General features: G+C 41.9%; 4 protein-coding genes and 2 long non-coding RNA genes across 11 annotated transcripts; 2 read left to right on the top strand and 4 right to left on the bottom strand.

Moving 5' to 3' along the window:
- Positions 1 to 24,466: 24,466 nt before the first annotated feature.
- On the bottom strand, positions 24,467 to 62,929 carry LOC133759918 (uncharacterized). 3 transcript variants are annotated; one of them, XR_009865933.1, is made up of 4 exons: positions 62,748 to 62,929; positions 40,887 to 40,971; positions 26,225 to 26,383; positions 24,467 to 25,520 (listed from the first exon to the last, which is right to left on the bottom strand). It is a non-coding gene; the product is annotated as an uncharacterized LOC133759918 (long non-coding RNA). The 3 variants fall into 3 exon arrangements; XR_009865932.1 differs by lacking the exon at positions 26,225 to 26,383 and having other exon boundaries at positions 24,468 to 25,520; positions 62,748 to 62,918; XR_009865934.1 differs by lacking the exons at positions 26,225 to 26,383; positions 62,748 to 62,929 and adding an exon at positions 61,908 to 62,543 and having other exon boundaries at positions 24,468 to 25,520.
- A 32,499-nt stretch (positions 62,930 to 95,428) lies between these two features.
- On the bottom strand, positions 95,429 to 301,535 carry HS2ST1 (heparan sulfate 2-O-sulfotransferase 1). Of its 3 annotated transcripts, XM_062191668.1 has the most exons (8): positions 301,253 to 301,333; positions 227,775 to 227,883; positions 137,725 to 137,963; positions 124,219 to 124,304; positions 113,580 to 113,718; positions 99,537 to 99,634; positions 97,654 to 97,811; positions 95,429 to 97,105 (listed from the first exon to the last, which is right to left on the bottom strand). In XM_062191668.1, the coding sequence occupies exons 3-8, from the start codon at positions 137,911 to 137,913 to the stop codon at positions 96,876 to 96,878; spliced, it is 900 nt and encodes a 299-aa protein (XP_062047652.1). In that variant the 5' UTR covers positions 137,914 to 137,963; positions 227,775 to 227,883; positions 301,253 to 301,333; the 3' UTR covers positions 95,429 to 96,875. The 3 variants fall into 3 exon arrangements, with proteins under 3 accessions (XP_062047652.1, XP_062047649.1, XP_062047651.1); XM_062191665.1 differs by lacking the exon at positions 227,775 to 227,883 and having other exon boundaries at positions 301,253 to 301,535; XM_062191667.1 differs by lacking the exon at positions 227,775 to 227,883 and having other exon boundaries at positions 95,429 to 97,102; positions 301,253 to 301,534.
- Positions 301,536 to 302,113: 578 nt separating this feature from the next.
- On the top strand, positions 302,114 to 346,611 carry SELENOF (selenoprotein F). Its single transcript, XM_062191664.1, has 5 exons — positions 302,114 to 302,410; positions 313,761 to 313,928; positions 338,660 to 338,723; positions 343,717 to 343,766; positions 345,726 to 346,611. Exons 1-5 carry the CDS (start codon positions 302,336 to 302,338, stop codon positions 345,855 to 345,857), a joined length of 489 nt encoding a protein of 162 aa, XP_062047648.1. The 5' UTR covers positions 302,114 to 302,335; the 3' UTR covers positions 345,858 to 346,611.
- A 101,223-nt stretch (positions 346,612 to 447,834) lies between these two features.
- Positions 447,835 to 493,723, bottom strand: SH3GLB1 (SH3 domain containing GRB2 like, endophilin B1). Of its 2 annotated transcripts, XM_062191663.1 has the most exons (11): positions 493,368 to 493,723; positions 477,055 to 477,196; positions 473,170 to 473,298; positions 469,145 to 469,278; positions 466,916 to 467,008; positions 463,931 to 464,017; positions 462,353 to 462,376; positions 458,092 to 458,181; positions 457,607 to 457,707; positions 453,476 to 453,707; positions 447,835 to 452,447 (listed from the first exon to the last, which is right to left on the bottom strand). In XM_062191663.1, exons 1-11 carry the CDS (start codon positions 493,437 to 493,439, stop codon positions 452,340 to 452,342), a joined length of 1,212 nt encoding a protein of 403 aa, XP_062047647.1. In that variant the 5' UTR covers positions 493,440 to 493,723; the 3' UTR covers positions 447,835 to 452,339. The 2 variants fall into 2 exon arrangements, with proteins under 2 accessions (XP_062047647.1, XP_062047646.1); XM_062191662.1 differs by lacking the exons at positions 462,353 to 462,376; positions 463,931 to 464,017 and having other exon boundaries at positions 493,368 to 493,719.
- Positions 493,724 to 494,638: 915 nt separating this feature from the next.
- LOC133760840 (uncharacterized) lies at positions 494,639 to 526,149 on the top strand. Its single transcript, XR_009866006.1, has 3 exons — positions 494,639 to 494,777; positions 500,385 to 500,475; positions 525,910 to 526,149. It is a non-coding gene; the product is annotated as an uncharacterized LOC133760840 (long non-coding RNA).
- On the bottom strand, positions 522,171 to 546,025 carry LOC133760838 (calcium-activated chloride channel regulator 1-like). Its single transcript, XM_062193431.1, has 14 exons — positions 545,867 to 546,025; positions 544,323 to 544,463; positions 543,977 to 544,124; positions 543,519 to 543,627; positions 541,155 to 541,335; positions 534,682 to 534,909; positions 533,332 to 533,556; positions 530,298 to 530,475; positions 528,404 to 528,504; positions 527,835 to 528,059; positions 527,276 to 527,546; positions 526,583 to 526,753; positions 525,834 to 526,073; positions 522,171 to 522,508 (listed from the first exon to the last, which is right to left on the bottom strand). Exons 1-14 carry the CDS (start codon positions 546,023 to 546,025, stop codon positions 522,171 to 522,173), a joined length of 2,715 nt encoding a protein of 904 aa, XP_062049415.1.
- Positions 546,026 to 576,716: the final 30,691 nt, after the last annotated feature.

Here is a 576,716-nt window from a genome sequence, read left to right as displayed (position 1 = left end):
TTTCAATAACCCTCTTTATGGCATACAAATCCAATAGACAGACACCCACTAAAGAGATTACAGCTTGAATACTTAATCCCAATTTGGATGTTTTTAAACAAGGCAAACCTGGCCTTAAATGCAATGTGCACAATTTAGCTAAGTATGAAGCATTAATGCACAAACATGACTATAAATAGAGCCAGAGAATCTGGCAGGTGGAAGCTACCCAGTATCCACCTCTGCACATTACTCTCCCAAATCAAAGTCTGGGCAAATAATGAGCATACCCATTTCCAGGTCGAAAGAACAGGTGGATCGTAATGGGCCATCTCAAAACCCAGGAATGGGAGGGAGGGGGCTGCTCAAAGGGACAGCCACATCTGAAACTAGGGCAAGCTTAGCAGCTGTGTTCACTTGGACTCTGGACTCGCCTCCTCTCCTGCTTTCCTTGGACTCTCTTTGACAAAAGACCAATGTATTCTCAGTGCACGGGCATGTGGTTTGCACCTAGGGCAGCATGGAGCAATGCTACAAGCATGGGCTCAGGAGTCAGATTGCCTGGGTTCGAATCTCTCCCCACCTGCACTTGTTTTCTGGGTCACCTTGGATTAACTGCTTAATCTCTGTTTCTCAGTTTCCTTGTGTGCTCCTCTGACACATATTGGTAGTCATAAGACCCAGGATATAAAGTTGTTGTGAAATGAAAAAGCACCTGGAGCAATGGCTGCTTTAGGAGAAGGAGGTTAGAAAACCAGCGCCCAGGACTTCTGGCACAGCTCTGGATGGAGGTGGTTTGGGGCCAGGGAACTATCACCTCACTTCCACTTCGCACCTTCATCTGCCCTCATCTCCTTCCTTTGCCAGCCCCTCTACAGAATAAGTGAGTTCACCAAAAGGTTGTTGGGTAAATGAACCCCCAGGCTGCTAACCTGCGGCAGCACCTCCTGTTGTGACAGTCACCATGCCCATGAGACATAGCATAAAAGGGATGGCAGACTCCCGGCTACTCCTAGCAATGGCCTTGCACACTTTGGTGAAGAAATTATTAAACAAAATACAGAAATACAGAAAGGAGAAAGGAAGGGAGGGAGGAAGGGAGAGGAAGAGAGGGAGAGAGGGAAGGAAAATGGGTAGAAAGCCAGAACATACCCGGTGTCCTTGGGGAAAGCAGCAACTATAAATGCAGCATGGCGATAAAAGGTGGTACTTTAAAATAACTTCCTGTCCTTTGTTAACTCAAGCTCAAGAGTTAGCATTTTATACTGAAGATGGCAGTAAAATTATAAATTTCACATTTTAAAATGTCTTGGTATAGGAACTTCACAATAATAAACACTTCTATTCTTCTCTTTCCATAAGTGGAAGTAAAATCCTCACAAGAACTAGAAATGCCAGTTAAATAACTCCCAAGGGTTTTGTTTCTTTCTCTGGAAACTTCTAATAATTTCATCAAAAAATGGTCCTATTAAAATATCACAGTTCATCTTCACCAAAATAAAACTCATTCTTTCCACTTTTTTTTAAAGATTTTTATTCATTTTATTCAAAAGGGGGAGTTACAGAGAGAGAGGGAGAGTCAGAGACAGAGATCTTCCATCCACAGGGTTACTCCCCAGGGGCCACAACAGCCAGAGCTGGGCTGAATCCGAAGCCAGGAGCCAGGAGCCAGGAGCTTCTCCCAGGTCTCCTACATGGGTGCAGGGATCCAAGGTCTTGGACCATCTTCCACTGCTTTCTTGGGCCATTAACAGGGAGCTGGATGGGAAGTTGAGAAGCCGGGATTCGAACCAGTGCCCATATGGGATGGCGGCACTGCAAGCAGAGGCTTAACCTTCTACACCACAGCTTTGACCTCATTCCTCCCACTGTGAGTTCCTCCTCACACGCTGACAGCAGCCAGTCTCAGCTTGGAAACCTGACAACGTGCCTGGCTCTTGCCTTGGCCCCCCAATAAGAAAAGCGAACAATCCATAACCAAGAAGCCAAGACAACCGAACTTGCTTCCCTGAACTCTTTGACAAGCTCCTCTCTCGCTCAAATAGAAGTGCTTTGTCATCTGTTGCAAAGATCCAATAAGGGAGGAATGCGCTAGTGACTCAGTCGGTATTTAGCAAGTGCTCGAAAATATTCACATGGATATCATTTTCATTCGTATTTTCCGTAAGCACACATGTGACTGTGGACAAGTCATTTAACTTCACTCAGTTTCTTCTGCCTTATCCATACAGCCATCGTTCTGACAAGATTCAAAAGTCATTTCTGCCTATAAAATCAATACATGTGTAAGGAGCTTTTCATTTTTATAAAACACTTCTGTGTGCATTCTCACATTCATTCTTCACGACCCTTAGGGGTTAGGCGGTGCTGTTTCCCATTTAAAAGTCGAGGAGACAAGCCAGACCCAGAAAGACAAATTCCACATGTTTTCTCTCACATGGGAGAGAAAAGAAAGTTAATATATGGAGAGAGTATAAAAATGTTGTGGATGCCATATTATTTGGTATACAGATATTTATAAATGTTGTCTTCACTGACTCATATCCCTTACATAATAATGTGCTCTTCTGTCTTTGGTTTATGAATCCTATGTTATGTGATAGCAATATTCCTTGTTTTCTTTAAAAAAAAAAAAGAAAAGATTATTTATTTGATAAATAGAGTTACAGAGAGAGGGAGAGAGATCTTCCATCCACTGGTTGATTCCCCAGATGGTGGTAACAGTCAGGGTTGAGCCAGGCTAAAGCCGGGAGCCTGGAACTCCCTCAGGGTCTCCCATGTGGGTGAAGGAACCCACGCACTTGGGCCATCTCCCATGGCTTCCCCAGTGCATTAGCAGGGTCTGAAATGGAGCAGCCAGGACTCCAACCAGCACTCATATGGGATGTTGGTGTCACAGCCAGCAGCTTAACCTGCTGTGCCACAACGCTAGTCTCAATATTCCCTGCTTTCAAGAAGAGTATGTATGTATAAATACATATGATATTTATGTATGAAGTCAATGTGGCAAAATGTTAAAACTTGTTTTTAAAAAAGAGAATGTATAGAGTCTACCCTTTATCTAGTATTAAATAAGCTGTTTATCCAAAAATTAAGGAAATATAGGCTGAAAAATCACTAGGAAAATGATCCACAATAATGCAGGTCAATTGGAAAACTCGGCACTCAAACACTGGTTTTCTGGCACCAAAGCCATGTTCTTTCCAATGCCTGTGCTGATACCCTCCCCAGAGGTGCACGCGACCCTGCTACCCTTCCCCTGCCCGACCAACCTGCGTTCAGCCGCTCACACATTCAGCAAGTATTTATTGAGAGCTAAGCACTTGGATACATACTAAGAACAGAGTGGTGAGCCAAAAAGATGTGTTCCTGCCCTCCTTCCCTCATGAGATTTACACGGTCCAGTCCAGGTAGCAGGCATTAATTAGAATCATGGAAATACTAATTGAAACTAAGATCATGAGATATGCGTAGGACTCTGAACACATACGCTAACAGGATGAGGGCTAAATGTGAGTAGGCAATGAATGCTTCCAGAGGAAATAACTATCAAGAAAATTCTAAAGGATGAAGGTAGTCGGAATGAGCAGTAGATACAAAGGCCCTGAGGTTGGAAGAAGTGTGGCACATTTCAAAGATGCAGGGAAGGTCATTACATCTGAAACTACACAGATAAGAAGCAGAGCTTTTCAGAATCATTCTGGAGTGGGAGACCAAGGTCAAGCCTCACCAGACCACACAGAATATCTTGTCAGGGCTGGCGCTGAGCGTAAAAGTAAAGCCACGGCCTGCAGCGTTGGCATCCCATATGGGTGCCGGTTCAAGTCCCGGATGCTCCACTTCCAATCCAGCTCTTTGTTATGGCCTGGGAAGGTGGTGGAAGGTGGCTCAAGTGCTTGGGCCCCTGCAGCAGTGTGGGAGACCCAGAAGAAGCTCTGGTCTCCTGGCTTCAGATCAGCACAGCTGTGGCCTTTGCAGCCATTTGGGGAGTGAACCAGCAGATGAAAGACTTCTCTCTCTCTCTCTCTCTCTCTCTCTCTCTCTCTTTCTCTCTGCCTCTGCCTCTCTGTAACTCTGCCTTTCAGATAATAAATAAATCTTTTTAAAAAAAAATAATATTGTCTTTGGGCCAGCACTGTAATGTAGCAGTTTAAGCTGCTGCCTGCGACAGCAGCATCCCACATGGGTGATGATTCAATTCCTGGCTGCTCCACTTCCAACTCAACTCCCTATGAATGCACCTGGGAATGCACTTGGGCCCTTGCCACCCTGGCTCCTGGCTTTTGCCTGGGACATCTTCAGCTGCTGCAACCATTTGGGGAGTGAACCAGAGAGTGGATGATTTCTCTGTGTGTCTCTCCCTCTCACTCTCTTTCTGTAACTCTGCCTTTGAAATAAAATAAATATATCTTAAAAACAAAAAATATATTGTCTTTACCTAAAGAACAATGAGAAACATAAGGGTGATGTGATCAGATTTTAATTTTTTTTCTTTTTTTTTAAATTATTTATTTGAGAGGCAGAGTTACAGACAGAGAGAGGGAGAGACAGAGAGAAAAGTATTCCACCCACTGGTTCACTCCTCAAATGGCCACAATGGCCAGAGTTGGACTGATGAGAAGCCAGACCTTCTTCTAGGTCTCCCATTTGGGTGCAGGGTTCCTAGCACTTGGGCCATCTTCCACTGCTTTCCCAGGCCATAGCGTAGAACTGGATTGGAAGTAGAGCAGCCAGGACACGAACAGACACCCATATGGGATGCCAGTGCCACCAGTGGAGACTTAGCCTATTATGCCACAATGCTGCCGCCAGATTTTAATTTTCCAATGGTATTCCAGTTCAGAGTTTGACAGATGATGGGGGTAAAACAAGGGTGGATGCAAATGGCCTAATAGCACAACTAGGTAGAGATGGAGAGAAGTTTGAGCATCCTGGAGGTGAACGAAAGGCTAAAGCAACAAGTCATAGTGGTGGATGGGCTCTAGGATGATTTTGACAGGTTCCTGCTTCCTTGTTCCAGTCTCTGAGACACTCCATGTGCCATTGCAAAACAATTCCCTCTTCCATACTGTTTTTCCTCCGAAGAATGTCCATTGCCTTTTTTCCACAGCTTAAGGTTTTTCCCACTACTTGGAATTCCTTCCGTCCCTGTTCCCTGCATATTCAAATCATACCCATCTTCCAATGCTTAAGTCTCTCTTCATTCATAAACGATTATCAAATGTTTATTGAGCACCTACTACATGAGGGGAGGCCTTTAAAATGTCATGGAAAATGCACAATATGAGAAAACTATGCATGAATTTTAAAAAATGTTTACACCAAAATAACTTATCTTTTAATTCCATTTTCCATGAACATTTTGAAATACTACCATATGCCAGGCATTGTTTTAGCCTGTAGGAATATAGAAATGAATTATTAAATGTCCTGGCTTCAGGGTACTTGTGTTCTACACCTCTTTGAACCTCCCTTTCTTCTGAATATATATGAAATTTATAGATTGTATCTCACAAATTGGTGCTGTCATATTTTTCTATGTGTCCTTGGATAAAAACTGAACCCCTTGAAAGCAGAGGCCAACATCTTAGTCACTTTCCAAACCCACCCCCGACCAGCTGCAGCATACTAAGTACTCAAATGGTTTAAAAAGATCATGGTGTGGTAATATGGACACCTTGCATGAGTGTTTATACAAATGAAGTACTTTCACTATATCCATTATACCATTAGGACAATCTCTAAATTACAAAGCTCCATTAGAAACGTGTTGTTTACTGTTCTTGTTGTTGTTGGCACGTCGTACCTCCTAACTAGACTCTAAGTCTATTCCCAGCCCTGTTTCTGGCAAGTTGTGCATAATAATTATTTTTATGTTAGAGAATTACATGTAAGATAATATTGCTTGGTCAGAAAATCCAGTCCCGTCACTGAAGAATAAAGGACTTCTACTGATAGTAATCTCAATAACAGACATCAAAGGTATATAAATCCTCACTTACTGCACTGGCAGCTCCAGGAAGGCTCAGTTCCAAGAGACACTCTCCCAATGGATGGTCCCATCTCACCTTTCATTATAGTCCTTCCATTTGTGAAACTCATTTGCACTAGTTGGGAGATTTTCCAACACAGCTCCAAGCACACTGCAATCTGATGCCACAGACATGGAAGGCTGTGTGTAATATCCTAACTGCAATGGGTAATCTACTCTTAGTCCCCACTCCCACCCCCAATCTCCGGAGAACAGGGATTAGACAGCTACCTTTTAGATCACACTTTGTGGAAGTTCATAGAACAACAGATTTGGAAAGAAAATTGAACTGTAATTTGTTGACAAAAACTTTTTTTCCTCTTTAGAAATGAGTTGAAACCCAGTGTGTCAATAAATCTTTTGCATTTTCTTCCATCACAACCAATATCTCTCAGTGACCTGACTGGATTGAAGGTTTTCCATGAGCCAAGTGCGAGTAGAACTGAAAAAGCCCTAGGAATACCAGACAACCACAGTTAACAACACAGCATGTAAAATAACTAAGTGAAACAGCCTTGTGTGGCATATTCACAATTTTCTAGAAAATATTAATAGGTGATTATTAAGGACTTAAAGATCAACAAAGAGAATCAAATTATAGGACCCCCAGAAGTCTATTAAAATTAATTTTAGAAGCAAATGTTTTAATTAAAAATTATAGGATCCCCAAAAGCCTATGAAAATTAATTTTAGAGGCACATGCTTTAATAAAATCTATGGTTACATATGGTTTAAAAAGTCATTGTTTAAAATGTGTAGTTTAACCACTTAAACTTATCTCCAGTTTTGATATTTAAACTATCCTCCAGTTACATAATAATCATGACCACCTTGGGGGATGTCTGGTCTGGCCTAGTCTCTGGAATTTGTTTACTCTTCTCTCTGACTACAGATGATTGATCCAGAGATGGACACTTGACCCCAGCTGGGCCAACCAGAATCTCTTTTGGGTATTTGGAGTTAGAATCAAGGGACTATTCATCAGACCCTATAGCTGTCTGAACCTATGACATAGAAATAGCTGCTTCTTGTGATCTAAGAGGCAAAGAAACCCATGAGAAAATAAACATAGGAAAAAAGGAGAAAGGGAAAGAGATAGAAAATAAGGAGAGAAATGCAGATGAACAAATAAGAACAGAAATAAGAAACAAAGAGATCTTTGCTCTGCTTTTTTTTTTTTTTTTTAAGTTTCTAGGTCCATTTGGGTCCTAGACTCCATGAGACATTCTTGAATCCACATAACAAATTCCTTTCTTTTTGCATAATCAAGTCCAATTTTGTTTCTGTTGCTTGCAACCAAAGAGCCCTATCCAAAACATTCTTTTAAGAAAATCAAATGCAGCTTGGTCTAGAAGGCCATGGATTCACTCATTCCACAATCATTTGCCAAACCAGGCAGTTGAAGACACAGACATGAATTAGTCATTCATTTTGAATCTCAAAATCTCACATTTGATTGTGAAGATAGAGAAAAAATATTGGAAAAAAAATACACAATGTAGGTAAATACATCACATGGGTGGCGGGAATGAGTGGAGAGTCTTGGAGTTATCACACAAGGGAGATGAGCTTTCCTTGGAACCATCCGGGAAGGCTTTCAGAAGAGGTGGTGCTCACGGAGCTCCTGAAAGAGGGCAAGCGCCAGGCAGGAGGAGAAGCTGAGCCCCAAAGGCCAGTGCACACGATGATCCGAGCAGGGGAAAGGCCCAGTGGAACCCACAGTCAGAGAGGGCATGAGGAGACGAGACGGAACACAGCCCGAAGAAGGGCAGGGTGGCCTTCTTTGGCAGCAGGACACTCAGCTGCAGACAAAGAGCTCAGAACCTTTGCTGTCCCCTCTTTAGCCCTCTCACTTCCATGAGGAAATGAAAGTGGTGTTTGCTTCACTTCTCAGGTGAGGAAAATGAGCCACTCGAGGGATTATGGGACCTGCTCCTGAGATCATCTGAGAACTTTGGACATCCAGCTCATAGCTCATAGTCACAGAAAGACACAAGAGAGGATATAACCCAAGAAAGGAACCCCAAAACTCTAGACTCTGGGGACGTACACAAGGGACTTGTATATAAGCACACAATTATACAGAAGTGCATCAGGATATATCTCAACAAAAGTATCTTTTTTGACCTTGCAATAAATGCTTTTGCAGTTGTATCTGTGAAAGAAAAATAGGGAAATATTTTGAAAGGGGGATTAGATATGATGAAGAGAATCCCAATCCCAGGAAGAAAGAAGTAAAGGACAAATCCAAGGACAGGAGAAATGTGGACAATAATGAAAGACAAATTCAGGAGGAGCAAGCATTGCTATCAAAGGAGCTATTCTGTTGGGATTAAATGAGATAGAATCAGATACCAGAAAAGCAAGATGTAAAAATAAGACTCATCCCTCTAGTGCAAATTACCATTCAAAGTTTTCATGAAAAAGAAAAAAACTTTCAGTAGAGAAACAGCAGGTGAGACCAAGAGTTTCTGTTCTGAGCTATCCCAAAACAATGATTTATAATTATTTATCCTAAATTAAGTTATTTCATCTCACAGTACCAGATGGTCCTAGCTAGTCTTTTATTTGGCGGATTTCATGAAGTTCAAACAAACTTTGCCACCACACAAAAGTTTAATAAAGTCAGAAGGAACAACTAGTACTTTCTCTTAGGCTGTTTTAGGAGCCTAATCCAACAGCTCTGGCAGGCAGGCCTTGGTTCCTGGCCTGCCGTCTTTTTATGTTGGTCCCTGATTGCAAAATATCTCCAGCTGTTGAAAGACTTATTAACCCTATTCCATTAGAAATGAGCAAGAGAGACAGGGGTCCCTTCAGCCCTGCCCAGTGACTGTACCACCGAAATCCAGCCTTAGAAAAGTGTCCGCACCCAGGAACACTCCATGGGGTTCCTGCAGCCCACCAGCAGATGCAGCTGTGTCCTCCTGGGGTCCTTCTTGAATTTTCACGTGCATATGAATCACCTGGGGAACCTTAGCACAGCACGGATTCTGATCAGGAGGCTGGGGTGGGACCTGAGACTCAGCATTTCTAAGAAGTCCCCTGTCATCCCAGTGTTGGGGACCAGATTTTGTAGAGGTCTTACAGGGTTCCCAAAGACCAGCATCTGAGCAATCGCTAAAGAGACTTCAAACACACGTTGGTAAGGACAGGTGAGACCAAATGACCATAAGATACAGGACCTTCTGTAAGGCTCTCATATCAGCTGCTGCAACAGTATCCCCAAAACAGCAACTTTCACAACGTGCCAGCTGGAGGTTGAGATAATCACAGGACTTCAGACATGGACTTGGTTGCTGGGGCAGATAGTCACACCACAAAGGGGAAGAGCTCCAGAAGGCATTCAAATCTCTGGGCAAATATGACTTGCACTTTATTATCATGTGAAAAGCATAAGTGGAGCAGCATTGTGATTTTTTTTTCCAGGATATAGAAAAGTTGATAGCATCGGAGCTGAGCTATCTCCTGCTGGTCTTCCCTCCCCATGTAGACCCATCCCACGCAGACCTGGAGGGCCTCACCCGTCCGCAGCTGTCAAGGGGGTCATGTGGTGGTTGCTCAAGTGAGATAGAAAGATTTCAAAAGTGTGACAGGCCAGTGGACCCTTTGTACCACGAGAATAACGTCTGGAACAACGGACACTTATTGTCCTGGAGGTGGTGTCACATCTGGTGCCCCCTGCCCCAGTCCTGTTCGGGAAGGGAAAGGTCATAGTAACTCTGGCCAAGCAGTGCGTTCCAGAGCAGTGACTGGGATCCGCAGGCCTGGGTATTACTGCCTTCACACGGATGGTCTCTGTCCCCTCCGTCCTGGAGCGCTCCTCCCGACCGAGAAAGGTGCCCTGGCTTGTATCATTAAGAGGCCTTGCCTGTCTTTAGGCAATTGCTCAGAATTTTTTTCCTTTTTTTTAACCTTATTACCAATCTGCCTTTCTTAGCAAAGGTCATGAAATGGGCAGGGGCTGTCTCATCTTCGTTATAATCCACTGTTTGAAACATTTCAATTACGCTTCAGATCAGGCCCAGAACTGAGGCTGTTTTAACGAGGGGAAGTAATGACCTTCTGTTGCAGGTGGTTTCTGGCACACCATCAGTTTTAATTCTTCTTGATCTCGCTGCACCCTTTGATAGCCGGGATCAAGGGTTCTCTTTGTGTGCTTCCAGCACACCGGAGGACTTTTAGGGACTGCACTGACACGGTTTTCATCCCTGCAGTCTCAGCCGAGCTGGTTGTCACCTGCAACTTCTCCACGCTTGTTCAATTTACCCAAGATTAAAAGACGGCTGAAAAGACAGGGCCCATGTGCTAAACTGTGAGTATCTGCATGTGTTCCCGAAGCAAGTGCACATCAGGAGGATTCCACGAGGCAGTGAGATCACCCCTTTGACGCGTGCTCCCCGGGAGGAAGGAAGCCTCACAGGACACGAGAGGAAGCGTGGTGGTATTAATGGGGTGCACGCTGGGGGTGTGTGTGTGTGCGTGTGTCTGGAATCGAGACTCTAACAATTTCACAGGGAGGGTGCTGGTCTTGTGGATTTTCATTTCCGTAACCCAGACATGGGTAGTTTAAGGAAAGCATCCTTTTGAAAAAGACTTATCACATGTCTCATCCTGGATGAAGGGCAGGAAGAACAGATATACACCCTCTTTCCTTCTACTATTGCAGACTTTCCTTCATTGTACTCATTCTTCAACAATTCTTGAATCCTACTGTGTGCCAGGCTCACTGTTGGGTTATCGCTGGTGGGGGCAGGGTAACAATGAACAAGAAAAGGTATCTCTGCCTCCAGAAGTTCATAGTTCTTTCCAAAGGACTTACAATGTAAAAAGAAAAAAAAAATAACTTCTGTAAATAATTGTTTAAAGTAAAACTCAAATTCACAGTACAGGAGAGATCTAGCTATTTTTTAAGCTTATGAAAAATTGATTAGAATTTCTTATTTATTTTAATTTTATTTGAAAAGCAAAACAAGGGGCCGCTGCTGTGGCACAGTGGATTAAAGCCCCAGCCTGCAGTGCCGGCATCCCATATGGGTACCAGTTGAGTCCCAGCTGCTCCACTTCCCATCCAGCTCCCTGCTAATGTACCTGGGAAAGCAATGGAAGATGGTCCAAGTCCTTGGGCCCCTGCATCCACGTAGGAGACCTGGAGGAAGCTTCTGGCTCCTGGCTTTGGATCGGCCTAGCTCTGGCCATTACAACCATTTGGGGAGTAAACCAGCAGATGGAAGACACCTCTCTCTCTCTCCCTCTCTCTCTCTCCCCTTCTCTCTCCCTCTCTCTCTCTCTCTCCCTCTCTCCCCCCCTCCCTCCATCTCTACCTCTCTCTATATCTCTGTCTTTCAAATAAGATTAAAAAAAAAAAAAAAAGACCGGAAAAATGAGAGAGCAAGAAAGGGAGCAAGGGCAACAGTGAAAGCAGGGGAGCTCTTCCTCCACTGACTCATTTCCTAAATGCCCTAAACTGCGAAGGCTGGGCCAGGCCAAGCCAGGAGCTTGAACGCAATCCAGGTCTCCCGCATCGGTGGTGGGCTCCAGGTATTTTGAGCCATCACATCTGCTTCCCAAGGTTCAGTCAACAGGAAGTTAGATTTGGAAGTACAGCTGGGACTCCAACCTAGGCACTCGATAGTGGCATTCTAGCTGCTGTGCCAAATACCCACTCTGAGATCCAGCTTCCCATGTGAATGTGTGTTGGAAGAACCAGCCTGGTTGGAACAGTCACGTTTGGCTGCTTGTTCTTAGAGGAAGAGCAGGATTGTCAGCGGACCCCCTAAGAGGAAGAGCTTGGGAGACAGCTAAAGGATCCCTCACCAAGCACAGGTGATCAGGAGGTGGATGTCAGCTCCAACAGCCTCCTAACAGCTCACACTGACTCCAAGAGAACCCAGTTAAGCACCTGGGTACTTTTGCGCCTCCCTCCCCCAGTGGTGGCCTAGCCTAGCAGATTAAAGCTCAGATTCCAGACCTAGAATACCTGATTCCACTCTTAGCTTAGTCACTCACTCACTGTGTGATCCAGGCCAAGGCACCGAGTCTCTGTGTGCCTGTGTCCCTTCAACTGTAAAGCGGGAATAACAGGGTTCCGACCTCGTGGGGTGTATCTGAGGATTAAATGAATCACCAAGTGTGAGGTGCTCACAGCTGCGGTGTGAGTGCTTGCTGTCATTACGAAGGTCAGGTGGGATCTTTCTGCTTCCAGTGGGAGCCAGGAGAGTTCTCTCCCTTCAAAGCTGCTTCTCTCGCCCCTGCCCCCACCGTGGTTGGCCCCACAGGGTCCGGGGCTGAGTGTAGTCTAGAACAGAGCCTTTCCCAGGCAAGGGGCCGGTCCTGCCCGGGGTCTGCCACCCGCTTTGCAGCGTAGCTGCATCCTCTACAGTGAGGACTGTCCTCCGGCAGGACACCGGGAGTGGATCATTTGAGGGAAATGGCTCCCGGTGACTTTTCATTCCTTAAGCTGTTCTCACTCACAACCAGACGGTTTATCAGGAAGGGTATCAGCAAATACTGTGTGCTTTACTGCCGTTAGATGGCACTGGCATTGAATTGAAAAAGCCTTAAAAATGGCCATCAATCATTTGATATACGTAGGCAGTGATCTATATTGATACGGCGCCAGCTACCATCTGAAATGGTTTGTCTTTCATTTTACCCTTTATATGAGGGTTATTACAGTGCACACCACTTACAACAGACATGGTTATTATGGACAATTGGTTATAGTGGACAAAAACTGATTTCCCAAACCAAACATATTAAGTCCAATACATTTTTCATAGGTTATAACCGAGAAAAACCTTGGTTTCAGCTGACATTTTCCAGGGACTTTAATGACATTACTATAGGACTCCAAAGAGGGGAAGGAGGGACGGCAGATATCAAAATGAGGCCAGGGAGCACCAGAGGTTTCATTTCTGACAAAATAATTATCCAAGGGTGGGAAACTATTTTGGAGTTAACCCCCAGAGTGGCCCTGTTCAAGTGACACAGTGTCTGTTAGCACTTTCTCTGCACACCCCACCCCAGCCAGGGCCTCAGAATGCTGTGGCAGCGATAAGCCAAGGGCACACAGAGCCCAGCCAGCCAGGCCTCCTCTCTGGAAGGCAACCAGGCCGCAGCAGGCCCGGTCTCGTCTATGGATGTCACTGACGCTCTTTCGGTTAAAATACTCAGATGAACTGACTTCTTGAAGGAGTGTTTGAGATACTGAATGGGGGACAGAAGACACACCTGTGCAATCCATGCCTTACATTGTGGGTTTCTTCCTATTATTAGTTTTGGGTCACTATAATGAAATACCTAAGGGGGGTTGCTTACTTAATAAAAGACATTTGTGTAGCTCACAGGATGAGAGGTTCGAGGGGAAGCACCCACATCAGCTTTGTTCTTGGGGAAACCTTGTGAACAGTGGTAGATGGTGGATGCGTGTTGTTGGGGCAAGTGTCACATCTTCACTCAAAAGCAGAGAGAGAGTGGGGTCCCACCATCCCTCTCCAGGGTATGGCACAACTGACCCAAAGACCTCCCTGTTTACAATTCCACACTACCTCCCAATAAATACAACCATCCTTGGGATCAAGTTCCCAGCACATTCACCTTTGGAGAAGCAGATGCTGTATTCAAACAGTAGCATTCTGCCCCTGGCTCCCCAAAGTTCTTATCTGCTTCATAATGCAAAATGTGTTTATTCCCAAGAGTCCCCAAGCCCTAACTATTCCAGTATCACTCAAAAGTCCAAGTCCAAAGTCTCATGTGAGATTCAAGACAGATTCCTTCAACTGTGAGCCCCTGTAAAATTTAAAAAAAAAAAAAAAAAAAAACGAGTTACAGGGGCCAGCTCTGTGGTGCAGTGGGTTAAAGCCCTGGCCTGAAGCACCGGCATCCCATATGGGCACCGGTTCTAGTCCTGGCTGCTCCACTTCTGATCCAGCTCTCTGCTATGGCCTGGGAAAGCAGTGGAAGATGGCCCAAGTCCTTGGGCCCCTGCACCCATGTGGGAGACCCGGGGGAAGGTCCTGGCTCCTGGCTTCGGATCAGCTCAGCTCTGGCCATTGAGGTCATTTGGGAGTGAACCAGCAGATGGAGGACTTCTCTCTCTGTCTCTACCTCTCTCTGCAGCTCTGTCTTTCAAATAAATAAAATAAATCTTAAAAAAAAAAAAAGAGTTACATTAATCCCAAGATATGATGACAAGACAAGCACGGGATAAACATTTTTTCTTTCTTTCTTTTTTAAGATTTATGTATGTATTTATGTAAAAGGCAGTGGTAAAGGGGCTAGCATTGTGGAGTTGTGCTTAAAGCCACTGCCTGTGATGCCGGAATCCTATGTGGGCGCCAGTTTGTGTCCGATCTGCTCCGCTTCTGCTCTGCCTCCCTGCTAATGTGCCTGGGAAAGCAGAGAAGGATGGCCCAAGTGCTTGAGCCCCTGCACCCACGTGGGAGATACAAAGGAAGCTCCTGACTCCTGGCTTCTGGCTTCTACCTGGCCCAGCCCCAGCCTCTTCAGCTATGTGGGGAGTGAACCAGCTGATGGAAAATTCTCATTCTCTCTTTCTCTAACTCTACCTTACAAATAACTAAAATAAATCTTTTTTAAAAAAGAGAGATGAAGAAAGGAAAAAAGAAAGGCAGAGCTACAGAGAAAGAGAGAGAGAGAGAGCTCTTCCATTCACTGGTTCCCTGAATGGCCACAATGGCCGGGGCTGGGCCATACCAAAGTCAGGAGCCAGGAGCTTCCTCCAGATCTCCCACGTGGGTGCAGGGGCCCAAGAACTTGGGCCATCTTCCACTGCTTTCCCAGGCACATTAGGAGGGAGGTGGATTGGAAGTGGAGCAGCCAGGACTCAAACTGGCACCCATAATGGATGCCAGCATTGCAGGCAGCTGCTTTACCCCACAGTTCTGGCCCCAGGGTAAACATTTTTATTCCAAAAGAGAGAAAGAGGCTACGTGAAAAGAGTAATTAGCCTAAAGGAAAATGAAATCCAGTAGGACACACATTAATTTCTAAGATTCCCTATCTAGCACCCTGAACACACTGTGGCAGGGGAGGGGTCCCCAAGGCTCCGGACAGCTCTGTCCCTGTAGCTTTGCTGATCGCAGCTTAGCCAGCTGCTCCCTGGGGCTGCACATGAGTGTGTATATCTCCCCAAGGTTGATGTAGCAGTGGCTGGTTTCTCTCCCTCTCTGGGGTCTCCACTCGGCTTCACTCCCACAACTCAGTACACATCATCTCCCACCCCCAGGGGCTTCCTGCAGTGGCTTCAACCCTGTAGCACTGTTGTTCCTATCTTCTCGGACCTAGCTTTGAATCTTGGAGGAAGTTGTCATGACCTCGTAACTCTTGCATTTTGTACACCTCAAAAATCAGCCTCACAAGGATGACACCAGGGCCGACCCTCGGGAACCCTGTCTGTAGCAGCTGCGGCACAGCTGTCTGTAGCCTTGAGCACATGGGACACCCTGGAGCTCTTCTCTGAAACAATTTTCCCTGGGAGATTTCTGAGCTGTCCTCAAGTCATCTTTCCTATCATCCTGATGCAAAGCATTGGGCTTCATTTTATCTGAGCCAGTCTCTTTAGCAAGCAGCATGGCTGAATCCCTGCCTCCCAAACACACTTTCTTAGTTCTTTCCTGGCAAGCCTATGAATTTTCCAAATCTTTCTCCTCTGCCCCTTTTTGGTTACTGTACAACTGGCCAAAAGTAATACCAGTAGTACCCAGGCCACAATCTTGCTGTGTCAAAATTTCCTCCACCAAATAGAGCAGTCCATCATATTTAAGCTTTGCCTTGTGTAAAGTCTTAGGAGATGGACACAATGCAACCAAGTTCTTTGCCACCATGTAATAGGGATGGCTTTTAGTTCAATTGCCGGTAGAAGGTTCATTTTCATTTGAGACTTCATAGCATGGTCTCTACTATCTATTCCTCTGAGCCCTCACCAGAATTCCCCATAATATTCCATTTACAGCATTCTGGTCTTTTTCAAGTCTTCTTCTCCAATATCTTTCAACCTCTTTCCATTTACTGATTCCAAAGTGACTTCAACGCTTTCACATATGGCTATAAGAACATCCCCATTCCTTGGTACTAATTTTCTGTTAGTCAACTTTGCATCACTATAATGAAATACCTGATACAGGCTACTCATGAAGAAAAAAAAAAAGGCTAATTTTGACCATAGTTTAGGGAGTTCAAGAGCACAGCACCTGCATCATTTCACTTCTGGGGAAGACTTCACGGCAGATGAGTGGATGACAGTGGTGGGAGTATATGTTGGGGCAAGCCATCACATCTTGATCCAGGAATAGAGAGAGTGGGGTTCCAAAAACCCTATCAAGGGCATGCCTCCATTGACCTATAACCTTGTTGCTTAAAGGTGTGTACCACCTCCTAACACCAACTCTCTGAAAACCAAGTTCCCAACACATACTGTTTTCAAACCATACCATTTCCTAAACCAAGGTCACAAAATATGCATGCGAACCCCATCAGATGTAATGCCTCAATCCAGCACAAACCATGCGGCAAACTTTTTTTTCTCTGTGACTCAGTGTTCGCCTCTCAGAGATTTGGGCTCAAGGATCTACAAATTATACTAGTTCACGTTGGAATGCAAGGTGACTTCTAGTCTGCAATGCGTTTGCTCACCTCTCCCCCAAATCCCACTCCTGTTCTCCCCTTTCTGCTTCTCAACACCATCACATTTGTGTGCACAAAGGAGAGAATGGGGCATAGTATTCTTAGGCAGAATAGATAAAAATGACACAACACTTCGGTCATTGCAATAAATCAAATTTGTGTTTGAATCTCTCCTCTCCCTCTTAAACCTTGTCACCCCAAGTTTCTCAACCTTATTGAACCCCATTGTCTCTTCTAGCCAGTTGGCTGATGATGATGTGAGACACCTTTGAGGTACCAGAGGTGAAGATTTCTAGAAAGTTCTGGCACAGAGTGGGTCCACATGAAAATCTGGGGTCCTCTCTTCCCACAGTGCTCACACCATCTTTCTAGCCTCGACTCATTGCTCCAAGGTAGGACTTACTTCTTTCTCTGTCTACCTACCCCATGGCCACCAGGAGTTCCATTTGGACTGAGGTAAATCTACGTCACCACAGCTACCCCTGGTGCCAGTAAAAGGTGCTTGTTAAAGGTCTGTTGAATAAATATTCAAATGTTCCTTTTCTTCCTCACTTAGAGTCTCATTAGAGGTAGTTAAGATCTTGCCCTCAGAGCTTCTATCTTGAGGGGTTTATTTCTAGGGCTTTGTTTGTTTGTTTGTTTGTTAAAGATTTATTTATTTGAGAGGCACAGTTACAGACAGAGAAGGGGAGGTCTTCCATCCTTCCACCCACTGCTTCACTGCCTAAGTGGCCACAATGGCCAGAGCTGGGCCAACCTGAAGCCAGGAGCCAGGAGCTTTTTCCAGGTCTCCAATGTGGGTGCAGGGGCCCAAGCAGTTGGGACATCCTCCTGTGCTTTCCCAGGGAGCTAGTTCAGAAGCGGAGCAGCCAAGTCTCAAACCTGTGCCCATATGGGAAACCCAGCACCACAGAGGGAGATTTAACCTGCTATGCCACAGTCCCAGCCCCTCTAGGCCTTTCAACATTGTATTTCCCAGTTACCACTCATTCTGAATTCTTTCCTCATTTGTGCTACTGTCCCTCCGCCACTGTGTTTGGAGGAGGCTGGTCACTAGTCTTCTCTAGAGTTCTAGCCCTTGGTGAGCTTGAACTCCATCGTCACCCAGACCCTGTTTGTCCAAGGCCAGGACAGGGCCTCTGTAGCTGAAAGGGTAGGCACCAGGGGCCTGATCCCCCCTGTGAAACCTTAGCACATGGGCTTAAACTGACCAAATTCCATCTTCTTACCTGTGAAACACCCTGTTCTCCCTATGGGATCTGGTGTCAGAATACATATGAATCTGCTGCCTACACCATGGAGTGCACTGCAAAGATTCTAAGAGCAAATTACACTTCCCCTAGAATGCTATGTGAATCTTTCACCACTCAAATGAACCTTAGACCAAATGATTTATCGAGATCATTCTTATGTGGTTGAAAACTGAAGGGCGGGTCCCTCATTACCAGAGCCTGACTCTCTTGCTGGGCCCCTTGCCCAGGACCACCCACCCAAACCTCCACAGGGGACATGCCCAGGCACACTCAGCTCACTGTCCAACTCCTCCCTCCCCTTTTGCATCAACAGATCCCACAAAATCACTCCCTAAATAGTTCATGCATACCCTCCTTGCCTGAAAGAGGTTTGCACAATATGCAAAGAAAATTACTTGGACCATTGCTACAGAGGGACCACACCAGCCGCTCCCCCAGAGGGACCACCTCTTCCTTCCCTCCTTCTCCCAAGCCCTCTTGCCCCACCCTCCACAGTTCTGTAAGTCAGACACGAAGTTCTGAGTTGAAAATTACCTTTTCACCTCTGTAGCAACATTACTTGCTAAACATAAAATGTAAGCATTTTCTGTAGCCAGCATTGTGGTAGATACAGTTGGTTAATCTACTCTACTTCCATCTCAGGTTCCTGCTACTGTGCCTGAGAGGGCAGCAGAAGATGGCCCAAATACTTGGGCCAATGTTACCCACCTGGGAGACTAGGAGGGAGTTCCTGGCTCCTGGCTTTGACCTGTTGGGGCCATTTGGGGAGTGAACCAGCAGATCTTCTTTTTTGATATCTCTCTGTCTCTTCCTCTCTTGTTGTTGCTCTGCCTTTCAAATAAGTAAATCTTGAAAAAATAATGTCAACTTTTTCTGAGATCGGCCACTCTTAAAAGTGATTTGCATGACTTTCACCAGCACATTCCAAATAATTTCAGTACTGGTTTCTTCAGTGCTTTCACTGATCCTGCCTATGTCTATGGCTCTTCCCATGGGAAGCTGTAGAACAGAATTAGAAAGGAGGTCAGGCTCTGGAGGGGAAGTGCTGGGCTCTCTGCCCAGCTCCGCCCCTCACTGGCTGGATCAACCTGAGCAAGGCATGAAGCTCTCTGTGCCTTGGTGTCGTCACCTATAAATGGGGACAGTAATAATAGTAGCAGTGACAGTGCCCTCTTCGTAGAGTTGTGATGATGAAAAGGTTTAATCCATGGAAGGCACTGTGTCTGACACACAGTGAACGCTTAATAAAGATTACTTATGATTTGCATTTGGGGGAAAATCATTGTTCCTTCCTCTTCGGGTCCTAGTGAAAAGTACATGAGTTGGCTATGTATCAAGTGCTTAGCAAGTTCTTGACAAAAAAAAAAAATAATAAGTGTTCAGTGAAAGTAAGCTCTCCCCTCCCCCAAAGGGATGCCCTGCCCCCAACTCTGCCTATTCAATCCCTCCCCAACCTGAGCCCAACCTGGGCTCATCTTCCCCTTCCAGGAAGCCTTTCCTGATTAACGCAACTGAAAGAAAGCTTTCTCCTCGAGACTTCTCAAAAGCCTTATATTATCAGTGGTTCACACATGGAATCTATTATCCTCTGTCCTGCAACATAATAATGTGTGCACGTGCCATCTCTGCAATTTAGCTAGAAACCCAGGGGACAAAGTCGGGATGAAAATCATACAATTCTTGCCCATCATAAGCCCTTACTAGATAGTTGATGAAGTTCTGAATTCAATCATCTAAAGGAAAGGTAAGACTTAGGAGGGCGCCTTTTTTATTCAAGCCTCTGTCCATTCGGATGTTTACAGCTTCCTTTCCCTTGGGCAGGACAGCACCATAAACCGCAGCTCAGTCATTTCTGAGCCAAGGTAGAGAACAATCAAATACATAAAATAAAACCTAGGAGTATCTGCCCTATGCAGCCCAGGAGGTGGGAGCATCAGCGCAAGAAGAGTTATTTAAGGTACGAGTGCAAAAAGAAAGAAAAATCAGAAAGTTCTTTTGGTGAATATGGAGAAATTGCAAACAGTTCTAAACCCTTGAACTTAGGAAAATACTCCCTCAGCAAGCAACTCTGTTTAGGGGAAGCCTAGCTGTTCTTTTTGCTTTCATTTTCAAGTGGCTGTTTGCAGGAGTAGGGAACTAAGACACTAAAAAGCTGGTTTGGGAACTGGCCAGGACCCGCAGCGTTGTGTGTGTGCCTATTTCCAACGTGGCCTGTGGAGGTCTTTTTTGGCCATACTATGAGTAGCAGAAGGAAACCAGCAAAGCCCACATAAGTTCGGGCCAAGGATGGTTATTATGGCCCAAGGTGTGGGGGAGAGAAGGTTAGAGTGAGGCTACTGACTAAAGTCAGCTTTAGAGATTACCTAGGGAATTCACTCAGTCCCATCTATCTCCTGTCTTCCTTTCACCGCTCACTCAAACCTTTCCTGTGCAGTCATCACAGAAAAGTGAGAAACTCCCCCTATGTATCCTTCAGCCCTGGATTGCCTTGAGCAGTGTCCAGGACAAACTTCTGGCCCTTCTGGGATCCAGAAGGAATCCTCCCAGAAACAGGTCCAGGACATGGGATTCTGATGTAGGCTTTTTTCATGGACCCAAAGCCCAAGGAGCTACCCTCAGGTGCCAAAGCACAGCTGCCCAAGCCCATCCTTTGACCACCTCCAAGTGCTGCTCTGATGCAGGCAGCCATTGTGGTGGGCACAGGTACAGAGGAACTGAGGCAGAGAGAGAGGCTTTCCTTTTGCTGTTCTCCATGAGTGAGTGAGTGGCAGAGGCTGGCTAACAACAAAATTCCGTCTTCTTTTTTTTTTTTTTAGATTTTATTTATTGGTTTGAGAAGCAGAGTTATAGACAGAGAGAGGGAGAGACAGAGAGAAAGGTCTTCCATCTGCTGGTTCAATCCCCAGATGGCTCCAACAGCTGGAGCTGGGCCAATATGAAGCCAGGAACCAGGAGCTTCTTCTGGGTCTCCCACACGAGTGCAGGGGCCCAAGCACTTGGGCCATTTTCCACTGCTTTCCTAGGTCATAGCAGAGAGCTGGATTGGAGGCAGAGCACCAGGACATGAACTGGGAGCCCATGTAGGATGCCAGCGCCACAGGCAGAGGCTTAGCCTACCACACCACAGCGCCAGCCCCAAAATTCCTTCTTACTCTAAGTATTGGATTATGCTTTCTCCCAAACAGCTTTCAGCTGCTCCACCTTCTACACTAACTCTGGCCCAGGAATTCCAACCCTGGAGTTGCACACATAAATTCCCCAGGGCCTCAAGCCTAGACCCCCCAGTACGCTGGATAATTACTTAGTGGAATAGATCAGACTCACATTAAGAATTTTGCCAATTGAAGGGCATGTGAATGATCTACCTTCATACAGTTGTATGTGCTGACTTATTAATCCATTATTTAAGCGTTCCATAATCTGAAAACTTCCTTGCTTGGTTAAGCGGTAAGACTTTCCAGTTAAAGACAATCACTATAGTCCCAACACCCACTATGTTCCTAATTAGCTCTGTAATTAAATTACCAATTAAAGAGAGCTGAAAAAAAAAACTCCTCATTGGATAAAGTAAAATGTCCTTAATTATGATGTTGTATCCTCTATGAACAGAAGTAGAAATATATATACGCACACACTCACACTCGAGAAATTAAATATATATGTACCCATCTATAAATGTCATCTTTTCATAGACTTTTCCATACCAGAGCTTCACACTCCAGCTACTTGCCAGAGTTGTGACTCTCCATGGTTTTTTTTTAAGAGGGTGGGTGGGAGAGAAAAGGGACGAAACAAGACTTTATTGGTTTAAACTTGCCTCATGAAACTAATGATATTGCTCAAATTTATAGGGCTTGTTGCAAAAGGGAATTGTTGAGGCTATTTCCAAATGAGAGCAATAGAATAAAAAAGGGTATAAACTGTAATGTCATTATTGGAAGGACTAGCTTCCGCTACCTATGAACCCAGCTTTCTCTCACACAAAAGCAGTTCGGATGGTCTATAAGATACATTTGATTTTGAGGAGTCCCTGGCTGTTGAGCTTTAATGGGTCTAGAGGCTAGACTCTGTTAAGCCTCATGTGGTGCTCGTGTTTTCCTGATGCATAAACCCAAGAGAGGGAATAAAAACAGATATGAACAGGAAGGAAAGAACTTCCCTTTTTTCTGTATTTACATTTTTCCCTGAGGTTGCAGAATCACTAGTGTGTTAATTAAGTTCGCAACTACACACACTAAATCAAGAAATACCCCCCCCCAAAAAATAGAAACAAACCCAACAGCAACCACCTCTTGCAGCAAAACAGAGTTGCCAGGGTTGCCCATGGCATATAATGAAGTCATACACAGCCCCACTGTTCAAGCATTCCAAATACTGAACGTGCCAAGTAAATCACTTCTTAATTATTGGGGGGTTTAATTCATTTTCTCAAATCTCCTCTGCCTTTCCCCTGCCCATAGTCCCTTCCAAGTCATTTTATGTATCTGTGCATTTCAGCTCATTCGTTTGCAAGTCTCAAAGCTAGATCTTGTGTTGTGTACTTCAATCATGGCGAAAGGAATTTAGCACAAACATTCCAAAGGAAATTCTAGTAGGGTGATGAAATTTAGTGTGGAAATTTTTATCTCAAAGGGGAGTTGGGTTTGGGAAAGTTCTTATTAAGCAGCAATTTTCCATGGACAAAAATTGAACTCTTGTCACTGCTACTGTAAGTTTAATAAAAGCCACATTTATAAGTGTCCTCTATGTGTGCATTGTATGTGTTTATAGTATGGAACAAATTCTAGAAACAGAATCCTGAGACTTCAGGGTTCTTACTATCTTATGGTTGGTGCATAGCAGATCATAAAGTGCAAATGGACTTTCCTTCTTCCCTATTAAAAAGAGAGAGTGTGTCCAGCTACATCTTGGTGCTTTCCTGGTGAAAACTCTCAACATCTCTAAAGAAGATTTAGGAGAACTGTGCATCCATAGTTTGTAGCTGAAGTGCAGCCCACATTTCTAGTGGCCAGCACTTCTCTCTCCTCAGTTCTTAAAAATGAGGGAGAATTGAGGCTTCCATTTTATAAATGAGGAACCTTAAACTATCAGCAGCTTCCATAAACAGCCACAGAAAATGCCAGGGTGCCAGGGTAAACCTAAAGATAAGAGCAGCACCAAGGTCTGAACCCCCCACATCTGATATCTGGTTGCTGAGAAGTCTGCTAAAGCCATTGCTCAAATGTCTTTAGGAAGTCAGTCCTCATCACCCAGGAGAGACAGTGCATCTCCCCCAGCATGTGACATTCTGTTTTTGGCTGAGAAAGCCGTACCCTACATCACACAGCTCTGCCGCAGGACCTCTCTCTACTGAATACTCTCGCTTCCCACGTGAGCTGCCATATGTCTTACCCTTCATAAGAAGTTGGGTGTGAATCCATTTTTATTTTAGCAAGGACTCTGATTCTGTTCGTCATTAATCTTCCCCCTTTGTCTCATCCCTCATCTCTTGCCAAGTGACTTCTCAAGTACTCACTGAACTTATTTTAAAGGACAAAGCATTGCTATACTACCACCGTTCACAGACGCCATCAGAAAGGAAGGAAATGGCTGGAGCCTTTGTGTAATGAGGAATTTATGGACAGGCTTTTACATTTTAGTAAATGACTTTCACTATAGGGAAACTATTAAAGACACGTAGTGAAAATTGCTCTAGTGGTCTCTAGGTACACACTGGGGCGGGGATTCTCAAATGTTAGTATCCTTCCAGAATTTCGGGAGGATAGGGACTTTGTTGAAAAGACGGAATCCCTAGCCACATCCCCTTTCAACCCAGATAACTCCTGGAGTCCAGGAATCTCCATTTTTGCGAGTTCTCCAAGTATTTCTGATGCAGGTGGTCCCTAGCCCACACCTGGAAACACCCTGACCCAGTGCATGTTTATCCACATCACAGAGATAATTTGCAGCCCTGGTTTGGGGAGAGTCTGGCTTCAGGATGTTGGAATGTTAAGAGGTCAGGAGGAAGGGCTGGGGTTGAGACACAGGGGCCTGAGATGTCAAAGGTCGCCAGCCCACTTCTTTTCTGAGTCGATGGAATAACTTAGGTTGTCTTGCTTTCAAGGCTTCCAGACTTACCCATGAGCAAAAGAAAGAATGGCCTGTGTGAATTCTTTCTGTGACTCTGCCCTGAGTTCCTTAACAGCGAGAGGCCTGTGTGCTCCTGGGAGTCGCCTGCTCTTTGTGTTGCTATGTTTTCTTCTTCCCTCCCATGCCAGTAGTCGGCCTATGGGAAGCAGTCTTCTTGTTCTGAATCACGTTTTCAGTGTGTGCCATAACTAATCTGGACTTTGAAACTCAAATGGGACTGCATGACTTGCAACCTGAATGTGATCTTTTTTTTTTTTTTTCCAATAACTGGAGCTCTTAATATCTCATTTTGCTTAATGACCTAAGACACGGATCCACAAGGATTACTGTTTCTCCCCCATTCAATCCACACACACAGAGAAGAATTCATATACCCTGACGCTCATTTTTCTCCTATAAATAATTAATTCTACATTTAAAAACACGTTAAGACGTTTTATTTCTTAATCAACTAATTTGACTGGGAAACAAAGATGCCTTTTATTCACATGTTCTTTGAGTCGTGTTAGTGTAGTAAAAGTTCCCCACAAGATTTGGCCTTCGCTCACAAGTTCTGTGGCTGCCAATTAGTTTCCAGGGTCGCTATTTTACAAAAATGCTTCTCACTTTTTCAAAATGTAATTGAATGTCTGTTCATCACAGAGTTGCTTGTGTTCAAGCCCAGGGTGTTAAACATTTTTCGGGTTGACTTGGGTCAGCTTTGAAAAATTTCAGACAGTGAAACCTGAGCAGGGGCTGTATGCTATAGTGTGTTCCTCACAGCCTGTTAAGTATTAAGTGGATATTTAAAATGGAGTTGTTATACCTCTCGACTGACTTAAAGTGAGCCGTACAGTTTACAAGACTATTAATTAAATGAGACGATTGCATGGGATGCACATGTATTTTCATCATCATTCACATTGGCCCAGCGTTGCCCTTTAATTTTCAGACTAATTAAAGTAACACATTTACTGCAGATGGCGGATGGCTGCGTTGCTGCATAGATGCTAGCTCTGATGAAAGTGGAATGGTGCATTTTTCTCTCTTACAGGCCAGGAAAGGAGTGGAAGAAGAAAGAATTCGCTTGGGTGGACCTGACTCCATTCCATTCACAGCTCCCTATTTGTCCCACCCTGGATCAAGTTTTTAATTTAACAAGACTGCATTTTGGGGGAAGTTTTCGACCCCATCTGTTTGGGCCACAATGTGCCCCACCTGGTGGTGCAACTGATTTTTGAATTAACTGGGCTTTATTTCAGTACAATAGGGCAATTGTTTCATTGCTTTTAAGCACTAGGATTCTTGGAATCTGATGGGCAAAAAAATAAATCAGACTGCAACGTGCAGCTCTCTGAGCTGCTAATTGCATCTGACCCATTATCCTCCCCAGCCCTGGTTCCAACTTTGACACGACTGACTTGGAGTTTGAAATGTCGTTGGAAAGGCCGCTTTTACAGGTCATCATACTGCAGAAAGTCCGTCCCTGGAACACTTTCCGAGGCCTGGAAAACAGAAGAAACAGATATGAGCAATTATCCCAGGGTTGTGCAGCTGCTGGCATTTGGGGCTGGCGGACACAGCCACTGGCCCCTTCTCCCTCCAGCATAACCCTGGGTGGGGAGTGGGGGGCAGGGAGGTGATGGACAGCCCTAGAGAAGTGTCAAACCACCATGTGTTCATCACCACCAGAGCAAGCGCCGCTGGAGGCAGCCCCCCTCTTGCCACCCACCTCCCGCCTTTAAAAAGCACGTAGCATTGGCAGGTAGCAGTTTTCCTTCCTTTACGGCTTTATCCTCCTCACAGGAGCTGTGCCCACCACCCATAAAGCCTCTGAAGAGAGCACAGGGTTTATAAAGATTCGCTTTCTTTGCAAAGTACCTCCCTGCCTGGGAGGCTCACCCAAAAGCTATAGCTGTGTTGCTCCCCGCTGGCTTCTCCCCAAGGGCCTGAGCACTGCCTTCAGCTCCACCCCCTGCAAGCACAGCGCTGTCCCTGAGGGGGCCCACCCTAGTGTACTGAACAGTGACTTTAAAACTAGAGCCAGGGAGAGTGCTTTTAAGGCATGGAGGTGGGTCCTGAGAAGAGAAAAGGGAGAAAGCCGGAGAGGCGCAGGTGAGGGAGGGACAGGGTGATTTCCAATTCAGGGAGAATCCTGGGGGCTCCCACGCAAGTGCAGCTGGGAAAAGGACCTAGATCCAAGGCCTACCTCTCTAGCTGGGAAGAAAATGGGTCTTGGAAAGGCAGGGCTGCGGGACTCCCAGGAGGCAGGGCCGCCAACAGTTCAGGGCCACCTATGCGGGAACGGACCCAAGTGCCAAGGGTCCCCATCACATTGGAATCCTCTGCTCCCAAGGCGGCAGTCACTCTGGGTGGGAGACACAGCAGTTCAAGCCCCAGCTTTGTTATGTAACTCTTCTGCCTCAGTTTACAAAACTCTCAAATGGGGCAATAATAAGTAGTAACCACAAAAAAGCATTGCTGGATTCCACACCCAAGCCTGGTGTGTGATAAACATTTGACAAATTCCAGGTTTGATCATGAGCGTTGCGGTCAGTCTTACCCTCTTGTTTGCTGAGGAAAGGTCGGGCTTGCTCAAGGTCCAGGCTTCAACCAGCAATATCAGGGCAGCACACGTGGAGGGAGGCCTGGCTTCTGGCGGATTAAGTTGCTAACTCTACAAAGCCTACCCTTGGTGCAGAAGACAAGGGAGCTACACCTGGGAGAGGGCAAAGGCACTAGCATCCCATGTGCCGCATCCTATGCACCACTGATCTTCTTAGGTCCAGCCTTGCAGAGCTTACTGACCTTTAGGGGTTTCTGCTCCATTCCGTGCCAGGAGACATCACTTGGGCAACTTGGTCATACTGGGGCAGGACCCCTGCCCCCACTCTACTTTGACCTTACCCTGAAGATGAAGTCCACCTTGATCGTGCTGTTTGCTGGTGTAATGGTTAATTTTCTGAGCCAACTTGACTGAGATAAGGAAGGCTCAGATAGCTTGTGAACCATTATTTCTGGGTATGTCTGTGAGGCGGTCTCAGAAAGAAGTTAGCAGTTAGGTGGTGGATTGAGTACGGCAGATAGCCCTCAGCAAGGTGGGTGAACACCATCCTATCCATCAAGGGCCTAAACAGAACAGGAAGGTGGAAGAAAGGAGAGCTCTCTCTATCTGAGCTGGGACACTCATCTTCTCCCAGAACTTTCAGAACGTTCCCAGACTTCAGAACTCCTGGTTCTGGGCCCTTTGGACTCAACGTCAGCCCAGGTTCGCAGGCCCTCATGTGGACTGAGACTGACATCATGGGCATCCCTGGTTCTTCAGCTTGCACACAGCAGATCCTGGGACTCCTCGGCCCCCATCTTCATACAAGCCGATCTCTCCAATAAGTCTCCTTCCTTACACTGACAAGCGTGTCCCATTGATTGTGTTGCACAGGAGAACCTGCCGAATACAGCTAGAGTGGACCCTGGTTCATTTTCTCAGTGAGAACTCAGAAGACAATGTTTGTGTGAGGATTTAATTATAGCTCCCATGTGTATTTTAAAAAGGTGTAAGGCAACAACTTTGGCAGTACTGCAACAATCATCCCACCCATGTTCTCAGCTCAGAGATGTAGAAATGTACTGTTTGGGCCAGGTCTACACTGCACCTGGATCTCTATATTTGCCAGTAAACAGAAGCACATGGAGTTATTAATTAGCATTTATGAGTTCATTAGCATTCATAAGTAATGTCAACACAAGATGATGAACTAAGCGAGATTGTTTGGGAAGGGGAGATGAAGGAGAAAACTTCTCCCTCTGCTTGGATTCACATAAATGTTACTTCCCCAGCCTCGACCCCCACCCAGGAGTCAGAAGAAACAAACACAAACACACAGGCCAAGCCAGTCAATTCCCTATACGTGAGGGTGGCCTCTCCTGAGTTTCTGGTTCCCATTACTAAGCTACTTCATATTGAGTGGATTTGAGACTTGGTTTAAAGAAAACATACAGTAGCAATACAACCATCCAGGGTGGCCATATGTGATTCTTTTTCATGAAATTTTCAAGTTAAAAGGAAATTCAGAGATCATTATATCATCCCCCCACACTTTAGGTAAGGAAACCTAGGTCATTTACTTAATAGCAGAACTGGGTCTAGAATCTTCACTTCTCTACCTCTTTTCCTGTGACTCAAAAGGGATAGCACATTTACATCTGATTTCATGCTAAAAAGTCCATTCTGGATCCAGTGTTCTCACTTCATTAGTCATTTTTCTCCACCAAGAAGGCACACTTGTTTTATTCTGTCTGCCAACTCTTGGGGACCAGGTATCACTCACTCTCCCTTTGAGTCGATATTTCAGCGCACCTCCACAAGAATCAGTGTCAGCTGATGTCTGTACTTGAGTCTCTCCTGTGCAGCATAGCCCAGTCAATCACTGTGTGAACAACTGGGCTTATCATGGAAACAGGATGGCGATCACATGAATCCAACACGCTGGAGATTGAAAGAGGTTTTAGGGAGGAAAAAAGGAAGAAGAACAGTGACTGAGTGAAGGAGGGGATAGAGATATGGCTAGAAAAATTAGAAAGCCCTAGAGAACTATCAGTTCTCAGTTCTTCCATCCATTCAGAAATCTGGCCGTTTTATGCAGATCTACGACATTTGAATTAAATTTAACAGTGGTTTTAATAGGTTAAAAAATACTTTCTAAAGCTTTTCCCACATTTAATCTATACCAGGTGTTTTGCAAAAAAAAAAAAAAAAAAAAAAAAAAAAAAAAAAACAAACTCACAAAACAGGAGTCCCACAATTTCAGTTGTAATACTTACTCTCCAAGTACTTACTTGTTTTACATAGTCTTTGCTATATTACATTTTTATCTAACTTTCAGAGGGTACCCTGAACCTCTCAATTATGATGGTTTCAAACTTCACTTTCAGTCGGGGAGCATCATTCCAAGGCTCTGTGTGCAATATGTAGGTTGACACCTTGGGCTATGTTCAAGCAACATCCAGCATTATGTCTATGTGGACTAGATGTGAAATGAGGGAAGACCAAGTACTAACCCAGGTTACAAACTGTTCTGGTTTCGGTGAATTGTCTGGACCCCTAATTAGGAACAGCTGACCCAAGTGGGACATCCCTACTGACATAACTTTTCAATAATACCACATTTCTGCAAACAAGCACAGTTTCCACCCTAGTAGACTGGTTGCCATTCTCAAAGTCATTGATGGGTATTCTAATCTATCAGTACATGTTTTGCATGGTTATTAGTGGGGGAAAAAATAAGAAGCTGAAAGCTATTCCTATTTCATATTTGATTGACCATTAGATTCTACCTGAACTTCAATGTTGGCTTTTAGCTTGGTCAGAATCTTGTTGCCAAAGTAGTTTGCATGTCTGCTTATCTTCTCTTTTTTTTTTCCAAAGATTTATTTATTTATTTATTTGAAAGTCAGAGTTACACAGAGAGAAGAGAGGCAGAGTGAGAGAGAGGTCTTCCATCCGATGGTTCACTACCCAAATGGCCGCAATGGCCAGAGCTGCGCCAATCCAAAGCCAGCAGCCAGGAGCTTCTTCTGGGTCTCCCACATGGGTACAGGCCATCTTCTACTGCTTTCCCAGGCCATAGCAGAGAGCTGGACAGGAAGTGGAGCAGCCAGGTCTCAAACTGGTGCTCATATGGGATGCCAGCGCTTCAGGCCAGGGCATTAACCCACTGCGCCACAGCACCGGCCCCAAACTTATCTTCTAATGAGTGTACTTCAAAAAAGTTCATAGGAAAATGGAATTAAGCAATAAATTTATTTTCATGCAAAAAAATTAAAATCCATGCATAGTTTTTTCATATTATTCATTTTCCCTGAATTTTCTTTTTTTCCCCCCAACAGGCAGAGTTAGACAGCGAGAGAGAGAGACAGAGAGAAAGGTCTTCCTTCCGTTGGTTCACCCCCCCCCCCAAATGGCCGCTACAGCCGGCGTGCTGTGCCGATCCTAAGCCAGGAGCCAGGTGCTTCCTCCTGGTCTCCTATGTGGGTGCACTTGGGCCATCCTCCACTGCCATCCCGGGCCACAGCAGAGAGCTGGACTGGAAGAGGAGAAACCGGGACATAATCTGGTGCCCCAACCAGGACCAGAACCCAGAGTGCCGGCACCGCAGGTGGAGGATTAGCCTAGTGAGCCATAGCGCCAGCCCCTGAATTTTCTAAAGGAGTCCTCAAACATGCTAGTTTTTCCTGATTTATTTTTCCTTTTTTGACCACCAGTTCATCACCAGATTGCATATTGCATAATCATTAGAATACATTGCCTTTGTTAAATTCCCTTGGGATGCTGAAATCTTGGATTTTGTGGACAGGGTTATGTATAATCTTATGTGGATCCTCTGTCTTCAGAATTATCATGAGTAAATTATTATTTAACTCAGAAAAGTGTCCCATGATGAGAAAGACTTTCTGAGTACCATCGACATATTTGCTTTCCGTGGACTGTACCCTGGTCTCCCTCACAAGGCTAAGCCTAGGCATCACCTCCTCCTGGAATTTTCCTTTACTGTCCTTTCCCTTCCACTGCACAAGCCTTCATTCCTCTATGCTCACCTCTGCCACTGCGTTTACCAAAGTGTTTCTAATCATTTAGTTAAGTGTCTTTTCCTTCCCTTGACTGGGAATTTGTTCAAGGAAAATACTATGTTTTATATCTCTTAGTCATTTTTCTTGTCCCTGTACCAAGAACAAACCCTAACACACAGTAGATGGTTAATAAGTGTCCAATGGTTGGTGAATAGTCTTCAAACAATATGAAAAGGTTGTGTAATGACGGTAAATGCCGTCCTGCAGCCTAACCTTGTATAGAAGACATGGAAGAACTAATTTTGAACCAAATGAAGAGATAGTGTAAAAGGCAAAAAGGCAGAGCCACTAAGAGTAGGAATATCTGTCCCCACCAGACACAGCCCCTTCCACTGTAGCTGAGGTCAACTATATTGGCAAATGGTCTCAGCATTGTGACTGCTATCAGCATCTCTGTCTTCTCATGACCACTTTAGATTCCCTCTACCCTCAGCTGGCATCATTTCTGGTCTGAGTGATATACCTTGCATGACCCAAACCCTTATCCTTGAGGTTTCTGTGCCACTTAACTTATTCTCAGGCTGTCATCAGCACGTTTACCATCCAAACTGGGCAGGAAAATATCTAAAGACACTCAAGTGGTAAACATGGGTCTCCCTGCTCCCACTGTGTAAGAGCTAAGACGGTGGTCCCTTGGCACCTGGAATCTAAACACTCCACCCGTAGCCAAAGCCTAGAGTTCCAGGGAACTCTGCTGTGTCCTATGATGGAGGTTCCTCCCTTTAGCAGCCATGACCTACCTATAAGCCTGCAGGGCACAGAAGTATGGGAAAAGGAAATACAAATTCCCCATGTGAGTTACTAAGACAGAAGATAATCAGTTACAGCTACTTTAATCCCTTGGTTCCTAAGTCTATGTGTGCTTCCTGTTGGGGCCAACTCCTTGTCATGGTCACTGAGTTTGAGTGTACACTTCATCCTAGAGGACTGTGACTAATTCTCATAGGTCCCATCCCCAAGCTGGTACCTCCACTGTGATTTCAACAGCCCCTTCCATAACTGTAGGAGACCGGGTATTCTTCTAGATGGTGATATCTGAGATAGGGCCAATGAGTCCCAGGGCCATGTGTCCACTGGTGCACTCCCCTTGCCATAAAGTAGGCCCCTTGGTTGTGACATGATGTGGTTTGGGATCCATGTTGATGAGTCAGATACTCTAATCCCTGAGATGGTGGTACATGCTGAGGCTCTGCAGCCAGGCAGAAAAAATCCCATTTTGAAATAGTGTTTTCTCAAGTTCAAGTGAATTGTTGTTCCTTACCACTAAGTGGCTCCTTGGAGGCCACTGTCCTCCTTCAAAGACAGTGTCATATTGGGAATGGTTCTCTGTGGCTGGCAGTCAGACATTTGGCAGCAACAAGAACTACACTATTAGCTTGGTGAGTAGAGCCATGCAGTAGACCCATATATAGCTCCCACCCCTGCCATTGTGGCTACTCCATTTATGCACTCATTGTGCCAGCACTGGTGTGATCCATATATAAGACCAGCTTATGTCAGCTAGCCCAGTCATTCCATCTTTTTGGTTGTTTAATTCCTCTTCTGTACTGCATAATTTCTTTATGGAGTGGGGGTTAACTGGTGATACAAAGATCTTCACACTTCATGCCCACTCCTATGAGAGAACTTCCCCAGATATCCTTCTTCCTTCCAGGATTTTGACCATTTGGATAACCCATTTGCCATTTCCCAAAAGTTTATACATTCTCGGGGCCAGCCCTGTGGTGTAGCGGGTAAAGCCTCAGCCTACAGTGCAGGCATCCCATATGGGTGCTGGTTAAAGTCCCAGCTGCTCCACTTTAGATCCTGCTCTCCACTATGGCCTGGGAAAGCAGTAGAAGATGGCCCAAGTCCTGGGGCCTCTGCATCCACATGGAAGACCCAGAAGAATCTCCTGGCTCCTGGCTTCAGATCAGCCCAGCTCTAGCCGTTGTGGCCATTTGAAGAGTGAACCAGAAGATGAAAGATCTCTCTCTCTACCTCTGCCTCTGCCTCTCTGTAACTCCACCTTCCAAATAAATAAATAAATCTTTTTTTAAGAAAAAAAAAAGTTTATACATTCCCTTTTTTACAGAAAGAAACTATAAAGGGCATTCATTTCAGTATAGCAGGTTAAGTCCACACTTGGGACACCCACATCCCATATGGAATGAAGCACCAGTTCAAGTCTTGGACACTTTGCTTCTGATCCAATTCCCTGTTAATGTGCCTGGGAAGCAACAGATGATTACTCAAGTACCTGAACTACTGTCACCCACACGGGAGACAAGATGGGGTTCTGGCTCCTGGATATGGCCTGGCCTAGTCCAAGCTGTAGCGGCCATTTGAGCAGTGAACCAGCAGGTGAAGGATCCATTTCTCTCCCCCTCTCTTCTCTGTCACGATTCCTTTCAAATAAATATTTTTTAGTGGATAAGAAGGTGCACCACTTGAACCTGTACTCCTGGAGAGGATTTTCACTAATTGGCAACTTCAAGATCACCCCTGAGTAGGGCTACAATGCAGTGGCCAACCATTTTCAGATTACCACTATATACTAGATCAATATACTCACAAACCAAGCTTGCTTTTTGTGTGTTCTAACAGTTGGCCAGAAGGGACTCCCATGCAGCCACAGAAGTGCACTGAGAGAGAAGTAATGTGACAATGGTAGCTGAGAACCCGGGGCCTGGACCACCTGCTCATGGAGTTACTTTGCCCTTTGCTTCTGCCCATTCTTAGCCTTAAATGTGCTCTTTCCATCTTAAAATGGATTACTTCTTGGGATTACCCACCAAAAATTCTGACTTGTTGGGCCAGACAGAAACCAGTTTATGATGGGGGGTTCTCACCTCATAATCATTTGATGACTAATAGGCAGAATCCCAAAGCATGCCAGGAGCTGCTTTTCAAACTGCATATAACGTGTGCAATCTCTCCTCTGGGCCCTCCTACTGAACACAGTCACTTGGTGTGTTCTCCCTTTGCAGCACTTCCACGCTGTCATGCCCATTTCTCTGGGCCTTTTCATCCTTTCTCCCACCAATTGTCATGGTAATTCATTTCTATTTCATTTCATGTGAACTTTTTCTCCAGGTTTCTGAGAGTCATTCTAGCAGTTTATTGGTTAGAGCCCAGGATCTTTGTCAGATGGTAAATCCTGTATCCCAGGAGAGTGCTTGCATACTGATAAATTTTCCCCTGTGTGACTTTATATTCCATCTACCTCAAGCCTGTATTCTCAGAATCCAGTTCTCTAAATGATGTTTCATATCCTTCCAGTTCCTGTTGGCCAGGTCCTGCAGTCCTCCAAGATATAGTACATTTCCTCCCCTAGCAGGCCCAGCATCTCCCAGCCAGGCAATGTTATTATTTAACCCTATTTGTTAGTCTGGCTGCCAAGAGAAGGAATATGAGGGCAGGTCTGGAAGTAAAGAGGAAGCATTTGTCTTGCAAGGCAGAGGCCTCTACGTCTTTCCTAGCTAGGCAGCCATAATGCCAACCTTTGTCAGAGAGCAGTAGGCCATTTCTGCAGGCCCAGAAAGTTTGGGGGAATCTAGAGTGTATCAATTTAGATATCATCATCTAATATCTCAAGGTCTGGTTCTCTCCCAGTAAGAACCCGGTCTAGCATAGCACACCTACCCAGACTGAGCATTCAACCTTCTGTGAAACTCTGACAACCTTATGATTAAGCTCTGGCCCTGATACCAATTTTTCCTGTGTCCTAACTATAGGCTATGGGGCTCCCTTGATAGCAAATGAGTGAGAGCTTCTGGTTTTCACATTAATTGTCCTCTTTTTCCAAAGCATTCATTGCTCCCAGTAATGGTCATCCAATGCCATTGTTCATATAATTACTATTTTCCCATAGTTCCCATTTGGAACTCATACATTAACCCACTAATACAGTCCTTTCAATCAGCATTTCATTCTAGTTCAACAGTGGTACTTTGTGCTTGGATCTGTAGCTACTCCACCTACACCCAGGAAAGGGCTCACATTACCAAAGGTTAACAGGTGATGAAGCTCCAGCATCCTATATTAACATCACCTTTCTTGGACCATTCCTGACACCAACCTTGAATCAGAGGATTGTGTACAGGAGTTTCATGAGTGTGTGCTCTTGGGGATTATCATTTGTAGAAGGGAAAGAAAAGGGAAAGAGATAGGACCTGGTAACAGGCGAAGTCAGGTCACAACATAGTCACAACAAAGGCCCCAGGCAACCTCACAGACAGTTCTGAAGTTGACTTGTGCCTAGGAGCTGTCCTAAACTGCCATGAGGTAGACAGATTCTCACACCCCTGCAACACCAATCTTTGTGTGCAGGCTACCCAGCAAAGGGGAGTGTGACATGGGGTAAAGAGGCCCACTTAAGCAAAGCACAATTCAGCTAGCAGCACTCAAAGCAGTTGGAAAAGTAAGTCCTTCAGTACTGAAGAGAGGACTGGGTCATAAAGAGAGTGACCACTCCAGAACCCAGCTCTCAGCCTTATTAATTATATGACTTTGAGTCAGTCAGTCATGCTCTATGGGTCTTTGTTTCCTGATTAGTAAAATGGAAATGACAAAAACGCCTACCTCCTAGCGCTGTCATGGAGATGAAATGAAATAATAATGCAATGCACCTCAGTGCAGAGCCTGGTACATAAGAAGCTTCTTTCAGTGATAAGAAGCTTAGCGTTTATATGGGATGCTGGGACTAAATCATAGGGTACAACAGAAAGAGCTGCTAAATTATGGGCAGGAGGAGCTTAGAAGAAGTGAAAATCAAGGAAGCCCAGCAGTTCCCAAGAGGAGATGGTCCTTGCGTAACGGAGTTTAGAAAGTTCTAACAGGAGGAAATGTCTTCCAGGTGAGATACTGACAAGAGCAGGGGCCCGAGAGACAAGCATGGCCTTTGTGGGCTGATGAGGAAGCCAGCCTCGCTCCTGCCCAGAAGCAGAGGAGGAGGAGGTGGGGTATGGAAAGGTTAAAATCCCAGCAGGGAGGCTGGCCTTGTGGTGTAGCAGGGTAAGCCCCCACCTGCAATGCTGCCGGTATCCCATATGGGTGCCAGTTGGAGTCCAGATTGTTCCACTTCCAATCCTGCTCCCTGCTAACACACCTTGGAAAGCAGTGGAGGATGATGGCCCAAGTGCTTGAAGCTCCTAGTTCGCCTCAACTGTTACAGCCAATTAAAGAGTGACTCGGCAGATGGAAGATCTCTCTTTTTGTAGCCTCCCTCCCTCCCATACCTCTGCCTTTCAAATAAATAAAATAAATCTTTTTTAAAAATACAGACAGGGATAGGCATTTGGCATAGCAGTTATGATCCTAGTTAAGATGTCTGCTGTACTGATATTCCTGGGCTCTTCGTTCCCAGTTCCAGCTCCTGTTTCCAGATTCCTATTAATGCGTACCCTGGGAGGCAGCAGGTGATGGCTCAAGTGGTTGAGTCCCTGCCACTCATATAGGAGAATCAAATTGCATTACCAGTTTCTGGCTTCAGCCTAGCCCAACCCCAGCACTTGCAGGCATTTGGAGACTAAACAAGCAGATGGGAGACTTTTGCAATCTCTCTCTCTCTCTCTCTCTCTCTCCCTCTCCCTCTCTTTCTCTGTCTTTCTCTGTGTTTCTCTCTCTCTCTTCTGCCTTTCACATAAATAGATTTTAAAAATTAAAATTAAAGGGGCTGGCCTTGTGGCATAGCGGGTAAAGCTGCCACTTGTAATGCCCTTAGGGGTGCCAATTCAAGTCACGGCTACTCCACTTCCAATCCAGTTTCCTGCTCATGGCCTGGAAAAAGCAGTAGAGGATGGCCCAAGCACTAGGGACCCTGTCACCCATGTGAGAGACCCGGATGAAACTCCTGGCTTTGTGCTGGCTCAGCCCTGGCTGTGGTGGCTATCTGTAGCATGAATCATCAGATGGATGATCTTTCTCCTCTTTCTCTCCTCTCTCTGTGTAACTCTTTCAAATAAATAAATAAAAATTTTTAATTAAAATTAAAAAAGAAAAGAAGTATAGGCAAAAACAACAGTCCTGGACACCCCAAAAGACCACAGTTCAGCTGGGCTCCGAATTGGCTCAAACGCCATCCCTGAAGAATGGAATGTCTTAGGAGGAGCAGGAAAAGGACAAAGAGTAAGACATGAGACAGAGGGACAAAGAGGAATGATGGACAGATGGAGACATGTGGAGGAGAGACAAGGCTGCAAACAAATTGGGGACTAAAAACCCATCCATGCAGTGTAAGAAAAAATAAGAACTGAAAAGAGAATGTAGAGTAAATAGAGCTTTCAGAAATGACGGTCTTTTCAGAAGCTCCAATTCAACGAGCTAGAGTGTTCAGCTGTGTAACTTCCAGAGAAAACAATACAGATACAATTATTAAGAAGCCCATGTTTTGCTCTATTATAAATAGTTCTGAATTAATGTCCCTTCCCAAAATGCCTGCTATTCCAACAGGTGCAATATTATACCATCTGTCCAACAAAAGAATCTAAATGTCACAAACTTCCTAAAAACTATAATTGACTACTTAGGGCCCATGATTATTATGACAGTATTTAATAATTTATATTTGTATAGCATGTAGGGGCATAGAAATGAGTTACAAACGTTAACTCTCTAACTCACACAATAACTCCTTAGAAAGACAGGAAGCTTGACACTCCCTTCTTAACAGATCCACTCATTCAACAATCATTGATTGGGTTTCTAATCAATCAAAGGTAGGCATTGTAATGACAGGGAAATCTGGCTGCATGGAGTTTGATTCACACTGGCGAGTGCAGGCTCTGCCAACCAGCACGAGCACCTCCCACGAGCACGAACCACCACTTTTCCTCTCTCAATTCCTAGGGCCCGGCTCTGCCCTTGGGAAAGAAGAGCTATTCCAAAAATGTTTGTAGGTTTTTAAATAATATGAAACACCCAGAATCAGTAATAAGTCTACGGTACTGTTGTTCAAAACCTAAACCCAGAAACTTGAATTCTAAGCTTTTCTGGCCACTGGAAATCACTTCCTGGGGAAACCCCTCATCTAGCTCTCTGTCTGCTCTTTGAGATGATAAAACATTCCCTCATGCTCTGAACACTGTGAATTGTGCAACTTCCATCGGCCTTTGCAGTCACAGGGGACAAGGTCAAGGCTGAGGCTGGACCCCACACTAAGATCTGCTTTCTTCTTCAAAACTGTTGGCTTCTATAAAGACTTTTATATTGTGTGGAAAAAACAGAATTCTGGGTCTAGAAATCACTCCAAGTCAATATCCTCTTGTTAGTCTGAGTTGGATGTGGGAAAGTTCCATTTGGCAGCTACAAAGTCGCGACGCCTAGCAAATGGCCAGCCCCAAAGAGAACTAAATCAGACACTGGGTTTCTCTGACTCAGCCCCCGGCCCCTGCCCAAGGTCCCACTGTGTGGGTGAAGTTTTGCTCCAGCAAGTCTTTGCAGGTGTCTGGTAATTTAACCCCCGCACACAGGCTCCAGAACAACCACTGTGTGCCACAGCAAAGTACTGGTACACTGGAAAAAGAAATGGTCACACAAGTGTGTGCCCAAATCTTGCAACTTCTCCCCCTCCCACATCTCAAGGTGGACACCATTAAAAAGCAAGCTTGCTAATATCTTGAAAGCATCCTTTGTTCTCAGAGCTAAGGCCAGGGTGGCACTTGGCCCTAGTCACAACAGCAGAATCTCCCCAAGTCTGCAGACTGAAGTGGCACCAAAAGGTCCAGGTATGCTGACCTGGAGCTATTGTCCTTGGGATAGTCACGGCCCATGGGCTATTTTCACAAGTGTCAAAAATCAGGCCCCAGACACTCACTAGGCTAGAGCATGCCCTAAATTAGCTGTTGGCCATTTAAAGTACTCGGGTTATAATTTCTCTTTACTCTTGGGCTCCCTAACTCATTGCTCAAGGCATGACCACATGAACCCCCACTCTCTAACAAGCTTCAGATGCATTATTTGCAAACAGTGCATCTGAAGAGGACCAGAGAAGGCCAAAGAAGAGGGTTGGGCTTCCCTCATTCTTTCAAAAATATGTCCTAAATCTCTTGGCTGAATTTTCCAGAAAAAAAAAAAAAAAAAAAAAAGAATCTCAATTTCTCTCTTCTGCTTTTCCGGGGAGGAGGGCGGCACAGTCTGTCTATGGCTGAGCCCACAGTTGTACATGAAAGTTAATATTTCCAGGGCCCTGCGTGGGATACCTTTCCCAGAATTCATGTTCTCCATGGGAAACTGAAATAGCGCATGAGAGTTACCCTAAGTAGATTTAAATAATTAAATTCAAAAATTCTCAAACCACTTGCTGTTTCAAATTTATTTCTTTAATAACAACTCAGACTCGGCAACAGACTGGATTAAGATTTCATTTATTCGAAATTTAAGGTATATCCAGCTCTGGGTGTTGTTTTTAAGTATTTAAGGGGAAATTTGTGTTTGGTGAAAATGAAGAGACTGTAGCATTATAAATTCATTTCCTCTATTAGAAGCAGGGCCGCGCCTGCACGCTGCAGCTGTGCCAGGAGGCAGTCCCCACAGGCTACAGGGCGAGTTGCAAGGAGACGACCCCTTATTTCCCCAGTAGGGGGGCCTGGCCAGTCCCACACCTCAGGCGAGGACTGTTGGCTCCATCTCGCCAGGCAGCCGGGGCAGGATCTTCCTGGGGTGGTTTTCATGTGGCCAAGCAAAGCATCCTTTGGGATTCCAGGGCAACTTCCAAGGATCTATTTTCATCTGTGACCTCAGACCACGCCTTGCACCAGGCCCCAGAGATGGGAGGCCACTGTGGCCTGAGCCCAGTTCGCTGACCTCTGAAATAAGCCGCCTGATCCATTCAGTAAAGCAGAGAGCGACTCAGAAAACAGGTGTTCCGTGGCAGGTACCAGCCCCCCGGTACTGACTATTCATGCTAACAATTTTACAAACAAGTGAGTTTCTTATACATTCATCGCCACCCCCAGGCATTCATATTCTTTTTAAGTACAGAAACCTTAATTAGATTTTGACCACAGACCCGGATTTGACTTACCCTGACAGGGTTTCCATTAGTGTAATCTGTGGGGGAATTCACTGTTTTAACATCTGTGTGCCTGAGGCCTATCTCACATTTACTGCAAAACTCTGAAAAGCCTCTCTTGTACGGCTGGATGTTTCCTCATGCTCCCAATTTCACAGAAGTCATTTCAGCACCAAACGGTAATTAGCAAAGGGATGGGCCTCAGCTGACATGAATGCAATTTATTGTTTTCCACGAGGCCCTGAACCAAGCAAACAAAGAACACAGTCGAGCTGTCTGGCATTTTATTAACTTGTATTGTGCAGTGTACCTTACTGAAGGGAGATCTTCGAGAGAAATGCAGCCGTTTGTTGTGTGGCAACACGCAGACTTTGGAAGAATATTAATTTCAGTTCAATTAGGCAAGTTTTGTGGTACCTCGGCCTGTAATACAGGACAGCCACTTTTATAATTATCTTCCGAATTAACTTTATCATCACCAGACTTTTGCATAAATGCAACCTTTCATCTTTAAAATGCCAACACTTCTTCAATTTTGGCAACCGTACAGCACGGCTAATTATTTGCTCATTATGTGTGGTTAACTGATGAATCATTAATAAATGAATGAATGGCTAATATATTTTTACGGTAATTGGAGATATAACTGATTGCAGACTTCCTTAGCTTCTCCAAACGGCGCTGAATGAGCAGTGGCTGCCTAATTGTTTACAGATGATATTTATGCCCCCACCCAGCGTTTCCCACACTTGTGGTTGATCACTGGCAAATTCTCATCAGTCCAGGGTGGCAGCTCGCCGAGCACCAGTCTGGGCAGAGGGGAGTGGGCGGCAGCCTGACCACGCTCCCTTTATTGCGTTTCTGTCACCTCATTTGTTTCAGCTCAGCTGACACGTAGCCATGTATGGGCCTCATGACCATTTGCTAGCAATTGGAAGACTGCTTGTGGACTGACTGTATTTGCCTAAGCGTTGGCAGGGCCACGGCTGTGACACTGCTGTGGTTAGCCCTCGTCAGAAACATAGAAAGACTCGGATGCTGACACACAAACACTCGCACCGGCCAGCTGCCACTTGTCTTGATTGGCACATGCAGGGCAGTGGCCACCCAGCCTGGTGTATCTGTGGTTGAGAAGCTAAAGGAGACCCTTTGCAAAGTTTGGGCAGGAAGCCTGAAGTTCAGTTTGCACCATTGACAAAGGCCCAGAAAATAAAAGCAACCAGAGATCCTGTGACTGCCTTCCCTGACTCACCACTCTCCACGGCTGGTTCACGGGTTTGGAGAGGAGCTGCCGGGTTACAAAAATCAGATCGATCAGATGGCAAATCAGTCAGCACCTATAGGTTAAAAACAAAGAGTCTGTATTTGTTGACAATTCCTGTGAAAATGAAAGATAGAACTCTGGCCAAATCCAGCTTGTGTAGCTTCATACCAACAGACGGAAGATCAAGTTAAAAATGCAGAGGAGATTACCAATTCTTAATTATAATTATTTAACCAGGTGGGTAGTTTCTCCTAATGAACATTTCCATGAAAACAGAATAACTAATGACAGCCTTAAAGAAGCCTTTGTCTTTCCATGTACTAATGATCACATCTATAAATATGCAGCAAGGCCCCCGTGTACATTGCTAATGATAAGTAATTAAGCACCAGGCGTGGGAAGCCAGTGAAAAGGGTCATGTTAATGCAAGAGAGGAAATTAAAAATGCAATAAAATAAGTTGCCTAGAAAAGATTAAATAAACTTCTGGCTTCTCCTCCTTCCAGAAGGAAAAAGAACCGTTTCCCCGTTCTCACATGAAAACCTCGTCGGGTCATTCAACAGCTGGTTATAAAGCCAGACAGTACAAGCCACGCGCTTGTTCTCTGCCCCCATCCCGGTGGCACCCTGTAGGACTGCAGGCGGAGGGTGTGGCTCAAAGCAAAGGGTACTTTGGGTTACTGGAAAAGAAGAAGGGCCCCTTGGAAAAAGGAAGCAGTCGGCCATCAAAGCCGGGTGCCTGCCTGGGCCAGGGAAGCTGGACTTTGGTATTGCCAGGGTACCACTTGTTTATAAGGCCCCGTTGACCTGCCTGAGTTTTTTTCTCAGCTTCTCGGTGAACAGAAAAAACAAGACAGACACGTTTTCCCATAGAATGAAACAACGTCCCTCCTCCTTCTCGACGTCGGCTTTCCCGCTGGGACCGCAAACTCCTGGGCGTGAGTCTGGGACTGGGACTCAGTACGCCTTGGCACCTGGGCTGGCACAAATGCCGCTGAACACGCTAACCAACACTCAAGGCGGGTCCGTTTGTCATCAGCCCCTTCAACACCATTCCCAATCACAGCAGCCACGCCCCCATCTCCCAAACCCTACACCGCAGCCACTTGCTCTCATTCAGTTCCCAAGAAAGGTCCAGATTCTCTCTTGAGGATGGATCATCACCAAAAGGAACAGAAATGTGAGGCTGTGAGGAAAAAGACTGGTCTTTGAAAAAACAAACAAACAAACAAACAAAAACAAAAACAAAAACACAAAACAACCACCTCGCGCAGCTGGCTGCGAGGCTGGCGTTCAGGAGTGAACAGGCGTCCCGCCATTTCCCCGGAGCACGCAAGACGCACGCCATGACTGCGCCGCCCTGCAGGCCGACGCTCTTCGCTGGGGACAATAAAATTCTTGTTCAAAAGTGTGTTCGTCGAGCTCTCAAACCACTGAATCTGTTTTCTCTCCTACGTCTGCACTGGCTGATCTGCAGCCTCTCTCTCAAGGCCCGACCAGTCCCCATCTCTCCCTCAGTAGGGGAAGCTCACTTCCCACAAGTCCTGTTTTTTGGTGTTTTTTTTTCTTTCTTTCTTTCTTTCTAAACGTTTTCCCCTCCTCTTTTATTTTTTTCCCCCTTAAGCTAAGTTCTAAGAGACACGTCGGGGCTTGGCTGCTTCCGCCTGGGTTCGAGACTCCTTCTGAATTCCAATGAATCACTTCCTTTCACATACACTCTTCCGCAAGGCCACACGTCTTTTGTTATCACCCAGTTGTCATCGCAGGCCTGCGCGGCTCTCATAAAGGCAATTTCGTACCTGACACTCGAGCCACGCGTGCGCCGCGGCCCAGATCTGCCTCCCGAGCCCGCGGCCTGCGGGGAGGCGGCGGCGGCCCCGGGGACACCTGAGGTGCCTCCTGCGTCAGGCGGCGGGCGGGTTCGCCGGCGGCGGCGGCGGCGCCACTCGGCGGGCTTACCCTGACCCCCAGCGGCCGCCGCCGCCACCCGGGCCGCGCCGCGGGCCCCGGACGTCCTCCCCCCACCCCCCCCCCCACACACACACAAGGGACCGCGGGGGCACCGTTCGCTGTCGTTGACAATGAAGACGAACTCGGGTTCTCAGCCCCCGAGGGACATTTCGCAACTGCAAGTTTCACAACTCAGTGCCCTGGGAAGCCAGACCGACAGTTTCCCCGAGCTTTCGCGCCACACCTCGCGCCATTTGCGGTGGAACCTCCCCCTCTCCGGTTTCTCCGCCTGGGGTGGGCGGGGGGGGTCCCCGCCGGTCCCGGCCCGGTGCTGCCGACTCAGCACTTTCTCAACCGTGCAGCGTGGCGCCCCCAGCCCCGGGGCGAGGAGGCTCCCGCCGGCCTCCGCGCACCCGCCTGCCTGCTCCAGCTGTTTCATGGTGTCAGCCAGCGGAGTCCTACAACCCGAAGGCAAGCCTCGGTGTCTGCGAAGGGCGATGGAGGTAGCCAGCAAGCCTGACCCGGGCGGGACGCCGAGTTATGCAGAGACATGGCTGCTACAAGCATGTCCCAAATGTGGCGTGAGGCGTGTTTATACCGAGAAGTATGGTTGGCCTATCCGAAATTCAGATTGAACTCGAGGACCCCTATTTCATCTGAGACCCTTCCTGGCTGAGAAAAGAGGGGTTCTGTCTGAGGATTTCACAGCTCAGCTTCTGACCATCTCCACCGACAGTTTGAGTTGGACAAGGATGTCTTTAACGCACAATGGCCTGACTTTGGCTTTTCGGCAGCCTGTCGAGGGTAGGGGGATTGGGGGAGGTGGATCAACCTCCTTGACCTCAGCCTGCTTCTCAGCCCTGTCCCCCTTTCTCCCTGCCTGCCCTGAAGGGGACTTTACCCACAGCCAATCTTCTCACAGTGCCTCCCTGTGTCCTCGCCCGCTCACAGATGTTAGACCAAAGGTCAAAATCAAGGTGACGACTTTTAGGGGTAACAGATTAAACTGCAGCTGGCTCTTCAAGGGCTAGGGGTGGCTACCTCTGAATCCCCGTTTGTACCCACTGAAATGTAAAAAGGGTCAGAAAATCAAGTTTTGAATGACTATTATCTTCCACTTGCAGAAGGGGGGCTATTGCCTTGGGAATACAGTCTGTATCTGTTACCGACAGCTCTGAAAACCACCTCTGCAAGCTTGTCAGTTAGACCAAATGTTAAATGGAAAATATTTGGCGGGATTTAAAATTAGACCCGTGCACATTACTTACAGATGTTTCCATGCAAAACACTTGAAACTGAACCACATCAAGTCATAAACCCCACAATGGTGTATTTTTTTATACCCCAAGTTAATTTTTATTATATAAGTAGCCATATGAAGAAGGTATTGCATACTGCTTAAATTAAATACGGAGGAATGAAACCAGCAGTATCCCTTTACAGCATATGGAACCAGCAAATCAAATTACAAAGCTTTCCACATCTCATTAACTGCAATGAGTACAGTGAGTTTTCTAATAAGTCACATCTTTTTCATGTGAGTGGTGAGCAGTGACTTATTATACGAATTCACGGGATGACCCTTGTGCTGAAATTAAGAACTAATCTAAAATGGGCAGGGTCATCTGGTCAAGCCTGATCATAACATTTCCTCATTATTGTTTTAGTTGGCATTGAAGCATATGTTTTCCTGGTGCCCCAGCAGAAAAATGCCTTTGATAATTTCACTGACAGCAAATAACCCACACACTGCCATTTAATGAGTTCGGGCAGGATTAGCTGACAATAAAGAATATAGTATAAATGTTTTTATTAGAATGGATTTATTTTTTAGCTGAAAAAAGAGAGAGCGAGAAATCACATGGAAATGCTGAGGCGACTTCTAACCCTGCGATAGCCCTGTTTGTGGCGCAAGGGAAAAAAGCAGAAAAAGGAGCCCAGAGCCCAAGATTCAGAGCCAGGGCTGACCGAGCTGGTGCTTCGGGGCTGCAAATGGTGAAAGGCAAATAGCAGCTGGAACCCACACTCAGACGGCTGGTTCCTCCTTTGCACAACAAGAACAAAATACTTCTACAATTGCTCATCATGTGGCCTTTGGTTGAGATGAATTACCAATTTACACCCTCTTGTGTTTGGAGAGAAGCAAACTGTGCTCTTTTGAGGCGAGAATCAGGAACCTAAAATCATTCAAAACTTCTTGTTTGTGAGGCCAGAGTGAGGCCAAAAATCCATTTCCCTCTGTGCTCTAAGCCCTTTCAATGGGGAGTTTCTCACCATCTGCACTAATAAGTATGGACTGGTGTGCGTATAACATACAAGGAGGGGAAGGGAAGAGGGAAAGGATTTTAAATGGTTGCAAATTGCTCTCCTGCTGAGATAACAGCGGTTTGCATGGGAGCCTCAGTTGTCACACATTAAGAATGGGCATTTGGCTGCTTTTCACGCAGCTGTGAGAGAAGGGCTATGTTTCAGAACTATCAGCAAGGAAAGGGCTCCAGAGTGCTGAGGGAGATGGGCTTTCCAGTGGCATCCTGCCCGGAGCTCCAGCAGGACAGGCGACAGGAGAAGCAGGCCAGCCCCTGAGGCTGGGAGCAAAGGCCTCATTGAAGCCCTAGGATGGAGACACACAGGCCATAAGCGCCAAGGTCCAGAGTTGGAGGCAAAGCCAGGTCAGTGCAGCCCACTGTGCAATCAAGTTACAAGTGAGGTCAAGGTGAATTTCCTGAGGACCTTGGAGGCCTAAGGCTGGCCCCTAGGCACAGTGGTCATGGGGAAAACTCCTTCTTGGGAAGAATGAAAGACAGCAGGGAGAAAAGCACAAGATGAGAGCCAAGTGCCTGGGAGTTGGCAGAGTCGAAGGAGACCCAGAGGGCTCCTCCCAGACAGAAGGAAGTGACTCCCTTTCTCTAACGTGATGCGCAACTGTGGGGGCTTTGGAGAGACTGCCCGGTGAGACAGGAACACGTGTGGCAGCCTCGGTGGGTGTGGCATGGCCAGGACCTCAGCAAATGCACTTGGGGCACCACTGAGGACTGTGAGAGACTTCCGGCCAGAAGTCCTCCAGTTACATCCGGCTCAGCCCAGAGATGGGTGTGCAGAGCCCAAGTCACTCTCCTCCTCTCCAATGCTCAGAACACAGCGGAAGTGGGGTATGGCTGGGAAGCACAGGGAGTCAGAAGCCTGGAGTCCAAGGGGGCAGGTGAGGAACCCAGCAAAGTGTCAGCTCCCGGGCCCAAGCAAGAGAGGGGCGTCAGGCTGGGAAAATGGAGGCCAGGAAAGAGCCCCGGGGAGAGGCGACTGATGAAGCAGCTGTGGCTGAGCCCACCGACCAGAAGGCCCTGCTCTGGGTGCCGAATCTTCGGGAACACCCACGGCAGGGATGGGGTGGAGGAGCCATTAAATACATAACTGATGCCCGGTGAGAGGGGATTGCCAGTTCCCACCGCAAGCAACTGTTCGGGAAAATTATACATGGTTCACCCATCATGTTGTTTTCAGTCTTCAAAATGAAGCCCATGTTAAAGCCTTTCTCACCTAATTTCACCCTTCAGTAGTCAGTAAGCCTGCCAAGCCCACGCAGACCCTGGTTCCCTAACTGGAACCTAGACAAGGACCATCCTTAGCATTGCTAGGTAACAACAACAAACTAATATTTGCACAACCTCACAGTTTACACAGTGCTGTCATAACTTTTCTCACTTGCCCTTCATTACGAGGCTGTGAAGAAGGTAACTTAGCCGTCGCCAGGGAGTGAGAAGAGACAGAACTCAGAGCTAAGGCTTCAGATCGCAAGCCCGGTATACCTTGGGTGACAGCAAATAACCTTCCTGTACTTGTCAGATCACACCGTGCCCCAGCAGGCTGCGGGAACCTCCAGCAAAGACTGTCCATCTCTACATCAAAGTGCGTGCGGCCCGCCTCCCTGATGGCTGTCCACACGGCGGCGTGGCCAGGATCCCGTTCTTAACACAGATGACTTCTAGCACCCCCCTGATCGCTGCGCTCTGACTGTGTTTGGCATTAAAAGCCATGGTTGGTTTTTTGGCAAAAGGAGAAATCATGCACGGACTTGACTGAGAGCAGCAAGGAGGGAGCAGCTCGCCCAAAGGAACTGAAGCTACCACACAGTGCCCGCAATGCCCTTGGCACCTCTCTCTCTCCGATTCCTTCCTCTTTGTTCCACCTCCATTGTTGATGATTCTCAGATTCTTGTCATTATTCAAGAGGAAATAGGAAACTCCCCCTTCTCTATGCATTCTTGCCCCCACCCCCACCACAACACTAGCAAGTGAATGGGGTCAAATTTAAAGAGGGCTATTATTAAAACTGTAAGAGCCTGTGAATGTTAAAGGTTGGCTATACAAGCACATGATAAGAATTCTGCTTCGGGGGCTGGCACTGCAGTACAGTGGGTTAAGCCACTGCCTGAGAGGCTGGCATCCTATATGGCTACCACTTTGAGCCCGGGCTGCTCCGCTTCTGATCCAGCTCCCTGCTAATGCACCTGGAAAAGCAGCGGAGGATGGCCCAAGTGCTTGCGTCCCTGCCCCCGACATGGGAGACCCAGATGGAGTTCCAGGCTGTAGCTTTACCCTGTCCCAGATCCTGGCCATCACAGCCATCTGGGGGGTGAACGAGCAGATGGAAGATCCTTCTCCCTCTGCCACTCCGCCTTTCAAATAAATAAAATAATAAATCTTTATTTCAAAAAATAGAATTCTGCTTTCACATAGGAGGCTTTGGAGGACTTATCCTCTACCAGTTTAAGAATGTGGTGTCAGACACTTCCCAGCCATTTACTCAAAGCGGTCAAACACTGTGCAGAATCCCCCTACCTGTTTATACAGTTCATTGACATAAGATATGTGTTGCATGTTGATGAATAAGAAGAAGTTTAAACCTAGGAAAACATTCCTCCTGCTCTACCTCCTCTATTTTCCAAACCTCCCAAATGCCACCAGCTTGGCCCTGTAGTGTTTCTCCTTGTCCGTCTTCATCACAACTGTGGTTTGTGGCAGTCTCACCATTCTCTCTCATGTCACCGCCAAGCTCCTGCCCGAAATACCCCAACACGCTGGGAGCATCTCCGTGTTTCTCTGCGTGCTGCTTTCCCTTCTGCCTTTGGAGTTCCTGTCACTGATTCTAGGGAGACAAGCCTGCAGCTTGCCAAAGCCCCAGTGTGTATGTTATTCAGTACTGGAAAAGTCAGCAAGCATTTACAAGTTAAGATGCATATGTTTGAGGTGTTGGAAGGGACACGAGTCACAGAATTGTCAGTTTTCAAGTATTTCTCTAGCTAGTGACAACTTACTGAGCTTCAGGATCTGTAAAATGAGAATCTAGGCCTCCATTCTAATGTTCAAGAAGTCCAAGTCTGGGCCCAAGTCCCAGTGCTAGAGGCTACTCAAATCTGGGCCAGCAAACGAGCCTCGTCCTAGTACAAGCCCCAATCTTTTCATTCCATCATGCTGTGTGCACGCGTGGAAGCACAAGACAACTTGCCCGCCGCCCTTGTCTGTTTAAATGTATATCACGTGTGAGAACAAGAAGCATTTCTTATCTTTTCTACCTTAATAGAGCATTGACAACGGGCTTGTGTCTCCTTAAATGCAAACACTCTATATTATCCATTTCTGTGTCCACCCGCCACCAACCACCACTCCCTCCCTTGATACTTGTGTATAGGAGATACCTAGTAGGTGCTTTCAGAAAAGCAGAATGAAGGGGCTCCTGTTTTTTGTTATTCCAATGACTACTTCTCATCAACTGATTGGAACTGCATTCCCAAGTTCTCAGGCTAGGGTCGTCCTCCCAGATGTGTTCTCCCATGGTCCGGGCTCTATCATTAAGTGGCAGTGTCACTCAGCAATCACACAACCTTGATGTACCTCCATTCCCTCATCTATAAAACGAAGAGAAAATAGCACCACCACCATCTCCAGGGTAGCTGTCAGGATTAAGTGGGGGGCTCTTTAAGAAACACTTAGAACAGAGTCTGGAAATATGCAGGAAAAATGCTCTATAAATGTGGGCTATTGTTACTGTACACTTTCATCGAGCATAACCCTCATCACACACCACTTGTTTACCTTGTTGATTTCCAGAATGACTGAAAGTTCTGTGCAGTCGAGAACCGTTTCTCTCTCGGGCTTATCCCTAGGATGGTGGTCTGGGAAGTGGCAGGTGGCTGATAAATATTTGAAATCATCCATCCATTCAAGAATGAAAATGATGGGCCAGCATTGTGGTGTAGGGGGTAAAGATGCCACCTGCAACCTGACATATCATGTGGAGACTAGTTGGAGTCCTGGCTGCTCCACTTCCCATCCAGCTCCCTGCTAATGGCCTGGGAAAAGCAGCAAAAGATGGCTCAAGTGTTTGGGTCCCTGCCATCCACGTGGGAAACCTGGAAGAAACTTCTGGCTCCTGGCTTCAGCTTGGCCCAGCCCCAGCCATTGCAGCCATCTGAGGAGTGAACCAGCAAGTGGAAGATCTCTCTCTCTCGATCTCTCTCTCTCTCTCTCTCCCTCCCTCCCTCCCTCCTTTCCTGTCTCTCCCTCTCTCTCAATAAATCTGACCTTCAAATAAATAAATAAAGCTTTAAAAAAATGGAGGGGCCAGCACTGTGGCACAGTAGGTTAATCCTCCACCTGCAGCGCCGGCATCCCATATGGGCGCAGGTTCGAATCCCGGTTGCTCCACTCCCAATCCAGCTCTCTGCTATGGCCTGGGAGAGCAGTAGAGGATGGCCCAAGTCCTTGGGCCCCTGCACCCGCGACCGGAAAGAAGCACCTGGCTCCTGGCTCCGGATCACGCAGTTCCGGACATAGCAGCCATTTGGGGTGTGAACCAACAGAAGGAAGACCTTTCTCTCTGTCTCTCTCTCTCTCTCACTGTCTGTAACTCTACCTCTCAAATAAAATAATGAGATCTTAAAAAAAAAAAAAAAAAAAAAAAAAGGAGGGGTCGTGCCGTGGCTCACTTGGTTAATACTCCATCTGCAGCACCAGCATCCCATATGGGCACCGGGTTCTAGTCCCAGTTGCTCCTCTTCCAGTCCAGTTCTCTGCTGTGGCCCAGGAGGGCAGAGGAGGATGGCCCAAGTGCTTGGGCCCCTGCACCCACATGGGAGACCAGGAAGAAGCACCTGGCTCCTAGCTTTGGGCTGGGGCAGTGCCAGGCGTAGCGGCCATTTGGGGAGTGAACCAACGGAAGGAAGACCTTTCTCTCTGTCTCTCTCTCTCACTGTCTATAACTCTACCGGTCACAATTAAAAAAAAAAGAAGGAAATTGAGTGGTGTACTCCCCAGACTATACTAGGTAGAGGAAAATGTGGATTGTTCCCTGGAACTTTGTAGCCATTAGAAAATGCTGTACTTTTTGGACACTTTAGATAATTGTCCCAGCTTGCAATTTTAAGATAGAGGAAACGAGAGTCACTATTACAAAGTGATAAAGAAAGAGCACAGATGACAAAGCCAGTGCATGGATTTGAATCCTGCCTCCACCACTTACCAGAGTGTGGTTATTTGTTGCTTAACACCTGTGCCTCTGTCTTTCCACCTGTGAAATAGGCATAAAGGTAGACCCTACCTCGGTGTCCTACAAAGATTAAATGAGTTAACACTTGAAGTGTGGTCAGTGCTTAGCATTCTGTGTTAACTGTTACCCCCATCATTGTCATCATCACTTGTGAGCAAGGACACATCTCGAAAAGGATGGAAGAGTGAGAAGAGATGTGTGGCACTGTGCTTGTAGAAAAATGAGCAGCTAAAACCCAGTGTTAAAATAACCACGATGCTGTGCTATGACGATGTAGCTGTCATTAGTACACTGCTGGAATATTTCAGGCTTGCACAGTCAAGGCCGCACTGGAGGGAAGGGGGTGATGGGAAGGAAGGCTTTCAGAGAGGGTCTGAAGCGCCAGCGCCGCCCACCAGCTCCCACCACAAACCCTGCCCTTAGGTGGAAACACACTGGTCGGCTGCACCGCTCCTTGATTCTGCCATGGCCAGGGACCACAATGCCCTCCTTGCCAGCTCTCACTAATGCGGATCTTCTCCCACACTCCAGGTCAAGAACCCTCTGGAAGCCCAGGGCAGCTGTCCCTTTCTTTGCTGCTTTGTCTCCACATCTGAGGGGTTTCAAAGAAGCCTGGCGGCTCACATCAGCCGTCTCTTCCCTGGGCCTCACCGTGGCTGTGCTGATGGTAGCCCAGGATGCCGAGGAGAGAGCAAAGTGTGCCTCTCTCGAGTTTCCCAGCCACCAGCAGCCGGAGGCGGGGTTTCCCCTGCTGAGTGATGGGGACAGCTGGACCTGGCTCAGGGAGGATGCAGGATACCCTGTAGCTTCAGGGAAAGGACGCACACGTCTCAGAACAGAGAGCAGGAATGGGGTGAGCACACGGAGGAGGAGAGCGTCATTTTCTCTCCTGCTTCTTCTTTTTTTTTTTAATTTTTTTTTTTTTTTTTTGACAGGCAGAGTGGACAGTGAGAGAGAGAGACAGAGAGAAAGGTCTTCCTTTGTCGTTGGTTCACCCTCCAATGGCCGCCGTGGCTGGCATGCTGCAGCCGGCGCACCACACTGATCTGAAGGCAGGAGCCAGGTGCTTATGCTGGTCTCCCATGGGGTGCAGGACACAAGCACTTGGGCCATCCTCCACTGTACTCCCGGGCCATGGCAGAGAGCTGGCCTGGAAGAGGGGCAACCAGGACAGAATCCGGCACCCTGACCGGGACTAGAACCCCGTGTGCCAGCGTCACTAGGCAGAGAATTAGCCTGTTGAGCCATGGCGCCGGCCTCTCCTGCTTCTTACTCTGCATCACCACAGGGCCTTGTCCCCTCCGCAGCCCGAAGCAGCAAGGTGATGTGAAGCCACTGCATCCAGCCACAGATTGATTTTAAAATTATTCCTGATTAGCCATCTCGCCACTTTCCACCACCTCAAGATTAGATTCTGCCACAGTTTTACAGTTCTCCTCTAAGGGGCTGAATCAAAATCTCCTGAATGTGTTTATCTCGCCCATTGTGACTACTCACTGTGGTTTGTAATCATTAAGTTCTTTGGCCTAGTGTTTGCCTAAGCTGCCTATCTAGTTTATTACATATATTCATCTTTATTGCAAATCCTACGTCATGTTCAGAAGAAAAATCACACCTGCCCTGTCATGGTTCTATAGCAATCAGTACCTTATCTAAGCACCTACTGCATACCGAATCCTTTGGATGTTTACTGCCTAACCTCCCCCACCTCACACACACAACTGAAATGGGTCTCTGAAGACATCTCACAGACGGGCCTAGCTTGCTCAAGCTTCACGTCTCTCATAACACACGGACATGTCTAGTTGAGGCATTTTAACAAGGTGTTAGCAAATGCATGCTGTATCCCAGATACAGCCCCAGTGTCACATCATGATTGCAACAAGAATGGAGGCCCGGGTGCCTGGCTGCTGACAGAAGGTAAAGCACTCAATGTCAGGAAGGGCCCAGCCAGGACCCAGAAGGTGGCAGGCCCACTGGGCTGCTCACTCAACAGAGCACCAGGAAAACATCACCGCCCCCTCTTCGCTACTCCCACGCTCACTGTCTGGTGTTGGTGGGCAGATTCCATCTACGTAGCACACAATTCTTAATTTGTTTGAAGGCTATGGTGTCTCTCTTTAAATTAGCCAAGGAATGACAATCAAGCCCGGAAGCAAAGCCGCTCGTGGCCTTCCATGACTGGCACCGTGCTGTCTGGTGAGAGAGGCAGGGGAAGGGTGGAAATCCGGGTGCTGGCATGTGCAGCTTCGTGGTGCGGTTCCTCTGGTACACGAGACAGGCACGAACCTCTTGAAACGGTCAGAGGCCAAGGTAAGCTGCTTCACAAACACTCAGCCAATAATAAAATGTTTTGAAAAGCACTTAAGCTTAATGGGTTGAGGTGTTAACTCAGTGGAAGCTTCTGTTACTATGGAGAGGGATGGCGCGAGAACATGATGGTGCCACAGGGTGGGAAGGGAACACCATTAGGACACATCACACCACACACAACGAGCACATGACAAGGAAGCCTCCTGGACAAGGTGGGCTGCCACATGAGGCCCACATGATGACGGAGGTGGCCGAGCTGAGCTCCAGGATGGTCTTCAGATCCCTGAATGCCTTTTTGTTTGAATCAGTCTTCTTGAGTCTCCACTCTTGCCAGGCCAACTACAGCCTTGCCCCTTCCAGGTCTAACTCCTTCGCTTCTCATTCTTCCTGCCCGCTCCGGCCATAAGCTCAGATGCCAAGGACCATACCCAGGCCCTCAAGAACGTATAGTGCACCTGCTCGTCTCACAGGTTTTCATGGCACATTCCCCAGACGCTCGGACACATGGCAGGCCAGAGAGACATCATCTGGCCCAGGAAGTTGTTCTGCAGGAACAATGACTTCAGTTCTCCTTGACTACTAACTCAGTGATCTCAATTAGTCTTATTACAATGTTACTTCCTAGCACATGAAGCATTGCCATTAAAAGGATTTCCGTTTCCAAACTTCCTTCAACTGCATCATACCCGTAATGCTCATATTCTAGCACCCGGAGCCATCTGGCAGCCATTCTAGTTCCTTGGGGCTGTGCACCAAGGGCGAAAACTGGTTCATCCAAACACCATTCAACACATGTGTTCTTGATGGTCTTCTATGGTGCAAGGCAGTGGGAGGGGCTGAGTCACTGGCCAATTAAGTGCCTTCCTGACCCTATTGTTGAGTCATCTGAAACCCTGCTGTTGGCTCAGCAACCATTTAATACTTTGGAATTTAGCTTTCATCAGGAGTATCCAGTCCCTAGCCTGATATTTAGAACATTCTTTGAAACACAGCATATCTTTTTAAATGAAAGAACAAAACAACATAATTATCTACAGAATGGACAGATCTCTGCCAACCCAGGTGGAAATGAAGAGTACTAGGGTTTGATTTTTCTAATTACTCACAGATTTTGGATAAGGGAGGGTGAAAGGACACTTTATTCCTTTCCCTGTAGTCATGAGTGCTCCAGCTAATCAAAGTCCAATTCGTTAGAAACTAGGACCAGAGACAGAAGAGCAAAACAAATAATGGCTTCCACTGGCCCTTAAAACCCTGAAAGAACATCTGATTAAATTTGGCAAGCAGGCCCTACTAGAATGTGAAAGTAGAGGCTTTTGGGCCGGTGCCGCGGCTCACTAGGCTAATCCTCTGCCTTGCGGCGCCGGCACACAGGGTTCTAGTCCCGGTTGGGGCTCCGGATTCTGTCCCGGTTGCCCCTCTTCCAGGCCAGCTCTCTGCTGTGGCCCGGGAGTGCAGTGGAGGATGGCCCAAGTGCTTGGGCCCTGCACCCTATGGGAGACCAGGATAAGCATCTCGCTCCTGCCTTCGGATCAGCGCGGTGCACCAGCCGCAGCAGCCATTGGAGGGTGAACCAATGGCAAAGGAAGACCTTTCTTTTTTTTTTTTTTTATTTTTGACAGGCAGAGTGGACAGTGAGAGAGAGAGAGACAGAGAGAAAGGTCTTCCTTTGCCATTGGTTCACCCTCTAATGGCCGCCGCGGTAGCGCGCTGCGGCTGGCGCACCGTGCTGTTCCGATGGCAGGAGCCAGGTGCTTCTCCTGGTCTCCCATGGGGTGCAGAGCCCAAACACTTGGGCCATCCTCCACTGCACTCCCTGGCCACAGCAGAGAGCTGGCCTGGAAGAGGGGCAACCGGGACAGGATCGGTGCCCCGACCGGGACTAGAACCCGGTGTGCCGGCGCCGCAAGGCGGAGGATTAGCCTGTTGAGCCACGGCGCCGGCCAAAAGGAAGACCTTTCTCTCTGTCTCTCTCTCTCACTGTCCACTCTGCCTGTCAAAAAAAAAAAAAAAGAAAAGAAAAGAAAAGAAAAGAAAAAAGTAGAGGCTTTGCCTGCCTTGCTTACAGTACTTAGAGCACCTAGCCAAGTGCCGGGCACATTGTGCTAACTCAATAAAGACACATTGCTGAGTGAAGTAATGAATGAATGAATGAATGAATGAAATGAGCCAGTCATCCAGAGCAGCAGAAGGTCCAAACAACATGGTGGACTGAATGTGCAACTGAAATCAAACGCCTTGGGCTGAGTCCCAAATCTTCCCACTGGATGAACTTAGGTGAATGACCTCACGTCTCCAAGCTATTTTCCACGCATAAAATGGAAGTAAGACATATATATTCCACAGGCTGTTTTGCAGATTAAGTGACAAAATTCATGTGAAAGTATTTCCTAACACACTAGTTGCTGAATCTAGAAACCTGGACACTACCCTTTATCCCACTGCCTTGCTCACCCCATGCCCTGTTAGCCTCTTACTGCTACAGACACCATCTCCTACAGACTCCACCTCCTAATATCCCCCATTCTAGCTTCCTCTTCATTCTCACCACCTCCACCTTAGTTGTGGTTCTCATGACTGATAACCAGGTAGATCTCATCCCTTCCTGATGGGTTTCCTGTCTTGAATCTGGCTCCTCCTCAGTCCTCTCACTGCCAGTTACTCAGCACAGGGACCCACACTCAGAAGGACCTAGGCTTGAGATCTAATGCTCTGTGGTTGTCACCATGAAATTCTTAATCTCATGTTGTAGGAGGAAAGCACCTGGGACAGCGGATGATGTTTGGGGACTTAGGGCCTTGGTTCACATATGCAGTGCTTCCAGGACAACTGCTCAGCTTCCTACTCCCCTCCCCTTGCCAACCTCCCCCAGTGCCTGGTGCCAATCCCAACCCTAGCAGTGCCCCAGGCACAGGTGTAGGGATGGTCAGGGTTGGGTAAAATGGCTCACAGTACCTATCAATGGTCATGGTAGTGGCTTTTGGTCACCTCAGGTTGGCAGTAAATACCACAGTACTTCTGGCAGGAGGCTTGGTATAGGCAAGCTTCAAGTCCACCCACAATCCCGTTACCTAGTGCATCCCAACACAGATGTTACAGACCCACAGGAATCACCTGCCTGCTGAGGGTTGGGCACTGAACCTCTAGGAAGGGAAAATTCTTGGCTCTACTTTCCTGTCCCTTGCCAGAGAATGGCCCGTCAGTCCAACAGCTTCTGAGAGGGGGAGACCAGCTACCCATGCCACAGGTGTCCCAAGCCTTGGTATGGGGCCTCAGGCTCCTGTGAGGGTTTAGAATAGCCCCATGAATAAACTATCCTAAGTACAGAAGAGAGGTGACATTAAAGAGCAAAGTAAAAATGCTACGGTGGATTGAGAGACTGTAGGATGAAACAGAAGCTCTGTAATTTAATACCTCTAATAAAACTATTTTCTTTCACTTTTTCACAAGGGACCCCCCCATTTTCAGTTTGCCTTGGGCTCCAGTAACCAAGCCTGACTGCCTGGTGCTTCTAAAGCTCAGCCCCGATCGTGCCTCTTACCTCTGCAATGCCTTCAGTGCTTCCCTGTAACTAGCCACAGGAAGTTCAAACCCTCTGCCCAGCCCCCATCGCTCCTCACCTGGCTCACACTGATACCCTTGGCTTCATCCTCATGCTCACTCCCTCACCCTCCTCCTTGGCTGTCTTGCAACATTAGCAGTTTCTTGCATCTGGACCTTTGCTAACATTCCCCTATTTGACTTTTATCTGATTTGCCCACTTGAGCCTCACTTCCCTCCAAGGCCTTCCGTGACTCTCCTCAGGCCTGGGGCTGAGTTGGGTGCTCCACTGCACGCCCTCCCACCCGGCAGACGCTGTCATGGCCCTCATTGCTCTGTGCTATGATCACTGGTGTTCTACCTGGTTTTACCATCAGACTCATGCAATATACATAGTCCTAAGAACAGGGACCGTGTGACCATCTATTACCAGCACCAGGCAGAGTGTCCGACACGTTTGCGGTGAGCTGAATTCCCTGCTAAGCTGAACATGCTGACTTTCTTTGCCTTTTCCCTGCAGTCCTGCTTAAGGAGATGATCAGAGTGAAGCAAGCCAAGCACAGCAGCCATGGCCTCCGAGAACAGACTTTTCAGTACCAAGAGGCCCTGGCACCACCTTAAACCTGTTTCATAGACTATCACTTTCCAACCAGGTTCCTCTGACCATCTCTTAGGTTTCAGCTCCTGCCTATCATCAAAACCTCAACCACAGAAACTGGAGACAGAAAACACTGGGCTTGTTTTCTCAAAAGAATAAACATTTTCCCTTCAGCAAATTCATAAAGCTCTCGTGGTCCAATCCTAGTGCGTGGAGCTCCTTTGCATCGCTCCCCTATCGATGTCAGTGTCCCAATGAAGGGGTGAAATAGTGTGAATATCTGTCTCCCCCAGATCAGTTCAGTCCCCAAGTCTTATGTTTATGGTACTTGGAGAAGTGATGAGATTGGATCGGGTGGTTAATGACCGCATGCAAGAGACCACACAGACAGAGACATGCGTGCTCCCTGTTGCTTGCTGTATGCCGCCCGGTTCCTCCTCACTCTCTGCCTCCTGGCTCTCCATGTGATCCAGTGTCTACACACATTCTGCCACTGCCATTCTGTTGCCCTGTTAAGAGGGAAAACCAGTGGTGCCACACCATTTGGACTTGAACCTCCAAAACGGAGCTAAATAAACATATTCTCTTTATAAAGTAACTTGCCTCAGGCATAATATTATAGAAGTGAAAAGCTGATTGATATGAGGGGATTCACGATCTTGGCCCCAAGTCTAAGCATAAGTTATCATCTGGGCCAGACCTCTCATCTTACAGTTTGGGACATGGAAGTGCCGGAGACCAGGTGAGCGTCCTCCATCTAGACTCCGAGTCCACCATCTGACAACTGCTCTGTGCAGCCTCTTGTGAACTAGAAATATTTTTTCTAGGCTTTTGACTCACCCTTTAACCCACTTCTCTTTGAAGACACAAAGCCCATCTTGTTTCTGCATTTCCTTAGTTTCAGGTCTCTGGACAACTGTGTCACCCCATCGATTGTCGTGTAATTCAAAACCTACCGACCACACCGCACTAACCCATGATTCTGGCATTCACCACCATCTCTTCGCATTGGTGCTTCCCCAAATCCCACCCCCCGAAACGTCCATCAGTTAGTTTGCTAAAAATTGAGAGAGGGATGAGATTATCGATGAGACAATATAGTTTCCTTCACAGCCACAGTTCATGTCACTAAATTAGGTGGGAACCAACAATAAAGAAATGATTGTTGTTGACATGCAGTATTGACACGGTAGCCACACAAACCACATTCAATAGCTCTCTGAACCAGCTGCTGGCTTGCATTTTGGGGCAATGTCATTTCTGCTACCATCGTTTCACAAACAGCCCCATTCTTATTCCACCCCCATTCAGGGCTTAGTTAATAGCGAGTAGTTTTCTGTTCCAGGCAGAGAGCAATCTGCAAATCAGAAGCTCTCCAAATAGACTAGAAATGGGTAGTTTTATTGTACACATTCCCACTCACCTTGCTAACAGCCCTTGGGTTTCAGAACTGTCGTTAACTATTCCAGTCAGGAGACACAGGGACCCCTAAATATGGTTCACCTTATCCCCACCCGGCCCCACACTCTGCATCCTCCAGGCACATTCTAAACTTATAGAAATGCGGCCAGGAGAGAGTTAGACTATTTTGTGTGATGCAATACAGCCTGTTCAACTTTTGCATAGCAATTCAGCAAACACAGTTTTAAGCATTCAATTCTACTTCTACAGCTTCTTAAAATTCCCTGCAATATAATTATACTGATGGGAATGCAGAAAGATAATTGCTTTTAGAGGAAAGTTTCTCCTTTGTTCCATGTTCATCTGGCTTCCAGAAATGGAACAAGAGCCCTTGAGCAGCAGAAATACGCATCCATGTGTCTCTAGTTATCATTTATTTACAAAGATAGACCTTGACAAATGTAATTTGTTCAATAAAATTAAAAGGATGCACGATAATTCACTTAGACAAAGAGACTTGAAAGGGGACGTCATCAGCAGCAGCGCCGTCCATCATTCCAAATGATCAGCTGACTTTGAAGAAGTGGCAGGTGTTCCCCTTTTGGAATGCAGCATTGAAATAGTATTTAGAAGGGGGAAAAAAAAAAAGAAAGAGAGCTAGGAATTGGAGCAATTCTTTATTCAGGCAATAATTATACAAATTAGATCTATGAAAGCCAGAGAATGACTGTGCCTTGAACCCTGTCTGTGTGCATAGAACAATGGGGAAATTAATAATTAAATCTATTACATATGCTCATAATTCAATACAAAAGATACCTCAGTAGTTCAAACACTCCTGTATTTTCATTTGAATAAGGCTTTCACACATTCTCCTCATTATATATGTATTATATTTTAAATTTAACAGCTTATTTTGTTGCCTTTATGTTTGAATTAATAAGGGCACACTTTAATGCACTAATGGGGAATTGCATTAGCCAGCTTTGCAGACATAACTTTGAAAAATCTCCAGTTTCCCAAGGGTGAAATCAATTTGCCCCAGAACGTGTTGTCTCTCAGACACATCTGGATGCTTGGAGGAACAGCTCCCCTCTACAGGCTTCTGATTTGGGCCTCCCTGTCTCAGAGAGGATCCCCAGAGCAGAAAACCCTTGCTACACTGAGCAGACCCATCAAGATCATCTTCTGGATTTTGCCATCTCCTGGCCACTTAACATGATTTCCATGCTTGGTCCATGTTATTTTTCCAGAGAGCAAAAAATAATCTTCTTATGAAAAAAGTAAAGGTTTATTTTTAATCCAATAATTCATTTTCTCTCTCTCACTTTGAAAATTTGCTTTTTTTTACTCCCTCTCTGCCTCTTTTCATCCCTATTTTTAACTTTTCGTACCACCTCTGAGCCACAGGGAGTGGAGAAGAGAAGGGAATTTGAGAAAAAGAGAGAGAAAGTATAGCCTATGGTGAATAATGGTGGGAAGGTTCTCACGGTCCCAAAGGGCAGTGAACCACACCAGAACTACTGGATTCCAGGATGGGGAGGGAGTGGCATTAGTTGAACTGGAGCAATGAAATCTGAGGGAGCAAAGTGAGTTCACAAAGTTGGGGGATGGCTCTCAATTTCTTAGAATATAAGGTGACTCCACTGGGAGAATTGAACATGAAGGTTGTAACCAATAGAAAACGCCCATCCTCCTGCAACCTGGAAAAGAGACAAAGAAGTCGAAAGCTTCGTGCGAGACCAACCAACTGCTCCCATTGCAGTGCAAAGCCGCTGCCAGCAAACCCGGGGTCGCCCAGGCACACGTGGATCCGCTTGCCACTGCCGCCACTGCGGTATGACAAGGAGTTTTGTGCCTTCAGAGGAGTGCCAAATCCAATGATGCTAATTGCATTGCAGATTTCTAGCATCATTAGCAATTCTTAAAATTACATTTGCCCTGCTCAAGTTCTCTATTTCCAGCCTGGTGTGAGGAGGGGGCAGGTCTCTAAAGGGGATGTGGGTTACAGAGAAATTCAATTGGACACGTTAGCTTCAGGTGTGCAGGTGGAGGCTGGCCGGCGGGGATTCACAGAACAGGAAAAAATGCTTGTTTGTCTTATTTTAAATGCTGATTGCCGGGAGAATAAACAAAACCCGCAGCTAAATGGGCCTTAAAGGAACACTGGGAATTTTGGAGAGAAAAAAGCCTTACGGAGTAACAGTTGGAACTAGCCCTGTGGGTCCTATGGTGACAGGCACCATCCAACCACTCCGAGCCATGGAGTAACTTGCATCTGAGAGAGTTGGTGCAGAAATAACCAGTCCCTTCTTGTTTGTTTATATTTAAAACAAATGAATAAAATCCAGATGAATTGGTGTTTTTGCTTGGTTTGTTTGTTTCCTTAAAGAGAACGTATTTGCTCATCACAAGAGCCAGACAGCAAGCTCCAGAAACAAAAGCCCCAAGTCCGCACTCCTCCTGGGCTTCAGCAAGGCCCAAACATTTACCCCAACATTCTCCAGCGTAAGCATGTCAGTACTGTCGGGAGGAGAAAGGGACATCGGCAGAGGACAGCCACTGTCGGGCCCAGCCTGTCCCAAGTCCACCAGCTTCTAACACCGGGCCAGGCTCTGCAGTTGGAATTTCCAGCACAGATTCAACGAGCAGCCACCAACACCGTCCCCTCCCAGGGTGGCCTCTACCCTGAATACAGTCATGGAAAGGGTATTTTCCCCCCAACAATTTATCCTGTGTCATTAAATGGCTAAGCCCATACACACACACACATACATATGCACACGTACGAATATGTGTTATATATACAGCTTTATGTATAAACACACACACTGAGGGAGTGCATAGCTTTTAATTGGACTGTCTTCTCAAAATAATTAAGCCAGTTCTCATGAAACACTGTTTGAGGTGGCTGGCAAGGGAAGCAGCCATCTTTAGCAAAGCACTAATAAACAGTTGCTGGTGCTACGGGGTAGCTAGCGGCATGAGTCCCAGTTCCAGCATTAACAAACAAGCGCAGTTCTCAGGTGAGGTCCAAGCACCACAGGCGGAACAGAGAGGTGAGCAGCGAGCCTGGGTGTCTCCTGTCCACTTCCACAGTCCTTGGGGGCTGCAGTGGCCTGCTCAGGCCCAAGCTGGAAGAAGGGTCTGCTCTCAGAAAGGATCTTGGCAGGAATCCAAGTGCATTTGCTCTGTCCATGCAATGTCAAGGTGACCAAAGACAGAAGCTGGTGAGACCCTCAGAGCATCCATGGGTAGTGCTGGAACTGGTTTCCACTGATAACGACATGTTAAAGGTGGGGTATCAACAGTATTACTATTTAAACTCTTTTCTTTAAAATTTTTATTTACTTATTTGAAAGGCAGAGTGACAGAGAGAGAGAGAGAGAGAGAGAGAGATGTCTTTCATCCACTGTTTCACTCTCCAAATGGCTGCAACAGCCAGGGCTGGGCCAGGAGCCAGGAGCCAGGAACTCCATCATGGTGGGTGACAGAGACCCAAGTATCTGAGCCGTCATCTACTCCCTTCCCAGGCTCATTAGCAGGAAGGTGGATGACGGTGCAGTAGCCAGGACACAAATCAACACCTCATACGGGATGTGGGCACCTTGACCTACAACACCACACTTCGCCCAACAGTTAAACTCTTAAAACAAGGGTACTCACTCTCTAACAACACCTGGACGATCGCAATAGAACCACAGCAGGAATTCACCAAGGACTTTGCTGATGTTTCCAGCAGCCACAGGCAAGTAGAGGAGAAGGAATATCTGGTTTGGTTTTTAGTTAAAGGAACGGTTCACGAGATCTCACACTGAGAAATCTTCATAAACCACATTTCCTCCAAAAGCGGTGAGCTGGACTCGCTGTCCTGTGCAGGTCCCTTCCAATGAGATGGCCCGGTGGTGACCGCTGGTGCCCTGGAGCCTTTCATCAAAGAAGCGAGGCCGTGGAGCACACAAGGACGCTGATGTGCCCCGGTGTTACCCGGTCTCCCTAGGACTCGCATGGTTCTGGAGCTTCCCCCACCCCACCCCGGGAGAAGAAAATCAGCCGGTTATCCCATCTTCTCGCCTACCGCGGAGAGGAAAGGCTCCTTACATATAAGGGAAACACGCATAGCTCACGGAAGTCTCGCCTAATGCCAATCAAGGTGGCAAAGGCCGGCGCCTTCTGATTCCCCTAGGAACCGCCTGGCGAGAGCCTGGAGCGGAGGCTCGCTGCTGCTGGCAGCAGAACGCTTGCCCTGCACCTGATACACAGAACAGTTCACAACGCTCCCCGCGCCCCCGAGCAGCAATATGCCCACCTCACAGGACGGGGCACTGAGGCCCAGCAAGGATGGCCCTGCCCACGGTCGCGGGGCGGGCGCGGCGGGCGCGGCCCGGCCCTGTGCCCTCGGTCTCTCAGCCGGAGCGCGGCGGGCACTGGGCCCCCGGGCACGCACTTCGCGCTCGCCAGGCGCTCGGCGGGAAGTACAGGAAATCAGCCTGGCCCGTCACTCACCCCGGCCAGCCTGAAGGGACGGGTCCCCGACCTGGGAAGGGTCCGTGGCTCCCTGCGTCACTCCTCTCTCCAAGCAGCCAGCCAGCGCGGCCGGCCCAGCCCGCCAGGGGCCCCGGGAGTCCACGCAGCGGCCGTCGGGGCAGAGCGGGAGCCGCTAGCGGAGCCCTGCGTGGTCGATGGCACAGGCCCGGCGTGGGGAGCGCCGCGCGTGGCTCGGAAGGCAGCGACCCGGCCGCCAGGGAAGCGGCCCCGGGGCCCCGGCCGCCGCCAGGGGGCGCCTCTGGCCGAAGACCGGCGCGTCCGCAGCCCGCGGCGACCTCTGCCGGCCCGCGCCTGGAGCCTGCATCTCTACAATGGAGGGGAATAGGGCTGTGTAGCCCCCCAAAAGCCCTGCCGCGGTAAGTGCATGAATCAGGAACAACCGTGAGCGGGCGCAGCGACCGGCCAGGAACACACGCGCTTGGCCCTTCGCGCTGACTGGGAGACGCCGACCGCCCCAGGAAGGCGCGAGTCCCTTCCCTGGGCAGGACAACCCAGGCTGTCCCCGGAGAGGGGCGCACTTCAGAGGGGAGATCAGGGCGCAGACCCGGACACTGCGTGGAAGGCCCGAGAGCGCCGCTGCACCGCGGCAGGTCCGCGCCGGCTGCGAGCGCGCCGCCGGCCGCATGGACGTGCCTGTGGCGCCACCTAGTGTCTGAGGTGCGGGCGACGGCCTGGCGAGGGCTGCAGGGGCGGGCGGAGACCAGCGGTGGGCGCTGGGCGCAGGCCCGCATCCCGGGGGGCTCCCGCCTGTGAACCAGTGCCGTCCTCCTGATGGGCCGGAAACCCCCTCGACCCCTCTTCCTGCTGCCACCAGATCTAAATGGAAAACTCGCCAGCATGAGTGGAATAAATGACGCTCCCCCTGTAGGAGACGCGCATGAGGTGATGTCTGGTTTTGCCTAAATACAATGGAGAGTTGATTATTAATTCATCCAGAAAAAAATAAAAAATTGATGCTGTCATCGCATAAACACGAGTCCTCAGACCATGCTGCGTCTGCAAAATCCTGAACTAGAACTTTGGGTGGGACAAAGAAGAATCTAGATTGTAATTGAATAGCAAACTGAAGACCTCCCAAGAAGATTCTGGGGAGAGTCGCAGCCTGGGGTTCTGACTTGGCTCACCTGCGTGACCTTCCCTTCCCCCCGCCCCGGAGGAACTGTCTGTACCTCTCACAACAGGGCTGTGAGGTTCCTTCCACCATCCTGCCCGGTGCATACGGAAAGAGAGGCTCCAGGCGTTGACCCAAGGTCCGGCAGCACGAAGGTGACAGTCACACCTCAAATCCACCTCTGCCCAACGTGTTCCGGGGCTGGTGCTGTGGCCTAGAGGGTCAAGTGGCTGCCTGCAACACCGGCATCCCACATGGGCATAGGTTCAAGTCCTGGCTGCTCCACTTCTGATCCAGCTCCCTGCTAATGCCCTGGGGAAGGCAGCAGAAGACTGCCCAAGTGTTTGGGCCCCTGCTACCCATGATGGAGACCTGGAGGAAGCTCCTGGCTCCTGGCTCCTGGCTCCTGGCTTCATCCTGGCCCAGCCCCAGCCATTGCGAACATTTGGGGAATGAACTCGTGGGTGGAAGACCTCCCTCTGCCCCCCCCCCCCGATTTTCAAATAACTCTGATTTTCAAATAGATAATTAAATCTTTAGGGAAAAAGAAAAGAGCAGGTACCTCCTGCAAGACAAAGAGCCCTCTGAACTCTGGCTTCTTCCCCTGCTGCCTGAGGGGCTGTGCCAAGGGGTCACTTGGTCCCTTCCAGACACATCAAAGTGTGATTCTGAGGTTTCACTGGTCCCGTAAAGCCAGTGCTCACCAACCCATAGTGATAACAAAAGAGCCTTTAAAAAGGATTTATCCACCTATAAAAAGCGTCAGATTTTATGTTAGGCTATGGGCAAAAGAACACCAAAACAAACATGTGGGAACATTAAACCTCCTTGGAAATTTAGCACAGCCAGGCAAGAGGGAGCTCTGCCCTGGGTTAGGAGGACAAGGATGCTGGGGCCGAGACCAGTCTGTAGGACACCACTTCTAGAAACCACCCCCGCTTCCTGCCACCCCAGGGCTAATTGCCTTCTGACAATGGCTGAGACTTGATAAATGCATAGTCCGGGGCAGCCCATGGTTTACCCGGCGACCAGGTCAGATCCTGACAGAAGGAGACGAAGGAGTCCAGCATGTTTGTCCTAACCTCAGAGATAAAACTCCTGTTCGAGGGCCATGGAACTGGCACCCCGCGGGCAGGAAGGAGACAGCATTTCCAGCAGGTGCTCAACTGCACCCTCTCTCCATACTGCCCCTCAAGGTCACCTGTTGAGAACAAGGAGAAGGCAGTCTGCTTGTGCGTTTAGATGCAAGATGCCGGCGAAGAAAGCAGGGAACTGGGCAACCAGACCCCAAAGCCAGTCACCTAACTCAAGGCAATGCTTTGCGCCTGGGCTCCCAGCATCCCATGTGAGCATGGGCTCCAGTCCTAGTGGCTCCCCTTCCGATCCAGCTCCTGCTGGTGCAACTGAGAGGGCAGCAGAAGGAAGATGGCCCAAGTGATCAGGCCCCTGCTGCCCACCTGGGAGACCTGGATGGGGTTCCAGGCTCTTGACTTTTGCAGCCATTTGGGAAGTGAACCAGCGGATGGAAGATAATTCTCTCTCTCTCTCTCTCTCTCTCTCTCTCTCTGACTCTGCCTCTGCCATTCAAATACATAAAATATATTTTTAAAAAGAAGAATACTACAGGGCCTTTTGGGGACCCATAACTGAGCTGTAGTCCATGTGAAGAACTGTCAGAGGAAAAGAATAAAGCACTGTTTCTTCGAGAGCCACCTATCCTTGAAGAAACGTAAACGAGAACTCCTGCGCCGCCTTTTGCCTTTTGCTTAGAAGAGGGTAAGCAAGGAATAGCACTGCCCTGGAAAGAGAAGTCCTAGAGGGTTGAAGTCATCCCTTCAAGGTGGCAGAACCGTCTACTGTTTTGCAAGCTCCCCAACTCTGCTGGGCTCATGCTAGGTGTTTATTAGGTGCTGGATGCAAGCCTGTGATGGATTTATGCAGTGTACTGGATTACACAACGAGCCTCTAGGCACTCTGTGGCACCTGCAGCCCAGCCCAGCCTGCCACTTCCTCCCTGCCCAGCTTCAGACCAAAGCTACGAAAACCATCATTCTCCTGACCCTGGTGCCGTGTTCTCCTGACCCAGGTGTCTCTGGGGACTCAAATGCTACCTTCCTCTGGGCCGTGATGCATGGCAGATATTGGAGAGGAAGCAGCATCGTCAATTCTTTCCACCGCTTCTCTTATCCTTATGGGGGTCTTATTAAGCCACCTCTTCCAGCCCGTTTATGTGATGCCACGCTAGGAAGCAGTGTTGTCCATGTGCCACTCGAGCCTGGAATTCAGTAGAAACAAGAGCCAAGGAAATGCCACACTGTCTCCCTGTGGGATCTTCTCCAGTTACCACGGGAGCCTGGAGAGCCAGGAGAGGAGGGCAGCCCCGTGATCATCGGATGATGGCAACTGTGCTCTCCAGGGCAAAGTGCTCCCTCCCTGTTCTTCTCTTCCTCTGGAGTGGTTGATGCAGAGAGGCCGGCTTCCTGCTGGGACCCAACCCCAGGGCGCTCCTAGAAAGGAGTTCAGCAGCTCTCTGCTGTGGCCAGGGAGTGCAGTGGAGGATGGCCCAAGTCCTTGGGCCCTGCACCCCATGGGAGACTAGGATAAGCACCTGGTTCCTGCCATCGGATCAGTGCAGTGCGCCGGCCGCAGCGCGCTACCGTGGCGGCCATTGGAGGGTGAACCAACGGCAAAAAGGAAGACCTTTCTCTCTGTCTCTCTCACTATCCACTGTGCCTGTCAAAAAAAGAAGAAGAAGAAGAAGAAGAAGAAGGAGAAGGAGAAGGAGAAGGAGAAGGAGAAGGAGAAGGAGAAGGAGAAGGAGAAGGAGAAGGAGAAGGAGAAGGAGAAGGAGAAGGAGAAGGAGAAGGAGAAGGAGAAGGAGAAGGAGAAGGAGAAGAAGAAGAAGAAGAAGAAGAAGAAGAAGAAGGAGAAGAAGAAGAAGAAGAAGAAAGAAAGGAGTTCAGAAGTTGGGATACAGTCATGGGCGCTGCCCATTGCCAAAGGGTCAGGTCACCACTCTCCACACTTTTGTTAGCTCTTTTGCATATTACACGTGACACGCACAAATATGTCCTTATCCCTATTTTCCCATTGCAAATGAATGAGCTGCAAGTAGTTGAGTGCCTGCCATCCACATAGGAGAGCTGGATGGTGCTCTGGGATCCTGGCTTCAGCCTGGCCCAGCCCCAGTTGTGGGCATTTGGGCAGTGAACCAGCAAATGGAAGTTTCTCTCTCTCTCTCTCTCTTTCTCTCTCTCTCTCTGTGTGTGTGCCCCATCACTCAGCCTTTCAAATAAATAAGTAAACAAATAATTTTTTTAATGAATAGGCAGGAGGATGTGGGGAAGGTGAAAAAACTAACACTGGAGCTTTCAAGTGCCAAGTTCACTGCCAGGAACTAGGTGTTCTTCTCAAGCCCTTCAGTCTTGGCAAATGGACAAAAGAAATGGGCATCACCTTCTTCTCCCATATTTGCTTAACTGCTCATGCTTGAAAATCACTTTAACTGCAGCCAAATGTGGTGGGGGAGCCCTCATGGGACCCACACATCTCTGGGAGCTTCTCATCAGATAGAACACATTTGTTCATCTCCCGTCACTTCCATGGTGCCGTTCCCTTTGCCTTCAGTGTCTCCCCAGTGCCCGCCCCCACCTGTAACTCCCTTCCACTTTTCCAGACCCATCTAAACATCATCTTCAAGAAGGCTTCCCCGATTGCCCACTCACCAATCCTCTAGCAGGGCTGGAGGGGGTGGGGGTGGGCGGCACCCGCAGAGACGTCTTGTACAGCACCTGTCACCACTGTGTTGTCTGCTTCCCCAAGGCCCTGCGAGCTCTGGGAAGGCAGAGTCTGACTCATCCTTGCATTTCCAGCATCTCGTGGCTGAATTCTAGGCTGCCACTTGCCCAAACAGCCTCTCTGTGTTCTAAGAAAAGGATGCCCTCCATGGAAGGATGCAGGCCCATCCCTGCTACTCGCCTTACACCTGCACAGTTGGCCCCCAAGCCAGGCCACATGAGTTCCTTGTTCAAATTGGGAAAAGTGCTCCTTCCTCACAGTGGAGCAAGGCTTCCCAAGTAGCACATGAGCTGCCTTTCTGGCCTCGCTTGCCCCTGGCTCCAGGCAACCTGGGCAACTACACCGGGTGCTCCTGGCTGAATCAAAACCTCAATCGTGAGCATATCCACCAACTTCTGATCCATGGCTCAGCTTCCTGGACACCAAGCTGCCTTTTTACCATGCTGCTTACCACTCCCAGACTAACCACAGCCATTCATGGAGTGAGTAAGCCCATGTGTCTCGGCAGGCACAATGCTCCATGAAACCCAAACACGGGACCCGGGAGGGAGAAGCTGAGGAGGTCCGGTTTCTTCCAGGCCCAATGCCAGCCTCCGTTGGAGCCTGGGCACGTGGGTTCATTTACATGGCTGGTTTGGAGCCTGTGGCAGATGAAAGGACTTGGATAGTTTCGGATGTGTGGCTCATCATTAAACCTCCCCTTCAGGGCTTCTTGCCGCCTTTGGTTTGTGTCTCAATCTGGAGCAAATTTAAGCAAAGGTTTAGGCCTCTGCATTTCCTTGGTTTAATTAATAATTCATAATAAAAATTTAATCAAGGCAAAAGCTTTTGTGGAAGGTTATAAAACACTTTTATTTGCCCTGGAGATCAGAATGACCACTTTCTAAATCTGTGAAATGATGTTTTTTTTTCCCAAATGAGGAAATTTTACTCTCAACTGTAAATTTCAGCTGTTTGCCATATGTAACCACAGAGAATCTGTTTATTGACTTAGTATATTAGAAGTAGTTAGGCAGGAAGAAAAATAAACCCAAACTCCAGACAGGAGAAAGTGTGGGGCAGGAATGAAGAGTTGGAGGTAGAGTCTGGCCTCGGAGTATAACAAGAAGAGACAGATGACAGAACCCACCCCCCGGAAGGAGAGCCGGGGTGGGAACCAGTTTGGTTGGTGGTAAGCATGAGCCATGTGAGATCTCAGCAAAGGGGAACATTGAGCCCTCAACACTCATCAGACATCGGAGGGCCACAGGGCAAGGTGCACAGTCCTGTTTCTCAAAGTCGTCAACACGGGCATGCTGTCGCCTGCCTGACACTGCAGAAGGGAGTTCCTGGCTAAAGGCAGAGGAAGGATCTAGACCAGGACTGATCCTTTTTTTTAAAAATTTTTTTTTAAGATTTATTTATTTATTTGAAAGAATTACAGCAGAGAGAGAGAGAGAGAGAGAGAGAGAGAGAGAGATCTTCCATTCTCTGGTTCATTCCCCAGATGGACACAACGACCGGGGCTAGGCCAGGCTGAAGCCAGGAGCCAAGAGCTTCATCTGGGTCTCCCATGTGGGTGCAGGGGCCCAAGGACTTGGACCATCTTACACTGCCTTCCCAGGCACATTAGCAGGGAGCTGAATCGGCAGTGGAGCAACCAGGACTCAAACTTTCTCAACTCCTGTAGCCTGCATTGGCCAGTCCTCCCTGAAGTTAGAGTGAGTGTAATGAGGGGCTTTGGCAGGTTACAAAGGGGAAGACCCCACCCAGCTGGGCTGGTTCAGGCAGATGAGGCCAATCCAACAGGAGCAAAAAGAGACGGACCTCCCAGTGTGTAGTGACCACAAGATACAAACAAAGCAGGCCGGTGCAATCGGCCAGTCCCCAGGGGACAAAAGGACAGACAGACTGCTGCAATCCCACTTACGGGAGGCACTCAGAAGAGGCCTGTTCAGAGACAAAAAGTGGAAGGGCGGTCGTCAGCGACTCGGGGAGCAGGCCAGGGGAGTTATTGCCTAATGGGTATGAGATGAAGAGGTCAGAGCATTGATAATGGTGAGGGTAGCACCATAACGTAAATACGTGCACCTTAGGCCGCTGAACTGAACCTGGGAAAATAGGGAATTTTATGTTCTGTGTGTCCTACCACAATTCTAAAATGTTACAACTTAAAAATGAAAACACACAACAAAACAACTAGGCCTCTGGGAAGAGCAGGACCATTCTCCATAGCAGGAAAAGGAGGGCAGGGGGCAGGCACACAGCAGTAAACCACAGCCCTGTGCAGGGCCGGCAGCAGAGGTGTTTCAGAGCCCACGTGCAGGGCGAGGCCTTCACACTGAAATGCAGTTCAGGGAGGGCAGTTCAGTGGGGCCAGGCGGGCACAGTGCAGTCCAGGCCACACACGGTGGTTCATGGACCCAGAAGCAGGAGAAGCCATCTGCTCCCGTGGCTGTGGGAGAGCAACCTGCCTCTCTCCTCAACAGGGGGTCCTCGTGACTGCACCACCAGTGCCCAGGTTAAAAGTGAGGCGTAGTGGGCAAGTGCTTGGTGCAGCAGTTAAGACACTGCTTGAGACACCTGCATCCCACATGCAAATGCCCGGGTTGGAGTCCTGGCTCTGCTGCTGCTTCCAGCTCCCTGCTGAGGTGCGTCCTGGGAGGCAGCAAGGGACGGCTCAAGGACTTGGGTCCCTGCCACCCATGTGGGAGACTCAGACAGAGTTCCTGGCTCCTGGTTTTGGCATGGCCCCACCCTGTTGCAAGCATTTGGGAATGAACCAGCAGATGAAAAATCTTTGTCTGTTTCTCTTTGCCTTTTAAATAAATAAATAAATAAATAAAGACCTTTTTTTGGGGGGGGGAAGCAAGACTTACACTTGACCTCCCACTTAGCCACTTGACCTCCCAGCAGAATTAGCAGTGATGAGATCCTGATGTCCCCAAGCTGCAAGCTTCCAAGCCCAGCTTTCCCTTAACTCCCACATAACTGCGCTTCAGGAAAGCCGGTCCTGATGGGCTCTTCCCATCCCGGAATTTCTGAGAATCCCCATCCTAGGGATCAGGCCTGTTTGCCACTTGTCCTGCTGGGGCCAGTGCTCCACCCCCTCCTCCAGCCTGTCCAAGTCATTGGCTCCCCTCTTGGAATGGACACAGGCCTCTCCCATTGTTCCCCAGAACCGAATCAACACCTAACTGTAACATTGATCAAGATTTTCTGAAGGCTGAAAGGTAGCAGATGGGAATCACAATATGGGAGCAAAAAGCTTAAATCCTGCAGATAAAGAGCCCTCACTGTCTTCGTCCTTAACCCCTAACTTGTTTGTGCATTACGGGGGCCAGCCTACTCTTGCCTAAGTAATTGCTTTGACCATGACTATCTGGAATCTATGTTCCCCAATACCTCTTGGGGTCCTAACTGAGATGGAAGCATCTGTGCTCCAATTGGAGGCAATCAGTAATCTGTGGGATGCAGCTCTGCACCTTGAGAAGACAGCCCATCACAGTGCTTCCCAGAGCCACTTTGCTGCCTTTGACTCCAGGGTCCCCATTCCAGATAGAACTTGCTGGAACATGACCCAGTGCCTATTACAGTGCTCCTTCTAAAACAAAGTGCTGCTTCCCTGAATGATGGATCATAAAGTCGTAATGACTTTGTCCCCATTCCCAGTTATCATGTTTCAAAATTATGGGGCACCATCTATGTCCAAGCAACACCCCTTCCTCCCTCTCCTCACAGTGGTGCAGAAGGGCCACCTCCATTCATTCTGCCCTAGCATTGGGGAGAATGGTTTTAAATGCTTGTGTCTTGGTCACTGGGGGTCTCATTTGCAAGGCAAATGCAGACCCTCTCAAATGAAGATTCAGTGATGTGGGGCATTAGCTGATCATTTCCTTCAGTTTGTTTTGTTCTGAAACCACCGCTTGCTCAACAAGATTTTCACAGATCCAACAAGAAGGCCAGTGGCTTTTATTTGCCACAGGAAAGCTATGCCACTCTTCCTGCTGAAGCTTGGATGAACGACCCGATGGGGAGGGATGGTGGAGATAGGGCTGTCGGCTGGTTGCCGCGGTGCGTCTAGGCCGTGAGGGAAGGGATGGGGCTGGAGAGTTGGTCTCTGCCCGGGTGTTGTTGGTCAGTCCCTGGAGGGAGGCCCTGGGCTCTGATTCGTCTTAGTGACGTGTGGAGTAGTATTTGGTCAACTTGAAAGCCCAATGCAATCTCCTAAGATCTGATTTCAGATTCAACCCAAGACTGATCAGGCTGCTGGGATAGGAGCGGGGGGGGGGGGGGGGGGGCAGGCAGGGGTGGTGCAATATTCACTCAGTTTACTCCTGGTGAGGCAGATCTTCCTGACTCCCAGGGGACAAAAGCAGCTCAGACAGATGTAAACAGGCTTCGGGAGGCCCTTTGGACATCAAATAACACCAGCAAAACAACGTTTAGATGAGTTAAGTGTAAATCAATCAGAAACATATGGACTACATTTCCCTGAAAATACACAAGGGTTTACAAATTACAGGCACAGGGTTTGGCAAAATGCAGTCCAGGTTTTGCCAAACCTAAAATGTTTGGAGAAGATTTAAAGAAAGTGGACTGACCCCAAATGCCTTCAACTCTGCCCATCCCTGACACTGATAATAACCCACATGACCACAAACATGTAAGTGCATGGGTTTTAAGAGATTTATACGTTGAATAAACTTAACTACTCACAATAAGCTGAGACTGCTTCCCAGATGATTGTTCCTAGGAAGTGGGAACTGCCAAGTGACCCTGCATACAGAGGGAGAATGCAGCCACCTCTACGTAGGGCTGAGCCCGTAGACGCACATGCTGAAACTTGCAACAGAAGGGAACAGCCCAAGTTTAAAAGCCACGTCTGTGGATTCATGGAGCACAAGCTCCGTGTTCCCTTAGCTGTGTCTGTCTCTGCAGGACTCGTGGTAGGCAGCATCCTGCACCCATTTGTTGTGTTTGGGGACAGTATGCTGACATCATCACTAGTGAGCCTGGTGCATCGTGACTCTCCCACAAGTGGCAGTGGCTGTGAGCCATTTCCGTGTCAAGAGGAGGAGATCCCAGGGCAAAAAGGAGTGCCCAAGAGTCAAACGTTTGTGGTCTGATGTTCAACAGTGAAGCCCTGTTGAGCCCACCTGGAGAATAGGTCAAGTGTATGGACTGGCGCCAGGCGGGGGAGAGCAGAAGCAAGAACAGCCTTTCGATCATCTGGAACAGGCTGCTGAGAAAGGATGCTCTTACATCGCCTCCTGGAGGGTGGAGGGGAATGCGGGTGGCTCAAGGTTGTGGGGGATTGAAGAGCAAAAGAGGCCTCTGCCCTCTGTCCAATGTCAGGAGGGTGGCAACACAGCAAAGGAACTGGCCCCTGGAGTGGCAGGAGCTGCAGAGGGGCAAGGGCTCCTACCGTGCCCAAATACAGAGCCTGTGACAGTTCCCTAGCAGCAAAATTCCTTTCAGGCCCTCAGAAGAGGGACAGAGGTAGTTAAGAAAGAGCCCCCTCCACACAGGCTTTGCAGTGGAGGCAAGAGAGCGCACAGCAGGAACCTGCATGCTCAGGAACCAAGATGGGGACCACAAGACACAGGCTGGGGAGGGCCTTTGGAGGTGCACACATGCACAGGAGGTCACAGCTGGTCAGAGCTGGAGCCCTTGGAGTGTGCTGGACACATGCTGGCCTCTCCTGTGTCACTCCACCCCAAGGCTGAAAGGGAATGTGATCTGCGTCATCAGGCGTGAACCGAGGCTGAGAGGAGCAGCTAGAGCGTGGCAGGGTCAGAGGGCAGGCAGATTTCAGCTGAAGGAGCAGAGATATCGACAGTGGAACAGAGGCAAGAGGACAACCCCCTTCCCTTCTCTCTTCATAGGACAGTTGGCCCATCTGGGTGACTGATGGGAGGAGGTGAGGTTCAGAGACACTTGGGAGACAACCTCTTCCCACTCCACCCCCAGGGATTCTAGAAGACCCCAGAAGACACCACACCGTAAAGTTCAGCCAGGATTGTCCCCAGCCCCATTGAGTATGAGGGCCTCTCTGGTTATGGTGTTGGCATCTCCCTTATGCAACCAGAGGCCCAGGGCAAGGCAGCAAGGGACAAGGGGGCGATGCAGGTACCTCTAGGAGGGGAGACAGGTGCTAGGTGTTTCACTGAGACAGGGTGGAAGTTTGGTTTCTGGGTGTGGAAAATGCAAACAATAGCAATAAAAAAAATGCACGGGATGTAAAACTGGTCCTTGGAGCACTGACTTTTTTGTTCTTGGGACTTCCTTTAGTGACTGTCATCACACAGATGGAAGTCAGGGCCTCCTCTGCTCCTGACCTTGGTCCAGGGAACTCCCCATCAGCAAAGAATGTAGCTTGGACTCAAGTTCTTTAGAAAATCTTCATTGTTTAATAATTCTATGAATTATTAGGAAACTACTTCAAAAAAGATCAGCTTATAGTAAGTAGGAGGAAAAAATAAAATTTGATTGAAAAATAACACTCAGGGCTGGCACTGTGGCGTAGCGGGTAAAGCCATTGTCTGCAGCGCTGGCATCCCATATGGGCGCCAGTTTGAGACCCAGCTATTCCACATTTGACCCAGCTCCCTGCTAATGTGCCTAGGAAAGCAGCAGGAGATGGGCCAAGTCTTTGGGCCCCTGTGCCGACATGGGAGACCTGGAAGAAGCTCCTGGCTCCTAGCGTTGGCCTGGCCCACACCTGGCTATTACGGCCATTTCAGGATTGAACCATCGGATGGAATATGTCTCTCTTTCTCTCTCTTTCTGTCTCTTCCTCTCTCTGTGTAACTCCTTCAAGTAAATAAATAAATAAATCTTTTAGAAAAAGAAAACTCAAAGTGATCAAATTAAGCTTTCAATCTTATATTTAACATATTCCAGGTATAATTACACACATGCATTAATTCTTAGACTGAACAAAGAAATGAGTCATTACTTTTGGAAAATGTTATCACAATGAATGTAAAACTACTGCATCCTTTGCTTTACATTCCACCTTCATAGCCAACGATTGAAGACACATTTTCCCTAGAGCTCTGTGAGTCCCCCCAGGCGCCTCTGACCAAGGAGCTGCCTTTCCCTGGTTCTGGTGGGAAGCAGTGGGCATGCTTGGGGCTGCAGCTCTGCTCACCCAGGGCACCTCCTTCTCGCCCAGCGGCCCAGCCCTCCTCTGCCCTGGGGGCTCCCCAGATTCTCTCAGGCCTGGAAGACAATTCCAGGCCTCCTTCCCATTGGTCCCCCAGGTCTGTGAGGAACAGACTGTGCTGTTTGGTGGTGGTGGGAGGGTGCCACAGACCACACACAAAAATCCCACTTTAAGTACGCTTTCTCTGCAACTTCTGCCACTGTCTTGGCCTCTGAGTCCTGTGATGGCTGCTGACTGTTGGACATCAGTACTGGCCCACTGGCTTTGGCCATGCGGCTCATGCGGTCATCTAGTCACCAAGAGAACAGAAGTCAGTACTCACTGTCCTAAGGACTTCAGCAGAAATGACAGCAAAAGGGGCTTATTACTATCTTTTTTTTTTTTGCCTTTTTTTTTCTTTTTTCTTTTTTATTTCATAAATCTGAATTTACAAAGTGCAACTTTTGTATTGTTGTGGCCTCCCCCCCCCCCAACCTCCCTCCCTCCTGTGGCCCTCGCCTCTCCCTCTCCCTCTCCCTCTCCCATGCTGCCCTTTATTGAGTTTCATTTTCAGTTACCTTCATATACTGAAGATCAACTTAGTATATACTAAGCAAGGATTTCAACAGGCTGCACTCACACAACCGCACAAGGTATAGGGTATTGTTCGACTAGTAGTGTTTTTAAGTTTCATAGTAAAACACATTAAGGACAGAGATCCTATGTGGGGAGCATGTACCCAGTGACTCCCGTTGTTGATTTAACAATTGGCACTCTTATTTATGATGTCAGCAATCACCCGAGACTCTTGCTATGAGCTGTCTAGGCTATGGAAGTCCCTTGAGTTCACCAACTCTGAACTTGTTTAGTCAAGGCCATGTCACAGTGGAGGTTCCTTCCTCCCTTTAGAGAAAGGCGCCTCTCTCCTTGATGGCCTGTTCCTTCTGCTGGGGTCTTGTTCACCAGGATCTTTCATTTAGATTGTTTTTTGCCATCGTGTCATGGCTTTCCATGCCTGTGAGACTCTCATGGACCTTTTAGCCAGATCCAAATGTCCCAAGGGTTGCTTCTGAGGCAGGAGTGCTGTTTTGGGCATTTGCCATTCTATGAGTCTGCTGTGTGTCCTGCTTCCCCCACAGGATCATTCTCTCCCTTTTAATTCTTTCCTTCATTATTTGCTTACACTGGTCTTATTTGTGAAATCTCTTTGACACATACCCTATCTTTTTACTTTATAAGATTTATGTATTTATTTGAAAGGCAGAGAAACAGTGAGAGAGAAGGACAGACAAAGAGAACTTCCAGCCACTGATTCACTCCCCAGATTCCTACAACAGTTGGGTCTGGACCAGCCCAAAGCCAGGAGCCGGGAACTTCATCTGAGGGTTCCACATGGGTGGCAGGGGCCCGAGCACCTGAATCATCATCCACTGCCTTCCCAGCACATTAGCAGGTGGCTAGATTGGAAGTGGAATGGCCAGGACAAACTGGTGCTCCAACAGGGGAGACCAGCATCCCCAGTGGAGGCTCAGCCCACTGGGTCAGAACTCCAGCCCCTTTACAATCTTTTTATAACAACAAAAAAGAGGAGCCACATGTAACACTATCATAAGCAATGGGTTCAAGTCCCAGCTGCTCCACTTCTGATCCAGCTGTCTGCTATGGCCTGGGAAAGAAGCAGAAGATGGCCCAAAGTCCTTGGGTTCCTGCACCCACGTGGGAGACCCAGAGGAAGCTCCTGGCTCCTGGCTTCAGATCGGTGCAGCTCTGGCCATTGCAGCCATCTGGGGACTGAACCAGCGGATGGAAGACCTCTCTCTCTCTCTCTCTCTCTCTCTCTCTGCCTCCTCTCTCTGTGTAACTCTGACTTTCAAATAAATAAATAAATCTTTTTAAAAAAAAAGAAAGCGATAGCAAGAGTAGTTTCTCTCCTTTCCTACTATTATAAAACAGTGACTAAGCTTTAATCCTTATAACAACACTATTATTTTCCATAGTTCAGAGAAGGAACTGAGGTTTGGCGAGGGAGGTTCTTTTGGGCTGCCAATCACACAGTGTAGAGGGATCCAGCAGAGATTCACACTCATACTTGTGTGACCGCAGAGATTTTGGAATTCAGAACCCTGACTCCCTTAGGAGACTCTACTCATGATACCTGCTGGGCCAATTCACTGCACCCCTCTGCCTTGTAGGTTTAGAACCACTTGAAGGATTTCCGCTGCTGGAAAAAGCTGGGTTGGAGAATGCAGCTGGACTGACAACTTCCTGCCCTTCTGAGATGAACTTGTCCTACTCACCAGCCTGCAACCCTCACCTGCTCAAGTGCATTTGCCACAGTTGGGAAAAAAAAAAAAAGCTGTCCTCCCCCATGGGACAGACAGAGCTCAGAAGCAGAACCGTGTTCCTGCTGCGCACCACCGGCGTACAGGCCTGCCAGCCCACCATACCCAGCAGCTCTGAAAGGGCACCGTGAAGGGCTGGGAGACACAGGCAGCTCCCTGCTTCCTGTTCTGCTGGAAGAAATCTCAGAAGGAGAGGAAGCAGAGGAAGCTGGCCTAGAGACACAGTAACTCTGGGGATCGCGGGAACCTAGAATTGTGCCATCATATTGAGGGGCTAGCCTATAAGTGGGGGGTGCTATGCAGGAGAAGGGTCATTGTCAGCACAGCCCAAGGGCGAGCCCACAATGTTCCAACTTCCCCCTGCATCTTGCCTCTTGGTTAGAAGGTGGAGTTGGCCTATGGGGCACATGGCGGTTGGATGTGAATTTGCACCTGTGTTCCTGAAAACATGCAGAGGTTTCATCTCGTGAAATGCACAGTGAAGCTACAGTCGGTACCCCCATCTTGCCCCACACCCATGCTTGTCTTCCATGGCTGCTGAAACACATGGCTACCATACACGTTTATTATCTGACAGTTTCTGAGGTCAGAGTGCTGGATGGGTTTCACCAGGTTAAAATAGAAATTCCTTTCCGGAAGCTCTAGGAGAGAGCATCCCTCACCTTTCCTGCTGCCTGAGGTCACCCCGTTCTATGGGACATGACCCCCTTTTATCTTCTAAGTTAGCAATGTCCAGTCCAGACTTCTCCACATGTCAATCACTGACACCAATTTTCCTTCCCCTCCCACCTTTGAAGGACTCCTGTGATGACGTAATCCAGGCCCATCTGGATTATCCAGGATACAAACTTCCTATTTTCAAGGTCACTTGACTAGTGAACCTAAAACCATCTGTAACCTTGATTTGCACTTGCTATATAAGAGCATATTTTGTTCTGGGGATTAGGATGTGTGCATCTTTGGAGGTGGATAATCTGACCAGCATGTTCCCGTCAACCCGCTGGTACAGCAGCATGCACGCATGCGCACATGGGGACACACACACACACACACACACACACACACACACACACACGACTCTGAGACTCTGAAAGAGGAAAGTGGAACAATGAGTTCCTGCTTCAAAATAAGAGACTGACCTTTACCTCTTCAGGCCTTGGAGATTCTCTACTTGAGGACTTTTAACCTCAGATGAAGTTGGAAATGTGTTAGCTCAATCAGGAACAGCGTGGTGCCTCCAGGTGTGATGGCAGCCAGGTATTGATCTCAGGTGGGCTTCTGCTGAGCGGCCTGCAGCCTGCACACTCCTGGCGAGCCGGTGAGGACCGGGCCTGAGCTCCACTGCAAACTGCCTCGTAGCAAGGCAAGTGTTAACTGCAGGATTATAAACGGTGAGAAGAAAGGAATATTTTATATTTTTAAAGCCCACACTTATCGATCTTTCTTATAAAAAACATATGTGCCTTCCCTTCAGTAGTAGACGTGTGTCTGCCTGGGTATATGTAAATCAAATTCTTTGTAAATTGAGTCATATTTTAAATGCACCGGGGGAGCTGGCTATTTAAAGGGATCCTGCTGTGAATCTTTTCGTCAAGCCAAGAGGCTGTTTGTGATGCTAATTTTCACCCCTTAATTTGTCTTTTTTGTAGGTTCAGATTTTCATAAAATCCCCCAAACTCACAAGTCAAAGCAAAGAGCACACCTGTATCCTATATTTCAAGGGTATCTTTTTCGTAAGAGCTCAAAGAGCTGTCAGGTGGATTATCTCATTTATTTTCTCAACATACTTGTTTGGGGCTGTTGTTATTATCCTCAAAGGAGGGACAACTGTCTCCCAACCTGCCTTGCAGAGGGCTCCATGAATCTGAGAAGCCATGCCCAGCTGAGAGCCCTGGGAAGGGCAGTTTTGGGTTCTCCCTTAGAGTCCAGAATGTTCTTTTATGCTGTACTTTGCGGCTACTGTCCAGAAGGAGAAACTGAGGAACTGACAAATGTCTTAAATGCATTGTCCCTGGGGACTCAAATTCTTCCTTCCGCTGGGCCGTGATGCATGGCAGATATTGGAGAGGAAGCAGCATCGTCGATTCTTTCCACCGCTTCTCTTATCTTTATGGGGGTCTTATTAAGCCACCTCTTCCAGCCCGTTTATGCGATGCCACGCTAGGAAGCAGTGTTGTCCATGTGCCACTCGAGCCTGGAATTCAGTAGAAACAAGAGCAAGGAAACGCCACACTGTCTCCCTGTGGGATCTTCTCCAGTTACCATGGGAGCCTGGAGAGCCAGGAGAGGAGGGCAGCCCCGTGATCATCGGATGATGGCAACTGTGCTCTCCAGGGCAAAGTGCTCCCTCCCTGTTCTTCTCTTCCTCTGGAGTGGTTGATGCAGAGAGGCCGGCTTCCTGCTGGGACCCAACCCCAGGGCGCTCCTAGAAAGGAGTTCAGAAGTGGGGATACAGTCATGGGGCACTGCCCATTGCCATAGGGTCAGGTTACCACTCTCCACACTTTTGTTAGCTCTTTTGCATATTACACGTGACACACACGTATATGTCCTTATCCCTATTTTCCCATTGCAAATGAATGAGCCACAACACGATGCAGTGTTGGACTTGGATGTTGAACATGTCAAGGACCAGCTAGCACAGTTCTTGACCTACAGCTTGCCACCTCAGGGGAAGATGCACATGTTGACGAGACCTGGAACACACATGGGAAATACCCACGCCCACCGCTCACCCACAGCTTTCCTCCCCCAAGGACTTCAGAAACCTGACCTTCAGTCTAACCTCACGACTGGGGCTGGCGCTGTAGCACAGTAGCTTCCATCTCCACCTGCGGCGCTGGCATCCATATGGGCACCAGTTTGAGCCCTGGCTGCTCCACTTCCATTCCAGCTCTCTGCTGATGGCCTGGGAAAGCAGTAGAAGATGGCCCAAGTCCTTGGGCCTCTGAACTCATGTGCGAGACCTGGAAGAAGCTCCTAGCTCCTGGTGTTGATTGGCCCAGCTCCAGCCGTTGCAGCCATTTGGAGAGTGAACCAGTGGGTGAAGATCTCTCCCTCTCTCTGTCTGTAACTCTGCATCTCAACTACATAAATAAATCTTCAAAAACAAAACAAAACATATGACTGTTGGGTAATGGAGGCTTGGGTTTCACTTTCTGTAGCAGAAGAAAATAGAGATGAGTGATGTCCCTAAAGCAACATGGCAGGTGACGGACAGAGTCAGGCTCATTCCTAAACTTTGTGCTTCACCTGTCATGGCCACTGAACACAGGCAGGAGCAAGGGGCTTAGGGGTGCAGTGAGAGGAACAACAGATTCAGACAGTCAGGATTGAATAGACTGTCCCAGAGAGCTCGTGTCTGAGCCCAGGGCTTGGATGGTGAGACTTTGCAAAGACAGCGGGGAGAGAAGCAGGGTGAAGGCCAAGGTCATGAGGGAGCCGCAGCAGCAAAGAGGGTTGTCAGGGCAGACAGGGACACGTTGTCATCGTAGAAGGACTTGACTGCTTCCTTCAAGGGCTGAAGTCCCTCATCACTCTGGTAGGGAGTCCCGGAGTCTTTGTGAGACAGGGAGCCACAGGGGTGTTTCTCTCTGGAAGACAACTCTGTCATCAGCGTGAAGAGCAAGCTTGAGCCAGGTCACATCTTACTATTTATTTAGTGCTAGATAGCTTCTCTCCCTCAGTGCAATGACAACAAAACCTTGTGCGCATGGTAGGAACCCCCAGTGAGAAAGGAGCAGCAGCCAGAACTGGAGGCTGTTTTGTTTGCTCCAAGATGAATTCTCTGCTGCATAAAACAAGGGGCTGGATCCTTAAAAGGAGGGCAGGTCCTGGCCACGCCCACCTCTGGCACCGCCCCCTTCCAATCACCCCACTCCCAAGCCCAGCTGGCCAGGCTCTGCTCTGTGTTGCTCTTCACCACCTGTGTGCAGCCAACCCCCAACTCTGGCCTTTCTAGACAATTCTGTCCTTCATGACATCTGCTGCAGGTCATCCTTGTTGTCTGTCCAAAGCCGCACAATGAGCTGGGCCGAGGGAGCCCCTGTGAGGCCCACAATCTCATGGGCCATGAGCAGCAAACATCATCACCTTGAACTTTTATCTCTTCTTCCAAGTGCATTAGATGCGTCCTGATGCAGGCCCAGGTCTTTAAGGTGCAAAGCCAGAGAAAGGGAAGACGGGAAAAACTGGAGGGGCCTGAGGTGATGAGCAACCCTCCTGTCTCCCACTCAAGTTTACAAAGCTTTGCCACAATACAAGGCGAGGAAGGAATAGAATGGCAATAAGGTGTATATTTTCTTTCGGTTTCTTTTTTTTTCTTTTTTTTTTTTTTGGACTGTAGCATATTTCTTGAACTTGTTAAAGACCTGAGAGCTTCTGGAAAAAATGAAATTTAAGGCTTAAAGCCATTATAATAGTATGACTATTAACGGTAGTGGATTTGGCACAAGGCCTGGGCCACCCAGACCCAGAGGACCAAGTAAAGAAAGGGAGGCTCCGAGTGACTCAGATGGATCTAATCTGTTAGCCAGCGAGGAGCTGGGAAACCTCCCTCAGGCACCAAAGGAATGTTGGGGGTGGGGCAGCAACACTGGGTGTAACCAGAGCAGGTGCACTTAGCAAGGGCGAAGCCACAGGGCCACTCTTTCCTGCTGAGGATGCCCGGACTCCCAGGCAGATTTGACCCCTTTGGTTCCAGACCTAGCGTGCATCACAGACGTTCAGCTCTCCACCTCAGCAAGCCTGGAGTGGGTGGCCACGGGCATCTCCGCAGCCCTCTCTGCAGGAAGTCCCCTGGGCATGGGAAGAGAGCGAGCCTGTGAGCAGTAACCACAGAGGGGCAAGGGGAGAGCTGGGGGCAGTGACACCGGGAGCCAGGCAGATGTTGCTGGGTCCCCACGTTGGCGCTGGGCCAGGTCTGCTCTGAGCAGCACCTTCTACTGCCCCAGAGCAGCCCTCACCATGGAAGCTGTCGTGTAACCGCAAGGTTGGCGCATGGAGGCTGGTGAAACCTGAGCACCTTGGGGGAATCACAAGGTGCACGGGCTGACCCCGGGGGACAAGGATTCGGCCTTGCTCTGTGCTCCCTCTTGGGCCCACTGGAAAGCACAAGTGAGGCGCGGTCATGGAGTTTCACAACACAGAGGTTGGGCACCTGGTTACTACCAATTATTAACCTGGGAAGTTAGAGATATAGACCAGCAGCACTGCCAGATAAGCAAATGGCCTCAAGCTGCCCCTCCTAACTTCTAGTTCCTGTGGGTGGAGACTGCCCCTGAGCTGCAGCCACTGCTGGCACACATGGGTGAGGGCCCCAGCCCCGTGCCCACTCCTGTTGCCAAACCACACAGGGCTGTGTTAGAGAGACTGGAAAAAAGACAAGCCTTTCCCACCAGAGCCTCCTCCTGCCTGCCACAGCTGTCAGAGCCATGTCCCACAGTGGTTAAAAGTGGAAAATTTGCAATCAGACCCGGATTCGAATCCTGCTCGTGTGACCGGGACGAAGTATCTGTCTGGGTCTCCATGAGCCTCGTTTTCCTCATCTGTAGAAGGGGTCTGGTAGCAGTGCCGTCCTCACAGGGTTGAGAGGATGAGATCACCAAAGCACAGTCCCCTGTGCGGTGCCAGGACGTGGGGAGTGCTCCGTACCCAGGCGGTGGGTGTCCTTTGTCCAGGGCTGGGAGGAGACTCAGTGCACCTGAGGATGCTCTCTGCTGAGCTCTCCTGAGAGCTCACTGGCTGCCATGCTGGGAGGGGAGCCACCCTGATTTCCCTGGAAGCCCCTTGAACTGTGGATGGACCCTTGGGTTGAGCTCTTGATTCAAAAAGGAAAAAAAAGAGGGCCGGCGCTGTGGTGTAGTGGGTAAAGCTGCTGTTAGCAGTGCTGGCATCCCATATGGGCGCCAGTTTGAGTCCCGGCTGCTCCACTTCCAATCCAGCTCTCTGCTGTGGCCTGCGAAGTGGTGGAAGATGGCCCAAGTCCTTCGGCCCCTGTACCATCATGGGAGACCTGGAGGAAGCTCCTGGCTCCTGGCTTCGGATCAGCTCAACCCCGGCTGCTGCAGCCATTTGAGGAGTGAACCAGTGGATGGAGGACCTCTCTCTCTCTCTCTGTGCCTGTGTCTGCCTCTCTGTAACTCTGACTTTCAAATAAATAAATAAATCTTTAAACAAAAACAAAAAAGAAAAAGAAAAAAGAAAGCAGATAGAATTGGGGAGAAACAGGTGGGCAGCTTTCCCTGACCCCACAGCTGGAAGAGTCCACAACCACAGGCTGAGAGTCTGCCGGGGGACACGGCCAACAAGGACTGCAGCCAGATCTCCGAGTTGCATCAACTCACAGCTCCACGGAGGGTGCCCAGCCAGGGCGAGGCACTCTCTTCCAGGAAACCCATCACGGTCAAGTGCCAGGTGCGACCAGGAACACCCAGCCCATGCCCTCCATAGCAGAGGTCTGGATGAAATATGCCTACTCAGGACAGCCATTTTGGACCTTCAGCTCTGTTCCTAAGGCTTCTGGGTCTTTCCTAAGCATCAAGGAATCATTTTGAGGGCTGTCTTCCATGTTCATCTCACATGGAGGACAGAAACTCACTGGAAGAACAAAAGCATTTGTGCCTTACTCCTGAAAAGCTCATCCAGAGACCTATTCTTCCTTTAAACATTTTTAGATTTTGCTTTGAGAGGTAGAGAGACAGACAGAGGAGCTCTCACCCATTGGTTCACTCCCAAGATGTTTGCAATGGCCAAGGGGCCGAAGTTGGGAGCCAGGAACCCCATCCAGGTCCCCCACAGGGTATGGCAGGGACCCAGTACTTGAGTCATCTCCTACTGCCTCTCAGAGTTGCATTAGCAGGAAGCCGGCATTAAGAGCAGAGCTGGGACTTGAACCCAGGCACTCTGATGTGGGATGTGGGCCTCCCAAGCTAACCATGAAGCCAAATGTCCTCCCCTTTTCTTTTCGTTGACCTGCTCTCTTCTCAGAGAGGAATTTTTCAAGAACGTAATGTGGACTAGACTAGAAGGTGACCCACTGTAGAAAGACAGCATTGGAGCCAGACAGTCCTGGGTTCAAATCCTAGCTCTTGACTTTTGTTACAAGAGACTTTCGGTGGGTAATGTAACCACCAACGTTAAACTCAGCTAGGGTTCCCGTCATCTCATCTGTAAACCAGTCCTGTGGTTGAACTTCTGCCCTTGCCCAAGGCACCTGGGTACTTTGTTACCTCACAGATTGCTAGCCCCTACACACAAGGTCTGGAGTCTCAGCTGCCGACCCAGACAGGACCGCGGTCTAAGAACCACCGGAGCATTTGATCTGCCTCCGAGTTCCTGCTGCTTACTTCTCGAGACAGGCACAGAACACACAGGCATCGGGGTTGGCAGACGGGGACTTGAGGGCTGCAGACCATCCTCCGCGTACTAGCTGTGCCAGTTCCAGCTGCAAAATGAGGGTCATGGTATCTACCACAACTTCCACGTGGGCCTCCGATGAGAGGAAGGATGTCAAAGTGCTGTTTTAAGTTGCAAAGTTCTGGACACCTGTATAGGATTGAATAGCATTATTGCAAAGGCTGAAGTTCATGGTGTATAAGGTGGCCATAGCACAGTGCCTGGTGCACAGTGGGACTCAAAAAATATCAAATGAAAAAAACAAAGTAACTAACAATACCCACTGACCCCATGAAAAAGAGAGTTGTCTTTTTCTTGGATAAAAACAACAAAAAAATGGTAATAAAATTATAACACGTGAGACACATATCCCAGTCCTGGGTAGGTGGCAGGGACCTCCTTCTTGGCTTCTGATCCAATTTATTATTCAAATCCTTTTTACCATAGAGTGCGCCACTGCTTAATGTGGAACCAACTGGGAATCCTGATAAGAGGAGTGGCCGGGCTCCGTTTCCACTTTGCTCTCGGCAGTCCTCAGGCCTCTGGTATAATGTCCTGACAAAATGAAGGGTTGGCTCCCAGAGAGACCAATCTAACCTCATCTTGTCCTCCAGGAAGATCCCTATCAGACGGTACAGACTGACTGCAGGGCCCCAGCAGTATTCAAATGGTCAAACAGGGTGCCATCAGCACTGGTAAAATGGAAGCAGAAATGCAACCGGCCAAATCTGTAACCACTGTTCTTGTCTGAGGTGCTACAAAGAAACAGGGAGAGAGGAGAGAGGAGAGAAGGGAGAGGGGAGAGGGGAGAGGGGAGAGGGGAGAGAGGAGAGAGGAGAGAGGAGAGAGGAGAGAGGAGAGAGGAGAGAGAGAGAGAGAGAGAGAGGCTGACTGATGGAGTTTAAAGTCCATGGCCTCTTTTAAAAATCTACTTGAATGAATCAACATCCTGTTCTTTCACTGTTTACGGGCAGGACAGTCTGATCAGATTACCATGCTATGCCAAGAGACCTAATTACTAATTCTCTTGAGGATTTTAAATTACTTTTAAAGGAGGGGGGGTGGAATCTGTCTCTGGTTACTCTTGGTTGAATAAAATGTCACTTACTTCCGGTCAGCCATTTTCAGAAAGGCTCTGCCTGTGTCCATGGGAATTATTGGTGAGCTTGGTTACTGCAAGTAGTTTTGAGAGTCTTCCAATGGTTTCAAATGCCTGAAGACTCTGAAAACTCTCCAGTGTTTTTTTTTTTTTTTCCTGGTTGTTGTTTTGTGCCACTCAATCTGGCTGGACTGTGTTAGCAAGGGGACACCCAGGATCAATAAAACGGATACAAATTAAATGTTATCGTCACAAATGCTTGAAATAAATCTCTAGGGATGCAACATGAAATACCCAGATACAGGTCAAATTGGTTCACATTTGTAAAAGCAAACCTAAGTTCAGAAGCCAGTCACTTGGGGACTGTAAGTCTACTCTTTGCCAGATTTGAGCACTTAATTAGATGCAGGTTAAAGCTTTAACTTGGTACTTTAAGAAGGTACTCTTTTTTTTTTTTCTTTTATAAGTCACAAATTAAGAGTTCTACTGGCAGTTTCTTTGATGTCAAGTTTCCACCAAGGGATTGAGTGATTTAAGTTGGAAAAAAAGAAAGTGGAGGGAGAGAAACACAGAGGCAGAGATACAGAACCAACCTGAGATTTAGAACCCAGGATAATCGCTCTTGGATCTGCCCCGCAGGGAGAGAAACTCTAACATTCTTTCAGTTCAAAGTATTTGTTAGTACGTCGCCTGCTTCATGCAAGGCATTAGTTAGCAGCAAGACCTAGAAGGTCAGTTAGCAACAAGGCTTAGCTTGAATCAGTTACTATACTGACAGCTCATCCTTTTACTTCGCTAGCCTCTCTGATCACAGGCTGACAGTTCTAGAAACCCAGTTGCTGAAACTCTTTACTGAAACCCTAAAAGGAAAATTAATCCAACTACACTTAACTCCATTTCCCTGTAAAGCTCTCAGCGCTAGTGAAGTACATTTCTAGCCAGGACTTCAATTTTTACAGTTCCGGAGCAGGTGCTGTGGCACAGTGGGTTAAGCTGCCCCTTGAGGTGCCAGCATCCCATGAGTGCTGGTTCGTCCTGGCTGCTCCACTTCCAATCTAGCTCCCTGCTAATATACGTGGGAAAGCAGTAGAAGATGGCCCACATATCTGGTCTCCTGCCAACCATGTGGGAGATGAGGATGGAGTTCTTGGCTCCTGGCTACTGTCTGGCCTAGGCCTGACTTGGCAAGCATTTGGGGAGCGAACCAGCAGGAGGAAGCTCTCTCTGTCACTGTGCCTTTCGAATAAATCAATCTTTAAAAGTATTTTTCTAAGCTTCTGCTTTAGAGAAGTCAGATATAAAGCAGAAGTTCAAGTTGAATGGTGTTTACCAGAAGCCGTGATTATCAAATCATAGTAGGGAAGTTGCAGGGGGGCTCTCCTTACTAACCCCTAACCCAGCTGACAAAACTTTAATGAACAAAAGAGGTGAGGGAATCATTTGGTAGGACAACAGTGGCATTCTGTCTTTGTGATCCCAGGTTCCTTGGGCAAACATTGGTCTATTCTATAATGACTTAGAATATAACCAGCATTGAATGACTGGGGGAAAGGCAAGGGAGGGTGTAAATTTGTACAGAGCCAATGTGCTACTCACCTCAGTTATCACCTCCACTCATTTACTGACCGCATCTCAGCAGTCCCCAGGTGCGGGGTCTCCGAGCCTCGGATCGATCTGCTTCACCCCATCCTTACCATCACTGCCCCTGACAATTGCAGTCACTTGCTCACAGGTTTTGTGGTCCTGACATCCAGCTCATAAGCCCACACTTTACACTGCTGGAACTATGGTTCACAGACTCAAACGTGACTACTCCAGCCTCCACCACCCATAGGTTAAAAGTCCAAACTGCTTAGCTTGGGATCCACCGAGACCCTGAACAATCCCTTTGGGAAAAATGGCAGAACCCAGTCCGCCTCAAGAAGCACACAGCCCGTCCTTTCCTGTGCTGTACTGAAGGAACCTATAAACTGATGGTTCTGGGTTGGGCCCCCACGTTTAACACTGGTTCTTCATTGACTTCAAACAAGCAATTTATAATTTCTGAGAACACATCCAACTGTTAAGATCAGGATTAGCTGTCTTGTTTTATTTCTTACTGTTGAACATGACTTTGGAATTGGAATATAATAGAACTCAAAAACTGCATCTCAATGTCAACCATGCTATTATAGGAAAACTTGATTTTAACCTCCAAACGCAATTAGGTGTCTGGAGAAGTGAAAGGGCAGACTCACCATGAAATGAAGTCTATCAGAGAAGACAGTGGGGCCAACTAGTGGGTCCTGGATGTGCAGAATTTGAACACCTGGGAGAGGCTGATGCTTCTATTTCCAGGATAAAAAAAAAAAAAAAAAAAAGAAGTTAAGTGCCTTACATTAAAAGGCCCAGAGGATCTCATGGATATTTAAAAATATTTGTTTCCACCTAACTGAAGGTAGAGTGAGAGTGAGAGAGATCGTTTATCTGCTGGTTCACTCTCCAAATCATTACAACAGCAAGGGCTGGACCAGGCTGAAGCCATGAGCCAGCAACTCCAACTGAGTCTCCCACATGGGTGGCAGGACCCAACCATTGGAGCCATCATCTATTGCCTCTCAAGATGTACTAGCAGGAAGCTGAGGAGCAAGGATTTGAAACACTTATGCAGGATGTAGGCATCCCAAGCCGCATCGTAACAGCTGCACCGAATGCCTGCCCTGCAGAGGCTCTTTAGCACTAAATGCATCACCTAGAAGCCTACTGCATGTTAGCTAGGTCCTGGAAATATCTTACAACATTGTTACTTGGTTATCCCAATTGATTCAAAGAAAATAGCAAATCACAAAGTGAAGAGTGACTATCAGATCTTTCCTTGCTTGCTCGACTGCTTTTTCATAAAGCAGAAAACCTGCATTTTGAAGTCAGTGACTGGTGAAGTTTCTGTTCTGCTGCAAGGTGCCACACCTGTGGTCTTTGCTAAGAAAGGTGAAACAAGATGTAATGAAAACGTACGGTAAAGGGCAAGAGGATTCCTTCAGAGAACAAAAACCAACGGAAAGTGATTTAGGGTTTGTATTTTTGCACTTGCTATTACTGGAAGAAAATTCAGAAAGTTCAACTTTTGCTTTAAAAAAAATAGTTGTTGTTGTTGTTCTAGTACTATTGGTTGAACTCAGTAATTAACACACAATTATTCTTAGGTGTTTAAATTTAACTGAAAAGTGATCCCTGTTAAATCTAAGAGTGGAAAAAGAGAGGGAGGAGATGAACAATTTGGAACATGCTCAATCGGACTGGCCGCAAATGGTGGAGTTAGAAATGTGCCAGGGGATTCCAACACAATCCCATCAAGATGGCATGTACCAATGCCATCGCACTAGTCCAAGTGATCAATTTCAGCTCACAATTGATAGCTCTGATAGCTCTAAGAGTCAAAGAGATCACACAAACAAGACTAGTATCTGCTAATACTAACTGATAGAATCAAAAAGGGAGAGAAAGATCCAACATGGGAAGTGGGATACACAGCAGACTCATAGGATGGCAGATGTCCTAAACAACACTCTGGCCTCAGAATCAGCCCTCAAGGCATTCAGATCTGGCTGAAGAGCCCATGAGAGTATAGCAGGCATGGAAAGCCAAGATATCATGGAAAAAAAAAAAAAAGACCTAAATGAATGATCTCTGTGAGTGAGATCCCAGTGGAAAGAACGGGACCATCAAAGAAGGAGGTACCCTTCTCCGAAGGGAGGAGAGAACTTCCACTTTGACTATGACCCTATCGGAATAAGATCAAAGTCAGCGAACTCTAAAGGCTTCCATAGCCCTGGCAACTCATGACTAGAGCCTAGGGAGATTACTGACGCCATGAACAGGAGTGTCAAATTGTTAAATCAGCAACAGGAGTCACTGTGTACTTACACCCCATGTGGGATCTGTCCCTAATGTGTCGTCTAAAGCGAAGTGATGCTATAACTAGTACTGAAACAGTATTTTTATACTTTGCGTTTCTGTGTGGGCACAAACTGATGAGGTCTTTACTAATTATATACTGAAGTGATCTTCTGTATATAAAGAGAATTGGAAATGAAAAAAAAAACAACCTGGTGTTAAAATGGAAATGGCATAGAAAATTAATTAATTTGAAAAAAAAATTATGTAGGATCTTTGTCTTTAATGTGCTGTACATTGCTATTTAATGCTATAATTAGTAATCCAATGGTAGTTTTTTCACTTTATGTTGCTATATGGGCAAAATGTTGAAATCTTTACCTAATATATACTAAACTGATCTTCTGTATACAAAGAGAATTGAAAATGAATCTTTACATGAATGGAAGGGGAAAGGGAGCGGGAAAGGGGAGGGTTGCGGGCGGGAGGGAAGTTATGGGAGGGGGGAAGCCATTGTAACCCATAAGCTATACTTTGGAAATTTATATTCATTAAATAAAAGTTTAATAAAAAATAGTTGTGATGATAAGAGTACTGTGAGAGCATGCAGGTGTAGAGGTGTAGGCAACAATCATTGCATACAAAGTTTATGTTCCAGGTATCCTAAAAATCTGTAATTCTAACATGATCAACTAATCTAACTAAAGCAAGTGTCGAGGATGAGCGCGTCATTCACTGTGTGCTGAGCATCCTGGGTTCTGCATGTGTATTACTTAGCAGTCCAAATTGTATACCTACAACATGGACACGGCCACTTCTGTAACAAGCAAGTGCTGTCTCCTTGCAAAATCACTATTCCCCCTTTCTGTCATGAGAGATTTGCAGATGGAAAGAGCATGCGTCAGAACCAGGCCCATCTATGCTACACGTACACAAATGAGGCAGCATTAAGGTAATAGGCTTCTATCACTCAAAACTATTCAGTGCACTCAAAAATATTCATAAAAATTGTTTCTGAAGTGACACACTTAGGATTATGCCATATGAGAAGGGATGCTAACTTCGTAACAATACTGAACAAGTGGCCAATAAAAGCGACGGATCATCAGCCTGCCCTGGGCCAGCAGTTTGCATCTGTCACGTAAAACCTGTACCACTCTGCCTGTCAAAAAAAAAAAAAAAAAAAAAAAAACAACCTGTACCACAATCCTGTCACCTCCATTTACAAACACCACACTGCTAAATGCAGGTGACCTGACTCTCAAATCCAAGCCTTCTGTTCTGCCTCTCTGGATACAGACAAAATTTCATTTAGAAAATTCATCACTGAGCTGGTATTTTAGTCAAACAATGTGACATAATCTGAAAAGAGTCAATCACGCATTGCTCAGAACAATGAGCCAGGGTCTGAGAATTGAGATTCTTCTCCTCTAAGGGCAAAATAACCCAATCATTAGAAATGTGTTTACTTGAAGAAACATTATAGACATGTCAGATCTGCAATGCTGCTGAGATTAATTTTTTTCAAGTTCTCTTTTTATTCTAATAGCTCTTTCCCTATTTTACTTCCAATTAAGCATATACCCTAAGTATACCTTGTTAATTTTCTAGTGGAAATTTCAACATCAGCGGTGAAGTCCAAAGCAAAAGCAGCGGAGGCACGTCAGTTTGGGGAGAGCATTGTCACAAATAAGCATAGAATTCTCACGAAGCAATGATGACATACACCTTGCTGGTGGCAACAGTATCTGAGAGTTAAATTAATGTCCCTGAACACCCACTCTGGAAAATGTCAGCGTCAAGGCTACAGAAGAAAATATTAAAACAGGACAGCAAACCATCTTCCCCCTTCCCACTGAGTGTTTATTTTACAGCTTTCCCATCAGGTAGTCAACTGAAACACTTCAACATCAGAAAGCTGGCAGAACGTTAAGGACAAGGAGTGATTATCTCGCCAGCAGATGTGACAAAATGGTTTCAACTTGGAAACAGCACTGCATAAATGAATCAAGTAGGAGGGGTGGGGAGACAGAGAGAGAGAGAGAGAGAGGAAGTAGGGTCTTCGCATGGGATTATGGGTGAGGCATTGTTCAGCTGTCTATGTTTATACAACATTAAAGTCAACATCCACAGCCCATGTTTCCCCAAATTCCATTCAACACTCTTTAGAGATGCTCACACATCTGATTCTTGATAGAAAGCTACAAAGCAGTCTAAAACCCACACAGCACACAGCAGTGTCTCCTTCACAAGCTTACCAGTAAGTGGTTCATCATCATCTGGGTCCATTTACTGCAAGGGTCACAACGCTGCATGAACTTAAAGTATAGGCCTTATCTTTTTTTTTTTTTTTTTTTTGACAGGCAAGAGAGAAAGGTCTTCCTTTTCCGTTGGTTCACTCCCCAAATGGCTGCTACGGCCACCGTGCTGCGCCGATCCGAAGCCAGGAGCTGGGTGCTTCCTCCTGGTCTCCCATGCGGGTGCAGCGCCCAAGCACTTGGACCATCCTCCACTGCACTCCCGGGCCACAGCAGAGAGCTGGCCTGGAAGAGGGGCAACCGGGACAGAATCTGGTGCCCCAACCGGGACTAGAACCCCGGGTGCCGGCGCCACAGGCGGAGGATTAGCCAAGTGTGCCGCGGCACTGGCCATCAATTATTTCAATCCCTAAAATTCCCCCTGCAGGAAATCAGAAAGTAAGCTCCACTCCAGAAGTGCAGAATTGGTGGTGCACATGACCTAGAGCTGCTTCTCCCCTTGGAAGGCTCCCTGGACAGCAGCTTGGTGGGACTCAGGCAGCAACTCTGCATAGAGTCAATGGAAGCAGAAACCAAACAGCAACTGCCCTGCTTCCCTCTCAGTAAATAGTACTATATTTTTTAAAAAGATTGATTTTACTTATTTCAAAGTCAGGAGGACAGAGGAGAGACAGAAAAAAAGAGGAGTCTTCTGTTGCTGGTTCACTCCCCAAAAGCCTGCAATGGCCTGGAGCCAGGAGCTTGGAGCTCCTTCCAGGTCTTCCAATGTGGGTGGCAGGGGCCCAACTCCTGGGCCATCTTCGCTGCTTTCCCAGGCACATGAGCAGGAAGCTGGACCAGAAGCAGAGCAGCTGGGACTCCAACCAATGCTCTGATACAGTAGCCTGTGTCATGTAGTGCTGCTGCAAGCGGCAGCTTAACGGCTGCATCACAACGCCAGCTCAAGTAGCACTAACTGAAGAGGCAAACTGTCAAGTCATAAGGAGAAGCACCTGGGCCTCTTAAAGACAAACTTCTTAAAAGGTGGCAGTACCACATATTTTTCATAATAAAGGATCCTAGGTGTGTTTAAGAATGACCAATGGGGAAATCCTCCTAGATGATTTACACAGATGGTCTCTATTTAGAACTGAAATATATAATTAAAATATCAGTTATGCATTTGGGAACCAGCCTTTAGTTCAATTCTCTAGCGCTTTCAAAATTTTTATTTAATTTTATTAAAAAAGTGAGAATAATTGTCAACAAACTATTTTCTTTCTACCTATGCAAATACAATGAGAAAATTGTCTGTGATATCAAAATACTGTTTGTAAATCACGGATGGCACTAACAATTTTAGGAACTTCCAATAGGACATATATTAAGAAAGAGTAACAGTAGATTTCAAATTAGGCATCAACTTAATTGTAAGAACAGAAAATTAAATTCAAAATGTAAAAGTCAGTATAAGTCATCTGAGTTTCAATAGTTTAAATCCAATCATCAGGAATTCAGAAACACCTGATATGTTCAAAGTTGCATCAATGCATATGGATGACAGAAAAGTAATTCCCATGCAATATTTAAGTGTTGCTATCAGATATATTTAAGTGATACTTTACAGATTAAAGCTGGGTAAAAATCAAAATATATCCTCCCCATTACATTTTAAAACAGTCACAATAATTTATCAACAGTTGCCATTTCACAGCAATTAGAAAACAGGTGTTGATACAAGTTGAACAAAAAGGTACTTTTTCCTCTTTTAGGAAATAAACATAGATATCGATATAGATATATACACATACACACATAACATTACTTTGAAATTCGAAGTGGTTAATTTACTTTTGTATTATAAAAAAAATATCTCCCTATGATCAAAATACTGAAAAAGCGCAAAGGCCGAAACAAAGAAAACCACATTTGCCACTTTAAAAAAATACATTACTGCCTTTGTGGTTCCACACATGTGACCGATTACAAAGTTAGGCATTATAAGGACTCACTGGATGGAATTAAATCCACCCTTTTCTCAGTCTCCAGAAAGGACATTCCTACCCTAAAAGATGACCAAATAAATGCACCTATTCTGAACTGTTAAACTAGGGGGAAAAATGCCCACCTGGAAGCAAGGGAAGTCCTAAAAGTTTGTGACTCTGTGGGAGAGAATGTGTGAATCAGAGTGCTATTCTTTGGATATGTCAGGAGCTTTTGGAGCATATAAACTCTTTTAGGTCACTTGAATATGGATGAAAATATGACTTCTCCATAAATCCTGATTTCTCTAGTGCAGGAGTTGGTAGCCTGCGGTTCCTGTCTAGTATGTCATCTGTTTTTACAGATAAAGTTTCACTGGAACATGACCATGCTCATTTGTTTAGATGTTGTCAATGGTTGCTTTTGTGCAACAAGGGCAGTTGAACTGTGACAGAGACCATACAGCCTGCAAAGCCAAAAATTTACTCTCTGGCTCTTTACAGAAAGTTTACTGAGCCTGCTCCAGTGCACTAAGTGCAACTCTAGGTCTCTAAAACAGTTAATGCACCTCAGGATGATCTTAGCATGTACTCTTAGAATAACCTGTGGTGTGTTCCATTAGCAGGTGCTTTACTTTTGGGTGAAGAAATAATTTGTATATGTTTTCAGCAAATACCTGTAGAGGTTAATTTAAAACAAAATAAAGGGAAAATAAAATCCAGAAAAGTACATATGTCTAGCTATGTTCCCTCTCTTAAAAAAACACATTGAAAGGCAGAGAGGTAGAGAGGGGGTTGGATACTTCCATCTGCTGGTTCACTCTCCTAACGCCCATAATGACTAGGGGGCTGGACAGGGCCGGGTCAAAGCCAGGAGCCAGAAAGTTGATCGAGGACTCCCATGTGGGAGCTGCTTCAGCTTTTAGCACTGCCTTGTAGGGTTGGCTTTAGCAGGAAGCTGCAGACAGAGCTGGAGCCAGGGAACAGCACCAGGAATGCCCCATGTGGGACATAGATGTCTTTTACGGCACCTTAACCACTAGGCTTCACTCCTCCCTCTGGCTATGTTCTCTTAATATTTTCATATTATCGGGGGACAAGGGTGCTAAAATGATTCTGTCATTCCTTTGATTGGGTTATACACATTTTCTGGAAGTAGTGCTCCCTCCCTCCCTCCCACACAATTAATAACCTTTAAAGTAATCTACCTAAAATGCTTGCAGTTTGGTGAAGCCTTAAGAAATATTTACTTAAGTGAAACATATCAAAGATTATCCTTTTTAGAAAAGGGTTCTTAAAATTCTTTGTTACTTCAAGAAGGGGGAAGAATGAACAAGAAAATCAAACCCTGTAAAATATACCTTAAAAAGCAGAGGTATAAAATAGCTACCATTTCTGAATGGCAATATAAAATAAAAAAGAGAAAAAAAGAAATCTGTCGACTTTGCAGAGCAAGGCTTCCGGGCCCCTGGTCAGCTAATGAAGTCCGCTTCCCACAGCGAACCCCTGGCACTCGGGCAGCTGTTCAGGAATCGTTAAGAGTTCACAGGGGTTTCACAGCTCAATAGTTGTTGAAACATGGAAGATAAAACACTGAGAAGATATTTATCAAACACGACTTTACGTCAAGATTAACTTTTTCCCAACCCCAAATGGACTTTTCTCTGTTAGGGAAAAAAAAAAAAAAGAATGGTCTGAAACCACGTGTTAAAGATGTTTCTACAGTTAATACCTTATACTTTTCACTGCTTTGCAGCTCCAAAGTGCTTCACGTGCCCTCTCATCTCAGCCTCACAACAGCCCTGTGAGGTAGGTACAGCAGGTCTCATCAGCCTCATTTCAAGACCAGGAAGTCGAGGCAATGAGAGGTTAAGTGACTTGCCCACAGTCACAACAGCTGGTAAGTGGCGGAGCCAAGACCAGAAATCAGGTTTTATGACTCCGTCCAGTACTCTTTCCATCGCAACTACCACCTCCAGATATGAATAATGCATTGTGTATCAAAATTGAAGGGTCATTGAAATTCATGTCAGTGATGTCTTAACAGTACAGTTAAATGAGAAATACAAGAACAGTAGGTCTGATGGTTTTACTTGACATAATAAAACTGGTGCAAAACCACTTTTGTCTAGTTACTTATAACTTTTTGGTCCAAATACATAAAATATGCACTATGTACAGCATTTTCCTTTTTTTTTTCTTTTGTAAATGCAATGCTTTAAAACACATTATAAAGCACCTTAGTAAAAATAGTCTACAGGTAAAAGTACAGAAGTAAGAAAACCCAACCCACACCACAGCTCACCACTGGAGTCTTAAAGTTGCCGATAGCTCAGTTTACATCTTGACAAACAACCCCTGGAGGAACAAATACTAAACTGACTTTTTTATATTAATGCATCTAAGTCTTAGCTAAAACTTCTGACAATGCCAACCTTCTTTGAAGTGTATTCCCAATAATAAATACTGGGGAGACAGGAATGAGCAATACTGCCTTGATTCTTTATCTTCTTATAGCATTATTCATGGTTTAAACTGGTATTTAACATTAATGATTATTTAAAAAATTTAAAACCACCTACATAAAAATGGGTAACTCCAACTATAGCAGTCACATTTCTTAGCAAATACAAACAGCTGGATAAATTTCATGAGATGTGATTCACAGAAACAAAGCACACGCTGCCCAAGTTACCACCGCTATTTCTAACCTAAACCCCTGGGGAAGGCGGAAGTGGCAAATGGATTCATCTTCATTCATGGTTAGTTGAAAAAATGCTTTATCAAAAACTAGACTATCAGACCCTTTTCTAAATTGCATTTAGCTTTTTGATTAGACTTGCCATGTGTTTATTTTAGGTGATGTAAGCTTGTTTTCCCTTAGGCAAGTGGGGATAATAATTCTCACCAAAATCTAACCTGAAAAAAGAAAAATGCTTGAAACTTAAACCCTTTACAACACAGAGCAGCCAGCATCTAATTCCTCGACATGACCGTTTCTAACTCAGCTCGACACAAACCATCTTATACACGATCAGCAATCCAGGTTGCAGAGCTGAGAATGAAGGTGAAGTCAGCGTCAAAGTTTTTGTTCAGGAATCTAATAGTCACACCTCGGACTCAGTTCGACTTAGGGTAAATCTTTTCATAGAAAAAGTTTTGTGCGAGGATGTAGAGGTCTCCATCTTTTTCTCGAACAGCATGGGCTCTGATGAACTGGAACTGCTCCAGTGCAAACTCATAGAACTCATTCTCCATTTTCCAAATGTCAGACTGCTGTAGTTTTGCGATGGTTTGCTTAGTGGGAAGTTTCTTCTCTGTGGTTTTCCTAAGATGAGATTTCTTTCCTACTTACAAAGGATAAAAAGGGAAGGTAAATAATTCTTGGAGAACATACAGAATCAATGCCTCTATATTTGAAAAGATGGTTTAAGTTCATATTGAAGGATGGGTAACATAATTACATTAAAACAGTTCAGGCAAAAATGGAGCCCGTTTCATACCAGAATTGTGATTTATTTCATTGGCATGCAAATCCTTAACCCGTTAGACTTAAATGAATGTCAAGTGGTAAAAGGCTGTCACCTCATATGCTATACTGGCAAGCTCTTGGTGCTGTAAACTAGTTTATCTTCTAAAATATGACAAAATAGCTATTCTTGTTTCTAATTCTAATTTCTCATCATGTCATGCAGACTGAGTGTTAGCACCTGAACAAAAAGTAATGAAAGGAATGAAAAGAAGGTGACTCTGAAGCAAAAATTTGAAGTCTATGTGTAGTTTTTTCATAATACATATCTTCCATGAACTTTTTTAAGATGCCCTGTCTGTTGTTTAAGTTGTAAACAAAGAAAAGAGTTAAGGGACAACTTTAAAAAGAAACCCGTCATGTATATACCTGTACGGTAGAGTTCTGTAGCACCCCTAAAAAACCGGGGTAAAGCGGCCTCCAGTAACATGATGAAATCTTCAAGCTCTTCAGTAACTCCCACCAGAAAGTATTCATTAACTAGGTTATACTTGGCTTGATCCATAGCCCACCTGCTTCCCACATTCCTGAAACCAAAGCAGAGGAATTAGAAACCGGGTTGTGAAATCTGCTAAGTATTTCTGATGCCTCTCAGGCTGTATATTATGGACAAAGTAGATAAACACATGTACATCCAAAGACTTAATGCCCTTTTATTAACATCTTTTGTGTAAGGACACCTGTTTTTAATTTCCTTTGCTTCCATCTCCAATTTCTGCTCAACTATGTGGTGCTAATTCAAACTTTACTAGACCTCTCTTAATAGGAACAAAGTTTAGTTTGAGGGCAGTTTTTAAAAATCTGTATGTAACATATATCCCTTCCATCTGAGGGAGTGTGAGAGCACTTAATTTCCTTTAACTTTGTTCATTTTAAGAGCTCTCTAGTAAGGCCTAAACAATTTATGCTTACTGCTTGTATTAATTTGTTTAGAATTTTTGTGAGCTTAGTGTTTTCCAAAATTTCTGAGGAACAGAAAACAGAGAAGAAACAGCTCTGCTAAGAATCTTTGATTTTTATTTTTGTTTACACTGTCAGCTAACGCTGTGAACAGAAACTGCATCCTAAATAAACACTTCCGGGTTCCTTTTGGCACCAACATCCTTTAATCCCAGCTCTAGCTCTGCCTTTCAGCAGCAGTGTGGTCTTCAGTGGGTGGGCTCTACCGTTCTGTTTTCTCAGCCATTAGAAGGCCCCTTCCAGCTTTCTGACTATGGAACACACTAGACAAGTTCAACTGAAACCTCAACAATGCCCAGTAGCACAATATTCTATAGTTGTAGGCTAAGGGGCTGCAGAGCTTTTTCTACAAAGATCCCGAGAGTAAATATTCTAGGCCTTAGGACATAATCACTCATGTCTGGGGTTCCGGCGTGAAAACAACCATAAACAATAACTAAATGAATGTACGTGGTTGTGTTTTGATAAAACTTTATTTATAAAAACAGGTGAGGGGACAAATCTGATCTGCAGGTTGTAGTTTGCCAATCCCTGTTCTAAGGAAATGGCTAACAACTGAGAACACCTTCTTTCAATTTTTCTTGGGCTATTAGGATACTTTGAAAGACTAGGACCTTAAACTTCACAGTAATTTAATAATATATCTCAAGTAATGAAGAAACTCCTTGCATTTCTCATGTTTTTAAGGAATAGTAACACAGAATGTGCTGTTTTCCTCTACATTTCCTATTAAAGTGATTGAATATGGCAAATAAGTATGCACAATTCCTTTCAAAAACTGGAGACTCAGCACATTCTGAAAAAATAAATTCTTTATTAAAAATAACTTTTATCTTCCACCTTATTTTTATTAGCAGACTAAACCATAATCATAACCTTGACTCCCCTTAAAGTCAAAAATCACTTTAACAGTAAAATCAAGTGAATAATTTACCCACTAAGCCTTTTCTTGATTTATCACAAATGACTCAAACAGTAAGCTCAAGACAAAATACAATTTATAAAATGACCTTTGGTCTCTAATTTAGAGCTGTGTGGAATACAGCAAATAAACAAACAAATAAAGAAAAAAACCAAAACCAGAATCTGAAAAAATATTGTGAGGATATTATAAATGAGACTTTTTTTTTTAATGCATTTCAAGGTTACCACAAAAGTAGGTATGTTATTTTTGTCTGGTCCTTCACTGATCTCCCTGTACCTATCCTTTGACTATCACATTCATTCTCTTGAAATACAATAAGGAAGATAATAAGGAAAACGGCAAATTCAAGCTAAGTTTGTCTCCCTACCAGCATTCGGAGCTGTGGCCACAGAAGAATGGAATTTGAAGCCAGAGCTTCTCAGGAGCACAGTCGGAGCCGCCCTCGGCTACACATTCATCAAAGGTCTGGAACACAGACAAAGCAGCACACGTGAGACATAATTCTGAGCATTGGTGTTTCAACATCTTAATGTGCTAAGTTATTAAATAAATGGGCACGAGCAGGTGGGACGATGTCATAAAGTGAAACGAAAAGGTAGGTTATCGAGGGAAGGAAAATACGGATGCTTCTCACAACTTTGTTCTATGCCAATGTTTGAAAGAATTCTTTTACTGTGTGAATAGACACCCTCCCAAATCATATGTACTTGAATGTAAGTACTGGATTATGCTGGATTTGTGTACTTAATATTTTCTCAGCAAAGCAAATTATCTATTTGAGATGAACAAATAGGGGACTTCACCAAGGGAAATGCAATCACTGCTGAAGAGAGAACTTTGCTCTGAGGTTTACTGCAGCACTACTCACAATAACCCATAATCAAGAAACAGACAAAATATGGATAAAGAAAGTGAGACAGATATAAACAATGGAATACTACTCAGCCATAAAAAAGATGAAATCTCATTTGTAGCCACATGGGTGGAAATGGAGGTGATTATGTCAGACATAACAAATAAAACACAGAAACACAAGTACCACCTGATGCTACTCGTGCACAGAATCTAAAAACGTTGACCTCATAGAAGTTAAGAATATAATGCTGGGTACCAGAGGCTAGGAAGAGCAGGGGCTGGGAGGGATGGGGAAAGGTTAGTTAACAGGTACTATGTTGCAGTTAGAGAGAAGTTGGGAGTTCAGGTGTTCTGGTGCTCAGTCAGGTGAATATAAGCAATGTTAATATACCACATATTTCTCAAAAAGTAAAAATTTTTAAAAACAAGACAGGATTTTGAATGTTTTCACCTAAAGAAGTGCTGTTTGAGGAGACAGATAAGTTTAACCTGATTAGATATTACACAATAGGTGTATTAAAATATCACATGGTAATCCATACATAAGTACAATTTTTATGTTAGTTAATATCTTTTAAAATTATATATATTAAAAAATAAAACCCATAGGGGTGGGTGTTGTAGTACAGAGGGTTAAGCTGCTACACAGGCCGTCCACATCCCATACTGGAGTGCCTGGGATTGCATCCTGCTTCTGCGGCAGATCTAGCTTCCTGCTAGTGTGCCTGGGAAGCAGCAGATGATACAGCCCAAGAACTTGGGTTCCTGCTCTCTACACGAGGGGCCTGCATGAGAGATCCAACTCCTGGCTTCAGCTTGGCCCAGGGCCTGCTATTGCAGGCATTTGAAGAGTGAACCAGTGAATTGAAAATCTCTCTTCCTGTCCTCCTCTCTGCCTTTCAAATAAAGAAACAAATATATAAAAGTTTAAAAACAAAACAATCACAGAGACACCACAGACAAAGCTGGGAAGCTTGGCTGCTGCAGTAAGACATCTACAAATACTATACGCTATTTCCCCTAAGATGAAGTATGAAAGAGCACTTGCCCAGAGCCACGGTTCCTGAGTTTCTAGAACAAGGCTTGATCCTATTTTAGGTAAGTCTTCAAGGCCTCCAGGCCTTACTTTCAAATCTATACAGTTAGACCATCTTAGAGGGCCTTTTCAAACAAAAATCTACAACGAGGCCAAAGCATCCTTAAACCCAGTTGGGGTGTGGGTGGAGCCGCAGAGGCATGATGCTCCTTATTCTGGCATCATACAAAGAGACAAGAGCAAACTGCAGCCCACACTTTATTCACCCATTTCTTTTACAGATGACCTGCACCAAGATAGAGTGCAAAGACTCATTGACTTGGGTTTGAATTCTGAGCCTGAAAAATTTAAGCGTTAAGTCTCCTGAGTTGAAAAAATGAGGACATAATCTTACTTTGAGGAATAAATCTTCCACAACGAGTGGTTCATGGCAGGCAGGATATGTTTATGTTTGGGTCTCTCTTTCCTTATTTCGCTCTCCTAAGAGTCAAACACACGTTTTGTTGGTTCTTGTTTTCCTTGATTTTCATAGTACTTAGCTTACCCTCTCCTTTGTAACAAGTCTTTTGATCTCTCTGTCACTAATGCATTCTTTTCTGTTTTCTTGTAACACTCCCTGCTTTGGCTTGTTTCATGGGTTCTCTGTACCTTTTAAATTTATTATTGTAATCTTCTTTGAAGTCACATTTTGGTCCTTCTACCCCATATACAACTTGTGTCAGCTGTCTTCTCTTTTTTCCTACTTCCTTTCTTGGTCCACTTATTAACACTTCCTTGGCTTAATTTATAATTCCTAGTCAAAGGGACTTCCAAATCTGTACTCCTAGATCTATCATTTTTTATATCTTCTAATAGCTATTATGTATTCTTATTTGAATTGCCAGTGTTACTTCATAGTCAATATTCTTGGCAATAGAATCATATTGCCCCTTGTAATCCACACTCAAGATTTCAGATCATTTCTTTTTTTTTTTTTTTAAAGATTTATTTATTTAGTTGAAAGAGTTACACAGAGAGAGGAGAGGCAGAGAGAGAAACAGATCTTCCACTTGCTGGTTTACTTCCCAGTTAGCCACAATGGCTGGAGCTGTGCCAATCTGAAGCCAGGAGCCAGGAGCCTCTTCCAGGTCTCCCACAAGGGTACAGGGGCCCAGGGACTTGGGTCATCTTCTACTGCTTCCACAGGCCATAGCAGAGAGCTGGATTGGAAGTGGAGCAGTTGGACTAGAACTGGTGCCCACATGGGATGCTGGCACTGTAAGCAGCAGCTCTACCCACTACACCACAGCATCGGGCCAGCAGATCATTTCTTAAACTTTCTTCTCCCTCACCTCACATCCTTGAGGTCATGTCTTTCCAATCCAGCTTTTCTTTTTCAATTTTCTCTTCCATCAGGACCTCACCGTATCAACTCTCGATTCTTAAAACGGCTTCCTAATTAGGCTGCTTTCACAGCTTTCCTTCTATCTGAACAGTTTCTAGATTAGCCAAAGTAGTCATTTCTAACATTTTCTACTCAGGACTCTTCAATGGCTGCCAATACTTTAAAAGAAAAAACAAATCCAGGGGCCGGCGCTGTAGCATAGCTGGTAAAGCCGCTGCCTGCAGTGCTGGCATCCTATATAGGCTCCAGTTCGAGTCCTGGCTGTGCCACTTCCAATCCAGCTCTCTGCTATGGCCTGGAAAAGCAGTAAAAGATGGCCCAAGTCCTTGGGCCCCTGCACCCATGTAGGAGACCCAGAAGAAGCTCCTGGCTCCTGGCTTTAGATCATCACAGCTCTGGCCCACTGCAGCCAACTGGGGAGTAAACCACTGGATGGAAGACCTCTCTCTCTCTCTGTCTCTCTTTCTCTCTCTTTGTAACTCACTTTCAAATAAATAAATAAATCTTAAAAAAAAAAAAAGAAAAATAAATTCAAACCATTTATCCCAGCTGTTAGAAATGCTTTGTAATCTAGGGCTAGCATTGTGATGTAATGGGTTAAGCCGCTGGCTGCGACACCAGCATCACATATGGGTGCTGGTTCGTGTCCCAGATATCCACTTCCAATCCAGCTTCACGCTAATGCATCTGGGAAAGCAGCAAGAGGGTGACTCAAGTGCTTGGGCCTCTGGCAACCATGTATGAGATCTGGAAGAAGCTCCTGGCTCATGGCTTCAGCCTAGCCATTTGGTGGCCATGCGGGGAGTGAACGAGCAGATGGAAGATCTCTGTCTCTCCCTCTCTCTCTCTGTGATTCTGCCTTTCAAATAAATACATTAAAAAAAAAATCATCATATGACTCCAACTTGCCAGTCTAGCCTTATCTCTGGGTGTGACTCCATCTTTATTAGATTAACCTGTTTCGTAGTTTCTCCAACATGTCATGAGCACCCCCAAATCTATATACTTTTACTGACTACATTTTCTTCCACTGAAATTGACTCCCCTCTACCAAGGTCATTTACACAAAGGCAAGTATCTTTCCTGTGACTATACTGACTGAAAGTCACTCTTATTTTTTTTTTAAACTGCTTAAAAGAGGCAGTTTTTAGGAACTGAGAATGCATATCTACACATATATTTTTATCTTCATATATGCTTTAAGCAGTTTTTAAAATGTGTGTTGTTTTGCCTCCCCAACTTCAGTGAACTCTCTTGAAGGGACCATGCAGTACGCACAGTGTTCTCCATAGCACACGGTGCAGTTCTATATGCACTGTCTGCATAAGTCATATTTGTAAAGGGCTACAGGAAAGACTGTACTTTTTGGGATTTATGTAATATTAAAGATGTCATTTTGGTGAAGCTCAAGACAAGTGTTTCTGCAGGACATTCTGACAGTCCATTATAGCCTCCTCAAGTTCTGTGTGTGTGTGTTCATATGTGTGTCTGTCTGATTTACTTAAAGTGAAGAACCTAGGCTAAAACTTAAGATTAAACACATTATTTCTGGATATTTTCAAGACAGACTGACTTAGATTTACTATGCTAAGACATTTTCTAAAAAGTGGTTTTATCACTTATGCCAACTTAGCTCATAAAAAAAAGCCATATGTATCTATCTTTTCTACCATGTCACAAATTTCATGAAATCTTTGGCTCAATGAACTGAGTGATGATAATAGTGGAAGGATTCTGACACCCTGTCTATCCAGTTTCTCATACCTCCAAAATCCATTTCTCCTTTCTCCCCCTGTCAAGAGTTTTAGCCTCTCCTGAAGTTGGGTAGGGCCGTATTACTAAGATCTTTCAAGTGGACTGGAGGCAGAAGTGATGTGGGTCACTTCTGGGCCACCTGCTTAGAAGGAAGTTGCTTTCCTGCTACTTCCTTCCCAGGGGCTCCCAGGCAGCTGTGATAGTAACCCAGATTCAACCAAGCAGATAAGAAGAACCTCATGAAAAACGGCAGAGCAACAGTATGGAAGGAAACTGGGTCCCTGAATGACAGGATCGAGCAAAGCTGCCTGAAGAGCCTGGACCTCTCATGTTTTCTCTTCTATGTGAGACAAATAATTTATTTGAATTATTTGGGTTTCTTTATTTTAGCAGTTAAGAAGTGTCTACTCTCGGGCCAGTGTTGTAGAACAGCAGGTAAAGACACCATCCTATATGGACACAGGTTCATGTCATGGTTGCTTTACCTCCAATCCAGCTCCCTGCTAATGGCCTGGGAAAAGCAACAGAAGATGGCCCAAGTGTTTGGGCCCCTGCCCTGACATGGGAGATCTGGATGAAGCTGCTGGCTCCTGGTTTCAGCCTAACCCAGTACTGGCCATTGTGTCCATTTGGGAATTGAACCAATGGATAGAAGCCCACTCTTGCTGTCTCTCCCTCTCTCTAACTCTGACTTTCAAAATAAATAAATAAATCTTAAAAAAAAAAAAAGTGCCTATCCTAATCCACCTACCACATACTTTATTAGGTAACACAAAACTGGAAAAGCTGTTTGAGTTTTGCCTCCATAATGGATACTTTTTATCATTTAGGGGAGGTACTTTTCCCCATCAATCAAAATAACCCATGGATAGCCAATAGCAAGGAAGAAAAACTGCTGAATAATCAAAATCTGGTTGAATATTCCTGAGTGTCCCAGGTCTTTACATGATAGAAATTATCCCATTACTAAATAAGTAACCATTTCCTAGTGAGAGGTGAGATACTAAATTAGGACAATATAATATCATCTTTATTGGCTACCATGACGCTGAATCAACCACTGAGATCTTAATCAAGATGAACTGACACACAGACTCCAACAGTGACATCGGCACTTGGGCTCCGCTATTCATACCACCAAATGCCTGGCCACCCAATGCTCCTGTGCACTCGCTAACTTCCATTAGCCAGCTCCTCAACATTATGGCCACACCTCAGAAATAGGATTTTCTATAAATAAATTTTTATCTCTTATAAACCTTCAAGTCCTTAAAATAAAAAGCAGAACAAACAAATGCAATAAACAAAAACATTCCAGTTTCCTTCCTTCTTCCATAAAACCCATTTCAGAACATCAGAGAAACAAGACTAGGTGCTTGGGCCCTGCACCCGCATGGGAGACCAGGAGGAAGTACCTGGCTCCTGGCTTCGGATTGGTGCAGCGCTGGCTGTGGTAGCCATTTGGGGAGACCTTTCTCTTTGTCTCTCTCTCTCACTGTCTAACTCTGTCAAATAAATAAATTTAAAAAAATCAGCTTTTTCATGTAAATACCATCAATGCTTAGAAACAGAAATTCTTTCTGAACTAAATACAAATGGTATAAAAATCCAATGCCCTCACAATACCAGATTTCAGGACATACTACAGGGCAGTTGTAATCAAAACAACATGGTACTGGTATAGAAACAGATGGATAGACCAATGGAACAGAATAGAAACACCAGAAATCAATCCAAACATCTACAGCCAACTTATATTTGATCAAGGATCTAAAATCAATTCCTGGAACAAGGACAGTCTATTCAATAAATGGTGCTGGGAAAACTGGATTTCCACGTGCAGAAGCATGAAGCAAGACCCCTACCTTACACCTTACACAAAAATCCATTCAATGCGGATTAAAGACCTAAATCTATGACCTGACACCATCAAATTATTAGAGAACATTGGAGAAACCCTGCAAGATATTGGCACCGGCAAAGACTTCCTAGAAAAGACCCTGGAGGCGCAGGCAGTCGAAGCCAAAATTAACTATTGGGATTGCATCAAATTGAGAAGTTTCTGAACTGCAAAAGAAACAGTCAGGAAAGTGAAGAGGCAACTGACAGAATGGGAAAAAATATTCGCAAACTATGCTACAGATAAAGGATTAATAACCAGAATCTACAAAGAGATCAAGAAACTCCACAACATTAAAACACTTAAGAGATGGGCCAAGGACCTCAATAGACATTTTTCAAAAGAGGAAATCCAAATGGCCAACAGGCACATGAAAAAATGTTCAAGATCACTAGCAATCAGGGAAATGCAAATCAAAACCACAATGAGGTTCCACCTCACCCCAGTTAGAATGGCTCACATTCAGAAATCTACCAACAACAGATGCTGGCGAGGATGTGGGGAAAAAGGGACACTAACCCACTGTTGGTGGGAATGCAAACTGGTAAAGCCACTGTGGAAGTCAGTCTGGAGATTCCTCAGAAACCTGAATATAACCCTACCATTCAACCCAGCCATCCCACTCCTCGGAATTTACCCAAAGGAAATTAAATTGGCAAACAAAAAAAGCCATATGCACATTAATGTTTATTACAGCTCAATTCACAATAGCTAAGACCTGGAATCAACCTAAATGCCCATCTATGGTAGACTGGATAAAGAAATTATGGGACATGTACTTTATAGAATACTATACAGCAGTCAAAAACAATGAAATCCGGTCATTTGCAACAAAATGGAGGAATATGAAAAACATTATGCTAAGTGAAATAAGCCAGTCCCAAAAGGACAAATATCATATGTTCTCCCTGATCAGTGACAACTAACCAAGCACCAAAAGGAAACCTGTTAAAGTGAAATGAACACTATGAGAAACGGTGACTTGATCAGCCCTTGCCCTGACTGCTGATGAACAACTTAATACGTTATTTTTTTTGTTTGTTCTACTTAATACTATTGGTTGAATTCTGTAATCAATACACAGTTATTCTTAAGTGTTGAAACAACTGAAAAGTGACCCCTGTTAAATATAAGAGTGGGAATAAGAGAGGGAAGAGATGTACAATTTGGGACATGCTCAAGCTGACTTGCCCCAAACAGTAGAGTTAGAAACATACCAGGGGATTTCAATTCAATCCCATCAAGGTGGCATGTACCAATGCCATCTCACTAGTCCAAGTGATCAATTTCAGTTCACAATTGATCATAATGATAGGACTAAGAGTCATAGGGATCACATAAACAAGACTAGTGTCTGCTAATACTAACCGATAGTATAAAAAAGGGAGAGAATGATCCAACATGGGAAGTGGGATACACAGCAGACTCAAAGAATGGCGGATGTCCTAAACAGCACTCTGGCCTCAGAATCAGCCCTTAAGGCATGTGGATCTGGCTGAAGAGCCCATAAGAGTATTTTAGGCATGGAAAGCCAAGACACTTTGGCAAAACAAAACAAAACAAAACAAACAAACAAACAAAAAACCTAAAGGAAAGATCTCTGCGAGTGAGATCCCAGTAGAAAGAATGGGCCATCAAAGAAGGAGGTACCTTTCTCTGAAGGGAGGAGAGAACTTCCACTTTGACTATGACCCTGTTGGAATAAGATCAAAGTTGGCGAACTCAAAAGGCTTCCATAGCCTTGGCAACTCATGACAAGAGTCTAGGGTGATTACTGACGCCATAAACAAGAGTGTCAATTTGTTAAGTCAACAACAGGAGTACTGTGCACTTACTCCTCATGTAGGATCTCTGTCCTTAATGTGCTGTACATTGCGATTTAATGCTATAACTAGTACTCAAAAGTATTTTTCACTTTGTGTTTCTATGTGGGTGCAAACTGTTGAAATCTTTACTCAGTATATGCTAAACTGATCTTCTGTATATAAAGAGATTTGAAAATGAATCTTGATGTGAATGGAAGGGGAGAGGGAGTGGGAAAGGGGAGGGTTGCGGGTGGGAGGTAAGTTATGGGGGGGGGGGAGCAATTGTAATCCATAAGCTGTACTTTGGAAATTTATATTCATTAAATAAAAGTTTAAAAAAAAAATCCAATGCCTGAGACACCTGCATCCCACTGTTGAGTGCCATTTCGAATTCTGGCTACTCTCCTTCTGATGCAGCTTTCTGCTCAAGCATCTGCACAAGCAGTGGATGATGACCCAAGTATCTGGGTCCCTACCACTCCAGTGGAAGATCCAGAGGGAGATGTTCTGGTATTTGGGAAGTGAACCAGTAGATGGAAAAAAAGGACCATTAAATGTCAAAATATTCTTTAGAACATTCAGATGACTTGGGATATTTAACTATTAAAATTGAAGGTTAAGAGTTAAAAGCAATTTAATACTTGATGGTGATAGTAATTACATTTACAACCCAACCGCTTTCTGTAAATGATGTTGTTTTGCATTTTGTATAGAAAACTGAAACTAAGAATGAGATCCCCTGATTTCCTGCTTATATAAAAGCTTAGATGTATCTGTAGGCTCTTATTGTCCCCATCTTTAAAGAAGTATTTCCTTCCCCTATCTTTTTTTTTTTTTAAAGGATAAGATTTTTTTAAAAAGATTTATTTAATTTTTTGAAGGTCAGAGTTACACAGAGAGAGAAGGAGAGGCAGAGAGAAAGAGAGAGAGAGAGAGAGAGAGAGAGAGAGGTCTTCCATCTGCTGGTTCACTCCCCAGTTGGCTACAACGGCTGCAGCTGCGCCCATTTGAAGCCAGGAGCCAGGAACTTCTTCCGGGTCACTCACGCTGGTGCAGGGGCCAGGGATTTGGGCCATCTTCAACTGCTCCCCCAGGCCATAGCAGAGAGCTGGATCGGAAGAGCAGTCGGGCCTCGAACTGGCGCCCATATGGGATGCTTGCACTGCAGGCGCAAGCCCCCATTCTCCTATCTCTGAGTAACATTTTCATCCACTTCTGAGACCCTCTGCCTCCAAATTTTCTCCATTTTTTTTTTTGTGTGTGTATCATTCAACCTTTTGCTCTCTTCAAATATATGGATATGTCCAATGTCTGTCATTTTAAAGAAACAGCCCCTGATTTGCTGTTGTTCCTTTCAAAATCAAATTTCTCTCTCAAGAGTAGTCTTTCCTCTCAGTCTCAACTCCTCCATTTTCAGTCACTCCTAAACACTTTGGATGCCACATAACCCACTGACAAACCCAAGGGACAGTTTTTCAGTTCTCATTTCACTCACCTGATGAGCCTGAAACGGTTTTCCTGCCCATTTAGATTCCACATTGCAACTGCCTTTAAGAAACTATCCCAGTCAAGTTTTAGTATAGTATGAAAGAAGACCAGCCACAATTTTTTGAAAAGACTATTAAAATTCCACCTTATCCAATTATATATCTGTTAAGGTGGATTTTCTTTATTTAACTCAACCAAATGAACATACCGGACACACTGGATGCAGTAACAGATAAGAAAATCAGACCGTCTATATTAAGCTAGATACTAAAAAGATTACCAGGGGCCAGCCCTGTGGGCACTTGTTCAAGTCCCAGCTGCTCCACTTCCAATCCAGCTCCCTGCTAATGCACCTGGGAAAGCAGCAGAGGGTGGCCCAAGTCCTTAGGCCCCTGCACCCACATGGGAGACCTGGAGGAAGCTCCTGGCTGCTGCCTTCGGTCTGGCCCAACTCTGGTTGTTGTGGCTATTTTGGGAGTGAACCAGTGGATGGAAAACCTCTCACTCTCTGTCTCTACCTCTCTGTGAAACTCTGCCTTTCAAATAAATAAAATAAATCTTTAAAAAAAGATTAGCAAAAATTCAATATGCCTGTATTTATTTGTGGAGAAAGTGAAATGATTATGTGCATTAAGGTATTGTTTATGTTAATACAAGATGGGTTTCCTACTATTGTTTTAACATTGATATTTTAAATATCCTTAGTAAACTGATAAATTTACTGATATTGGTAACATCAGTACCAATAACCCACATAGAAAAGCCTCTTTGGGGGTTCACTATCACTTTTAAGAGTATATAAGGAGTTTCCTCATGAAGAAGTTTGAAGATCACTGATTTAATCTATATAGTTATCCAGTGCTGATCTCTGATCCCATGTACTGCAGAGAGATTAAGTGAAATTCTATTTATAAAATATGAAAACAGAGTATTTGACATCCTCCAAATAAAGCACATTGCTTGTTTCTTACAAAATCAGCTGAAAACAACCCAGGTGTACATGTATCAGAAATGACTTTGAAATAACAATTTGACATTGTAACTCATAAGCAGTTCAGATTATTGGAATACTGTAGTTTAAAACATAATAGTAGTTACAAGTTCTGAATTGAATATTGTGTAATATGTTTCAAAGTATCACTTAAGGTGCAAATAATATATAATTTCATGGAAATGAAGCTATCTAGAACTTTTTCAGAATAAGTGCCATAGTAAGATAGTTTCAACATCATCATAGCCACCCTTTAATCCCCAGTATCTCCTAATACCCTTCCATTTTTAGAAATGTTATATGCATGAGGTCTTACCAACTTTAAGGAAATGAATTTAATGGAAACTCTTTCAGTTAAAGATATTAAAAAGTTATTTGGGGCCCGTGGTGTGACATAATGCGTAAAACCACTGCCTGTGGTGCTGGCATACGATATGAGCGCTGGTTCAACTCCTGGCTGCTCCATTTCTGATCCAGCTCCTTGTTTGTTTGGTTTTTTTTTTAAAGACTTTATGTATTTATTTATTTGAGAGGTATAATTACAGTCAGTGAGAGGGAGAGACAGAGAGAAAGTCTTCCTTCAGTTGGTTTACTCCCCAGATGACAACAATGGCTGGAGCTGCGCCAATACAAAGCCAAGAGCCAGGTGCTTCTTCCTGGTCTCCCATGCTTTCCCAGGCCTTAGCAGAGAGCTGGATTGCAAGAGGGGCAGCCGGGACTAGAACCTGTACCCATGTGGGATGCCGGCACTGCAGGCAGAGGATTAACCTACTGCGCAACAGAGCTGGCCCCCCCAGCTCCCTGTTAACATGCCTGAGAAAAGAGCAAAAGAGGGCCCAAATGCTTGGGCCCCTGCAACCACGTGGGAGATTCAGAAGAAGCTCCTGGCACCTGGTTTCAGATTGACCCAGCCCTGGCCCTTGTAGCCATTTCAGGAGTGAACCAGCATAAGGAAGATCTCTCTCTCTCTCTCTCTCTCTCTCTAACCCTGCCTTTCAGATAAATATATAAATCTTTAAAAAGTAGTTATCTGCAATAAAACATCATTTTGCTCATTATATCCTAGAATGTTAACAGTATTTTTTTAACAGTATTAATATCATGAGAAAAAAGCCAGATTATTAAAAATGTCTAATCAGTATGTTTTGCAATTGCAGAGGTCCAAACTGTCCATCACAAAACAAAATAATTTTTCACTTCAATAAAGCATTTATTCACAGTGGCCCTGTCCTCATGAGAGGTAAGACAATACATAGTTTTCTGCTGATGTTACTAATACTATAGCTAAATGAACAGATGTGTCAATATGTATTTTATAATGACATTTAAAAACAAAAACAAAGTGGGCTCTATCCAGGTCATGGTGAAGACTGGTTAAAGCCCTAGGATGGCCTATCTACTTTAAAGTTTCAAAAATGAAAGAGGGATGATGTTATGGTATCTCCTTGATTTTTCCATATTGAATTTGCAATTTCAGAACATCTTTCATATAAAAACGCTGAGTAGGATGTTGTATTTCTTTCCTGTTTTAAAAAGGATGTGAGAGGGATTAAGACTATGGGCTCTGAAATTACAGTGCTTAGGATTGCTAGTTGTATGAAACTGGGAATGACAGCTAACCTTTCAGTGCCTAGTGTTCTTACCTACAAAATAATGGCATTAACAAAACTACCCCAGGGAATTGTGTAAGCCACCCAAAGAAATACATATATGCAAATAACCTAATACTTGGTTGACAGATGGTAGATGTAGGGACTCATATGACAGCAAGTCTTTCTTATCAACATTAATATTCCATTGGTTGAAGGAGGGAGATGGATACTAACATAAATGATGGGGCTGAAATAAAGCAGTAAAGGTTAAAGTGAATTTAGAAATAAATATCACTAAATTCTGAAGTTCTATGTCACACAAGAGTTGTATGAATAGATCTTATAGTATTGCAGAATCTCTGTAACCTAGGTATTTTCAGAAGATTAAATAATGCTAAGAGAAAGCTGGAGACTGAAAAAACAAAAAAACAAAGATTTGATCAGTTGCATGTGTTTGCATTAATACTTTCAGCCTAAAGCTTTGAAGACTAAGGAAAGGAACAGTTGATTTGCAGAAAACAAACAAAAGAAAAACACAACAAAATCCACTGTCCTCTCAAATCATAACGAGGGCACATCTAACAGAAAAGGATTAATTGTTGGATGTTGATTATCATGATATACCAAGTATCACTTGATCTTAGCCAAAAAGTCGAGAAGTGATTATATACCAACTACTAACACTTGAGTTTTAAATGTGCAGAATCCACACATTCAACCATCTGTTAAGCACTTACAGGTAAACTAGGTACACTGTTAAACATTAGGGAAATTGATATGAGTGAAATACATTTCAGGAAGTTCACCATGTTGGGGAGAAGACAATATGTAAACAGATAATACAAATAAAACAAAATAAACGCTTAAAAATACAGATTTTAATGGAGTGTTCGGGGAGCCTCGAAAGGGATTTGAGCTGGATCTGACAAAGAAGGCAAAGATTTTTTTTCCAGACTGAAGGAAAGGCATTCCAGATACAGGGAACAACACATGTGCAAAAATATGAAGTAGCATTAAGTTTGAAAGGTGGTGACATTTCCTGTGGCTGGGCCATTGGGAACCTGCTGGGAAAGTAGGCAGGAAACAATGGTCTCAGGCCATGTCAGGTTTCATCCCATGCCCTGGGTACTTTTATGAGCAACATGTTCCTAGTAAGTGTGTCCCCCCAGAAAAGTATCAATTCAGTTTGCTTTTTCAGAAAAATTACTCTGGTGATCTTCCAGAGAATATACTGAAATGGAAGATAACCCAAATGTGAATGTAATTCCTTCCTTGCCTGAAAAAAACAGCTGCTTTAGCAAAGCAGCATCACCATACTGATGATCACAAATAAATTATTATCTACACCAAGAGAACAAATGTCCACATAAAAACATATATTTATGAATAATTATGGTGATCTCAGAAAACTGCTAATATTTTTAACACTGCCATCATTATGTATATTATATCAGTTATATATACTATATACTTTTGAGTTCTTTTCAAAATATCCATAATAAGCAAACAGTACATTTATAATCAATAACAAATTTGAAAAGCACATTGCTCGCTGTATTTCATAAATAACTGTCTTTATTAAAATCTTAAAACTACAATATTACCTTTTTGTCTCCTTGTTTTCGTCTCCTTAACCCTGGTCTATAATCATCTCCAAATCTCAGAAAGTAATAGTAGGAAACCAGTCTCTCAATAGGATCCCTTATGACATTAATGTAAATTGGCTTCTTCTTCACACCAAATCTGAAACAGAACACAATTTAAAACGTGAAATCAGAAATCCTGAAATTGCATGTATAAGTCTGAAGTATTAATATTACATAGAAAGAAGAAAATGACTTAATTTAATTAAAATAGAATATGTGGAAATTGGGAAACATTTCATCACCATTTATACCAGAATAAAATAAACAAAAAATAAGAATTCAAAAATTATGGCTTGAAGTCATGTAAAGAAGGGAAAAATCAATGAAAAATAATTTTAAACTTTACTGACAAGAATTATACAAAATATTTTAACTATATCTTCATTAGATTTTAAATCCAAGTAGACAATTCTTCTCAAAATAGTACACACATATTATTATGAAAATCACTTTACACACTAAGAAAGATTTTAGTATTTAAAATTTTTAAATGAACTTATTAAAAAAGTATAATATTCCATAATCAATCTCTATGCTGCAAAAAGACTTAAATCTACATTAAACGTGTAGCAAAGATTTCTCATCTCTGGTCCACCAAACTAGGTCAACTTTATCAATGGACACAGCAGTAGTCAACACCAGTGAGACCATCTGAATCTATCTACAACAGTTGCTCATTTTAAAGACAAGTGAAATATATTACATTTTTAGCATTATTTTCTTAGAGAATGACAATGATTTGAAGGAACACAGAAAATTTTTACTTTAAAGAGCCTGTAGACCCTAGAACTGACCAATTGATTTCTTGTTTTAACATCCTCCCCTGCTCCTAGTCTTGAAATGTTATCTGGATTCCTCCCTTTCCTTTATTCTTCATTTAATAAAGCTACCAAGTCCTTTAATTTTTCTTTCATAAGGTTTCTCCCATATTGGACCTGTCTTTTTCTTTCCCAGTGCCTTCTTCCTAAACCTTTTGCTTAGATTGCTGCTGTAATTAGTTGGCTTTCTTCTATCCAGTCTTTCTCCATTTCAATTTACTTTCCATACCAATTTTTAAGCGATGTTCCTAAAACACTACTTGTTAGTTCACTCTTCTTAGGAGTCTGAAATAACTCTATTGACTAGTTGACATCAAATCCACTCTCTTGCCTGAAATTTGTTTGCCTATATTTGAGGTGCCACCTGATTAATTTTTTTTCTTTAATTCTCCTCAAACAAGAAACCATTTATCTATTAAGAGTTAAGTCCACCTCTGCTAATTTCTCCCATACATCATACATATCCCTATTTCTCCAGAAATGCCTTTGCTCATTTTGTCCTTCTTAACTAGAATGCCATCCTCAAAACATACTTTCTGTGTATCTAGTATATGCCAGACATTCTTCTAAATACTAAGATATAGCTGGGAACAACAAAAGATAAAATCCTTGCCTTTCTGGAGTTAATGTACTACACGTGGGAGGAAAAGACCATAAAGAAATAAATAAGTAAATATGTCAGATGTAGGGAGTGCCAAGGAGAAAACTAGCCCAGTGAAAGGGTATAGAAGTGGCAGGGGAGGTGAGGGAGAGTGAAAGTGAACATAGTGTTTTTAGGAAGGTGTCACCTAGGAGGGAGCTATGCAGGTACCTGCAAGACAGGACTGCCAAGTATGAAGGCTCCATAGCAGCTTAGTGACAGGTATTTTGGGGAAAGCAAGATCAAGCTGGCTGCAAAAACAGAGGGGACAGTAAGAGGATGAGAATCGAGAGGCGGAGAATGGGGTGGAGTGAGTACAGATCACATGGATTTTGTAGATATTACACACATTAATTTTTACAGAGAGTCAGGAGGTAGGGCAAAGAAATGTCTTATATTAAAAGGCTGTTAGCTGGTGTTCTGGAATAAACAGAATGGCGTTAACAACATCTGCTTTGTTTTGATTCCTCCTGCACTCAGGAGCCATTGCTATCAGCCTAGTAGCTTGTACGACTAGTGCTTCTCAAACAGCATTATAAACCACTTGAGGCCAGAAAGTGCCAATATGGCAGTAAAAACTTCTTTCGCAACTTTTATTCAAAAGAGGAAAACAGGGGTGGGTGTTGTGTTACAGCAGGTTAAGCTGCTGCTTGAGATGCCTGCATCCCACATGGGAGTGCCCAGGATCAAGTCCTGCCACTGCTTCCACTTCAGCTTCCTGCTAATGTGCACCCCGGGAGGCAGCAGAGGATGGGCCCTGTCACCCATGTGTGAGACCTGGATCGAGCCCTTGGTCCTGGCTTCAGCCTGGCCCAGCCATGGTTGTTTTGAGCAACATCGGATGAAATAGAGATAGATTTCTCTCTCTCCTGCTCTTGGTGTGCATTTCAAGTAAATAAATAAATGTAAAAAAACAAGACCCTCTCACTAAAAAACAAAAGAGGAAAACAGTATTGTTGGAAATGTACAGCTCTGTCACGTGGGTATCAGAGTAGGAGCTTCTTGAGGGCAGCGACTGTTTTTCTCTCATTTGTAGTCTTATCACTAGTGCTCAGCACTGCCCTACACACAGGTGTCGAACTATCAGTAGAATTAGGTTGAACAGTCTGTTGTGAAGTAACCACTTAAAGTCCTTCTGTGAGTGAATGCACTCAGCAGTGAGAAGAGCACGGGGCTTCAGGAACATAACTTCTCCCTGAGCTGACAGAGGGAGAGCATAGGATGATGGGATAATGACATCATTCTTAAGACAGTGGGATTTCTTGGGAGCCATTATTAGCCATTGCCCCACCCTGAGCCATTCCTCTGGGAATGTCCCAGAAGAATCTCTCTCACCAATGTTTCCTCTTTTCCCTTGCCCCTAGACTGGGCAGCAATTTGTGCCAGGCAGCAGTGAAAAGGGGATATGGCACTTTATAGAATTCTTCTTGTTTTGCGGGAAGTGGCTGCCTTTGGATTGGATATGGGTGACATCTATTACGTACGGAGGTATGATTTAGTAAGAATTCTTTCTGAAAATTGATCATAACTATTTGTAAGTTAGGGAATGGTTACATATTAGGGTGCTTTAAGAAGTCCATGGAATATGGAATTAAAAGATAAGTTTATTTCAGTGCAAAAAATGTGAGACCAATGTAGTTTTCCCCATAACATGTATGTCCATGAACTGTCTAAAGACCCCTCGCAGAATGAAGAGCTGTAGATAGGCGAGAGAACATAATGGGAAATGAGCATGACAAAAATGCCATCAGCACCACACAGCTCTTCTGTTAGGGAACAAGAGTTAACAAGGTTTGTTGGTTTAACTTTTTTTTGACCAACCAGGTAGTTTATATAGGGTGGAAAGTAAAGATGGCAACTCATCTTTAACCTGAGTCAGCGATCTGAACTCTTCCTCAGCAGAGTTGGAAGAACAGAAAACTTATATAGGCTGAGGGAATATCATGGCCTGTTAACATATGATATTCTTAAGAAAAGAAGAGCATATTTGGTAGAAATTTGAAGATATAGAGGAAAAATGAAAAAAATATATAATCTGAGCAGCAGGTTGGTAAGAAGATGTTTTCAGAACCTCATTCTAGCCAAACCAGCATATGTGGTGTGACAAAGCACAAGACATAAAATAGGCTCATTTCTTTGCAAGTACACCTCATAAATAGCTTGGATAGACAAGTGAACAACAAAAACAGCTAAAAGACCAAGTGCACACCTGGAGTGTTTGTAAGGAACCTCGCCTAGTGGCTGAAGTCTGAAAGGCAGATGATGAGGCTGTAATAGGGGAAAACAACCGCTGGGAAACATTATTCATTGATGTGTCTGCTTCACACTAGACTTAACATCTCTAAACATCAGTCTCACTGTGGACATTTATACCTTGTACCATAGATATTTATTCTGGACCCTCTCAGCCCTAAGGGGTTCAGAGAAGCTTTCAAATCCTAGTGGCAGGTTGCCACGGTCAGGTTTCAAACAGAAGTGAATCATCTGTTGGTATTGTTGATCTCACTGATGATAGTGTCGTGACTAAGTGGTTTTCCAAGTAATTAATTTAACTCCACAAGGGCATTCATTTACTACACATCTATTGGGAAGGTTCAACTTAAAAAAAAAAAAAGGAGGAGGTTTAACAATTCTGAATGTTGGAGAGGAAGATACATGGAATTCTTTAACACTATTGGTGAGATTACAAACAATACAACAACTTGGGAAAACAGTTTGCAGTTTCTGATAGAGTTACCATATAACCCAGCAATGCCACTTGTAGGTTTTTACCCATGAGAAATTAAGACACATGTCCACAGTACACCTGCACACAAATGTTTTCACAGTTTTATTCAGAATGAACCAAATGTGTAAATCACCTAAATATCCAGTAACTGGTAAATGGATAGAAATTATGGTATATCTATACATTGGAGTATTATTTAGCAAGGAACTAACCATCAAATGGATGAAAGTCAAAAGTGTTATATTAAGTGAATAATGATAGTCTCAAAAGCACTGCAGACTGAGATGCCATGATGTTGAAGAAAAGGATTGTCCAGGACAATGCTACGCGTTCTTGCTTGGGTGCTGTGACAATTAGAAAGGCATGAACTTTCCAACAGAGAAAAACGAAGGTGAAGACAGGGTCTTATACAGTGCCTAAGAACTGGGTATAATAAACAACAGCAGAGGCTCAGACTGGGAAAAGAAAACATCAGGAAGTAATATGGTAAGGGAAAGAAGATGGAATTTTAAAGAATCCTAACACTGCTCCCTGTGAGGCACAGAACCAAGTGCTTCAAATACATTAGCATATTGAATTCTCACAACCATCCCATGCAGTAGCTACTTTAATTACCCTTATTTCACAAATGTGGACACTGAAGCCCAGAGATCCGAGGGAATGTGGCTGCAATGACAGAGCTGGTGAGGAGTCGAGGTGGATCTAACTGCAGATCTGTCTGGCTCCAGAGACTGTTCCTCGACAGTCTACAGATCAATGCTGTAGAAAGAGCTAGTACCGGGGCTGGCGCTGTGACACTGGGTAAAGCTGTGCCTGCAATGCCGTATGGGCACAAGTTCTAGTCCTGGCTGCTCCATTTCCAATCCAGCTCCCTGCTAATGGCCTGAGAAACCAGCAGAAGATGGCTCAAGTCCTTACCCCTGCACCCATGTGGGAGACCTAGCTTCCATCTGGCCCAGCCTTAGCCGTTGCCACCATTTGGGGAATGAACCAGTAGATGGAAGATTCTCTTTCTCCCCCCCTCTCTCTGTAACTTTGCCTTTCAAATAAATAAAAATAAATCTTTTTTAAAAAAATGAAACAGCTAGTACTAGTACAAGGTCAATAAAAAGGCAGCTCCTGTACATTGCCTGTAATGATTAAAATGATTTTTAGATGTTTCTACAGTGTTTTGATATATTTGTTGGAAGTTGTAGGCAATGCTGCAAACTTGAACTGGTTCAGCAGAGAAGTGTAAGGTTAAAAGGACAACCTCACTTGAATCTCTATACTAACAAATCCTATTAGGACTAAAAGATTGCCACTTTATTGCACTCTAGGCTATTCCAGACTTAGTGAAGCATTTAGTTATTTGCTTCCTGTCCTGACACATCTGCTTCTTTACTGACTCACCTTAATTGCTCTGAAAATGACAAGAGAGGTAATATCGGAGAAAAAATGACAGTGATGAAAACTCACTGGCATTTCTGGGGACAACAAGAAATGTGTACCAAAGGACACATCTAACATATGCCTAAATAAAACTGTTTGAAGAAAATCAAAGTGGAATAATAGGGGCTGGTGCTGTGCTGCAGGAGGTTGAGCCTGCTGCACTGGCCTCCCATGTGGGCACCAGTTCGAGTCCCAGCTGCTCCACTTCCAATCCAGCTCCCTGCTAATGTGCCTAGGAAAGCAGCAAGGGATGGCCCAAGCATTTGGGCCCTTGTCACCCACATGTGAGACCCGCATGAACTCCTGGCTCCTGGCTTCAGCCTGGCGCAGCCCTGGCTATTACAGCCATTTGGGAAGTGAGCGAGCAGATGGAAGATCTCTCTGTCTCTCCTCTCTCCTCTCTCACTCTCACCTCTCTCTCACTCTCTCTCTCTCTTTTTTTTTTTTTTTTTTTGACAGGCAGAGTGGATAGTGAGAGAGAGAGACAGAGACTAAGGTCTTCCTTTTTACGGTTGGTTCACCCTCCAATGGCTGCTGCGGCCAGCGCATCGTGCTGATCTGAAGCCAGGAGCCAGGTGCTTCTCCTGGTCTCCATTGCAGGTGCAGGGCCCAAGGACTTGGGCCATCCTCCACTGCCTTCCCGGGCCATAGCAGAGAGCTGGCCTAGAAGAGGAGTAACCGGGACAGAATCCGGCGCCCCAACCGGGACTAGAACCCTGTGTGCCGGCGCCGCAAGGCGGAGGATTAGCCTGTTAAGCCACGGCGCCGGCCTCTCTCTCTCTCTCTCTTAATCTGGGTCTCCCATGAGGGTACAGGGGCTCATGTACTTGGGCCATCTCCTACTGCTTTTCCAGGCTATAGAAGAGAGCTGGATCAGAAGAGGAGCAGCTGGGACACGAACAGGCACCCACATGGAATGCAGGCATTGCAGGCGAGGCTTAGCCCACTATGACACAGCAACAGCCCCCTTTTTCTAAATTTAGAGCATTATCATATTTACTTTATTTTAAAATTGTGGTAAAAATGGGGCCGGCGCTGTGATGCCACAAGTTAAAGCCCCAGTCTGCAGTGCTGGTATCCCATATGGGTGCTGGTTTAAATCTAAGCTACTCCATTACCAATCTAGCTCACTGCTATGGCCTGGGAAAGCAGTGGAAGATGGCCCAAGTCCTTGGGCCCCTGCACCCACATGGGAGACCTGGAAGAAGCTCCTGGCTCTTGGCTTCAGATTGGCCTAGCTCCAGCCATTGCAGCCATCTGGGGAGTGAACCAGTGGATGGAAGACCTTTCTCTCTCTCTCTCTCTCTCTCTCTCTGCCTCTCTGTAACTCTGCCTTCCAAATAAATAAATAAATCTTTAAAAAAAATTGGTGGTAAAAAGAAAATAAAACAGTAATTAAACACCAGCAGGGAAAATCAAAAGAAAAAAGCACTAGGAAATATGCTAAAAAATCAAATAGGATAAGGGAAAAAGTTGTCAGATATAAGAATGTAAGACGCTAAGAAGATATTTTTGCTATTACTCTAAAGTTTTGGAAAAAAAAAAGAACAAGTAAATATAACAAAAACATGGCTTGAGTAGATAGAAGCTTACAAATGTTGTATGTGTTTCTTAATGATCAATCTAAACTGAAAGGAGCTTTTATTTTTAATTTCCCTATCTTGTTTCCTGGGTTTTCCTTCTTTTTAGCATGTATGCTAAGGTAAATGAAAAACCATATGATTAACTTTTTCTTTTGCCAAATCCACCATTTTCTCTTAAAGCTTTTTAGTGAACTCCATAAAGAATACGGCCTGGGCGTTTGGCATAGCAGTTAAAACGCCTCTTGAGATGCCTGCATCCCATATTGAAGTGTGTGGCTTCTAGTCTTGGCTCTGCTTCCCATCCAGCTTCCTGCAAATGCTTGTTCTGGGAAGCACCCACTCCAGGACGTGGGTCCCTGTGATTCACCTAGGAGACCCAGACTGAGCTCTGGATTCCTGGCTTTAGCCTCATCCAGCGCTAGTTGCTTTAGGCATTTAAGAAGTGAACCAGCAGATGCCTCTGGCCCTCTCTCCCTGCCTTTCAAATACATAAAAATACATTAAAAAATGCTTTGAAAAATAAAGTATTTTTAAAAATTGGTGAGATGCTATTTCTTTCCCCTTCCTTCCCCATTCATGGAGTTTTATGACTACTGATTATATCTGTAACAGCTCTAATAAATTATATGCATCCAGATACATTTCCTCTAGATGATTTTATTTAGGTATCTGTTTAAAATCTTGTAAAATTCTATTAAGAATTTTCACGATATGTCTCACTTCTAGTAACATGAGACCCATTTTGAAAACATTCATGTCCATATTTAATAAATAAGATTAATCTTTCAGAAAGCTTTATACTTTTCAACTGCAAGAACCCCAACATACACCAGAGCTTTGTTCTAAGTACAAGACTTTGCCAAAAGCAAAAGCACTCAATATATAATTTTAATAATGAAAACCTAAAGTATTAGAAACCGAGCTGTGTGTGGAGAAAAATAAATCATTTAGGTGAAAGGGTAACAAACATTCAATTCAAGGATAATGCAGCCCTAAGGGAAAATATGCATATGAATGAAGTTTATGAAATTGGTTCAATGCCTCTGTAAAGAAAAAATAATTAGTTTATTCTAAAGCTGCCTATAAAATGTTTTCAATATTGCAGGATGAATTATTTATAGAAAAATGTACATCTAACTTTAAAGCTACATTTTATTGAAAGATCTTGAATACTCTGGGAGGATTAGAAATAGGAATATACCATTTTATGTATGTACTAGTTGGGTGGTTCTTTTTTAATCACAGGATTTCCAAAAAAGATTTATTATCAATTGGAATCAGTAATATTCCATTCTACTCTTTTTCTTTGCAAATGAAAGATGCTGAATTGAGAATAAGATAAAACTTTCTTTTAAATAAATTATATTTTATTTGTTTGAGTTGGTGTTGTGGCATATTGGGTAAAGTCTCTACTTTCGATACCTGTATCTCATATTGGTGCTAGTTAGTGTTCCACTTCTGATCCAGCTCCCTGCTAATGGCCTGGGAAAAGCAGCAAGAGACGGCTCAAGTGTTTGGGCCTTCCCATCCATGTGGAAGACCCAGATGAACCTCCTGGCTTCTGGCTTCAGCTTGGCCCAGCCCTGGCTGCTGTGGGCATCTGGGGAATCCATCTGTGGGCATTCGTTTCTCACTATAACTCTGACTTTCAAATAAAGACATAAAAACCTTAAAATATTTTATTTATTTGAAAGGTAGAGTGACAGAACTGAGAGAGAGAGAAAGCGATCTTCCAACCACTGGTTCACTCCCCAAATGGCCACAATGGCCAAAGTAGGTCCAGGCTGAAGCTGGGAGCCAGGAATTCCTTCCTGATCTCCTATATGGGTAGCAGGCACACTAGTACTTGGGCCATTTTCCGCTGCTTTCCCAGGCACATTAGCAGGGTGCTGGATTGGCAGCAGAGTAGCTGGGACTTGAACTAGTGCTCTGAATATCAGATGCCAGCATTGCAAGCAGTGGTTCAAGTTGCTATGCCCCATGACTTTGATTTTAAAGCTTACATAGAATGTCTTTTAAAGTTGACAGATACATGAGGATATACTCCTTTAAATCATGATTGCTAATTAAAAACTTGAGTGAGCATGCCTAAGGTTAACAGTAAAATATGTATTTTTAAATAGTAAAAATTTTAGTATTTTTGACAATAATGAGATTTTTAAAAGATTTTTTTGAGATTTATTTATTTATTTGAAAGGCAAAGCCAGAGAGAGAAAGGGAGAGACAGAGAGAGAGAGAGAGAGAGAGGGAGAAAGAAGAGGGGAGGGGAGGGAAGGGGAGGGGAGGGGAGGGGAGAGGAGAGATCTTCCATCTGCTGGTTCACTTCCCAAATAGCCATGACTGGGACTAGGCCAGGCAAAAGCCAGGAGCTAGGAGCTTCATCCTGCTCTCCCATGTGGGTGCAGGGACTCAAGGATCCTCAGTTGCTTTCCCAGGCCCATTAGCAGGGAGCTGGATCAGAAATGGAGCAGCTGTGACTCCAACAGGCACCCTTATGAGATGCCGGTGCCAGAGGTAGCAGCTTTACCCGCTACGCCACAGTGCCAGCCCAATAATGACTATTATTAGAGAAAACATTAAGATTTCCAATTTTATTATAATGGTACTATATGTACTATAAAAAACAAAAACAAACAAAAACCAACCAGATCCACAAGACTCATGTTTCAAACATCCCTTTTAACTCACCTTCTGGTTAACATTTAACAGGGCACAGAGTCTACAGAGGACCACACAGTGCTTGAATACTTCCAGGAGGCCTTGTAATCTTCTGAACTTTTTGGATTGGATTATGATGGAAAAACCCTGATCCTGCTCCTCCCCACAAAACATGGAATAGGAGACTTACTTATCTCCAATAACAACCAAGTTCAATGAAAGCAAATCAGGAACAAAAACAACTCTTCCTAATACCTCGGAATTTTAAGGATGAAACAAGACAGCCCCAGGGAAAGTGTACACTTTCCTGTGCCTTAGCTATCAGGCAGACACACTGGGGCACCACTGAGAGCTTCTTTGCTTTCTCAGTTCTGTCAAAGATGTGGTAAGCTGCAGTCTGAATGATCAGGTCACGACCTGGCCTAGTCTGAAACAGCGTCATTCTGGCTGCACAAGAAACATACACATAATAATGACAGGAAAAAACTTTACAGAGTGTTACTTAAACTTATCGTGAAGGTCTGCAGTTAAAATAAGAACTGAACTGTCATTTTATGAACACTAGGGGGCAGTAAAGCACTAGAAGGTGTATTTAAATTCCAGATCTACCCGGGACCAGGACAAGCTAGTACATTCTTTTTTTGGAAAATCAAAATCATAGCAATTTAATGAACTTAAATCTTTTTAGGCTGCTAAAGTACACAGTATTCTTCAGTGTGTCATTTTAGATGTTACTTACTTTGCAAAATCCAAATAAGAAACATGTCCATGATAAAAACCTGGTTTCATCTCTTTCCAGGAAGTTATATTCTTTACAAAGCGCACCTATAAAGGGAGAATACACTTGTTATTTAAAAATTGGAAGAAAATGAAATTTGATAATAGCAAAATAGTTCCTACTTTGGAATTTAAAACCAGGCACACAGGGGCCAGCATGTGGTGCAGTGGGTTAAACCACCACTGGATGCTGGCACCCTATATGGAAGCACAAGTTTGAGTCCTGGCTACTCTGCTTCCAATCCAGCACCCTGCTATTGCACATGGGAAAGCAGCGAAGATGGTCCAAGAGCTTGAGCACCTGCCATCCACATGGGAGACCCAGATGGGGTTTCAGGTTCTTGGCTTCAGCCAGGCCTAGCCCTGGCCATTTGGGAGTGAACCAGCAAAACCTGGCAAACTATTTTGACAATTATAGAGCTTGCAGCAGTGGTTTGGACTAGGAAAGCATAGTGTAATCTATAACTAACTAATTCATCACAGAAAAAGCTCCTATCACCACACTAAGAGAAAAACAAAAGATGATTCCAAATACAAAACTGCACAGTGTCATTACGTGCAACGTCAAACAGCAAGTACACTTGCATAGGATGGGAGGAGTGGGGCAGAGGCCTGTGTATCCACTGCCTACCAGCACGTACACTGAAGAAGGCAATCTGTGCTACAGGAATATTCTATGTACATTCAGTTTTTTCTTCTTAGAGACAGATTATTCATAAAAATTCATTTTTATTAATGACTCAACAAATAAATATGAAAAAATATATAAAATAACTAATTCTTAAACCAAAATTATTATTATTTTTTTATTTGACAGGCAGAGTTAGACAGTGAGAGAGAGAGACAGGAAGAAAGGTCTTCCTTCCATTGATTCACTCCCCAAATGACCGCTATAGCTGGAGCTGCGCAGATTCGAAGCCAGGTGCTTCTTCCTGGTCTCCCATGTGGGTGCAGGGGCCCAAGCACTTGGGCCATCCTCCACTGCCTTCCTGGGCCACAGCACAGAGCTGGACTGGAAGAGGAGCAACCTGGACAAGAATTCAGCACCCATATGGGATGCCGGCGCCACAGGCGGAGGATTAACCAAGTGAGCCATGGCACTGGCCCCATAAACCAAAATTATTAAAGATGATAATTATCAGAAGATTTAGAGTTATGAGCAGATATTATAAGCTTACTGATAAAAGCTTAGCAGAAATGTGATATAGGTCAAACAAAAGATTAAAAAAGAAATATTAATTTATTGGAATTAAAAGTATATGAAAATTAGTATGAAAAATTCTGCAAATATCAAATAGTTTTTAAAAGAAATGGTTAATACTAAAGTTGATAAACCTAAGTATCACCAGTTGCAAACTCACAATATATAATTTCAGAGGAAAATGGTACATTTTTTAAAAAATTTATTTATTTACTTGAAAGGCAGAGTTACACAGAGGGAAGAGCAGAGAGAGAGAGAGAGAATCTTCCATCCGCTGGTTCACTCCCCAAATGGCCACAAGCCAGGAACTTCATCTAGGTCTCCCATGTGGGTGACAGGGAACCAAGGCCATCTTCTACTGCTTTCCCAGGTGCTTTATCAGGGAGCTGGATAGGAAGTGGAGCAGCCAGGGCTTGAAATGGCACTCACAGGGGATGCTGGCATTCCAGGCTGCAGCTCAACCTGCTGTGCCACCAATGCCAGCTCCTGGTATGGATTCTTCATAAGCAAATTTTTGCATGCAAAATAGCAAATGGTTAAGAATCTCTGCTGGAGATAGGATCTGAGGGCCCACCACTCCTCTGCTGCACTGAAAGCACCTGCAAGCTGTGACCTCTGACTCTGAAGCACAGACTGACAACTGCACGAGTCTGACAATTTCTCAGTCCTTCGTGCACATTTTAGAACAGCTCCAGCTACTCTGGAGCACGACAGAGTGGTTTAGAATCAGTAAGTTAATAGCAGTGAATTATGATGGCTGCCTTCAGATGAGGCCTACTGGTAGGGAGAAGCTGTGCAGCTGCAGCAGCCATATGTCAAAGAATGTGAACTAGTGAAAATGGAAGGCTCTGGATGCAGCAGGGGATGCGTTAATAACTCACACACTAAGAGAAATACCAGAGCTTTTAGAATGGGAATGACATAAGCTTTACTTATAATACCCTCTCCATATACCACATACCCTTAAAATAAAATCTGAAAATTGGATGTAGATAAAATTAGGTTGCATTAGAAAATATACTTCATTTTAGCAGATATTTTAATTTTCCCCACCAAAACAGCCATATGAACATGTGATCTGAGGTTCAAATATTTTTTCCTATTTGTTCTTCAAATTGCAAATAAAAAAGAAACAGAAAACATAAAATCAGATCTCTAAAGCTTGAATCATTAAGAAGTTTACATATTAAACATGAAAAGTCCTAAAAATTGCCACTTAATGGCAAATTGTTTCATATAAATCCTTGGTTCTGTGAAAATCAAGTTTTAGTAATTTAGCCAAAAATGGGAGATAAATAGGAGGCAAAGAAAATATGAAATTGGAGGTGGTGGTTAAAGGGAACTGAAGACATATTTAGCAACTCAGCTCACTTTTCCAGAAGCTGAGATTTAACATGGACATGAGGCAGTAGGAGGAAAATGAAAGGAGATGCTAGATTGGAGTCTGAGCAAATCCTGTTATGTAAGCCAAACGCGAGAAAGGATCACAGCAGAGACCTGCAGGATAATGTGCTGAGAGGCTGCAGCGGAAATAAGAGTCAGGTAAAAACTTCACAAGTAGGTTTTCCTCCAGCCTTCCTAAGGGTGGTCCACATCAAACCAAACCCACCTGCCAATGAATGACCCTGCAGCCGACATGCGTCCTTCATTCCTGGCAGGGTGAGGGGCCAGGGTGCTGGCTAATACCTGAACTTCCGTAAGGCTTCTGAAACTTGAACGTGTGAATGAATCACCCGAGGCTCTTGTCAAGAGACAGATTCTGATTCAGTGGGTCTGGAGTGTAGCCTGAGAATCTATACTTCTAACAAGTTCCCAAATGAAAGTCCATCGGTCACACTTGAGCATATGTGAGCTAGAAGCTTAACATGAGGCTTGTTTTTGTACTGCCTGCAAAGGAGGCATCAGGTCTATAGATGTTCTTTACAAAGGATGCCATCATACTCAGTTTCACAAAAGGTATACTGGAATACAGCACTCTTTTTTTTTTTTTTTTTTTTTTTTTTTTTACTGATTTTGTTTTTAATTTGGGAGGTGGAGTTACAAAGAAAAAGGTTTTCCATCTGCTTGTTCACTCCCCAAATGGCTACAACAGCCAGAGTTGGGCTGATCCAAAGACAAGAGCCAGGAGCTTCCTTCAGGTCTCCCACGCCGGAGCAGGGGCCCAAGCACTTGAGCCATCCTTCACTGCTTTTCCAGGCCATAGCAGAGAGCTGGATTGGAAGAGGAGCAGCTGGGACTCGAACCGATGCCCATATGGGATTCCAGCACTGCAGGTGGAGGGGTAGCCTACCATGCCACAGTGCCGACATCTGGAGCATATTTTTTGATAGTCTTATAAGTTATTACATATGATAAAACAGATGGGGGTTGAAGAAGTAAATTCTGCCCACTCTGTCCATTCTTCCTATACACCCACAACCCTTCAGTGATGTCTTAAGCACATTAGGATCAAGCATTTTAAGAAGCACAGTTTAATAAAAATTAAAGAAAAAAGTCTGTGCCCCCAGTCACACTTAGGGGAGAGTTTGGTGACGGCAAAGAATAAAACAAGTCTTCCACTGCTGGCATCAATCTTAAACTCTCTTAGAAACAGAACCTTAGAAATGGAAGGGACCTAGGATGATCACATTCTCTTTATTTTATCAGTGAAGAAACTGAAGCCCAAGAACAGCGTAGATTTTAATCAGTTTTCTATGCCACCAACTAATTTCCTTAATTTATTATTGTTCAACTTAAATAAGGGAGGAAAAAAAAAAGGGATTGGAAAGGAAAAAAGAACAAAATCACTAGTACCAGAATTCTGATTAGTGAACCTGAACACTGAAAATGTCAGGTTTGGGAGTAGTGTTTATGCCTAACAGTTAGGACACTTGCTAAGAATCCCATGTCCCAGTGTTGAAGTACATGGTTCTGATATGTGGGACTGGCTCCTGACTTCAGCTTCTTGCTAATGCAGGTCTTGGGAGGCAATGGTGATGGCTCAAGTAGTTACATTCCTGCCACTTTTGTGGGAGACCTGGATTGAGAGTTCCTGGCTCCTGGCTTTGGACCAGCCCAGTCCTGGCTATTGCAGGAATTTGGGGGAGTGAACCCGGCACAGGAGTGCACTATCTCAATTAATAAATAAATGAGAAAAGAACATATATTTTTAATTTTTTTTTTAATTTCACAGAGTTATAGACAGTGAGAGAGAGACAGAGAGAAAGGTCTTCCTTCTGTTGGTTCACTCCCAAATGACCGCTACAGCCAGAACTGCGCCGATCCAAAGCCAGGAGCCAGGTGCTTCTTCCTGGTCTCCCATGAGGGTGCAGGGGCCCAAGCACTTGGACCATCCTCCACTGCCTTCCCGGGCCACAGCACAGAGCTGGACTGGAAGAGGAGCAACCGGGACTAGAACCGGTGCCCATATGGGATGCTGGTGCCACAGGCAGAGGATTAACCAAGTGAGCCACAGCGCTGACCCCAGAAAACATATTTTTAAAAGAAAAATTTCAAGTTTTATCTACTACTAAGGTAATCCTTTCGATCCAGTCGTTCAAAACCTCTACTTCTAAGATCTCAAAGCTTTTTTGATGAGGCTCTCTTAATTCTTATTTTTTTTTTTTTATGATTTTACTCATTACCTCAACTTCTAAGCCAGCTAGACCCCACAGCCATTTCCACAGTGGCCGGTGGCTCACTCCCACGTTTTTGTTGACTACTGGTCAGGACCAGGAGGCCACGTCTTGCTCAGGACTTTGGGTTTCATGTCCTAAATTCATGCTATCTTAGGCCAAATCAGGCACTTTCTAGTTCCCTAGACTCCACTATTATTTAAGTCTCCAAAACATACAGAATCCCACCCACCCCCCCCCTTTTTTTTAGATTTAGTTATTTATTTGAAAGGCATAGATACAGAGAGAAGGAGAGAGAGAGGGAGGGAGAACAGGAGAGAGAGAGACAGAACTTCCATCCACTGGCTTTCTGCCCAAGACCTTGAGACAAAACTCTGGAATACAAAGAGGTAAGAAGAGCAAACGAGATTAGGTGACCAAGTTTCTGTTCAGTTCATTTTATGGGTTCTCACTGACTATATGTGCCACTAACGAAAGGTAAACTAATAGGCAAAAAGCTACAAAATCTAATAGTATCAAATGAAGTTAAGGAGGCTGAAGATATTGAAAACTCTAATTTGGGGGCAAGAAATAAAACCTCCATAGTGGCCTTATTCACAGATTGTTTCCACACACTGATTGAAATATGTTACCAAGAAGGACGTTTCAGAAGCAGCAGTCAGATATGGTACATGGAAAGATGTTTTTACGGCTAGCCTGGAGTGGATCCTAAATAGTGATCTTTGTCAGATTTTATAACTCAAGCAGAGTTGGGCTAGCAAGTAATGAGAACAGACCTTTAGGGGAAAAACAGGCCACGTGGGTGGAGGTGTGCTGATTTATTTGCTTGTTGAATCAGACCTGAAGCAGTGCTACAGAAAAAGCTAAAATATTACCATCTCACTAGCAGTAGTATCTCTACCTACATTCTTAATAGATAAGTCTCAATATTATGATTACCATGAGCACAAAAAAAAAAAAACAAAACTTGTTTTAATAGCTAAACGACTAGGGATGTCCCCCTGAACTCCTGGACAAATTCTAAATTTGTAACTACTGTCTACTGAATGAATACTACTACTTCTTTATAAAGATTTTACTTATTTATTTGAGAGGCAGAGCCGTGGACACAGAGAGAGAGACATCTTCAATCTGCTGGTTCACTCTCCAAATGGCCACAACAGCCAGAGCTGGGCCAATCCAAAGCCAGGAGCCAGGAGCTTCTTTGGGTTTCGCACATGGATACAGGTGTCCAAGAAGTCGGGCCATCTTCCACTGGTTTCCCAGGCTGGATAGGAAGAGGAGCAGCCAGGACATGAACTGGTGCCCATGTGGGATGCCAGCACTGCAGATGGAGGCCTAGACTAATATACTACAGCACCAGCCCTGGATATTACTATTAACTTGAGTAATTACTATATACCAAATTCCTACTCATAAATTTACTCAAAATAAACATTTCTTGTATGACTGTGGGTACTTTTAAGATACTAAACAGAGAGGATGCTTTCTATACTAAGAGGAAAACCAAGTAGTAGTTGAGTAAGAATGTAAAAATTTAGCAGGGATAGACCATATGGTAACTACATATGGTTAAGATCTATATTGTGGGACTGGCATTGTGGCACAGTGGGTTAAGCTGCTGCCTGCAGAGCCAGCATCTCATATATGCACACCAGTTGGAGTCCCAGCTGCTCCACTTCTGATCCAGCTCCCTGCTAATGTGCCTGGGAAAGCAGTGGAAGATGGCCTGAGCACTTGGGCCCTGCACTCATGTGAGAAACGTGGATGGAGTTCCAGGCTCCTCACTTAAGCCTGGCCCAGCATTGGCCGTTGCACCAATTTGGGGAGTGAACCAGCAGATGGCAGAGCTCTCTCTCTCTATCTCCCCTACTCTCTGTAACTCTGCCTTTCAGATAAATAAATAAATAAATCTTTTAAAAAGAAATTAGAAAAAGAAAAGCTGTACTGTTCAACCTTTTATGGGGATAGGATAGAGTCCCAAATCAACTGAGATTTAAAGATAGGTCATATTCCCATCCAACAAAGGATTCTCTTTGTTAGTAGCTATCATCACGGGGTCATGTGCAGCTAAGAACTACTACCAGCAACTAGGTTGGTTCATTTGTTCATTCACTAATCATTCATTGAACCAAAAATTATTGAAATATTATACCATATCTCAGGTACTCTTCTAATCCTTATGGATACAGTGGTGACAAGCCTAGATGAAGATCCTGCCCATAAGGCGTTGATATTAAACTATAGGAAAAGACAGTACCACACAGAAGAAAAGTCTCATGATTGTTTGATACAGGGAGAGGGATACAGTAGCGATACAGTAGTAGATACAGAGGGAGAGGGTTTACAGTAACTTGAAAGAGGTATTTAATAAATGGTATGGTTGAGGCCAACTTCAGGAGAAGCCAGAAGTGTGTTCTAAGAGGAAATAAGTGCAAATGCCTTCAAGTGCAAAACGCTTGGTACATTCAAGAAATCAAAGATCAATGTGCCTAATGGATAAGAGGCTGGAGCAACGAACAAGAAAGAGATTAACGAGGGCCTGCTGGATCAAGTAAGGAGTGTGGGTTTTATAGGGAAGGTCGGAGTATGAATTTAAGGGTAAGTTTCCCTTTATCCTGAGAAGATTACAAAGCATCTTCTCATGTTGACATTGAAGAGTCATGTTCTTGATCTTTGCTACCCAGTCTGTGGTCTATGGATAAGCAGCATCAGTTTTGGCATTAAGTGGAAGTTATTTAGAAATTCAGATTATCGGGCTTCATCTTGGTTCTTCTGGATTGGAATCTGTATTTTAATCAGTATTAGCATATCCATTATTGGTTGAGGGCGCTCATCTGAAATGTTGCCCTGAAAAGTGTCTGTACCTCAGAGAAAACTATGGGCTCCAAGGAAAAATGACCAAAAGTTGAGAGTAAATTGATAGAAAAATACATACAGTACTATGCTCTCCGAGAATGCAAATTCTAGACGACTCCAATGTCTTAACAGAAAAGGACTAAATATGAGCACTGACCTCAACAGAGAAGAAAACATCCCAGAAGGATGATAAAATATGCTGCCAATCACATCTCTTTGGCATAGTTACTTTAAAGACAAGATGCTCTCTGATGTAAAGGTGTTTCCATAAGAGAACAGCAAACTCCATTTCTCAAGTAGAAGGGCTGACTGATTACCTGTCTCTGGACAATTCCTACTAACTTAGTAAGCCCAGCTCAGAAGTACGTAAGTCTCATGACTGAGCCCATCTCTTGTTAATTAGATTTCCATGTTTCATTTTGTCAAATGTTATTTTAATTTCTTTTTTTAAAGATTTATTTATTTATTTGAAAGTCAGAGTTACACAGAGAGAGGAGAAGCAGAGAGAGAGAAAAAGAGAGGGAGAGAGAGAGGTCTTCCATCCGCCGGTTCACTCCCCAGTTGGCCGCAACGGCCAGAGCTGTGCCGATCAGATGCCAGGAGCCAGGAGCCTCCTCTGGGTCTCCCACGTGGGTGCAGGGGTCCAAGGACTTGGGCCATTCTCTATTGCTTTCCCAAGCCACAGCAGAGAGCCAGATTGGAAGCGGAGCAGCCAAGTCTTGAACCAGTGCCCATATGGGATGCTGGCGCTTCAGGCCAGGGCGTTAAACCACTGCGCCACAGTGCTGGCCCCTGTTATTTTAATTTCTTAAACTTTTCTTCTTCATAAATTATGCTGGGTTTCCATATCTTTGCAGTCTCCTCTTGTCTGAGAGAACTGTCTTCCCCTCCCCCTCTTCCTGGCTGTCAGAACTCTGACTTTTAGAAAATCTAGGGTCATTATTTCCTACACTGTTCTACAGTATGAATTTGTGTGTTTCCTCAGGATTAGGTCCAGATTAAACATTTTGGTAGCAAACAGTTTTGGTTAAATATTTTGGTGATATTACCATAAATTAATGTTTGAACTGTCCTCACAGTTCCCGTGTCTATGTTTCACATTCCCAGTAAATTATAAACAAGCTCCTTGAAAGATTTGGCCTTTTATTTATTTGGTATTTCTTCAAAGAAATCTCTCTTTATATGTGGACTCAATAAATAAATGAAAAACTTGAAAGTAGAGTTGACAACTGTTTCTTAAGATAGTAGAATACACATAACTACTACTCATTGAACAGTTTTATATTAGTTTAAAAACATTTGGGCTTTGCCTGTAAAATTTTTGCCTCTAAAATTATTAAGCAAGTCAACAGTTTAGTATAGTATCTAGTATCATATATATAAGAAGTTGGGGCTAAGGAAAGGTATCAAACAGACTAAACTGCTGAGATTGGAAACTGAGGGAATAAAAAATATGGTCACCTATTATATTCCAAATATTTTTATGAGTAAACTGGACTTTAAATAGAAACTTGAGACAAGAGCAAATTTAATAAAAATCTCATCTATTAAGTATTTAAATCAGATACTGATTAGAAACTATTTCTTTCTTTTTTTTTTTTTAATTTTATTTATTTGGAAGGCAGAGTTAGAGAGAGAAATGGAAAGAGAGATCTTTTCATCAGCTGGTTCATCCCCAAATGGCTGCAATGGTCACAGCGGGGCCAGGCAGAAATGGGCACAGTTGGGCCAGGCTGTAGCACAATCTGCTGTCTTCCCAGGCACATTAGCAGGGAGCTGGATCGCAATTGAAGCAGCCAAGAGTAGAACCGGTGCGGACATGGGATGCCTGCATGGCAGGCAGTGGCTTAACCAGTTATGCCACAACCCTGATCCTTATTTTTTTTTTTAAGAAGAAAAAAGAGCCACAGTGGGGCCTCCTTGTGGTGCAGTAAGCTAAGCCTCCAGCTGGGACGCTGGCATCCCATTCGAGTGCAGGTTAGACGCCTGGCTGCTCCCTTTCTGATCCAGCTCTCCACTAATGTGCCTGGGAAAGCAGCAGATGATGGCTCAAGTGTGTGGGCTTATGCTACCCATGTGGGAGACCCAGATGGAGCTCCAGGATCCTGGTTTCAGCCAGGCCCAACCCTAGCTATTACGGCCATTTGGGGAGTGAACCAGCAGATGGAAGATTTCTCTTCATCTCTGTTTCTCTGTAACTGCCTTTCAAATAAAAGAGAGAGAGAGAGAGAGCGAGCGAGCGAGCAACAATATACAAAGAAAACAAAAATAAAGTTTTAAAAGTAATTAGGCCAGCGCCGTGGCTCACTAGACTAATCCTCCGCCTGCGGTGTTGGCACCCTGGGTTCTAGTCCCGGTTGGGGTGCCAGATTCTGTTCCGGTTGCTTCTCTTCCAGTCCAGCTCTCTGCTGTGGCCCAGGAAGGCAGTGGAGGATGGCCCAAGTCCTTGGGCCCTGCACCCGCATGGGAGACCAGGAGGAAGCACCTGGCTCCTGGCTTCAGATCGGTTCAGCACACCAACCGTTGTGGCCGTTTGGGGGGTGAACCAATGGAAGGAAGACCTTTCTCTCTGTCTCTCTCTCTCTCACTGTCTAACTTTGCCTGTCAAAAATAAGAAAGTAATTATAGGGGCCAGCACAGTGGTGTAGTGGGTGAAGCCTCCGCCTGCGGGGCTGGCATCCCATATGGATGCCAGTTCAAGGCCCAGCTGCTCCAGTTCTCTGCTATAGCCTGGGAAAGCAGCAGAAGAGGGCCCAGGTGCTTGGGACCCTGCACCCACGTGGGAGACCCGGAGGAAGCTCCTGGCTCCTGGGTTCGTATCAGCTTAGCTCCAGCCATTGCAGCCATTTGGGGAGTGAACAAGCGGATGGAAGACTTCTCTCTCTTTCTGCCTCTACCTCTCTGTAACTCTGACTTTCAAATAAATAAATAAATATTTAAAAGAAGAAAGTGTATTGTATAAGATTGGGTTAACTATTAAAAAAAACCTATTTGCAAGAAATGTGGTACAATCTTTAAGATTTAGATGAAGCCATTAAATGAAAGGGAAACAAAACTATTATTCTAGGAGTGAGCATGTATTTAGCCTAGCACTTAAGATGCCCATATCCCCACATCTGAGATCCTGAGATCCACTCCCAGCTCTGGCTCCTAACTCCAGCTTCCTACTAAAGCAGATCCTGGGAGGCAGTATCCCCGGCTCAAGTAAACCAAGTTCCTACTACCTACGTGGGAGATGCAGATTAAGTTCTGGGCTCCCAATTTTGGTTCCAGCCCAGACCTGACTGTTGTGGGCATCTGAAAGATAAACCAGCAGATGGGAGTTTGATCTCTGTCTTTCCCTCTCTGACTCCCTCTCTCAAACAAATAAATAAGTATCTGGAAATGCTATTTAATATGTCACGCAAAGGAAGGGAAAGCAGTTATCTGACTTCTTGAAGAATGACTTCTACACGGAATAAGAGACCCAGTAAATTATAGAAATGGTGCATTAGAGAGCATCTGTCACAGGAGCTATTCCTAATTATGGCCATGGTTTGGAACTACCAGCTGACATTTGGAAGTATGTCAGCTAACGATCCAGACTATTCCTCCACTCTGCCCCATACAAACATGCTTTAAGTGTTGTTCATTATATAATCCAATTGCTTTTAAGGGAACATTTATACTTCTCTTCTGCTGTTTTTCCCCCCCTCTATATATAACTAACAAGCTATTGAAAGAAAAACAGAAGGCTTATTTCATCCAAATGCAACTGGGAAAATATACTACTACATGATGCCTATAAATGTCAGATGTGGTGAGCTTCTGCAGATTTATATTTCATGAAAAAAAAAATCGTTGATGTCATTGCCAGACATATTGTAGCTGCCAGCAAACTTTTTTAATGCTGGACATAAAACAACTCTAAAAATTGTAAAAAACAAGCTCACAATATTCTCTATTAAGTACTACTGAGGAAATCTGAAATTATTACATGAGCTAATATTAAGGCATGCTCCTTTTAAAACAAGGTATATTCTGAAAAACAAGAATGCAAACAAACTCAAAATCTACTAAAGAATTTTTAGGATCGTTGCCCTTGAGATATACCATATCACATAATGAATAGTTTTTATGACCCACTTAGCTAAAAAAGCTCATGTTTCTTCTCATCTATAGAAAAGTTATTTCATTTGGCTGACAGATGTAGATTTTTCATGCTATGAAAAAGAGGAACTGAGGATACCATGGAGAGCCAAGAATCACAAGGGCTGATGATATGCCATCTACCATTAGCTTTTACAAACAGCGCTCCAGCAAGCAAGAGAGTCAAACTGAGCCTTATGCATCACTGTTATTCCCCTGCTTCAGTGTCAGGATTACAGCTACGCCAAACGATGGAATATTAGTCAATTCTGGAACAATAAAACAAACAGACAAGTATCATTTTAACTACAGTAGGCCTATCACAAATACTTTTTTAATAAGTTATTCTAACATGGTATTTGAGCCTAAAAATATTCAAATACTGTTCTTTTCTTCTTAAGAAGATGAATTCCCATCCTCTTCAATATTATAGAGACAATGTCATTTGGAATTAGAGTCAGAACTCCAGGTATAAGGGAAATGATAAAAAAATTAATAAACTTGATTTCAAAAGATAATTTCCTCTACTTTTATTGAAAGCATTTCATAAAATTATCTATCCATCTACTTATTTAAAATTTCTTGAATATTTATTTATTTAAGAGGCAGACAGAGAACACCCATCTTTTGGCTCACTCTCCAAATGCTTGCAATGGCTGATGCTGGGAACTGAGAACACCAGCCAGGTCTCCCACATGGGTGGCAGGAACCCAATTACACAAGCCATTACCACTGCCTCCCCCAGGGTCTGCATTAGTAGGAATACTGGAGTCAAAAGTCAGAGTCAGGTATTAAAAAAAAAAAGAAGAAAATATTTATTTGAAAGGCAGAGTGACAGGGTCGGGGTTGGGGGCAGCAGAGAGAGACTGATCTTCCATCTGCTGGGTCACTCTCCAAATGAACTCAACAGCCAGGGCTTATGGATCAGGCTGAAGCCAGGAGCCAGGAACTCCATCCTGGTCTCCCAAATGAGTGGCAGGGGATCAAGCTCTTGGGTCATCTTCTGCTGCTTTCCCATGTACATTAGCAGGGAGCTGGATGGAAAGTGGAGTAATGATGACTCGCACGGGCACTCGGATATGGGACACCAGCATCGCAAGGGGAGGCTTACCCTGCTGTACCACAATACCAGCCCCAGACGTAAGCTTCTTAACCAGCATCTTCGCTATTAGGCTAAATGCCCAACTAAAGAATTTGAAAGACAATATTATGTTCAAGATATAAGCCAGAAGCCCTGTTCTACAGGAATTTATAACTAATATTTATATAAATTACCAGTAAGGATGAGATGAGTTTTAGGCTAGTTGCAAAACTGAATACAAATACTCATCAAATGGGTCTCTATCTATAAACTGATATAATAAATAGTTTGTATGATAAAGAATCTTGCCAAAATATTTCATATATTAAAAAGGATATTGTATTCTTACTGAAGAACATCAATTTTTCATTCTCCAATTCTATTATTTGACAAATACTATATGCAAGGGAATGTGCCAATACACAAAAGCTGATTGGTTAGTCCCCTCGCTCTGCACCCCAGAGAGGCTTAGAATTCATTGAGCTCAGTACACACAATCCTTTCAAATAGTGTATTCCCTTGAGGTACAAAATTTAAGTGAAGAAGTATCAGAGAGCATTTGTGCAATCACTGAATGAGGAATACCTGATCTTGCAGTGACATCACTGGATTGTTTTTGGTAGTGTTGATGTGAAGGACGTGGTATCTATTCTTGGCACACAGGTCATAGGCGATATTGGTAAATGAGGTGCTGGCAGTTTTGGGAACTCTGTTATAAATGATCACCATGTCCTCTTCCTCCTCTAAGGCTGCATCTTGCCGAGGGCCATCCATCGTATGTCGCTGCTCAATTTCTCGGACCTCATGTCTTGCAATCGCCCTTTCTGTAAAGAAAACAAACATGAGCCAAGTTTTTAATGCCACTGTAAGGAAGTTATGAACCCTAACCTTTGGACCATGATGAGGAAAGATAAAAGCATAAATAAAGAAAACAAATGCCAAAGTAAAGGAGGAAGGCCCATGGAAAATATGGGCGAACTGTTTGGGCTTCAGGAAGACCAAGTAGTTCACCCTGATTCAGCTTTAGCCAGAAACACAGTTTCCTTAGTCAAGGACTAGGTAGGAGCAGCTGAAGAAATGCCATAAGGATCAAAGCTTCAGAATTACTTTTTGTAGGATAACACAGAATAGGGGCCGGCGCTGTGGCTTAGCAGGTTAAAGCCCTGGCCTGAAGCGTCCGCATCCCATATGGGAGCCGGTTCTAGTCTCTGCTGTTTCTCTTCCAATCCAGCTCTCTGCTGTGACCTGGGAAAACAGTGGAAAATGGCCCAAGTCATTGGGTCCCTGCACTCACGTGGGAGACTGGGAAAAAGCTCCTGGCTTCAGATGGCACAGCTCTGGCAGTTGACACCATTTAGGGAGTGAACCAGAGGAAGGAAGACCTCTCTCTCTGTCCCTGCTCTCACTGTCTGTTACCCTACCTCTCAAGTAAATAAATAAAATCTTTTTTTTTTTTTAGATTTATTTATTTATTTGACAGAGTTAGACAGTGAGAGAGAGACAGAGAGAAAGGTCTTCCTTCCGTTGGTTCACTCCCCAAATGGCTGCTACGGCCGGAGCTATGCTGATCCAAAGCCAGGAGCCAGGTGCTTCCTCCTGGTCTCCCATGTGGGTGCAGGGGCCCAAGCACTTGGGCCATCCTCCACTGCCTTCCCGGGCCACAGCAGAGAGCTGGACTGGAAGAGGAGCAACCGGGACTAGAAACCGGCACCCACAAGGGATGCCGGTGCCGCAGGTGGAGGATTAACCAAGTGAGCCACAGCGTCGGCCCCAATAAATAAAATCTTTTTTTTTTTAAAAAAAAAGAGTAGAAACAACACTGCAATAAATTCTTTCTCTTTTTGGTGTTGCATCTAAATCCTGACTACGTTTAGTCCTTAAATCGTATAGTTCCTCTAATTCAAATCATTGCCTACCATGCAGTTTGAATAGCAGTTACATTTTGCTTTATTCTTTCTCTACCTAATGTATATCTCAGCAACTTTTATAAGATTTTATTTATTTATTCACTTATTTATTTGAAAGGCAGAGTGACACAGAGAAGGGAAGAGAAAAGATCCTTTATATTCTGGTTCATTCCCTGAATGGCTGCAATGGCTGAGACTGGGCCAGGCTGAAGCCCAAAGCTTGGAACTTCTGGGTCTCCCACATAGGTGGCAGGGGCACAAGCACTTGGGCCATCAACTGGTGCCTTCTCAGGCCCATCAGTGGGGAGTTGGGTCAGAAGAGAAGCAGCTAGGATTCGAACTGGCACTCTGATATGGGATACTGGCATGGCACCACAAGCAGTGGCTTAACCTGCTGCACCAAAATGACAGGTCCTTCAGCATCAATTTATTTATTTATTAAGAATAAGGAAAGGAAAAAAGGGGGGGGGGAAGAGAGCATGTAAGAACAGGAGGTTAGACTAAATTGCTCTGCACAAGGTAGGTGTTCATACACGGAGTGCTCCTTCCTACCACCAGATCTCTGTGCCAGCTGCCTCTTCCATTCCATCCCCAACCCCTCAACCTTCACATTTTCATTCAATCATCGCTTCCCAAGGATTCATTATCTGATCTCCCTAAGGCAGATCATTATATATATCTAAATTATACTACTCATCTCATCCTATTTATCATCACTGCAATTTTATATTGTGTGATTATTAGTATTGTCCTCCAATAATACTAACAATTTAATAAAGTGGCATGAAAAAGCAATGTCATAAAATTACATTAACAAGTTCAGGCTTGAAATATTGTCAGAGCACCATCTTAAATTTGGTTCAGAAGATACTGTCACAAGTTAAAGAGGCTACATTCTTAGCTGAGGATTTGAATTCAGAAGACGAATTACAAATTTCATGCCCACTACTTACCAGCAATGGGCTTTCCAAAACAGGAGAAACGTATGTGAGATGATAGATATAGTATGTGTTATATATTTATACACAAATATAGTACCTTTTTTTTTTTTTTACAGGAGTGGGTATGGGGAGAGAGATTATAATGATCTTAACACTGATCTCATTGGACTGCCTGGGACATGTAAGAGATATATGTAGATAACTGGTTAGAAAGGTCTAGAGAACAAAGGAGCAATCAGAAGACAGCTAGAAAAACCATGAGAATGGATGCAGTTGCCTAGGTAATATAGAATCTGTAGTCTGGAGAAAGATTCTAGGAGAGAATCTCAGGAAATACCAATATTTAAAAGGTTAAAAAAAATAAAAAAAGATCTAGTAGAGACGTTTAAGACGCATATACTTGGGGCTGGCATTGTGGTATAGCAAGTTAAGCAGCTATCTGCAACAACAGCATGCTATGTGAACACTGGTTTGAGTTCCCACTACTCTACTTCCGACACAACTTCCTGCTGAAGTGCCTGAGAAAGCATCAGAAGATGGCCCAAGTATTTGGGCTCCTGACAGCCATACGGGAGACCTAGATGGAGTTCTTGACTCCTGGCTTCAGCCTGGCCCAGCCCTGGATGGTACAGACATTTGGGGAGTGATCCAGTGGGTGGAAGATCTCTCTCTCTCTCTCTCTGTAATTTTGCCTTACAAATAAATAAAATAAATATCTTTAAAACCTTACTTAGTGTATGGATATTCCATTTTGTAAGCTACTAAAACTCTTGCTGGACCATGAAACTAATAATGAATACATGTTTAAGAAACAATAGATAAAAATTATTTATATATGTATTACTGTTGGTTCATTATGTGAATTAAATGAACTATATATTTTACAATTATGAAAAGTTGCAAATATTGGAATCATTACCTTCCTCATTCAAATAATAATTACATGTATTTTCTATTTTTTTAGGCTTTGTTTTGCTTAAATACATAGAATAATTATCAATATAGTGTTGGGCCTAAACAATTAGAAAAATAAAAACAGTGTGGCAAATTAAGAAATATTCATGACTAGAGCCTAGGGAGATTACTGACGCCATAAACAAGAGTGTCAAATTGTTAAGTCAACAACAGGAGTCACTGTGTACTTACGTCTCATGTGGGATCTGTCCTTAATGTGTTGTCCAATGTGAAGTAATGCTATAACTAGTACTGAAACAGTATTTTTACACCTTGTGTTTCTGTGTGGGTGCAAACTGATGAAATCTTTACTTAGTATATACTGAATCGATCTTCTGTATATAAAGATAATTGGAAATGAAAAAAAACTTGATGTTAAATTGGAAATTGCATAGAAAATTAATCAATTTTTAAAAAAATATCATGTAGGATCTCTGTCCTTAATGTGCTGTACATTGTGATTTAATGCTATAACTAGTACTCCAACAGTATTTTTCACTTTGTTTTGCTATGTGAGGGCAAACTGTTGAAATCTTTACTTAATATATACTAAACTGATCTTCTGTATATAAAGAGAATTGAAAATGAATCTTGATGTGAATGGAAGGGGATAGCGAGCGGGAAAGGGGAGGGTTGTGGGTGGGAGGGAAGTTATGGGGGAGGGAAGCCATTGTAATCTATAAGCTGTACTTTGGAAATTTATATTCATTAAATAAAAGTTTAAAAAAAAAGAAATACTCATGAAATAAAATCTCAGTTAAATAATAACTATTATTGTAATGGTAACATTGCTCTCTCTTTTCTCCTGTAACCAGACTTACTACCAGTAACAGGGTTTGCAATGGGGCTACATTCTTTGCTTACTAAGTACTATTCAATAGTTCCAATCCTTTTTCTAATCAAAGATGTTCTACATGCAGTAAGAACAGCTTCTTCTATGGCTCTGTGAAACCACTGGGGGAGGTCTATTAGTTACAGCACATTTGTAGTACACTTAAGAGGATGTAGGCAGTATATTTAAAATACTTAAGATACATTTAGATGTAATGCTTCTTCATGTCTGAGTAATAAATTACAGAGAATCTGTTATGCAAGCTATTTCATAACCACCATAAAATGTATAGCCTACGAATAACAGAGGGTGCAATCTGAGTGTCATGAAATTGCAAGCAGGCCAGGCACCATGGGTACTGGTGCTTCCCTCATTGAACAGACAATGAATGCAGAGCAATGCAGGCTCTCCCAGGCACACATTCGAGACTGATGAACCCTGCCATGCAGCACATTATCAACAAATTCAAGTCTTCTGAAAGACCATTAACACCAACAATATATATCTATTTCTGTGCTAAATAAAGGCCTTACTTCTTAAAAGACTGTAATAATTAGCTAAGTATGAAACATTATACTAAACACCAATTTGAATTCTACATGGCATTAAGTCTACAGGATATATATATATATATACACACACACACACACACATATATATATATATATATATATATATATATATATATATATATTCTGTACCACCAAATAACTGAAGAAAAGATTTTTATATTGTGGATAACATTTTAGAACTAGAGAGAAAAAAGACAGCAAAGGGAAAGACCAATAAATTGCCATGCCTTCAAATAATGAAATTTCTGCCTGTCAAAGCAAAAACAACAAAACCAGCATAAATAGATCCATAACTGGTACACAAATAAATAAAAGGCAAAGAACATCTATTAATTATAGGAAGACAACATAGGAACCGGCAATGATAATATGAAGATTCCAACAGATAATAAGCTAAGATGGTTTACAGGAGATGAAACTATATGTGATTAATGTTACAGAGTAAAAATACACATTTGAGAGTGGCTCGTCATGATTTTCTTCATGGACTCTTTGGAAACTACAATGAGAAAATGACGAGCTGTCTCAGCAGAAAGGTCAGCCCATGCATTTCAGGGCTTTCTCTTAGAGCCCAACCTTAGGCAAGTGCCTGTGACACCAGATTAACCACCCATAATAAGAAAATGCCTCCTTGGACATCAAGTCCTGATGGTAGCTTGCCCAATGGCATTGACAAGTATCAAGAAAAGAAAGAGGTTCATCACAAGTAAAGATCAAAGGCAATGAGAACTCAAAGGGGAAACCAGTGGTGTCTATCCAAGAATTGTCTATGGGTGAGAGTGAGGGTGTCTCAGCAGATCAACTTGAATAGTTGGAACCTCCTTGCAGGTAACTGCTGGAGGCCTGGGAAAGGCAGTGCAAGATGGCCCAAGTATTTGGGCTCCTGCTGCCCACGTGGGAGGCACAGATGAAGCTCCTGGCTTCAGTCTGGCCTCCACCGGCTGTTGCAGCCATGTGGGGAGTGAGCCAGAGGATGGAAGACCTCTTTTTCTCTCTCTCTACTTCTCTCTCTTAAAACACTGACTTTCAAAACAAATAAATCCATTTTTTTAAGATTTATTTTATTTATGTGAAAGAGTTACAGAGAGGTAGAGCTGAGAGAAAGAGAGGTCTTCCATTCCGCTGGTTCACTCCCCAAATGACCGCAAAGGCTGGAGCTGAGCTGATCTGAAGCCAGAAGCCAGGAGTTTCTTTCAGATATCAGGTATTCCACGTGGGTGCAGGGGCCCAAGAACTTGGGCCATCTTCTGTTTTCCCAGACCATAGCAGAGAACTGGCTCAGAAGAGGAGCAGCCAGGATTCGAACTGGTGCCCACATGGGACGCCAGCATTGCAGGCTGGGGCTTTAACTCACTGCGCCACAGCACTGGCCCAATAAATAAATCTTAAAAACAAAAACCTTCCTGGCAAGTATGCCTGTGGTAGAGCTGCACAAACTAGCCTCTAAAAACAGGTGAGATTTTTTTCTGCTAAGGGTCATTTGATTACTTATAAGATCACTTGTGGGCTATGCAAAATTATCAACTTAAAAATGAGCCCACCTGGGGCTGGTGCTGTGGCATAGCAGGTAAAGCCGCTGCCTGCAGTGCCAGCATCCTAAATGGGCACCAGTTTGAGTTCCGCTGGTCCACTTCCAATCCAACTCTCTGCTATGGCCTGGGAAAGCAGTAGAAGATGGCCCAAGTCCTTGGGCCCCTGCATCCACATGGGAGACCCGAAAGCTCCTGGTTCCTGGCTTCAGATAGGCGCAGCTCTGGCCGCTGCAGCCAATTGGGGAGTGAACCAGTGGGTGGAAGACCTCTCTCTCTCTCTCTCTCTCTCTCTCTCTCTGTGTGTGTGTGTGTGTAATGCTGACTTTCAAATAGATAAATAAATGTTTAAAAAGAAAATTAAGCGTATCAAAATTTGTAAGACAGGGCCTGGAGTTGTGGTGTGGCAGGTAAGGCTGCTGCCTGCAATGCCAGCATCCCATATGGCTGCTGGTTCGAGTCCCAGATGTTCCACTTCCAATCCAGCTCCCTGCTAATGTGCCTAGGAAAACAGTGGAAGATGGCCCAAGTGCTTGGGACCCTTTACCCACATAGGAGACCCAAAGGAAACTCCTGGCTCCTGGCTTTTGTCTGGCCCAGCCCTAGCTTTTGTGGCCATTTGGGGAGTGAAACAGCGGATGGAAGATCTCCCTCTGCCTCTGCCTTTCAAATAAATAAATCTTTTTAAAAAAAATGTGGGACACTGGGGCTGGCACTGTGGCACAGTAGTTAATCCTCTGCCTGCAGCGCCCGCATCCCATATGGGTGCCGGTTCAAGTCCTGGCTGCTTCTCTTCTGATCCAGCTCTCTGCTGTGGCCTGGGAAAGCAGTAGAAGATGGCCCAAGCACTTGGGCTCCTGCACCCACGTGGGAGACTTGGAGGATGCTCCTGGCTCCTGGCTTCGGATCAGCTCAGTTCCAGCCATTGTGACCAACTGGCAAGTGAACCAGCAGATCCAAGACTCTTCTGTCTCTCTCACTGTAACTCTACCTCTCAAATCTGTAACTCTACCTCTCAAATAAACAAATAAAATCTTTAAAAAAAAAAAATGTGGGACACAAATAAAGCAGGACTGAGGGAGAAATTTATAATACCATATGTATATGTATATGTATACATTAATCAGGCAAAAAGAAAACACTCCAAAATAACTGTTGATAAAGAAGCAGACAAATCTATATCCTCATAAATTGCTAGTGGAAATGCAATATGGCCCAATTATGATGGAAAGCAATTTAGAAGTTCCTCAAAAAGTTAAACAGAGAATTACCAGGTTATCCTAGGTATCTAGTTACTCAAAAGAAACAAAACCAGGTACTCAAATTCTTATACTTATAGCAGTATTATTCATTACAGCCAAAAGGTGCAAATAACCCAAATGTCCATCAACAGATCACAGAAAAATTGTGGTATATACACACAGTGAAATATTCACTTATAAAAAGGAATAAGCTACTTACTAGTGTTACAATATGAAGGAATCTCTAAAATTTGTGCTAAATGTTAGAAGCCGGATACCAAAGCTCACATATTATTCGAAATATCATGAAGAGGTGAATCGACAGAAACAGAACACAGATTGGTGGTTGCCAGGAAATAGGGTAGGGAAGAATGGGGCTTCTTTTAGAATGATGAAAATGTTTTGCTTCTAGATAAAGATGATAGTTGTACAACATTGCAAATGTAGTAAATGAGTGAACTGTTCACTTTAGGATGGTTAATTCATATTATGTGAATTTCACGTCAAAAAATTATCCAAACCAAACAGTACCACAAAAAAAAAACTGATATCTTATAATATGGGTTCATTTCACAAAAGTAACACTTAAGATAAAAATGTTGAGAAAATACTCAATAATTTATGAAATCCTCATCTACTCTAATTTAACAAATATTTATTGAATGGTTCCATGTGCAAGGATTTTGCTCAGTTCTTACAGATTCATAATTTACATGTACATTACACATACATGTGAGGGTACTTCAAAAGTTCATGGAAGATGGAATTAAAAGCTAAGTTTATTTGGTGCACAAAAATTTGAAATCTATGAATAATTTTTGCATTAGCTGAAATTTTCCATGAACTATTTGAAGACCTCTCATGTGCATGGATTTAAAATTTTTTGCACCAAAATAAATGTATCTTTTAATTCCAGTTTCCATGAACTTTTTGAAGTACCCTCATATACTTGTATAAACATTATGCTTGCATGTTAATTAAAATTGCCCTTATCATTCATGAAAATACATTACCAAATAAAAATCAAATATTTAACCAAAACCTCACCTGGCTGATAAAATACCACTAAAAATATATTGATCAGTGTTTCTGAAATGATCAGTTAGGTAAGAGTATTGAAGCAATTGTTAAATGTCCTATTAATCCAATAATCACCAATATAATTATTTTCTTCCTGTTGTCAATGTTAGGTTAGAGGAATATAAATAAGATTTTACTTAATGTACTTGTCAAACATGATTACAGATTTTTATAGTTACTACACTAAAAATGTGAAATTCTTGTAAGCTGCAACCTTCTTTTATTACCAAGCTGAACAATATACTAACTGCTTATATGAAATAATAATATTGGAAGTATTTTGTAGGCATTGTATGTTATTTGCAGGCTCTGTTAAGTGTTTCATTTGCCTCATCTCATGTTTTGATTCTCAAACCTAAGAGGCATCATTATGAGCTCTATTTAAATAAGGAAACTAAGTCTCAAAGCAGCTCAGTGATCCCAAGCTGATTACTGATGCCAGGATACCACTGCAGACCAATCTGGCTCCAGAGCCTATGTTGCAGATTATAATCATTATCTGAGAGTTAGTCTTTTTCTATTCTGTATTAGGGAGGAGTGGAAACTCACAGTTAAATCAGCATCACAAAATTACAAAGCACCTATATTTTGGCAAGTGATTTAAAAAAAAAAGTTTTTAAAGTATTCTATTTTTTAAAAAATATAAAAGCATTTTATAATCATTTCCTCCAAAATCCATGTGAAATAGGCTTGATAAACATGTTATAGTTAGGGCCGGTACTGTGGTGCAGTGGTTAAGCATCCGCCTGAGGCGCCACATCCCATACGGGCGTCAGTTCGAGTCTTGGCTGCTCCACTTCCAATCCGGCTTCCTACTTATGGCCTGGGAAAGCAGAAGATGGCCCAAGTGCTTGGGCCCCTGAACCCGCATGGGAGACCGGTAAGAAGCTCCTGGCTCCTGGCTTCAGATCAGGCCATCTCCAGCCATTTGGGGAATGAACCAGTGGATGGAAGACCTCTCTCTCTCCCCCTCTGTCTATACTCTGCCTCTTGAGTAGATAAATAAATCTTTAAAAAAAAAAAAAAAACACTGCTTTAAAAAAGATGTTATAGTTAGTAAAACAGAAGGACACATGATGAATGTCTTCTAGGTGTTAAAAAGCAAAACACGCTGTACTATCTTTGCAACTCTCCTTGAATATATAATTATTTCAAAATTTTAAAAGTTAAAGAGAGTAATGGCAAAAGCAACTTAAATGTGGAAATCATATCATCAATTAGTAATTGTATAATATCCTAAATACCATTCATGAGCAACAGGGGAAAAATAATATACAAAGGGTTTCTTCATTTGTGGGTTACTATATAGAGTATAAAGAGGCTTTGTGTATATCTAATTAAGGTCTAAATGGACAATGTAAGTATGGATGTGAGACCTATTATTCAAATTACAAAGCAAAACTTCTTCCAACTCAGGGTTTAGAGAAATATCAATCTGCCTTGGTTTTAACATATCTAATGCAACACACAGGAGGCAAGACCATGGTCAGATTTGTTGGTATCCATCTTCTGGAGATGGGAATATCATAGCATTTCTGGGAAGATTCTTCACATATGCCTACAGCCATTCACCTTGTCTCTTACTTCTACCTGCCAATGATGTCTGTGCCAAGTATCTATTATTAAAATATAAAATACTGTAGTTAATTATCATAGGTGAGCTAAATCCAAGGTTTCAATTTTTCAAAAAATTTATTTATTTGAAAGGCAGAGTTACAGAGAGAGAGAGAGAGAGAGAGAGACAGAGAGAGAGAGAAAGAGAGGGAGAGACAGAGAAAGAGCTCTTCCTTCCATTGGTTTACTCCCCAAATGGCTGTAGCGGCCAGGGCTGGGCCAGACCAAAGCCAAGAGCCAGCCACTTCTTCTGGGTCTCTCAAGTGGATACAGGGACTCAAGCACTTGGGCCACCTTCTGATGTCTTTCCTAGGCCTTTAGCAGGGAACTGGATGGGAAGTGGGGTAGCTGGGACTCAAACCAGCACCCATTTGGGATGTTGGTGTTGCAGGCAGAGGTTTTATCTGCTATGCCACAATGCTAGCCCCAAGGCTTCATTTTTTTTAAGATTTATTTATTTATTTACTTGAGAGTCAGCAAGAGAGAGAGAGAGAGAGAGAGAGAGAGAGAGAGAGAGAAAGGTCTTCCATCTGCTGGTTCACTCCCCAAATGGCCACGAAGGCCGGAGCAGGGCCAATCTGAAGCCAGCAGCCCCGAGCTTCTGGGTGTTCCACATGGGTGCAGGGGCCAAAGCACTTGGGTCATCCTCTGCTGCTCTCCCAGGCCATCAGCAGGGAGCTGGATCAGAAGTGGAGCAGCTGAGACTCAGGCACCCATACAGGATGCTTAACCTTCTATACCACAGTGCTGACCTCCAGGGTCCCAGTCACTTGAATTGAATGCTCTGATATAAAATAGTCTAATCTGCTTTTTCTTTTCCCTGAGCTTACCAAGTCACTACACATCTCAAATCATCACACCTTTTTATAAAATTCTCAAGTGAACTGTTCCTATTTTCAATTTCCATCTTATACAAAATTGAATAAATGCCACTGTAACAAACGTTGTAAGTGAGAACAAAACACTTCTGGATCCAAGAATTAGGAGGTGGGAGGAGGGAAACTTATGGAACATGTACTAAATAAACTGAGCCTTGAAAAGATGGAGCTGGCTTTCAAAATGTGGAGACAGCTGACTGGGGAAGGTACGAAAGCATAAGTATTAGCAAAAGTTGATAAATAAAGACATTGGTATAATAATTACAGAATTATTTAACAACAGTAGTATGAAGCAACTACAAAAACATCTCTAGCAATTTTGGGCTAGGCTAATAAGCATACAATTATGAGAGTAACATACTGCTTCTGCTTGGGCCAAGGACAATGCTCTGTGATTAAGTGTAGCTTACTTCATTTAATTCTTACAATAACTTGATATGTGATAATACTGTAGAAATCTGGACTCAAGAAAATTAAAGAGTTGTTAGGATTAAAATCAGAATTTAAACTCTCATCTGTCTGATGCCAAAGCCTATATTCCTAACCAAAATACTGTAATCACTGTCTTAAGTCACAGGAATGAACAGTTCCTAAAAATTTTTTTTGTTCCGTCATAAGGGGATATTATGTGTCATTTCAGGCTCAAGTAAAAACTAGGGCACCTCCAGGATGGAATGAGGTGGATGGATCATCATGCCAGTGAATCAGTAGATAGATCACTCTGTCTCTGTGCATGCACAGCTCTGCCTTTCAAATAAATGAATAAATCTTAGTAAAAAAAAAAAAAAAGGAATTGTTTAAGAAAACTAATGCACTTAGCTTAGAGAAAGGAAAAATCACAAAGGACTGAAGGTCTTGTAATATCTTAAAAATTATTGTGGGGGCCAGCGCTGTGGTGCAGTGGGTTAATGCCCTGGCCTGAAGCACTGGCATCCCATATGGGCACCGGTTCTAGTCCCAGTTGCTCCTCTTCCAATCCAGCTCTCTGCTATGGCCTGGGAAAGCAGTGGAAGATGGCCCAAGTCCTTGGGCCCCTGCACCTGCGTGGGAGACTTGGAGGAGGCTCCTGGATCCTGGCTTCAGATTGGCGCAGCTCTAGCCGTTGTGGCCAATTGAGGAGTGAACCATCAGATGGAAGACCTCTCTCTCTCTCTGCCTCTCATCTCTCAATGTAACTCTTTCAAATAAATAAATCTTTTAAAAAAAAAGTTATTGTGAAAACGAAGAAGCCTTTCTACAATATTACTCCCCAAGACAAAGTAGACTATAGCTCAAGAGAGAATGAGCTTTCAAAAAAATACTAGTGCAAAGTAAAAAGCAGGGGGGTGGATGCTTAGTGTAGTAGTTAAGATGCCCACATCTTTTTTTTTTTTTATTTAGATTTTATTTATTTATTTGAGAGGTAGAGTTACAGACAGTGAGAGGAGAAACAGAGAGAAAGGTCTTCCCTCCACTGGTTCACTCCTCAGATGGCCGTAATGGCCAGAGCTACGCTGATCCGAAGCCAGGAGTCAAGTGCTTCTTCCGGTCTCCTACACAGGTGCAGGGGCCCAAGGACTTGGGCCATCCTCCATTGCTTTCCCAGGCCACAGCAGAGAGCTGGATCAGAAAAGGGGAAGCCGGGACTAGAACCGGTGCCCATATGGGACACCAGTGCCACAGGCAGAGGATTAACCTACTGTGCCATGGCGCCGGACCCAAAATGCCCACATCTTACACCCAGGAGTACCTGTGTTTGACTGCTGGATCTGGCTCCTGATTCCAGCTTCCTGATAATGCAGACCCTGGGAGGTGGCAGTGATGACTTAACTGAGTCCCTGGCACCCATGTGGAAATGTGGATTAAATTTCCTACTCTGGTCTTTGGTGCTGGTCCAGCCCAGGCCGTTGTCAGGATGTGGGGAGCAAACTGACAGATGGGAGCTATCTGTCAAATAAATTAACAAAAAAAAAAAAAAAAAAAAGAACATAGGTAGTCTAGTAGCTAGTAGGCTATTGGTCTCTGCAGATAGTCACATACGGGCCTGTAAAGGAACCTCTGGGGTCCCTTTTCCATAAAGCTGTGATACCATTTTCTCTGACAGTATAGATGTGGCTTCAGAGGATCCCGTCCTCTCACTCAAAGTAGGAAAAACAGAAATAAATCAGAAGCAGGCCAGTTACAACTGAGCAGGAAAAGGGGAGTGGAATGCTTATATTCTTTATTTTTTGAGTGATTTATCTATCTTCCATAAGAAGGGCAAAGAATGGATCTCTTAGGATTACTGTAAAAATTCATCTAAGAGAGCACAGTCATGCTACATAATGAAGCTGTGAGTAATGAGAATGTCACGATTATTTATAACCAAGTTCTCTGCACTGGGTTCATTAACTAATTTTGTAAACATTTACTGAAACTCTATATTGCACTAGGTTTCAGAGATTCACCTATGCTTAGAGAGGTTGGGGGTTCAGTGTTAGACTAAAGGCTTATGTAAGATGTAATGGAGGTCCCCAAAACCAGATGGTTAGGAAAGGATTCATGGAAGGAAACTAAAAAAGAGAGGAGTTTACTCTGAGTTGGCAAAAAAGAAGCATTCTACATATAAGAAAAAGCACAAAGTACTCACAAGCATAAAACTAGCGCATTTAGGCCTGAAGAGTGGTTGTCAATCAGGTTAGAATATGGGAGAAAGGATAAAGGCAAAGTGAAACAGGAGGGCGACAAATGGGCAAAGGTCAGAGCATAGCTTAATCACTGTCCTGGGAATATGAACCTTATTCCATAAAGTGGCAATCCTCAAACTTCATGGTCAAAGAACCTCTTGACACGCTAACCAACTATTAAAGAACCCAAATGGCTTTTGTTTAACTGGGTTACATCTATCAATATCATGCTGGAAATTAAAACTCAGAAATTTAGATATTTAACTCACTTAAAAATAATAAAATGACACATTAGCATAAATGAGCATTCTGTAAAAAGTTCATTTAGGTAAAAATTTAGTGACATTAATAGTTTTAAAATCTTTTTGAAAAACATTTATTTATTGGACAGGCAGAGAGACAGAAATCTCCTATGCACAGGCTTATGCTTGAAACAGCTGGGGCTGGGTCAGGCTGCAGTCAGCAGCCAGAAACTCAACCCAGATCTCCCACGTGGGTGGCAGGGACTCAACTACTTGAGCCATAACCTGCTGCCTCCCAGGGTTCACACCAGCAGGGAGCTAGAACTGGGAGTAATGCTGGCAGTGGAACCCAGACACCCCAATATGGAATGTGAGCATCCCAAGAGGCATCTTAACCACTATGCCAAACACTTGTCCTGTAAATACTTGTAAATGTCTACCTAAGTACAAGGCAACTGAACTCTCAAACCTGCTTCTTCATTCAAAGTGCTACCATATAGTATTTGGGTTGAAGTCTATGAAGAAAACTGGGTCATATAGTTGAAAAAAGTATATTAATAGCCTTTCCAGATAATTGGGAATATATGGCATAAAACTATTTTAATGATTATACATTTTCATAGCCATATTAATGAATACACACTGTTATACTGATCTATTTCATCCTGTCTCATATGAAAAATACTGGCTCATAGAGCTATGCAAATCCTCTAAATATTAATATTTAATTATACAAATAAAAAAATCACCTTCGGAGCCAGTGCTGAGGCGCAGTAGGTTAAGCTGTAGCCTGCAATGCCAGCAACCACGGGCACCAGTTCAAGTCGTGGCTGTTCCATTTCTGATTCAGCTCCTTGCTAATGTGCCTGGGAAAGCAGCATCAGATGGCGCAAGTGCTTGGGCCCCTGAACCCACCACATAGGAGACCCAGATGAAGTTCTTGGCTCCTGGCTTTGGGCTGGTCCAGCCCTGGCTGTTGTGGCCATTTGGGGAGTGAACCAGTGGTTGGAAGACTTTTCTTTCTCCACCTCTCTTCCTCTCTGTAACTCCACCTTTCAAATAAACAAGTAAATCTTTAAAAAAATAAATCACTTTCATAATATTAACACTGATCTCACCAGAAAAGTATTGGGAAGCTGCCACATTCATGGTGGCAGAAGGGAGTTTTCTCAAATTTTGTAACTGGCAACTCATACTGTCAGTTGTTCTCCCTTAAAGTGACAAGTTCACTTTGTTCATTTTTGAGAAAACGACTGCCAACACCCAAGTCTGAATAAGCATAGTTGTTAGTTGCTCTTTCAAGTAAAAAACAGTGCTTGATGAAAACAGTGCCTTGTTGCGCTTGTACCTCCAGCACACCAACGCTTTACCTCAGGACAACCACTGTGTTCCAGTATGCAGAAATGCTTGACGCACTTTCTATTACATGACAGGATATAAAAAAGACAAGTATTAACTACTCAAGTTTAATAAAGTTTATCACTTCTACTGCTTTATAAAGGACATTTTTATATAAAAATGGCCTTTTTTTGGTGTTGGTACAATAAAGGAGACAAAGAATACAATGACAGGGCTGTAGTTGTGGCACAGAGGGTTAAAGCTCCGGCCTGCAGAGCCGGCATCCCAAATGGGCACGGGTACGAGTCCTGGTTGCTCCACATCCAATCCAGCACTTGGGAAAGCAGTAGAAGACAGCCCAACTCCTTGGGCCCCTGAACCCACATAGGAGACCTGGAAGAAGCTCTGGCTCCTGGCTTTGGATTGGCTCAGCTCTGGCCTTTGCAGTCATTTGGAGAATGAACCAGCAGATGGAAGACCTCTTTCTCTCTCTGTCTCTACTTCTCTCTGTAACTCTTTCAAAATAAATAAAATAAATCTTTTTTAAAAATGCAATGACAACTCGTACAGTTTGGTACTACCAGTGCTTTTGTTAATCAGTGGGAGTTGCAAGTAACATTTAAAAGTATTATGAAAATGGTTGTAAAGTATTTTGTGAACCCCCTGAAAAAGTACTGAGGACCCCTAGGGTCCATAAACTATACATTGAGGACAACTCCTATAAATAGCAGAGAAACATTTTTGAAGATTTTAGTAACAGCTCCTATGGGACCCCCACAATGTAAGACTCCTTGAGGCCTCACTCTGCAGAGCGTTACCTCCTGCCGCTGAGTATCATTGGCCTGCAGTCCCAGTGAGGGTCCTCAAGGCAGGCAACTGCAACCAAGAAGCTTGGGGACTGGGAGGAGATAAGTTATTGTGTTAAAGCTTAGGTGAAGAGTAGCTGAGGCACTTGGAAAAGGCTCCAGTGTTCTCTCCAGGCTTCTTAACTCAGGAAGAACAATGGGGGCAGAAGAAAAGAATTCAGGATAGTTGGCACCTGACACTGAAGTTCAAATTGAGAAATCAAATACATGAGTGATGTGTGGAAGAGTTCATTTTCATAACAGCATTTATTTCAAGCTTGTATTAGAATAATATCCAAGGCCAACAGATCCGGAAGATAAGCAAGAGAAAGCACAACAGCAGAAAAGATCTGGACTGGAGACCAGAATATGGCATCTGTTCCCTTCTAGTTCCATGATAGTCAGATACCATGTGTCTGAGCTTCTAGAGAAAGAGAACGCAGGAAACTGATGAAGAACTTGCTAAGAGCTTGTTCACATACCAGATACTGTTTAATTAGAGAAATATCAGCTGCTAACAAATAACATTTCAATTGTTTATTTCAAAAAGATTTAGTTTTGGCTCAAGTACCAATGTCAGTATTCCTGGCTTGCAAGTGGCCTTTTTGTGCAGTGAGTCCAGGAATCAGGCTCCTTCCCTCTCAAGACTTTGCCACTCTTCCTAGGATCTCAAAAGTATTTTGCATCCAGCTGGCAGACACAGGAAGATGGAATGCAGAAAACACAACACTTTCTTAAATATCTTGGCAAACACAAGTCATACAACCCTGTTTAGATGCAGAGGTCACAGTGGGCAATTTAATCCTTGGCTGAGCAGTTACTTCTTGGCAATAAAAATACACACTCCAGGAGGGAACACCTGAACAGCTGGTAAATAGTTGACCAGCTCTTCACATAGGTACACTAAGTAAGTCCAAAAGTGATAAAGTGTAACAGTAGGGAGACAAGAGAACTTCCTCCATTCCTTTATGGAACACATAAGGGCACTTCAAAACATTTATAGCAAAATGGAAGTACAACACAAGTTTATTTTACTACAAAAAATTTAATACCTGGGGCTGGCACTGCGGTGCAGCGGGTTAAGCTGCTGCCTCAGTGCCTGCATCCCATATGTTTTGAGTCCTAGCTGCTCCACTTGTGTTCCAGCTTCCTGCAAATGTGCCTGGGAAAGCAGTGGAGGATGGCCCAAATGTCTGGACCCCTGCAGAGATCTGGATGATGCTCCTGGCTCCTGGCTTTGGCCTGACCCAGCCCCCAGCTATAGCAGCCATTTAGGGGCTCAACCAATGGATGAAAGATCTCTGTCTCTTCTTCTCTCTCTGTAATTCTGTGTTCAAATAAATAATAAATCTTTTTTAAAAATTTGATATCCATGCATAGTTTTTTCATAATTTTCATGAATTTTTGAATACCCCCCCATATGCATGAATTTCAAGTATTTTTGTACCAAAATAAACACCTTCTTAAACAAAACTTTTATTCATTTTTCATTTTATTTGAAAGGCATGGACAGAAATCTTCCATCTTCTGGTTTATTTCCCAAATGCCAACAACAGCCAGGGCTGGGCCTGGCCAAAGCCAGGAGCCTGGAATTCAATCCAGGTCTCCCCTGTGGGTGGCAGAGACCCAACTACTTGAGTCATCATCTGCTGCCTCCCAAAGTGCATGTTTGAAGGAAGCTGGAATTGAAAGTGGAGGAACCGGACACAAACCAGGTCCTCTTCTATGGCATGTAGGGGTCCTAAGCAGTGTCAAACATCCACTTCTTAAACTTATCTTCAGTCCATTTTCTGTGAACTTTTCAAAGTTCTCTCATAGTATCATTGCTGATACCATAAAGACTCCAGTGTTTTCCAACATTTCCTCTTGGGAGCAGTGACAGGGATGATACTTGACTACATATGTTGCCTTATAAACAAAGAGTTGATGTATATTCAACAGTAATATATACTATAAAACAACTGTCCACAAGGCAGCATCTCTAATCAAATATTTGGGACCAAGTAGATGTGTGAAGAGTTAATGGAATTCTGTTTAAAAAAAAAAAAAAACACAGATGAGACACCATTAGAAGATTTCCTGAAATATTAGAAAAGCATTTTAATGGAGAATGAGTTCCTCTATGAACATCTGGGGTCAAGACCAAACGTAAAAATAATGTAACTCTGACTCCAAATACATCCACAGGAAGACACACATCTCAGGAGGAAGTTCTCAACTAAAAGAAATTTAAGAGTCACAACCCAAAGGCATCAGCTGTCGTCAAAAGAGTGAATGAGATCTAGAAGGCATGGAGTTGAATAGCATCAAAATAGAATTTCGAGATGGCCAGCTTTTGGTTTATAGATCTCACTACCTAAAATATATGTGCAATACTACCAAAAACAATATTGCAGTATCACTGCAAGATCAAAGTGCTTACCTATTAATGAACATTTTAAGTGTTTTTGATAATATTGTTCACATTCAATATTCATATTTAATGTACTGCAGCAGATAGTGCAGTTAAGACATACATGCTTGCTTTAGGTTTTAGTGTCATAGCTTTGGAATGTTTTTTGATGGCCTGATGAGTTTTGTAACTCGAAGCACATAGTTAGGACTTATTACTAAAGAAAACATTTAATTAAAATTAATCCCTACTGGCATTTTTTTCCTCGAGAGTAAAATCAACATGTGATAATGTGGAAGATGTGAAGGTAGAAAGTAAATTATCATCGCTTCTCGGCCTTTTGGCTAAGATCAAGTGAAGGTAGAAAGTAAATTATCTAAGAAAGACACTTTAAAATAGTTCTTAAAATATAAACACTGGCAGAAAAATACAACAGGAATGACTCAATTATATGTAATCTTTGTAATCCATCTAAAATTATTAATTTTAATATTAAATTGGCAGGAAGATTCGGAGGTGTTCTTCAATTCTAAGCAAAAGTTCAAACTGCCATTAAAATAGAAGTGCTCTGATTGGTGCAATAAATACCATAGCAAGAAAATTAAAGCATTTTCAAAATCAAGAAAGAAATGCCAGCACTGTCTATAAAGCTGAATTATTTTCACACTTCAACAACTGCACCTGGTGCTCTATTCACTACTAAGTAAAAAGAATAAGGAGTAACTAGGACTCAATTCCAGCTGGGTTTGAAGATCATTATCTAGACCCTAATGTAGCAGCTGTTTAAAAATTAGAATTGGTGATGCTGAAAACTTGCTACTATTTCACCAGAGTTTGAGATGCATCAAATTTTACAGTAGTGGTTCTCAACTTAAGTGTTCATCAGAATCACTTGGAATGTTCATTTAAAAAACATTTTCCTGCCTTCCCACCCTCCCTACTTACTAATTCAGGGCCTAACAATTTGTATATCAAGTTCTCAGGTGCTGCTGATACAATGGTCCAGGCAAACTTTGAGAATCAATATTCCAGAGTACATCATATTGGGTTTTTCTTTTTTTAAGATTTATTTATTTGAAGGCAGAGTTACACAGAGAGAGGAGAAGCAGAGAGAGAGAGGTCTTCCATCAGATGGCTCACTCCCCAACTGGCCGCAGTGGCCAGCGCTTCGCAGATGCGAAGCCAGGAGCCAGGAGCTTCCTCCGGGTCTCCCACGCGGGTACAGGGGCCCAAGGACCTGGGCGCTTTCCCAGGCCACAGCAGAGAGCTGGATCAAAAGTGGAACAGCCATTTCTTGAACCGGAGCCTTTATGGGATGCTGGTGCCTCAGGCCAGGGTGTTACCCTGATGCCCAACAGCGCCAGCCTTTTTTTTTTTTTTTTTTTTTAAGATTTATGGGGGCCGGCGCTGTGGCGTAGCCGGTAAAGCTGCTGCCTGCAGTGCCGGCTCCCAAATGGGTGCTGGTCCAAGTCCTGGATGCTCCATTTCCGATCCAGCTCTCTTCTATGGGTAGGAAGGCAGTGGAAGATGGCCCAAGTCTTTGGGCTACTGCACTTGCTTGGGAGACCCGGAAGAAGCTCCTGGCTCCTGGTTATGGATCAGCACAGCTCCGGCCATTGTGGCCATCTAGGGAGTGAACCAGCGGAAAAAAGACCTCTCTCTCTCTGCATAACCTTGACTTTCAAATAAACCTTAAAAAAAAAAAAATTATGTATTTACTTGAGAGGCAAAGTTAGAGAGAAAGGGAGAGACAGACAAAAAGCTCTTCCATCTGCTGGTTCACTCCCCAAATAGCCGCAATGGCTGGAGCTGAGCTGATCGGAAGCCAGGAGCCAGGAGCTTCTTCCGGGTCTCCCATGCAAGTGCAGGGGCCCAAACACTTGGGCCATCTTCTACTGCTTTCCCAGGCCATCAGCAGGGATTTGGATCGTTAGTGGAGCCACCAGGAATCGAACTGGCATCCATATAGGATGCCAGTGCCGCAGGTGGAGGCTTAACCTACTATGTCACAGTACCGGCCCCCTTATTGATGTTTAACTTCTTAAACAGGAAGAACATTTTCTCTTCCATGCAACTAATTAATTGGTAACACATGAATCTGGAACATGTGATAGTTTTAGATATAGCTCAGGTCTATGAAAAATAAGGCTGTTGCCTTAAGGCTGTTGCTAGTTGTGAGAGTATTCTGGCCATGGCATCCATTACCCTTTAATTCGTGGCACTGATTCTGCTTGATTCTGCTGGATTAGGTAGATCTCCAGTTTCCCTCACTGCTCATCACCAACCATTAAGTCTCCAAAGGTGAGGCAGTTCCTCCTTAAAGGACCCTCTAATCATCATTATGGGAAGCACAAGTGAAATGTTAAAATTGTTTCTGAGATTAAATTATAATATAAGCCTTTGAAAATGCAACATTAATTCTAAATGACCCTCACTGCTTCACACACTGTTAGTCTTTTCTATTTTTATTTTTTTTTTAACATTTTATTTATTTGAGAGGTGAAATTCTAGAGAAAGGGAGAGACAGAAAGAAAGGTCTTCCATTTGCTGGTCTATCCCCAAATAGCCCAACAACCGGAGCTGTGCCGACCCACAGCCAGGAGGCAGGAGCTTCTTCCAGGTATTCCAAGTGGGTGCAGGGGCCCAATCACTTGGGCCATCTTCTACTGCTTTCCCAGGCCATAACAGAGAGCTGGATTGGAAGAGGGGCAAGCTGGGACACAAACCAGCACCCATATAGGATTCCGGCCCCACATTGTTATTCTGAACTCACAGTATATCAAGAATCACGCGAAGGATATTCACTTTTCAACATTCTCTAGCACCACAACTACAGTTTCCACGAAAGCTGCAGATCACAAAAACTGAAACAGTGGAAAACCCAACCTCTCTGGAATAATGATTAAGTGTGCATACTTTGCTATTCTAATATTAGCATTTGTAATGTAAAAGAGCTTACACTTTAAAAATTTATTCATTTATTTATTTGAGAGGCAGAGCCAGAGGAAGCGAGAGCAAGAGAAAGGTTTTCCATCCACTGGCTCACTCCCCAAATGGCTATAATGGCCAGAGCTGAGCTGATCTGGAGCCAGGAGCCAAGAGCCTCCTCTGGGTCACCCATGCGATTACAGGGGTTCAAGCACTTGGGCCATCTTCCACTCCTTTCCAGGTCACCAGCACAGCTGGATTGAAAGAAGAGCAGCTGGAACATGAACAGACTCCCATATGGGATGCTGGTGCAGCAGGTGGAAGCTTAGCTACTATGCCACAGCACAGGCCCCCAAGAGCTTACCTTTTTATTAGAAAATTTAATGTGACCTTCTTCATTGGTATCTTATCAAAGCTATTCTCACCACTAATTCCATTTTTGTTTGTTTTAAAAGTCTGAAACAAATTAAAAGGTGACTTACTCATTTTTAGACTTACTGAAAATGAAAACTATTATTTATTTATATTTTACAAAAATCCTGTCTATTTGCAAAATACCACTTATTAGATAGGTTATACATTCTGCTCAGCTATTACATGTCAATTGGAAAACCAGTAAAACTAACTTTTCTCCACTCCTGCCTATTTCACTATTAAGCTCAAAAGTTAACTGTTCATTGTGGTAGTATATTATTACTTAGTGTAGAGAATTATGTCTACTTGACATTAATTAAGGCATTATGCAAACCAAAAGACACAGTCTTTGAGCTCCAACAAAAAATTCCAAATGCCCTCCCAGCAAAAATTCTTCATTACATATTACCTCTGAGTACCTAATGGGGTTCTTGGATTTCATTCACTTTAGATCACCAACTATGTTTCAGTTATCTCCTGGAAGGATATTTATGAATAAAATGATATCATAACTGGGATATGCTGCAGTGAGGGAAGATAAAGATGAAATAAGGTAGAATGTGAGTTTGTATTTACTGTAGACTGATGACAGATATATAGAGATCCATTTTATCGTACTGTTATTATGTATAGCCTAAAAAAATCTGCAACATTCATAGATATAAATCTCAGCTTCTACTATGAAAACATTTAACTAATGGCATTTATCACTATTATTTTTCAATCCAGAGGCCCTTTGTTATTAGAAGATGGGATTTATAACATAGCAAGTGGGTTGGGAAAACCAGACTGGAAATGAGCCAAATGAAAGAAAGAAAACTATTTTTACAAAGGTCAATAATCACAGATGGCCAAATTGAACCAGCTGTTCATCCAAAAATAAACAAAATAAAAAATCTGTGGTAGTTAACCTTTCATGGAGCCTATTCAAATCTTTTAATTAAACTGATCTCTCATATATATTTTCATAGTTTTTTTTCAGCACAATAATTCCTGTTATTGGGTCTATCTTCACTATCCAAAATTTGAACTCAAAGTATGGAAACAGTAAGCAAGACTATGGATAAGGAGAATCGTGACGACTTTGGAAATTAACCTGATGGCAAGTTGTCATTGTCAATCAAGAACAATCCATGAATAGTTGCTCTGAGATAAAGCAAAGATAAATTTTCTGTAAGGATCTATACATGAAACATAATAAAAGAAAGCCTCAAATGTATCAATCAGAGAAATAAAGATCACCTTAAATTTATCTGAAAAGTCAATGGTTCACTATAAACTTCTATAGTGAACAAAAGTTCACTACAAACTTTTGATTAAATTACCATTCTAATGTTTGGTCCATTTTTTATCTTTGACTGAAAAAATGATATAGGGTTGGGAGAGAAACTTGATATAGTGCAATGCCACAATAGATTAATATTCACTAAATATTGTTTTTGATGTTATCTTCAAATACAAAGGAGTTTATAAATTAAAAGTGTCACACACATTATACAATCAATTTTCAATGTTTTTCTGTAGTAGTCAAAACTTTCTCATGGGCCTGGTATTCTCAGTCCATTCAGTGCACGATTCTTTAATATATTTAAGAGCAATTATTTTCTTAATTTTCTTCGTCCCACACTATTGGAACCCTACTAAACAGCATTTACAGAGAATTTTTTGCATTTTAAAAGTGCTTTGTAACAATTTTTAATAATAAACTATGTATAATTCAGCTAGTGACAATGAAGAAAGAAAGGTGCAATGACTCAGTAAAGGAGGCTTTAAAATATTACAGTCAATATATATATGTACACACATATATAGATATAGTATATAATGGTAATGTGGAAGACCAACACCTAAACTTTTCATTTATTCCTCTAAAAATTATCACTCAATATGTTTAACCTTTCAAATTTTACCATTCCATTATTTAAATAACAGCTTTCTGTTTATTATGTAAATTAATACTGCAATAACACCCCAGATCTGTACATTTAAAAACACTCTATATTAAGTATTCAGTCACAGAATTTAAGAACTGGAAAAACTTTAGAGGTGCTACTCCAAGTGCCAATCTGAAACCAAATAAGGAACTCTGCCAGTGTATAAGTGAAATTCACCACTTCCTTAATCAGCAAAGTCATGTTACAAAAAATTAAAAAGTTAGCCAAACTAAATAGCACGATATGGTCCAAACTCCATGTGTCCTTCTGAACTGGGAATAAACAGTTTGTAGATGGGAAGGCAGTGGTGGACCACAGTGAGAACAGCACTGTCTTATAGATCATCTGCCAGTGGTTCCCAAACCTGGCTTCCCATATGAGAACCATCTGGAAACTTTAGGAAAACATGAATGTCTGGGCTTCATCTCCAGAGACACTGATTAGACTGGCTGGGGAAGGGTTGGGACATTAGAATAGTCACTGATCTAAGGCCTATCCCATGTCACAGACAAGAACACTAGAGTTAGAGAACCAAACAACTAAATTTCAGTTTATAGGACCAGAGAATAAACGGAGTCTTAGTACAGTTTCTTTACTTTATACTCCACATATGAGATTAATTATAATTACTACAGCAGCACCCTGTATTCAGGACACTGGAAGAAAAACAGAAACATCTGTGAAATAGTTTTCTTTCTTATTATTGAAGTAATGGACAATAAGGCTCACAAAGTTAAATTTAGGTGACTTGAAGGATTAATCGTGTATTCTTTAAAATGCAGGTAATTTCTGTTACTTGGAGAAAAATCACATAAAGAATAGTACTAGATCAAATAGTCTGTGATGTCTTCAAAATGGTGATTAATAAATTCTTGAGCAACAGGAGGTATGTTCCAAGACCCCTACTGGACACCTGAAACCCTGGATAGCACCAAACCATATAGCTTGATGCCTTTTCCATCTGAACTAAGCACTTACTACACACACGCTGCCGAAACTCGAGTATGAAGCACCACAGCAAGATGAACATGACTTTCTTTTTCTTTCTCAGCAGTCTCACAGGTAGATTTGTCCTAACCATAAGAGCTCAGAAACTTGAGCATACGATTTGCTTTTTTCTCTCTTTAAGTTGAGCACTAATACCTTTTCATTTAAAGGGAACATGCTATGGCTTCTCTTTGACCTATCTGAATTGCCAGCACCACTACTCTTATTCTTTGGGGTTATTAATAAGCAAAATAAGGATGGCTTGAACACAAGAACAGGAACAATCGATCTGATGCTGAAAATGGCTACTGAGTGATTCAACAGCTGGGCTGCACATCCAGAGTAGATCTGTTGGACAAAGGAATGATTCATATCCAGGATGGGACAGAACATGACCCAGTGAGATCTCATCACACTACCTAGAACAGTGTGCAATTTAAAACTTATAAATTGTTTATTTCTGGCATTTTCCAGTTAATAATTTCAGACCAGCTGACTGTAGGCAACGGAAATCACAGAAAGCAAAATCACATTTAGGGGGAGGTGGGGAACTATTATATTAGCAAATGGAAAGGCATATGCTTTTCCCAATTTGAAGAGATTCTTTGAATGTAAAAACTAAATGGCCTTTCATGTCCTTCTCTCCTGATTTAATGCTCATTATGAACCAGTTAACTAGCACACCTTGGAGAGGGACAGGATGTGTAGGCTAAATAAGAATCCTAGGGCATTGTATTCCTTTCTTCTCTTAAAAAAATATTTATTTGAGAGGCAGAGTTACAAACAGAGAGCGGGTGAGACAGACAGAAAGGTCTTCCATCTGCTCGTTTACTCCCCAAATGGCCGCGATGGCAGGACCTGGGCTGACCTGAAGCGGAGGGCCAGGAGCTTCTTCCAGGTCTTCCACGTGGACGCAGGGGCCCAAGCACTTGGGCCATCCTCTACTACTTTTCCAGGCCACAAGCAGACAGCTGGATAGGAAGAGGAGCAGCCAGGAAGTGAACTGGAACCCACATGGGATGCTGCAGATGAAGGCTTAGCCCACTATGCCACAGCACCAGCCCCTGTATTCCTTTCGGTACATCATCAACTGGCAAAAGCATAAATGGGGGCAAGCTGAAAATCCTGTTTGTAACTGCTAGAATGTTTTGCTTATGTATCTGAAAGGAAAATTATGCACTAATTTGCTTTCATTACTGAAATATTTTTCTTTTGGGCATGAAACCAATAAATAGTGGACATCCATAGAGCTAAACTCAATCCTACTTAGAAGACAAGGACATGTAAGCCATGTTTTCACCCATCTGTAGGGATTTATGACTATTTCTCACGTTTTGAAGGTGTGCCTTCCTTACCAGGATAAACTTCTAACCACTTCCCCCCAAATCATGATCCTGTCCTGCCCCAGCTGAATTTGTGCCTCTCGTTTTGTTCTTTCAGCATACCATATACAGAAAGGCATCTCATTTTAAAATGAGAGGAATTTGTTCCTAAATATTTCTCATGAGTCAAAGCTCTGTGTTGAATACTAACTTTCCCAAAGGAAAAAAGAAACAAAGTATGGGTGACTTGGTATAAGAGCACATAAGTCTATAACCATTACAACACTTTTACTTTAATGTTGCTTTTTGTTTTCTCCACCTGATCACCAATGTCATAGTTGTGTCTCAGGGTGACATTTGTGCTCAATCTGCTTCACTGCATTTCACTATAACTTCTTTCCCAAAGTTACTGATTTCTGCACTATCACTGATAGCACAGATGAGTGACCATGTTAAGATATAAAGAAATGTTTGCAACTAAAATCACAGAATTAAAATAGATACACAGGGGCTGGCTCTGTGGCATGGTGGGTAAAGCCGCTGCCTGCAGAGCCAGCATCCCATATGGGTGCTGGGATGAGTCCTGGCTGCTCCACTTCTGATCCAGCTCTCTGCTATGGCCTGGGAAAGCAGAAGATGGTCCAAGTCTTTGGGCCCCTGAAACCATGTGCGAGACCCAGAAATTCCTGGCTCCTCCTGGCTCCTGGCTCCTGATGGGCCCAGCTCCAGCTATTGTGGCCATGTGGGGAGTGAACCAGCGAATGAAAGACCTTTCTCTCTTTCTGTCTGCCTCTGCCACTCTGTAACTCTGCCTTTCAAATAAATAAATAAATGATAAATAATAAATGATAAAAAATAAATAATCGATACACAGTCACTGGTCATTTCCAGAAACTGTGACGCAAAAAAAGAAAAAAGAATTCACGTGACACTGTCAGAAGAAGGTGGTTATCTATTTAACTGTTGAAACATTATAGGTGTGTGGCAAAAGCAACCCACAGAGCTTATGACTCACATGATATTCTCTGTTAAGTACAATTCCTAATACTAAACCATCCTGGAATTTTGGGGATAAATGCCACTTGGTTCCAATTTATTCTTTTAAACGTTACTAGATTCAATCTGTTAGTATTTTTAATGTTTTCATGAGATAACATGAAGAAGGCAAGCCTTCTTTTAAAAAGTAAATTAGGAGTAAGCACTGTGGCACCGCAGTTAAGTGACCACTTGGAATGCCTGCATCCCATACTGGAATGCCTGGGTTGTGCTGCCTCTGCTTCTGATCTGGCTTCCTGCTAATGACCCTGGATGGCAGCAGATGATGGCAAAAGTACTTGAGTCCCTGCCACCACATGTGGGAGATCTGGATGGTATTCCTGGCTCCTGGATTCAGTCTGGCCCAGCTTCAGATGTTGTGGACATTTCAGGAGTAAACCAACAGATAGAAGATCTGTCTCTTTATCTCTTGTGTCACTTTGCCTTTCATATAAATAAAAATGAACAAGCAAAAGTAAATTAGAGAACTGGTATTTTATTTAGGAAATTGAAGTTTTAAGCTAGGAACTAATATAATCCAATTCATATTTAAAGGACAACCAGGTACTATCAAATTATTAGAAAATATTGGGGAAACCCTGCAAGACATTGGCATAGGCAAAAAGTTCTTGGAGAAGACCCCAGAAGCACAGGTAATCAAAGCCAAAACTGACAAATGAGATTACATCCAATTGAGAAGTTTCCGCATTGCAAAAGAAACACTCAGCAAAGTGAAGAGGCAACCAACAGAATTGAAGAAATTATTTGCAAACTATGCTACTGATAAAAGATTAATAACTAGAACATATAAAGAGATCAAGAAACTCAACAACAAAACAAACAAACCAGTTAAGAAATGGGAAAGGAAATGGGAAACAGGTATTTTTCAAAAGAGGAAATCCAATGGCCAACAGACACATGAAAAAATGCTCAGGATCACTAGCCATCAGAGAAATGTAAATTAAAACCACAAAGATTTTTCACCACATCCTCGTTAGGATGGCTTTCTTATAGAAATCAACAAACAACAAATGCTGGCGAGGATGTAGAGAAAAAGGTACCCTAATCCACTGGTGGTGGGAATGTAAACTGGTACAGTTACTGTGGAAGACAGTATGAAAATACCTCAGAAAATATAGACCAGTCATATGACCCAGCCATCCCACTCCTAGGAATTTACCCAAGGGAAAATAAATAAGCATATGAAAGAGTTATCTGTACCCCAATGTTTTCTGCAGCTCAACTCATAATAGCTGAGATATGGAATCAACCCAAATGCCCCTAACTGAAGACTAGATAAAGAAAATATGGAGGCTGGCGCCGTGGCTCAACAGGCTAATCCTCCGCCTTGCGGCGCCGGCACACCGGGTTCTAGTCCCGGTTGGGGCACCGATCCTGTCCCGGTTGCCCCTCTTCCAGGCCAGCTCTCTGCTGTGGCCAGGGAGTGCAGTGGAGGATGGCCCAAGTGTTTGGGCTCTTGCACCCCATGGGAGACCAGGAGAAGCACCTGGCTCCTGCCATCGGAACAGCGCGGTGCGCCGGCCGCAGCGCGCTACCGCGGCGGCCATTGGAGGGTGAACCAACGGCAAAAGGAAGACCTTTCTCTCTGTCTCTCTCTCACTGTCCACTCTGCCTGTCAAAAAAAAAATTAAAAAAAAAAGAAAGAAAATATGGGATATGGACACCAATATGTGTAATACTACACAGCAGTTAAAAAAAAAAAGAAAGAAAAGAAATTCTGTCATTTGCAACAAAACGGATGCAACAAGAATACATTATACTCAGTGAAATAAGCCAGTCCCCAAAGGACTAAGTAGATCTTAGTAAAAATAAGAATGGGAATAGGAGAGGGAGGAGAAAGAAAAGTGGGAGGGAGGGTAGGGTGAAAAGAATCACTATGTTCCTAAAGTTGTATTTATGAAATGCATGAAGTTTGTATACCTTAAATAAAAGGTTTCTGGGGAACCAAGTAGGAGCTTACTGAAATATAGTAAGTAAAAGATAATGGTAACTTGGATTGGAGTTACATTCTCACTATTTCTCAAAACTGAATAATATGACTTCCTTAAAAAGATTTTTTTTTTGCAAACGTCCAATGTTGACAAGCTATTATATTTTTTAAACATACAAAAAACAAAATTAAGAAAAAAAGACTTCCTACACAATGCTTTAAAAAAATTAGGGACAGGAATTTAGCCCAGCATTTAAGATGCCTACATCTGGGTTTGAATCCTGGTTCCAACTCCTAACTCTACCTTTTCTGCTAACAGGAACCCTAGGAAGAAGTAATGATAGCTCAAGCAATTGGTTCCCTACCACCATGTGAGAGACCTAGACTGGGTTCCTAGCTCCTGGCTTTGGCCCAAACAGCTCAGTCCCTTCTTTTGTGTTCAGCAAGACTAGCATACCGTGTTACCTGTGACAGCTTTACTCTCCCAAAACATTTCTCTATTTGAATTGCTTTTTGTTTTAAAGATTTATTTTTTTATTTGAAAGGGAGAGAGAGAGAGAGAGAGAGAAAGAGAAAGAGAAAGAGAGAGAGAGAGAGATTTTTCTGGTTCATTCCCTAAATGGCTCATCAGCTAGGCCTGGGCAGCTGATACCAGAAGTCTGGAATGCCATCTGGGTCTCCCATGTCTCTGGCAGGACCCCAAGTACTTGGGCCGCCTTCAGCTGCCTTTGCAGGCCCATGATCAGGAAGCTGAAAGTGGAACAACTGAGACTTGACCCAGCCCAACAATATGGGATGCCAGTGTGCAGGTGGTGGCTTAAATCTGCTATGCCACAATGCTGAACTCTCTCTATTTGAACTTCAGTGCTATCATAAAAGTAACTGCCAAATTATTTTCAAAATAAGAACAGGCACTAAACTTGTGGACAAGTTCTCTGTTAGGTAACTGAGAACAAGCTTATGTGTATTTTTAAAGATCATGAAAATGAAAACCCTACATTGCTATCTTACAGAGAATAAGTTCATGTTATGATATGAATTGGTAATATATGGGCTTTGAAATGATTTTATCTGTTATTAGTAACAATTTCTTTTTTGGTTCTGGTTCTTTTTTCTTTTTAATTTATTTATTTGAAAGGCAAGAGTTACACAGAGAGATGGAGAAAAAGAGGCAGGGGGAGAGAGAGAGAAATCCTCAACTGTGGTTCACTCCCCAAATGGCTGCAATGGCCAGGGTTGGGCCAGATGGAAGCAAGGAGACAGGAGCTTCTTCTGGGTCTCCCATGTGAGTGCAAGGGCCCAAGGACTTCACCAAGTCCTTTGGCCCAAGGACTTTGGCTGCTTTCCCAGACTCATTGGCAGGGAGCTGGATCAGAAGTGGGACAGCCAGGCGTCGCAGGCAGCAGCTTAACCTGGAGCACCATGTGTTGGCCCCTGGTTCTCTTTCTGGGCAATGTTACCTATGTAAGAGAAAATTAAGGATGAAAATTATTACTTTAGAATGGAACACTGGGGCCAACATTATGGCGTGATAGATTAAGCCACCACTTACAACACCAGCATCCCAAATAGGTGGTAGTTCTAGTCCTGTTTGCTCTACTTCTGATCCAGCTCCCTGCTAATGAGCCTGGCAGACTCACATGGCAGACCCAGAAGAAGCTCCTGACTTCGGGGTAGTCCAATCATGGCTGTTGCAGCCATTTGGGGAGCGAACTGCAGATGAATCTCTCTCTCTCTCTCTCTCTCTCTCTCTCTCTCTCTCTCTCTATATATATATATATATATATATATATAATCTGTAACTTTGCTTTTCAAATAAATAAAATTAATCTTTTTAAAAAAATGGGAAATAAAATGGTTCATATGAGGTCTGATCCATGGCCTTGGCCTTATTTTATTAACCCAAATCAAATAAGGGACAAAAATGCTCATAATGCATTTTACAAAAGAGCTGTGAAAGAGTGAAGACTTTTGAAAACCCAAACAATAAAATTTGTAGTTGAATGAAATTTCAGAGATTAGTAAGAGCTACTTGCATCACTGCACAGAAGAGAAATCAAAACTTTGGTTTAATGAAGTCAAATTAGTTTGCCAAGTTCACATAACAAATCAGTTGCACATCAAAAAAAAAAAAAAAAGAATTCTTCCTATATCATTTTCCCAACACTACTTATTGAGATATCTTAAAGATGGCAAAATTTAGCTAGGATACATGGGTGCATTAAAGAATACAAACAAGTACTCAACTATGTGGATCAGAAAATAAAAGCTATATATTTTTGAAGAGAGATAAATGAGACCTGGGGCTGCTTATATAGGAGATGGGACCTGAATGAGTCTGAAAAATAGGTAAACTTTTCTGATGAAGGAAAAGCAAGCAGAGTTTATTGGGCTGCCTGAGATGTCATACAGCAAAATAACACACACGGGGTGGCTTCAACAACGGATTTTTATTTCTCACAGATCTATAGCTTGGGAAGTCCAAAGACAGTAGCTGATTCTGTTTCTGGAAAGGACCTCCTTCTTGGCCCTGCAGGTGGCCACCTTCTGGCCATGTTCTCATAATGAATATGACATGCTAATGGAGTCATGCAGAGATGCAATGAGTCCTGGAGCATAGTAGAAAATACCAGTGGATAAAAATGGGGTAAGATTACAGGAGGACTAGAAAATTTGTTTTAAGGTTTAATCAGACAGAAAATAAGGGACAGCAAATGTTAGAAAGCAAAAAATGGTGATGAAAGAAAATATTCTTAAGACTAGTATAGCAAAACTGCAGCATGGCTAGCAGAAGAGTTATAAAAAAAAAAAACAAAACCAGAAATAATAAACAACTTTAAACCCGAATGTGCCAGTTAACTCTCCACACAAGAACCCAAGAGATTAATTAAGTTGAGGTAGCACAGGGATGGGTAGTATAGTAGACTGTAACCCACAATTTTGTATCAGGTAAGTTACACAATAATTCCAAGGGAGATAATCTGTGTCAGGAATTCCTCGTATAAGTTACCATTTCACAGGTGAGCTTTGTTTCTGATTGGCTTCTGTCAATCATCATTATCATCCTGTCACCATCAAAACAAAACACAACAAAAACAATCAGGTATTCTCTGATAACTCAGACACTTGAGAATACAAAGGTATCCCCTTACCGATGGGGAACGTTTCAAGACCCCACCACCACAGTAGATACTTGAAATCACACATAGTACCAAACCCTGTATAGACTGCTTATCTTTTTTTTTTTTTTTTTTTTAAAGTTGACAGGTAGAGTTATAGACAGAGAAAGGTCTTCTCTCCATTGGCTCAGTCCCCAAATGGTTGCCATGGCCAGCGCTGCGCCAGCCCGAAGCCAGGAGCCAGGTGCCTCACCTCTGGTCTCCCACCCAGGCACAGGGACCCAAGCACCCGGGCCATCCTCCACTGCCCTCCCAGTCCACAGCAGAAAGCTGGACTGGAAGAGGAGCAACCGGGACCAGAACCCAGAGCCCACACGGGAGGACCAACCAAGTGAGCCAAGGAACAGGCCCCTAGACTGCTTATCTTATGAACACAAACCCAGGATAAAGTTTAATCTACAAATTCAGCATAATAAAAGATTAGCAATAATAACTAATAATAAAATAGAATTACTAGAATATAATTAAAAGTCATCTAAAATTTATTAATTATTTCTGGAATTTTTTATTTAATACAGCCATATGTTGCACAACAGTGTTTTGGTCAACAAAGGAATGCATATACAAGTCATTCATCAAGATTATACTGGAGCTGAAAAATACCTGTTGTCAGTGCTATTGTTGCCTACTGACATTGTAGCCTCACATGTTTGTGGTGATGCTGGTGTAAACAAAACTACTGTGCTGCCAGTCACATAAAAGTACAGCAATACATCCACGTAGAGCACCTAATACTTGATGGTGATAATCAACGACTATGTTACTATTTTATGTACTGACTGCACTATACTCTCTTTTATCATTGCTTTAGCATATATTCTTCCTACTTATTAAACAAAAGCTTCAGGCTGGCACTGTGGTGTAGTGGGTAAAGCCACTGCCTGTAGTGCTGGCATCCCATATGGGCACCGGTTCTAGTCCAGGCTGCTCCACTTCCGATCCAGCTCTCTGCTGTGGCCTGGGAAAGCAGTAGAAGATGGCCCAAGTCCTTGGGCCCCTGCAGCTGCGTGGGAGACTCAGAAAAAGCTCCTGGCTTTGGACTGGCGCAGCTCTGGCCATTGCAGCCATCTGGGGAGGGAACCAGCGATGGAAGACATCTCTGTTTCTGTGTAACTCTGACTTTCAAATAAATAAATAAATCTTAAAAAAAAAAAAAAAGCTTACTGTAGAATAGTATGCCAAGTTACACTGGCAGCCACCTCATAAGTCACGTGTCTATCAAATTTTTCGACTGCATCAAGAGATCACATTGCGTGATTGATTTGTTCTATCTGTGTTTGTATAGTTACAGCTATGACTTTGACACCAATGGGGTGATCACCTAACGACACACTTCTCAGAACATATCCAGGACACTAAGGAATGGATGGCTGTATTTTGGGGCTGTGGTTGATGGATAATAACTGAAGCCGCAGAAATTCAAAGTAGTTGGGAAGGACTAATAAAAATCGTCTAAAAATAACACTTGGGAAGGTTTGTTCCTCATGTACAAACCAAGTACATCCAGTTTATCCAACCAGGAATAGAACATTCTGGCAAGTTTTGTTTCACTACCTCTGTACAAAATGGGATCACATTTCAGTAGAGGTTAAAAACAAAACCACAAACTATACTTTTTAAAGGAAATTTACTTTCTGCATAAAAACAATAAAAGGATGGTGGCAATAAACTTCAGAAATATCAGCTTTCTTAAAACAGTAGTCTTTTTAGACTGCTTTTCAACTGTCCAGTCTGAAAATGATGAGCCAACAGCATATTTAGCTCTGAGCAAAGAATGCAGTATCTCAGCCACAGACTGTGCCACTCAAATGTAGTACCTGTTCTCTAGAAATTCCTTTAAGAATGTGTTGCTATTCTCCCAGAATTAGGTTTGCAAATGTAGGTGTACACACACACACATACACACACGCAGAAGTGGTTTTTAAAAAGTTCACAGAAATGCATATTCTGAAAACACTGCATGGATTTAAAAATATGTTTGCACCAAAAATATCTTTCATTTTACCTTTCCATAAACTTTCTGAAGTACTGTAATATGCATCTACTACTTGGTACATATACACTACTAAAATATCCAACATGAGAGGACTTAACTCACTTTCTAATTTTCCACAATTGATTCAAAGTATGGAAAATAAAAAAAGTTGTCAATTTCATGAGGAAGAACAGTGAGGAAAGCTCTTTAAAAAAAATAAAATCTCCCCAACCGGCTATGCCAACCATAAAAAGGAAAATGGCTCTTTTAATACTTATCAAATTTATTTTTTAAAAACAGTGGAATATTTTTCTTTCCCAAGTAAAACCTTTTGTAAATAAACCAAATAAAAACCAGAAAAATGTGTACACACGCTGATTTGAAGGGTGACTGCGAGCATAGTAAGTAGGCTTCTCCCCAGCTGTCAGAGTTGGCCCCTTAGGGCACCTTTGTGGGCAGGGCTCTGAGGTTCCCTGGCACACTGCTTAGAAATCACAGCCCACACAACCTCAAATGAGAGTTCCAACCTGGAGTTCTGAAAATTGCTTTCCTAGGAGAAGGACCTGGATGGTCTACTTAAAGTAGTCACCCGCTGTTGCTGGTCTAGAGTTTGGTCTGACCCTTCAGAACAATCTAACTAGAGCTGTGGGGACTGCAACAGGGAGGCAGCAGCAGTTAATGCCAGAAGGTAACCAGGTGTAAACTAAGGCTTCTTAACACTTCAACTTATAGCCTATTCAGATAAAAATGTATCTTTTGTGTCACCCTTCCCAGCTAAGCACCTACAGCTGCTCACACCTGTCACTTATCAAACTTTATTCCTATGTACTGAATTATAAATAGTATCTTCTTAATTTTCATTTCCCTAGCATAAAATCATGCTATATTGTTAAATATGCTTTTTTAAACCATAGCATCACCTATTTTTATATACTTTTAGAATATGCTTCTAGTTGAGAATGAATGATCAGAGCTCTGTATGCTACAAATTCTCATTCAGATTTTTTTCTTTTAAAGATTTATTTTATTTATTTGAAAGAGAGTTACAGAGAGAGGTAGAGACAGAGAAGAGGTAGAGACAGAGAGGGAGGTCTTCCTTCCGCTGGTTCACTCCCCAGATGCCTGCAACAGCTGCAGCTGAGCTGATCCAAAGCCAGGAGCCAGGAGCTAGACCTAGGCCATCTTCCACTGCTTTTCCAGGCCATAGCGGAGAGCTGGATTGGAAGAGGAGCAGCCGTGACTAGAACCGGTGCCCATATGGGATGTCGGTGCTTCAGGCCAGAGTTTTAACCCACTGTGCCACAGCGCCAGACCCTCATTCAGATTTCTAAAAGCATACCTCTTCCTCGTGATTTTCAGTATTATCTACTGCATGATTCCTACCCACCAATCAGTGATAAAATGACTTAATTACAATGTACGTCTTGTAAATCTTCAAGATACTGAGTAAGGCGTAAAATCATGAAAGTTTAATTGTTCAATTAATAAAAAGTGGGTATTAAATGTTGTGGCTACAGCTTGTAAGAATAAATACCAATTGGACAGAAGAAAGTGTTAATACAAGGAGATGCACAGTGCTTTGACACCAGTATTCTCAAAACCAAGCATCAACATTTGCACTCGTTGGGGGATGGGGGGTGGAGGAGAGAGAAGAGAGAGAGAGAGAGAGAGAGAGAGAGAGAGAGACAGACAGACATGGGAAGGTTTACTATGATTACTATCAATCAGAAAAACAAGTTGTTGCACTGGTAATTGAGGCCTCTGGTTTATACTGCCAGTCATCCAGGAACTGTGGTGCAGGCTTCACACATCTAAAGCTGTACAAATCCCTAAAATACCACCTCTGATACTGATGCCATAAACTAGAGTGTCAATTTGTTGGGTCAACAACAGGAGTCACTGTACACTTGCTCCTCATGTGGGATCTCTGCCCTTAATGTGCTGTCCAATGTGAAGTAATGCTATAACTAGTACTCAAACAGTATGTTTCACTTTGTGTTTCTATGTGGGTGCAAACTGTTGAAATCTTTACTTAATATATACTAAATTGATCTTCTGTATATAAAGAGAATTGAAAATGAAAAATAAATAAATAAATAAAATAAAATACCACCTCTGAGAACACTGAAGTTAGGGCACACAATGTAAATCTCATAACTGATGGCATGAAACGGCATATCAAAAAAGAACTTCTACTAGAAACTTTGCCAATCTTTTCTACTTTCGATTTAATCAGCTATTACTTATTTGACAAAAACTGTAACCAAACTACACTTTTTTTTTTTTTAAGATTTATTTTATTTATTTGAAAGAGTTACAGAGAGAGAGAGAGGTCTTCCATCTTCTGGTTCACTTCCCAAATGGCCGCAATGGTCGGAGCTGCACTGATCCGAAGCCAGGAGCCAGGAGCCAGGAGCTTCCTCCTGGTCTCCCACGTGGATGCAGGGGTCCAAGGACTTGGGCCATCTTCCATTCTTTCCCAGGCCATAGCAGAGAGCTGGATCAGAAGAAGAGCAGCTGGGAGTACAACCAGCACCCATATGGGATGCTGGCGCTTCAGGCCAGGGCTTTAACCCGCTGCGCCACAGCACTGGCCCCCAAACTACATACTTTGAATACTTTTATAAATGCTTGGGATATTAATTTTATTATTGTAAAGTGCTAACTTCCCAAATATTTTAAAAGTAGGAAGGCTATACATACTTAGTAACATTTACCTAACTTCTATAAATTGCAAACAGTGCTGTGTGGCATAATTCACCTGATACCTGCACTCAGGTTAAAGAAAAGTTGTCCTTTTATTTATTTATTTTTATTTATCTATTTTATATGAAAGAGTTAGGGAGAGGGAGAAGCAGAGGCGGGTGGGGGAGAATCTTTCATCCACTGGTTCACTCCCCAAATGGCCACAGCCTCAACGAGGTCTCCCATGTGGGTACAGGGGCCCATGGACTTGGGCTATCCTCTGCTGTCCTCCCAGGCACATTAGCAGGGAGCTGGATCAGAAGTGGAGCAGCAAGGACTCAATCTGTGCCCACATGGAATGCTAGTGCTATGCCACAGCACCACCCCCAGCTGTCCTCTTTTATTTATTTTCATCTACTTGAAAGGCAAACGGACAGAGACAGACAGAGAGAAAGGCAGAAACAGAGAGAACTTCCATTCAGGAAGTTCAGAACTCCACCCAGGTCTCCCATGAGGGTGACAAGGACCCAAGTACTTGATTCATCATTTGTGGCTTCCCAGGCTGACATTTGCAGGAACTGGGTTGAAAACAGAGGAGCCTGGACTTAGCACCTGCACTCTCATATAGGATGCCTACGGGATGCAGGCATTGCAAGTGGCAGCTTAACTAGCCCTGTCCAACACTCACCCTGAAACACTGTCTTAGAAGTGTGATCCTACTCTATTTTTTATAAAGGCTGCTGGCTAAGTCATATTTCCATAATAACCACAAATACTCCTCATTAGAAACCGTGAACATAGCTCAATGAAAACCAGAGCCAATCAACACCAGAGGCTTCACTGGGAATTGTATAACTCACCAAGATTTAATGGACATGTCTAGTCACAACAGAGCTATGGTTCTGTCTCAGTGACATCAGCATATTTGCTGTGAATACCAGCATCTGAAAAAAATCTTTTTCAAAAACACCAAAGCATTCTTAATCAAAATGCAGCTGTAATCTGTTGGTTCATTTTCGTAGGCAAATGAGAACATTTTTTTTTTAAACACAGTATCTTTTAAATCGGAGAATAGCCTTATCTCTACAAGTTCATCCTGACCTAACTGCAAGAAACTAAATAGCATACCAGTAATTCTAACGAAGTGAGAAAATTGTGATTACAAAAATGAAGTCATATTTTAGGCTCAATTTTTAATTCTAGTTTATTCTGCAAATCTTAATTCTTGGAAGATCCACATATGATAAAGAAGGAAAATTTTCCTAGTGACTCATGAAGCTTTTTTTTTTTTTTTTTTTTTGACAGGCAGAGTGGACAGTGAGAGAGAGAGAGACAGAGAGAAAGGTCTTCCTTTGTCGTTGGTTCACCCTCCAATGGCTGCCGTGGCCGGCGCGCTGCGGCCAGCACATTGTGCTGATCTGAAGCCAGGAGCCAGGTGCTTCTCCTGGTCTCCCATGTGGGTGCAGGGCCTAAGGACTTGGGCCATCCTCCACTGCCTTCCCGGGCCATAGCAGAGAGCTGGCCTGGAAGAGGGACAACTGGGACAGAATCCGGCGCCCTGACCAGGACTAGAACCAGGTGTGCTGGTGCCACAGGCGGAGGATTAGCCTATTGAGTCATGGCGCCGGCTCATGAAGCTTTATATCAAATTTTTACAAAGAATTAAGAGGTGGGGGAGAAAAGTAAATTATGAAAAATACATAGTGAATTCAGTCATTATTTCTGAAAGGGACATATATTAAATCATTCATAAAAAGCATATTCTAATATACAGGTAAATCCCTTTGAGAGAGGACAGGGTTTCCAAATTCAAGTTTCTACATAAAAATATATAAATTCTGTTCTAAAAATACATTAAGTGCAGGCATTTTGCATAATGGTTAGGATACCACCTGGGTTACTCACATTTCATATAGGAATGACTGGGTTTGAGTACTGGCTCTGCTCTTAATTTCAAGTTCTTATTAATACATTCCCCGGGAGGCAGCAGGTGATGGCTCCAGTAATTGAGTCCTACCAGTTCACCTCTTAGCTTCGGCCTGGCCCAGCCCTGGCTGTTACCATCATTTGGAGAGTGAACCAGCAGATGTGAGATCTCTGTCTTTGTCTCTGTCTATCTACCTTTCAAATAAGTCAGTAAATTTATAAAATGGTAACAGAGACATTCCAGAGGTTTCTGAGCTCTTTCTCAAGATTTGTCTCTTTATTCCAAAGGTCTCCGAATCCTGTCCATACTTTGCTTTGTGATTCAGGAGCTGGGGATCTGCAAAGTAAAGTTGTTATTTGCTGCCTGGTTTCCCCCTGGGTTCTGCTAGGAGGGGACACTGGAAAGCACGACAAACACTCTTGCTGTCCCATGATAGCTTGTCGATGTTACATGACCATCAGTGCCCCTGGCAGCAAATGTTGGTTCCAGGCTCACAATTCATCCTAATGAAGCCATCAGGCAGCACGTCTGCTCAGGATGTTGAGCGACTGTTCTGCAGGTCTCCTGCTTCCTTTGCTTCTCCAGTTCCAAAAGTGATAGGTGTGCTCAGCAGTTATTAACACTCAGCTACCTCAGTGTCCCATTTCACTCATTCCACCCTCCAATGCCTATGTAAACAATTCCCTATATAATATTCTCTAGCTGAAATGCATTGTGAACTTGTTTTACTGACTTAATCCTGTGATATTTGCTGCTATTTAATCTTAGATAATTAATCTGTGAGAAGAAACATATCTTTTAATCATTAAAATGCACATTAGCCAAGATTAGCATACTCCGGGGCACCTACTAAATACTTTCTCACAACCAAAATTCTATTTTTGCTATGGTATGATCCAAAGACATATATACATAAGTATATCCTACTTAAAACATTAGGTAAAATAAAACAAAATAGCAGCTGTAGAATGGACCTTAGAAAAAACAGTATAGCCTTCTATACAAAAACGTATTCTTGCTTCAATAGGTAACAGTCACCATTTATTGAGGATCTACTATAACACAGTGCTGGGCACTTTATTTCTTAATCCTCAGAGCAACCCAATCCTACAAGATACACTTAATTATCTGCTCTTTATAGTTAAGGAAACTGTTTCCCCCCAGAAACCTTTTCTTTAAGGTATACAAACTTCTTGCATTTCATAACTACAATTTTAGGAACACAGTGATTCCTCTCATCCTATGCACCCTCCCACACACTCTCCCACTCCTCTCCCTCCTCCCTCTCCTATTTCCACTCTTATTTTTCACTAAGATCTATTTTCAGTTAACTACATACACATAAGATTAATTCTATACTAAGTAAAGAGTTCAACAAGTAGTATAAAAAAAACTGTTCTACAGATAAGACAAGGACTGTTCAAAATCATTGACACGAAAGTGTCAATTTCACCAATTTCACTTTTATAGATTACCTAAGGTACTCTACTAGTTACCCCAGATCAGGAAGAACCTATGGTATTCATCCTTTGGAGACTAGCTTATTTCACCAAGTATAATGTTTTCCAGTTATATCCATTTTGTTGCAAACAAGATTTCTTTCTTTCTTTTTTTTTTTTAAACTGTTATGTAGTATTCCATGGTGTACAGGAAGGAAACTTAAAAGTTTAAATTTACTGGCCAACCTCAGAAAAGTTCCTAAGTGGCACAGTACTCAAATCTAGATCTGCTTGATTCTAAAACCAGTTCTACTAATCTCTACACCAAGCTTCCTCCTTTTATTAATCCTGATAGGAATCTCCACACAATTGCAAGTAAAGACTTTATGACAATGTCTTTTCAACTGTTAATACCTACTAGGATGCTCTTTTGAAATTTGTCTCCTTGCACCTTCCATATATGCATTAGTCTTATTTTGATCCTTTAGAGAAATACAGAACTTAATGCCTCCTAATGATTACTCTTCAACTACTAAAAATTGACATGTCTGTTTTTTCCCTTGCTACCTTTCTGCATAATTTCTTCAATGGTTCCTTAGCAGTGAAGTCCTCTACTATGGATCTATTCCAGGGACATGCTCTCAAAAAAATACATTTAAATAAAAATCCTAAAGCTGAATAACATCCCCTTTTTGGGGGAAGATTTATTTATTTGAAAGGCAGAGTTACAGAAAGAGAAAGGGAAAGAGAGAGAGAAAGAAGGAAGGAATGAGGGAGGGAGGGAGGGAGGGAGGAGGAGAGAGGGAGAGGGAGAGGGAGAGGGGGAGGGGGAGGGGGAGGGGGAGGGGGAGGGGGAGGGGGAGGGGGAAGGGGAGGGAGAGGGAGAGGGAGAGGGAGAGGGAGAGGGAGAGGGAAATGTCTTCCATCTGCTGGTTTGCTCTCCAAATGGCCCCAACAGCTGAAGCTGGATCAATGCGAAGCCAGGAGGCAGGAGCTTTTTCCAGGTCGCCCACTTGGGTATAGCAGCCCAAATACTTGGGCCATCTTCCACTGCTTTCTCAGGCACATTAGCATAGAGCTGGATTGGAAGTGGAGCGGCCATGACACAAACTGGAGCCCACATGGGATGCTGGCACTGCAGGCAGCAGCTGCTAGGCCACAACACCAGCCCCAAATAACATTTTTTTTTTTTTTTTTGGACAGGCAGAGTGGACAGTGAGAGAGAGAGACAGAGAGAAAGGTCTTCCTTTTGCCGTTGGTTCACCCTCCAATGGCCGCCGCGGTTGGCGCGCTGCGGCCGGTGCACCGCGCTGTTCCGATGGCAGGAGCCAGGTGCTTCTCCTGGTCTCCCATGGGGTGCAGGGCCCAAGCACTTGGGCCATCCTCCACTGCACTCCCGGGCCACAGCAGAGAGCTGGCCTGGAAGAGGGGCAACCAGGACAGAATCCGGTGCCCCGACCGGGACTAGAACCCGGTGTGCCGGCGCCGCAAGGCGGAAGATTAGCCTAGTGAGCCGCAGCGCCGGCCCCCAAATAACATTTTGAGCATAGGAATAAAGCTTACTGTTTGACAGTGGCAAATATGAGAAACATAAACTCAACCATCCTCAGTTTTACATTTGGAATTTTTTATGTCAAATTTTCTTAGAGATGTGAATGTGAAGAGACATATTCATTTCCATTCATTATATCCTTTACTGTACACCTAACAAGAGCTAGGCACAATGATTCCTGTTGAGGAGAGATTAATAAGGCACAGCTCCTGCCCTTAAGGAACTTAAAATTTGATATTATCAGCATGTGTCTCAGTTTTACTCTGTCATGTAAGTAGAGCCATCCCTCTTTGGTATCTGTGGAGACTGGTTCCAGGACTCCCCATTGACACCAAAATCTGCAGATGTTCAAGTCACTTATATAAAATGGTGCAATACTTGCATATAACCTATATACATCTCCCACATTAATCATCTCTACCTTATAAGGCTTTATACAATGTGTTACATAGTTATTACACTGTATTATTTAGGGAAGAATGACAAGACTAGAAAAAGTCTGTGCCTGTTCAGCACACATACCATTTTTCTCTCCTTCAGTGTTTTTGAGTCACAGTTGGTTACATCATTGGATACAGGGTCCAGGGAAACAGGGAGCTGACTATATGTGCTACTTCTTGTTTTTTTTTTTTGTTTGTTTGTTTTTTTTTTTTTTTTTTTGACAGGCAGAGTTAAACAGTGAGAGAGAGGCAGAGAGAAAGGTCTTCCTTCCATTGGTGTACCCCCCAAGTGGCCGTTGCGGCCGGCGTGCTACGTTGATCCGAAGCCAGAAGCCAGGTGCTTCTTCCTGGTCTCCCATGCGGGGGCAGGGCCCAAGCATTTGGGCCATCCTCCACTGCCTTCGCAGGCCACAGCAGAGAGCGAGACAGAATCTGGTATCTGGTGTCCCTACCGGGACTAGAACCCAGGGTGCTGGCGCCACAGGTGGAGGATTAGCCTAGTGAGCCGTGGTGCCGGCCTATATGTACTACTTCTAATGACAGTGATAGCATGTTATCCTGTTCTAAATTCCTCTAATTTGTTTTTTGTTTTGTTTTTGTTTTTGTTTTTTGACAGGCAGAGTGGACAGTAGAGGGAGACAGAGAGAAAGGTCTTCCTTTTTGCCACTGGTTCACCCTCCAATGGCCGCCGCGGTAGCGCGCTGCGGCCGGCGCACCGCACTGTTCCGATGGCAGGAGCCAGGTGCTTATCCTGGTCTCCCATGGGGTACAGGGCCCAAGAACTTGGGCCATCCTCCACTGCACTCCCTGGCCACAGCAGAGAGCTGGCCTGGAAGAGGGGCAACCGGACAGAATCGGTGCCCTGACTGGGACTAGAACCTGGTGTGCCGGCGCTGCAAGGCGGAGGATTAGCCTGTTAAGCCACGGCGCCGGCCCTAATTTGTTAAAACACATCTTAAAGGACATTACACATCAGTTTGTATAAGTGATTGCCCTTAGCAGCAGCACGGTATTCCTCAGAGCCATAATTTATTGACCACTATCTATTCATAAATGTTTAGGATGCTTATAATCTATCTTATTACAAACAATGGCTGCTATGAAGATCCTTGTAAACCTATCATTTTGTAAATGTAGTTTTTTATCTTTAGGATAAATAGAATTTATAGGTAAAAGAACATGTACCTTTAAAATTTCATGTGTATTCCCAAATTACTCTCCATAAAAGTTATACCAATTTGATCAGTGCTGCTATAACTTTGAGATACAAAACTGTTATGGTACAATTGATATATTGTGAACAACTTAAGTGTAACACCAATTTTCTGTCTGCTGATGCTTGATTTCACCTGGAAGAAACTCTACGCAAGTGCTGAAAACTGAACCCAGCTAAAATGAGCAAGGCAGGGATATATAAATCACAGACAACTCAAACATAAACCTCAGTGTACACCCTGTGTCATAAGCCACACCCATTTGAGACAGCTACGTAGAGGCCACCTGGAGGCAGTTTCTATTACCTCAAGACCTGCAGGATATGAGTTTGGTTAACCCGGCTGGAGGCTAAACAGATCGCCTTCTGGATCAGGCTTATAGCAGTTTAGGTGGCCAAGGCTGACCTAGATTCACCCACAGCTCCTTCTACACTCAGTGTAACACGTCAACATCCTAAGTGGCGCACCTATCAGTTGCCATGACAGGAAGCTTCTGACCATGTAAGGAGTGATGGGGATGGTTGGTGGATTCCGGAAAACCTCCATCTCCATCCCAGAAAAACAGGAGTATTTCCCCTTTCATTAAATGGTCCCTTTAATGTAAAACACAGTTCAGACCCAGAGCAATGTGCCTACCAGCCGGCCCACACTCTGGGACAATGTATTCTTTTTTTGTTTTGTTTTCTTTTTTAACTTTTATTTAATAAATATAAATTTCCAAAGTACAGCTTTTGGATTACAGTGGCTTTTTCCCCCCATAACTTCCCTCCCACCCGCAACCCTCCCATCTCCCGCTCCCTCTCCCATTCCATTCACCTCAAGATTCATTTTCAATTATCTTTATATACAGAAGATCAATTTAGTATATATTAAGTAAAGATTTCAACAGTTTGCACCTACACAGAAACACAAAGTGTAAAGTTCTGTTTGAGTACTAGTTATACCGTTAATTCACATAGTACAACACATTAAGGACAGAGATCCTACATGGGGAGTAAGTACACAGTGACTCCTGTTGTTGACTTAACAACTGATACCTTGTTTATGGCGTCAGTAATCACCCTAGGTTCTTGTCATGGGTTGCCAAGGCTATGGAAGCCTTTTGACAATGTTTTCTTGATTTCTGAATAAAACGCTGCTGCTCACTACCAGCTATTCTCTGAGTTGCTCTTGAAATCTTTCTTGAAGTGAAGTCAAGACTCTGGACAAATTTCCATCCCATCACAGATAATCTTCCTTCCACCACTTCACAATAACTCAGGTACAACCAAATTCAAGGTATTTTACAAGGAGAAATACTATACTTAATGTAGTATTTATTTACTTAACCACTTAATAGACACAAAACTGCTACCATTTTCACTAGATGCTTGTATTTTTGTGTATATCACTGAGGATGTTTTTGAGGGTTCTGCCCCGTCCTCATTTTTATCACAGGTCCTGTTTGGTTATTTTTTCTTTGTGTGTTTTGTTTTTTAACTTATTTTGAAAGTCAGAGTTACATAGATGGAGAGACAAAGTGAACATCTTCCGTCGACTGGTTCACTCCCAAGATCATCACAACAGTCAGTATGGGGCCAAGCTGAAGCCAGGAGCGAGGAATTTCATCCAGGTCTCCTACACGGGTAGCAGAGGCCCATAGACTTGGGCCATCTTCCACTGCCATACCCAGGCTATTAGCAGGGAGCTGGATTAGAAGTGGAGTGGGGATCCCAAGATGGTGGAATAGGGAAACCTTGTGTGCTAAGACTGTGGGAACTCTATGACTGTACAAGAGGGCGCATAATGTAGCTGGGTCTCTTGGCAATCACTATGTGTGGCTCCATTCACTCAGAGCTCCCTGATTGCCTGGGGTGGGTCACTGCAATGGGATCTGTGTTCACACTGAGCACTATACAGATCCTTTGTGTGCTACATACAGCAGCGCTGATGCTAATGAGTATTGCAACTACTGTGGGATAACACCCAGGCATTGACCACCTTTGAAGAGAGGAGGGGAGGGTGTGATTATGCAAACAGAGGTGATTAGACCCTCCTTTCTGCTAACAAGAGATCTACTATGCCCAACTTGGGTGCCACCCTGGGTACTCACCCCACCTTGGAGCACTGACCAATCCATGACCACACCCAGAACATACTTCTGAGTATTCACTGAAAGACCACACTCCACTAAGCCACAGAGACATAGTTCAAAGAAAAAAGCCAGCAAAGGAAAAAAAAAAAAAAAGAATTTCCACAAACGCTTACAAATAAATGCAAAAATACTACAAACAAGAATAAGGAAGACAACACAATCCCCAAAAAGAACACAACAACACTTTATTATTAGAATGTGAAGATGAAGAGATTAATGAAATGCCTGAAATGGAATTCAAAAGATTAATCATAGGATTCCTCAGATGCAATGAAAAGCAAATTCATGAATTAAATCCATACCGGACATGAATGAAAAATTTTCCTATGAAATTGAGATTTTGAAGAGAAATCAAAATGAAAAATACTAGAAATGAAGAATTCAATATGTCAAATAAAAAATACAGTGAAAAGGCTTATTTCATGAGGCAGAAGAAAGAATATCCAAGCTAGAAGACAAATCAAATCTGTGCAAATTTTTCAGTCAGACCAAAAACAAAAAAGAAGAAGGAGTGAGAGGAAAAGAGGAGGAGGAGGAGGAGAAGGAGAAGGAGGAAGAGATCAGAAAAATTTAAAAACAGTCTTGGAGATTTATGGGATACTATCAAATGACCCAACATATGCATCTTAGGAGTTCCTGAAGGTGTGAAAAGAGAGAATGGATTAGGAGGCCTAATCAGTGAAATAATTACAGAAAACTTCCCTGATTTGGAGAAACATATGTCCAAGTATGCGAGGAACACAGAACTCCTTACAGACACGACCGGAAAAGATCTTCACTACAAAATACTGTAGTCAACTTTCAACAGTAAAACTAAGGAAAAGATTCTAAAATGTGCATGAGAGAAAGGCCAGATTTCTTTCAGAGGATCTCCTATTAGACTCACAGCTGACTTCTCATCAGAAACCCTTACAGGCTAGGAGAGAATGGAGAGACATAGTCCAAGTGTTAAGAGAAAGAAAACTGTCAATGCAGAATAGGGTACAAGCCCTGCAAATCTCCCATTTATGAATGAAGGTGAAATAAAGACCTTCCATAATAGAAATTGAACAAATTTGTTACCACTCGTCCAGCCTTACAAAAGATGCTTAAGGATGTGCTATGAAAGAATGTGAAGGCAGAAAATCTCCCAGAAAATATACAAAGGAAATCCAAAGCAAACAAGAGGAATATTTGAGGAAAAACAGCAGAGCTAAGCCATTACTTATCAATAGTAACCTCGAACACACTTTAAAACAAAAACTGTTGAAAGAGACAAAGAAGGACACTACGTAATGATTAAGTGATCAATTCAACAGGAAGATGTGACTCTAATAAATGTATATGCACCCAATGCCAGGGTGCTTCGCCATTTAAAACAAATGTTAATGGATCTAAACGGAGACATAGACTCCAATACAGTAGTAATGGGAACTTCAACACCCTACTTCCATCAATGAACCGATCAACTAGGCAGCAAATCAACAAAGAAACATAAGAGCTAATTGGCACTATGGATCTAACTGGTATCTACAAAACCTTTCATCCCACAGTTGCAGAATATACATTCTTTTCATCAGTACATGGAACTTTCTCTAGGACAGACTACATGTTAGGTCATAAAGCAAGTCTCAGCCAATTCCAAAAAAATCAAAAATCATATCATGCACTACAACACCAGCTCCGAGAAACACATATGTTGAATTAGGATGCAAAAATAGAGTTTTGGCAATCTTTAAAGTCTTATTAATAATAGCATGTAAGAATTTATATTTTAATTGTACATTTAAGTTTTTTTAAAGTATCCGCAATATTTTTCATACCATAAAACTTGTTGTTTTTTCAAATTAAAATAATCTTTGTCAATATAGACTTACTGACTTCAAATCACTTTACTAATTCTCCTTTCTAATCTCTCAAAGGAATTTTGAAACTCTTGTGCCAAAATAGTATACTTGGTACCTCCATACATATAAATTATCTCAATGTGGGAGCAGCATTTTGCCATAGCAGGTAAAGCCACCACCTGAGATGCCGACATCCCATATGGGTACCCGTTTTCCTGGCTTCTGGTTCAGCCTGGTCCAGCTGTGGCCATTGTGGCCATTTGGGGAATGAATCAGTGGATAGAAGATACACATCTTTTTCTCCCTCTACCTAATAAACAAACCTTTAAAAATTATATCCAAGTACAAAATTGTGTTTTCTCCAAACTGTTCTGTGATCTTGCACATCACATGCTAGACATCATTTTCTTCTTCTAATTTAAAGAGAACTTTTAAAAAAATTGTTCTTTAGGGGTTTTTTAAATATAAATTTTACTTAAATTGGTAGAGATAGACGAAGAGAGAGCTCTCTTCTACTGACTCACTCCCCAAATGCCTGTAATGGCCAGAGCATGTGTGTGGCAGGAACCCAATCACTTGATGGATCACTGCTGCCTCCCAGGATCTGCATTAGCAGGAAGGTGGAGTCATACATGGAATTCAGATACTGTGATATAAGAAGAAAATTTTTGGTTGTAATATATAGTCAAGAGTTGATGGATCTGTAGTGTCACCATTTGTATGAAGATAATATTGTGCACTACTAGTTACAGATATGTCTAATTTTTGTTTAAAAAAAAAACCAATGTAACAAGCAAGCTGAGTATGCTGCCTAAAAGGCTAAATTCTTGATTATCCCAAGAAGAGAATCATAGAACATGGAATGTCTGTAGTACCTGCAAATATTGACTAGAAGGAAGAACTGATCAATATTATGTGGTCCATTAACAAGGTCTAAAATGTGTACTTCTTTCAAACTCAAAACATGGGAACAGAGGACCTATCTGGGTGGCAAGTAGAGTGGCCCTGCTAGGGATATATTTGTATTTCTTAGAAGAACGTGGTAAACAGGCACAATAGTGGAAACCATTAAGATAAACCACTGCATTAAATGCCTAAACCTGACTTTACTTAACCTCCCAGAGGGACAAAGGAGCATCTTAAATGGGAGAAGTGCTGGAGTACAAAGAATACGATGCTAAAGGCAGAAGAGAGGACTCCTCAAAGTGTCTTTACAGAATGATGCACACAACTGTTTATGGCCATGCTTCATTTGCAAGAAATCTTGTTATGTTTTGAACTGTGTGCCTCCTATCATGTCTTAATTCTTAATTCTAATGTCTTAAGTCTTAATTCTGAGTACCCAAGAATGTGAGTACATTTGGATAGTCTATAGGTCTTTATAAGACTCAATATAAGACTATAAAGGTCTTTTTATTTTTTTTAATTTATTTTTTGACTATAAAGGTCTTTAAAGTAAAATGGGGTCACACAGGTTGGCCCCAGTCCAGTAAGGCGGGTGTCTTTTTTTTTTTTTTTTTGACAGGCAGAGTGGACAGTGAGAGAGAGAGAGACAGAGAGAAAGGTCTTCCTTTTGCCGTTGGTTCACCCTCCAATGGCCGCCGCGGTAGCGCGCTGCGGCCGGCGCACTGCGCTGATCCGATGGCAGGAGCCAGGTGCTTCTCCTGGTCTCCCATGGGGTGCAGGGCCCAAGCACTTGGGCCATCCTCCACTGCACTCCCGGGCCACAGCAGAGAGCTGGCCTGGAAGAGGGGCAACCGGGACAGGATCGGTGCCCCGACCGGGACTAGAACCCGGTGTGCCGGCGCCGCAAGGCGGAGGATTAGCCTAGTGAGCCGCGGCGCCGGCCGGCTGGTGTCTTCTTAAGAAGCGATTAGGACTCAGACACATATCAAGACCATATGATGACAGAAAGAGATCTAAAAGCCAAGGAAAGGAGCTTCAGAAAAAAATCAACCCTGTCAACAACTTAACTTCTGTCTTCTAGTGTCTTTATCTGTGAGAATGTACATTTCTATTGGGTCTGCCACCAAGTCTGTAGGGGACTTTGTTATGGTAGCTCTAGCTAACTAATGTGGATCTAAGGAAAGGGAATACAAAAATGACTAAATGAAAAACCATACCTAAAATCTGTCTGAAACTCAGAAACCTACTTTCTGAATTAATGGAGCAGTAGAGCACTGACAGGGAAAATGTGGTTTTCCCCATTCATTCCAACATTGCAACTACTAGAACAGAAAACAGAAAAGTGAACACCCAGATACCAGCTGATCAGACACAGGAACCAAAGATATTTCTAACAATTTACCAGAGCAAACACACACTGTGCCAACTAAAAGCCTTGGAATTGGGTGCCAGTGCTGTGGTTTAGCAGATCAAGCTGCTGTCTGCAGTGCTGGCATCCCATATTGCCATTGGTTCTAGTCCTGGCTGTTCCACTTCCAATCCAGCTCCCTGCTAATGCGCCTGTGAAAGCAACCGAAGGATGGTTCAATTAAGTTGGACCCCTACACACACATGGGTGTCTCGGATGAAGCTTCTGGCTCCTGGCTTCAGATCGGCCAGCCATTTGGAGAATGAACCAGCAGAAGGAATATCTCACCTTTTCTTTCTCTGTAATTCTGCCATTCAAATAAATAAATAAATCTCTATACCTCAACTTCCGAACCAATAAATTCTGAAATGGCCACAGTTCCTTATAATGAGAGGAAGGTTTTTATTTAGTGAATGTGAACATATTTTGAGGAGAAAAAAACTTAGCAAACATTATACTTTTACCATTAAAAGGCCAAAATAACGTTCTCCAATTCTATTCTTAAAGTTGTATCAAAAGGCCGGTGCCGTGGCTCAACAGGCTAATCCTCCGCCTAGTGGCACCAGCACACCGGGTTCTAGTCCCGGTCGGGGCACCAGATTCTGTCCTGGTTGCCCCTCTTCCAGGCCAGCTCTCTGCTGTGGCCCGGGAGTGCAGTGGAGGATGGCCCAAGTGCTTGGGCCCTGCACCCCATGGGAGACCAGGAGAAGCACCTGGCTCCTGCCTTCGGATCAGGTGCGGTGCGCCGGCCGCAGCGCACTGGCCGCGGTGGCTATTGGAGGGTGAACCAACGGCAAAGGAAGACCTTTCTCTCTGTCTCTCTCCTCTCACTGTCCACTCTGCCTGTCAAAAAAAAAAAAAAAATTTGGCCGGCGCCGTGGCTCAGTAGGCTAATCCTCCACCTTGCGGCGCCGGCATACCGGGTTCTAGTTCCGGTCGGGGCACCGATCCTGTCCCAGTTGCCCCTCTTCCAGGCCAGCTCTCTGCTGTGGCCAGGGAGTGCAGTGGAGGATGGCCCAAGTCCTTGGGCCCTGCACCCCATGGGAGACCAGGAGAAGCACCTGGCTCCTGCCATTGGATCGGCGCGGTGCGCCGGCCGCAGCGCGCTACCGCGGCGGCCATTGGAGGGTGAACCAACGGCAAAAGGAAGACCTTTCTCTCTGTCTCCCTCTACTGTCCACTCTGGCTGTCAAAAAAATAAAATAATAAAATAAAATAATAAAAATAAATAAATAAATAAATTTAAATTAAAATTTTTTAAAAATTAAAAAAAGTCTAATAAAAAAAGTTGTATCAAAGAAAATAACAGAAAATATTGTCTGTGCTAATAAGAAAAAAATGTTCTAAGGTTATTCAAATTGACTTGTACAATAATCATGTCTGCCCAGCTTCCATTATTGGTATACACATGAGCAAACTGATAGATTTTAACAGGACGTGGAAGAAGTTTTTATTGTTGACAGCACAAACACACTCTACAGAGCAGATGCTGTCATCAAATTGTGGTATTCAGTAGTACTCTGCTTTGAAATTAAGTGAAGTACTTGTTTAAAAATGTTTTCTCATTAGAATGTACAACGATCATTTAAAGTTCTATCTGCTATAATAGGATATTTCCATCACAGTGCAATCTGGACTATGCCATAAACACTATTGTATTTGAACAGATGGAAATCATAAAGTGATATTTAGCTACAGATTTCCTGTCATATAGTTTTGCAAACTGAAAAAGGAGAAATCAACATTTGCAGCCAACTAAAAACAAAATACTATCTAGTAAGATAAAGGGATGCTAAATGTGACATAGGAATATAAATGTCTTTAATTTAGTGTACTGTTGTTTCGGGGAAAAAAGAAAATATTAAAATGATACATCACAAAGTTGGTAAAACTTGTGATGGGGCAGGTTGGGATAGGTGATGTAAAAGACATCTACAACAGATACAGTCTGGCATTGCACACAGTAATTTTAGCTGATCAAATAAAAGATGTTCTGGTGAATTTAAACAAATGTTTCATGACTAAGAAATACCCTTGGGTATGAGTATTAAGGAATATCCTTTGAACTTCATAGAGTCTTAATTCCTTCTTACAGAAAATGGAGTGATGATACTTGCAACCTGGTTCGTAAAATTGCTAAGGCAATTAGTAAATTTATTCAAACTTCTATATACTGAAAAGTGATTTCACTTGCATAGAGGGCTTTTTAACTTAATAGAAGATGGATGCCTAATCTATTAACCAGATGACATAAGATTACATTACTGACACACACATCTAAAATCATAGGTTTTGATTTACAGCTTTGAAAATCAATAATCAAAACTAACATTATGGTGAAATATATTCCAGACTCATGTATTCAATAATGCCAATCTGAAGAAATACCTTAATTTGTAACTTATATGAATAAGATTCCACGCATTTAACAAACTCATAAGGTATCAGTCAAGGTCCAATCAGAAATTAAAAACTAGAGGCCAGTGCTGTGGTGCAGTGGGGTTAAGCTGCCACTTGCAACACTGGCATCCCATATCAAAGTGCTGGTTCAAATCCCAGCTGCTCTGCTTCCTGCTAATGTACTTGGGAAGTCAGCAAAAGATGTCTCAAGTCCTTGGAAGTCTCCTGTGGGAAACCCAGATGGAGTTTCTGGCTCCTGGCTTCAGCCTGATCCAGAGCGACTGTTGCAGCCATTTGGGGAGTAAACTAGCAGACAGACAACATCTCTCTTTCTCTTCCTCTCTCCCTGATGTTTTACCTTTCAAATAAACAAACAGGGGCTGGCACTGTGCACAACAGGTTAAGGTGCCAGCTGCAGCACCACTGGCATCACTTATAGGAGCCGGTTCCACTCCGGGCTGCTCCACTTTCAATTCAGCTCCCTGCTAATGTGCCTGGGAAAGTAGCAGAAGATGGCCCAAGTGCTTGGGCCTCTGCACCCTCATGGGAGACCCGGATGAAGCTACTGGCCCCTGGCTCCAGTCTGGTCCAGCCCTGGCTGTTGCAGCCATTTGGGGAGTAAATCAGTGGATGGAAGACTTCTCTCTGTCTCTGTCTCTCCCTCTAATTCTGCCTTTCAAATTAATAAATCTTTAAAAATAAATCAAGAAATAAATCATGGAAAAAAATTAGAAATTACACAGCAAATGAATAAAGTTTAGTATAAAGAATTCTTAAATAGATACTGGAGTAACCAAATTAGTATACTATGTAGTATAGACAACTTCTAAAGAACACAAAAACTGCAGGTATAACGAGCAGTCACTACCCCTAGGACTGAAAGAGAATGGCCAAGAAAGAATCCCCTACTCTCTCCAGATTCTGTTGGGAAGGTCACAGCTATGGCTCAATGGATAGTAAAGAAGTTGCTGTGGGGCTGCATCAGTGGCAACTGCTGGCATTTGTATTCCAGTGTGTCAAGGGAAAGCTATTCTTGGAAGTTGTCTCACTGGAAGCATGACATTACAAAGCTACCCAGCAGCTGCTGGTTGCTAGATGCTGCTGGGGGCCATGCACTGCAGGTGCCAGACACTATTGCTACAAGTGCTACAGGCAGCAGAGGTCTATGCTGTAACACCACATGGTGGGTGGGGAAGCACTGTGTGCCAAGGAGAAGCTACTGGCCATTGGGTACCACTGAACCTTGTGCAATGCAAAAGCCAAGCAAGCTGCAAGCACTCCAAAACAAGGAATAGAGTCTCCCCTTCGGTGACACTGTGCCTGTTAGAAAGGACGTATATTTAAAGGGTTCATCTCCATTTTCCCAGAGCAGCCAATGAGGACTGCCAATGGAGTCAAGACGTAGTAAATCGACGAGTGGCAAACTCAGCTAGCATTCCTCTAAAAAACAACAACAACAACAACATACTTCTTACATCTAGTTACTATGCAAGTAATTGTTTTTAATAAGTATACTCTTGTTGAAATGAGACTTAGTAATTGTCTCCATTTCCTTGCATCCACGCACAATTAGTTAATATCTAGAACATTTCTCCTTGCTATGTGGGTAGAAAATACTGGTTACAAACAGTAAGTTATATATGCCAAGAAAATAGTAACAGGGTAGAGGAGGGAGGGTAGGAAGTGGGAGAAGCTGCACTAGATGCAAATTTTGTACTTGGTTCCTTTGGCTCTTAATTTTACAGCCTTGGTCCAGAAACCTGATTCACTCTCATGTTTCAATTCCAGGTTAACTCTGTCCTAAATTCTAGACTCTTAATATACATTAAATATAATATATCACATGAAACAAAAAAGAAAATCTGAAAAAAAATTCATTGAATTAACCTGGCAGTCAAATACCTCACCCACCCTGCAGGAACCCATACCCTGTCCCAAAAGACATCAGAGATCCAAACGGTTTTACACGTGAGTTTATCAAATTTATCTTTTAAAATGAGTCAAATTATAGAAGGAAGAAGAAACGCTATTTTATGAGGCATTTATCAGCTTCTACAAACCTTAATAACAACACTGGACACAAAAATATAGTACAATAAAAGAATCAGACAGACTGCATACCTTATAAACACAGGAGTAAAAATTCTAGTAAAATATCAGCAAACTAAATCCAGTGCTAATAATGATGATGATGACGATGACGATGATTGAAAACTAAGAAGAGCTTACCCTAGGAAATGATGGGCTGGTTTATTAACTGAAAAACCTCTCAATGCGGCCACCACCGTCACACGGCAGGTTTTGCTGTCACCTGTGATAACGGCATCCCATGTGAGTGCCAGTTCCAGTACCCAGCTGCTCCACTTAGAATTCAGCTCCCTGCTACTCTGCCTGGGAGGGCAGTGGAGATGGGCCAAGTCCTTGGGCCCCTGCCACTCACATGGGAGACCCAGATGAAGTTCCAGGCTCCTGGCTTTGGACTGGCCCAGTCCTGGAAGTTACAGTCACTTAAGGAGTGACCCAGGGGATGGAAGATCTCTTTCAACTAAATAAATCTTAAAAAAAAAAAAAAAAAAAACTGTTAGCATAATTTATTACATTAACAGATAAAAGTAGGAAACAGCTCAAATTATTATTTTAAAGCATTCCAAAAGTTTGTCTAAAACCAAATTTGCTTTGTCTTCCATTTTTCTTCCTCCTAATTTATATAATCAGATTTATAAATGTATACTTAATAGTTAATAATAACTTAACAGTTATTTGTGAACTTTTTCCATTTCTTCACTCTTCACTCATCCAATTCATTCTAGAGCCCTTTCAATCACAGCTCCAGAATGCCTTTCTTCCTGAAACAGACATACAGCTACTCTGATTCCTCATCCCCAAGCACACCCTTATCATCTCATACCTATATTATTGCAGAAGTTGCTCAGTTCCTGTAAGTGTAGGAACTGTTTTTGCACACTTCTTCTCTTCCAAATAAACTTATTTCTAAGCAACATATACAACAAGATCGTAAGAGTAAATAAGAAAGTTGAGAAAAAGAAAGAAAATATGTCAGTTTAAGTTTTAACATACTTGCAACAGCTGTGAAACTTCCCAACACTCAAGGCAAAAGAGAAAATTCAATTTTTACATATATCTTCAATATAAAAAGAGAAAATACATAGTTTTCTTAAACATGAAGATTGTCCAAAAACTAAGCTTTCTTATAACTTTTCATATATAAATTATATACCACGATGAGCAATGTTCAACAATAGTTTTCTAGCAGATAAAGAAATGGAATTCATATAGCTGATTCTTCAAAAAAATTTCAACAAAGTAGAAAGTATTTATAAAACTGAAATGTAGTCAAATATTTTGATAGAACACACTAGTGATCTGCTCCAAGTATGTGTATGTATGGATATATATATGTGTGTGTGTGTGTGTATATATATATATATATATATATCCATCTTCCCAGTAACTCACCTGTACCTATAGACAGAACTCAGAGGAAGGGATGGGTGCCTAGTTCTTAGGCCAAATGCTTTTAAGCTATATTCTTACAACCCCAAGAGTTCCCATAGAGTGCAACAAAGGGCAGGCTGGTACAGGGCAGCAAATGAGAGAGGACAAAGTAAAATTCTAAACTCTTCATAAATCAGAGCCAGTTTACCTTCAATGATCATATACAAGCATTTGTGCTATAAGTGATATATGAGTTTCTAAGAAGAAACCTTGCCCTGTGCAACCACACAGTATAGATAATTGGCATTGGGAGAAAAGCAAGCTTTAGGACAGACCAATCAAAACCTGTGCAGCTTAGGGGTGGGTGCTTGTGGCACAGCAGGTTAAGTCACCACTGGGGATCAGAGCACCTGGGATGGATTCCCACCTATGCTTCAGATCCAGTTTCCTGCTAATGCACATCTCGGGAGGCTGATGATGGCTCAAGAGCTTGGGTCGCTGCCACCCAAGCAGGAAACCTGGATGGGATTTCTGGCTCCTAGCTTTGGCCTGACCCAGCCCTGGCTGTTGTAGGCATTTGAACCAGTGGATGAAGGTCTCTCTCTCTCTCTCTCTCTCTCTCTCTCTCATTTTTTCTCCTTCTGTTACTCTTTCAGATAAGTAAAAATAAGTTAATTTAAAAAACCCCAAACCTATGCAGTTTTTTTTTTTTTTTTAAGGAAAAGGGTTTATTGGGGGAAACCCGACAGACCAGAGGGAAGGGGTAAATGAGGAAAAGAGGGAGAAGGAGAGCGAGAGAGAGAGAGATCGAGAGAGAGAGAGAGATATTGAGAGAGAGGGCAAGAGATCAGGAGATGGAGAGAAAGAGAGCCACGTGTTCAGGAACAAGTCCTCTTAAAACTTTGCTGGGAGGCAGGCAGGAAAGAAGGAGCAGTGGATCCATTAGGATGGGGGTGGCGCTGACACCGGTAGTTAGGCCATGTGGTCACCTGGCTTCCAGCCATGGTGGCAGGGCCTAGGGCCTAGGACAGTGTTTGGGGTGTAGATCGTGCTATAGATAAGACAAATCTATGCAGTTTCAGCAAGAGAACAAACCTAATAGCCATGTTAATAAAAAGACATATTAAGTTCCTAACAAATAATTACTCTCAAGTGCCTAACAATGAGTTTTGATCAGTGGTGAGCTACCTATAAGATGGTGGTCCCATAATATTTTTATTAAGTTGAAATATCCCTATCACCTAATGATGTCACAGCCTAGCAACACAGTCTTGCACATGGTCACACTGATGCTGCTGTAAATAAGCCTACTGCACCTCCAGTTGTATAAAAGTACAGCACACACAATTACATACAGCACACAAAACCTGATAATATACAATGGTTAGTCATTTGCTTGTACTCTTTTTATGATTTAACAAATCTTTATTATCTTTATTTTCTTCTTATTATTCTAAAACAGTATGCCACGCTATGCCATCAGCAGTCTCATACATCTTGTGGTTACCATGTCTCTTAATTGCATGAAGAGACCACATGGAATGACTGCCATATGAGGTTGTATACTCTAGGGAATTCGCACAATGAGGAAATCCCATACTACTGCATTTCTCAGAACGCATCCCTGTCGTTCAGTGGCACATAGCTATACAATAAATATAGGACATTATTTTTAAAATAAAGATTCTGACAGAAGAGGATCTAAGAAGCGGTGAATTATGGGGTAAAAAAACAGTGAGCAAAAACTGTGCACACAGACTAAATACCTTCAAGCCACAGCCTGTGGCCAAACAGCTAAAAGATGGCATGGGGTGTAGGGGTGGGGATTGGAGGTCTGCAGGCGTTCGGTTGCAGCATTCAGTACTTCCTGTGTTCTGCAAACAGCTGCTGCAACTTGGAGGTGCTAGGAAGTAGCATTAGAAACCAACTTCTGTGTTATATTGACACTATTTCCTTATTTACAAACTGCACGTAGCCAAATTATTTTCCAAAGTGAACAATGTAAAAGAATGGATTGTACTGCCCATCTATAAAATTTTATTTGAAAAAGAATGCTACTGAAAGGAGGAAAGATGGAAAGGTGAGGATGAAGAGGAGGAAAAGGAGTAAGGAAATAAAAGAAGAGCAGGAAGAGTGAAGAATTAATTGGCTAACTAATTAACTTGCAAAACAGCTGCATTAGATTATACTCCCCAAAATTAACTTCTCTCATCCAGGTTTCTAATGGGAGACCAAGTGTGGTAGCGATCTCAAGATTAGATATCGCTGAAGACAAACTCAGATTCTCGGAAGCTGTGCCATTCTGTTCCTAAGAGGGTCTATCCAGAGTGGGCTGGCACGTTTGGCTTTATAGCTAGAAAAGGTCCTTCACGCTCACTGAGAAAACAAACTAGCTGACTTTTCAGTGGCTTTCATTTTCAACTGCAAGGTAGAAATTCAAAACTGTAACATTCCAAATCAGAAATGTGAGAGCAAGGGGCCAAATGCGCTTCTGAAGGGTACCTAACACAAAGCTGAAACCAAGGATAGGAAAGCACCACTGAGTAAAGGCATGGTATGTAGTGGTTCCAAAATTTCATTTTGCAAAGTGAATGCTGCTGATTTTAAGAAAATCTATGATATGGATATAAGGGCTGGTAGAAAGGTGAGAAACTGATGGAAACCCTAAAATGAAGAGAACATTGTGAAAAACTTCTAAACATTACAAGACAACATCACGGAAAGGGGAATCAATTCATTATGAGTCAATGCATTGTACACATACTGAAGGAACATTTTGATAACTATGTTATTATGCAGATATAAAAACTAATTGAGCAATATTTCAGTAAACCTTCTTTAGTCACTAAAAATAGAAATAAATTTGTACCTCCTAGGCATGTTACTTGCATCTGCAAAATCATGCAAAGAAAGTTATGGTATCAATTCCTCAAGGCACATATCTTAGACCTAAATCTGTCATTTTGACAAATACCTTTGGCTCTGGACTACAGTGCCACCAAATAACAAAAATTCTTGGATACCCTGACAGAGGTGCTCAACATGACATTAAGATTTAAATTGTGTTGATTTTGTTAGATAAGACAGATGGCTGTCCTATAAAGTAACAACATACAATGTCCTAATTTTATTACTGATGACTGAATTAGGAGTGAAAAGGAAAGAGAATACATAAATCTTTCAAATAGCATTAACACTAGGGATAAAATTTTGGTAAAAACTGAACAAAAACATAACAGAACTGATGGCATTCTGATTTGACCAGTAATTTCAGAATCTCTATTTTATGTTCAAAATGACATGCTGTTCATTAATAAGAACATTTTTTATAACAAATTTGAAGAAATCTGAAAAATTTTTGGATTATACGACTGTTACCACTCCTCATAAATCCAGTTTTTTTTGTTGTTGTTGTCATTGCTGTTTAAAGACTTATTTATTTGAAAGGCACAGTTACAATGAGGGAGGGAGGGAGGGAGGGAGGGAGAGGGAGAGGGAGAGGGAGAGGGAGAGGGAGGGAGGGAGAGAGAGAGAGAGAGAGAGAGAGGAACCTTCCATGTTCTGGTTTACTCCCCAGATGGCTGGAACAGCTAGAGGTGGGCCAGGCAGAAGCCAGGAGCAAGGGGTTTCTTCCCAGTCTCCCAGGTGGGTGCAGGGGCCCTAGGACTTAGTAGCACAGCTGGGATAGGGGATGCTGGTGCTGCAAGCAGCGATTTAATCCCTCACATCGCAGCACCAGCCCCCATCCTGTTTTCTGATGTGAAGTAATTTTTAAATCTTAGTTATTACCAGAACACTCCCCTATCTAAATTTCTCTCCAAAAAAAAATTTTTTTTTTTTTGAGAGGCAGAGTGGACAGTGAGAGGAGAGAGACAGAGAGAAAGGTCTTCCTTTTTGCCGTTGGTTCACCCTCCAATGGCCGCCGCGGTAGCGCGCTGCGGCCAGCGCACCGCGCTGATCTGATGGCAGGAGCCAGGTGCTTCTCCTGGTCTCCCATGGGGTGCAGAGCCCAAGCACTTGGGCCATCCTCCACTGCACTCCCTGGCCACAGCAGAGAGCTGGCCTGGAAGAGGGGCAACCGGGACAGAATCCAGTGCCCCGACCGCGACTAGAACCCGGTGTGCCGGTGCCGCTAGGCGGAGGATTAGCCTGTTGAGCCGCGGCGCCGGCCTCAAAAATTTTTACTAATGATCTGGCACGGTTAAGTACTGCTTTTATCCCTGTTTTAGATATGAGGACTTAAACCTTGGAGAGGTGTAGAAATTTGCTATAGATTACACGGCTGGTAAGGGAAAGAAAAGAGACAGGAACCAAGGTTAGAAAGAGAAGCAGTGATTTTCCTTTCTATACCTCCCATTTCCTGTGTAATTAGTATCAATGGCAGTTGTTTTTCTAAGTAAGTTGATACAATTCCCACAGGAAAACAAATTTTGAATTACAAATAAGTAACAAGTTCTTCAAGTTTGGGGGAATTCTTCCTGCACATGTCAATTGTCATAGATGCAAAAATACACATTGTGGGGAGTAAAACACAGGTAGCTAGCTGTCTTACAGGAACTTCATAAAAAGTCAAGCCAGGCAGTCTGGCAATCTAGTAACAGAACCTTTTGAAGGGCCAACACTGTGGTGTAAGGAGTAAAGCCCCTGCCTGCAGTGCAGGCATCACATACGGGCACCGGTTTGAGTCCCAGCTGCTCACTTCCAATCAAGCTCCCTGATAATGTGCCTGGGAAAGTAGAAGACGGCCCAACTCACCTATGTGGGAGACCTGGAAGAAGCGTCAGACTCTGGCTTCAGATCAGCTGAGCTCAGCCATTAGGGCCATTTGGGGAGTGAACCAACAGATGGAAGTCTGTCTGTCTGTCTGTCTATCTCTCTCCCTCCCTCCCTCCTTCCTCCTGTGTAACTCTGTCTTTCATATAAATAAATCAATCTTTAAAAAATGCTTTTGAGTTTGGCAGGCACATAATTCAGTTTACTAATTTATAGTTCATTTTATTCTCTGCCTTCCTTCAATTTGAAGGCTCTACAAAATTAGAGAATTAGAGCAAACAAAAAGAATTTGAGTTTTTTTCTATTGTTTCCCTCTGATATCTTCAAATCATAGTTTGTTACTTTGTTGTAGTCTTATATTCTCCATGTTCCTGCCTATAATAATCTCCAGGCTAAATTTGTAATTGGCTAACTTTTAAATTTCTCTTCCTACTTTCATTTGGCTAGCAAATCCTGGCTTCATCCCAGAAATTGTTGTGAATCCTATCTTTTCATCTTCAAGAATACTTTCATATTCTTACGTTTTACTTTTTCATCTCTGACTTGGATTTTTTAACTGGTTCTCCTAAAAGCAGTTAACTTTATAGTTACTCATACTTTTTAAGGGAAACAGAATGATTCTTTAAATCAAAAAATAGTATCTTGATGCCAAATGGAAAAAAATTTAGATTTCTCAGAATGGAAAATAAAGTCTTCAGTAATCTGGCTCCAGACTACAATTTTCAGTTCATCCGTCCCGGCTGCCTTCTCCTCCGTGGATCTCTCCATTTCCTTTTAGCATAGCCTTACATGGTTCCCTCCACTCTGAATACTGGAATGCTCATCTATGCTTCCTATCCAATTTTCATAGTCTAGCTCAAATCCAACTTCTTGGAATACATACATTAACCTATAATAATCTGTCCCCATCCAGATGAAATGAGAACACACTCTATATTTGTTATTTGCATCTCATCTTTCAAAACATGGGAGGGCCTTATGGACATTAAGCTCACCTAGTTATCATTATAACTGAAACTTCTAGTCCAGAGTCTAGCACACAGTGGATGTTTTACTCCTGCAGTGACATCAGAAGTCTCGCCCCTTGTTCCTCCACAGAAACACCAATTTAAAAATATATCAGCCAAAACAACTTCATCAAAATTCCAGAATCCAGTTATGAAGCTGCAGTATCCCAGGTGAGCCAAATGCTGAGGAAAGCCACACTGAAATAGAAAAGAAGGGCAACTTCACTTTGAAGTCACTACGGAAAACAGCACAGAGATTCTTCAAAAAGCTGAAAACAGAACTAAAGATGTGATCCAACAACTCACTTCCAGGTATATATTAAAGGAAATAAAATCACTAGCTCAAAGAGTTCTCCCATGTTCACTGCCCCATCATACGTAATAGCCAACATAGGAAAGCAACTTATGTGTCTATCAGTAGGCAAACAGATGAAGACTGTTACAATGGAATATAATTCAGCCTTAAAAAAGGAAACTCAGTCATGTGTGGCAACATGGATGAAGCTGGAGGATATGCTATGTGAAATGACACAGAGGACATAAACAACATGATACTGACTATATGCCAAGCTAAAACAGTCTCACTCAGAAGGAGTGTAATGATAGTTGCCAGGGGCTGGGAGGAGGAGATAATGGGAAGATCTACCCACTGGCTATAGGCTTTCAGCCACGCAAGACAAAAAAGTCCTAGAGGTTGGTACAACATTTTACCTATAGTTAATAACACTGTTTTACACATTCAAAAATTTGTTAAGAAGGCAGAGCTCATGCTATATGCTTTTTAATCACTAAAAAAGCCCCCAAAATAATAAAAAAAAAAAAATCCCTAACAATGTTGATCATGTGTCTTTTTGGATAGCTACAGATTACCCTTGGGAAAAGGAGAGTGCTTGTTACAGGTCTCCCAGTAACTGCTGCTTCACGTTGCTGGGATTGAAATGTATATTGTAAGGGAGAAAAATTACAAGCAGACACAACTTCTAAAAAGGGAATACTCAGCGAGGTGAGGCTGTGTCAAGTTGTTATTAAAGGGATTTTAGGAGGCTGGCACTATGGCGTAGTAGGTTAAGCTTCCATCTGTGGTGCCAGCATCCTAAACGGCACCAGTTCAAGTCCCAGATGCTTTCAATCTAGCTCCTGCCTGGGAAAGCAGGCTCAAGTGCTTGGGCCCCTGCACCCACGTGGGAGACCCAGAAGAAGCTCCTGGCTTCAGATCATCCCAGCTCCAACCGTTCCAGCCATTTGGGGAGTGAACCAACAGATGGAAGAACTTCCTCTGTCTCTCCCTCGGTCTGTAAACCTGCCTCTCAAATAAATAAATTCTTTTTTATAAAGGGGGAATAGAGGATTTTAGGATATATAAATTCAAGAAAGCATACATATAATTGGAGCAGAGAATTGGGAAGGAAAATCTATTCTGACTAATAGTGTTTGTACACTTGGAAGGCTCTTGATGTTCATTTTCACTGTGCAGTACCTTAAAGAAAACACAAATAAAGCAAGGATGAGGGAGGATAGCAGACAGGAGATAAGAACTGATATCCCAAATCCTAAATAGCATTTTGAATGAGGAGAATCAAAGTTTTAAATGGAATTCTTAAAAACAAATACTACTACAGCATTTAAGCTAAAAGTTACTACAGAATTTGAGTTGCTGGAAACAGTATAACCTATCTTCCAATTCAATGACATCAACCCTTACATGCATGATGGGTTCTCTCACTGAAAGAGAATAAGTAACTTGAGACCACACAATCCTTCCCTAAGTCCCTCATTTTCTTAAATGAGACAATGCATATAAAAGTATATATAAAGTCATATGTTATTTGTGATCTTATAGAATTATAGTTATGTATCGTTTGGTAATATAAATAGAGCAATATTCACATATTGCTCATTTCTAATGTATCTGTGAGTTCCATTGTCTTATGACACAGATAACCTTAGCCATCTGATTGTCTTTGGTATCACACATAAAATATTAACATAATTATGCTTTATGTTTATTGAATAGTAAAGGTAAAACTTACCTGTCTTTAGCATATTATGCTTAAAAATGAACTAACATTTATTTTTGGTATTTATTTTTTCTTACATAGCACATGAATGTATTTTATCAAACCTTCTCACACAAAGTAGCTAACATGCCACTAGACACATGATAGGCAGTTAAGCAAAGAGTCCTGTCATTTTGTCATCCTATATAGCTTTATAATTTCATATCCTAGTCCCTAAAGTTCCTTGCATTCATTAGACAGTAAGCACTTATTAATAATGTTTCTAATTTTAAGCAGAAAATGCAGCATTCTTTTAAAAAATCTACTTATTCAGGCCAGTGTTGACAGGCATCCCATATCAACACTGGTTTGAGTCCCAGCTGCTTCATTTCTGATCCAGCTTCCTGCTAATTCACTTGGAAAATCGTGGAAGATGGTCCAAGTATTTGGGCCACTGCTACTCACATGGGAGAAAAAGTAGTTCCAGGCTCCTGGCTTTGCCCTGGCTCATTTCTGGCCATCGCAGACATTTGGGAATTGAAACAGTGGATGGAAGACATCTCTCTATGTCTCCTTTTTATTTTGAATTTTTAAAAATTTATTTATTATTATTTTTTTTGAAAGGCAGAGTGGACAGTGAGAGAGAGAGAGACAGAGAGAAAGGTCTTCCTTTGCCATTGGTTCACCCTCCAATGGCCGCCGCGGCCGGCATGCTGCGGCCAGTGCACCACGCTGATCCGATGGCAGGAGCCAGGTACTTCTCCTGGTCTCCCATGCGGGTGCAGGGCCCAAGGACTTGGGCCATCCTCCACTGCACTCCCAGGCCATAGCAGAGAGCTGGCCTGGAAGAGGGGCAACCAGGACAGAATCCAGCGCCCCAACTGGGACTAGAACCCGGTGTGCCAGCACCGCTAGGCGGAGGATTAGCCTGTTGAGCCATGGCGCCGGCCTCTCTGTCTCTTCCTCTGTGTGTCACTCTGCCTTAAAATTTTATTTGAAAGGCAGATTGAGAGAGAGGGAGACGGAAAGGGAGAGAGAGATTTTCTATCTGCTAGTTCACTCCCCAGATGCCCACAACAGCCTGGGCTGGGCCAAACCAAAGCCAGAAACTTTATCTGGGTCTCCCATATGAGTGGAAGAGACTCAGTACTTGAGCCATCATCTATTAACATCTATTACCTCCCAGGTACACTAGCAGAAAACTGAATTGGAAGCACAGGCAGAGGTAAGACCCAATATCAGGCACTCCAGTACAGGTTATGGGTATTCCAGGCAGGCTTAACCTGCTGTGCCACAATGCCCACCTCAAATGTAAAATTCTTTTTTTGTTTTTCAAGATTATTCATTTATTTTGAAAGAGTTACAGAGAAAGAAGGAGAGACAGACAAAGAGAGATCATCCATCCACTGGTTCACTCCCCAGATGGTCATAATGGCTAGGACTTGGCCAGGCCAAAGCCATGAGCCTGGAGCTAGGAGTTTCTTCCAGGTCTCCCATGTGCGTGCAGAGGACAAAGTACTTGGGCCATCTTCTTCTGCTTTCCCAGACCCAGGGAGCTGGATTGGAAGTGGAGCAGCCAGGACACAAACCAGCACCCATACGGGATGCTGGCTCTGCAGGCAGCGGCTTTACCCATTTGCCCACAACTCTGACCTCAAATACAGCATTCTTAATAATAAAGTTGGCAATACTTACTATAATAATTCAAAATTGGACATGCTTTTTGGTTCCTTAAAGCTATCTATAATAAATAATGACCTAGATATACACTGTTTTCCCCTTTATCTTTATCTTATTCTAATATTTTTTGAAGTCTACACTATGTTTTTACTCCAACTATGTTGCCTCAAATCCTTTGTGTATTAAGAGAAGTTACAAATAACTTTCAAAATAACACTTAAAAAGTAAAATTCATTAAAATACAATTACTTGAAAAACATTTTTAATTTCCACAAGTAGTTGCAATAAAGTGTGGTGATGCAAAACGAGAGTTGGAATTTAGTGATGTAATTTTAGAGAGATTACATCAAGTAAATCAACAAGTCTGTTTCAATTACTCCAGAACTAAACAGAGTTGTTTATCATAACAATCATAACATTTGAAATGTGTTGACAACCTTTTAACTAAAACCATCTAGGACTTGCAGAAAACAAAACAAACAAGAAATAAGTTAAAAAGTTATCTATTTAAAATGTAGCTTATTAAAGTGTGTGTTTTTTTTTTTTTTTTTGGACAGGCAGAGTTAGATAGTGAGAGAGAGAGAGACAGAGAGAAAGGTCTTCCTTTTTCTGTTGGTTCACCCCCCAAGTGGATGCTACAGCCGGCTTGTTGCAGCTGCTGGACTGCGCCGATCTGAAGCCAGGACCCAGGTGCTTCCTCCTGGTCTCCCATGTGAGTGCAGGGCCCAAGCACCTGGGCCATCCTCCACTACACTCACAGGCCACAGCAGAGAGCTGGACTGGAAGAGGAGCAACCAGGAAAGAACCGGTGCCCCAACTGGGACTAGAACCCGGTGTGCCGGTGCCACAGGCGGAGGATTAGCCTAGTGAGCTGCGGCGCCAGCCTATTAAAGTGTATTCTGCCTATCCCAACTTTGTTTTTAGTCTATCCTTTATATTTGGTAATCTTAGGAAATGGCCTCAAACGCCAATCAAGAAGCATAAGCTCCATTTTCTACATGGCAGCGGAGGATGGGCAGGAATCTGGAAAATCGGAAACACATATCAAGTCCTCTATCAAAATCCATGGAGGGAGTCTGCTTTAGGCTTTGTTGGATGACTTCTGCTCAACAATCCCATTAATCTGTGCAGATAACAGTTTATAATTGCAATGCAACCTGACTTAAGAGTACAGGAAATCTCTAGCTCAAGCTTCTATATAGGGTTTATATTGTATATTTACTATCTGACTTCCTCAGGAGACTGAATCTTTCATAGGGAGATACAACCAATGAATGCAACACTGTGTGCAGTCAAGAGGCTGCTGAACAAATGATTAGCTTTGTTTTTCACAGCATTTTTGAAAGATCCTACCTTCTAAAAGAAGTTGATTTTCAACCAAATAAGTATGAACCAAGCAAAAATTTAAAATAATTTTTCAAATTCAAAACAAAATCAAAGTATCCAGACCAGATTTAAAAAAAAAAACAACAACAAAAACATTCAGGGGCTGGCGCTGTGGCTCAGCGGGCTTATGCCCTGGCCTGAAGCGCTGGCATCCCATATGGGCATTGGTTCAGGACCCAGCTGCTCCACTTCCAATCCGGCTCTCTGCTATGGCCTGGGAAAGCAGTGGAAGATGGCGCAGATCCTTGGGCCCCTGCACCCATATGGGAGACCGAGAGGAGGTTCCTGGCTCCTGGCTTCAGATTGGCGTAGCTCTGGCTGTTGCAGCCAATTGAGGAGTGAACCATCAGATGGAAGACCTCTCTGTCTCTCTCTCCTCTCTCTCCTCTCTGTGTAACTCTTTCAAATAAATAAATAAATCTTTAAAAAAAACAAACAACAATGCAGAGAACGATTCTGGTGTTAAACATAAAATACCATAATCTACAACTGTGGAGTATGATCCTTAAATACATTAAAATGTAAGGTATGCTTTTTTTAAAAAAGAATTTATTAGGGCCAGTGTTGTGGCACAGCAGGTAAAGCTGTCGCCTGTGATGCCAGCATCACATATGGGCACCAGCTCAAATCCCAACTGCTCCACTTCTGATCCAGCTCCCCGCTAATGCACCTAGAAAAGCAGCAAAAGATGGCCTAAGTACTTGGGCTCCTGACCCCATGGGGAAGACCTGGATGGAGTTCTAGGCCCCTGGTTTTGGCCTGCCCAGTCGCAACCATTCAGCTATCTGGGGAGTGAATCAGCCAATGGAGGTGCTCTCTCTCGCTCTATCTCTATCTCCCTCTCTCAAATAAATAAATAAATCTTACACGCACATACACACACACACAAGCACTTATTGATCTTGAAAATTTGTAGGGTACACTGGTTTGTACTGCTAAATTTATGACAGCCACACCTACTCACTAAAATTAAAGTACTGCTCCTTTGAACAAATGCTTAACAAGCCAATATACCCCCATTCTGATCAATACTAGGCAAAGTATTTCATTAAGCTATTCATACAATACATTGAACTCAGTTTGCACTGCCACAGTAGCTTTTTTACAATAATAGTAAGTATTAAATACAGAAAACAGTTGGTTCATGGAAAACACTACAAAAAAACAAATACTGAACAGCAAAAAATGTGCATAAATTTTATCAAAATGAAAGCATTAAAGTCTACTTTGATTTTTATGTACTTTCATTGCATTTCAAATAAATTAAAAAAAAATTTACTTTAAAAGGTTTCCTATGTCTAGCAGGTGTTTGACACAGCAGTTACAACACTGATTGGATACCCACATCCCATATCTGAATGCCTGGGTTCAGGTCCTGGCTCTGCCTCTTAGGAGAGGTGGCAGATGATGGCTCAAGTGCTTGGGTACCAGACACGTGCATGGCAGACACTGAGGTCTGGGCTCTTGGCCTCAGCCTGGCCTAGCCTGGGCTTTAGAAGGCATTTGGGAAGCAAACTAGCAAATGGTTGATCTCAACTCTGTCTCTACCATTCAGACAAATAAAATTGAATCAATCAGTAAAGATTTAAGACTTGTCGGGATTGGCATTGTGGTACAGAGGGTTAAACTGCAGCCTGTGACACTGGTGTCCCACATGGACACCAGTACCAATCTAGTTCCCTGCCAATGTGCTTGGGAAAGCAGTGGAGAATGGCCCAAATGCTTGAGCCCCTGCTCAAGGAAGAAGCTCCTGGTCCCTGGCTTCCACCCAGCCTGGCCCCTGCTGTTGCAGCCATGTGGGAATGTTCTAGTCTGTCTGTCCCTCCCTCTCTCCCTGTTAACTATGCCTTTCAAATAAATAAAACCTTTTAAAAATAAATTTAAAAGAAGGCCTGTCAAAATATTAAATTACAAGCAGAACAAAAATGTTATTTGGGGCTGAATTTAGAAAGTTCACTAAAGAACTGTTTTGAAGGTTCTGAGTAACTGATAGTAGAGCAAATGCCATTGAACAAAACACTAAAGTCAATTTTGTTTGCCAATTGTATTTCAAAATATTACAGTATAAAATGTTTTTGTGAAAACATGGCACAGGCAATCAGCCTTCATTTCTGTTTAAGTTCTAGATAATATTTAATTATCACATTCTAATTATGAGTCATTAATTGAGGGTATTTGTCCTTTAATGTCATACATTATTTTGCCCCAAGAACATGAGTTGTGAAAAGAAAAATAACGAACACATTTCCATGTAAGACCTGTTTAACTTGTCTTGGTATTTTTCAGTCACCCCTCACATGGATTATATTTAGGGAAGATTTTAGGTAGGTTTACTTGGCTTCTTTGAGATTTAACACAAAAGACATTCTACTTAACCCACTTGTTGGGAAGACTAGACCCAAAGCTGCACTGAGGATGGACTGCTTTAAGTAATTTTCTTTCTGTTGCAATTTTCTTTTCTTTTCTCTACAATCCAGAAATTTAATTGCCTTTTTTGGTTGTTACATGCTATAATTTAAAGATACAATTTTTATATATGTTAGTTTTGCAAAAAAGATTATACAATAATTTATATCATTTTATTTATAAATTCTTTTATTTTAATGAAAATAAAGACAGCATGGTTGATATTTTGAAAATAACTACAAAAGAAAACAGAAAATCATAAATATAGCATTTAAAGGAGAATTTGGTACCATGATATTTAAATAAAAGACATAGAGGGACCTATGTTGTGGCACAGCAGGTTAAGCTGCTGCCTGCAACTCCACCTTCCCATCTGAGCACCGGTTTGGGTCCAAGGTGATCCACTGCCAATCCAATTCCCTGCCAATGTGCCTGGCAAAGCAGCAGAAGATGGTCCAAGTGCAGCCATTTGGGAGTGAACCAGTAGATGGAAGATCTCTGCCTGTCTCTGTCTTTTCACTCTCTCTAACTCTGCTTCTCAAATAAATAAAAATAAATTAAAAAATAAAAAAAGAGAGCAACATTGTGATCAGATGATCAACTAAGACACTATTAAATTTAATACTGCTTAAGGACTGTAAAGTCATGTATCATGAAATAGGATTAGAATGAAAAAATACTATAAAGCTATGTCTCACTGAAAATGTCAAGGAATGGCAAGTATTTTAAAGTAAAAACTGACAAGATAACAGGTATGAAGTGAAATAGAAGTGTTTTCTTCATCGTATTTTAAGCAGCCTTGTTACACTAGCAATGTACAGGTACTAGCGTAGCTCTCTCATAGTACTTGTTTTTTTTTTGTTTGTGATTCTCTACAGTATCTAGAGGACCAATCCAATCATTATGGGAATGGTGTCAGGATCTATAAATGAAATATTTGGTAGACAGTTTTATTCATGTGTTAGAAAGCCAAGGACACACAATCTGAAGACAGATAAGAAAATGCAGAGGATAGAGCTGCGGTGTACCAAGTAAAGCCACCGCCTACAATGTTGGCATCCTACAAGCACAGTGGTTCATACTCTGGCTACTCCATTTGCAATCCATCTGCTTGCCAATGGCCTGGGAAAACAACAGAAGATAACCCAAGTAGTTGGCCACCTGCCACCCATGTGGGAGACCTGGGTTGAAGCCCCTGACTCCTGGCTCTGGCCTGGCTTAGATCTGGCCATTGCATCCATATGGGGAGTGAATCAGCAGATGGAAGATCTCTCTCTCTCCCTCTCTCTGTAACTCTGACTTTCAAATAATAAATAAATCTTTAAAAAAAAATAAGAAAAGAAAATACACAAATATGTATATACAGGCATCACTCAGGATTTTATTTGAATAATGCAGGTGAGGGTATGTGTATGAATTGTGTGCTGTAGAACACAACTGTTTTAAAAGCCAGGACAGTCTCACAAACTTTGATGAATTTATTTCTAAATAACTTCTGATATGACCCATATACAGCCTGTTGACCAAGAAGTCCTTATGTTAGAAAAGAATTCAATCCTTCTTCCTACAGCAATAGACAGCATCATTGATTAGTTTAAAAGCACCAGTCTAAAATGCCTTCTCTTTTTAGACTGCAGTTTCACTCGATTCACACTGTAGAAAAAGACTGAAAAAGTACTAGTAAGCCATATAACACAAGGACTAAAAGACTTACCCAACAGAATGTTAATAATGACTTGTTTCTAACTATTAACTCAGCAGCTGCTTGTGAACAAAAATTATTCCTAATAAAGGGACTGTCAACATCTAGTGGTGGCAAATATTTGAGGATCAATTTTAGATTAATCACGCCAGTGAGAACTGAGTAAAGTTATTCAGACTTTAGTTAGACTACTCATAGCATGGGGCCATGGTGCTGTGGCACAGCAGTTTAAGCCACCGTCCGCAGCACTGGCATCCCATATGGGCACTGGTTCAAGTCCTGACTGCTCCGCTTCCCATCCAGCTCCCTGCTAACGTGCATGGGAAAGCAACAGAAGATTGCCCAAGTCCTTGGACCCTGGCACCCATGTGAGAAAACCAGAAGAAGCTCCTGGCTCCTAGTTGTGGATAGGCTCAGCTCTGACACTTACGGCCATTTGGGGAGTGAACCAATGGATGGAAGACCTCTTTGTCACTGTCTCTATCTCTCTCTGTAACTCTTTCAAATAAATAAAATAAATTTGAAAAAACTCATAGCATGACTTACCTTTTAATAATGATCTTAAGCTTTACTAATTTCATGTAGAAACAATCAATATAAAGAAATGATTCAATTTATTTCATTCAGAATTTTCAACTTGACCACTCTAATTAATTAAAATTCATAATCAATTTGGTTGGTAATCATTTATGCATAGAATTAATGAAGTGCTGCCTTTAATAAATACAAGTACAATCTCATGGTAATAGGCCTCATCAATCAGTTGAAAGGCACTGTCTACATATGCAAACCAGACCCTGTTGACTACTAAGTGCTCTGTGTGCATTATTTACTTTGATGCCCTTTATTTAAGAATTCCCTGCATGTTTGGGTTGTGCTATAATAGTGAACCACTCAGCAACTCCTACAGCTCACAGCATTACTAAATGTCTTCTCTTGAATATTTTGGCAGCAAAAAATAAGCTGAGTGGGTCATGTCAATGCTAAAATTTTTCATTAATTCACTACTATCCCTAGGCATTAGCAGTGCATTTTAAGGTAATGGAAAACCTTACATGAGAAAACAGTAAGCATTTCCCTAAATCTCACTGGGAAGCTAAATAGCCTTTTATAAAATTTGCCAGTGTGTTTTAAGAATTTCATTAAAATGTTTACCTAAAATTTTGTTTACGTAACAGATTACACAAGAATATCTCCTGTTCTAGTGAATACTTAACATATTATGAAAACTATTTTTATACTAAGGTGATATGGCTCTAGAACTACATCCCTTTCTTCACTCAAATTACAAATGTAATGAGGAGGGGTGGGTCATAGACACAACATAAAGATGTTGCTTGGAACTCCACATGCCCTGCACTGCCTGGGTTAGAGGCCAGCTCTGCTCCAGCTTTCTGCTAATGCACACCCTGGAAGGCAGCAGATGATGGCCCAAGGACTTAGGTCCCTGACCCACTTGTTAGACCCAGACTCAGTTATTGGTTCCTGGCTCTTGTCTGATCCCACTTTTGGCTGTTGCAGGCATCTGGGGAGTGAACCAGGATGGAAGATAGCTCTCTCTCTCTCTGTCTTCCAGATAAATAAATTAAATATGCCCCATGGCACATGCTGGATCTCTGCTTAACAATTAAAAATAAAAACAAAAATAAAAGTTTTAATGGAGTAAATATACTTTCTTTACACAGGAAGCAGAGGTGAAGGTAATATAATCTCCCATTGCTTATGAAACTTCTCATAGAAATCCACTCTTCCACAATTATATCCATACTAAAAAAAAAAAACTCAATAAAAATGTATTTCATCAGAGGAAAATTCTTCTAACTACACCAAATCCTGGTAATGTGACTGCAGCAAAACAAGGCTTGGGATGTGAGGTCTCTTCCTCGTTAATTACATATTAAGAGCATTTCAATTCACTTAGATGAAAGAAAATATCTTAAAGATACTATAAAAGCCATGAAAATGCCCATGTACTCAACAAGGAACAAACTGTAATGGCAGAGCATTAAAAATATTTACCTTACTGTCATTATACAATTTCTGATTAAGTGGACAGGAGAAACAATGGAGCCCAATGTACAGAAGTTTGTCATTAATGACTGCCCAATTGTTACTGACCTTTTCTTAAGATTCATCTCTGTATAGCTACTATTCATTCCTTATGATCCTTCTTCCTAATTTTCTCCATTATTAATGAAGGCTTACAAACATATTCACTTAATCTTTAAATATTGGACCCAAAACTGCAATAGAGAATCACATTTATAGTGTTATTATTTTACAAATTGTGTAATTTAGGGGCCAGTGCTGTGGCTTAGTGAGTAAAGCCACCACCTGCAGTGCTGGATCATCCCATATGGGCGCCGGTTTGAGACCTAGCTGCTCCACTTCCGATCCAGTTCTCTGCTGTGGCCTGGGAAAGCAATAGAGGATGGCCCAAGTCCTTGGACCCTTGCACCCTCATGGGAGACCTGGAAGAAGCTCCTGACTCCTGGCTTTGGATTGGTGCAGCTCTGGCCATTTGAGCCAATTGGGGAGTAAACCAGCAGATGGAAGCCCTCTCTCTCTCTGCCTCTCTTCTCTGTGTAACTCTTTCAAATAAATAAATTAATTAAAAAAAAATTTGTAAATTACTAACACCCATTTGAACAATGACCTTCTAATATCATTCAATTTTATCTTTTATTGTTAATATTTTTAATAGCTATATCAATATTTACTATATCACTAAATAGTATAATGTTTAGAATCAGTATTTTTCAGTAGACAAAAATAGATTAAAATATTTTCTTTGCTCAAAAGGGCTTAGGATTGATGTATCTGAACATTTAGAAAATTTACAGGATTGGGTATGCCCCAAAAGTTTAAATAAGTACTCAAAGGGGCATATTGTGTCAAACTCTCAAGGCATAAAACATGAAAAGCATAAGTAAAATGACAAAGCCAACAAACACAGAAGAGAATTCTGCCTCTAAGTGGGCAAAATTCATACCACAATAAATAATCCGTCTGCATTTGAGATTTATGACAAAAGATATTAACTTAAAAAGATAACAGTACAAAGAACAAAAAAGGCCTATTAGAGGGACTGATAAATATCATAAAACATGTGAACTGCCATCCTGTGGAAAGTGAGATTAGATTAGGCTTAAATTATTTTTCTTTTTATTATCATCATCATTATTATTATTATTTTAGTTTCAGAGCTCAAAATTGAACCACAGAATGGAAAATAAGAGACATTTTTAGGGGGCTGGTGCCCTGGCACACTAGGTTAATCCTCCGCCTAGGGCAACGGCATCCCATATAGGCGCTGGTTCTGGTCCCAGCTGCTCCTCTTCCGGTCCAGCTCTCTGCTGTGGCCCAGAAAGACAGTGGAGAATGGCCCAAATGCTTGGGCCCCTGCACCCACACGGGAGACCAGGAGGAAGCACCTGGCTCCTGGCTTTGGATCGGCGTAGCTCCCGCCGTGGCGGCCATGTGGGGAGTGAACCAATGGAAGGAAGATCTTTCTCTCTGTATCTCCTTCTCACTGTCTGTAACTCTGTCTCTCCCTCTCACTGTCTATAACTCTACCTGTCATATAAATAAATAAAATCTTTAAAAAAAGAGATTTTTAGTTAAATTAACAATTCAAACAATTATTTCTAACAGTGAGAGTTATTTTAACATGAATTTAGATTATCCTTTACTAGCATCACCATTTCTAACATTTTAAATAGAGAATTGATCCTGCCATATCAAAAACGATACTGTGTGGATTCTTGTATTGGCTGAGAGGATGGACTAAGTGGCTTCTATGTCTCCTAGAACTCTAAATACTCTTTGAAAAACTTGAAGCTCTAAGGCACCTTTAGCTTCTACCATGAATCCACTGCCAACAAGCCTAGACAGTTTTTTTAATATTCTCACATCAAACTATGTATTTAATTAGTTCACTAAACACAAACTAGTTCATAAAAATTTATCATTCTTCAGGCTGGCGCCGCGGCTCAATAGGTTAATCCTCCGCCTGCGGCGCTGGCACACTGGGTTCTAGTCCCAGTCGGGGCGCCGGATTCTGTCCCGGTTGCCCCTCTTCCAGGCCAGCTCTCTGCTGTGGCCCGGGAAGGCAGTGGAGGATGGCCCAAGTCTTTGGGCCCTGCACCCACATGGGAGACCAGGAGGAAGCACCTGGCTCCTGGCTTCGGATCAGCGCGGTGCTGATCCCATTGCGGGGTGAACCAACAGAAAAAGGAAGACCTTTCTCTCTGTCTCTCTCTCTCTCACTGTCCACTCTGCCTGTCAAAAAATTAAAAAAATCTATCATTCTTCAGATGACAGAGATTCTAACAACAAAGTCAATGTTCCTCTTGTAAAAGCTTATACACAAGATATGCTATATGATGCATTTCTCGGACTGATAAAAAGCTTCTTTTAGTAAATAATGACATATATACTTTAGGTCTTAAAACTTAAATGTTGTATTTCTCGGGTCTACATGAACAACAGAAAGGATTCAGGAACCAGGTTTGGTAGTATAAGCAAACATTTTCCTCAGCCATATACTAAGAATCCCATTGCTAAAAAACACAAAGGGTTAGCTGCTGACTCAAAACAATTACATTTTTTACAATGCCTATCAATTCAACAGCAGCAAACAAAATTCAAGAGACAAGCATAAAACATACCAAAAATTGACTATGTTTTCCTATCATAAACTCAGAATACATACCTCTAAGTACATTTGATTAAATGGGTCAGTGGTAATGTACATACTTCACTTTATATGCTACCTCATGAAAAGAGAAAAAAAAAAACTTTAATGGATTCAATTGATTTGTACTGTAACATTTAAAAATTATTTTTTAACTCTGGCTAACTGCATATAAAATCCCATCCAGTATACAAACTAACTACAAACTTTTATCTACCTTCAATACTTTGTTATATACAATCTTTTGTCCTAAAATAGTCATGCCTAACCCAAAAGATCTTAAATGGCATTTCATTTATCCTATAGTCTACTTCTAAGAAATCAACTTTAACAAGTCAAGGATTTCCTCAAAAGTAATGAGGCAGTAGCACTTTGTTTTCCCATTTTAAAGATCCTTTCAGGGGCCAGTGCATCCCATATGGGTGCTGACTAGAGTCCAACCTGCTCCACTTCCAATCCAGCTCCCTGCTCATCTGTCTGAGAAAGCAGCAGAAGATGGCTCAAGTGCTTGGGCCCTGCACCCACATGGGAGACTTGGAAGAAGCTCCCGGCTCCTGGCTTCCTGCCTCTGCCTCTCCCTGTCTGTAACTTGGCCTTTCAAATAAATAAACAAATCTTAAAAAAAAAAAAAAAATCCTTCTCGGTCTGCCTCTATCACTGGTTTACCTCTCATTCTTCTAACCTTTACTGGGATCTATGGAGTCCCCAGGACTTGCTCACACAGATAGGTAGGGCACAAACCCTATCTCTACACCTACCGCTTCAAAAGAACAACACATCTATGTGTCAAGCTTCTATGAAAAGTCCAAGAGTTCCACAGCTAAAAAGTTAAAAGAGCTATTGCTCTGGTCTACATTTTAGACTTGAATAATGATTCCCAAATGGTCTCAGATGACCTCCAAGAGGTCTAATCAGTGAGTTAAAGATTTTCAGGGTTGTCAGCAACCAAAAACTGGGCAACGCAAGGTGTTCAGTGGGAAAAGGAAAAGAAATCGGTGTTTATTTTGCTAAAATGGCAAGGAAAGAATTTTACATTAAAAACAAAAAACTACATAGATTAAATGAGACACACAGGTTTAACATTTAAGAGTCTATACAGCAGCTATTTACAAAGTTTTCTAACTGAACAAAAGATTTAGAAGCAAAATACAACAGAATTGGGGCCGGCACTGCAGCATAGCAGGTAAAGCCATTGCCTGTGATACCAGCATCCCACATGGGCATCAGTTCCTGAACGGGCTACTCCACTTTTGATCCAGTTCCTTGCTACTGGCCTAGGAAAGCAGAAGATGATATTCCAAGTGCTTGGGCCCCTGCTGCCAATGTGCGAGACCCGGATGAAGCTCCTGTCTTCAGTCTGGCTCAGCCCTAGTCACTGCAGACACTAGTAGGAGTGAACCAGTGGATTGAAGATCTGTCTCTCACCCTCTCTTTGTAATTCTTTCAAATAAATAAATAAATATTTTAAAAAAAACAGAACTGATGCCACAATAAAAACTTTTCTTGATTTGTTTATATTTATTTATTTGAAGTCAGATTTACAGAGAGAGAGGGGGCGAGATAGAGAATATACCATAGGCTGGTTCACTCCCCAGATGGCCACAATGACCAGGATTTGGCCAGGAGCCAGGAGCTTCACCCCAATGTCCCATGTAGGTGGCAGGGGCTCAAACAGTTGGGCCATTTTCCACTGCTTTCCCAGGCCATTAGCAGAGAGCTGGAATGGAAGTGGAACAGCCAGAACACAAAGCTGCACCTATAAGGGATGCTGACGTCACAGGTAGCTTTACCTGTTATGCCACAATGCCAGCCCCCTATACTTTAAAGTTCTTAAATTCTGAACTCTAAAGTTTTAAAAGACTCTTAATTTTCAAAGCAGAACTGTTTTCAATTTTTTAACCAATTATAGTTACATTTGAAATTATATTAAATTTGGATTTCAAATGTTTTCCCTGGCAGATAGCCCATATAAAAAACAAGGCAAATTAGATTTAGAAAACCACTAAAACAGATTTTTTTTCCAAAAGGAAATAAGATTTGAATTTCATGATATTAACAAAATTTATCCCAGAAATTGTATGGCTATATTTTGGAGACAGGAACTTGGTTCAAAAAGATATATAATGGATTATCAGCAAATCAAAAGGTGTTTTCATAAAGCATCTCTCTATTCTTGACCATTCCTACCAAAATATGTATTTTCCTAAAATATTTTTGCTCTTTCATCTATGTTTTCTAGTCTAAAAAGTAACAGAGGCCAGCGCCGCGGCTCAATAGGCTAATCCTCCTCCTGCAGCACCGGCACACTGGGTTCTAGCCCCAGTCGGGGCGCCGGATTTTGTCCCGGTTGCCCCTCTTTCAGTCCAGCTCTCTGCTGTGGCCCGGGACTGCAGTGGAGGATGGCCCAAGTCCTTGGGCCCTGCACCCGCATGGGAGACCAGGATAAGCACCTGGCTCCTAGCTTTGGATCAGCGCGGTGCGCTGGCCGCAGCGCGTCAGCCGCAGTGGTCATTGGAGGGTGAACCAACGGTAAAGGAAGACTTTTCCCTGTTTCGCTCTCTCACTGTCCATTCTGCCAGTTAAAAAAAAAAAAGTAACAGAGTAAGATTGTCAGAGTAAGATTGTCTATTTGAATAAACACAAAAGTTCTCCCTCATTATACTGAAGGCTTCTGGATACCTGCTGATTACAAGAAAACAAAGACTGGAAACTAGTATGCTGCAAACAAGAATTCTGATTCTCTGTATCTTAAATATCTTTAAAATGGTAAAGGTACTTGCCTACTCTTCCACAGAAACTGTTAAACTTGTTTCAGCAGTTATAATTCATCAAACAGGGAGGTACTTTTCCAACTGCAAAATTTGTGCATTCCCACTGTGCTCTCCAGCTGAAGCAGACAAGAGCTCTAAGAAGTAAAATGTTTGTCACGCCTTATAAAGAAAAAGTCAGCAGGAAAAATGCAAAGAGAGTAAATGTGGCAAAGTGTTATAGGCATCTAAATGTACAATTTCTGATGTCCCCAACAATCTATTACAGCAAACTACCATGCACATTCTACTTTTTAGATCATTTTTGGGAACATGAAGTCTATTATGTGAAAGCTACTCATGCGCAGTCTAACGCCAAGGCCATTTCATCCAAGTGCCTGTGTTCTAAATGGGAAGTGAACAAAATTTGGAAATTTTTCATTTTCAAGCTTTTGGACTTTAGACTAAAAATCAAAAGCTGAGAGATATGTTTTACATACTATTTAGCAAGAAACAGAAATGAGCATTTATAATTGCTGTCTCAGTTTCTGTAACTAGAAAATGAAGAGAGTTATGAGCTTCAGTATTTCTCAGCTCTAAAATTCTGTTTTTGTTATTATTCACTGATTTACATTTGTATAATCTAACACAGTCTTAACAAGCAACAACTTGTACATCTGATGTTAAGTCACAAACATAATGTTATTTCTACTTCTAATGCAACCAAAGGTACAGGCATCAATTACTTGCTACATAAGAACTGTTATTTTTTTGTGTGGGGGGGATTTTCAGTTTTTGCTTTTTAATAAGTCAAAATGCCTTAATAGTTGATTACTACATAATATGTAAATCTTGTTAACTGTGAAAGCATAGAAACACAAATATTAATGCTGACAGTTAACCAATAGGCAAGGTGTACTTGTTGATATAACTATTTTCAACTTAATGATCTGCAGTAATATTTTAATTTTAAAAAGGTATTCCAAGGGCTGGCATTATGGCATAGTGGGCTAAGCTTCTACCTGCCGTGCTGGCATCCCATATGGTCACTGGTTTGTGTTCCGGCTGCCCCTCTTCTGATCCAGCTCTCTGCTTATGGCCTGGAAGGCAGTGGAAGATGACTCAAGCACTTGGACGCCTACACCTGTGTGGGAGACTGGGAGGAAGCGCCTGGCTCTTGGCTTCAGATTGGCTCAGCTGCGGCTGTTGCAGCCATTTGGGGAGTGAACCAGTTAATGAAAGACCTTTCTCTTATCTCTCTCTCTCTCTGGCTATAACTCTGCCTTTCGAATAAATAAGTAAAATCATTTAAAAAAAAGTATTCCGAAGACATACTTTACAGTCAGAAACTGAAGTGTTAGTAATGTGGAAATAAATAATTTTGTTGAAGACATGAATGCCATCACCATTTCTTATAAAAGATACACTGTGAAAAGACCCTTGTAGGATTAGACTTTAAAAGGCCCAAAACAGTTATGTGATAAATAAAGAGAAGTTGGGAGGGAACACAGGCTAGTTTGAAAAGGATGACATATTTTACTTGAGGCATGATGAATGTCAGAAATGTAAGAGACCAAGTAGGGAGGTTAAAGCTAATAGTGGCTTTAAAAGTCTACAACAAAGAGCTGAGTGCTGAAGATGTAAAACTAGATTAAATGAACAAACAGAAAGGGGGTACAACAAATGACTTGGTAAAACCAATAAGGAAATAAATGTTCATATTTTATAAAAAGTACAGATGACAGCAGTCTCCGTGATATTCCTAGAAAGCTCTTAAAATACCTTCATCTTTGATTGTGCTTTGTGTATTTCCCAAAGCCCAGGGCTCTTTCCCTTTACAAGTTAGGTAGCCTAAATAGAAGCACTAGGAAATAGGCTTTTAGATGCGTAGATCAATGCTTCTCAAACTTTAATGTGTATATGAATCACTTGAGCTTATTAAAATACAGATTGGACGTCCCTAATCTTGGATGGGGACCAAGATTCTGCATTTCTTGTAAACTCCCAGGTGATGGTCACAGAATGCTAATCCAAAGAAAACAGACTAGTTTTTAGATACTCTAAAGATGAGCCCTTATATTAGATTAAGGCAAAGAGGTGATAAAATATTTAGTGAACTTCACTGCAAAGTTCAACAGAACATATGCTAAACATGGGAAAAATAAAGGTAAATTTTGCTAGAAAGCCATTAACTTTTTTTTTTAAAGATTCCAGAAAGGTAAAGGCAGAGAGAGAGAGAGATGGATTTTCCATCTGCTGGTTCATTCCCCAAACAGCTACAATGGCCACAGCTGGACTGATCAGAAGCCAAGAGCCAGGAACCTCTTCCGGGTCTCCTACAGAGGTGCAGGGACCCAAGGACTTGGACCATCTTCTACTTGCTTTCCCAGGAAGGCACTTAACTTTTTTTTTTTAAAGATTTATTTATTTATTTAAAAGGCAGAGTTACAGAGAGGCAGAGGGAGGGGGGGAGAGAGAGTGAGAGAGAGAGATAGTCTTCCATCTACTGGTTCACTTCCCAAATGGCCGCCAACGGCTGAAGCTAAGCCAATCCAAAGCCAGGAGCCAGGAGCTTCCTTTAGGTCTCCCACGTGGGTGCAGGGGCCCAAGGACTTAGGCTATTTTCCGCCGCTTTCCCAGGCCATAAGCAGAGAGCTGGATTGGAAGTGAATCAGCCGGGACTCAAACCAGCACCCATATAGGATGCTAGCACTGCAGGTGGCGGCTTTATCTGTTATGCCACAGTGCCAGCCCCAGGCCATTAACTTTTTAAGAAGCTATTTTAAAATTGTATGTGTGCATGTATGGAATAAGAAATTCAGGCTCCAGAAATTAATAAAAGCTACTTATTAAACAGCAAAAATTAATAATTCTAAAAAAGGAAGGATTTTTGTGCTTTTGTAGTAAAAATACTGTGAACCCTAAGAAAAATGGAGACATTATGTCACTTCAGACAACAACAATTTGTTTAGTGTTCTGTTTTATTTATGGCCTGGAAACTTTCTAGTGCAATGGACTTATTGACTTAGACAAGCATATTTGAGAAAGTACTTTAAGAATAATTCTTAGCAACAGCTCTGTAGAAAAATTCACTGACCTGTAAAAAAAAGAAAGAAAGAAAAAAAGAAAAAGAAAAAAATGCTCCCGAGTGTTTTACATTCCTATGGACGCTGAATGCATTTACTCATGCATAAACTGCTGGCCACTCCTAAGGACATGTTGGTACTTACATCAAATTTTGCACAGCATTTAAAAGTTGCTTGATATGAGAGCAAAGATATATTGGAAACCGCTGGCAAGATAAAACACAAAGATGACTTAAAGAACTATGAATAGGCCAACACAAGGAAATCCTTGACCTCTGGGTACTTCTTACCTCCTGTAGCAACCTAGTAGAGCAAATGAAAGTTAGTACGGATCACACATTGTTTCATTCAGATAATGGACCCAAAGTGAACTATTTTCAAAGTTTAATCTCTAAAACTTGAACCACTTATATTTGGGACACAAGCTAATCAGACAAGCAATAAGAGTAGCTATTTTTACATAGATGTTAATGCTTAGGGTAAATGGCCTATATAGGTCAATTATAAAATCAACTACAGATTTTTATGTTTCCCAATCAAGAAGTAAGAAATCTAACAGTTAAATAACATAAAGGTTTTAGACTCTTATCTCAAGCAGCAATGATAAAATGGCTCTGCTGAGAAAGAAAAACTTCTACAACAGTCTCCATTGAGTTGAAACTTTCTATTTTTAACACATAGAGCATCTTTTATATGTTTAAGCATTAACTAACTATATTAATTATCAAGCAGTATAGTTAATGCTGCAGAGAAATTTGAAATTTTCATAATTGAATTCCAGGAAACTATATTATTTAATAAAAGTATACTTTGTTATTTGAAGATATGTGTCCAAAATACTGCAAATCAAAGCATTAAGGATGCATTTTTTACTTTATTCCTTAAGAAGCAATTTAGCTTCCATTCTGTAATAAAATAGCCTAAAACAGTTTTCCTTGTCCCAACAGTAGGCTTAACCATCAGGACCTCACTACAAAGTCTCACTGATAAACATTAAATTGCACTTTACATTTTTCTTCTGAAACCACTACTATTGTCAACATTTAAAACAAAACAAAAAATCAAAACACCTGAAGTGTGTGGGTGTTTGTGGGGGGGAATCTTTGTGTTATAAATTTCAATCCTGTCTTCTCTTTTCATAAGTACTTTTGTATTATATAAGTAGCCAAGTGTCAACTAGAAGCTACCTCCACCACAGGACCTACTTAGTAAATGTAAGAAAGCAAAGGAATCCTGTGGCCTGTAATGAAGTGTAGAGAAACCTGATCTAATTTCTAAACACAGCACACCCAGATACACCTACTGAAGAGCACTGAAAAATAAATGTTTAAAGCTGCACTATTTGTGAAACATTATTATGTATCTATACAAACACTAGTTTACTAAATTGCATCAAAAGAAAATGCAATAAACGGAATAGATTATATGACTGTGGAACAATTACATTAAATTTTCCCTCTTGGCAAATGTGAATATATGTAAATATGTGATGATTTACCATAAATAATGAGTATAATTCGCACAGAAATAGTAATAAGGTGCTTCTTTAACATATTTCTAAGAATACTACATTTATAAATTGTTAAGTATCAATGTAGCATTTTTGAAGTTCTTTTAAGATACAAGGACATGATCTATACATAATGTAGATGAGCTGCACAATAAGCATGTATCTTATTGATTAGACTGCATTGCAAATCCCTAAAAAGAGGGCATCTAATAGCACATTCCAGCAGACACGGAGAAAAAAAAAAAAGGAATGTTGTATTTTCATAAAGGGAAATTTCTATCTAAGCACTAATAACCATGTGCAATAGATCTGGAAGCACCACCCTCATCCTCTTGTTGGTTTTTTAGATTTCTAAGAATGGTTGCATGAATTACAAACTGGACCTTTTATCATATAAGATTAAAGTTATTTTGACATGAAAGCAAGTTGATGAGGTTTAGGATATTGTACTCCAAAATATAGCACCTGGCATACTGAATATTTACGTTGAAGGATTTTGACAAATGACATGAATAAGAAAAACTTTCTGACTTCCCCTGACACAGGTCATGAGATTCTTATGTAAAAGGTACTCCCTGCCAGCGCCACGGCTCAATAGGCTAATCCTCCTCCTGCGGCGCTGGCATACTGGGTTCTAGTCCCAGTTGGGGTGCCGGATTCTGTCCCGGTTGCTCCTCTTCCAGTCCAGCTCTCTGCTGTGGCCTGTGAGTGCAGTGGAGGATGGCCCAAGTCCTTGGGCCCTGCATCTGCATGGGAGACCAGGAGAAAGCACCTGGCTTGTGGCTTCAGATCAGCGCAGCGTGCTGGCCGCAACGCACCGGCCATAGCGGCCACTTTGGGGGTGAACCAACGGAAAAAGGAAAACCTTTCTGTCTCTCTAACTCTGCCTGTCCAAAAAAAAAAAAAAATAAGGAACTAAAGAGGGAGACAAGATTTCTCTCAATCTATTCGATTACCCATAACAGAGGAAAACATCACTAAAAAAATCTAAATATACACATAAGCAAAACCTTCTATTTCTTTTTTTTTTTTTTTTTTTTTTTTGACAGGCAGAGTGGACAGTGAGAGAGAGACAGAGAGAAAGGTCTTCCTTTTGCCGTTGGTTCACCCTCCAATGGCCGCCGCGGTAGCGCGCTGCGGCCGGCGCACCGCGCTGATCCGATGGCAGGAGCCAGGTGCTTCTCCTGGTCTCCCATGGGGTGCAGGGCCCAAGCACTTGGGCCATCCTCCACTGCCTTCCTGGCCACAGCAGAGAGCTGGCCTGGAAGAGGGGCAACCGGGACAGGATCGGTGCCCCGACCGGGACTAGAACCCGGTGTGCCGGTGCCGCAAGGCGGAGGATTAGCCTAGTGAGCCGCGGCGCCGGCCAAAACCTTCTATTTCTGATCAGTACTTCCTATTTTACCCTTCATAAACCCTTCATCAGAGTTGTCATGAAGTTGTAAAACTGAGTGAATTAAGTTTCACTACCATTTACTGCTAATCTCTGAAATGTTATACATAAAAACAAAAGCAAGTAACAGAAATAAGAAACAGGTTTTTTTGGGGGGGATAATTGGTCTTTATACACTTTTTTTAAACTTTTATTTAATAAATATAAATTTCCAATATACAACTTTTGGATTATAGCGGCTTCCCCCCCATAACCACCCTCCCACCCACAACCATCCCATCTCCCACTCCCTCTCCCATCCCATTCTCCATCAAGATTCATTTTCAATTATCTTTATATACAGAAAATCAATTTAGTATATATTAAGTAAAAATTTCAACAGTTTGCACCCACACAGAAACACAAAGTATAAAGTACTGTTTGAGTACTAGTTATACCATTAATTCACATAGTACAACACATTAAGGACAGAGATCCTACATGGGGAGTAAGTGCACAGTGACTCCTGTTGTTAACAATTGACACTTATTTATGATGTCAGTAATCACCCGAGGCTCTTGTCATGAGTTGCCAAGAGGCTACAGAAGCCTCCTGAGTTCGCCAAATCCGATCTTATTTAGACAAGGTCATAGTCAAAGTGGAAGTTCTCTCCTCCCTTCAGAGAACGGTACCTCCTTCTTTGATGGCCTTTTTTTTTTCGCTGGGATCTCACTCAGAGATCTTTCACTTAGGTTGTTTTTTTGTTTTTGTTTTTGCTTTTTGCCACAGTGTCTTGGCTTTCCATGCCTAAAATGCCCTCCTGGGCTTTTTAGCCGGATCTGAATGCCTTAAGGGCTGATTGTGAGGTCAGAGTGCTGTTTATGACATATGCCATTCTATGAGTCTGCTGTATACACTTATTATTACATAAGGATGAGTATTGTTTATTTTTACTACAGGGGCCAGTATTTGGAGTGCTGATTCAGTCCCAGCTGTTCCACTTTCAACCGAGCTCCCTGCTAATGCACCTGGGAAGGCAATGGAAGATGGCCCAGGTGCCAGCACCCTGCCACCTACGTGGGAGACCAGGATAGAGGTCCTGGTTCTTGGCTTCAGCTGAGCCCAGACCTGGTTATTGTGATCACTGGGAAGTGAACCCCAACAGACAGAAGATCTCTGTCACTCTTTCAAATAAATAAAACTTAAAAAAAAAAATACTTTTACTCCAGGTAAACAATGTTTTAAAAAATCTGTATCTTATAATGGTTCTTTAGCAAACTCAAAAATAAAAACACTTTTTGAAATGTATGTTCAACTGCTCTATCATATTTCTGGATAGATCATGTCAATAAAAGACTTATGTTCTACTACAAATGAACACAAGAATCTATACAATACTATATTGAACAACTGTGTGCAAAAGATTGGAAAGTAACCTAAATGTATTAAATGGAAAGATTTAGATATGCATAGCATAGGTATGCAGTAAATATAGCTGAAACAAATTGTAAGTAGTTCCTCTAGCACAAAGAACATTTTGGTATGCTATTTATATTTCACAACAATAATCACTTAATCCATAGGTCAAAAATTATTAAAGCCACATTCAATGGAGGTCTTATTTAGAATCAAAGGCTCAAGAGATTAAAAAGGACACAATTAGTCACTTAGTCTTTCCAATTCTTTTTTTTTTTTTTTTTACATTTATTTATTTGAAAAGCAGAGCTATAGAGAGAGAGGGAGAGATGGAGACAGGGAGAGATGGATACAGGGAGAGATGGAGAGAGGAGAGGAAGAAGGGAAAGGAGAAGGTGAGAGGGAGATACCTTCCATCTACTAATTTATTCCCCAAATGGCCAACCAGCTTGGGCTGGGCCAGACCAAAGCCAGGAGCCAGGAACTCCATCCTGGTTTCCTATATGGGTGGCAGGGAGCCAAGTGCTTGGCCTATATTCTGCTGCCTTCCCAGGCAAATTAGCAGGAAGCTGGATCAGAAGAAGAGTAGCTGGGACCAAAACCAGCACTCCAATATGGGGATGCCATTAGCGGCTTAACCTGCTGCACCATAACACCATACCCATCTTTCCAATTTTTCAAAACCAAAACACTTTCAAAAATGTGTACTCATTCATTCAGCAGATTTTTACTGTGTATACATGCTGTGACACTGTTCTAGACATCAAAGAGGCAGGGAAGATCTCACTGCAATAGTGTTATTTAAGCAAAGAGCTAAAGTGAGGAGGCAAATCATCCAGGTCATCTGAAAAAGGGCTCCAGGTACATAACAGAGCAAGTCAAATGTTTTGTAGCAGGAGCATGCCTAACTTGGTCCAGCAAGAAGACAATCAATGTTCCTACACCAAAGTGAATGGCAGAGCTAGACAGATCCATGGCAGTGTGGACCATGGAGATCTCTGCAGAGGCAAAATGATAGGGGAGCTGTGACTTTCAGACCAAAGCTCCTTAGGATGTCTGATTCTACAATGTGGGTTTTTTGTTTTTTGGTTTTTTTTTTAAGATTTATTTTATTTATTTGAAAGACAGAGTTACAGAGAGAGGTAGAGGAAGAGAGAGAGGTCTTCTATCCACTGGTTCACACCCTAGATGGCCGCAACGGCCGGAGCTGCGCCAATCTGAAGTCAGGAGCCAGGAGTTTCTTCCAGGTCTCCCATGTGGGTGCAGGGGCCCAAGGACTTGGGCCATCTTCTACTGCTTTCCCAGGCCATAGCAGAGAGCTGGATCGGAAGAAGAGCAGCCGGGACACGAACCGGTGCCCATATGGGATGCCGGTACTTCAGGCCAGGACTTTAACCACTGCACCACAGCACCAGCCCCTACACTGTGGTTTTGAAAGCCCTTCCTGGAAGCTTGATCTGCTCATTTAGCCCTCCCAACAGTTCCCTATGGCCATAAAACCTTTTAAAAATCCTCTGCTGAAACTAGTTACAGTGTATTTTTTTTTTTTTTTTGTCTATAACTAATAACCCTGGCCAACAGAACCATGACAATGGAGGAAAATCTACGGGCTTGAGTTAGGAAGTCAGGGGGAAAAAGCAGTTCGAGGCACAACATGTGGTATCTATCCAGACTTAGACTGAGAAAAACAAAGCAAAGGTCATGAGAGTGAAGTAGCATATTATTTTTTCTAGGACTGTCATACCAAATTATTATAAACTTAGCGGCTTAAAGCAACACAGATTTCTGGAGATGAGAAATCAAAACGAGTCTCCCTGTGCTAAAATCAAGGTATCTGCAAGGAAGTGCTTCCTTCGAATCCATATGGGAAGATCCATCTTCATGTCTTTTTCAACAGTTAGAAGTTGCCCATACACCTTAGCTCATTCCCCTCTTCCATCTTCAAAGCCAGTAATGGCCAGCAAAGTTTTTCTCACATAGCATTTCTGTCTCCTACGTCCATAACTTAAGGACCCTCGTAATTACACTGGGTCATGCAGATAATCCAAAATAATCTTCCTATTTTAAAGGAAGCTGATTAACAACCTTAATCTCATTTGTTATCTTAATTCCCTTGTACTATGTACAGCAACATATCCACAGATTACAAGGATTAGGATACAGACATCATTGGCAGGCTATTATTCTGCCTGTCACAAGTGAATCAGAAGTCAGGTTGGGTAACAGGGTGCTTAGGATGGCAATAAGATACCAATCTTATGGAACTAATGCAGCTCTGAAATGAGCAAAGTATAACTAAGGTGACTGTAACAAACATGAATCAAGGAAGGCCTTTTGTTTAGTGAATTTACAAAAATATTTCTATAATTTTTTTCAAAAAACCCACTTACTGATAAAAACCTTAAGTCACATACTTTATAAAGTTACTATTAATAACATAAATGTAAAAGGAAAGTAAAACAATATTTAACAAATACACCAAGGAAATAGCCCGGGATTATAAGAAATAGGGGAGATGGCTTTTTATTTTCTTGAAGAAATGAAGCCATGTTCACTAATGCATTACCAACAGGTAATGACCACCTTAACACACCAGGTAAAGTTTATAAACTTAAAGAGAGGTTATATATGGATACTCCAAAATGTTCATGGAAAATGGAATGAAAAAATAAGTTTATTTCAGTGCAAAAACTTCTAAAAGGAATACATACTGGTAAAATAGTGATTTGTATCACGTCTTAAAAAAAAGGTATCAATTACCACTTTCTAGTTGAATAAAAATGATTTCCTTTTCATTTGTATTCCTTTGTAGATCAAAATTGTACCCAGCATAATTAAGATAGGGGAGCAAGCATGCTGTAAAATATCTTTAAAGTCTCAGAAAAGCTTTAGGCCTTCAAAATATGTTCTTACAGATAAAATCTCCTTAAATGAATGAGACTGAGTGCTGTTTATGCTCTTGACAGCTATTCTGGGAAGCAAACAATGAAAGTTGTTGATAATTTTTTAAAGAAAATTTAACCTCAAATACATTTAACAAATCAGCTGTAAATCCACACAAAGATTAAAATTGGGATTCTTCTGTTAAAAATGTAAATATTCTTGGAGTCAGCATAGTGGCAGAGGGATAAGCTGCTGCTTGGGACGACGGCATCACATAAGGGAGTACTGGTTCAAGTTGCCTGTTTTTGCCAAGTTCCTTTTACTTTTAAAAATCTTTCCTAAGTTACATTCCTGTGTTGGGCTAACATTACTACTTAATACTTTTTCTGCTGTTTGGTTTTTATTTTGTTGGTAACTGCTCCACTCCTGGGGCCAGCATTGAGGCTCAGTGCGTTAAGCTGCTGCTTGTGACACCAACAACCCATATCACAGTGCTGGTTTCACTCTCTGATACTGTGCTTCCTATCTAGCCTCCAGCTAATGCACCCAAGAAAGCAGCAGGTGGCCCAGCTGGGGCACCTGGATGGAGTTTCTGGCTCCTGCCTTCAGCCTAGACCAGCCCAGGGTGTATGTCCTTTGAGGAGTGAACCAGCTGAGGGAATTTTATGTATCTTTTAATTTCCTGTAAATAGTAAAAAGATACCTTTTCCATAAATTTTTAAAAAAGATTTATTTATTTTATTTGAAAGGCAGTTACAGAGAGAAGAAGAGAGCATCTTCCATCCACTGATTCATTCCCCAAAGGATCACAAGGGCCAGGGCTAGGCCAGGATGAAGTCAGGAGCCAGGAGCTCCCTCCAGGTCTCCCACGTATGTGCAAGGGCCCATCTTTTGCTGCTTTCCTGGGTGCATTAGCAGGAAGCTGGATCAGAATTGGAGCAGCCAGGACACAAGCTGGCACTCATATGGAATGCTGGCATTACAGGTAGAGACATACTCTATTGTGACACAATGCCAGCTCCCATAAATTATTATACTCAAATGAAACTATTGTCTGTAAGAAATGGCATAATATATTTCCTTTAAACATTTAACTCATATGAAATCGTATGAATCCCAAGAAAATAGATTAAACTGGGTATATCTTAACAACTCAGTTTTTTCCTTTTTACATTCAAACCCTAGTAAGTCACTTTACCTCCACTTTCTCTAATAGCAAGGAAGGGAAGCTCTTGAGAAAAGCTTTCTCCTAGAGATTGTTGAGGTGACAAAATGAATTCAAAGGTAAATATCTTGTAAAGTAAGTCAATACATAGCTAGTAATTTTGAATCAGACATAAGAATTCTGTTCAAACATCTATTTCTAGATCTTACTGGAAATTATTTTAAATTTATTTCTTAGTAACTCTTCTTAACCTCAAACACATATAATATCTGTAGTTCTAGAAAAATTAAATAAAAATTGCTGGATTTGAGTTTTCTTTTCTATAATATTTACTTTTATAGGATTAGGATACTGGATACTATACACCAAATGCCTTCTCTAATAAATGGTTATTACTCATTGAAAGTTTTTTTTTTTTTTTTCCCATCTATCTACTTGAGAGGCAGAGAAGCAGAAAGAGACAGAGAGCTCCCATCCATTGGTTCATTCCCCAACTGCCCACAATAGCTGGAGCTGAGATTTTTATCCAGGCCTCCCACACGGGTATCAGGAACTCGATCAGTTGAGTCATACCACTGCGTGCAGTGTCTGCCTTGGAGGAAAGCTGACAGAAGGATCTGGAGCTGGGACTCAAAGCCAGGCACTCTGATAAAGAATGAGGGTCTCTGAATCACTAAAAATCTGTACCTTCAAAAGAGGGATTCTTCTGAACTGATCAGGAGAAATGGAAGGGAGGTCACGGATGATGGTTCTCTAGCAGTGGTGATCTTCAGCAGTCAGAATGCCAGAAGACAGACTGCAAGAGTAACAAGCTGAAGGTCAGGGCTGAACTGGTTGGATCTCTTCCTTTCTTCCCTGTAAGGCATGCGAGGCTGCCATCCCTGCCATGCCCTGAATCCCAGCTGTAAACATCTGGCTCCCTCTCCAGAGCTAGGCACTTTACTATATAAGAGCACTTCAAAAATTGGTATAAAAATTTCAAAATCCATGGAGAGTTTTTTTTCCTAACAGACACTTTCCATAAACTTTTTGAAGACCCCTCAGACTGTTACACCAACAGGCACTCTTCAAGTCAGAATGTGACATCAACTCAGAATGGCATTATTCAACATTCAGTAACATTTTAGGTTCTTGAGGCAGACGCTGTGGCACAATGGTTTAAGTCACTGCCTGCAATGCCAGCATCCCATATGGACACCAGTTCTGATCGAGCTCCCTGATAATGAGCCTGGGACAGCAGCAGATGATGGCCCAAATCCTTGGGCCCCCACACCCACATGGGAGATCCAGAGGAAGCTCCTGGCTTCTGACTTCAGTCTGGCCCAGCCCTGGTCATTGCAGCCAACTGGGGAGCAAACCAGTGGATAGAAGATCTCTCTCTCTCTCTCTCTCTGACTTTGCCTTTCAAATAAAAAAGTCAATCTTTCAAAAATATATTTTATGTTCTCATATGTATTGCTACATTTATATTTATTACATTATTGCATTTATTTTAGTCAGAAGGAGTTACTATGAATTTTCCACTGTTTCTTTTGTATAAAAATGTCAACTTGGGGCTGGTACTGTGGCGTAGCAGGTAAAGCCGCCACCTGCAGTGCCGGCATCTAATTTGTGCGCTGGTTCAAGTCCCAGCTGCTCCATTTCCAATTCAGCTCTCTGCTGTGGCCTGGGAAAGCAGTAGGAGATGGCCCAAGTCCTTGGGTCCCTGCACCCACATGGGAGACCCAGAGGAAGCTCCTGGCTCCTGGCTTCAGATCGGCACAGCTCCGGCCATTGAAGCCATCTGGGGAGTGAACAAGCAGATGGAAGACCTCTCTCGGCCTCTCCTTCTCTCTCTGTGTAACTCTGACTTTCAAATAAATAAATCTTTTTTAAAAAAGTGAATTTTCCATTAGTAAAAAATTAGTAGGCTGTTTTTAAACTGATATTTTACATTCTGGCTAAGATATCCTAACAATACTAGAAACTCACCAAAAACAAAAGCTACTTTCCTAGATTTAAATTAACGTTCTTCTAGCCAGAATAAATTCTGGGCTTACTTGGTGTAAATTCAAGATCAACAAAAAGTTCAACAACACCTGCATTTTTGGTCACCATTGACAAAATAAGAGAAAGTAGAATTAAACATCATTTCCAATTACCTTTAATGTTTATATTTTTTAATTTCTAAAGTATAATAAATGCAAACCAAAAAAATTTCAGGAAACCGACAAAAAGAAAAAATCAAATGAACTGGCTCTTCTTCCAAGAACCGCAGTTATCATTTTTTGACATTACTTTCTTTTCGCAAGCATTTTAAAAAATGCAGTTATAGCTGGTATATATATAGTTGATGACATTATTATAGTCACTGAATATCATCTTGGAAGTCTTGATATAAGATAATTTCCAGGGTTGGTGTTGCATAATGGGTTAATAAGCTTGTGATCATTTGCGTGTTATCCCATTTGGGTGCCGGTTTGAGTCCTAGCTGCTCTATTTCAGATCCAGCTCCCTGCTAATGCACTGGAAAAGTAGCAGATGGCCCAAGTGCTTAGGCCCCTGCACCCATGTTAAGAGACCTGTAGGAAGCTCCTGGCTCCAGGCCCAGCCCTGGCCTTATAGCCATTTGGGAAGTGAATCATCAGATGGAAGAGCTCTCGCTCTCTCTCTCTCTCTCTGCCTCTCTCTCTGTGTGTGTGTGTGTTTGTACGTGTGTGTGTAACTCTGCCTTTCAAATAAATAAAATAAAATTTTTTAAAAAGATAATTCCAGGCCGGCGCCATGGCTCAACAGGCTAATCCTCCGCCCAGCGGCGCCGGCACACCGGGTTCTAGTCCCGGTCGGGCACCGGATTCTGTCCTGGTTGCCCCTCTTCCAGGCCAGCTCTCTGCTATGGCCCGGGAAGGCAGTGGAGGATGGCCCAAGCGCTTGGGCCCTGCACCCCATGGGAGACCAGAAGCACCTGGCTCCTGGCTTCGGATCAGTGCAGTGCGCCGGCCGCGGCGGCCATTGGAGGGTGAACCAACGGAAGGAAGACCTTTCTCTCTGTCTTTCTCTCTCACTGTCTACTCTGCCTGTCAAAAAAAAAAAAAAAAGAAGTTTATTTTATTTCTCTATTCGTTAATTTATTAGTTCTCTTTCCACTACACTGCAAGTTCCTTTAGAGTAGGGTCATGATTTTCTTATTCATTACCATATATTCAATGCCCAACACAGTGCCTGACATGGAATATATATATATATATATAGATATAGATATAGATATAGATATAGATATGTGTGTGTGTGTGTTTAATTGTTTCTGAATGAATGTGTCAATGAACTTAGCTGTTCTCCTATAGTCAGAGACAATTCTCTCCTAAATCAACAATATTTTAGAGTTTTTACATGCCACATTTATCTATAACACTCCATCTGCCTTTTATACTAGGCAAAATCTTCCAAGGTAAAAATAATCAATTCAGTGGAAATAGTAATTTTAAGCAGAAGTAAAAACAAACAAAAAAATTTCACACTCATTAGGATGGCTAGCTTAAAAAAAATTTAACACAGAGTCCGTGTTGTGGGGTAGTGGGTTAAGCCACTGCCTGCTCCACTCCTGATCCAGCACTCTGCTAATGTGCTCAGAAAAGAAGCAGGGGATGTCCTAAGTGCTTGGGCCTTTTCTCCCACATGGGAGACTCAGAGGAGCTCCTAGCTCCTGGCTTCTGCCTTCCCCAACCTTGGCCATTGTGCCATTTGTAGAGTGAACCAGCAGATGGAAGACTTTCTCTTTCTCCCTCCCTAACTGCCTTTCAAATAAAATCTTTTTTTTTTTTTATTTTTTATTTATTTTTGACAGGCAGAGTTAGACAGTGAGAAAGAGAGAGACAGAGAGAAAGGTCTTCCTTCCGTTGGTTCACCCCCAAAATAGCCACCACAGCCAGCACACTGCACCGATCTGAAGCCAGGAGCCAGGTGCTTCTCCTGGTCTCCCATGCGGGTGCAGGGCCTAAGCACTTGGGCCATCCTCCACTGCACTCCCGGGCCACAGCAGAGAGCTGGACTGGAAGAGGAGCAACCGGGACAGAATCCGGCACCCCGACCAGGACTAGAACCTGAGGTGCCGGTGCCGCAGGCAGAGGATTAGCCAAGTGAGCCGTGGCGCTGGTCTCAAATAAAATCTTAAAAAAAAAAAAAGAAAATAACAAGTGTTGACAAGGATATGGATTAACTGGAACTCTTGCTAGTGAGAATATAAAATGGTACAGCTGCTGTGAAAATGATTTAGTGATTCTTCAAAAAGATCAACACAGAGTACCACATGATACAACCATTTCACGTCTGTATGTACTTGAAAGAAGCTGTAGGGGAATTGAGATCCTCTCTATAGAACCCCTCAGTTCTTAAGTGAACTTTTTAGCTGGATCTAACAATTTAATTGATAAAAGACCAATTGACAAGAGAAAGCCATACAAGTTTTATTACATTTACATGTACATGGGGATCTTCACAAGAGTTTCTTCAAAAGAAATGACTTCAAGACGCTTTAGTCAAATAAGAGTAATGGGCAAAGGCCATGATTTTGGACAAAGAACAGTAAATTGGTGAAGGAATCACAGGACACCGATTTCTGGACTAGGGTGGTAAATTCTAGGAATACCACAAAAAGATAAATGGAGGACAGGGGGTAGTAGCTAGGGGACAGTAATGGTTACATCAACGAATTTATTTATTCAGGTTCATGACAGCTCCAAATACCAGTTTCTGGTGATGAAGGCTATTTTCTTGCCTTGCTAACAGGTAGGAAATCCCTCCAAAAAGAATCTTTATGGCTTGCTATATATGGAAAAAGATACACCAAATGGCCTTTTTTGAAGTTACAGTCCCTCACCTCAAGTGATTTCAACTTGAAATAATCAATATATTGAAAATTCAAGTCCCAGGCGCTCTACTTCCAATATAGCTCTGTTATGGCCTGGGAAAGCAGATGTCCCAAGTCCTTGGGCGCCTGCACCCATGTGGGAGACCCAGAAGAATGTTCTGGCTCCAGGTTTCAGATTGGCCCAGCTCTGGCCCTTGTGGCCATTTGGGGAGTGAACCAGCAGATGGAAGACCTCTCTGTCTCTGCCTCTGCGTAACTCTGCCTTTCAAATAATAAATAAATAAGTCTTTTTTTAAAAAAAAAAAAACAAAACAAAATCCTAGGAATCAGTGCTTTCCGATTGAAGTATTTCAGCTTTTAGGCAAACGTTTGTCAAAAGGGACTGAGTTACAGTTCTCTGTATTTTTAGCACTATTAATACATTCTCAATTAAAAACAAATGCATTACTTTTCTTTTTAATTTTTTTTTTTATTTGACAGATAGAGTTAGACAGTGAGAGAGAGAGACAGAGAGAAAGGTCTTCCTTCCGTTGGTTCACCCCGCAAATGGCCGCTACAGCAGGCGCTGCGCCGATCCGAAGCCAGGAGCCAGGAGCTTCCTCCAGGTTTCCAATGCGGGTGCAGGGGCCCAAGCACTTGGGCCATCCTCCACTGCCTTCCCGGGCCACAGCAGAGAGCTGGACTGGAAGAGGAGCAACCGGGACTAGAACCTGGTGCCCATATGGGATGCCAGCGCTGCCGGCAGAGGATTAGCCAAGTGAGCCACGGCGCCGGTCCCACAAATGCATTTCTAATATCAATATATAATGACATATATTCACTCAATGTTCAGATCTTCTGCAACATCATAAACTATATAAAGAAAGATTTATTACACATTTCACCACAATATAACTGATAACTTAAATGCTAGACTATTTAAATATACCAAGTCTGACTCAGGGCCAATAGAAAAAGAATATTTCTCCAGGACTTCAAAACTAGATTAGAGAAATGAAAATTGTCTTTAGAAAATTCTCATTTTAGACATTCCATATCTTTTGGAATAAAATATTAATGTAGATATACTTGAATTTGTCATACATTGTAACAGTGCCCAACATTTAAGGGAATAAAACAGATACAGCACTGGGGCCAGCGCTGTGGCGTAGTGGTTTAAGCCCTGGCCTGAAGTGCCAGCATCCCATATGGACACCGGTTCTAGTCCTGGTTGTTCCTCTTCCGATCCAACTCTCTGCTATGGCCAGGGATAGCAGTAGAAGATGACCCAAGTTCTTGGGTCCCTGCACCCACGTGGGAGACCTGGAAGAAGCTCCTGGCTCCTGGCTTCGGATCAGCACAGCTCCAGCTGTTGCAGCCATCTGGGGAGTGAACCAGCGGATGGAAGACCTCTCTCTCTGTCTCTACCTCTCTCTGTAACTCTTTCAAATAAATAAAATAAATCTTAAAAAAAAAAAAAAAGACGCAGCACATAATAGTACCTAACAGTTAATAAGTTCTTTTTTTATTATTAACTTTGTTTATTTGAAAGGGAGAGAGACAGAGAGAGAGAGAGAGAGAGAGAGAGAGAGAGAGAAAATTCTTCCATCCACTAGTTCACTCTCCAAATGGCCTCACCAGCCAAGGCTGGGCCAGGCTGAAGCCAGGAGCCAGAAGCTTCCTCTGGGTCTCCCACGTTGGTGTAGGGGCCCGAGGATTTGGGCCATCTTCCACTGCTTCCCCACGTGCATTAACAGGGAGCTGGATCAGAAGTGGAGTAGCAGGGCCTCAAACCGGAGCCCATATGGGATGCTGGCGCTGCAGGTGGCTGCTTAACCCTCTACATCACAGCATGGGCCCCTAATAAGTCTTAAAATTGCTAATCTTACAAAGATTCTGGGTTTTCTAAGATTTTTATTAGATTTTATATAATCTATTAGCACCACAAAATCAACAACCCAAAGATCCCACCAGTTAGTCCTTAATTTCTGATGTTCTTCATCCTTCTACATTTCTGTATTTCTAAAAACATTATCTTTAGCTAATGTATTCCATTCTCTCAAGTAAAAGTAAAAGCATTACCAAAAACCAGTAGACTACAATAAGACTTGATAAATTTATGACACTGCCTTGAGAAGGGTTTGAGGTTAAAAGGACTTTCCTACTGAGAATGCCTTTTAAGTACTGAGTATCATCATTTTAGATACAAGACTTTATTAGATGGTCTTTCACATGCTCAGATGACCAAGGAATTGTAATTCTGTCTCAGTAAACGTCACTGCAATAGCTACATTACTTTGAGATATGACATTATACATATGTAGCACGTCTTAAAGCTGCTAAGCCAATACGGTACATGTCTCTTACGTTTACCACACACCTAGATGCTGCACCCTGTTTAATGCATACATTAATAATCAAAGCCATACAAATTGAGGGTAAATGGAAAACAACAAATAGTTATCTGCCAAGAAAGGCTTTACAAATAAAAAGTTTGACTTTCAGAGCATATATAAGGGAGTAGGAAGATTCGCTCACTAGTTTTATATTGCCCTGGAACAAAAACAAGCAAAGAAATATCCGTCATGTAGAAAACTGGTGGGCAAGAGCTGAATTACTATTCTTCCTATAAATAAACAAAACAGTCTTTAAAAAATCACTTACAGCTGTCTGGCGTTGTATCATAGAGGGTAAAGCCACCGCTTGGGACACGGGTACCCATATGGGCACTGGTTCATATCCAGGATGCTCCACTTTTTTTTTTTTTAAGATTTATTTTATTTAATTGAAAGAGTTACAAAGAGAGGTAGAGACAGAGAGAGAGGTCTTCCATCTACTGGTTCACTCCCCAGATGGCTGCAACGGATGGAGCTGCACCGATACGAAGCCAGAAGCCAGGAGCAGGTCTCCCATATGGGTGCAGGGGCCCAAGGACTTGGGTCATCCTCCACTGCTATCCCAGGTCACAGCAGAGAGGTGGATCGGAAGAGGAGCAGCCGGGACTAGAACCGGTGTCCATATGGGATGCTGGCACTTCAGGCCAGGGCTTTATTTAACCCACTGCGCCATAGCGCCAGCCCCGGATGTTCCACTTTTGATCCGACTCCCTGCTACTGGCCTGGGAAAAGCAGCGACAGATGGCCCAGTTGCTTGGGCCCCTAACATCCATGTGGGGGACCCAGAAAAAGCTCCCAGCTCCTGGCTTCTGCCTGGCTCAGTGCTGGCTATCGTGGTCATCTGGGGATGGAAAATCGCTCTGTCTATCCCTCTCTCTCTGTAACTCTTTCAAATAAAAAAAAAAAATCACTGATATCAACCAGATTATGATGCCATGTTCTGAAGGGAACAAGTGGGGGAAAAAACTGGACAGCGGGAGACATTGTTTCCTTTTACAAACATGGATATACAATTTTATAAAGAAAAGTTCGATTTTTATATGTTTCATGTTGTAGATATAGACCCATTCAAATAAACGAAAATCTTTCTCACAGCATATAGTTTGAATACAGTATTCATTGGGTTTGTAAACAGTATTGTTAAATTGGGCTTGTATTTTTCTTCTTTAAAAACATTCTAGTTTTATCTCGCCTGTTTTTAGTTGAGAAGACTCAATTCTAATTACACCCAACCAAAATCAATAGTTTCAGAAAGTGTTAGTCACTCTAACTCACATCCTATTAGGAAGCATTCAGCATTGTCCTAATGAAAGCTTTCCAGCAGAATACTGCATCCTCTGGACTCCTGGGAATTAGCAGCCAGATAGATCACTTCAATGGCAAACATAAGATGAGATAGCAAGTTACTTTGCCATGGCAACAACGTTTAAAATTCTAAACAGATCACTTTTTCCTATTTAAATATAAATGCAGTCTAAAGCAGCTGCTATAGTGACTGACAAGTTCTCAATCAAAACTGTTATCATGAGGGTTTCCAACTTTAAATGTAAGAGTATCAGCCAGTGAACAGAAACAGATGCTTTAAAATTACAATTCCAAACTATGTTGTAGCTCCAGACACCTAAATTGCAGCATTGTAGTCTAATCTTAATCATGTGTTTAATAAAAGTATACTTTTGCTTTATTCTAGAGAATAAGGACAAAAAAGTGCCCAAAGATAACATCTGCAATGGCATTTTAAGTTCAGATTTGTAAACTGGATCTCATGAGAGCTATTTAAGTCCTCAAAAGTGGTCAAAATTCATAGCCTAGAGAAACCGTAGAAAGATAGTGATTTTTAAGTTATTAGCCTCTATACACAATTCTAAGATAGGTTCTCACAATAAACTGAGAACAAAATTTATAAGCTTTTTCAATGATGTCCTTAAATATACAAGTGTATAAAGATTTACTACATTCCACCAGTTAAATTTGAAAGAGTAACATATATGAAACAAGCTATGAGCAATACTTTAAGCCAAACCTAAATCTTTTACCTCAGATTTAAATAGAACACAAATAATTTATTCAGTACTGCTCAAGGTCATCTTGATTACTATCAACAACATTTTATGAAACATTACATGTGAGACAAAAGTCCTGCCTTGACTTCAAGCAGTTTCATTTAGTAGTTTATCTATATATTCAAAATTTCTATTTCAATCTATTATTATTTAGGGCCAGTGCTGTGGCATAGCAGGCTAAGCCTCCACCTGTGGCACAGACGTCCCATATTTGTGCTGGTTTCCCACCCACTTCGTGTCCTGGCTGCTCCTCTTTCGATCCAGCTCTCTGCTTATGGCCTGGGAAAGCAGTAGAAGATGGCCCAAGCCCTTGGGCCCCTGCACCGACATTGGAGACCTGGAGGAAGCTCCTGGCTCCTGGCTTCATGTCAGCCCAGCTTCAGATCTGGCCACCTGGGGAGTGAATCAGTGGATGGTAGACCTTTCTCTCTGTCTCTATACAGGAAGACCTGTCTATAACTCTGCCTCTCAAATAAATAAATAAAATATTTTATTTACATATATACATATCTATGTTTGTATATATATATATATACATATATATATATATATATATATAATGATCTAAATTACTATGTTTTGGGACATGTGCTTGGCACAGCAGTCAAGGTGCTGCTTTGGGCACCTGAAACCCATATCAAAATGCTTGGGTTTGAGTCCCAGCTCTGCTCCCAATTCCAGCTTTCAGCTGGTGTATAACCTGGGAGTTAGCAGGTGATGGCTTAAGTACTTGGATCCCTGTCATCCATGTGGGTGACATAGATTGACTTCCCAGCTCCTGGCTTCTGCCTGGCCCACCACTAGCTGTTCAGGACATTTAGGGAGTGAACCAGCAGATGGGAGATCTGTCTGTATTTGCCTCTGTGTCTGCCTTTCAAATAAATCAAAATAAAAATTTTAGTAATAAAATAAAAAATATTTAAAATATTTGTGTTTTCTCCCTTCAGGCTTTAGCCTTTCTAAGAGAAGAGTTACCAACTAATTCTATTTCAGAAGAGGGGGGAATTAAGCTGCCTTCTTAAGCAGCTAATTAGTATTTTGAGTACAACAAACTCCAACAGTATTCTCCCTTTTCCTACCATGAAAATAAGAAAAGCTTTCTTTAAAAAAAAAAAAAGAAAGAAAAACTAGAATTTTCAAAGTCTAACCTCCTTTTCACAGAATATGACTTTTAAATCACATGGGAAAATGTGATTTTAAAATATGCATATGAAACATATTTTCTACCAAAGTCCTTAAGTATTTGGAAAAGAATAAATTAAACGTTAGATGCACACATGGGTAAGGTCTTGAAATTCTCCAATATTTTAAGGATACCAAATAAGCTCCCTATAGTTTAACTCAAATTGAACACTAACTGCCCATAGTTAGTCTATATCCCAAAGGTTAAGGACTGCCCCCACTTCAGATGCCAGTCACAAGTAGTAGGTCTCCAGGTCTGACCTGGCTGCAAATCAGAAATTCGCACAACCCTTCCCACAATCAGGTTTGGACAAATTGATAGAAAGGTCACAGAGGCTGGCGCCGTGGCTTAACAGGCTAATCCTCCGCCTTGCGGCGCCAGCACACCGAGTTCTAGTCCCGGTTGGGGCGCCGGATTCTATCCCGGTTGCCCATCTTCCAGGCCAGCTCTCTGCTGTGTCCCAGGAAGGCAGTGGAGGATGGCCCAAGTCCTTGGGCCCTGCACCCGCATGGGAGACCAGGAGAAGCACCTGGCTCCTGGCTTCGGATCAGCGAGATGCGCTGGCCTGGCCGCAGAAAAAAGAAAAAAAAAAAGAAGAGCTCACAGAACTCAGAAAAGCACTTTGTTTCCATTTACCAGTTTATTATAATGGATCAACTCAGGAACAGCCAAATAGAAAGGATGCCTAGGTTTAAGGGATGGAGAAGTATGCAGAACTACCACACCCTCTCTGGGATCACAAACCCTCACCGAACTTCAATGTGCACCCACTGACAACAAAGGATGCCCCTCCTCTTGCTTCAGGGCAAGCTGCCCTTTGCTGGATGTGGCTGTCTATTGCATAGTAAACTTGCTGTACCATAGTAGGGTATTTGCTAAAAATGTAATGAGTTGTCTTTTTAGGGTCCTTGATAAAACTGGATAGAACTGCCTGTAGCCAACACTGTAACTGGAGCCTGCGCAGATCACCTCAGATTGACCAGGGAATTACCTTAGGTCCACTACAGTGTGAAATAACACACCTCTAAACACCTTTCAGTAGCCATCTTTGAACAGGTGATGTTTCTAAAGGTATGATTTGATAAAGCACATGCTCCAAGGACTTCCCTCACCCCTTTCTCCAGCACCTATCATGTTCTATCATTTAGTTTTGCATAGTTATATCCCATTTACCCCACCTCCACAAATACCCAAGCCCTTTCTGAACAAGAGCTTGATGTAGGGTCTGATATTATTTGCCTTACCTCTTTGGGAGCCTGCAATAATATTCTTTTCTAGAAGATGAATTCGATGCTTTTATAATAGTAATATGCACACAGAAGGTGGTCCCGTTGTACAACAAATGTATTCCCCAACCCACAACTCTCTGAGATTTTTATGGCAGTTTCAACCTGCAAGCACAATTCATTACCAAGTCAAACTCTGACCCCTCCCCCCTCCCTGGAAGATGAGGATAGGGCTGAAAATTCCAAGCTTCTGATCATGACTCAGTCTTTCTGGTGACCAGCTCCTATCCTTATATTATCCACGAGGTGACCAACAGTTTCCCCAACAGAATAAAAGACACTCCTATCATCCAGGAAATTCTAAGGGATTGAGGAACTGTGTCAGGAACTACAGTGAAAGAACAAATATTAGAACTCCTATCTCTCAGGAAATTACAAGGATTTTATAATCTCTGGGTCAAGAACTAGAGGCAGAGACCAAACATGTATTTCTTATTTTGTCAGAACTACAGACCTAACTTGTCAAAAGACTCCTTTGAGTGAGGCAGAACTGTACAACTTCCAAAACCTAAAGACTTTAGTGGATTCCAACTATATTTTGTGCTACTATGTGGAGATCAGGTTCAAGGAGAACCAGCTGGATTATTAAATCTACTTCACAGAAGTACAATTTACATACAATAAAATATACTCATTTAAAATGTACAGTATTATGGGTTTTAGAAAAAAAAAAAGAACTAAGAAACAGATTATTTCCTATAATCCCAAAATGTCCCTTGAACTCAACTGTCTATTCTTAGCACCAGAAAACCACCAATGCATTGTCTATTTTAAATCATTTTGGCCTTTTCTAGAATTTCATATTTATTCCTCATTAGTAATTTGGTGAGATAATTTGAGGCTCCAGAAGTTAAGCACATTGCATAACTTCACAGAACTCCAAGATTGCAATTTACGATTTAAAGTTAGCTCTGTCAACACTACAGGATGTGGGTCTTGTTGATTTTTGCATTCCTAGCATTTTTTAATAAATAGCTTCTGAACAATGAAATAAATAGTTTAAGGAAACTGCTTAGAACTGGGACCCAACAAAAACAGATTCATTTTGAATGAAAAATCAATAGGTCTTGGTAATTAGAAAAAAGGAACAAAGCAAATGCATTCTTAGATTTTATCTGCATAGTCTCAAATATCTCCCAAATAATTTATTAATTACAAAGAGAAAGATAGTAACTATTTTCACACTAGAGAAACCTAAAAGAAGCTGTATTAACTAAGTGATAAAGGTCTATATCACTAATAAATAACACAATGGCATTACAAACCCCATTAAAAAAATACATCATTTCTGTGCTATTCCTGTCAAATATGCTCAACTTCAGCCCAATCATGAGAAAACACTGGACAAACTGAGGTCAAAAAAGACAAAGAAAGTCAGAGGAACTATTACAGACTGTAGGAGAATAAAGACAAATCCAATGTGGATGCTAGAATGGATCCTGATCAAAAAAGGCATTAGTGGAAAAACATATGAATTTCAAATAAAGCCTCCAGGTTCATAAATAATACTGTATTAATGTTGATGTCCAAGTTTTAATAACTTTCCAATGGTTATACAAGATGTTAATATTAGAAGCTGGGTAAGGAATATACAAGGGCACTTCAAGAAGTTCATAGAGAGTGTGTATAATGAAAACCTTTACATAAATTTCAAAGGGTTTTTTTAGCATCAAAACAAACTCTTTTGGGGGAAAATCTATTTATTTGAAACATGGGGGAGTGGAGAAGAGAGGGAATGAGACAGGAAAAGAGATATCTTCCATCTGCTGGTTTGCCTCCAAAATGCCTACCACAGCCAGGGCTAGGCCAGGAACTGCATCTGGGCAGGACCCAAGAACTTGAGCTGTCATCCAGTGTCTCCCAGGTACATTGAGCAGGAAATTGGATCAGAAACATGGAACAGCTTGTATTCAAACCAGGGGCTCCAACAAAGGATATGGGTGTCCCCAGCTGCAGCTCAATCCACTGTACCACAACATATACCCCAAATAAACTTTTAATTCATTTTAATTCTTTTCCACAAATATTTCCAAGTATCCTTTTATGTAACTCAGTACCATTTTGCAACTGTTTTGTAAGTCTAAATTAGTTCAAAACAAAAAGCTTTTTTTAAAAAAGGCCCTTAAAATATTTTTATGAAACTAAACACAACTCATAATCTTACAATAATTTCATTTAAACCAAACTATGATGCGACTTTATTTTTTTCTTAAATTCAAATCATGTCAACATTCATTGTACATCCTTTTTATGCGAGTTAGTACAGAATGTGGTGACACGGCGATTGCCTTTAGCTATTTAAGATTTAGTAAGAGAGATTTGACAAAAAGAATTGAAGGTCAAACTATTGAAAAGAGCTAATGCAAAACAAAATCAGCAATTCTGGAAAGTAATAGTTTTCATATCTTCTGAGATGAGAATACTTTTTTAAAAATTATTTGTTTGAATGGCAGGGTTACAGAGAGGGAGGGAGGGAGGGAGAGGGCGGGGGGGGGTCTTCCATCAGCTGGTTCACTCCACAAATGGCCACAAAGGCAGGAGCTGCACCAATCCAAAACCAGGAGCCTGGAGTTTCCAGGTCTCCTATGCCAGTACAGGAGCCCAAGCAATTGAGTCATCTCCCACTGCTTTCCCAGGCCAAAGCAGAGAGCTAGATAGGAAGTGGAAAAGCCAGGACTCAAACTGGCGCCCATATGTGATGCCAACAATGCAGGCGGCAGCTTTACCCACTATGCCACAGCACCAGCCCACAGAATATTTTTGCATTATTGTTAAGAATAAAGACTTCAGGCTGGAATTGCAGCATAGCAGGTAAAACTTGTATCTCATATGTGTACTAGTTCCTCTCTAGGCTGCTCCACTCCGATTCAGCTCCCAGCTGGTGCCCTGGGAAAAGCAGCAGAAGATAGCCTAAATGTTAAGGTGCCTAACACCCATATGGAAGACCCAGATGAAGCTTCTGGCTCCTCGCTTTGGCCTGGTCCAGTTCTGGTCTTTGCAGCCATCTGGGGAGTAAATCAGTATGTGAAGAGTGCTTTCTCTCTCTGCAACTCTGACTTTCAAATAAAGAAATGAATCTTAAAAAAAATGGAATAAAGAATACTTCAATTTCCGACAGACTAACAGTAAATATTTGGTACTAGACTGTCCGCTTGCAAAAAATTCCTATAAATTCTAATAAAAATATGACATGATAAAATAAAACTTGAAAGGCCTAACCAAATACAAATATAGAGTAGACATTTATCTAGAACAAAACTTTTTGCTATAAAATGTTCACTTTCCTACTCTAATATTAGAATTGTAAAAACCTACCATTTTATATTCAAATCCCACATTTTCAGGGTCATACTGTTGGGAGTAAGAGTAGATACTGACCTAAGCTGAGTCCATCAAAAAACCCCACTTCAGGTCCAGTTTATATGAGAATATTTCCCACAGTACAAGGATAAAGGAAATTAAGGGACCAGTTAATCCTCCACCTGTGGCACTGGCATCCCATTTGTGCCTGGTTCTAGACCTGGCTGCTCCTCTTCCAATCCAGCTCTCTGCTATGGCCTAGGAAAGCAGTAGAAGATGGCCCAAGTGCTTGGGCCCCTGCACCCACATTGGAAACCTGGAGGAAGCTCCTGGCTCCCGGCTTTGTATCAGCCCAGCTCTGACCGTTGCGGTCCTTTGGGGAGTGAACTAGAGAATGGAAGACCTTTCTCTGTCTCTCCCTCTCGCTGTCCGTAACTCTATCTCTCAAATAAATAAAATAAAATAAAAGGAAATTAAAAGGCAAGTTTGTTTTGGTAAAAAATCTTTAAGAAAATTTCTGTGTAACTTCTGGGAACCCTCATATAAATACTGTGGGAAAGGTGGGAAGAATGCCAGGGTAGTTCACAGAACTGAAGGAAGAACTGAGCCACGAAACGTGGCTAGCATGGCAATCAGGAGACCTCTGCAGATTTTAACAGCACAAATTTACAGCCTTCCTTCTCGAATGACACTATTTCCCTGTTTAATCACCATTCAATTTAATTGTTTCAAGAAGGCCAAAACTTTTATGCTTCCTTTCCACTATTATATCACTAGCAACTACAACTGGGTCTATCATAGAACAACCCCCACAATAAATATTTCTGATAGAATAAACTATTAAAATTCATTAATAAAGTAATACCTGAGTGACAGAATCTAATTGGTCCACCTTATTATTATTTCCAGTACTCTCCCTAATATCACTCAACTGATCTAGCATCAGTTGAAGTAATTTCGAGATTTCTTCCAGAAAAAAAACTTATCAGTGATGCTAATTTGTATCTATTACATATTTAAATATTAAGTATCTAACCTGGACGTAGTCTACTACATTAAAGAAGTCTTACATATATTTTAAGGCCTCTAGATTGGCATAATTGTACCATGCTTTAATTTATATTAATTTCTTGTTTCCCATAAATAATCAGCAAAAACCATATGTGAACCAAAACAACAATCTCTCATGCTTTCAATGGCAAAACTGAATAAAAAGTAAACATTAAAATTAGGCCTACCATTTTTTAATTGATTTCATTACACAGATTTGGTCATTCATTTTTCTTGATTCACAACTGACCTATAGCAGATTCTTCTCTGTACTGCTAGATTGTTTCTACAGGCAATTATTTTAATCATGTTTCTCTACATTAATGCATTAACTATAAAATGTGCATCAGTAGAAAGAATAACTAACCTACATAAGATTTAATCATGCCCCCTTCCCAGAAACCTTCTATTTGAGGTATACAAACTGCATCCATTTCATAAATATAACCTTAGGAACATAGTGATTCTTCTCACCATACTTGCCCTCCCATCCACACTCCCACCCTTCTTCCTCTTCCCTCTCCTATTCCCATTCTCATTTTTTACTAAGATCTATTTTCAATTAACTTTATACACATAAGATTAACTCTATACTAAGTAAAGAGTATAAAAAAAAAAAAACAACAACAACACTGTTCCTCAACAGTCGAGACAAGGGCTGTTCAAGTCCATCACTTCTCAAAGCATCAATTTTGCTTCCATAGATTAACCTTTAAGTGCTCTATTAGTTACCCCAGATCAAGGAGAACATACAGTATTTGTCCTTTCGGAACTGGCTTATTTCACTAAGTATAATGGTTTCCATTTGCATCTATTTTGTTGCAAACAACAGAATTTCATTTTTTTAACCGCTGTGCAGTATTCCATGGTGTATATATCCCATAATTTCTTTATCCAGTCTTCAGTTGATTCCTTATCCTACCTATTGTGAATTGAGCTGCAATAAACATAGGGGTACAGATAACTCTTTCATATGCTCATTTCATTTCCTTTGGGTAAATTCCCAGGAGTGGGATAGCTGGGTCATATGATTGGTCTATATTCAGATTTCTGAGGTATTTCCATACTGTCTTCCACAGTGACTGCACCAGTTTGCATTCCCACCAACTGTGGATTAGGGTACTTTATTCCCCACATCTGCACCAGCATCTGTTGTTTGTTGATTTCCGTATGAAAGCTGTTCTAACTGGGGTGAAGTGAAACCTCACTGTAGTTTTGATTTGCATTTCCCTGATGGCTAGTGATCCTGAGCATTTTTCACGTGTCTTTTGGCCATTCGGTTTTCCTCTTTTGAAAAAAAAATGCCTGTTTAAGTCCTTTGCCCATTTCTTAACTAGGTTGTCTGTCTTCCTACTGTTGAGTTTCCTGATGTCTCTATATATTCTGGTTATTAATCTTTTATCAGTTGCATAGTTTGCAAAGAATTTCACCAATTCTGTCAGTTGCCTCTTCACTTTGCTGAATGTTTCTTTGGCAGTGCAGAAGCTTCCCTATTTGATGTAATCCCATTTGTCAGTTTTGGCTTTGACTGACTATGCCTCTGGGGACTTTTCCAAGAACTCTTTGCTTATGTCAATGTCTTGCAGGGTTTCTTCAATATTTTCTAATAATTTGATGGTATCCGGTCATAGACTTTCATCTTTGATGAATTTTGAGAATTGTTCTGCTAAGAAAAGTTAAATTTGTCTCTTTACTCCTAAAAGATTTTATATAATTCAATCTCATCAGTAAAAAATTTAATCTAACAGTTACAGCTAAAAGTAAAAGGTCAACAAACAGAACAATCTATCCATTGTTCTTTTATTATTATTATTATTATTATTATTATTATTATTTTTGACAGGCAGAGTGGATAGTGAGAGAGAGAGACAGAGAGAAAGGTCTTCCTTTTGTCGTTGGTTCACCCTCCAATGGCCGCCGCGGTAGGCGCGCCGCAGCCGGTGCACCGCGCTGATCCGATGGCAGGAGCCAGGTGCTTATCTTGGTCTCCCATGGGGTGCAGGGCCCAAGGACTTGGGCCATCCTCCACTGCACTCCCTGGCCACAGCAGAGAGCTGGCCTGGAAGAGGGGCAACCGGGACAGGACTAGAACCCGGTGTGCCAGCGCCGCAAGGCGGAGGATTAGCCTAGTGACCTGCGGCGCTGGCCTATCCATTGTTTTTAAAAGTTTATAAAATTAACTCCTCTACTTCATATAATCATAATTCTAAACTTCAGTAATACCTATAATCTATTTGCTTACAAATAGAAAAATGGTTATTAAACCATTTCAACCTTCAAATTGAGTAGAATTATACAGAAGTAACTGAGAAGCAATGACTTGCAACTGCAACCACTCCCCCCACAACTCTCACATCTTTGTACAATCAAACAACTGTTTATAAACCTACTGCAGCAAGTTATAAGTGGAGAAAAGGGGGCCAGCACTGTGGCGCAGTGAGCTATGCCTCTGCCTGTGATACTGCCATCCTATATGGGAACTGGTTCAAGTCTGGCTGCTCCTCTTCGAACCCAGCTCTCTTCTATGGCCTGGGAAAGCAGTAGAAGATGGCCCAAGTGCTTGCGCCCCTGAAGCAGTATGGGAGACCTGGAAGAAGCTCCTGGCTTTGGATAGGACCAGCTTCGGCAGTTGCAGCCATTAGGGGAGTGAACCAGAGGCCTTTCTGTCTCTCCCTGTCTGTGTGCAACTCTACCTCTCAAATAAATAAATAAATCTCTAAAAAAAAAAAAAACACTGGAGAAAAGGGTTCCACAGACAAGTTAAGATGTCTGATATGGAAAGAAACAGAAAGGAAATATACAAAATATATCCCCCCAAGAAATATTAACTCAGATTTCAGTGGAACATAACCAGGGACTTAAAACTGAATACGGAACTAAGGAATAAAATTTTAAACCTGAAAGGCAACTTTAATTCTAAAAATTAATGTGAGTTTAAAAACAGGATCTTAAGAGACAACTTCTATAGGTAAGCAAAAGCTTTTTTAAGTAAGAAAAGTATCATTTTGCATTTAGGATTTTACAGATGAAATATGAAAGAAAATTGCCTTCAGATCCTGGTTTACCTTGCATCAATTGCACAATCTCCTGTAAATCACTTAGCTGTACTTTGCCTCAATTCTCTCATCAATAAACATCTACTAGGCTTGTTATAAATATCATTGTAAAAGTGTAGGCAAAAGGCTTGAAACTGTGTTTGACAAAGAGTGCTCAATTCAAAAAACTGATTTAGTTGTCTACTCATAAATCTCAAGCTTGAATTAATAACCATACCAACCTAATAAGACAACCTTCATGGGAAATGGTCTTAAGAAGTTCCTTTTAACACTTCCTCTCAAACTTAAGTTTTTTTTTTAAGATTTATTTATTTATTTGAAAGTCAGATACATAGAGAGAGAAGAGGCAGAGAGAGAGGTCTTCCATCCACTCTCAACCCTAAGTTTTCAAATATGGTTGATGAACTTCTAGGAACTGAAAGATGTATAAATATTTATGTAAAAGGCTGTTTATCAAAGTATTGTTTATAATACTGAAAACCAGAAATAATGCAAATAGCTAATAAATACTGGACTAATTGAAACAGTGATCAACTCAAATTAACACCACATCATAATCACAAGTGCCTTAATCATCATGGCCAACAATTTTCAAATGGTTATTAAGTTCCAAGTGCCATTCTAAGGCCTCTACATATTAATATTTTTAACCCTTCCATTCCTATTTTTTAGGATTTTAATTATTCTTTTGTGAGGTACAGTTACAGACAGAGAGTTGAAAGAGGTTTTACATCTGCTGGTTCACTCCCCAAATGGCCACAACGGCCAAAGCTGGGACGATCTGAAAGCAGGATCCAGGAGCTTCTTCTGGGTCTCCAATGTGGTTGCAGAGGCCCATGCACTTGGGCAGTCTTTCACTGCTTTCCCAGGTCATAGAAGAGAGCTGGATTGGAAGAAGAGCAGCTAGAACTCGAACCTATGCCCATGTGGGAAGCAGGCGCTGCAGGTGGAGGCTTAGCCTACTACATCCTTGTTAACATTTCTGATCCACAACCACATATTGAAAATAATTTTATTTTCTCCATTTAGAATGAAAAAACTTCGTTTTTATTAAAGATTTTTATTTATTTGACAGGCAGAGTTAGACAGTGAGAGAGAGAGACAGAGAGAAAGGTCTTCTTTCCGTTGGTTCACTAGAATGGAGAAAATTCTTAGTTTAAGTCTAATGGTTAGAAAAGAAAAAAAACAATTATTTGAACACATGCATTTCAAGAAGCAATGCTTTTAACCATTATACTACATAACAAATATTGCAAAATATTAGGGTATTATATTTTTTTAAAAAATTATTTATTTGAAAGGAAGAGTGGCATACAGATGGAGAGAGAAACAGAGAGAGACTGAGGGACCTTCCATTTACTGCTTCACTCCCCAAATGCCTGGATCAGCTGGGGCTACACCAGGCCAAAGTCAGGAGCCAGGAACTCCAACTGGGTCTCTGACATGGGGGCAGGGGCCAAGTACTTAAGCCATCACCTGCTGCCTTCCCGGGAAATCAATAGGAAGCTAGATTGAAAGCAGAGCAGTTGGAACTCAAATCAGCACTCTGATACAGGGGGCAGACATACCAAGAAGAGGTTTACTCTGTTGCACCACAAAGCCCATCCCCCGTACTATATTTTTGAATTGAGCTGTATCTTCAGTATTTTTGAGAACTTTTTTGTTTTTAATCTTGGCTAGCAATATCTCAAATGTTTACTCAAAATGAAGATAAATACTATTCAAATACTTTTTGCACAACTTTGATGTGGCCAAAAGTTATAACAATGGTTCTTAACCTTGGCTGTATATTAACAATCATTTGTTAAACTCTTAAAAATTATCAGTGGGGCCAGCGCCGTGGCTCACTTGGCGCCGGCATCTAGTCCCGGTTGCTCCTCTTCCAGTCCAGCTCTCTGCTGTGGCCCGGAGGGCAGTGGAGGATAGCCCAATCACTTCCCGGACTTTTGGCTAAGATCAAATGTGTGCAGGATAGCCCAAGTGCTTGGGCGCCTGAACCCACGTCGGAGACCAGGAAGAAGTACATGGCTCCTGGCTTTGGATTGGCGTAGGTCTGGCCGTGACAGCCATTTGGGGGGTAAATCAACGGAGGGAAGACCTCTCTCTCTCTCTCTCTCTCTCTCTCACTGTCTATCTGTCAAATCAATTTAAAAAAAAAAAAAAAAACTTATCAGTGCCCACATTCCAACCCCAGAGATCTGATTTAACAGACATCCTCCTCCTAGGCTAACTAATTCAGAGTTTCTGAGACTGGAACTCAGGCATAATTTTTTCTTAATTCCCCAGATATTTCTACATGTAACCAACTGACAACCTCAGCTTGAAATAGTGAGGATCAAAGGAAATTGGAGGTTTTCAATTATTCTTGTATACGAACAAGAATCGTACTAGCAAACAGGTTAGATAAGCAAAACACTAATAAAAAAGGACTCTGGGCCCAAGTGGCAGGACCAAAATCACAAGATTGATAATAGTATAATAGTATGGTCGGGGGGGGGGGGGGGGAGTGGAGAGCAAGTGATCCATTAAGTAGCTTCTTCCAAGGTCAAAGGTCAAAGCTCCATTCTTTGGATAAGAGCAGGCTAAGACTCCAGGGCTCCTTCTGGGGATACTGATTGATGGTTGGCAGGAATGTTAAAAGTGAAATACCCCTCAATCTGACCCCAGAAAAATTTAATTTATGAGAAAGAAAGTTTTACAAAAGGGATCAGTGCTTTGAGCAGGAAACCCAAAGAGCTATATCTGAACAGTAAAAGTGAACTAGAAATAAAACAGGTCCTCTACAGGCTGTAAAAGCCTGGCTTCAAATCACCTATGTGGCCTAGAAAATCTCAAGTCCCCAAACTGAAACCGAACCTGATTACCAGTACTTCTAGTGGCCTGCCAGAGCACAGGGAATTCTTCCTTGAAGGAAAATAATGCCCAAGACTTCAAATTATCCCTACACATAACTTTTAAAATACAATGAACCAACATGCACTCAAAGAGAACCAGAAATATGAGGAGATAAAACCACCTAACAAGAATAAGCAGGGATGAAAAAGGGAGTAAAAACAGAGACCAGGGCTCTGAACATTGAAACTGTCTGTTGTAAATAGTAAACTATGCTTTGTTCAAAGATATTTTTAAGACTAAAAAAGTTTGACAGGAAACTAGAAAGTTCTTATAAGTTTATTGAGAAAGGTCATAACAAATTCTACAATAGAAAAACGGAGTAACTGAAATTAAAAATTCGGTGGGTGAACTGAACAGCAAATCAGATACATCTGAAGAGTTACTAAAAAAATGGCAAAAGAAACTAGGCAGGAGGGGCTGGTGCTATTGTGTAGTGGGTAAAGCCTCTGCCTGCAGTGCCGGCATCCCATATGGGTGCTGGTTCAAGTCCTGATTACTCTACTTCCAATCCAACTCTCTGCTATGGCCTTAGAAGATGGCCCAAGTCTTTGTGCCCCTGCGCCCGTGTGGGAAGACTGAGAGGAAGCTCCTGGCTCCTGGCTTCAGATCTGTGTAGCTCTGGTCGTTGCAGCCAATTGGGGAGTGAACCAGTGAATGGAAGACCTCTCTCTCTCTCTCTCTGCCTCTCCTTCTCTCTCTGTGTAACTCTGACTTTCAAATAAATAAATCTTAAAAAAAAAAAAAAAGAAAGAAAGAAACTAGACAGGAAGCAGATGCCAGGTGCAGCAGTAAGGTTGCTACTTGGGATGCAACCACCCCATAAAGGAGGGCACACTTTGAGACCCAGCTAGTCTGCTTCCAGTCCAGCTTCCTATGAATGCACATCTGAGAGGGTAGCAGACAATGGCTCAAGTAGTTGGGTACCTGCCACCCATGTGGGAAACCTGGACTGGGTTCTGGGCAAGCCTAGCAAAGCTCTGGCTGTTGCAGGCATGTGGAGAGTGAATCAATGGATTTAAGATCTCTTTCCAGGTCAGTGCTGTGGCTTAGCAGGTTAAAGACGTAGTCTGCAGCAGCACTTAAATCCCATATGGAGGCAGGTTTGAGTCCCGGCTGCTCCACTTCACATCCAGCACAGGTTCCTGGCTTCAGCCTGGCAAAGCTCTGGCCATTACAGCCACTTGGAGAGTGAACCAGTGGGCAGAAGCACCCTCCCTTTCTTTGTCTCTGTTTCTCTCTCTATCACTCAGGCTTTCAAGCAGATGGAAATAAACAAGATTAAGAGGCAGAGGCAAACGTGAAGCAATACTGGCTACATATTCTCCAAAAGTAGTAAGAATCAGGTCCACAAATTCCAAAAGTCCAATAAACAACAAGCAAAATAAAAATCTAAATTAAGGGGCTGACATTTGAATCCTATATTGGAGTTCTTGGTTTGAGTTGCCATTCTGGTTCTAATTCCAGCATTCTGCTAATGCAGACCCTAGGAAGCAGCAGTGATTGCTCAAGTAGTTGGGTCCCGCCATCCATGTAGGAGATCCAGATTGAGTTCTAGGCTCCTAGCTTCAGCTTGGCCCAGTCCTACCTATTGTGAGCATTTGGGAAGTTTCAGATTTCGTATTTTGATTAGGAATGATCCACAGGTAAAGTCTATGTAACTATTTCAAAATCTGAAACACTCTGGTCAAGCATTTCAGATAAGATAAATTAAATTTCATTTAATTAAGTAAAATTAGAATTTCTAATTTAAGAGGTAACTCCCCTTAGCCTTGACTTTCATAAATATTGTTCATAATTCCAGTGTGTGGCATTGGAATAGAAAAAGTACTATAGAATGGTAAATGACAGTAAAGAAACAGAAATGAAAAACAGAGAAAAGGCCCCATGTCAAGTAGGGTTAAGTAAGGTTAAGAACCAACTGAAGATAAACTAGCATGCAAAGTGAGTTGAAGGAACAAGAGATATTAACAGAGTGTACCAGTAAAATCAAAAAAGAAAAAACAGAAACCATTCAAAATACTTAAAACAGAGAAGATGCACATATTAAAATACGGGACTTTCCAGCAGGTATTAAGACCTTGGGAGATTGGGGCTGGCGCTGTAGTGCAGCAGATTAACGCCCTGGCCTGAAGCACCAGCATCCCATATGGGCGCCGGTTCGAGACCCAGCTGCTCCATTTCCGATCCAGCCCTCTGCTGTGGCCTGGGAAGGCAGTAGAAGACAGCCCAAGTCCTTGGGCCCCTGTACCCGCATGGGAGACCTGGAAGAAGCTCCTGGCTCCTGGCTTTGGATGGGCAGAGCTCCGGCCACTGTGGCCAACTGGGGAATGAACCATCGGATGGAAGACCTCTCTCTCTCTCTCTCTATCTCTGCCTCTCCTTTCTATGTGTAACTCTGACTTTCCAATAAATAAATAAATCTTAAAAAAAAAAAAAAAAAAAGACCTTGGGGCCGGCACCACGGCTCACTTGGCTAATCCTCCATCTGCGGCGCTGGCACCCCGGGTTCTAGACCCAGTTGGGGTGCTGGATTCTGTCCCGGTTGCTCCTCTTCCAGGCCAGCTCTCTGCTGTGGCCCAGGAGGGCAGTGGAGGATGGCCCAAGTCCTTGGGCTCTGCACCAGCATGGGAGACCAGGAGAAGCACCTGGCTCCTGGCTTCAGATTGGCAACACACCGGCCGTAGCGGCCATTTGGAGGATGAACCAACGGAAGGAAGACCTTTCTCTCTGTCTATCTCACTGTCTAACTCTGCCTGTCAAAAAAAAAAGAAAGACCTTGGGAGAAGGAGATCTCTGACAAGAGCTGAAGCCACAGAGAAGACACAGTACTTCTACTAGAGGCAGTCAGTACAAGAGGCACAGCCTTTTCCTGAGATGGGCAACCAAGACAGAACAAGCAAAATTAAAAAAAAATATCCCAGCTTCTCCCTCCTACTTGTCTTCCATTCTCCAACTAGTTCTATCTAAAGTGGCTAAATCTGGGTCTATGAGTTCAGCCTATGAAATAGAAAAATGGAGGTGAAAATTGAGAAATGAATCTAAAAGCAAATAGGCAAATAATAAGAGTATGGCCAAAAGTCTCTGCTGGCATTAGTAGATGGTATACAGATCTTACATCTTACTGCTTATTCACAGCACATCCTTACCATTTTAACTATGCTTTTCCTGAAGTGGGTGGAAACACTGTATTCCTCACTTTAATGTTATTTTTTAAAGTCTATTATGAAATCCAAAAATGCGATGATTATATCTAAGAAACTTAAACCGTACAGAATTCCAAGGGTTATCTCTCCCAGTGACTAGATTTTAATCATCTAACAAGCTTTTTTAAAAATAGCAAGGCCTAGCCCTTCCTCCTACTGCCAATACAATTAAACCAGAATCTCCAAAAGTAGGGCCTACGCACTGGCAGTCTTTCACAAATTCTCCAAAGTGAATCTAATGTGTAGTTGGGCTTGAAAACCACGTTCTAAGATATTGCTAGAATTCTAAGGACTAAAAATTAAAATTTGCTCAATGACACCTAAGGTTTCAGCCAGAAGAGGGCAGCAAGAAGCTATTTTGAAAAACTACATAGGAAAAAATAAGATACTAGCATTGTTCCAAGGGCGAGATCTTCAAGTATTCTGGGGAAAATGTCATACTTCAAGTGGGTACTAATGAATGAATGCAAAGGAACCAAGTGGAGATCAGCCAGCAAGCAGAGCGAGTTGAAATAACAAGAAAAAGACAAAAACGTCAGAGAAGTGCCTGACACAAGAAGCCACTCACTCAGTGGATGAAGAGGCTAAGATTAGAGTCACAAACAAGCAGAAGCGCTAACAATTTCCTGAAGCGTCTATCTTCAACAGTAACAACCACAGGTGAGCTAGAAAAATAGGTGAATCCGGAGAGGTGGCTTTAGAATTCACAAAATGGAATAATTTTAGCATAAAATAGAGAGCTAAAAATCTTATAGCATAATACAAATAACAAACGTGGGATGTCAGAGAGATCCACAATAAGGAATATATTCTTTAAAAAAATCAAAACTATGTAACTTGGTATCATTAGCAGTGGATATATGACTTCACATTAGATAGGATGCTTGACAATAACTAGATGCTCTCATTCAAGCACTTTTCTACACCTACCTTTAATCTATCTGTAACTTGGCAAAAGGTAACAAAAAAGAAAACATATGTCTTACTACATGGACTACTCTATTCATTGGCTATTCAGAATCTCAAACTTCAGCCTTTTAAGGGTAAGTGTTATAGCATACATTTTTGTGGATTAATACTATATAAAACTATTTATTGGCCGGCGCCGCGGCTCACTAGGCTAATCCTCTGCCTTGCGGCGCCGGCACACCGGGTTCTAGTCCCGGTGGGGCACCGATCCTGTCCCGGTTGCCCCTCTTCCAGGCCAGCTCTCTGCTGTGGCCAGGGAGTGCAGTGGAGGATGGCCCAAAGTCCTAGGGCCTTGCACCCCATGGGAGACCAGGAGAAGCACCTGGCTCCTGCCATCGGATCAGCGCGGCGGCCATTGGAGGGTGAACCAACGGCAAAGGAAGACCTTTCTCTCTGTCTCTCTCTCTCACTGTCCACTCTGCCTGTCATTAAAAAAAAAAAAAAAAAAAAAAAAAAACTATTTATTGTCCCTGTGTTCATTTTCCATTTTAATTTCCTTAGCTATTCATTTTGTATTAATGAGAGATGATTAGATCCTTTTCAAATGAAACTAAGATTAAGGGAGTCCATTAAAATATGACCAGACTCATCTAATCTTTGCTATGAGAACACTTAGTACTATCTCAAGTTAGTCTAGTATTGAGCACACATGTGCAAATCCATCATGACTACTAGAAAAATAGCTCTGGATATAATGACATTATTGTCATTCATTATAAATGGAGTATATTTTCAACTACTAATAACACTACCATTAATCACATAATAAAAACAAATAATCAAACTCTATAATTATACCTTTAACAATCAGAGTAGCTCTTATAAAAATACATATAAAAGAAGCAATCACAAGAAGAGTATTTTCAAAGATATTTAGGGGTAGGTGCTGTGGTGCATATTGTTAAGGCTCTGCCTGCAGTGACAGCAACCCATACAGGCACTGATTTGAGTCCTGGCTGCTCCACTTCTGATCCAGCTCCCTGCTAATGCGCCTGGGAAAGCAGTGGAAGGTGGCTCAAGTCCTTGGGCCTCTGCGCTAATGTGGGAGACCCGGAAGAAGCTCCAGGCTCCTGGCTTCTGTCTGGCCCAGTCCCATTCATTGTGGCCATTTGGGGAGTGAACCAGCGGATAGAAAATCTCTCTCTCTCTCTCTCTCTCTCTGCCTTTCAAATAAATAAACAAATATTTTATTTAAAAAAAAGATACTTGGCTTCAAGCTTTAAGGAACATAACATTCTTGTATTTTTTGACAGAAAAAAATATAGAAAAGTTTTCTGGGAGCTCGTTTTTAACTAAAAACTTGGTTTCTGAAATAAATACAGCAATACTACTCTTCTCTCTACCACTACTTGCTGTAAGGGGCTGAGGATTAATGGAGAATCACAACCTTGAAAGAGAAAAACATCAATTACCAGAGATTTTCCCTTATAATTCACCTGTACATTGCAGATGTTACCACAGAATCCAGGTAAACCTAATAGCCACCAATCATCTGTGTGCAGATTTCATATTTCCTAATCATGTTTATTAATTTGTATTATCTGAAAAATTTTTCAGGGAGCAGGATTTAGCCTGTAAGTTAAGATGCCCACATTCTACATCTAAGTGCTTGGATCCAATTCCTGATTCAGGCTCTTGACTCAAGCATCCCACCAATGCAGACCCTGGGTAGCAGCAGTGACGGGTCAAGTAATTGGGTTCCTGCTACCCTTACTGGAAACTGGGCTGACTTCCTAGCTACTGGCTCCAGCACTAGGCCAGTCTTGATCATCACGGACATTTGGGTGAGTGAACCAGCCAATGGAAGCTGCCTCTCAAATAAACAAAAACAACTTAAGATTTGTAATTACTTCAAAGGAATCATAATTCTATTTTACAGCTCTTTAATAAAGTACAGTTAGGGGGTCAACACTGCTCCACTTCCAATGGAGTTCTCTGCTATGGCCTGGAAAAGCAGTAGAAGATGGCCCAAGTCCTTGGCCCCTGTATCTGCATGGGATACCTGGAAGAAGCTCCTGGCTCCTGGCTTCAGATTGACCCAACTCTAGCCATTGCCACCTTCTAGGGAGTGAACCAGCAGATGGAAGACCTCTCTCTCTCTCTCTCTCCCTCTCTCTCTCTCTGTAATTTTCCCTTTCAAGTAAATAAGTCTTTAAAAAATAAATAAAGTACAGTTACTTTATCGCTTTTAAAATTCCACAATAAAATTCCATGTTCTGTATTATATGTTGAATCTTTGGGGATAAGGAACATGCTTAATTCACCTTTGTGTCTTTCAATATTTAGCACAATGCCACTGGTGGCAGTAAGTAAGAACAAGAATTTTCCAACAAGAATTTTCCCTTGTCATACTGATATATGTCTTAAATATAGTGCATAAAACTAGTTGTATAGAATATTATAGCAGTATTATGTTTAATGCCCAAAAAGATGGATTACCCAGATGTACAGTAATGGAGAAATAGATTTTTCAAATGATAGAACATACAATCAAATATCACTTAGCCATAAAAAGATGCAGAGTGTTGATATATGTCACAATCTAGACATACCTTGAAAACATTATGCTAAGTGACACAGACCACAGAGAAAAGGTCTCATATTGTCTGAGCCCTTCTTATGGTATATTCAGCATGGACAAATCAGAGACAAAGGGCAGAGTAGAGGTTAGCAGGGAATTTGAGGGGGTGAGAGTGGACAGTATTACCTAATGGGCATGAGGTATTTTTATAGGCTAAAATTTTTATAGGATAATTACTTTAACAGTAATTGTGGCCAGCACCGCGGCTCAATAGGCTAATCTTCTGCCTTGCGGCACCGGCACACCGGGTTCTAGTCCCGGTCGGGGCGCCGGATTCTGTCCCACTTGCCCCTCTTCCAGGCCAGCTCTCTTCTGTGGCCCGGGAGTGTGGTGGAGGATGGCCCAAGTGCTTGGGCCCTGCACCCCATAGGAGACCAGGATAAGCACCTGGCTCCTGGCTTCGGATCAGCGCGGTGCACCGGCCACAGCGCGCCAGCTGCAGCGGCCACTGGAGGGTGAACCAACGGCAAAAGGAAGACCTTTCTGTCTCTCTCTGTCTACTCTGCCTGTCAAAAAAAAAAAAAAAAGAAGAAGAAGAAGAAGAAGAAGAAGAAGAAGAAAAAAAAAACAAACAGTAATTGTACCTACATAAATTTTACCTTAATTAAAAATGCATTTGACTGATCTTCTGTATATAAAGAGAATTGAAAATGAATCATGATGTGATTGGAAGGGGAGAGGGAGCGGGAAGGGGGAGGGTTGTGGGTGGGAGGGAAGTTTTGGGAGGGGGAAGCCATTGTAACCCATAAGATGTACTTTGGAAATTTATATTCATTAAATAAAAGTTTAATTTAAAAAAATGCATTTGAAAAAAAAATCTGTACAATTTCAAAGTTATAAAATGAGCACTGCTATTAACCATAATGACAATTATGGTACCACCATAATGAGAAACAAACTCTTCCAATACTCCCATAAACCTCTCAAGTTTTCTTTCCTAAATTCTCCTTTCTTCACAGAGATAAAAACTATTCTGACTTTTAGCAATCATTTCCAACTATTTTTGTTCTACCAACTATACGCCCATCCTTATACAAAAGTCTTTAAAAAGTCATGGAAACTATATTATGACAACATCATGCATGGATTTCAAAATATTTTGTACCAAATAAACATATTTTATTTATATTTTTCCATGAATTTAATTCTTAATGAAGCAAAATTTCATCAAATTGTATAAATTATTTTATGTTGCTTTCTTACACTCAACATTTTATTTATAACATTAATTCACATTGTTGGATATACTCATATTTCATTTTATTGCTTGTATAATCCAAGGAAATTTTTAAAAACAGACTTTATGAGGGGCTGGCGTTGTGGCATTGGGGGTAAAACTGCCATTTGAAATGTTGGCATCCTACATGGGTGCCGGCTTGTGTCCTGGCTGCTCCGCGTCTGATCCAGCTCCCTCTTAAATCTGGGAAATCAGCAGCAGAAGGCCCAAGTGTTAGGACCCCTCCCCAACATGGGAGATCACGTAGTTTTGGCCCTCTGGGAAGTGAACCAGTGAAGATCTCACTCTCTCTCTGCCTTTCATTCTCTCTGTAACTCTCTGAAAAGAACAAATCTTTAAAAAAATAATTTTATGCATATCTCTTCATGGCTTAACAGCTAGTTTATTGTTGCATAATATTCCATTGCACGGATATACAAAAATTCACTTATTCACTCTGAACAAAAAATGACTGAAGGACATCTTGGTTGCCTCTAAGTTTTGGCAACAATGAATACAGTTGCTTGCTATAAACATTTGTGTACAGATTTTTGTGTGGATAAAACTTTTCAACTCATTTGGATAAATACCAAGGACAGTGAGTGCTGGATAAAGTAGTAACTCTAGGTTTAGGGACCAGGGTTATGGCGTGGAGAGTAAAGCTGCCACCTGTGAGCCAGCATCCCATATGGCATTGGTTCGTATCCTGGTTGCTCCAGCTCCCTGCTAATGGTCTGGGAAAGCAGCTAAGGATGGCCCAAGTGCTTAAGCCCCTGCTATCTACATGGGAGACCTGGAGGAAGCTCCTCCCTCCCAATCCTTCCCCCAGAGTCCAGCCATAGCTTGTTTCAGCCATCTGGAGAGTGAGCCAACAGGCGGAACTCTCCCAGTCTCTCCCTCTCTCTCTATGTAGCTCTGGCTTTCAGATAAATAATTCAATCTTAAAAAAAAAAAAAAAAAAGCTTAGTTTTTTAAGAAAATCCTAAGGGATTTTTCAAAATGTATCACTCTGCATTCCTACTAGCAGTGAGTAAGAATTCCTGTTGTTACTTCCCATCTTAGCTAGCTTTTGAGTTTCCACATCCTAATAGGTGTTTACTGGCATCTCAAAATAGCTTTGATTTGCAATTCAATAATGAAATATGTCAAACATTTCTTCATAACCTTGCCTGCCATCTAAATATCTCCTATGGTGGTGCAACTGTTCCAGATTTTTTACCCATTTTTAAATTGGGTTGTTTGTTTTCTTACTGCTGAATTTTAAGGTTTTTTAAAAATATAATTTAGATACCACCTTCATCAGATACATATTTTGCAAAAAATTTTCTCCTAGTATATGGCTTGCCTTTTCATCTTCTTAACAGTATCTCTGACAGAGCAGACATGTTTCATTTTAATGAAGTCTAACTTCTCAATTTTTTTCTTTCATGGATTGTACTTTCTGATGTTACATCTAAAAAGTTTTAACCAAGTCTAAGGTCACCAGATTTTCTCCTTTATTATCTTTTAGAAGTTTTCTGGTTTTGTGTATAACATTAGGCCCGTGATCTCCCTGGAGCTCATTTTTGTAATAGGTGTAAGGTTTGTGTACAGATTTCTTTTCTTTTTTTTTTTTTTTTTTTTTTTTTGCCTGAGAGTCTCCTGTTATTTCAGAATCATTTATAGAATATCGGAAACCTATCCTTTTTCCATGTAATTGCCTCTGATTCTTTCTCAAACATCAGCTGATCACCCTGATGCAGTTTTACTTCTGGGCCCTCTGTTTTCATTTATTTCACCAATACTACACCATCTTGAGACTATGGCTTCACAGGAGTCCTCATATCTGGTAGTTTCAGTTCCCCAACTTCGATCTTGACTGCAAAGTCATATTGACTATTCTGTGATGCCCCATATAAGACTTAGAATCAGTCTGCTGATATAAACAAAATAACTTTATGGGAATTTGACTGCAATTACTCTGAATCTATAGAACATTCCAAGAATTTGACATCTTAACAATACTGAGTCTGCCTAAGCATTAACATGGAATATCTAGTTACACTCTCTCTGATTCATTTTTCATCACGTTGTAGTTTTCCTTGCACGTATTCTGCTAGCTGAATATCTAAGTAGTTCAATTTTTTGATGATAAAGTAAATGGTATCGTGCTTTCAGTTTCAAATTCCAGTTGTTCACTGCCACTACATGACAAGAGTTTTGTGTATAAACCTTGTATCTTGCAACATTGCTATAGCCGCTAATTAGTTCCAGAAGGCTTTTTGTTGATTCCTCAGATTTTCTACATAAACCATCATGTCACCTGTGAATAAAGTTTTATTTCTTACTTCTTTCTGTGTATATTTTATTTCCCTCTCTTGCTTATTACACTGCCTAGGATTTACAGGTTTTTAAAGAGGAGTAAAAGGGGCTGGCTTGTGGCATAGTGAGTAAAGCTGTGACAGAACTTAAACATGACACCAAGTCAGTTTTGAGTGCTAGGTGCTCCACTTCCAATCCAGCTCCTTGCTAATGTGCCTGCCAAAACAGAAAAGATGGCTCAATGTCTGGGCCTCCGCATCCATGTGGGAAACCCAGATGAAGTTCCTGGCTCCAGTCTTCGACCTGGCCTAGCTCCTACTGTTGTGGCCATTTGAGGACTAAACCAGAGCCAACTCTACCTTTCAAATATATAAAGTAAGTCTTAAAAATAGTTGTAATGAGAAGACTTTATCCTTATCTTAATAAAGAATGCTTTTCTTTTTTAACATTTTTACCATTCTGCTTTCTTATTATGAAGTATGATGTCAGCTGTAATTCTGTAAATGTTCTTTATATAGTTGAAGAACTTCCCTTATTTGTAATTTGCTGAGATTTTTACCTTGAATGGATGTTGGATTTTGGCAGATGTTTTTGTAGCATCTACTGATGGGAATCATAAGATTTTCCTGACTTGCCGGCGCCATGGCTCACTAGGCTAATCCTCCACCTGTGGCGCCGGCACACTGGGTTCTAGTCCCGGTGGGGTTCTGTCCCGGTTGTCCCTCTTCCAGACCAGCTCTCTGCTGTGGCCCGGGAGTGCAGTGGAGGATGGTCCAAGTCCTTGGGCCCTGCACCCCATGGGAGACCAGGAGAAGCACCTGGCTCCTGGCTTCGGATCAGCACGGTATGCTGGCTGCAGCGCGCCTACCGCGGCGGCCATTGGAGGGTGAACCAACAGCAAAGGAAGACCTTTCTCTCTGTCTCTCTCTCTCACTGTCCACTCTGCCTGTCAAAAATTAAAAAAAAATAAATAAACAAAAAAGATTTTCCTGACTTAACCTGTTGATAATGGCAGATGACATTACCTGATTTTTGAACACAGAACCAGCCTTTCATATCTGGAATAAATCCTACTTAGTCATGGTATGTAATTATTTTCATACTTTTTTTACTCAATTTGCTAACATCTTGCTGAGGCATTTTATTTTTAAGATTTATTTATTTGAAAGGCAGAGTTACAGAAAGACAGAGGCAGAGGTAGAAGATGAGTCTTCCATCTTCTGGTTCACTCCCCAAATGGCTGCAACGGCCAGAGCTGGGCTGGTCCAAAGCCAGGAGCCTGGTACCTCTTCCAGGTCTCCCACATGAGTGCAGGGGCTGAGGGACTTGTGCCGTCTTCCACTGCCTTCCCAGGCACATTAGCAAAGAGCTGGATCAGAAGTGGAGCAGCCAGGACTCAAACCAGCACCCTTTTGGGATGCCGACACTGCAGGTAGCTTTACTCACTAAGCTACAGCACCAGCCCCACTGAGTTTTGTATCTATATTTACAAATTTGTAGTTTTCTTGTCTTATAATGGCTTTGGTTTTGCTATTAGGTAATGTTGGCCTCAATGAATGAGTTAAGTATTCTCTTTGCTTTTGTTTTTTGAGATTGTAGAGAACTAGAATAATATCTTCCTGAAATGTCTGGTAGAAACAGGGAGATTTCTAACAATAAAACATTTAGTTTTTAGGTAGAAATGTGGATAACAACATGTAGAAAGGTTAATATGCAAGATAATAGCAGTCACCTATTTTTAATTCCCTAACATCTTCCAGGCAATAGATCCAATGCTGTAAAAACACTATCTGTTGGAGCAGGCTTTTGGCTCAGTGCCTGTAGCATCTCTTGGGATGCCCACATGCCATATCAGAGCACAAGTTCTGGTTCCATTCTCCATTCCAACTTGCTGCTAATTTGTGTACCCTAGGAGACAACAGGTAACGACTCAAACAGTTGGGTCCCTACCAACCAAGTATGAGACTCAGATTGAGGTCTGGCTCCTGCCTTCAGCTTGATCCAGTCCTGCTAGGTATTTGCAGAGTAAGTAAACGAGAGATCTCTGCCTTTCAAATAAATAAAATGTAAACATTTCAAAATAACTACGTAATCTTTTCAACTAACCTGTGAGTTATTACCTTACTGATATCTTATTACAGATTTTTTTTTTAAGTGAATTTAGGGTGTCAGCATGGCAGCATAGTGAGTTAAGATGCCACCTGTGATGGAACACCAGTTCAAGTTCTAGCTGCTCTGCTTCTGATCCAGCATTACCGTCTGGAATTTCAAATGACAAACCTGGATGATTTCAATGTTAAACAGAACATATTTTAGGTCCAAAGATTCAGAGATGAATAGCAAAGTTAAATTTTGACATTTCACAGTATATTCCTTAAATTCTTTAAATTCAATAGCAAGGATCTGTGTGTGACTACTAACAAAATGTAACTCACAATCAAAGAAAGAAAATTACATGAGAGTATAAACATCTGCAAACGCAGTGTAAGTTATAATGGAAATGCCTCAAGTGCCATAGAGTGCAGTAGTATTTTTCCTAGTGGAAAGGTTGTTTTTTTTGTTTTTTTTGTTTTTTTTTAATTTTTGACAGGCAGAGTGGACAGTGAGAGAGAGACAGAGAGAAAGGTCTTCCTTTTGCCGTTGGTTCACCCTCCAATGGCCGCCACGGTAGGCGCGCTGCGGCCGGCACACCGCGCTGATCCGATGGCAGGAGCCAGGTGCTTCTCCTGGTCTCCCATGGGGTGCAGGGCCCAGAGACTTGGGCCATCCTCCACTGCACTCCCTGGCCACAGCAGAGAGCTGGCCTGGAAGAGGGGCAACCGGGACAGGATCGGTGCCCCAACCGGGACTAGAACCCAGTGTGCCGGCGCCGCTAGGCGGAGGATTAGCCTAGTGAGCCGCGGCGCCGGCCCGGAAAGGTTTTCTTGATGGCACCCTAAAAAGACACCAATCTTTCTTAACCAAAATAGTCACCAATTAACGAGGATCTGATATACAATTTTTCTTATGATGCTGTGGAAGCTATATGCATTCAGGAAGAATCAATTTTTATTTTGAATTTTCTGCTTTTCCCTCGTTAACAACATGCTGCACAATATTCAACACTGTGCAGCAGTGACAAACCACAGCACCCACACATGTGATCACAAGGGGTAAACAACCAATACTTTTCAGTGTACTGCTTTGCTAAATATGATGTTCAGAATATTTTCAATTTACCTTATTTTCAATTTATAATGAGTTTATAGGGATTTAGCTCTATTGTTAATTCAAGGAGCATCTGCATAGCTTTTCCTAAAAAATAAAATAAAATCAAGGTAGCAGAACAAAAGATCACAGAAAGTAGGTGAGAGAACCTATCATTAGGAGATAATAATAAGAAAAAAATAAAAACACATCTCACCATCAGTTCATCCTGGGCAAATTCATACTACTTAAAAGCAAATTTTCAGGGGAGAATTAGTCATATTTTTTATAGCTATAAGAGCCAGCTGAATATATATGTATATATATAATATATATAATTATATATATATTTATTTTTATTTATGTGAAAGGGAGAGTTAGAGAGAGAGAAAGAGACAGACATCTTCCATCCACTGGCTCACTTCCCAAATGCTTGCAACAGCCCAGGACTGGGCTTGGTAGAAGCCAGGAGCCAGGAACCCCACCTGGGTCTCCCATGTGGCTGGTAGTGGTCCAAATAATTGAGCCATCATTTACTGCCTCCCAGGATGCATTAGCAGGAAGCTGGATCAGAAGCAGAGGTGGCAGGACTAGAACCAGCACTCTGAGATGCAGGTGTCCCAAGTAGCATCTTAACTTGCTGTGCTACAACTTCTGCCCCCATGTTATGCTCTAGAGAACTTATAGGACTTGACTGATTCCTTTTTAGGCACTGAATCAGATATAAAACTGTTCCTTCAAAAAAAAAATGGCTTTACTGTAGGTTCTCCACTGGCCTACCCACCTCTGAATGCAGGCCATTCTTGGATTCAAAAAGAATTTTTTTTTTTTTTAAATACTGAACATTTAGAAAAGGAGTCAATGTTATCATTTGTTCATCCCTTAAAGCAATGAATTTGCCTCCAGTAAATAACCCAAAATAACTGCTATTTAAGCCCTTTCTTGCCTAATTTTTTAAAATTAATTTATTTATTTGAAAGGCATTGTTACAGAGAGAGAGACAGAGAGCAAGTGAGCAAGAGAGAGGTCTTTCATCCATTTGTTCACCCCCCGGATGGCCACAATGGCCGGAGCTACGCCGATCTGAAGCCAGGAGCCAGGAGCTTCCTCCAGGTCTCCCATATGGGTGCAGGGGCCCAAGGACTTGGGCCATCTTCTACTGCCTCCCAGGCCATAGCAGAGAGCTGGATTAGAAATGGAGCAGCTGGGACTTGAACTGACACCAATATGGGATGCTGGCACCACAGGCAGCAGCCTCACCCACTACACCATACCACTGGCCCCCATTGCCCAATTCTTATCAATTAAATTCAAAGAAATTATTTGTACATATATAATATATACATATATAACAGAAGTATGCATGTGAATGAGTAAATGTATACGCACACACATATATGCAAAGAGATATTTTATTTGAAGACTATGCAGATCAACCATTTCTTGAAATAGTCTAGGCTTTCTTTTTGGGTGCAGAATAGTTACTTAGCTGCTCATCGTCTATGCTCATTAAAAAATTTCTCCTCAACATCATGACCTCAGCTTCCACTGAGGATGCTATAAGAAAGTAGCATTGTGAAATCCACTATATTATTTAATACTTCTTTTTACCAAGGCTCCATTCAAGAAATCTTCAAAAATAAGCAATAAAAAAAAATTCCCCCTTTCAAGAAATTAGTGCATTTGTCTTTAGAAGGAAACACAAACCAAATTCATTTTTCCAATTTATCAAGCTACACATTTAAGATTTGTACATTTTACTACAGATAAATTGTAACTCAATTAAAAAGTAAAAAATTTCAGTTCTGGGCCGGCGCTGTGGCATAGTGGGTTAAGTCTCTACCTGCAGCACTGGCATCCCCACATAGGTGGGTGCAGTTCAAGTCCCAGTTGCTCCACTTCTGATCCAGCTCCCTGCTTGGACCCCTACACCCACGTGGGAGACCCAGAAGCAGCTCCCACTTCCTGGCTTCTGATCCGCCCAGCCCTAGCCTTGTGGTCATCTGGGGAATGAACCAGTGGATAGAAGACCTCTCTCTCTCTCTTCCTCTGTATATCTCCCTCTCAAATAAATAAATCTTAAAAATTCTTCAGCTCAACTTTTCTGTAGTCTTGACTTCCTATTCTAATATGCATTCTACCCTGATGCTAAAATTCTATTCCTTTTTCATCTAATGTATATTTTACCCTACATTTTTCCATTGAGATACTCAAAAAGCCCTGAAAAGGTCCTGTAAAATACGTAAGAGAGTAAGACAAAAAAGATTGGGGCTTCAACCTGGTCAATCATGACCTGTGAATTATTATCATCAGTTTTCTAGAGAAGAGGAATTAGTAATTCAAGTAATATTCACAGTGATTACTTCTAGTATACAGAATGCAGTCACCCCACCACCCACAGTTTAATCATCTGTGATTTGTTACCCACAGTTAGCCACAGTCCAAAAATATAATGTGGAAAATTCTAGAAAAAAAAACAATTTGTAAATTAAAAGTGCATATCATTCTGCGTATGGTGATGTAATACTTCACTGCCTAGCTTCATCTTACCTAGAACATCAATCACCATTTTGCCTGGCCATGATATGTATGCTACTTGTCCATTAGTCATTTGTATCTAGGGTCTTAGTATTTACTTAACAATGGTCCCAAAACATAATTTGGTTATGTTAAAGAAAGGCTCTAAAGTTCCTCCTCTAAGTGAAAAGTGAAAATTCTCAGGGCAAGAAAAACAGTTATAAGTGCTGACACTGCTAAGATCTACAGCAAGAACAAATCTTCTATCCATGAAGTCGTGAAGGAAAAACAAACTGGAGCTAATTTTGCTGTCTATAGCTCAAATGAAAAATACAGCCACTATGCCTGATGAAGTACTTAGGCTACGATGAAAAATGCCTTAAATTATAGAGTTGGGTACTTTCTGAAATTTCAGGCATGCATTAGGGTGGGGTCTTGGGATGTATCCTCTGCAAGTAAGGGGGACTGCTGTACTTGATAATGAGTTGAATGATGTAAAACTAACCAATTTGGTAAGCCAGTAAACAAGGTGTTCACATATTGGGCAAGCAGATATTCTCAAATAGTTGTCTTTCATCTTAAAATCCCAAGTCAGGAACTTTAGCCAAATAGTATTTGTAACCAATATCTGAACCTAGCTGGTCACCAGAATGGTAAGAAGGTAGAAACAGGCAATCTCTAATTAGCTCTACCAGTAGTTGTCTACCTGTTGAGACACTGTATCAAGGGAAGATGTTGTTAGAGAATCAATATGCAAATATTCTCGTATGCACTCCAATCTGCTGTAAAAGGAAAGAACAAACTTGAAAAATTTACTGCTATTGAAACAAATATTGAAATACACAAACTACCTTGATGCTTCTACATATGTTGTTTCCTTGCTTGAAATGCCTTTCTACCAGTTCATCGCATCAACTTCCAACTCTATCAGAGGTTCAGTTCAGTACCACCTTCTCTCGAAAGTTCCACACTGGACCTCACTGTGATGGGTCACAGTCAAAATGTAGGCACACTAAATTGTAAAAACCCACCTTTAGGCTTTATGTAAAGGGGTATATGAAACACGGTGTTTAGACTTGAGTTCCATTTTTTCAAGATATCTCTTTATGTGTATGCAAATATTCCAGTATCCTAAAAACTCTGTGCCTTTCAACCTGCAGCACCTCTCTTTTGAGGACTTTGTATAGGCCAAATTTATATCAGGAACTTTACATATATTCTCATTTAATTCTTGCTATGACCCTCTAATTAAACCTCTTTGAGAAATGTTTCATAATGAAATTTCCAAAGTAACTATAGTAAAAGTCTCTTGAACAAAACAGAAAATGAAAGTCATTTAAATTGTTAACATAATCTATGTGTTAAAAATTTTAATGCCACAGTAAAAGTATTGGCAGGAGGCAGCCAATAACAAAATGAAAACCTCTAATTGCTAAACTATTTTTAACATAGCAACAACTTTACTATTCCAATTAGAAATAAATGGCACAGGGAGACTTAGATTTCCAATGTTACTAGGCAGCATAGTGTTCCTAGACAAAGTGGTAAGTTTTTCAAGTGAAAAATAAACTATAATTCTAGTCAGCAGGCAAATATGGAGGTCTTAATAAAGTTACCTGAAAAATTTCATTGCTGATAACTTCACAAGAATGAAAATCATGCTTTTTTACATAGCAAACTCTTAAGTGGGCTCCTCAAAAAACTGACACTTTTTATACCGTAGAACTCCAACACTAAAAGATACACAGTGAGACATTTCTTCCCCCTCTCCTTCTTACAGAGAACTGGCAAACTTCGTATCTGATAAGCAAGCACCACCACTGAGATCCACAGAATCAGAACTGCATTTCCTCATAGAATATAATTTGCAAGAGCATTGACAGTTATATCTGAAACTTTAGTTTAAAAAACCAGTCAATATCACAGTCTTGAAGCACTACATTTTCTCTCTCCTCTAGACCCCCAGGTATACTGACTGCTCTTCTTGGGATGTCCTCCTCTGTCTATCTCTTGTCTTCTCCAAACTCTCTACACATGCTATTCCCCTCTCCTTTACCATCTAATCTTTAGCTTAACCTGTATCCTTCCCTCAAGTGGCACAGGCTGGTATGAGGATTAAATAAAAGCACCTGGCATATAGTAGCTGAATAAATGAACACATAACCTTTTATAGATAGAGAGGTACAGGAACAGAGATATCCACCCTGCTGGTCTGCAGTATCTGGCCCATAATAAGCACATTGTTTTGCTGAAGTTAAAACAACACAGAAGATAAATGTTTTGAGCCAAAAAGAGGGAGAAGAGACCAAGTAACAGAGTATACACCCTTCTGGCAAAAAGGATTTTTGAATATACAAAATAACCAGAACATACCTCATCAAACAAAGCACCATTTCATGCTACTATACTTACAAGCACAAAAATTTTTTTCTGAAATTAAAAAGAGTGCATAGAAGTCAGTCACTCCCTGACACTGTTTAAAACATTTATTTTTAAATGTTTATTTTTTTAGTTTTAAAGGCAGAAAGATCTTCCATCTGCTGGTTCACTCCCCAAATGGCCGCAACAGCCAGGGATGGGCCAGGCCAAAGCCAGGAACTTAATCAAGGTCTCCCACATGGGTGCAGGGGCCCAACCACTCAGGCCATCTTCCACTGCTTTCCCAGGCACAAAAGCAGGGAGCTGGATTAGAAATGGAGCAGCTGGGACACAAACCAGCAACCATATGGAATGCTGGCATCACAGGTGGCAGCTTTACCCACTACACCACAATGCCAGTCCTTGAAGCTCAACTTAATGAAAGCAGGGCAAAGCCAGTAGCAGAATGTTCAATAAACACAAGAATTGCTTGGTGATAATTTCAGTTAACAAATATGAATTTAAAAATATTATTTTTCTTGCCTCTATGCAGATTCAAGGAACTGGAACAACTATGTTAGAGAAAAAGGCTCATGATAGCTTTTATAACCTACAGGCAAATGTGCTTTTTATCATAAAATCTTTTTTCCCAAATAGAAAAACCATTTAGAATAACATCAATTTCTTTTAATGCTTTTTTTTTTTTTGACAGGCAGAGTGGACAGTGAGAGAGAGAGAAAGGTCTTCCTTTTTTCTGTTAGTTCACCCCACAATGGCCGCTGTGGCCAGCGTGCTACGGCTGGCGCACCGCGCTGATCCGAAGCCAGGAGCCAGGTGTTTCTCCTGGTTTCCCATGCGGGTGAGGGCCCAAGTACTTGGGCCATCCTCCACTGCCTTCCCGGGCCATAGCAGAGAGCAGGACAGGAAGAGGGGCAACTGGACAGAATTGGGCGCCCTGACCGGGACTAGAACCCGGTGTGCCGGCGCCACAGTGCTTCATTTTTTAAATTACTACATTAAAAAAAAAAATTATGTCATTCTGGCACGTAACATTTTCTGATTTACCTACCATTCCACCTAAAAAGTCATAGCCTCAAAGGTTCCTATCTTTAAACTTTATTCATGCTTTCTATCATTGCTCCTGAAGCTCTCTTTCCACCATCAAGATTTTTATAGTATATTCGCCTAAGACTAGCCTTCAATGTGTAGTCTCTTTTTCAATATATATGACCCTTCAAAGGAAACAAAACAATAGACATTAAATACTTCAGAGTGTATTTATTTTTATTTACTTGAGAGGCACAGATAGAGCTCCCAGATGTGTGCAACAACCAGAGTTGGGGCGATGCTGAAGCTGGGAACTGGGAACTCAATCCAGGTCTCCCATGTTAGCAGCAGGAATCCAATTACTTGAGTCATTACCACTACCTCCCAGGTCCACAGTAATAGGAAGCTACAGCTGAGTTTGGAACTCTGATGTGGGATGTAGGCTAGATATCAGATCCAGGTACTCTGATGTGGGAATGCAGGCATCTTAACCACCTGTCCCCAAAGTGGCTTTTAAAATCTTTGCAAAAATGTATTTCAACTCAAGATTTTTACTAAGTCAGTAACATGTTCTCCCAATGTTAGTAGCTAGAAGGTCCTACTAGACCAGTTGCTGGTGAAGATACTATAGTAAGTGTACTCTTTCTTTCTTCAATAGGAATCCAAATATTTTTCTCCAGAAAAAGACAGATGCAAAGCTCCATATCAAGACATTTAAATGATATTAATAAATATGCTATGTATGTAATATTAATTTCAAAGACACCACAGTAAGTACAAAGTTCTACTGAATTTTCAGGATCACTAAGTTAGGGAAATCTCAACTAAAATCAATATTTTTTCAAGGTATATTATTAATATTCCTTAACCTTTAAAGAACACTTGAACATTTAATTTTAGATCTTCAAGATCATCTCAGCACTTAAAACTAAAGGAAACCTTAAAATCTCACGCTTGTTATTAAATGTAAAGTTAAAACAAGCCTTGAAGAGACAAAAAGGATAGAATCAGAAAGTCTGATGACTGCAAATAAAAGGAAAAAGAATCAAGAATGACTCCTAGTTTCTAAGCCTAAAACACAGGGAAATATTAAAGAATCATTGATCAAAGTAGAGCTCATATGGGAAGGGAAGTGGAATAAAGGTTGTGTTATTGTTATTTTAAACAAAGTCTGAAGCTAATCTTACTTTATAAATGAAGAAAAACATTTGTTAGGAACATTGGAGAGCAGGGCACACACAATCACTTTCTCAGCTTAAAGCAGGAATATCTGTATCTAGATAGATGGAACCTTTTTTATTTGTCAAATAAATAGCTAAACAGTGCTCCAACAAAAGTCCTCCAAAAAAGTTATTTCCTTAGAAGTAATACAAAATATTTTCATTATTTCTGAAATAATTTTACTTACATTTTTGAACTCTAAAAATGATTATGCTTTCTTTGTTCCTCTTCAGCATTACCTCAGCCCTTTCATCGGAACCAAATAGAACAGAACTGGCACAAAGAACCAAGATAATCTAATCAATGATCACCTATTTTAGCTGTGCATTGTAAATTAAAGTCTAAGTGAATTCTATTCATTATCTAAAATTTAAAGGGATTGATCTCTTGTTTGACAGACTATTTACTAAAGATAAAAGAGTTGGCTGGTCTGAAAGACGCTGGCAGTGTTAATTGTGCCTGCCAACAACCTAGTTCCATAAACACTGAATTCTGTTCATCCAGTGGTTCCTTGTCAACAAGACATAATCGCATTTCGACACACATTAGTGGATTTTAACAAAGTAGAATTAATCCTTTGTGTCCCTCACAGCCTACGTTTGCAAGCATTTATAATTTTTAACAGGGAAGTCTTTACAATCAGTACTCAGCATTCAAATAAAGGGTGAAAAAAAAGTCTAGATGCAGAATGGTTTTTATCAACTATTTATATCCTCTAAGTACTGTATTAAGTTTCTGTTCATAAACATTTCGCTCTCAAATTTTATTCATTTTGATTTATTACTTAAAACACTGATCTGGTTTTTGAAAATGTTTCTAAAAAAGATAAACTCTTCACAGTGGTTACCTATGAGGTGAAGGGAGGAAAATGGGTTTGGTGAGAAATACCAGGGGCTTTGATACATGTGAAATATTTTAAGTGCAGAAACACATTAATATTTAAAAAAGCCAAGTGGTAGGTATACAGACTTATGGTAAGTATATGACTAGGAGGAAAATTTCTTTGTTTGTCAATCCACCAACCCTTCTTTCAGAATGAAAATTCCATGAGAGGAAGAAATTTTGGACAAGGGAGAAGGAGAACTATTTTGGCAATATTATCTATTCCATAGGAAGACAAATCCAGGTAGTATACAGAAGGTGAATGAGAAAGACAGTGTCACAGCATTAGAGACAGAGTAGGAGGAACTCCAGAAAACAGGCAAGCCCCAAATAACAAACCAATGATACAATTTGCCAAGAATCAGCCTGGATCAGTAAGATGACAATGCCTCTAAAGTTACCTTTATGGGTTTTTTCCAATTTTATTCTATATTACAGACGTTTGAGTTACTGGTTTTTCTTTAGATTGCTCATCAGCCGCTTTTCTACTCTCCAGTATGTTTGTAATGGCCATTATTATCAAAAGTCATGTGAGAATTTTGGTGTAATTTTCACATACTCAAACATGTTCAAATAACCAAAAAAGAGGATGGCTAACAGCTCTTCTCTCCAGACATCAACTATTCTGAGTAGAACATAAAATATCAATTTAAATTAACTGGACTTCTTACCATAGCCTACTGAATTTAAAAATAACAGATGTGAAGTCACCTAAAGAAGTTCTTAACACATACAAATTTAGTATGCAAGTATTAGAATTATGAATATATTTTAGTAAAGTTTTGTCAGTTCAAAAATGGTTCTTTTAGAATGAGAAAAAGTAATAGAAGATACACAGTGGATATATTTAAAAATAATACTGCTAAGCAGCAAATGAACTGAGATTTATTCATTTCCCTGAAATATGTTATTTAGCTAAGAAAACATCATCTTTACTTATTTCTCATGTTTAGAAGGAGATGATCCTCACTACTGAAGGCAATTAAGCAGTGAGTCTTTTGATTTTGGCCACACTGTTGTTTACAACTTTCAAAATGCAAATAGCATTAACAAATGCTCATTTTAAGGAGACTACAGTCAACTCAAAAATATAAATTGAATATAAAACATTCATGATATACTGGTATCGTAGGTATATGACAAGAATTCTTAGGAGCTAATAAAATGTTATATATGAGAAGTGGGTAGATATACAGTGTGAGTCTCTAGAATAAAGATTCTCAGTTTCACCTGTACATGAGAATCACCTAAGGAACTGATATCCAGGCTGTACCTCAAACCCTCAAATCAGTATTTGAGGACATACTCAGGCATTTTAAATTCCAACATGTAACCAAGGTTGAGAATCACTGCTCTAAGATCCTAACAGGATAAACCTGATTCAGTATTCTACAAAAAGAAAACATATCCATGATATGAGTAAAATAAAGTTAAGTAACATCTGCTTTTCTTATGGAATAGCATATAGAAACTTTTTTTCTTAAAAGACTTGTTTATTTGAAAGTCAGTCACAGAGAGAGGGAGGGAGAGACAGAGCTCTTCCAGCCAATAGTTTACTCCTCAGATGGCTGCAAGGCCCAGGGCTGGGCCATGTGGAAGCCAGGAGTCAGGAGTTTCTTCCAGATCTCCCACATGTGTGCAGGGGCCTAAGCACTCGGGCCATCTTCAGCTGCTTTCCCAGGCGATAGTAGAGAGCTGGATCCAAAGTGGAGCAGATTAGACTCCAATCGGCACCCATATTTTGTTGGTGTCACAGGCAGCAGCTTTAACCACTACACCACAACGCCAGCCCCATATATAGTAACTGTTTTCTAAGTGACCCTGACTTACTTGAACTCAATTGAACTTCCCAGCACAGAAACAAGCATGCAGCAATTCAATCAACACAAGAACTGGGGAGGAATGGACACATCTTTTTTTATTTGCAACTAGTCTTTACCCTGAAATACATGAGATGGAACCATTCATTTTTCCGTAGGATTTACTTACTTCACAAAAAGAAAAAAGTCCAAATACTAATAATGAAAATGGTTCATCCCAATCAATGAGAAAATACCAAGTATGAAAAAAACTTCAAGAAGCCTTCCTACACATTTTCATATGGCAAGAAATGTAAATGAATCTATCTGCATAAACACTTCACAACTGTATTTTTAAAAAACAACACTTAAAAAGTTTTACATATGCTTAAGTACTAATTAGTATTCAGAAGGGAAGACCATAATAGAAATGCAAATCCAATCTTTCCCTGAAAGGAAATTTCTTCCACAGGTTTTTTTTTTTTTTTTTTTCAAAGCAGCTTTTACTTTATCACAACAGTACCTGCACCTACACTGCTTTGACATTTCCTAGATTCTCTAAGAATCAATCCATCCACCACCTCAGTGAGGTAGACATTATTGAGTTGCCCACACTCAACTCTATTTTCTGAGACTGTGTGAAAAACTTTCTTATAAGCAGTTATTGGACTGTGCCAAGGTGAATAACACAAAAGAAGAAATATCTGAATACTGGCCAACACTTACTGCTGTATTTCTTTTTTAACTAATCCACCTCACCACAGCCAAAGAGAGGGAGTTACAGCATGCCAACATTTATCCCACTGTTTTTCATAACCGGGCTACCACAAAAGCCAAGTAGGGAGTCCTTGCCTTCAAAAAAAAAAAAAAAAAAAAAAAAAAAAAAAAAAAGCTGTCAAAAGAGACAAGGAATAAAAAACTCAAATAGCAAGAGAATGAAGAAGCTAAACAGAAATGGGCAAGAGGAATAATTCAAAGCAAGCTAATTGAAAGTGTTTGATATTTTTATTGGAAAGAAGATTCTCATTAAAACAATTAGGCAACAGTGCTTTAATCAAGTCTAGAAAACTCCCTGTTCCCATGCAGAAAATCCTATACACACTTTATTTTCAAAACTTCAAAAAAACAGCTCAGTTTCTCATTAACTTGTAATCCAATGGGGAGGGCACACATCAACCTCAAAACACAATATAGCTTATCTGTGCTATTCTATCAATGAGAAATCTATCAAGAAGAAATACCATATATCTTTTACTTCCAGAAGATTTTAGAGTGCCAGTGTTACCGTAGATATCAACGCTAGGCACGCAAGCTAAACACACTTAATAAGTGATCTAATTAGACACCAAAGAATGATTCTTATCTAAGGACTTATGTAATAAAGGCCAATAGCAAAAAATACACATTTTAAAGAGTTTATGAGTACAGTTAAGATCTATAAGGCCAAGTACAGTTTTACTGATTTTATCTAAGTTATTTAAGTAAAAGTAAGACAGATGGAAAAGAAGGTGCCAATGAATGACAATGCAGCAGATAAAGTTACCTAGGCAATTTATTTTCTTTTTCTATATACTTACGTATTCTGGACATTTCCCCCCTCCTATCCAACTATTTATCGTTTGAGCCACATCTCCCCAATCTCCTTTACCCTCTAAGAATCCAAGCACATGGTAAGCACCATCCTACTCTGTCATTCTATGAGATCACCTCACATGTAAGTAAGATGCTATGATATTTGTCTTTTTGTGCCTGGCTTACTTCACTTATCATGATGTCCATGAGCTATATCCATGTTGTAGCAAATGATAGGATTTCCTTCTTTTTACAGCTAAACAGTATTCCTCTGTCCACGCACATCATATTTTCTTTATCGATTTACTAACAGACACTTAGATTGATTCCATGTCTTGACTATCATGAATTGTGCTGCAACAGACATGGGAACACAGATGTCTTTCTGACATACCAATTTCATTGCCTTTGGATATATACACTGCAGTAGGAATGCTGGATTATATAACAGTTCTATTTTTAATATTTTGAGGAACCTCCATACTGTTTTCAACAATGGCTGTACTAATTTATATTCCCACCAATAGTGTGAAAGGGTTCTGTTTTTTCTATATGCCGTGATTTGAAAGAGATGCACAGTTTTGAAAGGGATATACAAAATAGAAGGAAAGGAAATCTGGCAACAAATATGCAAAATTTTTAAGAAAATCATTAAAGACTCTGTGTAACATGAAATAATGAATGAAATGCTTTTCTTTAAATAACAAGCTAAAATTGTCAGAGAGGGAGGCATTCCACATGGAGGAATGAAATGTCCTTCAAGTCCTCTTTCAAATAAGATGCTATAACTTTATGAACCACTGAATCTAATACAGTACAACTTTAACAACATCTTAAAATTACAAAAATGCACATTGAATTTACATTGCAGAGAAGCTAACATGATGTTCCTCAAAAAGCTAACTATACATTGTCCCTACATATTTAAGTATAATAAATTCTTTGTGCTCTCATTCTTAATTCCATTTCCACCTGATTAAATATGCTTTTGATATATTTAGATTCTCAATAATGGCTATACTTCCTAACACATACCTTTGGGAGGATGAAAGGACACAGAGGAAGTAAGAAGGGAGAAGAAACAGGCTTAGTATTTCAATCCTTTAAACAACATGATTTGAGAAGTCTATTTAAACACCAGAATGCAAGCTGTTTAATAATAATTTTATTTATGAAATTAATTTACGCAATTCTAGAATGCCACTTCCATGGAATAAATGCATGCACTAGAATTAAATTCATCTGATAACTTATAATTGATATTTTCTATTGCTATAGGACATAAAAGAATGGTTAAATACAAAATGAACAAATACAAAAAATGAATTTGAACCACTTAAGCTATATAACCTTGAGGAAGTAAAGTGCTTAAGCTAACCCAATTTACTCATCCACAAATGGGGAAAATACTGACACCTATTTTAAGAGATTGTAAGGATTAAATGTGATGACTCATCCCTGAAACATGATAAAGTACTCATTATCCATCAATGATTTATTTTAATACAAAGTACTAGAGAAATCAACTAACAAAACACACAGTAGCTAATTTTTCTCTTAAAGGTAGAGCCCAAAGACAATTAAATAAAAATCGGGCAAAAAAAATAAGTACAATTTAGAAATCTAGCCAATGCAATATGATACGCTACAAAAACAAAAAATAATGTTTTAGTAAATTACATTACATCCCTAAAAATTTCAATGAAAGCAATAAAAATCTTTCAGAATTTAAAATCTATTAGCAAAACAGCTTGCTGGGGCCGGCACTATGTCACAGCAGGTTAAGCCTGCCCGTGATGCTTGCACCCCGTGTGACCTGTGGTTCAATTCTCAGCTGCTCCACTTCTTATCCAGCTTCCTGCTAGTGTGCCTGGGAAAGCAGCAGAAGATGGCCCAAGTGCCTGGGACCCTGCTATCCATGTGAGAGACCAAGATGGAGTTCCAGGCTCCAGGCTTTGGCAAGGCCTGATTCCAGCATGTCTTGGCCACTACAGCCATTTGGGAAGTGAAACAGCAAGTGGAAGATCTCTCTCTTGTGTCTCTCCCTTTCTCTAACTCTGCCTTTCAAATAAATAAATAAATCCAAAAAAAAACCAAAAAACAAAAAACAAAAAAACAACCAAAAATAGGAACTCAGCTTGTTGAAAATTAACAGCATTTTTCTCTCCAGCTAGGGCACAGGTACACTGGAAAGAGCCAGAGATAGAGGAAGATACAGGAATGCAATGGAAGTCCATTCCAATAATAAGAGATATCTTCCATCCCCTGGTTCTCCCTCTATCAATCTATCTATCTCCTCCTCCCCAGCTCACGTATCTTTCCTACTTCCTCTCCTTCTCACCTTCTCTCTTCTAAATAAAATTAAAGTACGTTTTTCAAAATTATTTTTTTTAGCCTAGTGAATATCATTAAGGATTTCTGTGCTGACATACGAACAGCCTGGAAGTCATCACTGCCCTCATCTCAGAGACACAGGCTCACTACAAGTCTGAGAACTAATCATAGGACTATAGAACACGTCCTCTCTCCTTATCACCACCAATAAGGTTCCTGTATAATAAAGAAATATAGTTTAAAGAATGATCCTTAGGCCCTATTCAAGGAAAAGTTATTAGAGAAACTCAAAGACAAGGGAGATAAAAATAAGTACACCACAGTGCACCTGGACATAGATATATGAAAAAACTGTGCAAATAATTTAATATATAAAATGTTAAAGGCTACTTTTTTTTGCACCTATTCTATAATTACTTTTATAATTTTAAAATGTGATTATATATTTAAACTATACTATGAATTAAAAACTCTTGAATAGTTTTAAAGGTTTTGAAATCATTCCATAAAGAACTTCAAAATACTTGTAGCAAATATGCTTTCATAATTATGTGTAACTTTTTCCCGGTGACTACATTAAAACTAGTACTTCCTAATTTTTGTCAGACTATTTTATGAGTACAACATATTTATGCTACTTTATTCAGAACTGTGCTCAGAAGCTTTCAAGGAAGACAGGTTCATTATACTATACTAACCTATATTGTGGCACTTTTCTGCCTTCTTCTGTCTCTACCTTTGAAAAGAGCTCCCACTTATAATCTCTGATGGTACTTAGAATTTTAGCACCTATTCTGCTTACCTATCACTACTCAAGCTATTCTACCATAGAATAAGCAAAAGACTGACAAGTATTACTAATTATTAAATAAGTAATTTTAATTTTGTAAATCATAAATCAATACACTTGATCATGATGCTAAAACTAAAGTTTTATGACTTTTGTGCACTTGATTTATTCAGAAATATTTTCATTCCTAGACAAGAATTAAGCAGCTGTTGCTTTGACTATAAAATAAGTAGATAAATATGATATTGTACATCATATACACAGAGGAAAGATTACGAAAAAACAGCTCTCCCCAAATCTATATTTAATTTTTCCTGTGGTAATTTGATTTTAGCTTTCAAAGTTAAAAATACTTATTTAATCATATTTGCAAACAGTAGATTGAAGGACACAACTTAATGCATATTTTTCTTAGCTGTCATGACTACATTAATAAGTTATACATGATTTGATCAGATTTTCTTTCAAAAAAATAAGAAATATCACTTCAATGCATTATATTATTTATAATCTCAGTCAGAAACTAAACATACTTAATAGAAAAAAATACTTGCAGGCCCGGCACTGTGGCGTAGTGGGTAAAGCCACCACCTGCAGTGCCAGCATCCCATATGGGTGCTGGCTGGAGTCCAGCTGCTCCACTTCCAATCCAGCTCTCTGTTATGGCCTGGGAAAGCAGTAAAAGATGGCCCAAGTCCTTGGGCCCCTGAACTCGCATGGGAGACCCAGAAGAAGCTCCTGGCTTCAGATCGCTGCAGCTCTAGCCATTGTGGCCAACTGGGGAGTGAACCAGCGGATGGAAGACACCTCTCTCTCTCTCTCTCTCTCTCTCTCTGCGTAACTCTGCCTTTCAAATAAATAAATAAATCTTGAACAGGCTAATCCTCCGCCTTGCGGCGCCAGCACACCGGGTTCTAGTTCCAGTTGGGGCGCCAGATTCTATCCCAGTTGCCCCTCTTCCAGGCCAGCTCTCTGCTATGGCCCGGGAAAGCAGTGGAGGATGGCCCAAGTCCTTGGGCCCTGCACCCGCATGGGAGACCAGGAGAAGCACCTGGCTCCTGGCTTCAGATCAGCGCAATGCGCCGACTGCAGCGGCCATTGGAGGGTGAACCAACGGCAAAAAGGAAGACCTTTCTCTCTCTCTCTCTCTCTCTCTCTCTCTCTCTCTATCCACTCTGCCTGTCCAAAAAATAAATAAAAATACTTGCATATACAATAATTTTCTAAATAACCAACATGATCTTAAATGCTCTGTCAAAATACATTCAATAATCATTACAAAAGGTTCTACACTGATGGATTCAACACCAAAAATGACAATTCACAATGAAAACTTTTAGTGTAAGAACAGCATAATCACAAATCATTTATGCTACAACACCCAAACTCAATTCCTATCATTAGATGTCTCATCTCCCCAAACTGCTCTCAATAATACCACATTAATAAAACTTTCATTTTATTCTGTTTCCAAAATGCAAGGACAGAATTTGCTCTCCTGGCTCCTTAAATAAAAGTCTCCAAGTTTGTTATCAGTCTAAAATTTACTTCAGAATCCGAAGAGTTATCTATGAAACTTTTTGATTATCTTTTTGATATCGTTAAGACCTCAAGGGGCCAGCACTGTGGCTCACTTGGTTAATCCTCCACCTGCAGCGGCGGCATCCCATATGGGTGCCGGGTTCTAGTCCCAGTTGCTCCTCTTCCAGTCCAGCTCTCTGCTGTGACCCAGGAGGGCAGTGGAGGATGGCCCAGGTGCTTGGGCTCCTAGACCAGCATGGGAGACCAGGAGGAAGCACCTGGCTCCTGGCTGTGGATCGGCGTAGCTCCGGCAGTGGCAGCCATTTAGAGGGTGAGCCAACAGAGGGAAGACCTTTCTCTCTGTCTCTCTCTCTCTCACTGTCTAACTCTCTGTCAAATTTAAAAAAAAACAAAACAAAACAAAAAAAAAACCTCAATGTCCACAAATACAGAAAAGAAAATGGATTTAAAAATGAAATAGCAGCTTTTAATATGTATGCAAATATTAACTTCTTTTCTTACCTCATTCTGCCTTTTACAAACATACTGTATGACATATACATCTCAACTTTTTCAGGACAAGGCAGTATTAAAACAATGTTAAAGAGTGGATAATAGGGGCCGGCGCTGAGGGGCAGCAGATTAAAAAGTCTCGGCCTGCAGCACTGGCATCCCATATGGGTGCCAGTTTGAGTCCTGGTTGCTCCACTTCCGATCCAGCTCTCTGCTATGGCCTGGGAAAGCAGTAGAAGATACCCCAACATCTTGGGTCCCTGCACCTCCGTGGGAGACCGGGAAGAAGTCCCCGACTCCTGGCTTCGGATCAGCTCAGCTCTGGCCGTTGTGGCCATCTGGGGAATGAACCAGCAGATGGAAGATCTTTCTCTCTCTGGCTCTACCTCTATCTGGAACTCTTTCAAATAAATAAAATAAATCTTTTTTTGAAAAGATGTATAATGTAATTCAAATCAGAAATTAAATTACAAATGTGTAACTACATTCAGCACCACCGAAATAAAAACATCTCAAACATGCCATTTCTCACATCACATTAAGTCCACTTACGAGAGACTGTCACTAAATAACCTACTAATATTCAGGAATTTTTAAAACTATCTCTCACCTCAAAGAAAATTCTTTTTGGATAGGATATTTTCCTCCATTAATTACGTGAACATTTTCCTAAAAGTATTCATTCAATATCCAAATTTATCAATGATCCAAATTTATTATTCAGTTTAAAATTTTAAAAGACTTCCTCAACTCTCATTTCACTCTCATAATTCTAAGAGTAGCAACATTACCATAAGCACCTAGAGGGAGGGAATATAAATAAATTTTGGTACTTGGGAGATTGTTAATCCATGTAAGAACACAAAATCTCTCATACTTGGTTAGGCAGGTAAGTGAAAGTTTAGTAAAAAATGGCATCCTAACACATTGTTTAAATAAATATAAGAAGAAAAAAAAAGCCTACTTTTCCACTGCAATTATAAATTTAGGATTAAATCTACCTAAAATTATAAGGTAATCTTGATAATTTTGCACTGAAAGATAATTCCTCAAAGCCCAGACTAACACATACTTAAGTGTTTGAAACATGAAAATCAAGACACAGTTTCCAACTATGGGGTACTACGTACTTCATAAGGAGATGGGGGAAAGGTTAGGTGAAATGTAAAAGGTTCACGGTGTTTAACAAAGTGACCAAGAAACTAATTTTTTACCATTTTTATTTATTTGAGACACAGAGAGAGACAGGGAGAGAAAACTCAATCTGTTTCCTTACTCTTCAAATACCTGAGCTAGGGTCAAAGCTGGAAACCCAATATAGGTCTTCCCATGGGGGTGGCAAGGACCCAATTACATGAGCTATCACTACTGTCTCCCAAGGTCTGCATAAACAAAAAGCTGGAGTAAGGAACCAGAATTGGAAACTGGACCCAGGTCCTCTATGGTATGTAGGCACCTTACTAGCAAATTAACCACTAAGCCAAATGCCTGCCTTAGAAATGAATTTTTTTTTTAACAACTAAAATAAAAATCCAAAAAAAAACTAGCATCTCTTTCAAAAATGTTTTCACTTTGGGCCGATGCTGTGGCTCACTAGGCTAATCCTCTGCCTGCAGCACCGGCACACCAGGTTCTAGTCCCGGTGGGGCACCAGATTCTGTCCCAGTTGCCCCTCTTCCAGGCCAGCTCTCTGCTGTGGCCCAGGAGTGCAGTGGAGGATGGCCCAAGTCCTTGGGCCCTGCACCCCATGGGAGACCAGGATAAGCACCTGGCTCCTGGCTTCGGATCAGTGCAGTGTGCCGGCCGCAGCGCACCAGCCGCGGCGGCCATTGGAGGGTGAACCAACAGCAAAGGAAGACCTTTCTCTCTGTCTCTCTCTCTCACTGTCCACTCTGCCTGTCAAAATAATAATAATAATAATAATAATAATAATAATGTTTTCACTTTTTAGTTAATATTATCAAAATGTGCAAATCAAATCACTGTTCACTCCTGAAATTGTGTACAGCAACTACTTGTAACTTCAGTAAGAGTAACCTGTAGTTAAGACTGCTATGATTGAAAAAAGGAAGTAGCAATAATAAAAGTATATGATAAAGGAGGTAATCACAACGCAGTTTGTCTCGCATACTCTCTATGCTATAAAATAACAAATATTCACTTAACAGTCTTGAAAGCTGGGAAAGATTCAATAATTTCCTTTTTATTTTTCAAAACTCATTCTCATAATCTCAGCAGTAAATATAAAAGTACAACCTATGTTATTCTGCATTAGGGTGAAAAAAGTAACAAAAGCTCAACTTCCCATATTAAAATGAAGAATACAGAACACACTTGTGTATTTTCCTCTATTCGAAACTATGACAATGAGTCACCATGGGAAAACTGACAACATAATAAAGAAACTGTCACACAAAACATTTTTTCTAAAACAGAGAGATAGGGGCCAGCATTGTGGCACAGCAGGTTAAGCCACTGCCTGTAACACCAAGCATCCCACATTGCAGTGCCCGTCTGGGCTGCTCTGCTTCCAATCCAGCTTTCTGGTAATGAACCTGGGAAGACACTGGTAGATGATCCAAATGAATGGGCTCCTACCACCCATATGGGAGATCCAGTTGGGAGTTCCTGGCTCCTGGCTTTGGCTTGGTGCAGACCCAGCTGTTTCAGACATTGATAGTGGACCAGCAGATGGAAAATCAATCTCTATCACTCTCTCGTGCGTGCTCTCGTTCAAATAAATAAATAAATAAATAGATCTTTAAAACATAATAAAGTAGAGAAACAGGCTTGAGTTCTCTCTTCCTTCACTACTTGGCCATAATCAATACTTAAAAAAAGAGGCCAAAGAGATTTTTTTTTTTTTTTAAGATCTATTTATTTGAAAGAGTTAGAGAGAGGGAGGGACAGAGAGAGATCTTCCATTCACTGGTTCACTCCCCAAATGACCACAAAAGCAGGAGCTGGGCCAGGCCAAAGCCAAGAGCCAGGAGGCTTCTCTGGGACTGTTATATGGGCACAGGAGCCCAACCACTTGGGCCATCTTCTCCTGCTTTCCCAGGCACATTGGCATGGAGTTGGATCAAAAGTAGAGGCCAGCACCACGGCTCACTTAGCTAATCCTCCACCTGCGGCACCGGCACACCGGGTTCTAGTCCCAGTCAGGGCGCCCGATTCTGTCCCGGCTGCCCCTCTTCCAGTCCGGGTCTCTGCTGTGGCCCAGGAAGGCAGTGGAGGATGGCCCAAGTCCTTGGGCCCTGCACCCCATGGGAGACCAGGAGAAGCACCTGGCTCCTGACTTCGGATCAGCACGGTGCACCGGCTGCAGCGCACCAGCCACAGTGGTCATTGGGGAGTGAACCAACAGAAAAGGAAGACCTTTCTCTCTCTCTCACTGTCTCCACTCTGCCTGTCAAAAAAAAAAAAAAAGTAGAGCAGCCAGGACATGAACCAGAACCCATATGGGATGCTGGCATCACAGGCACTGACTTAACCTGCTATCTATCCCACAATGCCAGCCCCATTATGCTTAGTTCTGATACAGAATGACAGCCATGCAGAAATGGGATTGGCCCACAAAGGAATGACCAAATGGTAGGAAAAGGACAGGGCAACCTGTAGGACCTGTCAGGTAGGATTCTTCTTGGCCTCTCCATGCAGCCTCCTTCCTCCCAGCTATGGAGAAGGGCAGTTATGGAATGAGGGTCTTAGGAACATCTACCAGACCCAGCGGGTCAGAGAATTTCTTCATAGCCAGCTCCCTTGCTATGCAGAAAATTCTCCAGTAAGCAGGAAGAGGCCAGGCAGAACTTACCTCCTCATAGTAAGATCTCCTTGGAAACCACAGAAAAATAAGATTCCCATTGCTGAGCCTTGATGCTCCCCAACCCTGTAGTCTGTAGCCAAAGCCAGGCTAGCGCGCACTCCAGAAGAGTTATTTTTAAACATACACACACACACAGAAACTCTGTCAGAATTTTTTTTTTTAATTTTTTTTTTTTTTGAGAGCAAAAAGACACAAAGAGACAGAGTTTCCATCTGTTGGTTTACTCTCCAAATGCCTGCAATAACCAGGGCTGGGTTGGGCCTGAAGCACAAGGCCAAGCACCTCAATGCAGGTCTCCTACATGGACAGCAGGTATCCAACAACTTCAGCCATTTCTGCTGCCTCCCAAGGTCTGCATTAGCAGGAAGCTGGAATCAGGAGCCAAAGGCAGGAACAGAACAGATACTATGATGTGGGACATAGGCAACCACTAAGCCAAATGCTTAACTCATAAATTCAAATTTCATTTGCATTTGATGAAAATCTACCCTTGAACTGTCAAGTCTGCAGGTGTTAGTAGGAAAGAGTGAACACAGCTCAGTAACATCAAAGAGAGAGAGGCTTTTCTACAATTTAAATGAAAACAAATAGATTTTTAAGACAAATAATAATATGAGTTGCTAGTATTTATTACTCCTTCCTAAAAATGGAAGGAAATAAATAGCCTACCTTAATGTCTAATCTATAACTCATATACCATATCATTTGATTTAACCACTTAACAGACAAGTGTGATCCTTATAAGACAGGGGACTGGGAAAGTCTCTAGCAGCAAGAAATGTAAACTACAGACTTTACTGAAACATAAAGACAACAATAGCAAAGAGAAAGTATATAAATTAATATGATTAAATTTAGAAAGCTATGATTAAATGTGATTGAATATAGAATTATGGAATATATATATAATATAAATATAGAATTATATAAATAAATATAGAAAGCTATAAATTAATATGACTATTAATAACAACTTATAACCAGCACGTTAACATTTTCATTCAACTTTTCACGTGAAGAATAACAAGGAAAACAGACCAAGCATCATTTATAGCAAATGAAATTATAATATAAAATAATTTGAATTTTATGCCTAATACACTGTAAGTATTTAACAACTGTTAACTACCACTAGCTGTTACAGATGAAGGTCCAACAGTCATTACAGCCTACCACTGGTGGGAAAAATATAAAAACCATTTGAGAAACACAAGTACAATGGTAAAGAAGGAAAATATTCAAAGTTAAAAAAACAAAAGTGGGAAGTCAGAGGTGTCATGAGGAAGACTAGACTGCAACTAGTCACAAGATTAATTAATCACAAGGTTCCAACCTAGAATAAAAGAAAATGGGCACACAATGATATTCCTGGATAGACTCATCCCAAATTAGAGACTCCCGCAAACAAGTTCCAGTTTAGGAGCAAAGATCATATATAACCCTAATTTTCCAGGCCACAGGAAACTTTCCCAAGAAACTAAAATATCATCACACAAGTTTTTTGCTTCTGTTTTAACCTTCTGTTATGAAAGACAAGAAATTTTTGTCCTACAGGACAATGGTGAGTAGTTTTTAATCTATCTTATTTTACAAAAGAAGCTGTCCATTAAAATATACTGTAAATCAAGCCACTCCAGCTTTTCTTATCAGTGCTTCTATGGAGAATACAACTAAGCTAACCGGTTTTCTGCCAAAGTATATATATCATACTAGAACATCCAACATTTTAGAAAAGAGCTGAATGTGTTTTATTTAAAAACGCATTAAAACAGAGTTGAAATATGCTGACAATTGGATGTAGATTTTTAAATTATTTTTTTCTTTTAAAGATGTATTTTTTTTTTTAAAGTTAAGAGTTACAGAGAGAAGAGAGACAAAGAGAGAGGTCTTCCATCTACTGGTTCACTCTCCAGATGACTGCACCAACCAGGGCTGGGCTAGGCTGAAGCTAGGAAGCCAAGAGCTTCTTCGGGTTTCCCACATGAGTCCAAGGGCCCAAGCATTTGGGCCATCCTCTGCTGCTTTTCTCAGGCCATCAGCAGAGAATTGGATCAGAAATTGAGCAGCCAGGACAGAACCAGTACCCATACAGGATGCCAGCATTATAGGTGGCATCTTTACCCGCTACACCATACAAAGGCCCCCAAATTATTTTTATTTATTTGAGAAGGAGAGAAAAAGAGAGAATATTCAATTTGAAGGTTCACTGTCCAGATTAAAATGCCTGTAACAGCCAGAGCTGGCCTGGACTGGGGCTGAAGCTGGAAGCAGGGAATGCCATCTAAGTCTCCCACACAGGTGGTTAAAAACAAACAAACAAAACAACCAATTAACTGAGCCACCACCACTGCCTTCCAGGGTCTGCACAGGGTGGAAGCTAGAGTCAGCTGACAGAGAAGTGGAACCCAAGTACACCAATGTGGGATGCCTGCATCTTAACTGCTAGGCTAAATGGCCACTTCTGTAGGTAGCTTAATATCCAAATAAAAAATAATCACATTTAATCAAGTCATTTAATCAAGAATCTTAGTATCAAAACTGACTGTTGAACTAGTTTCAGTTTGGAATAGTCAAAAATTAAGTAATGCAAAGGTAAAGAAGAATTGGTTTTACCCTAAGCCAATAACTCAATTTTACCCAAAGCTCCAACATTGCTGCATATATTCAAAACTGTAGAGGGGAAGACAGAGAGAAATCATCCATACTCTGGTTCAAAGCCAAGCCAAAGCAAGAAGCCTAGAACTGCATCTAGGTCTCTCATTTGGCCCATCCTCTCTGCTTTCCCAGACACATTAGCAGAGCTGGATAGGAAGCAGAACAGCCAGAACTTGAACCAGTGCACCCATGGGATGCCGGCTCATACGTGCAGGCTTAATCTACTGTGCCACAAAAAAAAAAAAAAAAAAAAAAAATTAAGATTAATTTATTTGAAAGGCAGAACTACAAACAGAATGAGAGACAGAAAGAGATCTTCAAGAAGCTGGTGGCTGCAAATGCCAGGGCTGGGCCAAGCCAAAGCCAGGAATTTCATCCAGGTTTCCCACTTGGGTGCAGGGGCCCAAGCACTCAGCTGCCTCCCCAGGAGCATCAGCAGGAACTGGATCAGAAGTGGAGTAGCTGGGACATGAACCCACAGGCCAACTCACTAGGCCACAATGCAGGCCCCTAGAAAAGAGTATATTTTTTTTTGGACAGGCAGAGTGGAGACAGTGAGAGAGACAGAAAGAAAGGTCTTCCTTTTTCCGTCGGTTCACGCCCCTATGGCCGCTGCGGCCGGCGCGCTGCAGCCGGCGCACTGCGCTGATCTGAAGCCAGGTGCCAGGTGCTTCTCCTGGTCTCCCATGGGGTGCAGGGCCCAAGGACTTGGGCCATCCTCCACTGCCTTCCTGGGCCACAGCAGAGAGCTGGCCTGGAAGAGGGGCAACCGGGATAGAATCGGCGCCCCAACTGGGACTAGAACCCGGAGTGCCGGCGCCGCAGGCAGAGGATTAGCCTAGTGAGCCGCGGCGCCGGCCAAGTATATTTCTTAACACTAAATACTTGATATTGTTGTTTTACAAAACAATTTACAAATGGAAGGAATCATAGGCAGTCCTATTAATGATCAAGCCTTTAGGTAGAATGATAATAGGGTAGAATTTGCAACTGCTTTAATATCCAAAATATTAATTTTTGGAGTGCAATTTTAGTTACTTGTGCTATGCAGCTATTTTTTTTCCTAAAGACTTCATTTTTTTTAAAGTGACTATTAAGCAGTTAATACAGAATTGTCTAAATAAAAACTATGGAGATAAACTAAAAATATACCAAAACCTACTGACTTATTTAACTTAAAAAAAAAAAAAAACTAAATTGATTAGCACAGTTTCCATACGGTTTTTGCTTAAAGCACGCAGGGAATACAGACCAGGAGTGTATTTTCAATGTACCAATAATTTCTCTAAATTATGTCTATTAAGCCCAACTCAAATATAATTTTTAATTAGAAATAAATATGCCAAGAAATAGTTTGTACTTGCATAACCACTCACCCTACTATCCATCATCACATTGAGCAAAATTTTAAGGTATTTTCCAACAGAGTTCCCCTTCCCCAACTAACATCTAATGAGTCTCTTTTCTGAGTTACGTCACAAATTTAGGAATAAATAATGGAAAAAATAGGATAACCATTAATAGATGATTTCTAAATTTTTCCCCAAAATCCAGTTTTAACTGTTATATAAGCACTTAATCTACTTGCAGTTTTCAAACCACCACCTTCTGACAGACGAATCCAAAAGTTCCAATTACAAGGACTGTCCCTATCACATTATAGTATCCACAGGTTCAGTACACAAGCTACCTACCTTTAGGAAGACGGAATCATGCAAAGTTGAATATCTGAGAATTACAGTAATAATGTTCACCTTAAGAGAAACTAGGAGCATTTTCTGTACACAGAAAATATTTATTATAACTACTTAATAGCACCACAACCATTTATGATTACCTTTCCCACTACTTCGATTAGAATAAGGATATTTCGGCCGGCGCCGTGGCTCACTAGGCTAATCCTCCGCCTTGCGGCGCTGGCACACCGGGTTCTAGTCCTGGTCGGGGCACCGATCCTGTCCCGGTTGCCCCTCTTCCAGGCCAGCTCTCTGCTGTGGCCCAGAAGTGCAGTGGAGGATGGCCCAAGTGCTTGGGCCCTGCACCCCATGGGAGACCAGGAGAAGCACCTGGCTCCTGCCATCGGATCAGTGCGGTGCGCCGGCCGCAGCGCACCTACCGCGGCGGCCATTGGAGGGTGAACCAACGGCAAAAGGAAGACCTTTCTCTCTGTCTCTCTCTCACTGTCCACTCTGCCTGTCAAAAAAATTAAAAAAAAAAAAAAAGAATAAGGATATTTCAGAACAAATATAGGGGCCAGTGCCATGGCTCACTTGGTTAATCCTCCACCTGCAGCGCCGGCATCCCATATGGGCGCCAGGTTCTAGTCCAGGTTGCTTCCTCTTCCAGTCCAGCTCTCTGCTGTAGCCCGGGAGGACAGTGGAGGATGGCCCATGTGCTCGGGCCCTGCACCCCCATGGGAGACCAGGAGGAAGCACCTGGCTCCTAGCTTTGGATAAGGGCAGCGCGCCAGCTGTAGTGGCCATTTGGGGGATGAAGCAATGGAAGGAAGACCTTTCTCTCTGTCTCTCTCACTGTCCACTCTGCCTGTCAAAAAAAAAAAAAAAAAAAAAAAAAAACAGAACAAATATAATACAGTAAACCACACTATGCAAGAATGTGACTAATTAGCTCAAGAGTCATAAAAACAAGAAGCCAGATGCTTCACTGGTCAGTTTAAAAGAGCGTTTGGGGGCCGGTGCTGTAGCACAGCGGGTTAACGCCCTGGCCTGAAGTGCCGGCACCCCACATAGGCACCAGTTCAAGACCCAGCTGTTCCGCTTCCGATCCAGCTCTCTGCTATGGCCTGAGAAAGCAGCAGAAGATGGCCCAAGTCCCTGAGCCTCTGCTTCCACATGGGATACCCGGAAGAAGATCCTGGCTCCTGGCTTCATATCTGCACAGCTCCAGCCGTTGCGGCCAATTGGGGAGTGAACCAGCGGATGGAAGACCTCTCTCTCTCTCTTTCTCTCTGCCTCTCCGCTCTCTGTGTAACTCTTTCAAATAAATAAAAAATAAATCGTTAAAAAAAAAAAAGAAAGAAAGAAAGAAAGAGCCTCTGTTTTGGACTCAACTCCATGGCTTGGTTTTTTTGAAGTGAGAATAAAATCAGCAGTATTCAAAAGAACTGACTGAAGTCGATTTGAATTTCTCATGGGGAGGAAGGAGGCAGAGTTACCATGGATAAGACTTGTCTCTAGCTTTCAGTTAACAACTTACTAAAAGTATGTGTTCAACACCACACTAAACATTATAAGGAAATACAGAAGCATATAAAACATGATTCTTTCCCTTAACTGACAATATTACTTTTAACTGTCAATTGTAATTCAAATTATCCTACTTCATAACTTTCTCCTAAGTCAATCTCGGGATATACACAATCAAAGATCCACCTAGCTTCCATATCTAGCCAGCATGGAATAACAGAAATTGGACTTACTCTCCCATCTTAAACAACTAAAACAGAATGGATAAAATACGGAACAATGGTTTTCAGACATGACACATTAGACAGGAAATCAGAGCAGGGTGGTGATCCCTGAGAAAAATAAAATGGAGTCCTACGATTGCCTAAAGAGAGCTTCCAGGCTACAGCACATGGACGAAAACTTCAATCTAATTCAGATGCCCAACAGTCTCCCTGAATTAAAGAACCAGAACTGGGAGTTCAGGGAGGCCAAGGCAGCTAAAGCTGGCTGGGCATAGTACCAAAGAGGATAAAACTGCAAACAGAACTTTTTTTTCCTTTTACTTTATTTTATTTTAAAAGCAGTAAAATAGAGAAAGACAAAGCAAGCTCCTATCTGCTGGTTCACTCCAAAATGCCCACAGATATTTGGGCTAGGCCAGAATGCAATCCAGGTCTCCCCTATGTGAGTAGCAGAAATTAAAGTCATGGCTTGAGTCATCACCACTGCTTCCCAGGGTCTGCACTGACAGGAAGCTGGAGTAAGGAGCCAGAGCCAGTAAGCAAGCGTAGGCACTCTGCAATGGGACACAGAGTCTGAACTGCCAGGCCAAATGCCTGCCCCTGGCACACAGAATTTTTGGCAGAGTATCAAACAGTACACATTGTGAAGAAACTTGAGACCAAAAAAGAACCATTCAAAAGGGTCAGATAGGACAATATATTGATTAGGGTTCTTTATTTTTGTTCATTTATTTACTTATTTTATTCATTTGAAAGGCAGAGAAACAGAAAGAGAGACAAACAAGAGATCTCCCATGCACTAGCTCACCATGCAAATGTCCATAAAAGCCAGGCTGGGCCAGACTGAAGCTAGAAGGTGAGTACCCGGTACAGGTCTCCCACAAGGGAGGCAGGGACCCGAATACTTGAGCTATGACCTGCTCAGGGTGCACATTAGCAGAAAGCTATGATCAGGAGCAGAGCCAGAACTTGAACCCAGGCACTCTGACACGGGATGAGGGTGTCCCCAAGTGACATCTTGACAACTGCATAAAATTTTCACCCCAACTAAGGTTCTTACACTATACATGAAGTGGTATAATTATATCATAATTCTAAGGCAAATGCACAAATATGCAGGTACACTCACATACACACTCCTCCAAAAGAGCACTGTTAGTCATCATCAAATGAAATAAAATGGAATTTAAAAAAATAGTCCATTAATTCTAAAGAAGTAGAAAAAGAGAAAAGGGGAAATAGGGACAAAAAGAGAGGAAAATCAACAAGTCAGATTTAAACCTAACATGTCAATATTTACATGGAAAATAAATGTTAAACACTATTTATGAGGGAGATTGTGAAACTAGTTGCAAGACTTACTAATATGCTACCTACAAGAAATTTACATTGAACAAAAAAGACATAAGAGCTTAATATTAAAAGGATTGGAAAAGATATATCATGTTGACATTAATCAAGAGAAGACTGAAATGTCTACATTGAAATAGGTACCTCAGGCCATTTTCCACTGCTATAACAAAACATCTGAAAATGGAAATTTAAAAATCAGAAATGTATTTCCTTACAGTTCTAGAGGCTGGAAGTACAAGATAAAGGTGCAAGCATCAGATGAGGGACATAGCAGAAGGCAGAAACCAACTGACAACACAGTTAAGTTCACAACATGTGAATTTTGGGGACACAGATCTTTAACAGTAAGCTTCAGAGCAAATAATGCTACCAATGGTAATAAAAGTCATCTCATATTAAAAAGGAGTTAATCAAGAAAACATGAGAGTCCTAAATATCCATGTACCTAACCACGGTATTTCACAATATATGAAGCAAAAAAATAACAAAACTTCAAGGAAAAAGAGATCAACCCACAATTATCATAAAAGATTTCAAAATTCTTTTCTCTGTAATTGATAAAGTTAAGCAGAAAGAAAATCAAGGACAAATAACACTGGAATAATACTACCAACCAACTTGACCTAAATGACATTTGCAGCACATTCCAACAACAAAATATACATTTTTCACACTCACCAGGAACACTTGTTAAGATAGTTTATATTATTAACTTGATAAATAAAAACTGTAACTTATTTTGAAGAATATATTGTGGAATTGATATCAAATTCATTAACATTTGCATTACCTCACATACTTATTTTAGAAAAACACTTACTCTCAGCTACTATGTAATATTAACTATGTTCACCTTGTTGTTCAGTAGATCTTTTCAACTTTTATCAACATCTCTCCAACACCAAGCCCAGTTCCCCCAATTCATAGTGCCTTCCTTTTAACTGTTATGCTATTCACTACTTCTATGAGTTGAACTTTTTAGAGTCTACATAAAATGGGACTCATCATGCAGTGTTTCTTCCTATGCTTAGCTTATTTCAAACTTAACATAACATCCTTCAGGTTGATCCATGATGTAGTAAATGACAAACCTTTTTTTACAGTGGAATAGTATTCCATTGTACATATGTATTAAATTTTCTCTATTCATTCAGCCACTGATAGACATCTAAGTTAAATACATGTCTTGGCTATTGTGAATAACCTGTAACAAACCTGTAATAACCTTGTAATAAGTATAATAGTGCAGATGTCTCTTAGATACACTGATTTTATTTCCTTTGGATAGTAGTGAGATTGTTGTATCATATGGCAATACTATTTTTAATTTTTTGAGGAAACGTCATACTTCACAATGGCTGTACTAATTTACATTCCAAGCAACAGTGCACAAGGTTCCCTCACTCTAACATCCTCTCTAACACGGCTATTTTCTATTTGTTTGATAATAGTTATTTCGACAGAGATGAAGTAATACTTCACTGTGGTTTTTAATTTGTATTTGCTTGATGTCTAGTGATGTTGAACGCTTTCTCATATATCTGTTGGCAATTTGTACATCTTCTGAGAAATGTCTACTCAGAATCTTTGTCCTCTTAATCAGGTTATTTGTTATCTTACTATTGAGTTGAGTTCCTTAGAGATTTGGGGTATTTATGACTTATCAAATGTATGATTTGTAAATATCTTCTCCCATTCCATGAGTAAAGAGTCTATATTTTGAAGCAGAAAATAAGTCTAGGAACAGGTGTTACGCAATAACAAGTTAGGTCACCACATGGGACACCCACATGCCAGATCAGAGTGCCTGTTTGAGTTCTAGTACCTCTACTCCTGGTCCAGTTTCCTGCTAATGCATCCTTGGACACAGCAGATGATAGTTAAAGTGCTTGGACTCCTGCCACCCAAATGGGAGATGGAGTTCCTGGCTCTTGGCTTCAGCTCGGCCCCTCTCTGGCTGTTACAGGCATTTGGGAAGTAAATCAGTGAACAGAAAATTTCTCTCTCTCTCTCTCTCTCTCTCTCTCCCTCCCTCCCTCCCCTCTTTGTCTGCCTTTTCAGCAGATGAAAAATAAACTTTAAAAAAAGAAGGTATAAGCTTTAGGATTATTAAAAAGGAATTTTAAAAACTTCAAATATATTCTTCCTCTCCACAGTATACAGCTTGAAGCAACAAAATGACTGCCAGCTTCACGCCTCATGTATACAGACAGTAACTAGTCCACACTAACAGACTATGGGTAAAAAAGGCCAAGGAAGTTTCACAGGCAACACCTCCTCACCCTTTTCTTGCCTCTTCCCCATGCTGAGTAAACAACTCCAAGGCTGGAGGGGGAGACAAACCAGAGAAACTAGGTACCCAAAATCCTGAATCACTCACATGGAAGGAAACCACTTACCAAAACGATCTCCTAATGCACAAAAAGTTTTTAGAGATTTACTTCTTTATTTAAAAGGCAGAGTGACACAGAAAGAGAAGGGGAGACAGAGAGGTATCTTCCATCCTCTGGCTCACTCCCTAAATAGCCACAAGTCCAGAGCCCAGAACTACATCTGAGTCTCCCATATGAGTGTCAGAGATTCAAATACTTGGGCCATCATCTGCTACCTTCCCAGGATGTATTAGCAGGAGGCTAGATCAGAAGTGGAGCAGCTGGGAAGGTCAAACCAGCAGGCGATATGGGATGCCAGTACTGCAAGCAGCAATTTAACATACTGCAACATAACAACAGACCCCTAATTCACAAATTTTTAAAATTTCATTGAGAGGTCGGTGCAGTGGGACAGCAGGTGAAAGCTATGGCCTACAGCACCAACATTCCATATGGACACTAGTTCAAGTCTCAGCTGCTGCACTTCCAATCCAGCTCCCTGCTAATAGCCTGGGAAAGCAATGGAGAATGGTCCAAGTCCTTGGGACCCTGTACCCACGTGGGAGACCTAGAAGAAATTTCTGGCTCCTGGCTTCAGCCTGGTCCAACCCAGTTCGTTGCAGTCATATGGGGAGTGAACCAGCAGATGGAAGTCTATCTCTCTTACTCTAACTCTGCCTTTCAAATACATAAATAAATCTTTTCAAATTTTTTTCATTTTGATTAGTCAATGAAATTCTGCACTTCAAGAAGCTTCTGAATCAGTTTTATGCAGACACATGACATGGCTTTTTAAAAAGATCACTCTATATGTTATGTTGAAAATACTGTGTAAAGAGGCTAGAACAGAAGCAGAGAAACTAGTTAAAATGTTGCAGTAATCTGGGGAAGAGATGACAGTATTTTGAATTACGGTGACAACAGTGATGATAGTTGTCATATTCTGGGAATATTTTATAGGTAAAGCCCATAAGATTTCCTGACTGATGCAGAGTGTGAGGGGAAAAAAAAGTCCTCGAAAACCTTGGAAACTAGAAGAAAGGAGCTCCTATCAACTAAAAATTGGGAAGGACTGAGTGAAATATGTTGCAGTTTCGTTGGGTGGGGTCAGGCAGGTAAGAGATTAGAAGATCAGCTTTACACACAATGAGTCTGAAACATCGATCAATTACACAACGAAAATGTCAAATGGGTAGCTAAACTCTGCATGAATCCAATATTTAAGAAGTAGGTCTGAACTAGAAAATTTACAAGATGTCAACATATAAACCACTGAAGGGAAATAGAGAAGAATTTCAAGAACTGATCCTTTGTGTATTCCTGTGGTACAAAGATGGAGAGAAGAGAATTTAAAATGGGAGAGAAAAAGAAATGAAAAAGAAATGACCAGTGATGTGGGGAGAAAAACAAGAGGGTGAGTATCCTGGAAACCAAGTAAAGAAAATCTATCAAGAAAGAGTACATGGCTGGCGCCTTGGCTCAATAGGCTAATCCTCCACCTGCGGCGCCGGCACACCGGGTTATAGTCCCGGTCAGAACGCCGGATTCTGTCCTGGTTGCTCCTCTTCCAGTCCAGCTCTCTGCTGTGGCCTGGGAGTGCAGTGGAGGATGGCCCAAGTCCTTGGGCCCTGCACCTGCATGGGAGACCAGAAGCACCTGGCTCCTGGCTTCGGATCAGTGCGGTGCGCCGGCCGCAGCAGCCACTGAGGGATGAACCAACGGAAAAAGGAAGACCATTCTGTCTCTTTCTTTCACTGTCCACTCTGCCTGTCCAAAAAAAGAGAGTACATGATGCGACTGCCATGTGGCTCAGCAGGTTGATGCTGAGCTTCCCATATCAGAGCACTGGCTGCTCTGCTTCTGATCTAGCTCCTAGCAAATGGCCTGGGAAAGCAGAAGATGGCCCAAGTGCATGGTCCTGTGCCACCCATGTGGGAGACTAGGATGTAGTTTCTGGCTCCTGGCTTTAGCTGGGCCCAGTCCTGGCCATTGCAACCACTTGGGGAGTGAACCAGTGGATGGAAGATTTCTTTCTCTCTCTCTGTCAATCTGCCTTTCAAGTAAACAACTCTGAGAGAGAGAGAGAGAGAGAGAGAGAGAGAGAGAGAGAGAGAGAGAGAGAGAAAGTGATAAATTGTGCCCAGTTCCGCTGAGAGGTCAAGTAAGGTGAAGACTTTAAGACTGACCACAGGACTTGGGGAAGTTAGTGGCAACTTTGGCAATAAAGGAATGAGAACAGACAATTTTTTAGAATTCTTCTACAAAGAGGAGCAAAAATATAGAAAGAGTCAAACAGTATTGTTGAATTTTTTAGTTGGAAGAAATAATACCATGTTCATATGCTAATGAGAATAATACAGCAGAAAGGTGGGAAATGATGGCTGTAGAGATGGGGGAAAGCATGTAGAACCATGTGTTTAAGGAAGAAGGGGGATGGAATCAGGTGCACAAGAAGTGACCCGACAGGAACACTGACAATCTATGATTAATAGGCAGAAAGTTTAACAAGTGTAGGTACTGACTGAGGCAGCTAGATAACGAGGTAAGCAGTAGTGAATGAAGATTGTGAAATCCATCAGTAAGTACATCCTTCCAAAGCAGTCTTTCTGGAGAGCAATATATATTCATTATCATTTCAATCTCTGTAAGCGCCAAATAGCTACTAGAAGGCTTAAGAGAATGGCAAACAGACATCTTGGAATTATCCTAATCGAGGTCAACTACTTCAGGTTACCACTGCATGGCACCAAATATCCTAACCAGGACTCACAAGTAAGGTACAAATTAGCAATTCTAGAATAAGTGCATTCCTATTAACTCAAAGTCCTGTGAACAGTAGTTACCCAATGTTTTTCAAATGATTTCAAAAGTAGAGAGATCTACCAATCTCTGGAACATTTTGCAGGTATGCTTGCATAGTTTCAGGTACTTAGGAAAAGAACCAAATTCCAAAGAGCAGACTCATCCTTGACCCTTGTTTTTAGTTCTTCTGTTGAACAGGTTTTAGGAATATAACAAATAACATTATTACCAATGGAGATGACTACATAATCCACTCTGAATTATGTTCCTTATTTAAAAAACTGTATCTTCATGCAGTCATACCGTTATACAGTGCTGTGAAAAGCACTAGGTCAACAAAAATTTAAAATAGGTCCTACAGAAAATAAGATTATACAGTACATAATTCTAATGTGTATGTAAGCAAAGCAGCTTTCACTGCAGTGTTCCATCAGTCAACATCAGCAACAGGTGTGCTCTTGAGCGTCCACAAGAACTACATTTCATAAGCAACAAATTCTGAGAGGTACAGTTCTGAGTTCCAGCTAAACAGTTTTCACTTTGACTTTTTATCCTTTTCCATTTCTCATTAGAAAATTAAGTATACATTTTAATGAAGTTTCTTCAGCATAACTTTCCTAAGAAACTTTTTTTATAATTAATCTGCTTGTCTCCTAAATTTAACTTACAAGCTTCATGCTGTAGTATTATTAGAAACAAACAGAAAACATACTCCATTAAATATGAAACACACATAGGTTGTTTATCCACTACTGTAAGAGCTTGGGACCAGAAATGTTATGGTTTTGAATATTTCAGATTTTGAAGTATCTGTATACACATAATGAGACAAAGGCATGGGACCCAAGTCTAAACAAGAAATTTATTTACATTTCATGCACTTTGATAATTCCATACAATATTTTTAGTGAGCCTGCACTTTAACTGAGACCAACCACACGAAGTCAGAGTAGAATCTTCTACTTGTGGCATCATGGCAGTGCTCAAAAAAGTTTGATTTGAAGCATTCTGGATTTCAGATTTCAGATTAAGGATTCTCAACCTATACTAGAAATCTGTGATTCTTACCAATGAGGAGATCATATACTCCTCTGCAAATCTGATGAAAGCTATGCACATAATTTCAGGAAATTCATGTATGATTTGAAGTGTGTGTGTGTGTGTATGCATACATCCCTGAGATTTACAGAATCTCAGATTAGTGGAAAAGAGGAGTCCAAATTGTTCAAAGAGCATAATAAAAGCATATGATTTAAAAAAGAACTGTTAACACACAGTGGGGGAAAATAGATTATTTATAATACAGTATTATAGTGGCTACTTACTGAGAGAAGTTACAATAAATAAATCTCCATAAACATGGGAGTAGTTTAAAAAGCTAAATATAGGGGCAGGCATTTAGCATAGCAGTTAAGAGGCCTGCATTTCACATCAGAGTGCCTCAGTTCCAATCAGCTAACCTCAGCTTCCTGCAATGCAGACCTGGGAGGCAGCAGTGATGGCTCAAGTGATTGGGTTCTTGCCGCCCATGCGGGAGACCTGGATTGTGTTCCTGGATTCTAGTTTTGGCTAGCTCAATCCTGGCCAGTGAAGGCATTTGGGGAATAAAAAAACAAACAAAAAGCTAACTGTACAAATTAAACTATAGTATTGCTATAATATCATACAAAAAATGTACATCATCTTGGTTTAGGAAAGTCTTAAGAAACATACCTGCTTAAACTGATAGACTTGATTTTGTAAATTTTAAAATTGCTATATGAGCAAACATACCATGAAGAGACAAACAATGGAAAATAAGATACATGAAAAAAAAAGGATTACTAATTCTAACACTAAAAACAACTACAATTATAAACTGCTTAACAAAAAATAGACAAATTAAAATGAGCTAGCAAGTAAAAGGGAAATAAACAACTAGAAATTGGGGAATTTTAAATTAATTTAACATATTGTTTCACAGCCTTTTCACACTAGCAAAATTAAAGTGGATAGTTTCCACTCCTTTGGTGTATGCATTGGCAATGTAGACGACTGTAACCTTTGGTAAAGAATTTTGGAAAGTAACAGATTTCAAAATTTATTAAGATATAAAATACATATATCCCTAGTCCCAGAAATTCCACATAATTTATCCTAGTAAAAAATAACATCAACACACAGGAAATAAAGCAGACATATAGGGATGTTTCCTATAACACCATAAAAAGGAGGGAGGAGGAGACAAACTGTCCAGTACTGGCATAATGGTTTATGATATATGCATATTTCAGAACATTACACATGTATCAGACTAAGTCAAATTTACACACACTAATCCAGAAGGATGGCTCTGATATTGTAGATGAAAAAATTAAAAAAACCAAGGTGTGATGTAATATACATCCCATTCTCCCTTATCTGTTTAAAAATATAAAATTATATTACGTGATATTAGGTCTTTCAAGAATTATTTATAGACTCAATTTATATAGACCTAATTTCCCATATGGTCAATGAATACAGCTTAATTTTGAACACATCTAATGCTCCACAATAGGTTTCATGATCAAAATACTCTCAAATCAAGGTGCTTTATAAACTTTATAACTGTATACAAATTATAAAAATTATAAACTCTCATAATAAAGGCAATATAAACTTTTGGCATCTTCTACTGCAGAATAAAAACTACTTTAGGAGCAAATGTTTAACAGATCTTTGGGGGGGGGGGGCAGCGTAGTGGGTAAAGCCACCGCCTACAGTGCCAGCATCCCATATGGGTGCCAGTGTGAGCCCTAACTGCTCCACTTCCGATCTAGCTCTCTGCTATGGCCTGGGAAAGCAGCAGAGGATGGCCCGAGTCCTTGGGCCCCCGCACCTTCGTGGGAGACCTGGAAGAAGCTCCAGGCTCCTGGCTTTAGAGGGGCCCAGCTCTGTCCGTTGTAGCCACTTGGGGAGTGAGCCAGCAGATAGAAGACTCTCTCTCCTCTGCCTCTGCCTTTCAAATAAATAAAATAAATCTTAAAAAAAAAAAAGTTCTTTTGATGTCAAAATACAAATGTTTTTCAATGTTACAATTTTACACTCATAGAAAACAACCAGAGATTTTTCTTTTCCACTAGTGGAAATAAGCTATCTGTTTCAGTGGTTTTATCGGGTAATATAATTATGTTCATTATAATATAAACAGGGGGCAGACATTACACTAAACCAATTCTTTTTTGTCTGAAATTGAATTTCCTTAGAATGATATTCATTCTTAGCAATAAAGGCAATTAAACATTGATATTACAATTTAAAAATTCTATTCAAACGGCTAAATCTTAGTGTAATGTCAATATGCAGTCTCAAGCAGCTGGGTGTAATTAAAAGAGCACTTGACTTGGAACCAAACATACCTGGATTCCAATGCTGGCTCTGCCAATAGTGATGTGGTCTTAGACAAGTTCTATAACCACTGAGCCTGTTCCTGCATCTGCAAAAATAGCTTTATATAGTGTTCTAGAAAGATAAATAGGTGCATCATAGATGAAAAACACCTAGGACAGAGTCTGATTGTCAAAATAAGCCACCTGCCTTTCTTTCCTAAGAGGTCAGACTACCAACTGGCAACATCTCTCTTATTCCTTGCCTTTTACAAGACTTTAAAAAGAAAATCAAAAGACTGCTAATAGAAACAAAGTTATACATTTTTACTTGCCATGCTTTTGCATTTCCAGATGAAAATACTTCCAGTTTCATACTTGAGGTATTAATTTCTTTGGATTATTTTTGAGATTCATTTTAACATATATTTATTATTTCTAATGGAATTATTTATTCTAATGCACTCTATTTCTGATGGAACTTCCTTGTTTGCAAAAAAAATTATGAGAAAGCATAGTATGTTCTACCTGTGGCATTCTACATCTTAAAATAACTGTAAAAAAAAAAAAAAAAAAAAGCCCAGGTTGTATCTATGGAAACCCCTTTCAAGTGTTATAGAAAAAAACTTAGATGATTAAAATAAAAAATGTAAGCAATGCTAACCCCATCATGATGTTCTGGAGAAATTAACTCCAGAGAATTCCAAATAGCAACACAATAAACAACAGGTACAAATTTTAATACAACTTTCAACTTCCTCTATGAGGAATCATTTTTTGCTATAAAGTTGGATCATTAATGTGACCAGAACATGATTCTGAATGCTGATGAATGGATTCAAATGAAAAGAAAAAGTATATTGGACAACCTCTAATATTCAAGTGAACATTTTCCCATCTTACAAGACACAGTAACAAAATTAGAGTAAATACACTGGATATCTCTTCTAATTTTTGCCCCAGCATTAGTAAGGATTAGTATCTCTTTTGATCTTCCCTCAAATATAGTTGCACTTCAATCATATTTATTAGATACTCTTTGATACACTGCTCTTCAAAATTTCAAGACAATTGCAAAGTCTCTGGAAACAGCTAGCTATAGCTACTGCGTACAAAATTGCAATTATTTCCTAAAAATTAAACAGCACAGCAGCACTTAGTTGTTTCCCAAAGTCACGCTTTAGTCTAAATAATATCGCTGAAGGGATTTGTTTGCTTGTTTCTCAAAAGGTATCCAGAAGGGTGCCGAGGTGCAAGTGCATGCAATCCCTTACTTTGCACTGTCTTTGCAGATTCAAATGACAGCCTCTTGAGCTGATTTAAGTGCCATGTGCATTTTTAAGTCAAAATTGGTCACTGTCATTCTCTTACTATTCGCTCTCCACACCGAGCCCTTCCAAATGCCAGTTCCATACTAAATCGAAAGAATCCATTATCTATGCTTTTTTCTGTTCTTTCACAACTTCACACGTCAACTTTTTGCACTTCAGACTCCTTCACCCATTTAAGCACTGTTAACTCTTCAAGGTACTTAACTGTTTACCGTGTAACCTTACTTTCCAATAGTGAACCTCACTATACAGTTCCCCCTTCGGCATTCCCTCTTCTAAATTCACTACATCAACGCTGCCGCGAAGCAACCTACGTGCACATCCCTGTTCTGGAGCCCACACGAACCAGTTCAGCGCCACTAAAACAGATCGCAGTCCCCGGACCCTCGTTCAGAACTGCCCTGAAGCTCTTCCCTGGCTAGCCTGCCCTCCCTGGCCAGCCTACCTCGACCGCCTGTGGGGAGGTCCCTCGCTCCCCCGGGACCAGAGTGCAACTCACTGCAGCTTGTTTCTCTGACTGCCCCCTCCCCATCATTGCCGGCGCCTCCTTCCATTGCTGCGCATCAGTATTCCTTCACGACCACCGGTCCTCCCCCATCCTCCAAAAGAAGCTGTGCCCGAGTTCCCATACGCAAAACTGGAATCCCCCTCTCCGACACAGCCGAGGCGCCGTGCCCCAGCAAGGCTGAGCGTGGCCACCTCTTCCCTCTGAGCTGGGGCTTCTCTCGCCCCCTCTCCGGAATGCCCACTCCGGGGGCAGCCCCGGGGCTCCGCGAAGCCCAGCCCTGCAACACCTGCCCCGTGACCTCGCGAGTCCAGCACGCCACTCAAGCTCAAGTCACCCCATTCTAGGAGCTTGTGTTCTCTTGGAAACCTCTCCCAGCCCGCGACCCAGACCCCGGGCTACACGAACGCCCACTTGCTCGGCAGCCCCCCGGCCCGGCCCCGTCCACAGCACTCAGCGCGGAGCGCCTCTGCTCCTCACCTAGCTTCGACAGGGACTCCTCCAGCTTCTGGATCTGGTTCTCCAAGAAGAGCATCGCCACCGCGAAGGCCACCACCGCCAGCAGCTGCAACTTGGGCGGCATCATAATCCTGAGGAGCCCCATGAAACCCGCTGCTCGGGATCAAGACATACCGCGGAGGGCGGGGAGCGGGGCCCCAGAGGCGAGGGAAACGCCGGGAGGAGCCCACCGAGCCGGCAGCCAGGCAAGGAGAGCGCGACAGCCAGAGCACCACCGCAGCGACCCCCCTTCTCGCCGCTCCGGTCCCCCCGCCCCCAGGCGCCAGCACCAGCGCCGCCGGTGCCCGCTTCTCGTCAGCCGACTCAACGGCCGCCCCCTCCACAAGCCCGCGCAGCAAACCCTGCGCGAAGCGGCTGCCGGGCTCTCGCCTCCCTCCACAGCCTCAATCCCCGACCTCCGCGCCCGCCTGCCTGCCCGCCTCCCTCTCTTCCTTCCTTCCCTCCCTCCCTCCTTCGCTCGCGGCCGCGCGCTCCTACACCAGCGCTGCGGCTGCGGCTGCGCCGCCCTCGGCCCCGCCCCCGCCCAGTCCCCTCCCATCCCCCTCCGCCACCACGCGCACGCATCCACGTACGCTGCTCGGCAACCAGAAGCCCCACCCCGTCCTCCTGTGCGGTTGTGCTTATTGGTCCGAAGAGTCTCTGCTCTTGGCCCTCGGTTCGATTTACGGTTGGCTTCCTCCGCCACAGGGCTCAATCAAGGCCGCATTCGATTGGGTACACTTGGGGAAGGAGGCAGGGCTTAAACTAGAGAAGGCGGGGCCTCCTGGCTGCCTGACGAAATGTCGTGAATGAAAGGATCCCGGGGAAGCACAGAAGTGGGGAGTTTAGAAAAGTGCCTGATTTGGGTAATCCAAAGCACCCGGCGACTGTCTTGGTATTTGGTCACCTTTAAGTTTTCATATACCCCGAGTTCACACGCGTCCCTTCAGAACAAGAGTTTCGGTGGCAACGGCCTTTAGCGGGCTGTCGCGGATCAGGCTGTAGTGTGGACGCCCCAGCGGAGGGGTCCTCTGGGCAGCCCGAGGCAGACCCGAGAGGGTAACGATGGCGACTGGGGCTGGCGGAGGGCTGGGCCCGGCGTTTGGGCTGCGGTTGCTGTTGGCCACCGTGCTTCAAGCGGTGAGTGTGGGTCTCCTCCGTGGCTGCTCCGGGGCGGGAGGAAGGATTGCAGAGAAAGAGGAGAACATTCGAGTCTGTTTCGGATCCACACTGGAAAAGGACGGGAGATGGGGTTTCCTCAGTGACTGCCGCTGCCGGACTGCGACGTGGCTTAGATTCCTTGGTTGATGCTTGCGTGTCCTTCCTCGCTTTGATTTTGCTAGCGGCGTCTTCTGACTTCAGACCGTCTTGGGGACTCCTGTTAACTCTAGCTGAAACAATCTGAATCACACTGCGGGGAGGGGAAGCAGTGAGGCTTAGGAAGAAGTGAAGATTGTTTTCAAGCAACAAAAACGCTAGGGAGTATCCCTATGATGGGGCTCCCCTGAGAGGAAAGCCCTCAAGTGTTCGCTCCTGGCTAACGATTTCTGGTTTTTGTTTTTTTTGTTTTTGTTTTTGTTTTTTAACTAACTCGAGCAGTAATCCCGTTTAAAATCTGGCAGTTTTATTTCGTTTTTCTCTATTACCAAAATAGATGAGTTCTTAATCTTGGAAAGGAGAAGTCCGGATTTTGATTTATTGTCTTTTCATGCACGAAACAAGTAAATCTTGGTTAACTCCTCATAGTTTGCAATGTATGTTGCTATATGAAGGATAAAATTTTACTGGCGGGAGCTTTTACGTTTGTTAGCTCATCTTAATTCGTCAAGTGTTCTCCATTAAGCCTGCTGAAAAGTTTTCTCCTGGGAGATCTGGTTTAACTGATGTATCCCAGATGTGGGTGGAGTTAGGAACTGTACATAGGCCTCTATAAACATCTCTGCTTTTCTTTCATCAAGGAATGTGAAACTATCCTGTGTTTTTACTTTTGTTACCCGGCCCCAACTTCTGTAGTTAACATTCCAGTCCAGTACTCCATTTCTTAGACTTTTTGATGCTTTAGAAATTACTGGAACACCCCTGCCTAAACTCCTCTTAGGTCATTTGAGTTCATCACCACCACCATGGTAGACTGAAAAGGAGTAACATTTCAGGTTGCCCTCTCCTAATTTTCCTATCTCATGACTTTCACTTGTTTGTGGGTATGTAACCTCCCAAAACTTAGTGACTTAAGTCAGTGGTCATTCCGTCAAGTCCTCTGTTGATTTCATCTGGGCTCCCTTATGCGCTGTGACCTGGAAAAATCCAAGGGTACCCCATTTATAGTTCGAGCTGTCAGCTGGGGAGACTTGGATCTCATCCATGTGACCTCTCATCCTCCAGTAGACTAGAACAGCTTCTCTTTGTGGCAGTGCTCCAAAAAGCAAAAGCTGATGGTCAGCATTGTGGCACTGCCGGTTAAGCTGCCACTTGCGATGCTGACATACCCCTTAGAGTCCTAGCTGCTCTGCTTCTGATTCAGCTTCCTGCCCAATGCACCTGGGAAGGTAGCAGAACACGGCCCATGTACTTGGGCCGGTGCCACCCAGATGGGAGACTGGGATGGAGAGCCTGGTTCTTGGCTTCAGTCTGGCCCAGACCTGGTTGTTGCAGCCATTTGGGGAGTAAACCAGCAAATGGAAGGTCAGTCTCTTTGTCTTCTCTTCTGCTTTTCAAAAGACGTTTCAAAAAGTTGATGGGAAAATGAAATTAAAAGATGTTTATTTTGATGCAGAGAATTTTGAAACTCATGCATGGCTTTTTCATAATGTGCATTTTCCATGAACTTTTTAAAGCACCCTCTTCTATCTCTTCTGCCAAATATTTGTCAAAGCAAGTCACAGACCCACCCATATCTCAAGGGTAGGGAAAGTTACTTTGCAAAGAATCGTGTATATCAAAAGAGGAGGAATTTATGGCCATGAACCAGTGTACCCGAGTGACTATGCACAGAATCCAAGCCAGAACTTAGGTGTCATCAGGTGTCATCTGATTCCTTCCTTTCTTTACATATTTCTTGTCCAGGCAGTTACCAAATCTGATTTATTTTGCTTGCTTAATATCTCTCAGATCCCTCATTCAGGCCACCAACATCTCTCTCCCTAGAAATAACAGCCTCCTGATTCATCCTTTGAATTATCTCTGTCTATAGTCAGAATCTAAATGGTTGGCTTTGCCAGCTTCCCAATTGAGCAAGCCAGAAATTTATCATTTAGGTTCTCTTTCCTCCCATTCTCTGAATTCAGTTAGTCATTAAGCCCTTAAAAATCTCCAGGCCAGACCACTTAATTCTGTTTCCATAGATAGTACTTAAATTCAAACCACCATCAGGGCTTGCCTGGAATTACTACAACAACTTCCCTTCACTGATTTCCAGTCTCTGCAATGTATCCGGAGTTTTATCTTGTTTTGTTTTTTAATCTAGGGCAGAGAGACAGATACAGAGGCCCTCCATCCTCTGGTTCACTCCATAAATGCCCACAACAGCCAGGGTGAGGCTGGGTCAGGCCAAACCCCAGGAGCCAGAAACTCAATCTGGGTCTCCCACAAGGGTGACGGGGACTCAGATTATTGGGCCATCACCTGTTGCCTCCCAGAAAGCTGAAGTGGAGCTAGGACTTGAACCCACGCAACTGTAGTACAGGATGTGGGCATCCCAAGTGACTGCACCAAACATCCACTCCCACCCCGTGTAATCCTTCTAACATTTAAATCTGCCAAGCCTAAAACTTTAGCAGCTCCCTGTTTTTAAGGTAAAAATCCATCCTTTTAACATTTCTTTAACAAAGCACTTGTTTGTCTATCCCGACTTATTTGCCAGCAGTTATCTCTAGTGATAAAGGGGGAAAAAAAAAATGAAATGGAGAATTAGGGCCATTTGTTTTAGTTTATTTCTCAGACTGTCTTCTTCCTCACCAGGCTTTTGAACTTGTTGCTCCCGTTACCTAGAAGCTGCTTCCCAGCTCCCCATACTCTCCTCCTCCACTCACATCAAAATCATGATTATCTTATACTTGTGCTCTGACCCTCCAGGTTCTCAGCTGAGAAATCGTTTCCTCCAGAAAGTCTTCCTATACCTGAACTCTGTTAGGAGTCTTTCAGTGTGCTTCAGTCGAGATCAGTTGTTCTCCTGGGTTCTTTTCAAGGTTTTCTAATTTCTATTTTTATTATTTATTTTTTAAGGAGTACAGATTTCATAAGTACAACTTTGGAATATAGTTATTCTTTCCACCATACCTGCCCTCCCACCCCTCCGCTTTTTCCATTAAGATTCATTTTCAATTAGCTTTGTACACAGAAGACCAATTCTATACTAAGTAAAGATTTCAACTATTTGCGTGCGTGCACACACACACACAAAAAAAAAAAAAAAAACTTTAAGAACTAGTTTTACAGTTAACTCTCATAATACAACTCATTGAGGACAGAGATCCTGCATGGGGAGTTAGTGCACAGTGACTCCTGTTGTTAATGTAACAATTAACACTCTTAGGTCTCCCACTTAGTTAACTGGACCCGCGCTGGGAAGGACTACTTCACTGTTCACTGTTCTGTTCACAGTTTTATCTGTAGTGACATGCATATAGAGTAATACGCATACAAGTGAAAAATTTGATGAATGAATTATAGAGACTCCGTGAGTGAATGTTTGACAATGTGAAATATGAAACCTTATCAATCTTCTATTCCAGTTAGCTTTATAGAACCGTTCCCAGTGACAATCCCAACTCGAGGCATGTATGAGAATTGTTGGGTGAGGGCAGGTTAGGGCTTCGACTTTGCCTTAAATCTGATTCAAACATTTCCTGATAACTGTACAGTTTGAGCTAGGAAGTCCGCCTAGACGGAAAACTTAAGAAGCCAGCAATCAACCTAACCATTGTTTTTTGTGAATGTGACCCTTAAAAGGTAAAGCAGTCTAATTTTCAGAGTAAGCCATCAAATAAAACCCTGAATTTTTAATCACAGCCACACTATTCTACTTTTATAAAGAGAATTGGAAATGAAAAAAAAAAAAACAACCTGGTGTTAAAATGGAAATGGCATAGAAAATTAATTAATTTGAAAAAAAAAATTATGTAGGATCTCTGTCTTTAATGTGCTGTACATTGCTATTTAATGCTATAATTAGTAATCCAATGGTAGTTTTTTCACTTTATGTTGCTATATGGGCAAAATGTTGAAATCTTTACCTAATATATACTAAACTGATCTTCTGTATACAAAGAGAATTGAAAATGAATCTTTACATGAATGGAAGGGGAAAGGGAGCGGGAAAGGGGAGGGTTGCGGGTGGGAGGGAAGTTATGGGAGGGGGGAAGCCATTGTAACCCATAAGCTATACTTTGGAAATTTATATTCATTAAATAAAAGTTTAATAAAAAAAAAAACTTGAAAAAAAATAAAAAATAAACTTATTAAAAAAAAAAAGGTAAAGCAGTCTAATTTTCAGAGTAAGCCATCAAATAAAACCCTGAATTTTTAATCACAGCCACACTATTCTACTTAAATGTTTGCAGACAGCCATCCTACACAGCCTCACTCTTTCTCTCATACTCTGCCTGTTGAATTCATACTCATGATAGCATATACTATAATTTAAGGAAGTCCATATTCTAGTTTTAACAGTTATAACTGACTAATTTGCTAAGGCAAATTCATTTGTCCTCCGTTGCCTTGTTTCCTTCTTTATGATGTAAGGTATTTAGTTATGCAAAGCCTAATTCAATTCCATTTTCAGATTTGGAAAGTCAGATGAAATTTCTCCCTTGTATATTCGATCATACTTTATACCGTAATAGACCCATCCACAGTCTAATCCAAGGTAGCTCTTTGTGTACTTGTGTCCCTTCACTCCTTCTGCCCCCTTGCCAGTTAGAATGTAGCCAAAGGAAATACAGGGACCATTTTTTCTTTTTTCCTATCATGCCTCACATGTAGGAGGGGCCTTCAAAATGTTTGTGGAAAAATGCATATTATAAATATGGATTTCAAAATGTGATGCCTCAAAATAAACTCATCTAATAATTCCACCTGCTTTTGAAGTGCTACGCTCAGTATTTGTTCATTTGAATCCCTCTGAGGTGTAAGTGGCCTCCTGGCTCCCTTGCATTCCATGCTGCCAGAGTCCTCAGGATATCTGCATGTAGTATAGAGTGGTGATGAACTCCCACTTCCAGAAATACAGAAATGACTTGGAAAAGAGAAAAGATATTCTAGGCAATTCATATGGAACTACGTTAACTTCTGTAAGGTTTCTTTCTTTTCTATCTTTATTCTGTAATAACCAATGTTTTTAAAAAGGCAGCAAAACTGGGGTATGGAGAATTCTTTGAAAACTGGTAAGAAATTAGAAAAACTGCATTTGGCAAACCAAGGGAAAAAACACCAAATAGAGTAAGAAGTTAGCAAGAGTGAAAATTAACCAACTCTTTAGAAACTGACATATGAATAAAAAGGGTGAAAGAATAATTTTAATTTCTTGACACCTTAAGGTTGAGATACTGCTGTAGATAGAGGATAAAACTATTATCAGACTTAACTTGTGTTTTGTTAATTCACATCTCTGAGTCTCTAGACTAGACAAGTGAAGTTTTTATCACAATTCCTCTGAATAGCTGTAATTTCCAGTTAATGGCAATACACAGTTATCAACATTTCAGTGAAGTGACAACTGGGAGGATATAAAGTGACTTAGTCTGAAAATACATTCTGAATATGCTTAAGCATTAGAAAAATGATATTTTAGTATGGCCTAAGGGAGCTGTTTCCTAAAGCTCCCCAGAACTGAGTGATATTCAGTCCTTCATTCAGGTCATACATAATATTTCCATTCAGAAAGGTACTGTACTGAAAAGCAGTATAGATTAATTATGTATCATTGATGCTTAGACCACCATTCCATACCCCATTATTCATAGGTTAACATCTCGATGGATTTTATGATTGATGGGTCATACAATTATAATTATTAATGTTTTCATCACTTTATTTTCCCTTTTTTATTTATATAAAAGGAACAAATGTCATGTATTTCATATACACAGTTTTAAGAGCATAATCATACTTCCCATCATCCCTCCTCCTCCTCTTATTTTTCTTTTAATTTACAATGACATACTTTCAGTTTATTTATAATCACAAACTTAGCCTCCTAGTAAATACAGAACTCAACACATAATAAGTAGAAATACCACTGTTCCTCAAGAGTATAGACAAGGGCTATAAACAAGGATCAAATCTCAGAATGTCAGTTTTGCTCATATACATTACAGTTCTTTTGTTTTTGGCATATAGAATAATGTATAACGTGGATGTTGTGAAATAATAGTAGTCAATAATTTTGGTTGGGAATTGTTTAACTGCATTTTCTTTTCCTATAACAGAATGCCTGAGTCTCGGTAACTATAAAGCCGGGACTCGAACCAGTGACCATATGGGATGCCAGCACTGCAGGCCAGGTCTTTAACACACTGCGCCATAGTGCCGGCCCATCATGTTGTCTTTATTCTTTTTTTTTTAACGTATTGATCCCACTTTTGCAGAAAGTGGTCTTTTTTTTTTTTTTTTTTTTTTGACAGGCAGAGTTAGAGACAGAGAGAAAGGTCTTCCTTCCATTGGTTCACCCCCCAAATGGCCACCATGGCCGGCGCTGCGCCGATCCGAAGCCAGGAGCCAGGTGCCTCTTCCTGGTCTCCCATGCTGCTACAGGGGCCCAAGCACTTGGGCCATCCTCCACTGCCCTCCCGGGCCATAGCAGAGAGCTGGACTGGAAGAGGAGCAACCGGGACTAGAACCTGGCGCCCTTAAGGGATGCCAGCGCCGCAGGTGGAGGATTAACCAAGTGAGCCCCGCCGCCAGCCTCTTCTTCTTTATTCTTTCTTAAATTGCTGCATTTATTTTTAGGCATGTGGAGATACTTTTTTTTTTTTCCCTGTGATGGCTTTTATCTTTGGATTATGCCTCTGTGTATTAGTGGAGTTTCTGCTCTTTCAGTTAATACTGTGAGGTGTGTGCTGGGTGTGGTCAGGGAGCTCTGTTCAGTGCTACAGGGTGAGGGGGATGTCCAAAGTGACTCCATATTGGGTGTGGTAAATCTCTTTTTTTGTTTTTAATCAGAGGGGAGGCTTGTTCTGCTCACCTCCTCTCCTCCTAGGAGATCAGTGCCTGGGCGCTAGCCCCATTGGGTACAGTACTCACCTGCACTGCTGTAAGAAACACATAAAGGATCCCTACAGTCCTCAGTGTGAGCATAGATCCCGCAGCAATGACCCTTACCAGGAAATCAGGGAGCCCCAACCCTGTGGAGCTGCCCAAAGGCCCAGCCATACCCTCCCACGCAGCCACAGTGTTTTCAGAGTCCTGGCACACAAGGCTCCCACAGTCACAAGCACCCAACTCCCTGTCAGTTCTCCCAACCAGACTCAAGAGTCTCCTGTGGGCTGGTTGCTGGGGACACAGACACAAGCTGGCACAGTTGTTATGTATGTCCAGAATACCACCCACTCACTCTGAGCTAGTTACAGGACACTGATGCCAGGTGGTCAGGAGAGAGAAACATGCCCCCCCCCCCCTTTTTTTTCCCTCTAGTTTAGCAGGTACACTCTCTGCCACAGGATTCCAAGCCAGACTCCTGCCAGGCTCTTCCCACAGCTTTATCTCCAGTGACTTGGGCTTCTGCAGTCTGGTCTCACCTCATCCTCCAAAGCTGGTGCTGAGGCTCTTGGCTACTGGGGTCCTGAGTTGTGCATGTCTATACCCTCTGTGTAGAGCCACAGTGTCCCTCTAATTTGCATGGAGTTTCCCCTGCAGTTTTCTCCCTCTTTCCTGAGATTGCACTCTCTCCACACTTTTTTAACTATCTTCCCCTGGAATAGAGCAATAAGCTCCCTCCCTATTCCACCATCTTGGTGCCTTTCTCTGAACTCATTAATACTAGAAAAATAAAACAATGAGGAGAGAATGGAGAAAGATAAATGGCTACCCCAATCAGGACCCTTTCTTTAGAGTCTTTCTCTTTCTTACAAGTGTGGCTAATATTTTAAAATTTAATATTTTGCTTTAATATTGCAAATTTAAATCCTATTTACTTTTTGGAAATCAAAAGATGGCAGGCATAATTTTATAATTTTGAACTCTTTTATATTACTTAGCTTTTGGTATTTATCTGTAAAGTGCTTTAAAACTGTTCTGATATCCTTATATTCAAAGCCTTGAGTTTACACAACCAATGTCAGAACAACTACAAAAAAATTAGTTCTCTCAGGAAACTTGAGATCCCCGTATCTCTCACTTGCCTACTTGCCCATCTCTAGTATGATTACAGCATTTACATAGGTTTTATAGTATTTGAGTGTGTTTTCACAGTGATAGGTGAGAATAATACAGATATTTCTTCAATAACCACTGTATACCAGACCAGTTTCCAGATGCTTTCTATACATTTTTTTCTTTAATCCTCAGAACTGTGAAATCAGTGATGACTTTTCTGTGCTCAGAATTTCAAAAGTAAAGTTGCACTATGCCAATAGTCAAGTCAAGATTTTTTAAAAGCTTTGATATGCATGGTTTGCAAATTCGTGCCACCTATCATTAGGTGCTCATAAGTGCTAGAATAAAACCAAATAGTACACTTGCATGATTATTGGCTATGGTAATAGTTTCTTAGACTTGTTAGCAGTTCACAGTTTTCAAAGTGAATTCACTTTTATTGTATAGTTACTATAGTTGCAAAAAAATTACCCTAAAATTTATGATGTAAAATAATTTTTCGTTGGGCCTTCCGGTTCCTTAGTTTAGTAATTCTGACAGGGAGTAGCAGGGATGGCTTGTCTGTTCCATGGTGTCCCAGACCACAGCAAGAAGACTGGGGCCTGAAATCTGAAGGGTTTTTACTTGCAGGTCTGATAGTTGATGCTGGTTGTCAGCTGTGGGTCTCAGTTGCTCTGTACATGGACTTTCCATGTTGTCTCCAGTGTAGACTTCTTTATAGTTTTGTGGCTAAGTTCCAATGTTGATGTTCCCAAAGAGAGAGTGTGTGCACACTAGCTCTGGCTAGGCAAAAGCTATTTCCCTTTTATGATCTACTCTAAGAATGACATTTTTTTACACTCCATTGATCTGAAGAGTCATAGCCTCTGTCCAGATTTAAGGTGAGGGAACCAAACTCCCACTTCTTAATGGAACACTGCCAGTCACACTGTAAGAACATTTGGAATGCTCTGTGTATATTGATGCAGCCATCTTTGGCAAATATAACCTAACACATTGTTGCATTTCATTCTCAAATTAACCTGTGAAATAAATCAAGCAAATGACTTTACTAATGGGAAAATTTCCCAGAGTACTAGGATGGCAACAAATGTCTTAAACCAGAGGGATCAACTGCACAAACTAACCAATAAATTAATAGGTCCCTCCCACTAGGCTGGGATGTTTGATCTATTTTCAAGATTGTGTACATTCTACATTATTGCAGAGATGGGGTAAAACCTGTATGAAATATCAAATTAAAGTGTTAACTAGTAAGACCAATGGGATGATCACCATTTTGGGTGAATATACCAGCGTTTCTCCTATCTTGGGAAAATGCCACTGGATTTTAGTCTGTTCCATCAATTTAGAAGAGAGTTAACAAACTACAGCTGGTGGACCAAATCCGCCAACTCTGTTTTTGTAAAGAAAGTTTGATTGGAACACAGGCACACTCATTCACTTATGTAAAGTCTGTGACTGCTGTTGTCCTGCAATAGCTGAATTGAGTGGTTGTAACAAAAACCACATTGCCATCAAAGTCTAACATAATTAACATCTTGCTCTTCACATAAAGTTTGCAGCCCTTCAGTCCAGAAGGGAAGCCAATTCAGATGGTTTGCAATCAAACCATCTAAAATTCCCCCAACTTCAGACCATGGTTTTGACCAATTGATTTGTTCAACAAACACGTAAGAACTAACACAATTGCTAGGAAAACAAAGAAACAACTTAATATTTACCCTCAAAAGAGCTGATGGTATTGTTGGAGAGGTAGACAATCCTAGATTTACACGATACAGAATCATGATTACTATTTCACTGTTGTGCACGTTTGTTTTCCAGAGAAGAAAAGTGCTGTGGGTTAAGATTGAGATGTGCTTTTTTCAAGGAAGACTTCCTAAATGACTGATTTTGATCAGGTTCTTGTGAATAAGTAGGAATCAACAAGGTGACAAAGTAGTAAAAGAGTATTTTGCATAAGGAAGAATACCAGCTATGGTGTTGGAGTGAGAGTTTTATAACTTAAAGGTGTTTTAGGAATTCATTATAGCTAGAAAGTATAATAGAATTGGAGAGTAATGAGATACGTATGGCTGGTAGTAAGCATTTAAGCCACTAAGGCAGGAAAAGGTGTGAGAGTTCTTAAAGCGACAGAATTGTGAAAATAGGATAATCGGTTGGTTGAAAATGGTGAAGGGTATGAAGTACAGAACAAACTACCTGGCTGGGCAACTAGGTGGTCAGGGAAGTGATGTCATTTTACTAAGACACTGAATATACTAAGGAGAGTAAATTTAAGGAGAAAAATTTCACTCTTGGAGATTTTGAATTTGCAACGCATATGAAATGAGACACTTGAGTGGGCTCTTTGGAAGTTTGATAGTCAAGAAAGAAAAAGATTAGAGAGTTTTCAAGAAAGGGATATTGAAAGCCATAGATAAAGATGTGATCGACAACCAAAAATATACAACGTGAAGAGAGCCAAAAACAGAACTAAGACAGGTGTTTTGGTACAGCAGGTTGAACAGCCACTTAAAACACCCACATCCCATATTGGAGTGCTAGTTAAAGTTGGCTTGAGTCTCTGCTACTTGGCATTGCCAATCCAGCTTCTTGCTACTGTGCCTGGGAGGCAATAGATGACTTGGGTTCCTGTTTCCAACATGAGAATCCAGATGAAGGTCCTGGCCGAGTCCTGGTTATCTGGAGAGTGAACCAGTAATTGGAAGTTTCTCTCCCCACCCTACCCCTTCCCTCCTTCTCTCTGTACTATGCTTTACTAGGTTATAGCTAGCTAGGAGTTCTGGAGCACTATTGCAGCCAGGTGAAGATAGATTATGTTAATTTACTGCATATTTCTCTGTTTTAAAAAAGCTAAAAGATAATATTTTTGGATGTTTTCACTATGAAGAAATGTTAAATGCTTGAAAGGATAAATGTATTTACCTTCACTGGACATTACACAATGTATACATGTAACAAAACATCAGATAGTACCACACAGATATATGTAATTTTTATGTCTGCTAATAAAAAAAGTTTTAAAACAGAACTGTGGGGGAAGTGGAAGAATCCAGAGACTTCCGTAACATTACAGAGTCTGTCTCCAAATGAACCATTTCAGTAACTCATATCCATTGTAAACCCCATTTTCTCTTTTTTTTTTATGTTTTATTTCCCAATTTTTTATTTCCAGGTGTCTGCTTTTGGGGCAGAATTTTCATCGGAGGCATGCAGAGAGTTAGGCTTCTCTAGCAACTTGCTCTGCAGCTCTTGTGATCTCCTTGGACAGTTCAACCTACTCCAGCTGGATCCTGATTGCAGAGGATGCTGCCAGGAAGAAGCACAATTTGAAACCAAAAAGGTATTGTTTTCTGTGTCTCTTCCATGGGATGGTTTAGTTGAGGTAATGTAAAATATAAATTGCTTAACCAGTTGGGTTTTTTTTGTTTTTGTTTTTTAATTTGACAGAGTTAGACAGTGAGGGAGAGAGACTCAGAGAAAGGTTTTCCTTTAGTTGGTTCACCCCCAAAATGGCTACTATGGCCAGAGCTACGCCGATCTGAAGCCAGGAGCCAGGTACTTCTTCCTGGTCTCCCATGTGGGTGCAGGTGCCCAAGCACTTGGGCCATCCTCCACTGCCTTCCCAGACCACAGCAGAGAGCTGGACTGGAAGAGGCGCAACCGGGACTAGAACCCGGTGCCCATGTGGGATGCTGGCGCTGCAGGCAGAGGATTAACCAAGTGAGCCACGACATCAGCCCCGCTTAGCCAGTTTAATTACTGTATAAAGAACTCTCTCTTTTCTATATTTTAGTAAAACTCAACCTTCTTGCCTGGCTCATTATAAGATTAATCAGCACAAAGAAGAGAAAGTTTCATTATACACTGAAATCCCTTTCCACCATAGTTGTCAAGCAGAGGGGAACTTCAGAATCACTGTGTAGCACACCTGGAGCCTAAAGCTCTCCAGTCTGCCTCACCTGGCCAAAGGAAACCAAAGAGCAATGAATTTGGAGATTTTGTTCATCCGTAATAAGAAGCTGGTGTTATAATGAAATTTGAGATGAAAGTAAAGTACATAGTACCTGGCACATAACTGTAGACAGTGAATTTTAACTCTAAATCCGGTTAACAAGGAATGTGAACTGTTATACTGTTAATTTACACCTTGTCACCAATAAATCAGATAACAACTAAATCTTTAACACCTGGAAACTGAGCCAAAGATTAGTAGTTCTGACTCTCCAATAAAATCTTCTTTGTTTTGAACCCACTGGTTAAATGAATTAATAGTGCGTTTTCTCAGTTTTTAAGTCTTTTCATTCAAGTATTACAGAACCAAGTTGAATCCATTTGCCTGTGCACATCCGAAAGCCAAACACCAAGGTCATGGCCATTTGAGGAATAAAAGTTTATTATGAGGCAGGAGCACTGCTGGAATCTGACTTCCCATACAGCTTTTACAAAAGATATTTATTAAGAAGGGGACTAGGTGTGACTGTGGGAGGAATGTGGGAGTTAATTGGTTAATTAAGAAGGGGGCCACTCCTGGTTTTTCTGAACAGATGCATGTCAGCTACACACCTCATACATCACATGTTCAAAAATGGCAGCCTTTACCTACTTGGTGAGGGGAGATTTTGGCCCAAAATGTTACCAGTTCTTCCAGTGATTTCTGGCTGCTTTTCATAGTTTTGTCTGGAAGTCTCAACAAAGTTTTGTGCTTCTCTGCAAGATGAGCTAATGTTAGTTCCTTGTTTCCTAATCCTGTAGGGAAGGACTCAATAACTCTGGATTTCTTTAAATTGTAAAATAGCCTGAAAAAATCATTTATGTTGTCCAAATAAAACAATTAGTGAGATCCCTGTGTTTGCAGTAAGAAAAAGTTTTTTTTTTTAACTTTTATTTAATGAATATAAATTTCCAGTGTACAGCTTATGGATTACAATGGCTTCCCCCTCCCATAACTTCCCTCCCACCCACAACCCTCCCCTCTCCCGCTCCCTCTCCCCTTCCATTCACATCAAGATTCATTTTCAATTCTCTTTATATACAGAAGATCAATTTAGTATAAAGATTTCAACAGTTTGCACCCACATAGAAACACAAAGTGAAACATACTGTTTGAGTACTAGTTATAGCATTAAATCACAATGTACAGCACATTAAGGACAGAGATCCCACATGAGGAGCAAGTGCACAGTGGCTCTTGTTGGTGACCCAACAAATTGACACTCTAGTTTATGGCGCCAGTAACCACCCTAGGCTGTCGTCATGAGTTGCCAAGGCTATGGAAGCCTTCCAAGTTTGCCGACTCTGATCATATTTAGACAAGGTCATAAAAGACAGAGTGAGGATAGTAACCAATGATCCTAAGAGTGGCATTTACCATGTTTGAACAATTATACAGCATTAAGTGGGGAAGAGGACCATCAGTACACACAGGTTGGAAGTAGAGCCCTTGGTGGTAGAGTAGAGGTTATGATTACAAAGGAATGAGGCCCAAGTGTTCTAGTAAGAAAAAGTTTTAACATCTCTCTCAAGTTTTCTTTCAATATTCTCTTTCACTTGCACAAAAGTACTTTAAAAAGTTCATGGAAAGTGAAATTAAAAGATGTTTAATTTGGTGAAGAAATTTTGGAATTCTTGCGAATTGTATTTTTAAAAGTTAGTTTTTAGCCAAAATTTAACATTTGATTTCTCACTATCATGTGCCTAATATTCACAGTGTCCCAAAAATGACTTGTAGAACCTTACATATTTTCCACTTTATTGATTTACAAATGCCAATAATATATTTTAACATTTAGAAGATTTCCAGATTTGTAAGTTAGCCATTTATTGTATGTAAATAAAATGTAAACAGCAAATTTTTAAAACTTGGTTTTAAGTCTTAGGACTTTAACTAGTTTGGTACAGAGGAAAACGGTTCAATAAAGGATCAACTAATAACCAAAAAAAAAATAACCAAATTAAAATTGTAAGGTGAGTGTCTAATGATTTTCCATCAAATTTCTCTAAAAAACTGCCCATGTTTGATAAGAGTAACAAGCAGGAGCATTGTCACGGTAGAGAATTTCTGATGAAGCTTTCTCAGGTTTTTTTTTTTTTTTTATTGAAGCTTTGGCTAACTTTCTCAAAATAGTCTCCTAATAAGATATTATCATTCTTTGGCTTTCCAGAAAGTCAACAAGGAAAATGCCTTAAGCATCCTGGAAAACCTGTTGCCATGACTTTTGCTCTTGAACAGTCAACTTCTGCTTGACTGGACCATTTCTACCTCTCATTAGCCAGTACTTTGACAGTGCTTTGTCTTCAGGATTATACAGATGAAGCCGTGTTTCATCTCTTGTTACGGTTCTCCCAAGAAATGCTTCAGAATCTTGATCCCACTTTTTTAAACTTTCCATTGAAAACTGCTCTGTTCTGTAGCTGATCTGGGCACAGTAGTTGTGGCACCAATAGAGCAGAATTTTGTTCCACTTTAATTTTTTCATCAGAATTTTGTAAACTGAATTATTTGTGATTTTTCTGTAGTTGACTGTTGTTCCTGCTGGTACTCATTAGTCCTCTTCAATTAAGGCATGAACAAGATTATTCTTTTCTTCACATTGATACAGATGGTCTGCCGCTGGTGGGCATCTTCTTCAGCATTGGCTCACCCCTTCTTAAAATGAGCTGTCCATCTGTAAAAACTGCTGATTGCCTTGGGTCATTGTCTCTACAAAGCATCAGTCATTTCACTGTTCTTTTACCCCAGCATCACCATAAATTTGATGTTTGTTCTTGCTTAAGTTTTAGGATCGGTGTTCTCCTAATAACTGATGTCTTACCCTCCTTGGTACCTCAAACTAGATCCTGTTAAGACATGTTGTAATAAGTTAGTATAAATTTATTTTGATATAAATAACTCTGAAATCCATGCTTACTCTTTCATAGTATGCATGTTCCCTGAACTTTTTGAAGAAAAATATTCTTTTCTAAATCACTCAAATTGGGTTTATGGCTTAATTTTAAAATCATAGGTAAAATTAGTCCTCATCTAATAAAAAAGTCAAAAATCTGTTATCTATAAATGAATGCCTTATATAAAAAACATGAAAACTACTTGAATCTGGCTGTGTGTGTAAATCATTATCAATGTGAATTCTGTGGAAGATAAAATTATAATTTATGTAAGAATATTTTAGCCATTTTCATGTACTTAAAATTGTTACTAGAACATTCATTTTGGTAATTACTAATTAATTGTTTGCTTTTTAGGTCTGTCCAATCGTTTTTTTGTTTTGTTTTGTTTTCTGTTTCCATTTGTATGTTGTCATTTTTTTTTCATTTGTATGTATCTTGTAAACATCATTAGGAACATAGTAATTCTTCCCACCCACTCCCCCTCTCCTGTTTGGTCCCAGAAAGAAAAGGAAACAGAAAAAGGGAGGGAAGAGGAAGAGATAGGAATGAAGGAAAGAAGGAAGGAAGTGAATGAATGGAGTAAAAAAACTAAGAGAACTGTTCCTCAACAGTCTAAACAAGGGCTATTCTTTGTTACTGCTTCTCAAAGGTGTTTCTGCATTTTCCCCCCTTCTTCTTTTCCCTTCCTTCCTCCCCCTTCTTAAAACTTAATTGCCTTTAAAGAAGAACTCAAGGATGATACATCTTTTGTGAGCTCTTAAACATGACTATAACTTATGGGACATAATAATATCCTCCTTTTAATACACTAAAAGGAAGTGATTTAAAAAAAAAAAAGGATTTATTTATTGAAAGAGTTATGCAGAGAGAAGGAGAGGCAGAGAGAGAGGTCTTCCATCTGCTGGTTTACTCCACAACTGGCCACAACAGCCACAGCTGCACTGATCTGAAGCCAGGAGCCAGGATTTTCTTCAAAGTCTGCCACACAGGTTCAGGGGCCCAAACATTTGGGCCATCTTCTACTGCTTTCCCAGGCCAAAGCAGAGAGCTTGATGGGAAGTGGAGCAGCCAGGACTTGAACTGGCACCTATTTGAGATGCCAGCACTACAGGCAGCAGCATTACCTGCTATGCCACAGCACCGGCCCCAAGGAAGTGATTCTTGAGAACAAGTTTCACTATTAAGTCTCATGATACTACTCTTTGTGGACCAAGGTCCTGCATGGGAAGTTAGTGCACAGTGACTCTTATTATTGTTTGTTTGTTTGTTTGTGTTTTTTTGGACAGGCAGAGTGGACAGTGAGAGAGAGAGACAGAGAGAAAGGTCTTCTTTTTCCATTGGTTCACTCCCCAATGGCCACTGCGGCCGGCGCACCGTGCTGATCCGAAGCCAGGAGCCAGGTGCTTCTCCTGGTCTCCCCTGCGGGTGCAGGGCCCAAGGACTTAGGCCATCCTCCACTGCTTTCCCGGGCCACAGCAGAGAGCTGGGCTGGAAGAGGGGCAACCAGGACAGAATCCGGCGCCCCGACCAGAACTAGTACCTGGGGTGCCGGTGCCACAGGTGGAGGATTAGCCTAGTGAGCTGCGGCGCTGGCCAGTGACTCTTGTTATTTATTTAACACTCTTATATATGACATCAGTGATCACCTAAGTCTCTTGACATCAGCTGCCTAGGCTATGGAAGCCTTTTGGATCCAGTAGCTCAACAAGGCCATAAGCAAAGTGGAAGTTCTTTCCTCCCTTCAGAGAAAAGTAAATCCTTTGGTGGCCACTTCTTTCCACTGGGGTCTCACCCACAGGGGTCCTTTATGTAGGACATTTTTTCCCAGAGTGTCTTGGCTTTCTATGCCTGCAATGTTCCCCCTGGGCTTTCTAGCCAGACTAGAATGCCTTAAGGGCTGATTCTGAGATCAGAGTGCTACTTAAAGCGATTGTCATTCTATGAGTCTGCTGTATGGACTGCTTCCCATTTTGGAGTCTTCACTCCTTTTTAATTCTATTTCTGTTTCCAAACACTTAATCCTATTAATATGATCACTCTTGATAGTATCTATATGGTCACTTGTTCCTGTCCATTTGATCTTTGTAACACTTAAGCTGCTATTTTTATCAGCCAGCTTCAGGGATTTGGGGGTCTTATAGTTGTTAGTTTGTAGCCTTAGAAGTATGTCCATATGGGCTGGTGCCACGGCTCCTAGACTAATCCTCCGCCTGCGGCATCAGCACTCCGGGTTCTAGTTCCGGTCAGGGCGCCGGATTCTTTCCCGGTTGCACCTCTTCCAGTCCAGCTCTCTGCTGTGGCCCAGGAAGGCAATAGAGGATGGCCCAGGTTCTTGGGCCCTGCACCCGCATGGGAGACCAGGAGAAGGCACCTGGCTCCTGGCTTCGGATCGGCCGTGGCGGCCATTTGGGGGTGAACCAATGGAAGGAAGACCTTTCTCTCTGTCTCTCTCTCTCACTGTCTAACTGTGCCTGTCAAAAAAAAAAAAAGCATGTCCATATGAATGTATGTAGGACAATACTGCTTTGCAGTTGCATACTTCATACATTTGACAATTACAACTTCATAATCTTGGTGATTCTTTCCACTGTGCCCACCCTCCCACCCTCATTCCTACCTCCCTACCTCTTCTCTTTCTTATTTTCACTCTTATTCTTTACAAAGATCTGTTTTCACTTAACTTTATACATATGTGATTAACTCAATGTTAAGTATAGTGTTCAGTGAATTGTACGAAAGAGAAAAAGATATGGAAATATTATAAAGGAAAAGATAAAGAAATAGAATAAGAAGCTGTTCCTCAGCAGTCAAGAAGAGGGCTGTTCATAATCATTGCTTCTCAGAGTCAATTTTGTTTCTAGATGTTGTCTTTTAGGTGTTCTATTAGTTATCACATGTCAGGGAGAACATATAAAATTTGTCCCTTTGGGACTGGCTTATTTCACTAAATATGATGTTTTCTAGTTTATCCATTTCGTTGCGAATGACTAGACTTCATTTTTTTTTACTGCTATGTAGCATTCCATGGTGTACGTATCCCATAATTTCTGTATCCAGTGTTCAGTTGATGGGCATTTGGGTTGATTCCATGTCCTTGCTATTGTGAATTGAGCTGTGATAAACATGGAGGTACAGATAGCTCTTTCATATGCTGATTTCATTTTTCTTGGGTAGTTTCCCAGAAGTGAAATGGCTGAGGCATGTGAAAGGTATATATTCACACCTCTGAAGTATCTCCACACTGTCTTCCATAATGGCTTTGCCAGTTTACATTCCCAACAACAGTGGATTAGGGTGCCATTTTCCCCACATCCACACCAGCATTTGTTATTTGATGATGTCTGTATGAAAGCCATTCTAACTTGGGTGAGGTGAAACCTCTTTGTGGTTTTGATCTGCATTTCTCTGATGGCTAGCAATCCAGCATTTTTTTCATGTGTCTGTTGGCCATCTGGATATCCTCTTTTGAAAAATGTCTAAATCCTTTGCCCATTTCTTAACTGGAGTGTTTCTGTTGTTGTTGTTGTTGTTGTTGAGTTTGTTGATCTCTTTGTATATTGTATATTATTTATGACGTCAGTGATCACTCGGGGCTCTTTTCATGAGCTGCCAAGGCTGTGGAAGCCTTATGAGTCCACAAACTCTGTCAGTGTTTGTACATGGCGTAAGCAAAGTGGAAGTTCTCTCCTCCCTTCAGAGAAAAGTGCATCCTTCTTTGATGGCCCCTTCTTTCCACTGGGATCTCACTCACAGAGATGCTTCATTTAGGTAATTTTTTTCTCAGTGTCTTGGCTTTCCATAAAATGCTCTCGTGGGCAGCACAATTTTTTAATGGTTCCAGTCTATTTATGTTTTTTTTAGACTTATTTTATTTATTTAAATAAATAGAGAGATTGAGAGAGAGAGAGAGAGAACACTATCTCCCATACGCTAGTTCACTCCCCAAATAGCTGCAACAGCAGCATCAGGCCAAAGCCAGGAGCCAAAAAATCCATCCTGATCTCCCACATGGATTGCATGGCCCCAGGTACTTGAGCCATCTTCTACTTGGTTTCCCAAGTACATTAGCAGGCAGTTGGATAGGAAGCAAAAACAATCAAAACTTGAACTAGCACTCTGATACTTGATGCCACCATTGCAAATAGAGGCTTAACCTGCCGTGCCACAGTGCTGGCTCATAACCTCTAATCTTTTTTTTTTTTTTAAATACTTATTTATTTATTTGAAATAGTTACACAGAGAGAGAGAGGCAGAGAGAGAGAGAGAGGTCTTCCATCCAATGGTTCACTCCCCAGATGGCCGCAACAGCCAGAGCTTTGCCGATCTGAAGCCAGGAGCCAGGAGCTTCTTCCGGGTCTCCCACATGGGTGCAGGGGCCCAAGGAGTTGGGCCATCTTCTACTGCTTTCCCGGGCCATCGCAGAGAGCTGGACAGGAAATGGAGCAGCCGGGTCTTGAACCTGCGCCCGTATGGGATGCCAGCGCTTTAGGCCAGGGCATTAACCCACTGCGCCACAGCACCAGCCCCCATAACCTTTAATCTTAAGTATTCTTTCCAAAGTGCACATGAGCATCAGATTAAAATAGCTTTCTGGGATTTTCATGGGAATAGGATAAGTTAACTATTTCTAGAAGCCGATACTGTGACATACTAGGTTAAGCCTCTGCCTGCAGCGCTGGCATCCCATATGGGTGCCAGTTCATGTCCCGGCTGCTCCTCTTCCAATCCAGCTCTCTGCTAATAGCCTGGGAAGACACTTGAAGATGGCCCAAGTACTTGGACTCCTACACCCGTGTGGGAAACCCGGAAAAAGCTCCTGGCTCCTGGCTTCAGATCACCCCAGCTCCAGCCTATGTGGACATTTATGGAATAAAGAGATAGAGGACCTCTCTTTCTCTCTTCCTCTCTCTGTCTATAACTCTGCCTCTCATATTAATAAATTTTTTAAAAAATTATTTTCTGTTAAGGCTTTTTGAACTTAAATTTTCTGAGACTATACATAATGTTTCAGTGACTAGGTTTTTATTCTCATCCTTTTATGTTCTTCCCAATTCTGTGACCTTAAACTTGCTTATGGCTGTTATGTACTTCTGTTTGTTTGTTTTTTTTTCCATTTAAAGTTTCATATAAAACGTAATAAAAATAACTTAAGGAGCTTGTGTTTAGCATAGCAGTTAAGATGCCTGCAGCCCACATGGGAGTACCTGGGTTCAGTTCTCTGCTGTGGCTCCCAATCTGTCTTCCTGCCAGTGCAGGCTATGGGAGACAGTGGTGATGGCTTAGGTAATTGGGTCGTGCCACTCACATGGGAGACCTAGGTTGTATTCCCACCTGACAGTTTTGGTTCCAGCTGTTGCCAGCAAATGGAATCTCTCTATGTCTGTCTCTCTCTTAGTCTCTGCCACATAAAATTATTGTTTTAAAAAACTTCAAGCAGTTTTCATATCTTTATACAAATGATTCAGTTTCTTTCAGAACTTGTTACTAAAGAACTTTTGCATTTCTCCTTGGTTATGTGCCCCGTTTCCTTAGTTGATATGCATTTTTATTTACATCTTGGATCATAAATATTCTTGCAGTACCACTGGTTTCTTTTTCCTTCTTCCTTTGAAATACTTTTATTTAACTAGTTTTAGCACTTTTATTCTTCTTTGTTTACCCCTACCTCACTTCTGAACTATTATTCTAAAGGTCAAGTTAGTGACCAAATCAGAGAACCTATGTAGGCTAGAATCTGTTTAACTAAATTACTCATCTGTTTGAACCAATCAACAGATTATTTTCAGCTTAATTTACTATTCATTCATCTTCATCAAATCAGGAGGATCTGGTAGAGTAAGGGTTAAAACAAGCTTGGACCCAGGCTACCTAGACTGGGAACCTTTCTACCACTCAGCTGGTGATCTTAGACCAAGTACTTGATGAATCTAAATCTATGCCTCATCTACAAATTAAGGATAACAGGAATTTCTATCTGAAAGAGAGGTTATAAAGATTAAATGAGTTAGTTTGCATATACTGCTCAGAATTGTGTCTTGCTTATAGCAATACTAGGTAAAGATTTCCTGCTGGTGGTAATGACAGTAGTAGTGATATCTGGTTTGCTGATGAAAAAAGCAAGACAGAACTAGGATATTTGGAGAACTCAGAAATAGCATAGCGATTACTATTGGCAAAATATTCTAAAATGAAACAGATCAGAGATATATATGAACTATTAAATTTGCAAATGATTGGAGCCAATGTTGTGGTGTGGTAGGTCAAGCCTCTGCCTGTGGCGCAGGCATCCCATATGGATGCCAGTTTGAGTCCCAGCTGCTTGTCTTCCAATCCAGTTCCCTGCTAATGGCCTGGGAAAGCCGCAGAAAATGGCCCAAGTCCTTGGGCCCCTATACCCATGTGGGAGACTTGGAAGAAGTTCCTGGCTTCTGGCTTCAGATCGGCCCAGCTCCAACTGTTGTGGCCATTTGGGGAGTGAACTAGCAGATGGTAGACCTCTCTCTGTCTATAATTCTGCCTCTAAAATGAAGTATTTATAAAATAAATAATATATAAATAAATTTGCCAATTATAAAACTTTGGAACACAGTTTTTCATTACTTCACTTTTAAGCACCTTGATCTGTTGAATTAAGAGGAAGTATTTTGTTATACTTACATATAGTAATATGAAGACTTCTATTTACAATTATTTGTGTGGAGCAAAATACAGAAATAAATTATGTCAAACATAATCCCAGATGTCAAATTTTTGAGTTTGCCAAATTAATGTATGTAATTCATTAGAAGTTTATCATTGTTTTCAAAGGTTTGTTTATGTACTTGAAAGGCAGTTACAAAAAGAGATATCATCCTGGCCGGCGCCATGGCTCACTAGGCTAATCCTCGCCTTGCGGTGCCAGCACACCGGGTTCTAGTCCCGGTTGGGGCGCCGGATTCTGTCCTGGTTGCCCCTCTTCCAGGCCAGCTCTCTGCTGTGGCCAGGGAGTGCAGTGGAGGATGGCCCAAGTGCTTGGGCCCTGCACCCCATGGGAGACCAGGAGAAGCACCTGGCTCCTGCCTTCGGATCAGCACGGTGTGCTGGCCGCAGCTCGCCAGCCGCCGTGGCCATTGGAGGGCGAACCAACGGCAAAAAGAAGACCTTTCTCTCTGTCTCTCTCTCTCACTGTCCACTCTGCCTGTCAAAAAAAAAAAAAGAGATATCATCCTTCCGCTTGTTCACTTCCCAAAGGGTCACAATGACTTGGGCTGGGCCTGTCTGAAGCCAGGAGCCTGGAACTCTGGAACTCTATCTGGGTCTCCCATGTGAATAGCAAGGATAACCCAAGCCCTTGGGCCATCTTCTGCTTTTTTCCCAGGTGCATTAGCAGGGAGCCAGATTGGAAGTGGAGCAGCCAGTACTCTAACCAAAATTTATATAGGATACTGGTTTTGCAGGCAAGGCTTAACCCACTATTCCACAATGCCAGCCCCTTCTTTTTTTATAAAATTTTCAAGAGAGTTGAATTTCCATCCCAGCTTCATTGCTTGCTTACTTTGTGATGTTGAGTTAACAAATTCCTCTAATTTTTTGTGAGGAGGCTTTGCTGTTTTTAATTTTCTTTTAAAGATTTATTTGTTTATTTGAAAGAGTTACACAGAGCAAGGAAGAGAGAGAGCTTCTATCTGCTGGTTCACCCCCCAAATAGCCAAAGTGTCCAAGGCTGGGCCAGACCAAAGCCAGGAGTCAGGGGCTTCTTCCAGATTTCCCAGGTGGATGCAGGGGCCTAAGCACTTGGGCCATCTTCTGCTGCTTTCCCAAGCTGTTACCAGGGAGCTGGGTCAGAAGTGGAGCAGCTGATTCTCGAACCAGCGTCCATCTGGGATACCAGCATCACAGGTCACAGGTTTACTCAGTACGCCACAAAACCGGCCACTGTTTTAAATTATTTAAAAAGCAGGCAGAAAAACAGAGCTGTCATCCACTAGTTTTCTCACTAAGCACCCCACAAACACCAGAGCTGGGACAGGCTGAAATTTGGAACCAGAATCTCAATCCAGGTCTCCCTTGTGTGTAGCATGGACCAAGTACCTGAGTTATTATCTCCAGCCTCTTAGAAACCAAGCACTTCAGTATGGGATGTGGGCACCCAAGCTTGTGTCTTAACTGCTAGGCCAAAAGCCTGGCTGGGATCCCCAGTTTTGTTGTCATAGCATTGACTCAACCCTTTTCAAGTTTTATACTGGTTATATGCTGAGTGTTTTATTTGCATTATCTACTTAATCCTTACAACACTACTGTAATTTAAATACCATTGCCCCTAGTTAACAGAAGAGGAAACTAGGAAATAATCCGTACAAAGATACCTGGGGATTAGATGTGTAGCCTGTTTTCTTTTTATTTTAAAAGATTTATTTATTTATCTGAAATTCAGAGCTACACAGAGAGAGAAGGACAGGCAGAGAGAGAGAAAGAGGTCTTCCATCCACTGGTTCACTCCCCAATTGGCCACAAAAGCCAGAGCTGCGCCAGTCCTAAGCCAGGAGCTTCTTCGGGGTCTCCCATGCAGGTGCAGGGGCCCAAGGACTTGGGCCATCTTCTACTGCTTTCCCAGGCCACGGCAGAGAGCTGGATCAGAAGTGGACCAGCCGAGACTCAAACCTGCAGTCATGAGATGCTGGCACTGCGGGCGGCAGCTTTACCCACTAGATCGCAGCGCTAGCCCCATAACCTGTTTTCTTTTTTTTTTTTTAAAGATTTATTTTAGGGGCTGGCGCCATGGCTCACTTGGTTAATCCTCCGCCTGCGGCACCGGCATCCCATATGGGCACTGGGTTCTGGTCCCGGATTCTTCTTCCAGGCCAGCTCTCTGCTGTGGCCCGGGAGTGCAGTGGAGGATGGCCCAAGTTCTTGGGCCCTGCACCCACATGGGAGAACAGGAGGAGGCACCTGGCTCCTGGCTTCAGATTGGCATGGTGCTGGCCATGGTGGCCATTTGGGGAGTGAACCAACGGAAGGAGGACCTTTCTCTCTGTCTCTTTCTCTCTCACTGTCTGTAACTCTACCTGTCAAATAAATAAATAAAAATAAAAAGATTTATTTTATTTATTTGAAAGACAGAGTTACAGAGAGAAGTAATGACAGAGAGAGAGGTCTTCCATCAGAGAGGTCTTCCATCCGCTGGTTCACACCCCAGATGGCCGCAACGGCCGGAGCTGCACCCATCTGAAGCCAGGAGCCAGGAGCTTCTTCCATGTCTCCAATGTGGAGCAGGGGCCCAAACACTTGGGCCATCTTCTACTGCTTTCCCAGGCCATAGCAGAGAGCTGGATGGGAAGAGGAGCAGCCGGAACTAAAACAGGCACTCATATGGGATGCCGGCACTTCAGGCCAAGGCTTTAACCAGCTGCACCACAGCGCCGGCCCCATGTTTTCATATCAGGTCTGTTGACTCCGCAGCCCCAAGTTTTTAAGTCTCGTCTTTATTTTGCCTCTCATCTTGAAAATACTAATAATAATAATACCCACTTCACAGAGTTCCTGTAAGAAGTTGAATTAGTTAAATATGAAACACCTGGTTACTTAAGAGCCCTTTGTATTTGTAGTTAGGAAAATTAACAATTTTATTACTAGTTTTTATCTTATCAAATCTTTCTAAGTTTACCACAAAATTTAATGGCTCCCATGACTTGTTTTTCAAGAATATATTACCAAATCTGGCCTTTTTTAGGGTCCAACTAGACATTTTTAAATAAGTCACATAATGTTTATAAAATTCTGATTAAACAAACAACAAAGCATGTAGTTCTCAGTGTACATGGAAATTGTATAGTAAATTTAAGAGTAATTCAGAAGTCAGCTTAAACAGCATTATTCTACACAGTGGCAAATTTTAAGTGTTAGCCCATCAGAAACAGAATGCCACTGCTGTGTAAAACATAGAAAGATGAAATGGAGGTTAAGCTAACTGTGCGTGAAATTGTAGTCACTAAAGAAATTTCACAGTTACTTAAAATAGCTTCGCCTTTATAATGTGTCTGTAGTATCAATACATGAACTGATTTCTTCAAAGGAAACAAAAATATAAACAAACGTCTTTAACATATTGTTCTAATTATAATTTAAAAGCATTGACTTTTTTTTTTTTTAAGATAATGAATAAGGTTTGGGAGAATTTCAAATTCAATATAAGTATCACAGAGACACTTGAGTAGCAACAGTACTAAATGTTGGCACAGGCACCAGCGCTGTGGCGCAGTGGGTTAATGCCCTGGCCTAAATCGCTGCCATCCCATATGGGTGCCAGTTCGAGACCCGGCTGCTGCACTTCCTGTCCAGCTCTCTGCTATGGCCTGGGAAAGCAGTAGAAGATGAAGATGGCCCAACTCCTTGGGCCCCTGCACCCACGTGGGAGACCAGGAAGAAGCTCTTGGCTTCTGGCTTCAGATCGGCACAGCTCCAGCTGTTTCGGCCATCTGGGGAGTAAACCATCGGATGGAAGACACCTCTCTCTCTCTCTCTCTCTCTCTCTCTCTGCCTCTCCTCTCTTTGTGTAACTCTTTCAGATAAATAAATAAATCTTTAAAAAAATATATTGGCACAGATATTTACTTAATGATAATAGCCACTAACCTTAAATTCTTACTATTTGAAGGCACTATTTTAAGTGATTTATATAATGTTATATAAGTTTACAAGTGATTTATATAATGTTCACAGTAAACCAAATGTTCACAGTATCATTACTTTCCCTATTTTATAGTTGGTTCTGAGACACCTAGATTTTCCCTAAAGTCAAACAACTAAAAAGTGGCTATACCAAAACTTTTACATTTACTTTATGAGGTTTTTTAATTGAATTGAAAATACTATTTAAATTTTTTTCTCTGCCTTTAATTTGGAAAAATGTCCTGTTTTCAGTACAAAAAGAAATACTTAAAATAATTCATGCTACCTTACAACTCTATTTCCTAGGCATACCTGTATCACAGTCAGAATAAACTTTCCATTTATACGCTAAATACATTTTCATGTGATATGCTCTCAAAATTCTGAAATAAGCCAGAAGTCACTACTCTTTAGGAGTCTGCTGGAATATGATTCACAGGATATTCTGTAATTGAATAAAACATAATATCTAATACTATGGAGGTGACCACCGAAATAATTAAACATAAATAAAAATTGGAAGAAAGAGTGAATCAATAGATCTCTTAGAGTTGATATATTGTGAGCTATAGATAGAGCACTGTTCAACATTATGGAAGTGACCAGTGGAAGAACTAAAAGTTACTGAGTGGAGAATGGGAAGTAGAGAAAGATTTTTACTTACTATTTTATACCTTTGTGCTGTTCCCTTTTTATAACAAATATTTCCAGATGTAATATCTTGAAAGAACTCAAATTTGAGAAGGGTGTTTAACCTGGTGGTTAAGACACTGCTTAGATTGCCCACATCCAGTGCTGGCATGCCCATATTTGAGTCCCAACTACTCTCCTGATTCCAGCTCCCTGCTAATCCACACCCTGGGAGCCAGTGTGTGGTTCAAGTAGTTGGGTCCCTACCAGCCACGTGGGAGATCAGGGTTGAGTTCCAGGCTCCTGGCTTCAGCCTGGCACAGCCCTAGCTGTTGCAGGCATTTGGGAAGTAAACCAGAGAATGGAAGATATTTCTTTTGCTCTTTCTCTCTCTCTCCTTCTCCCTTCCCTTCCCCCCTCCCTCCCCCTCCCTCTCTTTGTGTATATGTGTGTGTGTGTGTGTGTGTCTGCCTTTCAAATAAGAAATTTAGGGAGATATGTGCTTAAATACACGTGTGTTATGAAAGCACCCAGAAGGAAGTTGCATAACCATTTGACACATCAGGTAAATTTCATCACTTGTTTATATAGGAGCTGACACAGTAAGTTGGAAAATGATTAGAAGAGCCTCTCTGGCATAAGGAAAAGTTAAGAAGGCACAGAGCCATGAGAGTATGGCCATCTGAGATAAACAGACAGCTGGGTGATGGTTAGAGATGATCATGGTTAGGTAAGCAGGAGCCAAATGATGTAGGGCCTTGTGTGCCTTGATGAAGAATTTGGACTTTATCCTATAGGCTGGGAACAGAGTAAAGGATTATAAGCAGTGAACTAATACCAGATTTGTATTTTAATGAGTTTTTGTTGGTGTGAAACAATAGTTGATAGGACAAAGGGGGATATCTTTGCCAGAAAAATAATTTATATTACTGTTTTCTAGCAGGACTATAAAAGCCTTAAAAAATAAAACATTGGCAGTGAAAATGAAAGAGACCAATTTGAGGTAGATTTAGGTAGATAAAACCTACAGGATGGGGCCAGCATTTAGCCTAGGCTAACATGCTTACTTCCTATGGACCTGAGTTTGATATCTGGCTCCTGATTCTGACTCCAACTTCACACTGATGTAGCCCCTCAGAGGCAGTGGTGAAGGCGCAAACAGTTGCCACCCACATGGAAGATCTGGATTGTGTTCCCAGCTCCAGGCGTGGGCCATGCTCCATGGCAGACATTTGTGAAGTGAATCAGTGAATGGGAGCTCTCACTCTTTCCTTCTCTCCCCTACCCCTTCCGCCAACCACCACTCTCTCGGTTAAATAAGTTTTATTTATCTTTTAAGGTTTATTTGAGAGGCAGCTAGAGATAGAGATCTTCTGCCCACAGGTTCATTCTCCAGATGGCTGCACTAACCAAAGCTGGGCTAGGCCAAAGCCAAGAGCCAGGAACTCCAAGTTTCCCATGCAGGTAGCAGGAGCCCAAGTACTCAGAGCTCTTTAGTGCCTTCCCTTACACATTAGCAGGGAGCTGGATTGGAAGCAGAGCAGCCAGGACTTGAACTGGTGCTCCCATATAGGATGCAGGTCTCCCAGGCAGCTACTTAACCTACTGTACCACACAGCTCCCGCCTCTAAATATTTTTTTAATTTCTTTAATGACACATGGAAGTATTAAAATGGATTACAGTGGGAAAAGGATGAATGATAATGCTCCCAGTGTTCTTACTTGAGAAACAACTCAAACACAAGAGGGGTACAGTAGACTTCTGCTGGGTACATTTATTTTATATACATATACATATATACACAGACACACACATTATATGCACATTCTATATCCCTATGACAGTTTAATTTATAAATTAGGCACAGTAAGAGATTAATAGCAATAACTAATAAAATACATAGAACAAAAGTTATTTAAAGCTTATAAAGTATTTATTTCTGGAATTTTCCACTTAGTATTTTCAATCTGCAAGGATAACTGGAACCAAAGGAAGCAAAACCACAGATAAAGGACTATTATAGTTACATGATGCTTATTGAGGAAATGGTGGTGGATGGGCAAAAAGATAACAGTAAAGAATATTTCAATAAAGCATACTCTCAGCATAATTGAAAACCTTCCCAGTTTTCTCTTTGTAGAAAAAAAATGTTAGATGTTTTCATTTAGAAGGTCATGAATTTTATTCAGGTACTATGATGAATTCTAAAATAAATAATATATTTGCCAAAGAGCTAGCAAAAACTAAAAATGTACAGATGGACTTGATGTTTCTCTTTTCCAAAAAGTTTCATATTGCTCTTAAGTTTAAAATATATAAAGTTTAAATATATAAAGTTAAAATATATATTATATGATTACTTTCTATAGCTTTAGTACATAGAGCCTCTAATTTGTGTCAGCTGTTTTGTGTGTTATTATTTTCAGATATTTGTAACCTCTCTTAAAGATGATCATAATTGCCCCCATTTTATGGAACACAGATGTTCAATATTATAGTGGTAATATCAACACTCATACAGGGACTTGATTTCTTTTGATAAGCAACTTTTGCTACCATACATAACACCTTCTTGTTCAGTTTTTGAGGCTGTTGAATGTGTGAGTGTTGAGCCATATTTTGAGTTCAGCTCAGTTTTTCAAATTAACAGGAAAATATGTTGTGTTTTTCATTTGTGGGGAAAAAAGATGTATTTTTTTCTCTTTGTGCCATGTAGTAAATAGTTTGCCATTTTCTGAAATCCTTTTATTTTTGCCTATTAATTACCAAGAGGCTACTTTGTCTTAATTAGAAAGTACTTTTTAATATATTCAAACTTAGACTCATTTTTACCAGTTCTTTTCAAGATTTGGACATCAAGAAATATAGTGGCCATGTTCTCACTTTCTCAGGTTATTTCCTTTCATTGTGTGATGTTTCCTAAGTATTGGTAGAACTGAAGGCATTGTTGCAAATGATACCCTTGGATTGTTCATAATTGGACCTGAAGTTTGGTATGAGTGTAGTGGCGGGGATCTGTGTGTGTATGTATCATTGATGTATTGGTTTCCAAGGGAAGCCTCTTTTGAATGATGTTTCCCCCTTCTTGTAGGTGTGTATGTGACGTCTATTTAGATGTATATACAGATCCTAATAATTGTCTCAGTATTGAAAGAAACCTACTTCTTTTTTCCCTCAGGTTTTGTAGTTAGAATAGTCCAATCTAGAATGCAGTAATGTCAAAGGAACATTTTCTTTTTTTAACCAATACATAAAAATTGAGCATATTCATGGAGTACCATGTGATATTTCAATACACATGCACATTGTGTTATAATCAAATCAGGATAAACATACCTGTCACCTCAGACATTTATCATTTCTTGACTGTGAAAACATTCCAAATTCTTTCTTCTAGCTTTTTTTGTTTTGTTTTTAAAGATTTTATTTATTTGAGAAGTAGAGTTACAGACAGAGAGAGGGCAAGACAGAGAAAGGTCTTCATTGGTTCACTCCCCAACTGGCCACAACTGCCGGAGCTGGGCTGAATTATCTCTAGTCATCCTACTATGCATTCATTCTCCTATCCAACTAAGAACCTATTAATCAACAATTCCCCATCCTTCCTTTCCCCTGTTCTCCCTACGCTCTGGTAACCTCCATTTATTCTCAGTTTTCTTGAGATCAAATTTTTTAGATTCCACTTATGAGTGAGATTATGTGATACTTACTTTTCTATGCCTTAAGTTTATTTGCATATGACATAATCACCTCTGTTCCCATCCATGTTATCACAAATGGTAAGATTTCTTATTTTTAGGGGCTATGTGGTGTTCCATTATGTATATGTACTACATCTTGATTCATTGAGGGATACTTAAATTGTTTCCATTTCTTGGCTGTTGTGAATTTTGCTGCACTAAACATGGGAGTGCTGGGGCTGGCACTGTGGTACAGCAGGTTAAAGCCCCTGCCTGCAGCACCCACATCCTTTATGGGCACTGATTGAAGTACCAGCTGCTCCACTTCTGATCCGGTGCCCTGCCAATGCTCCTTGGGAAAGCAACAAAGGATGGCCCAAGTGCTTGGGCCGCTGCACCTATGTGAGACACCCGGAAGAAGCTCTTGGCTCCTGGTTTCTGCCTGGCCCAGCCCCAGTTATTGTAGCCATTTGGGGATTGAACCAGCAGATGGAAGACCTCTCAATCTCCCTATCTCTCTCTGTTTGCCTTTCAAATAAATATTTTGAAAAGAAAAATGGGAGTACTGGTGCCTGACACACTGATTTCATTTTTTTCCACATGTATACCCACTTGAGGGATTGCTGGATCATATGGTAGTTCTGTTTTTAATTTTTGGAAGAACCACCATGCTGTTTTCCACAAGGGCTGTACTGATCTACATTCCCACCAACAGTATGCTAGGGCTCTGTTTCTCCACATAACCACCAGAACTTGTTTTTTGTCTTTGATAATAGTCATTCTGACTAGAGTGAGGTACTGTCTCAGTGTGATTTGCATTCCCCTGACGATTTGTGATGTTGACCATTTTTTCTGTACCTGTTGGCCATTTCTCTGTCTTCTTTTGACGTCTGGTAGTTAAGCTGCCAGTTAGGACACCCATGGCCCCCATCAGAGTGCTTGAATTTGATCCCTGCTTTCAGCTTCCCTGGGAGGTAGCTGTGATGACTCAAGCAGTTGGTTTCTTGCCGCCCACATGGGAGACCTAGATTGAGTTCTTGGCTCCCAGCTTCAGCCTGGCCCAGTTCTGCTCCTCACTGGCATTTAGGGAGTGAAGGAGCAAAAGGAGCTCTCTCTGTCTATCTGTCTATCTGTTTCACTTGCTATCATGAATAATTTGTTTTAAAAATGAAAAATATATTTAGATCTTTTTAAACTGCATTATTTGGGTTGTCTTTTTCCTATTGAGTTGAATTCCTTATGTATTCTGTTTATTAACCTCCTTTCAGGCATATAACTTAACAAATATTTTCTTCCATGCTGTAGGTTATCTCTTCATTGTTGATTGTTTCCTTTGCTATGCAGCAATTCTTTAGCTTGCTGAAATCCCATCTGTTTCTGCGTTTGTTTCCTGTGCTGCTAGAGTCTGATCCAAAATACCCTCTCCCATACCAATGGCTCTAAACATTTTCCCTGTATTTGCATGAAGTAGTTTCATAGTTTCTTGCATTTAGGTCTTCAATCCATCTTGAGTTGATTTTTGTATGTGATAAAAGATAGAGATCTAGTTTTATTCTTCTCCACATGGATATCCATTTATTTATTTGAAAGACAGAGTTACAGAGAGAGGTAGAGACAGAGAGATCTTCCATCCGCTGGTTTACTCCCCAGATGGCCGCAATGGCCAGAGCTGTACCAATCTGAAGCCAGGAGCTTCTTCCGGATCTCCCACATAGGTGCAGGGGCCCAAGGACTTGGGCCATCTTCTACTGCTTTCCCAGGCCATAGCAGAGAGCTGGATTGGACATCCCATATGGGATGTCGGCACTTCAGGCCAGGGCCTTAACCCGCTGCGGCACAACGTTGGCCCCAATCTATTTTATTTTTTATATAGTTTCATTGAGCTTATACTGAAACATTGATTGTATTTTTGTGGAAAGATTTCCCCCAGTGTAGTCTTACCTTCTTTAGAGCCTAATTTAAATTAAGAAAGCTATTCCCTGCTATGTTTTACGACTTGTCTATCTCAAGGCAGGAATTAAAAATAGTGTAGTAGAATAAGTTTTAAACTTATTGAACTTCTTTAAGAGTAAAATCATTACTTTATCAGAATTCAGTAGAAAGCACTCAAAAATGAATAGCTTAATCTCAGGGATATAGTATTGGAGAATTAATATTTGCCAGTGTGATGTGCCAACATAATAAAACTGAAGAGGTTTTTTTTCCTTATACACTTAATATGTATCTGATGTCCCCAAACAAAAATGCTGTCAGAGTGGGTAAGGAAGCATCAACAGGTAACACTGTTTGCTTTATACATTATACAAAACTTGCTTTGTGAAATCTTGTCAGAGGGTCACTACTAGAGCACAAAAAAATTAATACCCTAATTATTTGTTCATTTGCAATTGTAACTGTTCCTACTAATCCAGGCATTTTTTAAAAATCAGAAAATATAGGAATGATTTGATAATGAACAATAAATTGAAGTTTAAAACAGCTGATTGCTAATCCTGGTTTAGGTGAAAATATCTTCCTTGAGAATTAGCTGACAAAATTTTGCTAAATGTAGTTTCTGCATGCTGTATTTTTCCACTGTATGAAAGGAATAAAGTTGATTTTTAAGAAATTATATTGGATGCCATTAATGTTTGGAAAAATGGTTAACATACATTTGAATGTATCATAATTGTTTTTTAATTGGGTCCTCCAAATGGTATAATGTTCAGCTTCAGCTTTCATCATACTATAGTCATCCTTCTTTATTTTTAATTTCTTTCATTTTAGTTAAGGGCAAGCCTTTAAAGGGTTTATAAAACATAGTTATTTCTCAAACCTGCATTTTTTTCAGGAGTTAAAATTTTGCTTTTTTTCAGCTAACAACGTTTTATTCACATTACTACTTAGTATTCATTATTATGTTAACAGTTATATTAAGTTAGTGTGGAGAGCTTCTTTTAATATAAATAAAAGTAGCACTTTAGAGGAATAAAGTCCCAATTTAATTATGAGGTTTTTTAGTGTTTTTTTTTTAAATACCGAAGTTTTTTTGCCTTTGAATAAAAGAGGACTTCCAAATGAGAATGCCTGGCTCCAAGCAGTGATTCCTAAGGAAAGAGAACATGCTGCAGCATTTGTCTCACTTTAGGTGATTCTTACTTAGTTTACCTTTTAGCTTCAGTTTGGTTAGTCTTTTGAGCAAAAGCCTATTGTTTCATCGTTTTGACACTTTGGCCTTATTAATAGAGTATAGTGCAGGTTTTGTTTCACATCCCTGGCTACACATGATAATCATTTGGAGAGCTTTAAAATAGGAGTACTGGTAGGAGGAGGAGGAGGAGGAGGAGGAGGAGTAGCGGTAGTTGTAGTAATTAAAATACTAATGCCTGAATCTCACCCCCAAAATCCCAATTTAATTGATCTGAGTTGGGTTGTAGGAAATCAGTAGCTTTCAGACCCTTCCCAGGTAATTCCAGGGTTCTGTCACGGTTGAGAATGCTGCTCTATGATAATGTGATTTTGAGAGCTTGAGAAGTTTTGGAGTGGTCATCCTGATTACAGAACAATAAATTACAGCCCTGAATGGTCTCTAACAAAACTAATAACTATGCAGGAAAATAAGTTTCAAATACACAGTCTGTACTTAACCAGTAGTGTGAAAGAAAATATAACAGCGGATCTTGTTACTTAGCATCTAAAGAAGGCGGGCCTTTTGCTCCTTTTTGAATGGCTTGTAACAACCCTGGAAGCTAAGTAGTAAACCTTTTGTTCAAACAGTAAACTGAAGCTCAGAGAATGACTTGCCCAAGGGGGCATGCTGCTTGAAAGCATCAGAGGCAGAATTGGAGCACATACACATGTGATTTGGTAACCCGAGCTCTTCAGTGTACTATGCTGTATGAAAATTTGATACTCAGTTTGACCCATCCTAGTTTATGCCAAGGTTTCCTTATTGCCATGTGTCATTACAGTCATGATCTTTTTTTTTTTTTAAGATTTATTTATTTATTTATTTATTTGAGAGGGAGTTAAAGAGGGGGAGGGTGTGAGGGAAAGAAAGAGAGAGAGTGGTCTTCCATATGCTGGTTCACCATAAAACATCAACTGAGGGGCCATTGTTATGGTGTAATGGATAAAGCTGCCACCTATGATGCCAGCATCCCATGTGGGAGCCAGTTCGAGTGCCAGCTGCTTCACTTCCAATCCAGCTCCCTGCTAATGCACCTGGGAAAGCAGCTGAAGATGGCCCAAGTGCTTGGGCCCCTGCCCTCTCTCTTTCTCTCCCTACCTCTACTTCTCTGTAACTGCCTTTCAAATAAATAAATAAATCTTTTTTTGAAAAGAACTTAAATAAAATCCACCTTAAACTCTTGGATCTCCATAAAAAAAAAAATCTGGAAGCTAAGACAAAATGAAATGGATATAGTATGTTCCTTATATTGTTGGCCTCAGGGTCACAGCATTCCCTACAGTTTTTTTAGGAAGTATATTCCCAAACATATTTATATTCTAAGTATATTCCTGTCTATAAAAAGAACAGGCAGACTCTACAGCTACAAAAAGGTGATGTTTACCACCGAATCCATTTCAACTGAATTCCTTACACTAAAATATTTGCATTGGAGATTTTCATAGTGAGTTTTTACCATAAAGAGAATGTATAGGTTCTATAGCTAGAAAAATAATATTTGCCATCGAATCAATTCCAACTGAATTTCATTGAAAGAAAATATTTGCATTAGAGCTCTTTTTCTTTTACTGGTTTTCCTCTAATATCTTTACATAGTACTTCTTTTTTTTTCCCTTTATCAGTAGTTTTTCTTTTATTTCCGTATAGGGTCATGTTATATGGTATATCAGTATTTATTCATTTGTTGATAAAAATTTAATGTGCTTTCACTGTGAAGTTATTATGAACAGCACTCTTATGAGCTTTGGAAAGTGTGAGCGATGTATAGAGAGATGGTAGGAGTATAACAATGAAATTGCTGGTTCTTTCAATGTCTCTCAGCTGTAATTCTCAGTGTGAAGATTCTGGGACAAAATCTATTTTTTTTTTTAATTTTTATTTTTACATAGTACTTCATATAGTAATACTCTTAAAAAAACTACTGGGTTTTGTTTAAATTTAAAACAGTTATCACTTAATATTGAAAACAACTAGAAAGAATTCTCATTGAATATCTGTCTTGGATAAATGGATATATTCCTGTGTCCAATTTATCACACTAAAAATACTATACTTCATTGTCGAGTCCTATCTCCTTCTGTCTTTTTTGACTAGGTTAAAAATACTCCAAGTAGGCCTTGAGTTACTTTACCATTTCATGTACAGTATGCTCCCCTTACCTACAGCACATATAGTTTAGTGAATGCCTGAGACCATGGGTAATACACAACCCTTTCTACACTGTTTTTCCCTACCTATGCATACCTATGATAAAGTTTAATTTGTAAATTATACACAGCAAGAGATTAACAATAACTAATAATAAAACAGAATGATTAAAATAATATACAGTAATAAAATTATCAGCATCACTACTCTTGTGCTTCAGTCATTATTAAGTAAAATAATAGTTACTTGAACACAAACACTGCAATACCACAGTAGTTGCTCTGAGCACCCTGGGGGCTGCTAAGTGACAAGGTGGGTTATGGTATTGACACATGATATACAAGAAGGTGAGATAATTTGTGTCCCAGTGGGACTGAATGAGGCCACTGGAGATTTCATCTCACTACTCAAAACAGTGTACAATTTAAAACTTAGAAATTGTTGATTTCTAGAGGTTTCCATTTAATATTTTTGTACTTCAGCTGGAATCCCATGTGGGTGCCAGTTTGATCCTGGCTGCTCCACTTCCCATCCAACTCTGTGCTTTGGCCTGAAAAAGCAGTAGAAGATGGCCCAAGTCCTTGGGCCCGTGCACCCATGTTGGAGGCCTGGAAGAAGCTCCTGGCTTCAGATTGGCACAGCTCTGGCCTTTGCAGCCATCTGGGGAGTGAACCAGCAGATGGAATACCACAGAAAGCCAAAGCAGTGCTAAGAGGGTTGGCTGTGTTTGGGCTGCCATGTCCTTTTCTGTTGGACCGCGGCTGCACAGTCTTATCTAGTGCTGACATTTTTTTTATCTGTATTATCTGCTTAATTGTAAGGCTTATGTTGTGAATTTTTTATTTATTTTATAAATGTATTTTAAAATTCACACCAGTTTTCTAAATTCATTTTTTTACCTTTTATAGCTTTATGCAGGAGCCATTCTTGAAGTCTGTGGATGAAAATTGGGGAGGTTCCCTCAAGTCCAAGGTATGTAGTAATCTCTAATCATTTAAAATCAACATTACATGAGAATAGGTTGATAAAATATTGCCAGGAGTAAGAATTTTTAGGATGTTCTTCCTCAATAGTGCATTTTTTTTTCACTTTTTTAATGGATAATTTTATAGTCATTGATAAATAACTCAGTTACTTTCCTGTATAAGCAAACACAGTCAGGCCAATCCATGTTAAAACCATAAACCTTCAGACATAGAAAATAATTTGGAAATAATGGGATACTGAGATAGCAAGAGGTTTTCTTTTTTAATCTTGTTTGTTTCCTTGGTACAAAGCCTTTAAACCCAGCTTGTCTAAGACCTGAATCAATCCTCTGGTAAATGATACCTTCTTTTTCCTTGTTTCCACAAATGGCAATATTGTCAGGCAAAAGCATGAAGCATGAAACACAAGAATCATGATTAATCTTCCACACTTTATACCCAATTACTCACCAAGTTGTGAATGTTCTCCTTGTTAATAAGTTTCAAATCTTATTTCCTTCCTTTCTCTGTGCTTTTAATCAAGGCTTTGATGTCTTTATTCAGAAGATTAGTTCTTATTAGCTGGCCTACCTGTCTCTGTTCACATTTTTACTCTGATGCTACTTCCACACAGTCACCAAAAAGACCTTTTCTATAAGACATATCTGAGTATGTTGCACTTTGCTTAAAATCCTTTATGATTCTCTGTCACATACAGAATAAATACCAAACTCAACTGCATCGCATACCTAAGACCTAAACAATACGGTTCCTAATTTGTAGGTTCACACCTCTAGTTCATGCAGAACTATTTGCAGTTCTCTGAATTCTGACCTCTGTTCTTGCACACACTGAATATTCTTAACTTGTGCCTCTTACCCGTTCTTGGTGACAGATTCCTAATCATTCAAAATGTAATCCCAGCATTATTTTGCGGTGGCTTTTGGATGGAAATTTTTACTCTTTATGTTGCATTAGTATTATTTATGATTGTAAAGTATTTGCCCTATATACCAATCTCTTTCTCCTATCAAACTAGGAATTATTAAAGTTCAGAATTTTTTAATTTTTTTAAAGATTTATTTTATTTATTTGAAAGACAGAGTTACAGAGAGAGGTAGAGACAAAGAGAGAGGTCTTCCATCCCCTGGTTCACTCCCCAAATGGCTGCAATGGCCAGAGCTGCGCCGATCCAAAGCCAGGAGCCAGGAGCCTCCTCTAGGTCTCCCACACGGGTGCAGGGGCCCAAGGACTTTGGCCATCTTCTACTGCTTTCCCAGGCCATAGCAGAAAGCTGGATTGGAAGAGGAGCAGCTGGGACTCGAACCGGCGTCCATATGGGATGTCGGAGCTTCAGGCCAGGGCCTTAACCCACTGCGCCACAGCGGCAGCCCCCTGAATTTTTAAATTTTTTATCACTCATATACTGAGAGGGGCCAGTGTTGTGATATATCAGATTATGCTGCCACTTGAGATGCCGACATCCCATTTGATAGTGCCAGTTCGACTCCCAGCTGCTCTAACGTAGCTTCCTGTTAACATGCCTGGGAAGGCAGAGGAAGATGGCCCATATCTATGGTTCCCTACCACCTACTTGACAGGGGCATTTCCTGTCTTCAGCCTGGCTAAGACTATTTGGGCAGTTAGGTAGCAGGTGGAAAATTTCTCCCTGTCACTCTCTATCTCTGTCACTTTGCCTTTCAAATAAATAAATGAATCTTTGTATTTAATCTACCTAATGCTGAACCTGATATTAAGAGGAATTCAGTGGGCCAACGTTGCGGTGTAGCAGGTAAGGCTGCTGCCTAAAGTGCCAGCATCCCATATGAGCTCCAGGTTGAGTCCTGGGTGCTCCACTTCCAGTCTAGATTTCTGCTGGGCCTAGGAAAGCATTAGAAGATGGCCCAAGTCCTTGGGCCCCTGCACCCACATGGGAGACCTGGAAGAAGCTCCAGGCTCCTGGCTTCAGATTGGCCCAGCTCTGGCTGTTGCAGCCATTAGGGGAGTGAACCAGCAAATGGAAAACCTTTCTCTCTCTCTCTCTCTCTCTCTGCCTCTACCTCTGTAACTCTACCTTTCAAATACATAAATAAATCTTTAAAACAAGAATTATTCAAATGTTTATTGAAAAAAATGTGTTCATTTACTGAATATTCGTAATAGAATTGATGCCCTCACCTTTTTTTTTTAAGACTTTTATTTATCTATTTATTTATTTGAGAGGTAGAGTTATAGATGGAGAAACAGAGAGAGAAGTCTTCCTTCCACTGGTTCACTCCCCAAATGGCTGCAATGGCCAGAGCTGGGCTGACCCGAAGCCAGGAGCTTCTTCCAGATCTCTCATATGAGTGCAGGGGCCCAAACACTTGGGCCATCTTCTTCTGCATTCCCAAGCCATAGCAGAGAGCTGGATCAGAAGAGGAGCAGCTGGGCTATAATGGTGCACATATGGGACACTGGCACCACAGGTAGAGGCTTAACCTACACCACAGCGCTGGCCCCTCAAATTTTTCTTTATTTAGAAAAAAAAAATGCTAGGAATACCCACAACCCTTATTGGGATGCTGACAAATATCTGAATGACATATCAGTTTTACTAGTCTTCTAATAACGACCATGTCTAATTCAAATGTAAAAGCTTACATTTTTCTAAAATAAATATAAGTCAGTGTTCTATTTAGATACTTGATAGTTTTGTTTGTAAAGCTTTTATTTATTTATTTGAGAGGTAGAGTTACAGACAGTGAGAGGGAGAAAGAGAGAAAGATCTTCCGTCCGTTGGTTCACTCCCCAATGGCCACGATGGTAGAGCTGTGCCAATCCGAAGCCAGGAGCCAGGTGCTTCTTTCTGGTCTCCCACACGGTGCAGGGGCACAAGGACCTGGGCCATCTTCTGCTTTCCCAGGCCACAGCAGAGAGCTGGATCGGAAGAGGAGCAGTCGGGACTACAACTGACACCCATATGGGATGCCGGTGCTGCAGGCAGAGGATTAACCTACTGCGCCACAGCACTGGCCCCTTGATAGTTCTTAATATCATCCTCTTAAATTTTATAATGACACATGCCTTTGATAACTTATTTTTTAAAAATATTTATTTATTTATTTATTTATTTGAAAGGCAGAGTTACAGAGAGACAGAGCAAGAGAGAGAGATCTTCCATCCTCTGGTTCACTCCCCAAATGGCCACAATGGCCAGAGCTGGGCCAGTCCGAAACCAGGAGCCAGGAGCTTTTTCTGGGTCTCCTACGCGGGTGCAGGGGCCCAAGCACATGGGCCATCTTCTGCTGCTTTCCCAGGCCATAGCAGAGATCTAGATTGGAAGAACAGCAACCAGGATTGAACTGGTGTCCATATGGGATGCTGGCTTTGTGGGCAGTGGCTTTACCCACTACACCCCAGCTCCGACCCCAAGAATTTATTTTTTCTAATTTAGATTTTAAAAGCAATTTGCTCTATTTATTTGAAAGGCAGAGTTAGAGAGAGAGAGAGAGGCAGAGTCAGAGGAAGAGACTTTCCATCAGCTCGCTCACTCCCAATATGGTCCCAACAGCCAGGACTGGACCAGGCTGAAGTCAGCAGCCTGGATCTCCATTTGGGTCTCCCACATGGGTGCAGGGGCCCAAGGACTTGAGCCATCTTCTGCTACCTTCCCAGGTGCATTAGCAGGGAGCTGGATTGGAAGTAGAGCAGCTGGGACTCAAACCAGCACCCATATAGGAAGCCAGCATTGCTGGAAGTGGCTTTCGCCCACTGGCCCCTGTGATCATTCATTTAAAACTTTCATAAGGTCTGTATCTCAGATACAGCCTTTCACTGAAATAATAGTGTTTTTTGAACCATTATTTGAATTGTACCTAATATTTTGTTGTGGTTTGGTTTTTTGCCTAATTTTTTACAAAGACTTTATTTAGTGCCGCCTCCAGGCTTTTTCATTTGCAAATGAAAATATGTATTAGTAACTCTTTATACATCTTTTTTAATAACCCTAGGAAGCAGACTGATCTATAACCCACTGCTTGAGCAGAATAATTTACTTCTGTATCCCTAAATATAGACCAGTATAATTGTTAATGATTATATGCATTATATAATATGATACCTGTTACTTTGACCAGTAGTCTTTTACATATTTAGATTATTTTCCAATTTGTAGACTTGTTTGTCAAGATCGCTTTATATATCAGTTATTTCCTCAGCATAAACACCGGTAGGTTAAAGGATAGGTATGCTTTAAGACTGGGTTCATTTGGCTCTATACACATCAGGAAGGATGTAGATTTCCTCCCACAGCACTCTCCCAGCAAAATTCCTCTCCCACTTACCTTTAGAATTCTTTTCAATCTTTGTCATTCTGAATGTGGATAACTCATCTTCTTGGCATTTCTTTGATTACTAGTGAAACTGAACATTTATTTTAAGTTCTCTGTGTTATAAACTGTGGTGATATTCAACTTTTTTAGCACTTTATTAGTTTTAACATTATTTATTTAGCATATTTATATCCTTACTAGACTATAAACTTCCTAAGGAAAGGAACAATATCTGTTTTATATAGCTTTACCTCCACTGTGTATCTTATAGTAACTATTTGATAAGGATCTGTTGAATTAATTTCACACTTTATGCATTTGAAATGTATTCTATAGCAGAACACATCCCTCCCACCCCATATTTTACTTTTTACAAACCACTCCAACTATTCTCATACTCTCTTACAGCTATGCTGCACTGTCATTTTGTGAAGCACTGATCCCATTGGAATTGGGGGTTTTAGAAATTTGAAACAATTAACTTCTCAAAATATTTAGTCTTCCCACTGAAGAATATGGTGTATCTCTCCATTTATTCATGCATGTTTAAACTTCCTTAGTTTTGCCATATAGATATAATTTTGGGGTTTTTTTTGATAAGTTCGTTTCTATTTTGTGTATGATCTTTGCAGCTAGCATTATTTTGGAAGGGAACAATTTAAATCTTTTTTGTTTTTCTCTTTTAAGCTTTTGTCAGGAGTGATAAACCCAAACTGTTCAGAGGACTACAAATCAAGGTAAGATTATTATAATGGAATGTCTTTGTTTTTCGTTATTAATTTATTTGGTTTTGAATTAAATATTTGAATAAATAATTGCTTGTAATAATATATTTTATTTTGTAGGAGAGTTTTTGGTTTACAAAGGAATTGAGTAGAAAGCACAGTGTTTCTAGGTGCTATAAGGCACACACCCTGGCCCTCATTCTCCTCTATTACAACCTCTTGAATTTATAATAGTATATTTGTAACAACTGATGAACCAATATTGAGACATCATTGTTAATTAAAATCTGTAATTTGCATGAGGGTTTATCCCTTGGTCGTGTATTGTTCCCAAATGTGTAGTGTCATGTATCCGAGGAGTCCTCTTCTCCCCATCCGTCCTCTTGCTAATGCATTCTGGGAAGTAGCAGGTGATGCCCCGAATGCTCGGGCCCTTGGCTCTTTCTCGCCTCTCCCCTTTCCCTCCCCTTCTCCTTCTTCTCCCTTTCCCTCTCTGTCTCTCTGCCTTCCAAGTATATGAAAGTAAAAAAACATTTTTAATTGCTCCTAAATGGGAATACTTCAAAAAGTTCATGGAAAATAAAAAGAGCAGTTTATTTAATGCAAAATATGTTTTAAATCATGCATAGTTTTTTGGTTTTTTGTTTGTTTGTTTGGACAGGCAGAGTTAGTGAGAGAGAGAGAGTTATAGACAGAGAGACAGAGAGAAAGGTCCTCCTTCCATTGGATCACTCCCCCAATGGCCGCCAGGAGCCAGGTGCTTCCTCCTGGTCTCCCACGCGGGTGCAGGGATCCAAGCACCTGGGCCATCATCCTCCACTGCCCTCCCGGGCCACAGCAGAGAGCAGGACTGGAAGAGGAGAGACCGAGACAGAATCCAGCACCCCAACTGGGACCAGAACCCGGGATGCCGGCACCGGAGGCGGAGGATTAGTCAAGTGAGCCACGGTGCCAGCCCATGCATAGTTTTTTCATAGTATGTATTTTCCATAAACCTTTTGAACACCCCATACCATCATTCTCGCTCATTGAGTTTGTCTGCCTCCTCTGTTAGATTTTAAGCTCATCTGAATTTGAGACTATCATGTATACAATAAATATCTGTTATGTTCAATAATAAGCTTATATCCTAACAAATTACCTTAACAAGTGGCTATTTTTCTCTTCTGAAGTAAAATTAATTTTTATTCTCATTTTTTATGGAATCCCATTTTATTCTTTCCTAAAAAACTTCCTTTAAAGAAAAAAAGATTTATTTTTGTATTTGAAAGGCAGAGTTACAGAGGCAGAGAGAGACTTTCCATCCACTGGTTCACTTCCCTAATGGCCACAGCTGCTGGAGTTGGGCCGATCAGGAGCCAGGACCTTCTTTTGGGTCTCCCATGTGGGTGCAGGGGCCCACAGACTTGAACCATCTTCTGCTGCTTTCCCAGGCCATTAGCAGGAAGCTGGATTAGAAGAGGAGCAGTGGGGACTCCAACCAGCACCCATATGGAATGCCTGCAATGGGTTAAAGGCCCTAGCCTGAAGCACCAGCATCCCATATGGGCGCCAGTTCTAGTGCTGGCTGCTCCTCTTCTGATCCAGCTCTCTGCTATGGCCTGGGAAAGCAGTAGAAGATGGCCCAAGCACTTGGGCTCCTGCACCCGCATGGGAGACCAGGAAGAAGCTCCTGGCTCCTGGCTTCAGATTGGCGCAGCTCTGGTCCTTGCGGTCTATTAGGGAGTCAACCAGCAGATAGAAAATTCTCTCTCTCTCTCTCTCTCTCTGCCTCTCCTTCTCTCTCTGTGTAACTCTTTCAAATAAATAAATCTTAAAAAAAAAAAAAAAAAAAGACTGATTGTGATGTTATATCTAAAAGCTTTTTTAAAAAATTACTATCATATGTAACTAAGCTCCTTTGATCTTGGTTGAAGCTGGGAAGGCTCTCTCTAAGAAGAATATGATGATGGTGTTCCTCTTTTTTGATAGTATGTCCGCGGGTCAGACCCTGTGCTAAAGCTTCTGGATGACAATGGGAACATTGCTGAAGAACTCAGCATCCTCAAGTGGAACACAGACAGTGTCGAAGAATTCCTGAGTGAAAAGCTGGAGCGCCTCTAAATCTTGCTTAAGTTTTATCCTATCTTGTGTTAACCTTATCAAATGAAATTCTCCAGTACCCAGATAATAAGCCATGCTTGCCTACATTGATCAGTCCTTTAGTGTGAGGCATTAAACATCTCATTCGAAGCTGAAATGGCAGCACAGCCTTGCTGCCCATGATATCTGTGGAGTTGGCGAGCTTGACAAAACCCATTTTTTACAAATTTCTGTCCTCCTGCATTTGTTGATACCACTAATGAAATGCTTTGTAACAGACTTGTGGTTAATTATGCTAATGAGAGTTTGTGATAATTGGTCCAGTTTTGTGAACAACAGAATTTTAAATTGGGGAGATTATTAAGGAAGATGATTACTGTGCCTCATGTGCTGTGTGTTCTTTTGAAAGTAATGGCAGAAAACCACAAAGCAAATAAGATATACCAAGCCTCAACAGATTGCCTGCTTCTCAGAGCCTCTCCTGTTTTTGTATTACCCAGCTTTCCTTTTCATAGAAATGTTATTTGTAGTGTCTGATGAATGTGTTGCATAAAAACATTGTAGCTTTATTATTATGAAACAGATTCAAGTTCCTACGGTAAGAGTGAAACATTCACAAAAATTTGCATCAGTGAAGACCACACAGAAAACCTTTCTGAGGATTTGTGTGGATCTGATATTTGGCAAATTTTTGTTTTACATCTCTTACAGAAAAGTTGATTTTGAAATGATTGTTTGTAAGACCAAAAATATAAATAAAATCTTTGAAAAATTATCTGAATTTGAAATTCTTCTGGTTTGTGCTTTCATGTTTGCAAATATCTGAAATTCCTTAAACACAATCCATCAGATTTGCTAGGTATTTATTTCTAATAGAGATTGTTTATTTATCTTTACCAGCAGTTTGTATCATGTAATATTTAAAATCAAGAAGTCTACTTTTAAAGCCAGCAAGAGAATGAATATATAAGTAAATCTGGATAATCAAAGTAAGAAATCCTGGCAAATGGGCCATGGTCTCTGTTTGATTATCCAGAGTAATGGATAGGACCATCACTTGGATAGTACCAGGCCTGATTAATATGTCACTTATCCCTGGTGATTATTACAAGTAAAGAACAAGAGGGAGATTGAGCCAATTGTGGACAATGTGGAAAGATTTAAATTTAAAAGAAAAGGCAGGAAGAGAGGACTTGCCACCACGTACAGAAGAGTAGTGGGATTGAGGGATGAAACTTCAAAACTGAGATTGGCATAGAAATTAATTGGATTGGTTTCTGGGCAGGAAGAGCCAGTTAAATGAGTATCTGGCATTGGGATAAAAAAAAAAAAAAAAAAAAAAAAAACTGAAAAGAGGACTAAAAGGTCTGTTGTATTCAAGTTATTGTGAGAGATCAAAGACACTGAAGAACCCCGTAGTGTCGGAGCTTCAAGTAGTCAACTTGATGAATGAAAGGAACCCACCAAGCCCTACTGTTTTAATTGGGACATTCAAATTAATCAGCCACTTCCAACTTTTTTTACCAATTGCAAAGAACAGCTTTTTAAGGAGAAAAAAGTGATCACCAAGAAAGGGGTATAAAATACTTATCTAAAAGGTACCATTTTATAGCTAAATTCTGACTTTTGATTAAACTTACACAAATTCACAAACATGGACAAGTAGTAGTCATTTGATATTTATGACTTTGCTCTTTCTGCCAAAATTATAGTACTTCAACCTAGAACAGTTATCTCCAAACTTCTGAATTTGGCAAGAACCTATTACAAGGAGATATGAGCAGGAATGGACACCTGTAAGGTGTCAGCTGGAGCAGCTCAGCAACCTGGCAAATGCACCTCCAAGATGGATCACACCGAGTTGGCAGACTGCAAGTGGCTGTCAGTCTCTTCGCGTTATTGGGCCTCCTTACCGTATGGTAAGTGGGTTCTGAAAGTTTCCTAAAAGACATAAAATGGAAACTATCCTTTTTTAAAAAAAAAAAAAAAAAAACAGTGAAACTCTTCAAGTTTATCTTCCCCTATTGGTGACTTTAAAAACTATCCTAATTAATGTTAGTCATTAGGTGAAGAAGGATCTTAATGAAGAAAAAAATATCCCCCTCAACAATGAATGCTATTTCTAAAGGTAACCTTCAGGTACTGGAGAATAAGGCAGAGTTCACAGAACAAAGCAAGTTTCCTATACTTGGAATAATAAAAATGAAAAGGCTCCAGTAAAATTTCAAAGACTACTCTGAAATCCAAGTCATTCCTTAAATAACACTTAAAAAAAAAAAAGGTTTATTTATTTATTTATTTATTTGAAAGACAAAATTACAGAGAGAGAGAGAGATCTTCCATCCACTGGTTCACTCCCCAGATGGCCATAGCAGCTGGAGATAGGCCGATCTGAAGCCAGAAGCCTGGAGCTTCTTCCAGGTTTCCCACGTGGGCACAGAGGCCCAAGGACTTGGGCCATCTTGTGCTGCTTTCCTAAGCACATTACCAGGAAGCTGGATCAGAAGTGGAGCAGCTGGGACTAGAATCAGCACCCATATGAGATGCCAGCACCACAGGTGGCAACTTTACCTGCTACACCACAGCTCTGAGCCCAACACTTATTTTCTAAAAAAAATAAATTAAATTTGAATATAATATAATATAGAGAGATATAGATAGAACTTCTATCTGGCAGGTGCTTTGGCAAGAGACCTGGGAATCCTAATCTCTAGGCTAAATAAACCCTTGCCACAGGAAAAACTTAGTTGAAGAAAGTCAGCACCTCAAAGAACCGTGATATAGTTCTGATGTACCTGCTGCCCAAGGGCACACAGCAAGCCACTCTTCCAGCGATCACATTCATTTCTAGGCTTTAGAATTTCCCAGCCCTGCCCTTCCAAGTGCCTCCTCCAGCACCGTCTATGGTATGGAAATAGCAAGTGAAACAAAGGAACACGACCTCAATGCTGAGTTAAGAAGCAAGCTGAATTGAGTAGCTCCTTTAATATATATGTATTCAGTTGTGGACTTAACTGTGAGCATTCAGTGGCCCCTGAAAAAAGGCTCCTTTACCTGTACCAAGAAGTGTCAACACAGAGACTGTCCTTAAACTGGCTGACCACCAAGCCCAGGAATACTATGGAATATGCACTGGAGGGAAGCTTCCAGAAGCTCAGTCCAGTTTTGCTTTCGCTGGAGAGTGAATGGGTCCAAAGAGGCTGATTGATGAGGCCAAGACCATTCTCACTGGTTTGCTGTTCCTTTCTTGAGATTTACGTGATGAAAAAAAAAAAAAATTGTCATCCTTTTACTTGGATTCACAGGATGGAAATTTCCTCCTCCAGAGTCACTTGTTTTCTCCCACAAGAAGTTTGTGTCTCTGCAACATACTGGGCCAGGTGGTAGAGTTTATGGGACTCATAATGATATCCGTTATAGCCGCAAAAGGCCAGGGGTAATGAAGGGCAGGCTACAGCTCTGTTTCCATTGACATCAGTAGGTTATCCCATTGTTACTCATGATTCCAAGATGTTTTCCTCAAAGTCTCAAATCTTCCATGACAATCATCTGGAGTCTTGATCTCAGAACCTAGAAGTTTGGTCTAACAGCAGTTCTGAGGCCAATCTTGTTCCAGCTGACAGTCTTCTTCCAGGGATACAGACTTAAATAAATACTGGTGTTGGCACAGTTAGGACAAAAGCAGCAGCTTGTCTCCAGATCAGAGGAGAAATGGCCTTCACCTTTTCTGTTTGCTGGCTGAATTCCATGGTCAAGAGAGGCTGGTAGGCCATGAGGAAGCAAGGAAGACCAGAAAGCCCTTTTCTAGGGTCTGCAGGTTCAGTCAAGCACATAATATTAACCACGACTGGGAAATTTATCTCCAGTTAGGGAAAAAAAATATCACTTCCCTTTAAAAATGATGGCTGTGGGATGAGAGAGACAGAGAGTAGATTGAACAAGGCCATAAACCAAATAGGCAGAGCAGGGGTAGAGTATGATACAGGAGATGATACAGTATGATACAAGAGATCACTGCATCACCCAGAACCTGTGCACATGGAAAGGACCCGAAGTCACCAGGAGGAAATAGTCTGGACAAGGGAGACTTTGGAGTCCCTGAGTGCTTCTGACACCTATACTGATTCTCCAACCACTGGGATCTTCAGGGAGGGGAGGTCTGGGCCCGTTGGGCATCTCATTGTAGATAAGAGAAAGGAAAGCTGGACCTATATTCTAGTCTCTAGTGGGCCAGACACTCTCCTGTCCCACCGTCTGGCCTCACCTACCTCTCTGCTTCAGTCCATGGCCACTCACCAAGAAGGCTTCCTCACAGTGCTTGGCCATGCTCTTGAGATGGCAAGAAGCAGAGAAGGGAACTGCAGCCATATGGTCCAGGCTGGTGATAGAGAAGCAGAGGCAGCAGCAGACCTGCCGTCCCCAGGGCAGGGTGGCAAGCAGGTGGCTTCCAACCTGGGAGAGAAGCTCCCAGAGCATGGAAGCTGCTAGTCGCTTACTGCCTGGGCCCAAAAGTGGCATAATGTCACTTCTGCCATTTTTTATGTGTCAAGCAATCACAAAACCCAGATTCAGAGGAAGGACATGTAGACTTAGGGGAGCAATGTTAGAAGAATTTTGGAGTCATGTTTTTATACTGCCATACTTAACTCACCTACCCACCAATGCATTTAAGAGGATTTTTTTTTTCAAGTATGTTTATCTTTGAATTTTTCTCTAGACTTGCATTTAGAGCTATTTGAGAAATTTTGGATTGCTATATGTAGCTCCAGATCTTTCCATTGGTCGTAAAGTTCAGTGATGTACACAGGAACAACTTGCCTCCCAAATTTTGAATTAGGGCAAAGCCACTTCATCACTTTTATATTGCTAAGGTCATTTCCTTTTTTGTTTTTAAGACTTATTTATTTGAAAGTCAGAGTTACACAGAGAGAGAAGGAAATGCAGAGAGAGGTCTTCCATCCGCTGGTTCACTTCCCAAATGGTCACAACAGCTGGTGCTGGGCCAATCTGAAGCCAGGAGCCAGAAGCTTCTTCTGGGTCACCCACACAGGTGCAGGGGCCCAAGCACTTGGGCATCTTCCACTGCCTTCCCAGGCCATAGCAGAGAGCTGGATCGGAGGTGGAACAACTGGGACTCAAAATGGCACCCATAATGGGATGCTGGCACCCCAGGCTTTTCCTACTAAGCCACAGCACAGGCCCCTCCAAGGTCATTTTCAGTGCAATGTGAATGTTTGGAAATTAGCATCACACGAGACCTTCTCAATCTTAAAATAGAGCTGGTGTAAATACCAGCCAAGTCTCCCTGCACAAGTTAATAATTCTGTATACTTGGTCACGATTTCTCTGTAATTGGTTTAAGTGAAAATCATATTCATGAGTACAATGCTTTGTTTTAAATAGTTCAGCATTCCAACTTGGCTGATTATGGTCTCCAGCTGCTTGGTCAACCATTATATAGATGTTTCTGTTAAAGTACTTATTGGATGTGACTAACACTTATATAATCAACATATTTTTAGTAAAGCAAATTACCTCAGTAATGAAGGTAAGAACCCTCCAGTCAGTTGAAAACCTTAAAAACAAAGACTGAAGTTTGCCAGAGTAAAAAGAATGTTGCCTCAAGACTGAACCATAGAAACACAGCCTGAGTTTTTTTATTTTGTTTTGTTGTAAATACTGGGCTGCTTTCCAAGGCCTGATTTCTTTCTTTCTTCTTCTTCTTTTTTTTTTTTTAAGATTTATTTATTTATTTGAAAGAGTTACACAGAGAACGAGAGGCAGAGAGAGAGGAGTCCTCCATCCGCTGGTTCCTTCCCCGGTTGGCTGCAATGGCTGGAGCTGCACTAATCTGAAGCCAGGAGCCAGGAGCTTCTTCCAGGTCTCCCTCGTGGGTGCAGGGGCCCAAGGACCCACAGCCTGGGTTTTGAGCCTGTTGGCCTTCTCTGCAGATTTCAGATTGAAGACAGCAAAATCAGCTCCTAGCTGAATTTCAAGCTCTCTGGATTCTACTACAGATTTCAGACTTCTCAACCCTCACAAGTGTGTGAGCCAATTCCTTAAAACAGAAAACAGTACTTGGGGGTCAGCACTGTGGCATAGCGGGTAAAGCCACCTCCTGCAGTGCCAGCATGCCATATGGACACCAGTTCAAGTCCCGGCTGCTCCACTTCCAATCCAGCTCTCTGCTATGGCCTGGGAAAGCAGTGGAAGATGGCCCAAGTCCTTGGGCCCCTGTAACCGCATGGGAGACATGGGAGAAGCTCCTGGCTCCTGGCTTTGAATTGGCCCAGTGCTGGCCATTGTGGCCATTTGGGGAGTGAACCAGGGGATGGAAGACGTCTCTCTCTCTCTCTCTTTCTCTTTGCCTCTGCCTCTTGTAACTCCACCCTTCAAATAAATAAATCTTTTAAAAAAAAACTACTTAGAATTTATTTAAATAAATATATATAAAGGTACTACAAAAAATTCATTTTTTTTATTTTTTATTTCATAAATGTGAATTTACAAAGTGCAACTTTTGTATTGTTGTGGCTTCCCCCCCAACCTCCCTCCCTCCCGTGGCCCTCCCCTCTCCCTCTCCCATCCTACCCTTTATCGAGTTTCATTTTCAATTACCTTCATATACTGAAGATCAACTTAGTATATACTAAGCAAGGATTTCAACAGGCCTGCATGGATTTCAATAGCTAATTTTTTTAGTTTTTGTTTGTTTGTTTGACAGGCAAAGAGAGAGCTCCTATATGCTGTTTCACTCTCCAAATGCCCACAACATCCAAGGTTGGGGCACACCAAGCTGCCAGGAGCCAGCAACTCAATCCAGTTCTCCCATCTGAATGGTAGCATGTGGGAGGGACTTAACTACTTAAGCCACCACCTGCTGCCTCCCAGAGTGCACGTCAGCAGGAAGCTGGGGTTGGGAGCAGAGCTGAGACACAAACCAAGGCACTCTGACATGGTCTCAACCAGCATTTTAACAACTAGACCAAATGCCACAAATTTCCAAAACTTTTGCACCAAAATAAGCTTGTGTTTTCATTCTGTTGTTGCACAAACTCTTTGAAGTATACTCATGGATAAGCAGATACCATAGATAGGTAAGCCAGAAGGTAGGTAGATAGGTAGATTGGTTTTATTGGTTCTGTTTCTCTAGAAAACACTAATTAACCTCCTAAAATATTCTGCACATTAATGATTAACTCTCACTTAAAGATTTGCAAGGAAAGATCAACATAAGTCTAGACTATTATAAGTTGTACATACAACCTATGTTCACAGATTATCAGCCTGGGATATTGAATAGGATGTGGACAGGCTCCACCTCAGAGCCAGCAGCCAAAGCACGTTTGCCAAGATGATAGTGTTTTCCTCATTAGTATTAATATATGGTATTGTTTGTACATAGGAGGTGTCATCAAAGTTGATTAAATGAGTCACGACTGTTTACAAGAAAAGACCTAAGAGATATTTAAAAACAACAAAAAAAAGTCATCTATTGAATGTAAACAATGATGTTGATTGGTTCAGAAGTTTCTGAAAGGCAGAACAGTACCAGAAATAATGTGTTTCATAACTGATTTGCAAACAAGTGAAAAAGTTACTGGTTAATAAACTAGTATATCTCTGGAAGAAAAACCTCTTGTCAAATTAATATAATCTTGGGGCCAGCACTGTGGCTCACTTGGTTAATCCTCTGCCTTACGGCACCGGCATACCATATGGGCACGGAGTTCTAGTCCCAGTTGCTCCTCCTCCAGTCCAGCTCTCTGCTGTGGCCCGGGAGGGCAGTGGAGGATGGCCCAAGTGCTTGGGCCCCTGCACCCACATGGGAGACCAGGAGGAAGTACCTGGCTTCTGGCTTCAGATTAGCGCAGCTCCAGCCGTGGTGGCCATTTGGGGAGTGAACCAATGGAAGGAAGACCTTTCTCTCTGTCTCTCTCTCTCACTGTCCACTCTGCCTGTCAAAAAAAATTTTTTTAATTAATATAATCTTTTTAACAGACATTATTGGCCTGTTAGAACAGGAAGAAGTGATATATGTAATCTGCCCTCAGTGTAGCCAGGAATTTTATCCTGACATTACACATATATCCATAAAACAGAAAAAATATGGTCCAACACCTCAGTTCTCAAGTGGGTACCTGAGAATGCTGAAGGATTTGTTCTCAGATAGATCGATCGATCAATCGATCTGTCAACATGGAACAAAGCAAGGGCATCTTCAAGTTCCCATTATGAGACTGTTTGCTATGGTTTGATAGGCAGATGGTTAAATCTCAAAGTCATAAAACGATGTTACTAAGAGGGTAGAAGCTTAATCCAATTATGGTATCTAGAAGGTGTACATTATGAGAGATCCTTGAATTATTAGAAGAGTGCCCTCGGATAATGGTTCTCAGGGAGACTTTGTCATAAAAACCAAGTTGGGCCCAGCCACTCTCGGCTTCGTGGCTTGCTCTGTGATCCTCTGAATGTGCTCCCCCATGGCCATCCTCTCGCCTTACCACTTGGCCACACCAGTGAAGCCTGACTAATCATGCATTGTGAACCTCTAAAACCATGAGCCAACAAAAACCTCCTTCCTTCATTAGTAGTTTTGTTAATAGTACAAAAAAAACTAACATGCTATTGCTAGATTCATGCTACTTAGCAAGGAGTAGCTAAGAGGGGGAGGAAAAGGTAACGAAGATTAGGAATTCCCTTACTCCCTGGTATTTTTTCCATTGGCATTTGACTTTCATTGTTTTCCCTTTCCTTGACTTCTCCTGGAGTAGGCCATGAATGTACTTGGGTGTTTCAGACTTCATGGTACAGTCATCTATAAAAGTAGCCCCCCTGTCTTACGTTTTTAGTATTTGGCATCTTGTTGATTTTGCTCCAGACCACTAAGTGCATCCTTTGTGATTGCTATGGTTTGAATATGGTTTGAGTGTATTCCCACATTAGAAGCTTGGTTCTCAGTGTGGCAGTGTTAGAGGCGGTGAAATCTTTAAGAGGTGGAGCCTAGCTGAAAGTAATTAGGTCACTGAGGGCATCACACTTGGAAAGGAATAGTGGAACTCCAGATAGTTCCCAGGAGAGTGAATTGTTATAAAAACAGCAAGCCTGGGGGCCAGCACTGTGGCATAGTAGGCTAACCTCCTACCTGCGGCACTGGCATCCCATACGGGCACCGACTCAAGTCCCAGCTGCTCCTCTTCCAATCCAGCTCTCTGCTATGGCCTGAAAAAGCAGAAGATGGCCCAATTTAGGAAAGGTTTCTGTAATTATTTCACTAAATAGTCCTTCTCACCCATTTTCTCTTTCCATGCATTCAAGAACTCCTAAGACCCATAGATTGGGTCGTTTGATAGTTTCCCATAGATCTCTAACACTTTTTTTTAGTTTTCTAATTTCTTCTTTTTTTTTTTTTTTTTTTTTTTTGGTCTGACTGTAAAATTTCCAGAGATTTGTCTTCTAACTTGGATATTCTTTCTTCTGCCTCACCCAGTCTGTTGTTAAGGCTTTCCACCACATTTTTAATTTGTTCTTCATTTCCAATATTTCATTTTGATTTCTATTTAAAATATCGATTGCATGGGAAAGTTTTTCATTCATGTCATGTATGGATTTCTTTAGTTTGTGGATTTGCTTCTGATTACCTCTAAGTAATCCTACAATCAATTTTTGAGTTCTGTTTCTGGCATTTCTTCAATCTCTTCATCTTCACATTCTAGTATTGAAGTGTTGTATTATTTTGGGGGCATCATGTTGTCTTCCTTATTCTTGTTTCTTGAATTGTTGTGTTTATTATTAGGCAATTGTGGAGATACTTGTTGATGTTTTATTTTTCCCTTGTGATGCCTTTTATCTATGAACCATGCCTCCGTGGCTTAGTGGAGTGTCTGCTCTTTCAGTGAATACCCAGAGGCGTGTTCTGGGTGTGGTCAGGGAGTTTTGTTCATTATTCCAGGGTGAGCAGAGTGTCCAAGGTGATGGCCAAGTTGGGTGTGGTAAATATATATATATATATATATATATATATATAATTTTTTTTGACAGGCAGAGTGGACTGTGAGAGAGAGAGACAGAAAGAAAGTCTTCTGTTTTCCATTGGTTCACCCCACAATGGCCGCTGCGGCTGGTGCACTGCGGCCGGCGCACCGCGCTGATCCGAAGCCAGGAGCCAGGTGCTTCTCCTGGTCTCCCATGCGGGTGCAGGGCCCAAGCACTTGGGCCATCCTCCCCTGCACTCCCGGGCCACAGCAGAGAGCTGGACTGGAAGAGGAGCAAGCGGGACAGAATCCGGCGCCCCGACCGAGACTAGAACCCGAGGTGCTGGCGCTGCAGGTGGAGGATTAGCCTATTGAGCTGCAGCACCGGCCTATATATATATATATATATATATATATATATACATATATACATATATATGTATTTGTATGTATATATATGTGTGTGTGTGTGTGTGTGTATTTTATCAGAGAGAAGATCTGTTCTGTTGGCGTAGTCTCACACTCACCTCTTCTCCTCCAAGGAGACCAATGCTGCCACAAGCATTTTTTTTAATCTGCACTGCCACAAAAACTACACATGTACTACATGTATGTCCAAAATGATGCCAGCCCTCTCTCAGCTAGTTATAGGACACCAGTGCCAGGCGTTTGGGAGAGAGAAACGTGCCCCCTTTTTCCCTCTAGGTTGGCAGGTATACTGTCCCACACAGGGTTCCAAGCTGGACTCCCACCAGGCTCTTCCCATAGCTTTATTGCCAGTGGCTTGGGCTGCTACAATCTGGTCTCACCTCACTCCAGAGCTGACGCTGAGGTTCTCCACTGTTGTGGTCCTGAGTTGTGCACATCCACACCCTCCACATAGGTCCACAGTGTCCCTCTAATTTGTGTGGAGTTTCCTCTGGAGTTTTTCCCTAACTCTTCACTGAGGTTGTACTCTCTCCACTTTTTTAAAACTATCTTCCCCTAGACTAGAGCAGTAAGCTCTCTCCCTATTCCACCATCTCCCTGCACCCACATGGGAGACCCAGAAGAAGCTCCTGGCTCCTGGCTTTGGATCAGCCCATCTCCAGCCATTGTGAACGTTTGGGGAGTAAACCAGCAGATGGAAGACCTCTTTCTCTCTGTCTCTCCCTCTCTCTATAACTCTACCTCTCAAATAAATAAAAATTTTTAAAAAGAAGAAGAGCAAACCTGGCCCCCAAATCTTTCTAGCTTCTTGTGTCACCAGGTGACTTCTTCCTCGTGTGTCCTTGTCATTTTGTTGCCATCTGACATGTTAAGACACAGCCAATGGGGCTAGAATTGTGGTGTAACCCAGTATCCTATATGGGTGCCCATTGGAGTCCTGGCTGCCCCACTTCCAAGCCAGCTCCCTGCTAATGTGCCTAGGAAAGCAGTGGAAGATGGCCCAGGTCCTTGGGCCCCTGTACCCCTGCATTCTTAGGGCCAGAAATGCGCTGATCCAAAGTCAGGAGCCAGGAACCAGGAGCTTCTTCCAAGTCTCCCACGTGGGTGTAGGGGCCCAAGTACTTGGGCCATCTTCCACTGCTTTCCCAGGCCTTAGTAGAGAGCTGGATGGGAAGTGGAGCAGCTGGGATTCGAACCACTGCCCATATGGGATACCCACACTGCAGGTGGCGGCTTTACCCACTACAACACAGCGCCAGCCCCGTAAATAAATCTTTAAAAAAATTAAAAAGACGCAGCCAAAGGGGCCCTCTGCAGAAGCTAAACAAGTGGGGCCACTTAATCTTGAACTTCCAATCTCCAAACTGAGCTAAATATTTCCTCTTCCTTATAAAATACCTAGCCTCAGGTATTTTTTATAGCAACAGAAAATGGACTAATATAGTGCTCTTCCAGCAGAAGCCCTTTAAGATTTTGACTTTTTCAAAGCTCCCCTCTTCCACAGCATAAATTATCAGTTGTTAGTGTCACATTCTGTCCCACATTATAACCACATCACCCAGGCTTTCTAAACAAATAAATTAGAAACAAATTACCTTTTGAGGTGATTATACTTTGAATGACAAATCACATCTTTTCTTTCCAAGACAAACTAATATGTTTAAATTAGGACTTAATTTACAAAAGATCAGTCTAACAAGCAACATTTCAGGAATTCACAATGCATGTTAAGATCAACGGTTCTCAGAATTTAGAGTACAGAGGCCAGCATTGTGGCACAGTGGGTTAAGACAGCACCTGCAGCACTGGCATCCCATATAAGTACTGGTTCAAGTCCCAGCTTTTCCACTCCCAATCCAGCTCCCTGCTAATGTGCATGGGAAAGCAGTGAAAGATGGCCCAGATACCTGGATCCTTACCATTCAGATGACCCAGTTGAAGTTCCTGGTTCCTGACATCATCCCAGGCAAGCCCTGACTGTTGTAGCATTTGGAGAGTAAACCAGCAGATGAAAGGTCTGTCTCTTCCTCTCTGTGTGTAACTGTGCCTTTCCAATAAATACATAAATTAAAAAAATTAGAGTACATTAGAATTCTCTATGAAAATTATTAAAAAGTACAAAATCCAAGATCCTAGTCCCAGAGCTTCTGGTTCGTAGTTCTGGGTTAGGACACACAGTTGTCTACATTTTTTACAAGCACCATAGGTAACAGTGATATTGAAAGTTCTGAGGCCATACTTTGAAAAACATCATGGTGGGAAGAGAACTACTGAAGGGTTTTAAGCAGGTGTTTGGCATTTGGCAGGGCCAGGTACATACTTTATTTTACATGTTTGTTGTTGTTGTTGTTGTTTTTAACTTTTAGTATTTGTTTTGACAGCCAGAGAGAGAGAGAGAGAGAGAGATCTTCCATGTGCTGGTTCACTCCTCAAATTCCTCCAACAGTCAGGGCTAAGCCAGGCAGAAGCGAGAAGCCAAGAACTCAGTCTGGGTCTCCCATGTGGATGGCCACCCAAGGACTTGGAACATAACAGTGCTTCCCAGGGTATACATAAGCAGGATGCTGGAATGAGAAACAGATAGGACTCCAACTCAGAATGGGAGTTCCTCAAGCACAGTCTTAACCACAGTGCCAACTGCCCACCTTCAGAGATGTAGTTGAAACAGGTTTCGTTGTACATGAATTGGCAAGAAGCTTGGAAATTATTGCAGAAGCCCACGAAAGCAATGAGGAGGATAGGGCAGGGTGTTTGTAAGGACAGAAAGGAGATCACACATAGGGAAATACCTGGAGGATCCCAAATCGAAATGCCTGTAGGAGCCAGTTAGGTATACATGAGTGCAGAGATTCAATGAACAACTGTAAGTAATGAGAGATGCATAGTGCAAGCGCATCTAAAGAAGACCGCAGTCTCTCTGACCTGGTGGAACTTGGGTATGCTAGACCGAGTGTAGGCCCAATGTCACCAAGTGCTGCTAGCCTTCTGTATTTGTGGGTTCTGTTTCCACAGGTTGGAATAAAAAATATTGTCTTTAAATTGTATCTGTTTTTTTTTTTAATATTTCTGTATTTATTTGAAAGTCAGAATTACACAGAGAGAGGAAAGGCAGAGAGAGAGAAAGGTCTTCCATCTGATGGTTCATTCCCCAATTGGCCAGAAGGGCCAGAGCTGTGCTGATCCAAAGCCAGGAGCCAGGAGCTTCTTCTGGGTCTCCCACGTGGGTGCAGGGGCCCAAGGACCTGGGCCATCTTCTACTGCTTTCCCAGGCCACAGCACAGAGCTGGATTGGAAGTGGAGCAGGCGGGTCTCGAACCAGCGCCCATATGAATGCCGGCTCTTCAGGCCAGAGTGTTAACCCGCTGAGCCACAGCGCCAGCCTCTGTATCTGTATGTGTATATGTACACACTTTTCTTCTCATTCTCTAGACAATGTGGTACAGCAACCATTTACATAGCATTTACATGGCAGAAGATATCTGGAGATGCTTTAAAGTATACAGAGGATGTGTGTGATAGATGCAAATAATAACCCATTTTATATAAGGAACTTGAACATCTGTGGATGGTCCTGGAACCAATCCCCTGCAGATTTCAAGGGATAACTGCATTGTAGTTTCTCAAGAGAATTAGAAACTGGGATTTAAAATGAGAAACATTCTCATTTTTAAATAATGGCAACAAATTTAAATTCTTTCCAAACTCAATGGAAGCCAAACACGATTTTAGGCCCCCAAATCAATTTGCAACCTCTTTATTGAATGGAAGAAAAAGAGAGCATCCAGGATGACTCCACCAACTCATCGTTGCCCAGACAAATGCAGGACAAAGTTACAATTGAGGAGAAAATGAGGGCATCTGTTTTGGGTTTGCATTTCAGAAGTCTGTGAGATTCCCAAGGGATGATGTTCAGCTAGAAGTTGTTGTATGTGTCTGAAGATCAGAAGAAAGGTCTGAGAGATTTGGGAGTCTTTTTTTTTTTTTTTTGACAGGCAGAGTGGACAGTAGAGGGAGACAGAGAGAAAGGTCTTCCTTTTTGCCGTTGGTTCACCCTCCAATGGCCGCCGCGGTAGGCGCGCTGCGGCCGGTGCAACGCGCTGATCCGATGGCAGGAGCCAGGTGCTTCTCCTGGTCTCCCATGGGGTGCAGGGCCCAAGCACTTGGGCCATCCTCCACTGCACTCCCTGGCCACAGCAGAGAGCTGGCCTGGAAGAGGGGCAACCGGGACAGGATCGGTGCCCTGACCGGGACTAGAACCCGGTGTGCCGGCGCCGCAAGGCGGAGGATTAGCCTGTTAAGCCACGGTGCCGGCCTGAGATTTGGGAGTCTTTAGCAAATATGCTGGTACAACGCAATTCATCATATATACATTTATAATGTTACAAGTGAAACAGTGGCAGAGAAAAGATTACCTCGGTTCTTTGTCTCACATGGAAGAATTTCCAAGTGGACAAGGCAAAGAGAAAAGCAAGATGTATTTAAAGTCAGAAACCTCCAGTCAGAGTGTCCTGGAAGGGGGTTTCCAAGAGAAGAAATATCCAAAGGGGCCAATGGTAGTGGGGCTTGTTAGCGCAATTTTGGGGAAGAAACTGTCAGTCAGTACAAAGCAGGGACAAACCCATCACAAGACCTGATTTGTAATCTTTTTACCCTGTCAGGCTCACTCAAGATAAATCAAAGAGCCATCAGAAGGGGTGGAATGCCTAATTTTATAGTAAATTGGGAGCTCAGAAGGAATCACACTCCCTTGCTACTCTCCTGGTAAAACTGGAAATTCCTGAGAAATGCGGCAGGCACTTTTGACCTTGATAAAGATAATTTTTTGGGGAAGCAAGCATTTTGCACCCTTAATTTCCACCCTGGCTGCCTATTAATTCATCTGACTCCTCACAATAAGACTTGAACTAATTCAATCAAGCCCAAAATGGGGTGGAGGAGTAAAAATTTTAATAGAATAGCTTATCCCCTCAACATATATGCCAAAGTAGGTTGAAATGAAAATCATTATGTCTCAGTTCTCACATCACTAATAGGTAAGCATTTTGTTATACCATGTCTAATTCCAAGTGTTTTTCTAACGGATTTTCAAGGGCAAATTTCATTACATGTAATGTCTTTGCCTTGTACACTGATTTTAGAGCCTCACATCTAATATCTGACTCCACTTTATTAAGAAAAGATGAGATCATCTTGTGAAAAAAAAAAAAAAAGTAATGAGCAGAGCAGTAGGACATGTAGCATTGGATCCAAAAGAATGTCAGTGTCTGAGAAGGAAAGCAGAGAATGAGGAGTCAGCGGAAAAAGAAAGGAGAGGAATTAAAGGATGTGAAGAGGCCCAAGAGTGTATCACATGGATGAAGCACAGGTCAATCGTGTTCCTTACAGAAGAAAGTTCCCACAGAGTAATGACTAAAAAGTGGCCATTAGATCTTGCAATTGGAAAGTCATCAGTGACCTTAGTAGGAACCCTGTCATGCAGTCTGCGTTAGTTTGCAAAGGTTATCATGACAAACAGAGTGGACGCATTAAGCAGCAGAAATTTATGTTCTCATGGTTCTGGAAGCTGGGAGCACAGAGATCAAGATGTCAGCAGGGTGGATTTCTTCTGAGGCCTCTCTCCTTGGTTTATAGACGGTGTCTTCTCTCTGCATCATTAGATGGTCTTTCTTCTGTAAGTGTGTCTGTATCCTAATCTCCCCTCTTATGTGGCACAGTCATGTTGGATTAGGGTCCACTCTGATGACTTTTCAACTCAGTTCTCTCTGTAAAGACCCTTCTTGCAATACAGTCACATTCTGAGTCCTGGGGATCAGGAATTGGAGGAGACACAATTACATATTTTAGCCCGTAACACCAGCAGAAACCAGATTTCAAGGAGGTGAAGGGAGACATAGCTCTAGGAAGAGGGAAGTATACAAGATCATTTGGAGAATTTTGAGTAAGACAGGAAAGAGCTAGATTACATTTACAAGTCAAACGAGGAGGTTTTGAGCCCAAGAGAAACTTAAGTGTGATTGTAAATTGAAGGAAAGATGCCAGAGAACAGTAGAAATAAGGGCGAGTATTTGGCCTAGCTATTACAATGCCATTTAGGATATCTGCATTCCATTTCGGAGTGCCTGGTTTCTCTTTTTTTCTTTTCTTTCTTTCTTTTTTTTTTTTTTTAAATACCTGTTTATTTATCTGAAAGTCAGAGTTGCACAGAGAGAGAAGGAGAGACAGAGGCAGAAAGAGGTCTTCTATCCGCTTGTTCACTCCCCAATTGGCCGCAACACCCGGAGCTGTGCCCATCCGAAGCCAGCAGCCAGGAGATTCTTCTGGGTCTCCCACGCAGATGCAGGGGCCTAAAGACTTGGGCCATCTTCTACTGCTTTCCCAGGCCACGGCAGAGAGCTGGATCGGAATTGGAGCAGCCGGGACTCGAACTGGCACCCATATGGGATGCCAGCATTGCAGGCGGCAGCTATACCTGCTACACCACAATGCTGGCCCCATGCCTGGTTTCAATACCCAGCTCCAGCTGCTGACTCCGGCTTCCTGCTAATGCAGACCTGAGAAGTAGCTGTGATATGATCCAAGTAATTAGATTCCTGGCCCTCCATGTGGAAGACCTGGATTGAGTTCTTGGCTCCTGCCTTTGGCCTGGTCCAGGCCTGCCCATTGCAGGCATTTGAGAAGTGAACCAGCAGGTGGGAACTCTGTGTCTCTGCCTCCCAGATTAAAAAAGAAGAGGGAGGAGGGGAAGCAGGGCAGGAGGAGGAAGAGAAGGGAAAAGGGAAGTGTGGAGGAGAAGCAATGGGCCAATGCTTATATGCATAAGTGCAGCAGAGAGCATCTGGAGGAAAGCGAGGAGGATGAGCAAGAACACAGACTACCTGGTTGGAAGATGGTACAGAAAAGTGAAGGGACTCAACATTCGCAACACAGAAGGCAAAGCCATTCACCAGGATTCAGGAGAGTAGGCAGAGGCTTGGGAAAGGATTGTAAAGGTTTCAACACTTGCTGAGAAAACAGAAGAGGGAATATAAACAGAACAAACCTGGAGTGGCTGATCTTATTAGATTAACTTTGGATCATTACTGGTTTACTGTGTGACTTCAGCTAAATTATCTATTCTTTTTCATGATATTCTCTTACATGAAACAGGGTTAATAATAGTGACTGAGCACAGCACATTATTATGAACGTCAAACAAGAAAGTGTTTAAATTTTCAATGAAATTATAAGTAGCATTTTGCTTCTTGCATTACCCAACACTAGCACCCCAGATTGATAAACTAGTTCTAACTTCCATCTCATTCTTCTCTCTTTAAGATTCGCCAGGGTCATTTTTCAAGGCTCAGAAGCCTGATGAGGTAGATTTGATGATAGTTCTCTATTTCCCTTTCAAAAGTTAAGCCAGGAAGTGTTCCTTTGCCCGTTTAGTCTTAACCATTTTCAGAACATCCTGAACAAAGCCTTTTTTTTCTCAAAGAAAGTGAAACATACACATACCAAAGCATTTTCAAATTAAAACAGGCAATGATTGACATATATCTGCCAGGAATGAGCTCTACTCTATTCAGAGCTGATTTGCAGATTGTAAATTGGGACCAACTTTTGGTCTTTAACCTACATGGGTATTGAGTCAGGATTTCCTGAAATTAAGTAATCACATAGAATGCATTAGCCGCTTCTAGAACATCTCAAGCTTCCTTATGCCAAGAAATTAACATGTTTTCTACTTGGCATCTCTTTCATATTCCCCAGTGACCTTAGTCGAGGTCCTTCCATTAGCCTCAGAATCAGTATGATAATATAGCTAAGATTCATTACTGAAAGTTTATTTTTTTCTGGAAATGTATAATCCTGGTGATGATTGCTACATATTAGTGCGAGGATTGGATTCTGAGTCCGATTCATGGTCTTATAGAGCTACACTCACTATTAGTTCTATTTTAATTCCTTTATTGCTTAACCCAATTATAGTCTGATTTCTTTCCCAACTCTACCATTGAAACTTTTCTTCATTGTCAGGAAGCCCCTGATTGTTAATCCTTTGTTCTCATTCCATCACAGTTGTCCATATCCATTGTACCTCTATAGTGAAACACCTTTGGTTTCCAGAACACCACTTTTTTCCTCATGTTTCATCCATTTTTCTTCATTGGTTATTCATCTTGTGCCTATCCCAATGAAACTGCAGTTATCCCCAGGTTATGTCATTGTCCCCTCTGTCAAGCATCGAAAATCAAAAAGGCCAGGCAGATAACTAAAATTTATATATAGTTTATGAGTACAGGTGGAAATTCTGGCAAAGAAAGAGGCATACATACCCTGTATAAAGACACCCCAATAGAAAGTTTTTAAATATCATCTTGGGCAGGGGCCGACACCATGGCTCAGTTGGTTAATCCTTCACCTGTGGCGCCGGCATCCCATATGGGTGCTGGGTTCTAGTCTGGTTGTTCTTCTTCCAGTCCAGCTCTCTGCTGTGGCCCAGGAGGGCAGTGGAGGATGGCCCAGGTGCTTGGGCCCCTGTACCCGCGTGGGAGACCAGGAGGAAGCACCTGGCTCCTGGCTTTGGATCGGTGCAGCGCCGGCCGTAGCGGTCATTTGGGGAGTGAACCAACGGAAGGAAGACCTTTCTCTCTGTCTCTCTCTCTCACTATCTGTAACTCTGTCAAATAAAAAAAAAAATCATCTTGGGCAAAAACCATTCATGGACTGGGCTGTTTAGCTGTTTACTGAAAAAGCTGTTCTCAGAACTCAGGTCTGCCTGTCCAGGACTCTGAGGACAAGACTCAGATGTAGGGTGTTTTGTGCATTAGTTAACCCAAAAATAATAAAATAACAATCATTCCTGGCTTCAAGTTCAGGAGCTTTGTGTAAGCTACCCAACATAATTTGCTTTCTAAAAAATAAATTTCTAATTATCTTATTTGAGAGGCAGAGAGACACATACACAAAGTTCCCATTGGCTGGTTCACTCCCCAGATGCCCAGACAGCCCTCAGCTGGGGCCAAAGCCAGGATCAGGAATTCAATCCCGGTATCCCATGCAGATAGCAGGGGCCCCACCACCTGCTGTCCTGCCTCGCCCAGGTGTACATTAGCAGGAAGCTGGAATTGAGCTGGAGCCAGGACTTCAACCCAGGTACTTCTATGGGATGCTGGCATCCCAACTCGCAGCTTAACCGCTGTGCCAAGTCCCTGCCCCTTGGATTTACTTTCCATCTATGAATTAACTTTCCCTGGAGGCTCACCTAAATTTGTCAATACGATGCCTACAATCTTTTACCAAGTGCCAGTGAATATTGTTACTTGATAAGTTTTCCAAAGGGCCCTTTTCTATTTCTCCTAGAAGTGTCACCTCCATGCCTGCTGAGGGGCTCTCCCATCTGTGAAACCAACCCGGAATGTATTATTATATCTGACATTTGTGCAGACCTCATAAAGGAATAGCATAGCTTATAAGAAGGGAAGAACTCACCAGAGATCTTAGTTATCTTTTTTTTTAAGATTTATTTATTTGAGGGTCAGAGTTACAGAGAGGGAGACACACACACGAAGAGAGAGAGAGAGAGAGGTAGGGAGGGAGGGGGAGAGGGAGAGAGAGAGAGAGAGAGAGAGAGAGATCTTCCATTCATTGGTTCACTCCCCAAATGGCTGCAACAACCAGGGCTGGGCCAGGCTAAAGCCAGGAGCCAGGAACTTCTTCCAGGTCTTCCACATGGATAGTGGGGGCCCAAGTACTTGGGCCATCTTCCTCTCCTTTTCCCAGGCCATTAGCAGGGAGCTGGATTGGAAGTGGAGGAGCTGGGACTTGAGCCGGTGCCCATATGGGGTGCTGGCACTGCAGGTGGTGGCTTTACCTGATATGCCACAATGTTTTTAGCTGTTTTAATACTTTGCCTATACAATTCCAATACTATTAGAAGCCTCTATTTGGGTTTAGCAACCACAACCAGCCATGAGTTTAACATTCTTTCTCATTGAAGTTCAAGTCCATATGAGAAACTTTGTTTCAAAGAACCTAAATTAAAATCCAACATCTGAAGGTGCTGTTACCTTGCAAGTTCAGAGCAGACATTTTTAACAAACAACAATAGAGTATTTGCTTGGGAAAGTTCTTAAAATGATGGACCACCACATAGTAGTGTTCATGTTTGCTGAATCTGCTACAATGACACCAGAGGAATTATTCTTGGGGCAAAAACTACAAAAGACACCACTCTTCTCCAGGATGTGTTACCACCAGCTCAGCAATGCCAGTGAAATTGAGCCCAAGAACTGCTGGTCCTCATTTTGCAGGTCCTAAACAAGCAAAAGAGTTTCTGCTCTGAGCTCAGAAAAAGAGGATCTGGGGAGTCGAGAGTATCAGACTGAACCAGATACGGGAAGAAGCACAAGGTTGGAGTTCAAGCTTTCCTTCCACCCCCTCCAGTTTTCCCAGCTCAATCCCCCACATACCATAGGGGGAAATATCACACATTTCTGTCAAGTCTTCCCTTGAAGCAGTCACATCGTTTCCACCCTCCTCCAGCTTACCAACCTGCCCTTTCCCGCCCAACTAGCTTCCAAAAACTGATAGAAACATATTCTGTGCCCCTGTACTGTGTCCCCTGCATGCCCACTAGACTGTAAAGGTCACAAGAGACCTTGCTCTTCTTATTGCCATTGTATCCACTGGACTAAGTCCAGTGTCTGACACTAAGAAGGAGCTTCATATATACGTGTTAAATTAAATGACATGCTCATTCACAGTGCTGTGTTTTTCTCCCAAGCATTCTCTCCACTTGTAATGTCTTCATTCTCCATCCCTCTATGAGGCTTTCCCCAAATTCTCTGGCCCATATGAATCTCCCTCTCCTAAAGGAGATGGCATTTCAAGTGTGCCCTCTGCAATTTAGCATTTGATTGTATCCCACACTGGTGAGATTCTTTCAATCCACTGTTAAGCTCCTTGTGGCTCCTCGCACATTTGGTTGCTCAATGAACACTGAAACTCCTCCTAAGTAGACCCTTAGATAGAATGTCTGCAGCTTTCAAGTGGGAGCTCTGCTTATGTTTTGCAGGCCAGGGCTTCATTGTTCAGCTTGCAAATAAACTTCATTCCAGGAAAGTTTGAGTAGCTTCAAGAAATTAGTCAAAAAGCATAGAACAAGCAGCTCCGATCCAAGGAACCTGAGCCTTTCACATCCTAAGAGGGTGATAAATCCCCTCGACAGGAACATTTGGGCCTGTACCCCCTGAAGATCCCACCCATTCCCTGCACACAGTACACTCTCACCCTGTTTTCATCTGAGCTGAACAGGAATCCTCCTATGGGATTCTTAAATGCTTCAGGATGATCTCTTTCTGGGATCATTTTGTGTGGTGGAATGAGAAGGCCATGCCAAGATGGCTGCTGGCAAGACAGTGTCAGTTACTCAGGAATGGCTTCAGAAACCCCCTGGGAAACCACCTGGCAACAGAGCCTGCCTGGCAACAGGCTGTGATTGGTTAGGGCATACAACACACCTTGACCCGATTGGCTGCCTCGGCTATATAAGCTGCTGTACCAACTGAAATAAATGAGTCTGCGGGCTGCTTGCCTCAAGCCCGCTTTCACCTGACTCCCAATGTCTGTGTGGTGACTCCGTGTCTCTTGCCCCCACCATGCTCCTCCTCTCAGAATGAATCCACAGCAACAGTTTTGTTCTACAGGGATTCAAGTGAGTATACCAGGATCTTGTTTGACTATTTGCTCTAAGGCAAAGACTCATGGGGATACTTATTTTTCCTTTGTAACAAGGACAGCTAAGTGCCAGTTAAAGTCCAAATTCAGTGGCAGCAACACATGACACTAAACAACTAGTCACTGAAGAATGGACTTTGTGAGAAAGGGAATTTTCTTCTTCCTAAAGTTTCCAGCTGATGAAAGCAATGTCCAAATTCAATCTCCAACTGATTAATTAAGGTCCTATTTTTATCAAATGGAGGCTTGTATCAGGACTTTTGCAAAGTAATGATATAAACAACTCAAACTAGCCCAACACAAAAAAGAATGTAATGGCAAAACTAACTGAAAAGTCCCAAGGTTGTCTGGCTTTAGGCATGGTCTCAGACAGAGGTTGGCAAACTACAGACCACTTCATTTTTGCAATAAAGTCCTACTGGCACACAGCAATACAATTCTTTAATAGGTTGTCTAGGGTTTGGTTTTTTTTTTTTTTTTTTTTTTTGTTAAAGTCACAACAGCAGAGTTGAGACCTCTCAAGAGACACCTTATAACTGACAAAACCTAAACAATGTACTATCTGTCCTTTTCTAGAAAAAAATTGTCCAAAGATGATCTGGCTTAGGGGCTCAGATACTGTCCTCAGGATTCTCTGTCATCTCTTGCTGTGATGTTTCTTTGAGATGCTTCACTCCTGGGTTTCACATGCATCCCTAGCAACTCCATGCTGATATTCCTTCCAGCTAACACTCCCAGCTGCAGAGAGCATACTTCCCCTGTTGACTCCTACAAAAGCTGATGAATTTACCCAAAACTGACAGCTTGGGTGAGGTATCCGCCCTTAAAGCCGTTACTATTAATAACAACACTATGCTAAACATAAACAACTTCTTGTTGATCCTTTCAGCCCCTCTATAACCAGGCAGTTTTATTTCCACTTAACCAGTGAGGCAACTAAGGGGGAGAGGTTTAACAAAAGCTTACTCTGAAAGTCCAGAGTCAGGGCTGGACCGAGATCTGAGGAACTCCAGACTTGAATCATGCTGTCCCGTGTCCTCAACCCCGGAGAGCCTCACACTGCGGGCAATTCCCTCACTGCCTGAGTGATTCCTGAGCACTGAACTTGGGGGAGCAGGCGGCCTGAGTTCTAGCTAACACCTCTGCCACTAGATCACTGGGTGACTTTGGACACGTCGCTTATTCGTGTTTCCTCCTCATCTGTAACCGGAGCAGAGCAAATGCCAGTGACTTTCAAACTGTTCCATAGAGCATGGGACTTTGTAGTGGCACTTACAGTCTTCCATAAGAAGAGAGGGGACACCTAAAAAGTGCTCCCTTCACATTCATTCTGTCATATCATCTTCATTGTTGTCAACTGTGTTTCTTAGGTACAATAAGAGGGTATTTCTAAAAGTTCATAGGACAATCACATTAAGAGATAACTTCATTTTGGTACAAAGCATTTTGAGATTTATGCATAGCTTTTTCATAATATATGTTTTCCATAAACTTTTTGAGGACCCCATTGTATCTAAAGAACAAAGATGTCTGCCAAAAATTATTTTTAACCATGGGACTAGAAGATTTCCAAAACCTCTATCAATATTCTTTAATGTTCTTGCCAAACCCCTCATCTCTGCTCTGTGCTCTGGGTTTGATCTATATGGACTAAATCAGCAAGTTCCTTGTACTATTAAGAGAATGGCAGAAAAAACAAAGAATGGTAGGAGAGGTTATGGTGTTAGTTCCAAGCTCTGTGGCTGTGGTGGCCCTCCCTTTATCCCTTTCTGGGTTTGGGAAATTGCTTCATTCCTTGGTTCCACCTGATCTGGGGAGGTAGTGGCATAGTGCAATTGCTAGCCCTGGACTGCACCAACATTTCTTTTGCTATCCTTTTGCTATAATATTACCGGCACTGTGGAGTAGCCGGTAAAGCCTCCACCCACAGTGCGGCATCCCACATGGGCACTGGTTGGAGTCCTGGCTGCTCCACTTCTGATCCAGCTCTCTGCTATGGCCTGGGAAAGCAGTAAAAGATGGCCCAAGTGCTTGGACCCCTGCACCCACATAGGGGACCTGGAAGAAGCTCTTGGCTCCTGGCTTCAGATTGGCCTTTGAGTCTATCTGGGGAGTGAACCAGTGGATAGAAGACTTTTCTCTCTGTCTCTCCCTCTCTTTGTCTGTAACTCTACCTCTCAAGTAAATAAATAAAATCTTTAAAAAAGCAAAAAAAAAAACTATTAAAACAGTATAGATGGGGCCGGCACTGTGGCATAGTGGGTTAAGCCACCGCCTGCAGTGCCAGCATCCCATATGGGCTCCAGTTGGAGTCCTGGCTGCTCCACATCCAATCCAGCTCTCTGCTGTGGCCTGGGAAAGCAGCAGAAGATGGCCCAAGTCCTTGGGCCCCTGCATCCACGTGGGAGACCCAGAAGAAGCTCCTGACTCCTGCTTCGGCTGGGCACAGCTCCGGCCGTTGCGGCTAATTGGGAAGTGAACCAGCAGATGGAATATCTCTCTCTTTCTCTGCCTCTCCTCTTTCTGTGTAACTCTTTCAAACAAATAAAATAAATCTTTAAAAAAATGCCTGGTTTCTGTGCCTACTTTCAGAAATAGTTCCTTTTTGAAATCTTTTTTTTTTTTTTTTTTTTTTGACAGGCAGAGTGGATAGTGAGAGAGAGAGAGACAGAGGGAAAGGTCTTCCTTTTTGCTGTTGGTTCACCCTCCAATGGCCGCTGCGGCCAGCGCATCTCACTGATCCGAAGCCAGGAGCCAGGTGCTTCTCCTGCATGCGGTGCAGGGTCCAAGGACTTGGGCCATCTTCCACTGCCTTCCCGGGCCATAGCAGAGAGCTGGCCTGGAAGAGGGGCAACCGGGATAGAATCCGGTGCCCCGACCGGGACTAGAACCTGGTGTGCTGGCGCCGCAGGCAGAGGATTAGCCTGTTAAGCCACGGCGCCGGCCCAGAAATTATTCTAATACTCCCTTTTTAGAAGGAAAAGGCAAAAGATGCCAAAATAAACTGACATTTGGATTTTTTAACATCTAAAGGGATACACATACATTCATATTTTCCTCAGTCATTATTGCTCTTATTCCTTCACTCCTTCATTTAACAAACAGCTATGAAGTGTCTGAAATATTCTAGGCACTGGGCTTGGCCCTGTAGATACAGACCAGGCACAGGTGTCAAAGATTTCACAGATCATAAAGGAAAGGCAAGTCAATGAGACATTTATGTACTGCACTTACTCCAGGGGCATACCCTTCCCCAGAGCAGTTCACTGTCATCGTGCGGCACTGAGGTGGGCTCACTGTCAGTCTTTCAGTAAGGCTTACGGTGGAGGTATGTTGGTTAACTTCAGTTAAATCGAAAATAAATTTTACTATTAAAATGTAATCCGTTTCCAAATTTAGTAAATTCTCATCCATTTGGATCTGTCATTTGAGATTTTAAGTAATCACTAAGGTATTCATCTTTGCTATTGATTAAACTTTCTAACTATAGTAATTCCTTCTTCTGTAGATTATCCATCTTCTTCATTAACAAAAGGAATCCAACTCAAAATTGGGTTTGGTTGGGTTAAGACAATTATAAAATAAAACATAGTGGGGTACCAGCGCCGTGGCTCACTTGGTTCATCCTCTGCCTGTGGCACCGGCATCCCATATGGGTGCTGGGTTCTAGTCCCGGTTGCTCCTCTTCCAGTCCAGCTCTCTGCTGTGGCCCAGGAAGGCAGTGGAGGATGGCCCAAGTCCTTGGGCCCTGCACCCGCATGGGAGACCAGGAGGAAGCATCTGGCTCCTGGCTTCAGATTGGCATAGCTCCGGCTGTAGCAACCATTTGGGGGGCAAACCAACGGGAGGAAGATCTTTCTCTCTATCTCTCTCTCTCACTGTCTAACTCTATGTGTCAAATAATAAATAAATAAATAAATAAATAAATAAATAAATAAATCATAGTGGGAAGATAGGAGAACTGTCATTTAGATGTTTCTCCATCAGAGAAATAAGAATCGTATAATGGGTAGTGTGGTGATTAGTACTTGAATTGTGGTAGCCAGGGAGGACTGGTTAGCAGAGCTCGGATGGGGGAAATCCAGTGTTCCCGATCAAAAGAAGAGTATGGCCACAGCCCTGCCAGCAGGAAACTACAGAATGTGCTTCAGACAGTTCAGATAGTTCCACCTGATAGAAAGTAGGGGGGAGCCAGCTGCTGTGCTTACCACTCAGCAACCACAGCCATTCATCCTGCTAGTAGAAGTGATACCCCAAATTATGCTTAGCAACTAATCCCTCTTTCTGTTACTCCCTTCAGTGTGAGAGAGGTTGGCAAACTTCAGCTCTAAGAGTAATATTAATCAGCATATTCCAGCCCCCAGACCAAACTGATTGGTTCAATGATGGGCATGTGACCAAATGCAGACCAGTGAGAACCAGACCCCATGCTTCAGTTTGAATGTAGCAGAGATCTAATCAGAACACAGTGTTGACAGATCTCTTACTACTGGATTTGAACCTAAGAGGATGTAGAGCTACTGTAACTGTTACATGTAAATAAAGAGCTGAAGCTACTGTAACTGTTACATGTAAATAAAGAGCTGAAGCCCATAAAGGGGACCCTGATAACAAAGGGAGCCAGTCCAGAGGAAAGGCATCCAAACGATAGGAAGTGCTTTCTTATCAGGATACTCTCTAAGTTGAAGTATTCCTTGAGTATTCCATTAACCAATCAACCAATTATTACATTAACTAATACATTCCATTTAAATTCCCTTTAGTTTCTTAGCCAATTTTAGTTTTTGGTTTGTTTTTCCCAAAAAACTTTTATTTAAGGAATATAAACTTTATATATTTCATAATTACAACTTTAGGAACACAGTGATTTCTCCCACGGTATCTGCCCTCCCCACCTCACTCCACCCCTCTTCCTCCTCCCTCCCTATTCTCATTCTTATTTTTTATATTAAGATCTATTTCAGTTAACTTTATACATATATGATTAACTCTATGTTAAGTGAAGAGTTCAACAAATAGTATTAAAAAATGTGTTTCGGGGCTGGTGCTATGGTGTAGTGGGTAAAGCCACCACCTGCAGTGCCAGCATTTCATATGGGCACCTGTTCAAGTCCCGGCTACTCCACCTCTGATCCAGCTCTTTGCTATGGCCTGGGAAAGCAGTAGAAGATAGCCCAAGTCCTTAGGCTCCTGCACCTGCATGGGAGACCTAGAAGAAGCTCCAGGCTCCTGGCTTTGGATCTGCCCAGTTCTGGCCATTGCAGCCATTTGGGGAGTGAACAAGTGAATGGAATACTCTCTCTCTCTCTTTCTCTCTCTCTCTCTCTCTGCCTCTGCTTCTTTGTAATTCTGCCTTTCAAGTAAATAAATCTTAAAAAAAAGAAAACTGTTTCTCAACATTTGAGACAAGGGCTGTTCAAAGTCATTGCTTCTCAAAGTGTCAATTTCACTTCTATAGATTATCTTTTAGATGCTCTATTAGTTATCACAGGTCAGGGAGAACATTTGGCATTTGTCCTTTCCTAAGCCAGTTTTGATTGGATTGTCTATATCTACTTAAAAATATATTGTTCAGGCCGGCGCCACAGCTCACTAGGCTAATCCTCCGCCTAGCGGCGCCAGCACACCAGGTTCTAGTTCCAGTCGGGGCGCCGGATTCTGTCCCGGTTGCCCCTCTTCCAGGCCAGCTCTCTGCTGTGGCCCGGGAGTGCAGTGGAGGATGGCCCAAGTCCTTGGGCTCTGCACCCCATGGGAGACCAGGAGAAGCACCTGGCTCCTGCCTTCGGTTCAGCGCGGTGCGCCGGCCGCAGTGCGCTGGCCGCGGCGGCCATTGGAGGGTGAACCAACGGCAAAAGGAAGACCTTTCTCTCTGTCTCTCTCTCTCACTTTCCACTCTGCCTGTCAAAAAAAATAATAAAAATTAAAATTAAAAAAATTTTTAAAAATATATTGTTCCAAGAATTGACCCTGAGATTTCAGAGGATCCACAATACCAAGACATCTTTTTGATACCATCATCTGTTTATGTCAGTCTTGTGGACAGAATGAGAATAATGCTGATACAGATCCCATCTGACCCAAAGAAGCATCTAGAGTGTGTTGCCTTGGAAAGAATAAGGGCTTCAAATACATAAAGGACTTGATTGTTCATTGCTGGCTTGGTCTTTGAGCAAGTTACTTAATATCTCCTCATTTGTACAGTGTTGATGCCACAATAATCCTCATCTCACTGAATCAATATGAAAACTGAATTATATGTAAAGTTCCCAGCACACTATCTGCATTCACTAAAAGTTAATTTTTTATTTTGGAAGGTAGTAGAATCAGACAGACCTGGGTTCAAATCATGAGTGACCCTACTGCAATTTATGACTACCAGCTAGACAGTAAGTCCCAAGAGACAGAGACTGTGTCTGATCTTGTCCCCACTAAATCTACAGTGCTCCTGGTAGGTACTCAGTAAATACTTGAATGACTTACAGTGAATTATTTAAGTTTTCTGAGCCTGAAAATTTAACACTGAGATAATAAGATACATATAGTAAACACGTATGGTAAAGGACAAATGATACAATACATTTAAGATATTTAGCTGATTGCTAAGTATTATTCACTGGCCCACAATAAATGTTCAATAAATAGTAATTACTACTAATTCTATTAATGTTTATTTATTTGAAAGGCAGAGTGACAGAGAGGGAGAAATCTTATTCTCCTGGCTAATTCCCCAGATACCCACAACAGCCAGGGCAGGGCCACACTGAAGCTGCGAGCTGGGAACTCGACCTAGGTCTCCCGAGGCACCTGCGAACTCGACCTAGGTCTCCCAAGGCAACTGCCAGGATGTGCGTGAGTAGAAAGCTGGAGTTTCAGAGGCAGGACGCAATCTCAGTGACTTTGATGTGGGCTGTGGGTGCCCTTGTAGAGGCTTAACTCACTGAGCCACAACACCCAACCCGACTGCTGCTCATTTTTATTGAGTACTTAGCACATGTCCATCACTGTTCTAGGCTCTCTGCATATATTGACTCATCTAATTCTCAAAACCCTTTGCCTCTTTTATGAGTCAATAAAACAAGTCTCTCTCTCTCTCTCTCTCTCTTTCTCTCTCTGCCTCTCTATTATTGTCATAAGTAAATAGTTGCCAACTCCTTGTCTTCTTACCAACAACGCAGGCAACTCAGATTCCAGTAAATGATGGCTTCTCTTTTTCTCTTTTACATTATTAGGAACAAATAAAAGCTTCTTTCTTTCAAAGTGAGGACTCTTCTCCAGAGAGGGGCGGGACTGCCCGGGAGCCTTGCTGCTTGGCAGGAGCCGGCGGACTCCAAGGCCGGGCCTGGGCCCTCTCCTGGCCGACGCGGGAGCGGCAGCGGCGGCTTCCGCTCGGGTCCCTCCCCTTCTTTCCCTGAATTGCCTGCTGCCATCTGCTGGCCGCACGAAGGTAAACGCATCGTCGTCTTGACGTTCTCCCGGTTGGTCAAGGAGGCGCCAGCTGTGCCTCTCGGCGGCCTCCTGGGGCCTCTTCAGTGGCCCGCGCCGGGGCAGCGTTAGCGGCCGGGCCAGTGGGGCGAGCTTCGGGCTCGGGCTGTCCGGCAAACAGGACGCGCAGCGAGAAGTGTGCGTGCAGGAACAAGGCCCTCCCCGGGGCGGATCCGGCAAACCGGGACCATTCCCGCTAGCGTCCTCCGCCTCCGGCCCGCACACTTGCCGTCTTCTGCAGAGTCGCATTGTTTTGTGTGGCCTCCGCTTTTCCCACGCACCACCCTACCAGCCTTTGACACACACTAAAGGCCTCACACAGGCCTGTGTTACCCGGACAGGCAGCTACTTAGCACTTCTAGGAAACAGTTGCACGTGGAAAAGACACAAGAAAAGCAGAAAGAATTTCCCCATCACTTCCCCATCTAAGATTTTCCAATTGTTGCAGAAGCGCCTGAGAGCAGAGGATTCAACCCTGGCTCACGGGGCTTTTCCGCCCCCCCCCCCCCCCAATCTTTAAATTTGGAAAAAAGAGTATCTTTCCCTGACTTATTAACTTGACATTTAAAAAAATGACAGATCAGTCATTTTGAAGAATGTCCCTTAATTTGAGTGTACCTGATGTTGTCTCATAAAACCCAGCTTATGCATCTTCCTCTAACATGTAGTAGGTGCAGGGCTGTCGGTCCCGTCTGTTGCCACACACTGTTTCTGATGGTGTTACTTTTAATCACTTTCATTCAGTTTTTGTTATTTTTCTCTACTATGAAATTTTCTTCCTTATGTCATTGTTTTAGTTTCCTATTGTTTCCATACAAATGACCACTAACTGATGTAAAACGAATTCTGCCAGGCAAGTGCTTTCTTTAGCGATTAAGGTACCACTTAGAGTGCCCACATCATCCTATATCAGAGTACCTGGGTACAAGTTTTGGCTCAGCTCTTATACTTCCTGACAATATAGATCCCAGGAAGCAACAGGCGATAGCCCAGGTACTTGGGTCCCTACCACTCATATTGGACACCAGAAATGAGTTTCTATCTCCCAACTTCAGCCTGGCCCAACCCTGGCTGTGGCTGGCATTTGGGGAGTGAACCAGTGGTTGGAGGACTTTTCTCTGTTTCTTCCTTGTAAATAAATAAATAGAATTCAAAAGAGCAATGAAGAATTGTTATCTAACAGTTCTGAAGCTGCGTCTCCCTGGGCTACAATCCAGATGACAGCAGGGCTGCGTTCCTTCTGGAGGTGCTAGGGGAGAACCTGTGATTCTCTGGCTTTTTTCCGGCTCCTACAGGCCACCTGAGTTTCTTGGCTCTTGGCTCCTTCCTGTACCCTCAAAGCCAACAGCATAGCAACTTCAAATCTTTGTCTGATTCTGTCCGATAACGTGTTCACAGGTTCTGGGAAAAAGGGACATGGGCATCTTTGAGGGACTATTCTGCCTACTAATAGCTAATAAATATTTTGTACAAAACTATTTTGAGACTGTGAGGATTCCTGTTACTTATCTCATTGTCACACATGAGTTTTGGGAGAACTGAGAGATAGAGAGAAAGGGGTGGGGGGAGAGAACACTCCTATCTGCTGGCTCACCCCTCAAATGTCCACAAAAGCCGGGAGCTGGGAATATAATCCAGATCTCCCAGGTAGGTGGCAAGAACTCAATCACTTGAGCCATCACCACTGCCCCCAAAGGTATGCCTTATCAGGAAGCTGGAGCCAGGAGTCATGGCCAGGGTTTGAACCTAGGCACTCTACAGTGGAAATGCAGGCATCTTAACTGCTAAGTTAAACTAATCTTGCTTTGAGTGACTATCAATGTAATTATTACTAAAGCCAAATGGGCATTTTCTAGTTTTCGTTGTTGTTGTTGTTGTTGTTGTTCCTTCAACGTGTATTTGCTGGCTTTCTACCATAATGAAAAACTTTCTCGGGGCTGGTGCTGTGGCGTAGTGGGCTAAGCCTCTGCCTGCAGCACCAGAATCCCATATGGGCACCAGTTGGTGTCCTGGATGCTCCTTATCTGACCCAGCTCTCTGCTATAGCCTGAGAAAGTAGTGGAAGATGGCCCAAGTGCGTGGCCTGCACCCATGTCAGAGATCCAGAAGAAGCTCCTGGCTTCTAGCTTCGGATCAGTTCAACTCCGGCAATTTGGGGAGTGAAGACCTTTCTGTTTCTCCCTCTCTCTGTAACTCTACCTCTCAAATAAATAAATAAAATCTTTTTATAAAAAGAGAACTTTTCTTATTCCCATTATTAATTCACTTTAAAAAAAAAGATTTTATTTATTTTATTTGAGAGGTAGAGTTACAGATAGTAAGAGGGAGAGATAGAGAAAAAGATCTTCCATCCGCTGGTTCACTCCCCAAATGGCTGCAATGGTCGGAGCTGCGCTGATCCAAAGCCAGGAGCCAGGAGTTTCTTCCTGGTCTCCCACAGGGGTGCAGGTGTCCAAGGACTTGGGCTATCTTCTACTGCTTTCCCAGGCCATAGCAGAGAGCTGGATGGGAAGTGGAGCAGCTGGGACTCGAACCGGTGCCCATATGGGATGCTGGCACTGCAGGTGGAGGATTAACCTACTATGCCATGACATTGGCCCCTATTAATTCATTTTTTATGTTAATGTGGATACATGGATTCCTTATTTGACCCAATAGATTATGATCCATTATAACTATTATCTATATTGGTTCTTGAATTGTCTAGATTTGGCCAGTGGAACCCTTTCAAGCTGCCTTTTGGTCTTTTTAATGTGTACTCATCTGTCTTGAGCATGTCCTTACTTTCAGTCATAAAAGATAGAGGTGTGTTTGCCAAGTGGTTAAGATGCCCCCTGGGATGCCTGCATCTCGTATCAGAGTGTCCAAATTTGAATTCCAGTTCTCCTGATTCCAGCTTCCTGATAGTGCACGTCCTGGGAGGCAGCAGGCGATGGTTCAAGTGGTTGGGTCCCTGCCACCACATGGGAGAACTGGATTGAGTTCCTGGCTCCTGGTTTTGACCTGGCCCAGCCCTGGTTATTGTGGGCATCTGGAAAAATTTCTCTGTCTGGCTTTCCCTGCCTTTTAAATTAAATAAAGTTCCCTGCTTTTTTTTCCTCTAAAGATAGATAGTCCAGGCTCACTTGTCCTGCAATTACCTGTTTCTCCAAGGATTCCGTTTCCTTTCAGTTGAGAGTTGTTGAGACACCAAGATCCAGGCAGCAGATGTGCTCACTCTTGCCGGGAGTTGCTGCTTGTTACTTGGAATGAAGAGAGCTAGGAAACACAAAACAGAAACCCACATATTTACATATCTATTACTGTATCTGTGTGTATTGAAAACCAATCGTTCATAACAATACCTGCAATTCAACATCCCCAGATTCATCACAGGTTTTTGTTTTTCTGTCTTGATGCCTAATACCTTGTGAGAAACCTGGCTCAGATTTCCTGTGCGTTGCTGATCTTTGGACCTGCTAGTCCAGTGCCCCTTCTGGTGCGGGCTGCAATCTGCACTGAGACCTGTCTCCACTCTGGCTGCCTGCCTCGTTTGGGCCTGTCTAATGGCTTTCTGAAGAAGAATGGCAGTAGGAAGGAAAGAGGAGAGGGAAGAAAGGAAGGGAGGTAGTACTTGTCTTTTTAAGAGAAAGGAAAGAGGAAAAGATGATCATGTACCTCCATTATTATTATTATTATTATTATTATTATTATGGAGGCAAAGACATCCACTTGTTCACTCCATCCACTGGTGCACTCCCCAGACATCCGGGGCTAGGCTAGGTCGAAGCCAGAAGCAAAGAACTCAATCCAGGTGTCCTTGTGGGTGGCAGAGACTCAACCACTTGAGCCTCATCACCTGTTGCCTCCCAGGGTGTATATTATCAGGAAACTGGAAATGGGAGTGCAAGTGGGACTCAAGCCCAGATATTCTGTATATGGGACACAAGTGTCTTAACTGCTAGCAAATGCTTGGCCTTATCATGTATATTTTTCTTGGACTTCAAACTACTATTGTAATGAATTATTTGTTTCATAGTTGTTTTCTCCACTAAAACTTAAACTCCAAGAAGACAATTACCATGTCTGCTTTGTTCACTGGATTGAGCCCCATAGTCTAACACAATGCCTAGCACAGAGTAGATACTTAATTTTTTAAAATAAATTATATAGAGAAACAATAACAAAATTATAACTTTCAGTTTATGACATAACACATCTAAACAATTACCATGTCTAGGTAGCCCGAATCATATGTAAACATTTTCAACCAGAAAACAAATTTTGATACCTTTGAGATGTTGTCAAACATCACCATCCTGTAGCATTTGGTGGAACTGGTGTTGGCCACCATGTTAGTCTTATAGTCCTGAGGCCTTGGTGCTGTAGCAGAATATTTTAGACTGAGGGATGTGTAAACAGCAAAAACTTCTTGCCAGTTCTGGAGCTGGGAAATCCCAGATCAAGGCCCCAGTGGATCTGGTGTCTAGTGGGGGCTCCCTCTGCTCCATAGCACCTTCCAGCCATGTTCCCACCTGGTGGAAGGGGCAGATAAGCTTCCTTGGGTCTCTTTATAAGGATGCTAATTTCATTATGAAGACTCTGTCCTCATGACCTTAATCACCTCCCAGATGCCCCATTTTTTAAAATATTTATTTATTTATTTGAAGGGCAGTATTACATATATATATATATATAGAGAGAGAGAGAGAGAGAGAGATGTATATCTATATCTACATATATCTCTATCTATCTATCTATCTATCTCCTATCGAGAGAAAGATATCTTCCATCTGCTGGTTCACTCCCCAAATGGCTGCAATGGCTGGAATTGGGCTGATCTGAAGCTAGGATCCAGGAACTTATTCCAAGTCTCCCATGTGAGTCCAAGGGTCCAAGCACTTGGGCCATCTTGCACTGCTTTCCCAGGTGCATTAGCAGAGAGCTGGATGGGAAGTGGAGCAGCCAGAACTCAAACCTGCACCTATATGGATGCTGGCACCACAGGCCATGGCTTTAACCCTCTATGCTACAGTGCCAGCCCCAGATTCCCCATTTTAATACCACCAAAGTCAGAATTAGGTTTCAACATATGAATTTTGGGGATGCACCAACATTCACTTGGACCCTAGCAGCCACAGAGGCAAGACAATGGAATGTTCCAGCGATCTGTTGAGAGAAATAATTGCTGTCATATCCAGCAGTGTGGCAACAAAATGGGCACATTCAGCTGCTTCCAGGCGTGCCCCCTCACTCTCCTAAAAGCATGTTTTAGCTCGAATTATTTGCCCTCAACTTCTATTAGTAAATGTCAAAGCCAGGCTTCCTATAAGTGTAACTCCTCCTCCCCTCTGTTCTCTTCATAGACGTGAAGTCCTGACACATCTGTGCTTTCCTTTAGTGCAGGCGCCCTTTTCAGCAACTGATGGAAATAAACAGCTGGCCCCTGTCAGAGGCCATGTGAGGAAGCAAGGGAACACAGCTGCCACGAGGGCTGAAAGTGGTTGCTCAGCACAAAGGGCTGGAACTTCATGCATAAAAAGCTGTACTTTCTTCCCTCTCTCGGAAAACCTGCCTCTCGGGGTCACTTTGGTTCAGTGGTAAATAAGCAGTAAGGGACACTGCCTTGGGAAATTAGGGCATCCGTGGGAGCAAGGAGGGGGCTGCTTTTGGTGCCAGAACCTCCCAGCCCCTCACCGGTCTCTGTGCGGAAGCCCAGAGTGTCCCTCCACCCTCCCTGGTCTTACCCGACCCTGACTGTGTGGGTAAGTGTGGCTGCCAAGTTCTGAAGACCCAGAAAAGGCAAAGGATATGAAACCTCAAGGGCTACTTCTGACTCCTGGCCCTGGGGGAAAGCAATGGACTGCTGATATCCTTACTCTTGTGTTTTAATTGAGAGGTAAAAAGACAGCAGAGAGAGGCGAGAGGGAGCCTTCAAGCTCTCATTCATTCCCCAGTTGCCCACCATGGCTGGGATTGGGCTAGGACTAAGCCACAAGCTGGAACACAACCCAGACCTCCCAAGTGGGTGGCAGGAATTCCATTACTTGAGTTATCAGTGCAGCTCCCCAGGGTCTGCCTTAGCAGCAGACTGGAGTGAGGAGCTGGAGCCGGGTATTGAACTCAGGTACTCTGATATGGCATGGAATAGCCCAGTGTAGCACACCAAGTTCTCCAGGCAGTTAAAGGCTCTGGAAATTTCTGTAGAAGCAAAAACTGGGCCGGCGCGGCGGCTCAATAGGCTAATCCTCCACCTGCGGCGCCGGCACCCCGGGTTCTAGTCCAGGTCAGGGTGCCAGATTCTGTCCCGGTTACCCCTCTTCCAGGCCAGCTCTCTGCTGTGGCCCGGGAGTGCAGTGGAGGATGGCCCAAGTGCTTGGGCCCTGCACCCACATGGGAGACCAGGAGAAGCACCTGGCTCCTGGCTTTGGATCAGCTCGGAGGGTGAACCAACAGCGAAAGGAACACCTTTCTCTCTGTCTCTCTCTCTCTCACTGTCCACTCTGCCTGTCAAAAAAAAAAAAAAAGAAGAAGAAGAAGAAGCAAAAGCCATTTAACTTCATTTAATTCACTGTTTCCCAATCTTCACCAGGTGGGACCAAGTTCCCCACCTCCCCACCCGCAGCAATCCTATTAAGTGTCATTTAGTTAGTAACTTCTGTTTACACAGAAGTGTCGTCTAGGGGCTGGCATTATGGCGCTGGCATCCCATATGGGCGCTGGTTCGAGTCTTGGCTGCTCCACTTCTGATCCAGCTCCTTGATAATGCACCTGGGAAAGCAGAGGAGGATGGCCCAAGTCATGGGCCCCTGCACCCATGTGGGAGACCTGAAAGAAACTTCTGGCCCTGGATCAGCTCAGCTCTGGTCATTGCAGCCATTTAGGGTATGAATCAGCAGATGTAAGACCTCTCTGTCTCTCTTGCTCTCTCGCTCTCTCGATCTCTCTCTCCACTCCCTCTCTGTAACTCAGTCTTTGAAATAAATAAAACAACAACAACAAAATGTCATCTAACAATTTATTCTCAGTTTTATAAAACTGACCCAAAAGAGAGACACTTCTCTGCGAAATTAGTCCCAGTGTAGCCCTATGTCCAGCTGGACCTCATTCGTCGTGGCTTGCAGCTCAGTGACTGACATTAGCAGCACTCAGTGGCCCAGCCTGAGTTCTCCCCTTTCCTCCTCCTTGACATCCTGACAGTCTTCGGTCCTGCCGCTCTTCCCTGGAACGTGTCCAGGCCTGCCCACTGCCAGTACTTGGGTCAGGAATGCTGGGACATCACCATTTCTCAGACACTTGCAATGTCCCCCCCCCACCCCGCCCCCGGCTGTTTACACTCCCCTGATACACTATTAACATCAAACAACCAGAATGTACCTTCTAAAGTTCAAATCTGACCACATCACTCCCTTGCCTGCTACTCCTCCTTGGTTGTCCTTGGTCTTCCCTGTCTTCAACCTGACAAACCACACCCACTCAGATCTGCCTCTCCCGACTCCTCCAGCCTCAACTTTTTACTCCCGCCCTGTGCATATGGAACTACTGGTAGTCACTAAATATGTGAATGCTTCCTCTAGCTGTCCCCACCTCCCTCTTTTAGCTGGCTCTTTTTGGCTAGTTTAGTATTCAGGGTCAACATAGAGGTCCCCTCCCTGGGAAGTTCTCCCTACCCACCCTACCTAAGATGAATGTCCCTGTTCTGTGATCTCGAGGGACCACTTATTGTGCACACAGTGTTGGGATTGGTCGTTGACTCTGCAAGGGGATTCTCTAGTTAAGCTCCTTCAGGACAGGGTTTATGTTTTCTTCATTGTTCTGGTACCCTGCCTAGTGTACACGAGGCAATCAATAAATACTTGCTGAATCAGTGATCGAATGAACCACACACCATCCAACACGTGAACCACAGGGAGCCCACAAGAGCCTTGAAGAGAGCATTTCAGTTTCTCAGAAAGCCCCCCAGTCTTACACTTCCATTGCAAACTTCATTATCAAACCAGTAATCCAATTTCACTGCATTTTCCTTTTCTCAGAATTCTATCTGCACTCTGTTCCTTCAGCCTGATGCTCCTGCTGAAGCCTATACCTGTTTTGCTCTCCTGGAAGCTGCTTCTCTGATCATTTTCAGAACCATAGTCCACATCAAAAGAGTCATGTGATCCCCATTTACCTAACCTAGACCAGTAATTTGGCTGCCACGTTTCCTGGGAGGAGTTAGAGCACCTCTTACTGAGCCACTGTCACAACTCTTTGGATCAGGTTGACCTGCTGGGTAAACCTGCTGGACTGGTTACTGTGCCATGCTCCATGCTTGCTCTTCACCATTTTCTGTCTCCTGTCTTTAGCTAGCAAGACACCAGCAGATTATAATGAAGGCAGAATAAGAGAGAAGTCTGGAATGTATTCCTTTGCTCCTTTGCTCCTTTGTCCTGGGCTGGGGTTTGATTGTGCCTGCGTTCCTCTATAACCCCAGCTCCTGTGGACTGGCCTCTCCCCCAGGGTTCCAGCTCTCATTACACTCTAGTAACACAATTACCTGCCTTTTCCCTTTCAGGTGATGTGGAGGTGGCAATGGGGCTCCCTGGTGCTTCAAGTCCCTGGACGCTTCAAGGTCTCTTTATAGCTCCTCTAACTCTGCCTACGCTTCTGTAAATAATTCCTTGATTAAACTCTCTTTCTTTTTGTTTTTGAAAATTCAACTTTATTATTTTTGAAAATTAATTTTTTCAATGTAATATTTGTACATTTTATGGGGTACACTGCAGTACTACCACACAAATACACAGTGCAAATTGATCATACCAAGCTATTAGCCTTTCTGTTCTGTTTTGTTTTCGTCTGGAGCCTGCCAGCTCATGTATTCCAGATAGTCACCCCACTGTTCTGCAGAACACCAGAAACTGTTACCTTCCCTGGACTAGGTTTTGGTACCCATCACCCAATCTCCCCACCTTCTCCCTCCCTCTACCCTTGCTATCCTCTAGTAGTCTCTATTTTAAATTCAGATAGAAATATATATATGTGCTTCCTCATATGAGAGAAAAGGAAACACACAGTATATTTGCCTTTTTGTTTCTGGCATATTTTGCTTAACAATGATCTCCAGTTTCTTCCTCTTTGCCACAAATGTCAGGATTTCATTCATTTTATGGCTGAACATATTCCATTGCTTATGTATATCAAATTTTCTTCACTCATTCACCTACTTTGTTTTCACATCTTGGCTACTTGTGAATAGTGCCGCAATGAGGTTGTGATTTTACATCCCTTGGATATATATCCAGAAGTGAGAGAGCTGAGTCATATGGCATACCTATTTTTAGATTTTTTTTTCATATCATTTGGGATTTATTCTTTACTACTTGGATTCTTATTTTTTTATTAAGCTTTTATTTAATGAATATAAATTTCCAAAGTACAGCTTATGGGTTACAATGGCTTCCCCCTCCCAAAACTTCCCTCCCACACGCAACCCTCCCCTTTCCCGCTCCCTCTCCCCTTCCATTCACTTCAAGATTCATTTTCAATTCTCTTTATATACAGAAGATCAGTTTAGTATATATTAGGTAACGATTTCAACAGTTTGCCCCCATATAGCAACACAAAGTGAAAAAAAATACTGTTGGAGTACTAGTTATAGCATTAAATAAGAGTGTACAGCACATTAAAGACAGAGATCCTACATAATATTTTTTTAAAAAAATTAATTAATTTTCTATGCCATTTCCAATTTAACACCAGGGTTTTTTTTCATTTCCAATTATCTTTATATACAGAAGATCGATTCAGTATATAATTAGTAAAGCTCTCATCAGTTTGTACCCACGCAGAAACACAAAGTGTAAAAATACTGTTTCAGTACTAGTTATAGCATCACTTTACATTAAACAACACGTTAAGGACAGATCCCACATGAGACGTAAGTACACAGTGACTTCTGTTGCTGACTTAACAATTTGACACTCCTGTTCATGGCGTCAGTAATCTCCCTAGGCTCTAGTCATGAGTTGCCAGGGCTATGGAAGCCTTTAGAGTTCGCTGACTTTGATCTTATTCCGATAGGGTCATAGTCAAAGTGGAAGTTCTCTCCTCCCTTCAGAGAAAGGTACCTCCTTCTTTGATGGCCCCGTTCTTTCCACTGGGATCTCACTCGCAGAGATCTTTCATTTAGGTCTTCTTCTTCTTTTTTTTTTTTCTTTTCCATGGTATCTTGGCTTTCCATGCCTACAATACTCTCATGAGCTCTTCAGCCATATCCAAATGCCTTAAGGGCTGATTCTGAGGCCAGAGTGTTGTTTAGGACGTCTGCCATTCTATGAGTCTGCTGTGTATCCCACTTCCCATGTTGGATCTTTCTCTCCCTTCAGTTCACAATTGATGGCTCTGATAGGTCTAAGAGTCAAAGGGATCACACAAACAAGACAAGTGTCTGCTAATACTATTTTTAGATTTTTTAAAAAGACTTATTTATTTTATTTGACAGGCAGAACTACAGAGAGGCAGAGGCAGAGAGAGAGAGAGAGAGAAGTCTTCTATTCACTAGTTCACTCCCCAGATGGCTGCAATGGGCAGAGCTGTGCCGATCTGAAGCCAGGAGCTTTTTCCTGGTCTCTTATGCGGTGCAGGGACCCAAGGACTTGGGCCATCTTCCACTGCTTCCCCAGGCCATAGCAGAGAGCTGGATGGAATGTGGAGCAGCTGGAACTTGAACTGGCACCCATATGGGATGCCAGCACTGCAGGCCGCAGCTTTACCCACTATGCCACAGTGCTGGCCCCACCCTATTTTTAAATTTTTAAAAATTATTTTATTTATTTATTTGAAAGGTAGAGTTACAGAGAGAGAGAGAGAGAGAGAGAGAGAGAGAGACAAAGAAAAAGGTCTTCCATCTGCTGGTTCACCCCCCAAATGGCTGCAACAGCTTGAGCTGGGCCGATCTGAAGTTAGGAACCAGGTCTCCCACATTGAGCACTTGGGCCATCTTTCCACTGCTTTCCCAGGCTGTAAGCATAGCAAGACTCAACCACTCTCAAGAATCTAAAAACAGGGGCTGGCGCTGTGTCACCACAGCAATTCCAACTATGCTAATTTGCATTCCCATCAACAGTGTATTGGGGGGAGGGGCACAGCTGTGGTTTAGTAGGCTAAGCCTTTGTCTGCAGTGCCAGCATCCTATATGGGCTCTAGTTCGAGTCTCAGCTGCTCCACTTCTGATCCAGCTCTATGCTATGGCCTGGGAAAGCAGCAGAAGATGGCCCAAGTTCTTGGGCCCCTGCAACAATGTGGGAAACCTGGAAGAAGCTTCTGGCTTCTGGCTTCGGATCAACTCAGCTTCGGCCTTGCAGCCATCTGAAGAGTGAACCAGTGGTTGGAAGACTATCTCTCTTTGCCTCTATTTCTCTGTAACTCTGCCTTTCAAATAAATAAATAAACCTTAAAAAAAAAAGTATATTGGGATTCTCTTTCTTCCACATCTTTGCTAGTGTTTGTTATTTTTTATCTTTTTGATAATAGCCATTCTTTTTTTAAAAAATTTATTCATTTGAAGTCAGAAAAACAGAGAGAAGAAAGAGAATCTTCCGTTTGCTGGTTCACTCCCAAATGGCTACAATGGCCAGGGCTAGGCCAGACCAAAGCCAGGAACAGGAGCCAGGAGCTTCTTCAGCTTTCTTTCAGCTTATTTCACCTAACATAATGTCCTGCTGGTCCCTCCACATCGCAGAGCAGGTGCTTTGGCCACTGTTAGATTATCTGCCCCATCGCGCTGTGATGAGCTCACTGTCAGCTTCAGCCCTGTCAAATGATGATGTGGTCTCACTGTAGCCTGCTGGGAAACAAGGATGAGAGACCAGCCAGCCCAGGAGACAGCACTGGAACAAGATAGTTCTGTCTGAACAAAGGGATTGGCCAAGACTCAGAACTTCAAAGGCAAGGATGGCATCTTGGCAAAAGAAAGGGTAGGGCAGGCTGCAGGTGAGAAACACCGCAGGCAGTTTGTACCACACCCGGCAACAACACCTCCCTGCGAGCCCGTAAAGCAAAGAGACAAAAGCCCCAGAGTCCCCAGAGCAAAGTCAATGTTGTTCTGATTTTAAACAAGAGAGACCAATTGGCCGCTGTGTCTACTGGGAGACATTGCAAGCTTCTGGGGCAGAGTTAGAATAAATGCTGTGTATCTACCTCTGACATCTGTGGGTAAAGGAAAACAGGAGCCTTTGAACAAAGAGCAGATTTCTCTCTCCTGCAATCCTCTGTTCCTACGTGGCCCCATGGTGATCAAAATGAGTCCTTTATTCTGTCATTTATTTCCCAATAAGATTAAGCTTCCTTATATATGTGTCTAAAAAAATCAAATGTTTTTTCTCCTTATAAAAATGTATTTTTTGTGGAAATTAAAAAAAAAAAAACACAGAGAAAAAAGTCAGAATAAAATCACCTTTAATCTCATCACCCATTGCTAACCTGTGTTTTAATGTGTACTCCAGAGAGGGTGGAGTTTGGAAGAATCTGGCTCACTGAGGGAAATCATGGCCAGTGCTCCAGGGTCCTCTTTTGGATTACAGCACAGCCCCTCCATTAGGGCTGTGTGTAACATTTCTAGTGGGATACACAAAGATGCCTTAAAAAGGCATAGAAATGGCTTTCTGCATGGCCATTTTTAATGTCTTAGAGAGTGTCCGCAGGTCACATTTTGTTAAATCATCCACCCCAAATTCCACGAGCTCTGTCTTCAGAAAGGAATCTGGGAGGGGTCAATAAAAGATGGCCACCTTGAGAGCTTCAAGCACCCTCCCAGTGAAGCTCCACGGCATTTATTTTATGAGACTGTCAGTCGTGAAACACCTCAGTTTCCTTCTCCATCACACAGTCAGTTAACTTCATGTCCATGAAGAAACATCACTTGAGGAAGAAACAGTCATGCCATTTAATTTTTTATAATTTATTTATTCATTTGAAAGGCAGAGTTATAGAAAGGCAGAGAGAGAGAGGGAGAGAGAGAGAGAGAGAGAGAGAGAGAGAGAGAGGTCTTCCATCCACTGGTTCACTTCCCAGATGGCTGCAATGGCCATAACTGGGCCAATCTAAAGCCAGGAGCCAGGAGCTTCTTCCAGGTCTCCCACACGGACTCAGGGGCCCAAGCACTTGGGCCACCTTCTACTGCTTTCCCAGGCCATAGCGGAGACCTGGATCAGAAGTGGAGTAGCTGGGTCTCGACCTGGCACCCATATGGGATGCTGGCACTGCAGGAAGTTACTTTACTTGCTATGCCATTGCACCAGCCCCCCATTCATGGCATTTAATGAATTAATGGATAGCTGCAGTTTTTTGCTCTTGTGAACTAGTTCAATGCTGTGGGTGAACCCCTGTGTTCCTTCCAAAGATGGAAATACCACTCTGAGATATTTTCTTGGGAAGCATGGATAGTTGGGAATGTTTTTCTGTTCCAAATTAGAAAATGAAGTATTTGGTGCTGGTGTTTTTTTTTTTTTTTTTTCACAGTGTGAGGTTAGCTTTAGATGAAGAAAATGAGTGCCCTGGGTTATGGCTCTTTTCCAAGCTCACTTTATGATATGTTCTCTGATGGGTGAAGTTATCATCAAGTATACACCATCATGAGTACTTTCAATGGAGACAATGATTTCAAAAACATTCCATTTAAAAAGTGATAATTAGGAGCCTCCTTTGTGGCATAGAAGATTAAGCCTCTGCCTGCAGTGCTGACGTTCCACGTGGGTGCTGGTTCAAGTCCTGGCTGATCCACTTTGATCCAGCTCCCTGCTAATGCACCTGAGAAAGCAGCAGAAGATGACCCAAATACTTGGGTCCTTGTACCCGCGTGGGAGACCCAGAAGAAGCTCCTGGCTCCTCTCTTTGGCCTGGCCCAGCCCCAGCCATTGTGGCCATCTAGGGGGGGGACCAGAGGATGGAAGATATCTCTGTCTCTTTCTCTCCTTTTATCTGTATCTCTGCCTTTTAAATAAATAAACAAATATTTAAAAATGAAAAAATTTCTATTTCAATTTTTTTCTTAGTCTTATTAGCTTTTATTTAATGAATATAATTTCCAAAGTGAAAAAATGCTGTTTGAGTACTAGTTATAGCATTAAATAATAGTGTACAGCACATTAAAGACAGAGATCCTACATGATATTTTTTAAAAATTAATTAATTTTCTATGCAATTTCCAATTTAACACCAGGTTTTTTTTTCATTTTCAATTATCTTTATATACAGAAGATCGATTCAGTATATACTAAGTAAAGAGTTCATCAGTTTGCACCCACACAGAAACACAAAGTGTAAAAATACTGTTTTAGTACTAGTTATAGCATCACTTTACATTGGACAACACATTAAGGACAGATCCCACATGAGATGTAAGTACACAGTGACTCCTGTTGTTGACTTAACAATTTGACACTCTTGTTTATGGCGTCAGTAATCTCCCTAGGCTCTAGTCATGAGTTGCCAAGGCTATGGAAACCTTTACGGTTCGCCGACTTTGATCTTATTCCGATAGGGTCATAGTCAAAGTGGAAGTTCTCTCCTCCCTTCAGAGAAAGGTACCTCCTTCTTTGATGGCCCCATTCTTTCCACTGGGATCTCACTCGCAGAGATCTTTCAGCTAGGTCTTCTTTTTTTTTTTTTTTCCATGGTGTCTTGGCTTTCCATGCCTACAATACTCTCATGGGCTCTTCAGCCAGATCCAAATGCCTTAAGGGCTGATTCTGAGGCCAGAGTGCTATTTAGGGCACATAAAGACATAAAAATTATAAATATTTATGGGATACAATATGTTTTGGTACATGTATACATTATATCATGTGAAATTAGAGTAAGTATATTTGTTTTCCCAAACTTTTAGCATTTTTTTGTGTTGAAAACATCCAAAACCATATCTTCTGACTTTTTGTTTTTTAAAAGAGAAATTGACAGTACATTAACAGGACCCAAAATCACCCTACTATGCAATGAACCCCAGAACTTCCTATACCTATCTAGCCATAACCTAGTACCTGTTAACTAGTCCTTCCCTCAGTGGTCCCTCCCCTCCTCACTCTCTGGTAATCTGAGAGGTGGTAATATGGGAGAACAGCATCAAATAGTTGATGAAGGAGCCACCGCGCCTGAGGAAAGCAGTGGCACCTCAAGATCTTCTAAGAGGCTCAGGCTGCATTGCCTGCCTGTGCCAAGTCTTGCGATGGAGGCTCCCTGCCTTCCAGGCTGTCCCAGTGAAGAGCAGTTTGTGGAGGGAGAACATTCTGCTCTCTCCTTTTCTGTAGTAACAATTACCCAGTTCATTATTCCAGCTTTAGCGGTTTTGCTTGTATCCATAGTCATGTGGAGACATGCTAAAGCTTTAATTCATTTTGCAATACCAAATAGTTTCCCTTTAATCGTTCATGTCAGACACCTATTAACATTTCTTAAAAATTTATAAAACAATTCTGAGCTGTCAAGAAAAAGAGCCTCTTTAAAATTCAGGTTATCAACATACCGCCTGTTCCCCATGTTAATGTGTTTCCTATCAGTCACCGGTGTCACAAAACTATTTGTACAAGGCTTAACATTCAGAAAGTAATTTTATAGCTTTCCACATGGGAAATGTTTTCCTACACTACCTAGCTCTTACAGACACTGTCCATCAACCTCTTCAATGCGTTGTGTTTTCCTTTATCATTGACCCTTCTTAGAATCTTTCAGTTGAAGGGGCTGATCAGCGCCCCCTGTGGAAACAAAGCAGTGTATGTGTGCTAGTTAAGAGCAGGCAGGTCTGGGGCTGTACCTCAGAGCAGTGTCTTCCTAGCTGTGTGACCTTGAGCTAGCCTAAGTCTTCTGACTGCCAGGTTCCACACTTGCTAAATGGACCAACAGTATCTACCTCAGAGTTAAAGAGCAAGGGGAAGTAGACCCATAGTAACTGATCTTTAAATTTCAGCTACACACACATACACACACATTTGCACACACACACATACACACAAACACACAGAGGGAGGGAGAAACTCTTCTATTGGATCTGGTATTGTGGTGCAGAGCATTAAGTCATGGCCTGTGATGCCGGCATCCCATATGAGCGCTGGTTTGAGTCCTGGCTGCCCTGCTCCGGTTCCAATCCAGCTCCTTGCTAATACACCTGTGAAAGCAGTGGAAGATGGCCCAAGTATCTGAGCCCCTGCCATTCACATGGTAGAGACGGATGGGATTCCAGGATCCTGGCTTTGGCTTGGCCCAGCTCTGCTGTTGCAGCTCAGTAGATGGATGATATATCTCTCTGTCTCTCCCCCTCTTTCTCTGTAACTTTGTCTTCCAAATAAATAAATAAATGGTAAAAAAAAAAAATAACCTTCCATCTAATGAGTCACTCTTCAAATGCCCAGAATAGCCAGAGCTGGGCCAGGTTGAAGCCAGGAGCTTGGAACTCAATCTGGGTCTCCTATGTGAATAGCAGGGACCTAAGTATTTGAGTTTCATTTTCTGCCTCCCAGGGTGTGCATTAGCAGGAATCTGGAACCAAGAGCTGGAGCCAGGAATTGAAGCCAAGCATTCAGATATGGGATGCGGGCATCGCAAGCATCATCTTTTATTTTTTATTTTTTTTGACAGGCAGAGTGGACAGTGAGAGAGAGAGACAGAGAGAAAGGTCTTCCTTTGCCGTTGGTTCACCCTCCAATGGCCGCCGCGGTAGGCGCACTGCAGCCGGCGCACCGCACTGATCCGATGGCAGGAGCCAGGTGCTTCTCCTGGTCTCCCATGGGGTGCAGGACCCAAGCACTTGGGCCATCCTCCACTGCACTCCCTGGCCACAGCAGAGAGCTGGCCTGGAAGAGGGGCAACCAGGACAGAATCCAGCGCCCCGACTGGGACTAGAACCCGGTGTGCCGGCGCTGCAAGGCGGAGGATTAGCCTGTTGAGCCATGGCGCCGGCTCAAGCATCATCTTAACTGCTGTGCCCATTGTCTACCCCCATAAGTACTGAAAAAAACTTGGAAAGCAAGTGGTGGTGTGAACTGAGTTTCTATTACAAGGTATCGTTAGGCACTGCTACAGTTTGTGCTTCCCCCAAATTCATGTGTAGAAATCCTAATCTCTGATGTGATGGTATTAGGAGGTGAGGCCTTTAGGAGGTGATCAGGTTTGGAGAATGGGGTCCTTATGAGTGGTATCAGTACCTTTGTGAGAAGAGACAAGAGAGTTTGCCCTGCCCACTTGTGCTGGGTGAGGGTTCAATGAGAAGACAGCTGACTGCCAATGAGGAAGAGGAGCCTCTCCAGACACAGTTTCTGCCAGGGCCTTGATCTTGGCCTTGCCAGCTTCCAGGATGGTAGGAATGTTGTTTAAGACACTTGGTCTATGACATTGTGCAATAGTGCCTGAACCAAGACAGACATTGTAAAGATTGTTCTTCATCCTCTTCCATTTATAGACATTCTCACTAAACTGAAAATCCAAATAGGTCTGGTTAGTGCGTAGTTAATAAATAGTGTCTGCATATTGCTCCATACCAAGCGCATGTTAAAAGAAGTTAAAAAAAAAAAATCTGAGCTAATGCCTGCTGGTGTTGTGGAGAGGCTCCCTTGAGGCAGGGTAAAACTCTTGGCTCTGTATCTGTTTCCTCTAGGGTTCTGTGTGAACAACTTAAATTTCCCTCACCTGTAAGAGTAAATGCCTCCAAGAGGTGAAAGTACGCAGTCCTTTGCCAGGTCTCTGGAGAGTGCTTAGCATCTCCTTTTAGACAGCCTGCAGGTTTTATGAGAACTAACAACAAAGTGCGGTTCAGTTGCTGGGATGCTAAATGTTATCAAAGGCGGAGGGGGAGAACAGGTCCTTCTGGAACAGTGAGTGAAGGTGTTTGGAGGAGGGTGTCTAGCAATGTGGAGAGTCCTGAGGACAAAGGCATTGCCGCTAAGCCCAGAAACCTATCCAGCTTTCTACCCTCAAAAGATGGCCTACGTTTATTTGGGGACTGGAACTTTTTTTTTTTTTTAAGATTTATTTATTTATTTGAAAGTCAGAGTTACACAGAGAGAGGAGAGGCAGAGAGAGAGAGAGAGAGAGAGAGAGAGAGATCTTTCATCCGCTGGTTCACTCCCCAATTGACCACAATGGCTGGAGCTACGCCGATCCGAAGCCAGGAGCCAGGAGCTTCTTCCGGGTCTCCCACACGGGTGCAGGGGCCCAAGGACCTGGGCCATCCTCTACTGCTTTCCCAGGCCAAGCAGAGAGCTGGATGGGAAGAGGAGCAGCCGGGACTAGAACCGGTGCCCGTATGGGATGCCGGTGCTTCAGGACAGGGCGTTAACCTGCTGCGCCACAGCACCGGCCCCAACTGAAACTTCTTAAAGAGCACAGCTCTGTTGAGAGCACTGCGGCTCTGTGATTCAAGGTGGAATGATTTGGGATATGCGCCCTTAGACACAGGCTTCGGAGGGAAGGATCAGGATTAGGAGGGAAGGTTCATGCTATTGCTCTCCAGGCAGGGAAACTGGAGGATCCCTGGCTGCCGTCACCCAGCTTTAAAACCAGTCCCTTGTCCTGTCTTCAATGTTTACATTTATGGTGTTTGAAAGTGAAGGCGTGAGAGTGCCTCCAACAAAACATACCTCTAAGGTCTCCTTCAATCTAATGAATTCCCTCCTCTCCCCTCATCTCCCGTGATTCGGAAACCAGAACAAGTCCCGTGTCCAACAGCAGAATCTCACTGGCAGATCGCAGCGGCTCCGAAGCACAGAGCACAGCTGTCCCCTCTTCTGGTGAACTTTGCTTTCCCTGCCCTGCACTGCACTTGGATCTGCTTTCACTTTCCCCTCTCTCTGACTGTAGCCACAGGAAAGCTCCTGGGAGCAGAAAGTGTCCTGAGAAGCAACTTGAGGACTGAGTTGGGCTTTTGAATTGCATCAATCTGTGTTTGTACTTCTGCCCTCTGCAAAAGGCCCCTGAAGCCGCGAATGGATTTCTTCCCTTGGATTACTCTACATAACGGCTAGACATTTCTGTTTGTTGCAGGATGCCAACAGAAGAAAGAGAACTGTGGTCACAATTTCCCTTTCCTCCAGAGAGACAGGGACAAACACCCCCAGGCTTGCTTCCAAAAACTTGGCACTAGCCAGCCTGGACTTGTTGTAGGAATATCAACAACCTCAGTTGAGGTTTCATGGCCCACAGCAGTGAGAAACAACTTGCTCTGCCTCCCACAAGAGCTGGGCCAACAGCAGTGGGAGTGGGCAGGGGCAACGAAGAAGCTCATTCTGTTGGAAGTTCACAGCATTCCCAACATAAGGGCTTCCTGGGGACTTTTTATTTTTTATTGTTTTTTAAAATTTACTTACTTATTTGAAAGGCAGAGATACAGAGAGAGAAGGAGAAAGGTCTTCCATCTACTGGTTAACTCCCCATATGGCCACAATGGCCAGGTCTGGGCTAGGCTGAAACGAGGAGCCAGGAACTTGATCCAGGTCTCCCACGTGGGTTCTGGGGCCCACACACTTGGGCCATCTTGTGCTGCCTTCCCAGACGCATTAGCAGAGAGCTAGATTGGAAGAGGAGCAGCCAAGGCTTCAACTGGTGCCCACATGGGATGCCAGCACTGCAAGTGGAGGCTTAATCTTCCACTCCACAGCACCGGGCCCTCCTGGGGGCTTTTGAGCAGTAAGCAGGTTATGCCCCTTAGATCAGCAGAAGAGAAGCAGGACAGTGATGCTCAAATGTAGAAAGGGTTCTTTTTCAATGATTATTTGACAAGGAGAGAGAGAGAGAGAGAGAGAGAGAGAGAGAGAGAGAGAGACCTTCCATCTGCTGGTTTACTCCCCAAATGTTCACAACAGCCAGAGCTGGGTCAGGCCAAAGCCAGGAACCAGGAGCTTCTTCCAGGTCTTCCATGCAGGTGCAGGGGCCCAAGCACTTGAGTCATCTTCAGCTGCTTTCCCAGGTGCATTAGCAGAGAGCTGGATTGGAAGTGGAGCAGTCAGGACTCAAACCGGTGCCCATATGAGATCCCAATGCCTCAGGTGGTGGCTTAACCTGCTGCACCACAGCACCAGCCCCTAGGAAAGGTTCTTATGGAGAAGAGAGGTCAGGCTTCCTCTAGTGAATTTGGACCAGGTTCCAGGGGGGTAGAACCTACCACCAGGGTCTAGATTCAGATATCTGTATTCTTTTTTTTTTATTTTTATTTATTTATTTATTTTTTTGACAGGCAGAGTGGACAGTGAGAGAGAGAGACAGAGAGAAAGGTCTTCCTTTGCCGTTGGTTCACCCTCCAATGGCCGCCGCGGTAGGCGCGCTGCGGCCGGCGCACCGCGCCGATCCGATGGCAGGAGCCAGGTGCTTCTCCTGGTCTCCCATGGGGTGCAGGGCCCAAGGACTTGGGCCATCCTCCACTGCACTCCCTGGCCACAGCAGAGAGCTGGCCTGGAAGAGGGGCAACTGGGACAGGACCGGTGCCCCGACCGGGACTAGAACCCGGTGTGCCGGCGCCGCAAGGCGGAGGATTAGCCTAGTGAGCTGCGGCGCCGGCCTCAGATATCTGTATTCTAAAAGGCTGATTTGTCTGGAGAAAAGAACAATTTTACGAGCTAGAAGCATCATAAGAGAGGTTGTACTGGTCAATTTTTAAATCCTTTTCCAATTCTGAGATTTTTCTGTATTTGACAACACAGACATTGGTGACATTGTTGAGTCATGAATCAAACCTGACCTGAAGCCAGCTCTGTCTTTGGACAGCTCTATCTTTGTCCCTTGATTGAACAGTTTTAGTTGGGTTTTCTGTTATTGGCAAACAAAAGCATCTTAACCAATGTGAGGGCAATTGCAGGAAGCCCAAGAGTCAATCTCTGACCTCAAACAGCTCCCAATACTGTTTGGGAGATGAGACATTTTGAGAGGATACTTAGAACAATATAGACTAAGGATACAGAGAGATCAGATATGACCATCAAATATTAGGCATTAGACATGATCACCAAAACCACAACAAACTATGAAAAAGTTGCAACTAATTCTGTAAGCCATTCATAGAAAGCCACAGTGTCCTGTCTCCTTCCTCTAGCAAGAATGGTGAACCCTGAGGCTCACTGGTTAGGAGCACAGTCCCTGGAGCTGGACTGCACAGACCTGAGTACTAGCTTAGCCACACTACCTGTTTGATCTTGGGCTAGCAACCTGTATTCTGCACCTTAATTTTCTGATCTGTAGGTATAAGAAAACAACAGTTGCCTTGGCCTAGTTGTAAGAATTGAATGAGTTAATGTAATAGTGCCAGGTGCATAACCAATATGCAGTAAATATTCATACTAGTTTAATCCAATAAGCAATTTTTGAATATCAAAGGTGTACTAAACACTGTATTTGGGTTATAATAGCAGTGAATAAAACACAGTCTTTGTCCTTAAGGAGGCTGGAACTTTTTTTTAAGTAAAGATTTTTTTTTAATTTATTTAAAGGGCAGAGTTTCAGAGAGAGAGGGACACACACACACACACACAGATCTTCCATCTGCTGGTTCACTTTCCCAATAGCTGCAATCGCCAGGTTTGGGCCAGGTCAAAGCCAGGAGCCCGAACTCCATTTGAGTCTCCCAGGTGAGTGCAGGGGCCAAGGACTTGGGCTATTTGCTGCTGCTTTGTCAGGCACATTAGTGAGAAGCTGGATTGGAAGCGGAGCAGCCAGGATTCCAACCGATGCCCATATGGGATTCCAGCATTGCAAGCAGCATTTAAGCCACTGTGCGACAGCGCCAGCCCCTGGAGGTTACAACTTCTAGTGAAGGATACAGACTACTGAAGCACGTGACAAACCAGCACAGGAAGCGTGCTTTAGTTTAGACTTTGTTTATGAGAAACAGAAATAAATGAGCTCTCCTAAGCAAAAGAGAGTTTCTAAAAATGATATTATTCACTTTATTTTTCAAAAGATTTTATCTATTTATTTATTTGAGAGGTAGAGTTACAGACAGAAGGAGGGATAGACAGAAAGGTTCTCCATCCACTGGTTCACTCCCCAAATGGTCGCAACCGCCAGAATTGAGCCAATCTGAAGCCAGAATCCAGGAGTTTCTTCCAAGTCTCCCACATGGGTGCAGGGGCCCAAGGACTTGGGCCATCTTCTGCTGCTTTCCCAGGACATCAGCAGAGAGCTAGATGGGAAGTGGAGCAGCTGGGACATGAACTGGTACCCATATGGGATGCCGCTGCCACAGGCAGAAACTTAGCCTACTGCACCACAGTGCTGGCTCTGCAAAAGAAAATTTTTAAAAATAAGGATGTAGCCAGCTCTCTGCTATGGCCTGGGATAGCAGTAGAAGATTGCCCAAGTCCTTGGGCTCCTGCATCCACATGGGAGACCCAGAGGAAGCTCCTGGCTCCTGGCTCCTGGCTTTGATTGGCGCAGCTCCAGCTGTTGCGACCATCTGGGGAGTGAAACAGCAGATGAAAGACCTCTCTCTGTGTCTCTACCTCACTCTGTAACTCTGTATTTCAAATAAATAAAATAAATCTTTAAAAAAATAAGGATGTAGGGGATCGGTGCTCTGGCATGGTGGGTAAAGCTGCCATTTGCAATGCTGCCATCCCATATGGATGCCAGTTTAAGTCCTGGCTGCTCCTCTTCTGACCCACTCTCTGCTATGGCCTGGGAAATCAGTGGAAGGTGGCCCAAATCCTTGGGCCACTGCACCTGCATGGGAGACCCAGGGGAAGCTCCTGTGTCCTGGCTTCGGATAGGCATGGGTCCAGCCATTGCAGCCACTGGGGAGTGAACCAGTGAATGGAAGACTCTCTCTCTCTGTAACTCTGCCTTTCAAATAAATAAATCTTTTTTTTTTTTTAAATAAGGATGTAGAAGGTGGGTCAGAGTGGGATTAGAACCAGGAACTGGAGAGCCACTGGGAGCCCTAGAAGTACTCTTTCTCTGCTGGTTGTCTGCATTCTTCCCACTTCTGTGCAGACTGGCCTCTTGCTTCTCTGTCCCCCAGAGGAATGTGACCACTCCCGAGCCCACTGCTGAGTCCTGAGTCCATTCTTGCCACAAGGCTGAATGGCTGTCTCGAAGTCCCTATGCCAAGTTCCCAGGGAAGGGGCTCTAAATGGCCCCCTTGGGTAAGCCACTCAACTCTCGTCTACTTGGAGAGGTTGTAACAGAATCGTTTCTGGGTACCGGTGACTGTCAGTTGTAGGGGAGTAGGCAAGAGGGGCTCAGCTCTCAGGGAAGAATGTGTGACTACTGGGCCAATTAGAGCCCTCCTACCTTAGGTTCAAAGGCAAGGACCCTAACCCAGTCTTGAGTCACAGGATGCTTCCTGGAGGACATTGTGCATTGTGTCTAGACTGAGGTGTTGAACACTCACTAGAATTAAGAGGTGAAAGGATGGGAGTGAACCAGCAATTGGAAGACACCTCTCTCTCTCGCTCTCTCTCTCTTTCTCTCTCTCTCTCTCTGCCTCTCCTTCTCTCTCTGTGTAACTCTGACTTTCAAATAATAAATATATCTTAAAAAAAAAGAAAAAAGTCAATCTTAGGACACCTGCATTAGCACAGCGCCTGGTTTATATCAGGATGTCAGTTGAATGATAACAACACTGAAGCAAGATAAAGCCCATGTGTCTGATCCAGTGTCTGCAGTTCAGATGTCTTCTGGTTGCCTCTGTCATCAATGGTGCTGGTTGAACAAAAGCTTTTTTCTTTCTTTTTTTTTTGACAGGCAGAGTGGACAGTGAGAGAGAGAGAGAGAAATGTCTTCCTTTTGCCGTTGGTTCACCCTCTAATGGCCGCTGCGGCCAGCGCATCACGCTGATCCGAAGCCAGGAGCCAGGTGCTTCTCCTGGTCTCCCTTGCGGATGCAGGGCCCAAGGACTGGGGCCATCCTCCACTGCCCTCCCGGGCCATAGCAGAGAGCTGGCCTGGAAGAGGGGCAACCAGGACAGAATCCTGTGCCCCGACCGGGACTAGAACCCGGTGTGCCAGCGCCGCAAGGCGGAGGATTAGCCTATTGAGCCATGGCGCTGGCCCCAAAAGCATTGTTAAATTGTACAGATCAGCACCACTGAAAGAAATATCAAGGATATTTTCTTTTTCTTTCTTTCTGGTTTTTTTTTTAAATTTATTTGAAAGGCAGAGATATATAGAGAGAGGGGTGGGGAGAGAGAGATCTTCCATCTCTTCCATCAATTGGTTCACTCCCCAAATGGCCTCAACAGGTGGAGCTGGGCCAATCCACAGCCAAGTCTCTCATGTGGGTGCAGTGGCCATTTTCTGCTGCTTTCCCAAGGACACTAGATAAGATGAGGAGCAGCCTGGACTTGAACAAGTGCCATATGGGATGCTAATACTGCAAGCTGAGACTTAACCTTCTACGCCACAGCATCGGCCCCAAACATGTTTTCTATCATTGTCATTTGGGATGGTTTGCATTCCTTAATGAACTAGGGAACTTTAGCTTTGTAACACATGAAGAGAGGGGAGTTATGCTTCATGGCCAGGTCTTGAAGAGGAGGAGGAGGAAAAAGAGGAGGAAGAAGAGGAGAAAGAGGAGAAAGGGGAGGAGAAGGAGAGGAGAAGGAGTAAGAGGAGAAGGGGATGGAGGGAAGGAGGGATAGATGGTACAGATGGGATGGATGGTATAGTTGGTATAGATGGTAGTGAATGTTCTTCGCCACTGGCCTCTTTGGTTACAAGAAACCTAAGAAATTGTGTCTTTGTGAGGCTTGGGAGGCATGAGGGCCAGTTGACAGCTGTTCACAGGAAATGGTGTGGGAGCCAGGCAGGCTATGTGGCTGCTGCTGCAGCTGACAGAGTGTTCTGTGGGCCACGTGGAAGCTCCTTTTAGAAATATCTGGGTAGAGAGGAAGCATGGGTATTTGAGGGCAAGGGCTGAGTTCCTCTTTGTGTGTGTGTGTGTGCGCGTGTGCACATGCAGCAAGGCAGGGAGGTGGGATGCACGTTTGAGCCGTGTAACTCATGCTGCTGCACTGTGAGGAACCCTTGTCTGCTGGTTACAGACTGGAGGCTGGTCTTTGAACCTGACAGTCTGGTGTCAGGGAAACAGAGGGGCAATACTGAAGTCAAGTGATTTACAATTTTGTGCCCATGACACTTGAGTGGAGGCATTTTTGCTCACCCTCGGAGTTCACAGGACACCACTGTGCCAGCGTGGTCCCAGTCTGAGTCTTCCAAATGCCCCAGGCAGCACAGAGGGGCTGGAGCACTGGGAAGTCCCCCAGCTCACAGTGGCCTCTCTACCTGCCAGGCGACAGAGACTTCTTTCAAAAGCCGTGATGCTGGCATAGTCTTCCTTCCTGTTTGGTAGCTAAAAGCCTTCTTTTCAGGAAAAACATATTAATTAGTTTTTCAAAGGCAGGCTAAGTCAGGAAATTGAAAAAGTAAATTTAGAACAACACATTGGAAAGGCCTTTGTTTAATTACGAAAAATTCTAACTATACTTTATAGAACTCTGGCAGTGAAGTGTTTGACCGGAAATTTCCATTCATGTTGCTAAAGCATCATTTATCATCTTAGGTAGTTAATAAATTTCTGTCTGATGGCAGATGTAGCACACTAGAGCTCTCACTGTCAGGAAATAGATGTTTCTTTTAGAAAATCAGCAGTATTGTGCTCTGATTGCATTTGCCTAATCTTGAAGAAAATTCCTTTGATGAAGAGATTCAAACCTGGTTATTTGATCATGGTGGTTGGGGGTGCTCCTTTGCTTTATGAGGAAGTTGATGCATTGAGCTTCTGTTCTGTTACCTAAAGAAGAGTGGAAATGTCTTATTTCTGTTTCTTTTCCAGAAAGACCTTAAGTATCCTGCCCACAACTGCCATTTCAGTCAACTCCAAAATTTCCAATTGCTTGTGTCTTTCGCTTCATGCCTTCTCCAGCACCGAGAAAACTGTCACTTAGCTGGCAGGAAGTGCCGGAGAATAAATACTGCCCCGGAGCAGTTCCCGAGAAATGACTGATGGTATTGGTGCATCAGTAGTCCAGCCACATCCTCTTCCGGTGGGATAATCCTGTCATGTGTTTTGTATTGTTTCAGGCACTTTTCCTGTAGGGTTGAGCTCCATTTGTAGTGCAGACTTAATAATCACCTATGAACATTGCCTGCAATACCCCGTGTCCCATCTTCACTCCCCTTCTGTGGCTTCCTTCTGGTGCACCTGCAAAATAAGCAACTAATACTGAAATCCTTGTCCTAGGGTCTACATCTGGAGAACTTAAACTAAGACAGTCCCATTGGCTCAAAACAGCATCATTCTGCTGTTTGAATTCTTTTAATTGCTAGTAGAGTGTCAAAGCACAATGTTCAAACTGCTAAAAAGGTAGTTCTCATACAAAAAGATACATGTGTCCAGGTTTTACTTAATTCATTTATGGGAGAACTGGCAGAATAACAAAGCTGATCAAATGTATCTATTCAGTGAAAAAAGGCTGAAGTAAGATTACTAAATTAGATGTAAAATTAATTAATGTCCTTTAGGACAGTAGCATCGTTAACCTTTGCATTATGAGGAGCTTTCAGAAAGTTCCCAGAAAACTATACATGGATTTCAATGTTTTTGCACCAAAATAATTTTATCTTTTAGTTCAATTTTCCACAAGTTTTTTTTTTTTAAAGTACCCTGTATATTATCACTTATGGGAACAAATATCATCATGACTACCAGTTTTCTACAGAGATAAAACTCAAATTTTATAGACTTGGAAAGGCCTGAGGCCGGTGTTGGGGTGTAGTGGGTTAAGTTGCCATCTGCAATGCTGGCATCCCATATGGGTACTGGTTTGAGTTCCAGCTGCTCCACTTCTGATCCAATTTCCTGCTAATACACCTGGGAAAGCAGCATAAGATGGTGCAAACAGCTGGGCCTCTGCACTCATGTGGGAGACCAGGATGGAGTTCCAGGTTCCTGAATTCAGCCTGGACAGCCCTGGCCATTGCAGCCATTTAGGGAGTGAACTAGTGGATGGAAGATTTCGTTATCTCTCTGTCTCCTCCCTCTCTCTGTAACTCTGTGTTTTATATATATATAAAAAGATTTATTTATTTATTTGAGAGGCAGAGTTTCAGAGAGAGAGAGAGAGAGACAGAGAGAGAGGTCTCCCATCTGCTGGTTCACTATCCAAATGGCTACAACAGCTGGAGGTGGGATGATCTGAAGCTAGGATCCAGAAACTTCTTCTTGATCTCCCACGTGGGTGCAGGGGCCTAAAGACTTGGGCCATCTTCCACTGCTTTCCCAGGCCATCAGCAGAGAGCTGGATTGGAAATGGATCATAGGGGACTCAAACCAGCACCCCACATGGGATGCCAGTGCTACAGATGGAGACTTAACCTACTACATCAAGCATGGGCCCCATAAATTAATAAACCTTAAAAAGGAAAGAAAAGGTCTGGGATGCTTCTCAATTAGTCATAGCCCAATAATGTCAGACCCTCCTCACTTAAATTGGGTCCATCAGGAGAGCCATAGAGTGATCAAAAAGTCACTCAATTTTGTTTTTAAATTATTTCCAAATTTAGAATCATTTTTCTGAAGAGCATAAGATTTTATGGTGTTTATAAGTAATCTATAGGGTAATGATTCTAACATCTTAGTGATAGATCAGTAAATTGTGAACTGTGTGCATTTATTCATTTTTTAAATTTTTATTTTATTTTATTTTTATTTTTTTGACAGAGTGGACAGCGAGAGAGAGAGAGAGACAGAGAGAAAGGTCTTCCTTTTTGCCATTGGTTCACTCTCCAATGGCTGCCGTGGCTAGCGTGCTGCGGCTGGCGCACCACGCTGATCCGATGGCAGGAGCCAGGTGCTTCTTCTGGTCTCCCATGGGGTGCAGGGCCCAAGTACTTGGGCCATCCTCCACTGCCCTCCCGGGCCACAGCAGAGAGCTGGCCTGGAAGAGGGGCAACTGGGACAGAATCCGGCACCCTGACCGGGTCTAGAACCCGGTGTGCTGGCGCCGCAAGGCAGAGGATTAGCCTAGTGAGCCGCGGCGCCTGCCTTATTCATTTTTTAAAATGATTTATTTATTTATTTGAAAGGCAGAGTCAAAGAGAGGCAGAGAGAGACAGAGAGAGAGAGAGAGAGAAAGGGGGGAGGGTCTTCCGTCTGCTTGTTCATTCCCATTTAGGCTGCAATGGCCGCAGCTGGGCTGATCTGAAGCCAGGAACCTGGAGTTTCCTCCAGGTCTCTCACGTGGGTACAGGCACCCAAGGACTTGGGCCATCCTTGGCTGCCCTCCCAGGTACATTAGCAGGGAGCTGGATTGGAAGTGGAGCAGCGAGAAACAAACCAGCATCCATAAGGGATGCTGGCACTGCAGGCGGCAGCTTCACCTGCTACACCACAGCACTGGCCCCACGTTTATCCATATTTTAAGATGCTCATTTTTCCATTCTCTCTCAAATAATAATAATAATAATAAAAATAAATGAAGACTGAGGGGCAGGAAGTTGGTCTAACAATGAAGACACCAACATCTCATATTGGAGTGCCTGGGTTTGAGTCCTGCTTTCTGCTACTGTGGACCCTAGGAGGCAGCAGGTGATTTTTCATGAGTCCTTGCCACCTACATGGCACAGCTGGGTTGAGCTCCTGGCTCCTGGCTTTGGCCTGCACAGCCCTGACCAGTGCAGCAATTTGGGGAGTGAACCAACGGCTGGAGCTGGGCTGATCCGAAGCCAGAAGCCAGGAGCCTCCTCCAGGTCTCTCGCATGGGAGTAGGGGCCCGAGGACTTGGATCATCCTCCACTGCTTTCCCAGGCCAGAGCAGAGAGCTGGATTGGAAGTGGAGCAACCAGTACTTGAACTGGCGTCCATATGGGATATCGGCACTGCAGGCAGCGGTTTTATGCGTTACACCACAGTGACAGCCCCTATTATATTTTAAAAGATTTTATTTATTTGTTTGAAAAGCAGAGTTACAGAAAGAGAGAGAGAAAGAGAGAGAGAGATATCTTCCATCTGCTTGTTCACTCCCCAAATGGCTGCAACAGCCAGGGCTGGGCCAGGTTGGAACCAGGCGCCTGGAGCTTCTTCCAGGTCTCCCACATGAGTTCCAAGTGCTTGGTCATCCTCTGCTGCTCTCCCAGGTGCATTAGAAGGGAGCTGAATTGGAAGTAGACCAGCCAGGATTTAAACCAGAATCCACATGGGTTGCTGGCATTGCAGGTAGCAGCTTAACCCACTGTGCTATAGCACAAACCCTTTTATAGACATATTTAAAAAGGTCTGTGCATTTTAATATTGAATAAAAATCTAATGTGGACTGTCAAGAGCAAAGATCTATCATGTAGGGGTTCTGCTTTTTCTGTTTAGTTTCATTAAGTGTTTAGTATTTTGGTGAAAACATGGAAATTCTAGATCTGGAACCTGGCTACAGATGTGTTGTTTTTAGATTTTCCTTATAGGCTAAGAGTCTTTGAGGAAACATCAAAAATACTAGATGCATTTGAGTTTTTTAAGATTGCTGATTATTAGTCATTATGGAGAATAGGATGGAGGTTCCTCAAAAAACTAAAACTAAATTTACCATTTGACCCTGCTATCCCACTTCCAGGTATATATGAAGGAAATGAAATCAGCAGGTGAAAGACATACATGTATCCCCATGTTCACTGCAGCACTATTCACGATAACTGGGATATGGGATCAGCCTAGTTGTCTATATTAGCAGGTGAATGTGGATAAGGAAACTGGTGTATTTACACAGTGGACCATTATTCAGCTATAAAAAAGAATGAAATCCCAACATTTGCAGCAAAATGGATGGAACTGGAGATCATCATATATTAAGTGAAATAAGCCAGAAGCACAGATGATACATATTCTCTCTCACATGTAGAAGTTAAAAGACAGTGCATCTGAACTTGGAATAGAGACTGTTAGTGTCTGCAAGGGGTGTAGGAAGAAACTACAGTGTGAGGCTCAATCTTGGGTAGCAAAATAGACAGCGGCAGCCACAGGTTCTGCTGTTCCATACCACTACGAATGACTATAGTTCCTGGTAACGCACTAAATTCTGTCTTCAGAACTGGAAGGAAGGAGCTGGTAGACTCCAAACACAAGGAAAAGATAAGAAGATGGAGAGGCTAGGGGCCAGGCTTGGTCAGTTTATGCTGTGTACAAGTGTTGAAATCTCACACGGGGCCTCATAAACATGTGCACGTATTACATGTTAATACAACTTTAGCAGAATAATTTATAAAAAATTATTAAAATTATTAAAATTTATAGCTGGAGATGTTACATATTCTGATTTGATCAGTACACACAAATCATATACATTTGCTGAAATACACTATACTCCATAAATGTACCACTGTTAAGTGCTAAAATTTCTTTAAATAAATTTAAGGCGATGGAAATGCTAAGTAACTTGATTGATCATTATATAGACAGCAAATTATTACCCTGTATTCCATAAATATGTGCAATTTAAAAAATAACATAAATATTGAAATTTAAAAATGAAAAAAAAACTGATTATTTTTAAAAATCGCTGAGTATTATTTGTTTTAAAGTCTAATAGTGGTCTTAAAAAATAAGAAAAAAAGAACATAGAACATTTATCACCATCCTCTGGAAACTGGACTCCTTTTGGCTTTATCTTAAAGGAATCTGAATGGACCATGTCAAGTTGTGATCTATGGTGCACTTTGTTAGAGAGCCTGAAGAGCTGTCCCATTATCAGCTAATAAGACCTACCTGCCACTGCTATGTGTGGTTAAAACCCAATTTGAAAACTTAGGAAAGGTAAGCAAGGCACGCCCCTGCCCTCTGATGCCCTACGGTTTTGGTGTGGAAGCCTATGCATAGTGTCAGGAATTAAGTGGAGGCAGTTTAAGAGTCATTCTCAAAGAGTTGAAAGAGGCTTTTTCCCCTGATCTCTGAAAGCCAGCAACCCCCTGAATGCTGGCAGTAGAAGGGAGCAGTCACTCTGCAAATTCAATGACCTGATTTTTATCTCTACTTGGGTTCCAGGAGGAAGCATGATGTCATTTCAACCACTGGCCAGAAAACTTCTTGCTTAATGAGCACTTTGAGCTTACTGGCAGCCAAGAAGGCCTTTGTTTACTGTGCTTAGAAACTGGGGTCAAAGATCCTCTTTCTCTGGCTCTTAGGAACAAAGAGGCAGGCTTGCTCACCAGCCTTTGCCTGTGAGCAAGTTGCAGACAATGGCAGTCAAATACCTCCGCTTCCCAAAAGGTTCAAAAGTCTAAGAGGTCAATGGGACAGGAGCAAGAGGAGTTGAAATGCCATTAGAGATGGGTTTCCTGCCTCTTTCTATGGTGTGGGAGTCATCCTGACAGGACCCAAGTAGGGGCTGACCTTCAATCTGGCCATCCTGTGGCGGTATCCCCCCCCCCCCCCCAACCGGTCCTCAGCTCTCAAGCTCCTGCCTCAGGCCCCACCCCAGCAAAGCTTCCATCAGCTCTTGAGCAGCTGCTGACGGGCTTGGATGCATCCAGCCCCTGGCAGCTGTTGAGATGTGTTCTGAGAATGGAAACAGGTCCCTGGAACTCTGCTTACAAACTGCTGAGGGCCATACCAGGAATATAAAAAAAAGCGCAGTATGTTGATTTCTACTTGTTGCACATAGTAAATGAAATATTAAGCCAAGAGGCTGAGAATTATGGAAAACACAGTGAGGCCAATTTCCTATGGAAATAGCACCAACCCTCTGATAATTTTCCTTTTTAGAAAGCAGCTTTATTGGGGTATAACTGCTTTACGGTGAAGTGCATATGGTTACAGTACACAAGTTGAGAAGTTTAGGTTTATATATATGTATATTATATATATATATACACACATATGTATATACACTTGTGAATATTCCATCCATCACAATAATGTGGCATTGTTGGCTCAGCCATGATAGCAAATGCACCTCTCCATTTGGGGGATGTTGATAATGGGGAAGGCAATGCCTGTATCTGTGTGAATGGAGCAGGGAGAGGAGAGGCAGAGAGGGAGAGAGAGGTCTTCCATCCACTGGTTCACTCCCCAATTGGCCACTATGGCCGGTGCTGCACAGATCAGAAGCCAGGAGCCAGGAGCTTCCTCCAGGTCATCCCTTGTGGGTACAGGGGCCCAAGGACTTGGGCCATCTTCTACTGCTTTCCCAGACTATAACAGAGAGCTGGATCGGAAGTGGAGCAGCAAGGTCTTGAACCAGCACCCATATGGGGTGCTGGCCCTATAGGTGGCAGCTTTACCTGCTATGCCACAGCACCAGACCCCACCTGTTCCTCTTTTGATAGATGTTTGAGTTTTTTCTGTTTCAAATAAAGTTATAATGAATATTTGTATTTGTGTACAAGTCTTTGTGTAGAAATATACTTTCCTATCTCTTGAGTAAATTTCCTATCTCTTGAGTAAATGGCTGGGTCATCTGGTAGAGGGGTATATTTAACTTTTTTTTTTTTTTTTTTTTTGACAGGCAGAGTGGATAGTGAGAGAGATCAGAGAGAAAGGTCTTCCTTTTTGCCGTTGGTTCACCCTCCAATGGCCGCTGCGGCCAGCGCATGGCGCTGATCCAAAGCCAGGGGCCAGGTGCTTCTCCTGGTCTCCCATGTGGGTGCAGGGCCCAAACACTTGGGCCATCCTCCACTGCACTCCCGGGCCATAGCAGAGAGCTGGCCTGGAAGAGGGGCAACCGGGATAGAATCCGGCGCCCCGACCGGGACTAGAACCCGGTGTGCCGGCGCCGCAAGGCGGAGGATTAGCCTGTTAAGCCACGGCGCCGGCCGGTATATTTAACTTTTAAAGAAATTGCCAAATTGCTTTCCAAAGGGCTCATAATATTTTACATTCCCATCATCAGTGCATGAGGCTTCCAGTTCTTCTACATCCTCACCAGCAGTTTTTATGACCACTCTTTTTAATTTTGGACTAATACTATGAGTAGTATCACGTTGTGGTTTAATTTACATTTTCCTAATGAATAATGCTGTGAGTGCTATTTCTGTGCTTGTTTGCCACTTTTATATTTTTAGGGTGAGGTGTCTGCTCAAATAGTTTTGCCCTGTTTTTAATTGAGTTGTTCATTTTCCTATTGCTGAGTTTTGAAAGTGCTTTATAGATTCTGTATTTAAGTCTTGTTCAGATATGCTATGCTATGCAAATATTTCCTGTCTCTGTCTTGTCTTTTCATTTGCTTAAGAGTATCTTTTGAGTAGCAGAAATCTTCAATTTTGATGGAATCCAATTGGTCATTTTTGTCTGACAATATTTCTAAAGGGTTAGAGCACTATTTAAATAATAAGACGGAGTTGATGTAATTTTCAGGATGGCCCAAGTCCTTGGGCCCTGCACCCCATGGGAGACCAGGATAAGCACCTGGCTCCTGCCATCGGATCAACGCGGTGCGCCGGCCGCAGCGCGCTACCGCGGCGGCCATTGGAGGGTGAACCAACGGCAAAAGGAAGACCTTTCTCTCTGTCTCTCTCTCACTGTCCACTCTGCCTGTCAAAAAATAAAAAATAAAAAAATAAAAAAAAAATAATAAAATGTGGCCTAACAAGTTCTTTCCTGGTCCAATTTCATTTTGAAAACCATGCTAAAAGTTGTCCAGTTTCCAGTGCATGCCAACTTATTTCAAGCACAATTTGATAAAGCAAAATTATAGTACCACCAGGAAATCTGGATGGAAGCACACATGGATGGTGTGATGTTTCCATAAATGCTACCACCATAGGGAAGCGTGAGCCATTGAATTGGGTTTCTTGGGGATATGGACCAAGCAGCTTTGTCTTCAAACACAAGACACAATAAAGCCCAAATCGTCCCTGAATCAGGGATCAAAGGATTCCAGGTCTGCCCTTGAGTGAATCATGGGGCTCCATCATAGATATTGGCTGCCTATGCATTTTAGCATGAGACATTCTCCAAATGCTTACATGGGAAGCCGCAGCCTTACAATTCTAATTTTTTTTTTATAATTTAGATAAAAGATTCATGTCTAAACCCAAATAATATAAGTAGCAGTTAACATTGCTAGTGCTTTGCTTGCTAGAGGAGTAGCCTCCCAACAGTCATGTGCAGGTGCACTGGGATCGCTTGCTTTTACCAATGAGGACGCTGAAGCAGACAGGGGGCGTGAAACCCTGCAGTTGCCCAGGGAATGTGCTCTTCCTCCACGCAGGAAGTGCTCAGCCCCCACACAGCTGCACTCCCTAATCTTTACCCATGACCTTTAGTTAACTTCATCTCACTGATTTTAGTCTGGTTACTATTTTGTCACTTAAAGAGGGGAGTAGAGAGAGGTCACTCAAGGATAATTCTGCCATGCTCACACCAAGAGAAGTGGCAGATGCTGCTTCCACTTCTTTTATTTATTTTTTAAATATTTATTTATTTGAAAGTGACAGAGATAAGAGACATACAAAGAGAAACAGATTTTTCATTCACTAGTTAATTCTCCAAATGGTTGGAGCAGCTAGGGCTGAACCAGGCTGGAACCAGGAGCCAGGAACTCCATCCTTGGTCTCCCACATGAGTGGCAGGGGCCAAACGTTTTGAACCATCTTCCACTGCCTTCGCAGGCGCATCAGCAATAAGTTGGATCAGAAGCAAAGCAGCTGGCTCTTGAAATGGCACCCTGAAACTGGATGCTAGCATCTCCAGTGGTGGCTTAACCAGCAGGACAACAATGCTGACCCCACGAACGCTTCTTAAGTAGCACACACACCTTTCCTTGGTCCCCATCCACAGATCCCAGCCTGGGTCCTCTGTTTACCACAAACTGCCCGTGGGTATTTTCTCTCCACTCTGGAGGGACTCGCTAGACTGGGAGCTCCAGGGTGTAGAGAGCAGGCCTTATACAGGCCAGAGTCTGATCAGTTCTTAGCATACATTTGCTAATTGAAGAACCATCCTATTCCAGCCCTGATGAAGGCTGTGATTCTAGATTTATTTATTTAATTTAATTTCTTTTCATTTCCAACAGCTAATATTGTTCTCATTTTATTTGAAAAGTGGAGAGGCAGAGAGAAGGAGAGAGAGAGAGAGAATCTTCTATCCACCAGTTCACTCCCCAGATGCCTACAACAGCAGGGCTGGGCCAAGCCAAAACCTCAAGCCTAGAACTTAATCCAGGTCTCTCATGTGGGTGGCAGGGACTCAAGTGCCTGTTGCCTCCCAGGATGCGCGTTAGAAGGAAGCTGGAATTGGGAACAGATCTGAGACTTGAACTCAGGCACTTTGATACAGGATGCAGGTGTCCCAAGTAGCGTCTTACCTGCTGCACCCATTCTAAGACTTGTACACCCCTCATTCTAAGTTCTGATGGTTGGGGCCAGCGCTATGGCTTATCGGTTAAGCTGCTACCTGCAGTGCCAGCTTTTTGGAGTCCCGGCTACTCTACTTCCTATCCAGCTCCCTGCTAATACGCCTGGGAAAGCAGTGGAATATGGCCCAAGTGCTTGGGCTCCTGCACACATGTGAGAGACCCAGATGAAGTTCCTGGCTCCTGGCTTTAGCCTGGTCCAGCCCTGGCCATTGTAGCCATTTGGGGAGTGAACTAGCATGTGGAAGATGCTGTTTCTCCCTCTGTAATTTTGACTTTCAAATAAATACATAAATTTTTTTTTTTGTAAAGAGTTTAGATGGCTAAGAAAGACTGATTGCTTCACATGAAAAAAAAAAAAAAATCACTCAGCGTCCAGGTGACCAGGGGCATTGCTGGATCAATTATTCCGCTAGGGAAGTGGTCAGACTGATTCCAAAAATAGCTCAGAGATCCTTATTCTGAGAACATGCTGTTATCTCATTCTCAGAATGAGTCACAGCCTCTAGATGCAGGCTAAAATCTATGGGCTTTGATAGATATAACCACAAAACTATGGGCAGTCCTCCCAAGGAGCCTGTATCACAATCACAGAGGAAAAGCTTTGCCCAGGGAAGGCGCTTCAAAGGGCCCTTCCGCCCTTCCTAACAGCTGTCCCAGATCACGCCGGATGCTACACTGCTGTTCTTTACCTAACCCTAAAGGCAAAATAAAGAAACAATGAATGAGGCCGGCACCACGGCTCACTGGGCTAATCCTCCACCTGTGGCGCCGGCACGCCAGGTTCTAGTCCCGGTTGCTCCTCTTCCAGTCCAGTCCAGCTCTCTGCTGTGGCCCGGGAGTGCAGTGGAGGATGGCCCAAGTGCTTGGGCATGGGAGACCAGGAGAAGCACCTGGCTCCTGGGTTTCCCACGTGGATGGAGGCACCCAAGTGCTCAGGCCATCTTCTGTGGCCTTACAGGGTGCATCAGCAGGACGCTGGATTGCAAGCAGAGTAGTTGGGACTCAAGCTGGTACTCTGATGTGGGATATGGGCGTCCCAGGGGTGCTACAACACCCACCCCCGCAACTGGCATCTTTTTATTTTATTTTATTTTAAGATTTATTTATTTACTTGAAAGTCAAAGTTACACAGAGAGGAGAGGCAGAGAGAGAGAGAGAGAGAGAGAGAGAGAGAGGTCTTCCATCCGCTGGTTCACGCCTCAGATGGCTGCAATGGTCAGAGCTGCACCAATCTGAAGCCAGGAGCCAGGAGCTTCTTCCAGGTCTCACATGCAGGTGCAGGGGCCTTAGCACTTGGGCCATCTTCTACTGCTTTCCCAAGCCACAGCAGAGAGCTGGATAAGAAGTGGAGCAGCCAGGACTCAAACTGACACCCATATGGGATGCCAGCACTGCAGTTGGCAGCTTTACCTGCTACGCCACAACGCCGGCCCCAACAACTGGCAGCTTACCTATTATGCCACATGCCTGCCCTGAGCATGTTGCTTAATTCCCACACATTCGTGGATTTCCCAGTTTTCATTATTTCTGGTTTCATGAGACTGTGGTTGGAGTGCATGTTGGTATTGAATTTGGCCAGAAGTGTTCTATTCTGGAGAGTGTTTTACGTGTGCTTGAGGAGAATGTGCATTCTACTGCCGTAGGGGGAATGTGTGTTTGATACGTGCAGTGCTCTAGTGTTGTTCAAGTCCTCTGTTTCCTTATTGATCTTATGTCTGGTGAATCTATTCATTATTTAAAGGGGGGCTATTTAAATCTCTTACGAATATGCCACTGTGCGTATCTCCCTTTAATCGTCAGCATTTGCTTTATGTATTTGTATACTTCTGCTGTTAGGTGCATCTATATGCTAATTGTTATATCTTTCTGGTAAAATGACCCTTTTGCCCTCTCTTAATGTTCTTTGTCTCTTGGGTCAGCAAAGTCTATTTTGTCCAGTAACAACATGACTTCTGTTGCTTTCTTTCGGTTACCCTTTCTTTTTTTCTTTTTAAAAATTTATTTATTTACTTGAAAGGCAGAGTGGCAGAGAGGGAGGGGCAGAGAGAAAGATTCTCCATTGACTGGTTCACTCCCTAAATGCACAAAACAGCCAGAGAGGGGCAAGGCAAAAGCCAGGAGCCAGGAATTCCATCTGGGTCTCGCACATAGGTGGCAGGGACTTAAGTGCTTGGGCCATCCTCTGCTGCTTCCACAGTGCATTAGCAGGGAGCTGGATTGGAAGCAGAGTAGCCAGGACTTGAACCGGCACTCTGATAAGGAATACGGCATCTCAAGTAGTAGCTTAAACCTCTGCGTCACACACCTATCACTGTTCGGTTACTCTTTGACCAAAGAAATTACCATAAGTGTATTTTCATACACTCATATCTATATTTCATATTACTATCTAGTGCCCGTTTGTTTTAAATTGAAGGACTTCCTTTAGTGATTCTTGGAAGGCAGGTTTTGTACTGAGGTACTCCCTCAACTTTTGTTTATCTGGGGAGATACTTATTTTCTCTTAAGTTTAGAATGACAGTTTTGTGGGTTAGAATATTTTTAGTTGGAAGCTTTTTTTCCTTTCAGCACTTGTAATGTATCATTCAACTCCCTTCTGACTTGTAAGTTACTGCTGATAAATTTGCTTCTAATTTTATGGTAGCTATCTTGTGTGTGACAAGTCACTTTTCTCTTGCTGCTTTTAAGATTCGCTGGCTTTTGATGGTTTGATTATAATGTGTCCTGATGAGAGAATCCATGGATTCATCTTAGTTGATCTCCTTTAAGTTTCTTGAATTTGCACGTCGGTTCCCTCCCTCACATTTGGGAAGTTTTTGGCCATTATTTATAATGAATCCTCTACCCTACTCCCTCTCATTTCTCCTTTTGAGATTCTCCTAACATTTCTGTTGGTTCACCTAATGGTGTTGTGCAAGTTTTTAGACTTTCTTCACTTCTGTCCTTTGACAATAATTTCAGATGATTTTTGAATTTGTTAATGGTTTCTTCTGCTTGTCTGCTGTTGATCCTTTCCAGTAAATTTTAAATTTAGTTACTGTATTCTTCATCTCCAGAACAACTGCTTATTTTGCATAATTCTTTTTTGTTGATGTTCTCATATTTTTATTGAATAGTTTTCCTGATTTAACTTAGTTCTATTGTACTGTCTTGAGCTTCTTTAAGATTATTATTTTCATTGTGATCTCCAATTTTTAAGGTCAATTTTTGGGATTTTATTTTATTTTTTAAAAAGGATTTATTTCTTTTAAAAGTGATTTATATAAATAAAATATGACAAAGACACAGAGAGAGAGAGGGAGAGGTCTTCATCTGTTGGTTCACTCTGGAAATGTCTACAACAGCTGGGACTGGGCCAGGGTGAAGCCAGGACCAGAAATTCCATCTAGGTCTCCTACGTGGGTGCGAGGGTCTCAAGTACTTGAGCCTTTATCTGCTGCCTTCCAGGTGCATTATCAGAAATCTGAGTTGGAAGTAGAGAAATTGGGACTTGAACTGAAATGGGATGTGGGCATTCCAAGTTGGGGCTTAAGCCACTGCACACCCACAATACCCATCCCATTTTTATTCGTTTCATTGTTCCTTGTTTCTTCATGTGCAGTGTGTAGTTTTTGCTGTGAATTGTGCATTTGAAAACATTCACTTTTCCAGTCTTTACAGGAGAAGGTCTTCATACACAGGAAACCTTCACAATAACCTGGTTGAGATTCTGGGGCCTTTTAATTCTTCTGGGAGAATGCATCTTGTCTCTTGCTTGTGGCTATAGTTTCTTAATTAGAAAGGTTTACAGGTTCCTTTTTCAGGAATTGAGTCTCTTGCGCCTTTTGGTATCTACCTGCAGTCCTGCAGGCTGACTGTGGCTGCAACAAGCTGTTGATCTCTTATGATCTCTGAGGCCCATAGTCATTCGAAATATGCTGGTTTGTACCATGTGTCAGGCATGTGACTGAGAACTCAAACCTTTAGCCACTGTGTGGTTTGTTTTTAGCACAGATTTAGCACAGGTAATATGTGTACTCTGTGTCTTGCCTATCTAACTGAAAGCTCTGTAGCTTGTTCTCTGGTGTGTCCTGACACCCAGACTAGGGCTTGGCTTCATCAGAGCCCGGTAGATATTTTTGGAGTAAATAATGACATATGTAGTGCAATGGGAAGAACAGTCATCAGGAATCAGAGTGTTACTTGGCCACTTACCAATTAATGACTTTGGGTAGGTCAGCGGACTCCAAGTACAGCAGTTTTTGCATCTGAAAAATGAGAATTAAATTATCATGGGAATTCACTGCAATTGCATGGGAAATTATATTATAAACTGTACTCCTTTGTAAATGTCAGTTATGATGGTTTCTTAAACTTGATGGGCAACTGCTATGTGCTTCTTTCCATTTCCAAAAGATAAGCAAGGTAGAGGCTGTGATCAAAAAATTCAGTTCCTGCCTATGCTGACGAGGCCTCTAGAGTAGGCCTGAAATTCTAAGTTAGACCATGAGAACATGTAGCTGACAAAAAAAGTCTGATGGGAAGGTAGCTGAAAGGCCCATTTTCTCCCATGAGAGCTCTGTTTGGGGTGTGAAACTCAGACTGTCCGTGTGGGTCTGATGGGATAAATCTGGGGACAAAGCAGAGTGTAGAGACAGTACTGGGACAGAATCGGAGAACAGGAATGAAAGAGCTGTGAATCCACTGTCTGCTCATTCATACAAAGGAGAGCTCAGAGGGACAGCTGAGGTCTCTGCTCCCTGCTCTTGTCCAGATCTGTCTGCCCACACGCCTCTGCCTGCTGTGCAGGATGGCTGAAAGCCCAAGATGAACACTAACTGTGAGGAATGATGGATTGGGCCTGTCCTGAGTGATTGCCAAAAGTAAGGAAATGAAAAAAATCATAGAGAAAAACCTTGATTCTGGTCATGTAAAACCTAGAGGTGGGGCCAGTGCTGTGGCGTAGCAGATAAAGCCATTGCCTCCAGTGCTGGCATCCCATATAGGCGCTGGTTCAAGTCCTGGCTGCTCCACTTATGACCCAGCTCTCTGCTGTGGCCTGGGAAAGCAGTGGAAGATGGCTCAAGGACTTCATGAACATTTAGGATTGGATCAAGCAGGCTCTTCTCAACGTCTGTTCCTATAGTCCCACCCATAAATACCACATGGCCATCTGCCTCCCGTGTGGGAGAGCCAGAGGAGGTCCCTGGCTCCTGGCTTCAGATTGGCACAGCTCCGACTATTGCAGCCATCTGGGGAGTGAACCAGCGGATGGAAGACCTTTCTCTCTCTCTCTCTCTCTCTCTCTCTCTCTCTCTGCCTTTCAAATAAATAAATAAATCTTAAAAAAAAAAAAAAAACCACAAAAAACTAGATGTAAGGAGAATCCTATCTAGTGGTGATGATGGCCACATCCCATAGTGGAGTACCTGGGTTCAGTTCCTGGCTCTGGCTCCTCACTGCAGCTTCCTGCTAATGCAGACCCTGGGAGGGCGGCAACAGTGAGATGGCTCAGGTAGTTGGGTGCCTGCAAAGCATGTGGGAGACTTGGACTGAGTTCCTGGCTCCTGGCTTTGACTCAGGCCCGGCTCTGGAGGTTGCACTTGTTTATAAGGCAAACCAGCAAATTGGAGCTCTCTCGCAGGGGAGACTGAAAAGCAGACAGGGGTACAATCTCAAGACAGCAAGATGGCTGATTCCCCACACTAAAATACTTATCGGAGGAGGGCATTTCCTCCCCACTTTTTAGCAGCGAATTTCAGTGACCCATGGACTCATGTAAGGTCACACAGTATTCACAACCCTGAGCGGTCTGCTCACTGGGGCCCCAATCCTGACATTCGCTGCTTTTGCAGATCTCACCGTCTGAATATGTTCTTTCTTTAAAAACAGCTGGAGACAGATCGTGAGCGTGAACAGACACAGATATGGATTTCGTCGCAGTGGGGGAAAAGGCAGACTCCACACAAGTGCATGAGGCATAGAGATACTAATGGCCTATTAGGATCGCACAGTTCTGGCAATGTCTTACCACCTGGACTTTAATGATTGCAATTAGTTATCCACCCTGGGCTGGCCCTGGGAAAAGCTGCCAGGTGCAGTCCTGCCCTGTAAGAAACCATTTTGCTGCCAAAGAGAAAAAGCTTGGTTTTTTGCCACTAAATTTGTAGCGGGAGAAGCAGTTCTTTCTAATGGGTCTAGAATCTGAACTTTCACAAAAGGCACCTTATCTCCCCAACTTTCTCATATGTCTTCATCTGTTCTATTGACTCTCTTTGATGGACTATAGCAGCAGGCGCTGCAAAGTGCTTTTTAATACTTTAGTAAACAGTTGAGAGAGAAACCTCATTACAGATAAAGTGAGAAGTGAAGCTGGACAGCCCATTTATCTTACTCAAGATGATATAAGGGCCATTGTTCAATTAGGCTAAAATAAAATCTCTCGTGTTTCCTTCCTAATGTCTTGTCTGAGGGCAGAGGAATGGGGGCGGGGGAAGCGCACAGCAGGATGAGTAAGCTCCTGAAATATTGCCCAAGAATGTGACAACAGAATGTGACTGGCCTTGGGGGAGGGAACGGGACTCCAGCAGCTGCTCCTTGATTTCTGTCAGCAGGAAGTGGGGGCGTGAAGCAGACAGGGATCCATCCTTGGTCCTGGCCCTGCCCTGGGCCCAGGAACTCTCATTTGAGTGCCTCGGAAGGGAAAAGGGATCGGGGAGGCAGATGGCCATGTGGTATTTATGGGTGGGACTATAGGAACAGAAGTTGAGAAGAGCCTGTTTGATCCAATCCTAAAGTGTTCATGAAGATTGTTCTTTTTTTTTTTTTAAAGATTTATTTATTTTTTATTTATTTGAGAGGTAGAGTTACACATAGAGAGAGGGAGAGACAGAGAGAAAGGTCTTCCATCTGCTGGTTCACTCCCCAAATGGCTGCAACGGCCAGTGCTGAGCCAGTCTGAAGCCAGGAGCCAGGAGCTTCTTCCGGGTCTCCCACATGGGTGCAGGGGCCCAAGGACTTGGGCCATCTTCTACTGCTTTCCTAGGCCATAGTAGAGTTCTGGATCAGAAGAGGAGCAGCCGGGACATGACCTGGTGCCTGTAAGGGACACTGGCCCTGCAGGAGGAGGGTTAGTCTGCTATGCCACAGCGCCGGCCGCAAAGATGGTTCTTTAGCTGTTAATCATAGCACTGTGTTTTACTCCCCATTGTTTTGTTTTGATGTGAAGGAAGAAAGATGTTGGGTGGGGCTCAGGAGTTGGGAGACCCTGGTGGCAATGGAGGAGGATAAGGAGCTTGTCTTGTTGCTCATAGTTTGCACCTGGCTCTTTCTCAGCCCGCTCTGCTGGTTAATGAGATGCTTTATTTATTTTTTCTTGGATGCACATTTATTCTTCAAAGGTGGGAGAAAATCCCATTTTTGACATCTAGACTGTTAACCAGTCTAGCTCTTTGCTAGGATATAACTTTTCTCCACTTTGTTTGAATCACATCAAATTTACCCTGAGAGATCCAATATATTGAAAAACAAAACAAAATCAAAAACAATGAAAAATGAAGGCCAAAGTTCTGACTCATTTATTTCATGTTTTGGACTGTCTAGGTACAAAACCCCTCTCCTGCCCTCAGGTGCTAATGCGGTTTTCTCTAGGACATCCATCCATAGCCATAACAGGCATTCTACTCTTCGCACTATGATTCTTGCATTTTTAAAGAAAGTTTTCAAAAACAGGAAACAGGAACAGTATGTTCACTCTTAAAACTTTTCTGTCAGCCTTAGAGGCTATTGCCAAATAGTAGTTTGATTCAGTTCCTCTGATGAGGTCATTAAAATAAGAAGATTTTACTTCCTCAAACCCTTCTTCCTGTTCAAAGGAGAACAGAGCACCCTGGGGTTGGAAGGGCAGCAACTTCCCTGTGTGCTGGGCCACAGGACAGTGAGGATGGCACTATGGTCACCACATCAAAGCCTTTGTCTGTGATCGCCTGTCTGCCCCAGGTCTGGCACTCTCAAGTCCTCAGGAAAGTGGGAGAACACTTCAGAAATCACTGAAAATACTTCACTCAGCACGTAGCACAGAGCAGAATGAAAAATCCAGACTTGATTTGTGGTATGGTAAATAACTGGTCTCTGGTTCCCAGGACTGAGCCCCTCTGTGTGTTAACTTACCAGGAATGCACCATGAAGCGACTCTAAGAGGCTGCCGGGAAGTTATTCAGGCAGCATTAGATTCTGAAGTGAGAATTCAACTTGGCTGCTTGTTGGGGAGGCTGGAGCTGGGCTCAAGACCCAGAGGGTGGAGCCAGGTGGCCAACTTCCAAAGCTTCCTTTAGCTGCTTTTAGAGTTCAGACAATTTTACAGACCTTTTCTAAGGCCACCAGCAGCCTGAATCCCTAGGAAGGGAATAGTAGCCATCTTTATTGCAATTACGTAGATGACTTACGATACACCTTGTTTCTGCATTCACCAACCCGCCCTTAAATTACCATGTGGTTTCCAGACACCTGTGTAACAGGAAGAAGGTGCCCAAGTCAGGGGTTTGCTTTTCAGAGGGAAAAAGGGGAGAAGCTAAAATAAGTTTGTGGAGCTTCTCTGTTCAAAAAGTTTAGAATCCACTATGGAAATAAAGTGAAAATAACCCACAGTTAATGGATGACACAAAGCTGACAGGAATTGAGTGTATGGCCTTGATGGATTCTCTGAAACCTGATATGTGGTTCAGAAAGTTGGCAAGTTCAGTATTCCATACACCCTACTATGGAGCGGGACTGTGGGTCTCCCTGTGGACACCTCCAGGCAGCCATCTTCAACCCAAAGGGCATGCCTTCCCTTTGAGGAATAGATGAATTTCTATAAGACCTTTCAATGAACTGTAAGAGGATTAATTTCTAGATTCTCAATTTCCAACTACACTCTTTCTTAACATTGATTTGCCAAGTCTGTGTTTGTTTGATTCTTCCCAAATTCTCTTTTAAATCTTTACCAAGGAAAGACAAATCTCTCTCCCATCCTAAATCTTATTAATGTGCATTGCTCCAGGAAACCAAACAATAGGACAATTCCAGGATGCCATGCCCATGTAGGGTATCCCTGGGGTACAGGAAGGAAATATTGAGGGAAGTGGTCCCTTATTTCACCCAAGAGATAGTCTTGGCAAAGCTCTGAGGATTTCTCTATTTGTCCATCCATCTATCCATCTCTGAATTAGAATTTAAAATGAAATGGTTGTCAGAGGGGTAAGTGTCAGAGGGATAGGTTATTTGAATTGAAAATCAAAGCAGGATTTTTTCTGATAGAAAGCAAGTCAGATTGGATGATTGGTTTAACACTGAGAACTGAGTTTGCCAAGTTACATAGTACATTTAAAAAAAATTTATTTCTTTGCTAAGTAGAGTTACAGACAGAGAGAGAAAGTGGAGAGAGAGAGAGAGAGAGAGAGAGAGAGAGAGAGAGAGGGAGGAAGAGAGAAAAAGGTCTTCCACCCACTGGTTCACTCCCCAAATGGCTGCAACTGCTGGAGCTGGGCTGATCAGAAGCCAGGAGCCAGGACCCTCTTCTGGGTCACCCACATGCATGCAAGGGCCTAAGCACTTAGGCATCATCTTCCACTGATTTCCCAGGTCATTAGCAAAGAGCTGGGTGGGAAGAGGAGCAGCAGGGACATGAACCTGCATGTCCCATATGGGATGCTGGTGCCCAGGCAGAGGCTTAGCCTATTACACCACAGTGCTGGCCTCAGTGGGAATGTTTTATAAATAGAATAATCAAGACTTACAGCTCTATAATTTTTAAAAGTTTATTTATTTGAAAGGCAAGAGTGACAGAGAGAGAGAGGGAGAGATAGATAGATAGATAGATAGATAGATAGATAGATAGATAGATAGATATAGGTCTTCCATTCACTAGTTCGCTCCCCAAATTCCCACAAGAGCTCAGACTGCGAAGGGCTGAAGCCAGGAGGCAGGAGCTCCATCTGTGTCTCCCACGTAGGTGGCAGCAATCTAAGTACTTCTGCCTCCCAGTCACATAAGCAGGAAGCTGGATTGGAAGTGGAGGCAGGACTTGATCCCAGGCACTCCCATGTGGGATGCAGGTTTCCAGGCATAGGTTTAACCCGCAACATCACAACGCCCACCCCTACAGCTCCAAGATTCTGACAAAAAATACCCTCAGAGCCCATAGGCACCACAGACCATGTTGGAAATTTTAGAATTCACATTTTGAGTGTCAGTTTAAAATTCTGCAGGATGCATATGAATTATTTTTTAAATGTTAAGGTAATATGCAAGAAAACATGAAGATATTTGCTCTTAAGATTCAGAAAGGACTAGGTTAGGCTGGAGCACTCTGAGGAGGATTCTTGAAGTGCAAGGCCAGAGAAGGGTGTTGAGGAGGGTAGGATGGGTCAAAGAGAAGAGGCAATGTGGCCATTCCTTCAGAGCCAACAGCAAGTGCAAGGACTTCTACCAGATGTGTCCAGTGAAGAGACAGTACCATGACCAGCCTCACCTTAGGACAAGAACCAATGGCAGGGGCTGCTGCTGCCAGCATTGCTGGCATCCCATATGAGTCCCAGCTGCTCCACTTCCAATCCAGCTCCCTGCTAATGTGCCTGGAAAGACAGTGGAGAATGGCCCAAGTACTTGGACACCTGCTGCCCACATTGGCAATCCAGATGGAGTTCCTGTCTCCTGCCTTTGGCCTGGCCCCGCCCTGGATGTTGTGGCCATTTGGGGAGTGAACCAGTGGATAACAGATTTCTCTCTGTCTCTCTCTCTCACTCTGCCTTTCAAATAAATAAAATAAATCTTAAAAAATAAAAGAACCAATGGTGTTGCAGGGAAAAGAACTTTGGTCTTCTATCTCAGCCTGAAAAGATTATCTTCCTTGATGGGGAGTAAGTAAAAGTGGGCAGATTGGACAGATGAATGGGTAATGAGGCAGGTGAGATAGCCTCATGTAGGAACCTCATGAACAGAGCAGGATTTAATCAGCGTTAATCCCTCTCACTTCCTCTAAGCACGGTGTTCTGTTCTTCACGGATTGCCATGAAAACAATGTCCATTCTTCTACTACAGGATGTTTTCTTCCCTCTTGTGGCAATTATCTGCTCACATGTTACTTGGTGAACTCTTCAGAAAAAAACTGATTATGTCTTATTATCTTTGGAACCCCAGTCCCTAGCACGTCTTTCCTTAGGTGACAAAATCTTAATAAACTTTTTGGCCGGTGCCGTGGCTTAACAGGCTAATCCTCCGCCTTGCGGCGCCAGCACACCGGGTTCTAGTCCCGGTTGGGGCGCCGGATTCTATCCCAGTTGCCCCTCTTCCAGGCCAGCTCTCTGCGATGGCCCGGGAAGGCAGTGGAGGATGGCCCAAGTCCTTGGGCCCTGCACCCGCAAGGGAGACCAGGAGAAGCACCTGGCTCCTGGCTTCGGATCAGCGCGGTGCGCCAGCCGCGGCGGCCATTGGAGGGTGAACCAACGGCAAAAGGAAGACCTTTCTCTCTGTCTCTCTCTCTCTCTCACTATCCATTCTGCCTGTAAACAAACAAACAAACAAACAAACAAAAACTTAATAAACTTTTTATTGATGAACTGAAGAGGGATAAAATGGGAAAAAGGACAATACCATTATGCAGTCCTAGGTGCCAGGGGCTCCTAGTCATCAAGGTAACCCTCACCTGAAGGATGGGTATCATTTTTGTGGTCCACAACTCAATAACAGTTATAAAATCAATTTGGTGGATCATGACTCTCATTAAAGTAAGAGAGCAGAACAGTATAATATGATTAATTTTTATGTTCTGTTGTAACTGTGGGTGTGCATGTGAGTTTTTGGGCTTGGTATCACTGTAAATTGCATTTCTTACTGTGGGTCTAAGGGAAAAACTTTGAAGAACACCATACCACACTCTGTTGCCAACACAAGGTAGCAATAGGGCTGCTGGAAAGTAAGGGTGCAGTGGCACAGACACTACAAAGCAAGAGTAGACAGGACCTGATAATTGATTTGCGATGAGAATTCATTGAGAAAGGCCTTCAAGGTTTAGAACTTGGGACATCAGAAGAATATGAGGGTAGGACTGTGGTGTAGTGGGTAAAGCTGCTGTCTGCAGTGCTGACATCCCAAATGGGCGCTTATTTGAGTCCCCGCTGCCCCACTTCTGATCCAGCTCTCTGCTAATGTGTCTGGGAAAGCACTGAAGGGTGGTCCAAGTACTTGAGTCCCTGTACCCATGTGGGAGACCTGGAAGAAGCTCCTGGCTCCTGGCTTCAACCTGGCACAGCTCTGGTTGTTGTGGCCATTTGGGGAATGAACCACCGAATCGAAGATCTCTGTTTCTCCTTTTCTTTGTAACTCTACCTTTCCAATAAATCTTAAAAAAAAAGAAAAAAGAATATGGGTACCATTGTTATAAACATTAACAAGGGGGGTTGAAGCAGACACTAAGGCTGCTCTCAGCAGCATGTGGTAGGTTTGCTATGGGCAAATGGTAAGCTTGCCCTTCTTGGACCTTCTGTGTGGGTGGCATCATGTGGCAGTGAGGCCATTGCATTGGTGTGGGAGGGATGTGTGTCACTTCCAGGCTGGCATGTCCCTCCAGACCCTCCCATTCCCCTGCATGGCATGTGGCAAGATTTGAAATTGTGGTCGCTCTGTCAGTCTGGAGGCCTGAGGGAGGAGATTTGGAGCAGAGTGTTTTGGTCAGCCCATAGTGGAAATGCATCATGAGCAAGAACTGAACATATGCTATCTCGAGCAACAAGGAACTGGAGGTTACTTATTATCCCAGCAAAGTTTAACCTATTTCTGTTGAGGGGGGCAGTGCTGGTGGAGGATAGACTTCTTTTTTACATTAGTGAATGGGAAAGGGAGCAGTGCATAGCTCAGAGTGGTTGCTGAGGAAGCTCTAGGCTGAAGTAGGGTAAGAGCTATAGGATAAAGGGCATATGAATTGAGAGTCCAGGGAGCTTCATTATCCAGTAGCTCTAGACCCTGAAGTGTTACCAATGTGGGAATTTTATTCTATCTCTTTCCACATTCTATCTCTATTTGGATCCTTGGCTGGGGCTGTTTTTGGGCCAGTTGCCTTCCTTCCTGTGGTAGTAGAAGAAGGGCCCCCAAAGGTGTCCAGGCCTTAATGTACCCTATGAATGTATTATTTTATAATTACAAAAGTGATTTTATAGATGTCAATAATGGTCAATGTTTGAGATGAGGAGATTATACCAGACTGTTCAGGGCCCAGTCTGATCACATGAGCCCTTAAAACAAAGAACCAGAGCTGGCAACCTGAAAAGGATTTTGGTTTTGCAGACCAAGGGTGGGGCCAGTGCTGTGGCATAGCAGGTAAAGCTGCCACCTGCAGTGCCAGCATCCCACATGGGTGCTGGTTCAAGTCCCGGCTGCTCCACTTCCGATCCAGCTCTCTGCTATGGCCTGGGAGAACAGTAGAAGATGGCCCAAGTCCTTGGGCCCCTGTACCCATGTAGAAGATAGCCCAAATCAGTGGCCCTTCCCGCTATGCCAGTGCCGGCCCCCAAATAAATAAATCTTAAAAAATAAATAAATAAATAAAGCAACACTTCAAAGAGACAACTTGATTTTTTTTCTTCTTCATTTAACTCTTGGTCCACTGCAAGCCGCCCAGAATATCTGAAAGGACAACCTGGAAATAATACTAATAAAAGTGTTTTTCTCTTATCTGGTACTGAGGGTGCTGAAGGTTGCAGTTGCTGTTTTTACTGGAAAAGCTGTGCTGTCCATGCGATTCTCATGATGGGCACTGCTTACTGCACACACTGCCCTCCGTCCTCACCGCCTTGATTTGCTTCACAGGGAGCTGACTTAGGGACTCCACCATAGCTCCTAGGATGGCTCTGAGGGTCTCGGTAATCCTGAGGGTCTGTGGTAACCTCATTCCCCTTACTTAGGGGAACTGCCCCACTTGATCGCCTCGGGTGGGTTTCTCTGAGGCGGAGCTCGTGCTGACGCGTGAGGTGATGCCAGCGAGCAGGGCTGAGGGGACAGGAAGGTGCGCGTGGACCTTCTAGACCCGCCTGTCACGGCGAAGGCTGAGACAGAAGCGCCCCTTACAGAACGAGACTGCCAAACGAACGGACCGTCTCCTTGGACGCAGCACAATTTTGAGGGGAGGGAGGAGGTTCTCTGTAAGGCACTGGCCGGACGTTAGGTAGAAAGCAGAGATTTTGTTGTTGTTGCTGTCAAGTCAGGATCTTAATTTACTTCTTGGGCTTTGCTCAGACAAGATAATGCACTTAGTACCGCTCGGCTGGTCTCCAATGCTTGGCTGCCTCTCAAAGAGCTTTGGGGAAGGGATAGGGCAGGGCGTTCCCAGGCAGCCTTATCAGCACCAGACAGTACTCAGACTGCAGTCTCCATTGTGTGTGCGGCCTTTTGCGAAACCTTTCAAAGGCTGGGTCTGCTTACTGAGAGCCATTAGCCGGGAGATCCCACACGTCAGCCTGCAGGGGTGGCGGAGCGTCCCGCCCTGAGAGCACCCCGGTCGTGAGGCAGATTTCACTCTTCATGGTCTCTCACCGTGACTTCCATCACGGGTGCAGGCAGTCACCCCATCTGGGTGGCGGGAGCAGCACTTCTCACGCTCACAGACAGCCTTTCTCAGCGAGGGCTCCTCTTCTGAACCGCATCACACACACATCGATTTGAGGGACTATTTTTTTCTATCCTTCTGAAAACAGTACATAGCTAGTGCCATTCTTGGTGTGGGAGAGGAGTTGATTCATGAGATGACTGGCCAGGACAACAGGGGTCAGTTACTTCATGGAATTCTGGTTCATTTCCTCAGTGAGTTTACTGAGTGCCTACTACGTGCCAGGTACTCTTAGAGGTCCTGGATATACAGAAATGAACAAAAGACATTCTTGCTTCCGTGGAGTTTATATTCTAGTGGAGAATTCAGATTTAGGATAAATACAAAGAATATACATGCTGTACCCCAGGTCTTGAAGGAAAAATGGTATTTGCATTGTAGGAGGGAAGAAGAGGCCATTTAATAGGATCTGGGGATGCCGGGTTGTATGGACATGGATCTGAGACCTGCTGCTTTCTGCCCCTCCCTGCAGAGAGAAGGGCTGGAGGGGCAGGCTCCCCCTCATGCTCCCTGGTCCCTGAACACTTGCCTTTTTGTCCATCGGCCCATGGTTAGACTCATTTTTAGGGACAGATGGTCCTGGAATCAGATGTTATCCAGAATGAGACTGGGAATTTAGTGATAGGACTGGGGAAATTGACCACTGGAATGGGGACACCCACCTATACAGTGTGGTATAATTTTTTAACAAAGATTTATTTATTCAAAGGCAGAGCTACAGAGAAAGAGAGAGAGAGGAAGATATCTATATCTATATATCTGTATCCCTCTCTATATAGATCTCTCTATATATGTACATCTCTATATAAATATAAATATAGATCTCTCTCTATATGCATATCTATATATATATAGATAGGTACAGATATATAGATATACATATATATTGAGAGAGATCCTCCATCTACTGGTTCACTCCCCAAATGGCTGCAACAGCCCGCTTGGACCAGAGTGAAGCCAGGAGCTAGAATCTTCTTCTGGGTCCCCCACATGGGTGCAGTGGCCCAAGGACCTGAACGATCTTCCACTGCTTTCCCAGGCACAGAAACAGGGAGTTGGATCAGAAGTGGAGCAGCCATGACTTGAACTGGTGTCCATATAGGATTCTGGTGTTGTAGGTGGTGGCTTCACCTGCTACGCCATAGCGTTGAGCCTGGTGTGGTATGATTGAGGGCCGTGAGGGGGACTTCCACTCACAGACTCCCTTCCCAGAGCTTGTTATGTTGCTGAATGCTAGCCTTCCCTATTCCTTTGGCTTAAGGTGGAAGCTCTAAAACATTCTGTTTACAGCATGCTTAGTGTTTCATTGCTTTAGTTATGACTCTCGTAAGCCAAAGAAAGATTTGATGGTTTTGTTTCTCAAGGAGGTATGTCCAAACAACTTCATCATGGGTCTGCCAGATGTCTCTGTGTTCCCCTCAAAAGCCTAAAATGTCCCGCAGCGGCCCTGTGGGTTTGGGATGCTGAGCATACGCCTGTCCCTGTGGGCTCAGGACATACAAAGCCCTATTAAGATATAAGTGGTCCTTATCAGGGATAACTCATCGTCCGCCCTCAGTGCCGCATGCATCCATCTGCTGCAGTGGAGAGGGAGCTGAGCTGATAGAAACAGGAGACAGGGTGGTTCCGTTTGGGTGGAGGGGAAAGCGGGCAAAGGCCAGGTTACAAAGGGCTATGGGGGTCAGATGGACCTATGAGGGGAAGAGGCTGCCCGAGATGACAGAGGATGTTGTGATTAGTGAGGGGAATACGAGGCACCGAGAACCCAGCGGGGGAGCCTTCAGACCTGCAGCAGGGAAGGAAAAGCAGTAGGTGATGAGATGGATGCAAGTTACCTTCCCCTGGAGGGTCTGCAGCCTCCAGCGTGTTCCCGGGTGTGGGAGCCATGGTGAAGGCTGACTCAGCCTCCTTGTTGAACTGGTGCTTTGATGACCTTGAACTAACTAGCTTTCTTTCTTCCTCTCTCTTTCTTTCTTCCTCTCTCTCTCTCTTTCTTTTTAAGATTTACTTATTTATTTGAAAGGCAGCGACACACACAGAGAGAGAGGCGTCTTCCATCTGCTGATTCACTCCCCAAATGGGCACAACAGCAGAGCTGCCCTAATCTGAAGCCAGGAGCCAGGTCTCCCACGCAGGTGCAGGGGCCCAAGCACTTGTGTCATCCTCCACTGCTTTCCCAGGCCATAGCAGAGAGCTGGATCAGAAGTGGAACAGCTGGGACTCGAACTGGTGCCCTTATGGAATGCAGGCACTACAGGTGGCAGCTTTACTCTCTATGCCACAGCACCAGACCGGCCTTGAGCTTTCAAAAATGCCCCCCTCTCTGCCTTACCTGCCCCACCTCCAGTGTGTATTCCAGGGCAGGTAGAACAGATCTCCCACTTTCTTTCTACACCAATGTTTGCCAGACCCTCCCTCAGTGCGTTGCCCAGGTGCGAGGGCCAGATGAGTAGTCTCTGCCTTTATGGCCATCTTCCCTGAAGACCTCAGGCTCTCCCTGTCTCTTTCTCTCTAGCACCAGAGTTCCAGTTCACCTGGCTTTCTGGGACTAGGGTCTGTTGATGAACTCTGTCCCTCATATTCTCTTTGTACCTGGACCATTCATTTCCTTCCCCTGACTCATGTCATAGGGAGAACCTGAGTGAGAACTACAAAAGTCAAATGCTGCAAGATACACTCAAATATTTATGTATTTCTAAGAAAGAAAAAAGGTTGCCATTCATACCTAGCTATAACATTGATTTTAAAATATATGTTGTCATTGATGATTCTGATAGGTCTAAGAGTCAAAGGGATCACACAAACAAGACTAGTGTCTGCTAATACTAACTGATAGAATCAAAAAGGGAAAGAACGATCCATCATGGGAAGCGGGGTACACAGCAGACTCATAGAATGGCAGATATCCTAAATAGCACTCTGGCCTCAGAATCAGCCCTTAAGGCATTTGGATCTGGCTGAAGAGCCCATGAGAGTATTGTAGGCATGGAAAACCAAGACACCCTGGAAAAGAAAAAAAAAAAAAAAAAAAAAAAAGAAGACCTAAATGAAAGATCTCTGCGAGTGAGATCCCAGTGGAAAGAACGGGGCCATCAAAGATGGGGGTACCTTTCTCTGAAGGGAGGAGAGAACTCCCACTTTGACTATGACCCTGCCAGAATAAGATCAAAGTCAAAGAACCCTAAAGGCTTCCATAGCCTTGGCAACTCATGACTAGAGCCTAGGGAGATTACTGATGCCATAAACAAGAATGTCAAATTGTTAAGTCAACAACAGGAGTCACTGTGTACTTACATCTCATGTGGGATCTGTCCTTAATGTGTTGTCCAATGTGAAGTGATGCTATAACTAGTACTAAAACAGTATTTTTACACTTTGTGTTTCTGTGTGGGTGCAAACTGATGAAATCCTTACTTAGTATATACTGAATCGATCTTCTGTATATAAAGGTAATTGAAGATGAAAAAAAAAAAAACAACCCTGATGTTAAATTGGAAATTGCATAGAAAATTAATCAATGTTTAAAAAATATCATGTAGGGTCTCTGTCCTTAATGTGCTGTACACTATTATTTAATGCTATAACTAGTACTCCAATAGTATTTTTTCACTTTGTATTGCTATGTGGGTGCAAACTGTTGAAATCTTTACTTAATATATACTAAACTGATCTTCTGTATATAAAGAGAATTGAAAATGAATCTTGATGTGAATGGAAGGGGAGAGGGAGCGGGAAAGGGGAGGGTTGCTGGTGGGAGGGAAGTTATGGGGGGGGGGCATTGTAATCCATAAGCTGTACTTTGGAAATTTATATTCATTAAATAAAAGTTTAAAACAATATATGTTGTCTTTTGAAATGTTAGAATGTTGGGGCTGGCGCTGTGGCACAGTGGGCTAATGCCCTGGCCTGAAGCGCTGGCATCCCATGTGGGCTCCGGTTCTAGCCCCGGCTGCTCCTCTTCCAATCCAGCTCTCTGCTATGGTTTGGGAAAGCAGTAGAAGATGGCCCAAGTCCTTGGGTCCCTGCACCCATGTGGGAGACCCAGAAGAAGCTCCTGGCTCCTGGCTTCAGATTGGCTCAGCTCCAGCTGATGCAGCCATCTGGGGAGTGAAGCACTGGAGGGAAGACCTCTCCCTCTGTCTCTACCTCTCTCTGTAACTCTTTCAAATAAATAAAATAAATCTTAAAAAAAAAAAGAAATGTTAGAATGTACAAGCAAGGCAAGATGTGTCTTAGAAAGGATAAAAGATGGTGACACCGAGTGAGCATCTGTTATGATCAGACATTCAGCTAGGCGCTGTTTACGTTGTCGCATTAGCCCCTCCCTTCTGCATCTACTCCTAGTGACCTGTCTCTGCACGACTAAGACAGATTGAGAGCCTTTCTGCACCACCAGTAGACTCATGGCCTCGGGTGGGTTTCTCTGAGGTGGAGCTCGTGCTGAGGGATTACAGAGGAACGTAGCGAAGTGTGACGTGATGCCAGCGAGCAGGGCTGAGGGGACAGGAAGGTGCGTGTGGAGAAGGGGAAGTCAACTGAGTGTGGGGGTCACTGCCTCAGATTCCAAAGGCTCTGCAGGACCACGGACGCCTGCAGGGCGGCTTCTAGACCTGCCCATCATGGTTTGGAAGGCTGGGCAATTGTCTAGCGGCTCTTATTATCCTTTCTAATTTTTTGAAAAAGGATTTGTTTATTTGAAAGGCAGAGTTACAGGGGGAGGGGGAGAGAGAGAGAGGTCTTCCATCCACTGGTTCGCGCCCCAAATGGCTGCAACAGCTGGAGTTGTGCCAATCTGAAGCCAGGAACCAGGAGCTTCTTCTGGGTCTCCCAGGTGGGCGCAGGGGTCCAAGGACTTGGGCCATCTTCTGCTGCTTTCTCAGGCCATAGCAGAGAGCTGGATCAGAAGAGGAGCAGCTGGGACGAGATCCAGTGCCCATATGGGATGCGGGCACTGTAGGCAGTGACTTTACCTGCTGGCCTTCCTATTCTGCTTTGGTGGACAGTTGTTCCTGGGGGCTTTAACTACTCTCTCTTCCTGGCCCAATCTGAGTGTGGCCTGAGAGGGCTCCTGTAGTTTGGGAGGAAGTTCTGAGGGGGAAGAACAAAGGCAGGGGACACTTGAGGTGAGACTCTGTCACAGCCGCACCTGTGCCTGATGGGCTGGGATGCAGGGTGACAAAGCCACCTGCCACATCTGCCAGGGAATGGGAGTGGCTTGAGACTTGTCTGTGGTGAGACTAGTTCCTGAGACCCGTTTCTACACTTTGTCCCTGTATCACAGGGCTCGGGCTGTCCAGTTTTAGCCTCGGCTTTGGATGTTCCTGGGCAGGGCTCTTCCCTCCTAGGGCACCAGCTGTCCCCTCAGCACTCTGCTGAGTGAGGGCAGTGGGCCGCACAGGGGCCAAGGAGCCCATTTTCAATATTCCATCACTTGACCCCACCTTTCCTTGGAGCACAGTACACTGGCTGTGAGTGTCAGCACCAGCCGCTTTGCTGTCCACCCCCTTCCCTTCTTAAACAGCTTCTCAAAGGCCACGGGGATGCTGATGCGCAGGGCTGGCTTTGTATATTTGTCTGACTACACCAGACAACTCTGACTCCACTTTAAAACACAGAACTCAAGCTTTCTTCTTTCTTTAGTCCAGTCATTCATTCAGTAAAAGTTTCATTGAATGCCTACCACATGTCATGCACCATGGTCAACTCTGGAATATGGCAGCAAAAAAAAAAAAAAAAAAAAAAAAAAAAAAAGTTCTGTTCTTTTGGAACCTACATTCCAGTGGAGAAGGACACAAAATAAACAATTGGCCGGCACCGTGGCTTAACAGGCTAATCCTCTACCTTGCGGCGCCGGCACACTGGGTTCTAGTCCCGATCGGGGTGCCGGATTCTATCCCGGTTGCCCCTCTTCCAGGCCAGCTCTCTGCTATGGCCCGGGAAGGCAGTGGAGGATGGGCCCTGCACCCACATGGGAGACCAGGAGAAGCACCTGGCTCCTGGCTTTGGATCAGCGTGAAGCGCCAGCCACAGTGCGCCGGCCACTGCGGCCATTGGAGGGTGAACCAACGGCAAAAGGAAGACCTTTCTCTCTGTCTCTCTCTCTCTCACTATCCACTCTGCCTGTAAAAAACAAACAAACAAACAAACAAAAAAATACAATTAAACCAGCAGTGAGAGAGAGATAAGCGCTACGAAGAAGGGCGCTATTTTTCTACAGAATGCAAGCTAGTGGTGAGCAGGGTCTTCATTCATGACTTCAGAAGAGGCAGAAAGGGAGGTCTTCCATCCGATGGTTCACTCCCCAATTCATCGATCTGGAACCAGGAGCCAGGAGCTTCTTCCAGGTCTCCCACACAGGAGCAGGGGCCCAAGGACTTGGGCCATCTTCCACTGCTTTCCCAGGCCACAGCAGAGAGCTGGCTTGGAAGTGGAGCAGCCAGGACTTGAACTGGTGCCCATACGGGATGCCAGCACTGCAGGCTGCGGATTTACTCACTGCTCCACAGCTCCAGCCCCTCTTTTACTACTACCACCCTCCATCCCCCCACCTCTGGCTAGAGTCTCATGTGGCAGGGTGCAGATAGGTGTGACAATATCTTCAACTCCCCATGCTCTTCTTATAATATGGCTTGGATATTCCTCCCATCGAGATATGGTGTCTGTGTTCCCTCATATCGAATCAGTGGGTTTGTGATATTGGAAGAAGTGACATTTAGTGACACCTAAGGCTAAGTCATAAAAGGAGATGCAGCAAGCGGGGTCTCAACACAGCCAAGTTCATGGCAACATTATTCATAACAGCCAAGCGGTGGAGGCAGCCAAAACGTCCAACGACAGATGAGCAGATAAAGAAAATGCGGTACGTACTTATAATACGATGTTATTCAGCTTTACAAAGGAAGGAGATCCTTCCACCCTCTGCAGCACCAATGGACGTTGGGGGCATTGGGCTGGGTGAAGTGGGCCGGTCTCAGAAAAAGAGGTGCAGCCTGGTTCCACTTTTATGAGAAACCTCAAGTAATCGAATTCATAGAAACAGAAAGTAGAATAGTGGTTTGCAGGGGTTTGGGGTAAAAGCGAGTAGGAAATTCTTTAAGTGGTATAGAGTTTGTTTCTGCAAGGTGAGAAGGTTCTGGAGATTGGTTGTGCAGCCATTTTCATGTACATAATACTACTGAGGTCCACACTTAGACGTGGTGAAGGTGGAAAATGTGGTGTGTGTGTGTGTGTGTTTTAACCTCAATTGAAAAACAAGATTATGCAGCTTCTGCTCTGCTCACTATAAAATTTCCACCAGAGTCCTGAGCTGGGGTGGAAGTGCACCACCTACTCTGAGGTCACCATGTAGAGGTACCACGTGAAATAGCGCTGAGACTATAGGAACAGATAGAGGTACCTGGCCATCCCCCAACTTCTCAGGCATGACCTGACCACAGCCTCATGAGAGACACTGCACCAGAGCTGCCCAGCCACGTTCTCCCCAAATTCCTGATCAGAGAAACCTTGAGAGGTGATGGAGAATTGTTTTTTGAAGCCACTACAATTGGGCTTAACCTGTCACACAGCAATAGGTAACAAGACATCTCACCTCAAACTCCACATCAATCCTGACCATAGGCAGAAAGAAATTAAGTAGCACTAGCCTGCCACTGTGTAGTGGCTGGTGGTCAAAGCTCCTTCACATAAGGGCTCTGTGTCACCACTGTGTTCGTTATAGCCTCTTCCTCCAGGAGGATGTTTGGTGTATTGCAAACATCATGCACATTTTTACTAAGTGCCTACTATGTGTTGATGACTATGTTAGAACTGAAAGAAGTCTAAGGTAAGCTCATTGCTCTCAGGGAATGTACTCCAGTGGAAGAGACAAACATCAAACATACAAACAAAGTGTGGCTCAATGAAAGAAAAGGACCAGACATGCTTAGATAGACTTGACACAGGGGCATAATTTAGACTGGAGAGTCATGGCAGGGGTTTCTGAAGAAGTGATATTTAAGTTGAGACTGGATGAGAAGGCATTATTGGGCTTGGGAAGAGTACAGGAAAGAGTATTTTAAGCTGAGGAAATAGCCCATATGAAGGCCTTGAGGCCAAAAAGAACTCACTGTGTCATATGCTTGATAAATGTCTTTGCCTGGGCATGCTGCAGGTCTGCTGCACAGGTCTCTCCTCCTGTTTGAACTAGTGATACCTGGGTAGGTTCTTCTCGTGGTACTGGAGAAGCCCAAGGGGGCAAACCCAGCTCTGCAAACACCTGCTGAGCCCCTGTCTGTCACACCTGTTGCTATGGTTTGGATGTGCTTTGTCCCTACAAGGTTCACGTTCTCAAGATTGGAACTCAAGAGGATGATGTTGAAAGGTAGTGCGACTTTGAGACGTGGGGCCTGAGGGGAGATGATTAGATCAGGACTGTCCTTGTGTAGGGGTTGAGGCTGGTCTCACAAAGTGTGTTGGTTCTAGGGGAAGCAGAGCAGTCCTGAAAGAGCAGGTTATTATAAAGGAAGGCAGCTGGTTCCTCCCTGGTGTCTTGTTTCCTCCCTCGCCTTGCGACTTCATGCTCTCACTTATGCTCCTGCCATGAGGCCTTCACCAGGAGCCCACACCAGGGCTATGCTCCTAGACCCCAGACTTGGGAGCTAAATGAATGTCTTTCTTTCTAAGGTACCCAGTCTCAGGTATGCTGTCATAGCAACATAAGCCACAAGAAGACACCCACTAACCTCCCATGGCCAAGCCCACCACCCACTGGGCACAGGAGGTCCCTCTGATGGAGGGAGAGGAGACCATGGTGGATCCTGTGTGTCTGTTGACTATCTCATAGCTTCTACTGGCATGCCTAGTGCCTGGGCTCTCACTTTCGATCTGTTCATTGCCTTTGTGGGTTACACAGACACCAACTAAACTGTTCCAGCACCTCGAGCTGGTTGTGTTCCCTCTCCTGCCCCCTCCAATCACTCACATTGGCCACGTCAATGCCTTTTTGATTCTTCATTCTCATCTGTCTGCCCCATTCCACAGCGCTTAACCGCCTGTGCCAGCTGTATCCGGCTATGACAAGAAGATCTGATGAAAATGTAGGGTGCTGGAAAAATCATTTCATGGAGATAAATTAAAGTTGCCGAGGCTGATTAAAATGTGGAAGAAGAATTGAATTGGAACAGGGTAATAAAACTCACTTATCTTATAGGGTTGCCATGAAAATTAGCTAGTCAGTATTCATGGCTTGAACACAAAAGAAAAAATTGTTATTGATTTACGTATAATGTCTCTGTTGTGTCTTCCAAAAGCCATCTCAGCTAATGTATAACAGAGGATGGACAAACCAAATGTTAAGTTTAGGCTGCATCCATCTTGGCTTTTTTTTTTGGCCCATCAAGGATGACATCAGTGGTGGTGAAGATAGCAACAATTCTCTTGGCAGCAGGAGGGAAGAGCAGAGGGGGCTGGCTCTGGACCTGGACGTTTTAAAGAATTGCAGTGTAGCTCATAAAACACCATTGCAAGCATAAAGGATGGCTCATTAGATTTCTGATGAAAAACTCCAAGGGGCATCTGCTTCCCTGCTCTGTGCTCGCCCACGCCCGTCTCCATTAGGGGCCGTTTCAGAGTAAATTATGGCCTGTTTTCAAGCCTGCTTACTCTGGGCCTGCTTGGCTCGGCAGCCATCTTTCCTCCTGCCAGTCCATGTACCCCCTGCCTTTCAGAGCTTCCTAGCCCTGAGCCCTGAGCATCCAGAGGTGGATACAGAGAGGCAGGCCTGTGGCCCATTCGTAGACCTCTTGATGGTGATGCTGGTGAAAGGTTTGTGGGCAAAGCAGGCTGCATGATGGCTCTCAGTGGCAGGTCTAGGGGCAGGGGCACATCCACCCCCCTCTGTGCTGACCTTTGCAGTGTGTTTCAGAAGTTGGGGCTTGTGTCAGTCAAAGGCCCTGTGATGGAGTGATGGCGGTCACAACCACAACGGGATCTAGGGAGTGACTGATCAGCTCCATGCAAAGTACTTTGGAGAAATGATCTCGTTTGTTTCCCATGGAGACGGTGGAGGTGGGACATGTGCGGTCCTAATTTCTCCCCACAAGGTCATGGCTGAGAGCAGCCATGGCAACTGTGTGAGAAAGATCGAGTAGCCTGCTTGTTCTCCAGTACAAGCTGCTCCATCATCTCTGCCCCACTGATGTCTTTCTTTCCTCTGAACCCTCCTCTTCTGGACCCAGGCTTGTGTGAGTAGCCCTGTCACACAGGTTCTCATCTCCCCTTTGTGAAGGGGCCACCAGGCCTCCAGGGCAGCCCACTCCCCACCTGCTTTTGTGGGAGCTGTCCATGCAGCAGAGCCTCTGGCCAGCCTCACTCCTGACTCCCAACAGCTCCGCACCCACTGAGGTCCCACAGCGCTGCAGCTAGGGGGCACCAGCCTTGGATCCAGCCTGCTAGGGCTCCATTTCTGCTTCAATCACTTATCACCTCTGTGGCCTTGGAAAGTCACGTGACTTCACCAAGCTTCTGTTTCTTTTTTTCTTTCTTTCTTTTTTTTTTTTTTTGACAGGCAGAGTGGATAGTGAGAGAGAGAGAGAGACAGAGAGAAAGGTCTTCCTTTTTGCCGTTGGTTCACCCTCCAAAGGCCACCGCGGCCAGCGCATCTCGCTGATCTGAAGCCAGGAGCCAGGTGCTTCTCCTGGTCTCCCTTGCGGGTGCAGGGCCCAAGGACTTGGGCCATCCTCCACTGCCTTCCCGGGCCATAGCAGAGAGCTGGCCTGGAAGAGGGGCAACCGGGATAGAATCCGGTGCCCCAACTGGGACTAGAACCCAGTGTGCCGGCCAAGCTTCTGTTTCTTGAGACTGATAACTGTGCATATTGCCTGGAACTGTTGTGAAGGTCAAATGGTGAGTGCTTAATAAATACATCATCCCTCATTGTTGGGACCCCGGGCAAATCTGTGAATACTCGAGTCCCTTATATAAAATCATGCAGTATTTGCATATAGCCTATGCTTTAGACATTATCTCTGGGCTACTTACAATACCTAATATGAAATTATTTAAGTAGTTATGACATTGTATGGTTTAGGGAATAAAGACAAGGAAAAAAGTGTGTCATACTCAGAACAGACATGATTTTTTTCCAAATGTTTTCCATGCATAGTTGGTTGAATCTGCCAATGTGGAACCAGCAGCTGCAGAATGTTGCTTATACTCACTATGATTATTTTCTACTATGTGCTTGTCATTGCTCTGGGACTTGAGGGTCTTGAAGAAGTCTGACAAATTCTCGGCTCTTCAGCAATTCTACACTATTCTGGGTTCCACTGCATCTCAATTCACAGGCACATCAGAACTGAAGTAGCATTTGGTGCACTGACCATATACGGGAGCCTCAGCATGGTTTTTGGTTGGTGAACATCCTCTGTATCTCAGCCCTTGGCTCTCAAAATGCCCTGTGGGAAAGCTACTGAGATGAGCTGTGTAGACAGGATTCAGAGCAGGAGTAGCATTCATTTCCTAAGGGAAGAATGAGGCTGGTGCCCCTACTTGCCCTGACAGCCAGGGCTCTCAGCCCATTGGAGGTTCCACTGTAATGGGCATCCACTTGGGTTTAAGGACCCAGAGAAAAGGAAACCTCTTTCCTGGAATAGCACCCAGCAGGCATGAACCCTCAAACCATGCTTGGCTGTTTTTCTCTACACATGTCTGTGGCAGCACTCTATGCTGTTTGTAGAGAATTGTCCACCCCTCTTCATTCTACACAGTAGTCAGGTGTGTGGTATGACAGTTCACTGAGGCGTCTTGGTAGATGTTGAGAGCCTTTTTTTTTTTTTTTTGGACAGGCAGGGTTAGACAGTGAGAGAGAGAGAGACAGAGAGAAAGGTCTTCCTTTCCATTGGTTTACCTCCCAAATGGCTGCTACACCTGGTGTGTTGCGCCCGGCGTGCTGCAAAGATCTGAAGCCAGGAGCCAGGTGCTTCCTCCTGATCTCCCATGTGGGTGCAGGGCCCAAGCACCTGGGCCATCCTCCATTGCCTTCCCTGGCCACAGGAGAGAGCTGGACTGGAAGAGGAGCAACTGGGATAGAATCTGGCACCCCACTTCTCTTCTTCCCTGGCATCTTGCTAAGAGGGGGCTGGGTGTGGCCCCAGGCCTCCAGGGTGCATGGCCTTCATGTGCCCTAGGCTTTCTGGCCCAGATACAGGCTTAGATGCTCTTCCACATGGCTGGTTCCTGGTGCTCAGATTGTTTCTTGCACCTTTTGTAAAAACTAGAGGAGACAACCTTGTCAATCCTAAACAATAACAGATAAATTGGAGAAAGCAGCAAGATGGTGGAATAGGAAGGGAGCACACTGATAGTCCAAGAAGAGACAGTTTAATAAAAGAGGAGATACTGCAGGTTCAAGGAAGAGTAGGAGAAGAAAGAGCAGAGGAAACTCTTCCGGAACTAGTGATTCACAGTGGACCTGCGTGGAGAACGTGGGAGCCCCCAATTTGGGACACCAGCTGCAGACTCAACACACCAGCGCTGGAATGCGAGGTGAGCCGAACCTCAATAGCCTGAGACACTGGCAGGCAAGCAGAAAGAGGAGACTAGAGGGAACGAGGTTTGAAACCCCGTGGGGAAAAGTTTACCAGGCCAACTAGAAGAGAGAGGAAAAAAAAAGTGACCCATATGGACACGAGTTTCTCTCTCTCCGCTCACCTCTCAAAGGCAAGCAAGACAAAGAGCAGGCACCATTTTGGACATACGTCATAAGCAGGGCGATCTCAGGTCTGCACCGGCCCTGAGCCTAGCAGAAAAACCTGACTCTGGGGGTGTGTGTGTGTGAAATAACAGGAAATTAGGAACCAGTGAATGTGTGGTGCTAATGAACTGAGACTGTGAAAAAAGAGACGGTGGGGGAGAGAACTCACAGAATTCACGTGAGTACTCTCCAGAGACGCTATAATTCGGTAACCTTGGCAACACAGTGGGAGACTGCAGGAGAATTTGAGCCCACACTGAGGGCAGCACAGATTCCCTGTGTGGTCCTTGGGAAAGAGCTTCTGATCTCTGGCTCCTGTGGGTATATCATTCACCTGCTAACTACCTCCAATTCCTCTCAGCTGTGCAGAATTACTTCCCTTTTGAATCAAAAAAAGAAAGAGAGATTTACCATGCCTAACCTGGGAGTGTCACCTTTGGCACACCCTTAACCCTGAGGAACCAAACAGAGCTCTCAAGCCACACCCACCTCAAGCCTCTAAGGCTCCATCAAAAGCAGACAGTCCACTTAATACAGTCATAGTATAACAAGAAAAAAACACCACAGTGGGGGCAGAAGAATCCAAAGATATCTCCACAATGCCAAGCAACAAACACAAAAACCCAGGAAACAAGAACAAGGAAGACATTATGACACCCCCAAATGAAATGTTTCTGTGTGGGTGCAAACTGATGCAATCTTTACTTAATATATACTAAATTGATCTTCTGTATATAAAGATAATTGGAAATGAATCTTGATGTGAATGGAATGGGAGAGGGAGCGGGAGATGGGAGGGGTGTGAGTCAGAGGGAAATTATGGGGGGGGGGAAGCCATTGTAATCCATAAACTGTACTTTGGACATTTATATTTACTAAATAAAAAAAATAGGAAAAAAAAAAGAATCTGGCACCCCAACCAGGACTAGAACCTGGGGTGCCGGCACTGCAGGCGGAGGATTAGCCAAGTGAGCCATGGCGCTGGAGAGCCTGGCTTTTGAAAGAGGAAGACCTGGGTCCAAGTCCAGACTCTAGCACCCTACCAGGGCTGTGATTTCAGAGCCTTCTGTTCTTCGCCAAACAGTTAAGGGTGGTACTTACCTCACAGGTTGTTATGAGATGATGCATGTAAATCACTCTTAGCACAGTGCCTGGTATGTAGTAGATGCTTAACTCATAATATGATTTCCTTTGTTCTCTGCAGTTGCAAGTTCTCTGTGGACAGGACTTTTGGGTGAGAGGAACCTGGGAAAGGGGCAGGGAAGATGCAAAGGAATCCCTGCGTCACCACTCTGTCCATTACCAACGTCCAAGGTCAGTGATGTGAAGCCGTCAGACTAACCAGTGACCACACATGGAAGATAGTTTCTCAGCTGTGGTGAATTTTTAATATATTCATATGGCTGCTAAGAGCAAGTATCTGGGACAATACTAATATTTTTCCATTATCAAACTAAAGGAATTTTTTTTTTTTTTTTTTTGGCCTTCGAAAGTCCTTTGGAGAAACGATCTCATTGGTTCCCTTGGAGACTGTGGAGGTGGGACGTACAAGGCCCTGATTTTCCCACACAAGGTCATGGCTGACAGCAGCCATGGCAACTGTGCAGGAAAGAATGAATAACCTGCTTGTTCTCCAGGATGAGACGCTACTTCATCTCTGCTCCATTGATGCCTTTCTTTCCAGAGAGCCTTCCTTTTCCGGATCCGGATCTTAGAATGTAGAATGTAGGCACCATTGGTGTATATATATTCTTTAATTTAGGGAACTACAAGGGTACTTCAAAAAGTTCATAATAATGGAATTAAGATGTTTAATGTGTTGCAAAAATTAAATCCATGTTTAGTTTTTTCACAATACACATTTTCCATGAACATTTTTAAAAGAGATTTATTTATTTATTTGAAATATCACAGAGAGAGAGAGAGAGAGAGAGAGAGAGAGAGAGAGAGGGCTGATCTTCTATTCACTGGTTCACTCCCCAGATGGCTACAAAAGCCAGGGCCAGGCCAGGCTGAAGGCAGGAGCCAGGAGCTTCTTCTAGGTCTCCCACGTGGGTGTAGGGGGCCAAGCACTTGGGCCCTCTTCCATTGCTTTTCTCAGGCCATTAGCAGGGAGCTGGATCAGAAATGAAGCAGCTGGGAAACGCATTGGTGCCCATACAGGGTGCTGGCGTTGTAGGTGACAGCTGCCCTGCTTTGCCCCAGTGCTGGCCCCTCCATCATCATTTTTAATGCCCCTCATGCAGGTAAAACCAGTGGTCCCTGTGGCAACCCTGAAGGAGTGGCACTGTGTCATATGGTCAGCAAATGCTGCAGTGCTGCGTTGCCACAATCGTAACAAAGTTACTATTCCAACATAGGAAGCCACACTCACAAGATCCATTCATTCAACCAAGTTAGTAATGTGCACAGTGTCCGGCTGTACGGCAGTGAGGCAGAAACGTTAGCCATTTATAGATATGGCTATACTTTCCTTAATTTCTCTATTGACCTTTGCTGGTTGCTCAGTATCACTGTGGAGTGGTTTCCCACATCCTTCTACATCATGCCTCCTCATGCTACTATGACTGTCTTCCCTCTTTCTCCCTGGCGCAATCTTGTCTCTGAGACACCAAGGGGCCTTGAGCCTCAGCCACTACCCTAGGTCAGTGTCTGGGTGTCGAAAGGCTCCCATTTGCAGACATTGAGCATAAAATTAGCCAGAGCGGGCATCCTGCTGGGGTTAACGGAGAAGTGAGAACTGGCTGCGAGGGAAGGCCTGGAACACTCGCTTCAGTGTCTGACAGTCCCAGAGTTAAGACATGGGCAGCATTAGCACCCAGAGGAGGCAGAAGAAAATGGAGACGCAGCTCAGGAACTCTACTGTAGAGATGCGGGGTCCGTTTATACTTAACGCTGCTAAGTTTCCGTTTTCTCATGTGCAGAGCGAGGGCAACAAAATCTCTGCCCTTGAAGCGCTGTTGTAGGATGGAAGTTTGAGAATGGGTGCAAAGCAGTCCACACAGTGACTGGCATCTGGCAAATGGCAATGGGCAACACTGACGTGTAAGTGGTGCAGCAGGCCCATGGGGGAGAACAGCACGACACTGGCTAGAAAGAATGAACACCATTATTTGGATTTCTTACCTGGGGAAGACGCAAACAGAGCACATTCCCTTACTATGGAATGTTGAAATAAACTCTTCCATCCCTGGTTTCTTCCCCCTCTTCCTGGAAAAGTCATATTCTGAGCATTTTTAGTTGCTTACTAAATTGCTCATTAGTGAGTGGCCGACGGAGTCAGGAAAATGGTATTCCACTTCAGTTATTTTAATAGCTTGGAGTCATACTTGGGGATGTGTCATTCTTTGTTTTTGCAGGTGAGTCAGCTTTAAAGTGAGAGGGAAGAAACAGAAAGTTTTTGTTTCTCTGCTTTACTGAAGCGAGTGCTTCTGAAACACATGCACCAGAATTATCTGGAGAGCCTGCTGAAACATGCAATGGCTGGGTCCCACTGCCAGAGCTTGTGGTGACTACACTTGGAGAAGCCCAACCGAAGGAAGCCAAGGCTGACTCCTCTGCATTTTCGGTCATGGAGGCAGTGAGGCTGGCAGATCCCTACGTAGCTTGATGATATTTGTAGGTGTTCTTACTTGGTTAAGTAGTTTATAGCTATTTAATGTGAAAAGCAACACTTTTTTTTTCTGCCCAAGAAAAGTTACTAACCCAGAAGGAGTGTGGGCAATAATGATCCAGTAACCAGCTTGGGGGTGAGGGCTGGGAAGCACAGACACATTGAGGAAGGAGAGCCTGGGCTTTGAAGCTGGGAAGACACGCGTTTCCTGGCTGAGCTGCTTCCTCAAGTCTGCTTTCTTATCTGTAGGATGGGGATAAGTATAGACTGTGAGTGTCACGTTCACACATGCTCCTTAGAACCACTGGAAAGTCTAAGCACAAAGTGCGACCTCTTCCTCTGAGATCGGGGTCAGTTCAGACAGAGAATTTTCAAAGGAATTTCTTGCATGGGGTCATTCAGCTTTTCTAAAAATAAATAAACGAACAAATAAACGAAACAACCCAACCAACTGCCTACTAATAGAATGGTGCATATTGTTTAATTAATAGTTTGAGGGGCTGGTGCTGTAGCATAGTGGGCCAAGGCTCCATCTGTGGCTCTGGTATCTCATATGGGCACTGGTTCGAATCCTGGGTGCTCTCTTCTGATCCAGCTCCCTGCTTAATGCCTGGGAAAGCAGTGGAAGATGGCCAAGTGCTTGGCCCCTGCACCTGTGTGGGATACTGGGCAGAAGCTCTTGTGGCCATTGCAGCCATTTGGGGGGCAAACCAGCAGAGGGAAGACCTTTCTGGCTCTCCCTAACTCTGCCTCTCAAACAAAAAACAAAAAATCTAAACGAAAGCCTCCAAAATGCCCAGGTCAGAGGCACAGATCTTATTGGCTCTAAGCTGAAAAGCCCTTCACTCAGCCCAACTTCCAAAGTGACCACTGCAGTTGAGGGGACAGCCAAGTAGGGTCAGCAACATTGCAGGCAGAACTGTAAATTTCTTGTTAGAGATGCCCCCTGCCTTTACCTGGCCAGCTCTCCTCCCAGGCCAGCCAAGTAATGAAAGTCAACAGAGTGCCTTCCCCTAGGAGGTTCACACCTCCCTTAGGATATACCCCATGTGAAGAGATAGATAGGTCTGGGCCTCTTAACTTACAAGGCCTAAAGCCCAACAGATTATTATCAAGCCCCTTCTATCAGGTTCTATTTGCCTCTCAATCAGAAAAATTACTTGTAGCTTAGACAGCACCTTTCTTAGCTCCTCTAATAATGACTCTGTCCTTTGTTCTAGACCCTGTCTAGTGCACTTGGGCCTCATTCCTTTGTAATCATAACCTCTACTCTACCACCAATGGCTCTACTCCCAACCTGTGTGTACTGATGGTCCTCTTCCCCACTTAATGCTGTATAATTGTTCAGACCTGGTTAAGGCCACTCTTAGGATCATTGGTCACTATCCTCAACCTGTCTTTTATGACCTTGTCTAAATATGATCAGAGTCGGGGAACTTGGAAGGCTTCCATAGCCTTGGCAACTCATGACGACAGCCTAGGGTGGTTACTGGCGCCATAAACTAGAGTGTCAATTTGTTGGGTCAACAACAGGAGCCACTGTGCGCTTGCTCCTGATGTGGGATCTCTGTCCTTAATGTACTGTACATTTTGATTTAATGCTATAACTAGTACTCAAACAGTATGTTTCACTTTGTGTTTCTATGTGGGTGCAAACTGTTGAAATATTTATACTAAATTGATCTTCTGTATATAAATAGAATTGAAAATGAATCTTGATGTGAATGGAAAGGGAGAGGGAGTGGGAGAGGGGAGGGTTGCGGGTGGGAGGGAAATTATGGGAAGGGGAAGCCATTGTAATCCATAAGCTGTATACTGGAAATTTATATTCATTAAATAAAAGTTAAAAAAAAAATAAAAAAAAATAAAAAAAAAACAAAACAAAATGTGGGTATTTTGAGATTGTCCTAGTCAAAGGCAGTGTTGCATAGCTTAACATGATCCCTGAGGGACCTTGACATGAAGGTAGAAGTCGCCTGCAGTGGTGAGTAGCTCCCCAGCACCCAGGGCTATGGCACAAAGGGGAACCTCGGTTCCAGATCTACAAGGTGTCCAAGAGTGGAATTTTCCACCAGCCATGCTTGTGACAGTTTTCTCCTGGGAGTACTGGCTTTGTGTATGTAAATTCAGAGCTGTTGTGCTCAGAGTTGTGCTGAGAGGCTGCAATTGAGAACAGGGAAGGAGGCAATGGCTCATGCCTCAGCGCTCTGACTTCCATCTCTCTCTGAAGCAGCTGTGGGCAGGCATTGGGGCTGGAGTGTTTAAGGGGTGGGGTCAGATGTCCGCTAGAAAGCACATTGTCTGGGTAGCATCCTTGTGACTCTGAGGGTGCCTCGTTGCTGGGTCCCTGTTAGTTTTAACAGTGAAGCCAAGAATTCTGTCAGGTAATGAATGGAAGTTTTGAGTCCTGATGAGCAAACCCACTGCCTCGAAATAAGCTCCATCAACTACAACTGCATTCCATTCCCACTTCTGTAGGATGCCCCATCAGAGGCCAGCAGTGACCTTCAGCTTGATCAACTTGCAACCCATGAAATCCTAGTTTCCCTGCAGAGGCCACAGAAAGCTTTGAAGCAACTGAGATAGTTGCATGATCTGAGAGCAGAAGGCGGAGTTCCTGTGTGTGAGGGTGTTACGGTGATCACTTTGTGCTTATTTATATGCCCAGTTTAATGAAACTTGTCTAGCACCATGTAAAATTTGCTTCCTGAATCAGGGCAGGAACTCTGGTCTCTTCTCTGCTTTGGTGCTCGATGCTGTCCTTAGTGCCCCCTTTATGTGTGGCTGCCTCCTGAGCAACTGCATTTCCACATGTGAAGGGGCAATCTGAAGTTTGGTCACACTTCTTGCCTCCAAGAAATCTGGGTCAGATTTGTCATTCATAAATAGCACCTGAATAGAACCTTATAATACATTATTCAACTGGTCTACCATCTCTCTTTTGTGCAATTACCTTCCTCTGCCATGTGGTATATTCTTTGCCATCTAACATTTTGAAAGGAAGAGGAATATGTAGAGGAAGTGGTAAAAACGATGGTGGAAAAGAGGTGGAGAGGAGAAAGGAAAACATCTACAAAAAAGGCTTACAGTAGGCATAGCCCAATCCAAACTAGAGCTGGTTCTCACTTTAAAGTATAGATCTAACTAGCAAAATCCTTTCTTTACCAAATTACTGTTTTCATAAAGTACAAATCAGTGATAAGCACTGTAAAATGAACCAAACAGAGTCAACGGAAGTCATAATGATGACAGATTCTGGAGTTTGCTCTCCAAGAAAAGTAGGACTGAATTTTTTGGTGCTGACATCCAGAAATGGGCAATGTTTCTTTCTTTCTTCTTTTTTTTTGACAGGCAGAGTGGATAGTGAGAGAGAGAGACAGAGAGAAAGGTCTTCCTTTTTGCCGTTGGTTCACCCTCCAATGGCCGTTGTGGCCAGCGCATCTCGCTGATCCAAAGCCAGGAGCCAGGTGCTTCTCCTGGTCTCCCATGTGGGTGCAGGGCCCAAGGACTGGGGCATCCTCCACTGCCTTCCCGGGCCATAGCAGAGAGCTGGCCTGGAAGAGGGGCAACCGGGATAGAATCCGGCGCCCCAACCGGGACTAGAACCCGGTGTGCCGGCGCCGCAAGGTGGAGGATTAGCCTGTTAAGCCATGGCGCCGGCCGGGCAATGTTTCTTAAGACAAATGCACATACCTGCACATCTGAATAATTTAATACTCTTGTAGAAATGAAAATGTTGCAAGCAGCTGAAACTCAGCTTTAGCTATGCAAGGGGACACAAAGTGTTGTCCTGGGGCTCAGCTAAGTCACCAAATGATTGCAATTCAGGGCAATAAATGCTTGCTCTGAAAGAGAGAAGAGAAAGAAGAGAAGAGAAGAGAAGAGGAGAGGAGAGAAGAGGGGAGGGGAGGGGAGGGGAGAGGAGGAGGGGAGGGGAGGAGGAGGGGAGGGGAGGGGAGAAAAGGGAATGATTCTATGTGAGGCAGTCCAGATTATCTTAATAGAGGAAGGGGTATGTGCATTTGTCTTAAACATTGCCCATTTCTGGATGTCAGGGGCATTTGAGCTTATTCTTGACAAATGAGTAGACAGCCTTCAGGGTGGAGCTGAATAGAACAAAGTTCATGGAGGGTCAGGCATTGTGGTGCAGCGATTCAGTTGCCCCTTGGAATGCCTGCATCCTATTAGAGAGCCTGCTTTGAGTCCTGGCTACTCTGTTTCTGATTCAGCTTTCTCCTAACGTACACACCCCGGGAAGGCAAGATTAGGTTCCATACTCGGGTCCCTGCCACCTACGTCGGAGTTCTGGGCTCCTGGCTTTGGCCTCACCTAGCCCTAACTGTATACTCAAATACAAAAAGTAGGCAGGCAGGCACCAAAATGCACCGTTGTTCGGGAACTCCCCAGTTTAAGAACTTTCAGAAAACCTCACTAGCACACGGGGCTAGGCAAACATGTGCCCTGAACTCTGGTGCATCAGGCTCTCAGAAAAGTTGCATCTAATAGTCCATCTGTTTCATCCCAGTCCAGGCATCTGTCTTGTCCTCATCAACCTGAAGCCTATCACTCACTACAACTCTCTTGAGTTCTCTTACTATTCACTCCTTTCAACAAGCCGGATGTTAATTTAAATTTAACAGGGTTCATTCCAAATGAGATGGGTTGGCTTCTGGGAATTAGTCTGCTATGAGTATTACAGCTGTCTTTTTGAGAATACCACTGATCAACTTTTAAGAATTCAGATACTTCTCTAAATAAATTCCTTAGTATGAGTCAACCAGTTCCTTGTCCTCTAGTCTTGGAGGTGCTATATGGACTTAGCTAATCAACACTATCTTTATTGAACCCAAGCTTCTGTGTCAGGATATTCGCAGAGAGGGTCCAGCCCTCCCAGGCATGAAGATCAGAGGTGGCCCAAGTGTGAGCAGTTTGTTAGAAAGGGAAGTTTGGCATGGCATACACGCCCCCCTCACCATTTAAAAATAGCAGGACTACCAGGCTGGCGCCGCGGCTCACTAGGCTAATCCTCTGCCTTGCGGCGCCGGCACACCGGGTTCTAGTCCCGGTCGGGGCACCGATCCTGTCCCGGTTGCCCCTCTTCCAGGCCAGCTCTCTGCTGTGGCCAGGGAGTGCAGTGGAGGATGGCCCAAGTACTTGGGCCTTGCACCCCATGGGAGACCAGGAGAAGCACCTGGCTCCTGCCATCGGATCAGCGCGGTGCGCCGGCCGCAGCGCGCCAACCGCGGCAGCCATTGGAGGGTGAACCAACGGCAAAGGAAGACCTTTCTCTCTGTCTCTCTCTCTCACTATCCACTCTGCCTGTCCAAAAAAAAAAAAAAAAAATAGTAGGACTACCACTTCATGGTAACATTGACATCTCCCACTAGACATCTTGTCTCTCATTTGGTTAATTATTTGGATATCTGGCTGGAAAAATACATAGAACCAGATTTTGTAGGTATACCATGAAGTTCAAAGCAATGTCCATTTATTGTGACAACTTTCAAAGAATATTTTAGGTGACAATGGCACTGATGTTTACCCCACAGAGGCTGGCAACAGTAATTACCCTGTAACTACTCCAACACACTTAGCAGGAAATCCTATAAAGTTATTATCACCAGGCAGTGGTGGAAGAGCCAGATTTCTGCCTATCGTTTGAGGTCCTTTTCCCTATCACGGTCTGCTCCCTCAAACCATCAACAGTTAGTAAGGCTGCCTCAAGGCTTCTGCAATATCTCAGTCTACTCAAGATTGCTCCCCTAACATCTCAGCAAGTCAGAAACACGATAATGCTTCCAGGAGGCTGAACAAAAGAGACGGCTAGTACTGCAAACATTCCTAAGGTATCACAAAGTGTTAAGACAGAAGAGAACAAATAAGATCATAAGAGAACAATCTGACTTTTAAATTTCAGAATTTAAAATCCTTTTACCTTTGATTTAGAAGCCAAAGGTTCTGAGAACATTCAGTTGGAAGCTCTCCAAATAGAAATTATTCTTTCATGTATTGCTAATAAAACTGTAAACTGCTGAAAGTTTTCTAGGGAGCAAGGTGGCAGTAACAAAATCTTTTTAAAAGTGGCATACTCTCTCCACTAGCAATTTCACCTTAAAGAACTCATCTTAAGGAAATAAGGATATATAAAAGATTTAGTAACACAATATTCTTTAAAGCAGTTTATTAGTGAAAAACCAGAAACCTAAAAATTCAATAGTTTAATAAAAGGTGGCACATATGATGGAATATCATGCAGCCATGAAAAAGATATAGAAATATATTTGATACAGCAAGATAGTCATGGTATTGTGGGAAAAAGTTACAAATGGCATGTACAATTTGATCCCATTTTAAAAAAATCTACAAATGCACAGAAGAGTCTGGAAGGCCATATTCTGTATTCCTAAATTACAGTGGTACTCTCTGGATGGCAAAATTATAGGTGGTTTTAATTTTCTGTTCTTTTTGCCAACAGGACTGTGACTTTGTGTTACAAAAAAGCATTAACAAATACCTAGTTTCCTTTGAAGTAGGAATGAAAGCAGAGTTTATCTAACAGGCACACGGAAGTACATATACATTAGTCTGATACTGCTTCAACAGTTCCCAGCGGTGTTTTGAGGTTAAATTGTCACCAGTTAAAGGCACAGTGCTGAGTGGAGACAAAGGATCCATTCCTAGAAACCTTTCACAACCACCAAGTACTGGCATTCAAGCAAGATTTCCCTTACAGACACCAACATTGCCTTATATCTTCATACCCGCTTGCATATAGCCTCCACACTCAAGAGAGTGGTGTTTGTTGGTAAGGACTATAGAAAGCAGGGAGAATTTTTCAAGTGATGTCAGATGGCAGGTCTGAGGGTGAAAGGCAAGTTCTTTTTGTTACACTGCAGCCATTCTCAAACTTAAGAATGTAACAGAACCACTCAAATGGCTTGTCACAATGGATTGCCAGGCCCAACCCCCAGAGTTTGATTCAGTAGATGTTGGGAAAGGCTTAGGAATTTTAAATTTTTTCTTTCATTCAACAAATATTTATTGAGTACACACTATTTGCTAGATTTGGGCTAAGAACTGGGAATCTGTGGTACAAATAATTAAAGTTTCTATCTCAGGAAGCCTATCTAAGTTGATAAATACTAAACAAATAAATTATAACTATATAATTACAATTATGATTAGTGCTACAACATAGTAAACATAAGATCTAGTTTTTGTCTTAAGATACTTAAAAAGCTATCACATAGAAGATTAGTTCCATAGGCCTCAGAAAACAAAATAATACAAGTGAAGGTAAAAATACTTGGAAATAGCTGATTAGCATTTTCACCACACTTTCAGGTGACACTAGTATTGCCAATCTGGGGCCTCACACTTTGAGAATCACTGCCCTGCCGAGCTGATGTTCCAATTAAGATAACCGGAAGAAATTGTACATGTGGTTGCAGGGACTCCCTCTCCCCCTTCTGAGTCTCACCACGATGGAAGAGCCATTTACTCATCTGGAGCACAGGCTGAAGCTAAGCCGCCCACAGCCCGCACTGTGAAGCCATCCCTGCATTCTGGCTCCTCACCCAGGCTGGGAGTACTATTTATGCCAAGGTAACAGATTTGTAATTTCAGTTGTCTGGGACACAGGGAAGGGATTTTTCAGAAATCCTGTCAATAAAGTATGGGGGAAGATAGGCCTTCTCTGGGTAAGTAAGTTATTTCCTGTCCTCTTCTCCATCATCTCCTCTACTCTGCAAATTAACTCAAAACGTCTTCTCAGCACAGCTTCCCCGCCTGGTTCTAGTGGAAGAAACTACAGACTCTAAGACCAGCTCTATCCAGCTGGGTCCTGGCCTCTGGTTCCTTATTTCCATTCCCTAAGTGAGGCACATTCCCATTTTGGGGACTTCATCTCCTACATTATGATTTTCTTGGATTAGCACCATAAAAAATTTTAACACCATGACCTTTTAGTCTGGATTACTTTGAGAACAAAGGTAGACATAATACAATCATTTCTTTTGTTTATGAGAGGGCCCTTAATTACTTCCGAGTTTATGATTTAATTCATATGTGTGTCTTCTAAATGTTAATATGCTTTCAGATTAAGCTCAGGTACGCAGGGCTTAAACAATTCTGGCCTGCACCATGAATTAACAGGGTTCCCAGGCTTTTACTTCAATGCCCAAGAACCTTTATGGGTCTTCACACAAGTGAAAACTAAACCTAGGAGTTTAAAATGAGCCAAAACCCAAATTAAACAAAAAACTCAATGAATCAACTGAACAAAATTCCACTGAATTAAAACAAAAGCATCAAACATAGAATAAGCCTACATATTCTGCAGGATTTGTGGCAAAAGTACAAGGTTTTTGAACCTGTTAACATGATACTAACCCAGTAAAGTACAGAAGCCTTCAAAAATTAATATCCACCTAGAGAAAGCAAGTAGTTCTGAAAACGCATCTACACTGACTGGTGGTGGGGTTAAATCTGCATGTATATCTGCTTTAAAGAGGGTAAAAGGGAGAAGTGATACAGAGCATAGATGAAAAGAGGTACCTCAGGTACACAGACACAAACAAGGTCCACAATTTGTGTAGGTAAGGAAACTACAGCAGTTAACAAGTGGAAACTGGTATTTAGAGTTTGTTTACTATGTGTTACGCCTTTCCCTAAAAAGCATCTAAAAAGATATTTCTTACACAATCTTACAACTCTAAGCTGGCATAACTATTACCCCAATTTTACTGGTAAGGAAATGGCAGTTATACATCTGAATTGAAGCTCAAAGAGAACTGATTGGGAGGAAGAATGGATACAAACCCAGGTCCATTTCATTCCATGACCCATAACCTTTTCCATTATTACTCTATTTCTCATAAACTGAATTTATAGTTGCTGTTTAAGTTGACCTAAATTCCTGGTAGAATCTTTCACGGCCTAAATTTGGACTTGGACCAACACAGCAGATGGTACTTCAAGTTGTTGAACTTGCTGACAGAGGATGAAAAAAAATGCTTCATTCACTTGGTTCTATAAAAAACCAGCTTGAGCAACTTCTGGAGTTAAGAGTATAGCAATTCATAGTAGGAGTCAAAATTTCCTGTACAGTAATGCAACTGCACAAGGATTTGTCTTGCACCACAGAAATAAAGGGTAAAAACTATTAAAAAATTTTGGACTGTGTACTAAATTATTAACATGTCTACCAAGCTCTTATTAGGAGGTTTTAACACAAGGGATATTTAAAAATGGTATCTAGATATTCATATTTTAAATGTACCAAAACAAATCATTTTGAAGGATTAACATTCTCTGAATAAATGAACTATATATTTTCACTTCACACTTAAGCCACACCTGGCTATTTTGAGTAGTGAGATCTGAGTTAAGTACCCCCAGATCCAGTCCCTATCTTTCTTCCGTAACAACCCCGATCCTGTTCCTGGACAATGGCTTGTTCATCTTTTTGTATCCATAGTGGTCTTTTAAGCCCTGCAGGGGAAAGGACTGCACTCTTGTTCAGGGTAGTATCTCCAGCTGGTCAGCGCGTACTTGGTCCTCAGCAAATGTTTGTTGAATGAACAAATGAGAACAACAACAAAAAAATGTAACTGCTAATGTAGAAGCAATTTGTCACCTTGCTGAATTATAGAAATTGCCAATTCTTAGTAATTGTCTAAATAGCAATTCTGACTTCAAATGTGTCACTAACAATTAGTGTGTATTTTACAACCAGAGATTTGAAGCAAAATAATCTGTATTCATTAATAAATTTTCAAAGTTTTAGTAAGCTGAGTAATGCAGTTTGTTTGTATATATAAATTTATAATGAATGTAGTTATACTAATCTCTATTTTTATATAGCTATGTTGTTTAATTAGAACAAATCCTTTTTACTGTATGTTAAAAGATCCAATTCTGATTATGCATTAAATTGTGCCAATTGAATAATCTTAAAAACATTCTTAGTGAATTAAATTTTTCCCAGATGTTTTAGAACTTTTTAAGTCAGAGAAACATGGTAATGCTTTTCAAGGACTGGTTGTTCTTACATAAAAAGATCATTTAGTAGTGTTCAAAAAGACCCCCAAAAAACAAAAGAAAACCCATCAAAACATAGTACTGCAATCATTTGATTTTTTGGAAAACAAGGTCAACATGGTATAATTACATTTCAGTTTATGGAAGAAATATTCAGAAACATAACATTTTTCACAAAAGAAGTTTTTATCCTACAGCTCTTTTCTAAATCAAAAGTTTAAATTTTAATTTTATTCTTTGGCTATTAATTATACCTAATAAATGAGTCACTGATATCAATTCACAATAAATTTATTTTTACATAAAAGAAAAAGTTTGCTGTTAATTAAAAATTCAGTATAAAACAGTTCTGCTTTAAGTTGGGCCTCAAAAGTAGAAGTTGCTTGTTAGTGAAATCTCAGTAGAAAGAATTTTGTAAGAAAACATTCTTGGCATGAAAGTTCCAACATAAATTCTGTAATGAAATCTTTACCATGCAACTTTATTGGCAGAAATGCCAGTTTTTGGTGGCTGATAGTTTATTTTCAGTCTCTTAAGACATTTACATGGAGGATACTTAAATCTGCTTTATTTAATTAATTGTGTATAAATATGGTGTCATGATGGGTAATCTTTCCATAGTCCACCTATTTAATTGAGCAGTTCTAAGTAGGTAATTGGCACCTTGCCTTTCTGATTTCCTCTTTCTCCCATTAGCCAGTCTGAATCCATTCCAACGACACTGAACACAGTGATCACCTACAAAATAAAATATTTCCAGTTATCAACTACTTAAAAAACACACAGAAAACTAATCAGAGTTGGATTTAAGTTGTTTTTTACTATGAAAGGACTTTATGTATGATTATCAGTTTTGTTGGAGGTCAAAGGATTATGGGAGGCAGTTTTATACATCTTTGTTACTTAAATATTTAATTTTAATTATTAGGATGGGAGTTTGGTCTAATGGTTAAGATGCCAGTTAAGATGTCTGTGGGGCTGGCGCTGTGGCATAGCAGGTAAAAAGCTGCCACCTGCAGTGCCTGTACTCCATATGGGCACCAGTTTGAGTCCTGACTGCTCCACTTCTGATCCAGCTCTCTGCTATGGCCTGGGAAAGCAGTAGAAGATGGCCCAAATCGTTGGGCCCTGCACCCATGTGGGAGATCCAGAAGAAGCTCCTGCCTTCGGATCGGCATAGCTCCGGCTGTTGCGGCCATATGGGGAGTGAACCAGAGGATGGAAGACCTCTTTCTTTCTCCCTGCCTCTTCTATCCCTGTGTAACTCTTCAAATAATAAATCTTTAAAAAAAAAAAGATCAATATGAGATTTGCATCTCATATTGGAGCCCTTGGGTTCAAGTTCTGGCTCTACTCTTGATTTCAGCTTCCCACTGATGTACACACTGCTGGCAGCAAGTGATGGTGCATGCAAACAGTTGGGTCCCTGCAACCCATGTGTGAGACCTGATTGATTTCTGGGTTCCTGGTTTTGGCCTAGACCAGCTCTGTCTGTCATGGGAATATGGGAAATAAACCAATGGATAGGAGCTCTGCCTGCCTTGCAAATAAGACAAAAATTATAAATTTTAAATATTTGTGATGTTCTATTATGTTATGAAGAATAGCAATTAAAATTTTATAGAATATTAACATAACCACTTGAAATCCAGAAGGTATTCATGATGATCTTTTTTCAAATAATAAGGTATTTACATATTGTTATAGTACTAGAAGGCATGTCTGTTTGTGATTTTGTTTCTTCCCACCATACCCATATTACTTACCTCATCTGCAAGAAGTGATAATTCAGTACTGTTTGCAGCATCATAATCATAGAGTACTCTGGCCTTCCTGCTGCCACTTGACTCCTTAAGGTCATTGAGATTGGAAGGAGAGTTGATTACTAAGCCACTTGTTGTTGAAGCCATGGCAGAAGAACCAATCACATTTGATAAAACAGATGGCACAGGTGTTCCAGAAGTCTGATTATTGTTACAAAGATAATTGGATGGAAAACTGTTTAAAAGAAAACAGATCATTTAACTATTTTTATGTGATGAAAGTTCTGAATACCTCCACTTGGTGGCACTGTTTACTTTCTACCAATCTCCACAATGGAAGGTTTACACATGACAACATATACTAACTTCCTCTTCCTTCTGGCCAATTATACCAGACCATTCATGTGGGATTCAAATATAAGTCCTTAAAATTTTGTTTCAAATCTGTATATATAATATTAACTTAAATAAAATATGAAAAACTACAAAAGTATTAAACATTACCACAAGAATGAAGTTTTTAGGTTAATTCAGAGAAGTAAAAGTATCTGAATATCTGAACATTTTCTTTTTAATAAAACCGTCTAATCATACTTTCCTATTCATTCCAATGACAAATATTCATTTTGAATATACACTCAGATTTTTTTTGTCTGTTCTACTTAATACTATTGGTTTAATTCTGTATTAATACACAGTTATTCTTAAGTGTTGAAACTTAACTGAAAAGTGATCCCTGATAAATATAAGAGTGGGAATAAGAGAGGGAAGAGATGTACAATTTGGGACACGCTCAAGCTGACTTGCCCCAAATGACAGAGTTAGAAACATACCAGGGAATTCCAAGTCAATCCCATCAAGGTTGCATGTACCAATGCCATCTCACTAGTCCAAGTGATCAATTTCGGTTCACAATTGATCATAATGATAGGACTAAGAATCAAAGGGATCACATAAACAAGACTAGTGGCTGCTAATACTAACTGATAGAACAAAAAAGGGAGAGAACGATCCAACATGGGAAGTGGGATACACAGCAGACTCATAGAATGGCAGATGTCTTAAACAGCACTCTGGCCTCAGAATCAGCCCTTAAGGCATTCGGATCTGGCTGAAAAGCCCATGAGAGCATTTCAGGCATGGAAAGCCAAGACACTCTGCCAAAAAAAAATGACCTAAATGAAAGATCTCCGTGAGTGAGATCCCAGTGGAAAGAAAAGGTCATCAAAGAAGGAGGTACCTTTCTCTGAAGGGAGGAGAGAACTTCCACTTTGACTGTGACCTTGTCTAAATATGATAAGAGTTGGTGAACTCAAAAGGCTTCCATAGCTTTGGCAACTCATGACAAGAGCCTAGGGTGATTACTGATGCCATAAACAAGAGTGTCAATTTGTTAAGTCAACAACAGGAGTCACTGTGCACTTACTCCTCATGTAGGATCTCTGTCCTTAATGTGCTGTACATTGTGATTTGATGCTATAACTAGTACTCAAACAGTATTTTTCACTTTGTGTTTCTGTGTGGGTGCAAACTGTTGAAATCTTTACTTAATATATACTAAACTGATCTTCTGTATATAAAGAGAATTGAAAATGAATCTTGATGTGAATGGAAGGGGAGAGGGAGCGGGAAAGGGGAGGGTTGTGGGTGGGAGGGAAATTATGGGGGGGGGAAAGCCACTGTAATCCATAAGCTGTACTTTGGAAATTTATATGCATTAAATAAAAGTTAAAAAAAAAGAATATACACTCAGCATCATTAGCACAATCTGAAGACAGAAAGATGAAATTATCCATCCCCTTAAGGACACACAGACACGTGAGGTGATTAAAACACTCAAGCTGTAGCTTGATTTAGTAAAGCCTTCCAATTATGTTCAAAATAAAAACACTGACTACCCTGATAACAAATACTGCTGTTTCATCATCTATATAGTGTGGCTAGTAATAGCACCCCCCTCATTTGGTGGTGAGGATTATAAAGTTAATAACACATGTGAAGTATCTGGAAGACTGGACTGGACACAACTGAACCCTGCACAAATGATTGCTGTTCTTCAGTTACTGCTACTGCCAATACTGTTGTTAACAACTATTAACAATACAACCTGGTTCTACTCTTCAGAAACAGCTTTTGGATATGTTAGTGTGGATCTGGATGATTTGTGAAGTTCTGGGTTTGAATATTTCTATGTCTTATGACAAATGAAAGGGCTAATACTTCCCCTACTCCCTCTCATGGGTCCTTAGGAGTAATATAATTCTTTGAAGGCAGAGATAAGCTGGACTTTGTTCTCCAGAATTATCGCACTGGTTTTACTCTGTAATGTTGGAGCTTATCCCAAGGTGTGGCAAATAACTACATTTTCTTTGAATGGCTGAGTGCCCAGCATTGTGTGGCTTTAAACAGAACTTAAGTATAAGTAGTAAGAAGAGTAACCTCTTTGCTGTACTCCTAGAGTTCCAAGGCAAAGTAGAGAGGAAGTATCAAGGCCTCCTGGGTTTAAAACAATTGTAGTGATGTGGGGATAAAGTGGTATTCTGCCTTTAGACATTAAAACCATTAGAAAAATCTCACATATAGACATGTAAATCCTATTAGAATAACTGATGTTGGGATACAACTTGTTTTTAAGCTCCCAAGTGTGCTTCATTTTGTTCTAGGCCTAGTTTTGAAGAATTCTGAATTCTTCTGAATTAATATGCAGAAAGGCAAAGTGACTTTTAAAAAGAAATCTTATTTCTTGTAACTTGATACTCTTCCTTCAAATGTACCATATCACTACCCAGCTTTCTCCCTATACAGAATCCAAATTCCTGGGGCTAGCTCTGTGGCACAGAAGGTTAAGCTGCTGCATGAGATGCTGGTACTCCATATCGGTGCTGGTTTAAGTCCCAACTGCTCAACTTCTGATCTAGTTCCCTGCTAATGTGCCTGAGAAAGCAGCAGCACAAGATGGCTCTAGTGCTTGGGCCCCTGCACCCAAGTGGAAGATTCAGAAGTTCCTGGCTTTGGCAGGGCCCAGCCCTGACTGTTGCCATTTGGAGAGTGGACCAGTAAATAGAAAATCTCTTTCTGTCTCACCTCTCTCTGTAACTGTGCCTTTCAAATAAATAAATAAAATTTTTAATAAAAAAAAAATCCAAATTCCTTACCACAGTTCACTTCAAAAATCAAATCATGGCATGGCCCCACTTAGCTTCTCTAGCCTCATCTACCATTTCATTTCCAATGAACATTGTGTTACAACCATATGTTAGCACCCTGAACTTGCCAAAGTCTCTCGCCTCCAACCTTTTTATATATATGTTCTCAGTTTGCTTGGAATATTCATTCATACCCCTTTCTGGATTACTCCTCTACAACAACTTCACCTGGGAAACTCTGCTAGCTTGTCCTGAGTCATAGATGCTTCACACTACCCTGCACTTCTGCCTTCCCACTATCACATGGCCTCTCCACCAATGGCTTGTATTTCTACCTAGATGTTAAGTGTTGTGAGAATAGAGACTGTATTTGCCTTATACATTTTTTTTTTCAAGTATCACCTTACAACGTGAGCCTCATAAATACCACCATTTTTGCTTGTTTTGTTTGCTGACATAACCTCCAGAATATCAAACAATGCCTGGCACATGGCAGGTATTCAATAAGTATTTGATGAATGTTGGGTATATGCTTTAAACACTATCATTTTTCTAGAAAGCCCATTACCCTGACCTTCAAAATAATACTATCAGTAGGGCTTGAAGTCTTTGAGAATACTCCAAAACTTTTTTATATAGTGAACAGTGAGTAATGAATAACTATAAATTAGTTTTTCTTTAAGGGTAACAAAGAGTCAACATAATTCACTAACAGCAAAAAAAAATCATTCAGTAGCAAAGAAAAGTGAACCTCACTTTTAAGTTTTCTTCATATAGCAATAAAGTATTTACTTAAATTCTCTTTTCATCCCTGCCAGAAGAGCTCAATTTCAGAAATCTGATAATTACTTTCCTAAGAATAAATCCCAGTTCTACACAACCCAATAAAAGCCTTCAATTCTTCTAATCTTTATCCTATTAGCTCATGTGCAAAAATCTGAGTTTCTTCCCTCATCAGGAGTTTTATATGTGAAAAGGAAATTACCACCTTCCCAATTGTTTCTGGAGATCTAACATGTACTGGTAACACTGTGCATAGTAAGTCATCTGGGCTTCTACAAAGTCATTCAGACAGCGGAGGTGATGGGCCTGTGAAGAAGAGGTGCAGTCAGTTCTTAGATCTATAATATACCTAATGAGGCAAATGCTAAGGGGAGACAGCACAGCACTGTACTGAAGGAGAATTACCAGTATTGCACATCTTATTAAGATTGACCTCAATCAATGATACAGTAACAAATTCTTCTTAGTCCATAAAAACCAAGTGAATTTGATGAGGATGGGACAAGATGATGATTAGGTATAAGCAAAAATTTAGAATATTTCATTATGTATCTTGGAAAATGCCACAATTTAAATTTCCTTGATAAATGAAAAGGAAGCCCAATAATTTTACTCCCCAAATTGCCTTACAATCTTCAGGATTATCAAAGTCTTTTGCTCTAAATGAATTTCCAATCAATGAACACTTACATGTGTACTGCTGATTCCCTCTAGCAGAAGTCTGGTAATCTCTGCTTGACGATCAAATTCACTTTGAGTTATTCTTAATTCCTGTTCAGACTTAAGTTGGAACATAGTTTTAGAATATCATTAGACGACTCATTTCATCTTAAATAAATTCATTTGGACAGTAAAAAAATCCCCCAAACTCAAATCATAATCTGGCAATTCTCTGATTCTGCTTTATAACTAAACTTATTCCTGGTTTCTAGGTCTTACTTTTCTAATACTACTTAACCTTGACAGAACTGATTCCTTATCAGTTCTCAACTAAAAATCTATTAATGCTAAAGCTTAATTACATACTCCTAAGAACCTATTAAAACTACTATGGGAAAATAAAGATATTTTAATAATTTCCTAGTATGAACTTTGCTGAATTTTAATATTCTACAAAATCTTTTTAAGAGTACTAGTTTTGTAAGTATAAAGTAATAGTACTGCAAAAAAATTTCTCAATTATTACTATGTTTTTTTTAAACTGTGAAGTTAAAGTCTTTGATCTCACATACAAGACTTCAGCATAAAGCCAAAGGATTTTTTTTTAACCTCTAGTATTTAGATATTCAATACTGGTTCTTAGGAACATAGTTATTAGGTTCTTTCAGAAGATTCTTTGTCAAACACTTTAAATGTCTTTCTTATACATTTTCTGTTGATTAGAATATGCCTTAAACAGAAATATGTTAATATATATGACTGCTTAAATTTTTTTTTTAAAGTTATGGCTGACCTTCAATCAGTGGTGTGCTAGTAAACTAGTTTTACAGGAAAAAGAAAAACTCAAATATCTTGATTTTGTGGTATAATGCTCAAACCCTGACTGATTTCTGGCTGATTTCAAGCCAGTAAGGTAAAGTCACTGATGAGCTGGGAAGAGATTACAGGTTGAGTATCCTTCATCTGAAAATCTTGGGACCAGAAGTGTTTCAAATTTTAGAGTATTTGTATCCCTTGGGGATGGGACCAAAGTCTAAATGTGAAATTCACTTATGTTTCATATGTGAAATACACAGAGACTGAAGTTAACTTTATACAAATATTTTTTGGTGTGTTATGTTCTATAACCTATCACAAGGTCAGGTGCTGAAGTTCCCACATCCTATCAGTCCTTAAAAAGTTTCATTATGGGGCATTCTAAATTTTGGATTAGGAACCTACATATTATAGCATACCACTACTAGCTTCAACCTTCCAACACAGGCATATAGGTTTAGTGCTGAAACAAATCAGTACACTGAAAAAATCAAGATCTAAAAATGGTTAATATGGCAAAAATGTTTTCAAACCTTCAGCTAGAATTGGCAGGTATAAGTAATTACTGGAGAGGAGAAAATTAAACCTCAGCTCACTGAAAAGAATTAGCTTATCCACCTCTGTTCTCTCTCCAATTATCACTGGTGACAATGTCATCTTAATGCTACTTTTTATTATCTCTCCAGCTTAATTTTTTCCCTATGGAAATAATTTACAACACTTACAAGATGTAGTAAATATAAACATTTAGTCTGAACTTTTTCATTTTATGCCCTATCACTCTTCCCTTCACCCTTCAGCAGCAACAGTTAAGTGAGCTCATCAATATGGAAGTAGCAGCAAAGTAGAAAATCAGTTGCTGTAATATTCCACTGGCCAAAAGATCTGGCAGAGGGGACTAAGAATTGACCTCTAGATTGGATTTATGGATATAAACTTGGAGTACTTGGAGTAATTAAAAGAAATTAAAATAAATTTAAATTCATGTGACTAAAACCAGAACACATGGAAAAAGCAGGGTTAAAGTAACTTCATCTGGAAGCTAGTATGAAGCAGAAAGAAGTCCCAGGGGAAGAAAAGAATCAATATTCTTTCTAAGGAAAACCAATCAGGTCAGTGTTACATTCTCATTATTTACTATTCTGCTTGGTTGAACACAAAATGGCTTTATTAGAAGTAATTACAGCAAACCCAAAATAAGTAAGTTCAGAAGTAAAGTGGGCTAGTTCCATGTAGGTCTTTGATTCTGAAGGGACAATTCAATGGCCTTTAATAAAAATGGCAAAACAGCCTACTAAATGGCAATATTTCTGTACAAAAGTAAGCAAGCTAGGTAGCAGAATAAAGTGACCAGTTGGTTTGAGACTGAAATGGAAATAATGTTTAAATGCCAGGCACACTGAGTAAAAAATATATTAAATGAAAAAAATATATATTGAATGACCTCATGAAGGATGAAGGATTGGCTTTCTAGGCTTATGCAAAATTTACTTAACTGTGAAGAAAGGTACCATGTTGCAGAGTTTAGCAAGTCATTCTTCTAGACAACTTAGATCTTTATTTAGAAAAGGTAAATGATGGGAAAGGAATGAATCTCATTTCTTGAAGAAGTTTCAGTGTATGTCTAGGGTGGCTGCAAACAGGCAAATGTCCCAAACCATCTGTACTTCTGATACATATAATTGATCATAATTAATCTGAGAGGTAAAGGAAATTTAAATTAGGTTCACCATAATCTGTTTACTTGGGAAGAAAATGATCTAGTTAGATAAGAAGGGTATGAAGTAGGACAACTAACTTAAAGGGCTAATCTTAGTCTTCCAGAAGATCTCATTCCTTGACTTAATTTTCAATTAAGATGTACAGCGCTAGGGAAAAGATCTGCTAAGAACTGCTGTTACCAGACAACTTGGCCCATACTATAAAATAGCATAATGAATTAGGTAAGCAAAAAAAAGTTCCAAAGATGTAACTTGGGAAATGGGCAAGATCTACTGTCTGTATTATCAGGACTAGGTATCAAAAAGCTTGAAATTTTGGCCAGGCTTCTAAGGCATTTGCAGTGACAACCTTGGTCATTGTTACCTACTTCTTTATTGGGCTTAAGTCTTGAAGTCCAGGAATATAAACTTTTAAACTTTAAATTATAAAAATCACAGAAGTACAGGATAAAAAAAAAAAACACCTTCATGAACTCATTTTGATGTATTTTCTTCAGATTTTTCTGATATATAAACATTTGCTTGCTTTATGAGTTTCTTCCCATTTACATCAACTATTTTTCAATGTAGAGACTACAAAATCAAGTCAGAAATTTATATATCTGTGCACCAACCAAATGGGTAAGCCACCCTATTTTTCTTATTTAAACCTATATTCTCTCCTATACATTGTTCTGTCCCTTTACCATGCTAGAGATTTAGGAAGAAATTAGAAAAAAGAATGGAACCATGACTAAATTAAATATATTCCATAAAAGGGGAGGGGAGGATAAGTCATGAACTTCACACTGCATTTCCAAGTCTTTATCAATAGCTCCATAGCCTATGAATGAAACAGAGTGTATAGCCAGCAATTCTACAGAGTCAGGAAATAAAGTTAATAAACTTATTAATAGCCAGGGACCACAATTATCACCTGCCCTCAATCCTGAGCATTATTCTCATGTAAAGGTCACATTTGGCAGGCTTGAACACAAGCAGTAAATGAAAAATGTTTCTGAAGACCTAACACAGCACTCCAACCAAATTTGTGCTAATGTCATAATTTTATTCCTTAAATTCTTCCTTAATTCCTAGATTTCCTAACTCAGAGAAGATCAGAAATGCTTAACACAGGCAGAAGGACTGGTAGCAGCAGTCATATGGACAGCTTCTAGAACAGTCTGACATTATGAGAGAAGATACACACTTGAAAAATGATCAAATCTAACTGTTACATGGTTCACTAATGGATATTTGCAATAATGACCTTAATTGTAAGTAAAAATAAATATTTGCTATCCCATATTTAATGCAGCAGTAAAGTATGTTTTTCACAGTTATAGCTGTGGTGCTAGAGAAAGCAAGCTTCAGCTATCTAAAAAATTCATTTGTGTGAAATGATAGATCCAGTCTCTGAAGACATAGGATACGGTGTTAAGTATATTTTACATTTTAAAAATTACTACTAAAATATAATTGTCAAGGAATAAACAAAGTACTTGAATTGTCTTCTAGCAAGGCATTGTAAGATTATCACTTAACAGGCATGTAGGATTTATCAGGGTATGTATAAACCACATCTTTGCATTTTTGCTCTGTTGTTCTGTGGAGCTATTAGCAAAACAGACTTGAGCATTTCCATGTTTTCAGATCTTGTAAGACATAGTAGAACAGATTGTGACAAGACCCATGGTTGTTATACAGTAAATATTTACTGAATGAATGACAATTAAATTCTTGTTTCATATTCTGTAGTTTAATAATTTACTTACTTTTGTCACTTCCTCTGCCCAAATCTAGCCAGCATTAAAAATTAGAGAAAAATATAGAGCATGAAAGAAAGTTGGAATTTAACATTTTCTACAAGTATCGAAAAATTTAAGTATTTAAATTCAAATGGCATACTCTTCTTTCCCAGAATCATACTAACAGATAAAATACAGTAAGTAACTAAGTCTGTACAATTTAAAATACTGTGAAAGTATGCTTTTTATATTTACCAATATTGTCAACTTTTAAACCTTATGCTAATTCTACAAGCTAATGTAATCGTTTTCTCAAATTGAGACTATCTAACATCTCAGTTCCAGTGTTCTCATCTGCAAAATGAGAGAGCAAGACTAAGTTTTGATTTCTAATTTCTCACTTAGGTATTAATTCTAGAATTTTAGAGAATGAAAATAAAGCAAGGGTAAATGGACAATGAATGCTGATATAGCCCCTTTTTGGGGTACACGATAAAAGTGAGATACAATGAATTTAACATTACCACAGTTAAATATATCTTACTGTAAGTAGATTACATTAGTAGTAAAACAATGCTTAATAAACGAAATAAAGTTCTGTTAACTGCTTAGGAGACTCTTTTACCCAAAAGAAAATCTATGATTAACATACTATATTAGCAATGACTGAAAAACACTTTTCATTTATCTACAGATAGAACAATGGAAATAAATGAATGCATTCTCTTGCTATCTAAAGCAAGCCCTAATTCACCCAGGGCTTCAGTAATTTTAGCTAAAAACAAAACTGCAGTTTACAATATTCTGTACAACAATCTACAACACTACAAAAGTTGTTTTCCCCTGCTTTTTGTACAATGCTAGTACAAGTCACTTAACTGCCAATTTATATTTGTACTGAAGACACGCCACTTTTAAAGTAATGTTCTAGAAGTATACCAAACATTGTATCTATATATTTTTATTGGCTAACATGTACCAATTGGCTACATTCAGATTTTATAATTTTTAAAAAAAAATTTCTAGTATCTCAAAAACTTCCTCAACTGGAGCTCATATATACATAGGATGTTGATAGAAAACAAATTTTGACTGGCTATTGGAGGCTATCACTATTCCACAATTTTGTTAACCGGAGTTAGCACTGGATAGAGAACAGACCTGACCCCTAGAAGAATACTTAACCTACTGGAGGTAGTCTTGGCCCAGAATGGCAGAAAAAATTAATTTTGTTAATTTTATGTTGAGTTTGGGTAAAAATAATGTAAATAACAAAGCAACTGAGAAGTCAATTTGTATACCTTAAACCTTTCTCACAGTAAAGGTTTCTTTGCCAAAGGTGATTACATGAAGTGCCAGCTTAAATTAGCAAAAAGCACTATATTTTAATGTATAAATCCAATTCTAAAAAACTATATTTGGCATAGCCAATATACTTGGCAATTAAAACATACAATTTCTTTTTTTCAAGTTTCAGTATCACTTGAGCTAGAATTTTTTGTTAATGAATACTTGGCTTTAACTATTTCTTTAACTTCTACATGCAGCTAATAACAAGAGAAGGCACTTTAGTCAAGATGTAGAAAACACAGTAGGCCAACAAACCTTCAGCCATTTTACATGCAGGAAGTTGAGCATGTAAGAGAAATTTACCATAATGTTATCTCCTTCAAGGCGAGCTGAGTTTAGTTGCTTAAGTGCATAGGCAAGAGACAAAGAACACATTACAGCAATGAACACAGTGAAACAAGTTACTTCTGCATAATAAAGAATACACTAAACAAGAATTAAACAAGCTGATAAAATGTATTTTCTACTTTAAAAAAACTCAACCATAATTATTGTCATGAAATTTCAAAATTTGATGTCCATCAATTTTTCCAAAAGACTCAAAAATTTAAAACAAAAGTATGGTTGATGTTTGATTTTCAAGTTACAATAAATTAGAGAAAATGCATTATTTTAAACAGTTACCTAAAATTTTTATAAATTTTCACCTATTAAAGCCCTTCTGGCTACACAATTTTCTTACTCAAAGATCATTTCTATTTTATGAACTTAAGATGCCTTCAACCACACTGTTTCAATCAATCTCAGCCAGGTCTTGGCACAATCTGAAGAAATATGAAAGGCATGTCAATCTTAGTATTTTTATAACTCTTTGAATTTGAACATGTGTTCATACAAAGTTTAGGCTATGATGGTGCTATAAATTTAGAGTTTACAGATTAAAGATTTAGACTGTTGGGGAAATGCTTAAGTGTGTAAAGGGAACTATTAGACACATAATATTATTTGAAGAAGTATTTCACATCAAACTTGGGTGTCCAAAAGTAACATTCATTTAAATCTCTAAATATTAGACTGCTTTGAAGCCAGCTGATAAAACTCAAATATTATTACTTTAAAGTTTCCATTAGATTCAATTTAATTAGTAAAGCAGGTGCCTTATAATTTACATGCATTTGATTTTTTTTTTAAACAGGTAGAGTTAGACAGTGAGAAAGGTCTTCCTTTTTCTGTTGGTTCACCCCCTAAGTGGCCGCCACGGAGGCATGCTGCAGCCAGTGCGCTGCGCTAATCCGAAGCCAGGAGCCAGGTGCCTCCTCCTGGTCTCCTATGCGGGTGCAGGGCCCAAGCACTTGGGCCATCCTCCACTGCAGCATTTGATATTTTTGTCTTTGCTTCTCAGACCTTATTTTTATCATATATATATTTATATACACTATTTTCAAGACTATTTTTGTTCACTGGGAAACATTAAAGTGGGTTTTTTCTTTCTGCTCTGCTGACAATTTTTGAAAAAAGGCTTTTGATGCTGCCTTATCATTCTTCAACATACTAAGACAGAAATTAGTAAAGTAGTAATACTGGACACAGGCAGAAATCTTTTACTGATATGCCTAAATCACCAAAAAGTTTAATCTACTATTCTAAATTGTGAACTAATGGAACCACAGATTTTGCAATATTATCTATGAACTCCTTCTCAGTACAGTACCTTATGCATAATTAGCATTTAAAAAACACAGAATTTGACAAGAGGTTCCAGAAACTAGTAAATAAATTCTTTACAAAGTGCTAATATGTGTGGTTCCCGAACCTTACTAGTGGAGGACAGAAAAATTAATCCATATAAATTTATAAAGAAGTGAAATCAAAGGAAGTAGGGTTAAATTAATCTTTTTTTTTCTTTTTTAAAGATTTACTTTTTTGAAAGACAGAGTAACAGAGCAAGAGTGAGAGGGAGATAGACACAGACCTTCTATCTGCGGGTTCATCCTCCAAATGGCTGTTGCAGCTGGGGCTGAACCAGGACAAAATCGGGAGCCCTGTAACTCCATTTGGATCTCCCATATGTCTGGCAGGGGTCCAAATATTTGGGCCATCCTCTGCTGTCTTCCCAGGAGCATTAGCAGATTGCTGGATCAAAAGCAGAGTAGCCAGAACTCAAACTGGCATGGTGATATACTCTGATATGGAATGCGGGTGTCACAAGTGGGAGCTTAACAGGCTGCGCCACAATACTGGCCCTAAATTAATTTTTTCATTTGCCAACTAAGAACCAGAAAATGCGTCAAGGAGGGAAAAAAAGTAAACCCTAACTTCTAGTGGTTTCAATTTTTATGAATTCTTCAAGTAAATTAAAAGAAATACAGTTAAAAAATTTACCAAATATAGGTATGCCTCAAGGTTTTCATAGTAAAAAGTTAAAAGAACTTGTCCTTTTCAAACTACTTCAGACTTGTTGTTATAAAGTTAAAAAAAAAATATATTGGTTATTTGGGAGAAAGAATACCACTAAAATCAGGAGATGTGAATTTCTTTTGACTAATATTTTTAATACTTGGCTGAATTTAAATTTTGTTATATATTAATTACAGAAAAGCTGTGTATAAATGAAATTGCTGAATAAAGTCATTTGTATTCTCTTTTATTTTAATTTTAACCATAAAATTCCTATGGAAAAATTTTTGACTTAAGAAATACACAGCAGAAAATCGCTAAGACCTTTTCTAGATATATAAGAAGAAAACAGCTCTTAAAATTTTTCTACTTAGCTCTCATACTTTTTGATAATAGTAGTAATATAATTCAGAATAATAAAAGAACTTGTGTACTAATAAACTATGTTCTTTCTGGTACTCTTCTAGGAACAAGGCAGAATATCATTAGCCTGTAACAGTGCTTGTTAAAGTTTTGTACTGAAACTTGATAACAGTATTTTCCTTCCACAATGACCATTGGGGCTTGTGTACGCATTCTGAATAAAGAGATTCTGCTCCAGCTGAAACATTTATTTCCAAATGATCCTTGCTCATCTTAACTATTTTTCCTGTTTATGAAATTATCTTAAAAATAAATTCATATTTTAGCATACTAATTCATTCCAAAAGATATACTTCCATTTCCACTGAGGATTTTTAAAAGAACATGACACAGCTTTAGGAACTATCCTAACTTCTGCTATTAACTCTGTTGAGTATCACCTCTTACTTCATCTACTTTGCACTAATCTTTATGTAGTAAGTTTTGATAAACAAATTGAAGTAATATTCTAGTCTTAACAACAGAAAAAACAATACTCACTGAATTTCTAGTTTCTGCAGCTTTTGCCTTTTTTAGCCTGGTTTTTGCAGCATCCAAATCCAGTCTCTTATTTTGTAATAGTTTCCTTTCTTTCTGTTAATATAGAAAAGAAAAGAAAAAAAAGAATGATCAAACATGATTTAATCCAGTAAAAACACACACGCTGAAAGTATTATTCTCCATTAAATATATGTATTTCCTGATAAAGATTTATGAATATAAAATTGGCTGTTAAGTAATTGTTCAGGCATTTAACTTTCCTTTTTCCTTAAAAAAATAAAAATAAATAAATAAAACACCTCTGGGGCGGATGGAAGCTTAGGATAGAAATAAAAGAATAGTAGTTTGAATATTTTGTGATTTTGCCCCTCATGGAATACTGCAAATTATCTTTTTGGTTGTCACAATTAGTAAAGGGATATTACTAGTAGCTACTGGGTAGAATATAGGGATGCTACTACTAAACATCCTACAAGCAGTCAGCTCTCACAAAAAACTATTCAGTTCATTAAGTAAGAAGGGGCCAGGTCGAGAAACTGTTTCAAACTGTTACAGATTATCCAGAAGATGCTTATGCTGAAGGAAGTATATGGGTCTAGATTATGGCTGCTCTTAATGTGCCACAACACCAAATGCAACTCAACTCCAAAATGGAATTTCAAAGTACAGTAAATAGTATGTGCCTGTGTGTGTGTGTGTCTGTGTGTTGTGTGTGTGTATACATATCTTGGAATTCCCCTGGGAACTTCTGTATGAAAATTAAGTTTAGGGGCTGGTGCTGTGGCATAGTGGGTAAAGTTGAAGCTTGTAGTCTGGGCATGCCATATGGCTAACAGTTGGAGTCTGAATCCAGCTCTCTGTTATGGCCTGGAAAAGCAGTGGAAGACGGTCCAAGTCTTTGGGCCCCTGTACCCACGTGGGAGACCTGTAAGAAGCTCCTGATTCTGGCTTCAGACTGGCTCAGTTACAGCTCTTGTGGTCATTTAGGGAGCAAACCAGCGAATCCAAGACCTCTCTCTCTCTTTCTGTTTCTCTGTAACTTTTGTCTTTCAAGTATATAAAAATCTTTAAAAATTAAGTTTATAAAATTGAGTTTGCTTTATTAATAGATTCCATACGTCAAATTCTATCCTACTGACCAGCTAGTATCTTTTGAATCACATTTCAATTTGGTGGTTCTTCTCTGTTTCAGGACAGATACTTGCTTATATATGTACATAAATACATGCTGACATTTAAAAATATTAAATTTCTCTACAATTTTAAAAGAAATCTGCAAATTAAATATGAAGATGCATTTCAGTAGACCACTCTTGCAAAAATCTCAGGAAAAAAATCCACCTAGTTCTTTACTCTGCATCACAGGCAATTTAAAATAAATAATTATTGACTTGGTTAGGTTTGAGAAAAAGTGATGTTTTATACACTTCAGAAATAAAACAAAGCAGTGTGAAAAGAAAACAGGCTTCTAGACACACATTAACAGATAAAAAAGAATAGCCAAATACTTCCAATAATTAAGTTTCTAACTCCTAATGGAAGAATAGTTATATAATAATGCTATCGTGATATTTTGTACCATATTTTCATAATCATTCCACGGCTGTAGAGATAGAATTTAGTAATGGTAATGAATAATAATGGATGTGGAAGTATCTCAATAACACTACAGGACACAAGAACAGATGATGTTATTAATAATGGTCTTCCATTTTAGTTTAGTTTTATGTTCTAATGAACATGTATCTATATAGATAATTTAAGTTTTCTAATCTGCTATATCTATAGTCAATAAGGGGCAAATTATTCATTAAAAACTAAATAGGCTGGCGCTGTAGCTCACTAGGCTAATCCTCCGCCTACAGCACCGGCACCACGGGTTCTAGTCCCAGTTGAGGCGCTGGATTCTGTCCCGGTTGCTCCTCTTCCAGGCCAGCTCTCTGCTGTGGCCCGGGAAGGCAGTGGAGGATGGCCCAGGTCCTTGGGCCCTGCACCCGCGTAGGAGATCAGGAGGAAGCACCTGGCTCCTGGCTTCGTATCGGCACAGTGCGCTGGCTGCAGCACACCAGGCCGTAGTGGCCATGTGGGGGATGAACCAAAAGAAGGAAGACCTCTCTCTCTCTCTCTCTCTCTCACTGTCCAACTTTGTCTGTTAAAAAAAAAAAAAAAAAAAACCTAAATAAAGATGTAAGTTATTTTACTTAATAAAGGGAACATTTTCCAACTCACAGCAATTGTTTTATAATCTCCTTCTATAAAGTTTCTTAAAGGAGTGAGAAAATTTAAGGCTGAAGTTTGAATCAACTCTCTGTCTGCTGTTCCAATTCGTTTCTGTGTTTCTCCACATTTAATAAGAGCATTACCTGCAAAGGAGAAAAAAAATATTTAACCAGAGTTTAGTAATGCAGAACATAAAATCATGTAAAAAAATTAATAATGTGCTTTAAAGTTATCATTTGTTTACTTGTGTTTAAGGTGGCTTTATTTTAAAAGTAAATTTAAGACTGTAAACATTTAAATAAAAAAAACTCAGATGAACTTCATGTCATATCATAGGTAATTGTGCAAATTCTACCAATGGATACATACATATACCAAAACTTAACCCAAACAGTACAGTTATTTTACAAAAGTATAATGTTTACAATATTTTAGTAAGTAGATCAAGTTACAATTTGTCCTCTGTTGCTGTAACTATACATTTATCTCATATTTTAAGTTTAGAAAAAAAAAACTCATGTCATTATAACACATACACTCTAGTATTTAAATAGGGCAAGCACATCAGGAATGCAGAAAGTAGAGAAGAAAAGAAATCCTAAGGATCAGCCTTCTACTCCTAGTTTTGCCTATAATAAACTTTACCTCTGTGTATATTAATTCTTTCATGATAGAATGAGATTAGAACTAATTGGTAAGGAAAGGAAGACAGTACTGTAATTAAGAGGTCTGTCTCTGGATATGGACAATTTACATATAAATTACTAAGTATGTGATCATGGATGAATTACTTAACCTCTCCAAGCTTCAATTTCTTTAGCTTTTAAATGGAGATAATAGAATTTATCTTACTTGTAGGATATGAGAGGATTTACTGAAGTAATACATAAACACATGTACTCCATAGTGCTTATTAGTACAATGCCTGAAATACTACATTTTTAGTTACAAGCTATTAATAATAGGTTCAAGAGGCCCAATTCCAATAATCAGGACACATTTACTGAAACTATCAGAGGTACAAACAGATTAAGGAAATTAAAAATGGAAAAAAAATCTAGAAGTTTTTTTAATGCTCATGCTTCAGCAGGTCTTTTGCTTGGTGAAGGAAAAAACTGGGTCTCCTTCAGGTATCTTTATGACTCAAGCATCTGATCAACAGTGATGTACAAAGTTTTTCTAAAAATTAAGTTAAAATTTAGAAATAATTATCTATTTTAAAATCTTAAGAATTTTATTATTTATTTATTTATTTTGACAGGCAGAGTTAGACAGCGAGAGAGAGAGAGACAGAGAGAAAGGTCTTCCTTCCATTGGTTCTCCCCCCCACATGGCCGCTACAGCTGGTGCACAGCGCCGATCCAAAGCCAGGAGCCAGGTGCTTCCTCCTGGTCTCCCATGCGGGTGCAGGGCCCAAGGACCTGGGCCATCCTCCACTGCCTTCCTGGGCCACAGCAGAGAGCTGGACTGGAAGAGGAGCAATCGGGACAGAATGCGGTGCCCCAACTGAGACTGGAACCTGGGGTGCCAGCACCACAGGCCAAGTGAGCGTGGCGCTGGCCAATTTTAAGAATTTTTTAAAAAGATTTTTATTTATTTAAGAGGTAGAGTTACAGAGAAAGGGAGCAGAGAAATCTTCCATCTGTTGGTTCACTCCAATGGGCAGAGATGAGCTGACCCCAAGCCAGGAGCCAGGAAACTCTTCCAGGTCTCCCACACAGATGCATGGGCCCAACCACTTGTGCCACCTTAAACTGCTTTCCCAGGCACAAGAAGAGAGCTGTATTGGAAGAGGAGCAGCCAGGACACCAATGCCATATGGGATGCTGGCATTGCAGGGGGAGGCTTGGCCCAACACCACAGGGCTGGTCCCGTATTTAAAATCTTAAGAATTTTCAACTTTCTCAAAGAATTTTTTTGAAGAACACAATGTAGAAATTACAAAGTTATACATAGAAAAAGCTTCACTCATCGCATTACACAACTTATACATTATTTCCTCAACATAAAGATGGCTACCAAAACTTAATTCATTTAATCCCAGAATTTATGAGTTATTTCATACATCAGAAACTATCTGTGGAAACTCAATCTATTTACAATTTCATATCCAAATAAGAATCAATTTCTTGCAAGAGTTTTTTTTTTTTTTTTTTTTTAACATTCTGAAAGTTTATTTATTTATTTGAAAAGCAGAGTTGGAGAGAGGGAGGGAGAGACAGAGAGAGAGGTCTTTCATCTGCTAATTCACTCCCCAAATGTCCCTAACAGCCAGGATTCTGTCAGGAGGAAACCAGTATATCAGAACTCTATCCAGTCTCCTACATGGGTGGTAGGAATCCAAGTACTTGGGCCATCATCTGTTGCCCCCCAGGCACATCTGCAGGAAGCTGGATTGGAAGCACTGTAGCCAGGACTTAAACTTGCACTCTGATATCAAATGTGGGATCCCAAGCAGTGTCTCACCCCACTGTACCACAAACCATGTCCCTGTTCAGATATTTTGTTTGTATCTTAGTGAGAGGGCTTATTTAAGTAAAGTAGCCTGAAAAATGGTTTCCCAGATCATACAACCTTCAGAGGGTTGTCAATTTGTTGTGCTGCCTCAAACTAGTGGTACCTTCTGCTCCAATGACACTGGAAATAAGCTCTTGATTTTAGTTCTTAAAGTCCTCTGCCCCTTCTGCTTATACTCAGCAACTGAATTTTTTAAGTCTTAATAAAGAGAAGCATTAGCCATAAACATCCAGAAAATAAGCTATAGAAATCTCAGGTTGTCTTATGTTGCGAGAAACTTAGATCTGAGTGATAAGGAGGTATGACACTGAACTTCAGAGTTGTACATTTAAGTCAGAATATAGCAATTAAGAAAGATTGGCCGGCACCACGGCTCACTAGGCTAATCCTCCGCCTGCGGCGCCAGCATCTCATATGGGTGCCAGCTTCTAGTCCCGGTTGCTCCTCTTCCAGTCCAGCTCTCTGCTGTGGCCCGGGAAGGCAGTGGAGGATGGCCCAAGTCCTTGTGTTCCTGCACCCGCATGGGAGACCAGGAGGAAGCACCTGGCTCCTGGCTTTGGATCGGCTCAGCGCGATGGCTGTAGTGGCCACTTGGAGGGTGAACCAACAGAAGGAAGACCTTTCTCTCTGTGTCTCTCACTGTCTAACTCTGCCTGTCATAAAAAAAAAAAAAAAAAAAAGATGGCATAACTGTAAAACACAATTACAGAATGTCTGAAACATAGAAAAGGAAACTAGAAATGAATTTTAAACATCTAAAGAGAACATTTTTGGGGTACTGATATTATTTCCAAATAACAACAGCACTATAGTGATTTGTTCAACTTACTATGCACCAAGTACCTTCAATATAAAATAAATAAGCCCTTTAGAAAGCTTAAAAATAAAAGCAGAAGAGATATATATATATAAACAATGACTGCATTATAAAACAAGAAATACATTACAATAGAGATGTTGGAAGATCAATAGGAGTCCAAGCGAAAAATTCACTTAACTTTTCAGAACTAAAAAAGATATAAATTCTGGGGCCAGTGCTGTGACATTTGGAGACCTGGCTGCTTCACTTCCAATCCAGCCCCCTGTTAATGTGCCTGGCAAAACAGTGGAAGATGGCCTAAGTGCTTAGGACCCTGCACCCATGTAGGAGATCCAGAAGAAGCTCCTCACTCCTGGCTTTGGATTGGCTCAGCGCAGCCTGTTGTGCCCATTTGGGTAGCAAACCAGCAGATCAAAGACACCTCTCTGTCTCTCCCTCTCTCTGTAACTCTACCATTCAAAAAAAAAATAAATTTTTTAAAAAAAGAATGAATTCTTAGAACAATTAAATATTTGCTTAAATATATTAAGTTGACCTTTACCTACTTATTGGTCACTTGTATTTCTGAAGTTATCAAAATATTAACTTAATAAACTTGAGGCTAAAAGAGATTTAATATATGTTAATTACATCCCTAAGCAGTTAAAATCTAAGTATAAAAGGTATTTTTTACAAAAACTTTATACCTTTTACTTACCATATGCTGTTCCGGGACCAAACTCAGTCCCCGCATCAATCATATATTGTCCCAAAAGTTCTGGGTTGTTTATACGACTTGGAGCTTTTCTATCCAATTTCTCATAAACAAATTCTTCTATCCTGGCATCTAAGAGAAAGGTTAAAATTACCCATAATTTCAAAAATGCAAAACTATTTAAAAGATTATTCTGGTCTTCTATCTGACATAAGAAATTAGCACATTCAAGTATATATCTTAGCATATAATTTTTTATATGTTAAAATATTACTTAGCTCTAAGAAATTTGTATTTTAGAAATTTGATAAAATATCTTGGCACAAAACCTATGTAAGAAATGAAGCTACTCTCTGAGTATTCTATGGGATTTTAATGTTCCAGAAGATTGATGATAATTCAGCTATTATGTACTGGAGTTGTCTTTTCCCCTATCTAGCATTTTGAATTCTGATGTTTAAACTTTGAATAGACTTCAAATTTCAAAATCAAAGACCTCCAGCTAGGAAAATAGGGAATTAATAGATCTACAAAAACCAAAGGGTCACCACATCTGACACCTTTAGCATCAGTACGTGCTTTGCTTATTGTAATATTTAACAGAAAAGAAATTCATGTTTACATTGCTGCCAAAAAGGGAGGTATGTTGGGAAAAATGAGAAAATAACTGAAGTTTCCAGCAGCAATGATTAAGTATAAGTTAAAATCACAATCTGGTAAGAACCTAAGCCAAACTGGTTTCTTTTAAGCACTTCACATAGATTCCTATATAAATTTCGCACAGTACACTGAAAATTTCAAAACCCAGCAGTATTAGTAACAGAAACAGTTCAGGAATTGGCAAAGGGTAATTATAATATATAACAGAATAATAATAATTTTTGTGGTAGATTCCAGTATAAAAAGGGTTATTAGGCAGGAATTTAAAAGCCTTTACATTAGTTAAAAGCAAATTGAGCCTTTTCAAAAGATAACCAATCAGAGGATGCTAACTAAATTTTGGAATTTCAGTTTCTGACTGCAGTGATTCTTAGCTTCGATTGCTTTTATACCTATATGGTCAAAGGTGTATAGTTGGGATGAGTAGTTGGTACACTGATTATGATGTCTACATCCCATAATGGAGTACCTAGGTTCAAGTATCCACTCTGTTTCCAATTCCAACTCCCTGCTAATGTGTACCTTGGGAGGCACTGCATGATAGCTTAAGTACTTGGGTTCCTGCCACCCATGTGGGAGACCCAGATTAAGTTCTGGGCTCCTGGCTTCAAGCTGGCCCAACTCTTTGTTGTTGCAGGCATCTGGGAGAATGAATCAGTACTCTCTACTTGCTTTTAAAGAAATAAAAATAAATTTAAAAAAAAATGTTTACAGTTGAAATCTATGTAGATTTAATTCTGTTAATAAAACACTTGGTACCTTAATACATCAAAGTATCATTTCAACAGGCCAAAAAAAAAAAAATCTTAAAATAGGCAGGCAATTCTGCCTATAATGCAATATATATTTCTAACTGTAGTCTCTAAAAATCATACGTGAAAAATAACAGGGCTCACAATGTGGTGGAATGAGAAGGTGAGAAGGTCATGCCAAGATGGTTGACAAAGAGGAGTTGGGTATGATTGCTCAAAATCTATGTAACTTTATAAGCCAGAGTAAAACAATTCTGTATTACTTTATGACCCAAAATGAATGTTGATATGGGGTGTTATACTATATTTCCTTTTTTACCAGCTGTGTATGAACTTATTGGCCAATCAGAAAAACACACTGTAGACTAGACTTACACAGAGAGTCTTCAAAAAGTTCAAGGAAAATGGATATTGTGAAAATCTTGTGCCTGGCTTTAAAATTTTTTTTGTACCCAAACAGACTTATAATTCTGTTTTGCCATAAACTTTTAGAAGTCTCCTTGTATGTAAAGAGCAAGAGGAAAAATGTCTCTCACTTTTTCAAAGTGCCATGGTATATGATTTATATGGTTTTAAATAAATAAGAAATACTACACGGTATCCTAAGACAATGGGCCATACCTGTATTCCTAAATTACGTATTAAAGACATAATTCAGGAATCACTAAAATTTAACTAAAGTGACAGAATTACCAGTATTTCTTATAGTACTTTAAGTTAGTATCTAAAAGTAAGTCTAATGACATTTCACAACATGGTCACAATAACACTGGGGAAAAAGAAAGGAAGGCAAGCAGTGGTGACTTTGTTCTTCAGCTTTGATATATAAAGCTCACAGTGAAGACTGGACGTTAATATCCCTGGTTCTAGTCCAGGTTCCACTAATTAGCTTTGTCACATTGGACAAGAGGCTAACTCATGAATTTCATTGAATAAATAATTATTATGCACTAATTTTCAAGGTTTCTGAATTGAGATACCTGAAAAACCCATGGTTGTCTGAAAATCAAATGGAGTTAACTTCTGTGAAAATATAAAACTTAACATAAACAAGCTGAAAAAGGTAATCGTTTAAGTTTCTACTTAATGTACCCTTTATTATGTAGGGACAACTGTTCCTTAGATGAAAAAGAAAAATGTTTTAATTATCATTGCCTCTTTTAACTCTTTAAATATATATTTATTTATCTGAAAGTCTGGGGCCAGTGTCGTGGCACAGCAAGTTAAGCTGCTGCTGCAGTGCTGGCATCTCATATGGGTGCCAGTTGGAGTCCCCACTGCTCTACTTCCAATCCAGCCTCGCCTGCTAATGTGCCTGGGAAAGCAGTGGAAGATGGCCCAAGTCCTTGGACTCTTGCCACTCACACATGGAAGACCTGGAAGCTCTTGGTTCCTGGCTCTGGTCTGGCCCAGCCTCGGCCATTTAGGAAGTGAACCAGCAGATCAAGATCTCTGTTTCTCTCTTCTTTTTTCCCCCTCTTCTTTAAAGATGTATTTAGAAAGGCCAAGTTACAGAAAAAGAAGAAAGACACACACACACAGAGAGAGAGAGAGAGAGAGAGAGAGAGAGAGAGAGAGATATCTTCAATCTACTGGTTTACTCCTCAAGTAACTACAACAGCCGAGGCCTGGGTCAGGCAGAATCCAGGAGTGTGGCACTCAATCCAGGTCTCCTGTGTGTGGCAAAGACCCAAGCACTAGAGCACCTGCTGCCTATCAGGGTGCACATTAGCAGCAAGCTGGATCAGAAGTGGAGAAGTGGAACTCCAACCAGATATTGTAATATGAGATGTGGATATAACAAGCAGTGACTTTAACCACTGCATCCAACACTTGTCCCCTACTCCTCACTCAGCATAACTATTTTTTGTTTAAACCTTTTATTCAGTGAATACAAATTTCATAGATACAACTTTAAGAATATAGTGGCTTTCCCCCCATACCCACCCTTCTATCCCCACTCCCATCCCATACCTCCTACTCCTTCTTCCATCCCATTCTTCATTAAGATTCATTTTAATTAACTTTATATACAGAAGACCAACTCTATACTAAGTAAAGATTTCAACAGTTTGCACTCACCAACCCACACAACATATAAAGTACTGTTTGAGAATAAGTTTTGCCGTTAATTCTCATAGTACAACTCATTAGGGAAAGAGGCTCTACATGGGGAGTAAGTATACACAGTGACTTTTGTTGTTAAATTAACAATTAACACTCCCAACATAACTCTTAAAATCCAAAGCTGTTGCCTGAAATTGAAGTTTAGGAGGATTCTACAGAGACCTGAAAACTTTATTTGTAAATTTGCTACAGGATACACAGAAGTATTTATTATCTCTTCACAAAAGTACATAAAATAATAACCATAGACTCTGAAGCCACTCAAAATTCTATTTTCAGTTACCAAACATTTTAACAATAAAATAAACACTAATAGTACTTAAGGCAGATAGAAGGTAAACTTTCTTACTTGGATTTGGCTGCAATAATACTTCTGTTTGTTTCATTATTTTTTCTGTCCATATTTTGGTACATTCAGCTTTGCTAAGGAGGTTCTCTAAGTGAGCATCCAATTCTGTCTTCTCTGCCTGGCCCAGCTTTTCTTCTGTGAACTGTTATATATATAAAAAAAAGTTGAAATATACCTCAAATAAATTTTAGGAAATTTTATCAATAGGTAAAAAACAAGCTCAAGTCCAAATAATCCTAAACATATAAACAATTGTGCTTTGGCTTTATTTGTTAGCCAGTGCCTATGAATGCCTCCCCCCGCCTTTTGCCCCTATAGTAGTTGTTTATCCATAACTTTTGTGGCATTTATGACGACCTTATATATATTACAGTTATCACATATTCTTAGTTCTGCTAAAATGTATAATGTGTGAGTGAATTCTGTAGAAAATGCAGCTAAGTGCTTGGTTTATAAATATTTCTTTTTTTTTTAACTTTTATTTAATGAATATAAATTTCCAAAGTACAGCTTATGGGTTACAATGGCTTCCCCCTCCTAAAACTTCCCTCTCACCCACAACCCTCCCCTTTCCTGCTCCCTCTCCCCTTGCAATCACATCACGATTCATTTTCAATTCTCTTTATATACAGAAGATCAGTTTAGTATATATTAGGTAAAGATTTCAACAGTTTGCCCCCATATAGCAACACAAAGTGAAAAATATTGTTTGAGTACTAGTTATGGCATTAAATCACAATGTACAGCACATTAAGGACAGAGATCCTACATGATATTTTTAAAAAATTGATTAATTTTCTATGCAATGTCCAATTTAAAACCAAGTTTTTTTTTTTCATTTTCAATTATCTTTATATACAGAAGATCGATTCAGTATATACTAAGTAAATATTTCATCAGTTTGCACCCACACAGAAACACAAAGTGTAAAAATACTGTTTCAGTACTAGTTATAGCATTACTACACATTGGACAACACATTAAGGACAGATCCCACATGAGATGTAAGTACACAGTGACTCCTGTTGTTGACTTAACAATTGGACACTCTTGTTTATGGCGTCAGTAATCTCCCTAGGCTCTAGTCATGAGTTGCCAAGGCTATGGAAACCTTTAGGGTTCGCCGACTTTGATCTTATTCTGGCAGGGTCATAGTCAAAGTGGAAGTTCTCTCCTCCCTTCAGAGAAAGGTACCTCCTTCTTTGATGGCCCCGTTCTTTCCACTAGGATCTCATTCACAGAGATCTTTCATTTAGGTCTTCTTTTATAAATATTTCTTACAAATAAAGGCAGCAAGAATAATGGTAAGGAGTAAGAATTTTGTCAGTTAGATCTGAGTCCTGACTACATTGCCAACTATTTGTCCTGAGCAAGTTTTTGAATATTTTCTTCAGTATTGTTAAAGAAAGACAATACATATTTTATAATGTTTTAAAGATTAAGACTGTGTAACTTAAATAATTTTGTTCAGTGCCTACTAATTATTTAAGCTTAAAAAAGGCTGTTTATGTTTATTGTGAATTGTGTATTTATATTGGCACTTTCATCACTTCTAATCAGACAGATTTTTATGGGATGTTCTGGGATATGCTCTTGCAATTTATTTATAAACCTTTGGAACATACCCTATTTGTACCTTGGAGTGTCTTTTAAAGACCATAAAATGCAGTATAATGTATACTCTATATATCAATTTTTAATCTATTGACAGTGTTGATATTAAGAAAGGCAGCATTGTTGATGCAATAATAAGGAGGTAAAAAATATTTCTGTGCAAATCTTTTTGAGCCTTCTGGATACTTTTAATTAAACAGAGGAGACCATGACTCAGACTGTTGATCACTATAATTTTTCTTTGGAATATATGGCTTTGTCCGTCCGAAAGTATCCCATGAGCACTAATTCTATGGTTACTCATGACTAACTCCCAGTTAACAAAATTGCGTTCATCTTGTCTTTTCTCGCCATTCCTCAAAAAAATCTTTTCTGCCAATCTCTTTTCTGAGTTTTAGTTCAGCATTTTTTCTTGGTCTAATAGTTTTAGTTGGTTATTATTACTTTTTAGCTAAAGGATTCTCTAAAATTTTATTCATAAGACTGCTAGTTAAAATTCCCACTGAAGATCCTGTTCAGGGGCTAGAAACAATGGTTTAAATGGCTGCTATAAAGCCTTACTTGTTTTTGAGACTGCTCTTTATCCAAGCCCTGATACAACAAAGTGAATTGAGAATTGCAGTTACAACTTATTGTCCAAGTCTGTAAATTTGTAGGATATGATAATGAGGAGCGCCTTAACTTTATGAAAGCAAACCCTGAGCCTATGGTCAGCTGGATAAACTAGGCAACCTCATTCTCAAAAGAGAACAAGATGTAAGCATAGGGGCCAGCACTGTGGCTCATTCGGTTAATCCTCCGCCTATGGCACTGGCATCCCATATGGACCCCGGGTTCTAGTCCCGGTTGCTCCTCTTCCAGTCCAGCTCTCTGCTGTGGCCTGAGAAAGCAGTGGAGGATGGCCCAAGTCCTTGGGGGAGACCTGGAAGAAGCTCTTGGCTCCTGGCTTGGGATCAGCGCAGCGCCGGCCCTAGCGGCCATTTGGGGGGTGAACCAACGGAAGGAAGACCTTTCTCTCTGTCTCTCTTTCTCACTGTCCATAACTCTACCTGTCAAATTAAAAAAAAAAAAAAAAAAAAAAAAAAAAGATGTAAGCATAGACTTCCTATACAGATCAGAGTCTACCACCAACGGTCAGACAGAAAATCTTCCATATAAGCAACCAGTAGAAAGGGAAAAAAAGAGACTACAACCAGGTTAAAATCAATTCAAAATGATGATTTAAGAAAAATTTTTTGCATTTTAAAAATCGGAATCACAGGGGTCAGTGCTGTCATGTAGAGGGTTAAGCTGCCGCCTGTGACACCAGCATCCCATATAGGCTGCTCCATTTCTGATCTAGCTTCTTGTTAATGGCCTGCAAAAAGGAGAAGATGGCCCAAGTGACTGGATCCCTGCCACCCATGCGGGAGACCTGAAATTAAACTCCTGGCCTCCGCCTGGCCCAGTCCTGGCCGTTGTGGCCATCTGAGAAGCGAACCAGTGGATGGAAGATCTCTATCTCTCCTTCTCTAACACTTTCAAATAAATAAATCTTCAAAAAAATTAGAAACACAAGCATAAATTCCCCTTTTAGAAAAAAGTGGAAGATGACCCAACTCCTTGGGCCCTTGCATCCTTGTGGGAGGCCCAGAAGAAGCTTCTGGCTCTTGGTTTTAGATCAGTCCAGCTCCGGCCATTGTGGCCATTTGGGGAGTGTACCAGTGGATGGAAGCTCTCAGCTCTCTGTCTTTCCCTCTCTCTAACTCTGCCTTTCAAATAAATAAATACATCTTTTTTTAAAATTCCCCTTTTATAAGTATAGCTATTTGTTCATTTCATTCATTCCTTCAACAAATATTTATCAGCATCTACACAGATGCCAGGCACTGCTCTAAGCACATGGGTTTCTGCAGCCAACAAAGCAGATAAGGTCTTTGCTCTTAGGAAGCTAACATTTTAACAAGGAGGATAATAAACAAGCTGATGACAAAGACATAAAGACTGTGGGGAGTGACTCAACATAGGTGGTACTTCTGTTTCTTGAGAGACATAATGAGTTTAAATATTACGAAGAATTGGCCGGCGCCGTGGCTCACTAGGCTGATCCTCCACCTGCGGTGCCGGCACCCCGGGTTCTAGTCCCGGTCAGGGCACCAGATTCTGTCCCAGTTGCTCCTCTTCCAGTCCAGCTCTCTGTAGTGGCCCGGGAGGGCAGTGGAGGATGGCCCAAGTCCGTGGGCCCTGCACCTGCATGGGAGACCAGGAGGAAGCACCTGGCTCCTGGTTTCGGATTGGTGCAGTGCTCTGGCCGTTGCAGCCATTTGGGGGGTGAACCAACGGAAGGAAGACCTTTACTCTCTGTCTCTCACTAACTCGGCCTGTCAAAAAAAAATATTACTAAGTATTCATTTTGGGGGGGGGAGCAAAAGAAATTAGGGAAGGCTTCAATGGGGAAGGGATGGGAGACCCGGGCTCAGAAGAGTATGAGATGGGAGTGATCAGAGAAATAGCATCTCTGAGCAATTAAGAAATAGCCTGAGAGGCCGGCGCTGCGGCTCACTTGCCTAATCCTCCACCTGTGGTGCCGGCACACCGGGTTTTAGTCGCGGTTGGGGCACCGGATTCTATCCCGGTTGCTCCTCTTCCAGTCCAGCTCTCTGCTGTGGCCCAGGAAGGCAGTGGAGGATGGCCCAAGTGCTTGGGCCCTGCACCCACATGGGAGACCAGGAGGAAGCACCTGGCTCCTGACTTTGGATTGGCACAGTGTGCTGCTGCAGCGGCCATTTGGGGGATGAACCAACGGAAGGAAGACCTTTTTCTCTGTCTCTCTCTCTAACTCTGCCTGTCAAAAAACAAAAAAACAAAAAAACCAAAAAAACAAAAAAGAAATAGCCTGAGGCTGAAAAGAAATTATCTATGTAAAGATTTAAGGGTAGAATATATAGTCCTCTGATGATTTATTTACAGTTGCATTATTTCTATAGGATCCTTAGCATCACCTTTACGTATATGAAGTATCAATATTAATTATTTTCTGGAAAGCCTTAATTTATATTTAATAACAAAGAACAAATAAGATTAAAAGATCAGTGATATTAAAAATCAGTATTTATGAGGTCAGTTTTTAGGCATTCTTCTGAAAACTAGAAGACATGGTCTCTGTTATAGGAGAAATAATTGAGTATTATCTAAGCAGTATAAACCTACAGGACTATTTTTTTCAGAACATAAAATGTTATCTAACAGGGTGCAGTGTTTGGCTTAGCAGTTAAGACATCAGTTATTGGTGTGCCTGAGTTCTGAGTCCCAATTCTGCTCCCAATTCCAGCTTCCTTCTAACATGTACTCTGGTAGCCACCAGATAATGGTACAAGTAGATGGGTACCTGCCACCCACGTGGGAGACTTGGATTGAGTTCCCAGGACCTCAGCATTTGGGGAGACCAGTAGATCAAAGTTCTGTAACTCTGCTTCTCAAACAAAAATAAAAATTAAAAAGCTTTACCTATTAGATGTTCAAAAAACACACTGGAATTAAAGAAACAGCCTGGAATTTTCTAAAAAGTTTTTTAAATGAGGCTGGCATTGTAGCTTAGTGGGTAAATCCACTTCCTATGACACCAGCATCCCATATGGGTGCCGGTTTGAGTTCCTATTACTCCATTTCCAATTCAGCTCTCTGCTAATGGCCTGGGTAAAGTAGTGGAAGATGGCCCAAGTACTTGGGCCCCTGAATCCACTGGGAGACCTGGATGAAGCTCCTGGCTTTGGCCTGGCCCAACCCCAGCTATTGTAGACATTTGGGGAGTAAACCAGTGGATGGAAGATTTCTGTCTCTCCCTCTCTCTATAACTCTTTCAATAAATGAATTTTTCAAAAAAAAGTTTTAAAATAGTGATTAAAGAAACAGTCACTGAATTTATCTGACACAAGTTAGGATTCAGGACAAGTTTTCTCCTGATGGTATTATAGAGATCAATCAATCAGAAAATTAATTATTTGGAAAATAAGATGTTTCCATCTTCAGGTCAAAAGGCTTGTTTACATATTTAATATATATATATTTTTTAGAAGCTAAGCAGCAACCAATTTTTTTTTTTTTGACAGGCAGATTTAGACAGTGAGAGAGAGAGAGAGAAAGGTCTTCCTTCCGTTAGTTCAGCCCCCAAATGGCCGCTACAGCAGGTGCACTGCACCGATCCGAAGCCAGGAGCCAGGTGCTTCCTCCTGGTCTCCCATGTGGGTGCAGGGCCCAAGGGCCATCCTCCACTGCCTTCCTGGGCCACAGCAGAGAGCTGGACTGGAAGAACAGCAACTGGGACTAGAACACGGGTTGCCCGTGCCGCAGGCGGAGGATTAACCTAATGAGCCACGGCGCCGGCCCATATTTAATATTTTATTTGTTGACTATCATGGTACTACCTTTTTTTTTTTTTTTAAAGATTTATTTGAAAGATGGAGTTATAGAGAGAGAGAGATGGGGAGGGTAGGAAAGGTGCCTTCCACCCTGGTTCACTCCTCATTTAGCTGGGGCTGAGCTGATCCGAAGCCAGGAGCTTCTTCTGGGTCTCCCATGTGAATGCCGGGGCCCAAGGAATTGGGCCGTCCTCTGCTGCTTTCCCAGATGCATTAGCAGAGAGCTGGATAGGAGGTGGAACAGGCAGGACTCAAAGCAGTGCTTACATGTGTTGCTGGCGCTGCAGGCTAGGGATTTAATCCACTGTGCCACAGTGCTGGTCCTTTATGGTACTACCTTGTAGTTACCTCATTAAGTACCCTTTTTTTTTTTTTTAAGTAAAAAAAGATAGAAGTACAAGTATAATATGGTAATAAATATTTGTATCCAGTCTGAGGAAGAAACAAAGAAATATGTAAACTGATTTACAAAATAAGATTCTACAAACAAACATGAGTAGTTTATTATTCTAGTTCAGAAGGACAAAAATAAACAATAATATAAGGAAACCTTACAAATCAGTGAGATAGTCTAACTGCAGAATACCTCTTCAGAAAATAGTAATTCTAAGGGAGGGTTCACATAAACTATGTACTTAAGTACCAGTAATAAATCTCACCTCACGCTTATCTACATTTTCTAAGACTGAAAACAATTAGTATACTTCACTCTATGTATATCTATGCTTTACACTTTAGTACATTATGTGATTGTTTTACCTGCTAATTTCTTTAAAAGTTTTCTTTTTTTCAAGAATATCATATTTTTCTTATATCTTTATTTTAAAAAAAGACTATTAGAAACAGAGTTAGAGAGAGAGGTAGAGACAGAGAGAGAGGTCTTCCAATCTGCTGGTTCACTTCCCAAATGGCTGCAATGACCAGGGCTGGGCCAGGCTGAAAGTAGGAGCCAAGAGCTTCTTCCAGGTCTCTTATGTGGCTGCAAGGGCCCAAGCACTTGGGCCATCCTCTGCTGCTTCCCCAGGTGCATTAGCAGGGAGCTGGATGGGAAAAGGAGCAGCTGGGACTCAAACCGACCACCATATGGGATGCCAGTGCTGCAGACCAGGGCTTTAATCCACTGTGCTACAGCACCGGCCCCACACTTCTATATTCTTTTTTTTTTTTTTTTTTTAAGACTTATTTATTTATTTGAAAGGCAGAGTTACAGAAGAAGCAGAGGCAGAGAGAGAGAAGTCTTCTATCTGCTGGTTCTCTCCCCAAATGGCTGCAATGGTCAGAATTGAGCTGATCTGAAGCCAGGAGCTTCTTCTGGATCTCCCACACAGGTGCAATGGCCGAAGCATGTGGGCAACTTGCTGCTGCTTTCCCAGGCACATTAACAGGGAGCTGGATCAGAAGTGGAGCAGCCGGGACTCGAATCAGTGCCCATATGGGATGCTGGCACTGCAGGCGGCAGCTTTACCAGCTATACCTCAGTGCCAGCCTCTTAACAATAGCATGGCTAAATAAATGTTTTAAAATGCCACATAGTAAGAATTATGTTTTATTTCAAATATTCAAAAGAATCTTTTAATATGGGCAAGAATCATAATTTCAATGATAAGTTGTGGTTGAGTGACTGAACATTTTTCCTAAGGTATCTGTATTGGGATTCAATCTTACATCTGTTTGTATTACAGTCATATAATATGCCATACCATCTTTCTAGTATATATTTGACTTTGATAAATTAATATTTTCTATGTTTATCACCATTATTCCAACGTATTCTGTGTTTCCCTGTCCCTGAGTCTTTCTTCACACTGGCTCCATCTCTGTTTCCTACATATTTAATAATTATTCACTCCATTAAGGGTAACCTAAATCCTATCTTAAATTAAGAAGGGTGCAGGGGAAGCACACAATAATATTTCTAGTATTATCTTTTTAAAAATAAACAGCAGTGTTTTGTTTTAAAGAGTTATTTATTTGAAGGCAGAAAGAGCAAGGGAGAGACAGACAGACACACTCACACACTCAGGGAACTACCATCCCTGCCTGGTTCAACCCTCAAATGCCCACAAGTTCCAGCTAAAGCAGGAGTCAGGAACTCAATCCATGACTTCCACATGGGTGGCAGGGAATCCAATTACTCCTGCCATGTGCCAGTGTGTGCATGAGCAGGAGGCTGGAGTTAGAAGCAGAGCCGGGACCTAAACCCAGGCACTTTGAAATGGGATATGAGCATCCCAACCAGTGCCTTCACTGCTTAAGCCAAATGCCCACTTCTTGAAAGTATATTTTTAAGACTTTTTCTTAGAAAATAGTTGCTATTCATAAAATTCATAGTGTAATTTTAATAATCAGTTCAGAGAAAATGTAAATACAATACTTATTATATGTAACATACAATAATCTTTACTACAAGAAGATCAGCTTATGATGTGTTTTTTGTCCTCAGGGATTTTATGATCAAGTTAGGATAATAATACTGCCTTAACACAAACATAAAATTTTAACAACAGCACCCTTTTCAAATGAGCAAAGGCCTATTTCTTTTTTTGAAAAAAAATCCTTCTCTAGTTACCAAAACCTTAAACATTAACCTATGAGAAATTTAGTCTTCAACATCTTCAAATCCGAAATTTTTTTTTTTTTTTGACAGGCAGAGTGGACAGTGAGAGAGAGAGACAGAAAGAAAGGTCTTCCTTTTTGCTGTTGGTTCACCCTCCAATGGCCGCTGCGGCCAGTGAATTGTGCTGATCTGAAGCCAGGAGCCAGGTGCTTCTCCTGGTCTCCCATGTGGGTGCAGGGCCCAAGGACTTGGGCCATCCTCCACTGCCTTCCTGGGCCATAGCAGAGAGCTGGTCTGGAAGAGGGGCAACTGGGATAGAATCCGGCGCCCCAACCAGGACTAGAACCCGGTGTGCCGGCGCCGCAAGGCGGAGGATTAGCCTGTTAAGCCACAGCGCCGGCCGACTTTGTAGACTCTTAATAGATGTTCATGAGAAACTATACTTGATTTAAAGCATCTATTTCAATGAATAGGTAGCAGTACAGAACTTCTGTGCAAACAATCTACAATGAAAGCTAGAATGTGAGTCATAGAAACCCAACCCAGTGTTCCCCAAAATATAGTTGTAGTATAATTCTTCCATAGTCTTTCATTTTAATAGAGCAAAATGGCATGAGAATAGATAGTTTAATCCCTTCTTCTTTGAAGGACTATCTTTGAGTCAGTCACATTACACCAGGTACCGTAATCCTTTACAACAGAATAGGCATATAGTCTTGAGTATGAAATAAGGTGCCTGGATTCCACATTCTGTTTTACTAGAAAGAAAAAAGAACTACAAGTAAAAAGGCTGTGTGTGATCAAGTGTAAACTCTAATCACCAATTCTTCAGGTTAGAGTAATATTCAAAGTAATCTAAACTACTTTGGGGAAAATATATAACACAAATTTTGAATATAACATATTAATAAACTTAAAGTGGATCCCTCTCCTTTGGTTCTCCATTTTAGATGCTCTTTTGAATTACCTAGGGAAGCTTTCAAAAACACTAATGTCAGATCCAACCCCTAAAATTTTAATTTAACTGGACAGGGGTGCAGTCAACATATACTGGCATTTTTAAAGATTCCCTGGGTAATTTTAAGTGCAGCCAAGACTGAGAACCACTGTTCTGAGCTCATACAGAATTATTTCAATATGTATCATTTGGTTTAGTTCCCACTGCATTACTTCTTTCTGTGGCCCATTTAAGAATCTTGATTGTCATTTCACTATGCTGGAGTTATGCTCCAAATACATTGTGTTGAAACTCAAGTTTTTGTCTTAACAGTATTTAAGTAATTGACCTACAAGTCTGATAATTTTAAACAGGAATACAGTAATCAGTATTAATTGACTGGGTGTGGTTTGGTAGAAAAGAGTTTAGGATCATTTATAGCTTTGTTATTACCTTAAAATACTTTCAAGAATTAATGATGAATTCAAAACAATCTTGTAGATTTTCTAATTACCTCATTCACAGAGTATGTAGTATAAATTTTAACATCAAGTTAACAAGTTATCTTCTACCTAGTGGTTTATTGAATTAACATCAATATTACCAAAAGATTTAAATACAGTTTTAAGCAACACTAAAAGTAGTTTTTGCACAATGAGAAAATGTATGGATTTTGAATGTGACCTTTTATTTATCAGAGTTTGAGAGGCACGGTAAAGTCATCACAGTTTATAAAAGTGGAAATTTAGAAGGGCCTGAGTGAGCTGTTTAGCCAAGCTGGAATTCTAGCCAGGGTCTGACAGGGTCCTGTTAATGGCACCACCACAGTCATCTTTGTTATTTCCAGCTTAGACAAGCTATTATGCTTGCTGAATAAACCTCAAGACCACATTTTAAAGACTTTCTAAAAAAAAAATGTTTACAATTTCATAGTTTAATAATCAGTTAATAGAAAACACCAAAAAAATGAACATTCTCCTAAATTAGCTTGATTTTATTTTATTTTATTTTTTTTGCCCTTCATAGCCAACAATCTCAGATCATGTACTATGTAGTTAGGCCTACAATGGTTACAAATGTACTGAGCAGAGATAAAACTTTCCTGTAAGTGTTCCATAAACAATATGGTATAACAACTATTTACACAGCATTTAGACAGTATTAGATACTACTCTAGATTTAAAGTATATGGAAGGTTGAGAAGATAAAATATATGCAAATAACTGTGATACTTTATGTAAGTGATGTGAATACCCTGAGGTTTTGGTATTCATGGAAATTTCTGGAAGCAATTCACTTCATAGCAAGGGATAACTATATATGCTCTTACATTAAAGATAGTCAAGTTTTGCTTTAGAATCAATTCTGAATTAAAAATCTCTCTCTTAGGATTTGCACTATAGCATAGCCATCCTCTACTATGTGCACAGGTTAGAGTCCTGGCTGTTCCACTTCCAATCCCGCTCCCTGCTAATGTGCTTAGGAAAGCAGCACATGTGGAGACCTAAAAGAAGCTCCTGGCTCTCGTCTGGCCCAGCACTGGCCACTGCGGCCATTTGGGAAATCATGGATGAGAGATATATCTCTCCCTAACTCTGCCTTTCAAATAAATAAAATAAATATTAAAAATAAACTCTCCTGTTCCTTCATTCATTATCAAATGAAAGGAAGAGTAATTTACAAAGTGGGTATTTGCTAAAAAGGATATTTAACAATGGCAAATTTGGGGCTAAACTGTGAAGTCCACAAAGGCAGGGACTAGATATCATACATCTTTGTATCTTCAACACCAAGCATCTAACAGGTAGTCAATAAAAACAGGTTGAACAGTTTAACATTTTAGACCGGTATTAGATATCTTCAAGGTCAGCAAATATAATGTTAGAAAAATACTAGCAAAGATGACAAAATTATTTAACATGCTAAATGATTCTTGTTTCCCTTCACAGAGTAAACTTTTCATATGGAAACTAACTTGTTAGGCTAAAATGACAAAAATTAAAATGAGGCATGTTGGATGTTGTGATAGGGGAACAGGAAACATACAGTTGATTCCTTAGGACACACAATCTTTTTTAAAGAAGTGAAAGACATATAGCCACAGAATTTTAGAGCTCGCGGAGACCTTGCATAATTGTTCATTAGAAGAAAAATTTTATAGGATTGTACATCAAGCTCTTGTGGTCTGAGAAGCCTTCACAGTTGAGATGAATTTGAACCTGTATCTTGAGGGAAGGACAGAATATGTAGAGGGCACTCCAGTTAACTTTATGAACAAAAGCCTAGAGTCAGAAAAGTACATGATATTATATTTTGGAAATTAAAAATAATTTAATTAAAATCAAGTGTTTAATACTCAGGAATCTAGACTAAAAAGACTGATTTTAAGATAAATGGCTTTTAAGACACTAGTAAATTGCATCTTGGCAAGGATAAATTACTTGATGCTTTTATATTGAGGAAGTTAAAAATAAGTAATCAGCCAAATAAATTTAAGAATACTCCTTATTCATTTATACATTATACTTTAACATTCATTTTAAAGTACCAAAGTTTACAAATGAATTTTAGAAGAGTGAGTGATGATAAAACTCACTTACACTAGCATGCTTTAACACTCTGATTTGATGATTTTAAAGCAAAGAACACTTTCGATTTTTTTAACTTAAAATTTTTAAGTAAAATGGAAAATGTATAAAATTGACCAGCCCAAGGATGGCTTATTCCTTTATGTACAAATTGGTTTGAATGGAGATTATTATTTAGAAATAAAAAAGCTTAATGCCTTCCCTACTGTCCCAATTGCTTATTCAGAGTTACTGTCATAGCTCTTAAACTATTCTTAGCATGAAACTTGGTACTTTGGTATTATACTGATGTCAACACAATTCAGAGTAGGAACTCAGTTACTGACTAACTACAGAAAAGAGAAAGCAGTGTTTTGTTGCGTATTATCCAGAATTCCAAATTTCATGTTACATTTTGGAAGCACTTTTAAGTTTTATTTTTAAAAAGCATTATGGAAAATGTCAAATATATACCAAAATATAGCAGTATAATAAAAATGTTATAACGAAACCTTAAAAACCCATAACTCAGTTTCTATAACCATCGACACTGTCCTGATCTTGTTTCAACTACTTCTACCTTTTTCCTCTGAAATACTTTAATGCAAATTCACAAGTTTAGTACACTTACATACTTTAGGATGTATCTCTCATAGTTACAGACTAAATATAAAAAGACACATTTAGTGGTGGGCATTAAGCCTAGTGGTCAGGGTGCATGTGTCCTACTCTGGTGTCACTGGACTTGTTCGATTATTGGCTTTCTTGGCTTTGGCTCTTGATTCTAGCCTCCTATTAAATCAGATCTTGGAAGGCAGCAGTGATGGCCCCAAAAATTGGGTTTCTACTACTCATGTGGAAAACCTAGATTGAGTTTCTGCTACCTAGCTTCAGCCTGCCACTGTAGGCATTTGAAGAGTGAACCAGTGGGTGTCTGTCTCTCAGATAAATAAATAAATAAATTATTTTTTGACAGGCAGAGTTAGACAATGAGACAGAGAGAAAGGTCTTTTCTGTTGGTCACCCTCCAAATGGCTGCTATGGCCGGCATTGCGCCGATCTGAAGCCAGGAGCCAGGTGCTTTTCCTGATCTCCCACGCGGGTGCAGGCACCCAAGCACTTGGGCCATCCTCCACTGCCGTCCCGGGCCACAGCAGAGAGCTGGACTGGAAGAGGAGCAGCCAGGACTAGAACCCGGGGCCCAGATGGGATGCTGGTGCCGCAGGTGGAGGATTAACCAAGTGAGCCACGGTGCCTGCCCTCTCAGATAAATTTTTAAAAATTTTAATTTTTTTAAAGGGGTACATGTTTAAGGAAATCCCTTTCTCCAGACATTTCTCCCTTCTTATAAACGATGCAAGTCAAAATCCTGGCATCATCCTTGACTTGTCTTTCACACCAGAGAGCCAATCTGACAGCCAATACAGATTTTGAAACTCCCCTCTACCACTGTCATCTAAGTCACATTTTTACCTGTCCCATATGACGACAGTTCCCTAACCAGTTGGCCCAGTATCTATGCAACCTCAGACATTGCACTTGTTCCTTCTGCCCTCAAATGCTTCTGGAAGGAAGGAAGGAAGGAAGGGAGGGAGGACAGGACAGGACAGGACAGGACAGGAAAGGAAAGGAAAGGAGGAAAGAAAGAAGACTCTATTATACTTGTTTGAGGTCTCTTTATATTTCATCCTATCAGAAAGCCTTGCCCTGACCATCCTAGCTACACAACACAGCAACAACCACCACTTTGCCTATTACTTTATTCTTCTGGCTTTTTTACTCTATCATCTGATGTATTTACAAGTTTATTTTCTGCCAGAATGTAAGCTCTAGGAAGGAAGATCCTTTACTGATTGTATTTAGTGCTGTATCACCAGTGTCCAGAATAGTGATGGAAGATATGGACTAGGCACTTAAGTATGAAAGACCAAAAAGAAAATTGACAACTAACAGATTAGGACAGAATGAAAAAAATTTTTCCCTAAAGAGATGGAAAGAATCATTAAGATTCAATTGAGGAAGTATACTCTTTGAGATCTTTGGTAGATTTACTTTTTAAAATTCTATCTACCAACAATTTAAATCACACTAAATTCCAGAAATGTGTCCTATTTAAGTAGCATGGGTTATATAAAGCATTATATAGTGTCAAATCTGCACCAAGGATATAAAATCACAGGTAATGGCACCACAGCAAAAAATATAGAAGGTTCTAGTCCTTTATTGTCAGCAATGTTAATTCTAAGTGTCTCAGAAATCAAAATTCATCTCAGACCCTCTATCATTCACTCCCCTTGCACCATGTTTTTGAACTATTGGAAACAGGCTAATTGAAATCAAGAAATTATTTTAACTATAAAAGTTCAATGTCTTTACATTATACCTAATATTTTAGGGAAGAAGAGGTAGAAGACTTAAGGTGGGTAGCTTATTATCACACAGATTTTGGAATTCGAAATCAAAAGCTAGGAGGAATTTCTCTTTTTTTTTTTTTTTTTTTAATTTTTGACAGGCAGAGTGGACAGTAGAGAGAGAGAGACAGAGAGAAAGGTCTTCCTTTTTGCCGTTGGTTCACCCTCCAATGGCCGCCACGGTAGGCGCACCGCACTGTTCCGATGGCAGGAGCCAGGTGCTTATCCTGGTCTCCCATGGGGTGCAGGGCCCAAGGACTTGGGCCATCCTCCACTGCACTCCCTGGCCACAGCAGAGAGCTGGCCTGGAAGAGGGGCAACCGGGACAGGATCGGTGCCCCGACCGGGACTAGAACCCGGTGTGCCGGCGCCTCAAGGCGGAGGATTAGCCTAGTGAGCCGCGGCGCCGGCCATCTCATTTCTTAAGTGTTATTTGTTGCTATTATTGAAATACATCATGCTACCTTATATTTAAAGTCTCTGTAGGCCACAGCATTTTATTATTCCATGTATCTTAAACTTGCAATGGCTTATTCAGATAGAGAAATTAGTTGGCAGTAGTAGGCCAGATGGCAACCGGTTGTTTACTACCCGTGCAAGTTAAGCAACTTACTGAACCTCTCTGAGGCTGCTTCCTTATACATAAAAGGGGGTTAGTAACATCTACCTGGCAAAGTTATGGAAAGGACTGAAGGGAGTAAGTCAACGAACAGCAAAATGCTTGACATACATACAAGTGTTTCATAATATAGGCAGTTATTACCTTGCTCTGGCTCTTCCATGCTTTTGGTGAGACCAGTGCAATGTTAGAAGCAACTGTGCCAAAACTGAGGTAAAGGAGACAAGGAATGTAGTAACGCAATGGGACAGGTTTGACATTTCAGTATGCGTGTGAGAAATTAATTTCGTTTTCTCTTTACAAAAGAGAATGCTGCTGCTACTGTGACTGTTATTAGCTTAAACAGCAGATTGTTTACAACCATGTTGTGAAATTTACATCTGTTCCTGGATGTAACTGACTTAGCACAATGCTGATGACGTCTGTAGAAAGCTAAGCTCCCTGGTACCGACACGTCCTTGATTGCAGCATTCCCAGAGCTAGTCAGTCTATAGTTCCCCTTCAAGTGTATCAAGCATGCCACTGCGGCTCCGGGCACAACGTCAATCTTCCCCCCACCCCTCTCCTTACTCCCCAGCTGGGTCTTCCCATTTGCACAACGAGAGCCCCAAACTCTGGGTCTCTTGGCCCTGGCAGTTTGGACGCCAACTGGCTATGTGCATTTCCGCCCCTCCCTCCCCCGGGGGCTGCCAAGCCCAGGGACAGTCCTTTCAGGAAGACAGAGGCTGGAGGGAACTGCCTTGGCAGAGTTCTCTGGGTTGAGGGGCTGGAAGAGGAAACTCCCTTCTCGGTTTCAGCAGGGACGGCCAGAGGCCAAAGGAAAGCGTGGGGGGGGGCGCCCCAATGGTCTAGGGCGCTCGTACCCGCCGCGCTCGCCAGGCGCCGCCGGCCCCGGGAGGGGGTCACCCGGGCGGCCAGGGCAGCGCCTCCACCCGAGGGGAACTCAAGGTGTCCTCCAGGGGCGGGAGGGAGGTTCAGGCCCCGTCCCCACCCCGTCTCGCTGCCCCAGAGCGGCGGTTGGAGAGGAGCGAGGAGGAAAACGCCCAGCAGGACGTAGGGGCACCAGGCCGCGCCCATCGCCCGAGCCTCCGGCCGCAGCAGGCCCGCCGGGCGGTCGCCGCCTCCTCGGGCCGGGCGCTCGGGGGCCCCTCCCAGGTCCCCCCTCGGACGCCGCCACCCTTTCCCACCCCCACCCCCCACCCCTGTGGTACCTGCACGGCCCGACTGAGGAAGGTGCCTGCGTCGGCCGCCAGCTTCTTCACGTTGAAGTCCATGATGTTCATCCCGGGAGGCAGCCGGGCGGAGCCGCCGGCTGACCTAGCGGGGAGGCGGAGGCGCCGAGGCCGGGCTGGGGCGCCGGGCGAGAGCGGCGGGGGCAGACGTGGTAGGTGGAGGGAGGTGGCGCCAGCGCCGCCGCCGCCGCCGCTGTCGTTTCCGCGAAGGGGGAGGCGGAGGGTGGGGCGAGGATCGAGTACCAGCGCTTCAGAACAGGCAGCGCTCCCGGGCGGCGGCGGCCGGGAAGCGGAGCCTGGCCGGCCGGGAGTGGGGCCACCAACGTCCGCGCAGGTCGCCGGGGCCGAGCCGGAGGCCGACGGGCGTCCCTGCCGTGTGGGGCCGGGCCCCCGTCGGAGGAAGCGAGCGAAGCGCCGGCCGCGGGGCGGAGCCTTTACCGAAGTTATCGCGGGAACAGCGACCCCTTGAGGCTCGCGGCGGCTCCGCCGCGGGGCGTGCCGGGAGCTCCTCCCGCTTTGGGCCTGCGAGGCTGGAGGGGCTGCTGTGGAGGGAGTTCCAGCGCTCTGCGCGTTTGCCTTCAACGTCAAAGAACCGGGAGCGCAGACAACCAAGATTCCTCTTTTTTTTTTTCTTTCTCCTGAACGAGAAAACATGTAATTACAGAATAGAATTGCAGTATCTATGAAATTAGAACAGGTTTAGGTCATTGTAGCAGCTGGGTGTGCCGCTGGTCCGCGAGGCTTGGATGGCGCTCAGCTCACCTCTTCATAATAGAGTTCAATTTAATGTCCCCATGGGGACATTCATTCAGCATTATTGAGTACCTACTGTGCGCCAGGCTCCGAGTCAGGTGCTGAAGACACCACACTGAAGAAGGCACTGTCAAGCGCTCAGTGCAGTTACTTGACTTTTGAAAACCTCCCCACTCCCAGCAGAAGCCCTGTGACTCTTTGCTGCCTCAGGGACTTATTTTATTTTATTTTTTTGACAGGCAGAGTTAGACAGTGAGAGAGAGAGAGAGACAGAAAGGTCTTCCTTCCGTTGGTTCACTCCTCAAATGGCTGCTACGGCCGGCGTGAAGCTAGGAGCCAGGTGCTTCCTCCTGGTCTCCCATGCGGGTGCAGGGCCCAAGCACTTGGGCCATCCTCCACTGCCCTCCCGGGCCACAGCAGAGAGCTGGACTGGAAGAGGAGCACTGGGACTAGTATCCCGGGTTGCAGAGGATTAGCCTAGTGAGCCACGGCGCCAGCCTGCTTCAGGGACTTTTGGTCTTTCTTGAGGCACTTGCTGAATTACAGAGCCACACTGGTGCCACAGTGTGCCAAGCACACGAAGCACATGTTGGGGACGCACAGGGCCTGGTGGAAGCGGCAAAGAAATGTAAAATGGTGAGTGACTTAGGGTAGTCTTAATAACAATGCTGCGTGACTAGTGTTAACCATTAAGTAAGAATATGAAGTTTACAATCCTTGCCTCCCCAGTAACTTCCTAAGCAGCTATAGCCTATGTTAACAGCCTGTGCTAGAACAAAGTAAAACAGATACAAACATGGAAGGAGGCACATTGCTGTTTCTCAAGAATAAGAAAACCCTCGCTGGTTTTTGTGGGGTGATGCCCTTTGGATATAATGTGGCTGGGAAAATGCAGGCCCAGTAAGCTGTGAAGTGAGCTCGCTTTCAGGCTTCAGAATTTTACTGAAACAGCGGTTATAGAAGCAGTTGCTGCTCATAAAGGTTGAAAGATGAGTGCAGTGAAAACGTTGTGAGGACAAGCAGATAACATCTAAATAGATGTATTCTTTGTTGTGGTGACAGAAACAGCCACCTTTGAACATACTTACAATATAATAGAATCTCCCAGACTTGAAATACTCCCTCTTTCAACTCAACATATTTTTTCCAGAAATGTGGAAAAGGAAATACATAATCTGAAGTCCCACTTTTCATTTATTGTCTATTTTTCATCTTTATGTGGAAAAATACCTTCTCATCAAATCTCTGTCTTCAGGTATATCTGCCATAACTTATACCCCTCTGTATAAAAGGATCTCATCACCATCCATTAGGGGAAAGAACCCTGGATCCACTTCTTCAAGTGTTTAGATATTCTCAGACTTGTAAAAGACTGCTTTTTCCTTTTGCGTCCTCTATAGCTATAATACTTTTTGCCACTCTCAAGATGCCTTATTCTCATATACCATCATTCCTAACTTTTAATTTCTCAGTATAGAGAAGATGTATATCATCAAATGATTTGGCAGGATTTCCTTCAACCAAATTTTTTCCTCCCCTCCCCTCCCCTCCCCTCCCTTCCCCTCCCCTCCTTTCCTTAAAACATTTACTTATTTATTTGAAAGGCAGAGTTACAGAGAGAGGAAGAGACAGAGACAGAGAGACAGAGAGAGAGAGAGAGAGAGATCTTACATCTGCTGGTTCACTCCCCAAGTGGCCACAATGGCTGGGGCTGGGCCAGGATGAAGCCAGGAACCTGGAACTCCATCCAGGTCTCCCATGTGGGTGGCAGGGACACAAGTAATTGGGCTATCTTCCACTGCTTTCCCAGGTGCATTAGCAAGGAGCTGGATTGGAACTGGAGAAGTGGGGACTCCAACTGACGCTCATATGGAATGACAGCATTGCAGGTGGCAGCTTAACCTGCTGCGCCACAACGCTGGTCCAGATTTGTTTATTTCTGTCTCAGATCTCTCACACTCCTTCCACCATCATTGCCAAATGTTTCAGAGGAAGAGGTGCCTCAGGTGTTGTCATCTGAATAGAGCCGCTGTTTTAATCTTGGCTGCATATTGGCATCATCTGGAGAATTAAAACAGCTACTGAGGGCCAGCGCCGTGGCTCACTTGGTTAATCCTCCACCTGCGGCACCAGCGTCCCATATGGGCACCCGGTTCTAGTCCCAGTTGCTCCTTTTCCAGTCCAGCTCTCTGATGTGGCCTGGGAGGGCAGTGGAGGATGGCCCAAGTGCTTGGGTCTATGCACCTGCGTGGGAGACCAGGAAGAAGCATCTTGCTCCTGGCTTCAGGGATCGGTGCAGCGCTGGCCGTAGCAGCCATTAGGGGAGTGAACCAAAGGAAGGAAGACCTTTCTCTCTGTTTCTCTCTCTCAGTCTATAATTTTACCTGTCAAATAAAAAACAAAAAAACAGCTACTGATACCCAGATCCCACCCCTCGAGTGTGGACTGGGCATTGGAATGTTTAAAAGTTCCCCCAGGTGATTCCAACTTCTCAACTTTGAGAAGGATCTTATTCTACCAATCTCTACCCTTTGCTTGCAGACAGATTCCATTTATCTTACCAGATATCAATCTCTCAATCTCTCAAGGATAGCGATCTTTTCCTTTTTATATTTTTATAGTTTATATTTCTGGCAAGACTGGATTCTCAAATAATTGTTAAATGAAAAAGTAGTCAAATCAAGATATATACATTTCTAGGCTCTCATGACAACACCACTACCAACTAAAATTTCTAACCTGTTCATATTAGATTCAATATTTCCAGTGGTGAGCCTGTTGTAACTGCTCCTCTTCTTGGGTTTCCTTTATTGGTAAGTCAAACTAGGTGTGCTAAATCACTTAGGCCAAGAATATGAGTCCCCCTTGATTTCTCACCTTCAGTTGATCTCGTCCTGGCAATTTCTTTGAAATGTTTCTCCTCTTCATCCTCTTCTTTAAAAAATTTTTTTCTTTAGTTTGAAATAATTTCAGGCTAATAAAAAAACAAGAATGGTACAAAAGCTCTGTACACCCTTTGCCTAGAAACCCTTCTGAAGCTTCGCCAACTATTGCAATGTCATTTTAGCAAAAGCCTCCAAGCCAAGATCACATGTTGCAGGCCTTTAGAATGTTGCTCAATCTTTCTTCAATCTGGATCTATTCTTCAGGCTTTTCTTGACATTCTATCCCCTTCCCTTTTCCAGAGTTAACCTCTATACTGAGGTCGATATGATTAGTTTCTAAATTTTTTTTTTACTTTAACTGAATTTATATGGCTCTATAAATGATACTATTTATACTTTTAATTGCATAAATGGTATACAGATGGATTCTTTAGTAATTAGGGCTTTAATACTTTTGTTGTGTCTGCTGACTCACTGTGGATTGATTCCTTTTATGTCTCCTAGGTTTTTCTCTTAAATACTCATTTTTAGTGACTTCTTAAAAAATTTTCTCTATCAGAGACCCCTAAGATCATCACAGACCTGCAATTAATTTTTTAATGAGATGCTTTCCTGGCTTGGAAGTTGCCAGATCATTTGGATATTATAAATTTGAAGCTCAAATCACTTGAAATATAAATCATTATAATAATTTCTCAGAGGAGGGTCTTTTTTTCTGTTTCAGAGCTTGTGCTGTGGTAGGAAAGCTCCTTTGTCATTTTGATATGTGGAGTGGTCTTTAATCTAATTTACCCTTTCATTGAAGGTTTTTTTTTTTTTAATTTATGTGTGTGTATATGTGTGTGAGACATCATCTTCATGGGAACACTCATAGTTATTGATTTCTGCTTTCACTCAAGGTCTTTGGTTACCATATGGGTTTTTAATTTTTTAAAAAGTGTATTTAATTATTTGAAAGGCAGAGAAATGGGGCTGGGATGGGGTAGGGTGGGGGTAGGAGAGACAAATACAAAAAATCGGAGATTGGGGCCGGCGCTGTGGCGCAGTGGCTTAACACCCTTGCCTGAAGTGCTGGCATCCCATATGGGTGCTGGTTCTAGTCCTGGCTGCTCCTCTTCTGATCCAGCTCTCTGCTATGGCCTGGGAAAGCAGTAGAAGATGGCTCAAGTCCTTGGGCCCCTGCACCCGCATGGGAGACCTGGAAGAAGCTCCTGGCTCCTGGCTTTGGATCGGCGCAGCTCCGGCTGTTGCGGCCATCTGGGGAGTGAACCATCGGATGGAAGACTTCTCTCTCTGCCTTTCCTCTCTCTGTGTAACTCTGACTTTCAAATAAATACATAAATATTTTTAAAAAAGAGAGATCTTCCATTCACTGCTTTACTCTCTAAATGCCTAAAACAGCCTAGACTGGGGCAGGCTGATGCCAGCAGTTTGGACCTCAATCTGTGTCTCTCATGTAGATAGTAGGAACTCAAGTTCTTGAGTCATCACTGCTGCTTCTTAAGAAGCCTATTAACATGAAGCTGGAATTGGAAGCAGAGCAGGACTCGAACCCAGACACTTGTATATGGGATGCAGGTGTCACAGGCACTGTCTTAACTGCTGCATCAAAGCCCTTTCCCCCAATATGGAATTTTTAAAAAAATTATTTATTTTAAATTGACAAATAAAATGTGCATAAATTTATGATATACAATGATACTTTATATGATATATATTTCAGAATGACTGTATTGAGCTAATTAACTAACACATGCATTGACTTGCTGTTTTTGTGCTAAGAACACTTAAAATCTACTGTCATTACTATGTTGTACTATAATAGATTTCTTAAAATGATTCCTCCTGATATTTTATTATCCTTTGACCAACATCACTCAGCCCCTATCACTACTACCATACTACTCTTTTATTCTATGAGTTCAACTTACTTATTGTCTGTATGTAAATGAAATCTTGCAGCATTTGTCTTTTTGTGTCTGATTTATTTCACTTAATACAATGTCCTTCAATGTTGTCACAATTGAAAGGATTTCATTTTTTAAGGCTGAGTAGTGTTCCATTGTGTATATATATTACATTTTCTTTATTCATTCCACATGTGCTTAAACAGTCAAACATCTTTCTCAGCCAACGTTTCTCCACTCATGACCAGATCATGACCAGTGCTCAAGGCTCTGGTGTCCAGTTCCTTCTTCATTTCTGCCATCTGAACAGTTTCCTGTCTTTTTCTTGGCTCAAGTATACATTCTTATTTTCTTGTTTCATTCTTACCAAAATAGTAGAAACTTTTCACAAAGCTAACTCAAAAACAATTTAACTTCTTGATATGTGTGAGTTCTACTAATACTCTACTTTTGACTTACTGATGAAGAAGGAAGAACTGAAAGAAAGAGGAACTCTGGGTTGCCTTTCCTTCTGTCATCAGTTAAGTGTAAATGATTGACAGCTTGCATAAAATGTTTACCATGCATTCTCACTGAGCTGCAGAATTCTTTACTTATGAGCATATTGCAAACACAATATGAGAATAAGGCCTCAATGAACATCAGTGGACATGTGTGTCTGTATATGCTGATGTGAAAATCTCTCTAATATATTTTAAAAAAAAGTAAGGCACAGAACAGCATCAGGGTCCTTTTGTGTAAAAAATAATGTATGTGCTATGTACTTATAAGTACATTGTAAGCATTTAAATAAAAATAATTTTTTGAAGATTTATTTTTTATTTATTTGGAAGGCAGAATTAGAGAGAGAGAGAGAGAGAGAGAGAGAGAGAGAGAGAGAAATAATCTTACACCTGCTTGGACACTCCCTAAATGGTCACAATAGCCAAGGCTGGGCCAGGCTGAAGACAGCAGCCAGGATCTTCATCTGGGTCTCCCAAGTGGGTGCAGGGGCCCAGGACTTTGGCCATCCTCCACTGGTTTTCCAGGTGCTTTAGGAGGGAGCTGGATCAGAAGAGGAGCAGTGAGGACTCCAACCAACGCCCACACTGGATTTTTTTCAACATTGTTTTAATACCCAAAATTTGGAAATAAATGTTAATTGATAAGGATCTAGCTTTATGATTTATCATGTATTCACAATATTAAATTCTATGTAATTGTTAAGAGAATTTGGGAGACAAATATGGACTAAAATAAAAAATCTCTAAATGATATTTTAAGGAGAAAAACGCAATATAAAATACTTGTTGTGTGATTCCATTTATTTATTATAAAAGACTATGTATATATTTCTTCATACATCCTCATTGATACAGACAGTAGATACAGAGAAAGACTCGGAAGGAAAGGGACCGGGAAGATAAAGATGAGCTTTCATATTTAATCCATAAACTTAAATTCTTCTTTAGTGTTTTGTAACAGGAATGGATGCATTGCATAAAGAGAGAAAAGAAGAAAAAAAACCCCGCCAATATCTTCTCCCTCCCACACTCAATATGTGTAAGTAAGAAATGTGATCAATTTTATGTACTATTTCATGTTTAAAGAATGATATAATGGTTAGATCAATGTTACATTTCAAATGTGAAACAAAATAATCAAGCCTTTGACAAAATCCTCATGACTTGCCATAGATATCAGCCAATGAACTAACACTTTTCTTAACTCTAGAAAGATGTAATTTCTTCCCTATTCTCCTTAGGATCCAAGAATAATCTAGTTCACCACACCCTTTGATCCCAATAAAAATACTATGAATACTGTAATTTCAAGGAATTTCCAGAAATATCTTGCCCTTGCCGGCGCCGTGGCTCAACAGGCTAATCCTCCGCCTTGCGGCGCCGGCACACCGGGTTCTAGTCCCGGTCAGGGCACCGATCCTGTCCCAGTTGCCCCTCTTCCAGGCCAGCTCTCTGCTGTGGCTAGGGAGTGCAGTGGAGGATGGCCCAAGTGTTTGGGCTCTGCACCCCGTGGGAGACCAGGATAAGCACCTGGCTCCTGCCATTGGAACAGCGCGGTGCGCCGGCCGCAGCGCGCTACCGCGGCGGCCATTAGAGGGTGAACCAACGGCAAAGGAAGACCTTTCTCTCTGTCTCTCTCTCTCTCACTGTCCACTCTGCCTGTCAAAAAATTAAAAAAAAAAAAAAAAAAAGAAAGAAATATCTTGCCCTTATGGACATGTTTTCACTGGGATGACTGAATACTCATTCTGCTATCAAAGCTTGATTATAACTTTATTTTATACTTCAGTTGATGATATTACCTTGTGATTTTGGATGAGGACTGGAGGGAGCAGTAAAATAACAGGTTGGCCCACATTGCTCTTATTTAGGTTAATAGGACTCATGCTACAATAAGCTTCCTGTACTGAAAGATCCATATCATTTACTGGTGCTTTGTGGTGTGAGAATAAGGAGACAATATCATCAAATGAAGCAATGAGTTTAAACCCTTGGGTTTTCAAGTATGCCTAATTTTTTTTTTCTTTTTAAAAATTTATTTACTTGAAAGGCAGAGTTACAGAGAGAGAGGGAGGGATAGAGAGAGAGAGAGAGAGAGGAAGATCTTCCATTTGCTGGTTCACTCCACAAATGAACAACCACTGTGGCTGGGCCATGTCAAAGCCAGGAGCTTTGTGCAGGTCTCCCATGTGAGTGGCACAAGCCCAAGCACTAGAGTCATCCTCTGCTGTTTTCCCAGGCCATTAATAGGGTGCTGGGTCAGAAGTGGAGCAGCTAGGGCTTGAACTGGTACCCATATGGGATGCTGGCATTGAAGGCAGTGGTTTAACCTGCTACACCACAACATTGGCCCCAAGGATAATTTCAAAAAGGATTCCTATAACTTGTTTACCAATAAGATGAGCAACCCTTATGCTAAGTTTCTCAGAGGACACCAACCAATATGATCCCTTGTGCAAAGGACAACCACACATCAACAGTACAGAAATTTGAATCTAAGGAAACTTAGTTTGGAAGGCATTCAAGTGGTTGTGGTGGAGATAATGATACCCAGAGGTCTTGCTAAGAAGCTCAAAACAAGATCCTTTTGCTCAGATGTCATGTAATTTTATTCACATGTGAAGAGAATCTATACTGTATGATTGTGTATAGCCAGCCGGTGCCGTGGCTTAAACAGGCTAATCCTCCGCCTTGCGGCGCCGGCACACCGGGTTCTAGTCCCTGTTGGGGCACTGGATTCTATCCCGGTTGCCCCTCTTCCAGGCCAGCTCTCTGCTATGGCCCGGGAAGGCAGTGGAGGATGGCCCAAGTCCTTGGGCCCTGCACCCGCATGGGAGACCAGGAGAAGCACCTGGCTCCTGACTTCGGATCAGCACGACATGCCGGCTGCAGCGGCCATTGGAGGGTGAACCAACGGCAAAAAGGAAGACCTTTCTCTCTGTCTCTGTCTCTCACTATACACTCTGCCTGTCAAAAAAAAAAAAAAAAAAAGATTGTGTATTGCCAAGTATGATTTTTTTAAAAGCTTTATTTAAAAGGCAGGGTGACAAGGACAGAGAGACAAGGACAATACACACAGTGGGGGTAGGGCAATATCTTTCATCTGCTGGTTCACTCTCTAAATGCCTGCAATTAACTTGGCCAGATTGAAGCTGGGAGCCAGGAACTCCATCTTGGTCCCCCAAGTACTTGGTCCATTAGCTGCTGCCTTCCCTGGCACATTAGTAGGAAGCTAGATCATAAGCAGAGGATCTGGGACCCAAACAGGCACTCTATATGGGATGTAGACATCCCAAGTAGCAGCTTAACCTCCTGTGCCACATGTCCATCTCTAATCCCCCAGTATTAATTGAATAGAGCAAATAAGTACTATAGTAAGTCATAGACAGGACACATTGTTTGGGTTGAATAGTCAGATAAGCCTCAAAACAAACATGTTGTGACGCATAATGCCTCACAGGCAATTGGTAATGGAAAAGAATGCTTGCTTAAATATACAGACTTTGGAATTATTTGCTTGGATGTAATAGATAAGATTTTGAACAGGAGATATACAGAATAAGAAGCAAAGGAAGATTGAAAATAGGAGCAGATTTAAAAAAATACAGCATCTAGAAACTTAATATGGCCATTAAAGTAAACAACTTAATGGACTGTATATTAGACACAGATGAAGAGAGACTAATAAATGCAAGATAGTTCTGAGGAAATTATACAGAAGGAAGCATGGAGAAATAGGGGATGAAAATATGGATTAAGAAAAAGTTTAGATGAGAAAGTTAATATACTATCTAACAAGATTTCCAGAAAGTAAGGTAAGAAAGGAGAGAGGGATAAATTTGATGAGTGAATGGCTAGTGATTTCTGAGTTGTTGGAAGACTCTCAAATCAAGAACCAGGAGTGTTCCTCCGCCTTGCGGCGCCGGCACACCGGGTTCTAGTCCCGGTCGGGGCACCGATCCTGTCCCGGTTGCCCCTCTTCCAGGCCAGCTCTCTGCTGTGGCCAGGGAGTGCAGTGGAGGATGGCCCAAGTTCTTGGGCCCTGTACCCCATGGGAGACCAGGAGAAGCACCTGGCTCCTGCCATCGGATCAGCGCGGTGCGCCGGCCGCAGCGCGCCTACCGCGGCGGCCATTGGAGGGTGAACCAACGGCAAAAGGAAGACCTTTCTGTCTGTCTCTCTCTCTCTCACTGTCCACTCTGCCTGTCAAAAAAAAAAAAAAAAAAACCAGGAGTGTCAAGGCAGGATATATAAAAAGTGCACCCTAGGCAGATTATAGTAATACTGCAAAGAATAAGATAAAATCTAGAAAGGAATAATATATAGCAAATAGATGACCTACAAAGAAATAACTAGTAGATCATCCATACAGCAACAACAGGTTTCTGAAGAATAATCGTAGTGTTGTGGGAACATAGGTAGCTAGGGGAGGAGCTAGGGTCTGACAGCTCCTTGCTGACCTGTTAGGCAGCATGGGTCAATGATTTAGAGCTCCAGGAGATTGATGTTTCAACCACCACAGCTGAGCTGCCACGGAACAGCTGCAGTTGGCCTGTATGGATCCCCTTCTGTGCACCAGCCAGACTTGTTTCCTTTCCTGTGCATAGGCCAGGCCCCCTTTTCTATGCACAATACAAGCACACCTCCATATATCATCAAGCCCTCACCTCTTTCTGAGTAGTGGAAACTGCAAGTTCCACAGTGTTGTGCGCCTGCAACCAGCACTAGCTGGAAATATCCAACATGGCTGAATGATGTATCCATCTGTGCCATGACCTTTAGGCTATTATAATATTGTAATAAAATTGTTGCAAGATTCTGTGGTTATTACAATTCTTTTTCACCATCATATTCATGTTTCATGTCCACAAACAGTGAGGAACATGGTCAAGGAAGAGTGTGTAAAGCAGACGTAATTTATTGGAAGAAAGTAAAAGTGAAAGAAAAAAGCTCCCAGAAGGGCTGAGAAGGGTCTCTGAGGAAGGGCACTGTTAAGGGATAATTGTTAGGGCTTTTTACAGGTTATAAAAAGGAATCATTCATGATTGGTCCAGATTGATTAATTGGATAAAAGTTCCAGCTGAGACTCAATAAAGACAACAGAAAACATGTGGAACTTTCCCCCAAGACACATAAAATTCCTGTTACCTAGAGTAGTTACAACAGCACAGAAAGCCTTGATTACAAGGACTAGCACATGACAACATCCTTCACAGAAGCAGACAGCTTGATTTTCCTCAGATCCTCTGAGACTCATCTCCAGATTGTGGGGGAGGGCTCCTCTGATCCCTGTCTACCTAGCTGGGGTCTATCTCCATCAATACCCACTTTGAAGAGGTAACCCTAATTTGCATTAGGGAGAAGGGATGATGATAGTTCTGGGGCAGAGGGGTGCCACTGGACACAGCAGAAGATTCCTGTCCAGAGGTTTCTCCAGGGGTTCACAGTAGGAGTCCTGCACCTGTAGTTCCATCTGCAGAACAATCTGGTATTTGATAGCCTCTATACAAGAAGAGACAAGCCATACAAGCAGGTAAGAGGGGGCTGTCATGGGCTTGTGCCTGGAAATAAGGGGACTGTTTGTAAGCCCTCACTGTGTTACATAGAGTCAACAGGGTTAAAGCCAACTAAAGTCTAGCCATGGCACTGTACTCTTAGTGGAGGTAAGCAGGTGAACAATAAGGTGAAAAGAATTGGCATCCCAAGTAGCAAGGCTATTCCCAAAATAACTGGCTGATCTGAAGCCAGGAGCTTTCGCTGGGTCTCTCACAGGGGTGAAGGGGCCCAAGCGCTTGGGCTATCTTCCACTGTTTTCCCAGGTGATAAGCAGAGAGCTGGATCAGAAAAGGAGCAGCCAGGACACAAACTGGCACACATATGGGGTGTGAACACTGCAGGCAGAGGCTTAGCCTACTGTGCTACAGTGCTAGCATGGTATCTCAGTCTTTATAGGAAGGTGGAAGGATTCTCCTTAGAGACTTCGTCTATCATAGATGGCTTGGAATAATTAAAGGCTTGGTCTTATCTCATGCCTGCAAGTAGGCTGACTTTGGGCTAGTTGTTTTCTAAATGGGCATTTTAAAACAGTAAACAGTTTTGCTTTTTTCTTTAAGATCTGAGAGTTAAAACATTCCCAGTGCCTGATGATGCACTCCAAAGAGGTACATGCTGCAAATAGTTTTACCCATCTGAGACAAGAGGACAAGAAACAAAGCTGTTTCTAAGTTTCTGCCTCTATGCATTTGAAGTGTCCCTCAAGTTCCTGGGCTGTGGAAACACAGTGCCCCGGAGCTCATAACAGGGGGTGGTTGAAGAGGAGCAGTTGTTCTTACCTGCACCTCTACCCTGTCTCTTGTGTCCCTGGAACCCTTTGTCCTGTACATCATAGGAGGTGTGCGACCTGGCACTCATGAGGGAGGAAGATTAAGCAAGCAACAGTAGTGGCCCTTCCTACCTGCATCTAACTTTAGCCCTTCCTTCTGCCTCCCCATCCTGCACTGCCATTAGTAGCTGCTGAAGGCATTCTGCCCATGTTTATACAGCATATGCCTGTATCTGAAAGTGGGTTTCCTGGAGGATCTGGTAGATAATACTACTTGGGATTATATTTTATAGGCTAAGCTTGAATCTCTTACACCATTTACTTTGGCTTAATTGCTCTATGAACCTCCTGAGCCCAGACTTTTCATCCTTTTGATGGTCTCCACCTCCCTTTTTGATCTACATTTAATCTGGAAAATCCTAACTATTTAATGTTTAGCTTGCCTGTGCCTTTGTCAGTCCCCTTTAAAGAATCTGGCCTATTCACCAGGACTGCTGGCTTGGGTAGGACAAAAGTGCCATTTATTATTTTTGTTCCTCTTCAACCAGTCATGGTTATGCAGCCAGAATGACATATGCATGTGCATATTTCATGTCTACTGAGCAGTTCCTGTCCTTAGCCTGGGTTCCCCACCAAGGGCAGAGACTTTAGAACTTGGTTAATTGCTTTCTCAGAAAGGCCCTTCCTAAACTCCCTACTATATTTAAGGATTCTAAGTTCCTCATAGCTCTAAATAGTTTATACTTACATTAATTTATATGATAATCTGTTTAATAACTTAATCCCTTCTAATCTATAAACTCCAAAAGATCAAGGATCATATAATACATGCCCAGCACATAGTAGGCATTATGTATTTTGGACAAATGAATGAATGAGATAAGGTATCTGGAAGTATTTAATACTTGATTTTGCTTTTTAATTTTGAACATCTGTCTTAGATATTAGTCTTTTATTTAATGGAATGTTATTAGACTTTTAAAAATGTGTATTTTAAGTCTTTTGAAGGACTACAATCATTCCACTAGGTGTCAGGCAAGCCTAAAAAAATAATTGTTATAAACTAGGAGTACTGTGTATGAATCCAGTGTTGAGCGGTTAGAGGATTCTCATATTGTTACTTTAATGAAGAAAAATAAAACTTTTGTAGATACCTTTGAAACAGATTGTGGGTGATCCATGGTTGTGTATAAGGGGTTATCAAGGTTGTTATTCTTTTGTGCTGTAAAGGCTATAGAGACTTGGGGTTTCTCATCAAAGACTTGAACTCTAGTAACAGTAAAGTATTTATGAAATAGAGCAGAAAATGCTAATATTTTCTGAATACCAACTACATGATAGACACTTTCCTAGTCACTTTGTTTTATTTCATTTAATATCAACTAATGTATGACTAATTAAAAATACCTCAATTAATAAAATAATTACATGAGATAAGTAGCATTAGCACTTTAAAAATTTATTTATTTATTGGAAAGACAGAGTTACAGAGAGGCAGAAGCAGAGGCAGAGAGAGAGAGAGAGAGAGAGAGAGGAAGAGAGAGAGCGAGCAAATCTTCCATCCATTGGTTCACTGTTCAAATGGCTGCAATGACTAGGTCTGAGCTTGGCTGAAGCCAGGAGCCAGGAGTTTCCTCTGGGTCTTCCACACGGGTACAGGGCCCAAGCACTTGATCCATCCTCCACTTCCCTCCTAGGCATATTAACAGGAAACTGGATTGGAATTTGAGCAGCTGGGACTCAAACTGGTGCCTGTATGGGACGCCAACACTGCAGGCAGCAGCTTTACCCACTATGCCACAGCGCTGGTCTCATTCAATAGTGTTATTAACTTCATTTTATAAACTGGGATTTAAAGAGGTTATGTGATTGTTCCCAAAAACTCTAAGATATAGCATAGCTTATCACAGTTATTTATAAAAATATTTATTTATAAAAATAAATTCATGTTTCTAAAAAATAAATATATTTTAACAATGAGAACTATCAATGTCAATATCAAACCCACTAGGAACTCAAGATTTATTTTTGGGATAGCTAGGTAGATGATATTTAGTGGAAGCAATTACAGTGGTAAAGGAAGAGCAGAGGATTTGGAATTAGTCATACCTCAGTTTGCATCTCTGCATCACTAGCTTTGGTCTTTGTGTTGGACATATTATTTCGCATTTCTGAGCCTCAGTTCTCTTTTTAGTTAAGTGGGCTTATATTACTATGCCTGCTTTGCATTACTAAAGCAATAAGGCTAAACAGAAAATTTATATGGTAAGTGCCCACTATAATAATTGGCATATAATAAGTTATAGCTCAATAAATCTTGTTTTTATTATTTTTGTTATGCATGAAAGAAAATATATTAATTTTATAAATATGGGTTAAGAATCACTCATATTTTGGTAATGGTACAGTGTGAAGTTCATGCCTGGATGACTTAAAATTTACTTAGACTGTTTACATTCAAAATTAATGAGAATATTTCCATTGCAGAGCTAAGAGTTAGGACTAAAATGTCTGATACTTAGTATCTTTAAAGTAAATTTGGTACTTGGATTTGATAGTAAAAGAGGTAGAGAGGTAAATGAAATTCACTGTCTTCTTTCCATACCTATTACTACTTATCATTTATCAATATTAATTCATTACCTCTGGGGTAGATTCCTTTAATAGCCTCCAAAATTATATCTCCATTTCAGTCTCCATTGTACACTTTTTCAAGATAAATACTCCTAATAGTACAGCTTAAGTTATAAGTTGCTCAAGCATTTGCAGGTTCCATTGCAGACAAAGGTAAGTATATATTCATTTTGGTTAGAGTCATGTCATAGACTATTTCCCCCACTTTTGCTATATAGTAGGCTTCTTTATGTGTGCAAGCTAAATAAAGGTATATGGATGCAACATGTAATTTCCCTAAATCAAGTTTATGGTTTGAGAATATTTGTAAATTTATTTGATGGGGCTAGATTGAAATAAGTTTTTTCTTTTATACTATTAGAATTTTTTTTAACTTTTATTTAGTAAATATAAATTTCTAAAGTACAGCTTATGGATTACAATGGCTCACCCCCCCTCCATAACTTCCCTCCTACCCGCAACCCTCCCAACTCCTGCTCCCTCTCCCATTCCATTCACATCAAGATTCATTTTCTTTTTTTTTATTTCATAAATGTGAATTTACAAAGTGCAACTTTTGTATTGTTGTGGCTTCCCCCCCAACCTCCCTCCCTCCCGTGGCCCTCCCCTCTCCCTCTCCCATCCCGCCCTTTATTGAGTTTCATTTTCAATTACCTTCATATACTGAAGATCAACTTAGTATATACTAAGCAAGGATTTCAACAGGCTGCATTCACACAACCGCACAAGGTATAGGGTATTGTTCAACTAGTAGTGTTTTTAAGTTTCATAGTAAAACACATTAAGGACAGAGATCCTACGTGGGGAGCATGTACCCAGTGACTCCCGTTGTTGATTTAATAATTGGCACTCTTATTTATGACATCAGCAATCACCCGAGACTCTTGCTATGAGCTGTCTAGGCTGTGGAAGTTCCTTGAGTTCACCGACTCTGAACTTGTTTAGTCAAGGCTGTGTCACAGTGGAGGTTCCTTCCTCCCTTCAGAGAAAGGCGCCTCTCTCCTTGATAGCCTGTTCCTTCTGCTGGGGTCTTGTTCACCAGGGTCTTTCATTTAGATTGTTTTTTGCCACCGTGTCATGGATTTCCATGCCTGTGAGACTCTCATGGACCTTTTAGCCAGATCCGAATGTCCCAAGGATTGATTCTGAGGCAGGAGTGCTGTTTTGGGCATTTGCCATTCTATGAGTCTGCTGTGTGTCCTGCTTCCCCCACAGGATCATTCTCTCCCTTTTAATTCTATCCTTCATTATTTGCTTACACTGGTCTTATTTGTGAAATCTCTTCGACACATACCCTATCTTTTTGATCGGTTGTGTATTTATACTTATCACTTTACCAAGTGCGCTGGCATTGGTACCTGCCTCCTTGGTAAGATTGATTTGAAATCCCCTGGCACATTTCTAGTTCCACCATTGGAGGTAAGTCTGAGTGAGCATGTGCCAACCTATGTATCTCCTCCCTCTCTTATTCACTCCTATGTTTAACATAGATCAGTTTTCTGTTAATTTTAAATGCCTAAGAATGATTGTGCATTGATTACAGAGTTCAACCAGTGGTGTTATGTAGAACAAACAGAGCAACAACAACAACAACCACAACAACAAAATTACTAAAAGGAATAAAACAGTAAGTTGTTCCTCAACAGTCTAGACAAGGGCTGATCATGTCATTGTCTCTCATAGTGTCCATTTCACTTCAATGGGTATCATTTTAGATGCTCATTTAGTTGCCATCGATCAGGGAGAACATATGATATTTGTCCCTTTTGGACTGGCTTATTTTACTCAGCATGATGTTTTCCAGCTTCCTCCATTTTGTTGTAAATGCCCAGATTTCATTGTTTTTTACTGCTATATAGTGTTCCATAGAGTACATATCCCATAGTTTCTTTATCCAGCCATCCGTTGATGGATATTTAGGTTGATTCCATGTCTTAGCTATTGTGAATTGAGCTGCAACAAATATTGAGGTGCAAATGGCTCTTTTTTTCTCCCCTTTAATTCCATTTGGATAAATTCCAAGGAGTGGGATGGCTGGGTCCTGTGGTAGTGCTATATTCAGGTTTCTGAGGACTCTCCACACTGTCTTCCATAGTGGCTTTACCAGTTTGCATTCCCACCAACAGTGGATTAGTGTCCCTTTTTCCCCACATCCTCGCCAGAATCTGTTGTTGGTTGATTTCTGTATGTAAGCCAATCTAACTGGGGTGAGGTGAAACCTCATTGTGGTTTTGATCTGCATTTCCCTGATGGCTAGGGATCCTGAGCATTTTTTCATGTGTCTGTTGGCCATTTGGATTTCCTCTTTTGAAAAATGTCTGTTAAGGTCCTTGGCCCATTTTTTTATTGGGTTGTTTGTTTTGATTCTGTGGTGTTTTTTGATCATTTTGTAGATTCTAGTTGTTAATCCTTTATCTGTTGTGTAATTTGCGAATAACGTCTCCCATTCTGTTGGTTGCCTCTTCACTTTCTTGACTGTTTCCTTTGCTGTAAAGAAACTCTTCAATTTGAGGTAATCCCATTTGTTTATTTTATCTCTGATTACCCGTGCCTCTGGGGTCTTCTCCAGGAATTCTTCGCCTGTTCCAATATCTTGAAGGGTTTCACCTATGCTCTCAATTAGTTTCATGGTGTCACGGCGCATCTCTAGTTCTATGATCCATGTTGAGTGGATTTTTGTATAAGGTGTAAGATAGGGGTCTTGCTTCATACTTCGACATGTGGACATCCAGTTTTACCAGTACCATTTGTTGAAGAGGCTGTCCTTGTTCCAGGGGTTGGTTTTAGGTCCTTTGTCGAGTATGAGTTGGTTATAGATGTTTGGATTGATCTCTGGTGTTTCTATTCCGTTCCATTGGTCTATCCCTCTGTTTTTGTACCAGTACCAGGCTGTTTTGATTATAACTGCCCTGTAGTATGTCTTGAAGTCTGGAATTGTGATGCCTCCAGCCTTATTTTTATTGTAAAGGATTGCTTTAGCTATTCTCGGTCTCCTGTTTCTCCATATGAATTTCAGCATCGTTTTTTCTAGGTCTTTGAAGAATGACTTTGGTATTTTGATTGGTATTGCATTGAACTTGTAAATTGCTTTTGGGAGAATGGACATTTTGATGATATTGATTCTTCCAATCCATGAGCATGGCAGGTTTTTCCATTTTTTTGTGTCATCTTCTATTTCTCTTTAGTGTTTTGTAATTTTCATCGTAGAGGTCTTTGACATCCTTGGTTAAATTTATTCCAAGATACTTTATTGTTTTTGTGGCTATTGTGAATGGGATTGATCTTATAAGTTCTTCCTCGGCCCTGGCATTATCTGTGTATACGAAGGCTGCTGATTTCTGAGCATTGACTTTGTATCCTGCTACTTTACCAAACTCTTCTATGAGTTCCAATAGTCTCTTATAGGAGTTTATCGGGTCCCCTAAATATAGTATCATGTCATCTGCAAATAAGAATAGTTTAACTTCCTCCTTTCCCATTTGTATCCCTTTAATTTCTTTTTCTTGCCTGATGGCCCTGGCTAACACTTCTAGGACTATATTGAACAGCAATGGTGAGAGTGGGCATCCCTGTCTGGTGCCAGTTTTCAATGGAAATGCCTCCAACTTTTCCCCATTCAATATGATGCTGGCCATTGGTTTATCATAGACTGCCTTAATTGTGTTGAGGAATGTTCCTTCTAACCTCAATTTGCTTAGGGTTTTCATCATGAAAGGGTGTTGTATTTTGTCAAATGCTTTCTCTGCATCTATTAAAATAATCATATGATTTTTGTTTCTCAATTTATTAATGTGATGTATTACATTGATTGACTTTCAAATATTGAACCATCCTTGCATACCAGGGATAAATCCCACTTGGTCCGGGTGAATGATCTTTCTGATGTGCAGTTGGATTCTGTTTGCCAGAATTTTGTTGAGTATTTTTGCATCTATGTTCATCAGGGAGATAGGTCTGTAGTTTTCTTTCTCTGTTGTGTCTTTCCGGGCTTAGGAATTAAGGTGATATTGGCTTCGTAGAAAGAATTTGGGAGGGTTCCCTCCCTTTCAATCGTTTTGAATAATTTGAGAAGAACTGAGGTTAGTTGTTCTCTAAATGGTAAAATTCAGCAGTGAAGCCATCTGGTCCTGGGCTCTTCTTTTTTGGTAGTGCGTTTATTACTGATTCAATTTCTTCCATGGTTATGGGTCTGTTTAGATTTTCTATATCTTCATGGCTCAGTTTAGGAAGGTTGTATGTGTCCAGGAATCTATCCATTTCTTCCAGGTTCCCCAATTTGTTAGCATACATCTCTTTGTAGTGGTTTCTAATGATTCTTTTTATTTCTGTTGTGTCTGTTGTTACATTTCCATTACTATCTTTGACTTTACAGATTTGGGTCTTCTCTCTCCTTTTTTTGATTAGTTGGGCCAATGGTGTGTTGATTTTGTTTATTTTTTCAAAGAACCAGCTCCTGGTTTTGTTGATCTTTTGTATTGTTTTTTTGGTTTCAATTCTGTTTATTTCTTCTCTGATCTTTAGTATTTCTTTCCTCCTGCCGGATTTGGGCTTGACTTGCTGCTGTTTTTCTAAATCCTTGAGGTACATGGAGAGTTCATTTGTTTGGTTCCTTTCTAGCTTCTTGATATAGGCACCAATTGCTATAAACTTTCCTCTTAGCACTGCTTTTACTGTGTCCCACAGGTTTTGATAGGTTGTGTTATCATTTTCATTTGTTTCTAGAAATCTTTTGATTTCTCTTTTAATTTCTTCGATGACCCACTGTTCGTTTAGGATCATGTTGTCCATTCTCCATATATTTGGATATGGTATAGAGATTCTTGGGTTGTTGATTTCGAGTTCCACTGCGCTATGGTCTGAGAAGCTGCATGGTATAGTTTCAATTTTTTTGAATTTGTTGAGGCTCCCTTTATGGCCTGGCATATGGTCAATCCTAGAGAACGTTCCATGTACTGGGGAGAAATATGTGAACTCTGTGGCTGTGGGGTGGAAGGTTCTGAAGATATCTATTAGGTCTATTTGGTCTATAGCGTCAATTAACTCTGTTGTTTCCTTGTTGAATTTCTGTCTGGTTGATCTGTCTATTGGTGAGAGTGGGGTGTTGAAGTCCCCTGTTACTATTGTATTTGAATCTATATCTCTCTTTAAATCCTTTAGTAATTCTTTCAGGTAGCCAGGCGCCCTGTAATTAGGTGCATATACATTTATAATAGTAATGTCTTCCTATTGGATAGACCCTTTAATCATTATAAAGTGCCCTTCTCTGTCTCTTTTAATAGTTTTTATGTTAAAGTCTATTTTGTCTGATATCAGGATGGCCACACCAGCTCTTTTTTCATTTCTGTTAGCTTGGAGTATCTTTTTCCATCCTTTCACTTTCAGTCTGTGTACATCTTTGCTGATAAGGTGTGTCTCCTGAAGGCAGCATATAGATGGATTCTCTTTCTTGATCCAATCAGCTAGTCTATGTCTTTTGGTAGTAGAATTAAGACCATTCACATTCAGTGTGATTACTGTTAAGTGCTGTCTTTTCCCATTCATGATTCCTGAAACGAGCTGTTTATGTATTTTGAACTTTGTTTGTAGGTTACTCTACATTCGCTTTTTTTTTTGTAGTGAAGTTCTTGTTTTTGTATTTCTGTGTGCAGCACGTCTTTGAGCAAGTGTTGTAGGGTTGGATGTGTGGATACAAATTCTTTTAGTTTCTGTTTGTCTTGGAAGATCTTTATTTCCCTTTCATTCATAAATGATAGCTTTGCAGGGTATAGTATTCTAGGTTGGCATTGTTTGTCTTTTAAAACTTGAAATATATCATGCCATTGTCTCCTTGCCTGTAGTGTTTGCGATGAGAAGTCTGTGGTGAGTTGGATTAACTTACCCCTGAATGTGATTTGTCGTTTTTTCTCTGGCACATTTTAGGATTTGTTCTTTGTGTGTCACTGAGCTGAGTGTTGCCACAATGTGTCACGGTGATTTTCTCTTCTGGTCTACCCTATACGGAGTCCTGGCTATCTGTTGAATTTGGCTGTTGTTATCCAGCTGTCTTTCTTTGAAGTTTTCTGATGTTATTTCATTGAAAACACCTTCCAATCCATTCCCTCTTTCCACCCCTTCAGGGACTCCTATTATCCGAACATTACAGCGTTTGATTGAATCTTGTAGGTCTCCGACCATATTTTTTAATTTCTTCTTCCTGCGTTTGAACTGACTGTATTATTTCTGGAAGTTTGTCTTCAAATTCTGATATTCGGTCTTCTATTTCATCTGTTCGATTTCCGAGGGATTCCACGGTGTTTTTTATATGGTCAATTGAGTTTTTCATTTCCAGTATTTCATTCTGGCTTGTCTTTAGGATCTCTAATCCTTGGGCTTGTTTTTCGTTCAGCTCTCGACACTGTTTCTCATTATTTATAAGTAATCTGATTATTAATTTTCTGAATTCTTTTTCTGGCATGGTTTTAAATTCTTCTTCAGCCTCTGTTATGGTTGGTTTAGTTTGCTCCATTGGCGAGTTTATATGTTCTTCTGTATTCTTATTGTGGGTTTTTGTTTTGTTTTTTGGCATTCTGTCTGGGTGGTTTTTCTGGTTGATTTCCCTCTGCTATAGACTGCTGTGAGTCTGTACCAATATCCAGTGTAAGCAGGCTGCTCTGCTTCTAGAGTTTGTTTATTTTTTACTTATTTATTTATTTATTTATTTATTTTTGTAGCTTGCGTGGGTTGGTGTCAGGGCTTTGCAGTGTCAATCTCCACCCCTTAGGGGCCGGTTTCCTTGTTCCTATGTTTGCCCTTATGTGTCTGTGCCTGGGGTTCATTGGTTAGCCACTCTCTCTCACTGCACCTCCTGCATGAGGAGTGTCAAGTAGCTCCAGACCACCTTTGGACTCTGCCCCTGCTGCTTCCCCCTTTGGAGCAGAGGCCAGCCTCCTTTAAGCCCGAATGTAAACAAACAGGATGGCTGCACTCTTCCTGCTGCAGCTCTGATTGTGGGTTGGGCGGTTCCTAAGGATCCTGGCGTTTTTGATCCCTCAGTTCGCCCCCTGGATCCTGCTCTCTTCCCGAGGGCGCTTTTCAGATTTTTTTTTTTTTTCTGGTAACTTGAGTAGACTGGCGTCAGGGTTTTGAGCTGCCCTCCCTCACTGCCTGCCCCTTCGCAAGGTGTCGTGTTGCTCCACTCCACCTTTGGGCTCCGCCCCCGAAGGTTAGTGTGGCAGGGGAAGCAGCTCTCCTTTAAGCCCGAATGTAAACAAACAAGATGGCTGCTTCCCGCCCGCTGCAGCTCCGATTTGGGGGAGGGATCCTGGATTGTTTAGTCCCTCAATTAGTCCCCCTGAATTGCGCACTCTTTCCGCAGGTGCTACTCACTCTGTTCCATTTTCTATTTCCTCCCTCACTTGGTCATGCGTGTCTCAATGTCCGTCCCAGGGTGGGTTAGGGGAAGGGCGGCGGTGGCTGGTGCAGTGGTGCCCGACGAGCGCCCTGTCTCACCTTGGTTTCCAGAGCTCCCCTTTCAGTGCTGGCGTGTGGATTCTGCGGCTGGGCTCCTGCCCCTGCAGCTGGGCTCCCACAGCTGGGCTCCCCGTGGCGGCTGGGTTCCCCACGGTGGCTGGGCTCCGGCGGCGGCTCTGCGGCGGGGCTGGGCTTCCACGCGGTGGGTGACCTTGCTCTCCCCATAGGTCCTCTGTGTCACATCCACTAGATCCGGGAGAGTTTCCTCTGCAATTTTTCCCTGAGCCTTTTTCTGAGGCTACAGTAACTCCACTTTTATTAAACTATCTTTTCCCAGACTATCGGTGCATGCCCTCACTATTCTGCCATCTTGGCTCCGCCCTTAAGATTCATTTTCAATTATCTTTATATACAGAAGATCAATTTAGTATATATTAATTAAAGATTTCAACAGTTTGCACCCACACAGAAACACAAAGTGAAAAATACTGTTTCAGTACTAGTTATAGCATTACTTCACATTGTACAACACATTAAGGACAGAGATCCTACATGAGGAGTAAATGCACGGTGACTCCTGTTGTTGACTTAACAAATTGACACTCTTGTTTATGGCATCAGTAATCTCCCTAGGCTCTTGTCATGAGTTGCCAAGGCTATGGAAGCCTTTTAAGTTCACCAACTCTGATTATATTTAGACAAGGTTGTAGTCAAAGTGGAAATTCTCTCCTCTCTTCAGAGAAAGGTACCTTCTTCTTTGATGGCCCTGTTCTTTCTACTGGGATCTCACTCACAGAGATATTTCATTTAGGTCATTTTTTTTTTTTTTTTTTTTTTTTGCCAGAGTGTCTTGGCTTTCCATGCCTAAAATACTCTCATGGGCTTTTCAGCTGGATCCGCATGCCTTAAGGGCTGATTCTGAGGCCAGAGTGCTGTTTAAGACAACTGCCATTCTATGAGTTTGCTGTATATCACACTTCCCAAGTTGGATCATTCTCTCCCTTTTTTTATTCTATCAGTTAGTATTAGCAGACACTAGTCTTGTTTATGTGATCCCTTTGACTCTTAGACCTATCAGTATGATCAATTGTGAACTGAAATGGATCACTTGGACTAGTGAGATGGCATTGGTACATGCCACCTTGATGGGATTGAATTGGAATCCCCTGGCACATTTCTAACTCTATCATTTGGGGCAAGTCAGCTTGAGCATGTCCCAAATTGTACATCTCCTCCCTCTCTTATTTCCACTCTTATATTTAAGAGAGATCACTTTTCAGTTAAATTCAAACACCTAAGAATAATTGTGTGGTAATTACAGAGTTCACCCAATAGTATTAAGTAGAACAAAAAAAATACTAAAAGGGATAAAGTATTAAATTGTACATCAACAGTCAGGACAAGGGCCAATCAAGTCACTGTTTCTCATAGTGTCCATTTCACTTCAACAGGTTTCCTTTTTGGTGCTCAGTTAGTTGTCTTTTAGAATTTTTTAAAAAGATTTATTTATTTGGCTGGCGCTGTGGCTTAACAGGCTAATCCTCCACCTTGCAGTGCCGGCACACCGGGTTCTAGTCCTGGTTGGGGCGCTGGATTCCATCCCGGTTGCCCCTCTTCCAGGCCAGCTCTCTGCTATGGCCCGGGAAGGCAGTGGAGGATGGCCCAAGTGCTTGGGCCTTGCACCCGCATGGGAGACCAGGAGAAGCACCTGGCTCCTGGCTTCAGATCAGCACGATGAGCCGGCCGCAGCGGCCATTGGAGGGTGAACCAACGGCAAAAAGGAAGACCTTTCTCTCTGTCTCTCTCTCACTATCCACTCTGCCTGTCAAAAAAAAAATTAAAAAAAATATTTATTTATTTGAAAGGCAAAGTTACAGAGGGAGAGAGAGAGAGGGAGAGAGAGTGAGAGTGAGAGAGAGAAAGAGAAAGAGGTCTTGCATCTGCTAGTTCAATCATCAAATGGCCACAACAGTCAGGGCTGGGCCAGGCTGATGCTAGGAGCCAGGAGCTTCTCTCCCACATGGGTGGCAGGGGCCCGAGCACTTGGTCATCTTCTCTTGCTTTCACATGCACATTAACAGAGAACTGGATCAGAAGTGAAGCAGCTGGAACTTGAACCAGCACCCATATGGGATGCTGCTATTGTAGATGGTGGCTTAAGAAATTTTTAGAAACCTAGGAAAAGTCGGTTTAACAGGCTAATCCTCCGCCTTGTGGTGCCGGCACACCGGGTTCTAGTCCTGGTTGGGGCGCCGGATTCTATCCCGGTTGCCCCTCTTCCAGGCCAGCTCTCTGCTATGGCCCGGGAAGGCAGTGGAGGATGGCCCAAGTCCTTGGGCCCTGCACCCGCATGGGAGACCAGGAGAAACACCTGGCTCCTGGCTTCGGATCAGCGAGATGCGCCAGCTGCAGCGGCCATTGGAGGGTGAACCAATGGCAAAAAGGAAGACCTTTCCCTCTGTCTCTCTCTCTCTCACTACCCACTCTGCCTGTCAAAAAAAAAAAAAAAAAAAAAAAAAGAAACCTAGGAAAAAAGAATAGTGTAGAAAAACTCTTATTTTCCTGATAATGGAAATAACAAATGTAAATTAAAATATTATCTTAGCCTTTTTAAAGAATAAAATACTACTGTTGAAGCTAGATACCTAAATAATGGGTCCCATGTTGTGGCATAGAGGGTAAAAGATACTGCCTGCAATGCCAGCATCCTATATGAGCACCAGTTCATATCCCTACTGGTGCTCTACTCACAATCTAGCTCCCTGCTAATGGCCTGGGAAGAGCAGTGGAAGATGGCCAAAGTGCTTGTGCTCCTGCCACCCACGTGGGAGATCCAGATGGAGCTCCTGGCTCCTGGCTTTGGCCTGGCCCAGGGCTGGCCATTGAGGCCATTTGAGGAGTGAACCAGCAGATGGAAGATCTCTTTTTCTGTCTCTCCCCTTCCTCCAACTCTGATTTTCAAATAAATAAATAGATAAATCTTAAAAAAAGACCTAAGTAACTATACCAATACTCCCAGTCTCATTTATTTTTCTAGTTCATCATCCAAAGCTTCCTCTGCGAAGAACTTAGTGTATCTCTTGTAAACATTAAAGAAACACTTTTATTTTTTATGCTTACAGACAAATATAGTATATTTGTATCTAAATTTAAGTATATAATAACATAGTGTGCCTATCATTCTGTGATTTTTAAATGTTTTATATTTGAGATGTTTAATACAGATTAGAGACAGATGTAATTTATTTTTTTAGCTGTTGTGTGAGTCCATCACAAGAATATACCACATCTTACTTGTCTACTCCCCTACTACTGGGTGCTTAGAATTTTTTGTTTGTTTGTTTCACTCTTTAAAAACCATGCTATGGTGAAGATCTTGCTCCATGTTTGCTGGAATACAAAAATATATCTAGATAGACTGTTAAATGATATGCATTTTTAAAAATATTTATTTATTTATTTGAGAGGCAAAGTTACATAGAGAGTGAGAGACAGAAAGAGAAGTCTTCCATCCACTGGTTCCTTCCCCAAATGCCCTCAGTGGCCAGAGCTAGGCAGATCCAAAGCCAGGAACCACAAGTTTCTTCTAGATCTCCCATGTGGTTGAAGGGGCCCAAGCACTTGGGATACCCTCTGCTGCTTTCCCAGACCACCAGCAGGGATATGGATCAGAAGTGGAGTAGTCAAGAGTAGAACCTGCACCCATATGTAATAACAGCACCACAGGCAGAGGCTTAACCTAGGACACCACAGTGCTGGCCCTGGTGTGCATATTTTTAAAAGATTTACTTACTTATTTGAAAGGTGGAAAAAGAGAGAGAGTATGTGTTTCCATTTGCTTGTTCACTCCCCAAATGCCCACAATAGACAAGGCTAAGCAAGGCTGAAGCCCAGAATCAGGAACTCTCTATCTTTATCTCCCAAGTGATGGCAGGAACTCAAGTACTTGAGTCATTTTCCATTGCTTTCCAGGCACATTCGCAGGAAGCTGGATCAGAAGCACAGTAAGTAGGACTCAGATGAGCACTTGGGGATGGGATGCTGGTGCCATGGTGGCTTAACCCGCTGCACCACAATGCCCACTCAAGTGTGCATTTTTTTAATTTTTAATATTTATTATTTTGGGGCTGGCACTGTGGTATTATAGGTTAAACCTCCACTGGCAGGGCCAGCATCCCATAGCAGTGTTGGTTCATGTCCTGGTTGCTCCATTTCCAATCCAGCTCTCTGCTAGTAGCCTGGGAAAGCAGAGGTGGAGAGTTTAAATGCTTGGGCTCCTGCATGCATGTGGGAGACCTGGAAGAAGCTCCTGGCTCCTGGCTTAGAATCAACCCAACACCAGCCATTGTGGCCATTTAGGGAGTGAACCAGCAGATGGATGACCTCTCTCTTTGTCTCTCCCTCTCTCTCTCTCTGTAACTCTGCCTCTCAAATAAATACATAAATTTTTAAAAGAATGAATACTTTAAAAATTTATTTTAATTTCTTATTTGAAAGGAAGAGAGACAGAACAAGAGACAAAGATGTCCCATCCACTGGTTCAAAGTTTCATTTTGGATGAAGTATGGTGATTGAATTATAATGCATGTTTCCGTGTATATTGAGGTGATCATATAATTTTTCTTTTAAATTTGTCAATATGGTAAATATAATGATTTTCTGATATTAAATCATCTTTGGATTTATGGGATAAATTCAACTTGGGCATGAAATATTACTGTTTTTTAAATATTCTGTGTTTGGTTCGCTAATGTTTCAGGATTTTGTTTTGACCTTTCCAGATATATCATATTATTGTGGGAACCATGTTCCCTGATGGGGTTTTCTCTCATCTGTGTGTGAAAGAATTTAAGGTGAAGACATAAATGTGTAGGAGAGCAGGATTTATTTGATGGGATAGTAGACGCTCAGAAGTAAGTTCAGGCAGCCTGTCTCCATGAAGAAGGAAAAGCTGCTGCCTCAGACAAAGTTGGGGTCATGCCTTTATATGGTAGGGGATGTTGCCCTCGTTGAATATACAAATAGAGCAGAGTTTGTATGAAGCTTCAGCCCACATGGTGATCTCCAGGAAGTATCATGGTATCTCAGTGTGGGGCTGTAGCACACACATAGTCATCATGGCATCTCCCGCAGGAGGGGAAGTGAGGCTCAGGTGCATGGTGGGAATGGGTGTGCTGAGCCGGCAGCCATGTTGGATCAGCGTGGAAAAGTTGGGGTTTTTGGCATTGCAGGGTTGCTGGCAGTCTCTCAGCTCCTCACTCACTAGCTCCATGCCTGCCCAAATTAATATAGCTTCTTCATTTCTGATGTTCAAACAGCTTTTGGAATTTTCTTGTTTTTAAACAAAGCATTTTTTGTTCAATATAACTCTTTCTCTCAAGAACTCACACTGTTGCTATACATTTTATTAGATACCTTATAAATTCCATTGAGATGATACAATTTTCTGAAACTCATGTAATATTTCAGGTTAGTGTTGGCAAGTAGTTTTCATTACTCATAATACCATGTGCACATGATATTTTTGTGAATAATATTTAATGTAAAGGGATAAAATTGTAACTTATTTTGAGGGTATTCATCAACTTATATAGTAATTATGTGTATGATATCTACTATGTATCAAGCACTATTCTAGATTCTGTGTAGGGTGAAGTGAAAATAAAACTATCTTAATAAAATCTCTTGGTAATATTTTTAGGACCCAATGATAGAATGGTGACAAAATTTAATTGTGATGTTCCACAATTCATGCAGAAATGCATTCTTGCTTGTCAGTTCATTCCTATGGCTGAAGCTTTGATGTGCCACTTTTAATCCATAATAAAAAACAAATTTGACCTCTTTACTATTTTAGTCCATTTTTTCATTGAAGAATTATCTTTTTGATTACTTCTTATATAAACATGAAATATTCATTAATAATAAAGAATGAAATATAAATAATTCTACCATAAAATTATTTGCTTTGAGTATGCATAAATATTTGAAGTAACAGGTTTTGGTTTTGTTAATTTATCAGATGAATTTTAACACCCATTAAAAATGTTTCTTAAAAAGTTTACAAGTGTAAGTATACATCTTTTTTTGTATTAAAACTTAGTTAATGGATTGTTCAAGGCAGGAAATAGCATAGTCATTTTAATTTAAATTTAGCAGCACAATCAACATTGATTACCTCAAGGAATTAGGAAATTTACAACTTTGTACATCCCTTTTGGTATTACAAAGAGTTGTATACTAGACAGTGAGTAAAATTAATCAAATTCTAAATGAATATTTACCAAATTTGCATAACATTGAATTTTAGTTATAATACAATTTCTAGTTTAAAATATAGGTAAGATCACAGCTAATACAAAAATAGCCAAACTGGTTGCAGTATTGGTACCCAGAGCAGGGATGCTAGGTTCCTGTGGAGGAATGAACTTGGTTACTTGTGCAATGTTAGAAACCTCTGAGGTGAGATTGCCTTGGTAGATGGCTTGGATTGCAATATTGAAATTGGTGCCATTTTCTATTTTAAATGGTTCTGGTTTAAATTCAAAATTTTCTGTTGATCCAGCCTCCTTAGGTATCAGAAGAGAAGTATTCATTAAAGTAGCATTGTCAAAATCTTTTTGGAGATCCAGGAAACTCTCACTTATTCTTATAATATATCTCTCAGCTGGGAAACAAATAGATACATCATGTAAGAGGGGGTTATAGGAAGGGGAAGGAACAGAACCAAAATAGGGAAATTGGTACGGATAAAGAGCAAAGAAGCGTGGAGACTGGAATGCGTCCTAATTAAACACGTGCTTAGGTGCTAGGCAAGCCTTGATTAGCACTCGAATTCTCCCACTATGTAATGAAGAAAAATCCATTTACCCTTTCTTATATTCACTTTATCTGTAAAATAGATTCAATTGTTCAATTAACTCAACAAATATTTATTAATTGCTTTTATTCTAGTGGTGAGAACTATATATAATAATGCAAGAAAAATGTTTAGCATAACTTAATGAATATTAAGTTAATAGATGTTTGAAATATTAGCTGTTATGACTGTTATTATTTTATCAAGAAAGGAAAGGACCATGTCAACATATGTGTTTCACTCCATACTTCTTTTGGAAATCTATCAGTCATTGATATAAAAATATGTTCTCACATTCTATAATGTGATAAATCATAAAATATCAAATGTCCTTTTTTGAAGTGAATATTTTTTATTTTTTCATGAAATGATAAAGATATTTCAAGTGCATGGTGAATAACTTGGATCTATGTGTGTGGTGTGTGTGTTTAAAATTCAAAGCTTTTGTTTAATATGTAATTTCTCCACAAGTAGGCCTTATCAATCTATTGTGTAGTATTCATACAAACCCTATGTTCCATTTACATAGATCTGTATGCATCCATCTTTTATTTTAATTGAAATAGTCCATTGTGACATTTCATTTGTTGACTTTGGTCATAGTATTAGGTTCCTTTTCTCCCCCAAATGCCTTCCTCTCCCTATCTCTGCAGTTCTTACTTTTCTAGGTCCACCCAGGGCCTAACTTCTTCATAAAGTCTTGTTTGTATATTTCATCCACCTGAAAAGTGTCTTCCATGAACACCTAATGCCAGGATGGAATTCTCCAGATTGTTTTAGTGAGATATAATTTTTCATTCCTATCAGATTATACTATTCTTGAGGGCACAGACTGCTTTGTGTTCCTTTCATATCATGTTGAGTACCTAGTACTGCTTTACGCATGTATTTGATCTCCTTAATTACTTCTTGGTCCAGAATACAGTTGTTAAATTGATACCCAAATTGGTGGAATTAGAGAATTATAAAATATTAGGATTATGTCTCATTTTAATAATTCTAGGTCATACAGTCTAATTTTCCATACTTGATAGATATAGAATTTTGTCCCAGAGAGTTTAAATGTTTCATCTGAACTTTTATAGATGTTGATTTATTTTTTAAGAAGCTACTACTACTTTACATTTGGAATACCAGAAAGAAGCATTCCACAGCTACTATTCCCTTTTCCTGCTTGTCGCAAGGAAAGAGAAAGGTTAGATCCTATACATTTTAGGCATTTATGGCTATATATATTGATATCCCTTTCCCCTAAGTGTTTCCCCTATGTGTATTGAGTTATTCCTACTTCTATTACTTCCTATAATTAGCATGTGAGGCATTTTTATGAACCCAATATTTAACTGAAGTCTTGCTCTTTACATAACTGAATTTGAAACTAAGTATTTGGTTAAGTAATTTCATTTGTGGCTTTTTCAGAGACACTATTGGTTTTTTTAATTAATTTTTTTTTCATGTTTCAGGATCATAGCGTGAGAAAATGATGTTTTTCAGAATAATATGTCATAATATGAATGTCAAAATAAGAGTTCTCAACATGAAAGTACAAAAAGAACTTTGTGTGTATTTTGTTTCCTGTGACCTCAGTGATTTTTCCTTGTAGAATAATAAAAAGATATGTAGTGGGGCCGGTGTTGTGGCATAGTGGGTAAAGCCTCTGCCTGCAGTGCTGGCATCCCATATGGGTCCCAGTTTGAGTCTCAGCTGCTCCACTTCTTGTCCAGCTCTCTGCTTATGGCCTGGGAAAGCAGTAGAAGATGGCTCAAGTGCTTGAGCCCTTGCACCTATGTGTGAGACCTGGAACAAGCTCCTTGCTTTTGATCGGCTCAGCTCCAGCCATTGCAACCATTTGTGAGTGAAGCAGCAGATCGAAGATCTTTCTCTCTGTTTCTACTTCTCTCTGTCTGCAACTCTACCTCTCCAACAAATAAATAAGTCTTAAAAAAAAAAGTAGACGAGTCTACATAACACTGAAATATTGTGGGCATCCAAAAAATTTTGATTAAATTTAGTTAAATTTAGGGCCAGCGCCACGGCTCAATAGGCTAATCCTCCACCTTGTGGCACCGGCACACCGGGTTCTAGTCCCGGTCAGGGCACCAGATTCTGTCCCGGTTGACCCTCTTGCAGGCCAGCTCTCTACTATGGCCCGGGAGTGCAGTAGAGGATGGCCCAAGTGCTTGGGTGCTGCACCCCATGGGAGACCAGGAGAAGCACCTGGTTCCTGCCTTCGAATCAGCGCGGTGCGCCGGTTGCTGTGGCCATTGAAGGGTGAACCAATCACAAAGGAAAACCCTTCTCTCTGTCTCTCTCTCTCTCACTGTCCACTCTGCCTGTCAAAAAAATAAAAAAATAAAAAAATAAAAAATTAAAAAATAAATTTAGTTAAATTTAAAGCAGAGTAATTTAAGCTTTCTGGAATAGAGAAATTTATTATTAGGGACTCTGTGTAAATGAGCCATTTTTTCCTTTAACTTTATTCAAACTTCATGGACAAGTTTTTCCAAACTAGTGGGTTCCTTTAGCTAGCTAGTTTGATTCTTTGACTCAGGTTGGGGATAGACTCCTCTGGAAAGATTTTTAAGATATAAGCTATGCTTTTAACCCCAACTTGAAGTTTATAGTCTACCTATGAGCTCCCATATTATTCTATTTACAACTGCCTCTTATTACAGCAGCTGAAATTATGTTATTTGTGTGTCTTTTGGACTCAATTGACTGTTGAGTGTAGAGGTTGTTTCTTATGAGTCTAATAGTGTTTGAAAACCCATCAAAACATAAAATAAGAATAAAATTGTACAAGTACAGAAATATTTAGAAAAAAATTCCCCTTGTAGGAAGAACAAAATGCAACCGAAAGCTGCTAACTCAGTCTTCTCAAACTAATTTCAAGATGGTTCAAATGGTGAGAGGTAGTTTGACACAATATAATCTGAAAAGACTAAGTTCGAGTTCTAAGATATGAAATTTTCCTTGTCTCTTGGAGCTTTGATTTTTTCATATGAAAATCAGTAAATTATGGGCCCTAGTAGATAAGACTTCATACATGTTACTTTTAAATGGAACATTATAAAGTTCTTTGCAAATGAAAGCTAATGGGATTTCTTTATTTTGAAATGTATAGCACACTTACCTCTTCCTTTATCAAGAACATATCCAGGGGCAGTCCATGAAAGTTGAATATAATCTCCATTAAATTTGGCCTCCAGGTCCACAATTTTACCAGGTGAGAAGACATGATGTTGATCACCACTAGGTGGTGCTTCGGACACAGTAAAGGACCCTCCAGAGGTTAGTCTACTAAAGTCTTCTACTTCAACTTGTGCCAAATCATCTTTGACTTCAGGTCTGGGTGAGTTCAGGATGATTTTACCTACCACAAAAAGGAAATATGTAACTTTTCATATTGCCATGTCGATTCTTAGTTTTGAAGTTGATCTTTCAGCCATGAAGGGTTTGATAGCAAACTTTGAAAAAGGTAACAGCTTAAGTGAAGAAAACTTGTTATGTTGGTATCTATTTAAAATTAATGATGAGGCATTATGGTATGTTACAAACATGTTTTAACTTATCCTTCTCAATAACATGACTGTAAATACTTTATGTCAGGATTGTGATTTGTCTTTGTAGTTGCAGCATTTAGCACAGTGCTTGTTGCATAGGAAGTACTCAGTAAAATTTTTGTTCAATGTGAATGAAATGAACCGGGGTGTGTGTGTGAATGAACCATAGGTTTATGCTAGGTCCACTAATATGAATATGCTTTAAATTATATAAATTATTGCATATACTTGGAGTTTTCCATAGTACATTATATTTTCAGTGTCTGCCATATGCAATTTACTTAAACAACTGGCATGTCTCTATTTTAATGATACTTACCATCTTCAACATAGCCTGGTATATACAGAGCTTTGTTCTGTTGTTGCCTTAAACTTAGCCTTGCTGTGTTTTGTCTTGCCTGGGCATGTACTTTTAAGCTGTATCTACCATTTCCATGATAATCTGTAAAATATCTTGAGTAGACGCCATCATTTTTGACAGTATCAGCACCTTGATATTGAAATGTAATAATTAGTCATCCAATAAAATAAAAAAAGACAACTGTTCATGAGCATTAGTGATGTCAGCAATCTGGATTATAGTATAGCATAGTGTTCTAAGTATACCATCCCAGAGTTAGACTGATTTAAAGCTTATTTGTCCACTTGCTAACCACATGATATTAGAAAAGTCTAATTCCTGGTAGACTTTCCACTATTACAAGCTGTTACTATTAGAATTTTATAAAAGAAGTTTATCAAAATGCAGAAAATATAATTGAACTGGAGAATGAAACACTGGCATTAATGAAAATAAAGAAAATTCTACTTATAAGTTTCATAGGAAATGCAAAATTGTTCATAAAATTTAAAGAAGATAAATGTGTTTCTATCTTTGACTTGTCAAGATAACTGAGTATAAAGTTTTAAAAGCATCAACATCTTTATGATTCATTTACCTATACAGAAAATGTTGATTTCTGAGTTATGAAATTGTAGGAGGATTTAAGGAAGTTGATGTAGATTTTATTACCTGCCCCATTGTCCCAGAGCTCTAAAGTTACTTGATGTCCATCTTCAGTTTCTATGATAGCTGTTACATTGATTCCCAGAACAGGCAGAAACCCTTGGCTGACTCGTGCATAAACAATCAGTGGGCTAGGGTAACGTGCTGTATTTTGACTCATGTGAGCAGTTGCGATTACTGGGAGTGTGGTGGGACTTTTTGCTCGAGTGGTCATTGTCACCGTAATTAATTGAGAGTTGGGATGATTACTTCGAAGGCTGTAAGTCCATGTACCTGTCTGAAAATTTAAAGCAAAAATCTATTTTGGAACCTTGGTGATAGTTTACTATTCCTTACTTGCAATGTTACATTATTCAGAACTTTAAGGAGAATGATTATGAGTTTTAACATCTGATTTTATAACTAGTAATAATGTGGATATGAATACCCAATTATTCTATTTGACTTCTTTTTTAATAATATGATGTGTTGCTATTTTAATATTGGAAATATATATGATGTTAGTTTCTTTTAAAAAATAGAAATTGATTAATAAGGCATGGTGAAAATAAAAGAATAGACTTACCTCTGCAACACCTGGTATTCGAAGGCGGGCAGACCGCCTATTTAGCTTATCTTCTTTGAAATCAGAGGTATTATATTTTTTTCCTTTTGGATCTTGAAGAATAATTTCTGGCTTTTGCACTGTCCATGTGACAACAAAGAAAGTATCATTTCCAATGGTACTATCCACGGGCACTGTACCATTTATCCATTTCCTTCCCGTTATATTCAAGGCTTTACTTTCCAACTGTTACATAAATAAAAACAACATATAAAACCCATTTATTATTATAGTTAATAGAGCTTTAAAGTATAGTTAGTTCAGAATAATTTTAAATTTAAGATTTTAGTTAAAGTGGCTAAAGAAATTTTTAAGAATTTTTCCAAATAAAGGACATACAAAAATGAGGAATGGAAGAATTCCAGAGGAAAGTGTCATGGAAAAGAAAATTCAGTAAGAATGTTTTTCTTCTGCACATCTGAAATGTTTTCAGGCAAAAAGTTTATTTATTAGACAAAGAAAAGTTAATAATTTTGAAATGGAAATTTATTACAATGTGAGAGAGTAAAGAATTTTTTTAATATTCTAACCTGAAGAGCTTGCTGAGAGATGCTGCCACTTCTGGATGAAATTTTGCTGAAAGCATCAATAAGACCATTTATGTCTTTATTGGCATAGAAGCGATACCCTCCTAGAATGGAATTTTGAAGGGGAATATCATATTTGTATTTGTGCTATCATAAATAAACTTTAAAATCTATTTTAACATTTCTTTTTAAAGAATAACTTAAAAATGTTTATTTATTTGAAAGGCAGAGTTACAAAGAGGGAGAAACACACAGAGAGAGATTGTCCATGTACCGATTTGCTCCCCAAATGGCTGCTGTACATTTCTTTTTTAAAGATTTATTTATTTATTTGAAAGGCAGAGTTACAGAGAGGCGAAGGCAGAGAGAGAGAGAGAGAGAGAGGGAGAGGTTTTCATCCACTGGTGCACTCTCTACATGGCCAAATGGCTGGAGCTGCGTTGATTCAAAGCCAGGAGCCAGGAGCTTTTTCCTGGCCTCCCACGTGGGTGCAGGGGCCCAAGGACTTGGGCCATATTCCACTGCTTTCCCAGGCCAAAGCAGAGAGTCGGATCAGAAGTGGAACAGCTGGGACTCGAACCGGCTCCCTGGAAAGCCAGCACCGCAGGTGGCAGCCTTACCCAATATGCCACAGCACGGGCCCCAATGTACATTTCTTTTTAAACTTACGAAAAATGAATTTCCAGAGCCTTATGAACTCTGTGTGACAGTGTGCCAGATGTAATCCTATAATAACTAAAATCTTGTTTAAAACAAGTGGTATAAGTAAGAATAATGGAAACTTTAAAGGGAAGTCAAATTTTATTGTTTTTATATCAATCTAAAATTTAAGTGCCTGCCACACTAGTATACCACACTAAGCAGTTTCCAAAAATTAAATTTAAGTTGGTATTATGAGGCAGCTGAGTATTATTTTCTATTTGGGGCCCTCAAAGAGTTCATGGAAAATGGAATTAAACATATTTAATTTGATGCAAAAATTTGTTAAATCCATGCAGTTTTTTTCTTAATATTCATTTTCCATGAACATTTTGAAGAGACTTTGTAATGAAAACAGAGAATAACAATCTAGAGTAAAATAGAAATTGATTCAGTGAAGCCAACAAAAAATATAGCCAATAAATAATGAAGAGAGAGATTATCTAGGTGTGAGGAGTTATGGAAAAATACATTGTAGAGAGAGAGAGAGAGAGAGAGAGAGAGAGAGAGAGATAGATCTTCCACCCACTGGTTCATTCCCCAAATAACCACAACGGCTGGGCTTGGGCCTGGCACCAGGAGCTAGGGACTTCATCTGGGTCTCCCACATAGGTGGTAGGGGCACAAGTACTTGGGCCATCTTCTGCTGCCTTCTCAGGCACGTTAGCAGGGAACTAGATTGGAAGCAGTGCAACTGACAAAGGTGGCAGCTTAACCCGCTTCATCGCAAAACTGGCAATAAGGTAGGAATTTTTGAGCAGATTTATAGGTTATGGAGAAAGAGCCCCTGATATGGAAGAGATTAGAAACTTATTTTCGGCCGGCGCCGCGGCTCACTAGGCTAATCCTCCGCCTTGCGGCACCGGCACACTGGGTTCTTCCCGGTTGGGGTACCGATCCTGTCCCGGTTGCCCCTCTTCCAGGCCAGCTCTCTGCTGTGGCCAGGGAGTGCAGTGGAGGATGGCCCAAGTCCTTGGGCCCTGCACCCCATGGGAGACCAGGAGAAACACCTGGCTCCTGCCATCGGATCAGCGCGGTGTGCCGGTCGCAGCGGCCATTGGAGGGTGAACCAACGGCAAAGGAAGACCTTTCTCTCTGTCTCTCTCTCTCTCTCTCTCACTGTCCACTCTGCCTGTCAAAAAAAAAAAAAAAAAAAAAGAAACTTATTTTCCATGGAACTTAAGTTCCAAAGGCTTACCTGTCATACTTGATAGGGTCTCCAGTTCTTTGGCAGCAGAAGGACCCAGGGCAATGGTGTGAATGATTGCACCACTTTGTTTTACCTCCTCGAAGCATGAATGTATTCCATTATCTTCCCCATCTGTTAGTAACACGATTTCAGAACCAGAAGTATTCTGGTTACTGTAAGTAATAGCCTGAGAGTGAAAAGCCAGGTTATTAATTATCAGTCATTTCTGAAGAAACTTAAACTAGAATAAATCTGTCCTTCAGTTTTGGAGAAATCTTCAGTCCTATGCATTGGAGTAAGTAAAAAGGAAACTTTTGGCATTGTCATTCCTGGCTGAGTTTGCCTATGGAAATGAGCTCAACGTACAGTGGTCTTCGAGGTTTTCAAAGACAGAATCTTTTTTTTAAAACTTTTATTTAATAAATATAAATTTCAAAAGTACAACTTTTGGATTATAGTGGTTTTCCCCCCATAAACACCATCCCACCAATAAACCATCCCAACTCCTACTCCCTCTCCCATCCCATTCTTCATTAAGATTCATTTTTAACTATCTGTATATACAGAAGATCAACTTAGTATATTCTAAGTAAAGATTTCAACAGTTTTGTCCCACACAGACACACAAAGTATAAAGTACTGTTTGAATACTAGTTTTACTGTTAATTCTTGTAGTACAACACAATAAGGGCAGAGGTCCTACATGGGGAAATGATGCACAGCGACTCCCGTTGTTGATTAAACAATTGACACTCTTATTTATGACGTCATTAATCACCCAAGGCTCTTGTCATGAGCTGCCAAGGCTATGGAAGCCTCCTGAGTTCACAAACTCTGACTTTAGGCAAGGCCATAGTCAAAGTGGAAGTTCTCTCCTTCCTTCAGAGAAAGGTACCTCCTTCTTTGATGCTCCGTTCTTTCTGCTGGGGTCTCACTCAGAGAGCAATTATAGAGTCTTTTTAAAAAAAATTTATGTATTTACTTGAAAGAGTTACACAGAGAGAAGGAGAGGCAGAGAGAGAGAGAGAGAGAGAGAGAGAGAGAGAGAGAGAGATCTTCCATCTGCTGGTTCACTCCCCAGATGGCTGCAACAGCTGGAGCTGCACCAATCTGAAGCCAGGAACCAGGAACCTCCTCTCAGTCTCCCACACTGGTGCAGAGGCCCAAGGACCTGGGCCATCTTCCACTGCTTTCCCAGGCCATAGCAGCAAGCTGGATTGGAAGTGGAGCAGCCGGGACTCGAAATGGTGCCCACATGGGATGCTGGCATTGCAGGCAGCAGCTCTACCAGCTATGCCACAGTGCCGGCCCTAAAGATAGAATCTTAATACTTGTCTTTCTCCCAGGTATACATATTTCTGCCAGCAAAGAACTCAGTTTGGGTCTTCCATGTACATGGAAGAAATCACTTGAGTGGTCACTGCTGCCTCCCAGGGTTTGCATTAACAGGAAACTGGAATTGAGGTGGAGCTGAGTATAGAACTCGAGTACTCTGATGTGGGATGTCCCAGAATTCCAGGTTTGTCTGAGTCCAGAGCCTGCCTTCTTAAATCGTTATGCTTTATGACAAATAGACCGCAAAGAAAGCTAAGAGGTCTATTAACCAGAGGCTTGCTTATGAGTAGAATCTTCACTTTAACTGGGGGAAGGAGGGAATCAGCAAAGGAAGTGGTTTTTCTGTTTTTCTGACTGAAAACATGGCAATAAACAGGCTTAAGACAAGGTTAACCTAGATTGGAAGAAATTCATGTGGGTACTGGAGGCAACTGAGCATAGTGTTCCAAAGGTGCACTCAAATTTTTTCAGTTCCTAGTTTCGATTTCATTTAACTTCCACCTGTATTCACTGATTTGGGTACTATACAGCTTGAGTAGCCAACTCTATCTTTGTGATTTTTTTTTATTTTTATTTTTTTTATTTTTTGATAGGCAGAGTGGATAGAGAGAGAGAGAGAGAGAGAGAGAGAGAGAGAGAAAGGTCTTCCTTTTGCCGTTGGTTCACCCTCCAATGGCCGCTGCGGCCGGCACATCTCGCTGATCCGAAGCCAGGAGCCAGGTGCTTCTCCTGGTCTCCCATGCGGGTGCAGGGCCCAAACACTTGGGCCATCCTCCACTGCACTCCTGGGCCATAGCAGAGAGCTGGCCTGGAAGAGGGGCAACCGGGATAGAATCCGGCGCCCCAACTGGGACTAGAACCCGGTGTGCCAGCGCCGCAAGGCGGAGGATTAGCTGTTAAGCCATGGCGCCGGCCTATCTTTGTGATTTTTAAAACAGCAGTTTAAACTGATGCACTGGGGCTTTCCTTGTCTTTTTGTGCATGATATAGAAATGTTCCTAATTCCCTTGTTTAACAGTCTCCTCACTGGCAATATTTTCTGCTCACAGAGATGCTGACCATGGGCATGATAGAGAAATGGGGAGCTCCTCAGGAAAATCCAGATGATTGTGTGCACCCTGCAATCTTATTCCTTGGTTTAATGATTCCCCAGTGCAATGCAGTTCTTCAGGGCTATGCCAGTAGAACCAGTGCACTTGTAGAGCTTTAGCTATAAACAATAGGTAGTAAAAGAGGCCTTTTCCCGCCCCCCCAAAATGATCTACTTTAATCAGATCGCAATATTTTTATTTAAAAAATTTTTTTATTTATTTTTATTTTATTTGAAAGATCTTTCATTCACTAGTTCATTCCCTAAATGCCTACAACAGCCAAGGTTGGGTCAGGCCAAAGCCAGGAGGTTGGAACTCAATCCAGATTCCCCAGATGGATGGCAGGGACCTAGAGTTAAGCCATTGCCTATAGACTCTCAAGGTGTGCACTAACAGGAAGCAGGATGGAAAGTGGAGTAGATGGGACTCAAACTATGTACTCCAATATGGGATACCAGTCTCCTGAATAGCATCTTAACCTCTGCGACACATATCTGGCCCTATGATCATGATATTTTAAAATAAAGGAACCTGTTACCCTTGTTCAAAGGTAATTATACAAAAATAAAGGAGCAGTAAATGACAAATGATATTTAAATTCTTTTAAAAAAATGTACCTGGAATCCTGCTTTGAGTCCACTGCAAATGGAGGTTCCACCACCAGCAACTTGAGGCAAGTTTGCAGTGATCTTTTGGTAAGTGTCATCATCAGTTATTTTTGTTAGATTATTTTGGATTTTAGCAGTACTTTCAAAAGTGACCATCCCAACCAAGGATTCTCTTTCAATAATTTGAATTAAGTACAGTGCTGCTGCTTGATTCATTCGAAGGAGACGGTCTTCCTGTGTAAAGAAAAAAAAATTGTTTGAATACTTCCAAGTCTCTTGAAATCTTGACAGATTAAAGAGATATTTATTCATGAGCCATAAATCATGATAGTAATTGACTGACATATTCTAAGTGTTAATTCCTTTATTTTATTAAAAAATTTAAAGAATATCTCTTAAAATATCATGCTATACTAGGAAAAACCTTAAAAATCTATACTGTTTTAATAGCTTTTTTTAAAAAAAGATTTTATTTATTTATTTATTTGAGAGGTGGAGTTATAGACAGAGAGAGGGAGAGACATAGAGAAAGGTCTTCTATCCAATAGTTCACTCCCCAAATGGTCTCAAAGGCCAGAGCTGGTCCATTCTGAAGCCAGGAACCAGGAGCTTCCTCCGGGTCTCCCACGTCGGTACAGGGGCCCAAGGACTTGGGCCATCTTCTAGTGCTTTCCCAGGCCATAGCAGAGAGCTGGATCAGAAGTGGAGTACCTGAGACATGAACTGGAGCCCATATGGGATGCTGGCTCCTCAGGTGGAGGCTTAGCCTACTATTCCACAGCACTGGCCCCTTAATAGTTTTTTATACAGGAATTTTTCCAAAGATAATAATTAAAAAATGCATACAAAGATGTTCACTGCAACGCATTTTTAAATAACAAGTTGAAAATCTTCAAAATATCAAGCAATGAGAGATTGACTACATTATGTTGTGAATATGTGATGTAACCATTAAAAACTGTATAATGGAATTATTTTTTACACAGAAAATACTTAAGGTATGTTAAGCAAAAAAATCATATTCTAAGACATTATATAAAATATAATCACATTTTTTAAGGGAAAAAAACCAAATACCCATATATTAACAAAGATGAGACTGGAATGATAAGGTTTGATCGTGGTTTTATGGATGATTTTCATTTTTCCTGTTTTTAAAATTGTATTTCTTTCTGGTTAGCCAGAAATAAAAGTTAAGGAATAGAAATTATCACATTAAAATTTATTAGAACATAAATGAATGTTCGTTAGTTATGGAGAAGTAAACCCTCAGATTATTTCTATTAGTTTAATTGCTTAAGAGAACAGGTAAAATAGAAACAATCAGAAAGACAACAACAACAACAAAACCTGACTTACAGAGTCCATGCTTCCAGATTTATCAAGTACCAAACAGACTACTCGTTGTTTGGCTCTGAGCAAAGAAAATATAGGATGAGGTGGCGGATCCGTTCCTGCCATGGAAGATGCATTCTGAAAATCCTCAGAGTCCATGATTACATCCCATGTGCTTCTGTGATTACACATTTTGTTTTGTAGGTTTGGAGCTTCCGTATTGTGTGTATTTGCTGTACAAAATTCAGTCACCTGGAAAAAAATCAAGACAATACTAAAATAACTTGTGGGGCATTCCCTTACTTTCTAAATAGGTAGTTAGCTGCCATACACATCCTTCACACATTTGATCTCCTGAAAACTAAACATTATTTCATAATCTAGCATTCTGACATACTTTTTGCATCAAATGGGTTGCAAACTGGGCAAAGCTATTATTTTGTACCAATAAAGTTTTTTTTTTTTTTGGTGATTCTTTTATGTATAGGTAGATCATGCCACCTGGCATGACTACTTTCTTTGCCTTCTAGACTTTTGGGGAGCAGAAACCTTAGGTTCAAGGAAAAGAGGACACATAGGGTGGAGAAAATGACCTTCCTTTATTGTCTAAATAAGTTCCACATCTTTGTAGATGATGGAAAAATGTGAAGACAGATATTCTTAACAACCTGGATTGCTACTGACTCCGATGAACTTTGCCATCAGTAAAATGTTCCTGTAAAAGTAGTGAAAGTATAGGGAGAAAATGGGGAAATGTATAACTCTCTTTTACTGGCCAATGGTGAATTGTATCCAATAATTCTGTCAATGAATATTTCATTACTATAAAACCTGCAAAAATCCTCCAGGTTTTAAAAATTTAATAACTTGGGAAAATGTTCTGCTAAATTAGTACACTGCTCAGTTAGGAATTAATTTTTTTTTTTTTGACAGGCAGAGTGGACAGTGAGAGAAAGAGAGACAAAGACGAAGGTCTTCCTTTACCGTTGGTTCACCCTCCAATGGCCGCTGTGGCCGGCGCATCTCGCTGAGCCGAAGCCAGGAGCCAGGTGCTTCTCCTGGTCTCCCATGCGGGTGCAGGGCCCAAGGACTTGGGCCATCCTCCACTGCCTTCCCGGGCCATAGCAGAGAGCTGGCCTGGAAGAGGGGCAACTGGGACAGAATCCGGCGCCCCAACCCGGACTAGAACCTGGTGTGCTGGCACTGCAGGGGGAGGATTAGCCTATTGAGCCGCGGTGCCGGCCAGGAATTTTTTGCAGAAGCCCTCAGCTTATCTGGAATACTTTTAATAGTCATTTCATGATTTTGACTACTTCCTAATACAAAGTCTCCGGATGTGGTTTCAAATTTAGAATAACTACATTATTAAATTTGAATACCTTTTATCTCAGTTTTAAGAGTTTCTTTTATTTCTTGTATGGCTCTAATTTACATATCACAAATGGGGATATTTGGATGGGAGAAAAAATATAGTTTGCATTAAAGTGATTTGTGTTCAAATTTAGCTGATAGGAAATGCCTATCAAATTTGGTCCCTCTTTCTCCTACTGTTACCCTTACCTTTATACAGGTCTTTCACTAGCCTATTGCCATTGCTTTCTAACTAGTCTCTCTACTTCCATTATTGTCTCACTCCATCCTGTTCTTCACAATTAGTAGCATTACTGTTCTGATTGAATTAAATGGATCACATCACTGGTCTAAAGCTGACAACACCTTGGCTTTATGTGTTCCAATTTGTTGCTTCAACCCTACTTCTTGCCCTTTGCTCACCATGTATCCTTTGCCTCTACCATACTAAACTTCTGTCTGACCTTAGAAGATGCCAATCTTTCAATGCACATAGAACTCCTAACCTTGCTCGTCTAAAGAAGGAAAGACTTGGTACATAGTCTGATGGTTCAGTCTTGTGGATTTCTGTCTTTTTTGGTACTTGCATTTGACTTAAGATGTATCTGTGAAAACGGCGATACATGGAGATTCCTACCTCAATAGTTCATGGAATAAGAGACCCAGTGTTGTGTCTAATGTTCTTCAAAAATTAATATCCTCACTTGGACAGTGTCAAATATACTTACTTTGAGGGTTGGCTTATATAAGGTGCCCTGTAAGGACTCTGTTAAACATAGTTTTGCCATATCATTTCCAGTGGCTCAATCATTTTCAGAGTAAGAAGAGTTCTGTTGATGTAAGGAACATCTCTATTGTTTCACTCCTTTGCAGACATGAATTTCTAATAAATTGTTCCTTGCACTGTAACAGAGATCCCTCTTTCAACAATCTTATTTCAGAAAGCATTCTTGGACTAGAAATAATTTAATCATCTTTTAGTCCTTAGCACCATTAAGAGGCTGGAGCAGTTTTCAGTTTTAAATGAGTCAAATGTGTGTTTGGGACTGCTTGGCAGGACTGTATATTTCTTATTCAGGACCCTTGATGAGGCTCTATTTTAAAAACATTCTTCCGACAGAAAGCACTATACATCCATCCTATTGTTTCTTCCTTTCTAAAATCAGCCTTCTGTCTTTGTGACAAAAAAAAAATGTACATTGATTATTTCTATAGAGATGGAGGAAAAGGTCTAATACTACTTAGCCTTAAGTGTTTCTGTCATTGTTCAAATGTATTTTCTGTAACAGAAACATCTGGAATGTTTTTCCCCCTTATAAATTATAATTCCTGAAATACTGCTGCTTTAAAAAGTCTCAAGGTCAGATTATATAATCTTAACAATTGAATATTGTAAATACACTTGTCTTACCTCTCAATAAAAGGGTACTTTTCTACTAAAAAAAAAAAAAAAAGAAGAAGATGCCAAAAACTTCCACTAGTATGATCATTAACCCAAGGAAATGTGCAAATTAGATAAAGGTCTCCATTTCTCAAGTTCCTTTACTGTCATCTGCTGAAAGTTGTTCTAATAAAATCCTTAATAACCATGATGCAAGTAATTTGGGCAGTGCCATCATGCATGGCCTGCTTGCCTTATCTGTACTCTATGCTTTGTAAATTTCCCTTTCTTTGTTTCTTCCTTCCTTCCTTTTTTTCTTTCAAAGAATCTTCTTCCCTTCCTGCTTTGGCAAATCCATACTCTTTTTTTTTTTTTTTGTTCAATCCTGTCTCAAAACTCATTTCTTAAGAAACTATTTTCTGGCCTCCAGTTGGAGGTGGTTACTGCCGTGATGGCACTTGGTGCATATCTCTGTACCTCTTCCCACTTTATATTATACATACTTTTTCTTGCATCTGAGTTCCTTAAGAAAAGTTCATCTTTAATTATTTCTATCTCCAATGAAGTGACATTAGAAAATGAAATAATGACATTGAATATTTAATATTTCATATCATATCTTTCCTGGGCCTGAGGTTATGCTCTGAGGACAGATGGTAGGCAAAGTATTTAATCTACTTTATGATAATCAGAAGTTAGTGTTATTTTGGACAAGATATATGGTTAAAATTCTCTATCTTTAAGCCATATCTTAAATAGTTGCCATCTATATTTCAGCTCTATAATCTTCTTCTTTATTATTATGTCCCAGTTAAGGAGCATGAATTATTTCCTCATAGCTAAATGCTTTTGAAATTTAAAATTTGGAACAAGTGATATACATTCCAATTATCCTTGTTTGTTACATAATTTAATGTCTATTTAGATGGTAAACTACTTGGCTATCCTCTATTGATCCAGATTCAGGAGATTAAAGTGAACTTTCCTGAATCCTGTGTCAAATAATTCAAGAGAGAGCATTATCAGGCTGAAAAATGATTTTTAATTAAATATCTAACTTGGATTAGCTTAAGAGTTTTAGAAGAAAATAACAAATCTATATTTTCACTAAGCTTTTAATCATTAATGGCCTAGTCACCAAAATAATTTTGAATCTTACCAGAAACAATAGGCATTTACAAATCTTTGCCTTTGGAAGTATTTGTTGTCAATGATTGTGTATATGAAAATTTAGAGGTAGTGTGTGGGGGCCGGCACTGTGGTGCAGCGGGTTAAAGCCTTGGCCTGTAGTGCCGGCATCCCATATGGGTGCTGATTTGAGTCCCAGCTGCTTCACTTCCGATACAGCTCTCTGCTATGGTCTGGGAAAGCAGTAGAAGATGGCCCAAGTCCTTGGGCCCCTGCACTCCTGTTGGGAGACCCAGAAGAAGGTCCTGGATCCTGGCTTCTGATCAGCTCAGCTCTGGCTGTTGTGGTCATCTGGGGAGTGAACCAGTGGATGGAAGACCTCCCTCTCTCTCTCTCTCTCTCTGGCTCTACTTCTATCTGTAACTCTGTCTTTCAAATAAATAAAATAAATCTTTATGAAAAAAAGTGGTAGTATGTTCATTTTGTCTTTCATAACTCTGTTTCTTATTTTCAAATTTTAGACATATTTAGAAAGCTTAATTAGATAACTTTAGCGTTTTGCATTAAGATTAGGTTGCACAGCAAAGGAAATAATCAACAGAGTGAAGACACGACATGGAGAATGTGAGGAAATATTTGCATGTTATGCATTCACAACAAGGGATCAATTCCCAGAATGTATAAAGAACCCAAACACCTCAATAACAAAACAATCCAAATAATGTTATTTAAAAATGGAAAAGTTAAATGGATAGGCATTTCTCAAAAGAAGACATACAGCTGGTCAGCAGGTACATGAAAAAATACTCAAATTACTAGTTATCAGGGAAATGGAATTCAAACTACAGTGGAATATTATCTCATTCCATTTAGAATGGCTTTTATCAGAAAGACAAAGGAAAAAACAAAAAAACCGACAAATGTTGGTGATGATGTGGAGTAAAGGTAAATTTTACGTACTGCTGATGGGAATTAACTAATACAGCCATTATGCATAGGAAAAATATGGTGGTCCCTCAAAAAGCTAAAAATAGAACTACCATATGATCCAGCAACCCCACTACTGGATATATATCCAAAGGAAAGGAAATCAACATGTTGGATAGATGTCTGTGCTTCCATGTTTATTTCAGCACTGTTTACAACAGGCAAGATCAACCTAGGTATCCATCCATGGATGAAGGATGAAGAAAATATGGTATATTTATGCAATGGAATATTATTCAGCTATAAAAGGAGTGAAATCTAGTCATTGGTAGCCACATGGATAAGCTTGGAGACATTGTATTAAGTGAAATAAATTGGGCACAGAAAGACAAATGCCACATGATCACATTCTTATATGGAATCTATGAAAATGATCTCATGGAAGTAGACTAGAACAGTGGTTACCAGCTGGGAAGCAGAGAGGGATAGGGGAGGTAAGGAAAAGTTAACAGGTCTAAGATTACATTTAGATGGGAGAGATAAATTACAAAATGAATACATTTTTGAGGTGAAAGATATGTTGATTAATTTGATTTCATCATTATACAGACATAAATATATGAAAATATCATACTGTATCCCATAAATATGTACAATTATCCATCAAATATTTAAAAATTTTAAATGGAAAGAAAGTAATTAGGATTGTTCATAGAAAGAGACAGCTGTTATTTTCTAAATACTTTACAAATCTTACAAATTAGTAATTTAATTTAGAGTTCATTTCATATTCATCTTGATTCAAGCATTATACTAATACTTCATTTATATTGCTTGTAAACCTAAAAACATTGCAAATGTGAAGTATGAATGGGCTTTAAATAGTTCATGGAAAATGAAATTGAAAGATAAGTATTTTGGTAAAAGAATTTTGAAATCTATCCATAGTTGTGTTGTAATACGTGTTTTCCATGAAATTTTTGAAGATTCTTCATAGATATTTTAATTTCCCTTTAAAAGATAAGAGAACCAAATCTCAGATTTAGAGGTTTAGCAGTTTGTTCCCAGTGATACAGCTTAGAAAAACATGTTGGATTTTGATATCAAGTCAACCTGATTCAAGACACCTTTCTTTCCTTTAAACTATACATTTAAAACTTTTTGGCTCAAACATTAGCTTTGAATCTTTATTATGTCGTTATTGTTTAATTGATTATACACATTAATCATGGTGAACATTTTTCCTTTTGTCTAGTCTATGGAGACAGAGCCATATGTGTTTTCATAATTACCATTTTTGAGATATCTTAATGTGCTTTAGTGTGAAGATAATGGGAAACCTAAAATGTCAGTCCTTTCTAAAGCTACCTTATAAAGTACTTTAGAAAAATAGTATGATTAACACTTAGAAGGAATAAAAAGTAAGGTTGTAGCTCTAGACACAAGACCAAAGTCAATGAGGAAAGGAATTCCAAGAATTCATGTGACTTCAATGAGAAGAGTACTGTGCTGTATGTGAAGGGGGGAAAAAAACCATGTTAATCAGAAGAGGTGAGGTAATCCCCAGACTTATACTGATTCAGACTGGAGATAATTGCATGAGTAATTTTTTTCCTTTCTAGTGGTACACATAATTTCATAGTAAAAATCCAGCTTTCCTAGTTATTTTTCCCTATGGGTTTTTTTGTGACTGGAAATAGAAAGTACTCACAGAATCAAGATTTTGCATGAACATAATGGATTCCTTTGCAAGCTGAGATTTGTCTGGGATGAATGTGCATTTTGCTTCATACAGACCCGTCTGTGAGTCCCATCTGCATGGCCTGGTTATGCAGCTGCCTCCTTTGCATTCCTTGAAAACCACCTTACGGCCAGTAATTTGGGTGGAACATCTATGATGGAAGAATTAGATTACAGGTACTATATATGAAGACTATCAAAGATCAACATCCTAAAATCTTTTCCTCAGTAACCACTGCTATAAATCATGTAACAAAAATTCCATTTTTTTAAGAAATAGGCACAATATTCTACTGCTATTCACCATAAATTTCAATAAGAACAATGTGTTAGGTCCTATTTATTAAACATTTATTGTTCACTAATTTGATGAATATATATCTTACCTTTGCAACTTTGAGCTGAAGATAATAAGTTTAATTTACAGGAGTGCTATGAAGATTAAATGAGTTAGGAGATACAGAAAAATTACATCTTAGTGGATAGGGGAGAGTCAACATTATACCTAAAATTCTCCAAAATTTCCATATGTGGTATATTCAGTTTTGAATTTACAGAATTTTATAATTTACATTTTGAGAACTATTGGGCTAGACTGAAGGAAGAAATAAAAATACATTCTGCATGGAAATTTTTATGCATTCAAGGATAAGTATCAAGTCCCTGGGAGGTGGATGTGGGTAGAGACTTCTACAGTTTCTGTTTACATGTAGGATATCCTCTCATTCTGTGTTAATATTAGCCTTCATAACCTAATCCACTTTAATACATTTGTTTGTGTTTGCAAAGATTAAGGGAGATGAGTCATGTCTTGAAGGGGTTTAGTTCTAGGATAAGCTTGAAAGTTAACCATACTTGGCCGGTGCCGTGGCTTAACAGGCTAATCCTCCACCTTGTGGCGCCGACACACCAGGTTCTAGTCCCGGTTGGGGCGCCGGATTCTGTCCCGGTTGCCCCTCTTCCAGGCCAGCTCTCTGCTATGGCCCGGGAAGGCAGTGGAGGATGGCCCAAGTCCTTGGGCCCTGCACCCGCATGGGAGACCAGGAGAAGCACCTGGCTCCTGGCTTCGGATCAGCACGACATGCCGGCTGCAGCGGCCATTGGAGGGTGAACCAACGGCAAAAAGGAAGACCTTTCTCTCTGTCTCTTTCTCTCACTATCCACTCTGCCTGTCAAAAAAAAAAAAAAAAGTTAACCATACTAAAAGACCTGGTGCTCAATAGACCTCAGTAAATGTTGTTTTAGATACTTGTTTCTACTGGTCTATGTCTCTAACTGACTACAAGAAAACTCATTCATTTCTCGTTAATTTTCCCAAAGTTTATTGTTTGGTACATTGTTTGTTTAGCTTTTATTTTATGGCATGGGGATTAAAAAAAAAAAACACCACAGTCCTCAAAGATCTTAAAGTCAAATGAGGAAAATAAAATTGCATGGACAGTTACCGCCCAGTGACGTAAATGTGAGCGATGGCCACACGTGTTGCTATGGGAGCACTCTCAAATGCAGGGAGAGGAAAGGCATTTAGAGGAAGAATGTTGGAACTGAGTCTTGAAGGATCAGCAGACATTGTGTAAGGAAGGAGTTGCACAAGTGAAGGTGGGAGGAATGAGTGTCTGAGGCTGAGGGTCTATGTGAAAGACTAGAGGCAGCTCAGTGGACATCAAGCAAACAACTCAAAGGAGGAGGGAAGAAGCATGTTTTTATTACCCCTGTTCCACGTAATTCATTTTTTTTTTTTACCTCAAAGCCTTATTTACTAATTTTGTTTCCATTGTTCTTCAATATTCTTTAATCCATGTGCCTGATACTTTTAATTCAAAGGTTTGAATATCTCAGCTACTGATTAATAGAGCCAGTTTATATCTACTCCCAGAATTGTATTTGTTTAAAAAATAAGTTTATTCACTTACCCTTATAAGACCTACTTTTTGCTTTAAGATAAAGATTAAATGAAAAGTAAAATATATTTATCATGAATGAAATCTATTTGCCTTAAAAAGTTATGGATCAAGTAGAATGAAAAAGTGGGCTGGATTGAACTCCAATGCTCTGATATCTTGGGATTTAGGCTATTTTTTTTTCTTTCTCTCCAGTCAGTAACATATATTAGTACAGTTTCTGTGAGTACTGAAATGATTCCTATTTCCTTATTGACATTGAGTCCAAGATGGAATCCCCAGAATTAATGAAACACATACACAGGGGCCAGGATGGATATCACAATTAATTATATGAACATCCAACCAATTGAGAAAGCCTTTGTGTGCCTGGTGCAGAAAATTAAAGGTATGAAAGTGAAAAAGTTTTGAAAATACATTTCTTTGATACATACCTTGTTGCTTCAATAGTATTCTTTGTGGAACTATAGAATGGCCGATCCACATTATACTCATCAAATACTCCCCACCGAAGGTGGGCCCATTCATGGGCAAATACTCTGCCTATGAGAGAACATTGCCACTTGTAAATTTATAGTTAAATTATTTTAATACAGTTCCCTCATATTTTAAGTTCTCTGCCCCATTTCACTGACTTAATTGAGTTAAGGAACTCTTAAAAATTAATGCTTTTCATTAGTCCAAAAAATTTGAAATGGGTTTGTGCCAATAAGTGATTCATTATTAAACATGTACAGAAAGATATACTTAGGTTGAGTATAACTAACATATTTACAAGCAAAGGTATTAACTAATATCTATTGTTTTAAGTCTTTAAGTTGTAACTAATCACAGTGTTACATATTTTTCCCATTTGAATTAAGAGAAAAAGTATAAAATAGATAACCTTTACCTCGGGGCCCATAAGCAGATAAGTTATTAGTCAATAAGAAGTTTGGAGTAAAATGTATATATTGTCCTTTGTCTCCACATTGTCCATATTGCAGTGTATAAGGATCATCTGCATATTTCAGAGAAGGATTTGCGATTATGACATCTGCCTAAAAGCAGAAGAACAAATAAAAAGTCCAAGAGCAGTAGAAACAAGGGATTTTAGAAACAAGGACTTTTTCATGTACATTAAGAAGAGTTCTATTACTAATTTAATGATGAAATTAGTGATTAATAATTACCAAGACAGCATAAGTGCTGATTAAAAAAAGTAGGGAGCAGATAAAGAGTTAGATAAAATAGCCCACCTGGTCATATGATTCTTGTTTTGGCATTAAGTACTCAGATTTTGATTTCCAGGTTATTGGAACTAAAATGTGTACATTCCTGAAAAAAACTCTTCTTTTGGTAGCTTGAAACAGGTAAGTAGATGCATCAGTTACCATTTCCTGTCAAAATTAAAATTACCTTGTGGTAACAATTTCACAGTGAAATTGGCATAAACACACACACGCACACACACACACATATATATACAAACCAGAAGAAGTAAATCAGAGTTCCATTTCCCAAAACAGTTTGGCGGGGAATAGTTGAAAAACAGGTTGAATTTTACTACTTCTTTACATTAGGTAAACTATTCATTTTCATGTCAAAACTCAACCCTGTGTTTGTTTCTACCTGTCTGCACCTACACTCAGCATTGTGGATGGGTTGGAGGTTGAAATGAGGGTGTTGAGTGAGATACATAGGTGATTAAAACTGGGAACCTTTTGGTATGTTTCTTCTTGAATTAAACAGATGTTTTCATAATTGGGTTATTTAAAGAAATTGTGTTTAATATTTGGTAGGTTATTATAGTTGTGGGTGTTATCTTCTCGTATGGAGTATGTTCATAAAAAACTATGTTTTACCAAGTAGTAAAAATTGAAAAAAAAAACAAACCCAGGTGTGATTGGCTGCCACTAATTGTAAGACAGTTCAAATCACTTAATTTCTCTCATTTATATGACACAAATAGTAATCTTTGCTTTTGACCACTTCACAGGAATAATGTATCAAAAAGATAGTATATATTAAAGTGACATACAAATAAAATTAAGAAAATTTCACCTTCAAAAATATGTAGGGGCAAGCATTTAGTCTAGCAGTTAGAATGCCTGGGTTCAATTCCCAGCTCAGCGTTGATTTCATCTTTCTATTAATGCATATCCTGGGAGGCAGCCCATGTCAACTCAAGAAGTTAAGTCTCAAGTAATTGGATCCCTGCCATCAAACAGGGAGAAATAAATGTGGATTGGATTCTCAGCTCCTGGGCATTTTGAGAGTGAACCAATGGATGGGAGCTCTCCCTCTCTGCCTCTTGAATGAAAAAAAGAATTTAATGTAATATTTTCTTTAAGCTAGATACAGGAGAATTTAAAATTTTCAGAGTTAAAAAATTATGAACAACTGAAAAAATATGTCAGATAATGAATGTCTAGGGCTTAAATGTGGGTAAGTAAAACGTTATAAAAGTAATTTTATAAAGATAAAATTTAATAATGTTTTTCCATTTACATTAAAATGTTTCTGTTAACTATTTGAAAAAAATATTAGTAGTTGTCCCTTTTAGTAATTCATTAGGGGAATTATTATATATTATTAAGTACAATATATTATATGTTATTATTTATTATTATAATAAAAATATGCAAAATCTTTAGATAAATACTGCATAAATGATGAATACTGTCTGAGTAACTTTGGAAAGTTGCAACTCTGTATGAGTGCATGTGTATAAGCCTAGGGCAACATGTGTTGAAAATACTTACTGAAATGAAAATATGCAAATAATAAAATTTTCCCTTACCTTTATGTTTTGAATGAGTTTTTCATCTTCTCGAACACTGGGATTAATTGCAATGACAATGCCATCATATCCATTGTTATTCAAATTTACCATTGAGCTTTGCACCTCAGGCACGAGATGTAAGGCTAGAAAGAGAATAATGTTCAGGCTGAATTCCATCTTTGCACTTGCTACATGAACTGCTTGGAAATGAAAAGAAGGTATTTATGTATCTGCTTAAGTCAGGAATTTGAACCAAGACCAAAATATTTGCATAAATATAATGTAGCAAATAACTAATTTTTTGGGTGAACTTCCTTATCTTACTCATTCTAAAGATTTAGTTGGTAAATAGCAATGGGGATTATGGTGAACATATTTATCATGCTTTTTGAGACAGTGAAGGCATTAATTGAATGGAGCCATTCTAATGGATTGTTTGTGTAGTCATATTCATAGTGGTAGGGGGCCATCACCATCATCATCATCACCACCAAATGGTATTAGAGATGTAACTCCTGAGATTTGTTTGCAGAAAAGCACATTATGGAAAGGAGAGGAACTGAAATTAAAACCACCAGGAAAGAGCAGATGAAAAATCCTTGAGAGTGGCAGTGAATTAAAGGATTATATTTTTTGTTTAGATGGAAGTGATTTAAATTAGGTGGTTTTGGAACAGCTATGGGTCAAGGGGAAAATGTTACTACTGATTATCTTTGGTAATTTCTACTTAAGTAGTTTTCAAACAGCATTGAATGTTTTAAGTCTCTGTGTAACTTGAACACTTAATGTGCTTCAATTTAGATTTCCATTTTGGATTGAACTCAAATGTTCCTTTTCTTGAAATAGTTGTATCCATAGCATCCTGAGCTGCCTGTGGAGTCATGGAATCTAAACCTGTCTCTCACCTGGATAGCTTAATAATCATGTAACTCTTATTTGTAGTTGAGGATCTTTTTTAGGCCTCCTTTCTTTTCCATGGTATCAGAAGGATTATGAGATGTTGGAAGAATTAAATGAGATAACCTATTAAAAGCACTTCATAAAGAATTCTGACACCATAATAAGCCCTCAAAAATATCCATTATTTTAAAACATTATATATTCTGACTAGAGAGCTTGCTGTAAATTTTTGCCAATTCACCTCTATATATTTGTTGGCTTTATTTATAGAACTCTAAATATAGTCTTCCAGGGTTTAACTGGGGAATCTTGAGCCTGCCTGAGAACATGTACAGCAGGAGCCATCTATCAGAGTGAAACTGTAAGCTTTCCAGAATGTTCTTTGAAATCGCCATCTACAGACAGTATCCTATCCTTGCTGGTCAGATTAGGGGTGGCCTCACTCATAAAATCTTCCCAAATCATCCAGACTAGAAGTCAACAAGTTCTTTCTTGAGAACATGTTTGCCTCACTGTGTTTACATCATACGTGCAGTACATGTTATTACTTATGTATAGAATATCTCCTTACTACAGTGTAAATTCCTTGGAGAGAAGAATTTTTCCCCCTAAATTTAACCTCTCTTAACCTTAATTTTCTTAATTGCATGTTAATACCTGTTTAGAAAATGACTGGAAAGTTAAATGTAATAACGTGTAAAACCATCTATTTTAAGTACTGGTATGTGGTAAGGCCCTCAATAAATGTTGATTCTTTGATTTTCCTTATTTCTTCTAATTCACATGAAAAAAAAATGAGTGCTTCTATGTACCAGTCCCAAAGCATACAGAAGTGAGAAAAACATGGGCACTGCCTCCTGAACATGAAGATTTGTTGCTCAGATTAGAATAAAAAAAGTTAAAACACAAGAAGAGTAAGAAAAGTTCTAGGAGAGAGAATTACTTTTAATGCCAAGGAACTAAAAGTTGGGGCATAGTTCCTATGTGATGAAGAAGTCATAAAGTGTTTAGGGGCAGGCCAGTCTGCAGAAAACAGAGGCATGGAGAAGTTAATTAATCTGCCCTAGAGTATACTTTCATAAAGGAGCATTTAAAATCAGGCCATCTAGTTTTAGAGCCTATGCTTTAAAAGCTTATTTAATCCATAGGACTTTTCAAAAAGATGGCCAGTGAGCACCAACCTTGAAAATTATTTGAAAGTAGTTTCTCCTTACTTCTTTTATAGATTAGATGTCAACAGAAGATTCAGGAGAATGTGAATGGCTATAACTGAGTTGTATGATTCAGTATAACTTCTATCTTGTTTCAATTTTAAACTGAAGAATGGGATTTTCTTCTTTGCCTTTGGAAAAGTTAAGTACAATACAAGTCTTTCAGAATTTAATTATTCATTTTTGGTACTTCTGATGACACTATATTTCAGCTAATCAAAAATGAATTAAAAGCAAATATCATTCTTTGAAACATGAACTTCAAAGACGGAAATGTTTAGAGCTCACCCATTGATATGGTCCATATGATTCAGAGATTTATGAGACAATATAAGTCTCCACACCTACTCATGCTCCAAGGCAGTCATCCTTAAATGTCATAGTTATTTCCTGTAGAGATAATGCCGAAATTAGCTATAACATAAACTTGGAACCAAAGATACAGTGAACTGGCAGCTTGATTTCCTTGTAGATACTCCCTCAAAATTCTCTTTAGTAGCTCTTTTTTCTTTGCTTCTTTTATACCATCACCTTTGGAGTGGTTTTTTTTAAGATTTTATTTTTTATTTGAGAGGTAGAGTTACAGACAGAAAGGGGTCTTCCATCCACTGGTTCACTCCCTAAAGGACTGCAATGGCTGGAGCTGATCCAGTCTGAGCCAGGAGGCAGGAACTTTCTCCGAGTCTCCCACATGGGTGCAGGGGCCCAAGCACTTGAGCCATCTTCTACTACTTTCCCAAGCCATAAGCAGAGAGCTAGATCTGAAGAGGAACAGCTGGGACACAAACCGGCACTGATATGGGATACTAGGGCTGCAGGCAGAGACTTAGCCTACAATGCCATAGCACCGGCCCCTGGAATGTTATTCTTTTATTACCAGTATTTATGTCCTCCATTTGTGAATATTTTCTTCATTCTTTTAATTTATAAATTTGGCCACTTATTTACTCATCACCCAATGAATTGAACGAACACTAGCAATGTGTTAGGCACTCTGCTAGGCAGCAGTATATAAAATTGATCAATTTGTGTACCTTACCTATTTCACAAGTACCTATGATCTAGTGAGAATTCTGGACACTAGTAATTACTTTCATTTTCTGTTGCTCTTCCTGCAACACTCAGTGTTATTTCAGTTCAGAGAAAACTTTGATAATTATGTAAATGATCATTATGATTTTTGTATTTAACATCTCAAGCTAACCTTGTTAATATGGGTAAATCTAAGTGGTGTAAACTCATGGTCCTCAAAGTGTAATTTGGAGATACATGAAGGTCTCCAAGACCCCTTCAAAGGATCTGAAAGGTCAAAACTTATTGTAATGGTAATACTAAGAAATTGTTTGCATTTTTAAAAAAGATTTATTTATTTATTTATTTATTTATTTACTAGAGAGAGAGAAAGAGAGCGAGAGCGAGAGAGAGAGAGAGAGAGAATATCTACCATCTGCTGGTTCAATCCTAAATGGTCACAACAGTTAGGACTGGGCCAGGCTGAAGTCAGGAACAGGAACTCCATGAGGGTCTCCCATGTGTATGGCAGGAACTCAAGAACTTGAGTCATTATCAGCTGCTTCCAAGGCACATTAACAGGGATTGGAAGCAGAGTAGCAGAGACTTGAACCAGCACTGTGATATGGCATGTAGGCTTCCCAAATGGTGGCTTAACCTGCTGTATCACAATGCTTACCCTTATTTGTATTTTTTAGTGTGTTGGCATTTGATGATGATAACATGTAGTGGACAGAACTGCTAGCACCATAGCACAAATCTAAGCTGTGACATTATACCATAGTACTTAGAGTTATTGAATTCTTCACTGTCAAGACTAATGGGTGTTTCACTTAATAATAACCCTAATTTTATTAAATCTTTAACCTTGTATACACATCTTTTTTTATTTGTGATGTGTTTTGTGAAGTCTGATGGTTTTCTTAAGGAAAATCACTAGAGCAAACGATGAGCTGAATGAACTGAATGAAGACCCACTTTTGTTTGAAAAAACTATTGACAAAACAAACTGTGGTTATTAAGACTTAACTATTTGGCAGATATTTTTTCAAATATTTTCCTCACTTAGAGGAAAACAACCAGCAGTATCTGTTGCCATGAAAAAAAAATTGTGCTTTTAAAAATAGAACCTTTGAAAACTTACTTCTGGGGCTGGCGCCATGGCACACTAGGTTAATGCTCCGCCTGCGGTGCCAGTATCCCATATTGTCGCCGAGTTCTTGTCCAGGTTGCTCCTCTTTCAATCCAGCTCTCTGCTGTGGCCTGGAAAGGCAGTGGAGGACGGGCCAAGTGCTTGGGCCCCAGCACCCACATGGGAGACCAGGAGGAGGCACCTGGCTCCTGGCTTTGAATCGGCATAGCTCTGGCTGTTGCGGCCATTTGGGGGGTGAACCATTGGATGGAAGACCTTTCTCTCTGTCCCTATCTCTGTCTGTAACTCTACCTGTCAAATAAATAAATAAAAAATCTTAAAAAAAGAGAAAACTTGCTTCTGCCATTGCAAATATGATAGGATTCCATACTTAAAAGATTTTTTCTGATGAGAGACTGGTGGTGATACTAATATAAATTACTGCTTTATATAATGAAATGTATCAGCATTTAGAAGAGTCAGCTGACTCAGTGAACCAAGTTTCCAAGTGACCAATGCATGGTATTATAAAATAATACATGAGTAAACCATCTATTCAAAATATAAAATAGACCAGCAGATATTTATTTTATATCAATTTACTTGATTCGTAATGTGTTTTCTAAATCAATGCTTTTTTTAAAAACATTAATTCCTAGAATTTCAGTAAAACTAGTATCACTTAATTTAAATGCCAATTAATGAATTTGATTTTTGCAGTGTCTTTCCTTTAATATACTCACTAATCTGTGTCAATAAAAGATGTGGCTTGCATTTTAATAATTTATTCCTCAATGCTCAGGAAACCTTTTTGGGGGCAATTTTAGTTGTTGATCAGACTAGTGGATTACATGAGGAATTGTTTGAAAAATTAAAAGAAAGAAAGATCAAAGGAACAATACAGTATTAAATAACTTGTTCTTAGTTATTCATCAAGAGTCAATAAAGTCAAAGAGCTTTCTATCTATTTTCTTCTAGAGTTTTAATGTTTCAGGTATTATTTGGTTTTTGTGAGTGGTGTAAAATAGGGGTCCAATTTCATTCTTTGGTGTGTGAATAGCAGTTTTCAAGCACTATGCATTGAAGACTGTCATATCTTCATTTCATAGCTTGGTGTCCTTTTTAAAGATTAGTAGATTATATGTGGGGGAGGCTGAATCCGGAAAGGCCTAGAGGAACTTCCTAAGCCTGCCTCAAATTTGAAAACCTGTCTATAAGTTTCAAATCCCTGATGGTAAATGACCCAGCCCCATGATGCTTTTGCCTAAGGATCATTGAGGTGGTATAATAGGATTGGCTAAAACCCTTTGCTTCACATCACCCCACCCCTTGCCCTCATCTGCTCTGCACCACAGCTATATAAACACCTCCCTTTTACAATAAAGTGAGATCCTGCTTCCACTAGACCCCTCACCGCACCTGATTGTCCCCTGGGTTAAGTGGCAGTGGCGCACTTCCCCTCCTCAGCCAAGGCAAGCTGCAGGCAGCCTGCCTAATTCTCTGGTGGTGAAAAGGAAGAGTCACGGCAATTATACCTGTGGGGTCTGGCTCTCTATTATTCTGTCGCATTGATGTGCCTGTGTTTTTTTTTTTGGGGGGGGGTCAGTATCATACTGTCCTGATTAGTATAACTTTGTAATATAATTTTAAATCAGGGAATTTGATGCTTCCAGTTTTGTTCTTGCTCAAAATTTCTTTAGCTGTTCTGGGTCTTTTGTGATTCCGTATGAATTTTAGGATTTTTTTTTCTATTTTTGTGAAAATACCATTGAAATTTTAATAAGAATTGCATTTATGTGCAAATTGCTTTGAGTATTAAGAACCTTTAAAATATATCAATTATTTTAGTCCACGAGCATGAGTAAGGAAGAATCAAAAGAAGTAATCAAATAATAATATTTGTTAGACTTTGGAATAAGAAATGTTGCATAGTAAAGAATTTATTTAGATACCATACAAATATAAGACCCTATAAAATTCCAGTGTGGCTAAACTCAGCTAAGGGCAGATTTTTTTATTTTTAAATTTAATTAAGAGTTGGAAAATTTTCCAGTCTTACATCCATATCTATGTGTATCAGATATAAATTGATTACTAGAATCATTGAAAAAACAAAAACAAAAACAACCCAAACCAGGCCTGGAACCCAGAAGTTGAATGATAATTTGATTATCTGGCAAGATTTAGTTCTGAGTCATAAGGTTCATGTACTTTGATTTAGAACTGAGTGACGTGGTAAAGTCCCATAAAGATATAACAATATACTTTGACTGTTAATGTATTATGGCTTATTTGAAGATAAATTTCCATAGTTACCACTCAGACTCTCACCCGCTATAGTTTGAATATGAAGATATGCAAGAAGGAGAACAAATTTTATTTTATGGTTAGTAGTGCTCATAACTGAAATATCTAAATGTATGGTCATTGTACCATCTGTGCAAAAATGTTAGAGATATGCCCCTTAACCTTATTTTCCACTGTGTTCTCTCCTGCAGTCCTTTGTGTTTTCTCCCTGTTCCCTGGCATGATCAGCTATTTTTAGAGTGGTGCCTTTTTGCCTTGCCATTTCCTTTTTCTGGAATGTCCTTCCTCTTTTGCTGGGGAGAGTCTCCCATTCTTTAAAGATTAACTCAAAAGTTTCTTTTCTGGGAAGCCTACTGAGCCTCCCTCTCTGGTTCCAAAGACATTTTTAATTATACCTATCATTTCACCTATAGTAGTGAGCCTTTGAAACAAGTTGTTGTGTTACTCCCAGTTACCTTATGAGAAAGTTCAAAACCCTTAGATTTGCAAGGCCCCACCTATCACACACCACCTCTTTTTCAGCCTCACCTCTCACTCTGATCAGATGAGTCATTCTGTTTCTCAATGGTCAGGCTCTCTTCTCACTCTCTTTGTACATGCTATTCCTTTTGCCTTGGACACCATTTCTATCCTCTTGATGACTATTCAGCCCTTAAGTTTTCCTTACATTTTTACTTCCTCAGAGGGACTTTCAAAAACTCCCAGATGAGGTTGGTTTTCACTGAGACAGGTGTCCACAGCATTCTATCCTTTGCATTTGAAGGTATCTTTTCCACTGGACTTCATGATTATGTCTATTTTGTTGACAGTTATATAGTCACTACTTAAGTATGGGTTAGGCGCCTCAGAATCACTTGTTAAATATTTCTTGGTAGGATGAGTAGAAGGACTATCATCTAATGGGCCCAGGTATTTGTCTCCAATGCAAGAAAGAATTCAAGGACAAGACATAAGTAAAGGTTAAGAGAGAAATAAGAGACAGTATTAGCAAAGTGAAGGTACACACTCCAGAGGGAATGCGGGCATCAAGAGTGAACTGTACCCAGGGAGGTTCAGGATTTGGGGGTGAGGCAGCTTTTCTCTGCCAAAGGCCATTGAAGTGTTTATAGCTTCATTCACGGGTTACACGAAATTATCAAGTTAAAACTTAGCCTGCTTTATGAGTTATTGAATTTTGAGTCATGCCTGTGGGTGCCTTGACAAGGCCAGAGCAAATGATTTCATGACCTCACATGGCGTGCAGGCCAGATGCTCCCCACCCCTGATTTATATGATCTGTATAGGGCAGAGGAGTAGAATATTCATAGAAGGTGGTGTTTGGGTGGGGCTTTCTAGGAGTAGGGGAGAGTTCTAAGAATTTGGGTACCATCTGTTTTCTTTCCTTTTTACGAAAACTCACACGTGTCATGTTGTTAGCTGGAGCTGTGCCAATGTGAAGTAAGGAGACAGGGGATTCCTTGGGGTCTCCCACGTGGGTACAGGGGCCCAGAGACTTGGGCCATCTTCTACTGCTTTCCCAGGCCATAGCAGAGAGCTGCATCAGAAGTGGAGCAGCCAGGACTTGAACTGGTATACATATGGGATACTGGCAATGCAGGTGGCAGCTTCACCCACCATGGCACAGTGCTGGCCCCATGTATTTCATTACTATTAAGTGTTAAATAATATATTCTACTTTATGAATAAGCTATTGTAATTCACCCAGTTAATGAACATATGTTATTACTCAATTTTTTGATTATTATAAATACAATTACAATAAAAATTTGTATACAAGCCTTTTAGTAGACATATGGTTTCATTTTTTTCAGATCATTCTGGGAATAATATTGTGGGATGGGATTCTAAGTATGCATGACTTTATAGGAAACTATTTTCTGCAGTAGTTTTACAACTTTATATTACTACCAGGAATGTGTGAGAGTTCAAGTTGCTCCATTTTATTGCTACTTTTAGTGTTGTGGATCTTCAGAATTTTATCCAGTGTAATGGCAATGTAGTAATGTTGCATCTGATTTTGATTTTCATGTGTCTAACGACAAATGATTTTGAGGATATTTTCATTTGATTAGTAGTTACAAGGGCACTTAAAAATTTGTGAAAAGATGGAATTAAAAAGATAAGTCTCTTTTTGCCAAATGTAAAACTCATTCAGTTTTTTCATATTTTCCATGAACATTTTAAAAGCTCCTTGTATTACTTTTAGTAGCTGTTTTGTAGACTCAGTTGAATTTTTTACATAGACAATAAAGTCCTATATCATCAGGGGCAGTTTTCTCTTTCAACATGGATGACATTTATTTTTTATCTTGCTAATATCTCCAGCATGACATTGAATAGAAGGAACGTTGTTTTGAACTACCAAATTCACTATTATTGTAAATCAAAGTTCATAATGAGAGACCTTCCAGGTGATTTTTATGTTCACCATTTACTGAATTTTGTCAACCTACATGAAGTTTCATTGTTACTGAGATATTCAGTCTCATGAACTTTTCCACTCTCTCCTTACATACTTGGTTTCAGTTCCTAGCCCATACCATGCTTATTACCATGTTAGAGAGAAGGGTAGTGTTTGATCTGGGAACCCCTGATGAGCAGAAATCTCTCATTCTTGCATTTGTTTCTGTCATGTCAGTGTCCAAACTCTCAGACTGAATCTCTACAGACAGCATTTTAGGTTATGGGTGGTTTAAGGTTCATATCATCCCAGCCTTGCCAGCTGATAAGGAAGGTGTATTTCTCCTACTTCACCTTATGTGAATCTGGTGATGGATTCTGCTAGCATTGGCTTCAGTCATGTGCTCACCCTCTGTTCTCTGTGGCCAGAGTGTCAGTTCTATTAGTGGCACATCTAGAGCTAGGTACATAATGACAAGGGAGTAAAGGTCTTAAAGCACCCGTTAAGCTACACAGTATTTTCAGGAAATGAGGCTAGGGGAGCAATGTTGATCCATAATGAAAGTGGGTGTTATAAACATGGCTAAGGGGGTAAATTAAGGGGAATTCATGTATTTCCCTGATTTGTGTCTTCAACAGATCTATACCTACATGAAAATTACTTGTTCACAGTGTAGCTTTACATTTGTTGATCTGTTCTTATACAGAGGCTCTTTTATGATCTTTAATTGTCTTTGTAAAGACATGAAGTGGAGTAAAAGTCAAAAGAAGCATGATCCTTCTGGGCAGTGCCATATTCCTTGGGGCTCAGCTGTGCTCGCCACTGCCAGGGCTTTCTCATCTGCTTAACCCACCCTCTTGGGCCTTGTGAACTGACCTTACCAGTCCTCTGCTGAGGCTCCATCATTCAGCATCTTTTATAGATGTGGTCTCAGCTGCTGCCAGCCTGCCCTTCCCACCCCACTACATCACACATAGGAAATGGTCACTCTTCTTCCTAAATTATTCCTTGCTGATGAGAGACAGCTCATCCAAGAAGAATACTCTGACAAATCCATTAAATCTGTTCTATTAGACTAATGTGAGAAGGCTAAGAACTTTTCTCCACTGCAAGGAACATTTGAAGCATTGTATTCCTGAGGATATGCACATAGCAGGTACTCAGTAAATACTTATGTTGAATTGAAATCGAGGCAGTGAATATTTTGGCAGGAAGTAGATAAGAAAGGCAGGGAGGACCAAGTTCAGAGGAAGCCATATAGAACTTTATAGAAGTGGGCAAACTTGAAAAGAGTTTTTCTAAAAATCCATGCAAGGCAACAGGTGCTTTATACCTGAATGAACCTGCTGGACATTTTCTGGGACAATAACCAAGTGAAGGATTTATTAACTTTTCACCTTTACTGGGGTTACATCTGTACCAACAATGCTGATGTTACTCTCTACCTGAACTGTATTAAACACTAGTTATCATTCAGACTTTGAAAATGTTAGTGTTTCTACAGCAAAATCATCATTGACAAACTTTTATCTCTTTCTGAAGACCAGGAAGGATAAAATCTTCACAGGAACAATACAACACAAGTGTCATGTTTTTCTGTAAGACAATTTTGTTTGATATTAGGATGGCTATACCTGATCATTTTTGCTTTCTTTTAGTATGGAATACCTTTATCCATCCTTTCACTTTTCACTTTTAGTATCTTTGTTCACTTATAGTAAGTATCTTTTTTGTGAGGTGTGTTTCAAGTAGGCAGCAAGTAGATGGGTCTTGTTTTTTAATGCATTCAGCCAGTCTGTATCTTTTAATTAGTGATTTTGTGCCATTTACATTCAATGTTTCTATTGATAAGTAACAACTTGTCCCTGCCATTTTCCCATAAATATTCCTATTGTTTGCTTTGGATTTACTCTGTATTTTTTTAATTTATTTTACATGAAAATCAGAGTTACACAGAGAGAGAAGGAAAGGGAGGGAGGGAGGGAGGGAGAGAGAGAGAGAGAAAGAGAGAGAGAGAGGTCTTCTATATGCTGGTTCGCTCCCCAGATGGCTGCTGTGGCCAGAACTGCACAGATCCAAAGCCTGGAGCCAGGAGCTTCTTCCAGGTCTCCCACGTAGGTCCAGAGGCCCAAGGATTTGGCCATCTTCTGCTTTCCCAGGCCATAGCAGAGAGCTGCATCGGATGTGGAGCAGCTGGGACTCGAACCAGTGCCCATATGGGATGCATACACTGCAGGAGGTGGCTTTTACCCACTATGCCACAGTGCCAGCCCCATTTCCCCATTCCTTTGTACTTTTGCTAGATTTTCTGCCTTCACAGTCTTTCTTTCTTTCTTTTTTTTTCAAGATTTATTTTATTTATCTGACAAAGTTACAGAGAGAGTAGAGACAGAGATATAGGTCTCCCATCCACTGGTTCACTCCCCAGATGGCCTCAATGGCCAGAGCTGTGCTGATCCAAAGCCAGGAGATAGGAGCTTCTTCCGGGTCTCCCACACAGGTGCAGGGGCCCAAGAATTTGGGCAATCTTCTACTGCTTCCCCAGGCCATAGCAGAGAAATGGATCAGAAGAGGAGCAGCCAGGACTAGAACTGGTGCCCACATGGGATGCCAGCGCTTCAGGCCAGGGCATTAACCTGCTGTGCCACAGCGCCAGCCCCTCAGTCTTTCATAATGATGAATTTCTTTCTGTGTTTCTGTGTATAGCACATCCTTAAGCATCATTTAGGGTTGGATATGTGGTGACAAATTGTTTCAATGCCCGTTTGTTATGGGAGGTCTTTATTTCACCTTCATTCATAAATGAGAGCTTTGCAGGGTATGGTATTCTGGGTTGACAGTTTTTTTTTCTTTTAGACTTGGACTATGTCTCTCCATTATCTCCTAACTTGTAGGGTTTCTGATGAGAATCAGCATCAGCTGTGATTCTAATTGGAGATCCTCTGAAAGTAATCTGGCATTTCTCCTGCAAATTTTAGATTCTTTCCTTTATGTTTTACTGTTGAAAGTTTAACTAAAGTGTGTCATGCTGAAGATTTTTTCTGGTTATATTTATTAGGAGTTCTATGTATTTCCTATACTTAGATTTCCTTTCTTTCTCCAAACTGGGGAAGTTTTTGTTATTATTTTACTGAATAGGCCTTCTAATCCATTCTTTTTGCATACCTTCAGAAACTCCTAAGACTCATGTCTCATATGTTGGATTGTTTGATAGTATCTCATAAATCTTGAACACTTTTTTTATTTTTCTAATTTCCTTTTTTTTTAAATCTGACTGATATGTTTCCAGTGATTTGTGTTCTAGCCTTGATATTCTTCCTGCCTCACCAAGTCTGTAGTTAAGGTTTTCAACTGTATTTTTATGTGACATTTTGAATTCTTCATTTCTAATATTTTAATTTCATTTCTCTTTTTTAAAGATTTATTTATTTATTTGAAAGTCAGAGTTACACAGAGAGAAGGAGAAGCAGAGAGAGAGAGAGAGAAAGGGCTGGGGGAGAGAGAGAGAGAGAGAGAGAGAGAGAGAGAGAGAGAGAGAGAGAGAGAGGTCTTCCATCTGCTGGTTCATTCCCCAATTGATTACAATGGCTGGAGCTGCACAGATCTGAAGCCAGGGGCCAGGAGCTTCTTCTGGGTCTCCCACATGGGTGCAGAGGCCCAAGGCCATCTTCTACTGCTTTCCTAGGCCATAGCTGAGAGCTGGATCAGAAGTGGAGCAGCCAGGACTCAAACTGGCACCATATGGTCACTGCAGTGGGCATCTTTACCTGCTATGCCACAGTGCTGGCCCTTTCATTTCTCTCTAAAATATCAATCTCACGTGAAAAGTTTTCATCCATGTTATGTATAGATTTCTTTAACTCATGAATTTCCTTCTCCTTGCTTCTGAGTAATAATGTGATCATTTAAAAAAATCTTTTTCAAGCAATTCATCAGTCTCTTCATCTTCACATTCTAATATTGAAGTGTTATTGTGTTCCTTTGAGGGAGTCTTGTAATCTTCTTTATTATTGTTTCTTGAATTTCTGTTTATTTTTTAGGTATTTGTGGAAATACTTACTGTTTTTCTCCTCTGTTTTATTTTACCTTTGAACTTTGCCTCTGTGGCTTAGTGGAATGTCTGTTCTTCAGCGAATGCTCAGAGGCATGTGCTGGATGTTTCCAGGGAGCTCTGATAAGTGCTCCAACCAAGTTGGGCATGGTAGATCTCTGTTGTCACCAGGGGAGAGGTTATGATCATGCTTGTTGGTGTAATAACAGCCCTACTTACTCTCTTCAAAAGTGATCAATGACTGGAGTTAGCCCACAGTGGGTACAACCCCCATTCATGCTGATGCATTAGCCACACCAATGATCTCTGTGGTGCTTAGTGTGAGCAGAGAACCCTCTGCAAAAAATCCACTCCAGGCCAAAAAGAGCTCTGAGCCTCTGCTGCCAGACACAGTTATTGCCCATAGACCCAGCTGCACTCTGCTCTATTGTGCACTCACAGAATACCCAGAGTCACAGTGCAGAAGACTCCCACTTTCAGGGTGCAAAGGATTTGCTCATTCCCATGAGCTTACCCTATCCACAGAGTGACCAGAGTTGTTCCCAGAGCCAGCTGTCTGTGTGTGCTCAGATTTGTCAGTTTGAGCCCTGGAGCCTGTGACATCCAAGAGGATGGAGGCTCCTCACAGTCCTATGTGGGTTCCCAGACCCCTGTCAACCCTCCCAGCTAGACTCAAAGTCAGTGGAGAACATGGCTTTTCCTTCTGGTAAAATCCTCTGGTCACAGGTGTGCATAAGCCTCTACTGGTATCAATATGGTGCCTTCTACCTGCCAGCTTCTGGGTATCCTTGTTGGAGGATGGAGAGGAAGAAATATGCCCTTTCTTCACTGGATTAGGCAGCTACCCTGACTCCCAGTAGGGTTCCAACTGGATTGAAAGACAGTGTGGTCTGCAAAGCTCTCCTTCAGAAAATATCACCAGTGACGTGGGCTGCCACCGTCTGCCCTCATCTTTCTCTCCAAAGCTGGTGTCTCCTCCAGCTCTCAGCAGCGTGGTCATGTGTGGTATCCACTGGTTGCTTCACAACTGCACCTTCCATACTTTTCCATGGCATCCCTCTTCTTTCTGTAGAATTTGCACTGCAAATTCTCCCCCTGGGAATGTACTTCCTCCAGTTTTCTTTTTCTATTTTCCCCTGTTCAAAAGCAGCACATCTTTTCCCTATTCAGCTATCTTGGGATCTCCCACCATATCTTTATTTCTATTTAATTGTTAGAATGTATCCACTTTTCCTCATCATTCTCCAAATAAAACTCATTTATTTCTCTATGCTATTGCAAGCATTGTATAATATTTCTTTCATGTGTCTTTGGGTTCCCTTTGCAACATAGCAATCAGAGTAACTGGTTTGAAAAAGAAATTACAGGATACTTACAGATCATTAACAAATTATACACTAATAAAGAAACTTAGACCCTTTTCTCAAGCTTTAGGTACACTGGGATGCAGTGCACTATTGGACTTTTAGCACTGTCTTTGAATTTATTAGGAGGCTATATATTGAATCTCAGTTTTATCTCTTCAACTGACTTGAAAGAACAAAAAATATATTGTTTTAAAATATCTGAAAATGAGGGTAACATGTTGCTTTAGTTTGAATATGATTTGCATCCCCCTCAAAGATTCATGTTTTGGGGACTTAGTCCCCATGACGATAAATTTGTGAGGTGATGCCAACTAGAAGATCCTTGGGTCAACTGGGGCATTCCCTGGAACGGGACTGTGGGATGCTAGTCTCTCAAGAAATGACTGCCTCCTCTAGCACATGCATCAACCATCCACCACCTGCCATGAAGGCCTTGCCAGAGCCTGCGTCATGCCATTCAGGTTATTCAGCCTCCAAAACTGTGAACTGCATAGACCTCGACCTCTTTTCTTTGTAAGTAGACTGTGTCCCATATTTCATTAGCTGACCATAGACATGATCATAGCTTCACTAAATCTTTTCTACCATGAAAAAAGGGGATGTGGGACTTTTTAGAGGAAATAGATATGGATATATGTCTATGTTGAGATGAAATAAGAAATATGTATGGTTTAACAAGTGGTGTGTGATCTACTTGCTAGAACTTTCATTTCCAATAAATTACAACAAATATGACCTACCTATTGTAGCCTATTATGGGAGATTTTGGGTAAATGGATTGTCATTATTACTTAATATATCAAGACCAAATCCATGTTTTTCTTAATGTCTTAAAAGTTCGCATAGAAAATCCTCCATTTTCAAATGGAAAAAATAGAGACCATTGAGTTAGGTCTGTTGAATTCTATTGGCATCTTTCCTTCAATACAACATCTCCTGAGCCACTTGAGGTCACATTACAAATGTTATGGGATTTTTTTGTCATAATGCAATTTAAACAGCGCAGGAACAGGTAGAACTGACTGCTCTTAACTATTGAATTTCATGAAGCTTACCTTCATGTTTTGGTTCTTAACTATTGAATTTCATGAAGCTTACCTTCATGTTTTGGATTAATCTAGTGTCAAGCACACAATTCTTCCACTGATCCTCAGCAATGAATAGGCAGGTGGAGTAGGTGTTGCCACCCTGGGTGTGGTGCTTTTAAAATCCTCTTAATTTGCTTGCTGATGAGTTCCCATGTCCTTCTGGAGTTGCCCTCTACATATTGTAGGCTTGTTGCTTCTTGATTATGTTTTTTTTTTTTGCATTACAGTACTTAATAAGCTTAAAAATTAATATGATAAAAATATATTTCATATATTCTATTCATTTAAAAATCAAATTTATAAGCATGAAAAATTAATAATATGTTATGCATTTTTGTTGTGTATCAAATGAAATTTGGTTCAGTAATTCAATCAATATTACAGTAAGGTACATTTTCTATAATAATGATAATGACTAAAACTATGAATGCTCACTGTAGGCCAGCCAATGTCCAAATAACTCTTTATTAATGCTAATACATTTAACCCCTATATCAGCTGGACATATTCTTTAAAAATGTAACAATATGTCCTCTGATTTTTACATTTTGATAGCATTCCTTACAGTCTTATTCTTTGTACAAACATTATGGGTGCTGTTTAATTTGAACTTTTCAGGCAAAAATTGGCAATCCTTCTCATATAGAGAAAGATTATTTTGTCATGGGCTCCTTTCTGCATCTTCAAGTTACACAAATGACTGCTTGACACTTATAATCTCTATACCAGAAATACCTGTGGAACATCTGAAAATATGTGACAGTCTTTCAAGCAACTTAGTTATGAACATCTTTAAAAGATTTATTTATCTGAAAGGAAGAGAGGGAGAGAGGGGCGAGAGAGGTGGGGGGGGAGAGAGAGAGAGAGAGAAAGAGAGATAGGGAGGGAGGGAGGGAGGGAGAGAGGAGAAAAAGAGAGAGATCCTCCATCTTCTGGTTGACTCCCTAAATGACTGCAGCAGCCTGGCTGGACCAATCCAAAACCGGGAGCTAGGAGCTTCCTTTGGTTCTTCCATGTAGATGGCAGGAACTCATGTGTTTGAGTCATCATCTGCTGCTTCTTAGTGCATTAACAGAGAACTGGGTTGGAAACAGAGCAGCCTGGACTCAAACTGGCACTCTGATATGGGATGTGGCCACCCCAGGCAGCAGCTTTATGTACCATACTACAATGTCTGCTCTAGTCATGAACATTTTAACAAATATTAAATTTTTCTATTCATTATGATCCTTATATCAAGGTTTTTATTCTTATCTTTTTGACAGACAAGTTTGAACGTTCCTACCAAAGCAATTGTTTGTGTTTCAAGGACTTGCAGGGTAAAATTTGAGTGGAACTTCCAGATATATATGAATGTAGCGCTTGAGTTCTCTGCTGAGATTAAAGCTTCTGCTCTTCTGGCTGAACTCATGGCTGAGACTTTTCTTTCTCAAATGTGTCTCCTCCTGACTTTGTGGTAGAAAATGCTCTGCAGCCATCTTGACGAGGGAACTTGTGAAACCTTTTCCCCTAGGTGCCACCTTTACTTGAAGTACTGTAGATGGCTTTACAAGGAAGATTTCCCCAAAAGAGCGCGATGTGGCATGGCTGCAAGTGTTTTGATCCAAAGGAAAAGTTGACTGGAAGCAAAGCGTGAAGTGCTATTAAGGATGATGGTAGAGTAAAGGCTGATGGAGGAATTTTAAGCTATTTTTTTTTTAGTGGGAGGCAAAATAGCAAGGTTTATTAGGGAAGGGACATCTGTAAGGATGGATGGGCACCTCTCCAGACAGAGCCTGAGAGACTGGGGGGTGGGGGAAGGAGCGAGGTTACATGTTGAGTGGAGAGATTACACCTGACCAGGCCAGGCGGGCTGCTCAGCAGAGAGGCAGAGGGCTGAGTGCCTAAACTATTTTTGATGTCAAGGAGTTGAGCACAGGTGGCAGTGATTCCAACAAATACACTGGCATGTGAATATATTCCATATCTTCAAGGTGCTTCCAGTTCAAATTCAGGAAGTGATGACTGGATTTCAGTCATTTAGGGAGTCTCCTAAATAGATCCATGCCTCTGTTGCCCCAAAACTTAGTGAATATAATGCAGCTCTCTGTATGAACAGTTATGGTGAATATTCTGCAGCAGAGACTAGACATTTAGTGGAAATACCACATGAATAAATGTAATACTCTTTAAAATACATGCCTGAAAAGTGGTGCAATGGGGCAGAGGAGGGGACTTCCTTGAAATCATGTGCTTTTCAGTTTGCTTATTAGTGTGAAGTTTCCAGCCCCAGCAGGGCATGTGACATTGAGGAGGCTGTTGGCATCGAATTTTAAACTGATTATCCCCAAACATTCAGCTCTCTAGACTGAATAACTGTGGTCATTTGTATTTTCAAATGACCTTTATAAGTCAAGACGTTCCTGTTTGGCTCCTTGAAGTCCCTGGATTTCTTACTTAGGCCACATTTAGTACTACTTAATCATTTTTCTTTATTCTTGTAACATAACTTTGATTGTCTCCTAATACATGTTTAGTTACATAGTACACAACCTCAATGTAAATGAATTCTGGTCAGCTTTGGCAAGAGGGTCTGAAACATGATATATTATCTACTGAATGCTCTTTTTTTTTTGACAGGCAGAGTGGACAGTGAGAGAGAGAGAGAGAGAGAGAGAGAAAGGTCTTCCTTTGCCATTGGTTCACCCTCCAGTAGCCGCCGCTGCTGGCGTGCTGCGGCCAGCACACTGTGCTGAGCTGAAGGCAGGAGCCAGGTACTTATCCTGGTCTCCCATGGGGTGCAGGGCCCAAGCACTTGGGCCATCCTCCACTGCACTCCCTGGCCACAGCAGAGAGCTGGCCTGGAAGAGGGGCAACCGGGACAGAATCTGGCGCCCTGACTGGGACTAGAACCCGGTGTGCCAGTGCCGCAAGGTGGAGGATTAGCCTAGTGAGCCACGGCGCAGGCCTGAATGCTCTTGAAGTTATGTGTATTTTAAACAGACAACCACTTGTTTAAAAATACATTTTCTAAAGCCAATAAAAACACTGTTTTCTGCTATAGAATCTATTGTCTACATTGGGACAAAATTTAATGATTATTGTTTGAAAGAAATCAAGGCAAGGAGAACAGTTACAGCCTGAAGTTCATTTAAGAAAATTTAAATACCTATATTTGTTACTTCAGATTTTGTTTGAACTAGAGATGTAACCAGGCTGTTCTTCACTGTATTCAAGCACTCTGGCAGAGACAAGCCCACTTGTGGAAAAGCCCTCTCTACCTATGGGAAAGTCTTTCCCTTCCTCCCTCCCTCAATTCATTCCATCCTTCCTTCTAGATCTATTTATTTATTCTAAAGGCAGAGTTACAGAGAGAGAGGGAGAGAGAGATCTTCTATCTATTGGTTCAATCCCCTGTAGTCAAAAGCTTCTTCCAGGTCTCTCACATGGGTTTCAGGGGGCACAAGCGCTTGTGCCTTCTTCTGCTGTTCTCCCAGGTGCATTAACATGGAGCTGGATTGAAAGTGGAGCAGCCAGGACTTGAACTAGTGCCATATGAGATGCTAGAATCACAGGCAATAGGTTAACATACTGTGCCACAACACCAGTCCCAGGTTAGCTATTTCAAGTGCATGATCATAATTCAAATGTCCTATTTTTTCTCTAGATATTTTAATAATATGATATAAATATTTAAGAATATATTTTATAATTTTCTGCAGCAAATATTTAGATTTTAAATAATTACTAATCTTTATTATTTTCACAATGAACATATCATATTTTATGACATTATGTAATACTATAAAATTGAGGGTTTTTTTAATTCTTCAACATATAGTATATGTAAAACATTTCTAGCATATTTCTAGCCCAAATAGACTGGTCTTTAGGCATTTGACTTGTGCAACATAATTAATCTGTGAGCCTCCTTCAGGCCAGGAAATGTAAAATTCTTCTTGTACCATTCATCCTTTCAATCTACCCACCCAACTTTCATTTATTGTTCTATTTATCCAACTTTTATTGTTTTTTTCTTCACGTATATTCTTGAACCAATTACTTAATCTTTCTGCCTCACTGTCTTATCCTAAACTGCCCTCTCAAAGAGATGACAGCATCTCCAATGGGTAAAAATTGGATCTTGGTGATTAAAAAAACACAATTAAAGATTATATATAATTAGTATGATATTCAAATGAAATGACATGTTTAAATTGCTTAACACAAAGTGAAAATTCATTATATAACAATTACTAATATTATTATTTAATCAGTACTGCCTTAGGTGCCTGAAAATATAATTGGGGTTCAAAGTATGTGTGAGAAATATAGACTTAAAAATTTCTTTTGGTGCAAAAATTGAAATCATGTACATAGTTTTTCATAATACACATTTTTCAAGAAATTCTTGAAGATCCTCCCATATGCATGGATTTCTTTTTTTATTTAATGAATGCATTTTTTTCATAGATACAAGTTTAGGAATAAACTGGTTCTATCCCCTATACCTCCCCCCTATTCCCATCCCATCTCCCTCTCCCTCTCCCATCTCTTTCTTCATTATGGTTCATTTCTAGTTTGACTTTACATACAGAGGACCAACTCCAACCATATGCATGGATTTCAACATTTTTTTGAACCAAAATAAACTTCTTTTAAAAAATTATTTATTTATTTATTTGAAAGGTAGAATGACAGAAAGAGGGAGAGATAGATGATTGATAGATAGGTAGATAGATATAGACAGGTAGAAAATGTTGCACTGGCCTTCCCTCAGTCAGCTGTTTTCTGCCCCTCAGTCAGGACATTTTCACCTCTCAGGGACTTTTATTTTTTTATTTATTTGAAAGGTAGAATGACAGAAAGAAGGAGAGATAGATGATAGGTAGTCAGGTAGATAGATGCTCCCCAGCAAATGGCCAGCATTCCATATGGCCTCTGGTTGGAGTCCCAAATGCTCCACTTCTGAACCAGCTTCCTGCTAATGTGCCTGGGAAAGCAGTGGAAGATGGTGAAAGTCCTTGGGCCCCTGCACCCATGTGGAGGGCCAGATGAATCTCTTGGCTCGTGGCTTCAGCCTGGCCTAGCCCTGGCTTTTGTGGTTATTTTGGGAGTGAATCAATAGATGGAAGATTCTCTCTCTCTCTCTCTCTCTCTCTCTCTCACTCTCTCTCTCTTTCCACCTCCTTGCCTCCTTCCCTCCCTGTTTCTCTGCCTTTCAAATAAATAAAATAAAAATTTAAAAAAGAGAGCAAATTACTGAATTAGGCAACTTGTACATAGGTTGGGCTGTCTCTGTAGGACTTCAAATTGTGGGCTTTGAAATTCACTTATCAGGGCTGGCACTGTGGCATAGTGGTTAAAGCTGCCACCTGCAGTGCTGGCATCCCATGTGAGCACCAGTTCGAGATTCTGCTCCTCCACTTCTGATCCAGCTCTTTGCTGTGGTCTGGGAAAGCAGTACAAGATGGCCCAAGACCTTGGACCCCTGCACCTGTGTGGGAGACCCGGAAGAAGCTCCTGGCTTCGGATTGGCGCAGCTCCAGCCGTTGAGGCCAATTGGGGAGTGAACCAACGAACCAACGGATGGAACCCCCCTCCCCCAGCGCCTCTCCTTCTCTGTGTAACTCTTTCAAATAAATAAATAAATAAATCTTAAAAAAAATTCATTTATCACTGCTATAGCTAAGCTCCTGGCGCCTGACTCTGATTGAGATATTTATGAGAACTTCAAGCCCTGAGCAAGACAAGGTAATACCCAATCTGCTCCAGAGGCCCAGATGGCTGGAGCCAATCTTGTCATCACAACAGCTTCAAAAGAATTTGCTGTGGTGTTGTAGATGAGGTCACTTCCTGCAGTGCTGGCATCCCATATGGGTGCCAATTTGAGTCCCACTGCTCTACTTCCCATACAGCTCTCTGCTATGGCCTCGGATGCAGTGGAAGATGGCCCAAGTGTTTGGGCCCCTGCACTCTTGTTGGAGACCTGGATCTCCTGGCTCCTGGCTTTGGATTGGCGTGGTTCTGGCCATTGTGGCCATCTGGGGAATGAACTAGCAGATGGAAGACCTCTCTCTTTCTCTCTCTCTCTCTCTGCCTCTGCCTCTCTGTAACTGTCTTTCAAATAAATAAATAAATCTTTAAGAAAATAAAGAATCTGCTGATCTTCTGTTGCTGTCCAATCAAATGAAGGCCATGGATGCTGAGGACCACTCAGAAACCTACACCTAAGCTTATCAATCACAGCTCGTCTCCAACTTTAAACCATTAGATTCACTGCTCCCTCAGGGTGTCCAGAAATTAAGTGACAGCTGCTTGGCTCCTTGCTCCTTGCTCTCCTTGCAGTGTCAGATATTGGCTTACTGTATGCCAGGTGAGATTTGAATTCGATAGCAAATATGCAAATATGCCAACCAATTTTGAGGGTATTTGATAGCAAAAGTTCTTATAAAATTTGAAACAAACCAAAGAGAGATTAAAGGTGTCTAAAGACAAAGTTAGAACAAAGTTAAAGGTCTTTTTGAAATTTTATTTTATTTGCAATTTTATTTTATTGAGTTTTATTGCTTTTATTTGCAATTCCAGAATTGGGGATTACCTCATATTATAAAACAGAATGAATGTTTGCCCAGGCATGTCAAAATGGTTGGTTTTTATCAGGAGGAAGCAAGAAAATAGAATAAAACACAAAAGGGATTAGTGGACACCAGGATATGATGGTTCTCTTCTCACAAGGAATAAAGGAGCAGACTTCCTCATATGCTGATTCGGTACATTGGTCCTCCTTCTAATTTGTTTTTGTTAATCTCTTGTTTTCAGGAAAAACTGGCATGTGTGGCAATTTATTTGCTTCACTTACGTGAGTGACTCCATTCAGATTGATCTGGACTATTGGCATCTTGTGTACTAGGGTAGTTGGAGGATTAATGAAACAGAGACCTTAGATCACATTGAGAATATACTTCAAGATCACTTCCCTGAATCTAAATTCAACTACGTCTAAATGGAATGACTAAGCATTTCATTTAAAGGTATAATATTTCCTCCCTGAAGCTTATGCTACAATGATCAGGTTGTTACCAGTTTCTTTTTGTGATCTTTTGTCAGCTGTGGCATTGATTCATGACAATTGACATTCAGAGAAGACATAGTCTGTGATGTAGTTGAATAAGTATTACTTAAGCATGGGATAGGAATTAAAGATATACTGATATATGTGATCTCACAATTACAGGGGAACAGGGAAGTAAGGGTAGGTAAATGGCAATTAAAGAATCAGATGAGGTGAGAGGACCTTGACCTGGTGGGAGAAGACTTTCAGGGAATTGGGGGATGATTAACAGCAGGGGTGACACCTGTTTTAGGACCTGAGCATGAACATGAATTATCCAGGTAACAGCAGGGTATGGAAGTTGAGGGAGAGCAGAGAAAGGGGTGCTTTCATGGAAAATGAATATGAGCTCTCACATATCAGTTGAGAGCTCCCATGATGTATTTAGAGAACTGGAGGGAGTCAGGTGGGTTTAGCCTTCATGTAAAGTGAGAAGTTGTGAGACCTGAGATTGGAGAGGCAAACTGAGAGAACATGAAGGGTATTGTCAGTCATATCATGGGGCTTGGCCTCCCTTTGAGGACAATGGAGAGTCATTAGAAGCCTTCAAAAAGAAGAGTGACAGGGTCGCATTTGCACTTGACAAGATGTTGGTTGCAAGGTGAATAGTGATTTGAAATAGGCCTGTGTTGCTAGCACTGAAGTCTTGTGTAATTGGATAAGCAACTTGTAAATTAAAAGTATGCCTCTCTGGGCACACAAATGATCAACTTGTATCCATTCAACCCTGATCCTGGGAGCTGTGTTGGGCTGTATTTCAGAACTTGACTCCTCCAACCACCCTTAAAACCAGGTATAAAATAATATAAGCAGACAATTTTTACTATTGAAATGTAAAAATGGGAAATTTATGCTTTAGAGCTGGACTGATGGCATCCCTCTTGCCCATGTCCTAAGGCAAAAATTGCCTTGTTCCTGGGTCCAATATTGTGGCTTAGCAGGTAAAGCCACCACCTGCAGTGCTGGCATCATATATGGGCTTCTGTCCGAGTCATGGCTGCTCCACTTCTGATCCAGCACTCTGCTTATGTGCCTGGGAAGGCAGTGGAAGACAGGCCAAGTACTTGGGCACCAGCACCCACCTAGGGGACCTGGAAGAAGCTCCTGGCTCCTGGCTTCAGATCAGCCCAGCTCCAGCTGTTGAGTCATTTGGGCAGTGAACCAGCAGATGGAAAATGTCTCTCTCTCTCTCTCCCTCTCTCTCTCTCTCTCACCCTACCTTTCAAATAAATAAGTCTTTTTCAAAAGAGGAAGTAGTCTCATTTCTCATCTCAACTTATTCTTCTACAGAAAAGGAGGACCTGGTCTGCATAGTAGGTGGATCTCAGGGACCATCATGACAAATGGATAAGGAATGTATTGTCAGTGATGACAAGTTTGAGACCTGGCACCAGAGACCTGTAGCTCTTTTGTGATTTTACCATGCCAGCATCCCCTTCCTTGTAGCCTCTTTAGAATCCCCCCAAAAGCCTCTTTTCACTATTTAGTCCTTTAGACCCAGAGGTCTGCTACCCTCTCATATGTCAACAGATTAAATATTGTTCTCTTTCATCCACCCCAAAACTTTGTCAACATTATTTCAGTTTAGTACCAGGGACAGGAATCAAACTTTTAGTACCATCAACAACATCATCACCTCTCTCCTCATGGTTGGGTGCCCTCAGGCAGGCCACAACCTTGACAATGATTTGCAATGGCTGTTTGGAAAAAAGGTTTGTAGGGAATATAGATAAGAAATCTTGGGACCTGATCTAGAGCTAGAGATGGGTGAAAGCTTTTTTTAAAATTTTTTATTTAATGAATATAAATTTCCAAAGTACAGCTTATGGATTACAATGGCTTCCCCCCCATAACTTCCCTCCCACCCACAACCCTCCCCTTTTCCACTCCCTCTCTCCTTCCATTCACATCAAGATTCATTTTCAATTCTCTTTATATACAGAAAATCAGTTTAGTATATATAAAGATTTCAACAGTTTGCCCACACATAGCAACACAAAACGAAAAAATACTGTTGGAGTACAAGTTATAGCATTAAATAACAGTGTACAGCACATTAATGACAGAGATCCTACATGATATTTTTTAAAAAAAGATGAATTTTCTATGTAATTTCCAATTTAACACCAAGTTTTTTTTTCATTTTCAATTATCTTTATATACAGAAGATCGATTCAGTATATACTAAGTAAAGATTTCATCAGTTTGCACCCACATATAAACACAAAGTGTAAAAATACTGTTTCAGTACTAGTTATATCATTACTTCACATTGGACAACCCATTAAGGACATATCCCACATGGGACGTAAGTACACAGTGACTCTTGATGTTGATTTAACAATTTAACACTCTTGTTTATGGCGTCAGTAATCTCCCTAGGCTCTAGTCATGAGTTGCCGAGGCTATGGAAGCCTTTAGGGTTCGCCGACTTTGATCTTATTCCGACAGGGTCATAGTCAAAGTGGAAGTTCTCTCCTCCCTTCAGAGAAAGGTACCTCCTACCTTGATGGCCCCGTTCTTTCCACTGGGATCACACTTACTGAGATCCTTCATTTAGGTCTTCTTCTTTTTTTTTTTTTCCAGAGTGTCTTTGCTTTCCATGCCTAAAATACTCTCATGGGCTCTTCAGCCAGATCCAAATGCCTTAAGGGCTGATTCTGAGGCCAGAGTGCTATTTAGGATATCTGTCATTCTATGAGTCTGCTGTGTACCCCGCTTCCCATGATGGATCGTTCTTTCCCTTTTTGATTCTATCAGTTAGTATTGGCAGACATTAGTCTTGTTTGTGTGATCCCTTTGACTCTTAGACCTATCAGAGTCATCAATTGTAAACTGAAATTGATCACCTGGACTAGTGAGATGGCATTGGTACATGCCACCTTGATGGGATTGTATTGGAATCCCCTGGCACATTTCTAACTCCATCATTTGGGGCAAGTCTGATTGAGCATGTCCCCAGTTGTACATCTCCTCCCTCTCTTTTTCTCATTCTTATATTTAACCGGGATCACTTTTCTGTTAAGATTTAAACACCTAAGAATAATTGTTTGTTAATTACAGAGTTCAACCACTAGTACTAGAACAAAAAAAAATACTAAAATGGATAAAGTATTACATTGTACATCAACAGTCAGCACAAGAGCTGATCAAGTCACTGTTTCTCATAGTGTCCATTTCACTTCAACAGGTTTCCCCTTTGGAGCTCAGTTGTCACCAATCAGGGAGAATATATGATATTTGTCCCTTTGGGACTGGCTTAATTCACTCAGCATGATGTTTTCCAGATTCCTCCATCTTGTTGCAAATGACTGGATTTCATTGTTTTTGACTGCTGTATAGTATTCTATGGAGTACATGTCACATAATTTCTTTATCCAGTCTACTGTTGATGGGCATTTGGGTTGGTTCCACATCTTAGCTATTGTGAATAAACATTAAGGTGCAGGCAGCTTTTTTGTTTGCCAATTTAATTTCCTTTGGGTAAATTCCAAGGAGTGGGGTGGCTGGGTTGTATGGTAGGGTTATATTCAGGTTTCTGAGGAATCTTCAGACTGACTTCCATAGTGGCTTAACCAGTTTTCATACCCACCAACAGTGAGTTAGTGTCCCTTTTTCCCCACATCCTCTCCAGCATCTATTGTTGGTAGATTTCTGAATGTGCGCCATTCTCACCAGGGTGAGGTGAAACCTCATTGTGTTTTTAATTTGCATTTCTCTGATTGCTAGTGATCTTGAACATTTTTTCATGTGTCTATTGGCCATTTGGATTTCCTCTTTGGAAACATGTCTATTGAGGTCCTTGGTCCATCTCTTAAGTGGGTTGTTAGTTTTGATGTTGTGGAGTTTCTTGATTTCTTTGTAGATTCTGGTTATCAACTCTTTATCTGTATCACACTTTGCAAATATTTTTTCCCATTCGGTCGGTTTCCTATTCACTTTCCTGACTGTTTCTTTTGCAGTACAGAAACTTCTCAATTTGATGCAATCCCAATAGTTAATTTTGGCTTTGACTGACTGCCTGTGCTCCTTGGGTATTTTCTAAGAAGTCTTTGCCAGTACCTAAATCTTGCAGGGATTTTCCAATGCTCTCTAATAATTTGATGGTGTCAGGTCGTAGATTTAAGTCTTTAATCCATGTTGAGTGAATTTTTGTGTAAGGTGAAAGGTAGGGATCTTGCTTCATGCTTCTGCATGTGGAAATCCAATTTTCCCAGCACCATTTATTGAATAGACTGTCCTTACTCCAGAGATTGGTTTTGGATCCTTGATCAAATATGAGTTGGCTGTAGATATTTGGGTTGATTTCTGGTGTTTCTATTCTGTTCCATTGGTCTATCTATCTGTTTCTGTACCAGTACCATGCTGTTTTGATAACTACTGCCCTGTACTATGTCCTTAAATCTGGTATTGTGATGCCTCCGGGTTTGTTTTTGTTGTACAAGATGGCTTTAGCTATTCAAGGTCTCCTGTGTCTCCATATGAATTTCAACATCATTTTTTTCCAGATCTGAGAAGAATGCCTTTGGTATTTTGATTGGTATTGCATTGAATCTGTAAATTGCTTTTGGAAAATGGACATTTTGATGATGTTGATTCTTCCAATCCATGACCATGGAAGATTTTTCCATTTTTTGGTATCCTCTTCTATTTCTTTCTTTAAAGTTTTGTAATTTTCATCGTAGAGATCTTTAATGTCCTTGGTTAAGTTTATGCCAAGGTATTTGATTGTTTTTGTAGCTATAGAGAATGGGATTGAACTTAGAATTTCTTCCTCAGCCACAGCATTGTCTGTGTATACAAAGGCTATTGATTTCTGAGCAATGACTTTGTATCTTGCTACTTTTCCAAACTCTTCTATGAGTTCCAATAGTCTCTTAGAAGAGTTCTTTGGGTCCCCTAAATAAAGAATCATATCGTCTGCAAAGAGGGATAGTTTGCGTTCTTCCTTCCAATTTGTGTCCCTTTAATTTCTTTTCTTGCCTAATAGCTCTGGCTAAAACTTCCAGAACTATATTGAAGAGCAGTGGTGAGAGTGGGCATCCCTGTCTGGTACCAGATCTCAGTGGAAATGCTTCTAACTTTTCCCCATTCAATAGGATACAGGCCGTGGGTTTTTCATAAATTGCTTTGATTGTATTGAAGAATGTTCCTTCTATACCAGTTTGCTTAGGGTTTTCATCATGAAAGGGTGTTGTATTTTATCAAATGCTTTCTCTGCGTCTATTGAGAGAATCATATGGTTTTTCTTCTGCAGTCTGTTAATGTGGTGTATCACATTGATTGTTTTGCGAACATTGAACCATCCCTGCATACCAGGGATAAATCCCACTTGGTCTGGGTGGATGAGCTTTCTGATGTGTTGTTGCATTCTATTGGCCAGAATTTTATTGAGGATTTTTGCATCTATGTTCATCAGGGATATTGATCTGTAATTCTCTTTCAATGCTGCATCTTTTTCTGGCTAGGAATTAGGCGATGCTGGCTTCAAAGAAAGAATTTTGGAGCATTCCCTCTTTTTCGATTGCTCTGAATAGTTTGAGGAGAATTGGAGTTAGTTCTTCTTTAAATGTCTGGTAGAATTCAGCAGTGAATCCATCTGGTCCTGGGCTTTTCTTTGTTGGGAGGGCCTTTATTACTGTTTCAATTTCTGTCTCAGTTATGAGTCTGTTTAGGTTTTCTATGTCTTCCTGGTTCAATTTAGGTAGGTTGCATGTGTCCAGGAATCTATCCATTTCTGATAGATTTCCCTGTTTGCTGGCATACTATTGTATGACTTGTAGTAATTTCTGATGATTCTTTTTATTTCTGTTATGTCTGTTGTTACATTTCCTTTTTCATCTCTGATTTTATTGATTTGGATCTTTTCTTTTTTTAGTTAATTGGGCCAATGGGGTGTCAATTTTGTTTCTTTTTTCAAAAAACCAGCTCCTCGTTTGGCTGATTTTTTGTAATTTTTTTTATTCAATCCTGTTGATTTCTTCTCTGATTTTAATTATTTCTCTTCTACTAGCTTTGGGTCTGGTTTGCTGCTGATTTTCTAGATCATTGAGATGAACTGAAAGCTCATCTATTTGGTGCCTTTCCAATTTCTTAATGTAGGCACCTATTGATATAAACTTTCCTCTTAACACTGCTTTTGCTGTATCCCATAGCTTTTGGTATGATGTGCTGTTATCCTCATTTACTTCCAGAAAATTTTTGATTTCTCTTTTAATTTCTTCTATGACCCATTGTTCATTCAGGAGCATGTTATTCATTCTCCATGTGTTTGCACGTGCTCTAGGGATTCCCGAGTTGCTAATTTCCAACTTCATTCCTTTATGGTCTGAGAAGCTGCATGGTATGATTCTAATTCTTTTGAATTTGCTGAGACTTGCTTTATGGCCTAGTATGTGGTCAATCCTAGAGAAGGTTCCATGTACTGCTGAGAAGAATGTAAATGCTTTCTGTGTAGGATGAAATGTTCTGTAGATATCTGTTAGATCCATTTGAGCTATAGTGTCGTTTAAATCTACTGTCTCCTTGTTGGTCTTCTGTCCTGATGATCTGCCTATCTCTGAGAGTGGAGTATTGAAGTCCCCCAGTACTATTAATTGGGGTCTAAGTCTCCCTTTAATTCCCTTAACAAGTCTTTTAAATAAACCGGTGCCCTGTAATTAGGTGCATATACATTGATAATAGTTACATCTTCCTGTTGAATAGATCCCTTAATCATTATATAGTGCCCCTCTTTGTCTCTCCTAATAGTTTTTGTGGTAAAATTTATATTATCTGATATTAAGATGGGTATGCCCACTCTTTTTTCATTTCTGTTGGCATGGTATATCTTTTCCAGCCTTTCACTTTCATTCTGTCTGCATCTTTGTTAGAAAGATGTGTTTCTTGTAAGCAGCAAATAGATGGGTTTTGTTCCTTAACCCAATCAGCAAATCTGTGTCTTTTAACTGGATTGTTCAGGCCTTAAATGTTTAATGTGACTATTGATAACAAGTAACTTTGCCCTACCATTTTTGGGTTTCCTGTGATCTTTTGCTGTGAGGTTTCCTTCCTTTACCTTCTTTCATATTGTTGACCATGTTTCTGTGTTTCTGCGTGTATCACATCTTTAAGCATCTTTTGCAGGGCTGGATGAGTAGCGACGAATTCTTTCAATTTCTGTTTGCTGTGAAAGGTCTTTCTTTCACCTTCATTCACAAATGAGAGCTTTGCAGGATATAATATTCTGGGCTGGCAGTTTTTCTCTCTTAGTACCTGGGCTATATCTCACCATTCTCTCCTAGCTTGTAGGGTTTCTGATGAGAAATCAGCTGTGAGTCTAATTGCAGATCCTCTGAGAGTGGTCTGACGTTTCTCTCTTGCACATTTTAAGATCTTTTGTTTATGTTTCACTGTGATGAGTTTAATTACAATGTGTCGTGGTGAGGATCTCTTTTGGTCATGTTTATTAGGGGTTCTATGGGCTTCCTGTACTAGGATGTCTCTGTCCTTCTCCAAACCTTGGAAATTTTCTGCTAGTATCTCACTAAAAAGGCCTTCTAATCCTTTCTCCCTCTCCATGCCTTCAGGAACTCCTAGGACCCAAATGTTGGGTTTTTTAATAGTATCCTGCAGATTCCCAGCAATATTTTTTAGATTTCTAATTTCCTCTTCTTTTCTTTGGTTTGCCTGTTTCCTTTCCTGTTCTCTGTCTTCTAAGTCCGATATTCTCTCTTCTACTTCACCCATTCTGTTTTTAAGGCTCTTTAATGTGTTTGTCATTTGATCTATTGAGTTCTTCATTTCATTATGGTTTCTCGTCACTATCACAGTTTCATGTTCTACTAGTTGTTTCATTTCATTTTGATTCCTCCTTAATATTTGATTTTTGCGAGAGAGATTTTCTGTCTTGTCCATTAAGGATTTCTGTAGTTCAAGAATTTGTTTTTGAGAGCTTCTTAATGATCTTACCAATTTTTTGAGATCCGCTTCTTGCATTTCTTCGATCTCATCATCTTCATAATCTTGAATTGGGGTGTCTTGTTCATTTGGGGGCATCATAGTGTCTTCCTTGCTCTTGTTACCTTGGTTTCTATGTTTGTTTGGCATCTTGGAGGTGTTCTTTGTTTCCTTCACTGTGGTGTTTTATCTCATTATACTATGACTCTAAAGTATGTGGACTGCCTGCTTTTGATGGATCCTTAGAGGCTATGCTGGGTGTGGTCAAAGAGCTCTGGTTCTTCAGGGTTAAGGGTGTGCCCAAGGTGACTCACCCAGATTGTTCTCTGACTTGCTCTCTTGCTCTCTCTTTTTTTAAGACTCAGTTGG

Source organism: Lepus europaeus, chromosome 5 (genome assembly GCF_033115175.1).
Source record: "Lepus europaeus isolate LE1 chromosome 5, mLepTim1.pri, whole genome shotgun sequence".
Classification (NCBI taxonomy): Eukaryota; Metazoa; Chordata; class Mammalia; order Lagomorpha; family Leporidae; genus Lepus; species Lepus europaeus.
This window is presented reverse-complemented; position numbering and strand designations above follow the sequence as displayed.

Excerpts from the sequence above, each read along its gene's own strand:
- HS2ST1 (XM_062191665.1), bottom strand. The coding sequence starts at position 301,376 with ATGGGGCTCCTCAGGATTATGATGCCGCCCAAGTTGCAGCTGCTGGCG. Across the intron at positions 113,719-124,218 it reads TCTTATTTGGATTTTGCAAA|ATTTGGTGTGAAGAAGAAGC; the intron begins GTAAGTAACATC and ends GTTCTGTTTCAG. Across the intron at positions 97,106-97,653 it reads TACAGAACTCTACCGTACAG|TAGGAAAGAAATCTCATCTT; the intron begins GTATATACATGA and ends ATCCTTTGTAAG.
- SH3GLB1 (XM_062191663.1), bottom strand. The coding sequence starts at position 493,439 with ATGAACATCATGGACTTCAACGTGAAGAAGCTGGCGGCCGACGCAGGC. Across the intron at positions 469,279-473,169 it reads TGGTCCCGGAACAGCATATG|GTAATGCTCTTATTAAATGT; the intron begins GTAAGTAAAAGG and ends TCTCCTTTGCAG. Across the intron at positions 452,448-453,475 it reads TATCACTTCTTGCAGATGAG|GTGATCACTGTGTTCAGTGT; the intron begins GTAAGTAATATG and ends TTTATTTTGTAG.
- LOC133760838 (XM_062193431.1), bottom strand. The coding sequence starts at position 546,025 with ATGGAATTCAGCCTGAACATTATTCTCTTTCTAGCCTTACATCTCGTG. Across the intron at positions 544,464-545,866 it reads AACTCATTCAAAACATAAAG|GAAATGGTAACTGATGCATC; the intron begins GTAAGGGAAAAT and ends TAATTTTGACAG. Across the intron at positions 543,628-543,976 it reads ATCTGCTTATGGGCCCCGAG|GCAGAGTATTTGCCCATGAA; the intron begins GTAAAGGTTATC and ends GTTCTCTCATAG.